The sequence below is a fragment of the Megascapheus bottae genome, chromosome 2 (genome assembly GCF_031878675.1).
Source record: "Megascapheus bottae isolate mThoBot1 chromosome 2, mThoBot2.hap1, whole genome shotgun sequence".
In the NCBI taxonomy this organism is placed as follows: Eukaryota; Metazoa; Chordata; class Mammalia; order Rodentia; family Geomyidae; genus Megascapheus; species Megascapheus bottae.
Window position 1 is genome coordinate 20,786,314 of NC_143510.1, and position 562,889 is coordinate 21,349,202.

General features: G+C 37.9%; 1 protein-coding gene across 1 annotated transcript; it reads left to right on the top strand.

The window, feature by feature from the left end:
• Positions 1–159,419: 159,419 nt before the first annotated feature.
• On the top strand, positions 159,420–472,856 carry Kcnh8 (potassium voltage-gated channel subfamily H member 8). Its single transcript, XM_090355208.1, has 16 exons — positions 159,420–159,582; positions 266,000–266,233; positions 290,188–290,319; positions 324,809–324,936; positions 329,475–329,715; positions 353,284–353,441; positions 359,073–359,280; positions 391,856–392,053; positions 401,563–401,762; positions 402,879–403,128; positions 408,334–408,548; positions 435,814–435,852; positions 441,174–441,526; positions 445,782–445,888; positions 448,879–448,955; positions 471,733–472,856. The coding sequence occupies exons 1-16, from the start codon at positions 159,507–159,509 to the stop codon at positions 472,435–472,437; spliced, it is 3,321 nt and encodes a 1,106-aa protein (XP_090211334.1). The 5' UTR covers positions 159,420–159,506; the 3' UTR covers positions 472,438–472,856.
• Positions 472,857–562,889: the final 90,033 nt, after the last annotated feature.

A 562,889-nucleotide genomic window follows, 5' to 3' on the forward strand; every position in this document is an offset into this window, starting at 1 on the left:
CTCTATTTTGAGAAGTTCATGGACTTACCATTGTAAATTTCTTTTTATATTCCTTTTTCAATAATAAGCACTCTCCAAAAGAGAAAGTTGATCAATGATTTGGAAGTTATTTCAGATGTTATTTATTGATATCAGTAAATATGATTTGTCTTTTAGCTTATTATGACTTTCTCTTACCTAAGAAATGCAAACATTTATTGATCATTTGTAGCCATTATGGAGGCTAATAGAAGAGGGTGATTTGATTCAAGTAAGTGCTTCACTGGAATTAAATACAAAAGTGTACTAACCCAAATAGTGAAAACTTTGTGCCTTAGGCTTTCCTTAACTCTGTAGAGTCCCTGTATCTATGAAATGCCTTCCTTTGGAGAGGGAAGTGATTTGAAGGATAGACCTCTCAGGGTCTGTCTTCCAACAAAAGAAAAACGTCACCGTTCTGATGACAATCTGAGTTACACATGACTGAGCACCTCTCACATTTGGACAATTAATATCTCAGAACAAAGCAATTGTTAGTTTTGATCTTTTGTGCAAGTCTGTAAAAAACTCTGAAAGTCAACATCCAATAAATGGAAGTATTTTAGTTGCTACATTTCCTGGAAGATTCTTTTATCATAGAATTCTTGCATGGAGACTTCACTTTATTCAAATGGAGGTCATTTTCAAGGTATACAGAATTCAAATAAAATTCACCACTCAGAAACGTAGAGATAGAAGTGTAGAGTAATGCAGACACTGAAAGAAGAAAGTGAGGCTAATTTACCAGGGAAAAACTAAGAGAATGAAATTCAAGTGTCAATTGCTTGGATCAAAGTCAACAATACCCAGCCAGAAGATCAGGTATTGGAAAGAAATTGTAAGTTCTTTCACAGAGTCTCTTCCCAAATATGATTTGAAGAAACTTATAACAGAGAATATGAATCTTAGTGAGAGGAAAAAAAACAGAATAACCTAATGGGAGCATGTGACAGAGTACTTCCCTAACTTGTGTAAGGTACTGGGTTTGACTCTCAGCATTACACATGGCAAATAAAAATTAAGAAAGAGATGGGCACCAGCAACCCGTGCCCGGAGTTCTAGTTACTCAGAAGGCTGGCATCTGAAGGATCATGATTTGAAGAAGCTAGCGTAAGCAGAAACATCTTGTAGACTCCATCTCCAATTAACCAGCAAAATACAGGCTAGAAGCCTGGCTCAAGTGATAGAGTACCGGCTGAGCTAGAAGCTAAATGAACCTGAAGCCTTGAATTTAAACTCTAATGCCAGATAAAGAAAAACCAAGCAGAGTGCTGGTGGCTCAGATCTGTATTCCTTGCTACTCAGGGAGCTAAGATCTGATGACCATGTTTCAAAACCAGCCCCAGTAGAAAAGTTTGTAAGACTCTTATCTGCAATTAACCACCAGAAAACAAGAAGTGGAATTGTGCCTCAAAGTGGTAGAGTAAGAAATCTTGGGTTAAGAGGCTCAGAGAGCCTAGGCCTGAGTTGAAGCCCCATGACAAATAACAACAGGAAACAGTTTAGAAAAAAAAAAATAGGTGGCCTATCTCTCTAGCATCTATGTACAAATTGAACATGATGATTAATCTCTTACATATGCGTTCAAAGGTAAAGGCATACCAATTTTTCAGAAGACAGAGGGTTTTTTTCCCTGGCATTAAGTTCTCATGAATATATGTACTCTAACACAGATTATAAAGAACTTAGTAAGTAATGCCCTGACAACTACTCTATAGTGACAACACAAGAGTTGTCCCTTCTGGCTTTTTCTTATGATGACTTTCAGAGAAGGTAAGGACTGAACCCAAAGTCAGTACATAGGAACAGGGACAAATAATTATGACATTTTCCATAGAGTTCCCTAGGATTAAATTTATTCAGATACAGAATTTTTTAAAAAAAATTTCAGAAGTACTGAATAGCTGGCATTTTTGTTGTTGTTGTTTTATTTGGTTTCAATTTTTTTCCCTACTGAGGCTTGAACTCAAGGCTTTGTGCTCTTGGCTAGCTTTATCACTCAAGGGTGGAGCTCTACTACTTTTATTACACCAATACTCTGGCTTTATGCCTGTTAATTAGAGGTAAGAGTCTGTTGGGTTTATGTGCCTGGGATAACTACAAGCCAAAGTCCTCAGATCTCAGCCTCCAAAATAACTAGGATTACAGGCATGAGCCTCTGGCACTGTACTTGAATAACATATACTTTTTATTCTGTTCCCTTCAGAGCAAAATAGTATATGCTTATTTGAGACATAAATAACTCAGATTTAAATTTTATTCCCATGGATACTGTGCTATCTCAGTATTTACATTTTGGGGGCATTAATACCTTCAGACTGTCTTCAAATGTTTGCCCCCTCTCACCATCATCCTTTCTACATAGAGCTTTCTGTTAGAAATAAGGAGAGGAAGGTAGTCCATTCAACACTGACTTTAGCAACATTACAATAGGAGACAGACTCATAAACTGATAAAAAAAAAACCTATAGAATTTTGTGGCTATTTGAATTCTAATTAGGTACTTAAACTGGTTACAAATGACCTCATGAAGAGCATAACATTGATATGATCACGTTTGCTTTACAGAGGAAAAATTGCGATCCTGGAATAATTTGAGACTTGAACAAAGATTCAGATCAGGAAGTCAAAGGTAAATCTTCAGGTCAGGAAAAGGTGTCTCTGTTATTTTGCCATAAAAATGATTGAATAATAATCTCTGGTTCAGGTGACTTTCAAAACCCAACCTTGTATTTGAAGGTGAAATTGATCAACAGTGAATGACTTGTATATTTGAAAAACTCTCAGTAAAGATATGATAGAAACATTAGTCCTAAGACATACATTTTGTCAAGTCTGAAACATCTTGATGATGTAGGCTTTTATGATAAATCTTAGCGTCTCCCCTTCCCCCCTTCCTTTTTAGTTTAGTTGTATTTGTTTGGAAGTTGTAGGGCTATAGAGCATTTAGGGGCATTGAATCCTATTGTCTAAACCCTGGGAAGTTCATGTGACACTAGAACAAAGTGGTTTACAAAGCAGTCTTAATGAGATTGTGTATTTACTGACTGTTCGTTCATAAGTACAGTCCCAGGCATTGGGCTTTTTCACCTGTTTACTCTTGCTGGTTTACTGTAGTGTTGCCTTAGGGAAAAACAACAACAACAACAAAACAAACTTTTCTTCCTATGGTTCCTTAAACTGTGGATAACAACCAGAGATTCCTTTATCATCATCTGGAAATGGAAGACAAGAGCATCAACGAGCCATTGAGCAGTTTCTTTTGCTTTCAGCATTTCTCTCTCCAGAAGTTTCCATGGAATAGTCATGTTTTACCTCTTGGTAAAATATACCTCACACTGATTATAAGTGCTGAAACTTCAGGAATCGAGAGTGGAAAGAGTACTGGGAACTCTTTTTCACCCTGGATTCTACCGTCTCATCTTTAAATTCTTCTCCTCTCTTTCCTTTCTCTCTATCTACTCCATCTAGTCCAGTCTCTCTCTTCAACTCCCCTCCTCCCACTGTTGCATGTTCTTTTTCTCTCCTCCTCCCTGTTTCCTATCTCTTCCCACCTCCATAATTCTCCTTTTTACATGTAAGTGGACACACAGCCACCCCTAAACTCGTTTTTATACATCTCAGAGCAAACACCCTGCAAGTGCTTCAGGCTAAATCGAAAAATGAATAAATGGTTCCTTGCATTGGGAACTGAAACTTTTTCTTTGAAGTTTAATTTTGCTCTTGAATGCTAAAGACGATATATTTGATATCTGTAAATCTGTCTGTACTCGTCTGTGCTTGTGAATATATATACATGAGCAAAAATGAAAAAAGGGGGGAAAAATCCTCCAAACTTCTGCTTTGACTGCAAGATTAGAGGTTCTAACTTCTTGATTATTCCTTAACAAGAACGTTTTAGAGAAATCAGTATCTTTTGTCCTCATTCCATATAGATTACTGCAGTTTGCAGACAGCATTTTTTGCATATTATGTAAATAGAAAGTTACATGAACAACACTGTAGGTAATGCAGGAACATTTTTTTAAATTTCTCTTTTTTTTTCCTCCTAGAAAGAGCTTCTGATTAAGAGCTGCAAATGCTATTCAGCTTTAATTCTTTGCTGACTCTCCAAGTACTGTCTGGGATGACTCCAATACTTTTTTGTAAAACCATTAGTAGACTATTTGCATTTGGTACCACCCATTCTGAAAAAATTATAAGTTGGTCCCACAAAGTAGTAGATTGCAGAATATATCTTGTTCTGAGAGACAGGTGAGTCTATGTGCAGGGTATGGGTTGTCCAAAGAAAAGCTAACGTGCATAGGTAAATGATTTTGGAGCATACTGGGAATTTGAGAGGTAAGTGGGGGGAAGCAGCCCGCTGGAGCTCTTCAGAGCTGGAGAAATGCTACAACACAGAACAGGAGGCAATGGGAAAAGAGCCCGGGTGAGACACTCCGTGTCTGTCAAGGTAGACATCCATCCAGTCCTAACAAATTTACAAAATGTTAGAATAATGAAATGCTGCTTGATACCTGAGGGTAACATTTAATAGATAGACCCAGAGACACATCCACCCCCACGAACAATACAATAACTCTTCTGAAGGCTTTGCTTTTGAGAATGGCCTTGATTGGTGAAGGACAGTGTAGGATGATGTGGGGGAAAGGAGAGGGTAAAATAAACAACAAAAATAATTCCCTTTGCAAATTAAATTGACATCCCAGGCCTCTGAGTCTCAGCTCTCTAGAGATGAACTCTTACCTCAATCCTACTTTCTCAAGGTTTCTCAATGTGCATCAGTGAACACTTTCCTAGTATACCTAGCAATATGGCTTCCATCTGAAAACATAGGGAAAAAAGCTGCTGCATTAATCTTAATGGATTCCCCTTACTATAGCTGGGTGCCAATGGCTCGTGTCTGTAGTTCTAGCAATTTAGGAAGCTGAGTTCTGAGGATCAAGGTTTAAAGTCAGTCGGGACAAGAAAGTCCATAAGACTATCACCTCCAATTAATCACTGAAAGGCCAAAGGGGGAGCTGTTGCTCAAGTGGTAGAGTTCTAGGCTTGAGCACAAAAGCCCAGAGACAGCACCCAGGCCCTGAGTTCAAGACCCAGTACTAATGCCACCACACACACACACACACACACACACACACACACACACACACACACACACACACACACGGTTTTGCTACATAGATTATAATCAGATAGTGTGTGTGTGTGTGTGTGTGTGTGTGTGTGTGTGTGTGTGTGTGTGTGTGTGCTTGTGCGTCATGGGGCTTGAACTCCGGGCCCAGGAACTGCCCTGAGCTCTTCAGCTCAAGGCTACCACCCCTTTGTGCCTGGGTCTTATTCTTGAGCCTTCAGCTCTACCACCCTACCCCTGAAGCCACAGCCCCACTTCTCAATTTTTAGTAATTATTGGAGATAAGATTCTCATGTTCTTCAGTGCCCAGGCTGGCTTTGAACCATGATCCTCAGATCTCAGCCTCCTGAGCAGCTAGGACTATAGGTGTGAGCCACCTCTCCTGGTATATTTTTTTTAATTAGCTTGTCACTTTAGTATGTCACTACCATTTCTATCCCTGAGTATGTAGAGCTTCTTATGTTTCTATATTCCATGAGTTGAACGTGTTTCTTCATTTTTGGCAAAGTTTGTTGTGATCCAGTGTGACATCATTTACTTGGTGATGTAAGAGTAGGAATTTAATGTGATTGAAAGTCCTCAAAAGACACAGTACTGGAATGTCAAACTTGACTAGTATCTGTTACTCCAGACAATTTGCTTGCCTTCTGCTTTGCTTCCATATCCATGATTATTTTATATCCCTTCTTCCCACTAAGTGGCACTATGATATTTGCATTTTTCTGTTGAGGTCAAGGTGTCTGAACTTTTGGAATGCTCAGATGAATCCCAGATTAAAGCTTTGCTGTAAATTTCCACTACATAGTCTAGGACGGAGGGGTAGCAATTAAATTTTTATAAAAAGAAATATTCCATGAAGCTTACACTTTTCTGTATTTAACTCTTTCCCAGTTTTTCTTTCCAAATCCATTAGCCTCCAAATAAGCACAGCATATTATATATGTCGAGGGAAGTTTTATTTAGACTTATAAGGGCTGATCTGTTCCCATACTGTTTAAATTAATGTTCAAAAAAGAATTCAAACCACATTCTAACATTTGGACTATGTAAGAAGGAAACAGATTTTTTGGGGAAAAAAAGATGTTGTTTTAGCTAGGCAGAATGGTCTGTAGGAGCATAGACACGTGCAGATTGAATTTCTAAACGTGCGTATTATCTGATAAGATCAGGGCTGCTTGTGTGTCAATTCAGAAAATAAATGAGTCCAGAGCTCAGTTTCCCTTTCTGTATTTTCTCCCCTTCTTCATTCCCTTCCTTCTTTTATTCATCTTTTGAATTTCACCTACTGCTTTGTTTCCTTTAGATGTTTTCCCTTCCCCAATTCCTCCTCTTCCTCCTTCTCCTCTCTCCTCTCCTACATCTCATCCTTCTCTTCCTCTTCTACTTTCTCCTTTTCTTCCACCCACAAACGGAGTTTACTTTTATCTCAGGCACCTGCGACCTCAGGCTTGGAAACACCCTGAGTTTTCACTAGCCAAATAGTGTTCAGAACAAATTCACTACAGAAATACAGGAGGCTACTAAAGAGGGTGAGATCTGAGGATCATGGTTCAAAGCCAGCCCAGGCACTGAAGCCTGTGAGATTCTTATCTCCAATTAACTGCCGAAAAACCTGAAATGGTGCTGTGGCTCAAGTGATAGAGCACTAACCTTGAGCTGAGGAGCTCAGGGACAGTGCTTAGGCCCAGAGTTCAAGCCCCACCATCAACCAAAAAAGAAAAGGAAAGAAAGAAATAGAAGATTGTTTGATAAAATAAAAGAGAAAGGAAGGAAAAAGAAGGAAGAAAAAAGGAAGGAAGGAAGGTCTGTCCCTTGAGATCTTAATTTGCATCAGATGTAACATTTTAAGAATTAAATTCTGATTTCCTTCTCCAAAGTATAATACTCCATTTTTATATGCAGTTCAGTTAGGCCAATCTCAATACATGCCATGATTCCACATCATGTAAAACACTGCCAGATCAAAAATAAACTTAACCTTGGAAGGCATAAGCTCAAAATTTTATGTGTAGCATGTAACTCTGTGCATGTGTATGTGCATGCATACATGTGTGTAGAAAGTTCTGTTTGAAACTAATGAATTTCATTTCAATTAGCCAGCTTTGTGCAGCAGTTACTTTGGCTTCTATTTGTAGCACGTATGGTAATATATTTTTCTCATAAATGAAGTGTATTCTCTTAATGAGAAAAAGAAATTAGTGAGCTAGAAAAATGTCAAAGTCTACCTTTAAAAACTAAATCCTATCACCTTGCAGAGAACAGTACTACTTTCCCTTCTCTACCCTAAATAATATAGCACTCAACTTTGCAACTAGCTAATACTGAGGAGATTTATCTATAGAATTCCTCAAACCAGTGAATTACAGAGGAGCCTTGAGCTACCATCTCACCATGTGTTTCTTGTCGCTCTCTTCCTACCTTAGCTTCTCACACCGCTGGGATTACAGGTATATGTCACTTTTCTCAGCCTTATTTTGAACCAGATTTTTAAAGATTGAAAGATCATTAACAAATTTGAAGCAGATTAGTAACCTATTTTAATGCAGTTCAAACTTGTTTTCTCCACATTTGATTGGCATCACATTTCTTTTTTGCAGACTACGTATATGAATTTGCAGCCCCAATGAATTAGTTCAAGGGACAGAATAAACTATACAGAAATAACAAAAAGGGTTCTCTAAACTCCATGATTTACCTTTCTTGAAGGGTTTATTCTTTGGTTTTGTGTTGTGTTGTGTTGTTTCCTTAGCCAGTCCTGGGGATTGAACTCTAGGCCTTGATGCTGTCCCTGAGCTTCTGTTGCTCAATGCTAGTGCTTTACCACTTGAATCACAGTACCACTTTCAGCTTTTATGAGTAGTTTATTGGAGAGTCTCATGAACTTTCCTGCCCAAGCTAGATTCAAACTGCGATCCATGAATGTCAGCCTCCTGAGTCACTAGGATTAAAGATTTGAGCCACTGGTACCTGGCTAGGTTTATTCTTTTATTTGGTCCATATCCAACCTGGAAAAAAAAACCTAAAAGAATAAAATAAAAACCAAAGCCAGGATAGAAATTGGGCTAGTCATCACACTAGAAGGAAAACACAATTCTACAGTCTCATCCAAACATAGACTACTATATGCCAGAATGAGAGGTGGTGATTTATGACCCTCTGAGTACCAGTAATTGTGTAGAACTAGCCTAGTGGAATTGTCTACATGCAGGGAAGAGGCATCTTCTCCTATCATGGACCGCAAGTGGAGAGATCTGACAATAATTAGAGCATTTCACTAATACCATTCCCAATACTGTTTCAGAAAATATGTAAGACATTCTGGGCAACTTGTGTTATATGCTCCAAAAATCATTCCACATTTGACTAATATCAAGTGCAATCTTTACCAGGGAGAAAGAAAGAAGAGATTGTCATACATAGACTCCATTTAAATACTGCAAATACATATGAGAATCACTTGTTTCTGAACAAGGCATCCACTCTAGTAAGCAATTTCATCTTTATCTTTTTTCTTTTGGTGCCAATTATAGGGCTTGAACTAGGGGGCCTGAGTGCTGTCCCTTAGAATGCTCAAGGCTAGCACTCTACCACTTTGAGTCACAGCTCTATGTCTTGGTTTTAGGTGGTTCATTGGAGATAAAAGTCTCATTGACTTTCTTGCTTAAGCTGGCTTTGAACTGTGATTCTCAGATTGCAGCCTTGTGAATAGTTTGTATTACAAACTTGAGCCACCAACACCCAAAGATAAGCAATTTCTTCTTCTGAGACTCTTGAGATGAGCACAATGACCCTCAGGAAATAATACTCAAATAGAGGAAATCTGCAGCAAACACGGGAGGTAGAAAATATGATCTGTTTCAAACTCTGAGACAGCTGGGCCAGCAAAAAGTAGCCCTACAGTTCAGTGTTATTCTGAATTCTACCAGATTTAGCCAGGACTTGTCCAAGTGTTGAAGAAGTTAATGAATAGGAACACAGTGAGAAATAAAACTTCACTAACAAAAAGGGGAAGAAACAAAGCTCGGATGAGGTGCCAAGAAGTGATGACTTGTTTCATACATATCTTGAGAGTTTTTTAGACATTCGAAGGAATAAGTATGCAATCATTAAAGAAAACTTCTGGTCCTGTCCCAGAGAACATACAGAATTATTACACCAGCCTCCAGAAGGGCAGGAAAGAAAAACAAAGCCAAGTGTCTGTGGTGACTCATGTCTGTGATCCTAGCTACTCAGAAGGCTGAGATCTGAGGATCACAATTCAAAGCCAGCCTAGCCTAGGCAAGCAAGTCCCCGGGGCTCTTATCTCCTATTGACTACAAAAAGCGAGATGTGGAAGTGTGGTTCAATTGATAGATTACTAGCTTGAGCACACACTCTAAGGGACAGGGCACAGACCCTGAGTTCAAGCTGAAGATCAGTACACACACACACACACACACACACACACACACACACACACACACACACACACACAGAACGTCTGCTTTTCCTCTACCCTACTGAGCTCCTGAGGAAAACATATTCCAATTTATTGCTGTCTGCCTCCAAAAGAAAAAATGATGGAGGTGCAGAATAACACTTTATAGCTTTGATCTGGTGTGTTGGTGTAGTGCGGGCTCTGCTGTGAGAGGAGGTGGTCAGCCAGGACAGTCATCAGCTGCCCACAGGTGACATTGTACCATCCAGTCCATGTTCTGCCTCACCTCCATCTCCCTGAACCCTCAAAGCTACCAGAATTAGCCTTGTGAAGCTTACATTGGCCCCAGCCACACGCCTGAAACATTATCTCCTATCTGTGGTATTATGCGCTGTAATCCCACAGCTAAATGTGGTAACCCAAATTTCACAGAGATGCTGTAGCGGGCTCGCTGAGATAACCCATCTCCCTGTGTGCAGTGCCAGGCCGCACAGAGCCTTGTACGCTTGGAGCACTGAGGATGCTTTGTGTAGTAGCTTCATCCTACGCACCCTATAGCTTACCCACCCTTCCAGAGATCACAGGAACCCTAAATAGCAAACATGGCATCCTAACTAGAACACCACCTGTTTTGTGCATGGGCTTCTGCCACCCGGCTGTGTCTCTCTCTCTCTCTCTCTCTCTCTCTCTCTCTCTCTCTCTCTCTCTCTCTCTCTCTCTCTCTCTCTCTCTCTCTCTCTCTCTCTCATCTCTTTTTTGAGGAGAGAGAAATGACAAAGTTTAGAGTCCATCTCTGTTATCAGGCTAACAATATGCAGAAAATCGGCAGACACTGAATAATGCAGAGTCTACACACAGAACAAAAACTATCTATGTTACTTACATAACTGTGACCTATATCTCTCGCTCACATATGTCGCTTTGAACATTTTACATATGCTTGCAGGTGCTGAGATCCGAGGCAATAAAGATCGTTGCCTGACAAGCCTCTTTGTTCCAAATTTCAGAAAAATTTTGTGGCTTTTGTTGTCAAAAATGGTTCTCTCCCTCCCTCCCTGCCCCCCCCCCCTCTCAGACACTGCACTGCAGGTTTTGACACATGCTTTTACCTGAAAATGTAGCTACTCCTGCTGTTTTATTGGACCCCCTAATTACTTGTAAAAAAATAATAATAAATTGGGCAGGTGTTTGCTCTTCCAGTTGATTAATTGACAACGATTTCAGCACAATTGACAGCAGAAAGCTAGGAAGCTGTGGTTTGGGGTTCATCAACTTGAGAGAATTCACGAAAAGCTTAAATTGCCAACAAAGTATATATTTTTCATTCCAGGCTTTGAGATTTCTAAGTCTTAGTTTCAACACTATCGGGTATGTAATTCTGTATTTTAGATATATTTTTCTTTCCTGCTAAGTGAGGAAGATTACTTTCAGCAGTCCCTGTTCTGTGTGGGAAAAAGTATGGTGTCACAGGAACAATGAAGTCTGGGGAAAACTTATCTGTGTTTTTCACTGCATCCATGGTTTATTTTTCAATTTGCCAGCTTCACAATCAGCAGCCAGACAACCTAGACTTGTCTCCCTCACACACACACCAGTACAGTGAAGTTGGGGCTATTTCATATTATGATTCTGAAAGCTTTCAAAAAAGTCATGATTTTTTAACAGTAAAAATTAAATGTAAATTAAATGCATGCAATAATAACATGACATGAATTTTAGAAATAAAAGTAAATCAAGAAAATCATTCATTTTTTATTGACATTAAGTAAGATACAGAAGACATAAGACCGTAGATTTTAGAGATTTTTATTTATTTATTTTTACTAATTAAGATTAATGAAGAGTCTAGGGCATAATGCTTAATTTCAGATGGGCTGATTTTCCAAACACAATTAGAATATTAGAAATATTGATGAATAGATTTTTTTCCTCTGAGAATGAATGTGGTAGTGTATGTAAAGAGAAGTTAGATTCAAGGTTTGGCTCTAGTTCAGGCCATATTTTTATGTTGATCCTTAGAACTCATTCATTCATTCTATTTTTATTTTACAGCTGGGCTTCTAAGCATGAATAATGTAGATACACAAATAGCTTCGAAAGTGACTGTGGCCCAGAGGTAGTGTGAGAGAGAGAAGAGTCCATATTTCCTGAAAACAACTCCAAATAAGAAAGACATTGTCATGATTTTAAAAGACAGTAGCAAATCAAAAAGCCTTACCAGCAATGCTTAGCAACTCACTTTATCTCTCGAAATGTATTTTTTTCTAAACGGAGACACTAGGCTACTTTAGAAAGAAACATTATGATATTTTCATGGCATTTTAACTGATCAAATTTATACGAAGAAAATAATGACATTTGAGTCATGTTGCCATAAGCATGGATTTGATGTCTAGTTCTCTCAAAAATCTCTCAACATATGATTGAGATTTGAAATATTTTGAAGAAACATTTCAACAAAATTATTAGGTCACTTAATAAAAAAATAAATGTGTGAATTCTGTTAACATTTGCACAAAGATATTATATCCTCCAGGGAAAATATGAAAGCAAATAGAGATTATACATGTAGCATATGTATATATATATAAATATGTCTATATTAACCACAGATTTTTTGTCCTATCTTTCTTCTTTGAGATTTCTATTCTTGGCTATAAAGCATCCTATGCTACTATTCTTATTTACTGAGCAGTTAAAAGGTCCAAGTCTTCCAATTTGTCATTTCATTTGAAAGAATGAAAAGCAGCCACTATCTTAAAAATAACCATACATGGCTGGAGTGTGGCTCAATGGATAAAATGCCCTAAGTTCAAAAACCCAGTAATGCTGAATGCCAGTGGCTCACACCTAGAATCCTATCTACTCAGGAGACTGAGATACGATGATCACACTTCAAAGTCAACTGGGGTAGGAAAGTCCCCATTAGACTGTTATATCCAATTAATCACTGAAAACCCAGAAGTGGTGCTGTGGCACTATCCTTGAGCACAAAGAGGCTCAGAGACCAAGCCAAGGCCCTGAGTTCAAGCCTGACAACCAAAAAAAAAACCTAAACAAAACAATAATGACCCCACTCACCAAGAAAGAAAGAAAGAAAGAAAGAAAGAAAGAAAGAAAGAAAGAAAGAAAGAAAGAAAGAGGGAGGGAGGAAGGGAGGGAGGAAAGAAGGAAGGAAGGAAGGAAGGAAGGAAGGAAGGAAGGAAGGAAGGAAGGAAGGAAGGAAGGAAGGAAGAGGAAAGGGAGGGAGGGAGAGAGGGAGGGAGGGAGGAGAGAGGGAGGGAGGAGGGAGAGAGAGAGAGAGAGAGAGAGAGAGAGAGAGAGAGAGAGAGAGAGAGAGAGAGAGAGGGAGGGAGGGAGGGAGGGAGGGAGGGAGGGAGGGAGGGAGGGAGGGAGGGAGGGAGGGAGGGAAGGAGGGGGAGGGAGGGGGAAGGAGGGAGGGAGGGAGGGAGGGAGGGAGGGAGAGCAGCAATCAGGGGAGAGGGAGAGGGAGAGGAAAAGAAGAGGGAGAGGGAGAAGGAGAGGGAGAGAGACTAGAAACATGTTCAGACATGTTTGGGAATCACATGAACTTTCACCTCATACATTCCCCTTAATGGAGGATGTGCTAACAATTTATGCTGAACCTACCTGCCTCTCTCTTGCTGCTCTGCTGCACTCTCTGCTGCTGAGACATTGGCTTAGCAAAGGAAATACTTGCTTTGAGCCTGCATGAAGTGTTAGCCCTGAGCTGCAGTGTCCCATTCCTGTGATCTGTTCTTGCTGTTCGGGCTTTCCCAAGAAAAGGGTACAACTCCCAAACTCTAAGTTACAAAAGTTAATGCATCTTAAGTATTAGAATTATCTAACTGTTCAGAGATCTCATGATCTCCCCTGCTTTCATACACACACACACACACACACACACACACACACACACACATACTTTATTTGCCCAACCCCCTGTGTTCCTTTATTTGTACTGCTTTAGAAGCTGTAGTCTGTGTGTGTGTGTGTGTGTGTGTGTGTGTGTGTGTGTGTGTGTGTGTGTGTATGTGAGAGAGAGAGAGAGAGAGAGAGAGAGAGAGAGAAATGAAACTAGGAACTGGGAAGATCTAGGGGATAGGTGGAGAGAATGAGGAAAGAGGCTATATTAATCAAGATTCACTGTACTCACAAACAGACACGTTGAATTACCATCCCTTTAAATAGCTACTTTAAAATACTTGAAATTATTTTTAAAGGGAGAGAGGAGATAACATTTGAGAACTCCTTGTGGAAAATAAAGACTTCCTTTACATAAAAAAATCTCCATTTCCCAAATTCTACCTAAATACCTTGATTGCTTTCTAGATTAAATTGTGTATACCCACGGCTTGCTCCAGATAGGCTACGAGTCGGGGAAGACGCAACACAGACGGGCATATCCCAGCTGTAAAATTGCATCTTCTACCATCAGTGAGCAATGCAGACTACCAACTTCATCTCCTTCTACCAAAATATTGCATTTTCCTGCCCAATAAACATGTTTTATAATAGCAATGAGGTGCTGTAACTCACCGAGGTTCTGCTTGCTTACTTGCTCTCTGTGTCCTCTAACTCCCACAGTATCAGGAGAGCATATGTTGTATTTCTGTCATGAATTATTAGTTGGTACTTCCACGCTGGAATTTGCACTTGGAAGGCAGTTTCCCCACCCCCACTGCAATGATTCCTGCTTGTTCTTTGGAAGTCCATATTGTCTAATGGCTTCCATGTTGTAAAACAGTTCCTGAGGTACTGCGTACAGGGACTTGGCCTCCTAAATTCTCAATTAGCAAAACCATCCTGAATGTATATGGGTACCTAAGGTGTTGTGTCTCTTCTCTTCGCTTTGAAATAACCATTTGTATACATAGCATTCAAGAAGGAGATTTGATCTTCATGAGCAAACTCAGTTGCAAAATGCTTCAGGTGGTAGTGATACATAAATATACATGCACACACACATACACACACACACACACACAAATATATATATATATCCTCATTGTCATAAACCAGGGGGGAGAGGCACACTTCTTTTTTCTCTACATACTGCCTCCTAAAGTTTCTTTCTACTGGTAAACTTAAAGGATGAGAAGCAATAAAACACATTTTGGTTTAGTCTTTGTGATTTCAATGTTCGTCAAAGGGATTTCAAAGCATTATGTCTGGGTAGGCTTTCCTTTCACATGAATATTTATTAGGTATGTCTTAGTAGTTAGAGTACTGCAGTCCCAGCCTACAGGCTTTCCTGAATTGCATATTTGGGTTGAAACAAGCCATTGTCTGAGAATTTATACCATAGAAATCAGCCAGTGCCATAAGCCAAGCATTTGGGGAGAGCACGGGGATTAATTTTAAACCATCACCACTGTCTTCTACTCATTGACAGAGAACACAATGCCTTGGCAACTATTTTCAAGTTATCTCCAACATATGCCTAAAGTACTGTACTTGGAAGTGCTTTTGCAAAACCAACTAAACTCTATTTGCAAAAGTAACAGGTAGCTCTAGGAATGAATGGGAAACATGTCAGGTTATCAGTGCAACTTAACAGTGGAGGATTCGGCCTGGTTCACATTTCCGTGATCCATTTCATGCTTGAAGATCCTTTTCTTCCATCACTCACTGGTCTGATTTCAGCTTCACCCATGGAAATAGAATTAGTAAAAATTAGACTCCTGGGAGTATTAGAATTCCTAGCCAGAGCAATAAGGCAAGAAGCAAGGATAAAGGGGATCCAAATAGGGAAAGAGGAAGTGAAATTTTCCCTCTTTGCAGATGACATGATTCTGTATTTAAAGAACCCTATAGACTCTACTCCTAAGCTGATTGAGCTGATTGAAAACTTTGGCAAGGTAGCAGGGTATAAAATTTACCCTCAAAAATCAACTGTCTTCCAATATGCCAACAACGAGAGGAACGAGGCAACAATCAGGAGAGCAACTCCATTTGCAATAGCCTCAAAGAAAACAAAGTACTTAGGAATTAACTAAGAAAGTAAAGGACATTTCTGACGAAAACTTTAAGACCCTGAAAGAGGAAATTAAAGCAGAACTGAGGAATTGGAAAAATGTTCCATGCTCCTGGATTGGACAAATTAACATCGTGAAAATGGCAATCTTGCCAAGGGCTATTTACAAATTCATCACAATACCAATCAATATCCCAATGTCATTCTTTAAAGAAATAGAAGAGGCGATCCAAAATTTCATATGTAATAATAAAAGACCCAGTATAGCAAAAAAAATTCTTAGCAGAAAGAACAGCGCAGAAGTAATTTCAATACCAAACTTTAGACTCTATTCCAAAGCTATACTAATCAAAACAGCTTGGTACTGGTACAAGAATAGGCTGAAGACCAATGGAATAGAAGTCAGGACCCAGAAATTAACCCACAGACCTATGGCCATCAAATCTTTGATAAGGTAGCAAAAAAATAGACAGCCTCTTCAACATGTGGTGCCGGGCAGAACTGGTTAAGCACCTACAGAAAAATAAGTTGGATCCTTCTTTGTCACCCTGCACCAGGATTAACTCCAAGTGGATCAAAGACCTGGAGGTAAAAGCAGATACACTGAAAACTTTACAAGTAGGAATAGGATATACACTAGGTCTCCTTAGCACAGGTCGAAACTTTCTTAATAAGGACCAAGAAACACAACAAATCAGAGAAAGGCTGGATAAGTGGGATTGCGTTAAACTGCAGAGCTTCTGTATGGCAAAGGACATAGGCAGCAAATTAACTAGAAAGCCTAGAGAGTGAGAGAAGCTCTTCACTAACCATTCAATGAACAAAGGCATCATATCTAAAATATATCAACAGCTCAAAAAATTGAATCACCCCAAAACTAATCTCTAAAGAAACAACCGTCCCATTAAAAGATGGGCCAAAGACATAAAGAGAGTCTTCTCTGAAGAAGAAATAAGAACGGCCTATAGACACATGAAGAAATGCTCAACATCTCTGGTCATAAAAGAAATGCAAATCAAAACAACTCTAAGATTCCACCTCACTCCAGTTAGAATGGCCATGATCATGAAAACTAATAAGAACAGATGCTGGAGGGGATGTGGCCAGGAGAGATCACTACTACACTGTTGGTGGGAGTGCAAACTTGTTCAACCACTATGGAAAGCAGTATGGCAGTTCCTCAAAAGACTAAACATAGAGCTCCCCTATGACCCAGCAATTCCACTACTTGGCATTTACCCAACCGTCCAGAAACAAGGACATAGTAAATCCACTAGCACAATGATGTTCATTGCAGCACTATTTACCATAGCAAAGATATGGAACCAACCCAGATGCCCCTCAGTTGATGAGTGGATCAACAAGATGTATTTATCCACAATGGAATTCTATGCTGCTGTCAGGAAGAATGACATTGCCCCATTTGTAAGGAAATGAAAGACTAAGAAAAAATCATATTAAGTAAAATAAGCCAGACTCAAAGGAACATAGGCTCAATGGCTTCCTTCATTTGTCATAATCAGTAGCCACCTTGGGCTCTCCTAGCAGAGATTTACAGTAGAACAAAACCTAGATACATAAGGCCATATAGAATGACACTAAATGAAAGGACCTCCAGGATATCGAAACAGAAGCCATGAGTGCTTGTTGTCCTTAATGTACTATGTTATCTCTCATCTCTTTTGCTATCCCTTGGTTATCTCATATTGTTACAGAATTTCACCTGGTTATCTGATATATTGTGTACATGCATATTTGGTTATTTGAAGTCGGATAGGGAAGGGAGGAAAACAAGATGAGGGGCGGTGTTGGGGGAGGGATATAGGGACCAAGACATGGGAAAGGATATCAATGTATGTGAAGTAATGAACCTTCTATCTGACGAATATAATGTAACCCTTCTATTAATCAAGATGGTGTATAAATGTACTTGGTGTTTGAAACATACCTAGGGCTAACACATTTTAACTATGGTTATTGACAATACACAATAGGAAAATTATCAACTTACCTTAGTAATAATTTATATATCTATATAACATCTATTGCCTTTGACCGTATCAAGTTCATCCTTGCTTCTGAATCTCCATGTCTTCTTTCTCCTCGCCTAGAAATCTTTCCTCTGGATCTTAGGGTTGGCTCCCTAGCTCTTCAAAGAGGATTTCTTTGATCATTTCTCCTTGGATACACATCCAACTTCTCCTGAATTTATGAATAAATCATCATATCCCTGACTCAGTTGTTCTATGTATATTCCTATACAACGTACCCTCATAAGGAGTTTCAGCTGTGTTTATTGCTTACTTATTTCTCTTCCTTCATGTAAGATCCAGAAAAGCTGCAAGCCTTTTCCTCCACGTAATCTTAAACACGTGGAAGGCATGCCTTAAATATTAGTGTATGAATGATGAAAGAGATGGAAACTTAGGAACCATAATGTTAAAGGACTCTTTAGGTGGATCAGAACCACAATCCTATTTTTAGTTCAATTAAGAGATGTTTTTGATAATAAAATAGAAATATTTTGCGGAACCACGGGAGGTAGAGAAATTCATTAATGCTCTGGATAAATATCGGAATGAGCAGGAGAACATCTATTGACACATTCAATCAGGAAATTGTGAAAACAACTAGATATAGCTGATTTCAGAAGGCATGGAAAGATTGGATTCAGAATAACTTGATTGGGTAAATTTGAAAAGATTTTTTTTCTTTCCTTACTCACTACTAAAATGTATTTATCTCTGTGATCTTAGCATAATGATTGGAAATAAGAAAGTGGAATTTAAATTCCCAATCATTAACTATCTTGATTATTATAATTGTGGGTGGCAGGGAAGATCTGATGTGAGCTAGCCTTCTTTCTATGCACAAGTCCCTGTACACTTAGGTGCAGGTGTGACAGCCACACTCCCTCACCCTCCCCTCAGTCTTATTTCTTTAAGCATATTGCAAGGGAGTGGTGGTTAGTAGAGAAAGGTCAAATCAACCTGTTTAAAATAATCCTTCAAAGATTTTTATGGTATCAAATAACTATTTCTATGTGAGGATACTTTTTAAAGAATGTAAGTGGTTTGGAGATCTTTAAAAATGGAGCAAAGGACTTTTTAATTAATGTACAACATTTACTATAGATTCTACAGTAAATTAGGAAGAGAATTCTACATGAAGAAATAGCATTTTAGCACAGCTATCTATTGCTTGCCATGTTGAGAAAAATATGTACATTATATTACATGCATATACACACATATATATGTATATATGTATATGTGTATATGTATATATGTATGCATGTGTATATATATATATATATGTACTGACTGGTACTGAGACTTGAATCAAGGCCTGGGTACTTTCCCTTAGTTCTTTCACTCAAGGTTGACACTCTATCACTGGAGAAGTAGCTCCACTTCCTGCTTTTGGGCCATTAATTGTAGATAGCTCAGACTTTCCTGCCCAGGCTGGTTTGGAACTGTGATTCTCAGATCTCAGTCTCCCGAGAAGCAAGGATTATAGCTGTAAGCCACAGGTGCATATACACCAATATACTATACATCCAAACACATAATTTGCACTCTCCTATACACATACACACTTTCCCATATCACATGCACAAACACACTTTCCCACGGGACAAATGATTTAATTCAAGAGATAGCAATTTGTATAAGCCTAGGCCAGAGGTCCCTTCAAAGCATTTGATCTCTGAGTAGCAAGAGCAGTTCTTTTAACCTCATTGAGCTTAATATCTTCAGATTTTTCGATACTCAGCCTGCCCAGCTTCTGACATCACAGAAGCGCTGTCACCCTCTTCATCTGCGGCACATTCACATGCGAGCAAAAGAATATGAAAGCAGGTGGTAAGTGTCCTCTCGCGATAGTATCAACCTAAGCAGTGATGCTACCAGTTTTGAAATTAGTTTGTTGAGATATATGTACAAATTTCTAAAACTTTAAAATTGTTTATGTGTAAACTAAAATTTAAAATATTACTAATAGAATGAATGCTTTTTGTGTGTGGGGGGAGGTTGAGTTCTAAATGAGAATTAAAGTTTTATTTACTTCTGTCTCTCCATGCTTATAAATTCACCATCAAACATTAGATAATTCTCTAAATTAGTCTGCACATAACATTCCTAAATCTCTTTCAAAATAAAAAGGCCCACCCATACATATGGTAAGAAATGGTTTGAATGTTTATTAATCCTGCTTCCTCATTTTTTCCCACACTCCTGCTTCAGCAAGGTTCAAGGGTCCGGTAGAGTATTCATAGATGCATGCGTGATGCAAATACACACATTTGAAACTGCAAAGAGTTCTGTCTGGATTTGTGAAAAATACACATTAAACATGTGTTCATACTGTGAACAAATATAGATATATAATGCATACAGTATGCAATATAGTTGAAGTCAACTTTTACTGCATTATGCTTACATTTGTTTCTGTTCTATTTTTATTCTCTTCTCTTCTGTTTGATTCTTCTGCTCTGTTTCATTTTATTCCATTCTGTTCTGTTCCATTCTGTTCTATTCCATTCCTTTCTGTTCTGTTCTGTTCCACTTAGTTCTGTTCTGTTCCATCACATTCGGTTCATTATTCTGCTTCATTTTGTCTCGGCCCATCAAATTCATTAACCTATTTGGTTCTATTATTCGATTATATTCTTACAATCTTCTATTTGATTCCATCCATCTATTCATGCTGTTTAATACTCAAAGCTGCAGGTTGTTATTTACCAAGTTTATATCATGTCACCTGGTCTTAATTGGTTCCTTCCAGTATGACAATACCGTCACAAACCTAAAAGCTTACAGCAGCACTTACTTGCTCACAGTTGCTGTGGTTCAGGATTCCATGTCAGGCTGATTTTTCTCCAGGGCTCCAATGGAGATGCCAGCTAAGTCAGGGTAGGGACAGAGGGGTGAGAATCAGCTGAGACTCCCCTGGAAGAGGATTCATTTCCTTGCTTGTTTATTGTCAGCTTTGAGTTCCTTAAAGTTTTAGCTGGCTGCAAGCTAGAGGCTGTCCTTCATTCCTGGCTCCATGACCTTTTCCATAGAAAGCTCAGAGCATGGCAGCTTGCTCCTTTAAAACTAGGAGGTGAGCAAATGTAACAGTGATACTAAGCAGACACTATGTTGGAAATGAACTGTACAACTACTGTGGGGTGATGGGAGGAAAAAACTAGAGAGCAAAGGAAAGGTAACATTGCCCAAAAAGAAAGAGACATTCTCTGATTTATGATAAGGTTAACCCCTCACTTTATAATAACAATTTTAAGGTAACATCACTTTTATACTAACAATTTTTTAAATTCATTAAAAAAATAAAAGAGGGATACTCTTCTTTTAAAACAGGTACTAGTCTTAGGTAATTCGTCATGTTCATGAAATTTTTCTTTGACCAATTTTATGGGCATTATCCCTTACGGTATGTTATCTTGACCCTATCTGATGGTTATAAGCTCATCACAGGTCCCATGTAAAGTCAACTAAAAGCAACTAAGCAGTTAGTTGCTGGTGGCTCATGCCTGTAATCCTAGCTCCTTAGGAGGCTGAGGTCTGAGAATTATGGTTCAAAGTCAGCCCGGTAAGGCAAGGCAGTGACACTCTACCCAGTTAACCCCGAAAAGCCAAAAGTGGAGCTTTGGCTCAAATGGTAAGAGTGCTATTCTTGAGAACAAAAGCTCTCAGGGGTAGGCTCTGAATTCGGGCTCTGATTTCAAGGCCTACAACTGGCATGCATCCACACACACACACACACACACACACACACACACACGCATGCATACACACGCACACACATAGCCATTAAGCAAACATGCCTACTAAGGAAAAAGGAATTAGAAGATCCAACTTAGATCTTGCTGCTACACAAATCAATGTGTCAATTTCCAAAATTTGAAAAACATTGGTCTCACAAGTAAATTTGCTTAATATAATAATGCCGCGCTTCTGGAGACTGGCAAGAAAAGAACTGTCATTCATAATTTTAATAAGCCACTAATGAGAGCGCAAGAGCTAAAGGGCTTGCTGAAGAATACACAATTCTTCAGTGGCAGAATCAGGACTAGATCACAGAGATTGGGCATTAGTTTTGTGATGCTTTATTATATCCAGTACATAGTCAAAGATCTCATATAAAGCAGTGACTCAATGTATTTGCATAAATGAATAAATCAATGAGTGAATATATATCATTGTGTTGTCTTGAAATTTTAGAGCTATTATATTAGAAATGCCACTCCATGCAGGATATTGCCCCAGTTCTTTAAATGATTATTTTCTGTCTTAGTGATTTTACTCTATTACCTTGGATAATCTATGTTATCTTGCTTCAAAACGTATATAGACTTTTTATTTTATTTTATGTTGTGTGTGTAGGAACTGTGGCCTGAACTCAGGGTCTTGGTAGTGCTTGCACTCTTACCCAACTTGGGTGCTCAAAGTTGGTACACCAGCACTTGAGACACAGATGTATTTCTGAATTTTTGCTGGCCAACTGAAGGTAAGAGCTTCATGGATCTCTCTGCCTCTGCTAGCTTCCAGCCACAACCTTCAAATCTTAACCTCCTGGCTGGGAGTTTTGCCTAGTGGTAGAATGCTTGTCTAGCACGCACAAAGACTCAGGTTCGATTCCTCGGTACCACATACATAGAAAAAAAAAGCCGGAAGTGGTACCGTAGGGCTCTAGCCTTGAGAAAGTCCAAGGACAGTACTCAGGCCCTGAGCTCAAGTGCAGGACTGGCAAAAAAATAATCTTAACCTCTTATCTAGGAGTATAGGAGTAAAGTATAGATGTGACATATATACTTAAATTATATACATATATATACTTAAATATTGGTGATAATATCAATCTTTCCCCACATTTTTAGTGCTTATTTTATTAGTGTATACTAACTTCACAATGTAGAGGGCTTCAGAGATGTATAATATAGATGTAGATATATACATAAAACATATTTCAATCATGTTCACTTCTTCTAGTACACCATTTCATCTAATAAATTTGATCTCAAATATATGCATTTCTGATTTTGGGGTTTTTTTTTAGATCTGAGTCTAAGGCTTCAACTCAGTACTTGGTGCTTTTGCATTTTTGGCTAATATTCTATCATGCCACCAATCCCAAATACATTCATTTTTCTAATTGCTGAAGTGTGATTTCACCATCTAGAAATGTGGGCTATTAATTCTATGCATTGCTACGGAAAGAAAACTTACAAGTAATCTCTCCATATCACCGAAGTATACATCTTTGCTTATAGAATAATACTGTCTGGATAATTTTGATCATATCAGAGCTGTGAACATTTTGATCATATCAGAGCTGTGAACATTTTAAGGCAGTGAAAACAATTATAACTTTAAGTATGATTATTTTGCTATCATACATGTTTAAACAATTTCACCATTTATAATAGTGTTGGTTCACCATCATCACCATTGTCCCCAAATAAGAGTTTGAAGATCTTTTAATTTTAAATTAAGACTCCTAATAAGAAACAGCTTTTCTCTGTCTTGTTGTGTGTTTAGGTAATGGTCATGTGAATTGTCTCTGAGTCTGGAGGTTGCTGTTAACAATCTGAATGGTATTGCTGCTGGTTAGTTCACATTCAAATTAGTGGAGAAAAGCAGTCCACTCTTTGATGGGATTTATGATGACCACACTACAGGGATGATGAAGCAAATGCTCAAACAACATGATTTTAGGGATTTCTGAGACAGCCCTTTGAGTTGGGGAAGGGTGATGGCATCTTGGTAGGAAGAATTTTGAATAACTGATAACCACCTATAGGGTGAAAAGATTGAGAGCATAATGTGTAGGCATTTGAGGCTAGATCAATGGTCCTAGCTGTAGTCGGACCAAGAGAAATGTTATCTGAAAGGGTATGGAAATCCTGAAATTAAATAACAGATGAGGGTAGGAGTGAGATCAGGAAAGGAGCTTAGGTAAGGTGTCAGTAGCACAAACTAGTGTGAAGTAAACAATTAGCACACAGTAGGCTTCTTTACCAATATCTTCATTCACATATTCATTACATGGACAACTTCTACTTAGAGAGACCAGAGAAATATCTATCACTTAGGCATTCACAAATGAGTGATTTCTCTCATATCAAAGATTTTTAGAATTGACATTTTCCTAAATCTCTGCTGAGCCCAGATCCTTAACTTTTATTTCCTTATAGCTTCTGTATCATTAAAATTAGGATGTTTGGTTTCAGGCCTAAGAAACTTTTATTTCTGTAGCATCAATTTGGAAAATAATTGTCTGATTTAAAATAGTACAGTTCTATAAAGTTGTGTAGTTATCATCACTTTCATCTTAATGGATTATGTTTACGTTGTGGGAAGGGTCTTCTATCCAACAGGAAAACTTTCCTGAAAGACTATTCATATAGTTATTTGATCTTCTGATGACAATATTCATAGGTCAATTTGTGTAGAATCAAAAATGCACATAAAGTCACCTCATAATCCCAGCAAAGCCATATGAAAAAAAGCTGTGTGTGTGTGTGTGTGTGTGTGTGTGTGTGTGTGTGTGTGTGTGTCTGTCTGTCTGTCTGTCTGTCTGTCTGTCCATACTGGAATCACCTCATGGTGAACAGGAGGCAGAGAGATAAAGAGGGTCCAGGGACAAGCCAGGGACAAAGTTTAATCCCAAAGGACATGACTTAAAAGATGTGCTTCCTCTGGGTATGCTCTGCCTCCTTACATTTCCAAAAATTACAGCAAACTAGTACCTCCACTGGGGACCAAGCCTTCAAAAGTAAGCTGCTGAGGGCATGGTGTTCAAGCCATGACCTTGTTTGTATCACTACTTGTGAAAAGAATTTCGCTCTCATCTAGAAGCTGAAAATGCTTGCAAGAAAGTCAGATTCTGTAGGGTATAATTATCTGGAATTGAATGTTTGGATATTAGTCACTTTAATCAAGAATAAGATTTCAGTTACCTAATATAATTTCTGAGGGCAGGATAAAGAATATTAGGATGAGATACAGAGCAACATATAGAAATGAATACCTTGAACACACACACACACACACACACACACACACACACACACACAAAATTATACTTTATAGATCCACAAAACACAAAAACAAAACACAGAATGTGGCACCAAGCTGCTCTGAACTGAAACTACTGCTGAGAGCCATCATTCCATTTGTGATTTTGCTTTCATTGTCCAAAGACCTCACCCCCCCAAAACCATCTAGCATGGCAATATGCCCTAGGACATCTCCATAACTTGGTTGAGAACAGGATACATCATGTGGCATTCAAGCCTAATCCTGTTGAAATGCATAGTAAGTCAGCTCTGAATGTGCAGAGGGGTGAGGATCTGATGAAGACGCACAAACAATACCATGAACCCTTCAAACCATGACCAGAGATACAATGACATTGACAAAGGGCCGGGCAATGAAGGTAGAAGGAACTTCACTCTGACAACTCAGTAAGGATCTCCTAAAGGCTGGGTCTTCTTGCCTAAGGAATACAAACTTCACTTGCCCAATTCATCCCCTAAAAGCAAAGTTTGGGGATAATACAACACAGAGGCCTTTAGCAGTTGCCCTCAGTGACGATTGTACAGATGGTTACCAAGGATGGTTGTGTAGTTTGTCATTATTTTAAAACATCCAAAGATCTTATGAGAAGGGGTGGTCCAGGGAGTGAAACATTGCATAATACAGTGTTGCCTGAGCATAGTCTCCATCCCAATCTATTAAAATCCCAAAGTAAGAAAGAAGGGGCAGCTTCCACAGATCTCTGGACCTCAGGAGGCAAAATTTAATTCCCTGTGTCATTCCACTCTTAAAAACTGATGGAAAGTTGCCGCCTGAAAAAAAATCAGTATTATTCTTCTCCAAAGGTAAGTATTTTTAAAGGAAATTGTACTATCAATATCTGATTGAGCATATTTCTATTCCCCGTAGATTTAATGTTTTCCATCTGCAATATAAAAGGAAGATAATGCACAATTATGCTAGTAAGACTCTCTCTTCCAATAATGTTTGCACTTCTCAATACTACATTTAAAAAGGAAATAGTAGCTCTTGAAAAGTTAAGTAAGAAGATGAACAAAACTGAACAGAGGAAAAATAAACGGTCTGAAGACATGCTGAAAATACATTTAAAAGTCTGTCTGAGACAGCAGCCAGTCTATCTCTTAAAAAGCTGAGTAGCATTTAGACATCCAATATCTTACTTGGAGACTGCAAAGGGATATGAGACTCCAACACAAATATCAAAGGATAAAGAAAAAATTCTGTCCAGAGAGCAGGCAACTTAGGGCCAAAGTTCTTTTTTTTGTTTTGTTTTTGCCAGTCCTGGGCTTGGGCTCAGGGCTTGAGCACTGTCCTTGGATTTTCTCAAGGCTAGCACTCTACCACTTGAGCCTCAGTACCACTTCCGGTGCTTTTTGCTATGTATGTGGTACCGAGGAATAGAACCCGGGTCTTCATGCATGCTAGGCAAGCACTCTACCACTAGGCCAAACTCCCGACCTAGGGCCAAAGTTCTGATCTCTACTTGGATAAAGTTTTGATCTATTGCCCTGTGAATTTTCAAATATATTCACTATACCTGGTTAACTGGCATCTAATTATCCTTGAAAAATCTATTCCTTAGGGTAAATTATAAAATAAAAATAATTTAGTTTATCATGTGTGTGTGTTTGTGTGTATATGTATGTGTTGAGTATGTAAGAGTGTGTATGTGTGTGTGTGTGTGTGTGTTCTGGTACAAGGGCATGAAATCAGGTTCTCTGCACTGACCCTTAGCTATTTTGCTCAAGCTTCGAATTCTACCCCTTAAGACACAGCTCCATTTCTAGCGTATGGGTAGATAACTGGAGATAAGAATTGAATGGGCTTTCCAGTTCAGGTTTCCTTCAAACCATTATTCCTACATCCAAACCCCCTGAGTTGCTAGAGTTACAGGTGTGAGCCATCAGAGTCCAGAAAAATACCACTTTTAAATTAAAAAAGGTGCTGTATTTGACTTTAGCTCATTATACTCAAAAGATAATAAATTATATTTACATATACAGCATTTATTAATGTATTTAGATAAACATATGCAATAGACAAACATATATATTGATATAGCTTATATATTGAGGTGTATTTATATCAAATCTAGAAACATTTTATGTTTACATGTATTAAAATATGTTATATCAAATCTAGAAACATATTTTATATTGAAATAGGTTTATATCAAATCTAGAAACATTATATATCAACATATATATGTTTACCACATATATCAATATGATATATATGTTTAGACACATCTGTAGATGCACATCAATTGAACAATGAAAGCAAGCTTATATCATTACACTCAAAAGCTATCAAGTGAATTATGCATACATATGTATTGTTTATCAATAGGTTTAGATAGACATACATATCAATACATATGTCCAGATATCTATACTGATGTACATCAATTAAACAAGGAAAGCAAGCTTATAGCGTTATCCTCAAAAGATAGCAAGTGAATTATATATACATATAAAACATTTATCAATATATCCAGACATATCAATTGAAGAATGAAAGCAAGCTTATATAAATAACAAAGACTAACTTGAAGAGTAATATGTACAGCTCATACTTTAAAAATGTAACAAATTGACAGCTTTATTTAAATACCAAGAAGAAAAAATAATCTTACAGCAAGTGGGGGAGGGTTGAAGGGGAATCCCACAAGGGTGTGTTTAGGAACTTGCCTTCCTTTCAATATTGCTTTATTCACACATAATTTTTAATTTGGTGGTGGTGATGATGGTAGTGAGGCTTGGCCCTGGGCCTAGGCACTGTCCGTGAACTCTCTTGCTCAAGGCTAGCACTCTAGCACATGGGGCCAAAGCACCGCTTCTGATTTTCTGATGACTATTGGAGACAAGCGTCTCATTGAATTGCTTGCCTGGGCTGCTTTGAACTGCAATCCTCCGATCTCAGCCTCCTGATTAGCAGCTAGCTTATAGGCATGAGCCACTAGCACCTGGCTTCAGTTTTAGTTTTTAACTCATAATTTTACTTGAACTCATATCAGTCTTAAAGATGTAGCATGGAGAAAAGCAAAGCAAAGAACATGGAAATAGTGCATCTCTGAACACAAATGCACAAATATACATACTATAATAATCCACACAAACCCCCACACCAGAATAAAACACTGCATGTATGCCACCGCCTTAAGCTACCAAGTGAATGCATATATGAACAGCATAATATTTTTGGTTTAGCAAAATATTTGGGTGCAATTCAAATACAACTACATGTTATTTCTGATTAGAAATTCTTGTGGAGTAAATTGATGAGGATATCTTTGCTTTAAAATTTAATCTCATGAGCTGGGCGTGGTGGCATACATGTAATCCTAGCTACTCAGGAGGCTGAGATCTGATGACCACAGTTCAAAGCCAGATCAGGCAGTAAAGACAATGAGACTCTTATCTCCAATTAACCACTAGAAAATGGGAAGCGGCACTGAGGCTCAAGGAGTAGGGTGGTAGCATTGAGCTGAAGAGCTCTGGGACAAGGCCCAGTCCCAGGCGAAGGGTGGTAGCCTTGAGCTGAAAAGCTCAGGTACACTGCCCAGGCCCAGAGGTCAAGCCCCATGACTGACTCTAATCCTAGCAACTCAGGAGACTGAGATCTGAGGACCATGGTTCAAAGTCACCCTGGGGACAAAAGTCTATGAGACTCGTATTGCCAATAAACCACCAGAAAAGCAGAAGTGTCTCTGTAGCTCAAATGTTCTTGAGGACTGTGCCCAGGCCCAGAGTTCAAGTCCCATGATCGACAAAAATTAAAAATATTATGTCAAGATATTAGTTCTTATACTTATTATAGTTAAAAATAGTTATTTAGCAGAGTGACCGTGTCTCACATCTATCATTTTAGTTGATTGGAACTGTGCTTCAAGTGGTAGAGCATCAGCGGTGAGCAAGAAAGAGGTCCCGGAGTTCAGCACATGTACAGGCACACACACACACACACTCACATACACACACACACACACATACACACACCACACACCATGATTTTATAGCTGTTCAAAAGAAAGACTGAAGAATTTATCTAAAGACACAGTCAAGACACATTGCGATCCCCATGAATTCTGGGCCTTTGAATTTCAAATTCAGGTTTTATGCTTACACATTTAAGCCTCTTCAGATTATCGTAAACTCTAGATTGTGAAAATAAACCTAACACCTTGAAAAAGCCTGTTTTCCTCCCAGTGACCATAGCATTCACTGTGTAGTGATAGAGGCAAAAATGGTTTACTTAGCAAGTGCATTCTGGTTCAAATAGTTCATATATAGCTTATGAAAATATAATACTGAGATATTTTTACTCATCTTGTTTCGTAGTGCTAATTATGCTCTCATTTCTGTTATTTTAAAGAAACCCAGAGTTTTCCTCAAGAATAGAAGTCATATATATTTAAATCAAGTACCCAAAATGTGAGAGCTCAGTTTCTAAAGCATTGAAAACTGGACCCATGCCAGAGCGTCAGATTAGGAAGGCATGCCTGTAAATCAACCATTCCATAGGCAATGGAAAGGGTGGCTGGGATTAGAGCTGTGAATCACAAAGAACACCTTTACAAATTCTCAAGGACTCTTCTAAGCTTAAGAGGTCAGAAATTCTAGGGTGGGATCTAGTTATGTCTGTTTAGCAAATGATCCAGGAGTTTCAGGGACAGTGAAAGTCAAAGAAGCACTGGCTTGAAGAGACTTATAATAACCGGATTAGTATTACACAATAGTTGAACATAGTTGTGGCAGCCAGGTGCTTATGGCTAGTGTCTGTAAACATAGATATTTAGGAGGGTGAGATCTGAGGTTCAAGGATCAAAGCCAGACACATATAGACAAATAGATGACACTCTTAACTCTAATTAACCAACAAAAAGTAGAAGTGTAGGTGTGGCTCAAGTGGTAGAGCTCCAGCCTTGAGCAAAATACAAAAGTAAGCAAGAGCATGAGGCCCTGAGCCTGTCTCTAGTGCCAGCATTCGAATAAAAACAGAGAACAGAAAATCTATTGTGAAACTTACTTGATTATGTTTCAAAATACAGAGCAGGTCTATGGCATGGACATTTAGAAGAAGTAGATATACACCAAAATAGGCCAGAACCTTCAACTGAATAGAGATGTCCGGAAATTGGGTTGATTTCTGTAACAATTGGGTATCTTTACACTACGGACAGGTCATTAGTTTTAAACATGTCTTAATGTCCAATGTGTTTGTGTTAATGATGGTGAAGACTAGGTGTTTACATATACTTTTTTGTTAACAAAGGGTATGTAGTGTTGAGGAGCTACCAGAATTACAGTCTCAATAGCCTGACCAAAAGAATGCTTAATTCTTGTTTCTGCATTCAAATGCATAATCCTAACTTCTGTTAATAAGAAGCTCTCTGAGCTAGAGCTCAGTGCAGTGTGATCACATTAAAACTGGGAAAATAAAAAGCTCAAATTTTTAATCCTGCTTCTTTTAATCAGTGGTTTTGTGCCTGTCTCTGTTCTGGAACCAAGGCTCCTTCAATCTCCTTCAATTTATAATTGTGTGTGTTACACAGCCAGCTTTCCTCTTATATACCTAACCCATTTGACAATCACCTCTTCAGAGTTTCCAGGACTCTAAGGATGAACATATCTCCTCATTTGTTAAGTGGAATGATTTTTCATCTAAATGAGAAACTGATTTTCACAGGCTTTTATTCTAGTCAGGTTGCAGGTGTTGGCCAAGGAATACGTTAACAGTCGTTTAACATAGCTGATGAAGATATACAAATCAAAGGACATTTTCCATTCTAGATTCAGAACACAATATGGAGCTGGCTATAGCTGTCCAGGCAATAGTTTTCTTGTCTAGAGAAAGTTTTTAAATTGGGGTTTGGTAGGCTAAATGCCTTTGCATCACTGTAGAGAGAAGAAAAGGAAGTAACTGAAGAAAGTGAAATCCACTTTACTTAATGCGGACCTCTGTCTCTAGTGTGCAGGTCCTCTGTGTCCAAAGATAATTAGCACTTTATAATGCTAATTATTATAATTATGTCTGAGAAAAAAATCATTAGGGGGTAGGTCCGTTCACTGATTTTCAATTGCCCCTTCTATTTAAAAATAAGGTCATTTTTTTTGAAATAGCTTTAGGAGCTCAAAGAGAACGAGGATTATAGACACTTCTGTGTTGGTATGGACCTGAGTTTGAATTTTTTTTTCTAATTCTGTAATGTGTCTGGGAATAGAGCAAGGTGAGAAACAGTGGAGCTATTTAGTCTGGGAGACTATGAAGAAGGACCCAGAAGCACAAACATTCCTGTGAATCAATTATCAGACAAACATTTGTGGATCATTTAAGGTGTGTTGGACATTGTGCAACACTAAATAACAATCTAACTATCTTCATAATGCACGAAGCAGGTATTACCTGCCCTCACTGTGTTTTACAGATACGGAAACAGTTCTTAGAAATTATTCCAGCTCTCCAATGTCATGTACATGGGAACAGTATCTGGATTGGAATTCTGCTTCATTCACCATAAACACTTTACTACCCAAGGCTTAAGTGGATGAGCACTGCAACTGTTAGAACCCGACATTCTCAATGAATGCACTCAGAGAAGGTATTTTGGAGACACCTGGAAATCAAGGGGTACTTTTGTTGTTGGATTTTTGTTTGTTTGTTTGAGAAATGTATGAGGTGGGTGGTAGGAGGTCAAGCTGATAGAAAAACTAAAAACATTTTCTATGAGCCCCAGAGCTACAGAATAGCTAAGGACAAAGCCTGGATCTAAGGATCAGCTTCATCTCTTCTCTTTGGGACACACACACACACACACACAAGATCATTACATTTCTAGGCCATACTTAGTCAATTCCTAACACAGCACCGCCTGCAGTTGTTACAATTCCTGTAGGTAGGTTCTATTCACACTCAACATCCCATGATCAATTGCTGAAGACTTATCAGGTGCCAAGCAAAATGCCAAGCACCACACAGACATCATCTTATTAAATACTCACAAAGTGTACCATTAATCCAATTTCATATCTGAAAAGAGTGAGGGTCAATGAGGCTAAGCAATTTGTAGATGAACCTGTTTTACAATATGCACAGCAAGTATCACCATCACTGAGCAAGTATTAGCTGAGAGGGAGGAACTGGCCTTTCCTCTCCCTGAGATGAACAGTTGTCTTTCTGTTTAATGATTTTTTTTTAAATCCCCTTGTGACAAGCTCCAGAGGACAAATAATTTATTTCTTGTGGTGTATGGCTCTCTAAATGAATTAATTGATAGACATTCCATTGTATGTCTGAAAGACATGGAAATAACACAGGCATACCATGTTCTCAGCCACACTAATTTGTACTTGAAACATATAAATTGTTTTGAAAAATGCAAATCACATGCTTCCTGTGCCTTCTTTGGAGAATCCGTCCTGTTGTGCTCTCAGTCAAGAAGTTTGACTTTGATTTTAAAGCAATAGTAAGTTAAGTAGCATTGATTGCTGGATGTGGGGGAATAAAGAGAGAAATTAGTAATTCCTTCAATTTATCCTCACCAATTCATAGAAGGGAGAAGAGGAGGAATACTTGGAATCATTATCATGATGGTAATAATACAGCAAGCACCACCATATCCTGACATTATTATTTTATAGTTTAAGGTGCAATTTGCCTTTTTCCTGTGAAAATATTCTATACTTATTGTGCACGAGCTGTGAAGCTTTGCCCAAAGTAAAGGAGTGGAAATAAGCTAAAAGAAAGTAATATATGTATATATATATAAAACTGTATATATAATTTGTTATATATGGTATATTTTTGTTCTATGCTATATACATATTTATTTATTATTTTCTTGTTCCAGTACTGGGACTTGAACTCAGGGTCTGAGCACTGCCTCTTCACTTTTACACTCAAGGCTGGCATTCTCCCACTTGAGCCACAGCTACACTTCTGGCCTTTTGCTAGTTAATTGGTGATAAGGGTCTTATGAACTGTCTTGACCAGGCTGCCTGCAAACCACCATCCTCAGAGCTCAGCCTTCTAAGAAGCTAGGATTACAGACATGAGCCCCTTGCACCTAGCAATTATATTCTTTGCTTTGTTTTATTTGCAGGGATAAGAATAAACAATTTTGTAAAAGAAAGTCTTTGGTGAAAAATAGTAATTTTGATACATTTCAAACCCTTGCATACAGGTCTTTCTGATATACCCCATCATGAAGAAGGATATCTGAAACATCTCTGTCCCACAGCACAGGGTGTGGTGACTGTTTCCAGTCAAAGCTCATCCATCATAGTGATCAGCTAGACTAGCCCTGGCTATAAGGCCACCATCTTTCCCTGAGAGACAAAAGAAAGACAGGTAAAGTTGGGTATTTGGTTTGGAAATAAATGGAGCCTGGTTTCAAGGAAAATGAATCACTGTAGTTTCCACCAATAGTAAAAGTAAAGCTTTCAAGAAACAAGGCCTAGACAACTCTCTGATATTTCTGATGTGATTGACATTAACAAACCTGAGTTTGGCATTAACAAACATTTCTTTTGGATAGTAAGTAATGAAATGTGTCAAAGATGGAAATATCTGTATAACACTGAAAAACAATATTTTTAAATGACCAACTTGTGATTTTACACAGTCATGAATGAGTAAAGGATACATTTAAGTATAGGATACAAAACTCCATTTTAATTCAATGGGCTATAAAAGCTTCATTTCAGATTCCGTATTGTAACTAACTTTAAGAAGCTACTGCTTTCTGAGTTCTGAATAGTATCAAGGTTTATCTGTAATTATATGAAAAGTCTATTAAAATATCTCTCCCTTTCCCAGACACTTATCTATGTGAATAAGAACTTCCTTCATATATATTAATCAAAAGTCGATTGGTCTGTATAAGGGATATGAAAATCATTTTTCAGTCCAGAGTGATATTAAAGAGATTTGCAAAACGAAATCATTTTTGGTTTAGAAAATAGTTACCTTTTGGGTTATTTCATTAATAAATGTTCATAGTTAAATTTATTTGTAAACATTTATAATATTCTTAAATTTATTATGATAATTATTAATTTATGTGTAGTATATAGGTCAAGTTCTTTGCGGGCCTCAGCAATTTCTAAAACTGTGTGTGGGGGTGAAGGTTTGAGACTCAAATCAACAGTACAGAGAAATGGGCGTTTGTATAAACTGGGTTTGTAAATCGGCACATCACCCTGAAAAATAGTTGGTTATATTTTTTAAATTATTTAAATTCTGAAGCCTTTTGTTTTGTTTTGTATTTTACCAGTCTTGGAGCTTGAACTCAGGGTCTGGGCACTGTCCTTGGACACTTTTTGTTCAAGGCTAGTGGTCTGCCACTTGAGTTACAGCAGAATTTTGGGCTTTTTCTGAATATGTGGTACCAAAGAATCAAACCCAGGACTTTGTGCATTCTAGGTTAGCACTCTACCACTAGGCCACGCTCCCAGCCCCTTTTTGATGACTTTTCAATAATAGCTTTAACTTCAATAGTTTACTCATGATGTAAAACACTGTAGATTTGTGCAGAAATTTATTTATAAAAATACTTCCTTTATGAGAGAAGGTGCCATCTATTAATATTAGGGGATTTTTAAATAAATTTTGATATTCACTTAAGATAAAATATTACAGAATGGTTAAATACTGTGATATATGAAATATAAACATGTCTGTACTACATTAAATTAATATAATACAAAATCGAAAAACATACTTATTTTGAGTAACTAAAATGAAAGTATTCTTGTCAATAATATGCACAAGTTTTACTCTATAACCATCTATACATCTGAAAATTTAGCTAAAATGTTAGTAATTAAGTTGAGAGGTTGATGGATGAGGGGTTATTAGTACTTTAAATTTTTTCACATTTTTCTAATTTTCTGGAGAAAATAATTGTTTTTTTAATCACAGAAAATTGCAAAAATATGCAGTTATCATGGCATACAGATGAACAGCTTTTTATTCTTGAGCTCTTAAAGAAGAAAATAGATTGTAAATTTGAGAAATAAGGAGACAAAACGTTATTGGAGGTATCCTAGACTTTTGGATGAATTAGGCCTGTTCATGTATTTTGTTGCAGATATGAAAGAATGAAATTGTTATTTTTGTTTGCTAAATGTATGTTTTGCTGTGTTCAAAGCAATAACCATAGTACTGTAAGTAACTCATTTAGTAGGATAGGTGGTATTATGTCCATTGTACTATTGAAGGTATAGAGGGCTCAGAAGATGAAGATAACTTGCTACTTACAAGTCATTTCTATTTCTGTTTTTTTCTAAAGCAGATGTTGCCTTCTTCCAGGTTTTCCCAGAAGATGTCTCAACTTGCCTGTTTATCTATAATAGTGAGAAAACCTTCCCTGAACCAATACTTTTCCAAACATTTTCATTCCACTTGTGTGAATTAGCTCTGGGATGAATTAAGAGTGAAGAAGAAAAAGCATAGACACTAGACAAGGCCCTCGTCATGACAATAGGGCCAAAAAGAAGAAATAAAGAAGAGTCACTGAAATTTTAGTGGGGATGAAGAGGACTTAGGCTGCTAGGGGATTCCAATGCAACAGATAAGTACTTCAGGATTCTTCTCAGATGTTCCCTGGTACAGAATGTAAATATTATAGTGAAAGTATTTGTCATCTTCTTATTAGAAAGATATCGCTTAAATGTAGCTCGAAACTTCAGGTAGAAATAGAATGTCTTCTCTATGATGTCCCTGGGATTTTGGTACTTGATCCACTGTCATGATGGAATAATTCTATCTCAAACAGTACAATGATTTTTATCTCATTTACTTCATTCCAACAGAAATTCAGTTGCAGTCATGATTTTATGGAGTGAGAGATTATAGTGACACTTATATGATTTGGGGAAGCAATCACATTGGATATCACACAAATTGCTTCTATCTGCTAGCTCTCCCCTCTAAGTTCTCTCCTGATGTACAAAAAGCTAGGCTTCAATAAGTCATGTCTAAAAACAACTGCCTTTGGTTCAAATCAGGACATTTGAAATGGAAAGAGCATTCTATTAATGATTTCACTGGTATCACAAGTTTAAACTAAGTCTATTGGAAGTACCAGTGACCTGAGATACTGAATCAGTGTGTGAGCTCTCTCCACTTTGAGCACCCCAGACAAAGCATGGCTCTGCTTCCTCAGCTCTGAGATCTCTCTTGATTGGACAGGCTTTCTTCATGACCCCAGGATACTCTGGATACCCTGACAAATAATTATTTCTCAATTAAGTGCTTTTGTCTTGGACTCTTAAGTTATTGACAGTGCTTTGGATTTGTGCTTGCATTGTCCATAACACTGAAGTTATTTGTGTTCTACTTTATAATAAATAATTATATGGCCTTGTCCAGGAAGTGGCTACCTTACCACTTGAGCCACTTTTTTTTTAATGTGGTTCTAGACACACAACTATAAGGAGAAGGACCACTGAACCCACACCTGGAAATTCACGATTTGGACCTAATTTATGACTGCAGCACAGCTTGTGTTGACTAGAGTAGAAGATGAGCCGCTTGGGGCCACAAAGTTAAAGCCAATACCTTAGGAGTGACAAAGTCACACTCTAGAGGATCCACTGTTCCTGACGTTGTGAAGACAACATACTACCTCTGAATCATTTCCTTCTGGGTTTCATGTGAGAAACAAACATCTACTTTGTGTAAGCCACCACTCACAGGGGATTAGGAAGCAGCCTTTGTGACAGCCTAATCCAGTCTCATGAGTAAACCTATCTCCTGAAGGCTGGTCTTACAGGGTCTTTATGTCATCTCACTCTGCAGATATGCTCATGTCAATATTTTGTGACTACGAACTGGGCAGAGAGGTAGAATGGATAAAAGGGTAAATTGTATTTAGACAAAAGTCAATTCCATAGACATTCAATGAAAGAGGAAAATAAGCTATTTAAAAGGTGTGATCCTCTGGACAAACTTTCCTGGTATTTCCTGGCAAAGCAAATGGGAAATAGAGTCCTAAACCAGTGGTGGCACTCTGTCAACCCATGGGGCTCACAAAACTCACAGATGGGTTTTGGTTGGCTTCTAGTATATTTTTTTAAATGTGAATTGGTTGCCAATATTCATAAATAGGAAGAGTTTACATGGAAACCCAGATTTCTGGCTTATTTGAAAAGTCAAAAGACCTGGCAACCTAGGGCATAAATTCTTATAGGGTAAAAAAAAAGTTTAAAAAATGGCTAAGATACTGGCTGCCACCTTTAATCAGGATGTGAGTTAATGGTTCATGGTGAGTATGAAACTATCTACCTGACATTAAAATTATCAATTGCCATCTGTATCACAGTGCCTGATTTCTTGCTTTGAAAACCTTGGCCTGCTTCCATTGGTGATGGACAAATAAACAAGATTGAGAGTCTTGCCTAATACGTTCACACTCTGCTGTGGATATTGCTTGAGTGGAAAGATCCTGAGATAGAGGAATTGAAAAGCAAGAATAAAAGGAAGCAAGGATGACATCAGAGCAACACCACTAGTCCAGGACTCTCAGGCAACTTGAATCTTAATGGCAGAAGCATTTATGTGAGCAGGTGTGTCTTGAGAGACAGTGGTCCCTGTAGGCATATGACCATCACATTTTCTGCCTGTTCTCTTAGCCCCATCAAAAGATGAAGTGGCCCCCAGACCCCGGGTCTAATGTAAGAACCATATGCTGTTGTGCTCTGTGGAGCCCTGCTTCTAGATCTTGATCGAATTCTTGACAACTGGAATAGTGATTGGTGCTTCTCCAAAGATTTGGAAGATGAAGAGGAAAATAGATAGTCTAATACATCTCCCCTTACTTGTCTTGGTTTCAATAAGAAATGTGAGGGTGGAAGGTGAAATACAAGCGGAGACAAAATGAGGCTGTAAATCACACACTGTCTTGCTTTCTTGGCTCACAAAAGCCTGTTGAGTGTTTAAAAGAGGAAAAGGTAAGAGTGAAATGTGGAGAGGGAAGGCAGAGACTCCTCTGGAGACAGAGGGAAAGGTTAGATGTTTGTATCTCCGTTAATCTCCTTGCCTGTGGTGGGTGTTGAGCCCCAGATGGTAGAGCTAATGTAATATGCATTAGTCCATCACACGGGAAAATCTGCAGTCCCTGCAACAAGGAATTAATAAGTCTAGTAATTGTGTCATGTCTGTAATATCAGCGAGGAAAAATAATTGTGTAAATCATTTGATGAATGTGCATATCCAGAGTGTGTGCTTTTGAGGTCTTCCATGGGGATTCACCAAAACACTTGCCCATTGCACTCTCTGAAGGAGGGCTTGGCATGACACAGACTGGCCATTGAGTGTGCCATTGGCATCCAATTAATAGCATCCTAAATCAATTCTCTATGCTTTGTTTCTTATCAGCAGCCCTCTCCAGAACACGAGTTCTCAGAGGCAATTAGAAATAATCACAGGCTTGCCAAGATGTTCTTTTCCATTGTAACTAGAAGGTGGTTTGCTTTCAGCTCTTAAGAGGCTGTTTTTTTTCTTTTCTTTTCTTCTAATAAAATGCACAAGTAAGCAGTTGTCTGGAGCGTCGGGACACTCTCTACATATCCAGAATGACATGTGCAACATGCTTTGAAAGATATTACTGACTTTTTCTCTTCTGCTTTTTCTGCTGCATGTTGAAGGGTATGAAATGACAAACTCATCAAGATCCCACCATCCTCTCTGGATCTTCTAGTTTGTCAGTATGCTCATTTCTGCACCAATAGAAAAGAAGATGAAACCTAGGCTAGGCACTGGTAGCCCATGTCTTTGTCTGTAATCTAGCTACACAGAAGACTGTGATCTGACGATTGAGGCTTGAAAAAAAAATCGGTTAGATTCTTATATCCAATAAAAACCTAGCAAAAAGCCTAGAAGTAGGCCTGTGACTAAAGTGGTAGAGTGCTAGTCTTGGACAAAAAGCTCAAAAGCAGAGCCTAGGGCCGTGAGTTCAAGCCCCAGGACAAGAGTACACACGCACACACGCGCGCGCGCGCACACACACACACACACACACACACACACACAGAAAGAAGATGAAACTTTGAGATGTGAATACTGCAAATCAAGTGCATGTTTACCACCATTATATCAATTTCTTTGCTGCTGGAAGATTGGTGTGCTATTTATGATGACACATTGTGTAGGCTTGAGTAAATCAATGAGTAATAGCCAGCTATGTCCCGTGTGTACTCAGGGTGATTAATCTCTCAGTGGCTTAAGACAAAATAATTTGAAGGTGCCACATGCCACAATCAACACAAGTCATTATTGACTACATCTGCTCGGGTGCATGCTTGATCAGAATAGCCCCATGCCGGGCTGCACACCAAGCATATTCACATCACCATAAATGTGCCTTGTGCTATTAATAAATTCGAGAAGCCAATTCTACCCTCATAACTTTTTGAAAATAACTTCTGACCATTAGCTTGATTTCAGGAAGGCAATTTGATTTTAAAGTTGTTTGTTTGTTTGTTTTGATGGGGTCAGGGGACTAAATTCAGGGCCTCACATGTTCTATACAAGCATTTTGCTTGCATAAAAAAATGGAGTTGCATTCCTGGCTCTTCTTTTCTTTTAGTGTTGTTGTTGTTGTTTTAGTTGTTGTTTTGTGTTTTCAGATAGTGTCTCATGCTTTTGTCCTGGTGGCCTCAGACGGCAAGATCTTCTGACTCAGCCTCCTGAGTCCTGGAACTTCAAGCATAAACGACCTTGCCTGACCTACTGGTAGTAATTCCTCGGGCTCTGTGTTGACAGTGTTTCCAGGCACAGCACTGTGATCTATCAATCATGTCTGCCACTGGGAATGAAAGAGTTTTGTGTTTTCTTGCATGCTTGATAGCCTGTCCTGAACTTTCTAAAAAAACCTTTCCCTATATTCCTCATGATATTCTTCCTGAGTTGGATTTTGATGTCAAAAAGCTTTTTGGGAATCAATGCCATACTTTCTCATGCAAGTGGGATGGAGCTTTAGAATCTTATCAGAAATACTCCTGGGTCACACTGTCAAAACATCCAGGAAATTTCTCTGCTTTATTAAAAGTAGAAAAAAAATCATTTTCTTTGGTCATGTAAATGTGACAATACAGCTTTAAAGATAGACTAATATTCAGCAAATTAAAAAGTGAAACCTACACTATGCCTTTATTTCTGTGGCTTGGGCTTGGTTGGAACTGGACAAATTGATTGCAAAGTAGAGAAGGCGGAGGTGAGAGAGGAGTTGGATGAAACTTCTTCACATGTTAGTGACAAGAATAATGGATTTTTAAAAATTTTTAATTTCTTATTAAATCTTTTTATATTTTTCATGCAAATACTTTTATTTTAGTTTTTTGTGGGTCATGGAGCATGAAATCTGGGCCTGGACATTCTCCCTGAGCTCTTCAGCTCAAGGTTACCACCCTACCCTTGAGCCAAGCCCCACTTCCCATTTTCTAGAGGTTAATTGGAGATAAGAGTCTCAGGTCCTTTTGTGCATAGGCTGAATTTAACCATGATCCTCAAATCTCAGCCTCCTGAGTAGTTAGGATTACAGGTGTGAGCCACTGTATCCCCAGCCCAAGTACTTTCCTTTTTATAGTTCATTGTTATTGGACAAGAGATACACAGAGGAGTTACAGTTACACGAATCAGGTAGTGAGTACAATTCTTTGTGAACCATTTTCCCCTTTCTCCAACTAGCTCCCATTTTTTCCCTCCTGTTTCCATGCACAAAATGTACATTCATTTTCAATATAGTGTAGAGTGAAAGAGACTTTCAATTATAGGCATGAGGAGAAGATTTCCAAACCAAGAAAAATCTTAAAGGAATAGACTAGAGACTAGGAAGGATCACAGAGTTAATAGAAAGTGTTAAGCAGAGTTGACCACCACCCTCAAAAACAGTGGAAAGTCTTTCAATGCTCCCTTGAAAAGGCAGTTTATTCACCACTGAATAACTAGTGACTTGATTCAGAAACTACTTATTGATAATGGCATTTCCACTGCTGATTTCTTTGCCTGTTTTGTCTCTGTCTCTTTGTCTCTCATTCTCTATCTCCGTCATTCTCTTTTTCTCAATCTTCCTTTTCCTCTCCATCTGCTTTCCATGTACTTTTGTATCTGAGAGTCACAAAGTAAGAAACTCAGTGATCTTGAAGCACCGTGGTAAAGAGGTGACGAGAAATGACACACAGAAGAAAGAAAAATAAAATGAAAATGAAAATAGAGGAAGCTGCTGGAGGAGTTCAGCTTTTCCAACCCCCAGGGCATGGAGCCACTAGAGGCCACCAATCATTGGACACGACACACAAATGAACAAACCTTCCCGTGCTTGCATGTTTATCTCACATTGGATTCAACCATGCTTCCTTCAGGTTCATATCAACTGCTTCGCTGTGCCCCATCAATTCCAGAACTAATGGGAATTATAATAACAACAACAATGTTTTTTAAACTATTCTATAGTAAGCATGGCTTTTTTTGTGTTAGTTAGCTTTTTGATGGTTGTGACAAAAGGCCCAAGATAAAACAATGAAAAGGAGGGCAGATTTATTTTGGCTCACAAGTGGGCTGGTTTCATTGTGTTGAGTCTAGGATGTGGTAAAAAGTGTGTGAAGGAGAGCCAGGCATGGTGGCTCTCACCTGTAATCCTAACTGCTCAGGTGGCTAAGATCTGTGGATCTTGGTTTAAAGTCTTGAGATGAAGAGCTCAGGGACCACACCCAGGCCCAGAAGTCAAATCGCACCACCAAAATCAAAAAAGTGCATGAAGGAAGAGCATTCTCACCCCTTGGTGGCCACGAAATAAACAAGTAAGAAAAGGACAAGGGACAAAACACACAAAATCATGTCTCTAAGACCAACTTCCTCCACTTACCTCCTCAAGTAGCTCATTCAGGTGTGAGCTCAGCTCACAGAAGGTTCAGCCATTGATGAGCTCATCACCCTGGTGACTAAATCACCAGCTGAGAACTTGGCCTTCCGTGTCTTTATCCAAATCACAGTGTGCCTTTGCCTCTTTCCCTTCATCAACAATACAAGTGGGCTATCTTTGAAAGTATTTGCACCTTTAAAAGGTAGTGAAGCATTTAAATTGAAGTCCAACCTGACGGGTTTGGAGAACTTCATGTCATGTGCGGCATATTTTATTCTCATAATATGCCTCTTTCCTTTCTTCCTCTTCAAAACATGCATTTCTTTTTGGGGCATTGATAGTGAGGCTAGGGAGAGGGCTGTAGGTCAGAATATGTCTACCACATGGGAAGCAAGAAGGAAAAGGTCTGAGGTGGAGCAGTCATGGGAGGCTGTGATCATCTCAGCAGCGGCTGAAGGAAGCAGTCAAAAGTCCTGCTGATGATGTCCCGTGTGCCAAACACAGCATCAGAAAGCCCCAAATATCACCTAACCAAAAGGACTTGCAAAACCACTATAATGTTGATTGAGAGAAGAGAAAAAGTAACACAATTCTTTCATCTTCTTGAATTTGTGAGTACAGCTCATACTTCCATTCAATAATTTTAGAAGTAAACTGAGATACATCAGGAAATGGTAAATTGAGCCTTAAGGATATGGAAGAGAATGTATGTGATGTCTTGTGTGTGTGTGTGTGTGTGTGTGTGTGTGTGTGTGTGTGTGTGTGCGCGCGCGCGCTGGTAATATGGGAAGGCAATATGGCGTGAACTTATGGAATGGGTGCTGTTCCTTTCCTATTATATTCAGGTCTGGCACTGTACCACTTGAGCCATATCTCCACTTCCCAGTGTGTTTGTTTTTTTTTTTGCATTTTTGTTTTGTTTTGTTTTTGTTTTTGTTTTTTGCCAGTCATGGGCTTGAGCTCAGGGCCTGAGCACTGTCCTTGGACTTTCGCAAGGCTAGAGCTCTACCACTTGAGCCTCAGCACCACTTCCGGCTTTTTTCTATGTATGTGGTACCGAGGAATCGAACCCGGGTCTTCATGCATGCTAGGCAAGCACTTTAACCACTAGGCCAAACTCCCGGCCCCTTTTATTTTTTTGCATTTTTATTTATTCATCGTGAAAGTAGCTGTCCAATGGATTTCAATTCAACATGACAGTTTATGAGTACAATGTATCTTAGCCATCTTTTTGCTGGTTAATTGGAGATGAGTCTCACAGATTTTTCTATCTTGGCTGGCTTTGAACTGTGATCCCCAGCTCATTCTCCTAAAGCGTTAGGATCATAGGTGTTGAACTACTGGTGCCTGATAGCAGGGTTATTATATATATTATATATAATATATATTATCTAATAATATATGATATATTATCTATCTATATATAATATGTATGTATATATAGCTGGAAAATAAATTGCATTATCCTTAGTGTGATAAAAATCTGGGGAAAGCTCCACTTCCAAGATCAGTTCCTTGTAATCTAGAATAAACAGCCTAAAATAATTCTATGATCTAATTGGCAATAAGCAAGCCTCAGATAGACCACTGTGCAAATCTAATTCTATGATTGTTGGTAATTGTGAAATTAAGTTTAGTCAGAAAGCTTCATTTCCTTCTATTTCTTAAACTATGATCTAAGTAAACACCGCCTTTAAGAATTAATCTCTTTTTTCCCCCTTATGTGCCTCTAGAATTGTAATTGTTTAGTAACAATTATCCACAATCGGATTTGAGTTGCTCTGTTATGATCGTGGCTGTATCCCCATGAGACTATGAGCTCCTGAAGGACAGTGAGCCCCATTCATTAAGTGCCTGTCACAGCCACAGCTCCCCCTGTGGAACTTTACTTGGAATATGCTTTCATTCACTGAACACATACGTGGAGAATAGCTGTGTTGTGCCTTGCATTGTGCCCAACAAATGGTTCAGGGAATTAAAAATGAAATCCTCTCTGTTGTAATAACACCACTACATGATAAGACCATGATGACTCCCTAGCAATATGCTTCTGAAAATGTCCTGAGAAAAATCTGATTTGTAAATATTTTTGTGTAGAATATTTTCCTTTACATTTACAAGACATATGGACCTATGGTTCTCAGCTTTTGTGTGTTGTCTAGTATTTATGTAAGGGTTATGAAATATTTGCACAGTATCTTGAAATTCTTGCACATTTTAATTTTTTACAACACTATTTTTACAACACCGTTAGAATATGTTTGTTTAGGAAAATTCTACAAATCTGTCTGGATCCAACATGAAAAGAAATTAGAGACCAACACTTTCAACAAAAAAAGTTGAATGAACCCCAAATCAACTACAGTTCTTAGATCTGCCAGAGAGCTGAGGTCACAAGAAAATCATAATCCTGAGGAGAAGAATCCAGAGCTAAAAATTGGTAGGAGCACTCTGATAATTGAAAAGCTGTTGGACCAACCTGAGAGAAAGGGGATGAAGCACCTGTTGTGAATTTTAACTTTAAAATTCAAAGAAAATAGAACATCTTCTTTCTTTACAAAGGATATCTTATAAGAGAAAGTGTTTTAACGGAGAAATACCCCAAATCAGATCTTACTCGCTAGTGGGTTTCAAACCAGATTTCAGCCTACTGAATGGCTAGGATTACAGGCATAGTCCTTGGTTGCTGGCTAAATTTCTGTCATTCTTAATCTAACAGATAGTAGTTTCCAAATGAGAATAGTAGCAATATTCTGAATGAATAAACTGATGAATGCTAACATTGTTTTAAGGAAGGGAAGACACCAACTGTTAATATTTATAAGGAACATGGAATACAGTGAAATGCTTTCTAAAAGGAGATTTATATTAGTTGTAGATGTATATTGCAAACTCCAGGAAACCACTAATACATTTTAAAGGAACTATATTTAATAAGCTAGTTGAGAAGAGAAAATACTATCAGACAGTATTCCCAATTAAAATCGAAGAAGGCAGTAAAAGAGAAAAAGAAGAAAGGCAATGAATAGAATGAAATTATCAATGTGGTAGGTATTAGTCCACCTTTAAAATGTCATCCCTAATGTGAATGGTTTACCTAAAAAGGTAAAGATAAAGAAAAGGATGAAAATGAGATCCTGGCAGTGGTTGTTTATAAGAAACTGCTTTAATAAGAAATTAGATTCAATTGAAGGGATAAAAACAGATATACCATGCTGGCACTAAGCAAAGATATATAAAGTGGCTGTAATAATTTCAAATGAAGATTTTAAAACAAATAAGATTTTCAAGTATAAAGAAAGGCACTAGTAATAAAGGAGTGAACTCTCCTAGAAGACATATCATTGATATGAATATATAAAATACCAAGATATCGAAATATATGAGGCCAAAACTAAAAGCCTTACAAGGAGAAATAGTTGGAGCCTATTATAGTTGAAGACTTCAGCCCAGTGCCATGAGGAACTGACATCAGACAGAAAGTTGCTAAAAATGTATTTGAACACAATGCCACCATAAATCAACTAAAACTGACTGACATTCAGAGAATATCATCAACAATAGCAGAATACAAAGACTTATCATTGTCATGTAGATCAATCATCAAAAGAATCAACAAACTTTAAAGAATAAAACTATTATAAAATATATGCATGGAGTACACTAAAGCTAAAATAGGAAGCAAGGCCAGCAACATAGCTATAAGATTCCAAAATATTTTGGTATTATATAATATTCTTCCAAATAATACATGGATCAAGGGGTCTAACAACAAATTAAAAAGTATTTAAAATAGAATGAAACGAAGACAGAATTTATCAGATAATGGATTGTAACAAAATCAATGTTTCAAAGAAAATTTATATATTGGAAGCACATATCAGAAAATAGGAAATATGTAAAATCAGTAACCCAACCTTCTACCATAGGACACTAGAACACTTAGAGAAAATTAAACCCAAAGTAGCAGAAAAAAATAAGATAATGCATAAAAATGAACAAAATTAAAATAAAAATTTAATGCAGAAGTATGAATAAATCCAGAATTTGGTTATTGAAATGATTGATACAATTAACAAATCTTTAACCAGGCTGGCCAAGAAGAGACAGAGAGAGAGAGAGAGAGAGAGAGAGAGAGAGAGAGAGAGAGAGAGAGAGAGAGAGAGGCAGAGACAGAGACAGAGACAGAGACAGGATATATGTGTAATTAATATAGAAATTGAAAGGCCGTTCATTAATACAAGCCCTAATGGCATTATAGTAGTTACAAATAAATACTATTGATAACTCTATGCATACAGATATGGCAAATTCTTGGAAGGATGCTATTTAACAAAAGGCATATAAAGAAAAATATAATCTGAATAAGTCTTTGTCTCCCAAAGAAATTGTATCAATACTTAATACCTTTTAAAAGTGAAAGCACCATACCATATTATTTCAACTCTGAATTACACAAAAATTTTTAGAAGTAATTTTATTTTTGTCAGTTGTGAGGGTTGAACTCCAGGCCTGAGCTCTGTCTTTGCTCTCTCCAGTTCAAGGTCAGCACTCTACCACTTGAGCCACAGTGCCACTTCCAAAAATAATATTTTTAATCGACGGGACAATGTATAGTGGGGTTAAAGTTATATTCGTCAGGTAGTAGGTACATTACTTCCCACACATTGATACCCCTTTTCATGTTTTTCTCCCCATTTCGCTCCCCCGTACCCCCTCCCAATCATCTTGTTTCCCCCCTTCCCTTTCCTATTTCAAATAAACAAATAAACTTATATACAATATACCAGATAACAAAGTCAGATACAGTAACAATATGAGATTAACTATAAGAGCAAAAAAAAGAGAAGAGAAACAACAACAATCACAGAGGATAAAGCTCTTATTTCCATATCTTAGGAGTTCATTTCATTTATTCTCATCCTATATGACCTTATGTATCTAGGTTTTGAACTATTGTAATCTTCTACTGGGAGAGCCCTAGATGTGTACTAATTATTACAAATGAGGGAAACCACTAAGCCTATGTTCCTTTGGGTCTAGAATACTTCACTTATGATTTTTTCCAAATATTTCCATTTTCTTACAAATGGGGTGATGTCATTCCTTCTGATGGCAGCATAGAATTCCATTGTATATAAATAACACATCTTCTTGATCCTATCATTTACTGAGGGGCATCTGGGTTGGTTCCATATCTTTGCTATGATAAATAGTGCTGCAATGAACATCGTTGTGCTAGTGGATTTAATATGCCCTTGTTTCTGGACAATTAGGTAAATGCCAAGTAGTGGAACTGCTGGGTCAAGGGGAGCTCTATGTTTAGTCCTTTGAGGAACTGCCATACTGCTTTTCATAGTGGTTGAACAAGTTTGCACTCCCACCAACAGTCTAGTAGTGATCCTTCCTGGCCACATCCCCTCCAGCATCTGTTCTTATTAGATTTCATGGATCATTCTAACTGGAGTGAGGTGGAATCTTAGAGTTGTTTTGATTTGCATTTCTTTTATGGCCAGAGATGTTGAGCATTTCTTCATGTGTCTATAGGCCATTTTGGTTTCTTCTTCAGAGAAGACTCTCTTTAAGTCTTTAGCCCATCTTTTAATGGGATGGTTGTTTCTTTGAAGGTTTATTTTGGAGAGATTCAATTTTTTTAACTGTAGATACATTTTAGATATGAGGCCCTTATCTGTTGTATGTCTAGTGAAGATCTTCTCTGACTCTGTGGTCTTTCTATTTAACTTGCTAGCCACATCCTTTGCCATTCAGAAACTCTGAGTTTCATGCAGTCCCATTTGTCCAAACTTTCTTTTGTTTGCTGTGTTTCTGGGTCTTTATTGAGAAAGTCCCAAGGAGACCCAGTGAATCTCTTATTCCTTCTTTCTTTTTTTTTTTTTTTGACTAGTCCTGGGCTTGGGCTCAGGGCCTAAGCACAGTCCTTGGGCTTTCTCAAGGCTAGAGCTCTATCATTTGAATCACAGTACCACTTCTTGCTTTTTCTATGTATGTGGTACCAAGGAATTGAACCCAGGTCTTCATGCATGCTAGGCAAGCATTCTACTACTAGGCCAATCTCCCAGCCCCTCGTATTCCTTCTTGTAAAGTTTTCAGGGTATCTGCTATTACCTCGAGGTCTTTGATCCAGTATACTGTATACTTATTTATTTGAAATAGAAAAGGAAAGGGGGAAAACAGGATGATTAGGAAGGGGTAGGGGAGGGAAATGGCGATAAAAACATGAGAAGGGGTATCAATGTGTGAGAAGTAATGCATCTACTACCTGATGAATGTAACTGTAACCCCTCTATACAGTATCCTGACAATTTATAAAAATAAAAAGATTAAGACCAAGGTGAGAATGTCCCTTCTCACTATTCTTTTCTGCTCTATTTTTTGCTCTGTTACTATGATTCCCCTGATCTCAGCCTACGATTGTAGGGATAATCTGCCAGTAACAAGTTCTCTCTCACAATTCTTTTTCGGCATAACAGAATACTAAACAACAAAGTCAGCAGAGTAGCGAAGCTTGACTTCAAGACTTATGAAAGAACGAGATTTGTATTAACTGAGTGGACATCCATAAACATTCCTCTTTACCCCAAAATGAAGATCATATATATCCCACTTTCAATTTTTTGACAAATCATTAATATAAGCATCTGGGAGATAACATGAGAAAAAAAATTCTAAGCCATGTATGGAGGCTCATGTTTGTAATCCTAGCTATTCAGGAGGCTGAATAACTCTGGTTCACAGCCAGCCCGGGGAACTAAAGTCCATGAGACTTTTATCTGCAATTAACCACCAGAAAACCAGAAGTGGCACTGTGGCTTAAGGGACAGAGCGGTAGCCTTGAGCTAAAGGTCTCAGAGATGGCACCCAGGCCCAGAGTTCAAGCCCCATGACAAACCAGAAAAGAAAATATCTAGGTCACTTGAAATTGAAACTGTGACTTTTGATACAATGCCAATAACCTGATCAATGACAGAAAAAAAATGTAAGCTGGAGTACATTAAAATGATCATTTTCAAAGCCAGACACAAGTGAGTCACACTTGTAATCCTACCCGGCAAAACATTCCTTTAAGCACTTTCTACATAAATCTTAGGCTTATGAGAAGGATCACAATATAAATAATACAACTTTTTTAGATATTTTCAAATGCGTTTTACTACGATTATCATCAATATTTCTAACATATGCATTATAACTATTTTCTGTATCCAATATCCAGAGGGAGTAAGGAGCCCCAAACTATCATATGGCTCTGTATGGATGATAACTTAATGTGTAGGAGTAAAATAATAACTTTCTGAAAGTTAACATACCACGCCAAAGTCCTACACAAGTTGTTTTATTTGTTCGTTTGTTTATTTGTTTTGCCAACCCTGGGCCTTGAACTCACGGTCTGAGCACACTCTTTTTTTATGTTTATTTTTTTATTGTGATTAATAAAAGGGTTACATGATATTTGCCAGATAGAAGGTGCATTAATTCACATACATTGATACCCTTTCACATGTCTTGGTACCCGTTACCGGCCCCCCACCCTCCCCACTTTGTTTTCCCCCCTTCCCTATTGAATTTCAAATACCAAATACAAATAAATTCAATATATCAGATAACAAAGTGAGATACTATAACAATATGAGATACCCAAGGGACAGCAAAGGAAATGAGAGATAACATAGTACATTAAGGATAACAACCATTCGTTATATGGCTTTTGTTTCAATATCCTGGAGGTCCTTTCAATTAGCTTCATATTATATGGCCTTATGTATCAAGGTTTTGCTCTGTTGCATATCTCTGCTAGTAGAGCCCAAGGTTTCTACTGATTACGACAAATTGAGGGAAACCATTGAGCCAAGGTCCTTTGAGTCTGGCTTATTTCACTTAATATGATCTTTTCTAAGTCTTTCCATTTCCTAACAAATGGGTCGATGTCGTTTTTTCTGACAGCAGCATAGAATTCCATTGTGTACAAATACCACAACTTGTTGATCCACTCATCAACTGAGGGACATCTAGGTTGGTTCCATATCTTTGCTATGGTGAATAATGCTGCAATGAACATTGTTGTGCTAGTGGATTTAGTATGCCCTAGATTCTGGATGGTTGGGTAAAATCACTCCAAAACTAACCTCCAAAGTAACAACCATCCCATTAAAAAATGGGCCAAAGACTTAAAGAGAGTCTTCTCTGAAGAAGAAACCAAAATGGCCTATAGACACATGAAGAAATGCTCAACATCTCTGGTCATAAAAGAAATGCAAATCAAAACATCGCTAAGATTCCACCTCACTCCAGTTAGAATAGCCAGGATCAGGAAAACTAATAACAACAGATGCTGGAGGGGATGTGGCCAGGAGGGATCACTACTACACTGTTGGTGGGAATGCAAACTCATTCAACCACTATGGAAAGCAGTATGGCAGTGCCTCAAAAGGCTAAACATAGAACTCCCCTATGACTGAGCACACTCTTCAGGCTTTCTGAAGGCTAGAGCTCTACCACTTGAGCAACAACACCACTTTTGGCTTTTTTTCTGTGTATGTGGTACCAAAGAATCAAACCCAGGTCTTTGTATATGCTAGGCAAGTACTCTATCACTAGGCCAAACTCCCAGGCCCTACACAAGTTTTATTTGTTCATAAAGTGGTCGAATCTTTTCTTCCTACAATCATAATTTACTGAGAAGGGAGTAAAAACAAAATGAATAAATACATCCCTTTTCTTGTTCCAGGAGTGAAGATGAAATAATGACTAGAACTTAGCAGTAGAATTACATGTCAAAACATGGTGATGCTCACCTTTTGATCTTGGAGCACAACACTTGCACGTAAACACTGATTCACACATTTCTGAAGAAATAAGTGGAAGGTAGCCAAATAATCCATGGGTAAAATAAAAGAAACAGATGGATTGAGAGGTCATGTATCTTACTTTGCCCTGACCCTTAATGAAAAGACTTCTAAACATCTGTGATGTATTTGAAATATATTGCCAAATGTTTATAGACCCATGCACATTTGTAGTTTGCATCTGATTCTCAAAACATTGAGTTTTGGGGCCGGGAGTTTGGCCTAGTAGTAGAGTGCTTGCCTAGCATGCACAAAGTCCCGGGTTCAATTCCTCAGTACCATATACATAGAAAAAAAAGAGAAAAAAGCAGGAAATGGTGCTGAGGCTCAAGTGGTAGAGCTCTAGCCTAGAGAAAGTCCAAGGACAGTGCTCAGGCCCTGAGCTCAAGCCCAGGACTAGCCAAAAAAAGCATTAAGTTTTTTAGAAAGATCAAGTTATTGTGTAGTTTACAAGTTAAATGCTAATTTCCAGACAAGGAACTTGACTATTCCTCTTCAACACACAGCAGCAGAGTCACATCTTGTATGTGTACTCAAATGAGAACCCACACCTCTGCCACATGCCTTCCATTGTTATCAGCCCCAAATTTTACTTCAGATGATTGCATCTATTGTAAGTTAAATTGGACAGTCTGAGCCATATTCTAGTCTCTACAATCTATTCTCTGTTTGACATCCTTGATCACTGGAATCTGTAAATAATGCTCTGTAAATTTGTAGAAATCTGATGGATTACTGACTTATGACAGTCTTCAATGCCTTACCTACATCAATAATATAATATATGTAATATGTGACATATGCCTTGTATTCTGAACTATTATTGGATTCTAGAGATGTTATTTGCAGATCTACAAACACAAATAACAAAAATTGCACTCATATTTAAATGGAGTATGTGGTGCTTAAACTTAAGATTTGGGGAGAAAATTAGAGACAAAATCTAGTATAACCTTGAAGGATTTTTTTACACTAACATTATTTTTTATAATTTGTCTAATGCTGAAGAAATGCATTTGTAATGTGTGCCATCTGTGCTTTGTCTGATTAGCTGGCCCAAGTACAATGGATGTCAAATCCTCAGTTCTTTTATTTTTATGAAAATAAAAAGGAGCTTCACTTCTAACTCAGCATTATGAGTGAATCAGTGAGAAGTCCTCTAACTGCATAATATTCCCCCCTTGAAAGTGATAAATATTTACAGTATATAATGAAATTTCTTGTCAAAAATTGATGGTATTTATTGTGTTTTAATAAAAGCAGATTTGAAAACATTAGTTTTATTAAACAAAAAAAACAGAATACTGTTTTAAAAATTGCCATTTTCATATTTACTTTTCCTGTGGAGACCTTATACACAAAGGCAGATTTTTAGCTAACTATATTACTATGGAAATCAGCTCCTACTGAATAGAAATAGTACAAAATAATGAAAACACTAATACATCTTTACACATTGTATTATTCATCTATCAATTACTTTCCCCTTTGTGGGCCTCATCCTTCTGAGTTTGGCTATTTAACACTCATATATTTTGCCTTATTTATTCTCAATTTCCTTCCTCAATCCTGATCCTAAGAATTAACCAAAAAAGAATATTTAAAAGGTCATGCTGTCCTTTCCTGTGCAAATCTAGGAGATAAGGCTGTTAGCAACACATTTTCTAATTTTTTAAGTAAATGTTAGAGGGAACATTTGGTTCTCATATGGAAAATTTTCCACAAACAGGTCAAATATGTTACAGGTGGTGGAAATTTGGATTTTTCTGTGTGGCCTAGCCAGGCCTGTCCTGGAGCAGTGATGAACATAGAGCTGCCACTGGGCCTCAGAGGATGCATCTGGAGAAGGCAGTGATTCCTACAACACAGTGATTTCTATGGTTGTTCCCCATGGATGCTGCACTTTTCAGCCTGTGAAATAAAAAAAATGGAAATCCTTGGTGACCACAGCAAAGTGAAAATTGTAGGTCTGGATAGATGACAAACTTCTCATTTGAATACACTGAGTGTTCCATAACATGTTGTTCTGAGGAGGGGAGGGAACGTGGACGGGGTGGGAGGAGTCTCCATGTTAAATTCAGCCAATAGGACACAGAATTTTGGTTTCTGAACTACACTAAACTATACTAAACTTTGGTGGACTAATTCTATCTTTTCCCCTTATGTATTCTTCACTTGCCTTCATGATAGCACTTTTGGCTACTTTGTTTTGTTTTAGGAAATGCTGAGGATTGAACCAGGGCCTTGCACTTGCTGTTCAAAAACTCAGTCACTCAACAAACCACCTTTCTCAATGTTACAAATGAGACTATCTCCAACAACAGTGTTTGTCCGGTTGTTGTTCCTTTTGTATCAAAGAGGTTTTGTGTGTTTGTGTGTGTGTCCCTAAATAGATGAATACATTCACGGGGTTCAAGAACAAAAAGAAAATATTAAATGATTAATAATGAAATGTCTTGCATCTACTCTTACTTTGATTTGTCCAATTCTCATCCTTATTCTCAGATAATGACATAATTTGTTAACGGATATTATATGCCTATCTTAGATTTGAAAGAAAGCAAAACAAACATGTACACACATATATTCTAAAAAACTTACATTTTAATTAAAATGTTGCATAATATACGTACTTTTTGTATTTAAAGCCAATCATTTGAAAACCATTTTTACATCAAAATAAGTATATAAATATATAAAATACATAAACACATACACACATACTCATACAGCATTTATGTACACTTGCAACCTTTATATACCTGTGTATAATATTTCTTCATTCTCTTATATTGCGATGGATCTTTGTAAATGTCATAATTTGACTATTTCATTAATGGTGGATACTTAAGTTTATTTCAAATGTTTTCTAGTAGAAACACCACAGGATACATTATCTGGCACAATTACAAAAATATATGTAAATATATAGTATACATGAAATGGCTGGACCATAGGCTAACTAGATATATACTCGTGACAAAAATCATGAAAATACTATTATAAAACACGTAAATTTGAATCAGTATCCATTCTCATTATATCTAGTCTCATAATCCTGACAGATAAATGATACATTCAAAAGTTTGGATATGGGAATAATAAAAGACCCCGTATAGCAAAAAAACAATTCTTAGCAGAAAGAACAGCACAGGAGGAATTTCAATACCAAACTTTAGACTCTATTACAGAGCTATAGTGACCAAAACAGCTTGGTACTGGCACAAGAACAGGCCTGAAGACCAATGGAATAAAACTGAATATCCAGATATTAAACCACAGACCTATGGCCACCTATCTTTGATAAGGGAGCCAAAAAAATAGAATGGAAGAAAGACAGCCTCTCCAACAAGTGGTGCTGGCAGAACTGGTTAAGCACCTGCAGAAAACTAAAGGTGGATCCTTCTTTGTCACCCTGCACTAGGATTAAGTCCAAATGGATCAAAGACCTCAAGGTAAAAGTAGATACACTGAAAACTTTACAAGAAGAAATAGGAGATACAATAGGTCTCCTTGGCAGAGGTCGAAACTTTTTTAAAAAGAACCCAGAAACACAACAAATCAGAGAATGTCTGTATAAGTGGGACTAAATTAAACTGTAGAGCTTCTGTATGGCAAAGGACATAGCTAGTAAATTAACTAGAAAGCCTACAGAGTGGGAGAAGATCTTCACTAACCATACAATGAACAAAGGCCTCTTATCTAAAATATATCAAAAAATTGAATTACCCAAAAACTAATCTCAAAAGAAACAACCATTCCATTGAAAGATGGGCCAAAGACTTAAAGAGAGTCTTCTCTGAAGAAGAAATAAGAATGGCCTATACACACATGAAGAAATGCTCAACATCTCTGGCCATAAAAGAAATGCAAATCAAAACAACTCTAAGATTCCTCCTCACTCCAATTAGAATGATCATGAAACCTAATAACAACAGATACTGGAGGGGATCACTACTAGACTGTTGGTGGGAGTGTAAACTCGTTCACCCACTATGGAAAGCAGTATGGCAGTTCCTCAAAGGACTAAACATAGAGCTCCCCTATGACCCAGCAATTCCACTACTTGGCATTTACCCAATTGTCCAGAAACAAGGACATATTAAATCCACTAGCACGACGATGTTCATTGCAGCACTATTTACCATAGCAAAGATATGGAACCAACCCAGATGTCCCTCAGTTGATGAGTGGATCAACAAGATGTGGTATTTGTACACAATGGAATTCTATGCTGCTGTCAGAAAGAATGACATCACCCCATTTGTAAGGAAATGGAAAGACAGAAAAAATCATATTAAGTGAAGTAAGCCAAACTCAGAGGAACATAGGCTCAATGGTTTTCCTCATTTGTTATAATCAGTAGAAACCTTGGGCTCTCCTAGCAGAGATTTACAATAGAACAAAACCTAGATACATAAGGCCATAGAGAATGACACTAAATGAAAGGACCGCTAGGATATAGAAACAAAAGCCATATAATGAGTGATTGTTGTCCTTAATGTACTATGTTATCTCTCATCTCTTTTGCTGTCCCTTGGTTATCTCATATTGTTACAGTATTTCACCTTGTTATCTGATATATTGTATATATGCTTGATTGGTTATTTGAAATTGGATAGGGAAGGGGGTAAAACAACATAAGCAGTCGGGGGGGGGGAGTGAAATCGAGACCACGACATGAGAAAGGTTATCAATGTATGTGAAGTAATGCACCTTCTATCTGGTGAATATAATGTAACCCTTCTATTAATTACAATAAAAAATATATGAAAAAAAAGTCTGGATACGGAGCTAGGAGCTTGGCCTTGTGGTAAGAGCACTTGTCTACATACATAGAAAAAGCTAGAAGTGGGGCTGGGGCTCAAGTGGTAGAGCGCTAGCCTTTAGAAAGCCCAAGGACAGTGCTCAGACCCTGAGTTCAAGCTCCAGGACTGGGAAAAAATGTTTGGGTGTTTACTACCACCATGTGAAACTGACATGTTCATGTAGTTTATTAATTCACTTTTTGGTGGTGATGAAAGCTGAACTCAAGGTCTCGCATTCACTTAACTTGCTCAGCCAGTGCTCTACCATTTGAGCCATACTTCCATTTCAGCTTTGAACTGGCTTATTGGAGTTGAAGTTTCATAGACTCTTCTGGGACTGGCTTCAACCACAAATCTTTCACATCTCACTCCCGAGTGGTTGTTTCACAGTGACACTTCACTATGCTAGTGTAGCTTTAGTGTATATTTGACAAACCACCAGTGGGAATAATTTTCTTCATATAAGTAGAAAATTATTTTTTTCATGGAGGAGTGTATATCATTTGCTCATTCTATGAGCTCTTTTTTCAAAGTCTAGTTCATTATAAATTAGCAGTAATAGCACTTTATCTATACCATCAGACAGAAATACTAATCCCAATTTGTCTCTCACCTTTAATTGTTGCTGTTACGTTTTTTGTTTTTCATGAGTATGGTTTTCTGATATAATTGAATTTATCAACTTAAATATCTATGGCTTTCAATTCTGAGTCACAGACTTTCTATCCAATGTTATGTTTTCTTCTATAATTTTCTCTTGCTTCCTTCCTTGCTTCTTTCTTTCCAGTGCTATTGGGATTTGAACCTAGAGATTCATATTTACTAGGTAAGTGTTCTCACCTCTTCTAAAATGTATTTTATTTTACACTTGGCATGTAAATTATTGTTAGTTTTCATTATTGTGGTACTGAATATATAGCTACATGCTTAAGGAAGAATTTACTAGTGGTCACAGATTTAACATGCCATCTTGATTATGCATTGACTTGTATTACATATACATACTCGGATCCAGGTCTATTCAACAGTATTATTTCTATTTACTCATAAATAACATATTGTTGTAATATATTTCCATATTTGGGAGGTTTTAATATCCTCCTATTTCTCATGTTCATTACTATTTTCCCTGAATGCATTTGCTTTACTATGTTCCCATATATTCTTTTTATTCTTTTCTTATTATATTTAAGTAGTTGTTCAAATGAGTTGTCATTTAATAAACAACATCTTAATCCATGTCACCCCTTTCAAAATTTTAACCCACCCTTCCCATCTTCCATGTAGTTGAGGTTTTTGTTGTTGTGTTTTCTTTCTTTTTCTTTTTTGCCAGGCTAGGGGTTTGAACTCAGGGCCCGGTTCTTTTCCTGAACTTCTTTGTGTTCAAGTCTAGTGCTCTACCACTTGAGCCAATGGGCCACTTCTGGCTTTTTCTGAGTACTTTATTGGAGATAAGAATGTAACTATAACCCCTCTATATGTTACCCCCACAATAAAAAATATACATTGGAAAAAAAAGACTTTCCTGCTCAGGCTTGCTTTGAACTGCAGTCCTTAGACTTGGATCTCAGCCTCCTGAATAGCTAGGATTATAGGCATGAGCCACTGGCGCCCAGCTCTTCCATATATTTCTTACCAACCTTTGGTTCATTTGACAAAAAAATCTTCTATATTAATTGGGTTAATGTCAACATTTTTTTGGTTAATGTGGTATTTTCTTATATCTTCAGTCTGTTGATTTTAGATGCATAAGAAACCATTTACAGTACTCCCATTATAAGTAAAATACTCCTTTGGGGTAAAGGTAAGTATAATAAAAGTGATGGAAATATGGATATAAGATTTTCATGTTAAGGAAACTTGCATCTATTCTTACCTTGTTTATGTTTTTTCAAAATGAATATTGAACTTTGTCAACGATCTTTTAAGGATTTAGTAATATTTTCCCTTAATCAATAACATTAATTATTCAGTAGTATTAATTAATCAGTGGTTTTTAATTATCTTCTCACTAAAGTTCAGTAGAATTCTTTTATGAGCTGAACTATGAATTGATCAATTCTTTTTCTTAGATGGAACCAAAATTTCCTCCTGCCTCTGAGGCAAATTTTGGAATGTTGTGTATTGCCATAAAACAAGAAATTCCATTCTGTTTTCAATTTTACTATAATAGCAAAACAAAATTATTTTACTGCTTTTACATTTCTGCTTTTCCTGACTATTCTTCCTTTAGCATTTCATTCTTTTGTTATGAGTGGCAGTTCTTTCTCTTCAGTTGAGAAGATTAACAGTTTATTTGATTATTTTAGACAGTAAATATTCACTCGGGCACTGGGGGCTCATGCCTATAATCCTAGCTACTCAAGAGGCTGAGATCTGAGGATTGTGATTCAAAACAATGCCAGCAGGAAAGTCTATGAGACTTTCATCTTCACTTAACCACCACAAAAGCCAGAAATGGAACTGTGGCTCAAGCATAGAACACCAGCTTTGAGTAATAAAGTTCAGGGAAAGCACCCAGGCCCCAAGTTCAAACCTCAGAACTGGCTCACACAAAACAGTAAAAGTTTATAAATGAAACCTGAATACTTTTTAAAAATAATAAACTAAGAAGTAAAAACTTTCTGCTTTTCTTCCTATTGTATTAATTGATGGCTTAGTACCACACAGCAAGCAATCAGAGATCTCTGAGACACTTAGCCATTCTTGGAGCTGAATATTACTTGCAGCAGCCTTCCAGGCTCTGGAGGACTGGACTGAAGCAGCTTTGCTTCATCCTATAGAATAATGGTGGGGCATCTCTCTGTGCCTACCACTGGCATACATGCATCCCTCAGTCTCCTTGAGGCACATTACTCTTATGGGAATGAAAGAAGCTCCAGAGTGCACGCCCAACTGGACAACAAATCTTTAACCTATCTGGGTGCCTTCATTCACCAAAGAAGTTCAGGTGGTTGAGCTCAAAGTCAAGTCCCCAGGTCATGTCCAAGGAAAGCTGAAGAATGGGAGTGTTATTCTATCAAACTTTCCCTGTTTTCCTTCACTTTGTTTTGTGTTCCATTTAACACATTTTTGAGTTGGATATCTATTTGTACCCTTATATTTTGCTTATGTATTTCAAGATTATCGACTGACTGCATAAATAACTAATGTTCAGAAGATAAAAATAGAAATGTAATGTATAGCAAAGGAACAGATAAGAAGCATACTCAAAAATCTATGAAGTAGACAATTGTCTTATCAAGTAGCTCTATCATAATATTTATTTCTGCCATGGCTTTAACGTTTGTCTGAAAAGTTCATGTTTTAGAAACTTAATACCCCTGTTCACATGTTTATGGTATTTGAAAGTAAAAATCAGGGTTATAAACTAAGACTAAAGAAGTATATAAGGGTTATTTGGGGGTGATTTACTGCCTACTCAGGTTTCCATATTAATAAGTTAAGTCTTTGACCCAGTATTGCATTATCCTATGCCTTTCTTTTAAATAGAAAATATTTTTACCTCATCTTTGCCGATTTACCTTTAAAGTGAAGATAATCACATATTTTTGTTTGTTTGTTTATTTTCCATTCCTGGGTCTTGAACTCAGGGCCTGGGCACTGTCCTTGGATACTTTTTGCTCAAGGCTAGTGCTCTACCACTTGAGCAAAGCTTTCTCTGTGTATGTGGGTACTGAGGAATCAAACTTTGTGCATGTTAGACAAGCACTCTACCACTAGGCCATGCACATGGCCCAAATCACATATTCTTTAGAGGTGTGGCATCCATGATTATATCCTAGATAGGGAATATGATAGAGATTATAATATTATAGGGAATGCTATAAACAGAGAGGATATTGAGTAGAGTTCTGGTTCTGTTTTGTTTTGAGAAATGAATAGATACCAATCAATCTCTAAATGAAAGTATCTCTAGGATATAGAAACATAAGCCATATAATGAATGATTGTTGTTCTTAAGGTACAGTGTTATCTCTCATCTCTTTTACTGTCCCTTGGTTATCTCATATTGTTACAGTATCTCACTTTGTTACCTGATATATCGGATATGTTTGTATTTGGTTATTTGAAACTGGATAGGGAAGAGGGGAAAACAAGATGACAGGTGGGAGTGGGGGGGAGGGAAATGGGGACCAAGACATGTGAAAGGGTATCAATGTATTGGAATTAATGCACCATCTATCTGGCAAATATCATGTAACCCTTCTATTAATTACAGTAAAAATATATGAAAAAAATATTTGTAAATAAGTCTAAAGAAGCCTCTAAAACACAAAGCAAAACACTGGGAATTATAATTTTCTCACAACCCCTTAGAGATGACCCTTTTGGTCCTAATTACTATACACTTTCAGCAATTTCAGAAAAGTGTTCATCAAGGCCCACTTTGCTAGTACTTCTCCAGAAGAGAGAAGGGAGGCTGTTAACCAGCACAAGATTCCCCTCCGAATCCCAGTGAGTCCTGAGTGTCCTTTGCTCTTTTTGATGTCTGTCATGGTGGTAAGTCTGTCATTCATTTGGTCATCTTTCTGCCAAACACATTTGCTCCCTTGGAACCCAAATTAGAACTGAGCGCTCTGATAGCAAGCCAAAAGAAATAGCTGAGTCAGAAGACAAAAGGAGAGCCTCAATAATTAAATGGCATTTTTTCTTTAAATAAGGTTTTTCTTTCAAACAGATGGATATACGTACCACATAGGGTCTTTGTATTTGGCACTCAGTCAGTTCTATGCATATTTCACAAGTGATGTCAATATGAACTTTTTCACTAAAAAATGGTTCCATATATTTTCATTGTCTCACAACCAATTGATGGAATACAAGTTAACAAATGAAATTAACATTGTAGCATCTTTCATGGAAAAGCATAAAAATAAATCAGAAGTGCCAACCAGTAGAATCACAAAAATAGTCATAAGATATATCAAAGTAACCTGTGTCCAAGAGAAAAGAAAACACAATAAAAGGATAAGAAGAGCTAATGCTACCTCTACTGGGAGAGGCAAAGTAGAACAGACAAAAAATGGCTGGCAAATATTTCACTATGACACTTCTAAGAATTCATAAAATAGTCCAAAGCAGATAGTCATATCTGCACATTGAATTACCTTAGTCATGTTTTCTCTCCTTTACATTTTTTCTTTTCTTTTTTTTTTTTTTTTTTTTTTTTGCCAGTCCTGGGCTTGAGCTCAGGGCCTGAGCACTGTCCTTGGACTTTCTCAAGGCTAGAGCTCTACCACTTGAGCCTCAGCACCACTTCCGGCTTTTTTCTATATATGTGGTACCGAGGAATCGAACCCGGGTCTTCATGCATGCTAGGCAAGCACTTTAACCACTAGGCCAAACTCCCGGCCCCTACATTTTTTTCTTTTCTTGACAGTCATGGGGCTTTAACTCAGGGCCTGGGCAATGTCCCTGAATTTCTTAGTACTCAAGGCTAGCATTCTACCACTTGAGCCACAGCATCACTTTTGCTTTTTTGTTTGTTTTGTTTTGTTTTCTGAGTTGTTTATTGTGGATAAGAATCTCAAAGGCTTTTCACCCTCGGCTAGCTTTGAACCATGATCTTCAGATTCCAGTTGCTTGAGTAGCTGGAGTTACAGGTGTGACCCACCAGTGCTTGGCTTCTCTGTTTTACTTTTATTTCAAACTTTAGGCTTAAGAATTTACCATTTTTTCAATGGAACATAACTCATTTCTAGTATTAATTACTGATGCTAAAATTATCCTAGGTTTTGAACATTTATAACCCTTTGAAGCTGGTTTCTGTGTCTTTGAGACGTGTATGCCTCCAAAATTCTTTGCATATGTTCTGAATCTTTGGGACAAATTGGTTTGTAACATTTTAGTTACAGTTCTAGAATTAATATTTTATCTAAAACAATCTGGTAGCATTTAATGGCCAATGATATTTAGGAGCCAGTATTTGAAGATCAACTCACTGATTCTAGCATTCCTTTTTTGGCCTTAACCTTCTTTTGTTCAGAACGAGAACAAAGTGAAGATACATGTGTACACACAGACATACATATACTTTTATGTCTTTTTGTCATTATTTTGTAATTAATAGAAGGATTACAGTTATATTCATCAGATAGAAGAAGCATTACTTCACACACATTGATCCCCCTTCTCATGGTTTTGTCCCCATTTCCTCTCCCCACTCCCTCCTCTCATCTTGTGTTCCCCCTTCCCTTTCCTATTTCAAAGAAACAAATTACTTTTATTTTTTTACTTGCCTACTTATATATTAAAAATAATTACCTGATAATTTTAGTTGCCTATATATTTACTTAGATACACCCTTCTGTTTATAACTCCTTACTCCAAAGAAAAAATATATAGCACCCAGCTTCGCCAATATCTGATTACTCATTTTTACTTATTAAATTATATTTGAAAATTTAAGTGTATTTTTATTTTTATTAAAAAGCATAAATATATTGATATACTTTACTTATTCAAACACATTACAGAGTGAGTGTAGAATCATTTGTCATTGTGAAAAATCAGTCCTACTACAGAAGATACATCATTTATTTCCTTGAGAGGAAAATTTATACACAATAAAAATTTATAAATCTTACCTATATAAAGAAATGGGCGTATATAAATATTGGCATCCATGTAACTCATAATGGTAATCAGACAAAGTTTCACCATTGTAGAAAGTTTACTCTTGTCTCTGTTAAATCTTAGCCTAGTAATTAACATTTCCTCATTTACTAATTCATATTTGTAAAATTGTATAGTGAGAATTTGTGTCGACATGATTTGCTCCATTTTGCCTGAAAGATCCTTCTGTAATATTGAATTGGCCAATGGTTATTCATCTTTTGTTGCTTAGTATTATTTTAATGCATGCCTATATCAAAATTATCTATTGTTTGTTAATAGATATTTGGGTTACAAGCTTGAATTCTTATGTTTAAACCTATTGTGTATCTTTCTTATAAGCTCCTGGGCAAAAAAAAAAAATCCCTTATTTTCCTTGACTAAATCCTTAGTACTGTAATTGATAAATCACAAGGAAGCTAGATGGTCAACTTTCTTTCTTTTTCTTTTCGCCAGTCTTAGGGCTTGAACTCAGGGCCTGAGCACTGTCCTTGGGTTTTCCCCACAGCTAGCACTCTTCCATTTGAGCCATAGCACCACTTCTGGGTTTTTTTTTATGTACATGGTACTGAGGAATAGAACCCCGGTCTTTGTACATGCAAGGCAAACACTCTACCGCTAGGGCAAATCCTTGGCCTGATGGTCAACTTTTTCTAATGTGAGTTTTCAAATGCTGAGAATTCAGCTAATCAACCCCATCAACAATAAGTATATTAGAATTATGTTTTTTCTGTATTCTTGACATTTGGGTTGATCTTTTTCTAGATTAACCATTTTGCTACTTGGGAACCTATACCTTTGTGTCTTAATATCATTTTCTAACTGGTTTCTGATATTTAATTTGCCAATTACTAAATTGTAGGCTACGAGTTGGGGTTTTGTTTTGCCTTTTGCACAAAAATCATTTAAAAATCATTTCTTTTAGCCTATCAATGTGTCATAAAGATATTTACTATGATTTTCTCTACTGAATTTATAAGTTTGGATTTTAGCATCATGTTTTAAATGCTTAAGTGTTTTAGGTTTACAATCACTCAAATTTATTTTTTCAAGTCTTCTAATGAAGAGGCCTATGTCTTGTTTTTCAAGGTGAGTATGAGTTGTTCTAGCAACTTCAGTGTTGTTAATAGAAATCAATTGACTGTGGGTATTTGTGGCTATTGTGGGTGTGTATTTCTTTTTTTTTTCTTTGTTTTATTTAGTTAACCTTGTAAAATACCAATAATGTAAGCTGTTTTTATGGTATCATTTTCCTTTTTAATTACTATAATATGGGTTATTTGTGGTTCCATACAATCTCAAAATCAATTTTCTAGTTTTAGATTCACAGCATACTGAAATTATGAATGAGCTTGTGCTGAATTTATGTGATTCCCAGGGAATCACTGATGCCTTGACATCATTGTCTTCCAATCTACAAACATAACCCATAGTCCTCCATCTCTTTCTATTTATTTAGGATTTCTTTTCTTTCTCCATCAATAGTTGGAAAGTTTTCTTTATCCTCTTTGAAAGTAGTTATGTTTGAATGGAGGCACAAAAGGTGAACAAATGCATTCATTCCTAGTACTTCTACTTTTCAAATGAGTATAACAGATGTAACACATTATCTATAGCAAAATCAAACTTCCTGTCTGTTATATCTTGAATTGTATATTGTCAAAATTCAAGAGATCCAGACACCAGGATGCTGAGACCTGAGAACTACGGGTTAAAGCCAGCCTGGGCAGGAAAGTCCATCTCCACTAAACTGCCAAAAACAGCTGCACATGGGACTGTGGATCAAGTGGTAGAGTACTTGTTAAGAGCAAAAAGATGCTCAGAGACAGAGCTCGGGCCAATGTTCAAACCCCAAGATGGGTATTAAAAAATTCACATAGTGGGGCCGGGAGTTTAGCCTAGTGGTAGTGTGTTTGCCTAGCATGCACGAAGACCTGGGTTTGATTCCTCAGTACCACATACATAGAAAAAAGCTAGAAGTGGTGCTGAGGCTCAAGTGGTAGAGTCTAGCCTTGAGGAAGTCCAAGGATAGGGCTCAGGCCCTGAGCTCAAGCCCAGGACTGGCAAAAAAAAAAAAATTCACATAGTGAAACCCTAACTCCACTACCACTCTACAATAAGAACTTACATTTCAATTTAGTCAACACTAGTTGAATTTGATAAGATGAAATCATTAGAATGAACCCTAATCCAATATAATTGTGTCTTCTAAAAAATTATGGATATTGAAGAAACTTGCCCAGTGAAAAGTCAGACATGTAAACTATTCTCAGTGGCCCCAATAAAAGAGGGATACATTTCTAATCCCCTCCATACCACATAGTTATCGAAGAAAATAATATTGGCAAAATCTCTTGCCTAAATACATGTACAATCTTTTTCTATTTTTTATGTTATTATTTTACATTAACACAAAAGAAAATCTTGTAAGTCAGTATTTCTCCAAGTAACAACTAAGGCTGGGAATACATGTACCTAAGGGTTCAACTTCCCTTTCCTATCAACTTTCCCGTGCCCCTTATGTCACGTGGGCTCACTAGACCCCTGAATATTCCATCCAGACTTCTCTATATGTTATGTCTAGTATCCCCAGTGTCACAGTCTCGTGAAAGGTATCACCTTCCTTTCTCTGTCTGGAAGCACTCTGCAAATATCATAGTTTTCTGACTCACAACATTTTTCTTTTTGTGAACTATGATTGTACCAAGCACAGATGTTGATATGTAAAATATCTTAAGGAGTCTAAAAATATTCTCTCATTAATGCTGAGATTTCGATTTTTCTTCAGACTTGATCTTTATAGTCCTCTTTTGGGAAGTGAATGCTAACTATTGACTCTCCCACTTCAACTTCCTATTACAGAGACCTAACTGTTAAGTCACATCAAACAGAGTTGTGATCATGGGTAATATATAAATGAAAACCATGTTAATTATTTTTTATGAGGGTCATGGGGCTTGAACTTGGCCTGGGTACTGTCCCTGAGCTCTTCAGCTCAAGGCTGTGGCCCTATCCTTGAGCCAAGCCCCACTTCCTGTTTTCTAGAGGTTAATTGGAGATAAGAGTCTCACTTCCTGTCTTCTAGAGGTTAATTGGAGATAAGAGCCTCAGGTTTATGCTCCAGCTGGCTTTGAACTTTGATCCTCAGATCTCAGCCTCCTGAGTAGCTAGGATTACAGGCGTGAGACACCATGCCCAGCTTATGTTAATTATTTTTATGTTACCGGAACTTTGCAAGTTTTAATGTGGAAATGAGTTTTATGACTCAAAACAATATGGATCATAGTATTTTCTAACTTACTTGAATACTTATCATCTTTTGTGATGCACATTTGGCTACAGTAATATTTCAATTAAATAAGCCATGAAGCAAAAGAATGCATTGCAGCACAAGAGAAAGTAGAAATAAGGACACAGGTAAGAAGCTTATTCAGTCATTACGGAAAAAAAAGGTGAAAAAGGCCTGAATTAGAGGAATGACAGTGACCATGACAAAGAAAGGACAGATTCAATGCACAGTTTATATAATTTTGCTGAGAAAAAATTTCTTTAATAAAATAACATGGTAAATGTCTCTATCAAACCATGTTTTATAAACTGAGCCAATAAATAAGCAAAGATCAGAGGCACACACATGTGCACTAGACATTTGTGAAATGCATAAAGAAGGAAGACATATATCACTGAGTTTGCATGATAGAAACTTTTTCTATTATGTTTTGAATTCAGGGCCTTTCACTTGCTTTGCTGGCTTGCTCACATCTGGTTCTCTATCGATTGAACCATGCCTCTAGCTTTGCTTTGTCCCTGACTGTTTTGGAGACAATTGTTTCTTATCCAAATTAGCTTCAAGCCTGGATCTTCAGATCTCAGCCTCTGGAGTAATTAAGATCACAAACAGGGCCGGGAGTTTGGCCTAGTGATAGAGTGCCTGCCCAACATGCACGAAGACCTGTGTTTGATCATATATACAGAAAAAGGGGGAAGTGGTGCTGAGGCTCAAGTGATAGAGCTCTATCCTCAAGAAAGTCCAAGGACAGTGCCCTGGCCCTGAGTTCAAGCCCCAGGAGTGGCAAAAAAAAATCACAAGCAGGAGCATCTGGCTACTGGCTAAAGAGATAATTTCTTTCTTTTCAACAGATGACATTGTTGTTTTATTGTTCCACTCTCCATTTGTGGAATATATCAGCAAGTTTTACATTTGTTTCCTATAAGGATTAAAATCAGACCTTTAAAGCAATGGGAAAGGATGGTAAAGCTGTTCCACAAATTATTGGCCAGAAAAAAAAATGGAATCCAAATCAATTTTAGCATTTTAAGCACCAATCTTTTAATTTTCAATTTTATGGTGTGTTTATAAAAGTGATATGCAGAGGTATTATTGTTATATGTAACTATAACTCAGGGACAATACACCCCTTCCATCACTTTTTCCAAGTTTTTCCCTCCTGTCACCACAAGCGCCAAGTGTTTAAATGCAAAACAAACACCATGGAATATCAGGCATGGGCATCCAGTGGTTTATCCTCTTTTCTGCCTTAGACTAATATACTGTGTTTATTGTAATGTAATTTCAGCACAGAGGAATAAGAAGGCAAATTCAGTCATAAAATTATATTAATTAATATTAAGTGTGTTGTAAGATATTATATCCATTTAGAACTAGTAGAATGGAACTGAATTATTAGGATAGAACTGGAGATATTTTTAACTAAAAATACAACAGTAGAGCTAATGTCTCTTTGTAGTAGGAAACATAACAACTGCATGGAAAATACGGATCTTTCAAGAAAAATGTTCTATTTCACTAGTTTTTACATAGTAATTAAAACGTATAAGAAAAATAACAACAAAGTAAGTAGTTATTTGAAAGCATGTCAGATACTGTGAAAGCAATCACAACACTTTTTCCTATCTTGAATTTCCAAATGGCCAAATACTGGCGCTCAGAATTTATATCATATTCCACACATGGAAAAGAACCAAAGAAACCAAAGGATAAATGGATTATTGCATTTTGAGTTGAATGACCATGGAGAAATATTGAGATTTAACAAGGGAGAAAGTGAAAATGTAAAACACTTGAAGAACTAGGGAAAAATAGAGAAATGAAGAATCTCAGCAAATTCTACTCCAATTCCCCAGTGAGGATAGAAACTCCTTTTCTTAAGAATGTAGTGGGAGAGCCCCAGGAAACTCCATCCGTACAGACACAAGGAACTCCAGCTACTGTAAAGTGAAACTGCAGCCTAGTTACAGAGAAAACTGGCCTCTGCCCAATAGCTTTGCCTTCAAGGGTTCTAAATCATCCCCTCACAAGATGAACATGCTCCAGGGCTCACACCTATAATCCTAACTACTCAGGAGGCTGAAATCTGAGAACTGCTGTTTGAAGTCAGCCCAGGGAGCAAAGTCCTTGAGCCCCTTATCTCCAATTAACCCCAGAAAACTGGAAGTGGTGCTGTGGCTCAACATGGTAGAGTGAAATAAGCTCAGGGATTCTGCTCAGGCCGGAGTTCAAACCCCACAACCTCCACCACCACCACCACTAACAACAACAACAACAACAAAAAGATGAGCAAGAGACAAAAAAAAATTAGAACACATATTCAAAAGAAATAAAATAAATTTCTGAAAAGAGAGGATTTTATCCCTATGTATCTATAATAATTATAAATATAAATAGACAAAACTCCCAAATTAAATGATAAAGCTGGCTGAATGGATACAAAAAGAAGACTCAATGATATGCTGCCTAAATGAAAGTCCCTTCACCAGAAAAGATGTTCACTAACCAAAGATAAAAGGATAGAAAAAGATACGCCACACAAACAAAAGCCAAAAGCCACTGATGTAGCTGTTCTTTTATAGGACATCATATACTTAAAGACAAAAACTAAAAGGAGACCAAGAAGGTTATTATATACTGTTCGAGGGAACAATTTAACAGAAATAGACAACTATTTTAAGTATATGTATGTACACACACATTAATATCAGAGCAGTCAGTTTTGTACAACTAATATTATTAAACATAATGGGAAGATAGAAAGCAAATATAATAATTGAAGGATACTTCTTATGAACCCTATTTCATCAACAAAGTTCAAGCCAAACAGCATAGGATAGTTCTAGAGATAAAATGAGTTTAACAGACTTTCATAAAACATTTTATCCATGAACTATAAAACATACGTTCTTTTATTCAATACATGGCCTATTCTTTAAAACATAGAATGTTTTAGGCCACATAGTATCAGCAGATTTTTAATAATTAAAATTGTATTTTGATTTGTTTCCTCTCTTTCACCTAAGTCCTTTTACAGTGTGATCTGCAGCTTCTTGGACCAAAATGGGATTTTTGCTTATCTGTCTCTGGTATCAGAACTTGTGACTTGTTTTGACCAATGAAATTCAATGAAAGTGAGATGTTACAGTTTCAAGCCCCGCCCTCAACTGGACTTAACAGTTATACTCTCCAGCTGACACACTCTCCAGCTTCCAGTGAACAGTGTGAACTAGCTTGTTACATGATGATTTACTATGGGAAGACCACATTTGCCATCCCAACTGAAGCCAACCTGCATTAGACAACCAACTGACATCTGGCTTCTAAGTGAGGTTGCCTGACACCAGAACAGCCCCAGCAAATCACAAATCTTTAGGATCATGTGTTAGGTAAAGAGTTGTCCGATAAGGCCACGAAATTTTGTGATGCTTTGTTAATCCAGAAACGAATTTGTTTGTCAGATGGTTTCTTTCCTTAACTAGTTTTTAATTTAAATATCTTTATTTTGGATTCAACTATGACTTTATTAGTATAATACATCTTGAACAGTGCTACCCCTCCAGCATTCTCCTCCCTCTCTCTCAACCTTGTGCCTTCTCCTAAAGTGACTATTTCCATTATCACATGTACATTGAGAATTATGGCCATATTCCATCACCCTTTTTTCTCATTCTTCTGTCCTTGTCTTCTTGACTCCTTCCCCTCTCTGCCTTCCGGAATTCATTTTGTGAAACTGAGTTAGTTGTTCAAAGGGGCTGTACCATTGCAATCCTCCCCTGCGTACACCATACTTATTTCCTTAATCACCTCTAAGTGGTCTTCCTATTTATCTGTCTTTCTACTCTCAGCCTATCTATACAGAGATTTCAATTTAATTTCTTTCTGTTTTTATTTTTGCCAGTCCTGGGGCTTGAAGTCAGGGCTGGGACAATGTCCTTGAGCACTTTTGCTCAAGGTTAGTGCTCTGCCACTTTAGCCACAGCACCAGCTTCCAGCCTTTTCTGTGTATGTGGTGACCGAGGAATGCAGAAGGTTTCCTGCATGCTAGGCAAGCACTCTACCATCGGGCAACACTCCCTGCCCTCAATTTAATTTTTTTCTTTTATATTTAATTTTATCATCAGAGTGATGTACCACAGGGTTGCAGTTACATAAAGGTAGTGAGTACATTTCTTGTTAAACATTGTTACCCCTCCTATGTTTTTCTCCCATTTTCCCTCCCCTCCACCCCATCCCCCAAATTGTAGAGTTCATTGCCAACATATTGTCTTAAATGTATCACTGTTACATTATTTCACCCTTTCTCCTTTGACTCACCATTTTGTTGTTCCTTTTTGATTTTGTAGGAATTTGGTGTCAAAGTCCTTGACTGTGAAACATGATCTTCAAAGCAGCCATCACTCTGTTAATAAATGTGTTACTCTACAGCCTTAAAAATAGTAAGTTTCTGTTGAAATTGGTTCTGAGTTAACTCATGCCTTTATGGACATTCAAATATACAAGTATTATGTTTCTGAGAAATAAGCAAAGTCTTCACCATTTTCCACATGTCAGATGTTTCCTGCTTAAAACAATTTTCCCAACTTTCTGTTCATCAAGCCTACATGTTTAAATGATTACACATGAAAATATACAGAAATATATTCAACTCATCTCCCTAAGAAGTTACTGAACACTTCTATGAGCTAAATGTAACCACTCCTTTAGGAATTCTCTTTAAAAAATGGTGAGAAGCACTTGTCAATTGTCATGTTCTCCTCTATACTATTCCTATTCTTTGTTAATTGATTGTATACAGATTGAGGGAGATTTAGCATGTGGAAAGCTTCACCTTCTCTTTTTTATCTACCCCAAGTTCATGACTCAATATATGTTACTTGTCAATCGAATCAATCAACAAAAACTACACCAGTATGGTGGGAAACACTTATAAACCCAGCTAATCAGGAGAACTGAACCTGAATTCACTATGGACAAAGTAAGCCAGACCCTATCTCAAGAGCAAAGTACAAACTAGAGGACTGAGTTCATACCTCATGGGTGCAGTACTTGAAGCGTTAGGTTCAATTGCCAATATCACACACTCGTGCATGCGCGTGCACGCACACACACACACACACACACACACACACACACACTCACACATCAAATAGACTGATTTCTAATATTTCATTTTCAGTTTGTCCCTAATAAATGTGATTTGGACAATTTGTATGGCCTCTAATGATTGATATCATAGCTGTTACTCTAGAGGAGAGATGGGATATGTGAATACTCTGTATACTCTGATAAATTGGATTTATTCATACTCTTTTACTGAAAGGAATCTGTTCAGCTTGACCTACTTCAAAAACTGCCCATAAATAAGAGTGGTAGAATTCCATTTTAAGTGTGTGGACTGCATTATGAGGTGATTTTAAGAACCTAATGTTAAACTCATTTTTAGAAAGCTTTTCTTGGTAGTTGATGTGCTAATCCATATTTCTACTTCAAGTAACACACTGTATTGCTCATTGTGTTGTAATACTTTACTTAATCAGGGCCAGTCCTGGGGCTTGAACTCAGGGTCTGAGCATCGTCCTTGGGCTTTCTCAAAGCTAAAGCTCTACCACGTGAGCCACAACATTTCCAGGTTTTTCTATGTTTGTGGTACTTCGGAATCAAACTTGGGTCTTCATTTATGCTAGGCAAGCCCTCTAATACTAAGCCAAACTCCCAGCCTAATGAGTACATATTTCTCAAGGGTAGACTTCTAAATTTCCAAGGCTTCCCAGAAACCCATATTTGAAACCATCTTCATATTTAATGTTGTGTTACAATGCTGTCTTTATAAACAGTGATTGTTCAATTAAAGCCAATAGTCAAGGTCATGAATTGAAGAAGTAGCCCAAAGTTGGTCTGATCATTGTGCTGGTGATGTAAGGTCTCCTATAACGTGATTGGTATTTCCCGCCATTGAAAGCAAGCTTCAGAGAGGCCAGATAGATTTCCAAATGTTTTGAAAAAATTAGCCAATGTTGTAATCCATGAATTCCACAATCTTAGTCAAAGCTGACCTTTGTTGCCTTGAATTAATAATAAGTTGAATGAGATTGAGTTGAATATAACTATTTTAAGTGGAACCAGAAAAGCTACCAGAGTCTAAAGATATAAGGCACAAGATACTATATTGCTCATCCTAATTATGGTATATCAGTACCACCAATACCTATCACCATATACCTCTGTCCTTAGGGTGCTTCTTTAAAATATTGAACTCTTAATATGTTTTTAATCTACTTTTATTAAGAAAAGTTTTAGTTAATAAAAAAACTTTTTGAACCAAACTCTTGGGTGATTTATATTGCTGTAATAATACCTACCTTTTTTCTTTATAAAAAATGGCTTCTTTGGGCTCACACTGCAGGAGACAGACTTCATTAGATTGAGTTACCTGTTACTTCTAATGTAAATTATCCTGTCCACATAGTGGCAAGCAACACATTGTAATCCATTCACAATACTGAAATAGAATCCATTCTCCTGCGTTTTGATTACTATGACAAAAATAGTTTGCAAGGACTTACGGGTATTTGAGATGGACTATCCTATAAAAATACAATCATAAAGTCTCAATAGCTAAACACATGAAATTTATTACTGGCTACTGCAAAGTCTCTTACAAGGTAAGAGACTGACACAGTGACCTGGGAGCTTGTGATTCGTTATCTGAAGAAATAGCCTCCAAGAAGCAGTGAGAAAGATGGGGAAATTGTTTGGGGGCTTTCTCTTTTTCTATTTGGGAGGAACATACATAAGTTCTGCCTAAGCTTCATTGTCTGCTGTTGCTCACATAAGCTGACTGGAAGAGGACTAGGAAAAAGAAGTTCTCCTATGCCCAGGAGTGTGATAGGATATCAAACTGTCTAGAATAGCAAGAGACACACAAAAGAAAGCTTGAAGCCTATCTCTCTGAAAATTTGATGTGTACGCTCTACAGTGACAATAAATAAGATAATTTTCTTTTCCTACAGTAAGATCAGGGGACATGCCTACACAGAAGCTGAGGATTATACCTGGTGGAATACATGTGATCTCTCTTGGGCCCCATTTAACTTGGCATAACCCATGTTTTTTTTTGTTTTGTTTTTTTTTCCTCAGCCATTCTTACTATAACCAGCTCCACATGAAAACTGTTACCTGAAACTCAAATACATGCACCACAGGAGTATGCGTGAATTAGGGGATCAATTGATAAACCACCCCCGCCCCTCTTTCCACCAACCAGGCAGATAGATCAGGCATGAATCACAGGCTTCTCAAAGCAGAAGCTCACAGAGGATGAGCAGCACTCACCTAGCAGGCAGCCTGTTTGTTCACAAGCCTTTTTGCCTTCACCTTTCATCCTTTCTGGTCTCCTTCTTCCTGTCTCTTACTACTGTTTCCTCAAATTGCTTTAGGGAAATAGTTAGCTAACAAGGCTTTAAAAACTTGCAACTCCATGACTCTTAGATAACAGATTGAGAAAGATGGCCAAGTTTCTCTAAGAGATCAATGAGACCCTTAGAAAGTAATAAGGACTGAACAGTCTTCCTCTATGAGATTCAGGACTATTAGGCTAAGGTTATTAATATGGTCCCAAAGTGGTGCTAGTAAGTAGATGAAGACACTCAGTATCCCTAAAGTCAGTGTGACCCTAAGGATAGGGTAAGTATTGACTGCTCATCTCTGTGGGACCTAAGCATGGTATGAAGATTGATGTTGTAAATGTTATCAAGTCCAGTCTTTGTGAAGATGCCTGCGGGCAGGTTAGATGTGCCTATGAGTGCAATCTACCCAGCTGTGACTACGACAGCCTAGTCATGAGGCAGGAATGGGTCATGACAGAGGCAGGCGGTAAGCGTGAGGGGAAGTGCTTCTGTTTCCTGTCTGCCCTGCAGGCCTCTGTGCCCAACAGCTGTGTCATTGCTAGGGCCTGGTGGTCATCAGCCAATTAGAAACCCACACGGTGTATAACACAAGCTCTTTTTGCAAGAGACTTTTGAAACTAGAGCTGGGTCTGAGAACAGAATAGCTGTGGCCAAAGTACTATCAGAGTAGCTGCTGATTGGACAGGAGAATTCCTATCCTGAAAGGTGACGGAAGTTCAGATGAGTGAGTGTGCATGTCATTAGAGACTAATGCCTGAAGAAGGACTGAGTCAGGAAGGAGACGTGCGTTGTAGGTGATACAGGAGCTAGTCTTGCACAACTGCACAACGAGTCATCCAGGCTTTCTGTGAAGTTATCAAACCACAAGGAGATGCTGTCACATGGACATCTCATGATTCTAGTGTCACAGTTTCTCCCAACTCTTCCCTGGAACACAAAGGAACAAAACTCTTAGAGTGTTCCTGCTGCTCTTGGTTTACATATAGGTGGGAAGTTAGAGCCAGGATGTCAAGAGCCCATGGGAGCTCTGGTTTCATCATATCTGCCTAGTGTGCCTTTATGCTATTGTAATTTATCTCACATCAGAATTGCAGTTCTAAAATCCCCTCCTCTGTAGGACTTGCTGGCCAAAAGAGAGAATTCCATGTGGGGTTGGAAGTCAGAGTGAAGGAACAATCATGGTTACCCTTGGAAAGTCCATGAAGTGGCACAATTGGCCACACTGGGTCACAGCTATGCTGGTGACCCTAGCCACTGTGGGACACTATGGGATCATTGCTATGCTGCTTCAGCCAGGTCTCCTCTTTCCGCTTGACTGTGTCCTGGGCCCTGATCTTGGGTGACTTCGTTATGGGGGAGAATTATTCATCTGAACAACTCTGGAAGCCTGAAGAAGATCCAGAAATACCCCAGGGTTTCTAGCTTATGGCTACCAGCCCCTGTTCCATTGCCAGCTTTCTGTCTCCATAGCCAGTTCTGCAGATGTCAGATCCAACACTAGATGGTGTGTGTGGGGGGGAAGCAATAGCCCCTGTGAACTTATTCAGTCTTCCCAGTTTTACATGGTCAATTCTCTGTACAAAGCTCCAGACCCCATGACACTCTGTGTCTACTGGTGGGTCAGTGGCCTGCCCAGGACCACTACCAAAGATTTCTGTTTCACAACTTTGGGCCTTAAATGTCTCATCCAGCCTCATGTCCCCTGTGCTATTTGGTGATTTAGGTTGGAGGTTCAGAGGTTCTCCTCCAGAGAATGGTTCTGGTAGGACACAGTAGAATAGGTGACACAACACTTGAATGCAGCACCAAATCCCTACTGGGACATGAGACGCGAGGGGACACAAGGACAACAGACATGGGAAAGCTGAAGGGAGAGAGCCAATCCCTCAAACCCATTGTTATTAGGTGAGAACTGTAATATGCAATTAGCAGATCCGATTTCATGGAAAGCGGGAAATTCAAGTTATTACACAAAATATCCAGATTATAAAGGTCGATAGCCAGGACAACGAGTCACTGATAAGCCAGACTTGGCGAAGTTTAAGCATACATTCTCTAGACAAATCATCATACTAAATCTCCACTCTATCACTTAGTGATTTATCTGTGAATTCAACCTCCAGCTAGTCACTGTAACTCAAGATGTACAAGAGTCACAACACCTACCTTGGGTGGTGCTTTAGGAAGAGAAAAGGAGTTATCAGTACCTTTCTTTCAGTTCCAGTGAACAGATGAATCTTTCTTATATGGGGTCCAAAAAAGGAAAGATGGCCACTAATTAAATTATCATAATTTCCTACTACTCAGAATGGTTATTTTATAATTATTGATAGAACCTAGATTTTTTGTCATATGTCACTTCTTGGGCAGAAATATTAAGTGAAATAATTTGGCTTTGTATACTTCAATGTTCTCTGCATTGTAAGTCTGACAGCTCTGAATTCATTCTGACTGCTTTCTAGCACAGTAGTCTTAGCAGAATTGGTGATGTAGCATTTCTATAATGAGTACCTCCCGCCTCCCAACACACACGCGTGCGCGCGCACACACACACACACACACACACACACACACACACACACACACACACAGTCTCCAGCATCCTTCACGACTGCTTCTTCCAAGCTGCTGACATACCATGAGAGTTTTCCTGCTGGCACTTAACGGAGAATTTCAAACAGAAAGACTGATATTCTTTCTTTAGTGGTCTTTAAGCTAAAGATTGTTGTCTATCTCTCTTAATAACTTTTTTATACTCCTATAAATATTTCACACAGGCGTCTTCCTGGGCCAAAGGAATTTGTATATTGATAACGCAGACTTCAAAAACTGCAGGTTAGAAAAAATATCATCATTCCTCTAAATCATTGTCATATTTTACATCATATTCTTCATGATAATAAATATTGTAAATGGAACTATCAAAAAAAAGACTTGTCTAAACATTGAGAGGACTTTAGTCATTCACCCACTCACAGGATTGTACAGAGGCAAACTTCAGCACCACACCTTGTTTGCCTAAGGACATCAAGGTTTTATTAACTGTACGATCAGGGTTTCCTAGTATTAAAAGATATCAAAGAGCTGTATAAAATAATATTGAATAGCCTTTTTAAAGCTTTTAGAAGATAGAGCAGCAACAAAGGGTTTGATTTGTGTGAGTGTGTGAGTGTGTGTGTGAGAGAGAAAGAGAGAGAGAGAAAGAGAGAGAGAGAGAAAGAGAGAGAGAGAGAGAGGGAGGGGGGAGAAACACTCAGGATCTGAGCACTGTCACTGAGTTTTGTTGCTCAGGACTAGCTCTCTACCCCTTGAGTGATAGCTCCACTTCCAGCTTTTTGATGCTTATTGGAGATAAGAGTTTCACAGACTTTCCTGTCCTGCCTGGGTATGAATCACTTATTGTTAGATATCAGCCTCCTAAGTCGCTAAGATTACATGCAAGAGCTACCCAACCCAGCTTCATCTTTTTTTTCCCTCAATACTATGTGTTAAACTCAGAATATTGCCCTTACTAAGTAAGCACTCTACCACTTGAGACATGGCCCCAGTCCTGTCTCTTGTTTTGGGGTTTTTTTTTTAGAGTCTTGAGATAACTTGCCTGGGGCTGGCCTTGAACCCCAATCCTCCAGTCTCTGCTTATCAAGTAACTCAGGCCACACGAACATGACACTGTACCTAGCAAAAAGTAAATTCTTATGATCCAAAGGCAATGTTTCATTTTTGCAAAACTAAGCAATTTCTGCTTTTTGGGTTTTTGTTTTTGTTTTTGTTTTTGTTTTTGCCAGTCCTGGGCCATGAACTCAGGGTCTGGGTACTGTCCTTGGGCTTTTTCAAGGCTGGAGCTCTTCCACATGAGCCACAGCACCGTTTATGGCTTTTTTCTATGGATGCAATACCAAGGAATTGAACCTGGGTCTTCATGCATGCTAGGAAAGCACTCTACCACAAGGCTAAACTCCCGGCCCCAAACTCAGCCATTTCTTTAGGATAGGCAGATTGGCCCAGGAACATTGTTTGGAGAAGTAAAAATAGCCTTGTAATCTTGGTTTTAGCCAACACAATTAAACCTGTTGAAATGAACAGAATGGAAACCCTGATCAAAACAGTAAATAATAGACACATAGTTTGTGTAAGCTGGACATTCTGGCTGGATGGCTCAATAACTTTGTGTTTAAGATCATTGTCTGACCTCAGGCATAAGGCCAAAGTCCAGGGACTTCACTCGTGATGCTAAAGTCTCAGAGACCCCAGAGCTCCTTTACTCTCCCCTGGAGCACAGCTCCAGCTTTTTGGTTTTAATAGCCCATGATGGAACTTTCTCTCTCGCCTAAGGGCCCTGGAAGTGTCATGACTTGGGAAGAGCAGTACGGAAGAGAAGTCAGGCAGGGAGAAAGGCCAGCTCTCTCCTACTCCACCTCCCACGATTATAAGTGAATGATTCGGAATGCTGAACAGAGCACTGTGTGTTTCATTTACCATGATTGTACAACAGCTGTATAATCGATGTTGGTGAAGATACGAGTGTTGCTCGGAGTGTAGCAATAAATGTCCATAGTGAGCTGCAAATGTGAATAAGAATTGCCCTGTCTGCATAGTAATTGGTATTATTATAGGAATGAACGAGAAAGCCACATATGGATGACTGGGCGGGAAGGAAAAGAGGTAAAACACAAGAGACTTAAAACTAGCTTGTATTTTCTCTTATTCATGCCCATTCCTTTGGCTAACCAGCCAGGTTAGATGGAGGAAAGAAAGAGTAGTATAGTAGGCAAAGAGTAAAACTGTGTATCCACTATTCTCTATTATGCCCTTCCCACTCTTATTAATTACAATCAAGTATATCACGCATCACTTCTTGGAAAAAATATATCTGTTACAAAGGGATAGAAAGAGAGACTCAGAGGAGGGGTAAGGGTGGGGAGGTGGGAAGACATAGGAAGAGAAACACTTCAGGTTAATTGGAGCCGAGAATATAAAATACTCGTCTTAAAGAGTGTGCTTCAGTTATGAGAAGTAAAGTGTCGAGATCATAATGTTTTCGGTACAAGATTCAACACAGCATGGGTGTTTTAAAACAAGCAGTAATCATTTCTCATGGAGGAATTAGAAGCAGCAGCTCTCAGGCTCAGGACAAGCACAAGAGAGTCCCGTTCTTTTCTTCTCTGGGGGAGACCCCAAAGGAGACACAATCGTTAGCCGAGGAGTTCCTGAAACCAAATAGCAGAGTTAGTGACAGAGAGAATTACATAGTTCAATTTGCTTAGCTCTTTATTCATTCAGAAAGAAAGGAGACTAAAATTCTCCTACAATGCTGAACCATCAGAGGGAAGCAATTTTGGTTTCAAAAAAAAAGAAAAATCCAATGGGTCTGGCTTCTGCCGAGGTTGCAAAGCAAATTAATTGGTCAACTTTGTAATCGGGAAATAACAGAACATCATCACAATGATTTCTTTGGCAGCTCTGGTCACATTATTTTCTTTGAGACATGGGATCTTTAGAGCCTGATACAAAAGCAGCCTCTGCCCTGCTAGGCAAAGCTTGGTTTGCTCCCTTTCATCCTGGGTACATCCATCTAGCATTAGAAATCATTATCAGGGCTCTGCTTAAAGATTTCTTTCTTTTTGCCAGAAATAATTTCTCCAAAAACACAAACAATGTACTGTACCACATCAAGTTAAAAATTCTTGGAAATAAAGGCAGGGATATTAGTTACAATTATAGTTCTTCAAAAGGGTAACATGGGAGAAGAAACAGGGGGTCCTTCTCTCCCTTTTTTTTTGGAGACCATCTTTGTTTACTTTATTCCCAAGTATTAAAAGATTGCATGATCCATTTGCATAGGATAACTAACATATAGCACATCATTTGCACGTCTGCAAGTACACGTGAGTAACCGTAATTACACGTGACACCAATTACTCTATTACTTTGTATTAAATTATAATGGAAAATTCCACTAGAGAATTGAAGCCTAATTGCATCTTAATTTGCATAATTTTGCATATTAATTACATCTCAGATGAATAATAAATTTCAGCAGATTTTTAATTTATGCATAGACACAAAAACAAGTGGAGAAATAATTTAGAAAAAAATACCAGCAACTATTACTTAGGGCATTCAACTAATTTTGCTTAGTTTAGCAAAACAAAACTTGGTTTGTTTAATATAGCATCTTTAAGCTGATTGCTGTTTATTGAACAATATGTCAGTCTTGAAACATAGGTGCAGATATGGCTTTTCTTAATAACAAAAAACAGTATTCAATTATAGTATTTTAAGTATAAGGATTTTACATTTTGATATAACTGTCTTAGGAATAACATCACTTAGTTGGAAATACCTTTAATTGTGATAGATTTGTTTTTACTAAGGATTAATTTCTGTCACAATTACTTTCAATGCAAGGGACCATAATAAAAAACAAAGCATAAAAATATACCTTGATGAAGGAGATTACTAATAAAAATATGTCAATTGCTTTCTTGATTTGAGTCTACAAAGATGCTACCCAAGACTGTGTGATTTTACATGAAACATTCAGTAACAATTTCCATAGAGTCTTGTTTTGTGAAATACAACAATTTAGAAGAAAGCCTTTTAAAGGTTACTATTATTTTCTGATCATTTTCTTTGTTTTTCCACTTCCTATAAACAGTAATACATGCTCTTGACTATAGGTTTGAAATTTAGTCACCTTGACTTTAAGATTATTAAATAAACAAAAAGCACTTTTCTATAAGTTAATTAATACACTGTAGGGATGTAACTGTGTTTATATTGATAGTTAGTAAGATAAAATAACAAAATCAAGTGATAATTTGCAACCGAACATTCACTTTGTTTACGTCTTGCCTAAACTCATCTCCTTATTTCTTTATTCCTGATGCCAGGGTTAAAGAAAAATGAAACCCCTCCTCAGTTCTCTCTCCACTAAGTCTCTAATACTCTGATCATTTGCCAAATTGTACAAAAGGAGAGGATGACAACGTCCTAATAAATCAGGAAACTGTCAAGATTAATAATCTCAGCCGTCATCTGTTTTCCTATAAAAGCCCTACTGGCATCAAATATTTTCCAGTTTGTTTTGCAATTCTGTTGGTGCAGAAATTGGACTTCTGCCAGGCTAGTGCCAGGCGACCTCCAGGAAGCCATTCTATATGTCTTTTATCACATTAGTCTGAATTTCACAACTGTGCTGGTTCACGGGGCTGCGAGCAAGAATTCCTTACAACATATGTTCCCCTTCTCTGGTTACTGATGGTTGTTATTATTTGCTATGTGATAGGCAACACTTTCAGTGTAAACGTCTGCATTTGTCTTTGTTTCCTTTTATTTCAGTATTATCTGTCTGTGTCAAAGAAAAAAAAGTTTGTCTCATTTTAGGCAAAATAAAAGCAATGGAGAAATAAACACCGGTCAGTGCTTTCTTTATTACATAATTTCCTACTAGAGGCTTGCATTTGGTGTGGTTTAGTTACTGAGTTTGGAGCTCTAGAAATACTTTTGATTATTGGGATATTTAAAAGCTGAAATAATTCGGCAATCTAAAATAGAATGGCACGATGATCGCATCTGCCTCTACTTTTGTGTTGTTGTTGTTCAACCCTTTTGATCAGGTTCTTAACATTAAAGAGCTCTGAATGGGCTTGTGTTTCCAGAAAGCTCTTATCCTCCCAACATTTGAACAATGCTTCCCTCTGGTGACCATGCCTTGATACTGCATCTTGAGAAAGGGAAAAGTTTAAAAAAAAAAATCTCTCGTGATGTTAAAACAGATTTCTATGCAACACGCTATTAATCTACTTTCACATCGTATTTGGATGCTTTCCCAGAGCTCCCAGGCTTTTCCTACCTATTTTGATTAGGGTATAAATTTTAGAATTAGGGGTGGGTGGATAGAAAACAACAAAACAGATCCATGCTTATTATGTGTGGCATTAAGGGGGAATCGTCCTTTCTAGAATAGTATGCAGGTTTTAGGACCATTTTGAAGTTGCTTGTGGGTATTTGGAAGGAAACAGCTTAGCATTCAGGGTGGGATACAGATATATTTGGAACTTCGCTAGTCACAATATTCAATCTCTTCAAGGAGAATTACGAGTGTTGAATTAAGTCTAGACTATTCTTTCAGGCATTTTTTTTCTCCTTGAAGTCATCTGAGGTGGACTGTCGGGGGAAGACAACCTACACTTAGTTCAATCAAAGATGACCTTTTCAGCTCAATACCCAGTGTCCCATGCCTGTAATCTTAGCTACTCAGAAGGCTGAGATATTAAGATTGTGGTTTGAAGCCAGCCTGGTCAGGGAATTCTCATCTCCAATTAGGTATCAAAAAGCTGGAAGTAGAGCTGTGGTTCAACTGGGAGGGTACTGGCCTTGAGTGGAAAAGCTACCTAGACCCTGAATTTAAACCCCAAGACTCACACACACACACACACACACACACACACACACACACACACACACACACACGGACCCTTCCAGGTAGCTTTGATATATGTTCTCACAGATGCATTTAGAGTTCAGTTTCTCTCTAACCACCATGTTATATTCTTGGAATGATTATGACAAAGACCATATCCCAACACAGCACCTGCAAACAGCTCACAGACTTATTCTGCCAGTGTTAGATATTCAGAACAGCAAGTGCCACGATATATCCCCTAAGTAGATTTTCTTTCTTAAGATCATGTTTAATATCAAAGTAAAGGGTGGCTAGTAATAGACACTAACATGTTTGCATGTAGTCCTAGGACTGCAAGTGGGTGGAAAAGATTTTAGACATCCATGCAAGATGAATGTGATGGGGGTTTTATTTCTAGTATGCTTCACAATTCTGTGTAATACAAATGTCATCTTTCAATTCTACTAGAGGTCTTTAAAAAATGAAAGTACTTGTATTTGTCTAGCCGTTTTCAAGCCACAATCATTCTGATTCACCACTGAGTTTCTTTATTTGGAAGTTTTACATGGGAGATGAGGTAGTGGACAGAGAAGGGCATGATTCTGAATGTTCAGGGAAAAGTAGAGAGTTGGTAACTAAAAACTTAGAGCATAGACTATAGGCAAATACTAACCATGCATTACTTTCTATTTTGATTGCAAAGGAGCTCCTTTCTTCCCCTCCCTCCCTCGTCTCAGGCACCAATCACAGTCTCTCCATTACGAGGCTGCAGTTTGACTGACAAGCAAGCCTCCATTTTGGTTAGAACTACACACCTTTCAGTTATTAATAAAGGCAAAGGCAGTTCATTTTTAACTATCCACCTGCAGTGTGAGTCACATCAGAAACTCGCAGGAAGAAGGTTATATGTTCAGCAAATAGAACTAGCTCCAGCTTAAAATTTTATGAGCAATGTCAAAAATAAAAAGAATAACATTTTCTTACAATAATGAACTTAAAAGGTGCTTCCCTTTGTCCCCTCTTTTTGTCAACACTGGGAGAGGATGAGGGACCCTTTGCATATATCCCTCTGTCGGCTGCAACACAAGGTTGCTCTCAAGCTCCTCAGAATTAATATCGAAACAACCTCCTAGAATTTTCTATCTTAAACTTTTGACGTTTTTGTTCACTTGGCAATTCAAGATTAAATAAGGGCTATGGAAGTTTCCTCACAGGTGCATAATTTTCTGTATCTTCTGGAGATTTTTCAAAATCACCATCAGATCATTTCTACAGGATATAGACTCATAGACTCTCCAACTCTTTCTTTCCTTTCCCTTTCCTTCTCCCTCTCCTTCCTTCCCCACCCCCCACACCGCTTTTTCTCTCTGTCTCTCTTTCTCCTTCTCTGTCTCATCACAGTCTCTGACATTAGCAATGTAATCCAATAGCATAAGAATAATAAGTAACAAAAACCCATCTAGAGCCATGCAGAATGGCTCACACCTGTAATAATAGCTACTCAGAAGTAGGCTGAAATCGGATAATCAAGAGTCAAAGCTAACGCAGGAAGGAAATGTCTATGAGACTCTTATCTCCAATTAATCACCAAAAAGGTGGAAGTAGAGCTGTGGCTCAAGTGGTAGAAGGCTAACCTCGAGCAAAAATCCTCAGGGACAGCACCCAGGCCCTGAGTTCAAGCACCAAAACTGTTACACACACACACACACACACACACACACACACACATTTGTCTCTTCATTTTCTTTCTCTTAGCAGATCGCAGAAACTCTTGGCAGTTAGCAAAAGAGACAGAAATAAAAGAACAGAGGAACCAAATTTTAGGTTTAATGATCCTGTTAGGTCATTATTTAATGCCAAATGGAATGAATATTCATGGCTTGAGACTAATAGATTATTGTCATGTTTGATCGTGTCAGATAAGATTTTAAAACAACCCAAATCTGAAAGGAATATATATATATTCATATATATATATATATGAATTTTTCCTCCTAAAGACCAGTGATTTTGTATAGCCTCATAGAAAAAGGATCAGAAATGCCAGGAAATGGAGCTGGGTCACTTTAAACCTGCTAGTCATACAGACAGTACCTGAGAGGAAAGTACTTCTCGTCACTCTGTGTGTGTTGTGTGTGTGTGTGTGTGTGTGTGTGTGTGTGTGTGACTTCAAGTATATATGAGGAGGAAAAATACATATTTTTCAGCCAGTCACTCTGATGTTGCAGGTTCTACTTGGTGAAGTTGTTTGCAGGCAGGCTAGGGATCAGAAGCCCATATCAATTATGGGCTTGGGGTTCTTTAGAGTTAGGAAAAGAAGAGAGAGAAAGCCAGAAAAGGGTTTTTCCCTCTCAAACTATTACACCGACATAGGGGGGAATCATTTAGCAATTTGTGCTACAGATAAATGTGTATTATGTATCTATGTATATATATAATCTTTCAATCATTGTACAAAGGGGTTGCCATTCAACAAATCAATTTATGAATACAATGCATCTTATCCAGTGTTACCCCTTCTATCATTCTGTTCCATCTCTCCCAACCCAACTCTTCCCCTCAATTTTCTTAATCTCCTATGATATGCATTGATATTATGACCATATGCTCTTCCTTTCTCCTCATTTGTCTACATTTATACACTGTGAATTCTCCCCCATAAATATCATACTTCAGTTAATTCATTTGTGTACATCTGCATACAACCACATATATGCTTACTTGTTCATTTATAAATTCATTCTAGCTTTCACACTTGAGAGAAAATATGGGACTTCTGTTTCTCTGGGCCTGACTAACTTCACATAATTTTTTCCAGGTTCATCCACAACTTTGTAAAGAATGTAATATACCCCCCATTTATTCTTTTAAAAGAGAAAGTTTGGAGGTTGGGTATGGTGGCACATACCTGTGATCCCAGCTACTCAGGGGATAGATGTAGGAAAGGCCACAGTCTGAGGGCAGTCCCAGGCAAAAGTGTTGGATCCTATCTGGAAAACAAACGGAAAGCAAAAGGTCTCAGGGCAAGGTCATGAGTTCAATTCCCCGCACATTAAGAAAATGGGGATGACAGGGGGAGGAAGTGAGAGAGAGAGTAGAAGATATGTGGGGAGAAATCTAATTATTTTCACATTGAATTAAGAAAAGATAAGGAAAGAAGAATAAGCCACCGAAATGAGGAAGGTAATGCTACAGAAAACATCTCCTACTGACTGGTCATCACCTTAAAAGGCAAGAGCAGGACTCAGAGGAAAATCAGGGACTAATTCATTCCTGGCAGAAACAAAAAAAAGATGGAGGTGGGGAAAAGGGGTGAGTAAGCAGCCCACTAGCCTTTTTTTTCCCTCTCATCTTCTAGATAAAAATGAGTGTTTAAAAACTGTGCTAAAATTTTCAAAAACACCTTAAAAAGATTCCATTACTTAAAGTGATTTGGATAATTGTGTTCAATGGTAGCCATTATTTAAAAATATAATTAGTTGCTGAACTCAGAGAAGGAGGGAAATTTCTGCAGGTGTTTCTCATTATTTGCTATGCATACAAAATATCTGCATAAATTACCATTATTATTCCGATGTATACTAAGAGACAATAAAGCATTAGCAAGCAAAGAAGAATGCTGTTGACCCGCAGACTGGGAGAGAGGCCTGGGTGCCCAGTAATCGTATGCTGGCCTTCAAAGCTTCCCCTGCACATGTGCAAGCATTCAGGACTGAAAGGAACAATTCTGCACCTGTAACGAGATTACATATGGAACACAACTCCACCAGAAAGAAACTGAAAACACGGGAGGGGGGGGGAAGACCCACAAGAAGACAAATGGAAAGGAGAACCATAGGCTATCATTGTTTCAAAAAGGTGGATGCAAACTAGGTGGGCTTCTGGGATATTTCTCTGCATTGAAATCTACCACAGAACATCAATTATTATTTTTTTGGAATTATGTGGTACATTTCCCGTCTTTTTGTCTTGCGATATTTGTAGGGTTTGATGGCAATGTTAGTATTAGCTTGGCCCAACAGAATTTTCCAAGAGACAGGAAATGTCTACTTCATTGCAATCCAATACAGTAGCCATAAGCCAGGACTGGCAAAGGAGAGCTTGAATTAAGGCCAGTGCAACTGGAGAGTGGGTCATTTTATCATTTAACTCTGATTAACTGAAATCTACATGATCACGTGAGGCTAATGGTACTGTATTGGACAGCACAGGGGAGTGATTTTCAAGGAAGGATCTGTATCAATTAAAATAGTTAATCCTACTTTTTGAGTATTTACTCCACACCAGGCACTAAGCTAAACAGCACCTCATTTAATTACCAGACCAACTCAGCAATAGTTTCTGTTATGACCGATGACGTCCTGGGCCACAGAAATGAAATTACTTGTCTTAATGTCTGCAGAAAAGTAAAAGAAGGGTCTGACTTACTGGCCAGTCATTTTGAACTGTTTCTCCTTGTGAATTTTGTTACCATACCATCAAGAAGTGTGCTGCCGAATTCCCGGTCCTCATCCATAATGAACGGACTTCTATTGGACTACAGCTTCCAAACATGATAAAGCAAATATGGAAATATGCCACGCTGGAAGTGAAGATTATCTAATGCAAATTAATTTGTAGGAATTATTTTTATTATCTTTAACTAGTTGTATAAAGGGACTTCAGTTCAACATGTCAGTTTATGAATGTATATGAGTACATCTTGACCAATAGTCACCTCTTCTATGCTTTTCTCCATCTGGCTAGACATTTCTTACTATGGACAAGTCAGAGGCCCAGAGATGTTCAGTTATCAGCAAGCAGAACCCAAGGCCACTGAGACATACACATGTATATCAAGTGCATCACAAAATAAGCACTCACGAAATGATGCCTTTGTGTCTTCTAGGGAAACTCATCACTGCAGCCAAGAGGAAAACCTGAAGGAAATCCCATAATGACAGGGAGCACACAAAAAACACAAATTGGGAAAGGAAGAAAAGTGCCAGCAGTTAGCAGTGGTAAACATCTTTCTGCTTTGACCTGTCTTTATGGCACAAGTAAGACTTGGCTAAAATAACAGCTCCAGACTTTCTGCTGATCAAGAATTCACAGATCTGCTTGTGCCCCAGGCCCATCCAAAAGAAGATGAGGATAAAGGTGGTCACAAAATATTGAAGAAAGACCATTGGTTCAGACCATGCTTATCATTCACACTGTAGGAGAACATCTCTGCTTGAGTGCCTATAGCCATAGCTCTTATATATTCTTAGGATTCATATATTGTCTTTTTAAAATGTAATTTAATTTAATTGGAGTAAAGTAGAAAGGTTACAGTTATATACATAAGGAAGTGAGTACATTTCTTATTGGATATTGTTACCCCACCATGTTTTCCCCACTTTCCCTCTAGTTGTTCAAGGTAAATTTATGACTCACATGCCCTTAATTCTTAGGAGCAGAACCAAGAGCTCACCCCTGCTCTCTTGGTTACCCAAAGCCATTCTCCACTGTTGAGGTCTCATTTCAGGGCTGTTTATCAGATGCCTATGGCTTCCACTCCAGGACCAGGTGATATATTCAGTCTATTCGTTCCTCTATTTTCAGTAATGACAACATGTTTAAACACAGTAGGAGCTTAAGGATTTGTTGAATTTGGCTGCACTAACCCCACACAAAAAGATCACACAGCTCTTTTACGTACTATTTAAACTAAGATACATATTCCTTTCTCGTTGATTGTACTATTAAATAAATTAAGAGCCTTAACAATGCGATCCTGATGATTGTCATCCCCAACTGCTTTGTCATTCTTTGCTCTGATTATATTGGCCCATGGGACTGTGACCCTTTAATGTGTCTTCTTTATAAGCTAATTATGTGCCAAGCACACAGACTCTGGAGGTATCGTATCATCGTATCGTGCCTGATTCAAGTCCCAAGTCCTGCCCCCCATGGAACAGTGCTCAGGTCTTCATTTGTAAAGTGTGACCAGTGACAATAGACTCTGTTGTTGTTTTTCTGCCATAGAAAGAAAACATCATTTACAGTTGCTCTAGAAGCAAAACCTGAGGCACAGTATAACCTTCAGGGCTTCATGAGGAAGTCTCAGATTTGGTCTGGATACAGAAGCAAGAGTGAGGGGAGAGGCAGTACAGAGATTTGGCTGGGGATCTTGCAGCTAAGGCAAGGTATGGCAGAGTAAACAGTCCAACAATGTCTAGTTAGAATGACAACAGAAGGGTTTTGATTACAGGAATTGTTTCTGGGTTGCCTGGTACATGATGCTGGAATGATTTGGAATAGGAGAAATAGTGTGTGACATGTGTGAGTTAGACAAAAAGCCAATGGAGTTATAAACCAGGAAGAAGTTGGATTTTTCATAGGAAAGATGGACACCTACCTAGCTCATCGGTACTAAAACAAAACAAACAAACAAACAAAAGAACTGGCTAAACCTGAAAAGGGTAGTTTTTTCTCTAGACAGCAAGTTTCCTGGGGCTTGAACTATGGGCTGGGGTGCTGTCTCTGATCTCTTCAGCTCAAGGCTAGCACTCTACCACTTTTAGCTGCAGCACCATTTCCAAATTTCTGGTAGTTAATTGGAGATAAGAGCTTCATGGAATATTGTGCTGGGGCTGGTTCTAAACTGTGATCCTCAGATCTCAGCCTCCTGAGTAGCCAAGATTACAGGCATGGGCCTCTCAAACCTGGCTAGACAGCAAGTTTTTTAAGCTGTCAAACATCATAACATTTAGAAAATATAAAAAAGCAATTAATTCAATGACATTGATCAAATACTTAAATTTCTCACTTTTAGTTACAGGTAAGATGGAGGACAGTAATAATCACACCACCATAGGACTGTTGGCAAGTATTAAATAAATTATTATATAAAACAAGTTGAACAAAGCAATGTCATGGAGGCCTTTGCTTTTCATCCTAGATACTCAGGAAGCTGAGATCTGAGAGCTACAGTTCCGAGCCAGTCCCATCAGAAAAGTCCACAAATCTCTTATCTCCAATTAGTCTACCAAAAAGCCAGAGTGGAGCTGTGACTCAAGTAGTAGAGCACTAGCCTTGACTAAAAACCTAAGCAAGATCATGACATCTAAAATTCAATCCCCAGGACCACCAAACACACAAAACAACAACAAAACCAAGTAAAACAGTATGTGGCATACAGGAAACAAGATAGAAAAATTAGCAATAATATTTGTGTTGAAATCTCTTAAAATGCCTCCCTCAAATTTTGAAAAGGAGGGAAAAGAAAGGAAAGAAAAAGAAGGGAAGGGAAGAGAAAGGAAGTGGGAAGGGATTTTCAAAGATACTTTTTCATTAAGGAAACATTTTAAATTCAGAGATGGAAAATGAATCCATGGGTAAAACTTGCACTAAAGTAAAGATGAACTAAATCTGAAGAAGGAATAAGATTTCCAGCAATGAAACCATTTGTTGCTGCTTTCTTGCAGTGTTTCTTTTAGTCCATCTATCTCTGTCTCAATATTTAAGGCAGACATTTGTCTTTCAGGTTGCTTTTGGCATAACTGCAGTCATCAAATGAAACATAATTCCTCTCATCCATAACCCAGTGAAGTTTAATTGGACTTGGTACCACTTCCAAATTGAAAATGAAAATTTGCATCTTTAGACATCAGAAGTATGAGGCAATCTAAGAAATAAGTGTGCATTGAGCCTCAAAATAGACATTTTGTTTATGATCTGTAGTTGCACCTACCTAATAGAAAACAAAGCAACAGCATTCATCTCTTTCTCCTGCCATTACAGTTCAATGGAGTCCAGTGAAGTTTCCTTGTTGCCAACATAGGCGTGTCCCATTTTCTAGTCCTAATGAACCCTGCATTTTATGTACATAGATAAGAGTTAGAAAACTGAGTTTCCAAGAAAACAGATTGCAATGCCCTATCTGTTATCTCCTGTGAACAGTCTTAGGAAGAGGACTCATTCCTATGTATTTAGGATACTGAGGCTACCATTTTATTTTCTTCAGTCAGCATGGTGCCCAAATGGATGCAAACACGTTACTCTTAATCTATTTCAGCAACCAGTGAGATCATGAACTGTATCCCTGATGCCAAGGTCATAACATCCCTTATCGCATGAATAAGTATCAGATCCTCTGTTCTACAGATGGGAATCACGATTGGAAATGACATTGAGAGCAGTCTTTGGAGATCCAGCCTTGTCAGTGTCTACCTAATGTGCTCTAGGGTAAACGAGTTTTACAACTCAGGACTTGTTCGATTTTTTTGGAAAAGGAGAAGATTAAAGCAAATAATCATGGCCTAATCTCTTGTGATTTTATAATCAAATGCTATGGTATGAAGTACTTATAGGTCACTTTAGCTATTCAACTATCAATACCATTCTCTGCGGACCAGGTACCAAATTAAGGAACTAGGTAGTAATCTTCGAAATATACTCTGTATACATTTACACTCTTTAAAAAAAAACTTTTTAAGTTATTTCCTATAACAAGAGGTCTAATTTTTAAAATGACTTGAGTTTTAGGCCTTTATATAGCATTCATTTCAACACTCTTGAAATAGGAAATGTTAGCTATTTAATCAGTCAGGTTCGTAATTTAGTTTGTAAACTCAGAGACCATATCTAGGCTTTACATAATATTGATTACATGATCAGAGCTCATTAAAGGATAATAATTTAAAAATCACTTCTAAGTGTTAGCATTTTTCTAGCTAATTTCCTTTCCACGTGAATGCTTCATGTTTTAATATATCTCCCTTTCCCCTACTTATTTATTTATTTGCTCTAGAAACCATTGAGAATTAATCTAGAATGATGGCAAAATTAATGGAAATTTCAATGAAAGTGTAATCTTATTGGAATTTCATTTTTGATGACATAATAATAGGCTTATATAGCACCTTTCATCTATGGACCTCTAAGCACTTTACAAACATTAGTTAATTCGCACAACAATCCTGTGAGGTTGGCAATTACAATCAGCCCCATTATGTAAATCAAAGAAGTGCAATGCCAGCAGGTTAAGATCCTCAGGCAACAGAAAAACCAGTGGCAGAGCCAGCATCAGACCACAAGCCTTCAGATGTGCAGAACTGCAAACTCAAAGAGCCTCTTGGAAAGCCAACCCTTTCAATTGGCTCCATAAATGACCTCTTTCCACCATTTCAAACTAGTTGTGAAAGAACTAGAAGGTAGAGCAGGAAAGATAGGACCAGCCTCAAAATGTGAAGAAAACTAATACTCTCATGCATTTTTTCCACTGAGGCAAGATACCAGCTAGGAGGCTATATTTGAAGGAAAAAAAATATTAACCTTCTATTATTGTGAACCTGGCTTACAATGACAGAAACTCGTTTTGCAGTCCTTTCCAGTGGTAGATATGAATATTAGGTGTTAGATGTGTTATCTCATATAATTTTTTTGGTCTATCATGGGGCTTGAACTCTGAGCCTGGGCATTGTCCCTAAGCTCTTCAGCTCAAGGCTAGCACTCTACCACTTCAGCCACAGTGCTAGTTCCAGTTTTCTGGTTAGTGCCTGGGCTGGCTTTGAGCCATGATCCTCAGATCTCAGCCTTCTGAGTAGCTAGGAGTATGAGCGTGAGCCATCAGCACCTGGCTATCTTATATGATTTTACCATGACCTGCGTGTAGGTGTATCAGTTAATCATCGCTATGTAAGAACGCTCCTTCAATTTAGTGGGTTAAAAATCCACTTGTTCTTGTTCACTTATCTGTGAGTCGTCGGCTGGATCTAGATGATGGTGGTAGCGGAAAGGCTAAGCTTAGGCAAGCAGATTGGATTCAGGTGTCTTCCCCCTGGCTTCTTTCCTACTTAGGAAGGGCAGCTGATGCTCTTGCCCAGTCAGTATATTCTAAATTATCACAGCCTTACATCTGTAGATATCTCATTGACTATGAAATTAAGAGGCCATAACCCATGCCAAAATGTGTTGAAGAACACTTTTCCCAAAGTGAGATCAACCCAGTTAAAGACTCATCATCTCAGGGATAGGAGTCACTTCATGTCATTAGTGAGAAAATGATTATTTCTTAATAAAAACATTAACCTGTCACACATAATCTCTTTTTTTTGCCAGTCCTGGGCCTTGAACTCAGGGCCTGGGCACTGTCCTTGGACACTTTTTGCTCAAGGCTAGCACTCTGCCACTTGAGCCACAGCGCCATTTCCAGCTTTTTCTCTGTATATGGTACCAAGGAATCAAACCCAGGGCTTCCTGCATGCTAGGCAAGCACTCTACCACTAGGCTGCGCTCCCAGCCTGTCCTAGGTAATCTTGTTCCCATTTTATAGCTAAGAAAGCAGAATGGAACAAGGATAGCTTGGTAATTTGAGTCACGGTGCTTCTTGGAACCCTTGTTCCCATTGCTGTCTCTGTTTAAGAATCAAACATATTGTAGGCTGTTTCCTTGGGTCACGTTTTCAGTGATATATACCTCCCTCATTTCTTCACTGGAAACTGATGATGCTTTCAATTACAGGGCACAGACCTTTTTAGCCTGGTTATGGCTTAAGCAGAAACTAAATAGTCTTCTTTTGAGTCTGTGCCTATTGTTTTCTCATGGGACTAAAAAGCCCTGAGCCCTCCTCAAACCTTCATCACCCATGCATTTAAGCCATTAAGCCATCCTACTGCATTTCAAAGAATGACACAGACAATTCACAGAGAGCACTCTTCGCTCATGGCATGAATTAATCATTCTGGCTAACCAGATACAGAGTTCACCTAAGGTCTTGGGCCTCTTCAAGATTAGTATTAAACGGACCAGACTTACTCAGTTGATGAGTTGAAAATCAGCAACAGTCCCTGGGTCAAGGATCTAAGGGGCAATAAGAAGTTTAAATAAATCCAACCATAAGGGCAGCAAGTATTTTAATATCACTGTGAATATTACACATAGTTTGCGTCCAGTTATCTTCTGCCAGTGTAAGTGGGGTCACAGAGATGTGTGAAGTGGGTGGGCTCAAATCTTGTGTTTTTTGCTCGCTGTTGTGCTATACAACTCTATTTACGGAGTCAGAACTGTGAGAAAAGCAAAAGATTTGCATCCATATTAGTCAATGTCTACTGATATAAGAGGAACTAATATTTTATTTCTGTGAAATTATAAAATGGAGAAAAGCTGTAGCATTCCAATGTGTGCAAATTTCATTTTGCAGATTGTGAGGGCTCCCTGGCAGGGCTAGAGGAGCAGCTGTAGGAGGAAAAAAAATGAGGCAGAGGTACAGTGCCCTGGGCCTCCCTGCATTCTACCAGAGCAGCTGCATTTTTATCTGCTTTATCAATTGAACTCCATGTACAATTACACTGAAATAAAAGCATTCTGGTGCTGAGAAATGGTGAAAACCAATTGGCTTTAGTCATGTCCTGCCTCCACTATCATATCTTAGCCATTTCTCTAGATCAAACAACTACACTTAACATTTACTTACCTAAATACAGGCTCTTTATGTACCAGTAAGGAGAAGACATCATTTTGCCATGTTTGTTTGTTTTTTTCAAAAACATGTTGCATTTTGTTTTGATTGCTTTAATCTTGGTATTCTCTTCTCCTTATGTTCAGTATCAAAATTGCTGTTTTACTCCTAGCCTAGGGACAGGCAGGTTTGATACCATTTCAAAGAAATAATCTAACTGGAGATTGGAGAGAAAAACAATGTGATCTCCCAGGTCCGGAGATGGTTGTGTTACATTTAATTTATGCAAAGCCTTCTGTATCATTCCCTCTATGGAATTCCCTTGGAAGCCTGACCATTACCTTGGGTTCAAAAGGCCGTCCCCAGGCACTTCCACTTTCCATCTCTTTTCTCTAAGTGTCATGTATGGATGAGCAAAGAAACCACCGGCGCTCATGCAGGCTGTTCCCTGGAAGCGAAAGCAGCTTTGTATCTATTTGTATGTGGACATGATGAGACGCCAATGGGCAGACAACAGCTCTTCTTGTAAATGCCTCAGCCTTCACATTTTAACACAATAGTTCAACCCTCCCTCTCCTCTTAGCATTGGAGTAGTGGCTCATTTTCCTCCATCCTTCAGCTTCTTCGTTCTCTGAACTTTTCCAGCACTGTAGTAAAGAAAGAAAACCCTAATTTAGTTTCCAGTGCTATCAAATAGCCCCAGAGTCTTTGGTTGCAGTACCAGTGGAGCTCCCTGATCCATTTAAAGTATTGACTCTCCCTACGTCATTGCCTTTCTATTGGTAGTCACAATGAAATACAATGTTGATGCTTTTTAAAAATTGTCTTAGTAATGGTGAAGAGAATGAGTTGGACCACTTGCTTTTCCATCTTCTCTAGTGTTCAAAGCAGGAGACCTACAATGATCACAATTAAGCATAGTATATTTTTCACAAAGCTAGATATCACTGAGGTCCTACTAAATTGTGTGTGTGTGTGTGTGTGTGTGTGTGTGTGTATGTGTGTGTGTTTGCTCATATGTGCGCATGTCCAAATGCTGGGACTTGAACTCAGAGCCTGAGCACTGTCCCTAAGCTTTATAACTCAAGGCTAGGACTCCACCACTTAAGCCGTACTTCTATTTCTAGCCATTTGCTAGCTAATTGGAGAGAAGAAGCTCATGGACTTTTCTGCGCAGACAGATCCGCTTCTTTACTTCTCCCAGAATGCTGTTAAATACCTCTTTTGAAAAGGCAAACACATGCTATCTCATGATGAAATGTGCCTAAATATTTTATCTAGGATCTCTCAATGCCTCACATTGAATTACAGTTTTAGAACTGCTACAATTTGTTGTGTTATCCAGTCTAGACTTTGGGGATTGACCTCTTTTATTTTAGAAAAAACTGGTTATGGAGCCAGGCGCTAGTGGCTCACACCTATAATTTTAACTGCCAAGGAGTCTGTGATGTGAGGATAGTTCTTCAAATCAGCTCTTGCAGGGAAGTCCAGCAATGGAGCTGTAACTCAAGTGGTAAAGTGCTAGCCTTTGGAAGGATGGAAAGGAGGAAGGGGGGTGGACAAAGAGAGGGAGGGAGAAAGGAAGTAGAGAAAGAAAGAGGAAAAGATGATGACGAAAGGCAAGACTAGACATGATCTTTAATAAAGAGATGAGAGAAAATGGAGTCAGAAGAATTAAATTGTTCTTCATTGCAAATAAATAAACATCTTTAGAACTTTCCTATAGCAAATCAAAAGAAAAGCTTTTGGGACAAGAAAGAACAGGTGGTAACAGTGAATTTTCTGTGGTAAAAGTGCTGGTCCTCTGAAAAAACTAAAAATAAGTGGAAAAATGACTATCTATTTCTATGATACTGCCTCTGAGTTTGTTATTTATTCTTTCTCTTTTTATTCCACTTCTGTTATCCTCAATCATACAGGAAACTTACATATACCAAAGTGGCTGTCTTGAAGAATAAGATGAATTGATTATTCAAATTTGCTTAGGATTTGTCTAATCTGTGCCCTAAAAGTGCCACATGCCAGGCAAACACATATAGCTAGATGAACTACTGAATGTATCCTTTTCTCACCAGGATAAATAGAGCCCTAGAAGAGAGTGGCAATTAAAGCATCAAAGTTAATCTGTATGGCACTGAGAACAGTGTTCTGAGCAGAAAGTGACAGAGTCTGGAAAAATTAAGTGATGTTAGAAATCTCGGGTGATTCAAGACATATCATTCATTTACTCTTAAGACAAGAAAAGTCAAAGTGAGTATTTGAATGGTAAAGTAAATCTGGCAATGTGGAAATATATCCTGGCGTTACTGGCTTAACTTAATTTCTATGACGGCAGTAGGTGCTCCTAAAAATTCAGAACTCACTGACAACTTATAGAGAGACTCTTCCCTGAGGGTATGAATCCTGACAGTGTTGAATTTGAGATCTTTCCACTGGCACACAATTATGACTTCTAATAAATACAATGAACAGTTCCTTTAAGTGGCTAGCCAAGAATGTGGAAACCAGTATGAAGATGATCATAATTCTAATTTTAGCTACTCAAGCAATGATTCTAGACTTTTCTTCTTCTTTGAAGCTACCCTCATCCTCAAAAATGTGCCTAGCAAATCTCTCTGCTTCATTGTTTTTCAACGAAGTCGAAGGGAAAAAGTTTCTCATAAGTCAGTTCTGCTTTATATGTTGCATAGATGGAAAAAGGTTTCTCGTAAATCAGCTCTGCTTTATGTGTTGTACAGATTTGTCTGTATATACAGTCACTCAACATGAAGACAAAAGGAAAGTATTCAGTTTGCTCCATCAACTGAAGAATCCCAGCGTCTTCTCTAAGCCTAATTTCAGAAGGAACAAGAAAAATGTTCTCCACAAGAACATGCCATAAGTAGTATATTTCTCATATCACCATGAATTGGTGAGCTAATTGTTTATGTGGGAAATTTGCCTTGCAGCTTTTTCAGTGGTGCAGAAGAAAACTCCATGTAGTTTGTCAATACCATTCATTGTTACTGACTTCATAATCTCACGAATGCTTGTACATCATACCTCTGCTATTGATAAATCAAGTGCCCCAAAGGCATCTTGAAAATTCATTTTTATTGGTGTATATTAATCATACAACGCAGTGGGCTTAATTTTGACATTTGAATACATGTGTCTATAGCATATTTTGATCATTATCATCCTATTGTCTACATCTATTTACACTTCAGAGTGCTGGGAAGACCAGCATTCTTCAAGGAGAAACTATAGGCAGATTTTGCAAAGCATATTTAAGTGAATAACACTTACCACATTTTCTCCACAAAGTATCCTGAAGACTCACCAGTATACTTTAGGGACAATCTCATAAAGGCCTAAACAAAATATTGGCTTTTTGTTTGTTTGCTTTTAGGGTTTCTTTTTTTGCCAGTCTAGGGCTTGAACTCAGGGCCTAGACACTGTCCTTGGACACATTTTGCTCAAGGCTAGAGCCTTGCCACTTGAGCCACAGCACCATTTCCAGCTTTTTCCATGTATGTGGTACTGAGGAATCGAATCAAGGGCTTCATGCATGCTAGATGAGCACTCTACCACTAGGCCAAATTCCCGGCCACAAAAATACTGTTTTTTACTCATATAAGTGTGTACAATTGAAAAGCACATGCATTTCACATTCTAGAGTTTTCCACAAGACTTTCTTTTAGAAGGTATTAGTTGTTCATCACAACAATCTCTGGGAAACCACAGGAAATGATTGAGTATGGGCATGTTTCAGGGTTCCAGCCTCTGAGTATTCAAACCTTCCTGAGACTATGTCCTATTATCTTGAACATCATTTCTATTCAGGAAACATTCAGACAAATAACCATGTGTTTTTTTTTCATTTTATTTTTTATTATTGAGGTAATGTATAGAGGTGTTACAGTTACATTCACCAGATAGTTGCATTACTTCTCAGACACTGATTCCCCTTCTTATGTTTTTTCCCCATTTCCCTCCCCAATCCCCTACCGATCATCTTATTTTCCCTCCTTTCCTTTCCTATTTCAAATAAACAAACAAACTTTTATACAATATGCCAGGTAACAAAGACAGATACAGTAACAACATGAGATTAACCAAAGGAATATCATGTAACCCTTTTACTAATCACAATAAAAAAAGAGATTAACCAAAGGGCAACAAAAGAGAAGAGAAATAACACAGTACATTAAGAACAGCAATCACTCAAGATAAAAATCTTGTTTCCATATCCTAGAGATCTTTTCATTTAGTCTCATCCTATATGATCTTATGAATCTAGGTTTTTCACTATTGTAATCCTCTACTAGGAGAGTCCTAGATGTGAACTAATTATTACAAATGAGGGAAACCATTGAGCCTATGTTCCTTTGGGTCTGGCTTACTTCATTTAATATGATTTTTTTCCAAGTCTTTCCATTGCCTTACAAATGGGGCAATGCCATTCTTTCTGATAGCAGCATAGAATTCCATTGTGTACAAATACCACATCTTCTTGATTCACTCATCTACTGACGGGCATCTGGGTTGGTTCCATATCTTTGCTATGGTAAATAGTGCTGCAGTGAACATCGTTGTTCTAGTGGCTTTAGTATGTCTTTATTCTGGATGATTGGGTAAATGCCAAGGAGTGGAATTGCTGGGTCCTAGGGAAGCTCTATGTTTAATCTTTTGAGGAACTGCCACACTGCTTTCCATAGAGGTTGAATGAGTTTGCACTCCCACCAACAGTGTAGTAGGGATCCCTGCTGGGCACATCCCCTCCAGCATGTGTTGTTATTAGTTTTCTTGATCCTGGCCATTCTAACTGGAGTGAGGTGGAATCTTAGAGTTGTTTTGATTTGCATTTCTTTTATGACCAGAGATGTTGAGCATTTCTTCATGTGTCTATAGGCCATTTTTGTTTCGTCTTCAGAGAAGACTCTGCAGAGCTTTTGTATGGCAAAGAACATAGCTAGTAAACTAATTAGGAAGCCTACAGAGTGGGAGAAGATCTTCACCAACCATACAACCGACAAAGGCCTCATATCTAAAATATATCAACAGCTCAAAAAATTGAATCAGTCCAAAACTAATCTCCAAAGTAACAACCATCCCATTAAAAGATGGGCCAAAGACTTAAAGAGAGTCTTCTCTGAAGAAGAAACAAATACCTTTCTTCCAAACACCTCTCATCCTCTTAGGCTCCAAACTGAAAGGAACGCATAAAATATAAACCACAGCTACTGAAGAAAGAGAATTCTATTCAGTCAAAAATCAGTTAATCTCATAATGTGTTTTTGTGTGCTAAGTGGCATTTCACTGTGGAAGTTGTCTGAGCCACACACACAGGACTGCCACCAGCCTCCAGAGCTGGAGGAAGAGAAAATGATTGCTATGTATCTTGGTGGCTTATCAAGGAACACAGAAGAATTAATGTATTTATTCTTTCTTCTGAGATTAAATGTAATTGCTTTAAAAAGATAATCATGCTATTGTTTGAATTGTATGCATTTCTTATGAAGCACTAATACATTTTCCTGTAGTCTGACAAAGTGTATGGTCTCTTATCCTCATTTCCCTGTGGATAAATACTTTGTTAATTAATAAAGTATTATATGAGCACTTAGTGTCTGCGTTTAACAGTGCAAGGATTTCGTTCAGATTATGTTAATAGATTGTTCACATTAGTTCTTGCATTAATTACAACTTCTTTTTGTGGTTTCCTCATAAGAGCATTGTCTCTGTGAATATGGGGGGCTTTTTGGATTATATTCTTGATTGACTGCTGCCGAATGCTAAGAAAATGTTATTGTACTAAGAACTATTCACCAAGATTTAGATCAAAAGGCACAAACAGAAAATCAATTATATACAAATCTTAGCAGCAACACGATGAATCTGCCCTACTTGAATGAAAATCAAGCAAGTTGGGAATTTTTCTAGAAGCCATGATCTCTTAGGAAAAAAATACATGAAATTGGTATTCCAGATCATGATATCTTAGGCATAATTACTAGAGAAGAATTAAAAGGTTTCCTCCTAGTAATTGGTAAACGTGGAATTCAAATGAAGCAAAGATGTGGTGTGGGTATAAATCTTAGGCCACAGGTGTGCAGGAAATTTTACTTTATTTTCTCAAATCAGCTTAATTCTGACTCACCCTGCTGTGCTAGTGGGATATTTAATCATAATTATTTTAGGAGCCCCTCCCCTCCCCCGAGTGTCAGGCAAAAGTTCCAGGTCTTAGGTAACTACTAGAACTAAGAAAGACTCCCAGGCCCTTGTTCTTCAATCATGATTAGGGCCCAGGCCTTTAGCCAACAATAAGTGTCCCTTCCAAATTGACTATGCCACTGTCTGTCCTGCTGCAAGCTAATCTACCTTGGAAGGTTGAGATATCTATGTGCATTCCAGAGATGAGCTTTCCCCAGCTGCATCTCGAACAAAGCATTTCCCTATCATCTACAGGTATAGCTCTGTCTCCAAGAACTATGTCAGGCCCCATGCTCCTATTCTCTTCTATCTTTTCTCTACTCTAAGACACTCTTTGCTTATTTTCCTGTTGTATGGAGAGTCACTTATTTCTTCAGTTTCCAGTTGCTCCTTTCTTTTTACCCTTTTCCCTAAAAAGCTAACAAAGTTTCAGGGAACTGACCATTTTAGACCAAAACAATTCAGGGCCAAAACAATATTTACAAAAACAAATTAGGTAGGTGTTTCACCCGATGACAAGAAATAGCTAGGGAAAAACATACGTCAATTATTATCTTAATTCCAAATCCAGGTATTTCCCAAAGACATGAGATTTTATTTTCTTGGTTAAACTTTGCAAAATGCAATCTTGTTATCAGCATTTCATGTATAAAGAGAAATGATTTGTAAAAACAAAACTAGTTTGAATTCACACTTACCAAAGCCCAGATTTGATGTTTTAGATGACATTAACATTTGATGCATCATCTCTTGCCTATAAAAAAGATTACATTATTTTCATTTTATTCCTTAACTATTCACATGAAGTACAACTCCTGAACCAAGAAGCATAATTAGCCTCCATGTTGATGCTCCTTCTCATTGACATTCCTTCATCTTGCATCTTCTCTCTGTCCTAACCTCTCATGTATATTCAGCTTCAAACGTTGTCCATCTTGATTTTCTCACTGATTGCTTCTTGCCCTTCTTTTCCAACTTTTCTTATGGCTGCCAGATTAGCAAATGAACCTATAGGAAAACTAATTACCTACTTCAGAAGAGAAAAGGAAGAACATGTTATAGAATTATATGTCAACGATTGTAGACAACATAATCACTAAGTTTAGTTATCTACCCCAAAGGGCCCATATATTAAAAGTCTAATCCCTCAAGGGAGCACCATGGGGACTCTGTGGGTGGGAGAACTCGTAAGGGCCCTGCAAAAGGTCATTAAGTCATAGTAGCTGTGCTCCAAAGTGGATCCCTCAATTCCATGGGGCCCTGACCATTCCTATTCACTCTTCTGCTTCCTAGACATTTGATAGGCAGTTCTACTAAGACATTCATCCCTTCTAGGACATGCGGCTCCTCATTTTACTTTTTTTATGCTGCCTTTTAACAGGCCCCCAACAATGGCTTCAAACAATGATAAAACTGAAACCTCCAGAACTGTGAGCAAAAAAAAAATTCTTTTTTCTCTATAAGTTGACTGTCTCTGGTATTTGTTTTCATGATGGAAGCCTGACTCTCAATACTTACCTTAAAGAAAAAAAAGTGCTTTATCTGGATTTTAAAGTTAACCAAGAATTCTATTATTATAACTGGCATATCTATTTTTATTTTCAGGTAATACCCTCCTTTTGCCTTAACTTTTCCAAGTTCCTTTCGTAGACAATCATTCCCTACTACAAGTCAATAAGGGGAAAAGTTTCAATAAAGCAGAAGGGAAAACTCCAAAGATATGTGGCACCATTGTGTGCTTAAAACTGATGATACAAAAATGTATCATACAGTTAAAAATTTGTTAAGAGGGCCATATATCACGTTAAGTGCTTTTACTACAATAAAATAAAATTAAAAAACGAAAAGCCATTGTAGTAAATGTGAGGGAATTTTGAGAGAAGAGGCACTTTAGTTGCATATCTCAGAATCTCTGGTGACTCTCCCAACCTGTGCTCTCAAGGCCTGAGCTGTCTTAGAAACAGGAAACTGTCCTCAAAAGACCTAATCTAACAGCATCAAGATTACACGCTTATGATAGGAATAAAGAGGGAAGATAAGGAATTAGAGCATAGTTAGAAGACAGCTTTGTGTCATGTAAGAAAACTTGAACAGTTTATAATAATCAGGCATTCAGAATTCATGAAATGAAATGAAAAATTTCACAGTGCAGTTGAAATGAAAGGAGAGGCTTGGGGATTTTCTTTTAACTTGATAGTATTAGAGTTAAAAAGGCAAGCTTCTTGAAAATTCTCTCCAAAAATCATCCATTTGGAGTGTGAAGAACCTTGCGATAAAGAGAGGCAGAGCTGAGGAAGCAGAGGTGAAGTTCACAGATGGCTTGGTCAGTTCTGAAACATGGTCGGAAGATCTGGGATGGAATGAGAAAGTACTTGCTTAGCAACGCGAGGTCCTGTGTTCAACATTCAAAAATAAGAAAAAGGAGCAGTGCTCTCTTCCGTAGTAAAGAGACAGCTTACACAACGGGTGAAAGCTTTTGCCTCAGCTACTCATCTGACAGAGGATTCATATGAAGAATAGATAGAGAACTCAAAAAGTTAAGTAGCAAGGTACAACTAATCCAACTCACAAATGAGCAAATAAATCAACCAGTTTTCAAAAGAAGTATCAAGACCAACAACTGTATGAAAAATTGTGCAACATTATTAGCCATGGAGGCAATATAAGTTAAAATGCTGTTGAAACTCCATCTTACCCCGTGAGCATGGCCATCATCCTAGGAAATTAACTCCAGGATGATGGAGGTGAGGGGACACTTGTGTATCACTAATGAGAGTACAAAACAGTGCTCCCACTATGGAAAGCACTATGAAGGTTACCACAAAACCTACTCGAGCACTCCTGGACATGCATCTACCTGTCATTATCAATATGCAATATAATAGAGATACATGCACCTGCACACTTATGTTTATCACAATGCTTTTCACAATAGCCAAGTTATAGAATCAACCTGGGAGCCTATCAATAGAGTGAATAATGTGATATATGCCTGTGTGTACATACGTGTATATATATACACACACACAAATATATATACACAAGTATGTATATATATGTAAATACATATATGTATATCACAAATATGTGTGTATGTGTATATACACATATATGTATAATGGTTTGAACTCAAGAGTTTCACTCTTGCTAGGTAGGTTCTCCATCTCTCTGGCCTATTTTCAACCCTTTTGCTTTGGCTATTTTTCAGATTGTTTTGTAATGGTGAAGGCTGACTTTAGACAGCCTGGTCTTCTGTGTAGGTAGAGTTATAGGCATGAATCACTCCACTGAGATGGAGTCTTTCTAACTTTTTCCAAGACTGGTCCCAAGCCACAATCCTCCTCTTGATCACTTCTTTCTGAGTAGTTGGGATTACAGGTTGTGTGCTTTTCTACCTGGTTGTATACTAACATTTTAATCAGCTATGAAGAGGGACAACATTATGTCCTGGGAAGTAAACATGAATGGAATTTGCTCTGATCAGATTCAATGAAACAAGCCAACGTGTCAGTGATATCTTTTATCTCAAATGTGGAATTTAAAGGGTGGAAAAGACATGAAAGTTAAATAACCTTTAAGGATGTGAAAGATGAAAGGGGGAGTGAGTGAGGATAAGGAAACTAAGAAAGGTATAAATATAATCAAATCAAAGTATTTTATATGAACACATGGGCATAATATAATGAAACCATTACTGCTTATGGGTAGTATTTTAATCATTGTCTTCAAACAGTTGTACCAAGCAATGTCTATTTAACACACTCAATTATGTGTACTATACATCTTGATCTGTCACCCCTTCCATAACTCATACTCTTCCCACCCATTTCCCCAAGTTTCTTAATTCCATTTTCCTAGGTATACATTGACTATGAATCCCACTTTCATGTATTTTATTGGTTGCATTTTATTTTTACATGTATTCATCGACTATTATGATTGTATTTGCTTAATAGCCATCTCTCCATTTGTCCACTGCCCATCATTTTATCTCACCCCCTCCCAGGCAAGACATCAGCTTCCTGGTATTCATTTTAATTACATTGTGTGTTCATTGTTCCAAAGTATTACACCATGGAAACCTAGCCCTGCAAATGCCATCCTTTAGTCCATTTGATCAGTTATGTATGCCTACGACCCTTGTATGTGTTACGTAATTAATATACACTAAAAACTATGGTTGAAGCAACTATGGTTGAAAACTATGGTTTCTGGATGGAACAGAAAACAGACTTAAGTGTTTTTTTTATTTAAATATTATTGAAAAGCTGATATACAGTGGTGTAACAGTTACATAAGTCAGGTAATGAGTACATTTCTTTTTGAACAGTGTTATCCCTTCCCTCATTTTCTCCCCAGACTTAATTTTATAGACCAAAATTTGCAAGTCGAAGAGCAAGAATAAGAGAAGTCAAGGCTTTTATTTTAAGGTTTATAAAGGAACATGTAGGCTCAGATCCTTCTGGTATAGAAGATCTCCAAGATTTGTTCAAGTTGAATATATATCTTGAGCACTTTAAGGATACTCCATAAGTGGGGGCATAAGCTGTTGCTTAGTAAATCAAATCTGATTCTGGCAAAGACAGAACTGTAGTAAACATTGTATGAATGCAGTCTTAAAAATAATTTTCAAGTCTTACTCAGAAACAAAATTTGGTTATACCCTGCTTCATATTGGATGATTTCATTCTTTTGTCTTATCAGTGTGCCTTCTACAAGAGCCATTTAATTCAAGCATTAAGTGTTTCAAAATAAATTGTATACAAACCAAAAACCAAAGGAAGAAAGGAATAGACTGAAGACTCACTCCTTTTATTTTATTTTTATTATCTCTTAAAGACACTAGTTCTATCAAAGGGTATCAGTTCAACCTGTCAATTTATATAAGTACAAAGAATGCATCTTGATCAATGTCACTCCATTTTATAAAACCAATCTTGGACATTTACTAGCTCTGTGGCTTTTGGAGGGAATATTCCAACTCTGAGCTTCACTGCTTAATTAGAACAGCAGTGATAATGCTTTACTTGTATAATGTAAATCCTATGTATAATGTATAATACTATATCAGCTATTGCACCTACCATTAAATGAGGTCCATTAATATATCCTTGAGCACAAAAAATAGATATGCTAAGAGTTCTTGTGTAACATTTTTCAAAATGTGTTGGGAAAATAAGTCCTTTTCAGTGGTCAGGCCTATTATCTAGTTTGGGGAATGTTTTCCATAGGCACATATTAGACATCAATAAAACACCCTCATTTGTGCCAGACTCTGAAAAGTGCAGCCAGGAATATGAATCTATTGAAGTTTAACACTAAGTTCCCCAGACATTTGAGTTCTGCATGCTCATATCAGACATTGCTTGAATCTGTTTTGTACTACTGTGACAGAATATAGAGAAGTGGTATGTTACAAACAATACTAGGTGGATTGGCAAGACCAAGAGCATGGAACCAAACTCAACCTTGTATCAATTCCCCTTCCTGTGGAATGTTGTTAAAGGTGGCTTGTAGTTTTTTAGAACATACCAATGCATTAACTGATCTAAAGTGCACTAATTATGTTTTCCCTGAAGGGATTTGTGTAGAAGTTTAAATTTTGTGTCTGACATAATTCATTTTTTTTAAAGAAACTGTTGTATGTGCAACCAAGAAAATGCATTGCCTCCATAGGTATAAATCCTAGATTACCTAAGCTTCTACCCTGGGAGTTTTTTCCTTGTCCCCTTTTCTCACATTTTCTTGATTGCTCCCTTCACAGCTCTCTCCATTTGAGACAATGTCTTACCCTTCTAACATATATAATAGCCACTGTTTCATGTACTTTGCCTACAAATTCTGTTTATTCCCCAATGAGGCTCCCCATTTCCAAGAGTAATTGACGACAAACAGCTGCACAGAACATTAGGGAACCATTTGCCACCATTCTGGGGTTGACATTCTGTGACACAGTTTCTGCCACACTGGCCCTGTTTCTGTGGCTCCCCACACTCAGGAAGATCGTTGCTTGATGGATGTCAAGCTCAAAGGATAGACACAGACATTTTGAATAACCCAGCAGTGAGTGTTCCATAGCTGATAAAGTTTATATGACCGGCAACACAACACTTCCTACACGCAGGCTGACAGCAAGCAGCACCTTACTTAGGAATACTCTGCGTGTGTGTGTGTATGTGTGTGCAGGCGTGTGTGTGTGTGTGTGTGTGTGTGTGTGTGTGTGTGTTCTGGTAATTGATTATAATCCAGAACTTGAATGTGTCATACTAGGTCATCATGCAATGAACCCTGAGATCTGTAACTCTGGTCCCACAGGCCTTGTAGAAAGTGCCAGTTGTGGGATACAGCCAGCACTCTCATCTCACAATCTCAGTTCCTAGAACACTGTACCATCAAATAGGCCTGCTGGGTTGGCAGGGGCTAGCTCAGTGATGTCCAAGTCCAAGGCTGTGGCAGGGAAAGGGCTGAGGTGTTTTGGCACCAAGGATGGAGAAAGGTTTCTCAGCACCTGCCCACAGCATGCTTGTTTCCAGGTGCTAAGATAAAAAATAAATAAATAAAAACCTTGGCATTTTTATAACTCCCTAAAATTATTCTTCTGCTCAATGTAAGACTATAAACAACTCCCTGGATGTTGAAATATAAAGACTGCTATTATAGCAGAATGTAAAATACCTACTCATGATCAGTCTTTGGTTGCAGTTTCCATATTGTTATTTTCATGTATATGAGAACTCATAGGAATCAATGTGAGGATATCTTTTTTTCCATTGCTTTATCTTTCAAAGCAGGAGGTTTTTTTTAAAAAAATTGTTTTATATGTCCAGTAATAGTTGCTAGACATAGATCTATATACATTAATACCTTAATTTCCATTGCAATCGTATGAAGCAGATCCTGGTGTTTGTTGTATATCGAGGTGAAGACCCAGGCATAAGGTTTGGTTATGAGCAGTTGAAAACCTAACAGCCCTGTTGGATGGGATAGTGGCAAATAAGCGTGAAAAAGATGGCATTGACAGTGTGGAGATCTACTGTGTAATAGCTGCCCAAGTAAGGAAGATAGAAGAGCCATTGTCACACAGTTGGCCTCTGCTTCCTGGGGAGGGGGTGTGTGACATACTCATCTCTGCCCTACTTGACTACATGTCTGCATACACCATGGAAAACTATGACAATCACTGTGAATAAGCTAAGAGCTGCTACTTTCAGTAGAACACTCAGACTATAAAAATGGCAGAACCACAGAGTGAGTCAGAAACTGTGTAATCTATGCAGTAGTATCTCTCGTTAGAACAATTAGGAAATAACAGACAGAGGAATTTTACCGACACTCTGAAGAAAGAGAGGTAGTTATGACTCAGACAGAGTATTTTCTAGTTGGTCTCAAATGTTAAGATAAGATGAATGAAATTTTCTCTATTCAACCACTATTGACTTCAAAAAATAACAATCCCTTGTCCATCAATTTAACACAAAGCTTAAATTTACAGCGGCTCTTTGGGAAAAGGCATATTTAACTAGAAAGTAAATTTTCTCAGAGCCCCAAACAGCCTCTATCAGATCTACAGTACCCCTGAGTAAGTCATGTAGAAACAGACATAGGCATTGTAATTACTTCTATGGAAACTTGACTCAATCTATGAGATCATAACTAGAGCAGGTGACACACCTGGACACCCAGGATTTTTGTCCTTATGTTTAGTATTCCAGAAAACCTGATGCAACCATGCCGAACCTTTCCTGGCAGGAAATTTTAAATGCAAATTTTTTAGATGCCCTCTTGCAAAACAGCAAAGAAAAAAAATCAACGATAAATCAGCTTCCCGGGATTTTTTTTTAATGGAAAGACAGTGAGGTAATGTAATGGAACTCTGTAATATACTTCTACAACTGCTGTTGGAGACTCTGAGATGTCCCTACACAGATTCGGAGTCACTCCAGTTCATGCTGTCAGTTTGGACTAACATAAGCAGTACAAATAGGCAGGACATTTTTTTTTATATAATGAAATCTACAAATTCATTTGGAAAACCCTAAGCCATGTCATTGATGCTGTTTGAGTCTGCAGTGCCATCATGATGAGATGAAACAATTTTGCTTGAAAGTACCTGGCAGAATAAAGGTGCATGTTTCTACATCTCAGGAGCACAAGCCATAAACATCATGTTACTGTAAATTCCATTTTTATAGCAGAGATTAATAATGCATGAGCATACACTTCTTATTGCCATCCCGATGAATTTCCTGAAGACTTCTAATTCTGAACAAAAAAAGTAGGTGTATATTTTCTCTGTTGTCATGTGTGCACTGCACATCTAGGGAGAGATACAGATGCATTAAAGAGAAAAGAAAAATATGAATCTTGGAAGAATTATCTTCCTATCCCTAGGATTTTCGGGGTGTCTCAAGAGAGATCAAAAATTGTCAGGGCACATATTTCAAAAAGTTTAAAAAATAGAACAGAAGCATAATGATTTTTTATCTTCCTGGGGATTTTTTCATTACCTATAAGTTAATTTTGCAAGTATGTGACACTAGTTTCTTTGTATTCTCTAAATCCCTTATACTGTGGGAACTGATTCCAGAATGCCCAGCTTGGAAAATGCAGTTTATATAATGTTTCCTCTTTGCCTCCTCATGCATACACCTGTGATTATGCAAACCTAATATGTGCACAAACAGAAGGCGATGTCTAAGAAGGTCTTTCTGTAGTTTAGGTATGAGGTCTTGGCAACACCATCTTTCAATCCATGAAGCTATTCAACCTCATACTTAGATTACTGATGGCAATTTCATTCAAGAGGCTCACCAGAAAGCTCTTCCATTTGCTGTGATTAGGTTTCATCATCAAAGCATTCGTGTGAGAAGTACTAACTATTCCATCACTTGACTTGTGGAGTGAGCTCTAAAACTTCTAATTGTCTCTCGGTTTCTGGCTCCTCTCTTTATGCCATGGCAATAGATTTTTAATTCATCTTTTCTTTATATTTGCCACATACTAACATCTGTTACACAGTACTCTACCTACGTACGTGTGCACACAATATAGGTGGGCCTCTAATTGTGTGAAGATGTTAGAATAGTCACAGAGCTATCTCTAGGGTCCATTTTTCAGAAATTGATTTTGCAAAAATGACCTTAGCGGGATGTACAACTCTGCAGTGAGATCATTTGAGTTTTATCAGTGCTTACCTTATGTGGAAGATGATCATTATCGTCAACCTAATATTAATTCTACAGCTCCTTCTTTGTTCAGGTTAGCAATGTGCCTAGCTGAAAATAGTCTGTTGACGCTATAGACAGCCATGGGACTATAATCCCAGCCAATAAAAATGGCTGACGGTTTCTAAGAAAGGTTAGTTCTCCCAGCATTGGTAAAGTTTTGTTCCTATGTGAGTTTCTTTCAGCCTTCAGTGAAATGAGATAAAGGTGGTGTGGTAGCCAGGTTGCACCCAGGTGGTAGAAAATAAAAGGACGAAGGGATGTTTGACTATACAAAGGAGACAATTTCTGAGACGTCCATATTATTTCTGGGAAATTGGAAGAGCTTTGAACTCACTATATCTGTTCTTTTCTATTGTTTGCATACAAATAAGCCCTAGACACTCAAGTGAAAATAGTATGACGTATTTGAAGCTGACTCTTTCTCCAATGTACTAGATTGCACTAATAACCTCAGGCAACCAAATGTGTTCCTGTGGGCCATTCTGGAGGCTGAGAAAGTTCTGGGTGAATGAAAATGATGGAAGCCCAATTCTCTCAGACTTGCTGAGCAGGTCTAGCCACAAGACACTGGAGAGAATTCTACTTGTAGAGAAAACAAGAAAATCAAAGAAGCCCTGTAGTATCCTAGTTCAGATTATCCCAAGTCAGATTTTGGAATAAGGATGCAATAAAAATAGTGTTTTGGGGAGGTGACTCCAGGAAGCACCATAGAGAAGTGGAGAAGTGAGATGAGAAAGAGAATATAAAGACCATATTGCAGTGAAGGCAGTCAACAGGGGCAGCTGAAGGTCGGAATATAACACCGTAAGGATCATCCCTAAAATGTCTATTTACTGACTCTAGCTGCACACCAATGGCAATACTGAAGAGATATGAACAGGACACCATCAATATCTGCCACACTCAATTTCTTGTGCAATGCAGATCTAGTTGTGCCCTACTTTATGCCTGTTTTTTAAAGTAAGGATTCCAGATGGTGTCCAGTTTCCATTTTTACAAAGTGAGTGCTAGGTACTGATGTCTTGTGTCTGTAATCCTGTCTTCTGAAGAGGCTGAGGTCTGCACATGAAGGTTTGAAGCTAATCCAGGAATTCTTATCTCCAATTAACCAGCAAAAAGCCAGGAGGGTGGGTAAATTGGTAGAGGCTAGCTTTATGTGAAAAAAAAAAAACTAAACAAGAGCATAATGTTCAAGTCTCAAGTACTGACCCAAGAGAAGGATGAGGGGCATATACTGCAGGTTTAAAAAGAATAGATAACCATTAGTTATAGTTTGCTTGAAATGTACATGATTTTTCCTGATAGAAAGCTTCCTATTCAAACTATTTAATCTCCAGAAACAGGGGGAGGGTAGAAAACATACATTCTAGCTAGATATTTTTATCTAGTAATAAAAGAAAAAAAGTTACTCTAATTTCTACTCATTTCTTAGATTTCTGTGTTCTAGTTATTGGGGGACAAACCATCCTACAAAAACTATTGTGTGCTTCAAATAATAGAGCTTCTGCCCAAGCAAGGCAGAAGATAGATCTTAAGCTATTCCTATGAGAAGGATTATGTGGTTCTACTTGACCATTAGTTTCTGCAGGATGAAAACCTCAAGACCATGGGAAGGCCACTTGTTCCAAGGAAATCCTGTCATGGTAAATGGGAACACCTTGAACAATTGTGCTGAATCTCTGTGGGCTGAATAGCAAAGCCGCACTCCATAATTAGCAAATCATGGCTCTTTTCAGGCCCAAAGGAGTACAATAGACTCACTTTCAAGATTTGACTGATTTCTTCTCTTTGAGGACTAGTACTGCGTAAAGAAAAGAGCTAAGCATCTTCCTAATGCAAACATGAAAGAAATTCAACAGAAGCAGTATTTCCATCAACCCTGATCAAAGGAAACGCACATAGGAAGACCCTGCTATTCTGCTTACAGAACCTAATCAATCCACGACTAAATGATTCATCTCACTCAATCTCATGGCTCAATGCCTGTTCATCACTATGGGCATTAAAATGGAAACACCAAAATTTGGGAGGCTCAGCAAAATATGGAGTACATATTGTCTATTTCCATAGATCTACCCACATTTCCCGCCAGTCTGCTTGTTCCTGATTTGCTAATCTCATTTCTTCTACACCTAAAAAAGCAACTGACCTATTTGCCTTTGCTCAACATTCTATGAGCCAAAATACTCATCACTTCGAACATTTCCCCCATACCAGGTTTAGATGTGGGTAGGTCTTAGTGTCTATTCGACTTAATATCTATATACTAGGCTGTATTTGTTTTCAATTTAATTTTATTGTGAGGTTACCATACAGAGACGTTATAGTTACATATATAAGATAGTGAGTACATTTCTTTTTTTTTATATTTTTATTGTAATTAATAAAAGGGTTACATGATATTTGCCAGATGGAAGGTGCATTAATTCAGATACATTGATACCCTTTCACATGTCTTGGTACCCATTACCCTCCCCCCCACCCACCCCCCACGCCCCATCTTGGTTTTCCCCCCTTCCCTATCAAATTTCAAATAACCAAATACAAATAAATTCAATATATCAGATATCAAAGTGAGATACTATATAAGATAGTGAGTACATTTCTTATTAAACATTGTTATCCCTCCATATTTTTCTCGCACTTTCTCTCCTCCCCAGCTCTCCCCCCCGCAAATTGTAAAGTTCATTTCCTACATATTGTCTTATGCTGGTGTTGCATGTGGTCACCCTTTGTCCTTTGTCTCACCCTTTTGTGGTTTTCCTTCCTTCCCTAATTCAAATAAACATATACAACACACTAGACTTTTCTATCAGCAATACTGTTTAGGAAGCTGTTCCTTGAGCAGAGCTGTGGTATAGCAATTTTATCATTACTAGTTAGAATAAACCTTTTTCTGTATGAATACACACACTACCATGTTATTTCTCTGTGTGCATGCATGTGTGTGTGTGTGTGTGTGTGTGTGTGTGTGTGTGTGTGTGTGTGTGTGTATACTGAAGCTCAAATTCAGGGCCAGGGTACTATCCCTTACCTTAGCTGTTTTTGTTCAAGGCTGGTACTCTACCACTTGAGCCACAATGTCCCACTTCCAGAATTTTTGTTGGTAATTGGTCATGAGAGTCTCATGGGCTTCTCTGCTCAGGCTGGCTTTGAACCTGATCATTAGATCCAGCCACTTGAGTATGTAGAATTACAGTTATGGACCACAAGCATCCAGTCTTCCACTGGTTTTGTTTCTTCCTAATGCATAAACCTAACTAGTTTTTGAGTGAGAGCCCAGATATTTTCCAAGTGATATATATTTGTCTCAGTTCTGCATCCATGGATTCCTTTTTAAACCTGGAATTGCTAAGATACATTTGTACCAGGACTCTATTTATCCCCTTTGCAAGTTTCTCTTCTACCAAAGGAGCTGTATTTTCACTTTTGATTTACCTAACTACAATGTCATGTGAGTTTCTATAGCCAGTAGTTATTGAAAGCTTCAATGGCCCTTTTAAGAATTTCCCATCAATTAGCCATAGGCTGACCAGGGGAAGACTAGGAAAATTGCTAATCTGTACATTAGTTTTGGGATTTCATGGGACTGCCTCAAGGAGACTAGGAATGCCATTCTACACAAAGCAAAAGCTAACTCCGATCTTGGCCTAAGAATTGGCTCATGTTTGAGAGCAATACAAAGAATCAAAATTTGTTTCATTTTACTGCTTCTTATTTAATTCTGGTCCTTCACTTTTGACCTTTCATGGTTGTACTAGACAAGCAATGCATTTCTTGACTTTATTCTCATCCCCTTCTTCTCTTTTATCTCCTCCTCTCCTCTTGATTCCACCCCACCTCTTAGGGAATTTTTTTCATTTAGGCATAGAACATTCACTAAATAAATATAAATTTCATAAATTCAATTAAATATCATTTTCATATAGTGTTTATCAGATACACCGCTACCTTGTTGTATTAGTTGTATTTTGGGGGGATTCAGGGTCTTAGTATCTTGAGCTATAATTATCCAACCATGTATTTTCCCTTCCATTATGTGAACTTTTGCTTTGGCTATTTCAATATTGCTTGTCTTAAACCAAGACAATAACTAAATAACCTAGACAATTAAGAAAAGCAAGGGAAAGGGTGGGTTGGAAAGCATGAATGAGAATATTGAGAGGGGTGACATTGGCCAAAATGCATTGTGTTCATAAACTGATAGGACCATCAGGGAAAGATGAGGAAAACTGTGTAAGGGAAGGATGAGAGAGAATGATGAAAGAGGTGAATGACCAATGCTCACTGGATTCAGAAACTGCTTTGTTGACTGGCAACTATTCTACAACTGCTTAAAGTTAATACAAATACATATGCTAGATAGATAGAATGATAGAACCATAGAATGATAAAATAATAAATAGATAGATCGATAGGTAGATGCCATCCAGACAGTAAAAAGACAATTCCAAAAATGGAAGTAAAAGTTTTACAAGTAATGTATTTGATAATCACTATGAATTACCATTTCTACCACTTCAATATCTTTAACAAAAAGAGAGCAGTAGTTATTGCAAAGATAAAGGAAACAGTGAAATCCCTTTAAGACATATATAATGTACATAAAACAGTGCAGCCACTTGAGAAATGCATCTGGCTATGTATCATAAGGTTGGAAGCAGAGATATGATCCAGCAGTTCCACTTTCCAGTGCATTCTCAAAAGAAATGAAAACCACAGGTTCACATAAAACCTTGTGCATACATATTGCTGCTGTAGTACTTCTCATAACAGTTAAATAGTAGTAATATGCCCAAAGTCTATTTTTTGAGACATGAGCCACTCTACTGTGGTATAGCCATAACGGGCAATACTATGTGACAATGAAAGCAAGAAACATGGATGAATCGTATTACTATGCCATGTGAAGAAACCAGTCAATGTAGATCAAACACTCAAATGTTAAAGGGGAAACCATTAACTCATCAAAGAAAACATAAGCATAAGCATTTACTATTCTGCAGCCAGGTATATAGATTTCTATGGCTCCATTAATATAAAAATATCCAGAATGGGCAAATCTCTAAGGAAAGAATTGGATTTGTGGTTACTTGGTGCTGGAGAGTTGGGGCAAGGTAGTGTTGAAGACGATGGATGTTGGTTAAGGGATTCCAGGGTTCTTGGGGAGAGGGGGCTAATGAAAATATTTGAAAGTTGATTGAGAGGATGAATGTGTGAAGGTACAATGCTTGATATAGAAGAAGTCATTTCACTGTACATTTTAAATGAATGTATCATATATTACAGTAACAATTCAGCAGTTTAAAATAGAGTAAGGTTGAAATGTCAGGTAAGTCAGGAACATCCTACACATGTGTATAAATGTAGACTTTACTCCCTCCTACACAGTAGCTACTGGGCCACCAGTTTTGATATAAAAATCAATTTTAATTAATTAAAATTATGTATAATAAAAAATTGATTCTAACTGTTGCCATATTTCAAAATCTCAATGTCCACATTTCTAGTAGCTCTCTATCTTGCACTCAACCATCATCTCAAGTTTTACTGATCAGCACTGATATCTCTAGCTTATTTTTCCTATATTTATTTTTAATTCTGTAAACAGTACATAGTTAACAACAATTTCTTAGTTTGAGATTGTTGTCTTGTATGGCTTAAAATTGTCTTGGCTAGGGTGCTATTTTTTAAAAAAAAAATCTTATCTTTATGTTGTTGTTGTGTGCTAGGTCTGGAGCTTGAACTCAGCTATTGTCCCTTAGCTTTTTTTCTCTAGTCTGGCTCTGTACTTTTTACTCCACCTCTTGTCATTTTTGTTAATGTATTGTATGTAAGAGTCTCAGGTTCCTGCTCAGGCTGGCTTCAAACCATGATCCTGAGATTCTAGCCACCAGAGAGTAGCTAGGATTAAGGAATGAACAATTTATACTTGACAAAAGTTGATCTTATCTTGAAAAGAAGACTACTACACTATGTCAGTTTCTGCAGCTTTTCAAATATCCTAACAAAAAAGTCTGGAACTCACTGAAATGTAATATTTTAATAGCATCTCAGTTTGCAAATTGGTTCAGATAAAAGTAGTTTATACAAGTGAAGGGAGAGAAAGATGAGAGTCTTGGCATATTAATGCACCTTATTAGTATGTAAATATTGGGTGTTAATTTAGAAACAAAGGTAGTTTTGACAGTGATGTGCTAATATTTCAACCTCATCTGAAGGTAAAACATGCACTTGATTGAATCAAAGGCATTCAAAAAGGAGGGTTATTTCAATTCCTGTCTCTATGGAAAACAAGAAAAAAGTAAAAGAAAATACTCTATTGATAGGTGTTGTCACCTGAGTTTTCTTTTCTGTAGTCAGCCCTGTGTGAGTTTGATTGTATTTTATGTCACCTTGGGGAACGATATGACAAATACTAATACCGCTTAGAGTTTAACTATAAAGGTGCTAAGAAAAGAGCTCTGGTTTCCCTCTCCATCACAATCTTCAGCTTAGATTCGAAAGTTTTAAAATTAACTCACACAATATAAAAATGTATACCAGCCACAATGCATAGCAGGCAGACTAACAAAAGACTTCCTTTATGGCTCATCAGCCTAGATTTCCTGTCAAAATATTCCTTGTGCTAAGTAAAGGTTATCTATTCATAAGAACACCTGACTGATAAAATCAATCAGGGCACAATAAGAAAGATGCCTGCTTTCTCATTCATTCAAGTTGTTGCTCCCATTAACTTCCTAAAAATATATTTTATTTTTCAGTCTGCTCTGCATAACTCATTAACATCATAATGGCCAGAAGTGAGTAAAGGAAATCGCAAAAGATGACGAGTTGAATTACCACTTAATGAAAGAAGAAAAAGAAAAAGACAATTTAAATCAACAGTCTGCAATGCTGTCACCACTCCCTTCCTTGAGAAAATGGGTAATAATTGTGTTGCTTGGAGCCCGTTGTGTTTATAAATGATGATTCTCATTCTGAATCCTCAGAATGATTCTATGGGTTTAATTGATGGTGTGAATCAGATGAACTTAAGAATATTTATTCAGCAATCTAAGAACACAGCTTTAGCAAATTGCAAAATAAAACTAAAGTGTTTTGCAATCATTTCTGTGATAGTTAGGAAACCTCATGGAGATGAAAGTTTTTTCTTGGTCTTTAAGAGGTGTGTGAAATCTCCCTCAAAGAATTTATTTGAGGAGTTGATCATATGCTGGACCTGGGACTTGAACTCAGGGCCTGAGAGCTGTCCCTAAGATCTTTTGCTCAATCCTAAGTGCCCTACCACTTGAGCCACAGATCCACTTTGGGTGGTTATCTATTTGAATCAATGCTTCTCAATTAGCTTTTCACTCTCAGTGAATATTGAACAGTGTCCAAAGAAAGCAATGCACAGGAGAAATTGGAACAGATCTGAAAAATGTATGCTTCATTTCAGAAAATAATGCTACAATGGACAGTTTTAAGAGGAAGCTAAAGTTAGGAAAATGAAGACTGGGGAGGGGTAGAGAGAGAGGATAATAGTTAATTGGCCTCAATTCTTCTTACTGGTCTAATGGTGATTTACACATACTTAATGTCAAATAATCACCAAACTGTAATTGTAGTAAAATATCATTGTGGTTAATCATTTTCATAAACTTCTTTGTGAATCCGTAAACATGAACTACTATAAGGAACAGATTAAGTTGGCTAATAACATCATCAAAACATGTATGTGTGCATATATATATACATATATATGTATGTATGTATATATTTGTGTGTATGTATATATACAACATATATATAGATATGTACACAATAAGAAAGTGGAATTTCCGAAAATACCTTAAAACAATGATTCACAAAAAATTTTATACAAGGATAAATATCTTGTTTATCCTGGAGTTCATTTCGCTTGCCCTCTTCCTATAGGGCCAAATGCACATAGCTGTTGAGCTATGGTGTTCCTTTGCTAGGAAAATCCTAGATGCGTACTATTTAATGTACCATGTGACGTTATTTCTTTACTCATTTTTTCCTCTTTTCTCTTGTTCTTTTATCTTTCCCTTAGGGTTAATCCTCTGTTGCTGCTGTATTGATGTTGCTACCTGGTGAGTTGTATATACATTTTTTTGTTTATTTGAATCAGAGAAGGGAAGGGAAAAAACAAGGTGATGAGACAACGGACAAAGGCTGAACCAGGGTAACAGTGAAATTCACAAGACAGTTGCTGGAAATGAACTCTACAACTTGGGGGAGAAAAGGTGGGGGGAGGAAAAGTGGGAGAAAAACATGGGAATGGGTAACAATGCAAGAAGTAATGTACTCACGACCTTACAAATGAAACTGTATCTGCTCTATTACTCTGATAATAAAATTTAAAAAATGTAAAGAGGAAAAATATATGTCATATATCAGCATCCTGTATAGGGTGACAACTTACAGCTTCTACCACTAAAACTTCTGATCTAGTAAATCTGAGATTCACATTTGCCCCTTTAGTGAGTTCCTGAATGGCATGCAATGCTGGTCTATGGTGGCACTTTGAGAGCCATTACCTTAAGTCAATGCATGTGGCATCCTAAAGTGGCCTGCATGACAACTGTGATGCAAACGTTCAGAGGAAGTGGCTGAAATCTCTTCACCAACCACAACGACACAGCAAATACAGATTTAGAGATGAAGGACATCGTTACGTTAGAGGTAACTCTACAGCAGGTGTCACAGGTGATGGGTGTAGGGTTTAATGGTTCAAGTAACTTCCATCAAGATTTGGGGGAAAGGCTTTAGTTTAACACATAGAGAAATATATGCCTTATTGCTGGAAACACATTGTTGGTTTTTGTGTCTCTCCTCCCTGAGAAATCTAAAAAAACAAGAGAGATTTGTAAACCAGCTGAACAATGGAAAAGTGAATGGCAAGTGGCTAGTGTAGCAGAATGTATCTGCAGTGGTGTTGTTTTTCAGGAAAGGAGACAGATGAGGGCTTTCCACCTTTAGGCAATACATGGTGCAGGTTCAAGTGTGTTAATGTAAGGCAATTAAAAGATCTGATTGGCAGAAGAGGCTGGAGGCATTGCTCGATTTCTAGGGGCTACAGGAAGAAGGTACCAAAAAATACCACAGATGCATTTCTTTCCTCAAAGCAATTGCAAGTGAACAGTTTCTACAAGGATGGGGAGAATGTGTCTCCAACAGCCCATTTAAGTAAGTCTCAGAATTTCATTTGGAAGTACATGCCAAACTTTAAGAGCATTACAGCTTAATATCCAGAGAATACCTAGTAAGCCAGAATATTTTCACTTTGTGCATCTTTCTCTCCCACTTCCATACTGGAAAGGTCACAAGAAAAGCTTCAAAGGAAAATAAACTCAGTAGTATTTATTTTAGTACAGAGTGATTCCTGAAGCAGGCAGCACTCAGAAGCCAAAGAGACTCAGAGGGTTCCACCCAGGAATATGAACAATTAACTTTAAGACCAAATGAAATAGAGTAAATAAAATGTAATAAACATTCAATTGGCTACAGATGGGCATTTGCCTTATTTGAACATGGTGTGATCAGTTGACTATTATTCGTTGAAGCTCGGTTATTTGTGATTGGCTGAAACATGGTTACATGCTAAAGAAGAAAGAACAACAACAAAAAAAAGCAATCCACATATAAGGTTTGGGTTTGCGTTACATTGGTTGTATTTTGTGATAGATGAACCCAAAACACAGAGACATCCTCAGGCTGATGATCTCCAGATTATTTAATTTGATGTCCTCTTGTTTATCTTTTCTGTCTTGAGAGATGAATGCAATCCAGGATACACTGCCATACTCTGTCCCCCTCATACTGAACATGCTTAGTCCCCTATGGAATTCATAGATCACACTGTGAGATCAGCCCAATGGTTCTTTATGTTCTTTGTGCCTTGCTTATTTTAACCAGAGCCAAGAATATTGAGGCATAATGGATTTCTGCATAGAAGCATCTGAGACTCTTGAGAGAATGCAGCACGTCAGGGAGACAGCTGTGATGACTACCAGGAGTATTATACAAAGAGACTGAAATATTCCCATTAAGGAAAGCATCTGTGAATCAAACCAATTAACATCAAATAAATCAAAGAATAATCCAGAAGAGGAACCCATTTGTTAAAAAAAACACAACAGGATACTTGCTTAGTGATTTCATATGACTGAGTTTCTACAATATCACATGTGCTGACCCAAGATCAGCAGGGGGTGTTCCGTATGGTTCAAAATCCTTCCACTCGGCAAGAAACAAGGGATCCTCTTATCTAAACAACAAGAAGTAAGGTATTTGGAGAATATGTTTAGGTAATTACAGACTTTGAAACAGAGACAGATTTACTAGCTAATGTTAGAGACAGATACTTAACTACATATATCTAACTCATTTACATTTATGGCATCCTCTGAGAAGGCGCATTTTACCAAGAGATACCCATTTAGAGGGATTCCTATCAGCTGGAACGTTCTCATTATTGAACACTGTAAATAAATTGATGTAGACCAATGCTCAGTTTTCAATTTGTTGGGAAGCAATGGCAGTATTGTTAGAACTCTTAATCTACACTGAATTTCTGTTTTGCATTACCAAAACATGAGTTGCTTACTTGTAGGGTGACTATTGAATCATATATGGATAAACATGTATGTTGGATTAGTCACAACAGATAATTCCCCATAGAACACCTTTTATACAAATAATTGTAATATTTGCCTAAGTCTTCACTACTCAATTTTTTCACTACTCAATGTTTGCTTGCGTGGAAGCTACCAGCAGGTAGAGAACAAGAGCTATGAATTTTCTGCATGTCATCAAATGAAACTTCTCTCTGGTTTCTCACATAATTCAGTTACAAATTATTCATTTTAGGTTTTGTCTACTGTTGGACTTAAATGTACAATCTGACCACGATGCATGAAGATATTTAACTTTATAGAAAGTTCCACTTGTGTGAAAAGTCAACACAGATCAAAAACCATGGAGGGTTCTGGATTAAAGTATACATCATTCAGCTCAGTTTCCTCTAGATACTTTCAATTATGACTTCCAAATGATAGCATTACCTTGCCATTTACAAAAAGAAAGATGGCAGAAGGAAGAAGAAGTGGGAGAGGGAAGGTTCCATGATAACAGAGAAATCTTGATCTATGATTTTTGGAAAGATAATTGTGCATAGGCTATCACCTACTTTGGGGAAGATTCACCTTAATGGATTTGTGATGTCATAGCGTCTAGAGAGACTCAAGGCCTTGAAGGTTTGCTCCAGTGTATAGGTGGGGGATGTGGCTTGGTTTCTTGCCTTGGGATTCAAGGCACATCTTTCTCTGATGTTGATTACAAAAAAAACCCAAATCTTGAATTCACCTTTAGTCAGGGAATCATAAAAGGTTTCTTTTGCCATGTGAAAATTGCTTTACTATGATACATGAAAGCTTTGAAATAGTGATATTAGATTTTAGATATGAGGTTCAATTATTAAAGGCCTAGAATTTTTTAGTATCTGTGTCAAAGAGAGCTAATTTGTGTTTGTTTCTCAGTAGGGAAGCATCTGACAGCCACTGAAGCCAGTAATAACAATTTAAGCCAAGGTAACTGAACTGATTCCAGTAACCTTTCCTATTTCAACTTTAAAGTACTATTTGTCCTTTTGATTATCTCAGAAATTGAAGATTAATTGGGACAATGATTGTTGTATCATGTTTAGTATTGTATTTGTGACATGTATGTATACACGTGACCTGGATATTTGAATATATTGCATGCTTATATTTATGTAAATGGTGTGTATGTATATACATGTATATGTATTTACATATTGCATGCATATATGAATTGATTTAAAAGATTGTCATGACTAATGGGACAAATATGAAATCTTTAGGACAGGCTATCAAGAAGATGGGGTGGAGATTTTAGAGCAGGAGCTGTAGCCCTGAGGGAGTTTCTTCTTTTTCAGGGAAGCCTTGGTCTTCTTTTAAAGCTTTTCAAATGAATGGATCACGGTCACCAACATTAGTAAGATGAGCTGCACTTGCTTAACATCCACTACTTACAAATATTAATCACACCTACAAAATAAAGTCCCAGCAACACCTACATTAGATTGGAATAATCAGCAGACGAAAGCTTAGCTAATTTAACACATAGCACTGACCCTCTCAGAAACACTAGCAAAGGGCTCAAACAGCTTCATGCTATTTACACAGACTTCTAAATCCTGAAATCTGATCTGGAGAAAGTAGGAAGAAATCAGCACCAATTTTTATGTGTACCAGTGGCTTATTCTAACTACTGTTGAAGTATCACAGAACTTATGCTTTTTTGGCAAGTTCAAGTTCAAGCTGACATCATTTTTAAGTTATTGTCTAATCCAAGTTTTTATTGAAAAGAGAAAAATCACTAAAAGTGTTCAGTCTGTGTATTGTGGTCATTTACCTCTTTGTGTATAGTAGTTCCTAAAGCTTCTAGGGCAAAAACATACATTTAATGCTCAGAAAAATAAATGTTTTAATATATATTTTAAACAACTGTAAGAGACATTTTCGAGCAGCAATAAGAGCAAAAGCAACTTTATAATTAAACTAACTACAGCACTCAGGGTATGACAACATAATTCATATTTATCACAATGCTATGATCTTCAGTGCCTAACATACCACACCACGTGTAATATTAGAAAATCAAACCTGAGTATTAGACAATTGAGCTTAAACCCCTGTGTTCCACTGGGAGATGAGCCAGTAATGACCAAGCTGTTTGGATAGTGGAAGCAATCTCCTGGTACAGCTCAGAGGAAAGACTGTTGCTCCTTCATTCTGTGCCCAACAAACCACAGAAAAAGTCTAACTGACCAGAATGACCTCGTACTACCCAAACTGTGACTAGTCCTCTCATGCCATCTTCCAGTAAAATATAGGGCCTATGTTGCAGTCCTCTGTGTTAATCCATAGGTAGTTCTCCACAAGGAGAATCCCAACTTCTTTCCTATTACCTCTAGACCCTCTCCTAATAGGTTTATGATAGGAAGAGTCTAAGATATCCACCAAGCTAACACACACACACACACACACACACACACACACACACACACACACTCCTTCAATTCAAATTCTGATAACTATAGACTACTTACCATGCCTTTTTTCTCTTAATCCTGAAATAAAAAAATATTACCACTGGGCTTCACTTAAGAAATTGTTTCCATTACAATAAAAATAATTACAATAAAAAAGCCTATTGAATTTAATAGAAAGACCTTAAAAATTCCTTTGAAAATTTGCCACCCAGTGTGCTTTGAGAGAAAAATCATTATAGGAACAAAACTGTGATTTCCTACAAGCAGAAAGCCCTTGTACAAGGAAGCCTGAGAAACATCAGTTGAGCAAGACATTTCTCTTGAAGTTTAGTAATTCCTGTAAACATAGGGGAAAGTGGACAACTCACATATAAATGAAGATATAAATCTTTGAAAGCAAGGGCCATTTCTCTTTCTATCCATTTTTGAGTCTGTATTTTTTGTTTGATTTTCTTACAAAATAGCAAATAATGTAAGTATCTTGATTTTTGTGAATAGCTATGTAATTTATTGCTTTAAAATCTAAATTTCTATGCTATGTAATTCCTCACAGCTTCTGTAATAAAACAATGAAATCAACCCAATGTGTCTCAGCCATTCCACACTTAGTGACATTCCTGTTCGAAGCTATTTTTTGGCTCCTTGACACTGCTGTTTCTTGATATATGTGATGTCATATTTATAGCTGTGAATTATATTTGCTGGATAGACTCTGATGATTTGTACAGTGATTTGTAATGTGTATCCCTGAAAGCAGCCACACTGAAATAAATTGCATTATAAAAACTGCATTTGATGCTTCAATCAAACCCATTCATTATAATTTTGAAAATTCCAACTCACACAAGTCAGAACTACTGCTTTGCTTATGTTGGTAATTTTCACCCTTAAGGATTGGAAGTTTTTGAGGTTTTATTTTTATTGTTTTCTAGACCCAACTGAATACCAATAATCAGAGAAAAACTATTTGCTTTTAGCTCTTCTAGTGAAATAGCTCTCTGATCACTAATATTTAAAAAAAAGAGAAAGAAAAAAGCAGGTCTTTGATCAGATCTTAATCCATTACCACTGACCCAGGTAACCTGATAAAGAAGGTGTGAATGTCCATGTGGGGGTCAAAAGAAAAAGGCATAGCAGAGCACAATGGCTCACAGCTGTAATCCTAGCTATTTAGGAGACTAAGAGCTGAGGATCCTGGTTCAAAATCAGCCTGGACAGGAAAGTTCGTGAAACTTTTAGAATCACACTTGGCAATTTGATCTTTATGTGTAGATAATGGTTCATGCTTCAGAGGCTTGTACCTTCATTTAGTATTGTAGAGTGGGATGGTGGTGACAGGCCTTAGGTCTTGAAGAATGCTACCTTCAGAGCGGGTAAGGCCCAGGGATCCGAGAGTTAATTCTCATCCAATCAGGTTGTAAAAAAAAAAAAAGAAAGAAAAAAAAAAGCTTGGACTTAATCCTTGAAAATCTCTCTAGCTTTTTGTCTTTTACTCATGCTCATCCCATGTAGTGTCATTTGTCGCAAGGTTCTCATCAAAGCTGAGCGGATGTCAGATGTCAACTATTGAACCTCCAGAGCTTTCCTTTTCCCTTTCTCTCCCCTCCCCTCCCTTTGCCTCCTGTCTCCTCCTCTTTCCTCCACTCTCCTCTCCTCTTTTTCCCTTTCTCTTTTTTGCCCTTCCTTTCTCTTTTTCTTCCTTGCTTCTCTTTCCTCTGGTATAGGCACAGGAACTCAGAATTTTATGTTCTTGCTTGGCTTTCTTGCTCATAGATAGAGCTTTACCATTTGAGCCACACATCTAGTCTAACATTTTGCTGGTTAAATGAAGATGGAGACATGGAGACTCACAGACTTTTCTGCCTGAGATGAATTCAAACCTTGACACTCCAGATCTGTCTCTTGAATAGGTAGGATGGTAGGTATGAGCCATGAATGCCTGAAACTTTCTTTTTAGACAGATGACTATGGAGCCCAGGCTTCCCTGGAACATCAGATCCTCTTACCTCAGCCTCCAGAGTACTGAGATTACAGTCATGTACTTCAATATAATATAATATAACCGATCCTTAACTGGACGCAGTGGCTCTCGCCTGTGATCCTAGCTACTCAGGAGGCTGAGATCTGAGGATCACAGTTCAAAGCCAGCACAGGCACAAAAGTCCATGCGACTCTTGTCTCCAATTAACCACAAGAAAACTGGACATGGCGCTATGGTTCAAGGTGTAGATCGGTAGCCTTGAAGAGCTCAGTGACAGCGCCCAGGTCCAGAGTTCAAGTCCCACAACAAACAAAAAATGTCTGGACTTACATATATCATTATGGCAATGCAAGGGGATTAATACGCCTAAATAAAAGTACCTTTGAGGCCAGGAGCCCTTGGCTCAAGTCTGCAATCCTGGCTTCTTAGCACGCTAAGATCTGAGGATCAAAGGTCACAGCCAGCTCAGGCAGGAAAGTCTGTGAGACATTTATTTTCAATTAACCACCAAAAAACTGGAAGTCAAGCTGTTGCACAAGTGTTAGAATGCTAGCCCTGAGCAAACAGGTTAAGGAACAGTGCTCAGGTCATGAGTTCAAGACTCAAGACTGACATACACACACAAAAAAAATAACTCGGAAACAATCAATAGAATCAACTTTTTAAAGTAAAAGGGTTATATTTTCACTTCAGATCAGCCAGGAATTTGAATTGTAGTATTTCCCATCCAATGCAAACCTAGGAAATTGAAGCTTCCATGGAATTAAAATCGATTACCCTTTTTGTTTATGTTCTATTCATATTTATCGAAGTACTTGCTACAGTAGGTAATGTGATTCAAACATGGATTGTGTCTTGCAAAGGTCCATGAATTATAGGGGTGGCACTATTGAGAGGTGATGAAATCTTTCAGAGATATAGGGCTTTGTGGGACTTTCTTCTTAGACTGGGCTCAGGTTCTCCAAAAGAATAGTGGTTGCATCCATTATTCCCCCTCTCTTTTTCACATGAAATGTCACTGGTTGCTCCTACTGATACTCCCACAATATTATGCTACTATCTACTTTTTCACTGAAAGCCAAACCAATGTGTCACCCAATCTTGGCCTTGAAGCTCATTTGCCTTCGATATTTATTGTGGTAGAGCACTTGCAAATATTTGCAGAGTACATGAACATCTCACAGCATTCCAAAATTTGAGATTCTAATATGAAAAGTGTAAGAAATCATCTGCATAAACCATGTATATTCATCAGCTTTGCATCACTGTAACAGAAATCTGCACATGGGATACTAATGAAGAAGGGTGAAGTGTCTTTATCCTGCAGATCTAGAAATTGAGTAACCACAGAACTTGGCCCTAACTCTGGTGAAAGAGCCCATGATTGCAGCACCTCCTGTCTGACAGGAATGGCATGAGTACACACATGAGCTCATGCGCAAGCAAGATTACATATTGAACTAGAAACTGCAGAAAGGCACAGTCTAACATTTCCTTCTTGAGTCACCTCTCCAAGAATCTATGGACATCACACAGGCCCCACCTTTCTAAGGTCTTTCCAGAGCTTTCCAAAGTTCTATCACCTCCCAATAGTATTCTCCTGGGGAGCAAACCATTAAGCAGAAGAAACTTCATACTATACAAACCGCATCACAGGAATTTCCTACTACATTTTTACCTAGCCTTTACTACTATGCTATATTGATTCATCACAAACCAAGAGGCTGAGCTTACCAGGAGGCTGAGATCTGAGCACTGCAGTTTAGAGTCAACCTGGGAAGGAAAGTCTGGATGACTTTCCAATGAACCACCAAAATGCTGGAAAGGAAGTTGTGGGTCAAGTAGTAAACCACTAGACTAGAGCTAAAAACATTCAGGCCCTGATTTAAGCCTTAAAACTAGTGTGTGTGGGCGTGCGCACGCACGCGCGTGCACACACACACACACACACACACACACACTCCATACCCTGGTAAAGACATCAGTAATCACAGACTGCTAGTGAATTAGACGTAGAATTAGGTTAGGAAAATCACTAGACAAATAAACAAAAACCTCAACAATCACCATAACTCAAAAGACAAGTGGAAATCAGAATATATTGTCTAAAATACCCAGTTTTCAACACAAGTAGTAAAACAAACAAGAATTTTTGGCTCATACAGAGGAGACAAAAACTGCTTCTGTTTCAATAAAAGTCTCTGAAGAATACAAAGACTGAACTTTGAAGACAAAAAGAACCAAGGAGAATAATCACTATGTTCAAGGATGTAGAGGGAAAAATGATTTGATACCTTATCAAGTGGAAAATATAAATAAAGGGGTGAAAATAATTTGATTTAGCAAAATACAGCTCTGGGAAATAAAAAACACAAGTAAAGGAAAATTCGCCTCTGATAATGTGAAATAATATATATTGAAATGAACTCTAGGAAATGGAGTTCATTTCGTTTCTTTTTTTTTTCTTGTTTGTTCATTTGTCCTTAGGAGGATAAGGTGGGACACAGAAATAGAGGGACAAAAGATAAACAAATGCAGCCATGGAACTCATTAGACACTGTGTTGAAAATGAACTATACAACTTATATAAATTTGTAATTGCAAGAAATTTCTCCATAAAATACATAGTTCAACAAAACTGTGTTTTCTAATTCTATGGCCTCTCATATCATCACACTTCCTATTATTTTGCTACCCTTTGTTTATAGAGAAAGATTGCCTTCTAGGCAGTTGCTTTGGTTATCAGCAGTCGCAGAAATCAGTATCAAATCTTGGTCAACTACAACTTTGGTATAAATGGACCCTGATTAAACACAGCAACGTTAATCTTGTCTGAGAAAGAGAAGATATAAGCATGCACTATAGCTACTGAAATGATGGAAAAATCCCTCTTGACAACTCACTTCTGTGAGGGTATTGTACTTTCCCAAAGAATTGATGATCTTATCTTCTTTGTCACACAGGAAGAGTCATGCTTATCCATAACCATAAGGCATTTAACTTGAAGGCTTGTAACAAGATGCTTTGATGAATAATTTTAGGTTACAATGATTTGAAACAAATTAACCTCAGAAAAAAGCATGCATGGATCAGTTAAGCTATTTGAGCAACTAAACCATCTTTCACTTAATGATATTCCAACTTAAAATTCTTTAACTTCACAGTGATTCAAAAATGGCATACATTTGATAGACATTATATTTATAATTGTATTTTGGTCTTTCTGAAGCCTAGTGACATAGTACTATTGTGATGATGGTAGAAATGGTAAACTCCCAGCCAGCCTTATGGGATACTAAGAAGGAACAGCTGATACTACCTGCACCATACTATGCTGTTTAGGGAGATAAATGTATTAACTGCATCTTTGGTTTTTGATATTAACTTACAGTGAGTTTTTCAGGATGTAACTTCATGATAATTTAAAGAAACTGTTGGTATTTGAATAATACACTATATGTTTACACACACATATATATATATGTATATGTATACATGGTTTTTTTTCAAGCCTCTGTGGCTGAAGAAGAATGACACTAAGAATATAACACTCAACATCAGTATTAATTTCTTGCGGAATAAATGCTGTTCAACCATTGAAAAAATTTGAGTAAGTCTGTACCATTAGTTTTTATAAAGACCTCACCTGTCTTAATCAGGCCTGATCTTGTAGTATCATTGATTGAGTTTTCTTAGGAGGCAGATCATGAAATGGAGTTACAGGGCAGGCAATTCATTAGAACATATTCATAGGATCAACATCCGTAGAGAAAGAAGGATGCAGAATCATGCCACAAGAGAAATAAGTTTGTGATAGAGATTCAATAAAGTTGGTTGACAGCTCCAAGGGGAACCCTGAATCTGAGCCCTTTTGAGCTACTTTGACTTAAGCTGAGACTGGCTGGGTGTTTATGTATGCATATTCATCAGTCATTTAGTGAGCCGGGTCTGCTGCTCCTCAGAGCAGTGTGACTTTGATCAGAGGATCGCCCAGAGTAATCTCTAAAAAGAGATGACAGCTCTGGGGAGTCAGCTAGCAGATTCGCAATCCCTGGGAGACAAAGCCCTTCCTTCCTGAAAGGATTTTGAAGTGGATCACACTTGCACCAAACATCATGTAAGTTCATAGTTACATGAGTTTTCAAGCGCAGGCTTGTTTCAGTCCAATTTTGAACTAGATGTGTTAAGGAGTGTGATATCCCATGACATTTAAGTGCATGAATGCACTATACGCACACATACATACATACATACACACATTCTTCAGATGCATGAAGATAGTCAGAGACAGTGCTTTGGGAAGAGGTACGCTGCAGATGGATGGTACTGCAGTCTTTCCCAATCTCTTAGGAACTCTAGGTTCCCAGTTAACTCCCTCTGTTCATTGCTTCCCATCTTAAATGACATTTTGAATAGAATATCCAGCAATGCTGTTTTTACATAATCTATCAATGTCCGGCATTCACTGCAAAGAAAGCATAGGGCAGGTTAACAGTGATCCTTCAATCCATCTCCTGGCCAATGGGAGTGAAGAGAAAAGGAAAAACTCAGATGTATTTCACACCAGAAAATTGGAATCATAAATTTGTCTTCCTTTTACAAGCACAGCCTGTGACAAGGATTGGAAGGATTGGGCACATGTAGATATTTAGAGGATGCAGTCTCATCAAACAGGAGTCAAGGGGAATGGAGAGTAAGACAGAAACAGAGTTTTGAAGAGTATTTGTTATTTGGCTATTGCCAAGCTGAGGCTTTTTCTATTAAGGACTTTCTAAAAACCTTGCAGAAAGCACTTCAAAATTGTCCTGGAGAAAGAGAGATGCCCTGGAGGAAGAAATTCTAATCTCCTATTGCATAAACTGCCCATGGAGATAGTAATTCTCTCAAAATGCCAGGAGCAAGCTCCCTCAGTTTGAGAAAACAGGAAGTAAGAACAGTGGGACAAAAATATGAGAAGGGGTATCAATGTGTGAGAAAAAATTAACCAACTACCTGGAGAATGTAACTGTAACCCCTCTACACATTACCACGACATTAAAAAAAAAAAAGAAAGAAAGAAAAAAAAGAATGGGGCATAGCCTTGTAGGAACTGTCCATCACTTCAGGTGCTGAAATCACTCATGGCCCAAAAAGTTTTGCTGCCTGACAACAAAGGGGTCAGCTTCATCCTGGACTCCTGGATTCTGTAGACAGACATTAGCTAGTTTTTAAAGAATCCCTTCTCATGAGAGCAAGAGTTGAGAAGTAATGGCTTTGACTGTCAGCTCTGCTTAAAGCTCTGTTTAAAGTTTTCTCCTGGCCACTTTATAAAAACAAACACATGCAAACAAACAAGCATATAACAAACAATTAGATATTGCTTCAAAGGCCATTTGTGGGTGTGTTACCTTTTGATTCTGGCTCCAGGATAGAAAAATGACTTGTCCAAACTGGGAACCTTTTCTGTTCCTTAGTAAATCATCCTGCAGACACCTGCTCAGAGAAATAGAGGTCAGAAGACGATGTGACTATAGCCAGAGTAATCTCTTGAAATTACATGTTTTAATTAATTAACTTGGACAGTGCTAACTGTGAAGCCACTTATCATTAAAACATAAACCTTACAGTTTATCAGCTGAAGTCTACCTCTGCAGTTAGACAGTTCACTAACTTTGTTACAGTTCTATTACATGATAAAATAGGCTTCCAGTTTATATTTTTTCAAACTCTCAGGAAGTTGTGATACTATATTCTACTCCATTGTTATTGACTATAACTTAGAAAGGGAGAGAAAGAGAGAAAGAGAGAGAGAGAGAGTGAGAGAGAGAGAGTTAAACTCTGTATGATAGTTTCCATTACAAATCAGTTGATTGCTCACCTTTTTGAAAAATTTGATAACATTCTTGCTTCCAGCTTTTTCCTCCTACTTCCCCAACACAGATTTTTGACCATTTCCCTATATTGAACCTTGAATGACATTTTTCAGCACAGAGGGAAAGAGACCTCTCTGAAGTTTGGAAAAGAAAACTAAACATAAGAATAGGCTGTAGGCTTCCTTCCTTCCTTTTAACTACCAAAGATATGAGCTCACATAAAATAGTGCAGACTCTCAAGTACCAATACCGACTCTGTGACAAAGGATACAAAATTTAATTCATACACAGGGAACTCGATTTCTTTGTATATAATAGCTCTCTAATCTCACAGTACTGTTACACAGTCACTGCTACTTTGAGGCCTTTTAGAGATCATGAAGCTAAAATAGGATTTGGTTTCTCTCATGGTCCTTGCAGTAATTACACAAGGGGTTACAAGAGGGGGCCAGAATCACAACTCAGCATGATTTTAACAACTTAGTTACCTCAGTCTCATGCTGCCTTTTAGTTTAAAAGTCTTTGGTGTTACTGTCACCAGTGGCTCAGACCTCTATGCAAGAAACTGAGATCTGAAGATTGGGACTGGAAGCAAGCCTGAGCGGGAAAGACCTTAAGGCCATTATCTCCAACTAACGACTAAGAAAGCCAGAACTGAACCTGGGACTCATGCGGTTTAGCGCAAACCTTGAGAAAAAAAATATGCAGTGACACCACCCAACCTGTGAGTTCAAGCCCCAGTACCAGCACATGCACAGAAATCTTCAGTGTGAGCTCAAATATTCCTTGTCAAGGCATAGTGAAGTTGAAAAATAAAAATATTATTTACATATACTGCTTAAATTTGTTTGAAAATTACCAGTGAACTATGAAAAGTTCTGCTGTTTCTTATCTTTCTATGCAAATCTAACCTAAGTTTAATCTAATTTCAGCATCCTCAATATTGTCTATGTATAAGAACCTAAAGTGCTTGAAATAATGCAGCCTACAGTTTTTCAATGTTAGTACACAAAATACAATAAAAGCATCCATTCTTTTCATGAACTTTGAGCTTATTGTCACTTAAAATCACAGAACCCCTTCCTAATGTAACCAAACTTAATACTGTATTGGGTTGTCTAAATTCCTCATCTAAACAAATTCTGTTCTGCTTTTTCAAGCTGTAATGAAGACTATGAAACACTAGATGGCAGCCTTGTCACATAAGCTTCCAGCCCAGAACCAACGTGAGAACAAGTTGCAGTTACCAGATATTCACTTGCCATACAACAGACAAGGGTCTTATATCTAAATATACCTACAGCTCAAGAAATTAACTCCCTCAAAAACAAATCTGCAAAGAAATAATCATCCCATTAAAAGGTAGGCTAAAGACATAAAGAGAGCCTGCTCTGCAGAGAAAAATAAGAATGGCCTATAGACACATACAAAAAACCTCCACATCTCTTACCATAACAGATGCACAAATCAAAACAGCTTTGAGATTCAACCTCACTCCATTTAGAATGGCCATGATCAAAAAACCATGGAAACGCATAACCTGTGGACTAGAGTAACATTTAAAGATTTGAGAAACATTTGAGCTCCTCCCGCCCCTTTTTTTGTATATCAGCATGTACCAGATAACGTTTAATTCTCCGGAAAATCCTTGAATGAAAGTGAAATGAAAATGAGATACAAAGAATCTAAGAATTTTGCTCAAGACTAGGAAGTAAACTTTAGAACACAGATTGAATGTGATTACCATTTATTGGTATCCTTCCACAAAACAACCACTTGAACACTGGGTCTGTTTCATAACTATCTTTGCTGTGGCACTGTGTCTCAAAGGGTGGGGTAGTAGCCTTGAGTTGAAGAGCTCAGGAACAGTGCCCAGCCCCAGACTTCAAGTCCCACAACCAACAACAAGCAGAAAACAAACAAACAAACAAACAAACAAACAAAAAAACTAGGTTAGCTTTGGCAACCTGCTCGCTAAGTACCTATATGAAAACACTAGGCAATGGAGGATAAAACATATTTCTTTTCAGGGCAACTAGCTGCCTAGAGCAGGGGTCCTATCTGCTTTATTTAGTTTCTACAAAGTTTCCCTAAATTTTGAAACCCAAACAGCTAAGTTTTTTACTGTATTGTTGCAAATAAAGGATTAAAGTTCTCCATAGGATACCTGGCATTTGCTCTTGATTGTACAAAATAAAAACATAGCAGAATTTTTTTTAAATTGACAAAAAGTACACTTACTATATCCGATTTGTCTTTGAACTCCTGATCCTCAATACTGGATGTATAAATGGACTTACATAATTTTACATTTTAATTTTGAACTAATATAGTATTAATATAAATTATATTATTACACTTGGTGGGTATTATATGTTTAGTTGTGCTCTCTGTATACATTAGGAAAAGAAACAAAACCCCTTTCGATGGTTGTAGCTGATAGTTTTACTGTGATTATATTTCCTGTCTCATTTCCAATAAACTTTACATACTGAAAGCTACTAGAAGATATGTCTAAAATGCTTATTCTGATTTATAAATGTTACATTATATCCAATTATTACTTTTGTTATATATGTATGAGAAATTATGTAGATGTCCTTGGATTTAGTGACAATTTTTAGATCTAACTTCAACAATATGATTCATAAAAGAAAGAAATGAAGAAATGATCACCTGAACTCCATTAAATTTTAAAAATAACTTCTTATGCACCAAAAAACTAAGTCCAAAAGCTCCTATTTGGGACAGAATGTTTGCAAAGAATTTATTTGATGAAGGATGCTTACCCAAAAGATACGAAGAATTTCTGGCATTAACAGTAAGAAAATGAACAATCAGTAAGAAAATGAACAATCATATTGAAAAATGGGGAAATGAAGCTGCATTTTTAAAAAATATTTATTGAAAAGTCAATGAGCAGGGGGTTACAGTTACAGAAGAAAGGTAATGTGTACATTTGTTTTTAAATACTGTTAGCCCTTCCCTCTGGCTTTTTTTAATGTATGTGATACCGAGGAATTGAATCCTGGTCTTAATGTATGCTAGGCAAGCATTCTACCCATTAGGCCATACTCCAGGCCAACTATCCCCCTTCCTTTTTTGCCATTAATGGAGCTTAAACTCAGGGCCTGGGCACTGTCCTTGAGCCTTCTCAAGTCTAGCATTCTACCACTTGAGCCACAGCATCAATTCCAGCTTTTGTGTGTGTATGTGGTACTGAGGAATAGAACCAGCACTTTGTGCATGCTAGGCAAGAATGCTACCACTAGGCAACACAGCAGGCCCCATCCCTCATTCTTGTAGCCGTAAGTTCCTTGTATGCCAAAGCCAACCATTGACTTGGGTCTTCATGTGTTAGTGTTGGTTTGCTTAATGCCACAGGTCCAGACACACCTTCCATTTTAATGGTGTTCTTCCATAAAGTGAAAAATCACAATTTTCAACAGCATTCCTCCCAGTCATACTTTGTTACCCTTTTAATTACAAGGAACATGGATAAATTGATTAGTAAACAAGGAGGCATAGTCTAATATTGGACATTTGAAACCCAAATCTTCTATTGCTGTGAAAAAAGTATTCTATGTCTTGATGATACCTCTTAGAAAGACAGGCCTTTTAAAGGATGTGAAAATCCCTTGCAATTCTCACAATACCTCCCATTGTAAAAAACAACTTTAGTTAGATTCGTGTGTTTCCTGACAATTCTGACTTTCAGACATTTTAAAGGAAACATACTTCATAAAGCATTATATTTTGAATGTCTATAAATTTGATAACAGATATAAATATGTATGAAATTTGTATGGAAATAGATAGCATCCCTAATTTGAAGAATACTGAAAATTCTGATTTGGACTCTGACTGCCTGAGCAGTACATTTTTTTTTCTCATTTTCAACTGGCACATTAAATCACCCTTATTGTCACGGGAAAAATTGCTTCCTTTTTGATGACTGCAAAATGAGAATGAGTCTTTTCAATCTGGACTCAGAAGGTGCCAATGTATTCTCTTAAGAACAGAAAGAATATATTTTCCTAAGGTCTAAACAATCAGGCTTTCCCTTCTCTCAGCTGTAATTTTGAGCTAACATTTTTAACATGGTTTCTTGCATTTAAGAGAGCTTCCACATCTTTCTGACTCCAAGAAAAGGGTTAATGTGGATCAAAGGGAAAAATTAAATTTAAAGAGAAGTGAGGAAAGAATATTATCCACCTCCCTTCACTGAAATCCTTACCATTGTACAAGCTAGGATTATCTCTCACTTCCTTGGATTTTGCCCCTGTCGATGATATGTTCTTTTTTGCTCACAAAATTAGCCAGAAACTTTGACAACAATTGCATTACTATCTTATCTCAGAATTTTAACTTTTAAAATAAGCTATACAACATCGGTGGATCCTCTGATTACTCTCCTCTGTGTACCTCCCTGGCCTTTCTATGCATTAACTGAGATATAATGAATCGTCTCTGCACATTAAAGTTTGTGTAATACCCCCACAAAGACAATCTCCTGGTCAAGCGCTGATTATCTGCATTTATCCTTTTCTATTTTTATTTATTCTTTTTTACTAGCATCAATTAATTATTTCATGGTGACACATCCATTTGTGCAGAACATGTACCTTACTTACCTTTTCTGTCACTTTCCCATGTTTCTCCTTCTCGTGTTCCAAATCGATCTCAATAATCTCATTGATTTCTCTTCACACATGTATGTCAAATGTTGAATCCTATTTCTCCTCTTTCAACATTTTCATCCACTCTCTCTCTCATTATCACCCAAACCCAGGTGAGGATCTGTTTTACAGTCCTGCCATTTGTTTTGGTTTTTGTGTACAATAATTGTTCAAAGTATATATACATTTATATATACATTTATAGCATGTATATATATGTGTGTATGTGCATATTCTTTATATGTGCATATATATATGATTTTCTATTTGCTTACATATGTGTTTATCTTGCATTCACACAGGGAATAAATATCATATAAAAGACTTAGAAGGAAATGGAGTGGAGCATTTGTGCTTCTGACAATTCCTGTGTGCTGGTCAGGGAACCACGTCTAGAATCAGTGGCCTGAGCATGTTCTAAGCAGGTCCCTGTGCTATGCATATGCCCCAACACCACTCACACGTTGCAATTTAGGAAACAATGCATAACATAAGGCAGGGAGGACTATTATTATGTCTTCAGCCTCCCTGTCTTCCTTCTCTGACCTCTTACCAGAAAACCCACAGCTTATCATCATTGCTATCCAGCCACAACATCCTTAGGCTGAAGTGAGAAGTAGAGGCTGTGGGGAGTGGTCGGAGTGGACTTTGTGTTAACAAATTGCATTTCTGGAGTAGATGCGTTTCATCTTTTCTGTGGATTTCATCACATGCAGTTCTCTCAGCAAGCTTTCAGCATCTGGCCTCCACAGGAAACTAACCTGACTCTAAGAAGGAGGTACATGTTATTTTTAGCAAGTAAATATCCATGATTGCTAAATGGCTTCCGTTTTGCATTAAATATAGAGTTATTTTGTAGAAATATGGAGTCTAAAGTAAAAATAAATAGCCCCACTTGTCTTACTAATAGTAACACATGGCCAGCTGAAATATCAAATATTTTTCAAAACAAGGTAGAATATATATCCTTAGGAATCCACTTGAATTTAAATTATACTGTAGTCGAAGGAGAAATTACTGTGTGCCAGACAATGTTTTAATGTATATTTGCATTCACTCATTAACTAGAGATTGGCTTGAGATTTAAAAAGAATAGAAGTTGTCTTGGAAGACAGCATTGAAGTGTCAAGTGAAGAAAAACTATTTGGGGAAGAGGTTATGTCACTGCAAAGCTGCTGGGAGCTCCAAGTACAGACAAAGACCAAGAGCTGGTTACACAGGACGAAGGAAAACCCTGAACCCAGGCTCTCGGACATAGGTTCTCAAGTATGGTTCCCAGGCCAGCAGAATCCATAGTAGTGGAAGCGTCATTACGAATGACTGCACATTCACTCAGTCTAGAGTTTGAGAAGGTGAATTATATCAAAGTCTGCTGACAAGCACTGCTTTAGCATATACTCCTTGTTTTTCAGCTTTGGCTATTTTACCCAGAACAACATCAACTTCCTATAACTCAGGATGGCAGTTGTTCCCTGAAGGTATCACAGAGGTCTTTTGCTGACAACATTGGCCCAATAAGTCATGCATGCTGAAATGAATCACTGGAGAAAGAGGACATGAGCAACACAGGCTTGAAATTCTCATACAAGCCTCTTCCTCTATTCCCCAAGTCTCAGGAGAAACAAGAGCCAATAAAGGAGTTATTAAGAAAAGAAAGAAGTTGATGAGCCATAGAAGATTAAAAAATCAGATCGGTGAGGAGTGTGCATGTTGAACCATTGACCTCTTGCTGAGTTTAGACAACTTCATCATGTCTTAATTAACCAGTCTTCTCATTGTGACTACTCAAGAAGAGTCAAGCATCAACTCAGATATATTTCATGGGATGCATGAAATCATGTAGTTAGCTGTTTAGGAGCTAAGATATGAGCGTGTGCAATATTCTTACAAATTCACATTGGCCTCATAGAAAAGCATTCTCGATTCAAGTTAGGGAAGTCTAGGATACTACACAATTGCATTTCACTTGGCTGAGGATAATGAGAAAATTGCTGCTTTCGTGCACTAAGCATAATTTTTTAAAAGTAAGTCTAAGGATCAAAATTCAGGGAGAATTTTCCTCTTTTTCATTATCTGTGTTGTTCAGCCATAGCTGGATGTTTACAGCTGTATGTCTATTGACTAATTCCTATTTTTATTTTGTATTAGGATCAGCTCTGCGAGGCTGATAGAATCCAATGAAAAGAACTGATCCTAATATTTTGTCTTTTGTGTGATGGTTATCTAGCCAAATTTCTCTTGCAGTTTTTTGTTTGTTTTTGTGAAGTTAAGTAAATACTTTTCTTGGTTCTCCTCTGCTACTTAAAAAGAAACACCTATTATCTTCTTGGTACTGCAACTCATTACTTTGAAATGTATTAATAATTGCCCCACTTAATAATATAATGGTTGATGAAAGAAAAAACCTAAAGGTACAATATTCATGTTACATTATATACCTATACTTAACACCATTTTACACACGTGTAATTATAGAAATGAAACATCTCTTATTACTTCTGTTCATTTTTCTACATAGAATTTCCATTGTTTGCAAGTAGGTAATAGTATGATGCATTTTTATTATGCTTTAAAGACCTGTTAATAAAGCAATTAATAATATAAAGAGTATTTGAGATAATTGGAAAACATAAAGATATAATAAAATGACGCGATACCATGATCATTTTTGTGAAATAATGCTTTTGCTTTTCTTCATGCAGGGGATTAAATTAAGGGCCTTGCACATGCTGGGCAGGCAATCTGTCACTGAACAATAGTCATTAATCCTTTGAGACAGTATAATCTAGGCTGGCCTCAAACTCTGGTTACTCCTAACTTCAAGAGTGTGGAATTACAGACATGCACCACCAGACCAAGCAAGAATATTCCAATTATTTATCTATGTGTGGTTTAATTTTCTTTAGAACTGAGATTTTAACACATTTATATTCTAATACGTATTATTTCTTAAATACTTATTTATATTCTGACTTTTTAAATTAAAATAACTTATTTTATCATTTTCTTCATGTTAAAGTGTCTTTAAGATCACCAAAGATTGAGATGGGGTCTTTCCTTTTATGTTAGGCCATCTTTGAACTCAAAATCCACCTTTCTCAGTCTCTTGGGTCACAAGATTACAGGTGTAAACCACTCTGCTCTGCTTCATAAAGTGAATTTGCTTCAACAAAATTCCTCAGTTAAAGACACCCAAGCCCAATGTTATCTAAGAGAAAATATGAACCATGCATGTAATTTGAAATTTTCTAAGAGCCAATTTTTTTCATATATTTCTATTATAATTAATAGAAGGGTTACATTATATTCACCAGATAGAAGGTGCATTAATTCACATACATTGATACCATTTCTCATATCTTGGTCCCCATTTCCCTCTCCCCCACCCCTACCCTTCATCTTGTTTTCCCTTCTTCCCTATGCAATTTCAAATAACCAAATACAAATATATCCAATATATCAGATAACAAAGTGGGATACTGTAACAATATGAGATAACCAAGGGACAGCAAAAGAGATGAGAGATAACATAGTACATTAAGGACAACAATCACTCATTATATGGCTTTTGTTTCTATATCCTGGAGGTCCTTTCATTTAGCATCATACTGTATGGCCTTATGTATCTAGGGTTTGCTCCATTGCAAATCTCTGCTAGGAGAGCCCAAAGTTTCTACTGATTATGACAAATGAGGGAAACCATTGAGTCTAAGTTCCTTTGAGTCTGGCTTACTTCACTTAATATGATTTTTTCTAAGTCTTTCCATTTCCTTATAAATGGGGCAATGTCATTGTTTCTGACAGCAGCATAGAATTCCATTGTGCATAAATGCTACATTGTGTTGATCCACTCATCAACTGAGGGACATCTGGGTTGGTTCCTTATCTTTGCTATGGTAAATAGTGCTGCAAAGAACATCATTGTGCTAGTGGACTTAGTATGTCCTTGTTTCTGGATGATTGGGTAAATGCCTAGTAGTGGAATTGCTGGGTCGTAGTCTTTTGAGGAACTGCCATACTGCTTTCCAGAGTGGTTGAACAAGTTTGCACTCCCACCAATAGTGTAGTAGTGATCCCTTCTGGCCACATCTCCTCCAGCATCTGCTGTTATTAGTTTTCCTGATCCTGGCCTTTCTAACTGGAGTGAGGTGGAATCTTAGAGTTGTTTTGATTTGCATTTCTTTTATGACCAGAGATGATGAGCATTCCTTCATGTGTCTATAGGCCGTTCTTATTTCTTCTTCAGAGAAGACTCTCTTTAAGTCTTTGGCCCATCTTTTCATGAGATGGTTGTTACTTTGGAGTTTAGTTTTGGAGTTATTCAATTTTTTGAGCTGTTGATATATTTTAGATATGAGGCCTTTGTCCATTTTATGGTTAGTGAAGATCTTCTCCCATTCTGAAGGCTTCCTATTTAATTTACTAGCTATGTCCTTTGCCCTACAGAAGCTCTGCAGTTTAATGCAGTCCCACTTATCCAGCCTTTGATTTGTTGTGTTTCTTGGTCCTTATTAAGAAAGTTTTGCCCTGTGCCAAGGAGGCCTAGTGTGTCTCCTATTCCTTCTTGTAAAGTTTTCAGTGTGTCGGCTTTTACCTTGAGGTCTTTGATCCATTTGGAGTTAATTCTAGTGTAGGGTGATAGAAAAGGATCCAACTTGTTGAAGAGGCTGTCTTTCTTCCATTCTATTTTTTTTGGCTCCCTTGTCAAAGATTAGGTGGTCATAGGTCTGTGGTTTAATATCTGGGTCCTCAGTTCTGTTCCATTGCTCTTCAGGCCTGTTCTTGTTCCAGTCCCAAGCTGTTTTGATTATTATAGTAAGAACCAATTTTTAAAAACACAAAAGAAAGTTGAAGTTAATTCTAATACTATTTATCATATTTCAAACTTGTTATTTTACTATGCAATCAATAAAATATTGTTAATCGTGTGTTTCAATTCCTTTTCACGTATAAGTATTTGAAGTCTAGTATGTACACTCTTCAATAAAAATCAAATGAATGCAAAATTAATTTAGCAAATTAAATGTGATTTCCTTTGTGTTGCTTATTTTTTCTCACATCACATTTTTTCCATAAGATTCAGAGAGAAACTGTACATAAACATTTCCACAAATCTGGAGATCCGGTTTCCTCAAAACCCCGTCATCTCAGCCAGACTACTTCCATCTTCATTTCCCTTTCCAGCAGCCCAGAGACCCAGGACTTTGGTCCTGAACTGGCGGCTTGAGCCTCTCTGTGACTGTTTTAAAGCAACTCCTTGTCTCTGTGTTTCCTGATGCCAGACAGTCTTTGGATATCTCATCTAGCTTCTTCCTGCACTGTGCAAGTCTACAGGCTGTCCTCTTAGGAATCTGTCTTCAAATTCATTCTAGGACTTGCTGGGCTTCCAAGGGGAACAGAGTAAGTGGACATTTTTATAGAATAAAATTCCAAATTTTTAACTTTCACATGCATTTTCATCTAAAATTAACTTGTTTGGGAATATTCTGTAAAAGTTAAATTCTTTCTAAATACATTTGCTGTGTGATCTCTCTCTCTCTCTCTCTCTCTCTCTCTCTCTCTCTCTCTCTTTCTCTCTCTCTCATTAACTTGCTCGCTCTGTGTGTGTGTGTGTGTGTGTGTGTGTGTGTGTGTGTGTGTGTGTGTATACTGGCATTGGTATTGAAACTTAGGGCTTTTTTTTCCTGGTTAATTGAAGATAGATTCTTTTTTGTTGTTGTTGACTTGAAACCTAAATCCTCCAATCTTAGCCTCCTGAATAGCTAGGATATAAAGGTCACAAAATGGTGACTACTATCTTTGTGGAAGAAAGTAACTCCTCCTTTAATATGAAAGTTAAACAGACATTTATTACTTATTATACTATAGACAGCCTAAACACAGCCCATCATCAAATTTTGGCATTCTGATTCCATAACACCATTTGTATCTTTCTTTTAAAAACTCTCCACTCTCTTCTAGCATTCTGTAACAAGTAGAATACTATGATAATAAGGAGTACAAATTCTGGAGCTCTGTTGTTGGTTCGAATTCTGCTTTTACTAAGCAACACTTCTTTTAAATGCTGTAGTTTCACAGTAAGCTTGAAAAATGGAAAGTGTGAATTTCCCCATTTTTATCTTTATGTTCAAGATTGCTCTACTTAGGACCCTTTGCAATTCCACATTAATAAGAGCATCAGTTTTTCTATTTTTGCAAAGAAATCATTTTTAAAGTACTTTAACAGAGATTTAATGGCACTTGTAGATACCTTAGATAATAGTGAAATCTTAACAATATTCAGTCTTTTGATCCATGTGTAATTTTAGTTGCATAACTTGGATATTGTTAAAGTATTGTAGGGCCATTAATAGTACACTAATTGTTTCCTTGCTGTTCTGTGTAATTATACAGATAAAAATTTTTTTTTTATTGTGGGGCTTGGACTCTGGGCTGGGCACTTTCCTTGAACTCTTCAGCTCAAGGCTACCACCCAACCCCTTGAGCCACAATGCCACTTCTGGTTTTCTTGTGTTTAATTGGATATAAGAGTCTAATGGTCTTTAGTGCCCGAGCTGGCATTGAACCACAATCCTCAGATCTCAGCCTCCTGAGTAGCTAGGATTACAGGTGTGAGCCATCGCACCCAGCTAGATATGATTTCTTTTTTTCAGAAAAGAATCAGTAGGAATAAAAATCATGCTAATCTATTTATCTCCTTAAAATGCATTGTAACTTTATTTTTGTTTGTCATGTATTAACATTTATGATATGTCTGTTATCTTTATTAGCTAACCTGGAACCCTATGTCATAGAAATTAATTTCAATTTATGTGTGCAGCTTCATGCAAAGAATTCTGATAGAGTGATCAATTCAAGATTTTCAGAGGAAATTCTTTGAAATGTGGGATGTGGGATTGAAATTTGAGTTAAAGAAGGAAAATGAAAATAGGTAATGCTTTCCAAATATTAAATAAAAGTCTGTTCTAAGAACAATGATGGTATCAAATACATCTTAGACTGAATTTGTTTCATATGAATACATAGCCAAACTTCAGCGCATTAGAAATAGGATTCCTTTAAATACATGATGAAATTTCTTTAGATTTCAAGTTTATTATGTCAATGAATGTTGGCATTATTTTTTAATCAGAAAAAAAGATAAAGAAAAATCTTAAACATTCTCTAACATTAATCTAAGCAGGATCTGTTGTCATAATCTTTAAACTTTCTGTACTGCTACAGCTACTTTTATAACATGAAGCGGAAATCGTCTTAAGTCATAGTATGTAAGGTTAAAATGAGATGGCTTGTGACACATAAAGAATTACAGTGGTTTTAAAATTGATCATCATGTCCATTGAGAAGTCTCTTGAATCCAAATACTTCTTGAACATCTACTCTGGGCCAGGTATGCTTTCAGGCTTTGCAGATAACCTGGCTCTTGTAGGTCTTACATTCTTGGAGTATTAACGAGACTATATAGTAAATAAAGTAAGAATTTCAGGAAGTGCCAAACATTACTATGAAATAATGATCAGTTATGTTAACATATGCTGTTAATATAATTTCCTCTGTATCATTCTTGAAAGAAAAGAGCCCAACCTTCTTCTTTCACCATGTTCTAGCACAGCCAGGATCTTCAAAACAGTCCCCAGAACCCAGTATCCACCATAATCACCAAGCATGTCCCACTTTGTATTGTGTTTCTGTGACCTCTTTACGAAGCCTCAAGCACTCTATGCAGGTACCCTTCTGCGTCTGGGCTGGCTTTGTCCTTTCCCTGAAGTGTTGCTTAATAGGCACTGATAGCTCCCCTACTTCTTACATTCTTTCCCCCACACCTAATCTTTTCAACAAAACATAGCTTGCCAACTGCTTTACAATTGTATACTGTCCCCCTTCTTCCCAAAGCCTACCGTACTGACCTACTTTGCTTTCTTGTTCCCTCCTACACCTTATCACAGGTTAGCAAATTATATCACTTATGTATTTCTTACTTTTGTCTATTGCTTCTAGAAGGCAAGTTGCATGGAGTGCCAGGTCCCTGAACATCTTACTGCTAGAGGACAGCCACTGCAGACTGGGTTACCATGTACTAAGAATATAGTCTTCTTGCCATTTCATTTAATTCCAACAACTCTCACATGTGGAAGCTCTATTCCGTGGCCATTATTTCTTGCTGCATAACACACTATCCTAGTCAGAGTGGCTTGTTGATGGGTAAGCTTGACTGTCCATTTGATTGAATTGAAAAAAATGCCTAATTGACTAGTTTATTGCACTATTAGGTGTGTCCATAAGGGCATTTCCAGAGATAATGAGATAATAAGGATTCTAACCGAATGAATGTCTTAAGCAGTGGTGGACTCACAGTTGGAATAATCTAGTCAGAGGAGGGGAAATTATGAAAAGTGGGGACTGGTTAGAGAAAGTGAGCACTGGACTATTTAGGAGACTGAGATCTGAGAATGACTGCTGGGTAGCTAGCACTGGCAGCAAAGTCCATGAAACTCACTACTGCCACCTAGCATCACGAGAGAGAATTGAATGCTGATTGCTAGCCAGGGAGGAGATCAAGTTTTTATTTACCCTCAAGATGCCTTACTCTCACATCTTAAGAAAGGTGAAAAATGTAAGCCAAGCCAAAGCATAGTAAGGTAAATATTGACTGCATTAAAATAATGACTTTCTTCTCTATTAGTAAAGCTTGCAGTATGTTCTATTCCTAAGATGTAAGTTTTGTTTAGGTGATTTTTGTTATTCTTATTTTGTCTAGGAAGATATATCTTAAGGAGATAAGACCACCCCATTTCCAATTTGTATTTTGTGCATAAGTTAAAGGCAATTTTTGTGCAGAATTTAAAGATACTGTGAGTTTTCTAAGGCTTCCTTTGAGCAATTTAGAATATATGCAATGCATGATATATTCAATTTCAAGTGGATAGGAAAATTGTCCATCTCTACTGTGTTCTCTTCAGCCAAATAATCGAAGAAGGAATTTAAGAATATAATTGGTGGGCATTTTATGTTAAAATTTCTTAGAAACATGGCATACTATTACTGTAAATTCTAATAGCTGTTTCTTCATAAGACTGCAAATACTGAGGAAAGGGAAATTGTAATTTTGTTTCACTCAAAGGAGTGCTTCTTTTCTTCTTTTATACATTGTATTTCTACACAAGATTTTGTTTGGAGAAAGGTATTCACTGGAAAAGAAAAGATACAGTTTCAAAGCTAGTTTACTAACTATAAGGTTCATGGTTTTTTACCCAAAAGCTGTTTTATATGCCAAAATTTGTAAACAATTTGTTTTTACAATAATTAAATGATATGATTTAACTAAAACTTATAATACTGACATTAATTGGAAATAGAAAAAATACAAAGGAATCAAAACTTTCCTCTACGTGTTCCTGATAAGCTGATATAAATGACTTTTCTTGGTGTAATTCTTTTATTCAAGAAAGCTTGCCAGTAGTTGCAATACACATAATTTATCTGGGAAAACTGACTTTCCAGAAAACTGCCCTAAGATAGAAGTGCACAAAACTTTCCATCTAAGAAATTAGTAAAAAAAGCTGTGGAAGGTGCTGGACGACTGCACGGGAAGTATGGTGCGGCGGGCATGCTGAGGGACGAGCATGAGGGCGACAGGTCCCAGGCCCTGAACACCCCGAGGATCCGCTCACTGCCTTGCGGAGCCACTGGTGGAGCTGGCGGAATTGCCTGGGACACTAGGGATTTATTTTATATTGAATCTGTGACACCACAGAATGATTGTACAAAGAGTGGTATTGAATTCCAGACCTGGGAAAAAGACTGGGAAAGACTGTGATTGTGATTAAATCAAACATTATACCTACCGTATGACTCAGTAATACCAGCGTATATGTTTGAACCTTTAAAAGTTCAAATATCCATAAAGAGACTTCGGTGAGAAGTGTAGATTGAGTAATCATAGTTCACAGTGGGATGTAAGCTAGATGTATATAAAGAGCATAATGGGTAATAACTAGTGGTAAACTATCTAATGTAATACTTCACAGCAATGAAAGGAGTAATTATGACAACTTAGGTGTTCCTCATGAGTAAAAATTTTGTGAAATACACCAAATAGCAAATTTACTATATAACTTCATTTACAGGTAAATTTAATCTCCAGAGGTAAAATACAGCCAAAGTAAACTTTAATGCAGACAGTTAAGTTTATGTGGCAACTGGGAGGGATAGTAGGAGTGCTGAGAAATTCCTCAAAAAAGCAAACTTCTGAGCTAGGGACTTTCTTGCAAATATGTTAAGCATTCAATGACATTTTAAAGATCAAAGTACAGTGCATCAGCTAAGTCACTGTGTGCGGCGGGTGGGGGGCATTGCACACACATGCTCGCACATGCATGCATGTACACCAGTTCTGGTGCTTGAACTCAGGACCTGGGCCCTGTCTCCAAACTTCTTTTGCTCAAAACTAGCATGGTACCATTTGAATTACTTCCAGACTTTTTAGTAGTTTCGTGGAGATAAGAATCTCTCAGATTTTCCTGGCCTAGCTGGGCCTGATAAAACTTTTCTCAAATCACAACCTCCTTAGTAGGTAGAATTAGAGCCTTCAGCCAGCACTGCTGGGGGTAACTAAGGCATCTTGAGTCCTCAACTTGAACACAATGAAATATCATCCAACTGGCAATTATTGACTATTGGTTTGAACTTTGCCCAGAACCAGCCTTGTGCATTAGGTGAGTGGCTGTGGCAGAGTTTAGGCTTGTGGTCAGCAGCCTTGAGGAGGCTGAAGTGTGAGTGGCTTCAGGTTCCATAGCCTTTGTGTAAGTCCTGCTCAGCAAGCAGCTTCCCTTTGCCCTTTCCTGGAATCTTCCATCTGTTCATTTTATGCTCCCTCCCTGCTGGGAGGCCTCTGGTATTAACAACAAAGAAATGGGCAGCTCTAGTCTATAAAAGGATGCTTTTGGTAGGTAAGTGTCTGATTTTTTATTAATTCTTGTCCTTTTGATTTCAAGGGAAGGCAAGAAAGAGGCTCTACCTAAATCTTTGGTCTTTACCAGCCAATAACTGAGAGGTTTGACTTTTCTAAAATATATGGTAATTATAAGGATGCTTATGTTCATTTCTATAGCATCTTACAAAATATTCTCTGTGCATTTTTTCACTATAATTCTGTCAAGAAAAGGGAAGCAGACAATATTATCTCCATTTTATTCAGCATGAAACTGAGTTCCGAGCCAACTTGCAAAATAAGCACTTTATTTGTGCTGAGTTGGGGTGGGTGTAGCTTTAATATCACTGTCTGAATTTTTGTTTCCCTGGAGGCAGATACTGATCCAAGAATGCAAGCTTAAAGAATTTCTCTCAGAGAAAACAAAAAATATATATCAGAAGAGTGGAAAAGTAAGTCAGAGAAGAGAAATTAATTAATAAAAGGATATGTTATCCAAATCTATCGCTATACAGTACAGGAATTTAATCCTGTTATAGTAGCTATGATCACATATACATCTGAGAATTGTCTTGCCCACAGAGTAAAGGCCATTTACATCAACTTCCTATATCTTGTGGATGGTTCAGAGCTTGGGCAAAGAAAGTGAAGGATATTGAACACTGGTCTTAAGCAAGCATTGGTCTGCTTTCTGTCCCTATAGGTTGGTTTTGCTAGTTCTAGAATCACATGTAAACTGTATATAATATGTCATAATATTTGGCTTCTGGCTTCTGTATGCATGAGACTTCTGAGGCTTATCTATATGTCACATTTAGCTGATATTTATTGTTTTCATTTAGTGTTGTCAGTATGAGGATATAGTTTTCTGCTGTTCCAACTGATGATGATCTCTGAAAAGTTTAAAATGATTATGATCACAACTACTCTGAGTATTTGTGTACAAGATTGTGTATGGCCATATATTTCATTTCCATGGAATAAATATGTAGAGTTAAAAATTATATGTGTGTGAATCACATTAATATATATGCTTAGCTTTTAACATAACTGCAATTTCTGATTTTGTTTACTGATTTCAAAGTGTCTTCATGTGCCTACTAGATGTATGAGACTTGTAGTCATTTTATTTTCTTACCAATATGTTATATTATCAACCTTCTGAAACATGTCACCATCCTGGTGTCTATTTGTACCATTATTGCTTTAATTCTATGTGCCTGATGACTAATGATATTGTTCCATATACATACCAATAATTTCTATATCTTGAGTGAAGTGTTTGTTCAAATATTATCCCCTCTTTCATTTAATTAGTTGAGTTGTTTGTCTTCTTTATCTGTTCTCTGGAGGATTTAGTTTGTTCAGTTCATGTTTTCTATTTACTTAATTTTTACAATCCTGGGGCTTGAAAGCACCTGAGTGCTGTCCTTGATCTTTCTCAAAGCTAGTGCTTTACCACTTAAGTCACAGCATCACTTCCCGCTTTTTTTGTGTATGTGGTACTGAGGAACCAATCCCAAGGCTTGTTGCATGCTAGGCAAGCACTCTACCACTAGGCCACACTTACAGCTACTTTTATCATGTTTACTGGACACTTTCAACAGATACATGTATTGTGATTTTTTTCCATTCATTAGCTTCACTTTTTCCGTTTTATATTAATTTTTTACAAAGCTGTTTCTTATGTATTTTTATTACATTCAGTTGATAATTTTCCATATATGGTTGATGCCTTTGTAGCCTATCTGAAAAAAATCTCTTTTACCCTACATTACAGAAAGATTGTTCTCCTTGCTACTATGTTTTATGTTTAATTGTATTGATTTTAGTATGTGATCTGAGACAAGGATCAAGACTCACCTATTTACAGAATGAATTTCCAATTGTTTCTGCTTGATTAGCTCAAAGTGTTAAAAATTTCCCCACTGAAATATTACCCTTTAAAAATTCAATTAATCCCACTTAAATAGATACATTTCAATAGTCTTTGTGTCTGTCATTCCTGTCTGTAAATGTTGTGTAGAATTCATTATTGGAACCATGTGCACTCAGGAGAGTCCTGAGTTATGAGCTCTATTCACATCATAGCTTTGTCTTGCAAGTATTTGAATAACAATAAATACCCCTGAATAACAGATGGACATGAACTCCTCAAGATATCAGAAACATTTAAAGTCCCCCAATTTAAATCTAAGATACACAAAAGACTGAGTTGTCATTTTTGATGGTTTGGTTTGTAATAGTGGTTTACTTTTTTCTGTTTTTTTATTTTTCAGTCATGGGGCTTGAACTCTGGACCTGTGCTCTATCCCTGAGCTGTTCAGTTCGAAGTTAGTATTCTACCACTTTGAGCCACAGGACTACTTCTTGTGGCTTGGTTTCATGAGAAGTAAATGTTTAAAAAATGTAAGAAATCAGCCAGTAGAAGTGGCTTATACCTGTGATCTTAGCTACTGAGATTTGAGGATCACAGAGCAAATCTAGCTTGGACAGGAGCATCTGTAAGACTCCAGTTGACCACCCAAAGGCCAGAATGAAGCTGTGAAGGGCTAGAATGCTAATCTTGAGCAAAAATGCTCAGGGACAGAGGCCAGGCCTTGAGTTCAAGCCCTAAAGCTAGCGGGTGCACACACACACACCCCTAGAAAAATCTCAAGTACCAGAGAGTCTTGCAATCCCTACACTGAGATGTATATAATCTATGTATTATTTCCTAATATGAAGCATTCTGTCATTTAAATGATTTCTGCTTTTCTTGCCACCTGAAATATGGATATGTCATATTTTTTCTCTTAAAAATATGAGTAATTTAAAAATGTCAATGTTAAAGAACATGTTATGATTGCAATATGTCTAGGATATTCTTAGCAGAGGATCACAATAGCTCAATAGCTATGTGCATATGGCAAAATAAAATGATGCTTATTGCAATGAACTCCAAGAAATTGTAAGAAGTTGTTTTTCTTTAGTGTTTTGTTTGTGTTCTGTGTTCTTTCTTTCTTTTTCTCCCTTTGGTTTATTCCTATTGTCACATTTTCATTTCTGTATCCTTTGTCTTATATGTAAGACTGTCTGATTTGGCGAAGGGAGGGGAATAACAGAAATGGAGAGACGAAAGATGAACTAATAAAACAGTGATACTCACTAGACACTATGTTGGAAATGAATTTTAAAACTTGGTGGGGGGATAAGGAGGTAGAAACAGGAGAAAATGAGGGAGTGGTAACAGTTCAAATTCAAATGTTACCTAACTTATTTAAGGGTAACTGCTCTGTAAAATAAAATATTTTAATAAGAAAAAATACTGTTTATCTGACTATATTACTGTAATCACTCTGCACATCCCCTTTATAATAACAATAAAATGCATGAAAGGGGAACAAAAGAGCATTTTACTTACTGCTGAAATTAAGAAATACATTTTCTGATATTATTTCATATACATGGTCATTTTAATGGAATCACATTATCTTGACAGAAATTTAACATAACTCCACTAAAAATGCATAGTATCATACTCTGAGAGAGCAGAGAGGTGAGCATTAATTCATTAAGCCACCGAATTTCAGTTTTGGTGACAGAAAGTTTGAATATTTACAACACAATCTGCAAGTTATATTTACAACTAAGACTGAAGTCATCTGATTCCTACTCTAGTGGGTTTTCTATTATACCAGTTAAGATACCACTTTTCTCTGTTCTCTAAAATACATGTGTTCAAATTGGTATTCATGGTTTTGATGTGGATGGAGCCATTGGCCACATTAACAAACTAATGTAGAAACAAATCTGGCTTTGGAGTTTGGTAAACTTCTACAGAAAAAGTAGTAAATTTTCAGCTTATATTAGGAAATCTCAGTAAATGAAATAAAATGGAAATGTTGCTGAGAAAATAAAATTCCAATTCATCACTTTTTAATGATCTTGGTTTATAACAGAATTTTTAATTTTTCTCTGAATACAATCAATAAAATTAATTTATTCTCTGAATCTAATCACATTTATTCTCTAAATATAATAACACACTGCACAGTATTTGTAAAAATAAAAAAGCCATTGAAGGTCTTATTTAAAAGAACCAAATCCTCTATAATACATAAAGTGAATAGAGGTAATTTTATTCATCTCAACATTATTCCATGTGTGCTTAAATAAGCATTTAACACAATTAATATACATTCATTTCAATGTTTCCTTTGAGGAGAAGAGTGAGGAGACTTAAAACAGATGCTATCCAGGGATGTGTTTAACTGATGAAATTTGAAGTCCTTGTAATGGAGCAGGCTGCACTGAGCTCACATTGATCCAAAGAAACACTCTTCATTTTCCAGATTCATATAACTCAGTAAACCACTATACCTACTGCTCGGCCAACACCTACCTGATTTCATTCCCTCGTTCACTCGCTTGTTCACTTGCTCACTCACTCATTCACTCACTCACTCTTAATGGGGACACCATCATCTCTGTCATACCTGAATCATTTTGATAAATCATTTTCATTTTGTGTATCTTTTAGTCCCACAAGCATAGCTGTGGTGGTAGTCCTCAGCATTGTCAGTCAGTGGCAATAAGCCCTGGCACCCTCACCCACTCACAGGTACTTTAGGACTTCTCCAGATGGAATCTCTCCCCTCCCAGAACACATTGCAATACTGATGAAAATGCCAGCTGAAAGCTATATAAGTTCACTACCAATTAGATTTCTTGTGGGGGGGGTGGTAGGGAGCACGTGTGATTGTCTAGTAACCTTCACTATTCAGAAAGGCTGAGATCTGAAAGTTTCTTCTCAAAGCTACAGCAGGAAAAAAAGTCTGTGGGACTCTTATCTTCAATAAAGCTGAAAGTGGCTATTTTACTCAAGGCAAAAAGGACAGTGCCTTGTTCCTCAGTTCAAGGCCCTACTACTGGCACTGCTGCTCCCTCCCCCACCCACACATACACAGAGTCATAATCTTTGTCCTTGGAAAATAACCTCTCCAGAAGCTCTTCAGAATAATGTCCAAGTACTGGCTTCTTGGTTAAAGAAAATCTACAAATGTAAAGATATAAATTCTAATAATTGGTTTATTTCAGAAACTTTGTTAGTTTTCCATTTCCTTTTTTAAAACAAATTAAAACTCTAATGTAATTTGCTTCTCTTTAATCTTACAAGGGATTTTCATATGGGTATATCAACAGCATATAGAATCACGTAATCGTGTAATAAAATGGTCAATTAATGTGCATATAGAAGTTACGACACTTTCTATTCTTGTTCTTATAATAAGGTTCACTGAATTTGCCATCTGTTTTCTCTCACATCAGCAATTTAAAATGGAAGTGTTTCTTAAACTAAAACCAGAGTTGTTCCTTTCTAATTTTTCTTAGAGTCTAAAATAGTGTCCAAGTTTGGTACATTCTAAAGTTCTGTGGCATGAACTATGGTATATCTGAGACATCACATTTTTCTGAGGCACAATCTGCCACGCCCTCTACTTCCACAAAATGTCTCAAAAATTACTGATCATCCTCAATATCTATTCACATATACTAAGCATTTTAGTTTTATTGTGGTCAGAAATTTGAATTGATGGGGAATACAAAAGGCAAAACAGATCAACAGAAAGCCAACCCTAACTCACAAGTGGCACAGAAATTCTGAGCCACTCTCTAACATAGACATTGGATTTTACCTTCTCTGTTTCAGCTTCTTTTCTGGAACTCTACTGACCTCAAGACAGCCTGAGTGCCTTCCCGAGACAATAGTCCAAAGGAGGAACCATAGACTTAAAATATTTTATTGTCTTTATTACAAAAGATCATTACACTTTAATACGAAAATAAGTCTCTGAAAGACACTCTGTTTAATCCTGTGACTTTAGAAATAACATCCTCCCATACAATGAATCAACAGAAGAGCCTATACACCAGCTCAAGAAGCTTTGAAGGTGGTCTACAAAAGAGGAGGTGCAATAAATATTTTAGCAGGAGAGTTCCATCTAAAAAGAAAAAAGGGACTTATTCTTCCTCCGTGGCTACATTAGGAACTGAGAACCAGAATTGTACCCTGTTGAAACAGTTTGAAAAATATTGATCCAGGAAACAGCAGAGGTACAAAGGCAAAGTCATGAAGGACATTTGGCTAAGACAACTTAAACTTGAATACTTTGTGACTTAGGTACCCACTTTTTCCTAAGGCTCTTTTGCCCTTGGAAAGTCCTGTTTGTTTTCAGTGTACTCCATCTCCTCTGATAGTGGTCACTTAGTCTCTGTGACCTTCTTTTGCTTTGCTATTCTCTATTTCTTGTTTTTCAGCTTATTATTATTATTATCATCTTTTATTGCTAGTAAATTGAATATAAGGATCTCTTTTCTACATGTAGTCATACCCAGTCGCTATTCTCTATTTCTAACAGGCACTGCATTTCTTGCCACTTGGTAGCATTCTGCTTTGAATTAATGAATGCAGTAGAGTGACAATGATCTCTTAGTGCTACACTCACCACCAGAAATCATCTCAGGAGTGCACTTTGAAATGTATTTTGACACCCATTATTATGATATGGCTACGAATAGAAGAAAATTGTATTTATGAACTATTTCAGAGTGTCAGGCATCATATATATTCAGCAATACATGTAGAAATAACATAACCCTGCATGGCTCTTTCGGATCCATTTGGCACAAAGATTTTAGGGTGCAAGGGGGAAATTGTTCAATATTTAAATCACGTTAAGCTAAAGTAATGGCTAGAGTGGAAAGAAAATAGAAGCAAAGAAATCTTTGAGGAAGAACATTTTGTGCTGGACCGAAAAAAAACTAAGTAATAGAACAGAAAAAATGAAAGAAAATGGAGCTGGATTTTTGAAAGGAGTACCAACAGGAAGAAGTTCTACTCATTTCCTTCTCAACACTTTCTTCATAACCTTCCATAGAGAGAAAACAAAAGCTGTTGGTGAAAACCTACAAAGAACAAAGAATAGGGTTAGATACCAGGAGACACAAAAAGTATCTATATTACAATGCCCACCTCAGAAACACATTGTATCTTTCATGAAACCCAAGACCTACAGAATTTTAATGTTAGCAAAAGTGACTTTGGTAAAGGCAGATCTTGATAGTACATGAGATCTTGCAAAACAGAGAATTTGGAGAATGCTATTATAAGCCAGGAAAGAAAGAGAGCACTGAGCTTAGCACAGGAGATAACTGGAAAGGGTATCATCATATCTGACCTCAGGAACTTCTATTTTATAAACGTCTAGTTAACACAGCTCAAGCATTCTCCTCTTTATTTCTGGGTTCTATTAACTGAGTGATGACATCATTACCATTTGCATCAGCACTGAGAATCTATTCTCATCTTCTGCTAAAACATTGAGTTTAACCACGTACAAAGGAGCAGCAGGAGATTTGGAAAAGACTGACTATATATATATATATATATATATATATATATATATATATATGTATTTTTTTCTTGTGTGAAGTCCAAAAATGGAAAGTGGGTAGAATCTAGAGAAGAGAAGGAGAGTGTGAGACTCTCTCTCCTCATCTAGAGTTTTTACTCAAGACTCTGAATTGTCTCTGTCCCTAAAAAGGGAAAGATACAGGTTCTTTTAAGTTCTCAAGGGCACCAACAGTTCTGGCTGGGTTTCAATTTCCATAATTTCGGTGTGTAAAAAAAAGACCTCCAAATCTTAGCTTGAATTTTCTTCCTGAGCATAAACCTTGTTGTTCTAGACCAAAGGGACCTTGAAGATCAGGGCTCCTCTTCTTTCTCTCTCCATGTGAACCCCAGAGAACCCCAGAGATAGCAAGTAATGTATTCAATGTGTCAGAAAATAAGCTTAGAGTGTAACTTAGATTTTTGGTGTCCACTTTCATGCTATTTCTTTTCTTTCTTTTTTTTTTACCAGTCCTGGGCTTGAGCACAGGGCCTGAGCACTGTCCTTGGACTTTCTCAAGGCTAGAGCTCTACCACTTGAGCCTCAGCACCACTTTCGGCTTTTTTCTATGTATGTGGTGCCAAGGAATCGAACCCGGGTCTTCATGCATGCTAGGCAAGCACTTTAACCACTAGGCCAAACTCCCGGCCCTGCTATTTCTTTTTTTGATATTCATTTTTGTGCTACTTTCTTTTTTCCCCTTGTTTCTTTCTTCCCTTTTACTTTTTCTTTTTGGTATCGGTCCTGAAGCTTGAACTCAGGACATGGGTGCTACCCCTTAGCTTTTTTTAGTCAGGTCTACCATTGTGCACTTGAACCATATCTCTGCTTCCAGCTTTTTCTTTGCAGGACACATTGAGTAGTTTATTGGAGATACCAGTCTTGGGGACTTCTTGCCTGAGCTGGCTTCCAAGCCGGATCCTCAGATATTAGTCTCCTGAGTAGATAGGATTACAGGCATGAGCCACCATTGCTTGGCTTTTTGTGCCATTTCTAAGAAAAACAACATTCACAGTTTCTTCTTAGAATGAAGTGCCACTCAGATCAACTCTACTTAGAGCTTAATTCCATAGGTAAACCTTAATCTTCGCATGACAGATTTCTCCTTGCTTCATCGTTTCCGGTATGTCACATTTTCCATATATGTTGATTTAATTATTAAAGATACACATATGCATGCAGACAAATTTAGAAAACATTTCAGGCTACATTCTTACAAACCTACCACTTACATTACTTTTGCAACTCCATTTATGTTTTAACTTTAAACTATAGGAATGTAGCTGAGGAAGTAGACAAATTTTACAAATAAATTTAGTTTGTGAAGCGGAAATTGCATTACTTCACTTTTCACAAATCTCTACCCATTTATGAATATTTATAATCTGTGTAGTATTACAGGAACCAAACAAATGGCATTGATGCTAGAAAGGAGATGGTACTTAAAGGACAGGAGTGGGAATCTTGAACTCTGAATAAATAGTTGCTGGTTAAAGAAAGGTGACAAACTGAGTGTGCTGGCTGATGTGTGTAATTCTAGATACTCAGGAAGTGGTCATCTAAAGCATTATAGTTTGAGGACAACCCAGGCAAAACGTTCATGAAACCTGTCTCAGTCAGTAAAAATCTAGATGTGGTAGTAACTCTCAATCATCCTAGCGTAAATAGAAAACTAAATTCAAACCCAGGACTACTGGGGGAAAACAAGAGAACAAGTTTCTATAACCTAAAAACAATATTCTAATTTAAAGAAGTACAATACAAAAATATCTGTGTATCCAAGCATTTGAATAGGGAAGTTTGGCTCACAAACCAATACTTTTTAAAATTTATTTTTATTGTAATTAATAGAAGGGTTACATTTTATTTGCCAGATAGAAGGTGCATTACTTCACAAACACTGCTACCCTTCCTCATATTTCTGTCCCCATTTCCCTCCCCTATCCCTCTCCTCATCATGTTTTCCCCTCTTCCCTATCCTCCAAATAAACAAATAAACATATATACAATATATCAGATAACAAAGTAAGATACTGTAACAATATGAGATAATCAAGGGACAACAAAAGAGATGACAGATAACATGGTACATTAAGAACAACAATCACACATTATATGGCTCTTGTTTCTATATCCTGGAGGTCCTTTCAGTTAGCCTCATCCTATATGGCCTTATGCATCTAGGTTTTGCCCTATTCACAAACCAATTCTTTTACCTATGCATGCAAATGATCCATCCATTGGTATGGACAGGGCCTCCAAATATTATTTTCCAGTTCAGTGCCTAGATGACCTTGCTGAGCTTTTGAGCTTCTAGCTATAACTATCCACACTGTATAGCCAGTTATTTTGGAGAACAATAAAAAACAATTGCTTAAGCCACTATTGTCAGATAATCAGAATCCTAATATAAAAAAGGCACCTTTCTTTGTGTTTTAGTCAGCAACCCAGGCTTGAACCTAGCGAGAAAGAGTATAACAGAGGCATACGTGGGTTACTGGTGGAGCACAAGGAAAGGTGCCCTTATGTTGTTGGGGAACTCAATTAAAGGTTTCTGTGGAAGGAACACTGAAATCGATCCTTGGACCCATAAATCCAACTGGTGAAAAAGATAGCTAGTGAGAGGCAGACAGTCATTTGGGATAAAGAAAACGATGTGTGTTAAGAGGATAGAGGCTTGAACTGAGACAGCATCTTCTGTACATGAGTGGGAATGTAAGAAGGGCAAGATGGTGTTGAAGTTGGGCTGCTAGGTGAGTGAAGGGAACAAGCTAAGTAGAGGACAGATCTTGAATGGCTTTTACAGACAAGAAAGTGGTTTTGCTTTCTTTTCAAAGATATAGAAGTTTATTAAGGAGTTACATGAGTCATACATACTATTGAAAATTATCACAAGGCATCAAACAGGTTGATCTGAAGAGGACTGGTTTTGTGGAAAGAAGACCAGGAAATAAAAGAAAGGAAAAGAAAATAGAGTGAGAAGTGGAGGCAGAAGTTCAAGGTTAGCTTAGGCTGAGACACTGTAAGAAGAGAAAGAGGATAAAGCCACTAAAAAGATCAGAACAAACCTGAAGAAACTGGAGGAGACTGATAGCTGGGTAAAGATGATTTACTAACGTCTACGTGAAAATATCTAGATTAGTACCTAGATTACCATTCAAGAAAGTGATGAATCAGGGGTGATAAATTGGGAAAAGGGGAACAGATGCTTCAGGGAAGGCAACAGGGAGCTCTGGGGGGTGTTCTTTGTTGATTTTTTTTTAAATGATGAGTCAAGATTGTTGCCAGCAGTAGAATCCAGCACTTGGGCAGGCCATGGCTCTCTCTTCTTACTTACATTGCCTCTCTGATTTGCAAGATTGGAAATTCCCAGAAGTGTTCAACCAGACCAAATTAGCTGTTGAGAAAAAGCCTGCGATGAGTGTGGTGAGTAGGCAGGAAGAAACTTCCAACTCGAAGACAGGACTGACACTCAAAGGAGAAATAAGGTGAAGTGCATAGGGAGAACGATTTTCTCCTAGAAGAGTGTTTGAGCCATGATCACCTGTCTGCCACATCGCAGAACTAGGTTCTAATATCAGCCTCATGTTAGCCCTGGCTGGAGCTTCAGAGGGGCAGGACTCCACAAATAAAGAGCAGTAGGCTAAAGGGCATGGCACCTGAAAGCTGTCACCAACAACCCTGCAGCCAACAGGATTGCTTGAAATGCCAGCTGAAGCTAGAAAAAGTGTAAGTTCATTTCTGAATATTTCAGAGATCCACTGCCTTGATGATTATGGTTGAACTGTATTTGAACATCTCTTTAAAATTAACATGGAAGCTGAGTAGCGATGGCTCATGCCTGATAATCCTAGCTACTAAAGATGCTGAGATGTGAGTGTTGAAGTTCAAAGCTAAGCAGCCTGGGCAAAAATTTTCATGAGACTCACATCTCCAATAAGCTAGCAAAAAACTAGAAGTGGAGTCATGACTCACATAGTACAGTGCCAGTCTTGAGCAAAAGAAGCCAAGCAAGTTTGGAAGCCATGAAGAAACAAAACAGAACCAAAATATACTAACAAAAAGAATAAGTATGACCTTTTCAAATAGTTTATATTTAGAAGGAAAGGCTTTACAGGTCAGTTTATGACAAGTTACTAATGAAAACAACAAGGTAGAGCTCACCCAATATAATAATCAGTCAGGTACAAGGAACTTTGAAATAGACCTGATAAAGTACAAATGCAGAAATAGATAGCTACATTGTGTACTTTTGGTATATACAGCACTCACTGTACATTTTTGGTTTCAAGGCTTTACACAAATACTTTCTTCCTTTCAGTGTTACCTGAGTTGTATAGCAAATGGACAGATTGAAAGGCTTGCTGAAAAGTTACATGCAAATCACAAAGCAAGTAAGTGCTAGGAACAAAACCCGTATTTAAACCTTTGTGTTTGTTTATATTTTAATAATTTATTCTATTTTTATTATTTTATTCATTCATTTAGTTAAATTACAACAATATTTAAACACTTCTTGATAAGTTGTTTATATTGTTTTTATTCTTGCCGTTTGAAATACAGTTTCAGTGTAAGCAGGCGGGCCTTGAACATGTGAACCCTAGGTTTCAGCTTCTGAGTGCTGTGATTGCAGGAGTGTGGTACCTACTGTGCCTAACCGTGTGCTTATTTATACCAACACATAAGTAAAAAAGATTTCCTTCTCTTGAGGGTTCAAATTTTGGGTCTTGTTAAAGGTTTCAGAATATTTCTAGGGCTTCCAGTCACAGGTATGTATGTCAACAAGGCATACATAGCTATTTTCTACTGCATATGGACTCTCACAGGAAAACAGTAGTGAAGAAGGCCTAAAACTATCAAACTAACTGATGGACTTTGATTTCCTGGTGACTAATTCTAGTAAGATTTTTGGGGGGGCAGTAAAATTTCCCCAACTAACTGAGGAGTTATGACTCGCTGGCACCTCGAATATAGGGAAATCACTGAGTCTTTGTGCCACAACTTACAGGGGACCTGGAACTCCACTGGAGGTGGTAAAGGCAGTGCTCTTTATGAATATCTTAGTGATGGTAGTTCAAGGGCCCCAGCAATAGGGAGGTCCTGAGTTCAAATGCCAGTGAAAGAGTAGAAAAGGATCTTGAAAGAGGTGAGGAGATCCATCTACTTGAAGATCCATAGGCCTTGAATGTGGACTTAAGGCGGGGATCCTGTTGTGCCCAGGACAGACTCAAAACAGCACTGACCAGACAGGCTTTCACAGCAGTCTGGTTCATTTTGTCATCAACCTAACTATCTTTTGGATTTCTCTTCTTGAGCCTTCTGTGGTGTATTGCTCACAAGTGATCTCCACCATTAGACAAAAGGGTCCAGGGAATAGTTTTTACACACACACACACACACACACACACACACACAAATTCACAGAGCTCTGCATGGCAAATATTGTGAAGTGGAGTCCTGGCTCACAACTCATCAATTTCACTCTCTACTTTTCAAGCCATGTCTCAGTCATGTTTCCATCCACTGCAGCCTCCTGGGTTTTCTTGGAAGCCATGCAGCCTGGGAAAGCAGCAGCAGCGGGAATTCCCTCATTTTTCTTGCCTGGGCAGCCAGCAGAACGCCAGGCAGTGGCGCTCAGCTTGTTGCCAGCGGGGGACACCGCGTCACTCAGCTCCCTTCCTGCAAGACACAGCCCACTCAGGACCGAACGGGGAGTGTGTGTGTGTGTGTGTGTGTGTGTGTGTGTGTGTGTGTGTGTGTGTGTGTGTGTGTTGGGGTGTTGAGGGGAAGTGAGGGGGGAATCAGTGACCTGGATCCACGGCCCCCCTGGGAAAGAGACCCCCCCCCAGTGGAGAGCCTGATTGTGGGGCGGGGCCCACGCAGGAATCCCAGGCTCGCCCCCGCCCCACTTGGGCGCGTGCGCACAGCCGGATCTTGAATTTCAACACAAAGGGAATCCTCAGCCGCAGGAAGTGCATCACCGAGAACTGGGGAGCAGGGGAGGGGAATGTGGAGGGGGGGGATGCCGCCTTTCCTTCTCCACCTCCGCCCTCCCAGAGCCCGGGTGCAGCTGGGATGAAACCCATCCACTCCCAGCCTCTGCCCAGGAAGCCCCAAGAATTGAATCCGGACCCTCTCTTGGCCACCTCCCCGACAGTCGCAGCTATGGGGAGGGGGGGTTGTGTGTGTGTTGGAGGAGGTGAGGACAGTGGGTCCTCTCTCTCGCCACGCCCGAGTCCCCGGAGGCGGGGAGAAGCTCGGTCCTGTCACAGCTCAGACACCTGTTCGCTTTTGCCCTCCTTCCCTTCCGGGTGCCGCGAGCACCTGGGCTTCCATTCGTGGTTGGCTCCGCGGGCTCTCAACTTTCCTGACACACTCCCCTCCCTTCCGGGGGTTCTGCACCCTCCCGACTTGGGGTGATTCCCCCTCCCCTACACCCACGCCCCACAATCAGGGCTCCTCACCCAGCAGATCTGGGGGGGGGGAGATGGGGATGGGGGGGTCGGGTGTCGGGGGAGGGCACGCAGACTGCTTTCTCTCTCGGGCGCACCTGCAGCTGGGGAGCCAGGCAGGGCTTTCCGTCTTTATTTCTTGCGTGGTCAGGGATGGGGGGCGGGGAATCCGCCCGCGGCTGGGGAAGGGGGGACCCGCGACGGGGGGGAGGGTGGGGGGTTATAAGAAAGCTTTTTGTGTTTTTTGTTTTGTTTTTCTTTGCAAAACATCTTCAATATGTTCACCTACAGTGCTATTTGACAAATCGATAACAAGAGCAAACTTTCCACATCTCACCAAGGAATTAGACAGCATCCATTGTCCACTTTAACGGCGTGCTTTCTTTCTTTCTTCCTTTCTTTCTTTCTTTCTTTCTTTCTTTCTTTCTTTCTTTCTTTCTTTCTTTCTTTCTTTCTTTCTTTCTTTCGGAAAGCTGATGGTAATTTGGGGGAGCTTAAGTGAAACCCCACTTTTTTTGGAGATTAGGAAGGAAAGGTCAGGAAAGCCCCGGCTTAGGCCAATCTCCTGGTGACTGAAGAGGCGGGGGTGGGGTGGGGGGGCGCAACTAACTTGGCACAGCCGGCTCTGGGCGCGGGAACCTGCCATAGCAGGTGCACCAGAAGGGGCCCGCCGTCCTCCCTCCCTCCCGCCCTTGCTTCCATGGAGAGCCTCCCTCCCCTTTCCAAGTTGTAGGCGGAGGCGGGTTACCTGCCCAGACCTGTCTCCTCCCCTGGAACAACACCACACCCTCGGGACTCCAGTCTCCCCCGGAGAGGGACAGGGCGGGAACAAAGGGGTCTTTGTTCACCCGTTCCTGGGGAGGAAGGGTGGGCTGGAGTCACTCACGACCGCGTTTCCCTGGCGCCCCTTGGAGACCAGGAGGCCAAGGCACCACAGCCTCCCCCAGATGGGGCGCAATCTCCTGTGACCCCCGGAGCCTTAGGTCAGGGCGCGGCGTCCCCGGCCGTCGTAGGGCGAGGAGGGGGGCGGAGAGGGGCGGCGCCTGGCGGGCCGGGTGGCCGGCGGAGGAGGAGGTGGGGGTGTCCCCGGCGCGGGGCGGGCGAGCGCGGGGCTGAGCCTCGAGGTGCGGGGCGGGCTCAGAGCGCGCGGCGCGCGCGGAGCTGCTCCTGCCTGGGCCTCGGGGCCGGCTGGGTCTCGCCGCTTCTCTTTTTCCATCCTCGCCCTCCCCTTCCCAGCTCCCGGATCGGCCCCACACCACGCCAGGCCCCCCTCCCCTGCCGTCATCATCACGCTCTCCTTCTCCCTTCTTGGGCACTTTCCTTCCGAACCATCTTCCTGGATAAACTTTGATGGAGAATCTCACACTGCGCTGGAAAGATGCCGGTTATGAAGGGATTACTGGCGCCCCAGAACACCTTTCTGGACACCATCGCCACTCGCTTTGATGGAACACGTAAGTCTGGCACTTGGATTGAGTTGCCTGTGATATGGGCAGAAATGATCTTTAGACTTTGCTTATTGTCTTTTTTTTTTTTTTTTTTGGCCCCAGTGGAATGAATTGCCTTCTGTTCTTTGCCAAGCTGTCTTTTGTGCGATTTTTTAAAAAACTCTTCAGTGATTCGGTGTTGTAGTCACAGCTGGAATCGAGGTAGTTTATTCTCTCTTGACTTTCTAGGTTTGAAAGGGCTGGTGGGGGGGGTAATAAAAACCAAAGAAGGAGAAGGTACAGCTGGGTTCACCGCGGCACCTCCGTACCTTTGGAAAATTGTGATGTTGGGTGGTGAAGATGGAGATAGGTGGCACTTTAGTTGTTTTCTAGAGTTTCGACTGTCTAGATTCGACTTTGGAGTTTTCTTTCACAGCGCTTTATTCTGAGGGTTTGGGTTTTCTTTTCCCCCTACACCTCATTTCCCTCGCGAGTTTAGGAAATACAGACTAGAACAGAACGGCCAAGCTTGAGCTTTCTTCAGACTGAGTTGTAAGTTGGACAGAATCTTCTCTTTTGCTTTTTAACTAGACTAAGGAATCTCTTAAACCTGAAATGATCCTAACAAGGAGAAACCTTGCAGGCAGGTCATTATAATGGCTGATCTGATCATTATAGAATATCACAACAATTTTTTTTGTTTGGTTGCTTGAGAGTAGACGTTTTGGATCTTTTAAGCTGGCGGGAACAGAAAATAGTCTTGTTTTCTGGCTGCTTGGGGACTGTTTCAAACCCCCTGCAAGTGACTGTTTCAGGACCATGGCCAGAGACTTTGGCCCTGGAAAGTTTATTATTCTCTGCCTGAGTCAGTGGGTTTTCAGGGTAGCCCTGTGAACAGGCATCTGTACCCCGCCACCTGCCCTAACAACTGTCCTCGGCGAGTTCCACTGGGAAAATCTCTCATCTTCCTGGCGTATGCTGCTTCTTCCAGATCTCTTCTTCCCTTCAGCCTACGACATGACATCCAGATAAACTCACTTATTTTAAAAGCTTCCTCAGCAGTTCAAGAATCATTGTTGTTATTATGACTGTGTGTTTCTTAGAGACAATATGAGAACTTACATCTAATTCCATTTCCACCCTAGTAGTCTAAATACACATTGTTATTAGTATAGGGAGCCTGACTTGCATTTTTTTTTAATGCTCCTGGAATAGTTGAATAAGTTTGACATGGAGAGCAGAATGAAGTACTTCCATTGATTTCCTTCATCTTCTGTGTCTGATGTTCCTCTTCATTACCGGTTGGTGCGGAAGAGATGTTATCACTTCTTGCAGTGTTTTCATCTTCATAGTTACTCATTCTTTACCTCTTAATACTCTACCTGTGACAATTAATATGGGTGAATGGAGCCAATAGATGTTCACTTGTGTAGACAACATTTAAAAAATATTGGAGGAAAAGCTCAATTCCACTATTCCCGCCACATCAGTGCCACTAGATATGATCACAGCTGTCTTTAACCAGGCCTGGTGGTGAGAACTAGAGTTATCATTCAAAGAGATGAGTACTTTTGTGTGGATGCTTGCTCTTCAAGATGTTTAAATGCTCTAAACATGGATCCTCTGTGCATCTCTTGAAAATGGGTTTATTAGAAAATGGTCATTTGCTGGTCTCACTGTCATTTAAAGTTGAACAGAGTGCAATATACCCCAGCAGAACTCTAGGAATTACTGCAGAAGACACTGTTAGTTACCAATTGCTAATGAAAGAGGCACTCTACTCTCAGGAAGAGGAGATCCTGGTGTCTTTTGTTTACTCTTACCCAAACATAATAATGACATGGCGTGTTTGAGAGAGATGGGTGTGTGGGGGAATCACTCATGTTGTGTTGTAGCTACAGATTAATGTGAATAAACAGATTAGAAAATTGGAATGACTTGAAAATCTGTTGAAGACTCAGCAGAGACTGCGAGCCACAGGGTTTGGAAGATCCCTGGAGGGATCCAGTTTGCTTGAAACCCAACAGTCCCTGAAGTAGATTCAGAGTGATAAAGGAAGGCGAAGGTTATCCCTGGCAAGATTTTCTTTACAGCATTGAATGAAGTCCTCTCCTCTTATGGATCCATACATGCCATAACAAAGTGATTGTAATTTCTCATTTGCTTTTCTTTTTCTTTTTTTTTTTAATTGCTGAATGACCTGATTAGTCTGAAATTGAAAGAAAAGGCCTCATGGAAATTGTTAACACCAAATGGTGACATTGTTAATATAGGAATGCCATTTCTCTGTCTAAACTTTTACATTACTGTTCTTACTGATATACTTATTTTTTTTTTCCAGACCTGGAGCTTGAACTCAGGGTCTGAGCACTGTCCTTGGGCTTTCTCAAGGCTAGGGTTCTACCACTTGAGCCACAGCACCACTTCTGGCTTTTTCTATGTATTTGGCACTGGGGAATTGAATCCTGGTTTTGGGGCATGCAAGGCAAGCACTCTACTACTATACCAAACTCCCGGCCTCTGATATACTTTTATTATATATTACTACTCCTGCTGAAACATTTTGCAATAATCATTCATCTTTTCTTCTGATATTTTTATGTTTCTTTTCTTTCATGAGATAAAATTATTTTCAAGTTTCAGGTTCTCAAAATTGTCACCCATTCAAGTAAAAACTATGCTGAAAATGAATGTTATTATACCCAACATGTGATAAACTGACTTGGTATGCTCCCTGCCATATTTCTGAGATATATTTTATGATGATACTTGTTTTTTAAAAAAATCTTACTTGAAACAACACTAATGAAAAAATAACACCAACTAAAACCCTGAAAGACCACTTCCTAACCCAATGTACAGAATGGTTAATAATTTTATTGACTTAAAATTATAATGGGAAGTTATAAAATAAATTAACAATCGCCCAAGATCCTTCTAGGAAGAGCTAAATATATATCCATATAACATAATAACTTAACATAATCTTATAATCTTACAAATTCATTATTTGTATTTGTAACATGAAGATCAGATTTTTAATCTGATGACACTTTATTGGTTTATATAATGTATTATTCTCTCCTTTTAATATTTATGAAGTGAGATCTTTGTTAGCATTGCAAGAAAAATGTGGAGTATTAGTTGAAATCATTTTTCCTGATTTGCAAAGCAATTTGTACACATAATTGAAGAATGCAAATCTTTTCTATAGAATAACATCTCTGAAATATACATATTCTTGAAACATGTTCTATTATTAGTGTGTAATTAAAATATAATGATTCAGGCAACCATTCAAATATTGAACATAAATGTCCTGTTTATGAAAAATTCTAATTAATTTCCTTAACTCACTTTATGAAACAACACTTCTCTGGAAATACTCTAACACACATGCTTCATACAGCTTAACATGATGGCCTGAAGAATATGTGAATATCCTATTAATCTAGATGAGAGAACATGTAAGGACATATTTGAAAAAAAAACTAGTACAAATATTTGTCACATGCTACCATTTCAGAAAAAAACACATTTTTCTTTTTCTGGAAGATATAAAACTTTCAGAAGGAGGCATCCATTTTCAAACATAATGGCACATTAGCCTACATTTTCTAGCCATATCAGAACTTGGCTAAAATTCTTCCTTCCCTTTGGAATTATTAAAACAAGATTTAAGTTTTAAAGGAAGTTTGGAACCTAGTTTGCCCCATCAACATGGTATCATTTAAAATATTTAAAGTGAAAGCTTTAGTACCCATTAATATCTGCATATATTTAATGCATGCTTATATAGCATGTTCAAAATGGTTCAAGCAAATTTGTTAAAATTGAAGTGCTTTCTTTTTATAAGGAATTTATGGTTTTATTTTATTTTATTTTATTTATTATCAAGGTAATGTATAGAGGGGTTACAGTTACATTCGCCAGATAATAGGTGCATTACTTCTCACACATTGATACCCCTTCTTATGTTTTTGTCCCCGTTTCCCTCCCCAATCCCCTCCCAATCATCTTGTTTCCCCCTTCCCTTTCCTATTTCAAATAAACAAATAAATGTATATACAATATACCAGATAACAAAATCAGATACAGTAACAACATGAGATTAACCAAAGGGCAACGAAGGAGAAATAACACAGTACATTAAGAACAACAATCACCCAAGATAAAGCCCTTGTTTCCATATCCTAGAGACTAAAGCCATTGACACAGTGATGTTCATTGCAGCACAATTTACCATAGCAAAGATATGGAATCAACCCAGATGCCCCTCAGTAGATGATTGGATCAAGAAGATGTGGCACTTATACACAATGGAATTCTATGCTGCCATCAGAAAGAATGACATCACCCCATTTGTAAGGAAATGGAAAGATTTGGAAAAAAATCATATTAAATGAAGTAAGCCAAACCCAAAGGAACATAGGCTCAGTGGTTTCCCTCATTTGTAATAATTAGTACACAACTAGGACTCTCCTAGCAGAGGATTACAATAGCGCAAAACCTAGATACATAAGGTCATCTAGGATGAGACTAAATGAAAGGGTCTGTAGGATATAAAGTACTTTCTTTACAGGGGCAGATTCTAGTGTTTTTTTTTATATATATATCACTTTTGTGCTTTCCTCTAGGTACGCAAGGACTTTTTCTGATCCTTTGCTTAATTGTGGTCTGGAGAACGAGAATTGTATGTGCTTAAACAATATATATACAATGTGTGTGTGTGTTTGTGTGTGTGTGTGTGTGTGTGTGTGTGTATGTGGCCTGTCTGTAAAAACCTACTCCATGAAAATGTTTAGAGAAAAAAAATCTCACGTTCCATAGATATTACCCACCAATGAAAATTTGTGAAGACTTCAGTTGTCTGTTTTGTTTGCGTGACTAGTTGTCTCGTTTTATTCTGTTTGTGAAACTAAGTCCCTATATTTGTGTTCTATTTTGGGGCAATACATTACTATAAACCTATAGACTTGTTATTTCTCCTTTCTACAGACCAGGTACCCAAGCATGATGAACTTGGTGTTTCAGAAATCCACAAACAAGCCATCGGCTGGAGTTGAGGCCTCATCTGAATCTTTGAGGTCCTTTTTTTCTGACTTCATGTAGCTATTAGCAGAGTTTCAGTTTAGATAGATGTCTCCATTTTCTTAGCAGCTTTCTACAGGGGACATGTCTTAGCTTCTGGAACTTGCCCTTGGATAATATTTTGCTCCAGGGCCCCTTTCTTACACTGCCGCCTTACAGGAATTAGCTCCTTGATTTGAGACCCGTGGAAAAGTTTTGTTTTTTTGTTTTTTTGTTTTTTTCAAAGTTCAATTGACTAAGGCCACCTAGGATAATTTCTTGTTTTGAAAAACTCAAAAATCAAATTCCTATGCATCTTTGTTCCATCCTTGACCCCTACCATTTCAATCACATTCATATGTTCTTCAGCATGCTCTGGAGAAGGGGCTATGCAGGAGTTAAACTCTTGGGAGTCACTTTCGAATCTTTCCAGTCACCATTTCTGACTCTTCACCATTGCACTACTAACAACAACAACAAACCCAGAGTTTCATACCCACTGTCCTTTATGAAGCAGATTTTGGGAGCACATTGTGGCATTCAGTATGCAGGACATTCTGACATCTTTGGGAACAGAAGGCTCTTCTCATTGGAGGGTTTTCCCTCACACCTGATGATAGCATATGTTTACCCATAGCCTGGAACATTGCAGTCAGCTGTGCTGTCATTCCTCCTTGCTTGATTTAGATGTGATGTGTGACATACAGGAACATTCCCAGCATATTAACCTTAGTCTCCTTCCCTGATTAACAAGTATACATGGGGTCTGATGGTCTACTATAAATGCTTTACCCTTCACTGGATGGGGATCCAATTTAAGAATGTTGCCTCTAAAAGAATTGTACCTAAAGCAGGTTTTTAACGTGTTAAGGTGACAGAACAACAGGGTTATTCTTTACTAGGTAACCTGATCTGTTTCTAATCAACTGTGTGGACTGTTTTTGTTTTCTTTCTCATGCCTCTAAACTTGTTTTAGTTTCAGGAGATTCTCTTCTGTATACTCTTGTTTTTTAAAATGTTATAATAAATTATGTTTTTTATTTAAACTTTGATCTGTGTTTACCCCACCAATATGATATGGATATATGAACATACATATTATACATGTACACATGCACGTATATATTACATGTATTTATGTATGTGGAGTTATACTTTCTCTTGACTTTGTAGAAGACTTCTTTTGTTCATCAAAGGATTTAGAGGAGTATAGGTTCCATAATTTCCCTGTAATAATTTATAAGAAGAGTATCTATGTCTTTACCAGAAATGCATTTCTCTTGATAAGCCAGTAATACAAATAATAGAAAAGTGTAGTCTAAAAAATAGAATCAGATAAATTCCATTTTACCATCATTATACAAAGTAAAATACATATATAAAATGTTGAGAATAGAGATTAGGCCCTAATTCTTCTAGGCTCTGGAATTTCACATTACTTCAGTTTGAAGGCCCTGGAATGAGATTTCTTCTAGCCAATGAGTGTGGCAAAGAACAAAAGTCTATTGCATGAATGTGTTAAGACTGCCAAGTTACCAGTTCCTGAGATAAGTCAACATATTTCTAAAAGAGGCATTTTCTCTTTAGAGAAATGTATATTTCATTTCTTCAGTCATGTGCTAATAATGTCTTAACAAGTGCTAGATACCAAACCATTATGCCAGGATCTTTGAGGTACATCAGGCTGATCCCTTTCTCAAATTTAGCAATAAAATACAAGCAGATTACCAAAATTTAGGTAGGGAAGTGTAAAAGCTCAGGAGGTACAGGCAGGAATGTGTGCATTTGGAAGAGAGGATTGGACAGGGTTGGAGAGAGTGAACTGGGAGGTATTCAAACAAGAGATGGCTTCCACATGGGAAGTTTTGTCTTATATATAAGATCCAAACCAAGATTGTGTTTACTTTGCTAATTTTGGCAGTGCTTGACTTTTTAATCGTAATGGGGCATTCAGGGAGAGGACTTACAGTATGTGAAGAAGGCAACATAGTAATAAGAGTTCACAGAAACATTTTAGGTCAGAATTGGGAGGTCTATAAAGACCTTTGACTTTGTCATCATAAGCCATTGAGGTAAGGGATATGTCTTTTGTCAAGTAAGAAGGAAGTATGGTGCCACTTATGTCTGAACTAACAATATTTGAAAATACTCTATCTTTCTATGTTTTGCAATCTTAATGACAATACAGAAGGAACATTAAGCTTGAGACAAAACATCTCTTCTCTTTTTCTTCATTTTTTTTTTGGCAATGCTGGGGGTTGAACTCACAGCTTTGTATTTCATAGGCAGCCACTCTATCCCCTGAGGTAAGCTTCCACCTATTCATACCTTTTATCCTTGGATCCAGATCCCATAGATTGCAGTGATTTTTTTCAAATGTGTTTATTTTTTAAGACTGTTTTTCCCAAGGGGTTAACTTTCTTTTAAGAAGGGCACATATTGACCTGATCACTGATGACTCTTCTTCTCTAGGGCTGTCTTCTACAATACCCCTGTAGTCTACATAGAATTATGCCTGTGGTGAAGAAAAAGAATCCCAAGTGTGCTGGAATGCAGCCCTAGTGACTCAGATTGGAGAAATGCCATAGGGAAAAGTCCAGAATTACAACTGCTGTGCAGAGAGTACACACCTGCCTGGCTTTGCAGATAACATCAGAAATTATTAAGGGTTTTTTTTTGTTTTGTTTTGTTTTTTTGCCAGTCCTGGGCTTGAGCTCAGGGCCTGAGCACTGTCCTTGGACTTTCTCAAGGCTAGAGCTCTAGCCCTTGAGCCTCAGCACCACTTCTGGCTTTCTTCTATGTATGTGGTACCAAGGAATCAAACCCGGGTCTTCATGCATGCTAGGCAAGCACTCTACCAATCCCGGCCTCTAGTTTTTAATCCCTTTGGCTCAGCAGAGCCTACAAAAGAAAGAGGATGAGATTTCAGCTTTACCTATGGCATTGTTAAAACTTAGCAACTGGAGCAATCAAAGAGCTTTCTCAGTAATTTAAACCAGCGTATCTATTTCTAATCATTTCTCTGAACAATACATTTTTTTTCTTTAGAGTTGTTAATGTAGATACATTTTTTCCTTTAGAGTTGTTAATGCAGCTATCTATCCCCCTTGACTCTTTGAAATGAACTCCCTAAATGAACTAACCATCTTTTTATGCCATCAGTCTATTTGTCTTATTCGGCTTTCCCGCCCTGTATGGCCTCACTACCCACCCACTTCTTCAGGCTGGAAATGTGAGTTGGCTTGGCTGCTCACAGTTAATTGGCTATTAGATCTTTGATATTTTTACTATCACAGTATCCTGATTTGGCCCTTCCTATCGCCTCTTCATTGCTTCTGATTTAATTTGGGGCTACTTTTCCTAATCTCCACAATTTCAAATGGACTCTAACTCGTGGCCATCCTTCTTTTTCTCTCAGCTCCAACTCTTTAGCTTCCATCATCCTCAAAAGTGCTGTTAGAAGCAGTAGTAACGTTTAGTCATGTAACACTCTGGCTTAAAGCCATCCATTGGCTCCCTGCTACCTCTTGGATAATGTCCAAAGTCCTTAGTGCTATGTAACTTGAAAATGATTCTGCAGAATCTATTCCAACTACTGCCGCCAGAGCTAGAGATGCTCATTCTAAATCCTGTGTTCATTCAGGCTTCTGGGACATCATTTCAGTTGAAGCTGGATCTTGATAGTTTGAGACTCCTCCTGAATTTTGTCTCCTATATGGCTCCAAGTAAAGTTTTTGAATGATTTTTTTCTTTGCTCTCACAAAGAGAGCTCTGGCACTGCAATTAGATCCTTTCATGTTTCAAATATTGTGGTGAACTCTTCAAAGCCCTGTATGGTTTTCTCCATTTTGAGTGTACATTTCTTGGACTTGGTACAGTTTTGTTTTATTTATTTATTTATTTATTTATTTAGTTAGTTAGTTAGTTAGTTAGTTCGTTCATTTTTGTTTGTCATAGGGCCTGAACTCAGGCTCTGGCCTATCCTTGAGCATTTTTGCTCAAGGCTGGAGCTCTACCACTTTGAACCACAGCACCACTTTCGGTTTTCTAGTGGTTAATTGGAGATAAGAGTCTTGAGGACGTTCCTACCTGAGCAGGCTTTGAACTGGGATCCTCAGATCTTAATCTTCTAATTAAGAAGGCACGAGCCACCAGCAGCCACTGGACCAAAGTTTTGATCAATATTTGTTTATGTAAAAGAATTTCAAGTTACTTGAAGGCTAAGGCTGCGTATGAAACATTTCTATTTATTTTCAGTGGTAACTAGTCTCACTTTATTTAGGATTATGTGATTGGATTCTTTAGGATTTTGTGTTTTTGCCACACATTAAAGACTAGTTTCCAGGCCCTCATTTTCACATGGTTCAAGCATGTGAAAGGTCAAGTCTAGTGATAACAGTGACATTGGTTCTGGATATGACTACATGGGTGCTAGGCTGGCAGCTCACCTATCTTGTTCTTACTACAAGACAAAGCCCAGCCAGGTGGAAGACACAACCCTCTAAGTGAAAGTTGACAAACTTGAGCTGTGGACTACTCCACCTCACACCAGCCTCTCATTTTCTCCTATAGACTATGATTTTTGTACTCTTCCCTGCTGCCTCTAAAATGTATTTGTAAAGAAAATATCAACAGACCAGAGTGGCTGTCTGAGGTGTTGTTTCTGGCTTTTAACTTTCAAAGGAATTTTACATTCATGTTTTGAGTCATTTCTAGTTCATAGGCTGATTTCTTTTCCTTCTGAGGTATTATGTCTTAAGTACTGGTCACTGAAAGAATGTTTTCAAGTTGGTGTTAAAGACTCATATCTGTCTTGAATATAGTTATATTCATTGGACAAAGCAGTTTTTCTCATCAAAGAAAATCTGTTTTAAAAAGTAAAGAAGTTTATTTTCTCTGTGATTTTTGGAGTTGGGAATTTGCTGACTTCAGCACTTCCTTATGTGCGTGTTTCTTCCTTTTTTATTATGAGGCTAATCCCCCTACAAAGATATTAAGTCTCACCATTGTTACAGTGACATCACTTTGGATTTTTACCTTAAGTTTTTATGAAGGAAATTCTAACTTCTTTCAGTTTGCTTTTATAGAGAAAAATATATTCTTTAATGGCAGGAACTGATGACACCTTTTAGTAGAAATCACTTATCTTTTCTCTATAATGAATTTACAGCAAGAAATGAGTGAACTTAGCTCTCCAATTCTCTAATTTAATCTAAAACTTTTGTTTATATTTTTCTTCCTTTGATTTTCTTTTTGTTTTATTAGGACTTTTGGTTAAATGTCCAAATGAACTTCTTGTTTCGGTTACTGAACTAAAGAAAAGTCAGACTAGCATACTTCTCAGTCACTTTTCAGAATCAAAACGTGGATTTTCTAGATCCGTATCCAATTTTCTTGAAAATGCAGCAACTTATCTTTTTTTTCTACAAGGATCTGAAATGTCTGGCTCACCATATCAATATAATAGGATTGTATCCTATTATATTCCTCATTTTCTTTGCATGTCCATGCTCCATTTGGTATATTAAGAACTTTATGTTCTGTCTGAAATCTTATTAAAATCATACTCCACTATTTCTTTTCTAGAATTTTTTCCACTTATTGTACTTATTGGGAAGGAAATCAGCTGGCACTCAAGTATTAGATTATCTACTTCAAAAGAATCCTGATTAGATGTTTAGCTTAATATCCTATATAAACATTACATTTTCATGATGTTGAAGAATCCATAGAGAAGATTTTGCTAAGTATTTATATTGTTTACACCTTTTTGGCAGGTTGTCAATAAAATAATCTAATGTGTTCTGCTTATTTTATTCATAGCAATGCTATTTTTGTACTTACTGTGTAAAACAGAATCTTTCATCCATTGCCTTATCTAACTGAATCATATTTGCTTATTGGAAAGGTATTGATTCCTCTTTATTACCGTATTTTTTAAACCAGCTAACTTATAGAATTCTCTAATTCTTTATAAAAATTATACCAGTTTTTCAACTTATTTCTTGGAATTTTTAGGTAAGAAATAGTATTAGTCTCAACTGGCAATGAAATTATATTCAAGTTTTCTGTTTTTACAACTTTCCCCATATTGTCTAACTGCTTTCATGTTGTAAGAGAAATACTTTAAAAAATGTCTCCAACCATAGATCACTTGATGTTTTTCTAGTGTTTTCTTTTAATTGTTATTTCATTACATATTTCTAAGACACTTTGTCATGCACTCCTATTTTGCCAAGCAACTTTACCAACTGCCCTTCAATTATCTATCAATTATTTGCTTCCTACTGAATCAATTAATATAATGAATAGATTACAGATTGCATAGCACTAAACTATCTTTGCATTCTTTTACTCAGTCACATTTTCAATTTTCTAGATTCTCCCCCACATTGTATTGCTCACACACACACATGCAGATATACACACACATACATATATCACACATACATACATGCATGTACATGTTTGCACAAATGAATATATACCCACATAAGGCCCATTTATATATGTATATATAAGTGCTAACATTCATTTTCTCTCTCTTTGTATATATAATTATTGAATTTTCATGGGGAAACCACATCATCATATTTTTGGTAATATATTATTGTATTACTGAGGATTGAAACCCAGAGCCTTATGAATGCTAGGCAAGCACTCTATCACTAGAGCACATTCCCAGACCATATCTTCATATTTTTTCAAAGTTATTATGGTTTTTAGCACTTGTGCCAAAATTTCATACCTTAATAAAGTGTTATTAACTGCTACACTAACACAGAACTAAAGGGGATTGGTAAATTATCAAACCTCGATGAGTGTTTCAGATGATTCTGCAGAGAACACCGTTTTGGAATGGGTGCTGAAATTTGAAAGGTGCCAGCCATGGCCCACATTCTCTCCTCCTAGCATCTTCCAAATAGGAACAATTTTCTCCTGTATTTTTACCAATGTCCATAGAACAACACACATGTTCTACCCCATTAGTGATAGGGACTGCCAGTGCATGAAATGAACTGCCACAAACATAACAGAACCTATGGGAGGTGATATTTTATGTATGTATGAACTGTATGTTGCATATATTTGCATTTTTTGTATTGAATTTTGTCCCAATGATGAACTCTTTTTTTTTTTGCCAGTCCTGGGCTTGAGCACAGGGCCTGAGCACTGTCCTTGAACTTTCTCAAGGCTAGAGCTCTAGCACTTGAGCCCCAGCACCACTTCTGGCTGTTTTTCTATGTATGTGGTACAGAAGAATCAAATCTGGGTCTTCGTGAATGCTAGGCAAGCACTCTACCACTAGGCCAAACCCCTGGCCCCCAATTAAACTCTTTTGAGTACCAATGACTTCATCAATTGAAGTATTGGTCCCATTTCTTATGAATGATAACAAGGAGTATATTCCTGGGAGAAGATGTTGACGTTTGTATCTATCACAGGTGTGGTAGTGCTGGCTGCTTTAGAATCAGAACACACAATTGTGTCAGATATTTGCTAACATCCCTTTTTAAAAATGTGAGTTTTTGACTTAAGGAGTCCATGCCTGAATACCATGTTTGTCCTTCTGATGGCTTCTTCAGCATGTTGTGTGAAACATGACTCCGCATGTAGATCTAAGGACTTCCTTCTAAGTGAATTTCAGCCTTTCATGTTTGGTCACGGTTATGATTATATAACTGACATCCAATGAATATCACCTCTTTCAAGTTCACAGCTCAGTAATTTTGAAGTGTATCCAGTCATGCATTGACTATGCCAGTTTAAAAGAGCATCTGGTCGCTAGTGGCTCACACCTGTAAGCCTAGCTATGCAAGATCTGAGTGTTGTGGTTGAAAACCAGCTTAGGCAGGACAGTTTGAGACTCTGATCTCCAATTAACCAGTAAAAAGACAGAAAGGGAGCTGTGGTTCTAGTGGTAAAACACTTACCTTGAAGAGAAAAGGTCAGGAACAGTGTCCAGGCCTTAAATAAACTTCAATAATTTTGTGGTGACAGAAATATGTATACTTTCAAGAGAGCACTGTGTAGTGATAAAGATCATATTAAATTATATCAAATACATGGAGTAGAAAAGTTCTTGGACTTAGTGTGTTAAACACACAATTTAGTTTTTTTCTTTTTTAATTGTTGGGATAGTGTATAGAGGAGTTACCGTTACATTTGTCAGGTAGTAGGTACATCATTTCTCCCACATTGATACCCTTCTCATGTTTTTGTCCCCATTTCCCTTCCCAATCCCCTTCCAATCATCTTGTTTTCCCCTTTCCCTTTCCTATTTCAAATAAACAAATAAACGTATATACAATATACGAGGTAACAAAGTCAGATACCATAACAACATGAGATTAACCACGAGGGCAACAAAAGAGAAGAGAAATAGCATAGTACATTAAGAACAACAGTCACACAAGATAAAGCTCTTCTTTCCATATCCTTTTATTCCCCTCCCCCCAAATGTGGTGCTATTCTTTCCATCACCACACAAACTGCAATGGTGAATATTGCCAAAGACCTTTAATGTATGAAGAATCACAGCAATCACAACATACATTCATGCTGTTAAATAGAGAAAATACTCCTCACAGCAGTGTGCACTTTCTCATTTCACTGTCTCTTGTCAGAATTCTGTGGTGTCTGATCCAGTGAATTTATACTTTGTAAATAAATTAAGGGTCAAGCAATGTTATTAGTCTTTTCTAAGTGTGTTTTCCATTGTTTTCTTTTGATTTTGTTTGAAATCACTTAAAGCATTGAAACTATTTAATGCACTATTTAATCGTTCGGCTTTCAAACATTTCAGTGAATAGCAATTATTTCGAAGAAAACCTGAAGACATTGAAATGTACCACTAGATAAGCAAGGGGAAAAAGCTAAACAGTGAGAGCTTACATTAGGTGCTAGATTTCATCGTTGACGTCTGTAGTTTTCGTTTGGAATATTTCAGAAAAAAGAATAATTTGGATGAAATTTTTATGGTATTTGGGGTTGAGCTCGGGCCCTCACCCTTGTCAGGCAAGTGCTCTACCTTTCATTATTCTTGAGATAATGTCTCACTCATTTGCCTGCATTGGCCTCAAATTCATGATCCTCCTGCCCCGTCTCTCAAATAGCTGCGATTACAAGTATGCATGTCACTATGCCCAGCAACATTTCTATTTTTCTATTTTTAATTTTATAAGGTTATGTTTGTGGCTTATTTTGCAGCATTTGAATTTAGCACATAATATTTAAATCATTTTCTTAAGTGATGCGAGGGCTTGAATGTGGGGCTGCACAATTGCTAGGCAGACACTGTCCTTTAGTATGCCTGTAGCCTTTTCTGCTCTGGTATCATTTTGTTGAGTTAGTTTGGAGTGTGATCTTCTGTTTACCCTGCTGCAGCTGAGATAACAGGTGAGGGGCCCCAGGCCCAGTATTTTTCTATGGATATGATTTTCCATACTTTTTTTTTTTAATTCTGAACTAACCTAGAACCACGGTCCTTCTCATCTTAGCCTCTGAAACAGTTTGGCTTGTAGGAGTGACCCACTAGCACCCACTAAGTTTAACGGTTTTTATCTTTAGTTAGTATACAGGATAATTGAGACCCAAAAAGGTTGAATTTTAATCCTTAGAGTCACATAGTTAATATATGGCAAAACTGTCATTTATGACATGGTTTTTGACAATAGCAACCCTCATTTAATAAAAGACAAAAAAATTAGATCTAAATGGCGAGGCTAAAATTAAATTTACGATTAGTATTTTTTTTTTTATTTTTTTGGCCAGTTGTGGGGCTTTAACTCAGGGCCTGAGCACTGTCCTTGGACATTTCTCAAAGCTAGAGCTCTACCACTTGAGCCACAGCACCGCTTCCAGTTTTTTTTCTATGTATGAGGTACCAAGGAATTGAACCCGGGTCTTCGTGCATGCTAAGCAAGCACTCTACCACTAGGCTAAACTCCTGGCCCAACGATTAGTATTTTGATAGTCATGCCTGACTTTGCAGGAAGACCTTTACAAACTGTTTGAACATTTTTTTCAAATTGGGGAAACTTAATCAGAAAAGTGGCAACATTAAAGAAACAGATGAAATTGGCCTGGTTAGCGGTAAATAACTCCATTTACGTGAGGTGTCATGACATACCAGCATTGGAGATTTGAGTGTAGAATAGATCCAGAGGCACAGTAATATTGAGATAGGTTCCAAGTTATGTTAGAATAATGTAGAATAAAAAGCTCAGGTTTGCGCTTGGTGGATTAGCAGTGAGACAGAGCCAGGGAGCTAGAACTGCAGAGGAGCCTGACAAAACCTGTGATCAGATATGGTGATAAACTTGTATTTTGTTTTGCTTGTCCTGGGGCTTGAACTCAAGGCCTTGGTGCTGTCCCTGAGCCTCTTTCCACCTTGTACTCAAGGCTAATGCTCTAGCACTTAAGCCATAGTGCCACTTTGGGCAACTTCAAACCTCTGTCTTCATATCTCAGTCTCCTGAGTAGCTAGGATTACAGATGTCAGTCACCAACGTCCAGCTTAATCTGTATTCTCAATGTAGAATTTATGTATGTGAATTATATTTCAACATACTGACAGAGCTACTTTCTGGACTAGTCAAGAGAAAGGTAGGAATGACGTACATTCTGAAGCCAAGCTGTTTCATAATTTTTTTTTTGCTGTTTTTGCTTTGTTTCTGTCAAATCGCTTTTCCAGCAAGTTCTCTAACACTAGAGCTATACTCTCAACCTTTTTGTTATTTTTTTTCTTTCAGATAGAGTCTCATTTGTTGCTAGGGAGGCCTTGAACAAAAATTCTACTTATACCTCCTGTCTAGCTGGGATTAGAGTCATGAGCCACCAGACAGAGTCCTCAGGTTCTTGATAAGAAATGATTTTATTTATTTATTTTTTAGTTTATTATCATATGAGTTCAGACTATTGGCTGCATAAGACTTGATAAACAAATGAAATTCACAGTAAATATACTGAAATAAATAACACTATCATTGGAGCAGTAATATCACATTGAAGTTAATGTTGATTTTGGTTTTTGTCCATAAGGTAGACATGCTTCCTATCTGAATATTGTATTATAATTGACACAATAGAGCTCTGTTTGTCGATTGGCTGGGTTTCATGGGATCCAGATTGGGCTTAGTTAGGTTGCTGTGGTGTCTTGGCTAGGCTTACTTATGCATATGTAAATTCGCTTCAGATTCCTCTTTTTCAGGCTTGGCTGAAGAAGCTCAGTTGGAGCTTTTCTGTTCCAGATGTCTCTCTGTGTTATGCTGGAGAGGGCAGAGGTAGAGCAAGGCCAACCCAGTACCACATTTTCCTGACAGGTCGTGTTTGCTAAGATCCTAATAGTTAAGCCAAGTCCATGGACCATTATCTGCCTACCACAGTTTGTGGATACTGGAAGTTATGTCCAAGAATAACCACAGCCAGTAACAAAACTACCACCTTTGTAATATCATTGTTATCTTTGGGAGGAAAATACCATGTTTCAAAATTTTAAAGTTCCTTTAAAATATAAACCGTTGTTTATTTCTTTGGTAAAACAGGCAATTTTGTAAGCCCGGATGGCTGTTTTATTTTCTCATGTACACATATTATTCAACATGAATGACATCAATGCCACTTACACCATACATACAAATGTTACCAAAAGAGATCTTCATATTTGACAATGATGGAAAACTGTAAAAATTAGTGCACACTTTTGCATGTTGTTCCGCATAAGTATATCTACTCTGGCAAGAATGCAAGTTAGTGAGGGCGGGCTTAACCCAGGATCCTGTGTCCTAATGAAGGATTTCTTCAGTCCAGGTCCCTGCAAATGGTCAAAGGTGTGTTGACTGGGCTTGCACATTGCACAAAGAGCTTTCATGAAATGAAAGATTCTTCTAGTTCTATGGATCCAAACTTGATTAAATAACCTTGCTGATATGCTGGTCCATAACAGAAATAGCCACTACGGTCAGGAGAACAATAGGAAAAACCAATAGTTTCCTTAAATGTCAAATCAAGGATGCTGTTAGCAAGTAAATAATTATAAGCACCGTATTTAACAAAACACTGAGCAGGAATATGTAAACATCCTTAAGTCTTACATGCTAAGGTCTTTGGTCATGTTTCTGCTGTGGGTCTGTGACAGTTATCCATGTGAGCTGCTTGACAATTGGTCTTTAACAAGACCGCTGATCTCAAGACATGGTGGAGGAGATATTGGCTGAAGCTCTCTCCTGAGCAGCTAGCTCATCTGGGAAGGTGCAATGTCTGGTGTAAATGATGAGATTCTATCCAATCCTACCTCTACTAGTTGCTGTGATGTGTTCGTGTGGTAACAACTGAAGTTCTCTGCTTGAAGTGACTTTTATTTATCTTTCACATGAGCAGGAATTTTACCTCCATTCTACAGATAGGCAAATTGAATGTTAATGAATTTGTAGTTACTGAACAAATGAGCCACAGACTCAGTGAGGGACCATTGTCTTAATTGGCAGGATTGTGCCATCAAATCATATCACAATGTTACCGGAAAGGGTTGGATGAGGGAATGGAAATGATTTACATAAGACAGACCACATGGATTTGAAGCCATGTAGCTTTTGCCAATGTAGCTATATCAAAGCATTAATCAAAACGCTCTTTTTTTATAAATGCAAAAGTCCTTAAGGTTCCCCATTGTTTGAATGTGAATCATTTTGATAAGTTGAAGGCTACCCTTTCATGAGGGAAGACCATCCATTGTGTTTCTTACTTTAGTATTTTGAGAGTGTGATTCCACACTGCCCTGTTAATACAACATATGCCTGCACTGTTGTGCTCAAGGCTTTTTGTAAATCTAATGAATGTAGCCCGGTTGTAGACATTTACTGCTCTAATTTTTGGAGCTAATTACAGGATCACATGCAATCATGAGCAATGAGGCAGCAGTCCTATCTGTTCTTTAGCTGGTTTCCTCCAACCCCAAACAGTTGTTTTGAAATGCGGCATAATATCACAACTAGGAAATTAACATTGAAGCCATTCATCTACCATACTTCAATGTCACATGCATTTATTTGTGTGTGTTTTAATTGGATGCAATTTTGTCACATACATAGATTCAGAGAACAACTATAGTCAAGACACAAAGCAGTTTCCTGGGGCTGGGAGTCTGGACTTTGGAGTGCTTGCCTAGCATGCACGAAAACCTGGGATCCATTCCTCTGTACTACATACATAGAAAAAGCCAGAAGTGGTGCTGTGGCTCAAGTGGCAGGGCTGTAGCCTTGAGAAAGCCCAAGGACAGTGCTAGGCCCTGAGTTCAAGCCCCAGGACTGCCCCCCCCAAAATACCAGTTTCCTTCAAAGTGTCCCTCGATTATCTTTTCATGGCCTTAAATCTTGGTTACTACTAACTCATGCTTCATCTCTACAAGTGTATGGTTTCCACAATATTATACAAGTGAAATAATATCCCAAATGCTTTGTGAAGTTGACTATTTCACTTGGTATCATTTCCTTGAGAACCACCCAAGTCAGTACATGTTCCTTTGAGTAGTCCCATTATTTTTGATTGTTGAGTAGTATTCTATTCATCCATTCCAGGTCCCAATTTCTTCATCTGTTTGTTTTATACCATGGGATCTGAGTTCTTAAACCTGGCCTCATACAGTTTACTTGAATAAATTATGAAACAACCCCCCCCATACAAAAAAAGAACCAAAAATGCTGGGAGATTCGTGAGGAAAATGGTGTTTAACACCTCAAAATGCATGTTTCTAATCACATGACGAGCACATTCAACTATGAAAGTTGAAGAGTAACAAATTTTAGCAAACATTTTAAGAGGTGGCTCATTAGCAAGTTTGCTAAGAAAAACTTTTGAAGCTCTTGAATTCTCATCCTCCAAAAGATTAATAAACACAGTTAAAATATAATTATAAACTCAAAGGCTTATGTATTGCAGTTGTCAAGGGCTGGCTTTTAAAAGATCTTGAAGCATCTTCAGGGCCTGGTAGACTCTTCCTCTTCCTTATCCACTTCTTCCCACCCTACCCATAGCAACTTCCAGACAATCTGTTTTACACATTGACTTTCCCATCAGCTCTCCTTTGAAGAATAAGTTCTAGGACTGGAAGGATGTTTGAAAACCTCAGCTCTGTCACTTATACTTTATGCAACGGCAACTATTTGACTGATCGAACAACCCTTAATCCAAAGCCTATTCCAGCTCATTTTTATGGAGTTGTACCTTGGACATTTTTTTGATTTGGATGAAATCTAGGTCGTTTCATGACATTTCTTGACTATGTTAGCTTAATGAAAAAAAAAAAGATGCTTTACTTTTTAGATTTCTGAAAGAAGTTAAAATCAGTTAATAAAAAACCAACCCAATGTAATAGTACCAATAACTATTGTCTGTTGAAATGGCAGCTTGTTCCTTTTCTCAGAGTGGCTCCAGTCCAGCCAGGCAACAGGCAGTGGGAAGTTTTCTCTTTACAATTTGGACAGCATTTTCCTTGGGCTGCCTCCAGCTCACCCGGATTGAACATGAAGAAGGGAGGCCAAAGGACACAAAAAATAATCCTTCTTGGACTACATTTATTATAAGCTGTCAATAGCATTTTAGACCAAAGCTGAAATTCATCTGTTAGATACTACCTTTGTGAAACTGGTATGAGCCATTCTGATTGGTCACTGTCCTGTCTGATTGGTCACTGTCCTGTTCTGCTTAATCGGTTGTGAAATCTGGATGTCATGCTGAAGATGATTTTGTTTTGGGATTTTCTCTAAAACAGACAGACAGACAGACAGACAGACAGACAGACAGACAGACACACACACACACACACACACACACACACACACACACACACACACACACCACAAGTGGGATTTATCACTTGTGTTCAGTCTCTCTGCACTCTTCTAGCTATGTAGATAATTCTCATTGGCAGAGGCCCAGCCATCATGTCTTCACAAATGAACATGTCATACTGAAACACCCTTTAAAAGGGTCTATTTTTTGATATTTCAGTATCTGTTATGTCACCATCATTTGAATACTCAGGCAAGCAGAAAGGTATTGATACTACTATAAATGATATCTCTTCTTAATGTCTGGATTATCATCACAAAAGTATATTTAGAAATATATATAGAGAGAAAAAGCCAGACTTTGTTAGTACTTATACTTTTTTTAACTTATGTAGTGGACTCTCTCACTATAATGCTATCTCCTTCAAGACCATCTTATTTTCAATGATTATCTCTCTATTGTTTTGCTAAACACTAATCTTATAGTAGGTATACAACAATAACAATAATAATAATTACTGAATGTTCTTAACCAGAGTAAGGACAGGCAAGAAGCAGAAATTATTACAGAAAGTCTCTTGTTCAACTTACTAGTTTATCACAATACTTTGACTGCTTATATTTAGAAGTCCCAATTATCACCATTGTCCTCATCATTCGTATCATCTCACCTTTCCATGACTGATCTCCTTGAAGATACCAGTTGCCCTTCTCAGTGAGTTTTATATGAAACACAACAATCTTTGAAGTTAGTGATTTAGATATCCCCTGTCTATAGTACTTTGTCCTCTATGAAGTCATTGATTTGAGACATGCATAATGTTTGTTTTTTAATTGTATTGGAAATGCCTTTCTGCATTCATTCTTTTACTTCAAAATGGTCCATAAATTGACAGTGAATATTTTAAATTTTTGTGACTATATATAGCTGGCATGCTTATTTTGTGGATTCTTTTCTATAAACTTTCTGGCAAACATAAGGACAAATGATGCTATAACTTTTTGGTATGTTTCTTTTGGAAATCCTGTAAAAATCACCTTCTCCACAGCTTCCCAAATTTAGTTTTCATCTTGATTTCTCTATTGATCATATGTTTATCCAATTAAGTGCAAAGGCTGAATATAAATTGTTTCTATGAGATTGAAGAGAAGGAAATAATCTACAGTCTATATTTACATTTAAATGCAAGTCCAAGTTCTCATAGGGTAGTCAGACTTCATATTAGACATTTTTCTTCAACTACTGAATTTTCAGCAGCTGTGTGGGAGTTCAGGATCAATTTAGGTACATTATCTTGTTTAGAAATAATGCTACCCAAAATGATAAAAATTCAAGTGATGATGTCAGTACTTCTACTGAACTTGTTCCTGTGATTAGAATTTTCTCAGAAAATGTGTGCAGCTCAGTTTGGGGTGAAATATTCTCTCACCTCTTGTCCTTTCCTATTTTATTGTGATTTTACCCTCCAACACATTCAGGATGCCTTCTTAAGACTTATTTTATTTGGTAAATCCCTGAAAGATGCCTGAAGGATTATGTTATTTCAACTCCTTATTTAAAGATTAAGGAAACTAAGGCTTGGATAGGTGTAGGTAGATAGAGCAAACTCTGTATCATCCATGGCTAGATTAGTAGTGTAATATGTGAAATTAGAAAGAAGATTTGGCTTTGACATTTATGAGGTTCTTTTCTATAGGCGTTTATTTTGTGGGACTCAACCTCTAAGAAATCAAATCTCAGAAGTAGTGAGAGTTGCTTGAATGACTTTTCCTCTCATGTTAACTTGGTGATTATTTTGGAAATGATCATTTGGTAGACACAGAAGTTGAAGTGATACAAAGATAAGAAATATGAAAACACAATGGGGACTCAAAAACAGAAGACTTTTGAAGGTAAATATGCTGTTGACTCTTCCAGATTTCCCACAATAGACAAGGTCCTTTTCAGCAGAAATGTCCAAAAAGTATCATTTTTTCTGAAGATTCTAATATCCTAGGCCAATATTGAAAGCTAAGTTCTATTTAGCCATCACTGTGGTCTGAAGTTAGAGTCTTTTCTTCTTTATGTTTCTGAAGCACTAGTGGCTTTTATTTTCTACTCAGAAACCAGGGAAGTAGAATCCCCTTTTTATTGTAATCTTGGCAAGTGATAGATGCACCCTCCAAGGACTATATTCTGGGACTTGAGTTGACTTTGTTATCCAGTTTGTAGCACCCACAATTAATGATACATTCATATTAGATATCTGTGCTTTCTAGAGCATGGATTTGTTTTCTGTGTGGATAATTAGCTACATCCTGGGCATAGAGTGATTATTTTCCTTTATGTTCACACTAGTTTATCCAGCAACATTCCAGTACCTTCCTCTTGGTCCAGGAATGTAGATAAAGGACTTCCCTTGACATTGTACCTCACAAAATTCTCTGTCTCCTCTCAAGCCATGGCAGTTGCTTCTACATCTTGATGTGTTACTTGATAACACCTCTTGTCATGTTGAGTAGTGGGTAGTGAGGGAAGTTCTTGAGAATGCATGTATTCATTTCCCTGTTGTCAAGTTCTAGCAATGAGTCACTCAATAAGCATTCACTGAGCATTTACTATAAGCCAGGCATTGTTCTAGGTAGCAGGAACATAATTGAATAATTAAAAAGCCCCTACCTCCCTGAACTTAGATTCCAGTGGTAGTCAGAGATGGGAAGAAATCCCACGCAAATAAAATTGGTTCAGAAAATGCTGCATGCCTTTGAGAAAAAAAAAGGAGAAAAAGAGACATGGAACAAAACTGAAGGGAAGGAATTCTTTCTTTGGAAAAGAGAGTCAGAAACGGGCTTTCTAAAGAAGTGAACTGTTAGCTAATTCTTAAATGCAAATATGCCAACAACAAAAATGTTGAGGGAACAAATAAAGCAGATATGATTAATATTTGTAGATGAGGGGTTGTGATTTTGTTTGTTTGCTTATTTTGTGGGTGCTGGGGCTTGAACTCAGGGCCTATGCTGTCCCTAGCCTCTCTGTGCTCAAGGCTACCACTCTACTACTTGAGTCACAGCACCACTTCCAGCTTTTTCTGTTTATGTGGTACTGAGGAATCAAACCCGGGTTTTCATGCATGCTAGGCAAGGACTGAGCTATATTTCCAACCCTGGGCTGGGCATTTTGGAAGAGCTTTGGCCTATCAAATTGAAAGGCCCTGAACTGGGTCCTTTGAGTTACAGTGCAAAGATAAAAAATATATAATGAAAAAAGGTTTGTAGATGAGTGAGGAGACTGAACTTACATAAAACAAGTTCTGATGACAAGAAGAGGCCACTTAATTAATGACTTAATTAGGTTACTTAATAATGATTAATGACTTAAATCATGATACATTCCAAGGTCCCCATTTATTCAGCAATCTCATTGATTAACAGGGAAAGATTTTCTTACTTGATAGATGAAAGTAATCTTGTTTATTTTAACAAACCTTGAGAACATAAATTCAAGGAACCGCTTAGGCTGGAGGCACTGTCCGTGCATGTACTTACCTTACAGAAATAGCGAGGCACACAACATGTGGATCTGAGAACCTGGAGAAAGAAAGCTGTACCAGAGACTTTCTAGTTTAATCAGAACATTGAAGAGATGGAAGCCTGGAAATAGCTGAAAATAATAGCTTGCTTTTACTAGGACAAATTAAATTTTTCCTTATTTTTTTGAGACTTCTTCAAAAGTACTTTTTATCTTCAAAGTGAACAGAGAAGTTAGTAAAAAGAGTTTTTTATTTTACTGATAGTTAATATACTGTATTCAGTTTGATTAGACTATACTGATTTAGAGCAAGAATTCCTCTGTTTGTATAGTTTTTGTTTTTGTTTTATTTTGTTTATTTGAGGGCTGGCTGCTATTTTACCACTTGAGCCACATCTCCACTTCTGTGTGTCCTTCCTTCCTTCCCCCCCTTCTCTCTCTCTTTCTCTCTTGCCAGTTATCAGAGATAACATCACAATTTTATCTTCTCAGGCTAGCTTGGAATTCAATCTTCATATCTCAGTTTCCAAAATAGCTGGGATTAAAGGCATTGTTTTTTATAATTTTAAAAAGTTGTTTTTCTTTAACATTATCTATATTTTTTTGTTCAGAGATTTTTTTTTCTCAACTAGTACTCACAACTCTATTCCTGACTGGCTAACTGTAGATAAGCATTCATTGGAGATAAGAGTCGTACAGATTTTCCTGCCTGGACTCGTACTGAATCAAGATCCCCAGATCTCAGCCTCCTTTGTAGCTAGTATTATAGGCATGAGCCACCATGAGTTATTTAATTTGATACTCATACCAGACCATTTGATTTTGTATGTGCATATGATAGGCTATTGGTTATTTTTACTTGCAGGACCTATAATCAACAGAGTTTTGCAAACATTGAATTAGCAAGTGCTGGGCCATTTCTCTAGTGGTAGATAACATAACTAGCTTCCTATGAGCATCTCATCCCAATTGTCAACTTATTAATACCTAGCTTTGATTTATGTGTATTTCTAGTCAAGATCTTTGCATTTTATTGCACATTCATTTGCATTTACTTAAAACCCAAAGCCCTATAACTCAAACTTTCTGTGACACATGCAATTTCTTCTCAAAGAAGAACAGTAGTGGTAGTCTTGCACTTTAGAACACTAGATAACACCTCAGGAGGCAGTTTAAATGACAAAAGCAGCAACTGAAACACACATGTGCACATGTGCGAGTATACACACACACACACACACACACACACACACACACACACACACACACACACCACAGTGCTAAGGAATCTATAAAAGAAAACAAGTTGTCTTCAGTGAATTCTGAAACAGGATGGCAGAGAGTGTGTTTGTTCAACCACAAATGGGGACACATTCAGTGACCAGGGCGTCTTGTGCTCTATGTGCAGCGCACACTGCCACAGGATCTCCAGACATATTGATTTTTGTAGTTACTGATATGTTGGAATGAGTAGGCAAGTAATGAATCCAGGAGTAAAAATAAATGATATTGTTATGTATCTATGGCCTGTTTGAATAAATATAAAATGAGAATTATCTATCCAGCCATCTTAGCCTCCTGAGTGGCTAGAATTGCAGGTGTGAGGCCACCAGCTCCTGGCTTATGTTTATTTCAATTTACAATTTGTATTCATTTGCAGCCTCTTCCATTCTGTACTTCCATTTATTGTCAGTTATAGGAAAATTTCTTTATGTGTGATAGTTATTGCCTTTAAAATAAATAATTATTAACCACTTGAGTATGTAAATGCATATATATTTAAACATGTGTGTAGCATTTATATTTACATGCCAACAAGAGAGAGCAAGAGAAGCAGAGTGTAAGAACATATTTCTGAAGAGAAAGCCATTTTAAAAAGTAACGGATGTCCTAATTATTCACGTGTTTGTGCAGCAGCCTGCTTAAAATTTCTTTAAAGTACATAAAATTGACTTAACCTCTACTGATATAGACAATTAAAAAGAAAAGCCTTCCTAATTAGTATAATCTAAACATTACTTTATAATGTGGCTAATGGGAAGTCATCTGTCTTCTGACACAGGTAATTCAGTTTTTTGCTACACTTCTGATTATTGAATTTGAATGTCACTATATATCAGAAGGTGATACATTGCTTCACTTACCTTCTACTAAATAAGAAGTCAGTGGAATGTTTGTCTAGTATGTTACCAACTCAATTCTTGGCCCATTTATAAAAATTAATACATGCCATCCATTAGCACTCAATAGTACAGGAATATAAACACAGTAACTGAGTGGCTTATTCCAGGAAATTCTGAAAATAATAAGACTTGGAATTGATTCTTCTTTGAAATAAATTAGTTCAGGGGTTTGCATTGTATTTTACACTTGAAGATTTGCTTTTGCTACTATAATTTTTGGAGAACAAAAATTTGTGGTCATTTTAAGTTTTAACTAAACATATGAATAAGGTCCTTTAAAGAATCAGTGTTTGCCCAGGCCCCAGCTCCTAGGGCCTGCAAAGGCCCCACAATGAAGACCTCTGTCTGCCGATGAGGAAAGGACTGTTGTGGCTCCCTGACCGCCATCTTCAGGGGGCCAGTGGCCGGTGTCATTTCTACCAATAAACTTGAGGCAAGATCTGGAAAAATAAAAGAATCAATGTTTGCTTTTGTTGGCTTTATTTTTATGCTCTAACTTGCTGCTTCAAACAACAGTTGAACAAATACTGTTGCAAATACTGTCTTGATAATGTTGAGTGGGTAGCTACAATGGAAGAATGATTCTTTCCTGTCTTCCAGTCATTCACAATACAGAAAGAGTTAAGATGGGCATGGCTAAAACACAGTGCAGAACAAAGGTAATAGGAAAGAGGAAAGGTAATAGGTAATAGCAAAAGTAGTACCCAGAACTAGGAGTGCACAAATGTGGAGATCACTGCTTTCTAAGCGGAATCCTTCAGGTAGGAAGGGAGTGTGTTTTATTAGTGCAAGGCACTCAAGATGAATAGTAGAGGGCAAATTTTAGGAAGGATGGGATAATAATTTGGATTTGTCATTCAGGTCTTGCCTGTCAGGTAATGTGCTTATACATGAATGAATAGATAATGGAAACCTATTGCAGAATATTAAGTTGGCAAAATCAGGGCACGGAGTTAAGCAAATTCAGACAGGAAAGTCACTAGAGACAAAAAGACTATTATATATATATATATGTTATGTTATGGTGTCAAGGGTGTTGATATGTGAGGCAAATTTGAAGTAGGAAGATAAGGATGAAAATGAGAAGCATTGTGAAGAAAGAATATTTTTACAAAAATTACTTTTCCCAAATGTACTATTTACCTGACTTATTCAACTGTAATCCCTTTGTACATCACCTTTATACTAACAATAAATAAATAAATTTTCTGGGAAATTTCTCTTTCTACCTGCTGTGTTTTATATAGAAGTCACTTCTGACGAACTTTTGGTTCTGTTGTTCTGGTTTTCACATAGGATGGAAGACGATCTATGGTCTTGATCAAATACCATACATGGCTTAGCTGTTTTTGAGTAATAAGGACATTCAGAAGATACGTTAATATCATGGGCCTTCATGTTAACATTCAAAAAATCAGGTATCTTGGAGATTTTTTCTTCAAGAAGGCAATTTAATGGAATTCATAGGAAGAACTTATGATTATATACTTCATTTAATAAGTAATTTATAGTAATCAGTTTCGATTGCCTAGTATAAAAAGGACTTTTGAGTCCAGCATTGTTGCCTGCATTTTGGTGTTTTTCTTCAAGAAGAAAAGTAAGAAGGACAATCAAATATTATTGATATATATCTTACTAAAATCAGGAATACTCTACTTTCTCTTGGGATTCAGAAGATCTGATGGCTCTTTTAGGAACAAGTTTTATAAGAAAGACTTAAAAAGTTTTAAAATCACTGAATATCATCTTTAGCAGATTGAACAGAGAGAAAAACAGTAATACCACCAATATAATCATTCGATTAGTGCCAGGAAAATATAATAATAGAAATTATTTAAACAAAGCATGGAGAACAAAGGTAGCAATACTTGTTGAAGGATACTAAAGTTTCAGGTAATGGAAGAGTTTCCATTGAGTCACATTAGAGTATTCTCAAATCTAATTAGAGTAGATAAAACACCTTTGATGGGTATACTACAAATGGTGTCCATAGAGATTTTGTAGCTGAATTAATGATCAGGAAGAGAAAAGACTTACAGTACTAGACACACTACCAAAAGAGCAATTACTTCATGAAATCCAGATGGAATCTAGTTTTTTTGGTAAGAGATGGATGCTTTTAAACATGGCAGAACGAAAGAACACCCCTCTCCCCCCAACACACACACAACACTGGATCTTGGGTCTGGAAGTTTGGGCCTGGGCACTAGCCCTGAGATCTTTAGCTCAAGGCTAGACTTGCCACTTTGAGCGACAGCACCACTTTCTGTTCTCGAGAGGTTAATTGGAGATAAAAGTCTCATGGACTTTTGTGTCTGGGCTGGCTTTGAACCACAATCCTCAGATTTCAGAGAATCTTTACATGAATAAATGTACTTTGGTTTGTACTACCACTTTATATTTAGCCCACAAAACACTTGAAAGTTAAAATTGTGGCTATAGGTAAGTGCCCATCTTTTCTATTAAAGCATTTGAATAAAATATGCTAGGATATAGTAGGAAAACATACTTGAGAAGAGCCAGTCTACCTATGTTTAGAACACTATGGAAATGACCTGGTATGTTGTACAGTAGCTCACAGAACCAACACAGGCTTTCCAACCAGAGCCAAAGGAATCTTGAAGGATATTTCACATTATCTCCAGAGCCAAGATTTTTGCTGAAGCAATTATAAAAGCCACAGTTGCACTTACTACTATTCATCACAGAATAAATAATAAGCTGTCAAAAATAGAAGTTTAGGTTTAGCCTTAAGTATGTTGCACTTTTTGAAATTAGGAACTGTGAGTGTTATAAGAATAAGCAATTACCAGTTCCATTAAGATTGATTCTTTTAAAGGTGATATTTTGAACAGGTTCATATGTCTTTCAAGTTAACTTCAAACATTCAGAATTGCTACTTCAGCTTTAAAGTTTGGTTCTCTATTTTTTATTAAAAAATGATACCAAATGGTTAGGCTTTTGGTTTTGTTTTGTCTTGTAGATGCCATCCTCCTCTGAAAGAGTAATGCTCTATGAGCACGTACTTCGCAATCTGTTCTCTGAGGATTCATTTGCAAAGGGTTATGTCATTTCTTAAATACATGCTCTACCTCGGACTTCTAATGGGAAATGGCTACCATATGCAATTGGAGTAGTTAGGGAAGAATGTAATTAAATAGAAATTATTTTTTTAGTTGAACAAGGACCCGAATGTGACATGCTCATAGAAAGAGTATGTAGTTTTTAGGATGACTTGAAAATCATATTATCAGATATAGGCTAGTTTAGGGAGAATGGACATATCTTGTTTGTTGAAGCCTATTTCTATAGAAAGACTTCATCAGTCTAAGACTACAAGAATTTTCACCCAATAAACACTCATAAAATTCTTCTTTTTCAACATATCCTTTATTAAAAGAGGAAAGTTGAGCCTAGAAGAGCTGTATGCTGATCTTTGCTCTCTTCCCTGTCACATCTATTTCTTGTCCTTTATCCTATTTCCTTTGTGTTTATTTGACTCAGGAAATCAGAAAAAGAAAAAAGAAGCCACACCATAAAATTAAAGTAGGAGTAAGAAGAAAGAACAAAGATAGAGCCAGATAATTGTTCAAGATAAGATCAAGGAAGATGCAATCAAACAAATCAATGTGTTTTTAGAGAAAATTAATGACAAGCATGTCCAAGTTGGCCTAGGAGCAGGAAAAGTAAAAAGATATAAAAATGAATCTGGAATAAAGAGAGACATGAAGATAATTTTGAATTTCACTATTACCATGAACAAATTTAAACCACTGCAAAACTATGCATGCAATGGATCCATGTCCATATACTTGTACATTTCCAAAGTTAATTAAAAATAGGAACATTAAATGAGCAAATGGAATAAAATTCAACTAAATAATGCCCATGCTGCTGGGTGCTGGCCCATACTCCTATTTCTAGTCCCATAGAGGCTGAAAGCTGAGGTCAGAAGTTTGAAACCAACCTAGGTGGACAAAATAGTGAAATCCCCATCTATATTTACAAACCAAAATCCAGAACATCTTCTTAAATGGAAGAGCATCACCCCTGAGTACCAAAGATAAAGAAGAGAAAGATGTCCTAAATTCAAGCCCTGGTACAAGTATACCTACACGACACACGTGCTTTTGCTACCTCTCCTCAGCCTTGTCTTCCATAGATAGCAGGATTGTGAGTTCTGCATTAAAGGAACTGGGGACCTCTCCACGGGACAGGAGAAGTAAGGAATCTCCCTACTCTAGACATCTTAAGAAGCTGGACTATGAAATGTGCTATAAAGCAAAGTGAATTCAGTGTCTTACATATGTGACATGTGTGGAGAAAGTAATCAAATCTCTAGGACTGTGTAGCTCAGGAAAGGGTATTATCTTAAGGAACTCTTTTCGTAAATATGCTGCCACCATAAATGGACTCTGAATGGAAGAATGGCCAGGCATTCTTTTCATTTCAGTTTAAATAGTTTAATTATTTACTTTAATTTAATTTCATATTATTGTACTTGTGATGTACAGAGGGGTTATAGTTACATAAATGATATAATCAGTACATTTCTTACACAACAAAGTTATCCCCTCCCGCATTTTCTCCCCCTCTCCTTCCTCCCCTAACTCCTCTCCTTCCCAACTTTTGAAGTTCAATTCTAAGTAGTATCTTCTGAGTTTCACTCTTCTGAGTTTCACTGTTGCATTGTTCACCCCTTGTCCTTTGTCTCACTGTTTTGTGACTCATCTTCCCTTCCCCAAATCAGATAAACACACACACACACACACACACACACACACACACACACACACACACACACGACACAAGGTGCCAAAATAAAAAGCAATGACAACAAGGGCTAAACCAAAGGGGAAAAAATGAAAGAAAGAAAGAAAAAAAACCTCACATAGTACATTAAAAACAACAGCAGCAGCAGCAAAATCCCTCTTGTTTCCATATCTTGGAGTTTATTTCAATTAGCATCATTTTACATGGTCTTATTCAGCAATTATGAGCCTCTGTTAGGACTATCCTAGACAAATTATTACAAATAGGAAAACCATGGAGCCTTTGTTCCTTTAGGTCTGGCTTATTTCACTTAATATGATTTTTTTTCCAAGTCTTGCCATTTCCTTACGAATGGGGTGATGCCATTCTTTCTGATGGCATAATAGAATTCCATTGTGTATAAGTACCACATCTTTTTGCTCCAATCCTCTACTGAGGGACATCTAGGTTGGTTCCATATCTAAGCTACGGTAACTAATGATGCAGTGAACATAGCTGTGCTAGGAGAAGTAATGTGACCTTGTTTGTGGTCATTTGGATAAATATCCAAGAGTGAGATTGCTGGATCATACAAGAGCTCTATGTCTAGTCCTTTGAGAAACCTCCATACTGTTTTCCAGAGTGATTAAACCAGCTTACATTCCTACCAAGAGTGTAATATTTTTCCCTTTGGCCACATCCCTGCCAGCATGTGTTATTATTAGTTTTTTGATACTGGCCATTCTAACTGGGATAAAGTAGAATCTCAATGTAGTTCTGATTTGCATTTCTTTTATGAATAAAGATGTTGAATATTTCTTCATGTGTCCATTGGCCATTCTTATTTCCACTCTAGAGAAGTTTCTTTAATTCTTTAGCCCATATATTAGTGGGGTGGTTGTTTCTTTGAGAATTTGTTATTGGGCGGCTTATTTGGGCTCTAGGTATATTTTTATATGAGGCCCTTATCTATTATATAGCTAGTGAAGATCTTCTCCCTATCAGTGAGTTTTCTGTTTAGCTTGCTAACTATATCCTTTGCCATGTAGAAGCTCTGTGGTTTAAGGTGATCCTATTTATCCAGCCTTTCTTTGATTTATTGTGTTTCTGGATCTTTACTTAGGAAGTTTCTATCTGGTCAAGGAGCTCTAGTGTATCCTCTGTCCCTTCCTATAATATCTTTAGGGTATCTACTTTTACCTTGAGGTCTTTGATCCATTTGGAGTTGATTTTGGTGCAGGGTGATCTAACTTCAGTTTTCTGCATGTGTATAGCCAGTTCTGCCAGCACCATTTGTTGAAGAGGCTATCTTTCTTCCATTTGATGATTTTGGCACCATAATTAAAGATTAGATGCCTGTAGGTCTGTGGAATTATTTTTGGATATTCAATTATTTTCCATTGGTCATCAGGCCTGTTCATATGCCAATACCAAGCTGTCTTTTTTCTTTTTTTAATAATTGAGATCTTATAATAGAGTTTGCAGTTTGGTATTGAGATTCCCCCAACACTGTTTTCCTGTTAAGGATTGTTTTAACTGTGCAGGGTCTTCTATTATTCCACATAATAATATTCCTTTACCAAATGATATTGTGATATTAATGGGTGTTGTATTGAATGTGTAGATCACTTTTGGCAGTATTGCCAATGTTAATCCTCTCAATCCAGGAGCATGGGAGGTTTTTCTACTTCCTTAAATCGGCTGTAATCTCCTTTCTCGGGTTTTTAAAGTTTTCCCCATAGAGATTCTTCACTTCTTTGGTAATGTGACCGGGTGTACTTTGCTCTTCTTTCCATCAAGATATGGGATCTCTTTATCCATCCCTTGAGCCTTGGCTGAGCATGGGCCTTGTATTGGCTCATGGGACATTTGCAAATCTAGTAGAATTAGAGGTTGGATATGTGCTTTCCCCTTTTAGGCCTGGCCATCCTGACACTATCAGACCTTCCTCATTTGCACAATGAGAAGGCAAATGGTTAAGTGGCTCTCAGTGGCAGTCCTTACTAAGCCTGTCAACTCCATATATCCTGCTTCACAAGGGAACTCAGACAATGGAGTGATGAGACAAAAACCCAAGTCACTGCATTTTTATTACTATTAACTTTTATAATTATTTAGTGATACTGGGGCTTGAAATCAGGGCTTTGTGCTTGCTAAGCAGGTGCTTTACCACTGAGCCACACCTATAAGCTTGTTTTGATTTAGTTATTTTCTAGATAGTCTCAAGTTTTTTTTCCCCAGGGTTGGCCTCAGAGATATGATCTTCTTATGCTCCTCTTATGTATGGTCTGGTAATTAATGTAGCTGGTTCTACAGTGTGAGCTTCCATGCCCAGGTTGTTGGTTGAGAGAAAATCTTGCTCTCTTTTTGCCTGGCTGACCTTGAATTCTCCAGTTTCTCCCACCCATCTCTCGAGGATCTAGGATTGTAGGTTCAAGCTACAACACCAGCCTAAATTGTTGTTTCCAGTCACTGAATCATGGGGACATCTTATTAACTCAGCAAAGGCAAAACAGTACAATAACGTAAGATGTTAGATGTAGAAGAAGTTTTAAACTTGTTTTCAATGCTTCCTTCAATGAGGCACCCCAGGAAAGTAGCAATAGAATCTTCTCAGTCTGATTGAAGATATTTATCTAAAGCTAAGAGCTAATATACTTAGTTGACAGCAGCAGTGAAGTTTTAGAAGCATCTTCGTTCATAACAGGCCAGTCAAAATCCTGCTATCATTTGTCCTTATACTGGAAGTTCTAACCAGTTCATTGTAACAATTGACAAGGAAATGAGATCTGCATATTAAGGAGGAAGAGGAAAGTCAGTGTTTGTAGGTTACAGGATTCTGGAGAGGGAAAGCACTGGAGACTATGCATGCTGTCAAAGCACAGAACACTGCAGATAGTGCTGGAGGATAACAAGATGTGAAGAACTTTACTCAGTGGCAATATTTGTTACTTACTAAGTAACAAATAGCAAGTAAGGTACTGTGTGAGAATTGGAAAATAACCAATAGAACAGAATTCAGAGCCAAGGAACAGAATCACGTGTTTATAAAATCTTGGCATACAGTGTTAACATTATAGAAAAGTTGAGAAAGAATAATCTGGCTGTTTTGAGGGAGATGAAGACTTGGCTGAATGAACTTTTTATTAACCCCCCCCACAATTTCAAAAATGAAATTATAAGAATATATTGTTTTTAAAATATGCAACAGAAGCTCAAACTATAAAGTAAATGTTATTAAATTATTAACTTTAAAATTACTTAGCAGCCACAGTAATATCTGTCAGATAAGTATGTTCAAATTCTATGCAATTGGTTGAAGATGCTTGTTAAATTTAAAAAAAAATTGGTGCTAGTACTGGGGTTTGAACTCAGGGATTTTATTTGCAGTGTAAGCACTTTACCACTTGAGCTACATCTCCAACCTAAATTAGAAATATATGCCACACAGAGCAGGCAAATGATTGCACGCAAATTAGTCTGTCAGCCAACATGGAAAGGGGAAGAGGCAGACTACAATAGAGGAAAAGTGTCCTGGTACATCAACTTAAAAAGAAAGAGAACGTCAAAGACATTTCACTTCAAGTCAAACTGTATGTCATTCTATATGGTCTACATAATCATGAAAATCAAACCTCGGAATACAGCATGCATTGGGAAGATTTCGAGCAGGTTTGAATTCTTCTGATGGGATGAAGTAAAAGATCCTCTCAGACTAAACAATGTAGCTAAGTTACTGTAAATGTGAATAAAAGCATATGCTTAAACAAAATTTCTAGAAATTCCACTTTGGAAATACCTTTTAGGAAAAAAAAACACATAGAAGTGACACTGTGTCTCAAAGGGATGGATGGTAAAGTGTTAGCCTTGAGAGAAAGAGCTCAGGGACAGTGTCTAGTCTTTGAGTTCAAGCCAATAACCAACATCACCATCACCAACAAAAATAATTTGAGGATAAAAAGCACAAATTAGGGGCCAGGAGTTTGGCCTAGTGGTAGAGTGTTTGCCTAGCATGCACGAAGACCTGGATTCGATTCCTCTGCAACACATAAATAGAAAAAGCCAGAAGTGGTACAGTGGCTCAAGTGGTAGAGCTCTAGCCTTGCCTAAGAACAGCACTCAAGCCCCAAGTTCAAGGCCTAGGACTGGCAAGAAAAAAGCACAAATTACAAGACAATATGTTCAGAATGTTTAAACTGACTTTTTTTGTTTTTGTTTTTCCCACACAAGGACTCCATAAAGACATAACTTTGGCTGGCCTCAAACTCTTGCTCCTCCAAATCTTAGACTTCCCAGTGCTAGAATTTTAGGCATGAACTACCACATCTACATACTCATTTTTTATAGCAGCAAACTTTACTATAAACTGACTTGTATTTAGTTTGAGCCATTGTAAGTAAGTCTGGTATGAGTAAACATGTCCAAGTCTTGTGTAGACATAGCTTTTTTTTTTCTTAAGTAGATTCATAGAAATCCAATTGTTGGGTCATTATAGATTAAATGTTTATGTTTTTAACTTAAGCTTCTCTAAAACGATTGATGACAGTCATTCTGTCAGTGTTGTAAAATAGGATGATTTGAGTTTGTCTGCCATATTTTAGTCTACCAAAATTGTTTATAGACTGATTTAATTATTACAGTAGTTCAAGTGGGTACGCAATGGTATTTGAGTGGTTTTACTATGAATTTTCCTGACAATGAGTGATGTTGAACACTTTTTAATACTACTTAGCTTTAAAAGCCAAAAAAGGTGAGATATATATATGGATTTTGTAGCACTTCAGCTGGACTATGACCATGATGAAGATGATATGGTAATGAAAATGATACTGTTATTGATGATGACAATTAGGCTTTTGAGTTTCAAGCCTGCTGATCTTAAAATAATTCCTTATCAGATAAAAATAGTTACATTTGATGCAGTCAGAATAATTATATTTTTTCCACTTTGTTTCAAAAAGTATAAACACTGTGGGGTTCTTTCTTTTTTTTCTTTTTTTTGGAGGGGATCAGTCATGGGCCTAGACACTGTCCCTGAGTTCTTCAGTTCAAAGCCAGCACTCTACCACTTGAGCCACAGTGTCACTTTCTGTTTTCTGGTGGTTAATTGGAGATAAGCATCTCACAGACTTTTGTGCCTGGGCTGGCTTTGAAATCCTCAAATCTCTGCTTCCTGAGTAGCTAGGGTTACAGGTGTGAGCCAACAGCACCTGGCTCAAAAGTATTTTTTTTTGAAATTTTCTCTTGACTTATATTTGAGCAAGTTTTAAACCCCTGCATACTATATTATCTCTCTACCTATGTATCTATCATCCACATATGTATATTGCATATATGTATAAATATATGTGTGCATACATATATTACATTTATAATATATGTATATATTTGTATAAACCATGCATACATATATTACATATATGTATATAATATACTCACTTGCATTTTCATTGCTTCAAAATTCTCTAGTTAATATTTTCAATTGTACATGATGTTCTTCTAGGGTTTTTTGGCAAATTCCAGTTGGCAAGATTCGCTTCATATGGAAAATAAGGATTTAGAGAAAAAGAATTTTAATAAAAATCATCACTTCTTACACTTTAAGATCCAATCTTTAGTAACAGTTCTAGAAGTCAAATGGCTCTCTGACAGAGATAGTCAGCATAAATCCTGCTATGTAGGTGACTCCTGAACTACGTTCTCAGGTTGTCTGGGAGACACTGCTGAGTGCACAGTGTCCTGGGTTTTTTCTCTTGCCATGTCTTTGGATTCAGAGTGTACCTCTTTAAAACAAAAACAAAAAAAAGAAGTAGAAGAAGCAGCAGCAGCAGCAAAAAGTTTGGGGACTTGCCCTTACTGGCTTGAAAAGAAAAAAAAATGTTTTTCAGACTTGAATATACCTTTTGTTTCATTTTCAAAAGTCTTTCCCAGAGAAGTCTTTGCATGAACAGCTGGCATTTCACAAACTTGTTGCTTAAGGGTGCTTTCTCTAGGCATTGTCTTTTATTCATGCATTAAAAGGGCAGAGTACAAACAGAGCCACATCATTTGTCTGTGCTCTGCCTAAACTTGATGGAAGAGTTGGGGGTAGGGTGAGTAAGACATATTCTTTGATGTGTTCTTTGAAGGATACATTTTTTGTGGTAATTTTTTGACTGTGCTGAGGATCAAAGTTAGGGCCTTTAAGCAAGCGTCCCACCAGGAAACTACATCCTTAGTGCACAAAGGATACATGTGTGTATGTGCATGCATGTGGGGGGGGGGATGTGGGCACACGCATGTGTACCAATTCTGGGGCTTGTATTCAGAGCCTTAGTGTTATCACTTACTTCTATTGCTTAAGACTGGTGCTCTACCATTTGAATCATAGCTCCACTCCTGGCTTTTTTCCAGTTAATGCAATTTGAAAGTGTCATAGACTTTTCAGCCTTGGCTGGCTTTTAACCAGGATTCTGAACTCTCAACCTCTTGAGTAACTAGCATTATAGGCATGGGATACTGGTGCTTGGCTTCTTTTTAAAGGAAACTACATAAACCATACTAGATAAAAATGTGTTAAGATTCTATTCAACTCATTATAAAAAGGGAATTGGGTACACATGAACAATATTCCAAAATGAAATCAATGTAGCCCAAATTTAAGTGCAAGAGAAGAATGTTGGAATAACTGTACAGGAGATAAAATTGAAGGTGAGATAGGCAAGGATTTTTTCTTTGGAGACCCACAGTAATTTTGCTTACTTATTTCTTATTTCCATAAATGGACTTTGTCCAACTGTTTTCTGCAACATGCCAGAGAATAAAGATTTTAGGATTTGTAGGCCGTAGGGCCTTCCTTTCTATTTAGTTGTTGCACCATGAAAATAACCATAGACATGAGTATATGAATAAATCTACACTACAATGCCCGAATAAAAGCTTATTTGTAGACATTGAAACTAGAATTTCATATTCTTTTCCCATATCATGAAATATTATTTATTTTATGCTTTCTGTTTTCGATCATTTAAAAATCTAAATGATTCATAGATAATGGATCATGCAAACGCCACCTGAAGATTGGCTGACACCTATTCCACAGAAAATACCCCCAAATTTCAAGTATAGGAAATCATAATAGTTTATCAATCTCATAAATGACATTTTGCTGAAAACCTGACTATAGGTAGCTTTTATTTTTGACTCATAACAATAACCCATGTAGATCTGAATAACTAAGCAAACTGGATCCTTAGATACCAGATAAAGTAACCAAAAAGGCCAGGGTTTTAGAGGTCAAACCAGCCAAGGATGACTGAAGAAACTTCAGTTGTGAAGTTAGAATGGTAGATTGCAGAAAAGTGTGCACAGACTGAACAGTTTCCCTCAAATTGATTTACTGAGCTACCAGTTTTCATGGTAAAACAAATTACCATTTCTTCTTCAACACATTCAAGGTATATTGCATACTGACTCAACTATTTTTTTCTGAATAAAATTTATAAATATAATACCTTAATTATTATTTTAATGGGCCTAACAGGTGTTCATATAGGAGTTCATTTATAATAATTTCTTTTAATTCTTTATTTCCTTTTCTAAAGGATCTTTCTAAATCCTATGTGATATTGATTTTGCTTCTTGTAATGATTTTTAATTCTATTTTTGTTATCTTTAAGTAGTTGCATGAATGGGTTACCATTCAACAAATGTGTAAGTATAATGCATCTTTAATGATATGACCTTTTATCATTCTTCCTCATCTGTACCAACCCAACCCAATCCCTCCCTCCCTCAATTTTCCTTGTTTTTAGGATATTCATTAATGTCATGACTGATTCTCCCCTCCTCTGCACCTATATATCTCTTCATTTTTCTCCTATTTTTTAATTATTTCTAAATTGCCTTGTACTTTTTATTGTGGGGCCACATTCGTAATTTTAAAATATTTATGTAATTTTCAGCTTTTTTTGGTTTCTTTTTGTTCGTGTATAGTACTTTGAACAACTGAACAATTGTTTTGTGGAAAGCTAATTTTTAGAATGTCACAGTATGGTTTAATTTTCTTTTCTTTTTTTTTTTTTTTTTTTTTTGGTGGGTTATGGGGCTTGAACTGGGCCTGAGTGCTGTCTCTGAGCTCTTCAGCTCAAGGCTACTGCCCTACCTCTGGGCCTGGGTACTGTCCCTGAGCTCTTCAGCTCAGAGCTACCACCCTACCCCTGAGCCAAGTCACACTTCCCGCTTTCTAGAGGTTAATTCCCAGACTGGATTTGAACCTTGATCCTCAGATCTCGGCCTCCTAAATTGCTAGGATTACAGCCATGAGCCACTGTGCCTAGATTCCCTTTTTTAAAAAAATATATTTGTTTTAATTTTTTGCCAGTCTGGGGCTTGGGTATTGTTCTTGAACATTCTCAAGGCTAGCACTCTACCACTTAAGCCAGCACCAGTTCCAGGTTTTCTGTGTATGGGGTACTGAGGAGTCAATCCTAGGGTTTGTGCATCTTAGGCAAGCATTTTACCAGTGGGCACCACTCCTGGTCCAATGGTTTAATTTTCTTATGGAGGAATTTTTTTGTAATGTTCAGAAGTTTGAAATTCATATGGAAAATCCAAAGTAAGAGTAAAACTAGTACCAATAAACAGATTTATAAGTACCTTCAGAAATATTGCTTACATAGAGATGTTCCAAATGAAATATATCAATAGTTAAAGACTTATTAATCATAAACTTAAGGCTGATGTGGCATTTAGTGAAATGATAGTGAAACTACATAAAGTCTAAAAGAGCAAGAAAAGGACTTGAGCAGAAAGAAGTAAAAATTTTAAATGCCAAAAAACAATCGTCATATTGGAAATGCCAAAAGCTTATATTTCAATTGGTACCAATACAAAGCTAAGACTGGATATTGAGAGAGTTGTAACAGGTTTACAAACAGAATTTAGAGCTGATAACTACCATTTGAAAAGTTGGAGCGTTTGGCAAAAGTTTTAGCAAAATTGATTTACAGCCAGCTGAGAGGATCTACTTTAAAAGACCAAGTAAGTAGCTTTGCTGACATGGAGTGGAAAACTGAAGTTGAGACATCCGAGTCAATGTGTCTGCGAAGTCTGGTGACAACATTGTAGAACTGGTGTTCATAAGATTTCTATTAATTCAAGTAAGAAGGAAATAATCATTGCTTTCTTTGCCCTTTAAAAATACAGAAATGCAAAGTGAAATTTATCCAGTTCTGTATTCTATGAGTGGCTGACCTAGTTGGTAAAAATCTACCTTCCTGCAGTTCTGTGACTTGTCTAGAGCAGGAGTGAGCAGATGCTTTCCAAATTCAGTGAGCTCCACCATTATCTGTCCCCAACATATCAAGCTGATTTTGGTTGTTCCTTTTTCTCCAACATACATTAAAATTATAATAAATATTACTATATTTATTAACTGTTATTAAGGTATAAAACAATTCAGGTGCAATGAAGTTGACGTTTGATGAGGCATCAGAAATAAAAGATACAAGTGTGAATATTATCAAAATAATTTTTCCCATACTAAGTCTGTGGAGAATTTGTTTCCAATTTATTTATAGCCAAAGGAATATTAACTACATAGACAGCAAGTCCAAGGTTTCTTGTGAGGGAAAACAGGATGCTGTTGATTTTCATAATATGTAACAGAGGGCAGAATTAAGGGCTAAATCCACAAAGAAGTAGCTTGCACTCTCATCTTTCAAAACTTCACTCCAAGTCTCTTACTTAGGCGTTTCATAGAAGCATAACTTCTCTATGTGATTAGGGTCTTATTTTATGAGACCTGTACTATTTTACTTGTAAAGAAATAGATGTATACAATAATGCTTTGGAAACATTTAAGAAGTGGTTTTAATTCTTCTTAATTATATAGAATTACTGAGCTGTGAGCGAGGTTATTTTGAGAAGTTAACATGATCATCCCTTAACATTTTCTTTGAAAATTGAAAATGGATTGTTAAAAATATTTTAAAAATTATAATGGGGATACATGAATATTCAATTAAAATAGTATGTATAAAACTAAAAAGTTTCTTCCAATTTCAAGTATTATAAATGTACTGATCTGCATGTGCACACACAGACATACACACATTCCTGATAATCCTTTGACCCTCTACAAAAAGCATTTTCTCAGATCTTTATTATGTATATCCTGTATAATATGTATATATAGTATATATTATTATATGATATGGATAATACAGAGGGCATTGTGCTTTGGTACTTTTGCAACTTTTTCCCTACTGGAAATACACCTCGTGGATCTCTATGCTAGTAGCGATTTATTTTTCGATATTTGTGTGGCATTGTATAACATAGATAACTTATGTGGTCATATGGAAATTACCAGTCGTTTATTCCTTTGTATTGCTGTATTGTGAAGAATTCCAAAGCTTTCTGTTTCATATACCTCAAAACTGTTTCCTTTTTTACTAAACAAACCTTCAATAGAGAGCTTCCATTATTAAGGGCTGGTACTCCAGGAAGAGAGATGAGCTAACAAGGTGGGTGAATGATGATAAATATGGGCCTAGCAGATTGCATGAAAATGAAACAATGAAACCTTGGCGTTGTGCTAGGTACTGATGAAATTGGAAAAGGAGAGTGATAGAGGGAGTGAGCTTGATTATAACATATACCTGATAGTAAACCTCCCCTTATTTTTGCCAGTCCTGGGGCTTGAACTCAGGGCCCGAGCTCTGTTCTTGGGCATTCTGAAAGCTAGAGCCCTACCACTTGAGCCACAGCACTACTTCTAGCTTTTTCTATATATGTGGTACCAAGGAATAGAACCCAGGTCTTCGTGAATGCTAGGCAAGCACTCTACTTGCTAGGCTAAACTCTTGGCCCAGTAATTCTCCCCCCTTTTTTCTTTTTATAACTGATGTATGTGAATGGAATTATAGGTAATGTAATACAAAACTAAAAATTTATATATTTTAGCATACTTGTGCATGTCTTCAGACAATGTCCAAGAAATAAAATTGCAGAGTCAAAATATACTCACAGCGAATATATGAATAGTCCAGTTTTCCTGGTAAGTTAATTGTGGTCCCAGTGAAGTAGTGTGAAGAAATCTATTTGCTTGTTAAGCTTGCGGGCATGACATCAGCCTTATTATGTCTGCTAATATTTTGAAAAAAGGTGAGATAACAAGTTACGCTTTTGATGTGTTTGATTAGCAATGCAATGGAATTTCTTTAATATGTCACTTGTCTATCAGCATGGTTCTTTCTGATCCATGTATAACTAATTGACATATTTGTATTACTTTGTGTACAATTATTTTTTACAGTCTTTCCAAGGCAAAAAGAAATTTTCTTTGATTAGTCATTCATCTTTGTCACCTCTTTCTAAATACCTCTTAGAGGAATTGAAAACTTTATGCCTTTAAGTTCTCTCTCATACTGTTCAACATTTTGTTCTTCACTGTCCAAGTCTTTCCCATTGCATTGGGCAGTTGTGTCTGTGTCCTTAGCCCCAGTGTTAGAATTTATTTGATACAGCATGTTCTTGTTTGGTTTTGTTTCTCAAGCTAGAAAACATAATCACTACCAACCTTAAACAGTTAACTACACTTGCCATATGCTGGTGACTCATTCCTATAATCCAAAAGCATTCAGGGAGGCTGAGATCTTAGACTCAAGGTTTCAAACCAGCCTAGCCAGGAAAGTATGTGAGATTCTCACTGCCAATTAATCACCAAAAAACCAAAAAAGGAGCTATGGCTCAAGAGATAGAGTCCTCCCCTTGAGCAGAAAAGCTCAGAAATAGTGCTTAGGCCTTCAATGTAAGCCCTAGGACTGAAACAAACAATAACAACAAAGCAGAATTTACTACTCTGATGGGTGATTTTTCTCTTGACTCAGTGATCCAATTCTTGTCTTTACTCTAGGTTTAAGGTCTTCTCTGGTTATGTTAACTCAATAGACTATGCTAATAGTCTATTCTCATTTGCTTTATATATCTAGGGAACCTACTTGTAGCCAAAATCACCAATTTTCTTTTGCATTCACATCCTTTTCAGAGGTACATAGGAACTGAGATTTGTTCAGTCAACTATCTTCCATGTTAATCTAAGATCTCATTTCTTTTAGCATTGACATTAAACATCTCTAGTTAACCAAATCAATTGTTTGAAGTAATTGACTGTGTGTATGTGAGGGGGGGAGATAGAGAGAGAGTGAGAGAGATGGGGGAGAGACAGACAGAGACAGAAAGAGAGAGACAGAGAGAGAGAGACAGAGAGAGTCAGAGAGAGAGAAAGAGAGAGAGAGAGAGAGAGAGAAAAGAGAGACAGACAGAGACAGAAAGAGAGAGAGAGACAGATAGACAGACAGACAGAGACAGAGAGAAAGAGAGGAGAGACAGACAGAGACAGAAAGAGAGAGACAGAGAGAGAGACAGATAGAGAGAGACAGACAGAGAGAGAGAGAAAGAGAGACAGACAGACAGACAGACAGAGAGATAGAAAGAGAGAGAGAGAAAGAGAGAGAGAGAGAGAGAGAGAGAGAGAGAGAGAGAGAGAGAGAGAGAGAGAGAGAGAGAAAGAGAGAGAGAGAGAGAGTGAGTCCTGGTCATGGGGTTTATGGCTTATGCTTACTGTCTTACGATTGTTGTTGGCTTTTTCTTCTCAAGGCTGGCATTCCTATCACTTGAGCATCTTCACTTCTGACTCATTGCTGGTTAACTGGAAACAAGAGTCTTTTGGATCTGTCTCCCTGGGCTGGCTTTGCACCTCTGTCCTCAGATCTCAGTCTCCTGAGCAGTTAGAATGAACCATTAGAACCTGGCTAATTATAATTTCCTTCAAGTTATTCCATATTAGCATTCCCTGGAGTTACCGTGAAGATGTGGTTGATTTTAATTCTATTGTATTTATTTTTACTCAATGTTATTCCAGTAAAAGAGATGACTAACCTTGTTGAAATACCTGGGAAAATATATTAAGACATGGTTTACAAACTACCTGACAAATTAAACCCATCATGTATTATGGAAGCATTATCTTCCATTTATATACTGTTCTACATTTAGGATTACTAATGATTGTCATGATAGATTTAACATTTACACATGTCCTTTCAGAAAGATGAGTTTACAGAGATATTGAAAGTTTCTTACATGAAAGCCTTGGTAATGACGAAGGTTTTTCTTCAAAAACCAAAGCTGATCTAAGGCAAGGATTGTGTTTCTTCCCATTTGACTAAAACGTTTTAAATTCAAAATAATAGCAAACTAAAGCTAGGTGCTGGGGGCTCATGCCTATAACCCCAGCTAATCAACAGGTTGAGATCTGAGAATTACAGTTCAAAGCCAGCCTGGGCACGAAAGACTGTGATACACTTATCTCCAATTAACCACTAGAAAACCAGAAGTGGCATTGTGGCTTGGGGGTAGGGCAATAGCCTTGAGCTGAAGAGTTCAGGGACAGAACCCAGGCCCAGAGTTCAAGCTCCACCACAGACAGAAAAAAAAATAGCAAAATAAGAGCATCTTCTAATTCTAATAGTTACTGCAAATATCTTTGCAGAACCTACATTTAAGTAATCAACACAGAGAATATGTGTAAGAATTGAGTATTAATGTGAAAATAGTGAACTTCTGTATGAAACTAAGAAAGATTTTCTGTATGATCATAGACACTAATCTTTCCTTGCTTTGGAATTATGTCATTCTTTCTCTTTTCTCCATGCTTTTTTTCATCCTGTTTCTTTGCAGTTCATTTGACAGCCTTACATACCAGATTTTATAAGTGCCACATACCTCATTAGAAGCAGGAGATGCAAAACAGAGTGTGGAAGACATGTTTTTACCTCATATTTGATGTGTGTAGGTATGTGTGTGTGTGTGTGTGTGTGTGTGTGTGTGTGTATGCACATGTGCAAAGAGGGATGGCAACGCTTTCTGGCATCATAATGCGAAATGTGATTACATGTATCATAAAAAGCACAGGTAGCTATGGAACCTTTTCCATCTCAAATTTGGAAGGATAAAGTTGTAAAATTAGCCACAAAAGCTTTCAGCCATCAGTCTTAAGTATGAAATTAAATTGGAGATGATTGTGCTATTATAAAATACCATACTTCCAAAATAATTAGTTCACTGAAAAAATTTTGCTGAAAATTTTAAAGCTTAAATATTATTGTAATAATTATTTCTTTTTTATAATTTTGAGTGTTTATGTTTTTATTTTTTAATTTTTTGGTGCCATATGGCTCTTGAACTGAGGGTTTCTTATTCTTTTTTATTGTAATTAATAGACGATGCATCACTTCACATACATTGAAAGCCCTGCTCATGCTTTTGTCCCCATTTCCCTTCCTTCATTTGTTTCCCCCCATTCCCTTTTCTATTTCTAACAAACAAATAAATGTATATACAATATACCAGATAATAAGGTAAGATACTGTAACAATATGGGAATAACCAAGGGACAATAAAAGAGATGAGAAATAACATAGTACATTAAGAACAACAATCGCATATTACATAGCTCTTGTTCCCTATCCTGGAGATCCTTTGATTTAGCCTCATCCTATATGACATTTTGTATCTAGGTTTTGAGCTATTGTAATCCTCTGCGAGTCCTGGTTGTGTAATAATTATTACATATAAGGGAAACAATTGAGCCTATGTTCCTTTTGGTCTGGCTTACTTCACTTAATATTTTTTTCCAAGTCTTTCCATTTCCTTACAAATGGGGCAATGTCGTTCTTTCTGATGGCAGCATAGAATTTCATTGTGTATAAATACCACACCTTGTCCATCCAATCACCAACTGAGGGGTATCTGGGTTTGTCCCACATCTTTGTTATGGTAAATAGTGCTGCAATGAGCATTGTTGTGCTAGTGGATTTAGTATGTCCTTGTTTCTGGATAATTGGGTAAATGCCAAGGAGGGGAATTGCTGGGTCATAGAGGAACTCTATGTTTAGTCTTTTGAGGAAGCAACATACTGTAAAGCTTAAATATTTTTGAGGAGCTCATTAGGCATTCATATTTATTTGCTGTAATTGTTACTTGTGAGTGTGCAAAAAGAATGAAATGGAAGAGCAGGTGTGAAAGTTTTCTGTAAACTGTAAAGTGCTGCGTCAATACAAAGTGTTATTATGAAGAAGGGGAAGTGTGTTAAAGAGAATGAGGAGGGAGTTAGATAAATCCTGAGGAAGGCTGACAGAAGGTATATTTAGGCAGTGAAAATAACAGAGCAAGTTTTAAGCAAAATTAGAATGACTTGTATGATACACTTCAAAATCTGCTAGTGAAGCCTTCATTTCCACAATTACCTGTGGTGTATAATCTGCTGAGAAATTCCTTTCATTTTATGCCAATAATTCACAATTATATGTGTTAAAAATAAAACTTTTACCATCTAGTGTTTCAATGTTTCCAGACTATACTGTGTTTTACTGGTTTAATACTTTGAGAAATATGTTGACAACGTTTTAATTTTCATCATCTTTATTGCTCATGTTTCTATGGATGAAGATGTGCAATCAAAGCATGAGTCATTATTTATATATCATGACCAGTGTGGAATTGCCTAGTTTAGTGGGAGGTGAGTGGAAGCTGCACGTTACACACACCAGTTCACCTAGGTAAGGCCTGCCTTCTACACTGTCAGCCCTGTCTAAATACACAAGGTTGCTGCTTCAAAGAGGAAGACTGCTTTAGGGTAGGTTCAAAACATTTTGAGGAAAACCATTTAAGCAAGTTAAAACAATAAGACATTATATTTTAAGAGAAAAATACAAATAATCTAAAATCCAATATTTTCCTGAACCTAACCAGCAGTGGTCATAGAACCAATTAATTCCCCTTTGTCAGCTACCTTGGGTGGGACTCCTGACAATATCCCATTCCTTTCTCTACTGGTGACCTCTTTGGTATCAGCTGTGCCCTAATCTCTGCTGCACTCAAGAGTGAATGGCAGCTCGGGCTTTCTGAAGTTCCCAGTAGCTCTGTGCTCATCCTCCCTCCTGCTGGCTGTGAAATGCTGCTTCCTGGTTACTCAGCCTTTTAAGAAGGGATCCTATAGAACTGCAAGCATTGTAGGCATTTTATTTTCTTGACTCCCATAGTCTTCCCTTGCACAGTATGCAGGAAGTTTAGAAAATCGAAACAGCATATGGGAACTAGTACCACCATTCTAGACAGCAGTCTGGAGGTTCCCAAACCAACTAAACATAGATCTTCCCTAGGACCCAGCCACACCACCCCTGAGTATCCACTAGAACATCACAAGCCAAGATACTGTAAAGACACTGGCACAATCACCTTCATTGCTGCACAAAAGGTGAACAAGTAGGCTGGGAGTTTGGCCTAGTGGTAGAGTGCTTGCCTAGCATGCATGAAGACCCAGGCTCGATTCCTTGGTACCACATATACATAGAAAAAGCCAGAAATGGAGCTGTGGCTCAAGTGGTAGAGCTCTAGCCTTGAGAAAGCCAAGGACAGTGCTCAGGCCCTGAGTTCAAGGCCCAGGACTGGCAAAAAAAAAAGGTGAACAAATGGAATAGTGGTATTTATGGGACACTGTTTAAAATGAACTTTATAATTGTGAGTGGGAGTGGAAGGGAGAAATTGGGAGAGAGGGAAGGAAGGGGTATCATTGTTCAACAAAGTATATTCTTTATTTTGAAAATAATTTTAATGGCTTTTTCTTTGTATTTTATTAGTTTTACGTGGTATCAATTAATTGAACGTAGGGACTCATGCATGCTAGGCATGCTAGGCATGCCAAATTACTGCCCAGGAAATGGACTCTATCTAACTTATGTGACTATAGCCCCTGTGTGCATCACAATAAAGTTTAATTTTTTTTTAAAAAAGCAAAGAAGTATACATGCTTCACTTACTAACTGAACTCAAAAGATAATGTCTCTGGTCTCAGCACTTAGCCAGTCCTGAATATCTGCCTTAACACTTGCCAGTGAAACATGTTACTTCCTTTATTTTAGGGCAGATTTAACACCATGTATAAGAAGGGCATGGGAGCTAAAGGGAGAACCCCCATTCACTTGACAATTTCCTACAGCCCAAGGTAAGGCAGGGGGCCAGTCAAATGGAATTGTGTGAGGACTTTGACTTAAAAGAAAATGGCACAAGAAGAGTCTGTAATGAGGAATTCATAGTTACAACTTTTAACACTGATGACAAAGTTTTCTAAGTTGAGTCATTTCTTTCATACTCATCATTTTTATTGTACTCACTCACTGAACTGAATAGTTCAGGCCTTCCCTTTGTCTTGCTTTTTTTTCAGTTTACATCTTTCTCTAGACTTCTTGCATATTCTATAAGTCTGATAACCTTTTATCAAATTCTTGGGTATGCCTTGTTGTTATGATTACTATGATTTCATTATAAATTAAGACAACTCCGTTTAATTTTTCCTACATAGTCTGAAACAAAATTTTGCTAGCCAACTCTAGCTTACTGGGCCAGGTTGATATTGTTTCCTAGTGTTAGATATTTTTATTTACTTTTTTATTTTCATTTTTTTTGCCACTCTTGGGCTTGAGCTCAGGGCCTGAGCACTCTCCTTGGACTTTTCTCAAGGCTAGCGCTCTACCACTTGAGCCTCAGCACCACTTCCAGCTTTTTCTATGTATGTGGTATCAAGGAATCAAACCAGGGCCTTAGTGCATGGTAGGCAAGCACTCTACCAATAGGCCAAACTCCCAGCCCCTAGTGTTAAGGGATAATTCATGTCTCCTTATTCAGCTACTGTCTTTCTTTACAACATTTCAAGTAGCCAGATATATTCACATATGCCTTGATATTATGAATGATATACCCCTCTTCTATTTTTTGAATCTTAGTCACCTGCAGATTGAGAAAATGATAAGGTAGTGTTTAAGAGATGGGGCGACAGAAAATACAACTTAATTCCATGTGTTAAGAAGCCTCAAATATCTTCTCTGGTCTAGTACCACAGACTTTATCACAGTGCTCCTGTTGATATTTTACAATAGGCACTCTTATCCACCAAATGAATTGAGGAAAAACCTGTTCCATGTCTTTAGTGTAAAACTCATTTTTTTTTCAACACAAGCTTCCTGGTTATCTGATCCTATGGAGGTCTCTATACTGTTCATTTTCTTTAGGTATTTATAACTCTTAATTTTAGATAAGTCATAGAAGTGCAAATGGGTTGTATCTATAGATGTGTGTTTGGTCTGATGGAGGTTAAGTTGACTTCCTTTCCTTACTGTGGAAGAAACTAATTTTTAGTCTATTTATGTTTATTTATTTAGTATTTCTTATTTGTGTGATTTCTTGTATTCTCCTTTGAACTAGCTGTAATATTAATTAATGAGATCACCAGTCAGATAAGTAAAATCTTTGGCATCATACTTTCTATGTGTATAGGACACTTTGTTTTGAAAAATTGTCCTGTAACTATCTTAGTTAATCACATTCAAAATAGTAAAGTTTTATTGTTCGATGACTGGGCAGAGAGAGAATTTAACTTTGATTTTCTAACTTCAAATGGAAAATATTTTCTTTCAAATTCACATTCCAGGGGTAGGAGTGGAAACAGAACCAAGAGTCCTATGACTTCCATTGAAACCTGTAAATTAATGTTCCAGATTCTTTCCCCTCAGGTTTTTGCTTTGCCAGATACTGGGAGATTATTATTCCAAACAAAAACAAAACCATGCAGCACTTTGTTGATTCTCTTTGGCAATTTGTCCCAGTGACTTCCACAGTCACCTGTATTGAGTTACTGTCTCTTTCAACCCATGTTGCTCCTTCAGAAGTTACTGTTAGGGCACTTGTGCATTCAGCCATTTGGCAATTAATCTTACTGAGTAACATTAGAATGGTTAATCTTAACAAGGGTTTGCTGCCACAAGCTCTCATGTTCTTACAGCAATGTAACACAGTTGTTAATAAAAGCGTAGGTTTCAGAGCCAGACTGTCTGCATTCAAGCTCCAGTTTGGCCATTTCCATCCTCTATGGTCTGGATAAAGATATATAACTTCTTAATGGTTTGGTTTCTTTATTTTAATAGGATCCTGAGCGCTTCTATCTAAGTGGATTTTTGTGAGAAATTCAGAAGATTACATGTTAGATACTTATGAATTTATTTCATTCACTGTAAATGTATAAAGTTTTACACAATTGTTGATAGTATTTCTCTTTTATTCATTCTTGGCTGATTTATTCCAGCTACATTTTGAATTATCTGACCAAAGCAATAGCTTAATTTTTTTCTTCAGTAAAATATGTGTCACAAATGCCCTTAATCACTGGGCAACAGGGAGCTATTGATGCAAGGCTTTGAGCAGAAGTGTTATTTGTCGAAGGCACTATTTCACCACTGTGCACAGGTATTGGAAAGGTTTTTAGAGAGGCTCCATCAAAGACTACCACAAAAATCCCAGTGTGCAATAGATCTCACTCATTTCCTAGCAACAAATATCTGTGGGGTATTCATCCCATGCCTCACATAAAAAGAATTGCAGGAATTGTGAATGAATACATAATCATCCCATCTTCAGATCACTTAACTGACATCCAGTAGGACGTACCTCTGAAATAAATGATGTGGGACTATCCAGTGCTAAGCTTTACAGCAAAACAATGCAGGGATGAAGGATTCAGAGGAAAATAGGGAAAGGACAGAAATGGTTTCTTGAAGGCAGTGGTTCTTAAGCCCTAGAGAGAAGATGCAGGCAGGTCAAAGTGGAACAATACTCCATGTTAAGTCCCACTAGTCTATGGTGGCCAGAACCAGGCTGGCTACATAAAGCAACTGTAGTGGGTTTTGAGTTGGGCATGGCATAAAATAAAGCTGGAGAAACAATAGGAGTCCAGTCTGCTCTAAATACAGATTTGGATCCTTTTTGTTTGGGCCCATAGAAAATGTGTGAAGATTTTTCAAAAATATATAAGAACAAATAAGGACTATAAGAATTCTAAATTATGGCTCACTTCAATAGTACTGAAGAAACAAGTATGCATCAGTCATGAGTAGAATGAATGATAGCGGCCTAATAACAATAAACTTTCCCAAACAGCTTTGTACAAACCCCCACTCTTCATTGATAATTTTAAATTGTTCTTGACACACTTTAAATATACAATTTGGTTTTTAAGAATATCTTAAAGTGAGAAATCCCATTCACTTTTGAGATAGATCAGCAGCATCTCCAGAATAGTGATCCACAGAAATTCAACTCATGTGAGTAGACACAGAGAAAAAAAAAATGGGACAAAAATGCCTGCTGTGTGGTCACTTCTGAGAAAAGCCACAAAATAACCAGAAACTCAAGGAGGGGACTGGTGGCAGCTGAACAGATAAGGAAAACAGGCTGGCTGTTCGAATCTGTATATTAGTAGTCTTGTGCTTATGCATAAAAGTATAAAATCAGAAATTTGTTGGAGGAAGAGATAGGTTGCTGCTTCCAGAGTTGTCAAATCTTCCCATCAAGTATTTAACTTTACACACCATTGTTCTTCCATTCTCTGTATTGTATCATCTTAGGAGATATAAAATCTGATTCATTTCTAGTCAGGTAGAAGTAAATTTGGGGTGTCAAGCTGAGCTTAATTCTACCGTTTTACATCTGGCATGGTGTTTTTAGAACAATAAACTCCACAAGTTTCAGAGAACAGCCTTTCATTATAGGAGCAACTCACAAATATTACATAAACCATGATGAGAAACAAAGGACATTGTGTACTCAGAAGCAAACTTTTCAATCATGTAATAAAAGCATACTATCCCTAATATGTAAATATGCATTTTTAGTTTGTAATATTAGAAGGTTTTGTAGCTGCTGCATAAAACTGCTATTGACACACGTAATTCATACAGCAAAAATGTGTTCATCAGTAACTATTAGAAACATATTTTTTTATTTATCTTTACATGTGTACATATATCACATAAGTATATGTTTAAAAATCCCTTAGCAACAAATATTGAAAGATTCTAATTATAAGGACAAGTATTAGTCTCACAAACAATATGCCTTTTCTCAATATATTCAGTACTAGCAAATGACAGATGTACAAGTAAAATTTGTGTGATGAAATGTTAGAAGTGAATGTTTTTTTACTGTCCAAATGAAGTGAGTGTTAATTCAGTTTATTTCCTGGTATAATACCACACTTAATAATGAAGATGTTCATCACAATATTTCTTTTTAAACCATTGTGTTAGACACTGTCATGAAATGTGAATTTATATATATATATATTTTTTTTTATTGTAATTAATAGAAGGGTTACATTATATTCGCCAGATAGAAGGTGCATAAATTCACATACATTGATACCGCTTCTCATGTCTTTGTCCCCATTTCCCTCCCCCCATCCCCACCCCTCATCTTGTTTTCCCCTCTTCCCTATGCAATTTCAAATAACCAAATACAAATATATCCAATATATCAGATAACAAAGTGGGATACTGTAACAATATGAGATAACCAAGGGACGGCAAAAGAGATGAGAGATAACATAGTATATTAAGGACAACAATCACTCATTATATGGCTTTAGTTTCTATATCCTGGAGGTCCTTTCATTTAGCATCATACTGTATGGTCTTATGTAGTACAGTAAGGGCTATCTTTCTATACCACTTTGAATTATTAATTCTTTTTTTCCATATATTTTATTGTAATTAATAGAAGGTTACATTACATTCGCCAGATGGAAGGTGCATTAATTCACATACATTGATACCCTTTCACATGTCTTGGTACCCATTTCCCTCCCCCCCCACACCCCCCACCCGTCTTGGTTTTCCCCCCTTCCCTATCAAATTTCAAATATCCAAATACAAATAAATTCAATATATCAGATAACAAAGTGAGATACTATACCAATATGAGATAACCAAGGGACAGCGAAGGAGATGAGAGACAACATAGTACATTAAGGACAACAGTCATTCATTATATGGCTTTTGTTTCAATATCCTGGAGGTCCTTTCAATTAGCTTCACATTATATGGCCTTATGTATCAAGATTTTGCTCTATTGCAGATCTCTGCTAGTAGAGCCCAAGGTTTCTACTGATTATGACGAATGAGGGAAACCATTGAGCCTAAGTTCTTTTGAGTCTGGCTTACTTCACTTAATATGATTTTTTCTAAGTCTTTCCATTTCCTAACAAATGGGGCGATGTCATTCTTTCTGACAGCAGCATAGAATTCCATTGTGTACAAATACCACAAATTGTTGATCCACTCATCAACTGAGGGACATCTAGGTTGGTTTCATATCTTTGCTACGGTGAATAGTGCTGCAATGAACATTGTTGTGCTAGTGGGTTTAGTATGTCCTTGTTTCTGGATGGTTGGGTAAATGCCAAGTAGTGGAATTGCTGGGTCATAGGGGAGTTCTATGTTTAGCCTTTTGAGGCACTGCCACACTGCTTTCCATAGTTTGCACTCCTACCAACAGTGTAGTAGTGATCCCTCCTGGCCACATCCCCTCCAGCATCTGTTGTTATTCGTTTTTCTGATCCTGGCCATTCTAACTGGAGTGAGGTGGAATCTTAGAGTTGTTTTGATTTGCATTTCTTTTATGACCAGAGATGTTGAGCATTTCTTCATGTGTCTATAGGCCATTTTTGTTTCTTCTTCAGAGAAAACTCTCTTTAAGTCTTTGGCCCATTTTTTGATGGGATGGTTGTTACTTTGGAGGTTAGTTTTGGAGTGATTCAATTTTTTGAGTTGTTGATATATTTTAGATATGAGGCCTTTGTCCGTTGTTTGGTTGGTGAAGATCTTCTCCCACTCTGTAGGCTTCCTGATTAGTTTACTAGCTATGTCCTTTGCCATACAAAAGCTCTGCAGTTTAATGCAGTCCCACTTATCCAGCCTTTCTCTGATTTGTTGTGATTCTTGGTCCTTATTAAGAAAGTTTTGACCTGTGCCAAGGAGGCCTAGTGTATCTCCTATTCCTTCCTGTAGAGTTTTCAGTGTGTCAGCTTTTACCTCCAGGTCTTTGATCCATTTGGAGTTAATTCTAGTGCAAGGTGACAAAGAAGGATCCAGCTTTAGTTTTCTGCAGGTGCTTAACCAGTTCTGCCAGCACCACTTGTTGAAGAGGCTGTCTTTCTTCCATTCTATTTTTTTGGATCCCTTGTCAAAGATTAGGTGGCCATAGGTCTGTGGTTTAATATCTGGGTCCTCAGTTCTATTCCATTGGTCTTCAGGCCTGTTCCTGTGCCAGTACCAAGCTGTTTTGAGAATTATAGCTCTGTAATAGAGTCTAAAGTTTGGAATTGAAATTCCTCCAGCACTGTTCTTTCTGCTAAGAAGTGTTTTTGCTATACGGGGTCTTTTATTATTCCATATGAAATTTTGGATTGCCTCTTCTATTTCTTTAAAGAATGACATTGGGATGTTGATGGGTATTGCGTTGAATTTGTAGATAGCTCTTGGCAAGATTGTCATTTTCACAATGTTGATTCTTCCAATCCAAGAGCATGGGAGGTTTTTCCATTTCCTTAGTTCTGCTTTATTTTCCTTTTTTAGGGTTTTAAAGTTTTCGTCAAAAAGGTCCTTTACATTCTTAGTTAAGCTAATTCCTAGGTACTTTATTTTCTTTGAGGCCATTGTGAAAGGAGTTGCTTTCCTGATTATTGCCTCGTTCCTCTCACTGTTGGTATAAAGGAAGGCAGTTGATTTTTGAGGGTTGATTTTATAGCCTGCTACTCTTCCAAAGCTTTGAATCAGCTCAAGGAGCTTGGGAGTAGAGTCTATAGGATTCTTTAAATACAGAATCATGTCATCTGCAAAGAGGGATAGTTTTATTTCCTCTTTCCCTACTTGGATCCCCTTTATGCTTGCTTCTTGCTTTATTGTACTGGCTAGGAATTCTAGTACTATGTTAAAGAGGAGTGGAGAGAGTGGGCATCCTTGTCTCGTTCCTGATTTTAGAGGGAATGGCTTTAGATTTTCACCATTAAGTGTAATACTAGCAGTAGGTTTCTCATACACAGCCTTTATTACATTGAGGAATGTTCAACATACGCAAATCAATTAATATAATTCAACACATCAACAGGAGCAAGGATAAAAATCACATGATTGTCTCAATAGACGCGGAAAAGGCATTTGACAGATCCAACACCCCTTTATGTTAAAAGCTCTGGAGAAACTAGAATCCATGGAACATTCCTCAATGTAATAAAGGCTGTGTATGAGAATCCTATCTAATTTCAAATAACCAAATGCACATATATCCAATATATCAGATAACAATATGAGATAACCAAGGGACAGCAAAAAACATGAGAGATAACATAGTACATTTAGGACAACAATCACTCATTATATGGCTTTTGTTTCTATATCCTAGAGATCCTTTCATTTAGCGTCATATTGTATGGCCTTATGTAGTGAATTTTTTCTTTTTTTTGCCAGTCCTGGGCTTGAGCTCAGGGCCTGCGCACTGTCTTTGGACTTTCTCAAGGCTAGAGCTCTACCACTTGAACCTCAGCACCAATTACAGCTTTTTTCTATGCATGTGGTACCAAAGAATCGAACCAGGGTCTTCGTGCATGCTAGGCAAGCACTCTACCACTAGGCCAAACTCCCGGCCTTGTTTGTTAAATTCTTAAACCCAGTAACAAAGGGAAGAACAAGGCAATTAATTTATTTTCCACATCGTTCTAGTAACTAATACGATACTTTTGTCAGGAACGTAAGCTGGGTTCAATTAAATGGTTTTCCACGTTATAAAATGATAATAAAAGGTTGAGGAACAGGGTGATGAAAATAATAAATTTAAAAATAATGTGAAGTTCTAAGAATATCATTCGTATAAAAGATGATTTTTCCAAATTTGCTAAAAATCACTTAAATGCATCTACACCCCAAAAGTAAGTACAAAGGCCAGGGTGGGTGGCTCATGCCTGTAATACTAGCAACTCAGGAGTCTGAGCTCTGAGGATCAAGGCTCATAGCCAGCCTAGGCAGGAAAGTCTGTGACAGTCTTGTCTTTAACTAACCATAAACTCAGAAGTGGAGCTGTGACTTAAGTGATAGAATAATAGCTTTAAGCAAAACAGCTAAAAGACAGTGCTCACACCATGAGTTCAAGCCCCCAAATGGTTCTAAATAAAACAAAAGAAAACACTGTCGCTGAATGTGGTGCCTTATGCCATCAATCCTTGTTCATTCAGGAAATGGACGTAGAAAGGCCTACCTACCCTGACTGTCTTTGAACCAAAAACCTCCTGAATAGCCAGGATTATAAGCATGAGCGATCAGTGCCTGGCACTAATTACATATAACTGTTCCCTATAAAGCTTATAAATATAAAGATATATATGTTTTATAGGGAAATTTACACAGTCATTAGAAAGAATAACATGTCATTTGCAAGGAAGTGGATGGACTTAGAAATCATGATAAATGAAGTAAGCCGAGCTCAGGGAGACAAACGACACATGTGTTCTCTCCTATGCAGAAGCTAGACCTAAAATACACTGGGATATAATAAATCAGGGCTCTAGGCATTCACACACAGTAAGACCAGAGGAGGACACTCTAAGTAGAGGAAGGGAAAGGCATGTGCATATGTGCATCTGATCATACAAAATCATATTTACCAAAATGAACTCCAGGAAATTCAAAGAAGCGTTTTTTTTCCTTTTGCACTGTTTTTGTTTCCTTTTCTTTTCGTTTTGCTTGTCTATAAGTTGGGGAGTGTAAGAGAGGCACAGAAATGAAGACACAGACGGTGACACATGCAGCAGTGGTACTCCCTGGACACTGTTGAAGATGAACTCTACAACATGTGGGTGGAATGAGAGGGAAAGTGTGGAAGCGTGGCAGAGAAAGGTGACAAAAAGGAAATGTACTCTTTGCCTGGCTTATGTAACTATCCCTCTGGGTTTTATGGCATTTTCACATAAAAATTTAAAGACTTAGAAATAAATGTAATATCTATAATGTTAAATGAAAATTATATATATAGAGAGATAGATAGATATTTATACATACACTAACAATTATTCCCTCAAATTCTCTTATATATTTATGTATGTTGAGGATAGAATTTTCTTATTGTAATGTGTTTATTTTGTTAATGATTTGTTTTTAGCCAATGACCTTTGTTTAGTCAGCCCTGGAGCTTGAATTCAGGGCCTGGTCACTGTCCTCGAACCTCTCTGTTCTCAAAGCTAGCGTTCTACCTCTTAGACTACAGCACCACTTCTGGCTTTTTCTGAGTAGTTTATTGGAGATAAGAGTCTCATGGACTCTTTGACTGGCTTCAACTCATGATCCTCAGCCTCTTGAGAGCTAGGATTATAGGCCTGAGTCACCAGTGCTTGGCTAGCTAATTCTTTTTCACCAGCCAAAGAATTCAAAAGACTTTTTTTTCATGATCAGTCATATACCATTTTAACCAATCTTAGCTTTCTCTCTTTGGAGAATGTTGGCATGTCCATCTTCTAGATTTGAAACCAATAAGATAGCACAAGTCATAGCATCAATTTCAATACTTTTGCATAAATATAAACTTGAATTCAATCTTTAAACATAGTCACATAATATACCCTTAGCTGCCACATAATATAATTCCCCGAATTATATCCTTATTGGTGCCCTGTTGTGAAGGTTTTTTTTGATAGTTTTTTATTGTAATTAATAAAAGGGTTACATGATATTTGCCAGATACAAGGTGCATTAATTCACATACATTGATACCCTTTCACATTATATCACTAACCCCATATCTTAATGCTTCCATCTCTTGGGTGCTATGAAGAGCTACCCACACTGATATCAGGCATCAGATCCTCAATCTAAAACAGATTAAGTGCCTGATACCTCAATTTTACCACTCCAAGAGTTTTTCCTTCACAAAATCCCATTAAGTTCCCTTTCAGTCTATAAACAAAATAAGTAATAAAATAAAACAAAAAGCAAATTCCTGGTTTGACAGATTGATGATTTAATTTTAAAGAATAAAACTGACAGTGTAACTTAATAAACATATTTTCATCACCATTTTAGTGCATCAGGAGAACTGGTTAAAAATTCTTAAGCCCTCTTGAACTTAGGCTGGAACTACAAAGAGCCCTCATAGTATATGCCTTGGTTTGTGTTGGACAGTTCTGATTTGTACATTTTTCTGGTAGCCCGTCTGGTTTAGCATCAAACCAAGTGTTTGCAGCTTGTGAGGACAAGTTATTATGATTCATTTTACAAAAATGAAATGAGTTCGCTTTCTAGAGTCCATGCATACTGGTGAAATTTCTCATTTTAGCAAGCAGTTAAATGGAAAGCAGGGAAGATCCACTATCTCTTGGTTCCCAATCCCTCCCTCCCTCCCTCCCTCCCTCCCTCCCTCCCTCCCTCCCTCCCTCCCTCCCTTCCTTCCTTCCTTCCTTCCTTCCTTCCTTCCTTCCTTCCTTCCTTCTTCCCTTCCTTCCTTCCTGAGTCCTGGGGCTTGACCTCAGAACCTGAGCACTGTCTCTGAGCTTCTTTTGCTCAAGGCTAGCACTTTACCACTTGAGCCACAGTCCCACTTCTGACTTTTTCTGGGCTTTCTGTATGTAAGGAAACATTTTACCATTTAAGCTACATTCCCAGCCCTACTTCCCAACCTTTTTTTAGCTCCAGTGTCCCTTCAAAGACTTCATGAACTGCGCTTGCTGATATAACAAAGAGCGGTCAGACTATAGAGGCATGAAGAGCTAACTCCTTCTATGCCAGATGCACAAAGCTGCCAGGCCACCAGAGATTAAGGTGTGCGAACTGTTGAAGACAATGCCTGGAGTAGAGGAAATATGTGCAGAAAGTGGTTGAGTAGTTCTGTTGTATAGTGTTTTCTCTAATGTTATTTGGTCACTCCTGGCATATGTATGTGTATATATATATACATATATATATAATAAATAGGCCTAAAATACATTACATTATGTGAAAAAACATTTATTTTGTAACAAACTCTTTTGGTGGTAATAAAAAGGAAGTAAATATTGAATTAAATGTTAGATCAAAATTCTTTAAAATGTTGATGATAAACCTATAATTCATAGGAATTTGTTGATACTACCTATTTTGAGGGCTGTAAGCATGTCACTAATCACATGATCACTGAAAAGAGGTAAGTTTACTGAAGAATGTTATTATCAGCTTAAAAAATGGTTGCAATTTAAAATAAAAAAATACTCGTGTTTTGAACTTGTAGCAAACCTGTAATTATTATAAACAATGCTTGCAAATAAGAACATATTGACATGGACTCTTATGGAAAGAAAATCTAAGTAAATGAAAGTAAATTAAACCGTAGAAGTTTAATTGGTATAAAAATTAATTTAGAATTTTAAAATTGCTTTTTGGAATGTCTTGAGATATGGGAAGTTTTTTCCTTTAGTTAGAGTTCAGTTTACTAAGTATATATTTTGATATTTTGAAATGTTTAAAGGAACTCATCTTAACATTTGGGGATTCTTGGTTTCTTTCTTTCTTTGGTGGGGGAGTGCAGTCCTGAGGCTTGAACTCAAAGTCTGGAAGCTAGGTGATGTTTTTGCTCAAGACTAGTGCTCTACCACTTGATTTACAGCTCTACTCCAGGCTTTCTGGTAGTTAATTGGAAGTAAGAATGTCACTTCCCTGCCCTCACTGGCTTTGAACCGTGATCTTCACATTTCAGCCTACTGTGTAGCTAGCATTACAGATTTGAGCCACCAGCACTGGATAACAATTTTCTTTTGTAAGCAAGTCTGGAGTAGAATTTTGTGTTAGTCCACTGATACATTAAACTCAAATTGTAAACTTTCAGTTACTTCAAAAATCATATAATATAGTACTTTGATTACCAGAATACAATGCTAAAGATGACCTGATGTAGAAAAGCTCATGGTCTCTGTGCATACATTTAGAAGCAAAAACTCCCTGAGCTTAACTAAGAACTTCTTGCATACAATGGATACAATAAAGAAATAACTGAACTTGAATGGTTAGAATCAGGAAGTTGTCTTCACTGTGAACTAAGGCTGCTACTTATAACTTCTGTCCTTGTGTGCCATAATCCTGTGTCCTGGAGGAACCCATTCCTTTCTAGTAGACCAGTTTTTGGCAATGGCTGGATGAAGATTCCTAAGGCTGAAATTGTGGATGATAGCCTTAAACTCTGCTTGTACCCATGTTTGCAACGAGAGAGGCTAAAACTGTCCTAAAAGAGCCTATTAATGCATCTACAATGGGTGATTTTTCTTCTCTTTTATAAATTCTTATTTAAGGGGCCAGGGATTTGGCCCCATAAATAGAGTGCTTGTCTAGCAATCATGAAGATCCGGGTTCAATTCCTTGGTTCCACCTACATAGAAAAAAGCCGAAAGTGGTGCTGAGCTCAAGTGGTAGAGCTCTAGCCTTGAGAAAACCCAAGGACAATGCTCTGGCCCTGAGTTCAAGCCCAAGACTGGCAAAAGAAAAAAAAATTCTTAGTTAAAAGAGTTCAATATAACTCATAAAATGCATTAAAGATTTAATTTATGTTTCAGGTGATAAGGGGTTTAAGCCAAGGCCTCCCACATAGAAGCATGCATGTTATCACAGAGCTACAAACCACTGTGGTACAACCAACTTAACAGAAACTTTAGAATATACTGGGAGAGATACTGAGGCTGGAGAAGCATCCACAATCTATAGAAAGGAAAGATCGCAAAGTCTCTTAGTTCATCCATTATAAATAAAGTCAACCTACTTGTTCATGTAATCCATACGTATCCATCTATTGTAGAAAAGTTCTTGGTGGTCTTTGTATTTACTTGTTTGTCCTCAGTCTTATCAACATGAAAGACAAGGGCATGTGCTAGGAAGTTCAACAGTGAGGCACAAAGAGCATGCAGGTGGCATAAAAGTGACCAAATATAAATCAAAAGTGCATAGTGTTTACATTACCAATGAGCAGATCACTCATGAGTGCACTCCCCCATCCAGCAAACCGTCCATCATCTCACCTGCTATCAATTCATAATCCATCAATCCACTTACTCATCCATCTATCTACCCAATCATTCACCCATCCAATTAACAGTAATGAGGGGTCTGGGAATTTGGCTGAGTGGCAGGGAGTTTGTCTAGCATGCACAAAGACCTGGATTTGATTCCCCATAACCACATACATAGAAAAAGCCAGAAGTGGTGTTATGGCTCAAGTGATAGAGCTCTAGCCTTGAGAAAGCCTAAGGACAATGCTCAGGCCCTGAGTTCAATCCTAGTACTGCCAAAAACAAAACTCCCAATAATGAGGGTAGACTTTCAATATATTCAAGTGGCAAAAACATTATAAATACTTGACCTCTTTTAAGTTGTTTTTATCCTGTGCAGGTATTTGATACTAATAAGTATATTGCAATATACCAAGGAAATTTCTGCTATATTCTACTACCTTAGGGCAAGATGATTTGCTTTTTGAGAGTTTGGAAAAATAATATTTTTAAGCTAAGGAAAGTCTAGTCCTCCGGTGAGTCAATCTCCACTTAATTGGTCAAGTTCATTTCAAGAAATGTTTATCGATTGCTTGCAGTCCAAGCTCTGAGAGGCTGAGAAACCAGATCAAATACCATTGCTACAATAAAACAAAAACTACCCCAGGGATTTTTTTTTGACAAAGGAATGCTTAATGTGAGAATGCAAAGAAGAAACCTCTCTACAGGCCTGAGGTGCTGGGGAATGGGGTTTGTAACAAGGAACAGCTCGACCACTGCAAATGTCTTCAAGTATTATGAAATGCATCTGATGAATTTTGAGAAGCATTTCTGGCCCACATTCTTTAGAAATCCGTAGATTGTAATCATACTTTGCTGATGTTGCAATTATGAGCAAAATTGTCCTGAATCTTCATTCTGGATGCATCATCTAGAGGATGAGTTTAAGAATGAAGACAAGTGGAAAAGCCATGTTGTGGCGACTTGAGAAACCAGGCAAATATCACCGGTAACATGGGAGTCATGGAGATGGAAAAATAGCAGAAAAGAAATGATGGGATGGGGAGGTGTGGTAGAGTGAGGCTGGGAGAAATTATGAATTTTGTTTTAGAGAGGAGTTTGCTCTTAAAGGAGGGATCAGGGGATTCTAACACAAAGTAAGGCTGGGAAGAGTATGTAAGAAGGGGGTCCCATAATTAGACCTGGGCAAATAGAAGTAGGAGAGAGGACAGCAGGAGAGAAATTTTCAGACAGCAAGGAATACCAGGGATAGAAGGATAAGGACATCAAGGTATCAAGGCTTTCAAGAAGAGAGTATCTTAGGAATGGCATACAGAAGCAGCATTCAAACAAGGAATGAAAAATGTTGGTTGAACACAGAAGAGAGTTTAAGTGGAAACACTATACTACATGAAAGCTGTTTCGCTGCTCTGTAGATCTGGGGACTAGTTTATAGTAATACTCAAAAACATTATGAGATAAATAGAAGAATAAACAGATAAATCACACTGAATTGTACTGAACTGAGGGAAGTTTGTTTGAGACTATAGAAATTCTATAGGCCTGGATTATTTAAATAGCCTTTGACTATTATGTCAATGTCATGCCTAAAGGGGGACAAAACTGGGGACAAAAACATGAGAAGGGGTATCAATGTGTGAGAAATAATGCACCTACTACCTGGTGAATGTAACTGTAACCCCTCTATACATTACCCCAACAATACAAAATAAAAAATAACAGCATGCCTGAGAATATTGAGATATTCCCAGTGCTTCTCTTCAATCACATTATTACAAGACAAAATGCTTCTGAAATATTTTGAGATTCTCAGAAGAACACATTACAGAGATATATTTTTATAATCATTTCCAGACCAAAGAGCTGAATTATGCCAATGATAATGTAGGTGCAATGTATAATTGGACTAATTTAATTCATAAATGATTGTTTATATGTACAGGAAATGACAAATTTTGTCTAGAAGGTGTGAACACCTAATGGTTTTTTTCTCACCAAAAATGTAAAAGTAGATATGCAATAAAAATGTAAAAGTAAAAACTGGGAGAGAGCGAGGGAAGGTGTGAGATTGTCCAAAAAGTAATACAGTTTTTTAATTTTTGTTTTATTGTCAGGGTAATGTATAGAGGGGTTACAGTTACATTTGTCAGGTAGTGGGTGCATTACTTCTCAAACATTGATACCCCTTCTCATGTTTTTGTCTCCCTTTCCCTCCCTCCACTCCTCCCGGTCATCTTGTTTTTTCCCCTTCCCTTCCCTGTTTCAAATAAACAAGTATACAATATACTAGGCAACAAAATCAGACACAGTAACCACATGAAATTAACCATAAGGGGAAAAGAAGTAACTGCATGTAGTACATTGAGAACAACAATCACAAAGATAAACCTCTTGTTTCCATATCCTGACTTATGCAACTGTAATCCCTCTGTACTTACCTGTATATCAAAGATAAATTTTTTTAAATGAAAAAGTAGACATAATAAAATTCATCTTCTAAATGATGTGCTCTGTATACCAAATATGGGAAAAGCTTTTCTTCTTTGTGTGAAATTTTAATATAATTATTATAAAATTCATTGGGTTCTTTTATATGTAATTTAGAATACTCAGTGTGCTTAAAATCATGTTGTAATTTTACTAAGATTTTTTTTAAATGAGAAATTAGTGACACTCGAGTTAATAAGACTCTAGCTTACATAGTCTTGGTGTGTTTATCTGCTCAGTCTGTACTTGAAGATGTCAAATGCTGAATACTACAGAAATTAATTTCCCATGATTGAACCTCAATTTAAGGAAATTAGTCATTTATTCCACTTGTCAATGCTACAAGAAAAGAGTTAACCAAAATGCAAGAAGTTCCCAATTAGAAAAATACCACATTATATTTTATTCGCAAGGAGGTACCTGAGTCTTTATATTTGTTATCAGAAAGTATATATTTAATGTTTAAATGTTATTATTTTTCCTATTGAAAATCTTAAGTATATTCTAAAATACTGAAAAAGATTTGTTCAGAAGTTATCTGGATATTTCCAAAGAATAAACTCATTTTCTTCCTCCAAAATCTACTGTGGGGTTATATTTTCAAGGACTTAAAAGATTATGAGTCATATTTGATGGTATAGACATATAATCCTAATACTATGGCTGAGGTAGGAAGGGCAGTAGCCTTGACCTGAAGATCTCAGGGACAGTGCCCAGGCCCAGAGTTCAAGCCCCATGAATGATAAAAAAAAAGATGAGATGGGAATGTGGCTTAGTGGTAGGATGTTTGCCTAGCATGCATGAAGACCTGGGTTTGATTTCCTCAGTACCATATAAACAGAAATAGCCCAAAGTGGTGCTGTGGCTTAAGTGGTAGAGTGCTAGTGTTGAGCAAAAGAAACTCAGGGACAGTGTCCAGGCCCTGAGTTCAAGCCTCAGGACAGGCAAGAAAGCAAATGAAAAAATAGAATAGATAGCAAAGGAAAAGAAGGAAGGCAAGCAGGCAGGAGGAAAGTAAGATTAATATTTGTTTTTCAACTGATACAATCCTGCATACTTGAGGATCTAATAAATAGACAAATAAAAACATATAAATTATGTAAATACATACAAATTATCAGATGTTTGCTGCAAGTCCAATGGAGAAAAGCTGTATCATCAGTAAGAGATCAATTCAGGGCCAGGAATTTGTCCTAGTGGTTGAGTGTTTGCTTAGCATGCACAAAGACCTTGGTTCGATTCCTTATTACCACATACATTGAAAAAAGCCAGAGTGGTGCTGAGGCTCAAGTGGTAGAGCTCTAGCTTTGAGGAAAGTCCAAGGACAGAACTCAGGCCCTGAGTTAAAGCCCAGGACTGGCAAAAAACAGAGAGAGAGAGAGAGAGAGAGAGAGAGAGAGAGAGAGAGAGAGAGAGAGAGAGAGAGAGAGAGAGAGAGAGAGAGAGAGAGAGAGAGAGAGAGAGAGAGAGAGATAGATCAATTCAGTGTTGAACTCTGGATGAAGTCATCCAGTCATTTAAAGAAGAGCAGATCCACGGGCACTGAGGAAGTAAAAGCAGGCTTCATGACAGAGGTGGTTTCTACCTGTTTACATTGAGGATAGTGACCCCCAAAAGAAATTTACTTTTTTCCAATTTGTACTAGAATACTCATGGGTAGGAAAGATGAGGAAAGGAAAATTGAACTATAGCAAGGGATCAAGGGGTGTCAGGTCTTTGGTATTGGGGGACTCCAGAGGTGTTTCTTGTTCAGGGAACTGAAGCCCAGTAACTGCTTTGGGCAGAGCTGATTTTCCCTCTGCCTTTTGAGAGTTGTAATAGCTTGGTCCAAAAACACATTGCAGTGGTTTCTTCAAAATAAAAAGAGATTAATGTGAGTGCATTACATGTGTGCATGTGCCTAAATGAACTTATTCCTCCTCAAATCCTTTCCTTGGCTATTTCTGTGACATTTTTCTTTGGTGTTTAAAGCACTGTGTATTTTTTATTTACAAAGATCCATTGTGATTACCTTATAAGCAAACCAGTAGCTACTTTTGTGCCTAGTTTATTTATTAGTGGAAAAATCAGTAAAATATGCTGTTTTTCATGTAGGAGGATAATTTGTATTTCTTAGGCACAATATTATTGCACTTTTTGAGGCCAAGGAAGTGTATTTAATCAAGAGATTTATTCTGATAAATTTAAGAATGGACACAGACTATTTTAGAATAAGAGTACATTCTTGCTAGCAAAGTGAAATTTACTCTTGGGGAGTTGGGAGGATTATTTAACACTTACCCAGAGATTGGCTATTACATTTGAAAGCATTCAAACCAGTCACATGGACTGCTTCAAATTATCCAAGGGATTTGAATTCCTTTGCAGGAGTAAGCAAATGATTGTGCCTTCACATCTGCTGAGTACACAGTGCAGCTCTGTCTGCTAGATCCTGAACTAAACACAGCTTTGCATAGAGGGAGGGAGATGTGTCCTCAATAGAAGCATGAAACCTGAGAGCTGTACTGCCTGTTCACTGCAGCTGCCAAGGAGTGAAGTCATAGACAGGAGCCATATGCCTGCGAAAGGCTTAGCAGGACCATTAGTGGAGGAGTCAGGTATCTGACATTTGTTTAAGGTGTGCTCCTGCTTCTCACCCTAACCTTAGCTGGCCTGACAGGGAGGGAAAAAAGACCTCACAAGAGTTCCAGCTCAAAGAAAACTTTGGGGGAGGTGATGAAAAGGTTTGCAGAGCTAGCTCTTTGTCGAATATAACTGAGCTATCAGACAATTTACACTCTTTACTGGTCTTTTTCTTTGCACAATGTAGTTTGAAGTAGGCAGCTTTTGTTAACATGCCTCTGTTGAGTTTCCCAGTTTGCTTCTTGCAATTTTTTTTGACCACTGAGTGAACAGAGAAACTTGACATCACATTTTAAAATGAGGGAAGGCAAAGGGCAGATAGAAACACAAGGTTCTTTCCTGTGATTAACTTATTATTTATACTTGCTTACTTTTTCCCAGTATCTGATTTCCTCCAAAGTGATCCTGCCTAAGTGCATAAAATGAAGTGATGTACTCAGAAATTATATATCTAGCTATAAAATGACTGACATCTTGGCTTCATAAGAAACTATTACAAACCCCTACTGCCGGGTTACCAAAGCTTTTTCCTGATGTTCCAGTTTGACGTAAAGCCTAGGATGCTAGAGGATTCAGTTTCATATTTTACCTTCCTTTGTAAGATACTTTTATGAGCTTTCTTCAAGATTGTCTTCTGAAATTCCAAAATGGTGAGTTTTGACACATCATAACACATTCATTTCAATATCATAGTAGGTTGCTTCATAAACCTACCAATAAGAAACATAGATTGTGATTAGAAAAAGAGCAATCAGATCTGTTCAAATAGGAGTCAAATGAGAGGTCACGATCAAAGAAGTTGACAAGAACATTAGTGGTTGTCCCAATATTCCAGTTGGGCACCTCCCTCTAATTCTGGGCCCTAGAAACATGACAACCTGTTGACAGCAATGCTGTAAGTTTCCTTCTTCATATCTACAAAACCACACTACTGCAGGAAAACATTTCACCACTACTCAGCTTTCAGATATTTGTAAATCAATAATGCCTAGCTTGGTGGCAAGGGTTGGACAGTATCTTTGCTCCTCCATTTGATGCTTATCCTGAATTCTTAGCAGAGACTCCAGAAGGTTCTGACCAGTGGGGTGTCATATGCTGGCACTGGTGACTGAGGAAGGTGCTGTAGAGATGTTTTCTGTCCTCAAGAAGCTGGGACGGGTCTGGAGCTAGGCCTGAGGGGCTCAGGATAAGTGTGGAAGGCAGATTTCTGCCCCCCTCTAGGCCATGAGACAGGGTCTCAACCACCAGGACCAGAAGGAGCTCTGTCTAAAGAGAGCAAGGGGGCTGAGAGGGCCTTCAGGGCTGTAATGGGATGGGGGAAGTTGTCCCTGGGAGAAGAGGCTATGGAGGAGCAGGTGATAAGGCAGAGTGGTGGAGTTCAGAGGGTCCCATCTCTGTTCAACCTGTGCTTCCATCCTTGTCTTCCTGGGGTTTCTAGGTCTCCATCCCTGAAACTGATGGGGTAGTGGTAGTTGGAGTTTGATGCCTGGGGTGGGGGTCTGTGGGGATCAGAACCTTAGGATCCTGAGGGGAGTGGAGCTGGAAAGGGTGGAGGTGAACTGGGGGCTGAATGCCTTGGTAAAAAGCCTAAGCTTAAAGTTGTGTCAGGGACAGGGGCTGAGTGACTGGTTTCATCTCCATTAAAATTAAAGGCTGATTATACAGTTTGGGCATTGGTGCACTTATGTCTGTAATGCTAACTGTTTAGGAGGCTTAGATGTGAGGATTGAGGAAAGTCCGTGAGACTCTTGTCTCTAAGCAGCATAAAGCCTGAAGTGGCTTTTGCTGTTGCTAATCCTTCTCAGCAGACTTGGGATCTCAGGATCTCATTTTAAATCCTTCCCCAGGCAGGAAAGCCCGAGACTGTCTCAATCTCTAGCAAACCACCCCAAACTGGAAATGGGAGCTATAGCTTAAGTGATAGAGCCTTGAGCATAGAACCCTGGTCATGAGTTCAGGCTCCAGTACTGGGACAGCCACCAGTGGCTCACACTTGTAATCCTAGCTATTTTGGAGGCTGAGATCTGAAAATTGCAGCTCATTTAGTCTGGGCAGGGAAGTCTATGAGACTTACCCCCAATTAACCACCAAAATGAAAGCAGATGTGTGGCTCAAGTAGTTGAGCACCAACCTTGAGCTGAAAAGTCAGGGACAGTGACCAGACCCTGAGTTCAAAACCACCCAGGACACACACACACACACACACACACACACACACACACACACACACACACACACTCAGTACCGCAGACCTAGGACATAGTGAAGCTAGTAGCACAAGGTTCAGAAGACTCCCACATCTTGTTGTTGTTATCTCTTACTTTCTCATGGTTGAGGTAACCTATCTCCCTGTCATACTCTCATATCCAGTTCTTTCAAGCTGAGCCATCTGACTTTGAGATGTAGCAATGTATGATAGTTGGTTCCAATGTCCACCTGAGTTCAGTTAAGAGGTCTGCAATTTTGTTTTCCAATTGAGAGTTCTACTGGAGATCACAACGGATCTACAAAAACAAAGACCTATGGTCTTTGTCTGCCTTCTTCTGACTTGATCCTACCTCCATTAGGGCCTTTTCCTAAGATTACTTCCTCTGAAAACTTGGTACTCAATCATCTAAAAGTCTCAGGGTCTAGGAAACCTAAAGCCAGAGATCTATCAGGTCCAGGGGTTGCTGGTTGGTTTTACCTCCATCAGGGATACAGGCTGATTATATAACAATTTAGGAGGTTGAGATAGGAGGACTGAGGCTCCAAGCAAGCCCTGGCATTAAAATCTTAGTGGAACTGTAATCTCCAGTTAACTAGCATAAAGCCAGAAATGGAGCTGTGGCTCAAGTGCTAGAGTGCTAGCTTTGAGCAAACAAGCTCAGGGACAGCACCCATGCCCTAAATTCAAGCCCCACCAGTACTGGCTCACACAATAAACAAATCTACCAGTAACACAGACATAGCAGATACTGAATTTAGTAATCATACCAGTTTCAGCAGACTCGAAATCTTGATGATCTTACTTTCTCATGGTCGTAGTAATCTACTCGTATGTTCTTTCATATCCAGTTTATCTTGATGCTGAGTCATCTGATTCAGGATCAGTAGTGTATGATCACTGGTTCAAGTGTCCAACACCTGAGCTGAGTTACAATCTTGATATTCACTGTTTCCTGGATTTTACAAACTACCTAGCATTATATCCTTTGCCCATCTCTATCTTTATTTCTTACTCTTTTTCCCTCTCTCCTTTGTCTCTTTAATTTGGTTGGAGATATGGTAAACTTACCCTGTCCTGTACATTCTTTATAGGCCTTGACCAAAGTACAGAAATTAAGATGAGAGCCGTCTTGAATTCCTTTTAGGTGAATAATAGAACTTGTTTTAGGTAAATAATAATATCTGAGGGGTCATGATAGCATCTAAGAGGCCATAATGACAAACTTATAATTCTTTCACATACTGGCCTTTCTGGGAGCATGAGGAGGGAATAGAAGAGATTCTTAAGAGATCCAGGAGAACTGGAAGAATTAGATTTACCAGAGATTATCAGTCATGCAGGATAATTGGGCCAAAGATAATTGGGCCAACACAGTGAGAAGAGCTTTTATCACCTTCTCCTAGAGCTCTCAAAGGCTCTATCACACAGGAAATGCTTTGGGAGATGAGTCCACAGGTCTCCTATAGAATAGTTCACTTTTCCATATCCTAGCTTATATTTTGGTGCTTCAGTATAGTTAGTTCTACCTACTGGACTCTGAGTGACTCCTATTTCCCTGTTTGGTGGTAGTTGTATAATGGCTTCCTTTCTCTTCCTCAGAAAGCAAAAGTAGCAATATGCAAAGCCCTGGTGTGTTTTGTGGTCAGTTCTCCCTCCTTCAGAGGCAAATGATTACCCTTGCAACCAAGGTGCTTCTACTTTCTTCCCCATTATCACTTCCTTCGTGTCTGGGTAAGGGACAGCTGTAGCTAATTCAGTTACATTTTCAGTTGTCCTAGAGTTAGATGAAATTATTAGCCATTCCGACAGTGTCAGCAACTATAAATAGAAACGTGCTTTGGAAGACAGGGGAGTCAACTGGGAATTGGGAACTTAATAGGAATTTAGAATAATGGACATGCTTGCAATGAACTATTTATAGGTTCAAAAGCTCAATTCCTCTGATAATTTGAATGAGCAGTTTTGCTAATACACTAAATCCACCAAACCCAAACTAACCATATCTACCTGTCATTCAAAAGCAGCTAGAAATATTATGGTTGTCCATAATTTGATGGCTTTCTCCATTACAGGTAAGGAATTACCTTACAGTACAGGTGGTCAAAACTCTCCTTAATTGGTACCATCTGAGTCTGGCTGGTCTTCATCAGGGATGAAGGTTAATATTTTGGGGGGGGGGGGCTAAGTGTGTCTCGGGTGCAAAAGTGTCAGCCAGTGATCAAAATCTTGAGATTTTGAGTTTCAGTCTAGTCTCTAAGACCCCGGTTTGATTCTTTGGTACCACATACATAGAAAAAAAGCCAAAAATGGTGCTGTGGCTTAAGTGATAGAGCTCTAGCTTTGAGAAAGCCCAAGGACAGTGCCCAGGCCCTGAGTTCAAAGCCCAGGGCTGGCAAATAAATAAATAAATAAATAAATAAATAAATAAATAAATAAATAAGGGACTGAGCACTTGTCTCTCACTCTTTAGTCCTCACTATAGGTCCTAGAAAGCTGAGATCTGAAACTAGAAATATGAAGCCAGTGCTCAATAGAAACATCCAGAGATACTTAATCTCCAGTTGACCACCACACTGCTACTTGTCTCCAACTGACCTCCAAAATGCCAGAAGTCAAGCTCAAGAGGGGGAGAACCAACCATGGCCAAAAAGCATTAGGATAGTGTCTAGGGCATGAGTTCAAAGCCCAACTGCTGACACATATGCATGCACGTGAAGAACGGGGTTGCCTGTGGCTCATGCCTGTAATCGTAGTTACTCAGGAGGCTGAGGTAACAGTGTGATACCAGCCGGGGCAGGAAAGTTTGTGAGACTCTTGCCTCCAGTTAACTAGCAAAGCTGGAAGTTGAGTTGTGACTCAAGGAGTAGAACAGTAGCCTTGGCCAAAACTCAGGGACCACCCCCAGGCCCTCAATTCAAACTTTAGGATAGTTACATGGGAATTCATTCATGAAATTCAGAGAAGCTACCCTTTGAGAGGTCAAATTAGGGATCTTTATAAGAGAGCTAGCAAATTAGAGAGGACATGTATTTCCCCCAAAATCTTGAAGCCTCTTTTACACTTATATTGGTAGGAAACTCAGCCATGAGAGTAACAGTAAAGGAAGAGCTGAGGAAAAATCAACAACCTGAAAGTTGAAAAGGGAAAACAGTGGTGACCTAAGGAGAGCCAACTGCTGTTGCGCTATGCCTCATGTTCGCTGTATTGGTTGGAGCCTTCGAAATATAGTCATGATAGAAGCTAAGGTCACAGGGAGCTCGAGACTTCAGTCTTTCCAGTTCAGAGTGTAGGTCTGGCAGGTCCAGTAACCTATTGTCCTAGTCCCTGCGTCTATGAGTTCAGGCACACCAACACTGGTGTTTGAGTTTTTGGAAAGTCCCTCCACCACTAAGATGCCAAGATGATGCCAATTAGACTCACTATCCACATTTCAGGAACTTGAATCAACAACAAAAAAAATGGATGAAATCCAAGCAGCACCACATATAGACAAAATATTCAAATTTTTTGCACTACGCTCAGAGCACTGATTGGCGGTTCTTCAGCTTTCTAGTTAATATATCTCCAGGTGTATTTGTCCCTCTGGCTACACTGGACAATGGACTTAACCTGCTGAAGAATGAGCAGATGCCAGCAGCAGCTTCAGAATTTTAACAATAATAACCTTTTCTTTGACTTTTTACTTTATTATTTCATTATTTTCTTGTCAAGGTAATAAACAGAAGGGCTACAGTTACATTCGTCAGGTAGTGGGTACATTACTTCTTGAACATTGTTACCCCTTCCCATGTTTTTCTCCCACTTTCCTTCCGTCTACCTCCTCCTACTCATTTTGTTTTCCCTTACCTTCCCCTTTTCAAATAAACAAATAATGTATATACAGTATATCAGATATTACATTCAGATACAGTAACAACATGAGTTAAACCACAAGGGGAAAAGAAGAGAAAAGAAATAGATTCACATAGGACATTAAGAATAACAATCACAAGGATAAACCTCTTTTTTCCATATCCAAAGAGGAATAATTTGAGTTTCCCTGGCACTTTGGGGTGATTTTAAAAGTATCTTGATCTTAGCCTGTATACCTTATACAGGGGAAAGCCTACCCACTCTCAATGCGTCAGGAACTCCTGTATTCCCTGTAGTTTCACAGCAGTTGAAGTGCTGTTCTCAAGGAAACAGTCATCAGAACAATTGACCAGGAAGCTGACAGGGCAGAGTGAAGATCTGACAACCAGGCTTTGGAGAAAGTAACATTTGGGAAAGGATTGGAGCTAGGCTCTGCCATCTCTTTCTAGCTAGTGAAGAGATAGAGAAGATACTTGAACTTCTTGGAGGTTATTTGCCTTCTGATTTTAATTCCAGGATGCCTCTTATTCACATTAAACACTGTTAGCCTAATGTCTCCTAACTGAGGCAGAGGTGAAAGCAGCTTGCTTTTTCTGGAAAGCCTTCCATTTCAATGTATTTGATATGTGACTTAAATTTACCTGACATTTTGATGAATTAGAAAATGTCAGTGAAGCCCTGGGTTAGATTCCACAATACCACATAAACTGAAAAATTAAAGCTGGAAGTGGTGCCATGACTCAAGTGGTATAGAGTGGTAGCCTTGAACAAAAGAAGCTCAGGGACAGCGCCAAGACCCTGAGATCAAGCCTCAGGGTTAGAAAAATGGAGGAGAATGGAAAAGGAATATGCTGGACTTGACTGTTAGCATTCAGGACTGGCACAAAAAAAAGGAAAAATGTCAGATGAATTTCTTGACAGTTGTATCAATGTTTGTCACATTGGATCTCTTAAAACAGGAGTGTTCTGTGAGCAGGCATTCAATTTTGAGATGTTTGAGGCTGGTGAATGGATTCCAGGGCCTGAGTGTATGCTCTGCCACTCAGCTACACTCCTCAGCTACACTAATCCTATAGTCATTTCTTTGCATTTTTCTAGGAAAAATATACATTTGTTCAAATATTTGGTAAAGTGAGTGCTGGGCATGTTCCCCTGACAAATATCCACTCATTTAATCTTTTAATTTCTTCTATTCCTCCTGATTTCCAGTTTTAGAAGTTGAAACACAAAGTAGTCAGTTGCTGAAACTTGTAGAGCTGTCTAACTGCAGTCTTTGAATATGGATAGCAAGCCATTTTTATTATATGGGCTTTTTTTTTTTTTGAGTAATCGGATTTAGGATTAAATTGTTCTTTGAGTAGTCTCTGGTCTATCTGATTTAACAAGGTCATTTTTGTTTTGCTTTGTCCCTAGGAGACCAAGACTTGGAATTATTCTCTTTCCCCTTTGCCTGAGACTGTGGACTTTCTCCTGGCTTGAAACAATTCTGACTGAAAATAGGGGAAAGCCTTATAAAGGGAGGAAAGCCAAAATGTGAACTAAACATTCCCATTTTAACAACCTAGATCATCTCAGTGAGACACCCTGAGTGGACTGAATGTAGCTAATTTGTGTTTGTCAACAAAATAGCTTCAGAAAACTAGACTTTTGTCACTCTGCGTTACCTTAAGAATCACCTTATTAACTGCTGCTTAATGGGTCAAGTAAAGATAGTGCTAAGCTGCACATATCGGAGAAAACACAACTATAGAAACCTTAGATTTTTTTTCCTTCATTAAGACAAAGAAATTATTAGTTTAAAAACCAATTGAGGAGCCGGGAGTTTGGCCTAGTGGTAGAGTGCTTGCCTAGCATGCACAAAGACCCGGGTTCGATTCCTTGGTACCACATACATAGAAAAAAAGGCAGAAGTGGTGCTGAGGCTCAAGTGGTAAAGCTCTAACCTTGAGAAAGTCCAAGGACAGTGCTCAGGCCCTGAGCTCAAGCCCACGATTGGCAAAAAAAAGAAATTGGTTACAAGGAAGTTTAAAACTACAATGCATCACATGGATTTAAGATGGTTTTTAATGATACTGAACTGTCTGTGTATGCTTTCAAAGAATTAGCTAAGCTTGTTCTTGGTCAGAGACTGTTCTTAAAACATCAGCTATCTAGAGTGAGAGACAGAGTACTGATGATGATTGTGGTATGAAAAATACCAGGAGGAGCATTCACAGCTGGACTAGATTCTGATTGCCCTCTCCTGTAGCTGCCAGGCTGCTTTGCCTCAAGTCCTCTTTTTCTGGAGGTCCCAAAGTCAAAGTGCCCTAAAACTCAGCCTTTAGTCAGTCCTATTCTATATTCAATATGCTATAAGGACTCCTCGCTCACAATCATTACAGTAAGAACTACCACTTCTCCCCCTGCCCTCTCTTTTTTTTTCCTGACCTGATTTGCCAACTGAATGGAGTTTTCCAGGGCTGCTGTAACTACCATAAAGGGTGAAAAGCAGTGTTTGCAGCTCTGAGCCAGTGGCTCATTCCTGTAATCCTAGCTACTAAGAAGACTACGCTTTGAGGATTGAAGTTCAAAGTCCTCTGGGGCAGGAAAGTCCATCAAATTTTTATCTCTAATTCATCACTGAAAAGACAGAAGTGGAGATATAGTTCAAGTAGTAGAGTGCTAGTCTTCAGAAAAAAAAAAAGCTAAGGGATATTTCCCAGGCCTTCTGTTCAAGAACAGCATTGATTTCAAGTTTCAGAGGCCAGTAGTTCAAGATCGAGGTGTGGCTAAGGCATAGCTCCCTCTGAGGGAACTAAGAAAGGTTTGAGGCTTCTCTTGGCTTGCTGGAGTCTCTAGGTGGTAGCTACAACATAGCTCAGGATCCTTCTTTCCATCTCCAGAAGTCTCTCGTGTGTGAGGGCAGGAAATTAGCTAAGATGAGTCATAGGAAAGACCAAATCCTGTACAATTTCATCTTCTGTGGCTGTTTTTTTTTTCCAAAGAAGCATATGAATGGGTAGACCCTGCCAATCCAGAACATAACCTTTGCTTTTCTTGCTCACTATAGGCAGCTACATTATCCTCTTTGCCGAAGGCCATTTGCGTTGTTCCTTCTGGCTGGTCTGCTCTTGCCATCTATCCATATGCTTCATAACCTGCTAAATCCACCAGATCTCCCCTTCTTTTAATGCCCATTTAAAACAAACTACTATTCTTCACTATCATTTTTTTCCTCATTTTTTCCATCATTTTTTTCCTCTTTTCCCACCATACTTAGCACTTTCTGACATAATCTGCAACTTGCTTATTTACTGGTCTATTTATTGATGTCTTGCTCTCATCCTGACACGGAGTTTAAACATATGTAGGGTTCTGTTTTATTTTCGTAGTCCTAGAACTTATTAGCAGCTCTAAAAAAAAAAACCCAAACTTTCAGCTCAAAAAAAAAAAAACTAGGAGTATACTGAATTTTTTCTTTGTTGGTTTAGTTTTGTAGCTGCAGATGCTTGATGCATTTTAGAAAACAAGGAAGAGGATGGCCAAATATATTTTAAACTGGGTCTTGGCTTCCCGGGCTCTGCACTAGGGCCTTTGGCCAAACATCTTGTTGAGCTGACTATGGTTAGTTCCTATGGGGCTTTTTCTGTACCTTCCTTCTTAGACCTGGGCTGCTTTCTATCCTGTGGGATGGAGCCAGCCACTGCTGGTAAGATGGACAAAAGTTTTATTCTACTTGTTCCTGCCTTCACTTAGCACATGGGGAAAGCAATCACTAAGGCTCCAGAAGCAACTGAGAACCAGGATCCAGGGTGAGAACTCAGATGCCACAATCCACTGTGATTTTTCCCATTTGATGCATGTAGAAAAGACTCCTGGAGCACTTTGTGGTTGCTTTAAGAGACATCTCTTTCTAGCTGTCCTGGAGCAAATGAGGTTAAAACAACCTACAGATGTCATATCCAATTGGGTTAATGGTTATATCAAAGCCTATCCAGGGCTTCTGGTAGCCCAGGAGAGATTCCCAGCAGAACTACTGAGATTGCCAAGCCATGGTGCTGTTCTTGATCCTCAAGTCCATCATTTTATATGCAAATGATTTATTTGTTAGCAGCAGCCTCTGTCCTCTCAAATAAAGGGTAAGCAAGCCTTCTATAAGTGTCCACTGCTGATCTGCACACTCTGGCTCCCAGCAGAAATGTTAGCATGGAGTAGAAGCTTGAGAAAAACTTGCTGGGCTCACACTTCAGCTCCCCCATCCCCCTAAGCATAGATCCCTCACAATTTTATGCAGGCTGCATTGCCACCCAGATTTCTGGTCCAGATAGCACTGATGAAGTATTTGAGGTTTTCTCTCTTCACTTTGGTTTCTGAATAATGGCTTATGGGCTATCACCATTCTGCCTATATCTGTAATCTTTGCTACTTAGGAAAGCTGAGATCTGAGGATCATGGTTCAAAGCCAGCCTTAGCAAATACACCTATAAGATCGCTAATTTTGTAAATGACACCTATGAGACAGTTATCTCAAATTGAAAATGAAGTTGTGGTTCAAGCCAGAGTGTCAGCCTCAGGCCAAAAAGCCAAGCCAGAACACAGTGCCCTGAGTTTAAGATACAGTGCTGGCACCCTACCTCATCCACCTTCCAAAAAAGAAAAGGTTTAAAAAATGCCAAAACGCTGTTTCAAATGGTTCTTCTGCTATGGGGAAATTCTGTGACATTTAGAAGGGTGGGATGTTTCTAAAACCATAGAGCCTGGGTGGCAAAATATTTCCTCAATGTCTCATTCATTGTGAAGCATCTGAGGTTAAGGTCTGACTTCCCAGATGTGGGAAATGCCAGATTGATTTTTGTCAGCCATGCTCTTTCATGATAGTCACATTATCTATGACTGACTGTAGAACAGGAAGGGTATCGGGAGTTATCCACTAATCAAGGCAGCACAACTGATCCCCCAATCCACAGGTAATAAAAGGTCTTAGAAGCTTCCTGAACAATGGCTCCTCTTTCTCTGTTTTGCCAGAGCAGTCCTCATGGGTCATTTCAAAAGAAAAGACTAGATAGATCCAGATGGGTTGAAAGCCAGTTCTTTTGGATGGGGTTAGATTCTTCTACTGATAAGAGTGGGACTGTTCTACAATGAAGAATCATCGGGGACCTTGTGAAACGCAAACTTCAGGGACTTTGCGAGGCATGCTAAGGTCCCTGTCAAGCCAAGTCAATCATTTATAAACTTTTCAAAAGCCATATATTTGTAACACAGCTGATTTATTGTAATTCCACTTGTATTCTGATTTTCATTCTGCCACAGTTTCCTGTACATGCTTGCAGGCATTTTAGGAGTCCATCTACCTGGGCTAGCTAGGCTAAGAAAGCATTCATTTGGATAAGACTATTATGTATTTTGCAGTAATTTCCAAGTGTAGCAGTTGCCAGCCTTTTGCTTCTACCCCAAGACAACCAGTAAGAATACTGCATACTTTGAAATGTCCTGACAACAGGTGAGTCAAACTGGAATCTGAGACAAGATCTCTTTCAGTGCATTGCTACATTGCAAAATCATGGAACAATGGAGGATAAAAAGTCCTAAGACAGATCAAGCCCCACACCAATGTGGGCAGAAATGACCAGAAGAATCATTCAGTTGATCAAGCCATTATATCACTTTATCTTTGTTGGTCCCATAAGCAATCTGTCACTGCTTTCTGTTTTTATGATTTCTCTCCTGCTAACTAGATGTATATTACTAACCTTAATTCTTTTTTTTTTTGACAGTCCTGGGCTTGAACTCAGGGCCTGTGCACTGTTTTTGGACTTTCTCAAGGCTAGAGCTCTACCACCACTTCTGACTTTTTTTTCTATGTATGTGGTAATGAGGAATCGAACCCAGGTCTTCATGCATTCTAGGCAAGCACTCTACCACGAGGCCAAACTCCTGGCCCCGTCCTTAATTCTTTTTTAAGCATTATTTTCCTTTTTAAGAAGCATTAGGACATTCTGACTTATCAGTTTTCTTTTGATGCATTACATTTTTGACAAGTTCTAATAGATAAAGGGTCTAATAGGTTAAAAAAATGCCAAATCAAGTTTAGAGTTGTTTTTCAACTGATATAAATAATTTTACTGATGCTTCAGTAAAATTAGATGTAATATAATACATTGTTTAATTTAAACCATTAAATTAGACAACTATTAAGATTGTAAGGAAAAATTAACGCCAGTTTCTTTTTTATTGTAAATGTGAAGAACAGAGAGGTTACCATTCTCTAAGTCAGGTCATGAGTCCATTTCTTTTTTAAGTGTCAGCCCTCCTCTCACTTTCTTCCAGTGTTTCCCTCCCATCCACCCTGTAGTTCATTTTCAACAGGGTCTAGTAAGTATCACAGCTGCATTTGTTCACCCTGTCCTTACGTTTCTGTGCTTTTCCTCAAAACAAATTCACCCACCTCCCAAACAGAAATTTAAAAGCTTACAAACAAAAGGTATAGAAAGAAAAAAGCAACAAAGGAAGTCAAGAAAGGAAAACTGAAACAAACTCTCTTGGGCATAATAAATCTTCAGGACTCTTGACATTCACACAGTCAGACCAAAGGATATTTTTTTTTTAGCAGAGGATCACAAAGGCTTGATAGCTATGTGCTCATCATCATATAAAATGATATTAATTGAAATGAACACCAGTTTATTTTTTACAGGAACTTGAGACTTTTACAGTTCAAAGCCTTTTTATAATACTTTTACACATAAATGATAAATTCCTCAGTGAAAAAAACATTTTGGTTTTGTTGCTTGCTCTGTACCACCGAGCAAAATTTCCAGTTCCAAAATGAGTGGTTATATACTGTTATAGGGAACTCCATCTGTGACATAACAGAGAAGCCACATTCTGAGAGGTCAAATCGGGAGTGTTTATTAGAAAGCCAGCAACTTCAAGTGGACTAGCATTCCAAAGAACCTGCAGCCCCGAATGCAGTTATTGCTCTACAGCCCATATCACAGCTGCAGGTCAAAGAAAAGTTCTTGGAACTAGGTGAAAATTCCTCATTGTCTAGGCCAAAATGGAGATGACATTACATAAATCCAGTATCCATATTTCAATACAAGTCTGAGAATTTAAGACAAAGATGATGAGTTGACTAGTTAGAACAGGTCAAAACTCTTGCAATTAGGTTGATGGTTACAAGGGCTAAAGGTTATTGTAAACCAACAGTGAAAATTTCAGAAGATGGCAATAAAACTTGTGTGTGTTGTGATAAGGATAATGTTACTTTTTAAATACATGGCACCTCCATGAAAAAATGGAAATTAAGCTTTGATAAAGTTTAGACTGGTTCAAAGCTCATTAGTTTCTAGTTCAAATGTTAATTAGCCAGAGAAACTTCTGAAGCCTTTTGAAATTTCTGGTTTGGCCACAGGACAAATCTGCAGCAAAATAACTAGGCCCAATTTATTCCTGAAACCACAGTAAATTCTCTTTCTTGGTAATAATCATGGCTACCAATGTTCTTCTTTCCTCCTGCACAATAAAAATGATGTTCTTTGCATTCTAGCATTAGCCAAACCTTCATTGCCTTCTCTGGCAAGACATAGATCAAAATATTGCCTTGGAAATGACTCAAGATTCCTATCTATTGTAATAGGAAACAACAAAAGATCTGTTTAACTTTAATCAGTGACCCAGTTTGTTTAAAATTTAAATGAAGGGAATCATTCTTAACAAAGGGCAATTCTCACTCTAGTGGGTATGGATAATTTTGAAAAGAGACAGAAATATGTGCCACTTTATACTGTAAATAATTTTCTCTTTACACAAAAACTAGGATTTTTAGTGCTCAACTAAATTATTATACAGGTAAATAACATAACAAATGCTTAACAAAATTCTCACAGCCCCTACAGGATGTTTCTACAAAATAATGCTGTTAAGTGTTCCATAAATGTAATGATTGGATTAAGGAAAAAAAATGTTTTATTTTGAATTAGACTACTCCATTTCCCATGTAGAAAAATTACTTTATTTTGAAATTGCCAAAAGAATATATATTATAATTAAAAGAAATTGTTAGTCTTTTAAGGCATATCAACATTCTCACAAAGGAAGCAAAAAAAAAAAGACATTATCAGTCTCAGGCATTTGTTGCTCACAGCTATAATGCAAGCTACTCAGAAGGATGAGATATGAGGATCATAGTTCAAAGACAGACCAGGCAGGAAAGTCCAGGAGACTCTTACCAATTAACTACCAGAAAACTGGAAGTGGCAATGTGGCTCAAAGTAGTAGAAAGCTAGCATTGGGCAAAAAAGCTCAGGGACAGTGCCCAGGCCCCAAGTTTCATCCCCATGACCACCAACAACAAAAGAAGAAAAAAAGATTCTTTTTTTTTTTTTACTTATAGCTCTTAAACTGTTTTGTGTTTCACCTCAAATCATTTCAAATACTTACACCTTCCTCATGTGTGATCTTTGTATAACTTGTGAATATCTCAGTAAAAATATCAAATATTAAAACATTTGACATGAAATTAGAAAGTGAAATAGTGATAAGGGGGTTTCTTATTTGTTTTGTTTAGTTTTTGTGTGTGTGTGTGAGGTAGTACTGAGGGTTGACCACTTGGCATCTGGCATTGCATTGTAGCTTAGCTTTTGCTCATGGCTGGCCCTCTTACCACCCTAGACACACCTCACTTCCAAATGTTTGCTTTATGCTGGTTAATTGGAGATAAGAGGCCCTCCAATTTACCCAAGCTAATTCTGAACCTCAATCCTCAGGTCTCTGAATCTCAGCAAATAGAAAAAAAAAGGTAGATGTTTGTAAGTGATAAATCGTCAGAGACCTGATCTAGAGTTTGGAGGTTTCAGTCTCTAATGGTAAAGTAGGAACAGCAGGCCAAGATGATTGAGTCATGCTGTTAGAAGAGCCATTTTTTTTTTTAGAATTTGAAAGAATTAACTAGACCAAACCCACACTGTCAGAAGCAAATTTTTGAGCCTTCAAGTAGATACTACTGTGGGATCCAGGCCCAAATAAACACATTGCTTACAAAACCTCAGCAAGTACAAAATCTCCATAAACAACTTCATACCAAACAATGTAAAATCAAGGAAAAGGTATATCATTTAAATCAGACAAACCATTCCATGAGAATGGTTAGAAGGTGAAGTAAAAACAATACATACATAGGACATGGCCCCCTAAACACAAGGCAATTAGTACAGAGCCTCAACCCAAGAGCAAGTTTTCTGTTCGATTCTGGGAAAAATCTGAGTATTCTTTTTAAAAAATGGTCTTGAGATGAATATGTCAAGACAGAATTTCCTCTCCAGTGTTCTCTGGTCCAAGTTCTAAGTGATAACTCAGGATTAAATGGTAACTTCATTTCTACAAGTAGTCTAATATTTCTGAAGTACTAAATTACTCTTTTCCTTTGCTCATACACTAAATGGGTCAGACTTTTTATTAAAAATTTATTAATATTGATTTTTATAACATATTTCAAATGACGTGTTTAACAAACAAGTATTCAAGAAAGGTCAGATTTAAAAATGAGTTATCAGGATCAGATTTATAGGCACCACAGAAAATTTGTGAGAGCTAGAAATAATTGGAGATGTGGACTCCACGACAAAGGTATTCGGGAAGAAACTAAGATTTTATGAAGATCCACACTTAGAGACTAAACTGAACAAATAAATCCAGTATTCACAACCCTTTGCTGAGGACAAGAACAGAGATGATCTTTCAAAAGGAAAGTATAGATCCAGAAATTTTTTGAGGCTTCATCCTAACAGTACCCTGGAACAAATTAGAAGATATGTTAAATTGTAAACCCCTTATAAAACATTTTTTTTTGCCAGTCCCTGGGCTTGAGCTCAGGGCCTGAGCACTATCCTTGGACTTTCTCAAGGCTAGAGCTCTACCACTTGAGTCTTAGCACCACTTCCGGCTTTTTTTCTATGTATGTGGTACTGAGGAATCAAAGCCAGGTCTTCCTCCATTCTAGGCAAGTACTCTAACACCAGGCCAAACTCCTGCCCCCTCTTTGTATAACTTTTTGAAGTTCAGGAAATACTAAAGAATTTGGAAAAATTGGGTAGACAAAGGCATTGAACAATTATTGGGTAGTCAAAAGCAATTACTGAGCGATTACCCTGCAATTACTGAGTCATAAGTCATAAAAATCAAATTATTGCTTTTAATTAAGTGACTTTTTCTAAAGTATAAAATATAAAGTTTGCTTTTAAAGTGTAAAATATATGAAGTTTACCACTAGCTTACATGTGGGAATATTGATATGTGGATATATTAAGTTGTATGTGGATGTACTGTGATTTTATCACTTTTCAAAGGCATTTATTTATATTTTTTATAGGAGAAAGTGGTTAAATGTGAAAAAGAAAAAAAGCAACCAACAATAAGAACCAAATCCATGGACATCTTTGGATGTTAGCCTGAAGGATTTAGATTTTTTTGCTAGTGCCTGTAATTAGAGGATAATATGAAGATTTGTGAAGACAACATAGAATTACACATTGCTAAGGCAGACAAGATCCAGAAACATGCAATCCAGTGTTTAACAGATAAGGAAAATGCTATATAACTTAACCTCTTTGTGGTTCAAGGTCCTATAGAAACTAACAGTGAAACCAATAGGACAAATCTGGTGATTCCCAGCTTGGAGTGTTTCTACATCAACAATACAGTGTTATTCAAAGTCATGTCTTTCAGCAGTTATTGCTTTTTGAATATGAAGCAATTGGCCTGTTTGTCAGTGAGCTTTAATATTTGTTTTTCTTCTAAGGTCTTCTAAAGAATGAGACCTTTCCCTCTGATTTCTGATTGTGGTGTTTATGCTAATAATGCTTGACCTACATGTGTGAAAGCCTTAAATTTCTTTCTTAGAAATCTCTTGTATGAGGTCGTCTTGACAATTCGTTATAACTTAGAACAGTTGGACAAAAAGCTTCCTCTAGAGGCTGAGAGTTTTGTCTCGAACTCTCACATTCATATAGCTTGACTCGGACAATATTTATGCCCCCGACACACACTAAAGTTAAGTTTTTCATCAATTCTTTTTGATGATACCAATGATTTTTAGTAGTGAACTTTACTGTCCATATATTTATGGGCATTTATTAACTTAAGGCTTGCAAAAAAATCTATGAGCAAAGTATATGATAGGAAATTCTTTGATATATGTGCATATACGTGTTTATATATATATATATGTGAATATGTGTATAAAATTTCTCTCCTGAATTCTACACAAGTAGTTTTGATTAGTAACTGGATCACCCAGAGACTCTTTAGCTTCAAGTGTTACAAGAACATAATTGGTGCTTTGTCAAAACATGGTCCAAAAACATGGTCCTAGAAACTAGTTCTTATAATCCTTCTCTTCACATAATCCTCGTCACAAGATCTTGGCAACAAGAGTTGAGTTCCAAACCTGCTTTTGCCATCAAGTTATCTATCCTGTCATCTTTGTCTCCCTGTCTCCCCTTGCTTTGCCTCCATCCATTCCTAATCCTGTGCACACATGTGCACAGGAAAGTTTTCCTAATGGAAGGCAACTGTTAGCTTACTAGTGCTGGGATCATGCAAGCTGTCCTTCCTGAGTGGCCTTTGTGTGAGGCCATTGCCCAGTCATTCAAATGGGGTCTTCTCATCCTATAAGAGCAGGATGGATTTTAAAGGGCTTCCAAAAGAAGGCTATAGAATTAACCAATATAGATCAGTTTTGGAGACCCACATGATTTCTTCTCTCATTTTTTACCTCTTTGACCACTAATTTAGCTTCTCTTTTTGGAACTGTGCTTGCAGGTCTTCATCTAGATTCTTCACTGGATCCCACCACCTGAATTGATCCATATAGTCTCTCCTCACTATACCATGAATTTGGATGTTCTGTTGATGCGGGTGATGGACTGGGAAGTACCCTAGTACTTCTTGAGCCAGCATCGTTCTTCAGGCACCTTAATCTGGTCTTCTCTCTAAATTTGAAAACTTGACAAGACATTTTCTTTCATTTGTATTTTCATCTTTACCTTCTCTTGTCCTAATCCTTCCTTTTTCTCATTTATTTCTAACTCCAGCAGTTATTATTTCTCATGGCATTACTAATCTTGTCAAGAAATACATGTAGGGACATACAAACATACAAAAACATATTAACTAGGCAGCATACCAACTCTATAGACAACAGATCATTGTGTCTTATGAGGATTTGGCTAAGGAAGGAGTGAAAACAAGATGAATGGGAGGAGGTAGAGGAAGGGAAACAGGGAAAAAAGAAGGGGTATCAATGTGTGAGAAGTAATGCACCTACTACCTGACGAATGTAACTGTAACCTCTCTTTACATTATCCTGACAATTAAAAAAAAAACCAACCTTCAATTAAAGAAAAAGATTTGGCAAGCGCTTCACATAAAATGACAATCTGAAACAAATGTTAAAACAGCTTAACAGTGTCTGAACTTTTAACCTGGTTGCATTTCTGGAGTTCAGGTCACACTGGATACACAGAGTTCCCCTACAGTAAGCTGTACCAAGGTTAAAAATTAGCTGCTGTGAATGGGTATGAGTCCATCTGATTTCATGATGGTCCATCTTTGCTATATGTAATGCTTATAAAAATGAGATATTGGATGGGAAGGGGTCCTGCCTTCTAAGAAAGGGTCTCTAGGAGCCATAAATTCTTCATCAAAACCGCATGAACTATGAGTTTTCATCATTCCCATGAATGGAGTCCCAGCTATACATGGAATGACCAGAATCTGTGGTTCTGGAGCAGTACTTTGTGGGTATATGGGTACTGTAGGACTCACACCTATTTTTTTTTGCCAGTCCTGGCAGGGCCTGAGCAATGTCCTTGGACTTTCTCAAGGCTAGAGCTCTACCACTTGAGCCTCAGCACCATTTCCGGCTTTTTTTTCTATGTTTGTGGTACCAAGGAATCGAACCCGAGTCTTCATGCATGCTAGGCAAGCACTTTAACCACTAGGCAAAACTCCTGGCCCTCACACCTATTTTTTTTAAACAACTGTAGTAGTAGTAATTATGTTGTAAGTGTTTAAAATAGGAAGAGTTGATATTTGTTTACATTGTTGCATTTTATGCTACAATGATAGAGGCACATTTATGACAGAAACCAAATGGCCCTACACACCTCAAGTGTTATAATTCTGGCCTTTCACAGAAAACTTTTCTGCCCTTTCTTGGAAAATCTATTCTTTCCCCTAGGGCAATACTTTATTGACCAGCCCATGTTGAGTACATATTAATTACTATTATGATTCTCAGCTATTATTGTGATTCACCTCTCATTGTGCATCAAATAAGGGGTTTAAATTTTTTTTAAGTTTTACAATGAAAATAGCAATCATCTGGAAGTCTGTGGAAAAAGGAACAGATGCAAACTTTTAGGAACAAATAAAACCATGAATAGTGCCTGTGTTGTCATGGGAAAACATGACAAAGGTTTTATCACTGTAGTTTCTGGCTCTACAACTTGGTAGAAGCAATTGTCTCCACTGGCAAATGGAATGGATGTTCATAGCTAACTTATGTTCATTTGTTTTACCATCCAATTTCAAAAGAGCTCAGGTATCCGAAGCTTCCTGCTTCCACTTTCATGGGCAATCTCCCTCCCTCCTTCGCTCCCTCCACCCCACAAAGACTTAAAGGTAAAGTATAAGTCATGAAGTTAGTAAGTGACAAAACCAATGTTCTTGGAACTCATATTTTTTTTAGTTAAAAAAAATGCAAATTTGGCTGGGAGTTTGGTCTAGTGGTTGAGTGCTCACTTAGCATACTCAGAGATATGAATTTGATTCCTCAGTACCACATACACAGAAAAAGCCAGAAGTGGTGCTTCTGCTCAAGTGGTAGAGCTCTAGCCTTGAGAAAGTCCAAGGATGGTTCTCAGGCCCTGAATTCAAGACCCAGGACTGGGGAAAAATATGATACAAAATTGAGGGGCCAGGAGTTTGGCCTAGTGGTAGAGTGCTTGCCTAGCATGCATGAAGACCTGGGTTTGAATCCACAGAAACATATTAATAGAAAAAGCCAAAAGTTGTGATGTGACTCAAGTGGTAGAGCTCTAGCCTTGAGAAAGCCCAAGGACAGTGCTCAGGCCCTAAGTTCAAGCCCCAGGACTGGCAAAAAATTAGATACAAATTTGAAGACATTTACCATTACAAGTTGCAAAATACTAGAGAATGTATTCATCCAGTTGGTTAATGCCTTTTAATCAATATTGTATTCATATATTCATTTTTGGCTCTACCACTTTATCAATACTTCAAAGACAGAGGAATAGTTGAAGTAATATCATCTTTGATTAATACTTTATAAAACAATAATAGATGTTGACCAGAAGGAATGTTTCAATAATTGTGGTGCTTCTATGAATTTTATTACCTGGGTTTATAAAAGCTGGAGAGGCTGGGAATATGTCTTTGTGGTAGAGTGCTTGCCTAGCACACATGAAACCCTGGGTTCCATTCCTCAGTATCACATAAACAGTGAAAGCCAGAAGTGGCGCTGTGGCTCAAGTGGTGGATCACCAGCCTTGAGCAAAAGGAGCTCAAGAACAGTCCTCGGGCCCCAAGTTCAAACCTTGGGACTGGAAAAACAAAAACAAACAAAAAACTGGAAAGATGACTTCCTAATTTTCAAGTATGTGACTCATAATACCAAAAGTTAAACCTTATGTTGCCATAATTTTTTTTTTAGTGAATTGAAATGTTTTTTTTTCCCACATTAAGATAATTGTTATCTCTTATCTTCATACCATGTGAACATGTACTTTTGCTCATGAATGAATACATTATTGGCACCTAGAAAGCTTATAGACTTGGAGGAACTCACGACCATACAATGTGTGTAATAGTATATTTTCCATAAGACTGATTCATTAGCTAAGTAGTTTTCTAAAGCTTTGGACACATACTGCAAAACTGGTTTCCAAAGTACATGCCCACCAGAAACAATTTTTCACTTCTAGTGAGTTTGGCTTTAAGAAAACTATGCAAGATGTTCATCATTATGATGGATGTAAGATGCACAAACAATTTTAACAAAAATGTCTTTAGTTGATTCATGTATATTCATTTAAAAATGTTATCAGTCATAAAGTATCCCATATTTGGACATACCATGATTTTCTAGCCAAAGAATTAATTTAACATTACTCAAAATTCATAGGTAAAATGTTATCATAAAGGTGCATATATTTTACATTTATTACAATTTTGACTGTTATATATGTTGCTTTCTCATTGAGCCAAATTTGGGGGCAAGAATGATGCCTTTATCAATGACCAATCTCCTTGGTTATATATAAAGATTATATGTATGCATATGTACACATATATATGTATTATAAATATATAAAATATATATTATCTATGACATCTCTGAATAAATAGGAAAAGTGAAATAAAATAATCTGATTGTTTGGATATAACAGAATTATGGTAGAATGATTCATTTACATATTGGAAAAAAAGATAGCAGCTTTGTTTCTCTAGACATGCTGATGGCTTTGATGTATGTTGTTGAAATTATTCTTTTTCAGTTGGGTTCTAGTTTTGTAAATAAGTTTCTCTTAATGGATCAGCCTGCAAGAGTCTATCTGTTCCTTTCTGTCCCATGGTATTTTCCTTCAGAATGAACGACCCCAGCAATGCAACATTGAATTATTATTAGCTCTACTTTGGGGAATTGAGCTTGAAGTAATGAATGTTATGGGTCTGGATCTGAATGCTACCCATTCTCAACTTTTAATCAAAAGAACTCATGTATTTTACACACTCCTTTTCTCTTGGAAATATCTCCCATAGAGCCCTTAACAGGTAAACACATCTCTGCCTGTAATATTAAATCAATACATCAAATTAATTGAGATAACATTGAGACCTGGCACAAAAAATAGAAATTTAATGCCCAGCTGAAGTCAGAGGTGATAAAAAAAATTAGTCTTTGAACTTTAACCTGCTTTGAAGTCTTTGAACATTGAGATGATTGCTGTTGTACCTCAGATGGAATTAATTTTTAGCAAGAGAAATCCTTGAAAGGAATTAGTGCTACAGTTTTCCCTTTCTCTTTTCTAAGAAAAAAATCTAGAGTCCAAAGGAAAACACCTGCACTATCAGCAAACAAAACACACCTCACAGCTTCATTTACTTCAATCAATAGATTGCAAATACTCTAACTCGAACACATAATCTCTGTTTGGTTGCCAAGAAGGTAATCTGAGTTCTCTGACTCATTTTATTTCCTCAACTATATCTGTCCTTCACTGGGAATTTGTAGCTGACAATTTTTTCAGCAAGTTCATCAAAGAGATATTTGATGTAGAAAGAACAGAGTTAGGAGAATGCCAAGGATTCAGTATAACCGGGCAGTTTTCATTCATATGTATTACAATACCTGTCCCATGTTAACCCAATCCACTGCATTTTATGCTTCAATTGTTGAGGCTCACACAGAATTTAGAAATGACTCAAAGCCACCTGTAGTGCTTGGTTTTTGAAACACAGCCAAAGCACAAATGTGGGATAGAATCTTTCCTAAGTAGAATGTGGATGCTGAGTTTGGCCTGAGCCCCTGGGAACCAATTTGAAGGGAACGCTCTAATGAGACATACATGGGTAAAGTCAAGTGTGTGAGAATTGAATGGGGCCTACAGCAACTACTTTTTCTGCTCAAGGCTAGCTCTCTACCACTTGAGCAGGTTTTCACAGTAGATCAATAGAAAAAAGAGTGTGAGTCTCATGGATTTTCTTGCTTGGACTGGGTTCCAGTTATGATCCTCACATCTTAGCCTCCTGAGTAGCTAGAATTGTAGGCAAGAGCCACCAGTGCTCAATTTGATTTGCCATTATTGCTGTTAGCACATTGCATAGATGCCAATTTCAGGATACAATAGTAAGGGAAAGATTTCTCACTCATAGGGAGTTTATAGCAGGGGAGTGTCGTGGGCTGCCTGGAAACTGGGAATTGCCTGATTAATTACAGCATACATACTTCACCACATATGTGCATTGCCTTTGTCATCAGTAACATTTGTAGCAGCCTTCAAGAAACTCTGGTACTCATACACCTGCTTTACTGCTGTGTTTGGTACTGAAAAAAGAAAGAAGGTAATAAAGGAGCAAAGAGGGAAGGAAGGAGGAAAATGACCATGCAACAAATAAAAAGGATAAATTATATATGTATCACTATTAACTATGTATCTAATTGGTTTGAGTGATCCTCCATGAGGTTCAAAAAGAATTTACCAGCAGAGGAAGAAAACCTCAGAGCTATCTGTAAAGAATGAAGCAATTTATGTAAAATTAACAAAGATGGACAGCATTTCTGTATGCTGTTTTTATTCACTATATATATATATAATTTGATTAACTATATATATGAGATAACTTGAAGACTGATAAAGATACACACTCACTCTAGTGGTGCATATGTATGTAAATAATATGTGTGCCCCAGGTGGGGAGAATGAAAGAGACTGCTTCTATTTTATTTTTGTCTATAGTATAGAATTGTATGAAATTATTGGCTATAAAGGTAGCTCCCGCGATGAAGTAAACGGCGCATTTCAATGCATCAAATGCAGGCTACCTGCATTTGCTTTTAACATTGTTATTTACAGATCTCATGGGAGTAGCATTTGCTGAGAAATCACATAAAGCAGCTGCTGAAGTTTTCACTGCTGAAGTTTTTATTGCTCAGTAATGGAAGAGTCTTATTAGTCGAGACATTCTCAGAGCTAGTTGGGTCCTTTGTGGGAATTAGACAAAGATATTCTTCATCTAGTAGACTCAATTCTTGGATTCATGGCCAACTGAATTAGGGGAGGTCTGAGTGGAAATTCAGCTGGTATTCAGACACTCTTGTTCCAAGTGTAATCTGTTCAGTTGTACGTGGCAACCTTAGCTCTTCTTCTGTCCAAGAGCCATGTAGACTACAAATTCTTCTCCTCCACATAAGTACAAGGAAAACACACCTGGATGCTATAGAACAGGCACAATAGCAGACACATTTGTTGGATGATAGTGCATTCCTTGACTGCAATGATTGACAGTAATCTGTACAGAAGAGCACGTGGGAAATGTAGGGTCATATATATGCAGGTGATAGAGAATCTATATTTTTTATGAAATTTGGAGCAAATACCAACAAGTCTGTGAAATATATGCAATCAGTATATCAACTCTGATAGAATAAAGTGCATAGATGGTTGGGAGACCCAGATCAAGAGATAATGTAGATTTATTCACACCTTTTTTTAAAGAATTTATTAACATTGATTTTTACATCATATTTCAAATGACCTGTTTAACAAACAAGTGTTCAAGAAGGGAATCTCTATATACAATCACTGGCACTTAGTTTTTAGAACATAATCAAAATTAGGCTAAGGTTTTATATATCATAGATACATATTAATTTATGAAATAAAACATTATGTCTATAGAGTCATAGGTTTTTATGTCTATAGTTATGTTTATATTTCCAATAACATGTCCATAGCATTGGGTACGCAAATATTGAGTCCTTGCTCTTGTACTGTGTGGATCTAATAGGCACATATTAAGGATACCATGCGCCTTTTGTTCCTTAGGTCTTGACTTGTCTCACTCAACATGATTCGCTCTAGATTCATCCACTTCCCTGCAAATGCCATTATTTTATCTTGTCTGTTGGTAATGTAGAATTGCATTGTATATATACCACATTTTCTATATCCATTCATCTGCAGTAGGGCATCTGGATTATTTCCATCGCCTGGTTATTGTGAATAGTACAGAGATAAACATAGCTGAGCAGGTGTCCTTATCATACCTTGGGTTATGATGTTCAGGATAGATGCCCAGAAGTGGTATGGCAGGATCGTAGGGAAGGTCAATTTTCAGTTCTTTAAGAAACCTCCACACTGCTTTCCAGAGTGGCTGAAATAGTTTACATTCCCACGAGCAGTGTAATAGGGTTCCTTTTTCTCCACAACCCCACCAGCAACTGTCATTGAGTTCAAAATTTGGCCATTCTTGTTAGGGTAAGGCGGTATCTTAGGGTTGTTTTATTTGCATTTCCTTTATGACCATGGATGATGACCATTTTCTCATATGCTTTTCTTCCATTTTAATCTCTTCTGATAATTCTCTCTTTAGTTCCCTTGCCCATTTAGTGATTGGTTTGTTGGGTGTTGGGGGATTAGTTTCTTGAGTTCCCTATAGATACTGGATATTAAGCATTTCTCAGATGTATTATTGGTAAATATATTTTCCCAGTTGGTTGGCTGTCTCTCTATTTTTGCAACTATGTTTTTATCTGTACAGAAACTTTTTATTTTTAGGTAGTCCCATTTTTTGAATCTCTCTCCTATCTGTTGTGACCCTGGGATTCTCTTCAGGAATCTTTTGCCTGTGCTTATGAGTTCCAGTGTCTCTCCTACTTTACCATGTAGCAGTTTCATGGTTTCTGATCTGACATTGAGGTCTTTGATCCACTTTGAGTTAATGCTTGTGCATGGCGAAAGGCTAGGGTCAATTTTTAGTTTTCTGCATGTGGCTGCCCCGTTTTGCCAGAACCAATAATTGAATAGATGTGTTTGTTCCACTGTATATCTTTGGCTTCTTTGTCAAATACAAGTTGTCTATAGGTATGTGGTTCTATTTCTGGGTCTTCTATTCTGTTCCACTGATCTTCTGGTCTATTTTTGTCCCAATACCATGCTGTTTTTGTTATTATGGCTCTATAGTAGAGTTTGAAGTCTGGTATTGTAATACCACCAGCATTGCTCTTTTTGCCTAGAATTGTTTTGGCTATTCTAGGTCTTATCTTGTTCCATATGAACCTTTGGATTGTATCTTCCGTTTCAGTAAAGAATGTCTTTGGGATTTTGATGGGGATTGCATTGAATTTGTATATCAATTTTGGCAGTATAGCCATTTTCACTATGTTGGTTTTCCCTAGCCATGAGCATGGGATGTCTTTCCATTTCCTAGTGTCCTCTTTAATTTCTTTCATTAGGCTTTTACAGTTTTCATTGAATAATTCCTTTACATCGTTGGTTAAGTTAATTCCTAAGTATTTTATTCTTTTGGGGACTATTACAAATGGGATCATTTTCTTGATTTGGCCTTCTGTTTGTGTATTGTTGGTGTACAAGAAGGCTACTGACTTCTGAAGGTTAATTTTGTATCCTGCCACTTTGCTAAAGTAGTTTGTTAATTCTAGGAGTTTGGGAGTGGAACTTGTTGAGTCACTCAGGTAGAAGATCATGTCATCTGCGAATAGGGATAGTTTAATTTCTTCTTTCCCTATGTGGATCCATTTGACGTCCTTCTCTTGTTGTATTGCTCTGGCTAAGGGTTTCAGCATTATACTGAAGAGAAGTGAAGAGAGTGGGAATCCCTGTGATTTTAAGGAAATGGTTCTAGTCTTTCACCATTTAGTATAATACTGGCTGTAGGTTTTTCATATTTGGCTTTAATTATTTTAAGGAATGTACCTCTTATTCCTATTTTTTTCTAGTGCTTTCAACATGAATGGATGTTGTATTTTGACAAATGCCTTCTCCACATCCAGAGAAATTATCATATGATTCTTATCCTTAGCTCTATTGATGTGATGTATTACATTGATTGATTTGCAAATGTTAAACGAGCCTTGCATCTGTGGGATGAAGCCTACTTGATCGTAGTGTATAATTTTTTAAATTTGTTTCTGGATTCTGCTGGCTAATATTTTATTGAGGAGTTTGTGTCTGCGTTCATTAGAGACATAGGTCTGTAGTTTTCTTTTTTTTTGTTGGGTGTTTCCCTTGTTTGGGGATGAGAGTAATATTAGCTTCATAAAAAGAGTTTGGTATTGCTCCTACTGCTTCTATTTCTTGGAAGAGTTTCAAGAGTATAGGTGGTACTTCATCTTTAAACATCTTGTAGAATTCCACAGTGAAACCATCTGGACCTGGGCTCTTTTTGGTTGGCATTTCCCTGATTGCTTCCACAATTTCATTGTAAGAGATTGGTTTGTTCAATTTGTTTACCTCTTCATTGTTCAGTGTGGGTAGCCTATATTTATTTTAGATAGCAACCATTTCTACTAGGTTTTCTTGTTCCTTTGAATATAGGCCCTGGTAATACTTATTCATTATGGACTGAATTTCTTGGATATCAGTTGTGATTGTTCCCGTGGGGTCTCTAATCTTGTTTATTTGAGTCTCCCCTCTCCTTTTTTTTTGTTAATTAATCTTTCCAGGGGTCTGTCTATTTGGTTGACTGTTTCAAAGAACCGACCTTAGAACTATCTTTGCTGTGTCCCATAGGTTCCTTTGTGATGTTTCTTGATTGTCATTACATTCAAGGAAGTTTTGAATTTCTTTTCTGACCTGATCTGTAACCCAGGAGTTCTTCAGAATGATTCACACCTTTTTCTATAATACTGTTAATCAGGTCTTTATTGTCTAAGATAATCTTGAGCTCTTTAGTTACATTCTTCTGATTTGCCTTTGTCCTATAAATTTTTATAATAAGAAACTTCACAATTAAGTTTGGAGTATATTTAGAAATCTCTAACAGTCAGGACTAATCGCATATAATTCAGAAACCTTGTGATATATATTCTTGGATGTTCCTGATGTTAAAAGTCCTCCATGCTAGGTTTCTTCTCACAGTGGTTCTCTTTCAGCTGGATCATGACAGATAGCTAGCCATTTTACTAGTTCTCTGAATAACAAAAACCATAGAATGTAATGCAGCTCATGGTCTTTTAAACAGATGTAATGTTAGCCAATATATAGCAATCTGATGATTAAGTCAAATTTTTTATTGTAAATGCTGTCTCTTGTGCTTCTCTTTGACTTCCTGAACAAACATAGAATGAGATTGCTCTTTCTTGTATTAATGCAGGAAATACATGAAATGGCAATAATTTTGCTCTCTAAACTGAAGAAGTAATTTACTGGATATTAACCAAACAAAGATAGGGAGATGGTGAGAAAACATGAAGTAGAGATATTGTTCTCTTTGTTTTTGCAATCCCTTGGACCCCTTTCTGAGAATTTCTTATTTGTACAGAATAATCACTCAATTCTTATGATTTAATAACTGAATGCTAAGCAAGTACATGTTGCTTTCCAATTGCAATTGAATAACAGTGCCAGAGGATCCTTTCCAAGGACAAGAGAACCAATTACCTAACCTCCCTGTCTTTAATATCAAAGTATAAAATTAAACATCCACTGTCACATAATGCTACTTCTTAGAATGTGTTTATTCCATCTTGGGATTTTTCTTTCAGTAGGCTTTCGTTGGACACGTTAGATATTGTGTAAGTTTGAAGGATGTTCTAAAATATTAACTTTAATTTCATTGATGCTATTATTTTTTTTTGCCAGTCTTGGGCTTGAGCTCAGGGCCTGAGCGCTGTTCTTGGACTTTCTCAAGGCTAGAGCTCTACCACTTGAGCCTCAGCACCACTTCTGGCTTTTTTGTATATATGTGGTTCCAAGGAATCGAACCCGGGTCTTTGTGCATGCTAGGCAAGCACTTTAACCACTAGGCCAAACTCCCGGCCCTGATGCTATTATTTTTAATGAGCAGACATTGAAAGTTCCCAGTAACCATACATAATTCCAAGAAAAGATGACTAGTTAACTCTTAATGTATTATTGATCTTGATTACAAGGACAGGAGCAAATAGAAAATTATTACCAATATGATATTTTAATTGTTTCAAATTCAAATGCCAGAAAACTTCAAAGCAGTAGATAAGTATTTTTATCCTTTAATAAGGCATCTGGGTACAGGCATTTGTTGGCATTGCTTTTGCTGTGCCATCAGATACTGAGGCTCCTTTTCATATGTTAAGAGCTGTGGAATTCATCTTGTGACCTTGAGACAGTTATATCTAAATATGCAAGAACTGAAATCTGTTCCAAGGAACAGAAAAGCCAGAGAAGAACACAAGAGCTTCATGGTAAGAATATTAATTTTCCCATGTTCATCCTTTAATAGAAATGAAAATACCTTACTAGATAAGTTCAAATATACTCACCAAATGTCTCATTGGACAGATCTTATCTACTCAAAGTCAAAGTCAGTTTTACAACTGTAACCATCTTTCAAAAATCTGGGCCCGGAGTTTGACTTAGTGGTAGAGTGATTGTCTAACATGCACGAAGACCCGGGTTTGATTCCTCGGTACCACATGCATAGAAAAAAGCCAGAAATTGTGCTGAGACTCAAGTGGTAGAGCGCTAGCCTTGAGAAAGTCCAAGAACAGTGCTCAGGCCCTGAGCTCAAGCCCAGGACTGACAAAAAAAACCCAAAAAACAAAAAACAAAAAAAGAATGTAAAATTAGTACCATTAGCCAAGGAAAGTAAGTCTACATATGTAATGTATACCTAGTATATGTAATGTATATATAGTATGTATATATACATGTGTATATATGTCTACATCTAGATTTATGTTTCTGTCTGATTTCCTTTTCTACTTCAGAATGTGATAGCATTCATTTGAGAATTAAAACATATAATTATAATAGGAATACATTCTTGTGAACTCCAGCAGTAAGAGTTTTGCATGAAAGACTCATTGAGTTTACCAAATATCTCTTCTGACTCTCACAACCATGCATATTTGCACTTAATTGAGGCAGAGAAAAGGCAGGAAACAGTACTATGCCTTTTGTTCCTTTCTTTGCATATACAATGTCATAAAGCCTCCCTAGTATCTTTTGGGAGAAAAACATGGGAATGGGTATCAATGTTCAAGAAATATTGCACCCACTACCTGATGAGTATAACTGTAAAAACCCTCTATACATCACCCCAACAATTAACAAAATGGGCATACTGATTTATTAAAAAATACATTTGGTAAAACATACTTAAACATAATATATGCTTAGTATTTACCTGGAAATATTGGTTTCAAGGTCACATTCTTGATTCTGTTTCATGTTTTGGCTATTCTCCCTTCATTTCAACCAGTATTCAGGCTTTGTCTTTCTTCTGTATTCGCTCCCTAAATTATTTTTTTATGTTTTAAATTATCTTTAGTTGTCTTTAAACAAAGCATTTTATAAATGAAGTATACTTTACTCAATGTCATTTGTAATTTTACCATTCTCACTCATCCTTACCCTTCTTTTTCCTCACTCTTCTTAATTTTGAAGGTTATACACTGATTGCATTCTTCTTCTTGACCCCATCTTTCCCCTTCAAGTATTCATTTCAGGGTATTTTATTTTACTGGTTTCATTTTGGCTTGTTAAGGTATTGCACTATTAGAGATCTCCCTTGAATCTACCGTCTTTCAGTGAATACATTTGTGTACACTTGGATACCACCAATGTATTTACTTAGGAATTTGTAAGATAAAGTTACCTTCCACATAGAAGAGAAAAATATGCATCCATTCTATGACTTACTTCATTTAGCCATAATTTTTCCAGGTCTTTCCATTTTCTTAAAAATGGTACAATGTCTTTCTTTCTAATAAATGAGTAAAATTTGATTGTGTGTGTAGACCATATATTCTAGATCGATTCATTCATTGAGGTACATCTGGATAGATTACAGACCTTGGGATGTGAATATGGTGAGTAGTAATAAACATGGATGTGCTAGTGGCCCTACTGTGTGGGAAAATGCCCGAGTGGGATTGTTGGACCATAGGATATTTCTGTTTAATTTTTTGAGGAACCCCCATATTGCTTTCCAGAGTGGCTGAATAAAGTTACATTCCCCCCAGTGGTGTACTTCAAATGTTCGTTATCAAGAAAGCAATAGTAGATCCTGGCAGAAATGTAGCCAAAAGGGAATCCTCATACCTTTAGAATAGTCATCCCTCTGATGCTCATCTTTATTTATCCATGTTTCTGGGTTTTGCTTCCTTTTAGATTCTTCATAACCTTCTTAAATTAGCACATTTAAGCTCTTAAGATCTTTCAAACCTGCATGTTTTAATTTTCTAATCTCATAAATATATCTCTTTCCCTTTAGTTTTTAAGGCACAAGCATTGTCATATCTAATACTCTCACTGTATTGCAGATTCTTTCAGCTGCTTCTTCCAAAGATATTTAGGATCTGACTATTTTTCACATTCAATCCATAAAAAGTTTAATTTTGGACCAATTATGATCACTTTAATTGGTCTGCACTTAAAGTACCTGAAGTGACCTTTCATTCCAGGACCCCAAATAGCCACCTGTCAAGTTCAGCCTCACCTCTACACCACCAGGCTGTTACACAAACAGTAAAACTCAGAGCCCTTGTCAATACTGCCTACCTTTGAATGACCTCAAGATGTCTTGATTTCATTCCGTGATCTCAACCACCAAGAGGCTCCCCTGACCACATGCTGCAGATGCAGTGACCTTGTATCTTGCTACTCTCAGAACACCAGCTCCAGACCACACATACCCCATGCCTACAACCTGAAATTCTTTCTGTGTACAAATACTTGTATCACCCTATCATTTTTATTAGGTTTCCCTTCCAATCTTACATAATCAATAATACTAATTTAAATTACACAAATTATAAAATTTCCCACAAACCATGTCTAAGTCTCCTGTTTATTTTGCTTTCTCAAATTTGTTGTCATATGATTTCCTTCTTCCTTCTCACCTGCCTCCTCTCCTCCCTCCCTCTCTCTTCCTACATCCTTTCTTCTATCAGTTTTAAGATTAAAATTGCATGTAGTACTTTTATTTCAATTATTGCATCCATTAGGTTTTACCCACTGTTTATATATACCAGTGTATCTATAATTTATTGGCTCACCAGGTGTCTGAAATGAAAAGGATCTTGGAGATCTGATGATTTAATTCCCTTTCTTTATGCTGAAACAAGAAAGGTCCACAGAGAGGAGGGAAGGTGAGAATGATTACACAGGTCATTATTGAGCTGGAATCTTGTTCTAAGATTTCTCATGTGAAGAACACTGTGTATTCAAAATAAGAAATGTATACCAGATATGATATATTTCATTTCTAATCCTCTTAAGTCTAAATAGTATTCCATCTAAAATCTAAACATAAACCAAAATTAACTTTCTCATGAAAAGGTAGTTTTGTGGGTTATAGTAGACTAAATAGCTACTATGGTGTCAGTGTAAGTCAGGTGTATAGAAACCATTCTCTTAGGAAAAAGTGTGTGTATGTGTGTGTGTGTGTGTGTTTGTGTGTGTGTGTGTGTGTGTTTGTGTGTGTGGTTTTTCTAACTGAATAATCTCTCCCTCACATTCACAGACACACACACACACACACACACACACACACACACACACAATGCAACAGGACGTTTTCCATATAGATTATACAGTTTGGTATGTATTTGTTCTGTGTGAGTAACTTAAGTATGAGTAGCTAACACATCATAAGTAAAATATTGAAATAATATTGAAAATTATAATATTCAGCTATATTGTTAGAATAATGGCAGGAGTATCTACTAATAAGAGGCAGGAGTCCACTAATAAGGAAGAAAATTGGAGGGCTAAAGTAGCAAAAACAGGGAGAAAAGCCTGGAAATGGGTAAAAGCCTTGGAAATGGACAGAGCTCGAAAGAATAAGTGTAAGATTCCTCGTGAGTAGTGAGTAAAATATTGTGCAATGCTGTGATGATGGAAAGAGTTAGTGTCTCATCTCCATTGCAATGGTAAACCTTAAAAAATTTGAGGACAGGAGAGTGGGAGACTCTCTTTGTGATTTTCTTCACAATGATTATTATAGGTAAGAAGTGCAAAGACAGGTGTTAAAGCTACATGTGGATTAAATTAGAATCCTTCGTAGTTATACCAGTGATATTACTGATTTAAAATAAGCAAAATTCCCATCTCTAAGGTACCAGGGAATCAGTTGAGTAAGCAGAAGATGCCAGTATCACAAAGGGGAAGGATTCTAGATTGCACAGGAGGTTGTGGATTGACCTTTATGATCCTTCCAAACTTTGAGCTTCTATAGTTCTGTGATCTGAGCTAGTTTTTGAAAGTCTCTTTAAGAATTCAAAACATACATTAAATCAAAGGGATAGCTCTTCATAAAAGAGATTCTCTAAGCTTTAGAAATCTAGTTATCATAGGCCTTTCTGTGAAAGTAGAATTCTTCCCAATTGGATCTGAGGGAAAATAATCTGAGCCTTTTTCTGTTAGTACCCATTGGGTACTCTGTGTGTGTGTGTGTGTGTGTGTGTGTGTGTGTGTGTGTGTGTGTGTGATGCATATCGCCTACATTTGCTTGTTTAAAATAAAAATCCCAAGAGTGTGAGATCCTGAGTTCAAGTACTGTGTCATTTGCATATTTAAAAATAAAAGATCTCCAGGTTCCATACCTTAGAGAGTTCAAGTTTAGTAGATATGGATTGCAGTCTGGGAAATTGAAAATAAAATAAGGAAACCCAGGACTTATTCATAAACAGGTAGAGAAGAAAGACAAAAGCCGTATTTTGAGAAACAGTGGGCTTAGCTGTGAGGCAGTGCCTCCTCAAACCCTGGCTGTCGGTGGCATATAGTCATATTCTTTACTCAAGGATGTCATAGCTCTGAAGCGATTTTAACTTGCTGTTGCTCATTGTTGTCTAGTCAAGCTTTCTGAGCTGAACTTCTTTCATCGATGGTGACAGGTACTTTTAAGATTCTACTATGAAGGCTGACACTTAAAATTTTTAAGATGCTATTATGAGGACCAGAAATTCAGCATCCAAAATGCTGACAGGAGCATCTGGTATATCACAGCTGTGTAGCCAACAACAGCTATTAATCTGTCTTTGTTCATCCTGTCTTGTTTTATTTGGATGCTTCCTGCCTACTCATCTTTATTTCTTACTGCTGGGTCAGCATTCACCTGTGTGGGATTCATCCAGCAATTCTAACTTTGTCCATATCCCTAACAATTCCAAGAGACCTACCTACCTTTAGGATCCATCACCTTTCTTAACATCTTGCATTCTTTCTGTGAACAGTAACATAAAAAACACTGATACCAAAGCCAGCGAATATCCATATTGAATTAGTTTAGACTTGCATTTCCTGCTACAATTAACTTATAATTATCTCCTGTAAGGACACTCATCTGTCCTGGTTAATCTAACATAAGTACTGTGAAGCAGAGAAGGCTATGTAGTGGACAGATGAGGCCCTGGAAAATGCTACTGAATTATGAAAAATACTTGAATGTCATTAGCTCCATGGAATACAAACAAAGCTTGTGTGGAGAGAAAAAGGTCACTTGTCCCTTAGTATATGGGACATACTGATATGTATTTGTTGTCTCTAAATTTTTTAATTGAAACGACTTAACTGTAAAAACAAAATGGAGCAAATGTGGCTACATCGATGACCTCTCTGCCCTTAAATCTTCAGGGATGTTTGAAGGTCCTTATTCCAGCCTGTTTAAAACTAAAAGGAAATATTCGTTGAATTAACCATAATAGGAAGCAAAGCTTAGCTTATTAAAGGAGAATCAGGGGACAAGTTAAATTAAACATTTGGGAAATCTGAGTATTCATAGTGTATAGCTGGTTTCATTTGCTGTATTTCACCTAATCTATTTTCCAGTGGGGTAGTAAGATCCAATAGCAGAGCCTGTTTTCCAATACAAAACTACTGTCACATGGCCTTGACTGTGTTTAAATAACCTCCTTTGAAATGTTTTACTAAGGCATAATAATTAAATTAAAACTATATACGTAGTTATTTATATTTATGGGAGTATAAAATGACCTTGAATGATCATTGTTCCAGAAAATTCCAACCCTCTTACTCTCTTTGTAAATCTCTATCTCCCCTTACTCTGGGTTAAGTGAGTTGGCATATTTACCACAGCCTATTGTGTATTTAAAGGGAACAACTGAGCTGTCTTTACTTCTGCTTTTTGTAAAAGCAGAAGATAAGCTAGACTTGCCAGAATGCTCATGTGTGATTCAGGTCTTATTTGGGAAAGGGTAAGGAAGGACAGGATTGCCAGATGTCACAATGTAGGAAGGGCTGATATGCAAATATGAAAACATCTCCATTATACTTTCTATCCACAGTTTGGCATAGGTTGGCCTATTCTTACTAGGTCAGAGGCCAAGATGTAGCATCCTAGATTAGAAAATTCCCAACCCCCCCAGGATTCCTTTAGGAGCCCTCAAATTGCATTTTGATCTATATATGTTTAATTCATATGTACAGTTTTTCTTCACTGTCAATGTGTCTTATAATTTTATCAAGTTGCATACTGGAGTATGGGATTTCTATAGCATTATTTAGCTTTCTAACTCTGCTGTTTCCCTCCCTCCCCTCCTTCCTCCTTCCCCTCTCCCTCCTGCAATCCCTCCTCCCCGCCCCTCTTCCTTTGCTCCATTCTTTGTCTTCTTTTCTCCTTCTGATGATATCATGCCTTCAGCTTAGGGTTTTCAGTGTCTTAGGCTGTCCACTATGATATATTTAAATTATTTAATTTCAATAGTTATGATTCTAAGTTTTATTGTAGTGGCTGCAAAGCTATCTCCTGGTAGCCACATGTTAAGTGGCCTGCTGTTTGCTAATAGGAAATAAACTCCTGTTTCTGTCCACCTAAGATTTTTCTGTAATCAAGATGGATACAAGATGAGTTGCAAATTGCTTTTCCAAGTTCAAGCTACCAGTTTGCTACAAATGATATCTGTTGAACAACAGAAATTGGTTAAAAATATTGCATTCTTAAAAATTGATATGCTGGGACCGGGAGTTTGGCCTAGTGGTTAAAGTGCTTGCCTAGCATGCATGAAGACCCAAGTTCGATCCCTTGGTACCACATACATAGAAAAAAAGCCGGAAGTGGTGCTGAGGCTCAAGTGGTAGAGCTCTAGCCTTGAAAAAGTCCAAGGACAGTGCTCAGGCCCTGAGCTCAAGCCCAGGACTGGCAAAAAAAAAAAAAAATGATATGCTATAAATTTGTTCCAAAGGATACCCATTTATCTTTCATTGGTTCCACAAATATTTGTTTAGCAACTACAATATGCCAAACAATGTTATTATGCTTATGACTTCATTAACAAAGAAAATGAACCAAACCTTCAAATCCCTTAAACTTAACGCGAGCATTCAAATGACAAAGTGCTGTCAGTAATGCTAATGTGTAGAAGACTGATCACATGATAGAAACGGGTGGCAAAAGTGTTAGGACTTAAGTTTTCTTGCTCACAACTGGTTCTCTAAGTTCAGGCCTCAGTACTAGCACACATATATACATACATATACACACACACACATACATAAAAGAAAAATATCACATCTCCTATTTATTTGGAAATTAATTTTTTGTTTTTTCCACACTTTCTTGATTCAGTAATATAAATATATATATATATGTATATATGTATATATGGTGCAAACTTCCTTAAAAGTTAGTAAAATTAAGACAATAAAAACAAATCTTTTGTTGTCACCAGCAGCTTAGATAACCCCTCAAGTACTTATTGTCCCTACATTATTATAGTTTCTTTAATGAGATGCTCAAGGAGCATCACAAAGTATAATATGCCCTCCAATCTTGATAAAAATGGAGTCTGGCCAATGGAGTTTGTCTTGTGTTTATTATTCTAAATTTCCAGTAAGCTGCAGCTGGTACTGGCGCTGCTAACCTAAGACCACAATCTCAATGGCAAGGTTGTACAGGTCATGTGTTTATGTGGGCTTGTGTGTTTGTTTATCTTGTTGAAGGGAGCAAGATATCCTCACAAATACAATGTGTTACTTTTTATACAATATTAGAGTGCCAGCTTTGAGTCTCACTCTTTTACTATTTGTCCATCAGAGTAATTTATTATTATGTTTAAAAAGTTGAGTGAAAGTCAGTAATGCAACAATTTGATGCATAATACATAGCTTGACCTTAGAGCACCTACTCTATCATTTGGATGTTCAGGCCATGGGATTTGAAGGTTTTATTAATTTTCTTCATTAATGAAGCCATAACCAGAATAACACTGCCTGACATATCGTAGCTACTGAACAAATGTTTATGAAGCCAAAGAATGAGTTAAAAATACACTATAAATTTATTTCAAAGTATACCCATTTAGAGTGCAATGCTTTTAACTGATTCTTGTTCTTTTTCTTCTCCCCCCCCCCTCATTTTTTTCCTGTCATAGGGACTGAATTCCAGACTTAGACTCTATCTCTGAGCTTCCTTTGCTCAATGCTAATACTGTGCCACATCAGCCACAGTGCCACTTCTGGCTTTTATTTTCTGAGTGGATGATTGAAGATAAGAGTCTCACAGACTTTCCTGCCTAGACTGGCTTTGAACTGTGATCTTCAGATCTCTGCCTCCTTAGTACCTAGGATTACAGGTGTGAGTCACCAATTCCCAGCTGCTTTTCTTTCCTTTCCTTATTTCTCTATCTCTTTCTTTCTGTTGATCATGGTGCTTGAACGGCCTTGGAGCTTGAACTCTGGACCTGGGTGCTGTCCTTGAGCTCTTCAACTCAAAGCTACCTCTGGAGCCACAGCACCACTTCCAGTTTTCTAGTGGTTAGAGATAAGAGTCTCATGACTTTAGTGCCCAGGCTTGGCTTTGAACCGAGATCCTCAGATCTCAGCCTCTTGAGTAGCTAGGATTACATGCATGAGCCACCAAGCTTGTTCTTTTCTTTCTTTCATCTAGATAAACCTTCAAATCCAGTTCTTCAATTCCTAAATTTTGGCAGCAGACATGGTAAGAACTTTAACTTGCAGCCAGCATCACTCATCTAATAACGATGCCATCATACTTAGAAATAATACAATTAAGCTCCCTGAAATCAATATAAAGTGCAAAGATCATTTAAATATTTTAAAGTCACAAGCATTAATATTCTATCTGCAGGAATAAAGTAGTCTTGAGAGATGACAATGTGCAATATCATAAAGAATAATAGTGTTGTTTTGTTGAACAAAGTTAATTCTTAAAACATGAGGGACAAAAGATGAAGGAAGGATTTATGTTTGCTTCTTGCTTTCTTCAGGGAAGGAAGGCTAGAAGACTTGAATTTACTCATCTTCCCTATCTACAGACTATGTCAATATAAGGAATTGCTAACATAGCACCATGTTTGGTTTTTATCAGAGATAATATCAATGGCTCTTCAAAAATGAATATTTGAACCACCGAAGTCATTAGCAAAAAGATGCATGGTGTCCAGGTTTCTCTTGATATGAAATCAGTGTCTATTAATGACCTCATTGCTTCGAATATTCTGCAGCTCTCCACACAGAGCCACTGTACTCTGAAGCTCCATCTCCTTGAGCAAGTGCTGTCTTAGCTGGGGTTATGATTCTCACATCTATATTATTTTGTGCTAACCAGCTGAGATGAGTGAATTCACTAAAATCATATAATTAGCACATAGTCATCAAGTTTCCATTGAATTAAAAAACTGGGAGTCCCAATAAGAAACAAAATTTTTTAAAAAGTTAGAGTGAAATGCAAACTTTGACAAAACATGAGAGCTCAAAACAATTTCCAGCTGCAAGTCATGCCTCCAGGTCTCAGGGAAAGGAATGTTTCTGTTTCAGAAGCACTGTGATACACTAAAAAGTACCCACGATTGAAAACCTTTATTTGAGTAGCAACTACATTTTATGCTTCCTACACAACTGTGCAGTGGAAATAATGTAGAAGTTGCTAAAGAATCCAGCCTGATTTAAACCACACTATCACTGGACCTTCAATAAAATGTCTTTGGATTCTGGAGACTAAAATAGATCTTCCTTCTTCCTTCTTTTTTCTTCTCCTTTTTCTCCTCTATCCTCCTCTCTTCCCTCCTCCCTCCTTTCTTCTTTGACAAAGTGTTCCCTTCTCTTTATAGGAGAACCACTTCTTAATAGAAACAATGCATGGTGTAATACAGGACATGCACTGGGTCTTAATCCTTAGCTTTGAATCTTGGATGGGAAACCAAGGTCCAAGTACATTACTGAAAGGAGTTAATGTGTCATGGATCAATATTTGGCCTCTCCTCCTTTTTTTTCATTGTCTGTATTTCTCCACTCCTTTTGTGCTTGGTAAGTCAACAGCGAAACTATATATCTGTGTAAATGGGAAAGTGGTGTTCCTGATGAAGAGATCAGAACAAATGGCCTAGTTTCAACCACTCATGAGATCATTTCTGATCTAAGAAAGCTTTTTGCTAAGGAAGCATTTAGAGGAATAACCAACAGGCTAATATGTAAATACTGTGTTGAGGTCATATTGTTTACAGACACTTTTAAACTGGAAACACCCAAAAGAATGACCTACAAACAAGAGAAAAGCTTCATGGCATTTAGATGCATATCACATATACATAATTGATTCCTTGAAAGGTTAAATACCCTTAGCATATGTATGGGTAGTGATATGCCTGTGAAGAGCTGGAAATCATTATGTGTGTGGCTTTGTTTTACATAATTCTAAAGTAAATGTCATGTTTCTTCTTTGGGAATTCCAAGACTGGCGTTCAGAAAAGCATATGTTTCCTAGTAGATAGCTGGGCAAAGGAGCTATACTTCCCCTGAACAGAAGGACCATTCATGGAAGCGAGTACACTGAGCTTAACAAAGCAGACTGCCAGTAAATTCTCTTTGGAATTGAAATGCAATTACATATTGAGGACAAGTGCTAAATATAAACAGAAAAAGGCCAAATATGTCCCTTTATTTATTTTCTTGCTTTGTTTTAACAGTATATTTGCGGAAGAATTAGCTACCTCAAACACCCCATAATCCTTAATTGAAACACACACATCAGACAACTTGGTGGTCTTTTCTTGCATCTTTCTCCACAAGCTAATTGTAATTCTAAAAGACCAGTCTTTTCTTAGGTCCGCAAGCAATTACAAAAATGCAAAAGAAGTTTTAAAAAACATGTCTCTAAGAGATACATGGAATCTTATTGTACATGTCTTAAATATGAGAGGGAAAAATGATTATTTTGCCTAAAGTTAAATAAGAAAGTGATCAAAAATCTTATAAATATTCAATTTATGAGTTTCTTTGTTGGGAAAGAATGGAAACACAGTATGTATGATACACAGAAATACTTTCTGTTGATGAATAATCCAAAGTGTTTCATGTATTTAAATATTAGCATATAATAGATTCACATATTGTACTTTTCTGTATAAAGCGTAATTGTTGTAGCATACCTACCAGTGCCCTATAAGTATCATCTTCACTCACCATGTACAGACTGATTCCTTTAGTATCATGTAGCCTGAGTAGTCTTTCAAGGCTGTGGTTGATCAGAACTGCTGAACAATGGCACTCCAGGAATGACCCTTAACAATGAAGAGTGGATGTTGATGGATAAACAGTTCCTTTAGTGAGTTGTGTTTTCCACAGTTACTCTTAGGATCTGGGAGTGGAATAGTCTCAGCTGCTATAGCACTGAACTCCCTTTTAACGTAATCCTTGGTTACCTTCCTTCCCTTTCCTCTCCCAATTCTTCACTTACTTCCTGAACTTCACTCCCAAATAACATAGATCCAAGCCTTGATCTTTTCAGAAAAATCAAACTGAGGGCCAGGAGTTTGACCCAGTGGTAGAGTGCCTGCCTACCATGCACGAAGACCTGGGTTTAATTCCTTGGTTACCACATACATAGAAAAAGCCAGAAGTAGGGCTGTGGCTCAAGGTAGCCTTGAGAAAGTCCAAGAACAGTGCTCAGACCCTAAGCTCAAGCCCAGAACTGGCAAAAAAAAAGAAAAGAAAAGAAAAATCAAACTGAGCAAATGTGTTCATCTACAGATGTGGTAGAACCAGGATACCAACCAGAAGCCAAAGCATTATCTCTAACTGCCAACTACATAATGCCTCAAACAGGCTGCTCAATACGCAAGTCAAAAGCACCATTTAATACGCTGAAGCAATGTGTCTCTGTCATTCTCCATGTGAATACATCCCCCTTTCACACAAAAATACCAGGACAAGCATGTCAATCGCCATTAGCTAAACGCATATGCTCATAACTTGTTGCTGAACGTGTGATTTTAAAGAGATTTGCAGTGCTGAGTGTGCCCTTTGTTGTGTGTTTCTGCAGATAGCAACTTCATCCTGGCGAATGCACAAGTGGGAAAGGGATTCCCCATAGTCTACTGTTCGGATGGCTTCTGCGAGCTGGCTGGATTTGCCCGAACTGAAGTCATGCAGAAGAGTTGTAGCTGCAAGTTTTTATTTGGGGTTGAAACCAATGAGCAACTGATGCTTCAGATAGAAAAGTCACTGGAGGAAAAGACAGAATTCAAAGGAGAAATAATGTTCTACAAGAAGAATGGTGAGTTGACTTCCTTTGGTACACTGGAGAATAGAGAGAGATTGCCTCCCTACAACGAAGTAATTGCTCCAAAAGTTCCATTAGGAATTAACAGTATTGCTCATATATAGTGTCTCTTATAGAAGTTCCACAAAGGACTTGGATAATGGCCTTGGTTTAGCCATTGACATCATAGACTACCTGGAAAGGTTTTAACACTAGACTTAAAATGTTAGATTTACAACTATTCAGTGTCAACATAGGAACTTAAGTTAATATATTATATAATATAATGTCATATATAAATGTAAAATATCATTATATTATAGTAGTTCTTTATGTATACTGGTAGTTAATATATTGAGATTGTCAGATTTTATGTTTTTAGCTCTACTTAAATTGTAGGCATTAAGAACAATTTGGTAATGCAGCAGTGAAACTCAATAGACACTCTGTTGAAAATGAACTATACAACTTGTGGGGGAAGGGGGTTAGGAGGGAAAAACCTGAGAGAAAACAAGAGAAGGGGTAACACTGCTCAAAAAGAAAGCTACTCATTACGTGACTTACATAACTGCAACCCCTATGAATATCACCTTTACAATGAAAACAAAAACAAAAATACAAGTGTTTCAAGGGTATACTAACAGAAAGTTAATTTAAAGGATAGCATTGTATGTATTTCATTTCTGGTTGCCTTGTCAGAGTTTTTCTTATTATTCTCTTAAATTCTTGAAGACAACATATAGTGATCTCTCAGCGAAGAGTGGATTGCGTAGAACTAAGGCTACTAATAGAGAAGTACCAAGAATTTTCTTTTTTGTCAGTCCTGGAACTTGAACTCTGGGCCTGGGCGATGTCTCAGACTCTCTTTTTGCACAGGGGTAGCATTCTACTACTTGAGTAGAATGCTTTTTCTGAATAGTTTACTGGAGAAATGAGTCTCCAGGACTCTCCTTCTCCAGACTGGCTTTGAACTGTGATCTTTGGATCTCAGCCTCCTGAGTAGCTAGGATTAAAAGCATGAGCCACTGGTATGCATCTACAATTAAATTTTCTTGTTGCTACAGTTTTGTGACTCTTTCCAAGATAAAAGACGGTCTATAGAGTTGCATGCTGTCTGCCGTGTTTGCATCTTGTGCGATAACAGACATTGTTGGGGTATGGTTTTTACAGGGATTCAAATAGACCATATGTAAGTTAAATGTTAAAATAATAATTAGAAGAATCAATCACTTCTTAATATCCCAAATTCCTCTTCCTATAGGAACTTTTCTTTTTCCACTTATTTACAGAACCCCATAAGTTTTAAATGAATACGTGCCTGTCAAACTATAGACGCTACTTGCAGCATTCTTTGTACTTAGGAGGGGTGGGCATGTGAGGAACTTTGCAGACTTTCATTTGTAAAAAGGAATAATTTATGTCCATGTATTTACATGCAGGGGACTGGCTTTGTGGGGACACATCACGAAGATAGCTCCCTGCAAGCCCAAGAGAGGCCTGGGCAGAAATTAATTGTACCAGAGACTTAAATCTTGAGCTTGTAGCCCTCAGACCTGTGAGGAAATACATTTTCTGTTGTTTAAGCCACCCAATATGTGACATTTTGTTATGGCAGCCCTAGCAAAAAAAATAACATGGATCAGAAAACTAAGGCAAAGCTGGAAAGCCAGCTTCAAACACTAGACAAAGGTGATGCCATAGTGGAATTTAGAACCTGGGCATCATTAAAGATCTGCCTTTCTACCTTCCATTAAAAGCAAACGCATTTCTGTTCTGAGTCTCTGTGTTCGGGATCACCGGGGATGTTGTGCACTGGTTCTTGGTGGTGGGATTCTGTCCTTTGACTGTGCGTGGTGAACATCCTACACTTTATATCTGAACACTTCATTCCTTGTGGACATGGAGGGTGAAGTGAGGAAGACAAAAGGAGCCTGCACATAGGGGCGTCATCAGCATTTACAGTGCACTTGTCCTTAGAGGACATTCCCTATTCCTGTGTATTTTGGACGACATGGTTATTGTGACGTCCTGGAAAGCACCTTCTGGAACAACATGCCCTAATTCCACGGCACCAGAAACAACGGTTCAGACCACCGTGTTCCTCTCAGTGTCAATAGATAAGGCCTACCTAGCAAATAGGATAAAATAAAAGGATTCTAGTTCTGTGTAATTATGCCATAATCATTGAAAAGAGGGCCTGAGATAAAAGAAGATGCAAACTGGCAGAGAGTGATTAAAAAAAAAAAAAACCTACACCATCCTGGGAACAAAGCAGAAAGGATATTCTTTGTCTGTGATATCCGCTGACTCCATACTGATTCTTGTGCAGGGTAGATAGAACCCGTATGTAGGGCACTCCAAATCCATTTGAGAATCTATTTATGCTACTTCAGAATAGCCAAATGTGCTACTAGTGAGACAGGATTCAGGACAAGGTGGAGAAAGGAGGAACCGAGAGCCAAGGAGGGAAGGATCATGAAGGCTTAAGTGGGAAAAAGGTGGCAGCCTAAACTCAAATGAATTTCCTACACCCAGTTTCTTCTTAGCTGCCTGCAGCCTTGAAGATATGTAGGTGGAATTCATTCATGGCACCAATCCTGTCTGAGCAGCCTCTGTGGGGAATTGTCTGACATTCTGAGCAAACTAATTGATCCAGTTACAAATGATTGAAAAAAAATGCCATCTACAAAAATACTGATCATGCAGGTAGGATAGCTGTCTCTTCATGGAATTGCGAGCCTTTGAAAACACAGGCTGTATTTCTGACTGACTTCCACAGACCCGGGCCGGGAGCCTTGAATCTGGATTTGCATTTGTCAAATGGTAGCTTCCCCAGTGTTGGCTGAAGGGAATTGAAATTGGGTCTTAGAGGAACTTTGGCATATTCACCAGGATGTCTAGGTGTTTTTTTTAAATTAAAATAAATATACTCATGAGAAAGGGTATCAATGTATGTGAATTAATGCACCTCCTATCTGGCAAATATAATGTAACCCTTCTATTAATTACAATAAAAAATATATGAAAAAATATATTCATGATTGCCAAGGTCTTCTAGGTCTCTTTCAAGGATCATTTGCATTTATTGTGTTTCAGGAAGCTTCCATAGCAAATCCTGTCTGCCAAATGTTTGGTGAGCAGCTCACCTGATGCTTCCTACGGCTGTGTGCAGCTGTGATTTGTGACGTAATGATGTTTCCCCAAATGGCTTCACTACTCTATGTTTCTTGGGATTATTACCCATCTGTCTCAATTGTTGCTTCCTCCTTGATGATGTCACTGATCAGGGCATTCACTGTTGATTTTTCTATCATTTTCTTCTCTCTCATAGGCTTAGTAATAGGTGAAGATGCCTATCTCCTCTTCCATCAAAAGTAGAAAGCCACCTTGATACCAGTAGAGTCATCCTGACACACCGCTTCTCTTCATGAGCCCCAAAATGAGAAATTTGTTGCTTCTTCTTCTTCAAAAAAAAAAAAGGAAAATAACAACAACAAAAACCCCTAGTTCCTGTTCCCTCAAGCTGAAAATAGACATTCTGGGATATTTGTTTCCTCCTTTACTCTAGCATCTTGGATCAACTATAATGGCAGACAATTATGTCCTCTCTATTTCATGGAAGATAGATTGGATTGAACATTCCCAACCCTCAAGTGTTCATTTTAATATTGTTCTTCCACAGAGAACTTCTTCTCCAGTCCTCCTTTCTTATCAAATAGTTTCAAAACCATTGCTTGCCTTTCTTGGGGTTCCTTGGTGTCCAGGAATAGGAAGTCTACTGAATGGTAGTTCATTGAAGAAACTAAAATAAATCTTATTAGAAACTAAAATAAGAAGTTAAGGAACTAAGAAGCTAAAATAATATCTTATAATTTGGTGAAAATGTATTCCTGGCACATTAGGTTGTTAGGGCTACATATGGATGGATAGATAGAATGGATAGATATATCTGTATCATAAGTGCTACAAATTGAGTAACTTAAGCAACAGAAATGCATCATCTCCAGTTGGACACTACTGGTTCTTGCCTAATAATCCTAGAACTCTGGAGGCTGAGATCTGAGGATCACTATTCAAAGCTAGCCTGGAACATCTGTGAGATTCCTCTGTCTAATTATCCAGCAAAAAGCCAGAGGTTGGAGTATAGCTCAAGTGCTAAAATGCTAGCTAGCTTTGAGTGAAAAAAGGTACGGGACAGTGTTCCAGCTAGCATGGACCACATAGTGAGAACAACAACATAAAAAATGACAAAAATAAACTAACACCAGGCGAGGTGGCTCATGCCTATAATCCTAGCTAATCAGGAGGCTGAGCCCCAAGGATCATGGTTCAAAGCCAGCCTGGGCACTAAAGTCCATGAGATTCTTTCCCCCCACCTCTCTCTCTCTCTCTCTCTCTCTCTCTCTCTCTCTCTCTCTCTCTCTCTCTCTCTCTCTCTCTCTCTCTCTCTCTCTCTTTCTCTCTCTCTCTCTCTCTCTCTCTATATATATATATATATATATTTCCTGTTTTAGACATGATTTATTGGTATTCTTTTTTCTATTTTAATGTATAAAGGGGTCACAGTTAAATTTTCCAGAGAGAAGGTGCATTACTTCTCATACATTGATACCCCTTCTCATGTTTTTGTCCCCATTTCCCTCCCTCAGCTCCTCTCCTCATCTTTTTCCCCTCCTATTTCAAATAAACAAATACATATATATATATATATAATTTGCCAGATAACAAAGTCAGATACTGTAACAATATGAGATTAACCAAAGGGCAACACAAAAGAAGAGAAAAAAACATAGTACATTAAGAACAACAGTCACTCTTAATTAAGCTCTTGTTTCCATTTCTCCAATTAACCACCAGAAAACTGGAAGTGGCACTGTGGCTCAAGGGGTAGGCAGTGGCCTTGAGTTGACGGCATCTAGGCCCAGAGTTTAAGCCCCATAACTGACAAAATAAATAAATAAATAAACTAACAAAAACATAAAGCTCTCAGAATAAATTCTACTAAGATCTATCGTGTAAGGCAGTGTCCTGAAAGTCTCTATCATGACTGAAAGAGGAAGAATCTTCTGTATAAAGAAAATATATTGACATATGTTTAAATGAATTAACATAAATTAAAATAAAAACGAGATATATTACTTGCATAGGAAGGGATTTCTTTTGTGATTGTTTCTTCCACCCACCCATTCATCAATCTGTTCATTCATCCGTATGTACTGTGGTTTCCAATCAACCCCAGCCTCCTTCACACCTCTGTGGATGGTCCTTCTAAGAGAAACTAAAAGAGTAAATTGTTCTCCAGAATCTGTAGATCTATCAGCCTTCATAAATGCTTTCCATTAGATGGTCTGCAGATGCTTCCGTCTCAGCATGATCAACAATGAATTCATCTTCTTCATTCCCAAACCTGTTTTCTCATTCACAAGAATGACACTACCATTTGACAAAACACCACAAGTAGAAATGAAAGGTCTTCTTATTGGTCTCTCTCCCTACCATACTTGATTTAATTAAAGTTCTCGGAACATTATTCCTCTTTTGCTTTTCCCCTTTCTGTTCCCTGTATGGTCCACTTAAATCTTTTGGATTTTTCACCAGGGTTGTCTCCTGCCTCATCTTACCTCTTGTCATCTTATCTCCAATAGAAAGAGCCTCTTTCATTTCTAATGCATTAAATGCTGAACATGTCAGTAAAATAATTCTTTAGGGAAAAATAAAAGAGATCATAATGCAATGAAATACTCCCATAAAGTGCCTTTAATATAATGGTATTAAGAGTAGCGGGGGGAAAAGAACATGAAAATGTAGACTTTAAATAAGAGTTTCCAACATCATTCTGATTTGTTCCTTTAGAATTGTACCACATTTAGAGATTAATAAGGCAGGCCAGTTAGGAATCTATTTCAACTTGAAATGTAAACAAACAAACAAACTTGAGATAATAGAAAATGTACTTTACCCTAAACTTAAGTAAGACCAGGAGAGGAAAAAATGAATTCTTTTCAGCAAATCAAGGTAAACTCAAGCCAAGAGGAAAGCAATGCAATGATAAGTGAGATGTATTCTTTCTGTAAATGTTTGACGCTATTCTGTAAAGGCTGCTGAGAATATTGAAATCATCAAGCAACATAGACATTGCCTTGCATGGGAAGGGATTGGTAGCAATTGAGAACATCTCCCATGACTTTGGAAAACAAAGCAGGACTACCATTCTCGCATCCTTAGAAGTCAGCACTGTTAGTTTGTAGGGAGATTTTTTTATGAGATTTAGAAGTATTTGTGATAATCTCAAAGGGAATCTTCCTGAATAGCTGTAAAAGAGAGACACTGAGACATCTTTTTGCTGTTTTTGTTTGTTTGTTTTCTGTGACATGGTTGTAACCATATTCTGATAAATTGGTAGCTTTAAGAAAGCACAGGGTAATTTATCCAATATTGCAATTCTCTATTGCCATGTAAAATATCCTTATATATTAGTTGCTTGAAAAAGTTACCAGTATGTCTTATAAAGTTGTGAGCTGGAATCTGTCTGGGCTCAGGGAGATCATTTTTCACCTCTGTGGTGTTAGTCAAGATTGGTCCTATGATAGTGATCAGTTGAAAAAAAAAATCATCATCATGTAAGATGCCTCACTTATAGAGATCTAAGAAAAGCACTCTTATGAGTAGCATCTTGAAGGGATGAGGACAGTAAAGATAATGTATCCAGAGGCCTTTTTGCTGTGGAAAGTTTTCTGGTTTCTAGTATTCAATGAACTAAACAGAAGCCTGAGAGACCTTTGGTGACCATATCAAGGGAGTCCCATTGCATGATTTCTGCTATACCACACTGACAAGAGGAACTAAAGTCCCCTCAGATTAATTAGAAAGCAAGATCTAGTTCCAAAAATTCTTGATGTACAGCCATGTGATATAACCTCCACATGACATGTAGTGTAACATGTTTGCTGAGTCTATGTATCTGTGGTCACAAGTATGCAGGGTATTTCATTCGGATGCTTGTAAACTCTGCCATTTCCATAAAGCCTGTTGGGAGTCTCAAATAAGTATCTTGTTTTGTTTTGTTTTTCCAAACTAAGTGCAGGTCAGACATGTGTCACTAACAGTTTCTCAGTTGCTTTCTGTGGATTTATTCCCTGAAGCCTAACCTGAGACTTTGAATGACTTCACACAGAAAACAATTATTGTGCGGAATGGTTGGGTGAAGTCAGGAGAGGGGGTGGGGAGGGGTGGTAGTAATGGTTTTCTAATGTATCTTGATAAGAATGTAGTGTTTTGCTATCTTCTTCCTGCATCTTTTACATTCCCCAGGTGAATCTTGGAGGCACAATCACTGTACACTTCAATAGGATGGCAGCAGGGAGATAAAGGGCTCAGAAAGAATAAGTTCTGTGGGTAGCATGTGTGAGCTGTATGAGGAGAGGGCCTTGTAGCTTCTCTTTCCTGCTTGCATGTATTCAGGCTTTGCACTTGTAAATGTAGGCAGGTCTTCCCATCTGCTGCTCAGAGATCAGAGCAAGCCACTCAAAGAGAGCCTATTCTCTTTATATGGTCATGGTGTAGGTAGCATTATTTAATCAATTAGTAGGGGATGTGTGCCAGTCCAGTCATTGAAGTTCTCTGTGATGTCCCATGCTTCTCAGCCTGAATGCCATGCTGATCTGGCCGCCCAGCAGAGCTTAGCCCTTCCTGTCAAATATTAGTGTTCTCTCTTAACTGCCTAATAGATTGTTCTATTTGTGTTTGCTTCCAACGCACACACAGCACCTTCTTCACTGAGAAAAGATGACTTCATAAAAGAGGAAGAACTATCATTTACTAAGCATTCTTTGTGAGTGACTTCAGATAATCCTTTCAGGAATTCTTGGAGGTAAATGCTACTGACCTCCTATTTCACCATTAAAGGCACTGACTCACACTGAAGTCAAGTGAAAGGCTGGGATCCAAGTCCCTGACAGTCTGACTCCAGACCTCTTGTACTAAGAAACGCTAAGTCATACTCACCATGGCAAACACAGACCTCCTATTCCAGAAATCAGTGGCTCCATCCACCACCCTCCCTGCCTCCATCTCATCTGTGAGAGTGGATGGACATATTTTGCAGGTACTTGTGTTCTTGAAGAGAGGTTTCTTGTTTTTGAAGAGAGGTTTCTTGTTCTTGAACCTGGGGTTATCCATTATCAACCAGAAAGGAAATATAACCTGAAACAATGTTAGAGACACTTCGGAGCTAAAGAAGTCCCTGTGCTAACAAGAGATACTTAGCATTGTAAAGATTATGGGTCATCTCTGTAGGAGAAAGAAATGACACTGAAACTGGAAGACCAGGTCCGGGAAAGGTGCTCTGGCTACATTTACTCATGCCTTGCTTTGAAGGTTTTATTGAAAGTTTCATTAAACAACAGTTAGAATCAAAAATGTTTGGAGTACGATGTCAGTTCTCTACCACTCAGTAAGTATATTCCCATGTCAAATGACTCTTCATACGTCTTTCCTTTGCTTATCATTTTTGAAAAAAAACATTTTATTGTAATTATAAAGGTGATGTACAGAAAGGATACATTACATAAGTCAGGTGAAAATATATTTCTTTTTGGACAATATCACCTCTTCCCTCACTCCAAGTTTTCCTTCCCATCTCACCACAAGTTGGATAGTTCATTATCCACATAGTAGAGTGACTATCCCTGCTGCAATTGTCTTTCCATCTGTGTCCCTGCTTATACTCCTAAAGACAGATAAACAAGACAGAGAAACCAAAAAGCTAAATAAATAAATAAATAAAAAGGAAGAAGAAAAACCCTTATTTCCATTTCCTGACATTCATTTCAATAAATATTATTTTGTAAAATTATACACTATGATCAAACTGGATTCATCACGGAGAGGCAAAGCTGGTTCAATATACGCAAATCAATTAATATAATTCAACATATCAACAGGAGCAAGGACAAAAATCACATGATTGTCTCAATAGACGCGGAAAAGGCATTTGACAAGATCCAACACCCCTTTATGTTAAAAGCACTGGAGAAACTAGGTATCCATGGAACATTACTCAGTGTAATAAAGGCTGTGTATGAGAAACCTACTGCTAGTATTACACTTAATGGTGAAAATCTAAAGCCATTCCCTCTAAAATCAGGAACGAGACAAGGATGTCCACTCTCTCCACTCCTTTTTAACATAGTACTAGGATTCCTAGCCAGTGCAATAAGGCAAGAAGCAAGCATAAAGGGGATCCAAGTAGGGAAAGAGGAAATACAACTATCCCTCTTTGCAGATGACATGATTCTGTATTTAAAGAATCCTATAGACTCTACTCCCAAGCTCCTTGAGCTGATTCAAAACTTTGGAAGAGTAGCAAAAATCAACTGCCTTCCTTTACGCCAACAGTGAGAGGAACGAGGCAATAATCAGGAAAGAAACTCCTTTCACAATAGCCTCAAAGAAAATAAAATACCTAGGAATTAGCTTAACTAAGAATGTAAAGGACCTTTTTGACGAAAACTTTAAAACCCTAAAAAAGGAAATTAAAGCAGAACTAAGGAAATGGAAAAACCTCCCATGCTCCTGGATTGGAAGAATCAACATTGTGAAAATGACAATCTTGCCAAGAGCTATCTACAAATTCAACGCAATACCCATCAATATCCCAATGTCATTCTTTAAAGAAATAGAAGAGGCAATCCAAAATTTCATATGGAATAATAAAAGACCCCATATAGCAAAAACACTTCTTAGCAGAAAGAACAGCACTGGAGGAATTTCAATTCCAAACTTTAGACTCTATTACAGAGCTATAATTATCAAAACAGCTTGGTACTGGCACAACAACAGGCCTGAAGACCAATGGAATAGAACTGAAGACCCAGATATTAAACCACAGACCTATGGCCACCTAATCTTTGACAAGGGAGCCAAAAAAATAGAATGGAAGAAAGACAGCCTCTTCAACAAGTTGTGCTGGCAGAACTGGTTAAGCACCTGCAGAAAACTAAAGCTGGATCCTTCTTTGTCACCTTGCACTAGAATTAACTCCAAATGGATCAAAGACCTGGAGGTAAAGGCTGACACACTGAAAACTTTACAGGAAGGAATAAGAGATACACTAGGCCTCCTTGGCACAGGTCGAAACTTTCTTAACAAGGACCAAGAATCACAACAAATCAGAGAAAGGCTGGATAAGTGGGACTGCATTAAACTGCAGAGCTTTTGTATGGCAAAGGACATAGCTAGTAAACTAATCAGGAAGCCTACAGAGTGGGAGAAGATCTTCACCAACCAAACAATGGACAAAGGCCTCATATCTAAAATATATCAACAACTCAAAAAATTGAATCACTCCAAAACTAACCTCCAAAGTAACAACCATCCCATTAAAAAATGGGCCAAAGACTTAAAGAGAGTTTTCTCTGAAGAAGAAACAAAAATGGCCTATAGACACATGAAGACATGCTCAACATCTCTGGTCATAAAAGAAATGCAAATCAAAACAACTCTAAGATTCCACCTCACTCCAGTTAGAATGGCCAGGATCAGGAAAACGAGTAACAACAGATGCTAGAGGGGATGTGGCCAGGAGGGATCACTACTACACTGTTGGTGGGAGTGCAAACTCGTTCAAACACTATGGAAAGCAGTGTGGCAGTGCCTCAAAAGGCTAAACACAGAACTCCCCTATGACCCAGCAATTCCACTACTTGGCACTTACCCAACCATCCAGAAACAAGGACATACTAAATCCACTAGCACAACAATGTTCATTGCAGCACTATTCACCATAGCAAAGATATGGAACCAACCTAGATGTCCCTCAGTTGATGAGTGGATCAACAAGTTGTGGTATTTGTACACAAGGGAATTCTATGCTGTTGTCAGAAAGAATGACATCGCCCCATTTGTTAGGAAATGGAAAGACTTAGAAAAAATCATATTAAGTGAAGTAAGCCAGACTCAAAGGAACTTAGGCTCAATGGTTTCCCTCATTTGTCATAATCAGTAGAAACCTTGGGCTCTACTAGCGGAGATCTGCAATAGAGCAAAATCTTGATACATAAGGCCATATAGTATGAAGCTAATTGAAAGGACCTCCAGGATATTGAAACAAAAGCCATATAATGAATGATTGTTGTTCTTAATGTACTATGTTGTCTCTCATCTCCTTTGCTATCCCTTGGTTATCTCATATTGGTATAGTATCTCACTTCGTTATCTGATATATTGAATTTATCTGTATTTGGATATTTGAAATTTGATAGGGAAGGGGAGAAAACCAAGATGGGTGGGGGGTGTGGGGAGGGGAGGGAAATGGGTACCAAGACATGTGAAAGGGTATCAATGTATGTGAATTAATGCACCTTCTATCTGGCAAATATCATGTAACCCTTTTACTAATTACAATTAAAAATGAATGAGAAAAAAATATTATTTTGTATGATCAGATACATATGGGCATTGTACCTTTGTGCTCTTCCTTTGTCCTCTGTGTGTGAATGCTTAGAGGCTTGTATAATTCCTTGCGTTCCAGTGTATTTTAGATCTAGCTTCCACATATGAGAAAAATAAACATGAGCTGTTTGTCTCTGAGCTTGGCTCACCTCACTTAACATGACTTGTTCTAGATCCATTTGCTTCCCTGCAAAGGACATATTATTCTTCCTAATGGCTATGTATAGGTGCCATGTTTTTTTTTTCAATCTACTTATCTTTTTAGAGCATCTGGGCTTTCCCCATAACAGCTATTGTGAAGAGTGCAGCAATGAGCATGGATGTGAAAATGACTTTATGGCATCCTGGCTGGTGATGTTCTGAATGGATGCCCTGGAGTGGTCTGGCTGGATGGTAGGCCAGATCTGTTTAGTTTTTTTGTCCACCTATTTTCTTAAAATGAGACTCAATATTATCCTTCTAGATACCTTATATGGCTGGTCCTGATAACTGGCTGTTGACCAATGTTTCGATTTCTCATAAGTTATAGGGCCCATCACAGGCCATTTTGCTGAAAGATTACTAAGGAAAGTGAGCACAACAAGGGCAGAACATAAAATGAAAACCCAGGGTCCTTCTGATCATAGGTTCTTGGTGGTTTCACTAGTCATATACCCATGAGGAAGGCCACAAATGTACATACCCCAGAGTCTCACTGTTAGTTTCTGGGAAAGCAGGTGTGTGGCCCGTGGGTTAATTCTAATTGACTATGTCAATTTCTACTCTAAGTTTCCTCCAAAAGAAACTGCCACGTGGTTCAGATGAAAAGAATTTATTAGGGAGAGGGCAAACTAGTCCTCGGAAAAAGGGGTGACCCTTGGCAAGTTTGGAGTTAAGTAGGAGAAGAGGGGGAGGGCATGTGGTCACAATGGATGCGGAAGTGACCTTAGCAACTGAGAACCACTCCAAAGGAGATGTGACAGGACCATCCAGGATGGTACCTCAGAGAGTGGGGCTGTAACTGCTCCCAGGTATGCCAGTCACCTAGGTAACACAGGTACCGGGCGGAGACTTCCTGCATGGAAAACAAAGGGAAGGGAAAGCCAACGCCCAGTCTAGCACTGGGCAGACCTACCATCTACTATCCCTAACTTCCCAAGGAAGCCATAGCTATGGATCTGTCTTCAGAAAGATCCTAGATCGACTCTGTGATGTCTGCATCAAGAGGCAATCCCATCTGGGTTGGATGAGAATGACAAAATTAACACAGCAAAAAAAATTGCATTGTGTTGGACATGTATGAAGTGTACTCACCACATGAATCATTATTTAATACTGACTTACTGTACTATAAAGGTCACTTTTTGATATCTCTCAGTGATGAGGCACATGACACTCATCAAATTTACACAATTAGTGGCACCAGGAACTACCCTCTCCTTGCCTCTGCATAGTTCAGACCCCTGTAATTTTTCATACATTTTTATTGTAATTAATAGAAGGGTTACATTATATTCACCAGATAGAAGGTGCATTACTTCACAAACATTGATACCCTTTCTCATGTCTTGGTCCTCATTTCCCTCCCCCCACCCCCGCCCCTCATCTTGTTTTCCCCCTTCCCTATCCTATTTCAAATAACCAAATAAGCATATGTACAATATATCAGATGACAAGGTAAAAATACTGTAACAAAATGAGATAATCAAGAAACCCAGTCATTTTTACGCTTGTTTGCAATGATTCATTGTAGCTTGTCAGCCTCATTTTTTTCTAGTGATTCCCAAAGTCATCTTCCTATAGTGCCAATCAGATCACACTGCCATGGTGGCAAAGGCATCAGTGGATCCTCACTGTCTTTTTTTAATTGGGATAATGTATAAAAGGGTTACAGCCAGGTAGTAGGTGCATTACTTCTCATACATTGATACCCCTTCTCACGTTTTTGTCCCCATTTCTCCTACAATCCCTCCCAATCATCTTCTTTTCCCCCTTCCCTTCCCTATTTCAAATTATATACAATATACCAGGTAACAAATTCAGATACAACATCCTTACTGGTTTTTGATATAAATGAACATCTTTTATTGTGACACAAAGTCACACATGAGCTTGTCCCAGTCTATGGTCTTAACCTTTTCCTTCTTTACCCACTTTCCTTTCCTATCAGCATACAATTACTTTATAGTTTTATTTTTTAATGTTTTTTAAATTTTTTATTATCCAGGTAATGTATAAAGGAGTTACAGTTACATTCACCAAGTAGTAGGTGCATTACTTCTCATACATTGATACCCCTTCTCATGGTTTTGTCCCCATTTCCTTCCCTCATCCCTCCCAATCATCTTGTTTTCCCCTCTTCCCTTTACTATTTAAATAAACAAATACATGTATATACAATATACCAGATAACAAAGTCAGATACAGTAACAATATGTGATTAACCAAAGAGCAACAGAGGAGAAGAGAACATAGTACATTAAGAACAACAATCACACAAGATAAAGCTCTTGCTTCCATATCCTAGAGATCTTTTCATTTAGCCTCATCCTATATGATCTTATGTAACTAGGTTTTGAGCTATTGTAATCCACTGATAGGAGAGTCCTTAGACATGTACTAATTATTACAAATGAGGGAAACCATTGAGTCTATAGTCCTTTAATAGTCCAGCTTTACTTTGCCTTAAACCTTTAAACTCAATGCTTTCCCTGCCAGGAATGCAAATATCCACCTTGAACCCTCACTCAGACAGTAACTAATAGAACCATCAAGACTCAGTTCAAGTTCAACTTCATGATTACCTTTCCTTTGGAGTTTCCTTCGACCAGTCTCCAGTTCTTCCTTTTCTTTCCATTTTGTGACATAAGATTGCATTGTTGGGACATTTTCTCCTTTTCTATTTAAAGAATCTCTTTCAATTCTCAACCTTCACAGATGGCCATTTCTCAGAGGGTTGTAAATATCTAAGTTGGCTCAAGGCAACTTAATTTAGAGTATGGGTTTGACATCTGGGGGTTATTCATAGACATCCTTGACCCGCAACCTGACCATCACAGCTGCATCTGGGAGACTGGGCCAATACCTGGGACAAAGAAGGCAAACAGGTAAAGCAGCCAAGAGCCAGGAATGGCTCCCTTGGACATACTGGCAAGCAAAAGCATACTGGCTGGAGAGACAGTTGCTAGAGAGCACGGAATAGTACCAGCCATTTGCACAGGAATTTCTGAACTTGCTGATGCAGACAGTGGACCATGGATGACCACTCAGAATGTGAAAGGAAGTATTTTTTTATTTCTCTAGTAGCTTATCTTCCAAAAAGAGGAGCTTTTTGGTGAGTTCAGTGTGCTGGTGTGGAGAAACTATGACCTTGGTGTGCAATAGTCTTGTGAGTTCAAGTTCTATGCAGTGAGTAACATACTACATGTGCTCTTAGTTAACCACACAATACCTAATTTCCTATAAAAGCCAAGAAGAGCTCTATCCCTTAATGCTGGTAAGAGAACCATACAGTGAAAGTAAGCTACCGAAAATATGAATAATCACATAGATGTTCATTGTCAAGATTTTTGGTCTAGATTTCTATCTGCCAGGCCAAAAAGAATAAAACAATAAACAAAAAATTTCCAACACTTAATGAAGTATGTGCTTTGGGAGCAGTTTAGAATGGTGAGTCTTGGCTTTTTCTTCTAGCAGTAAGATCTGCTTTAAAGGCCTAAATGAAATATTGATTATAAAATGCTTTGCATAGTATCTAACAAAATGTGTATTTGGTAAACATCTGTATGTTCTAAGCAGCAATATCATTTATTCCAAAGTTTGAACCCATCTTACAGGAATTAACATCTTTCTTTGAACACAGATCTTAGTACCTACTATGTTTTGACCAAATTCCCTTCTTTGCTTGGAGCGAGTACGAGAATGGGGATTTCATAATTTTTGTTTTCTTGTCATTTATATTCCATTGAGAGGGAAAGACCGATATATAACCACATGAATCTATTAGGTAGTTTGGAAAAAATTGCAATAAATATTAAGGGAGATCTGATCAAATATAAGGTGTAAGGAAGGTTTCATTAAAGGAAGCTTTTTGAGTTGAATTTAAGAAGGATGAATATACATCGACATGGAAAAGAATCTTGGGCAGAAAGACTCGCATGTACAAGGATCTTAGGGGAGTCTATCTACATATCTAGCTATCTCTAGTAAAGCCAGAGGACAGGAAGTCTGGTATCACACAGGTGTAATCAGGTAGGTAAAGCAAATTACATAAAGTTTGGTGGCAATGTGCTGGCTGGGCAATCAATCAAGAGTTATCTAAATGATTAAAAGTGTTGGAAACAGTAAAGTCACAAGACAAATACTCCTCTTTTTCCTCCTCCTCCTCCTCCTCTTTCACCTCCTCCTCCTCCTTCTTCATCAGTCATGGGGCTTGAATTCATGGCCTGGGCTCTATTGCTAAGCCTCTGCGCTCAAATGCAAAGCACCACTCAGGCTTTTGTTTGTTTGTTTGTTTCTCTTGTACTGAGGAATCGAATCCAGGACATCATGCATACTAGGCAAGCACTCTACAATTAGGCCATATTCCCCCACCCCTAATACTTCATTTTTACAAAGATATTCTGGCTCCCATGTGTGGGAGGGGACCCCTGTGAAGAATGGTGGTCAGTGAGGCAATTGCTATTTAGAGGGTAAACTGAGGAACAGCGATGCCTGCATCTCCTGAGTCATGTGAGCAATGTAATTGATAGGATCCTACCAGAACTTCTGAATCAAATTTGGGAGCATGGCTCAGCAATATGTGTATTTCTCTGCTCTCCAGGAGAGTCTGCTGTCTAAGAAGGATTGAGAAACCCTGCTTAGTCTAGAATTTACCCAGTGAAAATTGAAAAGGCACTGGATGTAAAATTGATTTCAGAGTTGAAGCAGCTAGAGTTCCCAGACAAGGTGATCTTTCTTGATTTTTAACACAAAAGTGTGTATAAAAACCATTACCCCAGAGTTTTACCCTCTGTTAGGCATATGGGTTTGTATATTTTGTTAGGACAGAGGAAGAAGTGCTGCAGCATGACATTTGGTTTTCATGTACATGAGTATTTGTTTAATACATAAAGATACACTGTCGATAAGATCTAAGATGGATGTTAATTAAAAATAACTGGATGCAAGAAAATGTCTCAAGACAAGACATTCCTACCAATTGATAATACAACCAAGTTATTTCTGGGGAGCTGATTTCCTCTATGTAAGGAGAGACCATCTTTCTGAAATCTCTGCTTTCCCAGAATTCCTCAATTTAGGACTCAGTCAATTATCTCTTGAAACACCATGTTCCACTACCTAAAAAAGATACTGTTTCAGAAATGTACTAGAACTGAAGCCACAAAAGAATTCTTGTTAACAACGCTACTAAGAACAGATAGTATTAAAAGAAAATGTTAAATTCAAAAAGTGTTTCTTCAAGGTTAAAAAAAAATCCCTGACTACTTAAGGTTTTCCATTGTGCATAATGTCTATAATGACTTAGAAATTATCTGTTCTTCTCTTTGCATAAAATTATTGCCAGAATGGAAAGAAAAAAGTGTCTCATATTTTTGTCTCACAGAGTTATGGTGACCTGACTCTGTATAGACCCTTGGCCAAAACCTTTCATTTCACTCCTTAAAATTCTAAGTTATATGAATTTTTGCCTTTAGATACACAGCTGACAATGCTGTTAACTAAAACAATTACCAACATAGCACTTATTCATAGATTTGGAAATAAAAGCATGACCAGAGACCCCACTCCACATTCCTGTCCCTGGTGGCCAAGTCATTTTCCAAGTGAAGGATAGTTAAGTATATTCTCATGAGAAAATAGGAAAGGGAAAAATAGCCTTGATTTAAGAAAATAATTTCTTGCTGTGTAATCTTTTGCAAGGCACCATTTTAGGTCCATAGGAGGATGATAGGCTTCTTGTACCAACAAAGAGTGCTTGGTAAATAACAACAAAGTTGTAATTAAGTATTCTTGGTGATCAAAAACACCAAACATCAATAACTAATACACAGTGTACAATAATTCGGCCATTTCTACATCAGGAGTGACATACTGTGGCCTGTATCTGTCAGGATGCCTGTTTTCAGCAAATGAAGGGTTTTTGGGTGGCAACCGCCATACTCAGTTGTTTCTGTATTGTCTTATCACTTTTTTAGCAATTTAATGGCAAGGGCTGAGTAGCTGAAACAAAGACAACATTAACTTTATATTCCAAAATACTGTCTAGTTTATTATAGAATGTTCACTAACCTCTGAAAATAAATTGCCAAATCTGTTAGGTTAACTATCCAAATGGAGCCTTTACTATTTAGAATTTTCAGGGTTTTTTTCTGATTAACTGCACATACATGTAGGTTTCACATGTTCTTTTTCCATTCCAGACTTGGCGCTTTACCTCAGGGGCTGGGCACTCTCTTGGCTTTTGGGTGCTCTACCACTTGAGCCACTTCTGGCTTCTTTGTGGTTAATTGGAAATAGGAGTCTCATAGACTTTTCTTCCTTGGCCAGCTTCAACCCTTGATGCTGAGATCTCAACCTCCTGAATATCTAGGATTACAGATAATGAACCACCAAGACCAGGCTCTCTTCTTTTTTCTGTTCACGCAAAATACCTTTAATTGTATAGCAGCTAGTGAGAAAATATTATGCATAAATGTCACAAAATGATGTCTGTCTGGGGACAGTTGTCTGAGAAGTAATCTGAAGATGAGCTGTTTTAGAACTAACTACTCACCTCAGTAATCTTGGTCTACCAGCGCTTAATGAGGAAATGGGGCTGGGCCACCAGTGCTGGCAAGGTGCTGGCATCCATCGCATTTTAGGAAAGAAGCAGTAAGTTGTGGAATGTTGCCTCCCGGGCCAGCCAAGTTATGACTCAGGGAAATCTGGCACAGCATTTTCAAGTCTGCTTTGAGAGTTGAGTTTGCATCACGTTCAGTATATTTGTTGACTGTATGTTCTTGGCAAGTGCTACATTGCCACATAAAACTACAATCACATATTTATATGCTGAGAATTTGTACGACACTCCTTATCCTACTTTTCAATTCAAAGTTCTTTACTTTTAATTCACAAATCAATATTATCTATATAGTAGAGGACATACTTTCCATGATTGTAAAGCTGTATTGGCCCAGTCTTTTAAGCACAGAATCCAATTCTAAACCTAATTACCAAAAAAGGACTTTATAAATGCTGCATTTGTTACACATCTTAGCTTATTTTTTTACCACTAATATCGACACTATATGAAAGTATTACCTCCTTTTAAGATATCAAAAGCTTGTTCATGCCTTGATAATCATTCCTTTGATTGATTGTTTTTAATGTCTGAAAAATTATAGTAGGTTTTGGCAGACTACTCATGAAACTGAGTTTTATGATAACCTACCTCATCCTAAATCATCCACTAATTAACTTTTGACCCACACAATTTACTCAAGTACTCTAAATTTGAGCTTTTCCTCTTTACTGCAAAGAATTCCATCTAAACATCTCCAAGACTTTTTCTAGCTCCAGCAAACTGCAGTGACTTTGCCTGTTTCAATTTAATATTGAATGATCTGTTCAAGGAAATGCTAAATTCTCTATTTTTCAGAGGGTTTGTGTGATATGTTTTTCTCATACATAAAGATATAATGTATTATAATAAATTCTCTCCTACCCCTGCTATCACAACTGATACTATTCAGGAGGCTGAGATCTGAGGATCATAGTTCAAAGCCAGTCCAGGTAGGAAAGTCTGTAAGACTATTTTTTTAATTTTTGAGGTAGTGTATGGACAGGTTACAGTTACATTTGCCAGATAGTAAGTGCATTATTTCTCACACATTGATAACCCTTCTCATATTTTTGTCCCCATATTCTTCTCCCTACCCCCTCCCAATCATCTTGCTTCTCCCCCTTCCCTTTCTTTCAAATAAACACATAAATGTAAAGTCTGTAAGACTCTTATCTCTACTTAATCACTAGAAAACTGAGAGACACCATGGTCACTTAAAGTGGTAGAGCTCTAGCCTTGAGCCAAAGAGCTCTGGGACAGTGTCCAGGCCCTAAGTTCAAGCCCCATGACCAAACAAACAAAACAAAAATATATCAAAACACTATATATGCAGCCAAATTCCTTACTTTATATGCCTATTTTTAAATGTATGAACAACTTCATAGATCTTAATCCTAATCTTTTAAAATCTCCTAATCATGAAAAGTAACAGGCTACTTAAATTAAAGTCCAGGACTTGGCCATATGGAATGGTATCTTGGCTCTGTCTTTCTCCAGTGCATCTTGAGTGTCTATTTCTAAATATATCAGTTAGGATTCTTTGTAAGCAATATAAATTTAACGTAATTAAATAGAAATATATAATATATAAATATATAATATGTAGTAATATAATTACATAAATAGTAGTTCATTGAGAACATATGATGTAATTTATAGAAGCAAAGTAATGAAAAAGGAAAGAAGTCATATTTGTCTGTGATGTCTAGATAGCAGCAATAACTGTAAAGTTTTTTCCCTCTGCTGAGCTAGTAAGGAGAAAAACTGTTCCATCTTGCATGGCTTATTTTCTCTGAAGGTTATTCAGTAAGCCAGACTGGATGGATGGTTCTATAAAGGCGACATATAGAAGAGAGGTTTGGTTCCTAATGGAATAATTTGGAGGTCATGGCTGCTACTCTGAGAAAGATATGTGGTATTGGCTATACCAGTGGGGCAAGCCATGAGAAGGTGCCACTCAGTACATCCTGTCATAAGAGGATAATTGGCTGATAGCCCCAATTGTGTTATAAAACACCAATGCTATTGGCATAGAAGCCAAACTTTCCATGGACTGCTTCCAGTCAATGCATGAGTGATGTAGATAAGGTCAGACTACTCTGTTCCTCAGACAAAAGAGTCGTGATGGCCTTGTTCAACTGAGAACTGCCCTCTGACTCAAAGCACAGCACTCTGTCCAACATTTCTTCCTTTTCTTTGGGAACTCAAACCTTTATCGTGGTTTCCCATGGTGTATATCTAAAGGGATCTAAGCAATATACCAATCATCAAAAGCAAGACTAATTCTTCCACAAATAATTCCTTTTTTAAAAATATATTTTATTGTGATTAATAGAAGGGTTACATTATATTTGCCGGATAGACACAAATAATTTCTTTAAGAGTTGTCACACAGTCCTACACTTCCTGCTTGTGTATTCACTTATTCATTCTCACACTGCTCTACTACTCTTTCTTTTTAATAGTATTAACTATAGTATTTTCTTAAGATATTTCCATAATACCCTGTACCTCAATTGAATTTATGCCCTCTATCACTTTCTCATCCTTACCTTTTTTCTTAAAATAATGGGTGTCTTATTCTATCTTCAAGTATGTATTCTATCTTCATGTATACATATGGAGTCTTCAGATTATAATTACTCTCTCCCTTATTTTTCATTTGTTTATATTGTTTAAGATCTTTGGTCTTACCTTTCTTGGGTATAGTTTATTGTTTTCCTTTTTCTTTTGTTTTTTTTTTCTTTTTCTTTTTGTCAGTTGTAGGGCAGGTAACTGGGGTTTGAACTCAGGACCTTGTGTTTGCGAAGCAGGCACTCTACTACTTGAATCACTGCTATAGTCCAGAATGTAAGTTATTTCAGGGCATAAGACAGAGATCTGCTTTATTTTATTTACTGATGTATCCAAACAAGTTGTGCACTAGCTTTCCTAGGAGAAACACTATAAATATCTGATGAATGTATTAACACTATGTTCAATTTCTTGTAATGACAATATTTTCATTTGGGTCCTAAACTAGGTGTCCCCTGAATGCCATCCGGTCACTATGCTGAGTTAATGTAGGTAATACATTTGTTTATTGGTATCAACATTTGTATATTGGTACACACAATGATTACCATTGCCCTAAAAAAAAACACTATAGATTCCTCTAACTAAAAGCCTTGTGCAATCAAAGAGAATTAAAGTAATCCTCAGATTCTCATTTAAATCAAGTTCTTTCTCATGGAACAACTGCTAGTTTGATGAAATCTTAAATTGTTTTCTTAAAATCTGGTATCAAGGGAAATGAGTTCATTTCACTTCCTATCCTCAGACAAAAATAGCAATCATGAAACCCCAAACCTGCCAAATTATACTTCTACTTTTTCTGGTTATTCACAGTTATCAATCACAACTGGCCATAGTTCAGACCTTGATGAAGATCCAGAGCCCTTTATTGTTTCCAGTCTTAGGGGGGATGAGGGAAATGACCTCTCAGTCATGAGGTCAAGAGATGTTTCACAGGACTGCCAGGATATGTGAAACACGGTTTCAGAAGCTTCCTAAAAGAAGGAAGCAGAAGCTGGGCTAAATGAGTTTAAAGGAATTGTGTGCGGCATAGCCACCATAAGAACATAGAGATAAGAGACTGTAATCATGAAACTTGCATTTGTATACTCCCTCTTTCTCCACCCAGGGATGGGGAAAGCCACTGGTGGTTCATTGGATACACAAATTCTAGAATTTGAAAACACAAGTACCTCCACAAAATGGGTGTTCCAATCTAAACTGAAATAGCTAAACTTTATAACCTTTTTGGGAAATACTCTGTTTCTGGGGTTTGAGGAATTGTTTCCACTCAAAGTCAGTGGGGACTAAAAAAAGCTTAGAACTTGTATAAACTCCAACTACAGAAGACCACGGAGGGATGTTGTTCATAACAGAACAATGAATCCTTTATCTGATACTTCACTGAAGAACCATTGCTATTATCCTTTTGAATTAAAGAAATGACTGTTATATAATTTTCCAACATTTCTACCCAGCAGGCCTTTTAGTAAATAATATAGTCAGGAAATGTTGCATGTTTTAGATAAAAATATTGAATCTAATAAGCCTCACATAAAACACTTTGATGACTGTATTTTTTAAAATGTGGGTCTTAAATCTTCCTCATGTTTCTTCTGTCCAAAAATTAGAATTGAATCTGATTATTTCTTTTTAAAATGCAATATCTATATAGAAGATAGAGTTTCAAAACCTAAATGTAAATAGCATAAAGACCATATGAGAAAACTTTCCTAGTATCTCAAAGTTTCCTTTCCTATATTGCTTTTCATCATCCTTCCACATAGGTAAACAGTAATCTGACTTCTAACACTAGAGATTGGTTGTCCCTGCTTTTACAATTTATGTAAGTGAATTCATATTTCACTCTACTCCTGGTGTTTGGTTATACTTTTCCTCAACAGTATGTTAGCAATGCTCATCCATTTGGTTGTGAATAATTATAAATCATCCATTTACAGTGATGTATGATGTTGTATGGTAAGAATAAATCTTCATAATGACAAATCTGAAGAAGGTGTTAATTTCAGACCAGCCAAGCATATATGAAAATAAGTGGCTATGTACATTCTTTCAAATGTGGTATTTTCTATCTTTTTAGTTTTAGCTATTTTAAAGGGTGACAGCTGATTTTTTTAGTTGGCTTATACAAGTTATACAGGGGAGTGTTTGATTGTTACATCTCCACATTATTTACATTTCAATTGATTTTAGCCCCTTGATCACACTCTTTACTCTTTTCCAGTACAAAATGGCATCTGCAACATTTCCTTGTTTTGTTTTCACTTGATCTTAGTCAAAGGGCCAAGAAGCAATCCTTGTTCTGTTTTCATACTTGGAAATAATTCTTTTCCTCCCTGCCAAAACATACCACTCCTGCTAGCCTTCACCAAACTACAGCGTTTATTTCTCTCTCCCCTTCATTCTCCTACTGTGCTCACTGACTTTTAAAAAATTGATCCCACCTCTAGCAAATGCAAGCAAAATAGAAGTTTCCATTGAAGAGCTCCTGTGTGTCTAAAAAGGGCAAGGATCTGAATTCAAATCCCAGTATTGTCCCCACCCCAAAAACCCTCTGTGCTACGACTTGGCTTGGGCAACTTCTTATAATTAATGGGTATTGCTTCATTGGAAGAAATATAACTTGAATGGTGTAAGCAGATATACCTCAGCACAAATTATTTCATTCATAAAATAGTCTGTTTTCAAGAAAATATTTCAATTAAGCATAAAGAGATAGGCATATTGGCTAGATATTTATCAGATAGAAAAACTGAGCTGGGTTCTGGTTGCTCATACCTTTAATCCTAGCCATTCAAGAGGCTGAGACAGATATGAGGACTGTGGTTTGAAGCCAGCCAGAGCAGGAAAATCCCCGAGATTCTATTCTCCAATTAACCACCAGGAAACTGGATGTGGTGCTGTGGCTCGAAATGGTAGAGTGCTAGCCTTGAGTGAAAGCTCTGAGACAATGCCCAGGCCAAGTTCAAGCCCATGACTGAAGCGGGGTTGGGGGCGGGGGAGGAAGGGAGTGCTATTTTTTTAATGTGGAAAAAATGTGGGATAGGCGAAAGATCAATAAGGACCTTTTTTATTATTCACGGTTGAGTATTTCATAGGAAAAGAGGCAATGTGTTTGACATATACTTTATTACTGTTGCAGGGTCTCCATTCTGGTGCCTACTGGATATAGTTCCTATAAAGAATGAGAAAGGAGATGTGGTACTTTTTCTGGCTTCATTCAAAGACATAACAGATACAAAAGTGAAGATTACTCCAGAAGATAAAAAAGAAGGTTTGTACTGTTTTCAGAAAACATTGACAGATGGAGTAACATTTTGAAATTGTTTACTCAAAACCTTGGGAGAAAAAAAAAACCTTCCTTTTAATAGCAGCAACTGATAAATATTCATAACTGAAAGTCAGTATTCGGTATATACTCCAAAATCACAGAGAAATACATATGTTTACTTTTTTGCCTTTGTAAGGAAAGACATGTTTAACAGGAAGCAGATGTTCATATCCCTACATTACAAAAGTGAGGGCAAGAAAACAATTCATCACTCTATAAAGATTTGTACCAACTTGTTTTATTAAGCAAACTAATTGCTTGGTAGAAAAAAAAAGATGGGATTAAAAATACATATCTGAAGCCAGGTGCTGCTGGCTCACACCTGTAATCCTAGCTACTCAGAAGGCTGAGATCTGAGAATTATGATTTAAAGCCAGCCTGGGCAATAAAGGCCACCAAAAATCAGAAAATGGAGCTGTAGCTACATAGTAGGTTATTAGCCTTGAGCAAAAGAAGCTCAGTGACAGAATCCAAGCCCTGAGTTCAAGCCATAGGACCAGCACAAACACACACACATACACACACACACCAATAACAACAAGAACAGCTGTTTTATCTAAAGAGAGTCTATTTTAAAACATTCAAGTGCACAATGTTATTTTAAGTAGGATTGTAGGAATGTTACTGCTAAATGTTGAACCTATCCCTCTTACTATCTAAAAGTATATTTCATATATATGTTTATTTCAAGACTGTTCATCAAAATATCATCAAATGATTATTTTGTGTGAAATTAAGTATTATTTCTATTAAATACTAAACCCACAAAATCACTTTTTTCCCTTATTGGCACCTTGTATATGTCCCCTAAAAATATGGTATTATAAAACAATCATTTCTTTCACTTTTTCTATCCTTCATTAATAGTATAGAAGACCACCTTAAAATTCACCAATTGATGGCATATCTCACAAGTAAGAAATATGTTGACATGGCATTTTAAAAAATACCTCAAGTGTTTGAAAATAATTAAAAAGAACACCATTTAAGCATAGCAGAAGTGTGTTATAGAACCTGAAAACTTGCAGGACTTGTCTCATTTTACCCCAAATGACAATCATTGAAGTTCATCTAAGTGATTCAAATATGGTTTGTGTGAGATAAATTCCCTACAAGCTTAAGCCACAGGCTTTGTTTAAAAGACTGACTTGTATAGACTTCCATTTAAAAATATTTAGTCATTTATTTATATATTAGTTTGGATAATTGAAAATTATAAGAGAATCAGTTTAAAGAAAAGGCTAAGACAATATAGAATACAACAAAGACTACATCAGTGAAGTTTATTCAAGGAAGATGAGCACAGAATTCAAGCCCTTTTTTGTATTTGCTCTCATGTGTGTTCTCATTTGTATATGTGTAAGACACACACATATAGAGACACAGAATTCATTGTCATTACAAAAGAAAAATATGTGTACCGTCAGATTCACACCTATCATTACTCAGTGAGTTAATTTATTATAAGACCCTGTTTTTATAATTCTCTTATCAGTTGATTGCATAGTCTCAAATTTTACATAGACTCAATTTGTTATTAAAATGGATGTCAGTTTACCAACATGAGGCAGTATTTCTGGTCATAAAATCTTTCTTTTTTTTTTTTTTGCCAGTCCTAAGGTGTGAACTCAGGGCCTGGGCACTGTCCTTGGACATATTTTACTCAAGGCTAGTGCTCTGCCATTTGAGCCACAGCACCTCTTATGACTTTTTCTGTGTATGTGTTACCAAGGAATCGAACCCTGGGCTTCATGCAGGCTAGGCAAGCACTCTACCTGTACGCTATGCTGCTGGCCCCACACAATCTTTCTTTTTTATTGTGATTAATAGAAGGGTTACATTATATTCACCAGATAGAAGGTGCATAACTTCACAAACATTGATACCCTTCTCATGACATGGTCCCCATTTCCCTCCCACCCTTCCCCCAATTATCTTGATTTCCCCTTTTCCTATCCAATTTCAAATAACCAATTAAGCACATATAAAATATATCAGATAACAAGGAGAAATATTGTAACAATATGAGATAACCAAGGGATTGCAAAAGAGATCAGAGATAACATAGTACATTAAGGACAACAATCACTCATTATATGGCTTTTGTTTCCTTATCCTGGAGGTCCTTACATTTAGTGTCATACTATTTGTCCTTATGTCTCTAGATTTTGTTCTATTGTAAATCTCTGCTCGTAGAGCCCAAAGCTTCTACTGATTATGACAAATGAGGGAGACTATTGGGCCTATGTTCCTTTGAGTTTGGCTTACTTCACTTAATATGATTTTTTCTCAGACTCTCCATTTCCTTACAAATGGGGCGATGTCGTTCTTTCTGACAGCAGCATAGAATTCCATTGTGTATAAATACCACATCTTGTTGATCCACTTATCAACTGAGGGACATCTGGGTTAGTTCCATATCTTTGCTATGGTAAATAGTGCTGCAAGGAACATCGTTGTGCTAGTAGATTTAGTATGTCCTTGTTTCTGGAAGGTTGGGTAAATGCCAAGTAGTGGAATTGCTAGGTAATAGGGGAGCTCTATGTTTAGTCTTTTGAGGTACTGCCATACTGCTTTCCATAGTGGTTGAATGAGTTTGCATTCCCACCAACAGTGTAGTAGTGATCCCTCCTGGCCACATCCCCTCCAGCATCTGTTGTTAGTTTTCTTGATCCTGGACATTCTAACTGGAGTGAGGTGGAATCTTAGAGTTGTTTTGATTTGCATTTCTTTTATGACCAGAGATGTTGAGCATTTCTTCATGTGTCTATAGGCCATTTTTGTTTCTTCTTCAGAGAAGACTCTCTTTAAATCTTTGGTCCATCTTTTAATGGGATGGTTGTTTCTTTGGAGATTAGTTTTAGAGTGATTCAATTTTTGGAGCTGTTGATATATTTTAGGTATGAGGCTTTTGTCCGTTGTATGGTTAGTAAATATCTTCTCCCATTCTGTAGGCTTCTTAATTACTTTACTAGCTATGTACTTTGCCATACAAAAGCTCCACAGTTTAATGCAGTCCCACTTATCCAGCCTTTCTCTGATTTGTGTTTCTTGGTCCTTATTAAGAAAGTTTCGACCTGTGCCAAGGAGACCTACTGTATCTCCTATTCCTTCTTGTAAAGTTTTCAGTGTGTCGGCTTTTACCTCGAGGTCTTTGATCCTTTTGGAGTTAATTCTAGTGCAGAGTGACAAAGAAGGATCCAACTTTAGTTTTCTGAAGGTGCTTAACCATCTCTGCCAGCACCACTTGTCTTTCTTCCATTCTATTTTTTTGGCTCCCTTGTCAAAGATTAGGTGGCCATAGGACTGTGGTTTAATATCTGGGTCCTCAGTTTTATTCCATTGGTCTTCAGGCCTGTTCTTGTGCCAGTACCAAGCTGTTTTGATTATTATAGCTCTGTAATAGAATCTAAAGTCCCACAAAATCTTTTTAAAGGAGGGGGAAACTTGAGATAAATTTTCCCAGGGCTTCAAAGTGGTCAGTTCTAAACTAAACAATTGCAGATGAAATTAAATATTTGAAACTTATTGAAACAAAATTGAATACAACTAATCTTATAGGCTTAAAATTTTTAGTTTTATTAAAATTTCAATGCAGCACTAAAAAAAATGAATGAATTGTGGTTAGCCTAAACCAGCAAATACCAACTGAGCACCCCCCCCACACACTTGTCAGCCTCTGCCTGCTAATGAATTATCATTTAGAGATGTCAGGATGAAGGTAGCATGTTTTGTATGATCTAACACTTAGCTCACATTTTGGTTCCATTACATGTTGGCTCTTCAAAGTTCAGCAAGCTTCAAGAACAGAGAAATGAGCTTAGCAACATTGGTGGCACCAGAAGGAGGGATCACTAAGGGATACAGGTAGATAGGGACCATGGTGAGACAGCAGAGACAGCCAGAATTTGTGTAGAAGTCAAGTCAGAGAGAAGTGCAGATGTTCCTATTGGATTTTTACCATTTTAAGACTGCTAGAGAACAGGTTTTCAAGACATTGCTGAGAATTAAAACCAGATAGCTTCCATAATAAAATTTTATTAACTTTCTGACATTTGAGGCTATTGCGTTATTAAAATTAAAGAGACACAATTGAATCCTTTTGCGGCATGCTCTTCTCTTACTTGAAGGATTTTGAAGTTCAAATTATTTAAGAATCAGCTGCTAAAGCTCCTTATAACCCACTGTATAACTATCATGTTACCTCCTAACCTTCTAGAAGCCTCTGGGCAAGCCAGTTAGCCCAATCATTCTAGCTAATAAACCTCTTATCCTTCTTTCTCATTACCTACATTATCAAATTTCCCCTCACTTGGAACTTGCCTGCCACCCCCTCTTTTCCCATGAAAATCTTCTCTTCATAGTCTAGTGAGTGGTGTTTTCTTAGACCACCAGAGCTTGAGCACTTGCTTCTGCCATCTCACTCTCCTTGTACCAATCTATCAAACTTCTGTGACATCTTCCTTTGTAAGTCACTATGGGCCCTGAAGCTGACACATGCTGCTTCCTGTGTCTTTGCATCTCCTACCATAACCTGCAGACAAAAGACACTGAGTAGACACTTCAGTAATTGATTTTGTTCATGAATAGCATTTGAACTTCCTTTAAAAGTATCTTTCCTGGCTGGGAGTTTGGCCTAATGGTAGTGTGCTTGCCTAGCATACACAAAGACCTGGGTTCATTTCCTCAGTACCACTTACATAGGAAAAAGCCAGAAGTGGTGCTGAGGCTCAAGTGTTAGAACTCTAGCCTTGAGAAAGTCCAAGGATAGTGCTCAGGCCCTGAGCTCAAGTCCGGGACTGACAAAAATTAAAAATAAAAAAATAGAAGTACCTTTCCTTTCTATTTCTGGGTATGTGTGTTTAACCTTCCAGATTTTTTTTCATAGCACTTTACTTGTTATGCTAATTCTGTTTTCCATTCAAGCCAGTTGAGTACAATAATATTTGCCATGTGGTTTTTTCCCCCCAGGAAAGGGGACCCAATTCTATTATTTTTGTTGATATCATAGAGGAAGCCCGGCATTTGCTTTGCAATGTTGGTTGATCCTGGGTTATTAGTTGAGGTAGCAAGGATAATCGCAGTTATCACAGAGCCGGAGAATCTCAATTATAGTTTCTATACAGCAAGCACTTCCAATTTGCCTGGAAGCTCCAAGGTTATATGTGTAGCTTGTCCTATTATTTTCAATGCAAAACAAATCAAGAACCTTCTTTGTAGTCTTACTTTTGGCAAGTAGCAGCAAGTTGTCATTATCAAATACACTGACAAGTGTTATATTATACCTGCCTTAACCTATGACTGAGGTGTTGAGGAAAGGTAATAAACTACCTTTACTAAATTTTAGATGTACCTTTCATTCATCTCAAAGGCTTTAGGAACATAGGAGAAGCTCACTTCTCTCGTATTTCCTTCTTTGTGTTTTTGTTTTTGGTTTTTCTGCCTCTCATGCATCTACAAATGACCGTGAACACAAGACAGTTCATTTCTCGGACCTCAAGAATCTCCCTCTAGCACATAATTATCACAGAGACAGGTTATCACCAAGATAGTCACTGGCCCAATTCTTTTACCATACTTGATTTTATTTAAATTTCTTTTGCCAATCATATCAGCATCACCTGAGATTTTGTTAGAAATGCAGAATATTTACTCAGATACATCAGAATTTACTTTTTCAACAAGTCCACAGGAGACTCCTAGGCATGCTCAAATTGAAAAGTCCTGTGCCACATACATTGCCTAGAAAGATCTTCCATGATGACTCACGCTAATATAGCCTACCTCCAGCCACTAACACATCACTTTGTTTGTGGAGTTCACAGAATTTATGCCTTTCTGGAACAATTGTTTCAAAAGTTGGTTCCTATTCATTATTCTCTGCTTCATCCAAGTTTTATGTTTGATCAGGGCACAAACTTTGCTTCTCGTGGTTTGAGGATGATATCCTCAGGGTGTGCCAGATTGATAGTAGAGCTAGATGGATATACAAAAGTCTAACAATGTCTAATGTAGAGTTTAGCTATGGCTACAGAATAATCACATCATTGTCATCAGAGCTGGATGTCTCCTGTGCAGTCTGATGACTATATTGCATGGCTGTGTTCCACTTAATTTGATCTGAATAAATCTGTGTGCTCACTCAATGTGTTCTTACTGCTTGTCTCAACTGACCCTTTTCCTTCAAATTTAATCCCTGTGGTTGGTTCACATTTTGTTCTCATTGCTGCCCCTGTTCCATTCAATTTCTGAGAAAGTCAATTTGGTTACATTTTTATAGATAATGGAAATTATTTGTTGAAAAATACATATAAATATTCAGAAGCCATGTGAGACACATGAGCTGGTGGCTCATGCCTGTAGTTCTAGCTGAGATTTGAGGATTAAAGTTTGAAGCCGGCCTGGGAAATAAAAATCCTTGAGACTCATTAACGACCCACTAAGAAGCTGGAAGTGGAGCTGTAGCTCAAACCTTACAGCACTAGCTTTGAGCAAAACAGTTTAGAACAGCACCCTGAGTTCAAGCCCCAGGCCTGAATACACACATACATATGCGAGCACACATGCGCGCGCGCACACACACACACACACACACACACACACACACACACACCTATTCAGAAGGAAAAACATTAAGTCACTGATTAACCTACGATGATTTTTATGCATTTTTAAACATGTTAATTATCCATATGGAACAATGTAATAATGTTCCTTTACTTGCTGAAACATTCTGCATGGGTTTTTTGGGTCTGTGTAATGGAAATAATGCATATATAATCATAATAAAGAGCAGTTGCCATATCAGAGAGCTACTGTAAAAATGAATCCACATTAGGAAAAGAAAAAAGATAGATACATTATGCAGGGAGAGAGATTTATGCCTCCAGGACATCTATGCCATTTTCTTTTCAAATATGCATTAAACTTGGAATGGATTAGCTTAGATGCCAAAAGCATTTTATTTTACTGGGTTTGATATACTACACATATATTATACATATATACACATGTATATATACACACACTCATATGTATACTATTATATATACTATATACTTGTATACATATACTGTATTTATTTATTTATTTATTTATTTATTTATTTATTTATTTATTTATTTAGTCAGTTGTGGGACTTGGATTCTGAGCCTAGGCCCTGTCCCTGAGTTCTTCAGCTCAAGGCTAGCGCTATACACTTGAGTTACAGTGCCACTTCTGGTTTCCTGGTGGTTAACTGGAGATAACAGATTTTCCTGCCTAGGCTTTGAACCACAATCCTCAGCCTTTTGAGTAGCTAGGATTATAAGCATCAGCCATCAGCACCTGGATACTATCTATACACATTATAGTGTATGTATAGTGCATATAGAGCTATACATCAATAATATATTATATATAAATATATATAATAAGTATATATGTATATAGACATAGATGGAGAGAGAGAAAAGATAGATGGAGAGAGGGAGAAAGAAAGAGAGAGAGAGAAAGAAAGAGAGATAGAGAAAAAGAGAGAAAGAAAGAGAGGAGTATTTTGCCTTTAAAGTCAGCAGGCAATGTTGCTAGAGATTGTCACAGGGACAGAGGATAAAAGACAAGATATGTTTCCCTGGGTCAGTCCATTTGTAATTTTTCTAACCTCAAGAATGGAACAAAAACAAAATTTTAAAAAAAGAATGGAACATAGTTTTAAACCCCATTTTTACAGTGAAATTAATACTTTAAAACTTTTTTTGAAAATGAACAGTATGAGAAATCTGGCACTATAATAAGTTCAACATAAAATAAATAAAAAGCCACATAATTTGATTCTATGTGGACATATATTTTAGTGATATTCACTCTACCCAGAAGTCACCTGGATATTTATTAATGTATCTATTTATTTATTGCTTTGTTAGTGTTTAGATTCAGCCTGTGCTTGCTTAGCTTTCTTCCTCTGCTATCTACCACTTGAGCCATTCCTCTCACCCTGATTTTCATTTATTATTTTTGGAGATGGAGTCACAGGGATTTTTTTTTTTGGTGCTAGCCTGGAGCTGTGATCCTGTGAGTCTCAACTTTCTGAGTAGCTAGGATTGCATGTCTACACCACAGGTACCCAACATCTGCACACTGATTTTACACACTGTTCAAAATGAGGAATTATAGGGGTCATATTACTATCAGAAGTGGCAATGGTGTTTCTTGGGAAGGCTGGGAGGGTGTAAGGAAGGGTTCTAGAAACGTGCATCTCTGACCTCCCATCTTGTTGTGGCAAAGCATGTTTGGGACTGGCAGGACACAATTTTGTGTTTCAGTTGGCGAATAGTGGATATTTTCCTTTTTGGATTATCTGATTGTGTGGAATTAGTATGGTGATGACTTTTTTGGGGGAATTAAAACATCAGACTCACCTGGTGCTGGTGGTTCACGCTCTAATACTAGCTACTCGGGAGGCTTAGATTGTCTGTGAGACTTCAATTAACCACCAGAAAACCAGAAGTGGCACTGTGGCTCAAAGTGATAGAGAGCTAGCTTGGAGTGAAAAAGCTCAGGGCCTTGGGCACCTCACTCAGGCCCCATGACTGACTAAAAATTAATAATAATAAGTCAGACTCTCTTGTGCCAGAAGCATTGGGGAATGTTGTTTGGAAAAGTGCTTGGAAATTCATAAGAGATTTCTCCCTGTCCCCCTCTCACCTTGTCACACTGGATTTCCAGTTTTGTTTTTACCTTTTGCTTCAGTAAAAATGAGCTCTGAACTCCAGCTAGCTTATTTGGGGACAGTAAGAAAAGTGTCCACAAGTCACCATCAAACCAATCCTTCTGTCTCCAAAGTGGACCCTTCTAAAGCATATGAAGTTTTGTTTCAGACATTCATTTGACACATTTGTGAGGAACAATTTGACATACACAATAGAGAAGTTACAAGGGCAAATGCTTTTGGAAATATTTATGTAATTGGTTCACTCTCTAGAAGAGTGACTCCATTTTACTTGATATACTTTAGAAATATAGCTTTCAGTGCTGAAAAAAAACAAACGCTTTTGTATTTTTTGGTAGATGCTTTTTTGGCCCAAGTATTATTTCATGTTGGACATTTATATGAAGAATTATGCAAATGAGAGGGGTGAGACAAACACAGGTGCACTAGAAAGCTACAAGAATGACTAATTACATTGATGGGAAACCACAGAACTTATAAATACTGCTTATGAGCCCTTGGCCTGTGCTCTTGGATTATCCTTCTGGTCCCTACATTTGGGCTAGAGCACATGTGATGGACGTGTGCAAGTGCATCAAGGCGTGCAACATTCAGAGAGCTGTGGATATGTGGAGTCAATCTCAGGTGCTTTTTAAAAAATGTATTTTTATTATGCTTAAGTGGTTGTACAAAAAGAATTACCAAGAACAAATCAGTTTAGGGGTACAATCTCTGATTAGTGTTACCCTTTCACATTATTCTTCCTCTCCCTCCAAACCAGACCCCCTAATTTTCCTAGTGTCATGTGCTATAAATATCACAGCTGCATTCTCCTATCCCTTCCACTCTTTATTCTTTACCCCTCTTCTCCTTGTCCATCCCAGTACTTCTCAAGGGCCAGTTTCCTGTTATTCATTTTTTTGGACTATGAGCTCATTTTTCTAAGGAATTATACCATTTGAATTCCTTCCTGCAAATATCATACCTCAGTTAATACATTTCTGAACACTTACAAACAATCCCATGTGTTTATTTGTACATTTACAAGTTAGTTCTAGCTTCCACATGGTCTTTCTTTCTCAGGGTCTAACTTACATAAGATAACTTTTATAGGCCCTTCCACTTCTTTGCAAATGATGTAATATCACTCTTCCTAATGGATGAATAAAGTTCCATTGTACATATGTACCACATTTTCTTGATCTATTCATCTACTGGGCAACAACTGGGCTATTCCTAGAACTTGGCTATGGTGAATACTGCAACAATGAGAATGGTTGTACAAATGCTTTTACTGTATGCTGATTTGTATATTTTTTGATAAATACCTGAAGGTAGAATTTCTATATCATTAAGTTCATGCTGAGATCTTTGAAGAATCTCCCCAAACTGCTTTCCAGAGTGATTTTAAACACTTGAAGAACAGCAACATTCCTAACAATCACCTGAGACTTTTACAGAGTGAGGATGTCTAAGAATGAAAGAAATCAGCTGGACATCAGTGGCTTATGCCTGTAACTCCAACTACTTAGACAGCTGAGATCTGAGTATCACTATTTGAAGCCAGCCATGGCAGGAGAGCCCAGAACACTTAACCTCCAAAAGCTAGAAGTGAGTGGCTCAAGTGGTAGAGTGCTCGGCTTGAACTCAAAAGCTCAGATACAGAGTCCACACCCTTAGTTCAAGCCCTGGAACTGGCAGGAAGGAAGGAACAAAGAAAAAGAAAAAGAAATGTAAGAAATCATGATCGCTAGGATGAAGTAAGGAGAGCTAAAAAAGTAGAAATAGTAAAGAGGAGGAATTTCTATAGCCAATAGAAGCAAATGAAGATTTAGGAAAGGTGTTGAGGGCCGGGAGTTTGGCCTAGTGGTAGAGTGCTTGCCTAGCATGCACAAAGACCTGGGTTCAATTCCTTGATACCACATACATAGAAAAAAAGAGCTGAAAGTGGTGCTGAGGCTCAAGTGGTAGAGCTGTAGCCTTGAGAAAGGCCAAGGACAGTGCTCAGGCCCTGACTTCAAGCCCAGGACTGGCGAACAAAAAAGGTATTGAGACAGGGTTTCACTATGTAGTACAGGCTGGTCTTCCTGATTCAGTGTCCCAAGTACTGGGATTGTAGATCTAACTGCAAACCTTTTATAAATTCATAACTAGAATATGCAAAGTAATATATACAACAGATGCCATTTATTAATATAATCTTAGTGTTAAGGTGGGAAAGTCACATCATCAGGTTGAGGAGGAAAGTCAATATATTATAGTATCCTATGAGAGGCACCTGTGTGTCTCCCTCTCAAGAAAATGGTTTAGAATAATGTGATCACCAGGAAATGTACCAGAGAGCATTGGAAGAACATTGAGTTACTTGTAACAGGAGGAAGACTATAGAATGGTCCTCATGGCATTAGAGTACATTATTGAAAAGAAGCCATTACAATGAAAATCCTGATTTAATGCTTATGGTACGCATTCTCACTCTTGTTTTGTCCCTTAATAGGAGCGCTAGAAGAAAGAAAAATTGAATTATCCTGTAATGACTGAAAATACTAAATGGTTTTTCAAAATGTCTCCCCCAGAATATTAATCTTAAGTGATTTTTATATGAGTGTTCTCAAACATCAAGCAAAAAGATAATAAACCCAGGACCAGCTGAAGAAACAAGGAAAAAGAAAATGACAAGCTAATCTCACTGTAAATACAGTGTTTAGGTATAAGAATGTAAAACAGGGGCCAGGAGTTTGGCCTAGTGGTAGAGTGTTTGCCTACCATGCACCAAGACCCGGGTTCAATTCCTTGGTACCATATACATAGAAAAAAGCCGGAAATGGTGCTGAAGCTCAAGTGGTAGAACTCTAGCCTTGAGAAAGTCCAAGAACAGTGCTCAGGCCCTGAGCTCAAGCCCAGGACTGGCAAAAAAAAAAGAATGTAAAAGAAAGACATAAACACACTAAACTTCAAACATATTAACTATGTGAATATATGGTGAGACTACCTCACTTAAAGAAGCATAAGTCTCAATCTTCAAATAAAACAATATACTGTGTGGTTCTGAAGTCTGTTCAGGGTAGGACACAGTTCTCTCCCACTCCAAATCATACCATTTAGAGTCTTTCTCTGAGCTTCTATTTGTGAACAAGTACAAGGAACAGTCATTTAGAGAGCCCTGGAAGTCAGAGATGCACAGCTGGAATACAAACCAGGCTGTGTCATAGGTCTACGGACTAAGGGAGCTTTGCCCTGCAGAGTCTAAAAGCATAATTAACTGAAATAGATACAAAGAAAGCAATTCCATTATGACAACTACAAAGACATACTTGAGAATTGTTTCAACCAAATAGTCATGAAAAGAAAAAAACTGAAAAGGAGAGAAAAGAAGTAGAAAGTTATGTTCATGGATTAGAAGGATGAGTGTTGACCAAAAGTGATCTATAGATTCACTATGATCTCTCTCAAAATACCAATGACATTCATTCTTTACTGAACCAGAAATGCTAATTTGTATCTTTATAATAAACTGCAAAATAATCTTTGCCTATTCGGGCAAGGGACATTTTCAGCCAAAGTGGGAGGAATGACAGTACCTGACTTGAAAATGTACTGTAAAACTATAAAACTACACATTTTGTACTATATGGTGCTGGCATAAAAATAGACAAATAAGAAAATGGAGCACATTAGACAACCCAGACATAATCTACACATCTATTACCTACCGATCTTTGAAAAAGGTTCTAAGAATGGGCAGTGGTAAATGATAGTCTTTTCAGTAAATGATATTGGAAAGGTTGGATATGCATATGCAGAAAAATGAAGCTCAACTCGTTCCTCTCAGAAATTAAAAAGATGAACTTTAAAAAAGCATTTAAGTTTATAATTTGACACTTAGAACAACTGAACTGCTCAATAAAAATATAAGGCAAACATTCAAGACATTGAAATGGGCAATGAGTATTTCTTTTGTTTTTATTAAGATCCCTAAAATACAGGGGGAAAAAGTCAAAATTAGACAAATGGGATTGCATGCTTTGCACAATAAGTAAATACTTAACAGAATAGAAAGATTGCATGATATAGGAAAAATTAAATTGGAATGTATATATCTGATAGGGAGTGATATCCACATTATATAGAGAAATCCAAAAACTAAAGAACAAAAAGAAAATAATTGGATTAAAAATAGGTTACAATTCTGAATAGAAATTTCTCAAAAAACAACATGTATGTGAAAAAATCAACATCACTAATTATTAGAAAAATGCAAATCAAAGTAACAATAGATGCTATCTCACTCCACTGAAATGAGTTAAAATAAAAAAGACTAGGCACAAAAATGGAGACACAATGCTGTTTAATCCTAGCCACACTGGAGTCACTGGTTTGGAGTGTCAAGGTTTAAGGTAAAGGATCATAGTTAAGTGGCTTAAGCTTGGGCAAAACCTTAACAAGATCTCAACCAATAAGCCAGGTTTGGTGGTTCACAGCTTTAATCCTAGCTATTATTGGAGGTATAAGTAAAATCAATCTGAGATACACAAGACAAAAATTTGAGACCCTGTCTGCAAATTAAAGTTATAAAATGGCAGATGTCATAACTCAAGTGGTCTAGCACCCCTAGACTAAATACAAGTGCTAGAAAGGATGTGGAGGGAAAAGAACCACTTTTGGTGGGAGTGTCAATTATAACAGCCATTATAGAAAACAGTATGGAAGATTCCCAAAAAATGAAAAATAGAGCTATCATATGATTCAAAGGCAAGAAGATCAGCGTGCAGAAGAGGCAACTCCATTTCCCTTCCATCTTCACTGAAGCTTTGTCTGCAGTAGTCAAGACATCGAATCATCCTAGGTGTCAATGGACAGATGCCGAGATAGAGAAAATATGCTACATTACACAGTGGAGTAGTGGTCAGCCTTTAATATGATCCCATTATTTGCAACAATGTGAATATGACTGGAGATCACTATGCTAGGCAAAACCACACCACATAATTTCACTTATACTTGGCATCAAAAAGACACTCATGTCACAGAAGATGTACAGACAGAACACAGATATCTGTGGTTCTACTGCAAAGTATGGTCAACACAGGCATCGTTAATGCACTCTACAGTTCAAAAAGCTGAAAGAGTCAGATGTGGTAGCTCTGAGATGAAAGAATCTCAACTATTTGGCAAGTTGATATCAGAAAGAATCACAGTTAAGGGCCAGCCAGGCATTTGCTGGGATCCTCATCTCAAGAAAGAGGACGTAATTGGCACACATCTCCCAGTTACCTGGGAGGCCATGGTTAAAAACCAAAATCACAATCTGAGCCCCCTGGAAAATAACTAAGAAGAAAAGAAAAAGGGGAAGGAAGATTTCCTACTTGGGGCTCAAGTAGTAACTTGCTTGCTTAGCAAGCATGAGGTTCTGATTCCAATTCTAGTATCACACACACACGCAACACACACACACATACACACACCCACACACACACACACACACACCTGATTTGAATATTTTACCATGTGTGTGTCTGTGTGTATAGATGTAATATTAAATGATCCCTCTGAATGTATAGTGTTTGTTTTTTGTGTATCAGTCAACATAGGAAAAACCAAAATTTCAATTTGAAGGAGTAGCCAAACAGAAATGACACAGGCTTAATTATCAGTTCCTGATGATTCCTTAGAATTTCCCTTGTTTTTCACTTATTAAGGCAGTAGAATTTTTGGTTCTGAATTAGAAATTATTAGCCTCCACATTTAAAAATAGCCCTTAATGAGTATATGTGCTTCAAAGTATAATTTTCCAATGTAGTAAGTTCTGAAGAACAGTACGAATCATGATTATTCCTAGCAATATACAGTGGTTTATTTTAAAAATGATCCACAGAAAGCTTCTTATGGAGGAACTTGATATTTGAATATATGTTGCAAAGCATATAATGAACAGATGAGCATTCTTAAAATGATATGTAAATAAAAAGGAATGAGCCAGATGTCGAGACTTAATCTTGTAATCCTAGCTACTTGGTAGCAGAGATTGAGGGATCTCGCTTCTAGACCAGCCTGGGCACAGTGACATATGCCCCGACTCTAGGAGAGGCCTCTGGCTCAGTGCAGTGAAGCACCTGTTATACCAGCTACCAGGAAGGAAGCATGATGACTGAACACAGTGCCCTCTGCCTGTCAGCCCTAGCAACCCAGAGAAGCCAAAAAAGAACAACTGGAACCCAGTCCAGCATGGGCACACTTCTTGAAAATAAGAAAGAACAAAAGGGACTAGATTCATGACTCATGGTGGTACTGGTGATTGAACTCAGGGTTACATGCTTGCTAAGCAGCATTTTACCACTCCCAGCTTTTTTCTATGTATGTGCTACCAAGGACTTGAACCTGAGTCTTCATGCATGCTAGGCAAGCACTCTATCACCAGGGCAAACTCCCAGCCCCCACCTAAGAGTTTTTTAAATAATGAGTTAAGATGTAAATTTAATATAAAACGTAGATAAACAGGTGTTATGTAAGGATGGCATGAAGGAAGCATGGTTTTAAGTGACTGTAATGTGAGGTGCTGTTGTCGATTGACTGAAGGCTCTCCATGGGGTAAAGTGGTGAGTGCTGAAACAAATCAGGGAATCGCAACTGGCTCCAGAGGCATTACAGCTTTTTTTGGCTATTGATCTGTTTCTCCCTAACTCGGTAGGGAAAACACAAGCTTGTACTCAAGAGCACTTTGCCTCATAGTTGTGATTGATTTAGGCAGTTTAGAAAAGTGGTAAACTTGCCGTAAAGGATGCTGGATACCTGAGTGTACAGTAATATTTAGAAACTGAATTTGCGAAGTGTTTAAGAGTGGTGATTAGATAACAGATTTGCATTTTTGACAAATGAGTTAAGTTTATCTCAATGACACCTTTATAATAATCTTAGGGTAAAGATTTCCCTTAGGTCAGTGCGAGGGCTTACTATATTTTTATTATTTATTTGTAAAGTTATAGACACTGTGGTTATGAAAATGAACCATATTTCTTCTTTTCAATTGAGAGAATTTTTACAGTACTAACTTATATTAATAAATTATATTAAGGCCAGGTACTAGTGGCTCATATCTATAATCCTAGCTACTTAGGAACCTAAGATCTGAGGATAGCAATTGTAAACCAGCCGGGCCACAAAAGTCCCTATAAGACTCCTATCTCCAATTAACCACTCAAAAACCAGAAGTGTAGCTGTGGTTCAAGGTGGGAGAGTGCTAGCTTTTGAGAAAAAGCACTCAGCAACAGTACCCAGGCTCTGAGTTCAAGTCCCATGACTGACATAAATTAATAAAAATAAAAAAGTAAATAAAATTAAAATTTTAGCCCTTTTGAGTTCATCTCATTATTTTTATCTTTTCCCTAAACTTCCCTGTCTTCTTAAAGACTTGCTAATATATTTATCTTCACATGCTATCTTGAATGTTCTCAAGGTAAAAATAAGTAAATAAATAAATAAATGCTTGAATGATTATCATGAACCTGTAATTCTTCTAAATGGCTTCAAAATACTTATTAGTTTAATATTCTCAACAACCCAGCAGTACAACTAATATTACTATCAATGTTTTCTTTCTTCTGCTTTTTGATATATAGGCCGGGGTAGCCCTAAACTGCTGATTGTCCTACCTCAGCCTCTTGAGTGCTGGATTATAGTTATATACCACCACTCCCAGGCATTATCAACATTTACAAAAGTGTGATACCATGTCCCAGTTTACAAAATTAGAAAAAATAGCAACAATAGAACTTGGATCCATGTCTAATTTAGCTCCACTAATCACACTCCTATAGATTTTTTTATATAACAGTGCAAGAAAATATATTGCTTGCAATATATTATGTTGCAGTTGGCTCTAATTAATTATAAAATAACACAGTAACCAAAACTGATGCTAATCAAATAAGTGACAGATTTTTAGAAATTTATGCATGGGGTCACTTGTTGAAAGAAAATCAAAGAAAGAACAGGAAAAGATATATAGACTAAAACATATTCTTATGATCCCTATTTAGGACAACCTTATGATTTAACTCTATTCAGTTCTGGCATCTGGAGTTAGCATCGGCTGCACAGGTAAAAGGCTCTGTGCTACACAACTACACCTATTTCACACAGGTACTGACTCCTCCATCTCCTCCTTCTTCTGTCCACCCCAGTTATGTGTGTCCTTGCTAGAACCCACCTCTCAGTGAGTGCTTATAGCACTTGGGAAAATGGTGCATATTTATTAGCTTCTTACAAATGGTATCACTAATGATACAAAACATACAGGCAAATAAAGTGGTCCAGAAGGTCCTGAGACAAGAGTTTCTACCCCAGGAAAGTTGGTGTATACCACCTCTTATATATAAAAGTGTTCCCCAAACTCTGATGTTTACAAAATGTTTAGTGGAAGTTTTATTATGTAGACACAATTGGTTACAACATTGGCCTTGGGGATTAACTTGGTCCCAGCCCCTTGTCTCTGGATGAGAAATACCAAAAATTTCAACTCTCTAATCCTGAGGTTGGTTCTTTCAGCACTGATTCTCCACCTTCCAGGAGGGAGTCTGCTCTTTAGCATAGCTTCAGTCTTGGCTGAAAAAATGTCTATTATGGATAACAGAAGGCATTTCTCTTCCCCCTCATTGTGAAAATTGTAAGGGTAAATTTAGGATCTCTGGGCCATAATCCATGCAGGAAGGCAAATAGATACCTCGCTCTGTATTATAATGTTATACTTGCTTTTGTTTCTCTGTTTAACAATGCTTTAAAGGAATTTTATAATAATCCTAGCTTCTAGAAAAGTACTTGGGTGAACTTTATTCCTCTTGTTGAAACTAAAGATGACTTTTTTAAATCATGCTCGAATCCTTCATGCACTAGGAAATCTAACATCAAATGTCCTGCTAGCAACAGATACTTTCACTTACCAGTTAAATTTTCTCAGAAAAAGTAGTTAAAATGTGTAAAAAGATTGAGCATTGTCTCATGTGCTTTAGGATCATTAGAAAACCATCTAATTTCTCCTGTGAAGTTCCTGTAATGACTACTTAAGTTCTCACCCCACCTCCAGTTTCCTCCCAGTTGCTATTTTCCCTTGAGACCTCTTGAAGTACATTCTACCATTTCAGAATCTGGAATAGTACATACAAATGCACCCTGTGTGTCATAGACATAGAGCGTGACAAAGGGTGGCTTTCAGGAGCTCCCATTTTATGTCTCTTGCTCCACTGAGATGACTGCCAAAATAAGTATGCCAGCCATTCAAGTCAGGTACCCCCAGGATCCTTGAGATAAGGAAAGGTCTATTTCTTTTCATCTGTACTCAGTCCTCTTTGTCATCCTGAAGTTGCAAAACTTGTAGGAGAACTGACTATAATGAACTCGCATCTGATAGGTTCCAACTACTTACTTCCTCAAGAGTATATTGAATTTTAGTCCTCTTCTTATTCGCTCTCCTTTGCCTCATTACTGCAATCAGAACAATTTAATAGTGAAGACTCTCATTTGCTATGTAATATGGCCTGCTAAGTTTACATTAAGAAACTCATAAATAAATTTATTAAAGTAAAACAATTGTAGAAAGCTATGGCTTCTACCCCAGAATCCTCCATTAGTTCAATAACAATTGCCTGGGGAAGTAACAGTGAATTAAAATAATTTAAAAGTTGTTTTGTGGTTGTTTGGTTTGATTTTTGTTGTGACTGCCGTAGTGTGGCTTGAAGTCAGGGCCTCAGGTACTTAGCTTTTTCTGCTCAAGGCTGGCACTCTACTACTTGAGACATCCCTTTACTTCTGGCTGTGTTGGTGGTTCATTGGTGATAGAGTCTTGAGGATTTATCTTCTAAGGTTGGCTTCAAACTGCCATTCTCAGATCTCAGCCTCAGATTATAAGAGTGAGCCACTGCCACCAAGCTTGCAAGTATTTTTCAGAACTATCTACATCCACAGATTTGACCCTTAATTTATGCATGGAGATAATTGTCCTTGGAAAACTATTAGGTTCTTTTGGAAATAAGATTTGTAGAATCAGTGTCTGTGTGGAGAAGAAAGGCAGCAAAATTAAACAGACACTGGCCTCTGATAGGGTCCCAAAGTAGCTTTCCAAGCTGGGATGACCCTTCCGAATCTTTGGTCCAGGGTCCTGGGCCTTTGTAAGCGCTCATGCTGACCAATCATGACAGGTGAATTGTCCTCACAGATATTGCAGGAAAATAGGTAAAGTGATCCTCCCAACAGGAGGAAAGAGCGCATGTGTCCTAAATGATCAACATGGTCCCATTCATGATCAATGGATCTATTTGATATACCAGAAAACTTACTGCTTCTTTCTTTCTTTCTTTCTTTTGGTATTAAAGTCTGATGTTTAATTCAGGGCCTCAAAAAACTTGCTTTTCTTGCATCTTGAGCAAAGCCAAAGCCTCTAACACTGCTTGTGGCTGATTATTATTAAAATTGTCAGATTCATCCTTCCAGGTTAGCCTTGATTAGCCATCCTGTAGTCTCAACTTCCCAACTAGCAAAGATGGCAAGTGTGCACCACTAGCTCTCTTTTTTTAGAGTTAATTAGAAGCTTTCCAGGCTAAAGAAAAACATGCAGCGCCGGAAGGACTTTCAGTTCTCTTCCTCACCTTGGCACTTAGAACACTAGACAGAATTCTGTTTCCTCTCAGTAAGGAGAATCTTCATAATAATCTGGCTAGTCCTAGAAGAAAGTCACATGTGTATTAATACCAGTCCTTATCAAGGATATGCTTCACCCTATGTCAAAGAGAAAGGTCCTCACCTCCCATATCTGTACTCACATAATTTCTTAGTTAAATTGATTGAAAGGTTAAGTCAAAGAACCTGGAAAAGAATGAGCAAAGTGATAAAGATGAGGAACTGATGCTTGGGTGACTTGCTTGGATGGGCTGTCCTATAACTTCCTGTGATGATGCAAATGGTCCATGTGCTTTTCCATCAACATCCAAATTGGTGTGTGTGGCTACCGAATACTTGAAATGTGGCGAATGGGCATAATTGCCTAATTTCAATTAATTTAGATGAAAACGAAGGAAAAGAAACCTATGTGATTAACAGCTATTATGTTCAACAATACAGATATAGTAGGCCTAGCAACTGGATTAAAAAGAGAAAAGGATTGAATAAAAGAGGAGAGAAAAAGAAGGACAGAGGGAAGAAAAGAGGAAGGGAGAGAATAAAACAATTTGGAAAGGGGATTTATCATTGTCAACTTCTCCAGATTATCAGAACTGTAGGATATGGGTTTCTATACTATGATATTTATTAACACTACGATACTGCATAGAAAAAGCCAAATCTTTGGCCTCTGGAAAGGAAAACATTCTGAAACATATAGCATGAAGGTTTAGGAAGCAGAATGACTTTAGATTTTTTTCCCCAGTCCTGAGGCTTGAACTCAGGGCCTTGACTTTGTCCCTGAGCTTCTTTGTGTGCTCTACCACTTGAGCCACAGAACCATTTCAGGCTTTTTCTGAGTAGTTTATTGGAGATAAGATCTCACAGACTTTCCTGATCAGGTTGGCTTTGGACCATGATCCTCAAATCTTAGCCTTCTGAGTGGCTAAGATGATAGGCATGAGCCCAGCAACTTTAGATTTTTAAGTGGAATACTAAACGCTCAAAGACAATGACCAATGGCCTAAAATTTCTAAGAGCTTAGCACCAGTGGCTCATGCCTATCATCTGGCTACTTGGGAGGCTGATATTTGAAGATCACAGTTTGAAAACAGCCTGCACAGTAAAGTCTGTGAAGCTCTTATCTCCAATTAAGCTCTCTAAAAGCTGAAAGTGGAACTGGAATTTAAGTAGTAGAGCACTATCCTTGAGCACAAAAGCTGAGGGCAGCACCCAGGACCCAAGTTCAAGCCTCAGGAAACACACACACTCACACACACACACACACACACACACACACACACACACACACACACACACACACCTATAATCCTGAATACAGCATTATAAAACCCAACCAATGCTAGAAAAAGGAGATAAGGATGGAGACAACAAATGGAAATATGGTGAAGGGAAATGAGTTTGTTCCAAGTACACTGAGTGCATATATGGAAACATCACGGTGAAATCCCTTCATATTACAAATGCAGGTGAACTCAAAAATAAAGTTAATGCATAAACCAAAAAATAAAAAAGAAATGTATAAAAAAGTGATTGCTTAAAAAGTGGCAAGAGACTTGCAAAGTTTTGCTTCTGATTCTGAATAATGGGACCTGGAACTTCTGGTTTTGTAGGAACTATTGGACTGCTTCATGCTACATGAATTTATAAGCTTGATTTAATTTTTAAAGATTTTTGTATGTCAAATTAGTGGCACCAAATGTATTCAGAAATTACCAACCTTTGATTCTACTGGCACTCATTCAAACCTGTGCGAACTTATTAGTAATAATATACTTCCTAAAAGCTTATGAAAACATACAGCAAATTAAATTAAATTGAATAAGCAACTTCTCCCCTTTTCTATGTCAGATAGTTACAATGGATGATTTGGCCTTTTAGGCAAAGGGAAATGCATAATGCTCCAAAGAAAGAACAACATTAAAGACATTATATGATGATGGTGGAGGAGGGAGTTGGCAGAAAGGCTTCCCTGCTCTTAAGAGAGATCCACTCCTCTGTGTGGTAGAGTGATCACATCTTCTGTAAATGCCAGGTGTTCTGGTGGGTGACTTTACCAGGGACCTCAATAAGCCTGTGCTAAATTCCTGACATCTAGTGGGATCCTGTCATTCTATCCTAGGTCATTTTCATAGCCAAAAGAAATAATTCTGTGTAAAGAATAAGCAAAATGTTAGCCAGCAGGGAGACAAATTAGGCAAAAGAGCACTGGAACTGGATCCCAGAATCAGAATGGCTCCTCCATCTTCCTTGGCAAGGAAATAAAGTAATGAGATTTGTAAGTGTGGCTCCTTGATTCTTTTCTCTATTAGACGTGATATTATATTAAGAATCAAATATTATAGATGATCTAAATCCTTCAATTACTAGTTTAAGAGTCCTAGATATAGAAGAAGGAAATAAAGGAGGAAAAAAAGGAAAAGAAAGGTTTTAAAGGACTGCCTTGTTAAATTTAACAGATTTCCTAAGACATAACACCAAATATCCCCACAGTTTCCTCAAATGACAATTTGAATGTATATGGTTTTATCCCAGTAGACCTTACCCTAACTCATCTGTGCAAAACACCCTTAACTCATCTGACTCACCTCACCTAAGCCATGAGCCATCTGTCATATGTTGTGATAGGAAGTTTAACAAGTTACCTTTAGAAAGGTAACTGGTTGAAGGTTTGTTGTTCAGTTAACAAGGGCTGTTCAACCATAGCCTCAACAACAAGGCTGATTACATCGCCATCTTCACATTTGGGGGAAATCTAGAATATCACATTTAATTCTACTGCAGCAATACTCAAAACATTCCAGAACTGTTTTTGCATCCACCCATGAGGGGCCTTGATGGGAGAAGTGAGGATAAATGCAACCTCCATCATTCGGTATTTCAGCCTCACTTGCTAGTGCAACTTCTGAAGAAGCCTCAGGCATTGAGGCTTTTCCATTTCCCTGTCATCAGTGGTCATGGTCCTTCAGTGGCCTTTGAGTTGTCAGCAACACTGCTTATCAAGGGGAATTATGTGGAAGCCAGTAGTTAGCAAGCCTCAAAGTGCTGTGCCGACTCCTGAAACCACAGGTCCGCCCTTCTCAGTTCTCTTCCCATGTGGAGCAGAAATCAGTTGATCTGTTTGCAAAGATGGAAAATATTCTCCTAAATCTCCTGTTGTGAAAAGTATAAATGATCACTTTCAATTTTCATCTTATCATAACTAAGAGAAAAATGTAATTCCAGAACAAATGACACTAGTTTTCAAGTGAAGTTGCATTCTCTTGGTATAAAAGCTTTGAGTGTCTTTAATTTCACAAGTGGGCACTGACTGAACCCTTTTTCCTCAAATGATCATGAAAAACAAAACCAGCCTAAATAGGAGAAAAAGAAAATAACTTTAATACCTCTAGACAGAGGGAGAGTCCTACCTCATCCATGTTAGAGGAGAGAGAAACAAAGGTTCAAATTACTGCTGTGTTGGTTTCTAGGAATCTTATCTACAGCTATCTTCCAAACACAGGATTTTGAGAGGATAATTTAAGGTATACCAGATGTTTATCAGGATCATCTTGCCATGTTCTGAGTCCTTCTTAAGACTTCAGAACTTATTCCCTGGAGTCGTTAGGTGACATCTCACAGGGTTTTTTGGGGGGTGAAGAAAGGAACCCTTAGTCAGGTTCCCTTTCAGGCAATCTTCAATCAATGACTGGCCAGCTATGGGAAAGCAAAGCATCGTAAAGTATGCAGCAAGGCCCCATTACTCTCTTCTAATTAGGAACAGTTGTGAAGGATCCTCCCAGCACTAGAATTCTTCACAAATTGACCTAGGTCCTTTGTTCAGGTTTAGCATGGCCCTACTTTCCCCTGTGCTTATCCTGGTTTGTTCCTAACGAACATTAATCCTGAGGATATTTCGTATGACCTGCCCAGCTTCGACTCTGCTTTAGTTGGCTTCTTAGGACATACTATGTGTTTGCTGCTCTCTTGTCCTTTTCTTCTATCTCCATCATCTATGTGTAAGTCTGTCACTGTCTCTGTTCTGTCTCCTCTCCCCCCCCCCCCGCACCACCTCGCCCTTTCTTTCTCCCTATTCCCCTCCCTGCCAAATTTCTGGATTTCTGTCATGATGAAAACCAAGAATTGAATTAAATCAGTTTTCAAAGGAACAAAGCAGACCATGATAAGGGAGATTCTGGAGTTGCTAACAAGCACAAATTGGCAATGTGAGCAACTCTAGCTAGAGGGAATAGCACTGAATCACAACTCTGTAGTACTCTAGTAGAAAATAAGTCTTTTGCTAGTGTCAAGTATTAATCTTGTAATATTTCTTCTCTTTTTTTTTCTTTTTTTTTTTGTGAGTCATGGACCTTGAACTCAGCCTGGGCATTGTCCCTAAGCTCTTCAGCTCAAGGCTACCGCTTTATCCTTGAGCCAAGTCCACTTCCCATTTTCTAGAGATTAGTTGGAGATAAGAGTCTCAGGTCCTTTTGTGCCCAGGCTGGCTTTGAACCTTGATTCTCAGATCTCAGTCTCCTAAGTAGCTAGGATTACAGGTGTGTGCCACCACTCCAGCTACCCTTGTAATATTTTTTTTTTGCCAGTCCTGGGCTGAAGCTCAGGGTCTGAGCATTGTCCTTGGATTTTTGCAAGCGTAGAGCTCTACCACTTGAGCCAGAGCACCACTTCTGGCTTTTTTTTTCTATGTATATGGTACCTAGGAATCGAACCCAGGTCTTTGTGCATGCTAGGCAAGCACTCTACCACTAGGCCAAACTCCCAGCCCAAACCTTTTAATATTTCTATTGGATTTGGCATGCATCGGTGAGGGAAGATTCTTAATGACATAAGCTGAGGTCATTAAATGTTCTTTCTCACTCATCAGCTAGGTCTCTGCTCTTCCATTATGTTACATACACGAAATCTATGGCAGGAATAAAACAACGACTTTGTACCCCCAAATATGCATAAGGCATCCCTGTAAGTTGGTTAGTCTGCCATTAATTATTGTTTTTCCACCACATTTGGCATGGACCATTTCTGTTCCCATTTGGAAGGCTGTCTTTTCACCCCTGGGCTCATCACACCTGTCAACTCTTTTCTGTTCAGAGCTGGGATACAATTACCCTGTCCATGCTCAGTGTAGAAATGCTTTCTATCCACTGGAATTTTATCTGGTGCTTTTCACAGCTAATATTAACAACAGTGACAACAATAATGTGGTCACCTACCGAAACAATACCGTGTGTCAGGCATTTTATCGCTTTTGACCACATTTAATCAGCACACAATACTCCGTGTAGATATTATTGCTTTCACCATGTTTTAGAAATAAATGAATGGAAAGCCAGGAGACTGTCACCTTCTTGGGCTCACAAACCTAGAAAACGGTGAAGTGAGGATTTAACTTAGACTTTCTAGTTCCAGAGCCTTGATTATTAACTTCTCTGCAGTTATTGCCTTTTAGTTTTCATTTTTTATGTCATGTATTTACTTATTTATTGTGTTTTATTGTCAGAGTGATATATAGAGGGATTACAGTTACATTTATCAGGTGTCATAGGTGCATTACTTCTTGAATATTGACACACCCTTCCCATGTTTTTCTACAAGTCCCCCCCCCCAACCCCTACCAATAATCTTGGTTTTCCCCTTACCTTCTCCATTTCAAGTAAAAAGATTAGATCAGATACAGTAACAGCGTGAGATAAACCATAAGGGGGAAGAAAAGAGAAAAGAAATAACTTCACATAGTACTTTAAGAACAACAATCACAAAGATAAACCTTTTGTTTCCATATCCTGGAGTTCATTTTGCTTAGCCTCATCCTATATGTAGGCCATATGTACATAGCTTTTGAGCTATTGTAATCCTCTGCTAGGAGAATCTTAGATGTATACTAATTATTACACATAAGGGAAACCATGGAGCCTATGTTCCTTTGAGTCTGGTTTACTTCATTTAATATGATTTTTTTCTAAGTCTTTCCTTACAAAAGGGTGATGTCATTCTTTCTGATGGCAGCATAGAATTCCATTGTGTATAAATACCACATTCATTTGTGTCTTTAAAGAAGCTGCTTGTCAGGATAACCTGATAATTGCAAGACTCTATCTCCAAGCATGGTCATAGTATAACATGGTTAGATGGGAACACATGTGGGGAAGACCAATACTTATCCCCAGCCTCTGGTGATGTTTATTATTTTAAATAATCTTGGAGGGGCATGCATGGCATGGATAGGTTTTGCATCTTGGTCATCTTGTATTTATTGGCCCTGTTCCTTCTAACCTACTTGGGAGATAAGGGGTCACTCAAGCCATTGTTCTAGCCAACTTTTTCATCTTTCCTCAAGTATTAGAGGGGTGAAGTAACACAGGCTGTGTTGGACAAAGCTTCTATCTACTCTTGACTTGGCTAACTGTTAGACATGATCTCGGCAACATAGAGGAGAGGGATGAAGACCTATATTTTTTCTAGCTAGATTAAAACTATGATGATGAAGATTCTTGGAAATAGCGTGTTGATCAAAAGTTCCCTTTCCCTTTGTGTAGTCAATTCAAATGGAACTTGTTTTGTCAATTGCTGAAAAGAGTCTCTAGCATCTTAATTGATATAGACTGGATTCTCCCAGACTAATGGTGAATCTAGACCTCAGGACTACATTTCTCAAAATCTACACAGTGCTTCCACACTCTAAAACACTGTAATATTGATTGAACTAGTTTTGAAAATTAGCTGACAATTTATTCTAAGTATACTTTAAATTACATACTGACTTAGGTGACTCTAGTGCATTCAACTTAAATGTCTTTGCTTAAAATCACACACTTTAAAAATGTAAATGTTAGCCAGGTACCAGTGGCTCAAGCCTATAATTCTAGCTACTCAAGAGGCTGATATCTGAGGATTGCAGTTCAAAACCAGCCCATGCACAAAAGTCTGAGACTCTTAGCTCCAATTAACCATTAGAAAACCAGAAGTGGTGCTGTGGCTCAAAGGGTTTGGCAGTGTCCTTGAGCTGAAAAGCTCAGGGATAGCGCCCAGGCTCAGAGTTCAAATCTTACAACCAAAAAAAGAAAAAAGAAAAATGCAAATGTCTGTAAATTCATCAGTGCCATAAAAAAGAACTATATTATTTCTATCTCTACCTACATGAGTTTTCTTCCTTATTACTTTACTCATGCTAGAATATGAGGAAGATGGAGCTCTGAGACAGGTTTGCTGTAGAAAATTGGATGTATACAGTAGCATACAAAGAATAAATAAATATTATAGTGGAAGAACACGGACCTAGAAAAAGGAAGTTTGGCAAATTCTGCAGTTAGGGGAGTTCTTTCAGACATGGGCCTGAACTTCCCCATACATAACCTGCATCCATTTGATAATCTCACTTCTTTGCTTCTGCATTACATTTTTTTTGTTTTTGTTTTTTTGCATTTTTTATTGTAATTAGTAAAAGGGTTACATGATATTTGCCAGATAGAAGGTGCATTAATTCACATACATTGATACCCTTTCACTTGGCCAGGATCAGGAAAACGAATAATAACAGATGCTGGAGGGGATGTGGCCAGGAGGGATCACTACTACACTGTTGGTGGGAGTGCAAACTCGTTCAACCACTATGGAAAGCAGTGTGGCAGTGCCTCAAAAGGCTAAACATAGAACTCCCCTATGACCCAGCAATTCCACTACTTGGCATTTACCCAACCATCCAGAAACAAGGACCTACTAAATCCACTAGCACAACAATGTTCATTGCAGCACTATTCACCATAGCAAAGATATGGAACCAACCTAGATGTCTCTCAGTTGATGAGTGGATCAACAAGTTGTGGTATTTGTACACAATGGAATTCTATGCTGCTGTCAGAAAGAATGACATCGCCCCATTTGTTAGGAAATGGAAAGACTTAGAAAAAATCTGCATTACATTTTTCATTTTGTTCTATTTTCTTACTTTCATGTTTTGATTGGCTTATATCATTTACACAAAGGAAGATTATATTGTTACATCTCCACAAGTTAACACTGCATTCTAATCCATGTTACCCTTTTTATCACATTCCCTACTCCAACACTGCCTCCCCCAGAGGGTTCCGGGTATCATTTTCAGAGTTACAAGTCATGTATGCCTCTACTTTATTAAAGGAAAGGAAATGATGGCTGTAGGCACTTCTCATTCACCAGCCACTCTACAGAATCCGTCTGAAGTTAACACTAGTCAGTCAGAGCTTCAGGTTTGTGTTATTAGTAAATGCTAAGGTCGTCTAAATTAGAAGAGTATTAGATGGACCCTATATTTCTTATACAATATTAAAATTATATCAAGCGTTTGTTCTTTCATAGTTTCTGTATACCATCCAATTTAAACCCTGACATCATTGTGTTTTTCCTTGCATAAAGCTTTTTTTAGCTGCAGCTTACTCTGAAAAGATGCAGCCATTGAAACCTGAGAGCATTTCTTGGATTCAAAATGCTGTCAGCTTAAATGAATGATTTTGCCTTGTTTTACCTATCTACTCTTTTGTAGCTAAATAGCTGTAGTGTGCAGGCTTCCTAAATCTCTTTCTAATTTGTCTTCTTGCTCTGTTGCTAGCATTTAAGTTTCTTAGAGACAACCTGGCTGTGAGTTGGCTTGAGAGCTCCAGGAAAGTGAGTGGTAGGGCTCAGTGGGAGAGTGCCCAGGCAGAGCGGGCTCCCCATCATAGGCCATCATGAGGGAAATATAATTTGTACTTCACTCACTGGTGACTGAGTTTTCTGGCTGAAGCAAAAAAAATTCAAAGGGAGGTTTGTTACATAATGTTGTCTGAGGACAGCTTTTCTCTGTTTCCTAATCGAATCTGGGGGTAGGTCTTGTTGCTAGCCCTGTGATGCAGTAAAAGGATTTATGGCTTAAAGATTCCATGTCTTATTTCTGTTTCTTGTGAGTGATGTGTATCTCAGTCAGTTTGCCTCTCCTACTTGCAATGTTCCTACTAGACCATTTACAAGACTTGTTTGATCACAGGACCTCGAGTCAGAAGAGCTTGTAGAATGCTGAATCAGAGAAACTTACATGTTATGAACTAAAGACCACTCAGTGTGTTTGCCATATATACTATTCTAACCAAACTGCTGTTCTTGAGCAAGACATGTACAAATGTACATTTCCTCTGATGTTCCACAGATTCAGTTGAAAAACTTAGTAAGCAGCTCTGGATTGTGTGAAGACTTCCTAAGCAATTCCATTCATACTATTGGAGACAGCTACATAACCATCCTACTTAACCAATGGGCCTATCCAGTAGGAGAAGGATAAAAATAAACTTTAGCATTCCTGCTGAATATAGTATGTATCTGTATTGTAATCATATCCTTTAATGATTTGATTCTCTTAAGCCCCACATCAAGGTGTTTTATGTGCCATAAAAGTAAATGAATGGAATTGGGAAATGGTTAAACTTCACATGTATTGCTGACATGTCCACCTGCCAAAATCTACCTAAATCATGGAATCAAATACATGAAGTTTAATTTCTAGGAGTTTTGATAAAACTTGGTCATTGTACCCTCTCCTTCTGTAGAGAATTAGTTGTTAAATGGGATATAGTTTGAAAAATAGTTTGCTCAGGTTTTTTTTTTTCTGACATTCATTCTTAAATCTTGATTAGACCTCAGCAAAATCTTCTGTAAAGAAATCTGATAGTGATTGAGGTCTTGTGGGTACATAATACCTGTCATAACAACTCGTCAACACTATATCAGGAAAGCAGCTTGAGACAATATGTGAACAAATTTCACAGCAGGGTTCCAATAAAGCTTTATTTGCAAAAACAAGCACTGGGATGAAATATACAAATTCCTGATCTAGATAATGAACAAATGATTTCTCCTCTAAATACCTCCAAACCAAGATATTTTTTTGTTGCTTTCCAGTCCTGGGGCTTGAACTCGGGGCCTGGGTCTTTTGCTCAAGGCTATCTCACTACCATAGCACCATTTCCAGATTTAAAGGTTAATAATATTTAGAGGTTAAAACAAGAAATAGGGAAGCCAAAAATTCCTTTTAACCTCCCTAGATACCTCATTGTTTTACATATTTGCTAGATCTAAACAATTTATATGAGTTTAATAACAGAATATTGAAGTAAATTCCTTCCCCAGGTATCTAAAGAAGACATTAAATATCAGCATTTATGGCCATATCATCCATGAAACATTCCACAGACTGTATTACTCAGTGGCTTGATAAATTCTGTGAGAAAAAAATAGAAATAAATAGTAATGCACATGATTAGGAACAATTGAGTGATTGCAATTTTTGAAAAGACAAATTTGATAGAAACACATCATCTTTCTTGATTTGGGCATTATTCTGTGTGATTATAATTCCCATCAAAGAACCTCCTTCTAACCAAAGTGTGACTAAGTATTAACATACAATAGTGAAAAAGTAAATTTTGCTTCTATCACATTATAATACTTGCTATACTTAGACTATGCAGGGATTCTTTAGTATGTGTTTTGAGATAATTCCCTTATTTATATTCTTGATTCTTACTGTCACAATTATGTTCTAAGACATTAAATAACTAAGGCATGTTTTCTAATCATTCCAACAAAGTTTAAGAGACAAATATCCACCATTCTCTTTCTACCTCTAAAATCTTTCCTTAATATGTATTTCAGAACAAATCCAAAAGTGAAGATCAATTCTCATCTTCCCTTTTTATGTTACCCCTATATTTCTTTTTTATATATTTTTATTGTAATAAATAGAAGGGTTATACACCTATATTTCTTTTAAAAGTAAATATTATTCAAGGTCACACCTATAATTCTAACTATTCAAGTGGCTGCGATCTGAGGATTGCAGTTCAAAACAAGCCAGGATTGGGAAGTCCATAAGGCTTTGTTCAATTAACCATGAAAAAAGACACAAGAAGAGCTATGACTCAAATGTTAAAGTTTTACCCTTGAGCATAAAAACTCAGCAACAATACCAAGGACCTGAGTTCAAGCCTCAGTATTGGCACAAAAAGGCATAAATATCAAATTCTTTAACATAAAAATACAAGATCCTTAATAAATGTAGGTGAATTCTTATTCCCAACCTCATATCTCATAATATCCATCACACATCTTGGTGTAGCATACAATAAGGAATGCTAACATGTTTTTTATTTATTTAAGCCCTCTTAGTCTTTGATATTCTTATTCCCTGAGTTTGGACAAATATTATCTTTGCTAAAACAAATCAAAGGCCTATTTGTAGTTGTTGCTTTTTCTATCCTGTAACTTCTTCCTTATTTTCAACAAATATGTCCCTATCAAGGTCATACCATCCATCTTCAATCAGGACTATCTTTAAAATCAGAGAAGACCTTGACAGCATCAAACCTTGCGTAGGTCAGCCTGGTATCTCATCTTTCTTGTTGATCTGATTGCATTGTACATAATTAGACAATGACTTTTCAGAGTGCTTTGTGAAACTGTTGTGAGAGTCATTTATTCTGACATCTAAGTTAAATTAAAATTAGTTTGGGAACTATCACCAGTATCCTGAAATTGGTGTCCTTCTGGTATATCATTAATGTAAAGATTTGTAATAATATTTAGATGAAATAGTCATAAATTCATTGATAGCAGACTGTTTTTCATATACAGTATGAGTTTAGAGTAAAAATTAATTTTTCATTATTTTCTAATATTGTAGGGTCTACTGTATTATCACATTTACTTCGCTACTAGTTTGATAAAGTTAGAAACCATCCTACTCTTCTAATTTGACTTAACATTAATTATTTATAGTTGACCTTTTTGTTACTAACACAACTCAAAAACCCATTTTGTGATATCAATGCAGAGTAGATTTCTCTAGAAGTAAGGTTTCCTGACTTGTGGCATTAGCCGGTGAATTTTCCTGAATCTCTCACACACGTTTTGATTGTCACAGGGTGAAAATTCGGGGAATTCCAGGCTCTTACTTTAAATGACAACTTCTCAATGGCTGGAATATTTGATAATATTAGAGCAGTGCTATTATATTTTCATGTGGTCATTATTACAATTTTAAAACATTTAGTCCTACATGTATGTATACACATGTAGATAGAAATAGACACCAAGATGGAAAGCAAATTGAAGACATTGTATTTTTTTCTTCAATCTGTCCTGGGCTTGAACTCAGGGCCTGGGCACTTGAGTTTCCTCAAGTCTAGTGCTCTACCACTTGAGCCACAGTATCATTTCTGTGTTTTTTTCTGTGTATATATTATTGAGGAATCAAACCTAGGGCTTCATACATGCTAAGCAAGCACTCTACCGCTAGGACACACTCCTAGCCCCAAGACATTGTATTGTATTTATCTGTCTAAGAACTTAAAGAGAAGTGAGTGGAACCAAGAAAGACTATGATTGTATTCATAATTTTTCCTCAGTTCTGGGGCTTGAATTCTGGGCCTAAGCACTATCCCTGAGCTTCTTTGTGCTCAAGGCTAGTGCTCTACCACTTGAGCCATAGCCCTACTTCCAGCTTCTTCTGAGTAGTTTATTGGAGATAAGAGTCTCATGGACTTTTTTTTGCCAGTCCTGGGCTTGAGCTCAGGGCCTGAGCACTGTCCTTGGACTTTCTCAAGGCTAGAGTTCTACCACTTGAGCGTCAGCACCACTTCTGCCTTTTTTCTATGTATGTGGTATCAAGGAATCGATCCCGGGTCTTCATGCGTGGTAGGCAAGCACTCCACCGCTAAGCCAAACTCCCGGCCCTCTCATGGACTTTTCTGCTCAGGCTGGCTTTGATCTACAGTCCTCACATCTCAGCCTCCTCAGTTGCTAGGATTATAGGTATAAGTCACTAGTACCTGCCGATAATGCTTGAAGTTGATTGCTGAGTATATCATAGTATATCATGGTGTCTTGAGGTAGAATTAGAGTCTTAGGAAACTCCTGTTTTTCTATTTAGGCTATTACCTGATTGGAAGTGTGATGGTGTGACTGTTAGAATGATGGGAGTTAATCTCCTTTATATAAATTTAGCTGATTGTACATAAGCATACCCACAAATACATCCCTAGGAAATTGTATTACTGCCTGATTGGATTACTTGAAATCCTAATACAGCCAATTTGATGAATAAAACTCACCCTTAGTAGGCCATTCTCTGTTGTTCTGTGAGTTTCTATACTAAAAGTTATACAAACAAAATCCAGTTTCCAAGGTAATTTCTTTGATAAGACTGACAATGTGAATCTAAGTCTACTGTTTGATTTGGGTCTACCACAGAGAAGATGCTCATATCCCAATATTTTAGACTCAATTCTGCATTTTCACATTTGAGATTTTCTGAACAGCTTTTCTGTGTTTTTGCTTAATCTAGAATTTTTTTTAAAGAGAACAGATTTTGATATGCATTTGAACTTCGATAAGTACAATAGATACACATGCATTTATAAATTCAATAAGGCCAATTGATACAAAGTCCATACACTGGCTGATCAATACACAGAGGATTGAGCTCAAGTGTTAGTCAGAAGTCTCAAAATGTAGAATTTGAAGTTTGAAGCAAAGTTAGGGATGGGGTTAAAGGGGTTTTGAGATACTTGAAAGCAGGGATGAATTTTCTCTGTATAGAAACTTGGAAATTAGAAATTTTGCTTTAGATATTGTATTTTTGATGAAAAAGGGACAAAATACATGCTTTTTGCCAGTTCTGGGCTTAAGCTCAGGGCCTGAGCACTGTCCTTGGACTTTCTCAAGGCTAGAGCTCTACCACTTGAGCCATAGCACCACTTCTGGCTTTCTCTATGTATGTGGTACTAAGGACTTGAACCTGTGTCTTCATGCTTGCTAGGCAAGCACTCTACCACTAGGCCAAACTCCCAGCCAAAATACATCCTTTTAAAATGTATGTATTCTTGAATTTCATTAACATACAAATTCTAACTTCTGGAAATTCTATTTCTGCCTTAAAATGATTATAACCTACATTTTAATTTTTTTCTTGTGCAGTATTTCAATTATGTTCTTTGAAATTTTAAAAATGGCCACAAACACCTCACACCTTAACTCTAGCTACTCATTTGCCTGGGCAGAAAAGCTCATGAGGTCCGTATCTCCAACCTACCACCAAAAGCTGGAAGTACAGCTGTTGCTCAAGTGGTAGAGCATCCAGCTTTAGTACAAAAAACTGAGACGCATTTTAATTTCTTTGATCAAAGATAAAAGTAAAGCAAAACAAACACAACGATATTAATAATTTAGTCTTTTTGAAAAATTGTTTTATTATTATTCTAAATATGATGTAGAGAGGGTTTAACATTACATAAATCACGCAAGGAGTGCATTTCTTTTTGGACAATATCACCCCTTCCCTCATTCTCTCTAAAAATTCAGTCTTACCTGAGAGTAGGAATGAGATGAGGAAACATGGAAGAGTGATAAAAGGTTAACATTGACCAAGACGTATTTTGCACTTAACATGACTGCTAGAATTGAAACCCCTTTACATAACTACCTATAAAAATATTTTTTGAAGCTATGTCTTGTTATCAACATAGAAGGTGGGATGGATGAGTAATTCAGTTCACCTTAAAGCTGATGAAGACTGCATTCCAGAGAATGAGCCACAATCTCTACCGGTCTAACGGTTATATATTTAAGATCAACACCAATCAGAAGTCAAGCTGCACAGTTTTGATTTGTTTGTTTCATTCTGTTTACTTTATTCAAAATAGTTACTAAACTGTGAATAAGGTTAATAAATTAAAATTAATTATATGAAGCTGGAATGAAGCCAGGAGTTTGGCAAAGACCTGGGTTCAATTCCTTGGTACCACATACATAGAAAAGCCAGAAGTGGTGCTGTGGATCAAGTGATAGAGCACTAAGCCTTGAGGAAAGCCAAAGGACAGTGCTCAGGCCCTGAGTTCAAGCCCCAGGACTGGCAAAAAAAGAGGGGGGGCAGGATTACAAGGACCAAACAGATATAATAAATGCTCTGAAATATATAGCCACTTTGTGATTTTGAGAGTCAACTATCAGTGCGACATTCCTGAGATGAAATGGTGCATTTGTTGGTGTCTAATGCATTTTCTTTCACTTCCCCAGACAAAGCCAAAGGAAGGTCAAGAGCAGGGACCCACTTTGACTCAGCCCGGAGACGGAGCCGAGCAGTCCTTTATCACATCTCTGGACACCTGCAAAGAAGAGAAAAGAACAAATTGAAAATAAATAATGTAGGTGATACATTTGTACATGGTGAATGTTAGAAGTTTGCTTGGTGGTAGTGCTGAATTCACTAAAGAACAGCTCCAATTACTCATTTATTGGCATCCTTAAACTTTTTTTTCCCCACTATGGCTTGTGCTTGCCTATAAAGAATGAACTGGAAAAGGCTAGTGGTCATGAAGCACTGTGTAATAAAAGTTCTTCATCCTGTTAGTATCCCAGCCTGGAGATTAGAATATTATTGCAATCTGGTAACACATGGAACCAAGGACCCTATAAATGAGGGCATACTGGCTGCACTCTGAAAGAACGAAGGTGGCAGGTCATGTCACACATAGTATATTGGATGAAATGCCTCTAGTTTCATTGAGTTGCATCTGTTTTGCCCTTCACCATTTTCTTTTAATGCTTTAACCCAAGGGGAGCGTGAACAAACAACTCGTTACTAAATTTAAAAGTTCATATCATATACAAACCACAATTAGTAATCTTCCATAGGGAAACAATTGATTTGAAATTACGTGCCATCCTTTCACAGTTCCTTAAAAAGTTTGTTTCGATTACATTACCATCAGGCGGCTTTATGAAATCTACTGCTTACCTATCAATAGCCATAGCAAATCTATTCTGATGGGAAAATTTTTTGCAAATGTTTTCCGATTAATTGCATTTAGCACAACAACTTTACTTTCAGGAAGGATGCATGGTCAAGATGTTCTGAGAGTTGAGGATACAAGGAATTCTTTGTCGACTTTCTTTTATCCAATAACCTGTAGTACTATGTAATCTTATGTACAAATACTTTGATAAAAACAGACCTTTCATCGGGCATAGAAGGCATCTATTTCTCTAATTGTAATGGAAAGAGAGAGAGAGACAGAGAGAGAGAGAGAGCGAAGAGAGATGTTACAAATATATTGCAATCCAGTTTCTAGGAGGCAGAATAAAATACTTTAATCAAATTATATTCATTGGCCATCTCTCTGCCCTAGCTGGTCATGAACCACTATGGAGGTTCATATGATGTGTTATCTTTGGCTGGCCTAATACGAAGATTTTCTAGGTAGACATATGCCTAAATGACACTTTGATTCCTGAGAGTCCAGGAGGAGAATTAACTTCACATGTCACTCCCTCTAGGAATCCTACCCCAGGTTCCTGTTTACATGCCCCTTAAGTAACCAAGTCAGCCTAGGGGAAAGCAAGAAGAAACAAAGGTAACCATATTGAACTGGATTCCATGCAATTGCACCAACAAAGCACCTATATAAACACCATCCAGCAATCCTGTTATATGGAAACCTGTCAGGGTCTTCTAGGTCTGAGTTGAGAATCATTTAAATATCCCAATTATTAATGAGCTTTCAAATGCATTTGTTAAGCCTTCTGCCTTTCCCTTTAGACTTAACAAAGTACAAGCCACCACTTAAAATTCTGATTAAAAAATTCGTGACTCCCACTGCTGAGCTAATTGCTTAATTGCCTTTCATAGATGAAGTATAAACATCAAGATGAAATATTAAAATAATACACAGTAGTTAAGGATTTATCACCAACATAAGGACTCTGATAGAACTGGTAAGTCTTTCTTAGAAAGCCAAATATGGAATCAGGAAAGGTCTTATTCTCCAACTTTTTCAGGAAAGCAGAGGAGAATGGTTAAAGCACACATAGCAAAAAGAAAAGTCAGAGAGAAAATGCTCTGAATAACTTGACCAACTAATCTTTGGGAGAAATTCTGATTATAGCAACACACACACACACACACACACACACACACACACACACTAATTCTTTTATAGTTCCTAGTTGTTTAAAAATAAAACTTGAAAGTTCCTTTTTCTTATTTGGTTGTTATAGAAAGCTAGCACTAAGTATATTTTAATTAGTCTCATTTTTAGCAAACTGCAGAAACCAACTTAACTTAAAATTTCTACAGCAGGAGGAGAAGCTGTAGGACTTGGTCCTTAATCTGACACAAAGACACCTTTTCCTCACCATGCTTCTGCTCTGAGACAGTTTAATGGGCTTCAAATTCTGAAGGAAAAAAAAAAACCACATTTTTCCACCCAGATGATTTCATAAAGACGTGTGAAAGACTTTAGTGAGCATTTCCAAAGTTAACATGTACCTGAGCTGAACTGAATTCTCAGTATAACATTCAAGTCATATGATTGAATTATAATACAATGTGAATATTAAATAATGTCTTAAGTGGCTTATAAAACTGAAAAACACACGTTTTATTTTTTGAGTGGTGGTGATATCTAAGTTTCATCAAATCAATAGCTTCCAACCCTTACTTTCGACCTGTCTTCTCCCCTTAAACAAGGTAAAATTTAACTTTCCCCTTATTAAAATTACTTAGACTGAAAAATGTGTCATTCCTGATGTCTCTGAAAATTTCTTATTGTGGTAAATATTTAGGAAAATATAAATATAAGCATCAGTATGCACTAATCTTGAGAGGGATGTTATAACCTTGTGTTCTCTGCTGTGCTTCTGCCTGGCTTTTGTGAGAAGCTCAATTCAGAACTTCCTCTCCTCCTCTTCGGTTTACATTAAAATCCTCTTTGGAACTTAACCCTCAGAATCAGGCTGGGATAAAAACATTCCTTTTATTGATATCTGTCTGGAATAAATATATAGTGATTCATTGGGCACCAACAAACAAATTAGAAGAATCCTATCATAGTGATAATAGTGGCCTATTATGAAGAATTGGCATGATGAAGTGCCTTTATGGAATGAGTAAGAATATTAACAGAAAGTGGAAATATGTTGGGAATGTCTACTAGACATTTAGCATGACTAGACATGGAGACTCATGGCTAAGAGCCAATTCTTCTTGTTCTCTCTTCCTGTTTCATGAAGCCTTGGGTACTTTCGGGTTCCCTGAACACATCACATTATCTATTCTTCCCTCAATAACCGAAACAAGAAAACTGTAACTTGAAACTAATATGTATTCCAGAACTTTAAGCTAGTCTCTTCATTCAACTTAGCTTTCAAATATAAGAGCTCATTACTTATCTTGCATTTCTCATTAATTGAGGTCAAAGCAATGTCTGAAAGTATCTGGTTACAGGCTTGTCAAATTTCCACACACCCTATTGTTGGGCTTGCCATTGTGTCCTGGCAAAAAGGGAATTGTTCATCAATTTGGACTGCTTTTAAAGTGAAAAGCTTTTGCAGTTATCAGAAACTCCAGCTATTCTTCTGCATTTCATCAACTGTACAATGAATGTGGCCTTCTTCCTCCAATGACCCAAATAATCATCCTTAATTAACTGTTCATTACCTTACCATAGAACCAAAGTCTGGCCAGTGTTTGAATGCATCACTGTTCATAAATAATAAACGTTAGGGTGCCTAGTGGAAGCTTTACCAATCAACAGAATAAAAACTGTATGTACATTCTGATTATATTCTGAAAGGAATGTTAACAGCTATTTAGAATAGAATGTTCCTCATCTCTGTCCTTTTTAAGAAAGCAAATAAACTACCTTTGCTGACCTCAGCAAATCTCAGGTCTAATATACTCTTTAGCTAATGACTTTCATCCAAATGTCCTCATGGCACCAATCATAAAGACATAGCTTTGTGTTTATGTTGTGTGCAGGATCAGACTCTAGCTATTTTTAGATGACATTTTAACAATGATCTGTTTAGTAGTGAGAGAAATACAGATTACTTGCTCCACATTCGTGACAAAACTACACATTCCTGTTACAACAAAGATATCTGCTCAATTTTAATACAATCACATGCCACACGGCAGCAGCAAGATATTCCGACCATCGTGGTTTAGATTGTTTCATCCTTATGTGAAAACTACAGGCTGTGCTTCAACAAGCCTACATTGTGCATGTCAATTAATCAAACTGACTGCTTGACACATAAATAGATAAACAGTAGATGTCTAAGGCCATTGCTGGTTAGGCACTGGGTACTGCTTCAAATAGCTCTAAAATAACAGTGTATATAGTCACTGCATAAGCCAAAAACACAGTTGGTTATTGTAATGTTCAAATGTCATCTACTATTTAAAAAAAAAACAAGTGGCAACCCATTGCACAGCAGGAACCTGTTGGAATGATGAAGAAATAAAAGAGAATTTGGTCTCCAATGCCATAGACTGCCACAGAGTTCAGGGCTACCTGCCAATATTTACGTAAGAGAAATACACTCTTGTCTGGAAAAAAAATGTTATCTACTATACATTATCAATGTGTGGGCCCAACTTTTACATGACTGTTAATCTAATTAATCATCTCACATTAACCTCAGCACAAACCAATGCATGGAATCATTGATCAATACCTCTCAGTGGGGTCAGCCATTGTTTAGGAAGTTTATCTTCTACTGAAATGTAGTTAGGTAGCACGTGGCTGGATATCCATGTCAAGTTTTTAAAAGTCTTGCAAAATTTATTGCCACTGTACACACCAATGATCCCTCTCCCCAAAGTGTAATGTGTAAGTCTGAGCCTTGCTTCTAATGTATTTCTTTTCCCCCTTCTCTTCTTTTTTGTCTTGCCTCACAGAATGTTTTTGTAGATAAACCAGCATTTCCGGAATATAAAGTTTCTGATGCAAAAAAGTCCAAATTCATCCTTCTGCATTTCAGCACATTTAAAGCTGGCTGGGACTGGCTTATTTTGCTGGCGACGTTTTATGTTGCTGTCACTGTCCCTTACAACGTTTGTTTTATTGGCAATGATGACCTGTCCACTACTCGGAGCACGACAGTCAGTGATATTGCAGTGGAGATCCTTTTTATCATAGGTAAGAACCCACAGCTGCTTGCCTAAGTTTGCATATGGGAAGTAAGTGTATTCCAGATTTTTCCAACAGGAGTTTGAACTAAGATCAATTTGCATAGGCATGCCTCCACCTGTGATGCAAATTTTGGAGAGGTACATATTTGGGTTTCTGGAAACTGCCTCTCAGTTTTTCCACTCTTCCTTTACTCAAACAAATCTAATGTGATACGTGTTTCTAACTTACATTGTTTTTTGGAAGGCTTGAATAAAACTGTAATGACCACTTGTGTATCCTGCATGATGTAAGCCATGTAGAGTAAGGATGAGAATTAGCAGGAACTCATCTGTTGTATTCTGGAAGTAGACACGGATATCCACTGGGCATGTAGATCTTAGATCAAGTCTTTCCATGTTCTTTGAAGCATGTGAATGGCACTTTCCATGAGTTGTTTGGTTGCAGATGCCAAGCCCACAGGCCAATCAGAAGCTGAGAGTGTCTGCTTTCAACCAATGAACAGGACCGAAGGGATGTTTGCTAGGCTATTTCTCTTCAGAATACTGGATTGGTTGTTACCTGCTCCAACATTATAAGCTTTCTACTTTATATCTTTCTCTTAAGACCAGGTTCTGGGTTCCTTTTAAAACTTCACATTGACAGGGGCACAGAGTTTTGCCTAGTGGTTAGAATGCTTGCCTAGTATGCACAAAGACCCAGATTTGATTTGCAGGTACCACATTTGTAGAAAAAGCAGGAAGTGGTGCTGTGGCTCAAGTGGTAGGGTTTTAGCCTTGAGAAAACTCAAGAAAAGTGCTCAGGGACTGAGCCTAAGCCCAGGACTCCATAAATAAATAAATAATAAAACTTCACATTGACATCCTGTTGTGCATTGACGTTGGTTGGCTAATGATACCTCTTCATCTAGTAGCAGTGAGGACACATTCTGATTGTAAAGAGGCGAGCATGGGTAGGAAATATTTCAACCAAGTGGGTGAACACAGGGGTGAAAATGGAAGAATGGAAAAATGGAAAATGGAAAGGAAATAAGCAAGGCAAGTCAAATTTTTGCTTCCATGGTGGTAGTGTTTGTTTATGTTTTGTTAGGTTTTTTTGTTTGTTTCTGCTTTCTTGGTGAAGCTATTAACGGGCAGAGCCTAGCATTGTTTCTATAACTGAAGGTCAGTACAAACTTTTGTTGAATGAGTTTGCAGTGGCTTCCAGGACCATCGTAAACATCACACATACTGGGCACTTGTCTTAAGAGTCCTTTTGGGACCCCATCTCCCCTGCCCCCCCCCCAAAACGTGGCAGATGTAGTACACTTAGACAACTAGATGGCAAGGTTCACCAATCAGGTAGTTTTGGTAAAACCACGAACTATTATTTTTATTTTCTTTGTTTTTGATATTTTATGTTGGTCCTGGGAATTGAACTCAGCCATCAGGTCCTTTTCCTGAGTTTGTTGTTGTTGTTGTTGTTTTGCTGCAATAAACTTCCTACCACTTGAACCATATCTCCACTTATGGTTTTTGTGGGTACTTGATTGGAGATGAGTTTCATGGAGCTTCCTGCAGGGGCTGGCTTTGAGCCATGATCCTCAGTTCGCAGCCTCCTGAGTAGCTAGGATGACAGGTGTGAGCCACTGGCCCCAACATAAAGATTTTGTTTTTGTTGTTGATGATGCTGTTTCTGTTACTGGGACTTAAACTCAGTGTCCGGGCACTGTCCTTAGCTTTTTCACTCAAGGCTAGTGCTCTACCACTTGAGCCATGGCTCCATTTCTGGCTTTTTGGTAGTTAACTGATGAGTCTCATGGACTTTCCTTCCTAAGCTGACTTTGAAGCATGATATACAGATCTCACCTTCCTGAGCATCCAGAATTACAGGCATGAGTCACTGGCACCCAGTGAAAGATATTCTTTCCCATAATCATAAAGGAACCTATGTAAATCAGTATTAAATGGAAAATAACATTCCCATTTGCAGAAGATTTAAAATGAAGATCAAGGAGAAATCGGGTGTGCCTACCCACCAAATCATTGTGGTTTCTTTCCTAATCTTTGATGCCTCGTCTTCTCTATCTAGGACATACACATACATTTATCATCTTAAAACCACCAGTACCACCTAATTAAAGCACTCCAGGACTTTGCCAATCATCCAACATGAATAAGCCTATTTTCTTCCCTGTAATCACTAGTTGGTAGGGCTTCATGAAAGAGTAAACAAAAATATTTGTTTACCAAATAACTACAATATTTTTTTAAATAGCTCAAACTTCAAGTGTACTTTTCTGAACTTTTATTCTAGTTTTCTTTTACAAAGGAAGATATGATTATTGATAAATATGTCAAACAGGAATCAAATTAAATAAGAATTAGAAAGTATATAGTCTGTATTGAGTCTTTACAGCACTAAGAAATTGCCACACCATTTAATAATCTTAAATTTGTGTAGTATACTTCATCTATATATTCAACATACTATTTGTTTGCTATTTCTAGAATATTATTACTAAATTGGCTTCTTGTATCAACTGAGTTGGTTGAAAAATGGCTTGGAAAGGAGGGGTTTTCTTTTTCCTTTTAAAATTGTTATTATAAAGATGATAATCAGAAGGCTTACAGTTACATAAGTCGGGTAAAGAGTACATTTCCTTTTAGACAGCATCACCCCTTCCCCTATGTTCTCCCAGTTTTTCTCTCCCATCTCTGAGCACACATATAGTTCATTTTCAACCTAGTGTCTAGTGAGTACCACTGCTGTATTTGTTCACTCTGTAAGGAGGGATTTTCTTATAAGTAAAAGATTATTTTTTGTTATTTTCACCAACCCCAAAGAAATTATAGGCAATATAATTATTTTTTAAAGGAAGGAACCAGTAAGTAGCCCAAACCAAAAAAATCCATAATCAAAATTAAAGTTGGGAAAGAATAATAGATATCTTTTGGAGCTATACAATACACCTTGGCATTGTAAATCCTCTAAGAAATCCTGTGATACAGGAATCTATTTAAATGTGATTAGCTGAGCATCTTGCTGGATTTACTTTTACCTTAGAACCGATTCCTCCATAGACCACTTACTAATATTTTACTGACTGACTGAAAAACATTCTTCCCTGTGGATTCACCAAAATGTAAAATATCAGAGTGCACTTTTGTTAGGCAAAACTAGATGTACATCTGCAACTGGACTGGATACTCTCTCGCTCCAAAAGTAAATACTTTTGTAAGCCATCGTTATCTTTTGGGATTGATAGCATGCAAGGCTTGGCTGAGTTTCAAAGTCTGGGAATACAGTTAATTTTCCTTTGAAATGATTGCTATGAATTCAAAGCCTATGGAAACTTAAAATAACTTCAGAGCAAGTTTCCTAATCCAATTACTTTTTTTTTTTACTTTCCAGCTGGGGAAAGTTTTAGTGATGTGTCCAAGACCACAGACTGACATGTCAGACTCCAGTCTCCAAGGCTGTTGGATCAGATTTTTCCTATGAGAGTTTATAGTTCATATAATTCTATTTTATAAAAATTTCTACCTAACTTCCTGTTCTATTTATAACAATGAGGCAGAAAGGGAGAGAATGAAAGACTAGCTTCTTCCCCCCACCCCCCTTTTCATGAATATGAAAGTAGTGGCTTGAGTCTCTGTAGTCTTGGCAGTGAAGTTGTGTACCAATACTGTGTTCTGCACTTATCTCCCTCATTTCTGCAATAGACATTCGAGGATTGTGTCAGAAACAATACCAGGTCCAAGCAATGAACTAAGGGTTGTCTAATCCAGTGCCAATTCCATTCAGAATAATCAGCTTTGGGTGCCTCAGGCCTGTAACCCTAGTTTCAGGTTAAGATCTAGGTAGGAAAATCTATGTGTCTCTTATCACCAGTTAACCACTTCAAAGCTGGAAGTGGAGCCTTGATCAAAAAAAAGGTCAAGAACAGTGCCCAGGCTCTGAGTTGAAGGTACAGACTGGCAAACAAAATTAGTAATAATAAACAATACAAAAATTAAAATACAAAATTATCACTGGATCAATTACTTCCAAACAACAAGGAAGATCCAACGAAGTCTTAACTGTTTATCTTGTGTAAACTTTTGGGTTTTGACATTAGTTTGCCAATAAGAATTGCACAGAATTTGGAAAATTATAAGCAAAAACCTGAAGAAATGATGTGGCAAAGGCAGATCACAAGCACATATTCCAGAAAGCAAATAAAAATCAAGAAGGACTTAACAAATATGATTGTAAAATCTGATTTACAAATCTGGAATTGTGCTGGCCACAGATCCACGGGTGGAGAATTGCTTTCAGTTGCATGATCAAACAGGTAAATGGTTTTCTGGGACTTTCCCTAAAGATACTTAGCAATGGAAAATAACTAAATCTTCATTCCTGAGCTGATGGTGGGTGTATACAATGGAAAAAAATCTCAAAAGAAAATCTGATGCCTAAACAGGCAAGCCAGTTATCGGAGACTGAAGCCTGCTGCCTGTGTTTGTAAATAAAAGCTGAATGCTAAACTAAATTACATGAATTTCCAAATTAATAAAAATCAAATGAATAGCAGAGACAATTCTCTAAAGAAGTACAATCAGGGCTAGGAGTGTGGCCTGTTGGTAGAGTGCTTGTCTAGCATGTATGAAGCTCTGAGTTCTATTCCTTGGAACCACATACATAGAAAAAGCTAGAAGTGGTGCTGTGGCTCAAGAGTAGCCTTGAGAAAGCGTAAGGACAGCACCCAGACCCTGAGCCCAGTCTAAAGGACTGACAAAAAAACCCATGTAATTAACTAACATTCCACAAATAAGTCATCAGGGAAATAAAAGTCAAGACTAACTGGGATTCCATCTCACCCAAATCAGATGGCCATCACCAAGAAGGCAACAAGTGCTGGTGAGGTATGGAGGAAGAAGAAAGAAAGGAACACCCTCCTACACTACTGGGGGGGATGTAAATTAGTAAAACCATCATGGAAATCTGTACAGAAGTTCTTATTAAAACAACTGTTCAATAGCTTCGTGAGTGGATGCGTCTGACTTGAATTCTCATATTTATAAGTACAAAAGTCTCTTCTTCGTTGTACACCATATTTACCTGCATGCCTTTTCCCATTTGGTGTAGAACTGTATCACTCAATTGCTTCCATATCAATACTCATTAGGTCTAATGGAGAATATTCCCTGTATAACGAGGTCATGATTCTTGCATGACTTTTTCTGAAAGAGTATAAATAGTTTACTATCATTTTATTATACAAATCCATTCTAATTTATAACACTTTCACTTTCCTGAAAAGTGCAAAAATGTGTTATTTTTCTCCTTAGTTGGATGACGAAAAGTATAGGTGCATACTTAAGTGCTGATGGTGTTCATTTCTATGAGTAAATTCACTGAAAGCTTTAATTAATAACATTTACCTTCAATGACATGGGCATCTCAACCTAAGAATTCCTGAACTGCATAGTTAGAAACTTTGATGACTTAACATTTATTTGTGGTTTAGTTTATGGATGCTTCCTTACATCCTGCTGTCACTCTCCAGAGTGAAAAGACTGTGGTAAATGTCTGAAATCCTACACTCTCATTCACTCTCAAATCTACAGACTAGCATTGCTCACATGTCATTTCTTAAGAAGGTTAAGGAATATCTTTCTGGTTGTTTCACCTGGCTCTTCATGCAAGAGTCTCTTAATGACAACTCAACCTGGTGAACAAAATAATGGCTCAGATTTGTCCTGTGTGACTCCTGTGGGGCTATTTATCACCTCATCATGAAAATATTCTTAGATAATGTATTTGAAATAGTAAATTAGTGAAATGTATTATACTGACCATCAACCAGTAACTAGAAAATGGGGCAGAGCCCACTTGTAGCTTGTTTAAAGCTATTTTATTTGGTGTATAATCTAAAGCAGAGGTTTGAGATTAAAAACCAGAAAGCTACCTTGCATTTCAGACTCCTACTGACGTGTAAAGCAGTCTTATCTCAAAAATGAGGAGATTCTATGTGTCAAAAAGTCTCAGAGGAAACAGAGATTGTATTGAAAAGTAGAATAAGGTGACATACTGAATTGAAACCACTTTGTACAACCACTTGAAGATAATTTTTGTAAAAAAACTAAAAAAAGAAAAGTGGAAAGCTATATTCATTGTTGGTTGGTCTTAAGAGTTTCCAATTAAGTTGACTTAAAAGTACCTACTTAAGCAAAGACTAAAGCTGCATTTCTTTTGCAAATGCATTATTAGTGTGAGTGTATTGCTTTTTTAGCTTTTCTAGAATTACCTATGGGAAGATGAAGTGCTATGGCAGGTTAACTATTGAACAGTTATCCAAGCTGCGTCCTTAACTGTATGAAATTGCAAAGCAGTATTCTTTCCATAATTGGTTCAAACATAGCAATTGATATTTTCCTTAGGCTAGACATAATAGGCTCATGTTTGGTTTTCAGATTGCTTTATCGCCATCAATTTCCACTGTACAGACTTACAAATTTGGGGAAATATTTTTTGACAGTCCTGGGCTTGAGCTCAGGGCCTGAGCGCTGTCCTTGGACTTTCTCAAGGCTAGAGCTCTACCACTTGAGCCTCAGCACCACTTCCGGCAGTTTTCTATGTATGTGGTACCAAGGAATCAAACCCGGGTCTTCATGCATGCTAGGCAAGCACTTTAACCACTAGGCCAAACTCCCGGCCCTGGGGAAATATTTTTTAGCTACTTTTTATGTGTAGAAAATCATGCTCAATGAAACAATTCTTAACAAACCTGCAAATCTCATTCTGAAGGCTTTTGATTAACCTAATTTAATTAGATTCTTTTGATTAGTTTGTCTTCTGTCAATATACTATGCCAGTTATGTGAACTTTAAAATAGAAAAGGTGCTTTTAAAAAAGCAATTGTCTTATGGCTAGGAATGTAGCTTAGTGATAGAGTCCTTGCCTAGCATTCATGAAGCTCTGGGTTCGATTCATAAACAGAAAAACCAGAAGTGGAGCTGTGGCTCACGTGATAGAGTGCTAGTCTTCAGCAAAAGAAGCTCAGGGGCAGTGCCCAGGCTCTGAGGTCAAGTCCTAGGACTGGCAAAAAAGAAAAGAAAACCAAAAAGCAGCAAAATGAAAAAAAAAATCTCATTCAGTTACAGTCATTCTAAAACACCTCCCACTCTCCTGTTAAGTAGTTCTGATTGTTGTTCTTGTTCTTGCTTCTAACATCCAAGTAGCACATGGTAATTAACAGGCATGAAATCAATGTATGTTAGTTAGGCTAGTGAATGGATATTTTTCATATAAATATGTATTCTATAGCCTGCTTTCATTATATACTGCTTCCCTTTATAGCCTAATAAGAGGAAAACAGTGAACAAAGAAAATAGCAAAAATATATCAAATGCTAGCTAATAATAATTTGATAGGGAAAAATAAACTGGAGGAAGTGGCGCTGTGGCTCGAGGAGTAAGGCAGTAGCCTTGAGCTGCAGAGCTCAGGGACAGTACCCAGGCCCACAGTTCAAGTCCCATGACTGACAAAAAAAAAGAAAAGAAAAAATAGAAACATAAGCTAGAGACAGGCACTGATGCTTCACAATTGTAGCTGTTGAGAAAGCAGAGATCTAACAGATCACCTTTCATATCCATCCTGGGCAGAGAAGTTTGTGAGACCCATCTCCAAAATAACAAGCAAATAAACAAGTAAATAAATAAAATAAAAAACAGGGCTAGGTCATGGCCCAAGTGTTTGATCACTAGTAGAACAAACAAGCTGAATGAATGCCTGTGTGAAGTCCTATTGTTTAAACTCTAGTACTTCCTCACCTAAGGAATAAAAGAACAGAAAATGAACTATAGAGAATGAAGGCATGGACTGCAGTTTTAAATGACTTTAGAGTAAATGTAATTGAGAATGGGACAATACACAAAGACAGCAGGCAAAAAAGGAAACATTCACTGTAAATCAAATCTTGAAGTACATTCTAAATGATGAGAAAAACACAGGTAAAGGGATTCTTTTGCCCATCTTTGGAGTTATTTTCGGTAGAAGTGGAATTATACACAGCTTATAATACACTTTCAAATGGATCTTTTTAAAAAAGAAATCACATTACCTTTAGAAGAGTTTATTGGTCAATAAATCTTTAGTTGAAATGTAATTTGTCTATGCTAATATTTACTATAGTGATAACCATTTTGAGAAATTCTAGGTTGCATGTGGCTCTGTGAATTTTTTTTTTTGCCAGTCATGGGCCTTGAACTCAGGGCCTGAGCACTGTCCTTGGGCTTTCCTCAAGGTTAGAGCTCTACCACTTGAGCCTCAGCACCACTTCCAGCTTTTTTCTATGTATGTGGTACCGCAGAATCGAACCCAGGTCTTCGTGCATGCTAGGCAAGCCCTCTACCACTAGGCCAAACTCCCGGCCCCTCTGTGAATTTTTTTATAGCACTACAGAATCATGGTTTAACTAGTGATTCAAATAAAATGATACCATCATTACACTCCTGTTATCTATTCCAACTTTTGTCAGGGGTAGGGAAATGGGGTTATTTTTTTTTCTGACAAATACAAAGTTTCTTTCACAGCACCTGAATGTCCAAATCTAAAGGTTTCTGAGATGGATAAGGTGGAGAGAGTGTGGCTGGCCTGTGACTCACCTGCTGCTGTAAATAGACTGCAAGGAGCACGTGCTCATGAAATATGAAACAATGCAGCTTCCCTTGAATGAGGCAGGGGCATTAAGAATAGAATGTTGCTAAATTTCAAAACCTAGAAGAAAACTGTGAGCTCTTGATTTAGAAACTTATTGCAGGAACAATGAGGCTTTTATTTTTCCATTTGTCTCTTACCTCTGCTATGTCATTCTCTCCTCTCCACACTTTTTCAAATATGTCTAAAATATGCTACTTTCTAACTAGAAATGACATGGCTCACATGAATTGTATTTCTATTTCAGTATGTGAAATTAGCATTAGAATAATCTCCTCACTCTCTCTGTGTAACCACCTGTAAGTTTTTTATTTGTTTGTTCAGTTTTTTGTTTTTGTTTGTTTGTTTGCTTTTGCCAGTCCTGGGGCTTGAACTCAGGGCCTGAGTACTGTCCTTGGACACTTTTTTCTCAAGGCTACCACTCTGCCACTTTGGCTTTTTCTATGTATGCTGCAGTTCTTCAGAGTTGGGGGGTGCTATGTGGTTTACCTTCCTGCCTACCCTGTTTTCTTCTCTTATATAAAAATTATGAGATATATCCTCAGTCCCTCTTCCACCAAATTCTTCTTGTTCTTGAATTATTATCTCTCAGTTCCTCTATAAGCTATTCTTTAAACCTTTCTTCTGTCCCCAGGAATCTAGGCTAGGTTTCCATCATAATCTGTCAGGGTGGTTTCTTTCTACTACTTTTAGCACTACATCCTAATTGTCTATTTCTCTCACCCCACATATATAGCATAAGTGAATGATGAACTTCTAAATAACTTAGATTGCAAAGTTTATTTTCTAATTCTATCATTTATAGATTCCCCTCCCCCCTATTAGGCAGTTTTAATTCCTATGGTAAGTTTGAATATTCTTAAACAAACAAACAAACAAAAAAACCTTGGCTCAGCAGGTAGTCTTTTTTCTAAACAATACATCCAAGATTACAGTTGCCAAACTTTAAAAAAAAAAAACAAATACCAGTAAGTAAATAGAAAATATCTTGAGAAATCCCATAGATTCTGGTGTCTAGATTAGACCCTGACAAACACACCACAAGCTTATCCCAGTAGCCTTCCCAAAGACCCAATAGAGAGAGCATGGAATGATGCCTTCAAGTCTAAAAAGAAGTTTAATTAAATTCTGTGAGGACTGATATAAGCCTGGTACCATGCTTTGGATGGTAGAAGGAACTACTGGAGCAATTGCAAGAGGCTTCTGTATCTTCAGAAACTTTTCTCCTTTTCCTTGTGCCTTAAATGACATGTCTATCCCCTGAAACTTACCCTTACCCCTCTCTTCTTTCCATGATGTCACTATTTCATCCCTGGTGAAGTGATTTAATTTCTGCTGCCTCCATGTTGATGACTCTCATAGTGGTACTTGAGTCCTGAGTCTTTCCTTCACATGTTTATTCCACCAGTTGCAAGGTATCAATGAGACATCCTACTTCAATGCCACAGTTCAAAAGTTGAGCTCATCACCTTACCCAAGAAACCACAGACATTACCTTCCTAGATTTTACCTTGAATGTGAATGACCCAACAAGCCAGAAATATACAACTCTACAAAGATTCCTCACTGGAGTTCAGTTTCAAATCCCCATGATCTACAATTGACACTGTATTCTTTCTCTCCTTACCCTCTTTTTCTTTTTCCTTTTCTTTTTTTTAACTTTTCCTGGGGCTTGAACTCAGGGCCTAAGCTTTGTGTTCAAGGCTAGTGCTCTACCACTTGAGCAATAGCTCCATTTCCTCTCTCTTTCTATTCTTGCTGCCACTCACCATCACCTCTGGCTGGTATATGACAGCTAGCAACCTCCTTCATTAGCTGACCCTGTTGACATCTGTTTACTGTGTCTGTAGCCCTTGTGGGATGTTTCTTCTTGTTCTTATTTTTGTTTTTAAAAACAAAAATTATTTCTTTGCTTACACTTCAATCACCTCCTCTAATGGAAATTGAAATGCATAATTGTTCCTTGTACAGGGTTCCTCTGTCCCATATCACCTCTTAAGTCTCACCTGTGCTTCTCTAAATTGTTGTTGGCTGCTTCTTCTTGGTATTTGGAAAGAATTTTGGGTGTGCCTTTCTAATTCTCAATTTAGTTACCCATGTTCTCTGCTGGATCATTATTTCTTCAGATAGAAAAACAGAGGTACTCATCATTTTTGTATTATTCAAGTTCCTCCAATGCATTGTATATGTCAGATGTCAAACAATCTTGGATGTGTAATTAGATGATGGACAATCATTGTCATTTAAGTGGAAATATAAACTTAGGGAAGGTAATTAACTTTTTGTTCCTTTATTTGGTGTGACAGACCTTGAACTCAGACAGCTTGAACTCATGCTGTAGGTGCTATCCCTGAGCTTTTTGTGCCCAAAGATAGCATTCTACCATTTAAGCTGCTTCCATATAACTGGTTTTTTGGTGATTAATTGGAGAGAAGATTCTCACAGACTTCAGTGCCCAGACTGGATTCCAACTATAATCCTCAGATCTCAACCTCCTGAGTAGTTAGGATTATTGGCATGAGCTACAGGTACCCAGCTGATAATTAAGTTTTTAAAGAGCAGACTATTATTGAGTGGGACATCAGGAAATAAAATCTATCTTAGCAATAAATACAAAGTCAATGTCATCCAAAGGCTCATGGCGTTCTATTATATTATCACATCTATCTTAAGTACAATTATGATTTGAAAGAACAAAATACAAAAGGGCACCTGTATTTTTCAAACTTACTGGTGATGTGCTTACAGCATGGTTATTATTGTGGTTTCCATGGAAGCCAGTTATTTTCATCCACAGAAATTTCTAATATTTTTATTTACATTGGTATAAACTAAAATTTAAAGAAGGAATTTCTATTTAGTTGATCAATAGTGACCATCCGAGGTTGACAATTTTTTCTTTTTTTAAACTCAGAGCTTGAGCACTGTCCTCGAGCTTTTTCAAGGCTAGAGCTCTACCACTTGAGCCACAGCACCACTTCTGGCTTTTTCTATGAATGTGGTATAGAGGAATCAAACCCAAATCTTCGTACATGCTAGACAGGCACTCTACCACTAGGCCAAACTCCTGGCCCCTAAAATTGGCATCTTTTTTTAAGTGTGAAGATTTTTAAAGATTATTCTGTGGGCACACAGCAATGTTGTATACCAATAATATAGGTTTTGAATTGTTCATTCATAAAAGTTGAAGGAAGGAGACAAGTAGAATTTGTGTTGTATGAGCCGATAGTAGGAAGTCTTGAACACACCAAAAATCTAGAATGGAAGTTCTAGATTTCTCTGAACATGTTTTTTTTTTCCTAGCCTGCATATATTGATGTGATGAACCAGGACAGAGAGTAGAACCATCACAACAGCCAACAAACAGATCTCTTTCAAAGAAGAAAAGCTAAAATTATTAGTGTCTAGATGGTAAATTATAAGGTGCTAGGTCATGTGTGTGGGGTGCTGGAATATGTTTCTTCTATATAATGTACTTCCACATTAGGAAGTAATGCACACATGCATGCATACTTCAGATTTTTTTATCTGGACATTGGGTAGATGTGTGCCTGTTGGTTGTAAAGATCAATTTCAGGTAATCTAAATGGATACTGTAAAGCTGAAGAATCCAAAGATGTTTGTAGCAATAGAGGGACTTGTGTTTTTGTATGAGATACCCTTACAATAAATAATCATTCATTCTTTATCTCAAGTTGAAGGTTAACTGGCGGTCTTGTGTTTTATTTGCTAAAGCTGACAACTAAATTCACAAGTGAGCTCATGGGATTGTATTGATGCCAGGGCTTAGCAAACAGCAACAGGAGGTTCTTGCCTAGGAGGAGATGCAAAAATGATGCCGACTGAGATGATGCAATATTAGAGTAGGTACAGCAAAAGAAAAAGGACTGTTTAGGAATCTGGGATCTTGGCAGAGAATATGGAGCTAGGAATTTGTGAGTCTCTTATCCATAACGAGGACATTCTTTTTCTTTGTTGTTGTTTGCATTTTCCTACAATGGGGATTGAACTTGAGGCCTCACATTTTCTGAGCAAGTGTTCTACAACTTGAACCATGGTCCTTTTTCTTTTCATAGTTTGTTTTACAGATAGGAGTATCATGCTATAACATTGGCCTGGCTGACTTTGAACTTTGATCTTTCTGTCTCTACCTCCTTAGTAGATGACATGACAAGCCTGAACCACCAAAAGATGATGGCATAAAGGCTCTGTTTTGATTGGACTTTCAAACCTATTCACCATACCACTATTCTCCCCAGGCTTGACAATGGTCAAATACTAAATTTAATAGAAGAAAGAGGGCAGTGGGCCTTACTGTATGTCTTAGTATTAATGAGCTGTTTAAACAAGAGCTACAATAATAAGTCAGTGGTTTGTGATGGCTAGAGATTTATTTCTCTTTCATTTTAATGATCTGGAAAGACTTGTAAGGGTAGTAACAGAAATGTGGGCAGTGGGCAGTGCATCACCATGTTTCAACCATCCTTCATAGGTAGCTAATAAGCTCAGTCTGTCTACATAACTTTAAAGAAAAAGATCATGAAGAAGCAAATATACACTTGTATGTACAAAATTCTCACATTATTCCATTGCAACAGCCCACTCATGTAACCAAGATAGCTTCAAAAGTTCCATCTTGCTACGAATCCTACTGCTTAGTAAAAGAAAAAAAAAGCAATAGGCAGCTATTTTTCAACATGCTTCACATTACATAGTAGATTCGTATTTCAGGATTTTCACATCAAAGGGCAGGTAGTGAGGAAACGTAAGGAACTATGGTAAATATCAGAGGCAATTTCCCCATTGTTGAGCTCACAGAGAAGAGCTGAGATAGCTGATGCCCTCCATTGGTCTTAGTTTCTTTGTGTCCCCAAAGAGTAATAGTGTAATAGATTTGAATGTAATTTTAATATTTAAAAGACTACAACACTATGGCAAGCAGAGCCAAGCCAACCACTAATATATGCCAACCACTATGTCACTATAACTGAATGACCCACAATATCCTTCACCATGGAATAAAAATGTGACACACTGGACAAATAATTTGCATGCTTATTAAAGATGACAGAGGAAAGGGAGTTAGAAAAATTTGGAACATATTTAGGGGCAGAAATTAGTCACATCAGCTTCTGTCTTGCTCAAATGTATTAAATAACAGAAATTAATCCTTACGTGTCATCAGTATTTATCTTCATAACAGACTGAAAATATGGACTGTTACGCAAGAAAGTATGGCTGTAAATTGAAAGTAGGGTGCAGGGCAGTGGCTCACTCCTGTAAGCCTCGCTACTCAGGAGACTGAGAACTGAGGATCAAGGTTCAAAGCCAGCCCCAGGCACAAAAGGACCTGAGACTTATCTCCAGTTAACGACTAGAAAACAGGAAGTGGGGCTTGGTTCAAGTGTAGGGTGGTATCCTTGAGCTAAAGAGCTCAAGAGACAATGTCCAGGCCAAGTTCAAGCCCCATGACCCACAAAAAAAAAATAAAGAAAAATAAAGTAGGACTGGGAGATTTGTGGCTTAAGTGGTAAGACTGTTGTCTAGCCTGTGTAAAAGCTTGAACTCAAAAGCCCAGTACTGTCAAGAAACGAAATGATAATTTGAAATACACAGAGTATGTGGCCAATAGAAATACCAATGTCTTGAACAGCAAAGTAGATGATTCTGTGCCTACCTAAAAGTTCCAGTTGTTGAGCTTTTCAATAGTCTGTACGTATAAACCATATGTAAAACACATGTTAGTAAATGTTGTAGAGTTATGTTTCGTCCTGTCTGAAATAACCTTGAGAAAATCTAGATGTTGTATGTACATAAACACATACAGAAAGTTTGTTTCCCCTTCCATCTACAAATATTTCATAAGATTTTTAAATTTTACCAGAACTTAAAGAGTAAAATATTCAAATATGAAATATAGATGAAGTGAAATAACTGGCAAGGTACATTTTTTCTAAGTGTCTAGCTCAATTTCATCACCTCTTGGGTTCTGTACATTTCCAACCCAGAGACTGACTTCCAATCACCTGTGTTCCACCTAAACGCATTAAAAGTCAAGTATACCTCGAGAAAGAGGGTTCTGGATCTCCTCTTACCTCACACACTTCCATGTTGAGCTTTCCAAGCAGCTTTTTGGATTTTGAATTTAACTTGCATGTGATTCTCGCTTCTGGCTTTACTCAACTAGCTCTGATGATCTTGGTTCTAAAATATTTAGTGATCTTGACTTGGCATGTCAGGTTACTCTCTCCTCTCAAATAACTGAGTTCAAGTTAACAATGGAGACACTATTTTTGATTACAGGCTGCCGTTTGGTGTAAGTGATGTGGATAAAGACACAACTAGAGTGAAAAGCTACTTGGTACCCAATTCTGTCATGAGTGCTAGATTCTACTTACATATTACCAAAAACATAATAGGTGTGGGTTGGATTTTTTTCCCTCATTTTACTATTCATAATGACTGAAAATAGACTAAATTATTGGAACCACAAATAGAAATGCTATTTTGACATAACAAAAACAGAAGCAAATTTTACTGATAATATTCACAATAACTGAAATCATAATGTGCTTACAAAGGAATCTATTTTCCCTTTAAGCTTGGCCTTGTTCTTCCAAATAATGAGCATTTACTGTATCTCATTTATAATATAACATTTCATATTCTTTTCTAAGTTGTATTTAAACTTAGCTTTACAACTCAATTGCATTAGTTATGTTTAAAATGTTCTTGAGAGTTCTTAGAAGAGTTTGAACATATTTGCTGCTGGATATCCTAGGAAAGTTAATAAACAGGGAACTGGTAAGGAATTGTTGTGTGTGATAGAACACTTATATCACTATACATACATATATATATATTCCTAGCTATGTTCTTTTTTCATATATTTTTATTGTAATTAATAGAAGGGTGGTTACATTATATTCACCAGATAGAAGGTGCATTACTTCACAAACATAGATACCCTTTCTCATGTTTTGGTCCCCATTTCCCTCCCCCCACTCCCACCCCTCATCTTGTTTTCCCCCCTTCCCTATCTTATTTCAAATAACCAAAAAAACATATATACAATATATCAGATAACAAGGTAAAATACTGTAACAATATGAGATACCCAAGGGACAGCAAGAGATGAGAGATAACATAATACATTAAGGACAACAATCACTCATTATATGGCTTTTGTTTCTATATCCTGGAGGTCCTTTCATTTCCTAGCTATGTTCTTAATAGTAAAAGCCTAGTTATGAAACAGCACAAATTCCATCAAATAAAATTAACAAGTGAATTTCTTTCTGTAACATGTTTAGTTCTTTGTGATCACATAAAGATCAATGTAGCTAACACCTCTAAGACAGTTAAAACAATCCCTGTCACAAAGAAACATTTTCTAAAGTTACCTATTATTAGTCTTTTCATGGCACCGTTATGCGGTGTGCATCAGATCTGTCAAGTAAAACTAAGAATAATATTCTAAACAGACTATACAATCATCTGTTACTTGTTGATTTTGGTTTTCCAATTTTGAAAGCTTTGAAGTTGTAGTAACAGGTCAGCAGTTGAAACCATGACAAGCAGTATTCAGATGTCCACAGCCCAAGCAGTCTGAGTCCAGATACTACATACTTAGCCATGCCCTTGTCTGGACTCTCAGCCCAGATATGCCTGTTAATGCTATGCTAACAAGCAAGCTCGCCACCTGAGTGGACTATAACACAAAGTTATGTGTCTCTCTCACCCTGAGTTCATGATCGGTCAGCTGAGAACTGGGACTGTGAAGCCACTCAGGCTCTTGGGCTGACAATAGTCTCATTTCTTCATAGATTCCATCTACTGAGAAAAATATTTGGGACATTAAGTTAGTAAAAGTAAATAGTACTAAAATCAGCAAATAGTACTCAAACTTGGTTTGTTGTGTTTTTTTCTTAAAGCTACTCAAGATTTTACTAAGTCTCAATCAGTAGAAGCATTAGAAATCAATTCTAGCCAGGCATCAATGACTCATACCTTAAGGTAGCTTCTCAGCAGGCTGAGATCTGAGGATCATGGTTTGAATCAGTCCAGACAGGAAAGACTGTGAAACACTTATGAGCAATTAATACCAAAAAGCCAGAAGTGGAGCTGTGGCTTAAGTGGTAAAGCACTAGCTTGAGTGAAACAGTTCAGAGAGTGCTCAGGCCCTGTTTTCAAGGCCCAAGACAGGCACGCGCGCGCGCACACACACACACACACACACACACACACACACACACACACACACACAAACACACACCCATTTTAATTGGACTTGACTATGTATAATATAATCACTCAGGAAGCTGAGGCCAGAGCATTGAGTTCAAGGTCATCCTGGGATGCATAGAGAAACTGGCTTCAAAGAATTAAAAAAAATGAAAGAAGAAAAAAAAAAGCCAAGAGCTGACCATTTCTGGAAGCATTTAATGACTGGTTCTTACATTAAAAGAGGGATTAGGATAGAGGACTTTTAGGTCCCTTATCTACCACACAGATCCATATATGGTGGAGTTACAAGAACACCAAATTGAATATGTCTGCCATGGCAATGACCCTGAAAGTGCAAACAGAAACAAATACAAAGACAATCAACCCACTTGTCAAACTAACTGGCTGCCTTGTTTTGCTGTTATTCTTGTTTTGCTTTTGTCCTGCTCCTGGGGCTTAGATTTAGGGTCTATACATTGTCCCCAAGCATTTTGCTTTTGATTCCAAAAGCTAGTGCTCTACCACTTGAATCACAGCTCCACTTCCAGCTTTTGGGTTAATTGGAGATGAGTCTCCATCTTTCCTGCCCAGGCTTATCTTCAAACCGTGATCCTCACATCTTAGCCTCCTGAGTAGCTAGGGCTACAGGTCTGAGCCACTAGCACCTGGCTGCATTTTTGATTCTGACTTTTCTTCCCCACGCAGTCAGTAGCTCTTATATGCTCTTTCTCATGTGGCCCACTGCTGTGTGAGTTCCACAAATCTTTTAGAGAAGGGAAGAGGGACGAATGTTGGCACGAGGCTCAGGGGTGGAATGATGTGGGAACTTATCCATTAATATTCATGATTAATTGTACGCATTCTTAGGATGTTTAGCCCTCCAGTCTCTTCATTCATCAGCTTTCCAGTCATTACTCTCACACCTTCTAGCCCTCCCATGCTGTGACAGACAGCACAGCAAGCTCCAAAGAGTACCTCACAAGCAATGAGGAAAACACAGCGTATGCTCTGACTATTAATAGCAGCTGGTTTAAATATCCCTCCATTCGTGCTGTGCTACACCAATTATTTTTTAAAGAAATGGCTAAATGAAGGTATTAATTATTTTTATGTAGTGCATATGCTCTCGTACACTCCATTGTAGTTTAATTTACTTCTTAACGAGCAAGCCCAATATGATTCTAAAATTTTTTCCCATCTGGCATGCAGGCTAATAAAGAAATCTACTTATTCATACCACATTAAATTTAGACATTTTTTGTTCTAAGTATGTAGTTTTTAAAGAACTCAAAGCAGAAAATAATGTATATAACTTTCACGGGATTTCCCTCCCCTCCCCTGCCATACATAGCTATTTAGTGTTGGAAAAAAAATGAAACATCCATTGCTGAAAGGTCTTAGCAATATGTAAGCAACAAACCCATTATGTCTGGTGGTTGTTTTTTATTTTAATCACACTATGGAAATCAATGAGGTAAATTAATTGCTTTTCAATCACCTGTGATCTGGACTATCAGAGAATTCTATTATATTCCGATTTGGTTCAGTGTGAAGTATATTATGACCATTCTCTCTTCCCCTACTATTCTCCTAAGACCTACTCACTACCAATGATACCAGTACCTGGAGCCACAGGGATTATTTCTGCTTATGGGAACACATGGTATCAGTGTTTTGTGGTGGGAAGCTCTTCAGACTGAATTGGCTGTGGATGAAGGAATGCATTTCCTGGCTCAAATTGTGTGGGTGTTTTGTACTCACTGATAATTGTATACATTAATAATAAATAGAATCAACAGAAATGCATATGAAAATCTGGGTGTTAACTATTCGGTGTGATTTTCTACATTAATAAAAAAGCTTTAAAAGTGTTATACTTAGATTTTCTAGACTCTGAAAAACAAACTATTCTGCTGTTTTTTGGGGGTTGTTGTGGAATGCCCAGAGGAGATCATTTTCTCGTGCAGTATTTGAGTAAGCCATTGATTAGTCAAACATACCATTGTCTTATGGGAAAGGAAATAGTCTTAGGAAGAAGCGGGTGTAGAGCTCACTTTTGTAGTGTTCTTTTTGTCCCTGTGATACTCTCAGGAAGGACAGCAGGTCTCAAAATTTCTTCTTCCCTCTCATATTCTTACTTTATTCTATGCTTTCTTCACTCTGAAGAAGAATTTGTACCCACCTCTTTGAAGAAGATATGTGCAAGCACTGAGTTCACTAAGTCCTGTTCTTACCACCTCATCCTCAGTACCAGAGAGCAGGCAGAGTGTGTTCTTTGTTTGTCCCTGAAAGAAAAAAGAAAAACACTAAGCTGAGCCTGTGATTTCCAGAGACAAAGAAAGTTCTATTTTCTCACATTTAATTCTGTGACTGATTTGATTGCACAGACCTATTGACATTTACTTTAACATATACTCAGGGGTTCAATAGTCTTTTTAGATACTGGAAATTAAAGATCGAGTGTCAAAAGACAGTATCTCTGTAGGACTACTTTTTTGCATGATTTAAATGATTTTGCATGAATCTTCATCATTTGTGAATTGAGGACAGACAGCACCTGGGGGAGAAACAAGAAGTACAGGAATCACACAAACTAACAAGTAGGAAAAAGTTTTATAAGTAGACCAGAGCCACATCTTTTCTTAAGAGTATGACAAAAGTAGGTATTTACTATTATTTTGAAATCAGCTGTCCAAAAAGGATACTAATTATTGGATAAACCCCTGCATAACTATTTTACTTTAGTCCTGAAATAAATCTTAGAATATGAACTATCTCCAGAAATTTTCTTCTGAAAATGAAGTATGCAACACATTTTAGAAATAGATTTCCACATATAGACTTTAACTATCTTTTGTTCGTTTTGTCTGTCAAATTTTCCAATTCTTTGTAAACCTAAAATTAGTACATCACTTTTTATCCAGCCAACTCAACTGAATAACAGATTGTTTCCTTACAAAGCTTTCTGTGTTAATACTCTCTCATGAGTCATCCAATACCTTCTACATTCAGCCTAAACCTTTATTTTGTTCCTAAGTCAACCACACAGTTCACTACGAAGCTATAAAAATGTTCGCTGACTTAATCAACCAAATATTATTGATATTATTGATTCTCTGGTCTATGGGAGCATCTTAGTCTACGGACTACAGCATTGCCTTTTCTGTGGAATTTATGGTAAACCTGACAATCAGTTAGTAAATAAATACACAAAGAATCTGTCCCTTCAAAGTAAGAAAATATAGTTCATGACATAAGTACATGTTTATGAGGTTCAGTGTGACATTTTAACACCTGAAATCAGGCTAATCCATAACCTCAAACATTCATCACTCACTGTGCCAGGAGCACCCATCCTTCCTACTATTTTGAAGTATTTGATTGTCACCAATTATAATCACCCTGCCATGCTGGAGGGCAGTGAAAGTAGTTCTCCTATTCAATGATACATCTTGGTCTTACCTTAACCTTTGCTATGGACAATAAATGTCACTAACTTTGGTTTTCTCATTTAGGTACTGAGAATCTGCAAACCTCCCTGAGAAATTTCAGTAGTCTAGCTATGTTTCTGTTTTTGTACCATGCCATAGTACTATAGCTCTGTTGTATTATTTGAAATCATTTATTGCAGGATTCCTAGTGTCTCTTTGTTTCCTCAGGATTGGGTTGTTTCCAGTCTTTTGTTTTATTCTCCTAAGTGCTGGGATTTTTAGGCATGCATGGTTATTATTTTTTTAATGTAAGAACTCATAGCTATAAATTTTCCTCTTACATTTGTCTTTCTATATCTCACAGACTTTGATACATTGTGTATTCATTTCCGATTCTGGGATTTTTTCCCATCTCCACCAACTTCCTCAGTTATTTACCAGTAATTCAGAAGTATGTTGTAGCTGTAATCTTAGCTACTCAGGAAGTTGGGATCTGAGAATCATGATTCAAAATCAATAGAAAAATCCCTGAGAATCTTATCTCTAACCAACACAAAACAGAAGTGGAGTGTGGCTCAAGCGGTAGAGTGCTGCCTTGAGCAAAAAATCTAAGGGACAACATCTAGACCCTGAGCTTAAACCCTAACACTAGTGCGTGTACACACACACATACACACACACACACACACACACACACACACACACACGTATATCTACTGTTCAATCTCATTTGGCATGGGGTTTTTTGGTATAATTTCTATCTAGTTTTATTCTATTTGGATCTAACAAAATAATAAAAAAAATTCCATTTCTGGTACTAATCAAGAACTTGCGTGATGGCCTAAAATAGTATCTATTTTGGAGAAAGTTTTATTCAGAAAAGAATATTTATTCTGAAGTTATTGAATGGCAAATTCAATAGATGTTTCTTAAATTTGTTTAAGCAATAATAGGGTTTCCCTCTAAAGTTTCTTTGCTTATTTGTGTCTGGGTGATTTATCTATTGATATAAATGGAGTGCTGAAATCACCCTTTATTATGTGGCAGTGGGGGGCAGTTATCTGTTCTTTGTACTAGTAAAAATCTTGCTGTGAAACTAGTTGAGCCAATGTTCAAGTCATATATACTTAAAATATTTTTGTCATCTTGAAATAACCTCATGTATCTAATATGCAGGGAGCTTTTTTGTGTCTCCTAATTTTGGCTTTGAGTTTGTTTCATTAGATATTAACATGGTATCTTTTACTTGCTTCTAAAATCTATTTGCCTACAACATTATTTTTCTTCCTTTCTTCCTATTCATATTTTTCTGGTATTAATTCACTTAGATTTTGAGTACTTTTAGTATACCATTGCACCGTCTTCTGCACACAGACACACACACACACACACACACACACACACACACACACACACACACACACTGCAATTTAGGGTTTTTTAATAGTGTTTCATAAATACTGCATATTTAAATTTCTTATTTTTTCATATTACTGTGTGAGTGAGCTAATTATTAATTTTGTCTTTGAGTAAAGTGTTCACTAGTGCTGTCTGTTCACTAGGCTTCCCACTGAATTTTTTATTTGGCTAATTGAGCTTTTCATCACCAAGATTTCTGTTTGTCTTTTCCAAAATCTATGCCTCTTCTTTGAATTTCTCACTAAATATTCTCAATTGCTTCCTTAATTTATTCTATTGTTATTCTGTTTTATTTTCTTGGAATTAGTTGTTCATTTTAGAAACCATTTACCCACAAATTTCTCCACTTCATTGACTGGAAGGAGAATTAAAAAAGTATGAAGACTATGTAACCTGGCTTTCTCATGTTTCTTGTATACATGTATCTGACTCCCATAAATGTACACAGAAGTGAAATTTAAGGTACATACATACATACATAAATATATACATACATACATACCTTCAGACAGAATGAAGATTACTCTGAATCATTTTTATCATTGTCCTCATGGTAATGATACCAACAAATTCCATACATCATACAACATTGTTCCTAGTGTCGCAGGTTTAAGTTAGGTATAACAAATATCCATAATATTTGTCTGCTAATTATGTAAGTTGAGGCTTAATATTGACTTCATGAACTTACGCTCTCCTTAATTAGAGAAACTATTTCTGGTATCTTTGATTTTGGAGTGCCTAAACTCTCCTGCTTTAGTCTTTGAGTAACTGACCTAAAATAAGACCCAAAACAAGGTTCCATGAAGAAATTCCTTTCTGTTGAAGTCACTGATTAATAGGTATGTGTACATTTTTTATGACCTGCTATAGTCAAATCAAACAAATCAGGGGAAATGTATTAATGTTATTTAACCCAGGAAAAAATATGGAAATCTCAAATATGTTTATCCTTCAGATTAAGTGAACTTAAAATGAGTCACTTGGGTGAAGGTTTGTCGTTTGATCAGCAAAGTCTGATACCTCATATATTGTAAAGGGCTCAATAAATATGTAAGCATGTAATAATTTATAGGGAAAACTGAAAACATTACATGAAATATAAAAATAGAATGGGAAAATTTAACCTTGTTGTTCCAAATAAGAAACATCAAGATATTTTGTTAATAGGAGTCTCTTCAAGTCAGGAATGAATTCCACAAATAACAGGAGAACTTACGTGCAGAGAATTTGGTATAGAACGAACAACTCTTTCATTGTTCAAAATATGATCATAGGTAAGGTTTCCTCACTAGGACTTAGTTTATAACTTCTTTGAGGATAGATGGGAAATAATTTGAGAGTAAAATGAAATAACCCATGCTATACCCTTAGACACTATCTGTACATAGTGACTGTACGTTTTGACTATTGTTATTGTTACAATTATTTATTTATCCCCAGCATAAGTCCCAAAGTTTAGGACTTACTAAATGCTCAGAAAGTACTTTTCATCATTCTTTAATTCCTATTTTGTTGAGGCTATCTGTTAAACAGTGTTTGGGATATTAAAAGGGCTAATTTCTAATTTTGTATAAAATTTATATCATTTCCTTTCTCTCCCTTCCTCCCTTCCTTGCTTCCTTCCTCCCTTTCTCACTTCCTTCCTTCCTCCCTCCCTCTCTCCCTCCTTCCCTTCCTTTTTTCCTTCTCCTTTCCTTCCTTTCTTCTTTCCTTCCTACTTTATCTGCCTTCCTTTTGTACCTCCCTTCCTTCTTTTATTACCATTTCTTCTTCTTCTCCCTCACTTCTTTTTCTCTCATCTTTTTTCCCCAAGCAGATATTATTTTAAATTTCCGAACAACCTATGTCAGCAAGTCTGGCCAAGTTATCTTTGAAGCGAGGTCAATTTGCATCCACTATGTCACAACCTGGTTCATCATTGATTTAATCGCTGCCCTGCCATTTGATCTCCTGTATGCCTTCAATGTCACAGTGGTGAGTAGACATCTTCCCTCCACATGGCTCTAAAGCTGAGTTTTTACTCCTGTGTTGGATTTTGTCATGTTCCCCACGTTTCTGGTAATTTGTGCTTTCTGCATTTTGCACCTTCCTTAATAAAGATATTTCAGTGCCTGATAACATTCAGGCCAAATTCTTCACCTGAGGAATTTACTTCCCTTCAAAGTCTTATTTAAATACCAAGAAGCCTATGTCCATCATAAATACTGACCTACCAAGAGCTTTGGTAAGGAAACTATCTGTAATGATGTACATATATTAGAAATAGTTTATATTACCATAGAGAAAGTTGCTTCTATAGTTTAGTGACGTCTATTCTTTTATGACTTTTTCTTCCCTACATCTTCATTATTTCACCATTCACTGGTAAAACCAAGAATGATTGGGGAAAAGAGGGATGCTGGAATTAAAGTAAGGAATTCAAGCACTTCTTATAATTTCTCATGAAAATCTTTGATGGAATAGCAACCTAAACGATGAAATAGCCAACATAAAAATGGAGCTTTCTTGCATTTGCATTAATACTTGCACCATCTCTTTCTTTCTCTAAATCTCTTGTCCTCTTGTTCCCTTGCAACTTTTTTTTCCCTATTTAATGGCTGGTAGTTCTAACAGTATTGAGTGCTTTATTACAAATAGACTTTTATGGAAGCTACTGGAGATTACAACCTTAGCATATACCAATTTTCTATTAAGTTGACAACACCTTAAACTTTATTAAGAATTTAAAGACAGGAAAAACTGGGAGAGAGCAAGGGAAGGGATGATATTTTCCAAAAAGCAATATTTTTACAATGACTCATATAACTAAAATCCCTCTGCACATCACCTTTATAATAACAATTACAATTTTTAAAAAAAGAAAATTTCAAGATATATCTTTGAAGATTAAACTAATCAATATTTCAAATATAGTCACTGAGTTCCTAATGAATATAGAATTATGATACAAGCTCTACCTCTTTACCTGTGCATTTGTTAATTGCATGTATAATAGTGTTTTTTTTTTAAGTTGGGAGGTTGAGAGTATCAACATCATTAAAAGGCTTATAACTGATATTGAGAAAAGTGTAGTATATAATATTAAGAATTACTACACTGAATTGTAATCCAGGCTTTCTAAAGTGCTTTTAAAGATTGACTAGATAAGTACTCTAATAAAACTGTAATAACTTTAAACAAGCCTTTTTCAAGGCTGAAAAAGAATCTGAATCAAATATAATTTTTTAAACATTTTTTTAACTTTCTTCACTTTCTTGGAAATTGTTCAATAAATACAGATTCATAGAATTCTATTGTAAATAAATTTTCTACTTTACTAATAGATACTAATATTAATAGATACTAATAATATACTTCGTTTTTCTTAAATATTAACAAAAGGGGACAATTTAAAATGGATATAACATACAAGCATGTTTTAAACATATATAAAATAAATACAAATCTAGCACATTTATACATCATTAATATCCTTCATGCCTAAAATTAACATGGATAGAGAGTTTTCATAACTTTGATGTTCGTGTGTGTGTGTGTGTGTGTGTGTGTGTGTGTGTGTGTTGGTCCTGGGATTTGAACTCAGGGCCTTAACATTCTCCTTTCGCTCAAGGATAGCACTCTATCACTTGAGGCACAGCTACACTTTCAGATTTGTGTTGGTTAATTGGAAATAAGAATCTTAGAGGGAAGTGGAGATGTGGCTCAATTGGGAGAGCATTAGCCTTGATCTGAAGCACTCAGGGACAGAGCCAAAGTCCAGAGTTCAAGCCCTATGACCGACAAAAAAAAAATAGATTCTCATAGACTTTCTATCCTATGTTGTCTTCAAAGTATGATCCTCAGATCTCAGCCTCCATAATGGCCAGGATTGCAGCTGTGAACCACAAGCACCTGGCCTTATGCTCACGTTTTGACAAATTGCATTGCTATTTTTTTTAATGCTCTCCTGTACCACTTCCATTTCACTGTCTTATAAACCCAACATAGTTGTTTTATGAAGAATGCAAGGTGTAGATCAACATTTGCATAAGACCATTATGTTATATGAACATATACTATAAATTCATTACCCTCCTCAAATTAGTTAGGCACAATGAAATATTCTCTTGAAACAGAAAAGCTTGTTGAAGATATTGTATCTATTTCACAAGAAAACATAAGTTATGAGAAATAACATGATTAATGTGAGCAATATCACACTGCCACTGCAAAGAGTTAAAAATAGATACCAACAGGGCCGGGAGTTTGGCCTAGTGGTAAGAGTGCTTCCCTAACATGCACAAAGACCTGTGTTCGATTCCTCAGTACCACCTACATAGGAAAAAGCTGGAAGTGGTTCTGAGGCTCCAGTGGTAGAGCTCTAGCCTTGAGAAAGTCCAAGGAGAGTGCTCAGGCCCTGAGCTCAAGCCCAGGACTGGCAAAAAAAGAAGAAAGAAATAGATACCAACAAATACGTATCTATATATATAGCTTCTTTTCCAGATTTAACAAGTGTCCAGTTAATACATCTTCTTCCATTACAGTTGAAATGCATTATAGCCACCAAAAAATGTTGTATATGTTGGCTCTGCCTGTAATTAATTGTTAATGGCCATTATTTTAAATACAGCTCATCAATTTGCTTATTGGACTCTCTATATGTCACAATGAGAGGCATTGTGAAAGATAAAATTATGAATAAGGCATAAAAAGGTAGAAATGGCAAAAACTAAAACTCCTGGTTTCATCACATAACGTCTGAGTGACTTCCTTAGGGAGGTTAAGACAAAAATAGAACTAAAATGGACACAAAAATGTCCATCAATTTCTGTGCAGCCTGAAGAGGAAATACTATCAAGAATATTGCTCAAGCTCTGATATCTAGAAAGATCTCAGTGTATGTTTTTAGCCTTTTCTCTCTTCTCCCCTCAGCCTCCTCTTCTCCAGCTGACAGCCAGGAGATAGTTAGGCCCATTGAGTAAGAGAAATCTGTGTGACAAAGGGTTTTGATGAATGCTGTGGTCTGTGAGAAGCTTGTAATTCTCACCAATGAGATATTCCAAATAGCATTCCAAGAGTGATAAGGATCCTATCTTTTTCTATGGGTTGCATACTTCCATTTAAGTCAAGTATTTCTTCTTCTGTCATTCATTCAAGAATGAAACTTCACATTTATATCAAGAGGCTGATGAGCTTAATTAGGGCAAGCACATTTTTTTAATGTCAGCAAAATAACTAAGGATACACTGTCCCGAGCGTATGTCCTTTGCCTATGTAAATTACTGCTGTTCTCCTATGAGGCCAACTCCATATTTTTCCTTTAAATATTCCCTTTGTGTCTCATCAGAGAAAATCAGGAGGCCGTCTTCATGACTGCCTTGGTTGCATCTCTTTTTTTCCACTCTGAATATATGTGCTATGCTTCATTTCACTTAAAAAAAGTAATTGTCACCAAGCTGAGTGGTGATAGCACCTACCTACTCATAGCTACACCTAGCTCCTAGCTACTCAGGGAGCTGAGAACTGAGGATCAAACCCAGCCTGTACAGACAAATCTGTGAAAAGCTTACCTCCCATTAACCAGCAAAAAGCTAGAGATGGAGATATGGCTCAAATGATAGAATGCCAGCCTTGAGCAAAAAAGCTAAGAAATAGCACCCAGGCCCTTAATTCAAACCTCAATGTGAACACACACACACACACACACACACACACACACACACACACACAGAGTCGCCTATCAAACCTACCTACTGGTCGAATAAAATCTATCCCCAGTAACTACCCTGAATGACAAAGTAGAGATTATAAACTCACGGCATATAACTACTTAGTTTAATACCAGCTTGAAAAATGGTAGATAAGAGCGAGAATATGAAGAAGGTCAAAATTGACAAAGAAGACCAGTCCCATCTGGCAAGTTCCTTAAGTGCCATTAACATTTTGTTATATTTCAGCAGAAAATAATTTGCAAGATTACAATTAACCAGAATTTTTTGAATAACTATTTTTATGCCAAGGTTGAACTGTTTTGTAGCTTAATAATGATTAATTTATTTCTTCATCTGTACAAGTTATATTGAACTATTACAGTGTGCCAGGCATTGCTCTGGACATGTATTCTTTTGTTTGTTTTTTATCTTTAAAAATTGTTTTGTTATAAAGGTAATGTACAAAGGGGCTACAATTATATAAGTAAGGCAATAAGTACATTTCTTGTTGGACATGGTTATCCCTTCCTCATATTTCTGCTGCTTTCCCTTCACCTCCCTGCCTCACCCCCAAGTTGTAAAGCTCATTTCCAGCCTAGTGTGTTATGAGTATAGTTGTTGTATTGGTTCAGTCTTTGCCCTTGTATCAGCATTTTGTTATCCCCCTCCTTCCCCAACTCAGACAAATGTATAGACAAGGCACATGGTACCAGAGTCAAAAACAGTCACTATTGGCAATAAACAAAATATGGGAGGAGGGAAGAAGTTGATATATTATGTAAAAAACCACATTAACAACAACTACTACAACTACTACTACCTAGTTCTCGTAGTTATTAGAGATAAGGAAAGAAAGCCATTAGAGGAAAAGAGCAAAAGTCTGTTGATTCCATATCAACCCCCAAAAGGCAATCCTCCACAAAATGTTGACTCCTTTAAGAGTTGGCTTACTCATAGCAGAGAATTTTTATTAATGACAGCCTACAAATAACTCTTTTGCTTTCTGCTTATGGTTTCCCCCACTCCCAAAAGAAAATTAGTAGTCTTTCCTGAAACTTTTATTTCTACATGAGTCAGTATTTTCTGTTTTCTATTTTAGAATATTCCAAGGCTCTTTCAGAATGTTCATAGTGAACCATGCTTGTGTATAGTGAGTTTTGATATATATATGTGTGTGTGTGTGTGTGTGTGTGTGTGTGTGTGTGTATTTCAATTGGTCACTAAACAACATATAAGCAACCCCCAAGCTGTAAACCTACCATTTTTTGTGCATGAAAAGATAAAATATCATTTGAAAACATTTGTCAACTCTGTTTTGTAAGCATGCTTGAGAGAAAGTTCAAAGTGTGTTTTGCCCTGGCCCACAATTTCTCTGTGCATTGATAATGTTTGAAGCAAGGCAGCTTAGCAAAAGAGGTAGGAAATGCCACTGGAACTTGCAAGAGACAAATTGATCCCATTATGCGTCTCCTTATTTATACTCACACCCTAAGTGACTTTACCATTTTCCAGTGTTTCAGTCATCCCATATGAATTATTATGTAAATTATTGTTATAAATTCCTGGATATGTGAGAGACTAGACTAGAAAGAAAATGCATGTATGGCAATAAAGATGTCTTATGTTAGTCATGATATTGTAATGCTTCAGTTGTGCATCCAAATACATAAAATTATATTCAGTCAAGCAGATAGAAAGGCAAACAGGTAAATCTTAAAATTGGTCTATTCTTTAGCCTCTCTTCCTCTACCCTCCCTTCCTTTTGCCTCCCTTCTTGTTATAATATGCCTTAAGCGAAGAGACTGAAACAATGACTAATCTAACTTCAGGAACTTTGGCAGGACGGTTGTCAATGAAAGCATATGGAAATTGTGCCAGCAGGGTACCAAGCTTTGCTGCTCCATTCCTACCACAGGTGTCTCTGGTGCATCTCCTTAAGACTGTACGGCTGCTGCGCCTTTTGCGTCTCCTGCAGAAGCTGGACCGTTATTCCCAACACAGCACAATCGTCCTGACTCTGCTCATGTCTATGTTTGCCCTCCTTGCACACTGGATGGCATGTATCTGGTATGTCATTGGAAAAATGGAGAGGGAAGACAACAGCCTTCTCAAGTGGGAAGTTGGTAAGGGCTTATGTTTGTCACAGTTTCCATTTTGAATATGAAAAGGGAGGGGGATCTAGAATTTGGAGGAGGTGAAGGATGAGTCTGTAAATATATTCTGTCTTAACAGCCGATCTGTCTTTTGCTCTTTTCTTCCTGGATGAATATCCATGATGCAAGTGATTTCATTTTAGTTTTGCTGTTCTCTTTAAGTGTCCTGAAAGAACTTACTTTTTGAGTCCACGGGTTAAATTTTCAAACTACAAATACTTGAGAAAAAAAAGACCTAATTTCTTCAAAATGGCCGGCAATGCAGTAGAAATGTTTAGATAAATAATGTGTGATAGTATCTTGACGTGTTCCAGTGCGGGTCTTATAACAATAAATCACTGGGAGAATGATCTATGCCCTACCATGGTAAGATTTTAAATCCTGAGAAAATAATTGCTTATGTTTGAGGAGCTGTGTGAAAGGAAAAGTTCCCTTCCTTTCTTTCCTTTCCTTTTTTTAAAGAAACTATCAAAATGATATACTTTCCGGGTGGGGGGGGAGGGAAATGGGGAAAAGGCATGAGAAGGGGAATCAATGTGTGAGAAGCATTGCACCTACTATGTGGCTAATGTAACTGTAACCCCTATATATGTTACAATAAAAAATAAATAAATGATATATTTTCCACACTTAACTTTCCATGAGCACTAAATATTTACCAATAGCATTTGGGAAGTTTGGTTTCTCCATAATCCATAGAAAATTTTTGCCAGTCTAGGGGCTTGAACTCGGGGCCCAATCACTGTCGTTGGGCTTTCTCAAGGCTAGAACATGACCACTTCAGCCACAGCACCACTTGTTGCTTTTTTGCTGTGTATGTGATACCGAGAAATCAAACCCAGGGTTTCATTCATGCAAGGCAAGCATTCTACCACTAGGCCACACTCCCAGCCCAATCCAATTTTGAGAGATTTTTCCAAGTGTTTCAGATTCATTTATGCAGAATTATGTAATACTATGCACATTTTTAAACTTGTGTTAACCACAGGAAATTATAGAAAATAAGAATTCTCAAGATCATAACCCTCTAACCAAAAATATTCTACCCCTTTTCACATTTTTATGCTTTAGAAAATTGTCCTGTACCCTCTATGGAAGATTTTTTTTTCCTTCCTTCATGTGGCAGTTAAGCTAATGACTTTCTTAGTTGGCTAGAAATCCTTCACTTAACTTTTCCATCAAAAGTCAATCCTAGGAAGTGGAGGTATGCATCAAGTGGAAGAGTACTATTCTTGAGCAGATAAAGCTCGAGGACAGAGTCCAGGTCCTGAGTTCAAGCCCCAGAACCAGCACCAAAACCAAAACAAAACAAACACAAAAAAAACCACTCACTCAAACTTTAGAATGAAACTCAGATCTTGCACAGGGATCCAACCACAGGATATTGTGTCTCAGAACAGGGGAAAACATTTTCAGCCAACATTTACCGGTAGTATGCACATGAAATATAAATGTTAGCTTTCCTGAATGCTTCTCTCTCGCCAAAGGCGTATACAAAACCTTCAAGAGGAATCTCTGGAGAACCAGTCAGAGATATCTGAAATCATTTAGAAGAAAGTGAATTTCTTGTTAAGGTCTGAAAATAATGCCCCTACCTATCTGCAATTAATATATTGTGAGAATTCTCTTCTCAGAATGAATGGTTTTCTTATCTTTCTTATCAAAGCACTTCTTGTATGCTTTGCTACAGTTCTCAATTCTCAGAAACCAAGGAAGGAGTCAAGAAAACCTCAAGTGAAAGCAAAAGTATCCCAGGTGGGGCTGGGACTGTGGCTTAGGGGTAGAGTGCTTGCCTAGATGCGTGAAACCTTGGGTTCAATTCCTCAGTCCCACATCAACAGAAAAAGTCAGAAGTTGAACTGTGGCTCAAGTGGTAGAGTGCTATCCTTGAGGAAAAGAGGCTCAAGGACATTGTCTAGGCCCCAAGCTAAGACCCCAGGGCTGGCAAAAGAAAAAGTATCCTAGGTAAAAATGAAGTTTGGTGGGACCATAGTGAGGAACAGACAGTATCAAAGCCTGAAGTATTCTATAACAATAGTTGGCCTTCATCAAAAACTCTAGTATGGGCTTAGTTCTCTCGAGTGCATTATAACCCTTGAGTGCTTTTTGTTCTAAATCCATAGTAAAATTGTGACATGACCTAATTTCTTTCAAACTCCAGACCCATATATTTGTATCAATTTGTAAGACCTGTCTAGTCTGACAGACTCCAGATGGGGGAAATTCATGTGACACACACTCTCAAATTACTTAGTTTATGTGAGTGAAGTTTAGTGTTTCATTTCCACTATGTCAATCTTGCCACAGACGTCCAGTCTGCCCATTGTTTTTTCCTCCCACAAATATCTCACAGTATTAATTATCTGTGAAAGTTGTCCACAAACAGCCAATAACCTGAAGCTCCTCTATGTTAGCCACTTGGTTGGTCCTGGTCCTGTGGCTCCGTATAATACAGAGGAGAGTGCCAAGTAGAACTGACCCTACCAAGATAGCTTTGGTGTGGGGCAATGGTTGGATGAGCACAGGGCAGGAGACAGGGGATTTTTCCCATCATCACGCTGACATCACTAACCAACTTATACTGTTGATCATTCGATCATCTGTTTTGGCCTCCATTTCTTTATTCTACAGCATGAAAGTTAATTTGTAAGTTCCATGTTATGCAGTTCTCATAGCAACACAAAGTTGATACTCTCTGTTCTGTACACATGTAAGTTCTTATTATAGCTCCGTTTCCAGGTAGGGTTAGGATTGGCTGGCTCATGTATTTATCAGGACTTCAAAACTCGTTTGGTGTAAAATAGGATATATACATGTATGATTCAATGGTTAGGTTTAGTTTCTGACTATATCGAATTTTATGCCCTATGGATGATGTTATAAATATCCAAATGGCCTTTGGGAGAAAAAAAAAAGGTCTCAAGTTTCACACTATCCAATGGCAACTGGTTTGAGGGCTTGTCAGAAACCATATCTGGTGACGGATGTATCAAGGATTTGGTAGTTTCATACAATAATAGAGGAGTAACTGAGCATATTTTTAGAGTATTAGATTTCCTGTCCAAACACCTCTGAAGATTATTAGGAAGGGACTATCTTTATTTTGTTGATAAATATTTTGTTTTTCAACATGGACAAGAACTTGCCCTTCCTACAAAATTACTTCTGTCATTTGTTCACTAAAAACATCCTCTAGGTGAGATTGGTATGCAAATTAAATAATTGCAACCTTTCCTAATTTTATAATAAATCAGATTAAATGCTAGGTTAATTTGATTTTAATGATGCAAATGTTTTCAATAGAAATCATACCTTTCCTGATATGATTAACATAAATCAAAAAGTTCATTACACCAAATACAATTACCATATGTATTGTTCTTTTCTGTTTGTGAGTTTAATATATAGAGCAGATCCATCTTCCTGAAGGAAAAATTCCTTGCCAAACACTGTCAATTGCTCTGAAATTATTTTTGTCCTCATTTTGTTATTGTTTAACCTAATACATACAGATAAACAGTATTTTGATATTTGTGTTAGAATAGATCAGAGTGTTTTAAAGATATTCATTATCACTGTCACCCCTTTATAAGATACCTATTTCTTCAAAGGAAAAATTTATGTGTATGGACTTGCTCTTACCAGAAGTTATGCAATAATTCCTCTGGCAGGGTCCTTTACTTCATAATTTTATGCATTTTAAATCTGTAGTTTAAGAAATGTCAAGATTTGGCTTATAGTTTCATGGCAGCATTTTAAACCAAAACAGACTTTAGTCCAATTCTTGGTTCATATACCTGATTCGATTTGATTATGCAAAGAATAAATGGTAGATCACACAAGTTCTACTGTGTGAATGGGGTAATCTGCTATGACTACAACTCTACCTCTGCTCTGGAGTACAGTTCTCAGCCTTAGCAAATACACATAAAAAGTATACAAGTTCAAATTCAGTGTTCAAGGTCATGCAGTTAATAAGTAATGATCAGGGTAGAAGAATCTAGCTTCCTCATCTAGAAATTATTCTTATAATTTTGAATATTGTAAAATTAATGAAGAAACCCCATTCAGCAAATTATTTCTTGCCAAGAAGACAAGAGATGAAGACACTGTTCATTTGAAAAAAAATTTAAGTACTTTTAGTATTCTCAGTCCTATATCACCAATGATCTTATGTCACCAAAGAAGAGAATGTATTTAATATCATGGAACTTAAAGTCTAGTGAGAAAAAAACAGACAGATAATTCAGTGGGTATATTATAATGCGGCTCACTCTCTGAGAGGCATATGCATAGAAGGGTGACAACAAAAATCTAGTGGTGATATTAGTGAAAACATCTCAGAAATGACCTGAGGTTTAAAGGGTGAGTTGGTCTTGTCTGAATAGGCATTGAGAAAGGAGCAACTGGGAGTGTAGGTTCAGTAAAATTATATAATATGGCCTAGAACTATGGCACAAAGATGACTGGGGCAGGAATAGTAATAAAGTAAAGGGCCAAAGGGTTAGACAGGCAGCAGAATCAGATCTTTCAAGACTGTGTATGCCAAGTACTGGAGATTATACTTTATCCTAAGGCCACAGCAAATCACAAAGTCCTTTCACAACAGATATCCTTTGAGTGCAGCGCATCAGGATATGGCAAGAAATTTTGCTCTGCTTTGTATTCAATATTTGTAAAATAGCAATGATAATAGTGGTCACCTCTGTGTGCCAGTATTAAATTATGTAATATATGTGAATCATTTATCTCTGAGGCCAGTGCTCACTATATATTATTATCTTTATAATTAGCATGATATCTTCTTCATCACAACCATTATTCTAATAGTTAACAGAAGCTGTAACTAACGAATACTTAAAATTGGACATGGGAAAGTTGCTTCAAAATTGCTCTAAAAGTATTCCTTGGGAATCACCAAAATAGATGGACTTAGAGATATGGCTGAAGTGATAAAGCACTAACCTTGAGTGAAAGAGCCAAGGGAGAGGGTCCAGATCTGAGTAGCTTATAACTTTGTTTTTGTGAGCTACTTCTTTGAACTTTAAGAGTGGATCTCTTTAATATAGTGATGCAAATTGATTCCATTTGAGATTGAGTTCAGATCCTTTTGTTTTCTGGTAGATTCCTAGATAGACCTGATGTGTGTAGTTCCCTTCACGGTACTTTGAGTATCATTAGGGTTTTTGTTTATTTGTTTGTTTTAATTTTCTTACTGTTATGGCCAATACTCAGATTAAAATTCAGAGGTCCAGGCTTGGTAGGGAGGTGCTGTGACACAAAAGTCAGGCCACCAACTCATATTTTGTTTAAATGCTTTTGGCCCAAGGTGGACCTTGAACAAAAGCAATCTGCCAGTCTCCTTCTGGACAGCTGGGTTACAAGTATGTGTGCCACAATATTGATCCAAGCAGTAAGATTTTAAAAATCTTAGAAATCATACTCTCAGTAATAAGCAGCCCTACCCAATGATAAGTCAGTGCCTCCTGCTTTTTCCCTTTGCGTGTCCTTTCCTATTTTCAATTCCCGGCATGTCTGAAAATGTGTGTGGATAAGGTTGATTCCTAATGGACCAAGGCAGACACCGAAAAGTAATTAACCTCACAGTTAAAGCCAAACAACACAGCCTTTAAAAGATTATCAGCAGAAACCATTTACAGTACTGTTAGTTCTGAGAAAGTAATCAACTGTTATTGGGTTTTAAAGAGCTTCCAATGTTTCTCTATTTCTTATGTGTTTGTAAGGTAAATCTACCTTCTAAATATAAGGAAAACATACGTCCTTTATTTCTGTGGGACTCTGATACATATTTTAAATAAAATGTGCTTCATTGTAAAATTAGAGAATGGATGTCTAGTATAAAGGTGAATTGTCTCTGCATTCTGCTCTTACATTTCCAAATTATTCAAGTATTTTAACAATGAAGGACAAGACAGTAATCAGATTTCACATCTGTAATCCTAGCCACTCAGGAGGCTGAGATCTAAAGGTCAAAATTTGAAGCTAGCTTGTGCAGAAAACTCCATGAGACTCTTACCTCCAAGCAAAAGGCCCAAAGTGGACGTGCAACTCAAGTGGAAGACTGACAGCCTTCAGTGAAAAAGCTGAGCAAGAACATGTAGGTCCTGAGTTCAAGCCCCCTAGTATCAGCACTGAAAAAAAAAGCTAAGAATATAAAAAAATATCCTTCATTGTGTGTTCTCAGTCCTTTGAAAGGAAACACTTGGGTTTCAGGAAGCAGAGAGAGAGAGCGAGAGAGAGAGATTATGGAAATGTATTGGGGGTTGTTTGGAAAGGAGGAAATAGTGCCCTGAAAACAGTCTCTACAATATACTTAGAGTCTCTGCACTAAATTTTCCAAAATATGTTCATACCTCTGCACACTGCAAATTACAGAAACTCCATGGCTGGGTAAGTTTGAGAAAAGCAACATAGTCTATGCTGTGCTTAAGGACTGGCCAGGTTTGTTAGCTGGTTTGTTTCCTCCAGAAACAGAGGAGTTTGAACTTCAACCCACATGTTCATCAATGTGTTTTTCCCTCATAATTCTTCCCTTTGGTATGCATTATTGTTTCTCTATCAATATTTATGCATTGGGAGTTGTAAAAAACATATTTTAGAGGCACAATGGTGGCTCACGCCTGTAATCCTAGCTACACAGAAGACTGAGCGCTGAGAGTCACCATTCAAAAAGTTCATGAGACTTTTATCTCCAGTTAACCACCCAAAAGCCGCAAATGGAGCTGTGGCTCAAGTGAAAGAATGAAAAGAAAATCCACCAGATAGCACCTAGGCTAGTGAAGAAAAGAGGAAAGGAAAGGCAAAATGAACAACTGAGGAAAAACAATGACTAAATTCGTATCCTAATAGGAAAAATAAAGATGACTCATGTTTTTTAACACATAAGATATCACACTTATCATCTCACAGAAAATCTTTTTGTAGATTTTCTTCTGTACAGTAGAGAATATAACCCCAACAGCTAACTGACAGCCTAAATATGATTGTGTATATTTTTGTTTAATAATAACATATAAGCACACACATGTCTATATGAATGCACATACATATATGTATGTGTAAACATATTTATCTCTAGCTCCAGAGGCATATATCATGTACCAAATATTATATGTTTATATTGATATACTATATATATATATATATCACATTCCATACCAGAAACTCCTGCCATTGGGTTCTTCTCCTGTTATTGACCAAATATTGAATCTATGCATGATATACGTATTGGAATGAATTCAGGAATTAATGTAGGAATAAACAATACCACATAAGGAAGAAGTTCTGACATCAGTCATTCTTCAGTGTTTAGAAATGAATTACACTTTCTTATAATTAAACAATGATATACTCATTTGGTTAAAACTGGGATTTGATAAACTATACACAAGAAACTACAACATAATCTAATTTTAAAGAGATTCTGCTTTTATTGATAGTCTCTTTTCTTTTTCTTTAGTGTGTGTGTGTGTGTGTGTGTGTGTGTGTGTGTGTGTGTGTGAATGTTGATACTGGGGCTTGAACTCTGGCCTGAGTGCTGCCCCTGAGCTTCTTTTTGCTCAAGGCTTAGCACTCTACTACTTACTTCAGCCACAACTATACTTTCAGATTTGTGTGTGTGTGTGTGTGTGTGTGTGTGTGTGTGTGTGTGTGTGTGTGTTATAATCGTGGACTTTTCCTGTCAAGGCTGGCTTTGAACTATGACCCTCAGACCTCACCTTTTTGAGAAGTTAGGATTTCAGACACGCGGCACTGGCTTGATAGTCTATTTTGATTCTGATCTTTTCTCCCCTATCTGAATTCTTAACTTCCTCAGTCAAATCATGACTGATGAGTTACTATTTTGTTTCTCTCTCCAAAGACCTTATGATATCAGAGAGTCATTACTATCAGGTGAAATACTAAAAAGTGTTATGATATAAAGTAACAGTAATATAAAGTCAAAAAACTACTGAAGTGTTCATAAGCATCATTTATTAAGGTGCTTTGCTTTTCAGGTTCATAAAATATTAACTAAGCCACTGTAACCTTGTCTAACTTGTTCATCTGTTTTGTTTTTTTTCAATCTACTTCTGTCTTTTTTACAAGTAATAAACATATACTCCATTCTCTAATTATTCCTCTAACTTTCTTACAATCTCAGGAAAACAGTTGTTAGCTTCTTTCTAGGTTTCACCCTTTAAAATGAATTATTACTTGCTTTTTACTTGTTAATTTAAATTGCTAGTAAATTTATATGCATTTATAGGCCTTCAATTTATGGACTTGCTAAAGTAAAAGCTTTCATTATCATTCTAAGCAATGAAAAATATATTGCAATCATTAGTCTATATGTTTATTATGGAAAATAATAAGTCTCCAGGCACTGACTACAGCATAAGTATTATGTATTGACTGATCTTATGTCTCTGATTTGAAATGTAAAATTTCCAAGTTCTTACAGAAAAGCATAGCTCTGGGTCACTTACCCTATGTTCTAACTGAAATGAGCAAGGCAAATACATTTTGATGAAGAAATAAAAACCAGAAGCACAATGTCATCTTGAGAATGAAGAGATTTTGAGCAGTTAATAACTTATGGTCAGGGCTACTTCTTTAGAAATATAATGGTCATCTCAAATGGGTTTTATATTATGTCCCCTGATATTTACCATACAGATTTTAGAAGCCCTATATAGCAATTATCAGATCTCAGCCTCCTGAGCAGCTAAGATTATAGGCATAGACCACTCGCACCTAGTCAAGGGCTGAAAACATGCCATATAGGACATATTAATTTTAGAGTGGCCCAAAGGCAATTTGCACATTCAAAGGAGAAAAAGAATGAAAGCTAATTGTTGGTAGCCAAGAGGAGTTGATTTGAGGTTTGGATATATTTAATCAGTCAATTAATTAGCTAATTAATATTATAAATGCGCGTATGGTTTCCCATTATAATTAATGGAATAATTTATGTATTCCCACTAATTTAAGATGGCATTTTAATCATATTTAATGATGACTTATGACTGTGTACTTATGACAGTTATTAGGCTTCATTTTTCTTCCATTGACAGTCTAATTTTGCACCAATATGTCAATTTTGATTACTGGGTGGCTTAAAATTTTAGGACTATTCTAGTCTCTGTACCCACCCATTTGAATCAATATCAGTATCAGAAGAAAATCCCCTGCACTGCTAATTTTAGTTATTAAATTCAGAAAACTAGTTCTTTACAACATTGAGAAATTCTGGGTATACATTTGTCATGACATTTAATCTCTATTTATTCAATTTATTTTTGAATATAAGTAAATGGCATTTTGTCATTCCCTTTGTACAAGTTATATATATATATATATATATTTCTTAGTTAATTTATTTTTCACTTGTAAGTGGAATCTGTTCCCCATTAATTCAATTCTAGCATTACTGAATAAGAAAAATAAAGCAGCTTTTAATAATATTTTGTAGAAATCTTAAATAACACATATCTAATTGTGGTTAATAATTTTCTTTAATTCCTTATAGTATAGAAAAAAATGTTATATCTAGTCAATTTCTCCCTGATCTCTAACATTGGCAATGTTCTTGACTATAGACTTGAGAAAGGTAATTTAGTTTAAGTAACTGATCTTATTAAGACATTTTACCAAAAAGATGTTTTATATATTTGTAGTGTCATTGATGCTTTGATAATGAACAAAACTTTATGCATGAGTCTCAAAAAAACTTAAATAAAAGAAAAGAAGTTTGATAGGACAATTTTCTTTGCCTTGAGATGAGGTCCATTCTAACCAAGTTGTTCCACTAATTGATCTTATGGACTCAGAAATGCATAAAACTATAATTGTCCCAATAATCTTTCTCCAGAAAAAAAATGCTTACCTGATTTCCACTAACTTTGAATCCTTGAATTGTAAACCTCATTAAAACTGAGTGGATATTCTTAGTCTTTGGCAATGACAAATTGTTGTGTAAATATAAATCGAATTTTTTCTATTGTTATTTGTTTATGAGATCCTTTTAAATAAAACAAGAAACGGTTCTAGAGCTAAATGACCTCTAAGTTTATTTCCAACATGAAGATTTGACTATATCACCTGTCTTCTGCCAGAATCTTATTTGAGTTGTGGACATGTTTCTAGTCAAAACTAAAAACTTGGTCTTCTTGAATTGCTTTGTTTTGAAGTTCTTAACCTTTGAAGGATTTTACCCATCATCGGGTACATTCGATTTTATGACACAAACATCATATTTCAGATGACATGTTTAACAAATAAGTATTCAAGAAGGGAACCTCTATATACAATCACAGGCACTTAGTTTTCAGAACATAATCAAAATTAGGCTAAGCGTCTGTATCTCATAGATAGGTATTAATCAATGTAATAAAACGTTATGTCTATAGAGTCATAAGTTTTTGTCTATGTATCAACTTATGTCTTTTAATATGCTAGACATCTCCCTGATAGTAGGCATGTTCTTAATATTATGCAATAATTACTTAATCTTTACTTTCAAATTAAGGAAAACAAAGCCAGATTCCCTACTGTATTTCCATTCTCACTCTTCCCTCTCTTCTCCAGCTTTCCATTCAAAAGCTGGTGCATAAGCAATTTCTTAAACATTTCTAATATTGCGCAAGTGTACTAGAAAATCTGCGTTTGCTAATATTTTGTTGCACTATTTTTTTTTTTGCTTGAACTCTGGGCATGGGTGTTGTCCTGGGCTCTTCAGCTCAACACTACCGCCTTATCCTTGAGCCACAGCCCCACTTCCCATTTTCTAGTGATTAATTGGAGATAAGAGTCTCAGGGCTTTGTAGTGCCCCGGCTGGCTTTGACCGCAATCCTCAGATCTCAGCCTCCTGAGTAGCTAGGATGACAGGCGTGAGCCAGACTATTTTGTCTCACTATTTCTGTTAAATCACATCAAGTAGCAAAATTAGCGAGGTACCAGTGGCTCATGCCTATAATCCTAGTAACTCAGGAGCTGGAATCTAAGGATCACGGTTTGAAGTCAGCCCAGGCAGGAAACTCTGTGGGATTCTAATCTCCAATTAATCATCAAAAAGTCAAAATCGGGGCAGTCCATCAAGTGGTAGAGCACTACTAGCCTTGAGCACATACGTTCAGAGAGAGAGCCCAGCCCTTGAGTTCCATAACAGGCACACACACCAAAAAAATGTTCAGAAAATCAGTGGAATTAATGATATGATGATGATGATGATGATGATGATGATGATGATGATGATGATGGTAAAACCAATAACAATAACTGTTATAACATACATGGGCTTTTTCAGAGCAGTCTTCTTGGCTATCATGATGTATGCTGACTAACACACTCTGCCAAATGATGTTATTATCTTTTTGCACATGAGGAAACAGAGGCACATTGATTCAATAACTTGAACAAGATCCTACAGGCACTATACACTGGAGTTGGGACTTCTATTTTCCTTTTTATGTTTTTACTTTCACACTGAGATTTTAAAAATATTTTTTATGATAGCAAGTGGAACTCTTATTTACCTATAACTTTATTAGAATTCTATTATGTTATAAACAACTTATTCTCTTGGTTGATTTATACACTCCTATAGTAAAGGAAAATTTGTTGCTTATTATAACTTTTAGGTTGTAAGCACTGAACAATTAAATTCAATTTTTCATATGCATGTGTGGATTGATATATGCAAGAATTTATGTGTGTCGGCTATGGACAAGTATACTTCATTTTTTTTCTTTTTTTTATTGTAATTAGTAAAAGGGTTACATGATATTTGCCAGATAGAAGGTGCATTAATTCACATACATTGATAACCTTTCACATGTCTTGGTACCCATTTCCCTCCCCCCCACACCCCCCACCCGTCTTGGTTTTCCCCCCTTCCTATCAAATTTCAAATATCCAAATACAAATAAATTCAATATATCAGATAACAAAGTGAGATACTATACCAATATGAGATAACCAAGGGACAGCAAAGGAGATGAGAGACAACATAGTACATTAAGGACAACAATCATTCATTATATGGCTTTTGTTTCAATATCCTGGAGGTCCTTTCAATTAGCTTCACATTATATGGCCTTATGTATCAAGATTTTGCTCTATTGCAAATCTCTGCTAGTAGAGCCCAAGGTTTCTACTGATTATGACAAATGAGGGAAACCATTGAGCCTAAGTTCCTTTGAGTCTGGCTTATTTCACTTAATATGATTTTTTCTAAGTCTTTCCATTTCCTAACAAATGGGGCGATGTCATTCATTCTGACAGCAGCATAGAATTCCATTGTGTACAAATACCACAACTTGTTGATCCACTCATCAACTGAAGGACATCTAGGTTGGTTCCATATCTTTGCTATGGTGAATAGTGCTGCAATGAACATTGTTGTGCTAATGGATTTAGTATGTCCTTGTTTCTGGATGGTTGGGTAAATGCCAAGTAGTGGAATTGCTGGGTCATAGGGGAGTTCTATGTTTAGTCTTTTGAAGAACTGCCATACTGCTTTCCATAGTGGTTGAACGAGTTTGCACTCCCACCAACAGTGTAGTAGTGATCCCTCCTGGCCACATCCCCTCCAGCATCTGTTGTTATTTGTTTTTCTGATCCTGGCCATTCTAACTGGAGTGAGGTGGAATCTTAGAGTTGTTTTGATTTGCATTTCTTTTATGACCAGAGATGTTGAGCATTTCTTCATGTGTCTATAGGCCATTTTTGTTTCTTCTTCAGAGAAGACTCTAAGTCTTTGGCCCATTTTTTGATGGGATGGTTGTTACTTTGGAGGTTAGTTTTGGAGTGATTCAATTTTTTGAGTTGTTGATATATTTTAGATATGAGGCCTTTGTCCGTTGTTTGGTTGGTGAAGATCTTCTCCCACTCTGTAGGCTTCCTGATTAGTTTACTAGCTATGTCCTTTGCCATACAAAAGCTCTGCAGCTTAATGCAGTCCCACGTGTCCAGCCTTTCTCTGATTTGTTGTGATTCTTGGTCCTTATTAAGAAAGTTTCGACCTGTGCCAAGGAGGCTTAGTGTATCTCCTATTCCTTCCTGTAAAGTTTTCAGTGTGTCAGCTTTTACCTCCAGGTCTTTGATCCATTTGGAGTTAATTCTAGTGCAAGGTGACATTTTTAAAGGCCTTGTGCATCTGAGTTCATATCTATTGCCAAATTCTTCTCTGATAATTATACTCACTTATTAGTCTGTAATGATATATGTATATTCCTTCTCTAGATTCTTTCTAACATTGTGTGTGTGGTGTGTGTGTACACATATGTATACTGATAGCAGCTTTTTTTTGCTCATGGCTAGCTGGTGTTTTACCAGTGGAGTCAGGCCCTCAGTCTAGTATTTTGATGGAATCTCAGACTTTTCTTCCCAGGATGAGAAGGTCTCAGTTTTCTGAGTAGCTAAAATTATCAACATGAATGACCAGCTACTGGTTTACCAGCAATTTTAAATCAGCGTCTTTTATGATCTGAAAATCCCAGAGAAGATTATATTAAAAAGTGCATAACTCTTGTTCTGATTTCCTTTTTCCTGAGTTTGTGAGGTAGAACATCCTTTTAAAGTTATTTTAGCCAGCCTGCTTCTCTTTAATAAGTTAAATCAGGTCATTAATTTAAAACTTCTGTTCCTTCCTAAATAATCTATTTAAACACTGTGTATTTTTGTGTGTAAAAGTCTTTAAGTTATTACTCAGATTAAGAACTTTGAAGGTAAATCCTTTGCTTCTAACTTCTAATTATGTCCACTCATTGTTATAGAACTTATTGTAAGAATCTTTCAATATTTGTGAAGATTGAGTCTGTACATATATTTGTGCACTCAAAATGTGCACCTACATTTTAGTTCAAAGGCTTGGTATACCTACATTTCATCCATGTTCTAAGTTTAGGTATACACATACCATAGATAATTAATGCTACAACTTTTTCTTCAATTATAAAGTTATTCCATTTAGAATTTTTTCAGCTCTTTTTATCTCCCAATATTTCCAGTGCAGTTTTTGTAGTTCCTGTATTTGTTAGTTCCAACTTCTGAATTTAATACTAGCTATTTTTTACATTTTTGTTTTATTAAATTAAATTCAATATGTACTGAAGTTTCATTCTGCTAACTCTGGTGACAGATGAATTGTTTTATTATGTGATTTATTTTTTTTAATTTATATTGTAAGTACTTCCTCAGTAGGTCTTCTCTCTGCCAAAATTCTGTCCAACTTAAATGCAAAAGAAAATATTTAGGATCTTGGTTGTTGGCTTTTTTCTTGTTTGTTTATTTTGTTTTTTGTTTTTGTCAGTCATGGACCTTCAACTCTGTCCCTGAGGTCTTCAGCTCAAGGTTGCCCTACCCCTCGAGCCACAACGCCACTTACAGTTTTCTAGTGGTTAATTGGAGATAGGAGTCACATAGTCTTTAGTACTAGGACTGACTTTGAACCACGATCCTCAGATCTCAGCCTCTGAGTACCTAAGATTACAACCGTGCCCGGTTGTTTCTTTGTTTTTGTTAATGACAAAAGGACTTTTTGTGTTTTTTTGGTTTTGTTTTTGTTTTGCCAGACCTAGGACTTGAACTCAAGGCCTGGGTACTGCCCTAGGACCCTTTTTCTTCAAAGCTAGTTCTCTGCCACTTGAACCACAGCACCACTTCCAGCTTTTTCTGTTTATGTGGTACAGAGGAGTCAAACCCAGGGCTTTGTGTGTGCTAGGCAAGTACTCTACCACTAGGCTACATTCCTGGTGCAACGAGTACATTTTTAAAGTTTTCTTAGCTTCCATGTTCTTGTGCTTAATATGCATGCAAAACTTGATTGTTTTTAATTTCCCCAAAAGACTTATTTTATTAAACTGAAATTGTTGTTACTCTACCAAACTTGTGCATACATCAAGTAGAATCACATTGCTATCTCCTGAGCCTTGCATAGGCATGAAACCCAAGTCCGTAACATGATTGCCAGTCATTAGGAGAGCTCCATGTCTCTCCAGCATCAGCACCACTGCAGAATCAGCCAATAAATTCCCTTCTCATTTTTTCATGTTGAAGATTTCACATCTGGGGCCAGGAGTGTGGCCTAGTGGCAGAGTGCATGCCTAACATGCATGAAGCCTTGAGTTTGAGTCCACAGTATCACATAAATAGAAAAAGCCAGAAGTGGCGCTGTGGCTCAAGTGCAGAGTGCTAGCCTTGAACCAAAAGAGGCTCAGGGGAACTTGGAGTTTTGCCTAGTGATAGAGTACTTACCTAGCATGCACCGGAGTTCGATTCCTCAGTACCACATACATAGAAAAAAAAAAGCCAGAAGTGGTGCTGAGGCTCAAGTGGCAGAGCTCTAGCCTTGAGGAAGACCAAGGACAGTGCTCAGGCCCTGACCACAAGCCCAGGACTGGCAAAAAAGATGCTCAGGGACAGTGCCCAGGCCCTGAGTTCAAACCCCAAGACCAGCACAAAAATAAGTAAATAAGATAAAATGTCTCATGAAGGAGGACCAGGGCATACATGGATGAAGCAAGCCACCTGCTAAACTACTGATGGATGGTTCATGAAGAAGTTTTAATCTCATGTGAGCAATTAACTACTGCCGACCTCCAACACCAATACAGACAACATGTGGCCACATCTGAGAACGTGGGAGGCAAAACTATCTGAGGAATCTTTTCATTTCTAAGCAACGCAAACCATTTAGAAATTGGAAAGCCAAGTCTAAACATTCAAAAGAAAAATAGTGGTGATTCTGATCTGGTCCATCAATCACTAATTTAGCATCCCAGATTCAAGCTATAAAATGTGGTATGTGGGCTGGGAGTATGGCCTAGTAGCAGAGTGCGCACCTAGCATATATGAAGCTCTAGATTTGATTCCTCAGTACCACATACACGGAAGAAGCCAGAAGTGGTGTTCTGGCTCAAATGATAGAATTTTATCCTTGAGAAAGCCCAAAGACAGTGCCCAGGTGCTAAGTTAAAAAACCCAGACCTGGCAAAATAAAAAAACGTGAGATAGCCTCTAAAATAGCAGAGACTGAATTTTAAGAAGTTTAAATCTAGAGAGTGAAATACAAAAGAAAATCCTTCTTTGTATATTTTTCTGTTTCTTCCAGCTGTCCCTTTTGGAAAGGGACATAACAATTGGTTTTTAGATAATTGTTCTCAAACTCCACATATTTGTACTAATAAGTTTTTCCTCTGTTATCCTAATTGTGTGAATTTTTTATAAAGAAGTTTTGCATAAAGAAGAATTGCCACTATATTTTTGTTTGCTCCCTATGAGATTCTAACAAACATGGACATAACTCATAGATAGCTACATGAGAGTGGAAAAAAGATAATTAAACATGTATCTAAACTAATTGGACATCTGGCATAAAAATATCAAGGCCTTTTTTCCCTTTCTTGTCATATGTGTGTGGATGTGGGTGTTGCTTTTGTATAGGGGATTTTCCAAGTAGCTTCCAACAAAAGGAATAATTAAATATGTTTCCTAATGATCAAGTTTCTAAGGAAGCTACTGCCAAAACCTCGTTGCTAACCTATCTTTATTTGGACATTAGAATCTCTTCGTATTTTGGTTTTCTCTGTTTATCTGGAAAGGCAGAGGAAACTCCATTTTAATTTCTCAGAAACCCAGAGCCCAAAATCACACTCAGATTTAAGAGGCTACCACCTTTGCCTGTCAAAATCTGGTGATTCTCCCCTATTTTATGTGTCTGTATTTTTGTGATACAGATACCACATTCACATGTGGTACACAGCAAAACGTGGATAGCATGAAATCCAATATGAAGGACAGCTAGGCTCTAGTGGCTCACGCCTATAATCCCAGCTATTTAGGAGGCTGAGATTTGAGGGTCGTGGTTCAAAGCCAGCCCAAGCACTAAAAAGTCCATGAGACTCTTATCTCCAATAAAACAACAGAAAACTGGAAGTGGCACTGTGGCTCAAGGAATATGGCAGTAGCCTTGAGCTGAAGAGCTCAGGGACAAGGCCCAGGCCCAGAATTCAAGTCCAAAGACCAACACACATGCGCACACACACACACACACACACACACACACACACACACACACACACCACATCACATCACATCACATCACATCACATTTCTAAAGCCTCCAGATAGAAAACTCAGAGATTCCAGCCCAGTTAACCAGCAAAATGCTAGATTGGTGGCTGGCATTATGGTTGAAGTAGATAGAGTACCAACCATGAGCAACAGAGTGAAGGAGAGTGTGAGGCCTTAGGTATAAGCCCCAAACCCAGCAAAAATAAAAGTTAAGATAAAAAACCATGCATGGACACCTACCTTTATGTAGCTTCCACATCTTACATTCACTTATGTTTAAAGAAGACTCAGTTAATCTTTGACCTTGACTACCTTCTGTGAACTTACACTTAGTCTCATATGATAAAATATATATGTTCCAAGTGCAGACTTCAAAGCCTGGCCACTGTACCTACTGCAGGTGAGAATTTATGGGAGGGATGGTCTACACTCCACCTTATAAAACAGAGACAGGATTAGGGACTTTATAAGGTGGCTAGAAGGTTTAAATAATGTAAAGTAGTGATGAAACCCTTGCTATATATTCATTCCTTCCACAGCTATTTACTTTTCCTATTGTTTTAGCTCTTGTTATTATGGATGTGTTGACATTTTATTAAAATGCCTACAAGGACCGATGCATTCTTAAGAGATCCTGTGCAACTTTGGTGCTGTTACTTGTGATTGGAACAAATCTAGCCCACAATTCCTGCAGTCCATTCCAAAACCTGTTACTGGTGGCCAGAGACTTACTACAGTCTTATTTTTAGCAATCTTTTTAGCCTGAAATGGAATTCTGTCAAGGTTGGGGTGTTTTTTTTTTTGAGTATGATATCCAGAAGCAGAGCAGTATTTCTAATTTTATCATCTGGCCAGAAAAAAAAATCACGCTCCAGTGCTAGGTAATTTCATTAATTTTTAAATGGACTGGTTTAGGTTTACAGGTTGCAACTGTTCTGGTGGCTGCCAAGGTTTATTTTGAGATAGGTGATAACTGTTGGTGACTCACTAGGGAGTCAGGCAAGAAACACATGAAGAGTCAATTAGTATATGAATCCAGTCCAGATCAAGTCAACAGTAAGGGTCTACAATTCCAAGTACCATAGCATATTTTTTGTGCTTCATGCAAAATAATAGTAACAATTAATAATAATAAGGAAATATATAGTAAAAGCTAATATATAGCAATATCAGTTATGTCTGCCTACAGAACAGGTAGAGATGCTTAACTGAATAATTAAGCATTCTTTATTTGGCAACTGAGATTATATGACTATCGGTAGCTTATCTTTTGACAACATGTTTAATGAGTTATGTAAATGACTCATAATACGGTAGTCATTCTTAACAAATGACATCATCACATTGTGTTGTGTGCATATGTGTATGTGAGAAAGAGAAAGAGATAGACAGAGAGACAGACAGTCAGATAGATAGGTAATGTATTATCAAGTTATAGAATCAAATTAATAGATTTCTCTTTCTATTCCTTATACTCCTGGTTTTTCTTCTTGTGGTTCCTTTTCCTTTACCTTTCTTTGTGTGTGGACACTGTCTTGAGCTTTTATGCTCAAGGCTAATGCGCTATAGACCACTTTTAACCAAAGTTCCACTGCTGGTTTTCTGGTGTTTAATTGGAGATAAGAGTCTCATGGACTTCCCTGCCCAGGCTGGCTTTGAACCATGATCCTCAGATCTCAGTCTGCTGATCAATGTCACCTCTTTTAATATTCTCACCCACCCTTCTCACCTCATTCCTTCCCTCAAGTTTCTTAAGTTTTAGGTTATGTATTGAATATTTTATCATTAAAAAAGAAACTTATATATACAATGCACTTTTATTGTTGTATCCCTTCATAAAGGGAAATCACTTGCATAAAGACCAGTAAGTGTTCAGTTCTAGGACAAAACACCAGATTAGACTTTGGAAATCTGCAGGTGCTTAGAACAGGAAAACTAAGCATGGGAATTGGTATCATCTGAAAAAGATGACCTTCTAGCAGGATGGAGGTGAAGCTGTGATATTAATGACCTTACTGTTAATAATTGGAAATGCTAATGGAATATATGGTCCTCAGAAATAGGATTGAAGTGTTTTAGAGGATTACACACAAAGATCTATAATCAATATGTTTTTCCTCAGATTGACAGAGTGAGACTCTGGCAAAACAGCCAATGAGATAGCTGTTAGATTGTATATTTTTGAGATTTCTCAAACCTCCAAGGCAGTAATACTGATTGTCTCTTTGGAGTTCGACTCTACCACAAAGAATATTTGATTAACCCAAAATTGTTTAAAAATTGATACAGCAAACTTGAGACATAAAGCCAATTTAGACTTACTCTATTTGGTCAGAGGCTAGATGTCATTTGATTCTGTAAGTTAAATAACAGTGAGAATGAGCTCCAACTTTCTCAATATTTCCATTTTCCATGACAAAATGAAATGGTCTTTGAACAAAGAGGAAACTGAACACACACACACATGCACGCACACACACACACACACACACACACACACACACACACATTCACACACAAGAACCAGACATCCTAAAACATCACTTCTACATTTGCCTTCTTTTAAGTTAACTGTATTTTTCCTTTTGGTACTTTAACTTTGGCCAATTTTATTCTGTACTTTTGCTTTTTGTCCAATACATTTTTCTTTCCTTTCCAGTCCATTTTCATGGACCTTCTTTCTCCTTTATGTTCCTGTATAACCTATCTCTCCTTTCTAGAGAGTTCTTTCATTTTTTCTGCTGTCTTGAATTGGTGGTGGTGGGTAGGAATATTGCCAGGTTTTGGTGCTATCACAAGTGGAAAGTGCCAAAGGTCAGAGTGGACGTGAACAAGAGCAGGAATCTGGAATCCAGTACAAAGGAATGGAGGCATATCAAAGGAAGCTGGGCCCAGGAGGTCTTTATGGAGAGTTGGCTCTAGATATGGTCTAGACATGCCGAAGTCCATTAAAACTTCATTGCAATTGCCAAATATGTATGTGTACACAGAGAGCTAGTGTCTGTGAGTGAAAATAGAAGCCTTTGAATAGGATGGGTAAAAGGTGATGCAAAGTACTTAGTTTTAATTGGCCTAAGAAATTACACAGGACAGTGAGTTCTCCTAAGAAAAAGTCATGAGGCCTTTAATTTCTCTCTGAAGTGTGACTCTGACCCATATAAAATCTCTTGCAAAGTCCGTAAGAGAGAAAGCAAAGAGTGCTATTCCTGGAAATTGAAGCATTGAGAAGTTGCGAGTTCAACCTGTGGTTCCAAAAAGCCAAGCCTTTGCATACACACCATAGAAACCTGCCATTTCCCGCCAGTTGTCTTTGTAATAATAGCCAAGGCTCCTGAGGGAAGGAAGGAGGCCTCACTGAAGTTTCCATACTCAGAATAAAAATGGGACCAGGTTCACCAACCAGATGGCCTAGATGATGACAAGCAAGCAGAAAGAGGTCAACAGAAGAAATTCCTCTCTAAGCAAAGCAGTGATCTCTTATACTGTGCTCTCACTACTAACAAGTTAAGACCTGAGGATCACGGTTCCAAGACATTCTAGGAGACAAATCTGAGGGATTCTACTAAAAAGCTAGAATTGGAACTGTGTGTGGCTCAAGTGGTAGAGCACTAGTCTTGTACACAAAGGCAAAGGGAGGGTGCTCTCGGGCCCTGAGTTCAAACTCTACTTCTATCACATATACACAAAGAATTTCCATTTTCACTAGAAGGGTACATCAAATAGGTCGAAAAACCTACTAAGGAAGTCATTTCTCTAAGAGAGATGAAGTCTTCCAAAATGCATTTATGTCAAAACCTTGATTAGGCTGACAAGTTCAGCAGTGTAATGAGCTAACATTCAAATAAATCCAGAATCTAAAGCCTGTTCTTCTCCTCAGCAGATATCTAACCTTTGGTCAGTTCTTGTTTTAACCTAAGTAATAACATTCTGGTATTGACCTCTTAGCCTTTAATCCCTAGTCCTTCCAGTTGTGAGCACGTAAAATGGTCTTTAAAGATGAATGCATAAATGAGTATTACGATTCGGCACTTTATCAAAAGGACTTGAGCAACATCAGTGAAAATTGATTCTAGAAAAGATTCCGCATGTTGTCCACTGAGGATTTTCAATATTTCTTAATGAAAGTGCCTTTTGTAAGCACGAATCATATAAAGACCCTTTATTTCCAAAAATGGTGAAACCATGAATATTATTTTCTACATATATAAATTCGAAACTCTGGGGTTTATATTTAATACAGATTTTCACTGAGGGTTATTTTAAGTCTGCATAATTTTCAGTTAAATAGAATATCCTCATTCCATTAAAATAGCAATAACTATAATAACTTCATGTTTTATTATGTATAATACTGAATTTTGCTGTACACATTATGTGAACCATGCCATTAAAGCTCAGAGCAGTTGATGGTGTGAATTAATGTCATGTGCTCCATCTTAGCGAGGAGGAAACAAAGACACACACACACACACACACACACACACGCACGCACATGCACACACAAGAAATTTTGCATCTACTAAGTAGCAGGCAACATACTTCCAATGCACTTTTACAGGATGTATTACTGGCTTTCTGAATTGTTAAAGTTTACAGCATTATTTTAGTCTGACACCAGCCTCTCTTCTCATGTTTCTTTCTATGGCTCCTATATCATTTTGCTTCTCTGCACACCATCTACTTATTCCCAAGCCATCACCCTTTAAGTCTCCTTTGTATGTCAGTTTTTTTCTCTGTGTCTCTGTCTCTCTGTCTATCTCTGTGTACTTCTCCCCTCCCTCCCCCTCCCTCTCCCCTTCCTCCTCCCCCTCCCCCTCCCTGTGGTACTAAGGATCAAGTCATAGAGCAACATTCTACCACTTGAGTTATACCCACAGTCCTTTTGCTTTAAGTATTTTTCTGATAGGATGTTGTATTTATGCCCAGGCTGGCAGAGACCACTGTCTTACTATTTTGGAGCCGAAATGATAGGTTTGAACTACCATGCCTATCTTAGATCTTTCTTTTTAAAGTGAAACTAATCAGGAAGTTTATTAGGATACACTTTCACTAAATGGAAAGTGACTCCTCTCTGGTGTGAGAAAACAATGCCCAGCTTTTATTCCTTGAGATGTGGTCATGTGAACATTTTACCTTGGCTCCCCCCAAACTGTGGTTTTCCTGATCTCTTGTCTCCAGATTTGCACGGTCTCCAGGTGTGAGGCACAATTGAACCCCTTTCAGTCTTTCTACCAGGTTCCTATCATCTTGTGTTCACCTCTAGGCCAATCATGCACACATGTCTGCCCAGTAAATATTTATTTTGGAGTGTTTAATCAAATTCCCACTGCATACTCCCACTTCATACTCCATTGAGCCATGACAAAAAGTTAGTTGTGTGATTTTAAATGCACTACTAGGCATATGCATCACAACTAACTCTACCAAAGAAAAAGGATGCCATCTCAAAGTTGGCGTTTGTATTTCGAGACTTAAGCATTTCCTAAAAATTTGAACTGAAGGTGTTTGAAGAGAGTATCAATACCAAGTAGAAGATAAATAAAATCTAGTGTACTCTTTTTCTAAAATACTGTATGTGACAGTCAAGTATATTTATTATACAGTTTTTGTTATATATAGTTTGTTATAGGCAGTTCTTATATAATTTATTATATAGCTATTTTTGTAATGGAGAGGATAGGAAATTTATCTCCCTCTAACGTACATGGAAGAAATCTAATTAGAACTTCTAAGTTTTAGAAAGCAAGATAATAGCAAGATAGTATAGACCTTCCCGTGAATGGATATAACCCTATTTGTGTAAGATAAATGGCTTCTAGTCAACCAGTAGGAAAAATGGAGAGGTGCTTGGCAGATTTTAAACCTATTAGTGCTATTTTTCCTCTAGCGTTGTACTATTTTGAGTCTTTGAGAGCAAAAGGGAACAAAAAAAAGCAAAAAAGGAAATTTAGAACTGATAAGAAACCTTTTATCTTACCAATAATAAAATGAAATGATATGGCCAGATTCAATTATCTTGATACAAATTGTCTTCCCGAAAGAGGGTTTTTGTCCTAATGCAGGCACAAGTGATGAGTGCTTTGGATTAAGATTTTCTAACCAAGTAAAAAGTTATCTGTCAAAGGAGCTCAGGCATAAGTGGGTGTCCTAGAAGCTGATAGAAGACAAAATAAACACTAGAACAATAAACCTACAGAAGAAATGTCCTGATGGGGTATAGCTCTTATTGCCAATTGTAAACCTTTTCCATAAGAAAGATAAATGCAAAGAGTTCATAGTGTGTGCTCTGCCAACTCAACCAGGAGCCTAATCTTGGTCACAGTTTCCTCTATTTTCAGTTGAGTTTCAGAAGCATTTGGAAGTGTCCTGGTTAGCGGGAAACAGATGGTCTGTTCCACTCCTTCCGGGGATCAACTGGGCAAGTCTACAGTAGCTTTTCCACTGTAGTTTCACATCGTTTCACACTACTTATTCTTTCTAGGGATTTCTTTTTTCTGGTTTCGGTTTGAGTGCAGGTGGTGATAGTCTATTTTGGCAGTTTAATCTTTAAATGAATCATTGCTTGACGAAATGTGATGTCTCAGGAATCAACCTGTATAATAAAGGCACTGGAGAAGCAAGGAATCCATGGAACATTCCTCAATCTAATAAAGGCTGTAACTAACAAAACCTGCAGCCAACATTATACTTAATGTGAAAAAAAAATCTCAAACTACTTCCTCTGAAGTGAGTAACAAGAAAATGATGTTCACTCTCTCCACTCTTCAATATAGTATTGGAATTCACAGCAAGAGCAACAAGGCAAATGAGAAATGAGGGAGACTGTTGGTCCTATGTTCCTTTCAGTCTGGCTTACTTCACTTAATAGGAATTTTTTCTCAGACTCTCCATTTCTTTGCAAATGGGGTGATGTCGTTCTTTCTGACAGCAGCATAGAATTCCACTGTGTACAAATACCACATCTTGTTGATCCACTCATCAACTGAGGGGCATCTGGGTTGGTTCCATATCTTTGCTATGGTGAATAGTGCTGCAATGAACATTGTTGTGCTAGTGGATTTAGTATGTCCTTGTTTCTGGACGGTTGGGTAAATGCCAAGTAGTGGAATTGCTGGGTCACAGGGGAGTTCTATGTTTAGTCTTTTGAGGAACTGCCATACTGCTTTCCATAGTGGTTGAATGAGTTTGCACTCCCACCAACAGTGTAGTAGTGATCCCTCCTGGCCACATCCCCTCCAGCATCTGTTGTTATTAGTTTTCTTGATCCTGGCCATTCTAACTGGAGTGAGGTGGAATCTTAGAGTTGTTTTGATTTGCATTTCTTTTATGACCAGAGATGTTGAGCATTTCTTCATGTGTCTATAGGCCATTTTTGTTTCTTCTTCAGAGAAGACTCTCTTTAAGTCTTTGGTCCCTCTTTTAATAGGATGGTTGTTTCTTTGGAGATTAGTTTTGGAGTGATTCAATTATTTGAGCTGTTGATATATTTTAGATATGAGGCCTTTGTCCGTTATATGGTTGGTGAAGATCTTCTCCCATTCTGTAGCTTCCAAATGTCCTTTGCCAAACAGAAGCTCTGCACTTTAATGTAGTCCCACTTATCCAGCCTTTCTCTGATTTGTTGTGATTCTTGGTCCTTATTAAGAAAGTTTCGACCTGTGCCAAGGAGGCCTAGTGTATCTCCTATTCCTTCTTGTAAAGTTTTCAGTGTGTCGGCTTTTACCTCAAGGTATTTGATCCATTTGGAGTTAATTCTAGTGCAGGGTGACAAAGAAGGATCCAACTTTAGTTTTCTGAAGGTGCTTAACCATTCTTCCAGCACCAATTGTCTTTCTTCCATTCTATTTTTTTGGATCCCTTGTCAAAGATTAGGTGGCCATAGGTCTGTGGTTTATTATCTGGGTCCTTAGTTCTTTCTATTCCATTGGTCTTTAGGCCTGTTCTTGTGCCAGTACCAAGCTGTTTTGATTATTATAGCTCTGTAATAGAATCTGAAGTTTGGTATTAAAATTCCTCCTGTGCTGTTCTTTCTGCTAAGAAATGTTTTTTGCTATACTGGGTCTTTTATTATTCCATATGAAATTTTGGCTTGCCTTTTCTATTTCTTTAAAGAATGACATTGGAATATTGATGGGTATTGCGTTGAATTTGTAGATAGCCCTTGGCAAGATTGTCATTTGCACTATGTTGATTCTTCCAATCCAGGAGCATGGGAGGTTTTCCCATTCCCTCAGTTCTGCTTTAATTTCCTTTTTCAGAGTTTTAAAGTTTTCATCAGAAACTTGGTTAAGATAATTCCTATTGCAAAAGGAGTTGCTTTACTGATTGTTGCCTCATTCCTCTCACTGTTGGCATAGCGGAAGGCAGTTGATTTTTGAGGGTTCTTTTTATACCCTGCTACCTTTCCAAAGTTTTAAATCAGCTCAAGGAGCTTGGGAGTGGACTCTATAGGGTTCTTTAAATACAGAATCATAATCAGTAGAAACCTTGGGCTCTCCTAGCAGAGATTTACAACAATACAAAACCTAGAGACATAAGGCCAAATAGTACGGCACTAAATGTAAGGACCTCCAGGATAAGGAAACAAAAGCCATATAATGAGTGACTGTTGCCCTTAATGTACTATGTTATCTCTCATCTCTTTTGCCATCCCTTGGTTATCTCATATTGTTACAATTTTTCACCTTGTTATCTGATATATTTTGTATGTGCTTAATTGGTTATTTGAAATTGGATAGGGAAGGGGGAAAATCAAGATAAGTGGGGGAAGGGAGGAGGGAAATGGGGACCATGTCATGAGAAAGGGTATCAATGTTTGTGAAGTTATACACCTTTTATCTGGTGAATATAATGTAATCCTTCTATTAACCACAATGAAAATATTTTTTAAAAAAAGAGCAACAAGGCAATAGAAAAACATAAAGGGGATTTGAATATGGAAGAAGAAGTAAAACTCTCCCTCTGTGCTGATCGCAGGATCCTGTATGTATAGACTCCTCCCCCGAATTAATGGAGCTGATCTTAAACTTTGGCCAAGTACCACGATATGAAATCAGTCTCCAGGATACTTCTATTGTACAATCTTTTTACTTTTCTACTTTAGAAAGTAGACTCTGGAGGGCTAGCAGCATCTGGATTGGTTTTAGCACATGTGGTACTTCTTGATAACCAGCAGCAGATAGCCTTTTCTTCTCTGAAAGAAAGATCATCTGACATTGGAAACAGCATAAGTGGCATGTGTTTAAAAGTGGGAGAAGTTTCTCTCTTCAGTTCATCAGTGTTTGCTGATGAATCTCCAGTGAATGAAAAGCAAATGAAAATTAATCTATACAAGTGCAGAGGTTTACACAAGCATTTTGCTTTCAAATTGCTCAACTTTCTGTGGGAAAAATATGTGACAAGTTCTGACATAAAATCTCAGGTCTGAAATGGAACCTAGATTTCTCAATTTTAACTTTTCACATTCAAGTGTGAAAAATGCAAGACCAGAGTAGTTAAATAATGGATAAAGAATCAGACAATTATTTCATGAGTGTCAAAATCAAGATAGGATCTCAATTTTCTCTATTATGTTATGAACAATTGTTTTGGTTTCCATTGTTTACCTCAATAATAAGTTTAAATATAAGACATTTGGTTCATAAAATCCAAAGTGCGAAGCCAGACACTGGTGTGAACCTGGAATACTAGCAACTGAATAGTCTGAGATCCTACCATCATAATTCAAAGCTAGCCCACTAGGCAGGAAGATCTGTGAAACCCTTTTTTCTGATAAATCAACAATACTTTTTATTGTCTTTAAGTGGTTCCATTCAATGAATCAGTTTTAAAATATGATGCACCTTGATAGATGTCAGCCATTTCATCATTGTCCTCCATCCCTCCCAAAACAATCCCTCCCTTTAATTTTGGTTTCCTAAGATATGACTGAATATTGTGATTGCATTCTGACTCTCAGGCAGGTCTGTGAAGCTCTTACCTCTAGTTAACCACCAAAGGGGCCAGAGCAACAAACTCAGGAAAAGTGTACAGGCCCTGAGTTCTAGCTCCAAGATTGGTACTCATGCATACATAAAAGAATTAAAGTAAAATAAGTGGGACACTCCCCCTCCCCAGTAATGACTGCTTTACTATCAGCATGAGGGGAAAAAAGATGTTGAAGTTAGAAAATTAAGGATTTACATCTCAGTTCAAACAGTGGTTTAAAGAGAGAGAAAATCACTCTCTTCCCCCTCTCCCTGAACCTCCCCCAAAAGACAAAGTTATTAGGAGAGCTGGAAAAAAATAATGCTGCGTGAAAGTCTAGCAAAGTGTTTTAGAGTCAGCAATCTTAGAGGCCACTATCCAAAAGGTAGTGGTCCACTTCTGAGAGACCTGCCACGGGTCATCTTCCAAGATGAGGGCAGAGAGCGAATGCCCTTCAACATCAGGAGAGCTAAAGGTCTTCAATCAAGGAAGGATGAATGACAAGCATATGGGCTCCCTTGAACTCCAGGATGTGGTGAGCATTCTACCATCTGTACCTATCCTTAATGAGATTAAGAGATTAATCAACAAGATTTCAAACTCCAGCTATCTCTAGCAGTACCTTTCTTTTTTTCATATATTTTTTATTGTAATTAATAGAAGGGTTACGTTATATTCACCAGATAAAAGGTGCATTACTTCACAAACATTGATACCCTTTCTCATGTCTTGGTCCCCATTTCCCTCCCCTTACCCCTGCCCTTTATCTTGTTTTCCCCCTTCCCTATCCTATTTCAAATAACCAAACATACACACACACACACACACACACACACACACACACACACACATATATATATAATATATATCAGATAGCAAGGTAAAATACTGTAACGATATGAGATAACCAAGGGACAGCAAAAGAGATGAGAGGTAACATTGTACATTAAGGACAACAGTCATTCGTTATATGGCTTTTGTTTCCTTATTCTGGAGGTCCTTATATTTAGCATCATACTATATGGCCTTATGTGTCTAGGTTTTGCTCTATTGTAAATCTCTGCTAGGAGAGCCCAAGGATTCTACTGATTATGACAAATGAGGGAAACCATTGAGCCTATGTTCCTTTGAGTCTGGCTTACTTCATTTAATATGATTTTCTAAGTCTTTCCATTTCCTTACAAATGGGGCGATGTCATTCTTTCTGACAGCAGCATAGAATTCCATTGTGTATAAATACCACATCTTGTTGATCTACTCATCAACTGAGGGGTATCTGGGTTGGTTCCATAACTTAGCTATGGTAAACAGTACTAGCAGTACCTTTCTTGATTATGGATACTTCTGTCTCTGCCTTCCCTTCTCTAAATTCTTCTCCCCATGTTTCCTAAAGATGTTTGCTAGACCAAACAGCAGGCGGATTTAAGTTCAAATCCTGACATGGCTGTCTGAAACAGGTAGTGGTTTTCTTATCTTTCAAATAAAGGCAGTAATTCCTAAGTTGTTGTCATCATGCTAAAATACTGAATGGAAGTGTGATTGTCACTGTATTTGTTCCATGAGAGTTAGGCATGTGAATGGAAACTGTTCTACCCAAGCTAGGTTTGAACCACACATACCACTTTATGAACTTGCAGCCAATGTACTAACCTATTAACAAGTCATTTCCTGCTTGTTGATAACTTTTTACTGTTGTTGATTTTGTCCCATCTTTAGGGATAGATGAAACTAATAGTTAATTCCTCCTCCCTTTTGCTCTCTCTCCACAAACATATTTAAATTATATGTAAATCTAGTTGAATAAACTTATGCTTTCCTCAGTTGTTTGTCATATTCTTGAAGAATTGTATATAACTCAAGAGATTTGGCGTTGATTTTCCACAAATACCATAGTTTTATTTCTAGCCTAAAATATATGTTAATTTGCTTTATGCAAATATAAACGAAACTTTTCAGGAACACATCTGTTGTATGAGAGAGCTTATATTTTGCACAAATTTTGAATGCATACATATAAACAGTAAAACTAAATATTTCACTATAGGAAACCTAAGGGATAAAATGAAACAAAAAAACCTCCTTTTTAGAGTTAAATATACATTCTTTAGAAAAATACTGGGCCCATGATTCTTATGCAAGGGTAAGTATGCCAAATTATCATTCAAACTATCAGCTAGGCATCATTGTTAAGAGTCACTGTCTTTCAGACTGATAACTATTCAGCAGATCTGTTTTACTCATGTGCTGTATTTAGGTAATGATTGGATTATTTCATGTTACCTTTTATTTGTATCAAAGGGCATCATATTTAGGGTATTTAGATTCTTCTTCATGAAGTGTATGCTTTTTCCTTCAAAATGCAAAGAAATGAGCCAAAATAGAGTGTTCCAGAACATCCCTTCCTTTAGAGACATGAGTTCTTCTGGCATTAAAAGGAAAAAAAAAGAAGATTGTATTCCAAATTGGTTCAATTGCTTCTTCTTGCAGCACAGTGACACATTGTCTTGTTACGGTGGGGTATGTGCTCTCATTTCAGAGAAGCTGTTCTGTGAAAAAGTTTTATTTAGCCCACATAGCCAATCCTGGATTTGTAGGTGTTACCTCCTTTTCCAGCATTTTTTTTCATTATCATTATTGCTTCTGCTCTGTCAGCTGTAATACAGTTTAGTAACAGCCTTTTAAAGATGAGATGTTTCTGAAAATAGAACAGTTGGCCAGACAGAAAAGAGATACAGTAGCAACCAAAAAAAGTAGGTCTGTTGTTCATCTGTGTGTTGCTTGGGGAATGAACCACTTCTAAGACCCGCAATGACACATATGTAAACGAATTAGCATGGAGTAAAAATAGGATCTGGGTATCCACACACGGGGATTTTGTCTGATGTTTCTAAAGACATGAAACGATTAAAGAACTGATATAGAGAATAATTCCATGTTTCAGTTTTGATTCAAATTAAAACAGCTAAGCAAACATATTGACTGGCTTTATTTGCTTGTCAATGAGAAAACTTTGAACTCCAGAAATCTATGAAAATTTAAAAAGTCAAGATCAACACATGCTTCAATTTGTATTTTGATAGTTTTGATATAGCAGAAAGCCAGCAGAGAGGAAGCAGCACTTTAAAAAAAAACTATGGTTATTTTCTATTTTCCTCTTTAAATAAAGTAAAATAAAAATGAGGTTCTGCAATATTTACTCTCTGGGCACAGTAACATTTTTCAGCTGCCCAAACACCCTTGTCATTAGCAAGAATGAGAGTAACCAATGAGGAACAAAGGTTCTAGCCTCTCCCATCACTTCTTTGTCAAGATAAGATGACTTGATGCCTTCTTCAGAGTTTGGAAGAGTCCTGGCAAACAGCCCTGCCACTTTGGAACATTCCACCGGGCATACAACAATGCCCAAGCAGTGTCTCCAAGAAACGTGTTTGCAGAAATTTTCATCCTGAATGTAACAACAAACACAGAGGGTCTCTGCTGCTTCCTTCTGTTACCACTCTGCCTTGACTCTCTTGCTACAGTGTATATAAATCATATCAGATTACAAAGAAACACATTTGATTGGCTTTTGTACTATCTCTTTACTCTTGGGTAGTTGTTTTATTTTTAAACTTTTTCCTCTAAGTGATAAAGTTTTACCAAATCATATTTAACCTCAGTTAAATTCTAGAACACAAGTTTTAAGCTAGGTCCTTGGACCAGGCATATTTGATGAGGGAAACAATGACCACCTAAAAATGTCTATAAAATTATATATGAGCATGGATATCTCCATATGTCTGGGGTTTGGAGGTTGGGTTTTTTTTTTAAGCAAATGATCCATGTCTTTTGTCAGACTCACAATTGGGTACATAATTCTCCAAATGTGTGTGTGTGTGTGTGTGTGTGTGTGTGTGTGTGTGTGTGTGTAGTACTGGGGCTTGAACTCAGGTCTCATGCTCTTATTTGACTTTCTCACTCAAGACTAGTACTCTATCACTTGAGACACAGCTCCACTTCTGGCTTTATTTTACTGGTTAAGTGGAGAGAGTTTCGTGGACTTTTTTGCCCAGACTGACTTCAAACCAAGATCCTCAGTTCTTAGCCTCCTGAGTCACTAGGACTATCTTCGTGAACCACTAATATCTTACACACCTCCATATCTTAAGAACTACTATCCCTTGGGTATTTTTCCCTTCTTATGTCTACTAAATATTAAATTATATTATATGCCACTCCTGGGGTCTACCAAATATATCTTGTCATTTGCTTCTTTTTTCTACTGTAATTAACAGCTGGCTTCATATTTCTCTTAACATTTTGTACAGTGTTCCATTTAAGTACTAGAAGAAATGGGGGGGGCACTGTATTTCAAACCTCTGCCGATAACCTTGGCTGCTCTTTTCTGTATGTGGCATCTCATTTACTACCTTTGCAGACTTACTAGTTAGACAAGAACCATATTTTTAAAAATAAGGAAATGGTACCTCAACAAGGTTAATTATCACCATAAACTATAAATAGCAAGGCCAGATTTAAATGTGTTTAAATCTAGATTTTATTTCCCACACGAAGTCTCTTTAGGCAGGGTGGGTATTTATAGTTTAAGTGATAAGGTAACACTTACAAGGTAACTAGATATCAGGGAAACTGACACAAAGGAGAAAGACTTAACAGAATGGAAATATAGCCTCTCTTACCCATTTGAAGTCTATACTGCTTGATGTTCTTGATATTTATCATATAAGATTTTTAAATACCTATTGGAATTTAAAAGTGGTCACTAGCCAGACTTCAGCAGGCCTTGAATTCTATCCCTAACACTTCAAGAGATAGCATGAAAATACCACTCAATTCCTGTATTTCTTAAAGTTTCAGTGCAGACTAGCTTAATGGGGGTAGTGTGTATTGCACTCCCAGTGTTTAAGAGCAGCAAGCAGCCCCTGTTTCAATGTCTGCCCTTGGTTTCTCATGTTGGGATGATTATGAATTTCTTCAACTACCAGCCCATTCTCAAATGCTTACTTTGCTCGCCTGTGTCATGATGAGAATGTTGCACGATGGAAATTAGAAACACAAATACATCCAGTATATCCAATCAGTGAAATAAAGAGAGGCCACATTTTGAGAGGTGGAATTGGGAGTCTTAACTAAAAGGCCTGTGACTTCATGGTGGACTACGGTCTCAAAGGCCAGCAGCCTGCAAATACTGTCAACACTGTTAGGAAACTGAGCCATGAAGGTCTCAGAGGAAAGAAGAAGAAGAAGAAAAAAAAAACAATACCAACAGAAGACTGGTCCTACCTGATCTCTCCATTTCAAGAACAGCCTGCCTTAAAAAAAAAAATGGTGTTATTGTGCTCAGAGCAATACAGCACCTAGCTTTTAATTTCCTTTGAACTCTCTTCCCTCTTCCCCTTGAAGAGATAATGACACTGTCTGCATTCATTTAACCATTACCCATACATGCTAATAATTCTGGGCGTTTGCTGGTTTAATTTAGTGATGTTTCCTCTGTTTCAGGATGGCTCCATGAGTTGGGAAAGAGACTGGAGTCTCCATACTATGGGAACAACACCATGGGCGGGCCTTCTATTCGCAGCGCCTACATTGCGGCCTTGTATTTCACTCTCAGCAGCCTCACCAGTGTTGGCTTTGGGAACGTCTCAGCCAACACAGATGCAGAGAAGATCTTCTCCATCTGCACAATGCTTATTGGTGGTAAGAGAACTTCCTCCATAGCCAGAGAAGGCACTGGTGGCTGCCAAACTTGCTGCTCTGTTTGTTCTGTCCTCAAACACAATGGCTGACATGGGAAAACTCTAAAAGCACTAATTAGGAAATCAATGACAAGCATTTGAGAGTGCGTGTAAATGAGCAGTGAAAGCCCGTGATGGTAATGAGTTGTTTTTTTTTTTCTGGACAGATGAATAAACACCTAATGGTTGATTTTTCAAAGGGCAAGCCCTAGGTTTCTAAACATAGTATTTACCTCCTGTGATTGTGAGTTACCTGAGTCTCAATTGCAAAGATATGTTTGACACTTTCTTTTAGAGTCTCACATAGGTAAGCGTCATCAAGTGTTACTACTACTGTTTGAAATCTCATTGGGAGAGAGGGAATGGCTTAGTGGTAGACTGCTTGCCTAGCATGCATGAAACCAGGGGTTAGATTTCTCAGTACCACATAAAGAGAAAAGGCCAGATGTGATGCTGTGGCTCAAGTGGTAGAGTGCTAGCCTTGAGAGAAGAAGAAGAAGAAGAAGGAGGAGGAGGAGGAGGAGGAGGAGGAGGAGGAGGAGGAGGAGGAGGAGGAGGAGGAGGAGGAAGAAGAAGAAGAAGAAGAAGAAGAAGAAGAAGAGGAGGAGGAGGAGGAGAGGAGGAGGAAGAAGAAGAAAGAAGGAGAAAGAAGAAAGAAGCAGCAGCAGCAGCAAAACTCCAACTAAGTTGCAGTAATTAATTATCAATTTGTTTTATACTCTTTTTTCTATATACTAATTGATTTAACCCAATACCATAATAATTCTGTATGTGGTGTGTGTGTGTGTGTGTGTGTGTGTGTGTGTGTGTGTGTGTGTGCGCGCGCGCCGCGCGCGCGAGACAGAGAGAGAGAGAGAGAGAGAGAGAGAGAGAGAGAGAGAGAGAGAGAGAGAGAGAGAAACAGACAAACAGACAGACAGAGACACAGAGAGAGACAGAGAGAGATGGAGACAGAGATAGAGGAGAAAAAGAAAGAAAGAGAGTCAGCACTGGGGTTTGAACTCAGGGTCCCATGCTTTTTGCTTAGCCTTTTCATTCAAGACTGGTACTCTGCCACTTGAGACACAGCTCTACTCACAGCTTTTTGCTGGTTGATTGGAAGTACAAATTTTATGGACGTTGCTGGTGCTAGCTTTGTTTTGAACAGTGATCCTCATATTCCAGTCTCCTGAGTAAACTGATTACGAGGCGGTTCTATATGTAATTCTGAAGGCAAGTTTGTGAGCCTGGCATTATTATTGTCCCATTTAACAAATAGGTTATGGCCCTATTTTCTCTGAACTCTAAACCTGTTCTACATATTTGCTTTGACATGTTGGCATTTAACTCTACCAATGGTTCTTCTTTGCTAGCTGACTTCACTTACTTCTGCCAGTAGGTGGCACTAGAGGGAGACTGGCACGAAAGAAGGGGAAAAAACAGCAGGCTTCTTGAGTCCATCCTTTCACCCTAAGAGATCCTTGCATTTCTCTGTGGCTGTCAGAGCCCTGACTTCTCCAGGCTTCTCACAACTCTTCCTCTGGCACCTATGTCTGATGCCTACTCTACAAGGGTGGGAGCATTTTCTTCATTTATTATGTCCCTTTTATCTCCGTGCTCCCTTTCTGCACATTCAGCCCTCCAATACACTAGAGAGATGCATTCTCCATAAAAATCCCCTCTACTGAAATATTTAGGATATTGTCACTTTTCTGAACCTTCTAACTGATACAGAATTGCAATTATTGTTAACTATAACTTTTTCAAAAGACTCATCTGAAGCTTAGGGAAATTCAAGATACCATTCCAAAAACTATTTGTCTCATAACTAAACAGGTCAAAAAATGTGAACCCAAATGACAGTTTCTCTTTTGCAATATACAGAGAGGATCTACTGAATTTCAAGACTACCATCTTAAAGTAGAAGTAGATAAGGACATATACCTGGATTGAATAAGCATTTTTTAATAGAACAGAGTTCTATTCATATTTTATGGCCTTGTCATCCCCATTCCCTAAGACTATCTCCCCAAATTCTCTTAGTGGCCTAAACCCAAGATGCTGCTTGAAATTTTGAGTCTTATAATAAGGATGGCTCTTTTTAAGGCTCTTCACATGGGACCCACACGTAGGACCTAAGCAGTGTGACCTCTGGCACCCACTGATAGATCAAAGTCTAAAAACAAACATTCCCTCAAGAAGCTTATAAACAGTAGATGAAAGTTAAGAAGCAGTGGGGAAAAAAAGGAATGCCAGGATCCAGACAATTTCTTGGAAAGGCAAAGTGTCAACACAGTTGCTGAAGTAGCAAGCTGGGATTGCAGCAATTTCAACAGACTCTTGGCTGATGCTGAACTAGCAGTAGAGCCCAGAGAGCAGAGAACTGGAACTCTTGTTTTCTGAAGAGCTACAATGCGCCAGACACTGTGATGGCTGCTTCACATCCAATATTATGACTTATATAGTTTCCACTCTCCTAAATGGCCTGTATTTTGCAAACAGATGATATCTATACTCATTTAATATTTGTCCATGCTTTTTTTTCTACCCCTGGTGGAAATTTGGCAAAATATTCAAATTGCTTCAAGTAGGCTTAAGCCCAACAATTTGACATTTGAGCAATCTGTTAGATAACTGAGATTATTCTCTGTTGATCCAGCTACCCTAGTGAGTGGTGAGTGAAACAAGAAGTGTTAAGGCAGAGTCTGTTCTCGGATGATCACTGGCTATTCTGGTTGAAAGGCCAAAAGCGATGAGGCATCCATCATCTGAGCATGTCTCTTTGCCAGTTCTTTGTTCAATGTTCAGGGAGCAAAGCATTTGTCCAGCTTATCTAGTGTATTTAAAGCAGTTCCTAGAGACAATGCTTAGGTGGTGGAGCACCTACCTAGTGAGCAAAAAGCCTTGAAAGACAAAGGAGGAAGGAGAGGAGGAGGAGGAGGAGGAGGAGGAGGAGGAGGAGGAGGAGGAGGAGGAGGAGGAGGAGGAGGAAAGAAGAATTACTCGTAATGAATTCCACACCTCTCCCTCAACAGTTGCACTTCCGAGTTTATACTCAATGAAAATGAAATTCATATATACTAAAAAGTGTATATACAGATACATCTGGAAGCATTATTTTAAGGATACCAAACAGTAAATAAAGGATGTCCATGAATCCAGACACCAGTGGCTTACACCTGTAATCCTAGCTACTCAGGAGGCTGAGATCTGAGGATCATGGTTCTAAGCCAGCCCATGCAGGAAGTGTGTGAATGAAGCCCTTATTTACACTAAACTACCAAAAAAAATAGGCAGGAGTTAGGCTGTGGCTCAAGTGATAGAACACTAGCCTTTAACAAGGAAAAGAAGCTCAGGGACAAGCCCCATGACTAACACAGAGAGAGACAGAGAGACAGAGAGACAGAGACAGAGAGAGAGACAGAGAGAGATAGAGACAGAGAGAGAGACAGAGAGAGAGAAGAAAGTTCATTAATAGGATAATAAATATAGACAACAGGGAACTATACAGAATGATAATAAATGAACTCTTACATCACCCAACTACATGAATGCTGAGTGGAGGAAGCCAGACACACTGAAAAACACATCATATTTGAATTTGTGTGATGAAAGCTTACAAATAGGTAACTCTCACTAATTATAATGTGATTCGGAACTATGGTTACCTGGCAGGAGGTAGTTGGATAGTGGTGATGACTGGAAGACTGGGGGAGGGGACTTCCATGATGCCGTATCTGTGCTTTCTTTGAGAAATCTCACTTAGCATATGGATAGCTTTCTCTATGTGGCTTTTTGACACTGCAAATTCATAACAAATAATGTAACTATTAAGTGAATGATGACAAACAAGGTAAGAGTGAACCAAATTCTTACCTGTCATATCAGGTGGTTTAGGTGTGCGAGTCAAGCAACTGGAGAAAATCAGGTTATCTAGAATGTTGGTGATGACCATAAGAGAGTCTGAAATACATTATATTGAGGACTGGGAAGTGGAATGGAGGTGGGTGAATGTATTTGAAGCTGAACTGTTTATTCTAAATGTTCTACGCCACTGGCTTACTATTATAAAACTTTTAAAAGACAGTGTCAAGGCAGTAAGGGTTCATTTTAGTTCCATAGATATTTAGGACACACCACTATACAACTGTGGTAGATGCTTGAAAAACAAAAATGGCTAATGAAATTCTGCCCTTCGGGGAGTTTACAGATAAGTAAAAGAGAAGGTATTTGACCAGATTATAGATTCTCTTTTCACATTCCTTCTGTAATACATATTGAAAAAATACTTGTAGGTATGCAAATATTACACATAATTCCATCAATAGGAGATGACATTCTCAGTGTTCTTACATATGGGCACTTTTATTTTCTAAGCTTTTTAAATAACAGATAAACAGATAGACATCCTTCATGCTACCAAATAAAACATATTGAGATATTTTTTTTCCTGTCTGAAAAGATCTTCTATCGTATTTAGTAGTGACAGCATATAGTCCTCTAAGGAGTTTTCTCCCATTGACACAATTGACAGAACCATCAACCCAGCCTTGGAGATTAAATCAAACTTCCTGCTACAGAAGGTGGATCATTTGGCACATACCAGCTGACATAATATTATTGGACTCATTTGAACTATACTGTTTATAAATTCATACCCTCTTTAAGATACCTTTCCTCTGACAATTAAATTCATCCTTGAGAAATTGTTTTCACTTTGTTTCCTCTGCCACTTGTGATCTACTATGTGATATAACAAAACTGGAAAACTTTGCAGTGGAGGAGGGAGAAAGGCTTCTAAGATGACTCCAAATCCAAAGCTCTGGTGTCCATTTATATCAGGAGAAGCTAGTCTATGTAGAGACTCTGAAGTCATAGGGAAGCAGTTGGTTAAAGAAATCAGCAATGATGTTATACCTCAGTAAACAATGGGACTCCAAATCCAGAAAAGAAAACTGAGAGGTAAAGGGACGACAAAACCCAGGCAATCTTATAGAGATGGTTCTTTTCAAGTGATGTTTGCCTACTTTCTTAGAGATCTCAATGGTCACATTTTCTTCAATGCCCTGATACTGAGATTTCACTAAAAAAGCATTTTATGCAAAACTCCCACACAAAGGAAAAGAGCCTCCCACACACTCAGGAGGTCTAGCACTTGGGAATTAGATACATCAGATTTGCCAGGAATGAAGGGAAAGTCAATGATCATTTCTAAAGTGACCTGAATATAGAAGTTCTCAAGTCAAACTTTCATAGCAGATAGAATGATTGGGCCCGACAGGTACATACACTCTTTGGCAAGGAAAAATGAAAATCAGTGACAGAAATACCATAGTAACTTTGGAAATGAAAAAAAAAACAATCCTATGAGAGCTGAAGTTTATTTTATAACTCCTTAAATTAGAAGTAGTATCCTATGCTGAACTGAGACTTTGAAATTAAGATGACTCAGACCTAGACTAGTACTTTGCATCACCACTTATGAATGCTACAATTAATCCAGTAATTCATTTTATTGATAATGTACAATTAAGGTGCTAAATGATCTGAACATATTACTTCTCTTACTTTAAGTGCTTTACACATTATAATTAAGCAAAGCAAAGTTAAAATCATACACATAATTAAGGAAACCAGTGCTAAAATAAATGAAATAAAATAGTTCTCAGTACTCATTTTAATCTCCATGAAAAGACTATTACATACGGTTAAAGTTGGTAGGGATTCCAAAAGCATATTAACACAGCCTGAGATTGGTATTTAACTTCTTTGACCTGGAGTCAAATCAATTCTTTTCTTTGGTGAGTGTTTTTCATAAAGAGATCTTCTCTCTCAAATAAAAATATTTAAGCAGCATCAGAATTGTTGTGCTTGTAAAACCATACAGAAGAATGATAGTCTAGTTAGAATCTACAAAGAACTTGGCAACATAAAGTTACTATAAAATATATATTCCCTTTTTGGGAATATATAGTCTCTCCTCCTGGAAACTATTTTTGAATAGTTAGTAGCAATGTATGTTTTACATGTACTTATAGGTAGCATGTACTAATTGACTCTATAATTCTTTCATCAAGAATTGATTACTGACAGCTGACCTTGACTACTGGAAATATGCCAAATAAAAAATTAAATTGGGGACCGGGAGTTTGACCTAGTGATAGAGTGCTTGCCTTGCATGCAGGAAGACCTGGGTTCCATTGGTCAGTATCGCATACATAGAAAAAAGCTGGAAGTGGTGCTGAGTCTCAAGTGGTAGAGCTCTAGCCTTGAGAAAGTCCAAGGACAGTGCTCAAGCCCTGAGCTGAAGCCTGGGACTGGCAAAAAAAAAAAATTTAATCGGAATCTTTTCCCCAAGTGTCACTCCATGGACCATGTTGAACATTTCACAAACGCACAGAGAGAGAGAGAGAGAGAGAGAGAGAGAGAGAGAGAGAGAGAGAGAGAGAGAGAGAGAGAGAGAGAGAGAGAGAGAGAGAGAGTTTGAATATCAAAACAGTCATCTGAGTAAGGTACTAGCATGCTCATTTAAGATGAAAAGAGTTTGTGTGAAGAGATTGCAATAGAACCTTATTCCCTTGGCATCTGTGGGTGCATGGTTCCCAGGATGATGTCATTGAGCAAAACTATGCTGCTTGTGATGCAATTTCATGTTGTACTGAGAATGCTTGATTCATTTTACCCATAACAACACTCAACATCTGCTGAAAACATGCTCCAATTTTCACTCCACTGCTTAAATTAAAGCACATTCACTTTTATCTTGCAAGGCAAGGGTCACCATCTGGGATTTGGGTAGCAAAGCCTCACAAAATCAAAGATAGGGAAAGTCAGAAGATCATGTGAAAAATTAAATACTACTGAAGATAATATAGAACTTCCAAGAGCATCTTCCTACCAAGCTGTGTACTGGATGTAGGAATTAAAACTTTTGTTTTGACATGGCTCTTGAGGTTGACAGCACTTGGTCAAAATTGTGTGTAGTAAATCTATAAGTAAAGCCAGCCTATATTATATACTGACAACTTCACACAGCAAAATTCAAACCTAAGCTGGGTACCAGTGGCTCACACCTGTAATCCTAGCTATTCAGTAGGCTGAGATCTGAAGATAACAGTTCAAAGCCAGCCCGGGCACTAAAGTCCATGAGAAAAGCAGACGTGGTGCTGTGGCTCAAGTAGTAGAGCACTAGCCTTGAGCTGAAGGAAAAAAAGAAAGACAAAAACCTAATGGTGTCCAGTCGGAGTCTATGTGAGCTCTTGTATATAAACCATACCATTCTAGTAAAATTTTCAAAATACTAAGGTCTCTCATAAGGCTTAACTTTATATGCACAATAACCATTATTTCATAGATAAGTCATGATATAGAATCTTTCAGATGATTTTAATTCTGTATTAGATTAAAACTGAATTTGTGTACTAATGTTTGATCATTTCTGGTAAGCATGGAAAAAACAAAGCAAACATAAAATTCAATTGACCATCCCTAAAGTATCAGGAAAGGTAAATAAAACAACATATTGACACATTTGCACTAATGTAACTATTTTAACATGGTTCTTCAGGCATTTTGATAGCTCATAACAGGCAAACCATTAAACATTCAATTTCTTCCTAAAGTAAAAACTATTGCTGGAGTTATGGCTCAAGTGTTTGCGAACTTTCCCATCACAAGGCCCTGAATTCAAACCTCAGCACCACCACCAACAACAAAAGTTATTTATCCAAAAATTACTGGAAAAAGTGATTTGTTTAAACTCCATGCTTCTTATCTCTTAGCCAATCCTGCCCCAGAATGGACAGAGGAGCTAAAATCTAAGTATTGCTTAGAATTTGTACCCCTGGCTCTCTTCTTCTTTCCATTTCAGCCCTAGCTGATTCCAAGACTGTTTGGGTCATTTGCTGGCATCTGCATAAACCATTCCAGCTTCGTGCTGGTAATGATTATGGAGGGCACAATCCTGTCTTATCTTCTGGGCTTTAGGTTACAACTATTCTCCAAAGTAGTTTATTCCTGAAAGTGAGATCTAGCATCTTCTACTTTTCTCTAGAAAAAGTGCCTATTTCGAATTCCCATCTATTGCCAAATTCTAATAGATGCTTTCCTCATAACATTCTGATGCTGTGTTTAAGAATGACAAGCCTCAGTGAAAAAGTAGTGTACTTATCAATACTATCTGATGGACACATCTCACTGAAACTGGAATTGCAAATATATGCACTATGCTGGCTCTTCCATGGATTTCAACAATGACTGCACAGAATATCTGGTTTCTCTGTGCACTTATGTGTGTTCTTAATTGCCTGGAATTTTCTGTTATCTCTCTTAAAGTGACTGAACAGGTGGGGTAGGGTTGAAGATTGAAGCTGTATTCATCTTAGCTCTAGACTGCAAAAAAGAATCGACCTTCAGATACATTTCTAATGATTCCATCCATATTTGGAGTATGTAAACTACAAATATTACGAGTAATACTCTAAAACGAATTAGTTTATTGTTTCAACCCTGGGGATGGAACCCATGGCCCTGTACATAGTAGGCAAATGTTTTAGCACTGAGCTACAGCCCATCCCTAAAATCAAATTTTAAAAGATGGCCTGTGGAAGCTGAAGTATCATAGGCTCACACCTATAATACTTACTACTCAAGAGACTAAGATTTGAGTATCTCAGTTCCAAACTAGCATAGACACAAAAGTCCATGAGACACTTATCTCCAATTAACTACCAAGAAAAGAAAAAAGTGGAGTATGTGGCTCCACATATTTGAGCCTTAAGCTAAAAGACATGTGAGAGCCTATGGTCCTGAGTTCAAGTATTAGTATCAACACAATAAACAAATAAATAAATAAATAAGACAAATTGGTAGTAAATAAGTTTGTCCTGCCAGAATGACAGCCAACAACTTCCAGGAGATGTGAGACAATATGGCCTATTTTGTATACCATTATTACTCTGTGCGTGTGTGTGTGTGTGTGTGTGTGTGTGTGTGTGTGTGTGTGTGTGTGTGTGTGTGTGTGTGTCCTGGGGCTTGAACTCAGGGTCTGGATGTTTTCCTTGAGCTCTTTTGTTCAAGGTTAACATTCTATCACTTGAGCCACTGCTCCACTTCTAGCTTTGTGTTGGTTCCCTGGAAGTAAGAATCTCACAGACAGACATACCTGCCCAGATAGACTTCAAACAGCAATCCTCAGACTTCAAACAGCAATCCTCAAATCTCAGCCTCTTGAGATTAGGATTACAGGTGTGAGCCACCAGTGCCCAACTTAGATTATTGCTTTTAAATCATATTAGACTCTTTTAAATCCTGAGAGCAAGAGAACTGCTTTATGATGTACTCTGTAGCCAAAATGCTGGTACTCAAATAGCCAGTGTAGTTATGAAAGCCAGCTCTGGTCTGCTCCAGTACGTGTAGGAGATGTACTTGAGGGTAAAGGGCAGGGCCTGTGTTGTTTCTCACTAGCTGTTCGTGGTGGTATCCTCTCTCTAGCCTTGATGCATGCCTTGGTGTTTGGCAATGTGACGGCAATCATCCAGAGGATGTACTCCCGATGGTCGCTCTACCACACCAGGACTAAGGATCTGAAAGACTTCATCCGTGTCCATCACCTGCCCCAGCAGCTCAAGCAGCGGATGCTCGAGTATTTTCAAACCACCTGGTCAGTCAACAATGGAATAGATTCCAATGAGGTAATGCTCATTTCTCACACTGCCATTTTCAGACAGAAAGCACATATTCGAAGGGAAAAGCCAGGTACTCTGATGTAGGAAGCAAGGTAAAGAACATACCTGCCAATTTGTTTACTCTTTCTTTTATTTACTTTTTTTGTGTGCCAATCCTGGGGCTTGGACTTTGGACCTGGGAACGGTCCCTGAGATTTTGTGCTCAAGGCTATTTCTCTGTCACTTCCGCCACAGCTCCAGTTCCAGCTTTTTGATGGTTTATTAATTGGAGGTTAGGGTCTCCTTGAAGGTGAGAATGTCATAGCTGGGCTGCTTTGAACTCTGATCCTCAGCCTCTTAAGTGGCTAGGATTACAAGCGTGAGCCTCCCATGCCTAGCTAAACTTCTTTATTTTCCTAATTTTTACTCCAGCATGTAACCTAACCCATTTTCTTGGGTTTCCATTTTCACAATACTGCTTTAGATAAACTGACCAGAATTTGATATTAATTTATGACTGGGGTCAGTCATAAATTTCTCATTATCCATTTTTTGAAGCAAGTACTTCTTATAATGGTTTAATGGTGGATTTGGGATTATATTAATCAACATAAAGTTCCTATTAGAACCAATGAAGTTTAAAAAAGAAAGTTCTAGAAAAGTGTTTTCTAAAGCCTAACAGTAACCCCCTGGGACCATCACTGTGATACAGGTAAGATGTAAATCATTCAACCTTTCCACAACTTGCCAACAAACCAGTATCCCATATCATAAGAATGATCATTTGAAACTCCTCTCTTCATGTGATCATGGTGCCAGAGGAAATACTAGCAGATCTAAACTCTATAGCTTCTATCCTGAATAGGAGTCCTTGACAGATATGTCAGAGTGATCCTTCTAGAACACTTGTTTTTTCACTTCTGCAGATTTATTATCAGATGATTATTTAGTAGCACATAATTAGAGTCATGGGGCTGGGGAAAAAAATCTCTTCAGGACTGTAAGTAAATAAATTTCTATCTATCACCTGTAACCTGTATAATCTATGTCTGTCACCTGCTTGACCACACACAGAACCTCCCTGACATCTTGTAAAATAATCACACGTAACTCCAACTTGATCTCCCTCATCCTCTCTGACAGCTGCTGAAAGACTTTCCTGATGAGCTCCGTTCAGACATCACTATGCATTTGAACAAGGAGATATTACAGCTGTCCTTGTTTGAATGCGCCAGCCGGGGCTGCCTCCGGTCTCTGTCCCTGCACATCAAGACCTCGTTCTGCGCTCCTGGCGAGTACTTGCTGCGTCAAGGGGATGCTTTGCAGGCCATCTACTTTGTATGTTCAGGCTCCATGGAGGTTCTTAAGGACAGCATGGTGCTCGCTATTCTTGGTAGGTCTCTACACTACGAGCTTAAGAAGATGGATTGGGTAGGGCAGGGACCAGTTAGCTAGAGTAAGAAAATTACACTTGACTCTACACACCAGATGGGTTTAATTTCCCTAGATGGTATATCCAGCATATTAGTATGAGCTTTTATAAAATAACCAATAGTATTTTATACTACTCTCATCTTACGAATAAATAAATCATACATTAACTTGCCCAAATCATATAGTAAGCAAATTAACTCAGTTCTCTCTGATCCTTAAAGCCAAATAATTTATCATTCATGTTGCATCCCAGTAAAATCTTAAGAGGGCATTTCTTTTTTGCAAAGAACCAGTTCAGAGAACACAAATTAAATTTTTATCTGGCCTAAAAATAGAACAGGAATGAGTGCACTTTAAGAGCAGGATCTCATTATAGTCATTAAGTAACATTGTCAAACTAACTATGGGCTCTTTGCAGTTTCTCCAAAAAAATTCATAATTGTGAAAATTTTGTCCCTCAAATATTAAGACATAATTATTCCTCATTAGAATTTAAAGGGCAGCTGACAAAAGATGGTCAGTAAGGCTAATGTAAGAAAACTCATAACCCTTTCTTGAAGAAAAACTCCACTCAGTGGCTGATGCATTCAATAATACTTATTGAAAGCCTGTGGGTGAGTCATGTACTGGATATGGTAGAAAGGTAAATGGCTAAAATCACTGCCCTGTGACATATGTTTCTTGCAAATGTGGATCTTGAACCCAAAATATAACAACCTCTCATATAAATGCACATAGAGGCATATTTGAAAATAGGTGAATGTAGACCTTATCTTAGTTATGGTGCTCATGTCAGTATCTCGATGAACTCAGGGCCTGGGCACTGCTGCCTTAGCTTTCTCACTCAAGGCTGCTGCACTAGCATCTGAACCACTCCTCCACTTAATAGGAGATGAGTCTCTCAAATGTGTTTGTCCAGGCTAACTTCAAAATGTGATCCTATCCTCATATATCAGTCCTGTGAGCAGCTAGGATTACATGTGTAAGCCACAACCACCCAGCTTCATAGCTCATTTAAAATGTGGTAACAGCATGGTACCACTGGAAACTGGTGGCTCACGCCTGCAATAGTAGTAATTAGGACTCTGAGATCAGAGTAGCTCAGTTCAAAGCCTGCTCAGGCAGAAAACTCTGTGAGACTCTTTTCTCCAATAAACCATTAAGAAAAAGCCAGAAGTGAGTACTGTGGCTTAGGTAGAGGATACAGGGTACAGGGTAGAGCACTATCCCTGAGCACACAGAGGCTCAGGGACAGCACCCAGGCTCTGAGTTCAAGCTCCAAGACTTCCCAACAAACAAACACACAAGCAAAACCTAAACAAAATGTGGTAACTAGCAATGATTTGGAGAATGGACTATGAAAGCACCTCCTTGACACTGGAGCAAAAAGATGCATTCAGAGACTTCATTGTGGCTATCATCACTTATAAGACATGTCTCAATTTGGATTTCTTTTCACTGAAAAAAGATTCACGGGGCCGGGAGTTTGGCCTAGTGGTAGAGTACTTGCCTAGCATGCACAAAGACCCGGGTTCAAATCCTCGGTACCACATACATAGAAAAAAGCCAGAAATGGTGCTGAGACTCAAGTGGTTGAGCTCTGTCCTTGAGAAAGCCCAAGGACAGTGCTCAGGTCCTGAGCTCAAGCCCAGGACTGGCAAAAAAAAAAAAGATTCACTTTAGCTAAAAGATATACTCCATTGCTATTTATGTTGTGGTTTACTGCTATTCCATTAGTTTTTATTTTCATGATTGTTTTCACTTCCATCCTTTTCACATGTATATATCCAAGTGTTTGAAACAGTGGCCATTTAAACAGTGACATGTGGTATTGAGGCTAAACTCTAATAAAGATAAATCATTGATATTTTCTTTCTTAGCATTCTTTCTTAACATTTTCTTAATATTGTTTCAATAAAGATGGTGCATTTTACCTACTCTAAGATGATGCAAGAAGGCAATTTTAATCCAAGCTGGCTTTGATCAATGAAAACAGTTTAACATTTGATTCACAGGTATTTGGTACACGTTCATTCTGCCAAGGAAATGACTTAATATAATAATAATGTTATAAGGCAGAAGCATCACTAAAAAGCTGTCAAACCCTGATCTTACTCAGGCTACTCTATTTCCAGTCAACACATGAATATCGACATCTGGAGAAGTAGTTGTCACAGAAGCAGAACTTAATTATAAGCATATAATTTGCTTTATGTACCTTGATTTCATGTCTGAGTGACTGTGGGTTTCTACTAATTTCTTAGCTATTATTTTAAAGGAAGATGACAAAGCATTGCTTAATGAAGCCCTCGCAGATGATGCACATTGGCTAACTGTGATTGAACATAAGTTCTCACCCTAACTTGAGGGTCTACAGATGTACCCTGTCATCTTTGTATTTCTCAATGGCACAATAGTTATAAAAACTGTGGCCTTATGACATTGTAGAAATCGATCACTTCTTGTAGAAATAAGTATGCTGAGAGCCAAAGAAGTAACTTGGGGCCAGAAGTGTGGTCTAGATGTAGAGTGCTTGCCTCGCATGCATGAAGCCCTGGGTTCAATTCCTTGGTACCACATACACAGGAAAAGCCAGAAGTGGTGTTGTGGCTCAAGTAGTAGAGAGCTAGCCTAAGAAATCCCAAGGACATTGCCCAGGCCCTGAGTTCGAGCCCCAGGACTGGCAAAAAGAAAATGGTCAAGATTCTCAGTCTTGAGACTCCACAGTGAGAAATCCTAAGACTAAACTGTCCAGAAGTGAAGAGCATGCTGGTATGCATCAATTCTTGCTTTCCAAGACTGAACCTAATGTCCCAGACACAAAACTCATGCTGCATAGCCACTGAATGGATACATAAACTGAAATTCTTTCTAGGGTACCACAATTCGTTGGTGTTGATCATTATGCCAGAAAGAACCTCTCCCTGGCAATCCAAAATATGAAAGTACAGTGAATTTAAAGTTCTAAACACATTAGTCTAATAAACAACGTGCATGATCATTGTATAAGTCACTGAATTCTGATCATTTCTTTTAAAATGTACAGAAGTGAAAATTTATAGTATTCAATTTCCATTTGTACCAGTGCTCAACTTTTGTTTTTGAAGAGCAATTCAGATTTCTAACAAAACACGCAGAAAACAAAATTTCCAAGTTTAACAATATTAATCACAATACTAAGTCAAACTTAAATTCCTATAAAGCCAGTAACTATTGACTCTGATGTCTATAGATTTTAGTGATTTTTATTCCTCTGTCAAAATAGGGCCAATTCAGATTTTGAATTCAGTATTATTTTTAGCTTAATGCCTAGTCATTATAATTTTAAAATTTGATTTTTGATCTTCCATAAATATTTATAAATATCTCAATACAGTTAATTCTATGTGTTTTCTACTATCAAGTTAAATACAACAGACTTTCTCAGAAGTTGGATTTTTGCCAAGGACTTTGCTTCCACAAATGCTGAACTAAATAAAACAGAAAAATTTAGAAATTATCCAATTGAATGGGGATAATTTATTCTGCTAATACTCAAAAGTTGCTTGGCTTGATGTTTATATTAGTTGCCAATTTTTCCTTAGAAAGAGTATATAACAGGCCTGTAAAGTGATAAAAGGCAGTTCTAGGGATTCAAGCATCTTGCCCTAAGCATTGGAAGGTAGAATTGAGTGGTCACTGTTTGAGACCAGCCTAGGCCAAAAAGCTCAAGCAATAATTGGGCAGAGTGATGTGTGTCTGTCACCCCTAGCATGATAGAGAAGCTCAACTATGTACATTTATAGATCATCCCTGCCAGGCTATGAACACCCAGTCTCACATCATCTGATCAAGTTCAACACCCAGTACTACCAAAATAATTATTACTATCAATAATAACAACAATCATAAAAGGTAAGGCTTAGATGTGATGCTATGGATGGACAGGGAAAGAAACTCAATTTGTCAACATAAAATCCAGTGGCAGTGCCATATGTGAGCCTCGTCATATGATTTCAGCTTGTAAACCTAAGTTTCTGAAAAAATTAAATGGACTGCTTTTTTCCATATTTTTCACATGGCCATGAAATGAATCAATGAGTTTGTCTAAATTAAGCCTAGAGTTGAAATCAGCCTTTTCTTAGCACTTCTGGTGAGGCTCAGTTTCCTATTCAACTGAGTAAATCGATTTAATGATCTTAAAGATTGAAACAGATTGTCTAATATTATCCAGGCAACAGTCTCAAGCAAGATTGTTCCTTGGCAGGTAAATTCTAGCCCTAGGCTGGTAGACAGATGGATTGCAAACAAAGCAATCAAGTGTGCTGGGGATTGGGTGAGGCACAGATCACGTTCAAAACAACAGTGTCAAAAATCTCAGTTTCTGTGATGGCCCAAGTATAGAGCCCATCATTTTTATTTATCCTCTATTTTGATGGAGAGAGGGGGTTTTTATTGTCACAGAGCATAAGAACTATGAGCTGTATCTTGCATGTGAATGTAGTAGATTCACAGCCCATAATGTATACGAGTTTGCCCTTCTTTCAACTCTGAGACAGATGGAGAATTTCTCCTTCCATATCACTCTGTAGACATGATCAGGAGTAAATAAAACAACCTGAGGATGTTCCAAAGGTGAAAGTCAGACATAGTTTTGTCTAAAACACTATCATCAACATAATAATCACACTTCTTGATAGTCATACTTCAGAATCAGAGTCACATTTCTAATAAGAAAAACCTTATTACCCTGACAATAAAAAAAAATGTAAAGAAGAAAAACTTAAGTCCTCATTACTCCCCTTGACCAATTAATGTCAACTGATAGGTGACTTAAGGACCAAAGCCATTTGCCAAATCCTGCCAGGCGCATACCTGCAATCCACCTCCAATCCTTTTGTTCCTTTTTGAGCCAGTGTTCGTGGTCAGGGATAGATCGACCCACGCGAGGACCTTTGACAACGTTCTAAAGACACTTTGACAGTTGGAAGGAGGGTGCATTTCCAGATTCTGTTCTGTGTCACAACAAAGGATTATTGAATCCCAAATCTCAATATTCTGCCTGCGATAGAGTCTTCTTTTTTCAGTGTAATTCGAGAGAAACGAAGTCCTTAAGTCAACAGAAATTCCCAATCCTCAATTAGCTTTTCTTTAAAATGATGTATTGGTTTTTCATTGTTTCTAGGGAAAGGAGATTTGATTGGAGCCAATCTGTCAATTAAGGATCAGGTGATCAAGACCAATGCAGATGTAAAGGCTTTAACCTACTGCGATCTCCAGTGTATCATCCTCAAAGGACTCTTTGAAGTGCTAGACCTTTATCCAGAATATGCTCACAAATTCGTGGAAGACATCCAGCATGACCTCACATACAACCTTCGAGAAGGTCACGAGAGTGATGTAAGTCTCATTTCTAATTAGTGCTAAGCCCTGTTAACAGGAGATCTGGATCGCTAGCAAGAGTAGAGAAAGGTGCCCTCACCTCACTCTTTTTAAAATGCCCCTGAATATAAGATAGGATTCTTCAGCCTCTGGCCCTGATAAATTAGCCAAGAAGCCAAAATGAGAGTTTATTACTAACATTCTAGGAAAATATTTGGAGGTGACTTCACTTTAACTGTTTCTTTCTTTGATGTGCTTAGAATTAATTCTAATTCCAATCATGTATAGTCATTTCCTAGAGATGTATGATTTCTCCAAGAATTAAAAAATTTCCAGGTAAAAGTACATAGTTCCGTATGCTGTGTTTGTAATTGTTCAGTATTCAAATTGCTTGACATGGATTTCCTTAAAACTAATGATTTTTGGATAAACAGTACCCAAAATAATCTACCTTAAAATGACTAAATAGGCACAAAAAGGTTTGAAGCCAAAATTGTCATACTGAAATCATAATGCCTGTTTTGTGCAATTATATATTTGCTGCATGCTTTGCTTTATGTAAACAAATTTCTTGTCAAAATATGTGCTGTTGTGCAGCTCTGTGATTAAACTGATTATGAATATGACTTCATTGGATATGTCAGAAACAAATGACTTAATAGGAATGATTGTTGAAACGCGAGCAGAATCATGCACAGCACTGGGTTACTAATGCTTGTCCCTGATATTCTCAATACTCAGTATTGAAGGTGTTCAAGAAACTGAATTGGAACTAGAAGAGCCTAGTGATAGAGTGCTCATCTAGCATGCACGAATCCCTGAGTTCAATTCCTCAGTACCACATACTCAGAAAAAAGCCAGAAGTGGATCTGTGACTTGAGTGGTAGAGCGCTAGTCTTGAGCAGAAAGTGTCCAAGGACAGTGCTCAGGCCATGAGCTCAAGCCCCAGGACTGGCAGAAAAAAGAAAAAAAGGAAGGAAGGAAGAAAGGGAGGGAGGGAGAGAGGGAGGGAGGGAGGGAGGGAAACTCTGGTTTTGAGTGGCCCATATTGAATAGAAAATTTGTGTAGCAGTTAACACTCTTGGTTAACACTCATCTTGGTTGGAGATACAAAATGATGATATCCTATTCATAATGATCAGTTATGTGTGGACTTCTTTCTTTTGGGTAGCAAACACAAGAGAAGGTATGAACAGATTGGCTGACTACTACATATAAAGCCCTCTACCCATATAAAATATCTTATTTTTTGCTTAAAACAATCTTTAAGGTTAAGAATCCATCTATTTACATGGAAGAACCAAAACCAGAGTAATGCATGCTCATACCAATTTGTAGATGATTGAGACAGAGTTTGAGCATAGGTATCAGCCTTAAAACCGATAAAACTTCTATGAAAGACGTTGCCTTTTCTTTTCTTTTTCTTTTTTTTTGCCAGTCCTGGGCTTGAGCTCAGGGCCTGAGCACTGTCCTTGGACTTTCTCAAGGCTAGAGCTCTACCACTTGAGCCTCAGCACCACTTCCAGCTTTTTTCTATGTATGTGGTACCGAGGAATCGAACCCGGGTCTTCATGCATGCTAGGCAAGCACTTTAACCACTAGGCCAAACTCCTGGTCCCAGACGTTGCCTTTTCTTGAAACCACATCTCTGTAATTACTTCAACAGATTAAAACTTAAAATGCATGCTCTCCATGAAAAGCATAAAATGACAACTAGGTTTGAAGAGTAGAGATGACCTTGGGTGTGAAGAAGTAATCAAAAATGAAGAAATGAGGGGAGAAACAGTATCAATATTTCCAGCATTGGAAACAATGCAAAATACTAGATCCAACTTGTATTTTATTTTTGCATTTGATGTTGGTATGTGTTCGAGTTTGACAATAGCCTGTAATATCTTCCACATCCCCCATAGCCACCATTGCCACTCTTTGTCTTCAACTATTAGCGTTCTGCGAGGACGGCTGGAACCCCTGGAACCTCTGTGAGGTAGAGCCTAGCTAGAGAAAGGCAACCCTGGGACCATACCTGCAAAAGTGATAGGACCACACTCTTGAGTTTGTCCACCACACAAACTCACTGCCATGCTTGTCCTGTCCACACACACATGGGACCTGTGCAGTTTCAGAATGGAAGGGTAACTTGGCTGGAAATTGGACTAGAGGCCATTACATTTTTATTATTATTATTATTATTATTATTATTATTATTATTGTGATATACAGAGGGGTCAACGTTATATAAGGTAATGAGTACTTCCTCCTCTCCTTGCCTCTCCCCAAGTGGTAAAGTTCATATCCAACACAGTGTCTACTGAGTATTGCTTTTGTGTTGTTCCTGCCATTTTTGTGATCCCCTTTCTGTTCCCTTCCGCAAATCGGGGAAACGTAAATACAGGACCAAGTACAGAAATCAAAAGCAGTGGACACAAAGGAAAAAGAAAGAAAAAAGAAATAACTGCAAACAGTACAATTATTAAAAAAAATTCTTCTTTCCATTTCTTGGAGTTCATTTTAATGAGCTTCATTTTATATGGCTATATGCATATAGCTATTGAGCTATTGTGATCTCTGCTAAGAATCTCTACACATATTCTAGTATTAAAATGAGGGAATCTATGAGCCTGTGTTTCTTTGGATCTGGTTTTCTTCGTGAAAATCATTTTTTACATTTGGACAAAGAATTTTTCTGCATTTTGTCTATGCTCTGGACATAGAATGAATTTGAATTCACAATAATAGACTGATTGATTCTTTTGTTTACGATATTAAAATAAGCAAGCAGTCATGGTTATTGTTGGCTACTTTGAGACAGGCTTAGAGTGAAAATCCAGAGCAAAAAAGCAGAACAGAAAGATTCACAGAAACATGCCAGTGGCCAAGAATGATGTATGTTTAACCGTCTGACACAGAAAGTGTGGTTGCTATTTTAAAACGATGCAAAGCACTAGGACAACGGGAGCAATGCCTTGAAGGCATCACAAGACGTGGTCCAGACTCCACCCACTGGGGACTCTTGGATATAAAATTTGAGATCTGATAAATTCCATTCCCCTGATAAGGGAGAGCTTCTGGGTACCTGCCTTTGTCAGGCAACACAGGGAAGTAAGTGTTTTCCTACATTCAGCTGCCTAGGCACTAAGAAGCATGGTTCAGAGGGAGCCAGTGAGTGCTTGAGCTGATGATAGACCTCGTCTTTGATGTCATGGTTTAGACAGGAGCTACCCCATCCAGCCTCATGATTTTAACACTTGATCCTCAAATAGGGATGCTATTTTGGGGTCACATACCAATAGAGAAAGTCTGTTTCTTGGGGGCATGCTTATGAAGCTTTCTCTACTTCCTATCTATTGAGAAGAGAAAAACAGCTTCTGTTACACACACACACACACACACACACACACACACTCCTGTCACTATGATGTGCCCAAGTGCACAGAGCCAAACAACAGTGAGCTGTACCCACTGATACACAGTAGAATCCTTCCTCCTTTAACTTGACTATGTCGGGCGTCTTGTCACAGCAATGCAAAAGTAACATTCTATATGCACATAATGTGAAATGGATACATCAAGCTAATTAATGTCTGCATTTTCTCACCTAGTTATTATTTATTGGAGATGAGAATACTTAACATCTACTTTTCTAGTGACTGTCAAGTACACAATATTATAGTCAGCATAGCTACCTATTAATGATAGATCTCTGAGACATATTTCTCCTAACTGAAATTTTCTACCCTTTGGCCAAAAGCTCCTACAGGGTTTATTTTTGTGTGCTAGCTTATTTTCCTGGGTCTAATACCCTCCTGGTTTACACAGATTGTCACAAATGGCAGGACTGTCCCCCTTTAAGAAGATGAGTAGTATTCCAATGTATACACTGCTTTCTTTACCCATGGATGCCATGATAGACATGTAGATTGATTGCATTTCTTGGCCACCGGGAATAATGCTACCATGGATGGAAGTGTAAATATCCAAGACTGATGCTGGTTTTCAACTCTTTTGGATTTATAGGCAGAGGGGGAATTACTGGATCATGTGGTGATTCTATTTTTAGTTTTGTGAGGAGCTAACATGCAGTATTGACAGCAATACTGATCTATGTTCCCACCATCAATGCACAGTTGTTTTTCTTCTACTCATATCCTCAGTTGTCCACTTTTTCCTTCTTTTTTATAACAGCCATTCCCAAAGAAATGTGCTGACAAGCCACTGTAGTTAATGCCACTGCATTATCCTGACTATTTGCAATGTTAAATGACTTCTCATCTCTGTTTTAAGAATACCAATATGAGTCTTATGCATTTTAAGATCAGGTTTTTTTTTAAAAAATTGTCAGTTGTGGGGCTTGAACTCTGGGCCTAGGCTTTGTCCCTGAGCTCTTCAGCTCAAGATTAGCACCCTACCCCTTGAGCCACAGCCCCACTTCACCCCGTTTTTAATTAATCTAATTTACCATTTTCTTACTTTTGTTGCCTCTGCTTTTGGAGTCATGTGTCCAAACCATATCCCTGCTATATATAGATATATTTCTATCCAGATCTAGCATACCTCGATCTAACTATAGCTATATCAGAATCATGGAGCTTTTCTCCTATGTTTTATTTAAAGTTTTCAAATTTTGAGGATACCATTGCAGTCTTTGATCCATTTTGAATGGATAGCTCTGTACAGTGTGAGATAAGGACCTAACTTCTTTTATCTAACTTCTTTCTTTTATGTGGAAATTGAACCAGCAATACATTTTTACCATTCTTTGCTAGAATATTGATAATAGTAGTAATAAAAATCTTTATATATTTAACCTCAATATTTGAGCCAACATACACAAATATTTCTACCCCTCCTCCCCCTTCTCTTGCCTTCTCTTCTCTCCCTTATTTTTCTCTCTATCATTTGGTCTTCTTTTTATAACAATAGCTATAATTTTGTTTAAATATAGCGTTGCCTATGAAAGATTATTCATCTCATTTCCTCTGTCAAGTCATTTTCTTTTGGCAGACAGAACATCAGCAGATCACTTGAGTTTTATCCATAGATCATCTCAGGTTTGTGAGACTGACCTCTTTGAGGTGTTTTCTTAGCCTTGAATTATAGCCCTGACTTTTTTGCCAGTCCTGGGCTTGAACTCAAGGCCTGAGCACTGTCCTTGGACTTTCTCAAGGGTAGAGCATTACCACTTGGGCCACAGCACCACTTTCAGCTTTTTCTATGTGTGTGGTAATGAGGGATTGAACCTAGGTCCTTGTGCATGCTAGGTGAGCATTCTACTACTAGGCCATGCTCCCTTCCCAGCCATGACTCTTAAAACAATGCTTTTCTAGAGTCTCTGCTGAAACTCTGCTGTGTTTACCAAATCTTTCCCTGTTTGACCAGACATGGGTTCCAAGCTTCATTTCTTGAGACTGTTGATATCACTGTTCTACGATTCAGCCTCCCAGCTGCTTTATTTCTTTAATTTATTTTATTTTCATTAAATAGTTATACAAAAGAGTTTCCATTCAACATGCCAATTTATGTGTAAAATGCATCTTGATTAATGTCACTTATTCTAGCCAACAAAAATGGTGTGTGTGTGTGTGTGTGTGTGTGTGTGTGTGTGTTACTTGGAACATGATTCTCAGGGCCTTATGCTCTTGCTTGTTATATTTTTCTCATGGCTGGCATTCTACCACTTGAGGCACACCTCTAGTTCTTGCTGCTTTAATCTAACCTATGTCTATGTCGGTTCACTTAGGTCCCTTGCATGGCAAATGAGGTGTTGGCTAATGTTTCGGTGAGTACTGATGAAGTTACTACTTCTCTAAGATGCTACTCCTTGAATTCCGGGTGATTTGGCTGACACGAACGTCATACTGCGTCTTTAGTCAGTAGACTGCCTCATTTCTAGTTTCTCCTGTTCTCACAGTATAATAGCAGATGTCCCCAGAATAATGGCTAGCTCTGTGAGATGTCCACTCTGCTGTGATTCCTTTTTCTCAGACATGGGAGCCATTCAAGTTTCCTTAAGTAGATCGTTCTCAGTGCCTTCAAACAGCAAGCAATTTAAGTATTTCATCCAGCTTTGTAATTACTTTTGACTGGAGGCTAAATTCAGTATAAGCTACTAATCTACAGAATTGCTTCATATTTTTTCCAGGGTGGTGGGTTGGAGATTGGACCCAGGGCCTCACCCATGTTAGGAAGCACTCTATTTCTTGAGCTATGCCCTTAGATCTTTTGCTTTTCTGGTAGGTTCTTGAAAAAAATAAGATTTATAATGTACTATCTTATTTTGTTGCCCTTTCGTTGTTCTCATATTGTTACAGTATCTGACCTTGTTATCTGGTATATTGTATATATGCTTATTTGAAATAGGAAAGGAAAGGGGGAAAACAAGATAAGGGGAGGAGATGAGGGAGGGAAATGGTAACAAAAACATGAGAAGGGGTATCAATGTGTGTGAAGTAATGCACCTTCTATCTAGCGAATATAACTGTAACCCCCTATTAATTACAATTAAAAAGAATTTTAATTATAAAAAATCAAATTTATTCCCCCTGCCTACTCACCTTTTTCCCTTCTTTTTTTCTATTTTATTGTTGGGGGTAATGTATAGAGGGGTTACAGTTACATTCATCATTCTTGAACATTGATACCCCTTCTCATGTTGTTGTCCCCCTTTCCCTTCCCCCACCCCCTCCCAATCATCTTGTTTTTCCCTCCTTCCCTTTCCTATTTCAAATAAATAAATAAATGTATATACAGTACACCAGGTAACAAAGTCAGATACTCTGGTAGTTTCTTGATAACTTTGCCCAGACTTGCTTGAATTCACAATCCTCCTGCTTCTACCTCTTGAGTAGGAATTACATGCATAAGTCATCATGTTCAGCTAGTATTTCAATAAAAAAAAAATACAGAACTGGGCTGGGAGTGTGGTCTAGTGGTAGCGTGCTTGCCTAGCATGCACAAAGACCCGAATTCAATTCCTCAGTACCACATACATAGAAAAACCTGATAGTGGTGCTGTGGCTCAAGTGGTAGAGCTCTATCCTTGAGAAAGCCCAAGGACAGTGCTCAGGCTCTGAGTTTAAGCCTTAGTACTGGCAACCAAAAAAACCCCAGAACTTCTAAAAAGGGTCAGAAAGGGAACCCTAGAAGACACTGGAAAAACAGGGACAGGTGCAAAAGGAGTGACACACTAGAAATCTTTCCTGAACCTCAGTGAGCAGCCATCCCTCCTTCAGCTAATGTTAGTTTCCTGGGGAGCGCCTGGAGCCACTCCTCTCTTGTAGGGCATCTGGGCTGTTTCCATAACTTGGCTACTACAAATAGTGCAGCAGTGAACATGGATATGCAAAATGTATCCTGACTTGTGATGTTCTGAGTAGATGCCCAGGAATATTATGGCTGTATCGTAAGGAAAACCTATGTTCAGTTTTTTGAGGAACCCCCCGTCTGCTGTCCAGAGTGGTTATTCTAGTTTACATTCCCACCAACAGTACAATAAGGTTCTTTTTATCCCCTCATCCCTGTCAATACTTGTTTGAATGCCCAATATTGGCCAATCTAGTTGGGGTTGAGTTGAAATCTCAGAGTTGTTTTGATTCGTATTTCTTATAGCCAGTGATGAACATTTCCTCATGTGTTTCATATCTCTTCTGAAAAGTTTCTCCTTAGCACCTTGGGATATTTAGTAATTGATTTATTATCTTTGGGAGGTATTAGTTTCTTGAGCTCCTTGTATAATTTAGATATTAGATCTTTGTCTGATGTATTGCTGGTGAAGATCTCCCAGTCTGTTGGTTGTCTTTCTAGTGTTGTAACTGTTTGTTGCTCTGCAGAAACTTCTCAGTCTTTCTCCTATCTGATGCTTCCCTGCATCTCTTTCCAAAGGTTTCTGCCTAAGCCTATGAGTTCCAGTGTTTCTCCTACTCCCTCTTGCAGTAATTTTGAAATTTCAGGTCTGGTGTTGAGGAAAAGACAGTTTTAATGAGAAAACACTTATGCAAGTCCTCTGTAAACCTATTTGAATATATCTATTAAAGTTTGATCTTTAACATCCTGGGTTCCTTTCCTTTACTCCTCTTTTCTCAAAGTCAGTAGAAAATAAAAGTGGAAGGTTATCATTATAGCAAGAATGATGTAATTCCTGCACCTCAGATTGTGATTGGCAGAAAGAGCAGATAGAATGCAAAGTCATTAAAAGAAAATATTTTAAGAAGTAGTTCATTTGGAAAATCTTTGAAGGGATTATCTACAGTATTTCATTGTCTTTTGGGGTTTTTTATATAAATAATGCTGGAGAAACTGTCAAGATCAATCATATACTTCAATTTATTGAATTCAGAGTTTATAGGTCATGTATTGATATGTACATGTAAAGTAAAAATATGAATGAAATGCGGGCTCTGCTCAAGGTCAAAGGCAAGTGAGAGGTTGGCCCAATCGAATGGTGAGTTCCTTGATGCCAGGAACATGTCAGTGCCTCCACCTCAAGTGCTGAAGGCTAAGGCTAGATCGCAGCAGGGATCAGGGAGAAGTGTCAGAAATAATACCCTGAAAAACAAATAGGAGCCAGGCAGTGGTGGCTCATGCCTGTAATCCTAGCTACTAAGGAGGCTGAGATCTAAGGACTGTGGTTGGAAGCCAGCCCAGGCAGAAAAGTTCATGAAACTTTTATTTTCAACTAATTATCAAAAAACTGGAAATAAAGCTGTGCTCAAGTGGTAGAGTGCTCGCCTTGAGCGCAAAAGGCCAGGGACATTGTTCAGGCCGTGAGGTCAAGCCCCAGGATGGGAGAAGGGGACAAGAGAGAGAGAAAGAGAGGGGGGGGGCTTGTTAACCAAGGGAAATTGTGGGCATAGCAATCTAGAACACAATTATGTGAAGCAAGTCTGGTGACAAGAAAGGAAGGTATGAAAGAAAGGATTTATGAGGCTGTAAGAAGTAATGCACCTGCTATCTGGAAAATATAATGTAACCCTTCTATTAATTACAATAAAAATATATGAAAAAAAGGTCTTGAAAGACTTTCATGTTATATAAAATTCGTTCCTTAATATAATCTGAAAGATACATCATAGGGGATCACCAAGGATCTGTGAGCAAATGAGCAAGAATGCACATGGACATACAATGCATGGATATGAAACTGTTTAGAAAAGGCAAGACCAGGAAAAGAGACAATAGTAGAGTTAAAAAATATGTCTTTCTTCTTTTGTACATATGTTTCATACATGTTTCTACTAAATTTATTTTTACTATCTTTAAATAACTCAACAAAGGAGTTTCAATTCAACATGTCAATTTATGAATAGAATGCATCTTGATCTGTGTGAACTTTTTCATCATTCTATCCACCTCCATCCATCCCAACCTCACTCATTCCCCTTCAGTCACCGGCATCCACTTTCACATATATATATATATATATATATATATATATATATAGAGAGAGAGAGAGAGAGAGAGAGAGAGAGAGAGAGAGAGAGAGAGAACATTATGAATGTATTTACCCGCTATTCCTCTCTCCATTCATTTACCCTCTCTTCTTCTCCTTAACCACTGCCCCCCCACAACAAGACATGTTTCAGTTTCCTGGTATTCATTTGATTAAACTGTAAATTTTTTATACGAGTTGACACCATGGGAATCAACCAGTGAGAATACCATACTTTACTTAGTTTGATTGTGAATGTATGCATATAGCCAGAAACCTGTTTTTTATGTATGTTTACAATTTGTATTTAACTTCCATGCAAGAGAAATCACACATCCTTTGTCTCTCTGAGCCTGATTTATTTCACTGAACATAATTTCTTCTAGGTCCATCTGTTTGCCTATAAATGACATAATATTATTCTTCCTGGTGGATGAATGAAATTCCATCATAAGTTTCTTTATTGAGATAAGAAAAATAGTGATGAGCATGACAGGGGAAATTTTCAGCTCTATTAAGAAAGCAAAATTGATGGAATTGACACTTGGCTTAATATGAGGGTCAGAGAGCCAGACACACAATAAGTGTGTGGTAGCAATATTGATTCAGAAGAAGAAAAGAGGGGAACAAAGAAGGTTTGTGAGAAAAAAATAGAGAATTGCCTTTGAATACATTAAGTTTAGATGTTAGGGGAAAAAGTACACACTTTCTACTTGGATACATAGAGAAGAACCCACAAAAGAGACCTGTCAGTAAAAAGTACACATTCAAGAATATATGTTTCCAGTGCCAGGGGCCCATGCTGGTAATCTAGCTACTCAAGGAGCTGAGACCTGAAGATTCATGTTCAAAATCAGCCTGGACAGGAGAGTCCATAAACTTCCAAAAAGCTAAAAGCAGAGCTCTGGCTCAAGTGTTAGAGTGCTAACCTTGAGCAAAAATTATTGAGGCACTGTTAAAACCCCACAACAGGCACAAGAAAAAAACGAAAAGGAGTAATGTATTTTTCTTCTTTTACAGGAGAACCAGTTATGTTTTGTGCGTGAATGTCTTCAAGTAATACATTGTTTAGGTTTATATGTTCTGTGATTTTTATTAATGGTGCCATCTTAGTTGTATGTAAACCACCCACTACTAGAATTAATATTGCTTCTAAAATTGATTTATATTATTGACCACTAACACTAACTTATTTTTATTGCTACCTAACATTCTATTGTGTTAGAATGAAGCACTTTAGTTATTCCTTTTGCACAATTAAATTGAATCTATTTTTGCCCACATTTAATAGGCTTGGTTTTCATGTGGTAACTTACAAATGATAAATATCTGGTCTTGATCCTGTCTCTCTCACACATAAAAAGCAAACTCTCAGCTGTACTTTGCCTGATCTCTTTCTTTAAGATGTCCACAGAATACGCAGATAATTTAATTTTGGTAACTTGATATATATTTTAGAGCTAATATTCTTTATGTTTTATTTAAGAAATGATTTGATTCCCTAGCCTAGGGCCATAAAAATACTTGAACTTACTTTTTTCAAAAGGTTTTAAGCTCTTTCCTTACCCATTAAAATTTTGAGTCTATTTGTCATTGTTTTTGCTAATGATGTGAAGTAAGAATCTTATATTTTATTATTATTATTATTATTCAAAGAAGTTGTCATTTCAAACAAATGGTTTGTGAATACAGTGCATCTTGATCAATGTCATCCTTTTCAACCCATGGAAGAGGGTCTGGGAGCATATATGTGTGTGCTGAACCCTGTCACATGCCCATGATCTATTTGATTATGGTAAATGAAAGTTAAGCGGAATGAGTCTCCATGACTCTACTCTTCTCCTTGTACAACCCTCTCCTCTCCAGGATGTGAGTGCTCTTTATAAAATAGAAATCAAATCATTGATAGGCTAATAATAATTCCAGACTTCTTACAATAACTTCCAAAGCCCCTTCTTTTCCCATCCTAACCTATGGCCTCTTGAGTCCAGATAAACAGCCTGTTTTCTTTTCTTTCCCTGTGTCACACTCCTGCCATCCATGTCTCAGGGCTTTTGCCTTTGCTCAGCCTTCTGTAATAGGGTTACTCCACCCTTACCTGACCACCTGGTTTGAAGTTTGATCCCTCACAGTTATGTTCTGCTGTACATTTTATTTACCGTCTTATAGTATTTTCACAGCAGCTGAAAATAATTTAGTTATTTCTTACTCAGGGTCAGTTTTTCTTAATAGAATATTTACCTAAAGAAGGCTTTTGTAATATTTTTTGTAATATTTTATTACTAACTTCAGGACCTGTGGTCAGCGCCTACTACAATGTGGACATATAATATACACTTAAGAAGTGACAAAAAGGTTCTCGAATGGCAAAAGTTTCTTCAGAACCTAAGAGCCATGTAAAATTTTAATAAAGACCTGAAAACTGCAGTCAATTTGACTCATTGAGTATAAAATGAAAAGTTGTGAGAATTTAAAATTATAACCCTCAGAAATAACAAAGCCAGAGAGTGTCGATCAATAAGCAGTGTTGGGAGGGAGAAAAAATAGATCAATTGAATAACAGTTATTTTTCACATTTAAATTCAAGACGAGAGGTTTTCAAATACCATGTAAGAAATTTAAAGTGAATAATAGCGACATGGCTTGTAATATGGATAATGTAACTTCTCTGGGTGGTCCGATATAGTAAAATATGGTAAAAAGAAAGATCTGCCATCAATTCTAAGCAAATACCCCATTTTTCCATAGAAATAACCCTAATATCCCCAAGGAAGTACCATTCACCATTCAATGGTTCTGGTCTTTTGTGAGTACTTTTATTGTCTGCGCACAAAACTACAAATTTAGAGGGGATACAATAAATTTAAATTGGAGAAATCCAGAGTCAAATAAAGCATCCCACTGGCATTTATAAAATACTTCATAGAAATCTAACACATTGATCTCCTCCTCTTATGGTAAGCTGTGTGGACCAAGTAAATTCCTCTTATGGTAAACTGTGAGGCCGTGGTGGAGTACTGACCAAGTACTTCTCATTTTCCCTAATCCACCTTAGTAGTTCCTCAGTGGAAATGGCTATTTCAGTCTGGATCTAGATTCTGAGTCTTTAATATATTTAGGTGAATCCTCTTTAATTTTATGTTTTAAGATTAGGTGGCCCCTCACTCAAATGCAATTATCATTGGAAAAAGCATCAAATTTCCATGTACTATTGAGTTGGGTTGCACTGCCCTGCACTGGACAATTTCTTGTATAATTAAATTGTACCAAGTCCATAAATTCCAACCCCATGCTTTCTTCCTTAGCCAAAAAAACAAGACCAACCAGATTGTCTAAGGACAAATCTTTGGTTTCCCAACCACTCATGCTAGTTGTGTGGCTATACTACAATTTACCTCAACTCAAAATGTATTGAGAAGGGGTCTTTTCCAAAGAGATGATTTCCTTTAAACTTAGTCCCCATTTCAATTCAAAATAAAATTGGGCAGCAGTTTCCTTAGAAATGATTTATCAGGCTGGGAGTTTGGCTTAGTGATAGAGTGCTTGCCTAGCATGCACGAAGACCAGGATTCGATTCCTCTGTACCACATAAAAAGCTGGAAGTGGTGCTGTGGTAGAGCTTTAGCCTTAAGAAAACTCAAAGACAGTGCTCAGGCCCTGAGTTCAAGTCCCGGGACTGGAAAAAAAGCAGATTTACCAATGCATGGTACTGGTGGTGCCTCAGGTCTATAATCCTAACTACTCAAGAGGCTGAGATATGAGGATCATGGTTCAGAGCCAGCACAGGCAGGAAAGTTTATGAGCCTTATACTTCCAGTTAATCACCAGAAAACCAGAAGCAGAGTTGTGGCTCAATGTGGTAGAGTACTAGCCTTAAGCAAAATGCACAAGGACAGCACCCAGACCGCAAATCCAAACTCCATAAGCAACAAAACGAAAAAAAAAATCACCAAATTATAAAAATAAATCCTGACTATCTAGATTCTTAGTTTCTCCACAATTGCCTTTATGTAGGTGTACACTTGCTAGCACAGTCTGTGTAAGAAGAGAGCATAGTTAATATTGTACCTTACTGAGATCATTGTCTTCAGAAATTTGCCTTTTGAAGGGCTCGCAAGTCATTTTGTCATGTCAGCTGTCCTTGTCATCTGGGGCCCAATATATATTGTGATTTTTAAGTTTTCCATCTCAAAATTCTCTCCTTTAGGAAATGAAATGCCCATCCTAAAATAACTGGAGTAAACTGCTTTGTCTGATATAGACATTTATGATACTAAGACAATATCTGAAAATCTCAGTAGGTACTAGGCTAGAAATAATGCAGTCTATTTTATGTTCTGAAACTTCACACCTGCTGGTGCCTTTTAGTGACTCCAGAAGTGACTGTGGAAAATAGTGCCTTGCAAGAAGAGATTACATCTCAGTATTTCAAGAGCCACATAGTGTGTCCATACTCATTGTTTTCAGTAAATGAAGATTACAGATGGACTGACTGTGCTTGTTTACCATGAGTACTTCTTCTGACTGCAGCAAAAGTCTCCAGTGTCTTTCCTTCTTTGCGATTGCCTCTTCATTCTCCGCCTTACTATCAGTCTTATCCCTTATGACTTCCACCTAAAAAAAAAAATCTCAGCAAAATATGACTCTGCGGGTCTCTACTGCCCTCTAAATTTATGTTGTTCTAATCTTGTTTCTCCTTCACATAGACCTCTGTTTCAAAGAGAAGGCATTACAGTCCTGAGAGTTTTCTAATACGAGAGATATAAATAGTCTTGAGGATTTTTGTGCCCAGGCTAAGCTTCAAACTGTGAACCTCAGATCTCAGCCTCTTGGGTAGCTAGGATTATAAGTTTCCTGAAAGTAATGGTATTTTATTTATTTTTGCATGACTGCTTCTAGTGACATTTTGGTTCAAAGTACTATATGCTTGACAAACACTTATTTGAATTGAATTCATATATAACTCAGTATATATATATATATATATATGTATGTGTGTATATGTATATTATACACAAAGACATACACTCATGCATATAAGATAGATTTCCATAGCCAAGTAACTATAAAGTTTTCTACTGGAAGAATTCATATGTACTATCCAGTAAAAGTGCTTTTTTCTTTTGAAAAAAGTGGCTTAAAGGGAGAAAACAATTTCACAGAAGTGAAATAAAATCTCCTAGAGATCTTATTCAAATTTGTGCTTCAAATCAGATCCTGTCAAAGAGCAAAGTGAATTTTATCCCATTTTATGTGTGTTTTGTCAGCTGAATTGTAGTCCCTATACAGACAACACAAAGAAAAGAATGCCAGTATTCAAGTTTGTATTATAAGCAAAGGAGCTTATTTAAATTACCTGCTTTGACTTAACTCTTAGTCTATACATCATCCACAGAAGTTCGGAACACATTTATACTTCATAGAAAGAGAATTGGATGCCAGAGATGATAGAAGAAGCATGAGTCAACCAGTATAAAATCAGGCTGAATACTAATATAATAGATTTGTCCACTAAAATACTATCACAATCAGAGAAAGGGGGATTGGTCTCCTTCAGATATGCTTCCAGCAGAGTATACTGGATCTCCAGAGCGTCTTTCACTGCAATTGTTTTAACGTTAACTCTGTTACTGGTCAGAGCTCATCAAAAATGTGCTGTCATGGGGCCAGGAGTTTGGTCTAGTGGTGGAGAGCTTGCCTAGCATGCACAAAGACCCAGGTTCAATTCCTCCTACCACATACATAGAAAAATAACCAACGTGGTGCTGTGGCTCAAGTGGTAGAGCTAGCTCTAGCCTTGAGAGAGAGAAAAAAAATGAAAGTCAGTGTTCAGGCTGAGCTCAAGCCCAGGACTGTCACTCAATATTTCAGGAAACAATATCTCATTCACAGGAGGGACAAGTAAGATGGCAAAGATTATTATATTTTGTCCCTTTGATTTATTCTCTACACTAAAATTGACTTTCTATGCTCTCATCAATCCACCAGTAAATTAAATGATCCTGAGATCTTGGCCTCACTCTGGGAGAATTCTGGGAGAATTCCTTCTCATCAAGTATGTGCCTTTCAATGCTTTATACATATTAAAGTTCCTCATCCCTCTCTTGCTCCATGCTCCATTTTCCAGAGTATAATTATGAATTCTCCACTTCATTGTCATCTCAAATGTATAATTTCAAATACCTAATGTTATTAGTCAAAAAGTAATACCAAAAGAAAGTGAAGTAAGCCAGACTCAAAGGAACATAGGCTCAATGGTTTCCCTCATTTGCCATAATCAGTAAAAGCCTTGGACTCTTCTAGCAGAGATTTGCAATAGAGCAAAACCTAGATACATAAGGCCATACAATATGACGCTAAACGAAAGGACCTCTAGGATATAGAAACAAAAGCCATATAATGAGTGATTGCTGTCCTTACTGTACTATGTTATTTCTCATCTCTTTTGCTGTCCCTTGGTTATATCATATTGTTACAGTATTTCACTTTGTTATCTGATATATTGGATATATGCGCATTTGGTTATTTGAAATTGGATAGGAAAGGGGGCAAAACAAGATGAAGGTGGGGGTGGGGGGAGGGAAATGGGGACCAAGACATGAGAAAGGGTATCAAGGTATGTGAAGTAATGCACCTTCCATCTGGCGAATGTAATGTAACCCTTCTATTAATTACAATAAAAAATATATGGAAAAAAACAAACAAAATAATACTACAAAAGAGTACTTCGATTTCTTTCCACCCTCAACCCCATTCTTGAGATTAGTTTTAGAATTCATTTGAATTACATAAAAATCTCTTTGGACTGTGAATATATCACATTTGCCAAGATATGACACATTCTCAGAACCTCATGAACACATATACACATATTTGTATGGAGGAATGAGAATACAAGTGAAAAAAAGCCATATTTTTCATTTCGATTTCTGTTCACATTTCTCTTTCAAATACTTTACCTGTGGATATTTTAGAGATTTTAGAAAATATAACTTTATTAGGATTTTTACTTAAGAATATTAGGATAAAGGAATATGGGACTTTTTATTGTAATGTATAGAGGGGTTACATTTATATTCGCCAGATAGAAGATGCATTGCTTCTTACACATTGATATCCCTTCTCATGTTTTTGTCCCCATTTCTCTCCCCTACCCCCTCCCAATCATGTAGCTTTCCTCCTTCCCTTTCCTATTTCAAATAATCAAATAAATGTATATACAATATACCAGGTAACAAAGTAAGATACTGTAACAATATGAGATTAACCAAAGGGCAACAAAAGAGAAGAGAAATAACATAGTACATTAAGAACAGCAATTACACAATATAAAGCTGTTGTTTCCATATCCTGGAGATCCTTTCATTTAGCCTCATTCTATATGGCCTTATGTATCTAGGTTTTGAGCTACTATAATCCTCTAGGACTATTTTTTTAACAAATAAATCAAACACCAATAACAAACAAAAACCAAAAATAGCAACACACACAAAATGCACCTCTTGTTTCCATTTCCTGGCCATAATTTTATTAAATATTATTTATATGATTAGATGTACATAGGTAATGAGCTTTGTATTCCTCTCCTCAGAATATTTCTTTTGTTCTCACTATGTGTGAATGTCTAGCGTCATGTAGAATATGGGAGTTTTTAACAGTAATTCCAAAGGTTTTATTGCAATAAATATTCTACTCCTTGGCACTGTGATAGTTCTATTAATGTTTCACATGTCATCCCTGGTTTTGTAGGGGCATTTCCACAGTTAACTGTCTATTCCCAAACTCAGATCTAATGCTTGCAAGCATAAAATCCATGGGTGGTATGATTAAAGCTGTTATAAACTTGCTAAGTTGGTGGAAATTTGATTAAAATTAAAATCAAATTACAGAATCCCAGGATGAACATCATTAATAGTGCTTTTCCCAAGAAGCTCTCCAAAAGGATGTAGACAGCAGAAGGATGACATATGGCCCAGACGGCCTGCTTACAGCGCCACACAGACTGAGCTTGGCAGGCAGATCTTGAGGCCTTCAGCTTTATCGGCTTTGCAGCCTCTATTTGCTTACCATTGAAATCCAGCATTCTGGAACACCAAAATGGGCGGCAGCTTTGAGAAGAGGATACAGCAGCCAAACTGTCAGAAAGCACACAAGATGCTGAGTTAGGAGGGAATGCTGGAGTACCTCAAAATTATGAATCGCAAGGCTAGCAGGTGGTGATGACACAATCAACCAAGGCGGAAGGCCCCAGAAACATGAGTTTCTGCCAAATGAATTGGGATGTAAACGATTTGGTTTCCGTGTCATTGAGGAAAATGATTAAAGAAAACTCTGACATGAACATCTGCAAGTTGCTAAGCTTTCAGCGATGTGGTAATCCGACTCATATTTTCTACTGTTAAGATTGGGTTATCTCAAAACAGAGCATATGGTGACTGATCTGTGCCACCATATTTTGCCAGGATTCATACATAGTCCTAAGTCTGGCTAGTGCTAATGAATCATATTTATATTCTAGATCATATAGTTTACATGTTTCTCCAAGGCTATCAGCCACTCTTCCATCTTAATGGTATGAACATTCGCACCATAGCTGGAAAAAATAAACATTAGGATTTTGTCAACAGAGCTATGAATGAGAATCCATCACCTCAAGTCCTGCACCCAGAATGAAAGCCAGAATCATTCAAATCTTCCAAATACTCCTGTGTTACAGGTTTCCTACAACTCTCAAAAAACAACCGGACAAGCACACTTTGCTCTGGCAGATTGTAATTGTTTTTTTTTTAGAAGCCTGTATAGTCGTCTTCCTTTCAGTAGTCACTTTTCCATGTTTTCCCACCATGAAAATAGCTTTGAAACTTGAGAGAAAGCTGGGCACTGGTACTCAAGCCTGTAATCCTAGCAACTCAGGAAGCTGAGATCTGAGGATCAAGTTGAAAACCAGTCTGTTGAGGGAAGTTTGTGAGAATTTTATCTCTAATTAGTCACCAAAAGAAGGGGAAAAAAAGGTGGAAGTGGAGTTGTGGCTTCAGTGGTAGAGTACTAGCCTTGAACAAAAGAAGCTCAAGCACAACAAGTAGGCCTCAGGATAGATACTAAATAAATAAATAAAATTGGAGAGAGGAAGTAGAGATGTTGTTCAAGTGGTAGAGAACCATCTTTAAGGGAAAAAGCTAAGCAAGAATGAATTCAAGCCCCAGCACTGACCCAAACACATTAAAAAATTTTTACAGAGAAAAAATTGTTCTGAAGATAATTATGTGATTATATTATATTATCTGAACAAATGATTCCTACAAAGGATCTATAGCTGAGTTAAATGTGAGCACAACTCTACTGTAAAGCATTTATAATTCTTCAGTATGAGTATGCCCTGTTCCGTGTCCACATTTGAAGGTAATCTCAGTAGATAATCACTCTAATTTTCCCCAAATTTGGAAATGGGGACTATGTGACTAGATTGTCAGGTTCTGCCTCTAAAAGCTTATCCACATTGTGAAATTTCAGAAAAAGTTTTGTTGTTTTCTCCTTCAGTCCCATAAACCTTATCCCTGAATTCTCCACTGCTTGTTTTAATAAGTTAATGAAATGTCTGTCCTATGATAAAAGTTCAGGCACACACACATTTGCATGGGAAAAGAAATAGAAAATGTATATCACTGTGTAAATAAATGGAGAATGATTTTTCTTCCTATGGGAAAAAATACTCTAGGTGGAAATATTATTCAGAGGGAAAAAAACTGGAGAAGTACCAAGTATATTTTATTTATGATGTAATTTTTGCTCCTGGGATTTCCTTTTCAGGAAATAGCATAGCACAGTGAGAGGTTTCTGAGCCAGTCCCTACCTTAAAGGCTTAGCCTGTGACCCTGCAGTTGTAGCCATCAGTAACTTCTACAGTCAAGACTTTATTACTTAACTCATGATTCCACAGGCATTTAGCACGAGAAAGAGATTCTCTCTAATCTCAGTCCATTTTACCTTTGTGGATGAGCGTACATCAGTTGTACATGATGGTATCATGGTGAGATTTCCATTCATCCACACAACGTGCCCTGATCAAACTCCCTCCACTTCTCTCACTTGCCACCTTTCCTCCCTTCTTAAAGCAATTTCCACAAATTTTATTGTTTTATTTTCACACATTCATATAATGTATTCTAACTATATATAAAAATACACTCCTCCCCACATAGTTAATTTTACTTTCGTGTGATTCTTTTTTTTTTCAGCTTTCAAACCTAGTAATCATACAAAAGATTTCTACCTTGGTCATTCATCAGTGCATGTTATAAATTAATATTAGCCTAAAATAGTGTTCTCTCTGTCTCTCTCCCTCTTTTTTTCCTCCAATATTCAGTAAGGAAACAATAGGGATAAGGATAGTAAAGGACAATGATGGAGGCCAGATGGTATCCAAATACCTGGTGCCTGTATTTGCAGATGGTATAAGGAAGCACACTACACATATCAGTAGTTTGTCTTGATGTTGAGGCTCAGAATAAAATTTGAAAACTTCAAAAACATCAGTTTTTTCGTTCCTGAGTTATGCAACAAGCTAAGGAATTGGAATAAAAACCAAGTTATTCACATGAGGTTTCAAATCAGACTCTAAAAGGTCTTCAGATTGGATGGTGGTGAAATACTCTTTTCCTTGAGAATTAATGCTCCTTTATTGAAAGCCTATCTTTTTCTCCTGAAGGTTCCTTTTCCTGTTCCCATTAGTCACCTACTATCGGTATCATTTTTTTACGTACTGGCACCTCCATTCCAGTCTAAGAAACAAGACCTCTCTATTTTCTATTTGACGCCATTGTATAACAGTTATTTACAGTATTTTTAGTGGAAAGTTTAACTACATGAGTTACAAGACAATTTGTGAATATGCTTCATATTCTTTTTATTCTAAATAGCCTTCAACACTAATTACACTTCTATCAAGTGAACAAGATAAAATATGGAACAATTCCTTTTCCGAAATAAGAACCCATGCTCATCCAATCTGCTGGGTGACTTAATCAATGTGTCATTATGAATGAAAGGGAAATTTTCATGAATCAGTCAGATGTGCCTTGTAATGCATATGACATTCATTTCTCAATTGATCATTCATCTGTAGATAATATTCCTGCCAGAATATTTTATGGAATTTCAGAATTGAAAAGCCTGAAAACAATTTATAAACCCTGACTTATGAATGAAAAAAAAGGATTCTGCCTTCATTGGCCATTAGCCAACTTACAATTTAGAGATTATTGGGCCATGTGATTGATTCCAATAAGATTTCCTTCTTTTCTTGCTTTGTTATATTCAAATTTTTTCATATATTTTTATTGTAATTAATAGAAGGGTTACATGATATTTGCCAGATAGATGGTGCATTAATTCCCATACATTGATACCCTTTCACATGTCTTGGTCCCCATTTCCCTCCCCCCACCCCCACCCCTCATCTTGTTTTCCCCCGTTCCCTATCCAATTTCAAATAACCAAATACAAATATATCCGATATATTAGGTAACAAAGTGAGATACTGTAACAATATGAGATAACCAAGGGACAGTAAAAGACATGAGAGATAACATAGTACCTCAAGAACAACAATCATTCATTATATGGCTTATGTTTCTATATCCTAGAGATCCTTTCATTTAGCGTCCTACTATATGGCCTTTTGTATCAAGGTTTTGTTCTATTGCAAATCTGTGCTAGGAGAGCCCAAGGTTTCTACTGATTATGACAAATGAGGGAAACCATTGAGCCTAAGTTCCTTTGAGTCTGGCTTACTTCACTTAAGATGTGGTATTTGCCAAGATGGGTGGGGGGGGGAGGGTAATGGGTACCAAGACATGTGAAAGGGTATCAATGCATGTAAATTAATGTACCTTCTATCTGGCAAATATCATGTAACCCTTTTATTAATTACAATAAAAATTTTAAAAAAAGATGTGGTATTTGTACACAATGGAATTCTATGCTGCTATCAGAAAGAATGACATTGTCCCATTTGTTAGGAAATGGAAAGACTTAGAAAAGATTATATTCAAATTTTTGTTGCTCCAAACTCATAAAAGAAATGTGAAAGTTAAGAAACCTTACCAATAACTCTAAAGATGGAGGAAAGTCCAGGCTCCCATGAGAAGTGATGCACCTATTACCTAACAAATGTAACTGTAACCCCTCTATATGTTATCCAGGCAATAAAAAAAGAAATAAATAAAAATAAAAACAACAATAGAAAGAAAGACCAGGCTCCAAACTTTGCTGCCATACAAACTCACTGCCAAAATCCAGAGGTATTTCATAAAGCAAGAAATTAAATGATTGAACGCAAAGAGTTTCTTTCCCAACTAAAAAAAATGGTGAAAAGGCCAGTAGCAAGAAACCAGGCTATTTGGGGGAAGTTAAGAATCTTAGGAAAGTATGAGCTAAATATCAAATCAGATATGAACCTATGAATGTCCAGCAGAAAAAAAATTCAATAAAGGAAGAACAACATTCGAAACTATCATCGCACTTTTCACACATAAATTACTATTAGTGTGCCTGGCATGTTCAATGTCCATTCGGTTCCTGTGGTTTGAAAGAAACATCTTGAAAGTTTGTTTTAGATTTGTTGTTGCACATAGCTTTAGTCATTAAAAAATAGTTGCTTCTCTGTCTAATGCTCCACGTAGATTTAAGAGCCTTCCCTGGCAATTCCCCCTGGATTCACAGGGTGAATCTTAGGTGACTAAGATTTTTTTTTTAAAAATTCCTTCCCCACCTCCAATCTATGTGCATTTAGTATGTCTTTGTTTCTGGATGATTGGGTAAATGCCAGGTAGTGGAACTGCTGGGTCATAGGGGAGCTCTATGTTTAGTCTTTTGAGGAACTGCCATACTGCTTTCCATAGTGGTTGAACGAGTTTGCACTCCCACCAATAGTGTAGTAGTGATCCCTCCTGGCCACATCCCCTCCAGCATCTGTTGTTATTAGTTTTCTTGATCCTGGCATTCTAACTGGAGTGAAGTGGAATCTTAGAGTTGTTTTGATTTGCATTTCTTTTATGACCAGAGTTGTTGAGCATTTCTTCATGTGTCTATAGGCCATTTTTGTTTCAGAGAAGACTCTCTTTAAGTCTTTGGCCTATCTTTTAATAGGATGGTTGTTACTTTGGAGATTAGTTTTGGATTGATTCAAACAAAGACATACTAAATCCACCAGCACAACAATGTTCATTGCAGCACTATTTACCATAGCAAAGATATGGAACCAACCTAGATGTCCCTCAGTTGATGAGTGGATCAACAAGATGTGGTATTTGTACACAATGGAATTCTATGCTGCCGTCAGAAAGAATGACATTGCCCCATTTGTTAGGAAATGGAAAGACTTAGAAAAAATCATATTAAGTGAAGTAAGCCAGACTCAAAGGAACTTAGGCTCAATGGTTTCCCTCATTTGTCATAATCAGTAGAAACCTTGGGCTCTCCTAGCACAGATTTGCAATAGAGCAAAACTTTGATACATAAGGCCATATAGTAGGACGCTAAATGAAAGGATCTTTAGGATATAGAAACATAAGCCATATAATGAATGATTGTTGTTCTTGAGGTACTATGTTATCTCTCATGTCTTTTACTGTCCCTTGGTTATCTCATATTGTTACAGTATTTCACCTGATATATCGGATATATTTGTATTTGGTTATTTGAAATTGGATAGGGAACGGGGGAAAACAAGATGAGGGGTGGGGATGGGGGGGAGGGAAATGGGGACCAAGACATGTGAAAGGGTATCAATGTATGGGAATTAATGCACCATCTATCTGGCAAATATCATGTAACCCTTCTATTAATTACAATAAAAAATATATGAAAGAAAAAAAAACGGCTATCATCAGTACAGGAAAAAAAAAAATCTATGTGCAAATTTTACAACTTTCCAAAGCTGAGCAAGCGTTTCTTTTCCAGCCTGTAGGGTAAACAAGGGTCTCAATTCTGTTTGTTCAAAACCCGAACAAAGGTGTGTTTTTTATGTATACCTGGCTTCTTCCACCCTGACAGATTGAAGGGCTCGATTCACAGGTTCAAATGGGTTGTACTATTTACCCAGCTTTATCCCTCTTGAGAATGTCACAACTTCCATTCCTAATGCCTAACCTTCCTTCTTCCTGTTTCCCACCTATGTAACTCGTTTGTAAAAAAAAAAAAGATAATAATAATAATAACCTCCATTAGTGATATCCAGACATTCTTCCAGTGGGAGAAAACAAAGGAGGGGGTAATAGCATTGGACAAGAAATATACTCATTACCTAACTTATGTATCTGTGATCCCTCTGTACATCACCTTTACAATCAAATTAAATCTTTAAAAATCTCCTGTAGGAGGGACCCAAAATTGGATAAGAATGTTTTCCCAAAACAAGGGCTCAAGAAGCATTTTCCATCCAGAAGAAGAAGGAGGAAGAGGAGAAGGAGAAGGAGAAACAGGAGGAGAAGGAGAAGGAGAGGAAGAGGATGAGGAGGACGAGGAGGACAAGGAGGACAAAGAGGACAAGGAGGAGGACAAGGAGGAGGACAACGAGGAGGACAAGAAGGAATGGAAGGAAGAAGGAATGGAAGGAAGGAAGAAGGAAGGAAGGAAGGAAGGAAGGAAGGAAGGAAGGAAGGAAGGAAGGAGAAGGGAAGGGAAGGGAAGGGAAGGGAAGGGAAGGGAAGGGAAGGAAAGGAAAGGAAAGGAAAGGAAAGGAAAGGAAAGGAAAGGAAAGGAAAGGAAAGGAAAGGAAAGGAAAGGAAAGAGGTTCTGTGTTTCCAGGCATTGGTGTCTCACACCTGTAATCCTACTCTACTCGGGAGGTAAGAACTGAAGATCACAATTTGAACCTAGCCCAGGCAAGAAAGCCATGAGATGTTTATCTTCAACTTTTTACCAAAACAAAACAAATGCACAGCTGTGTCTCCAGTGGTCAAGCCCTAGCCTCAAGCAAAAGAAGTTAAAGGAAAGGCCAGCACTTAGGCCCTGAGTTCATGGAACTGGCCAAAAAAAAAAAAAAATAATCAAAAACCCTCTTAATCACTAGCCCCATACTTTATCAGGTGACTAAGACTCACTCACTAAAGAAACCCCTTAAAACATTTCATCATCAATAAGGCAAAGAAAACACTGTGTTCTCAGGTCACATATAACTTTAAATTCCCAGAATTCTATTAAATGAATATTCCTTGCATTTTATGGCATTTCAATCAGCATTAAAGATCCAGATTTGACAGAAGTGATTCATATTATGTGTAAATAAAATTTATTCACAGTATCCCAGGGTTAGGAAATTACCAATCATATAAATACATGTGGATACTGTATTATTTTTATTATGCCTATGTATGCCCTTGTGTGTGCATTTATATAAATACATGTATGACATGCATTTAATTTGCCTTGACTCTTGACTATCACTAAATCTAGAAAAGTTGATAAATAATAACCTAGGGTAATCAAAGGCAACTAGAAATTAATAAAAATAAAAATATATTCCCTGTCAGTCTTTTTATTCGTTTTGTTGGAATGGGGCTTAAATTTGGGGCCTGGATGCTGTTTCTGAGCTCTTTTTGCTCAAGGCTACTGCTGTACCACTTTAAGCCACAGAACCATGTCTAGTTTTCTGTAGTTAATTGCAGACAGACTTTCCTGCCTAGCCTGGCTTTAAACCAGGATCCTCAGACTTCAGTTTCCCGAGTAGCTAAGATTAAGGCATCCCACCTTACCAGTCATTTTAAAATATGCAATTGTCTTTAGCCCTCATAACAGCCAACCATTTTCCTGCTTCTAGTCAGTTACTACCTTGCAATCTTCAATAAGTAACTTAACTCTGTCCAGGCCGTTATTTACTCTGAAAAAAATAAAATAAAAGGAATTTAAAAGTACATTTAGGGGACTGGGAGTTTGGCCTTGTGGTTAGAGTGCTTGCCTAGCATGCACAGAGACCTGAGTTCGATTCCTCAGAACTACATACATAGAAAAGCCGGAAGTGGTGGTGTGGCTCATGTGGTAGAACACTATCCCTGAGGGAAAAAAGTAAGCCCAAGGACAGTGCTCAGGCCCTGAGTTCAATCCCCAGGACTGGCAAAAAAATACATTTAGGATCAGGATAAGAATTAATGGGCATAATGGCTGAAAATCATTTACCAGGCATTATACTTGATATTATTGACTTATCATATAGTAAATACCTAACAAATGAGTAGTTGGCTAATAATAACAATGTATTCCTTGTGAGACCTTGTCACCAATGCCAATATTACCTGTGAGCTCACTGGAAATAGGCAACCTCAAGCCCCATCCCAGACCACCTACGTCATAACCTGTGGTTTAATGAGATCCCTTGGTGATTCACATGCACATGGTTGAGAAGCACTGGTAGACCAAAACAATGAAGTCTAGACAGCTTGACAGACCAGTAGTAAGGCAAGGTGCTGGGAACACATCTAAATTGGAGAGCTGTCAGTCCACATCTCTTATCCTCCCCCCAACCCTGTCACAGGCATCACTGACTAGGTGGTGGTCAGATTTTCTGAATCCTATTTTTCCTTCTCTGCAACTAACCCCAAGCAACAATCAATTTAAAAAAAAAAAACACACACACACATCTTTGTGTCTACCATGGTAACAAAAGCACCATCATCTTGTTTGGGTTTTTTTTTCCACATTTTTAATTTTTCAGCTGTCCCATTTGTCACTGTTTAGGGAATTATTACAAAACTTATGTCTACAATGCTTCTGCTTATGCATATTCAAGCAGTTAAGCAGATGTAGACTGGGTTGACTGCTTTGATAAGTTTGAACACTGATGAAACATACTTTTTGCACAGCAGTAATGATGCTGGTATTTGTATAAATAATAGTAGATAGATTCCCTAATCATCTCGAGAGTGAAAAAATGATGAGAGGGTGACAGAATTACCAAGTATGTCTGGATTGCTAGGCAGATCGTTTGCAAGTACATATTTTACATGTGAATACAATTATGTTAATTTATAGCATCTATTACCATATTAAATTGAAAAAATATATAATGAGGCCAAAAAGAAACAATGCAATGTTGATAATCCCAGAGGTATGTTTATGGATATGTTACAATTTTTAGAGCTTCTTTGCATATCATGGAAAGTGCATGTATTAAATATCTGCTTCTATAGTACTATGATTTGGTGTTATGTAATATGTGCTCTATAATCAAAGTTTAAGGGATTTTAAGACTCATTTTCCCACCATACACATTTTCGTAGCTCTCAAGTTGAAATGTGTCTTACAGTTGAACATATGTCTCCATTTGACTGGCAACATTTTTTTTTTTGCAACTGGGGTCTTGGATCCAATTAAAGAGGGAATTTGGATTTGTAGTCTAGAGAAAATAGCACAGTGAATAAAACAAAAGAATAACAAGATACCCAGAAAGTACTCAAGCAAGAGGTAGAATGTGGTAAATAAAAATGTAATGACATTAATGGAATACCATGAAGGTCAAATTCACAGAGCCAAGGGGAAAAATTAGGAAAGTGGGAGAATTTAGTGATAAGTGTGCAGAAGAGTAAAACTAAAAGAGGGAGAGAAAAAAAGAAGCATCAAAATGGAAGCATGAAAAGGGCTCATCATTGTTTTGATTATTCTATAGCATGATTTTCTATGGTAGATATTCATCAAGGTCTTCAAATTCTTTCAGAAGATTTTTTTCTCTTTTTTGGTCTATGTCACCTTCACAAAAAAATACTTCCTGATGATTCCTCTCTTTGCATTTCTCCCTGCATTTTACTCAGACCAAAATGACTAGAGAGGCTTCAATGATTGCTAAACTTTTGTTTGTTGTTTCAGGTGATATCAAGATTATCGAACAAATCATCAGTCTCACAGGTATGGCTTTGTGTAGATAGCAAAATATCAAAAATCTGGATGATTTCCAACATATCTCTCCTCTCCTTGAAATTTTTATATGTTCTCTTTTTGTTTTCTCCAATTTTCTTCTGCATGCAAGATGCATTCACTTTCTTGAGCTAGTTACAGAAGGATACAGAAGAAATGCAGCTCATATCTTTATGGAAGAGCTTTAATATTTATTGTTATAAGATAGTGGGATACTTTGTTTGGGGGGGTTATTGCCAGTGGGGCTTGAACTCAGGTCCTATTCTGTCCTTGGACACTTTTTGCCAAAGGCTAGTGCTCTCCCACTTGAGCCACAGCACCACTTCCTGCTTTTTCTGTCCATGTGGTTCTAATGAATCAAACCCAGGGCTTTGTGCATGCTACATGAACACTCTGCCACTAGACCACACCCTTATGTTTTTTTTAAACCAAAACTTGAAGAGTATTGAAGTTCTGAGGTGTTGTTTATATGAATCCTTTTATTCTTTATTCCTTGTCATGTATCAATAATGTTTAGAGAGATAGATTATATACACATGGATCTGAGATATATTAGAAATAATTTTTATTCAAATTCTTAAGATGATGCCCAGTTTTAAGGACATTCCACTTCTATAGGAAACTTAAGATTATACATATTGTTATTGTAAAGGTGGTATACAAAGAAGTTATAATGGCCTAAGTTATATAAAGAGTACATTTCCTTTTAAATAATATCATCCGTTCCCTCACTCTCTCCCAGTTTTCTAGAGGAAGCTTTTGATTCATCAGATTTTGTTAGCTAGATTTTCATTGATAAGAATCCTATAAGCCTAGAAAGAGATTTTTCTATTCCTTTGTGTCCTAGATCTCAATACCACCTTACATACACACACACACACACACACACACACACACACACACACACACACACACACACACCAAAAACAGATCCTATCGCCCATCAATAATTTATTGAAGATGGTGGAGGTGGAACAAACATTTAGTGTTTACACCAAGAAACTTCTTGGAAGTTCATAATATATCTATTTTTTTCAACCAGGTTTCTCTCCAGAACTTAGATGGCTTTTCTCTTTCATCTCTACAAAATCCTCCTCGACAAAAGACAAAATGTTCTTTACATTTCATCTCTTCTGGGCAGATAGCTCTTCTCAAAGCAGCAATGACTCTGCCTGAGACCTTTCACTATTCTCTCATTCACAAAGAGAAAATAGGATTTTTATGGTAGTTGTCTGAATTAGAATTTCTCACCCTTTCATAGAAAGGTGAAGATCTTGCCTAATAATATTACATCCTTGACCTTAAAAAAAAGTCTGTATCATTGAGGCTGAAGTTCCTTTGCAATGTTAAAACCACCAGAATTACATCTGTTTAAAAAAAAAAGATGCTTTTTTTCTCTCTGGTTGAAAAGTCTAGGGAAGGAAATAACTTCCAGTACACACTGAAATACCTGAATTTGTTCTTTCCTTGACCTTTCTTTAAGATCTCCTCATTCCCCAAGGTAGAGGCTGACCATCCATTCATTGCATCCACATTTCAGTCTGAGTAATACCAAAGAAATGCGAAAGAGTTAGATAGTTGCTCCCTTGTTTCTAGTAGCTTCTCTAAGGGTCTTCAAAACACAGCCACTTGCGTGCTGTCACCCTAGATCTTAGCCTCATGGACAAACCCAGTGGCAAGGGAAAAGTGATCTTTGAGTGGGTGTACTGCTAATGTTTCTCTTAATTGCAGAAGATGGAGAGGTTGTGGGGTTTTTTTTAAGAAAAGAAGAAATCAGCACCCTGATATCATTTTCTTAAATCTTCTGCCCTTATTCAACGTTTTCTTTGCACATTTCTAAGTGCTTCATTTCCATTAGATACCACCTGATACTACACTCCTAATTTACAGATGAGAAGGGTAAGATCTTTGTATACTCATATTTTATTTTTCATTATTATAAAGATGATATGCAAAGGGGTTATAATTAAATAAATCAGATAGAGTATATTTTAGGGGGGCAAAGTTACCCCTTCCCTCATTCTCTCCCAGTTCTCCCTCTCATCCCTACTTACAAGTTGTATAGTTCCTTTTCCACATGGTGTCTAGTGAGTTGCGACGGCTCCCTTTGTCCCTGCTCTTTGCCCCTCCATTTCTGTGCCCCCTGCTTTGTCCTCGCAAAAACATGTGAGTGATCAAACAAAAGAAAAAGAAAAGAAGGGGCCAGGAGTTTGGCCTAGTGGTTGAGTGCTTGCTAGCACACACGAAGACCCGGGTTTGATTCCTCAGAACCACATATATAGAAAAAAGCCAGAAGTGGTGCTGAGGCTCAAGTGGTAGAGCTCAAGCCTTGAGAAAGTCCAAGGACAGTGATCAGGCCCTGAGCTCAAGCCCAGGACTGGCCAAAAAAAAAAAAAAAGAAAGAAAAGAAAAACATCAACAAAGAAAAAACATTGTTTCCATTCCCTCATTTCTGTTTCTATATTGTATTATGTGATCAGATAGGTATTGAACCTTTTCTGTTTCTCTCCTTAAAAGCTTCTTCAAGATCTGGGCATTGGTAGCTTATGCCTGTAATCCTAACAACTCAAGGGGCTGAGATCAAACAAATTTGACCAAACAAATAAAAAAAAAACAACCAAGTTTTACATGGCAAAGGACATAGCTAACAAGCTAAGGTCCTTTAATACTGTATACCTACAAAAGTTTCAGCTAGTCAAGGATAGAAGCTCTAGGGCTTGACAATGAGACTTTCTCCTATATGTTCTCTTGTGAACACGGGTTTGACTAGTCATTTGTGAGTTTAGAGTGGTTTTTCCAGCAAAACATCATAAACCAAATTTAAGATTCCTTAAACTCCAAGTGCATTACTCCCATTATAGGAATTAAGACATCAGCTAGGCAGACAATGAAGGGATGGGTCAGATGAAAAGGGAGAGATCTATAACTCAACTTTATGAAAGCAGAGCATGGATGATATGCAAGAATTCGATAAATCTGTATAGGTGACCTGAAGAAGGAAACTGGGCCTCCTGCAAAAGGACAATGTGGGGCTGTGAGTGTGGTAGAGTGCTTCCAGCATACACGAACCCCTGAGTTTGATTCCTTGCTATCACATATACAGAAAAACTGGACGTGATACTGTGGCTCAAGTGGTTGAGCGCTAGCCTTGAGAAAGCTCAAGGACAGTGCCCAAGCCCTGAGTTCAAGCCCCAGGATTGGCAAAAAAAAATGCAGCTAGATGTTGTTGGTTTATGTCTTCATTTTTAGCTAGTCAGGAGGCTGAGATCTTCATGATCATGCTTCAAAGCTTGCCTAAGCAGAAAAGTCCAAGATACTTCACATCCAAAATAACCAGGCCAGGTTAAATGGGTCATTCTAGTGATAGGGTAACAGCAAGCAAGCAAACAAGCTGAGGATTCACGAGGTCCTGAGTTCAAACTTCCATTCTACAGTTAATAAACATTACATGATTGTATATAATATTCATAATATATTATAGTATACAATATAATTGTTACTTAAAATTTGTCAGCAGTGATGGCAAGTAAAGGAAGAATAACTAATTCTTATTATGAATAATGTCTTCTACCTTAATTGCAAGAGTCAGTTTCCAAGAAACTTGTCCAAGACACTAAGACTCCTTCCAAAAAAAACAACCTGTGAAATTTGAGCAAAATTATTCAAGCATAAACACTGAACAGTTATTAATCAGGAAATTCTATTAAAGTCAGTAGAGAGTTCTTGAAACAAAAGAATGAATAAATCGTCAGTGGAAATGTAAACAGAAATCTAATTAGAGGATGTACTCAGTGTTTTTCATTTCTTTGATAAGTTTACCCTGTTGTGTGTTTAGCTGGGTGAGCTAATTTTTCTATTATACAATGCTAGTTTGCAAATGTTCCACTGCAATCCATGTGGGTCCAATTTTTGTTAAAGCAGAGAGTTGTAAATGCTGTTAGAAATAAAAATAAACAAATAAAAGCAACACCATGACTACTCCAATAAAGAACTTCTGGCTTCATCATTAATTAAAATAATCACAGCTAGCTGGGTTAAAGAGTCTAAGAATGTCATTTTGTTCAAAATTGTTGAGCCATCAAGGCTGCTGTACCAAACAGCCTTCATAAGTAAATCAACCATCTCACTTAGCAGCTATCATTTAAAATGAACAGGCTATTTCTTGAAGTCACCCCAATTTTTTTATTGTGTCAATCACTGCAACTCCTACAGACATGACAAAGCCCAAATAAACCAATGAATTAACCATGCATTGAAGACAACCAATGAGACTTTATATAGTCATCTTAGTGGCTTGCAGTTCTTAATCATGTTCTATTAGAAATTTTGATGAGCAGGTATAAGTGATTTTATCTTTCAATGAAACCGAAGCACAGAAAAGCAAATTGACCTTTTAGAGTGAACTCTGAATATGCCTCCAAAGAAGCCACATGTGAAACAGAAAAAAAAGCACACTATTGCAGTGACTACACAGGTCCACTGGTTTACCTTTTGCTGGCTTCTCTGATCTGGTTCTACACTCTCATGTCAACTGTCTTCTATCTCCTTTTCATCTTCTAAGCTTGCAGGGTTCAATGACCCCTGTCAGGAGTCCAGAGATCCTAGGGGAGAGGGGAATTGGCAAAACTATTTCTCTTTGTTCTCCTAAGACTCTTCAAAGAGAGCAGACATGATGGCTCAGACCATTGTTGCTAGTAAGTTGTGAGAATCAAAATATGAAGCAGAATAGCTTAAGGATCTTCTAATGTTTCTTTCTAAAGATTCTAAAATAGGAAAGTTTAGAGGCCCGGGCACAGTCTCTGAGCTTCTTTTGCTCAAGGCTAGCACTATACCACTTAAGCCACAGAGCCACCTCTGGTGTTTTTTGAGTGGTTTATTGTACATAAAAAGTCTCAGGGACTTTCCTGCCTGGGCTAGCTTCGAACCACAGTCCTCAGAGCTCAGCCTTCTGAATAGCTAGGATTACATGTCACATGATAGCATGAGCTACCAGCACCTAGTGGAAAGATTTTTACTGTTAAAGATAATACAATTTTGCCAGCTGAAGGTCTTATCATTTTAAATGACAAAGTATAAGAGTTTCACTAAGATTGAAAATACATTTATTCTTAAGATATCGTTCATACACTATTACAAACAAGAAGCTGAGTGAACTCTAATGGGCAACCTGGGAGACTTTAGCACCTTTCATAGGTCACCGACCAATGCAGTGTAAAAATGACCACTGAATGATGGTGTACAATTTAAATGAATGGTGTACCATTTAAGAAGTCTGTGCAATTTGTGCTAATCTGTGTTATCCCTTGATTTAGTCAGAGCCCAAGGGAAATGGCAGTATCAACAAGAGACTACCATCTATCGTAGAAGATGAAGAAGAGGAGGAGGGAGAGGAAGAGGAAACCGCTTCCCTCTCTCCTATCTATACAAGGAGATCCTCTTCACGCAGCAAGAAGACAGGAAGCAATAAAAGCTACCTGGGATTAAGCTTAAAGCAGCTGGCCTCAGGGACAGTGCCATTTCACTCACCTATCCGTGTCTCCAGTTCGAATTCCCCACAAACCAAGCAGGAAGTTGAGCTCTCTAACCATGGTAAAAAGAAAGAGAAGAACTTGACATTGCATCTCTCCACTTTAAATAGTGCTGGACCTCCAGACCTCAGTCCAAGGTAGGAACTCATGCCATGTAACACTTTCCCAGGGGAATGTGATTCCCTTTAGTAGAGATTAAGAGGTACTTGGCAGATTTCTCAGCCTGTTCACCACATAGGATCATAGCCTGGCTTTTTCCTCCTTCCTGAATTGTGTACGGAACTTTTAATACATGCACAGATATGCATATGGGTGGTATGATAACGAACAGTTTTATCAATATTCTCAAAAGGATCTATTAAACGTTCAGCATCTCTCTTTACTCTCTTTACATTCATTCAGTTCTATCTTTTATGTTACATATGTAATTACTGTTCATGTAAAATATAAAAGCAAACGAAACCATAGACTCCCCTCTACGTTTCACATACCACTGCACTGTGATTTTATAAACTTATGATGAAAAGTAAAAGAAATGGTGTGAAGTCTATTATTGTTGTTGTCTTAACAATTTGCATTCTTCCTCCACGAAGAGATCAAGTGTAAAGGAAACAAAGCATTGATTTTCATTTTTCACTATTATGATTGTGGATGGCTGGAGCTGTTTTGTTACTGATCTCTTCAGTAGGTAACATAGCTTTGCTTTTTAGTTAAAATTCAATTTCCAATCAAAAAGAAGTCACAGAGAATGTAAAAATTATTCACTTGGAAAATGTGCAAGGGCAGACTATTACACATAAAATCAACAGCAATTATCAAAGTCTCATGAATCCGAATAACTAGGCAGAAAATAGTATTTACTTCATTATATACTACCTGCACTTTGCTAGGTAACTTCATCCTTATTTTATTTACTCTTGATGAAATCCAGGAAAGTAGTTTGTCATTTCTAAGATAAATTTGTAAGAGAAACTCAGATTTCAAATATTCTGCCCAAAATCTGAAGTGTTAAGTACTGAACATTAGATTCAAATCATTCTTCTACTTGTTTTTTTCCATATATTTTATTGTAATTAATAGAAGGGTTACATTATATTCACCAGATAGAAGGTGCGTTACTTCACAAACTTTGATATCCTTTCTCAGGTCTTGGTCCTCATTTCCCACCCCCCACCCTCGCCCCTCATCTTGTTTCCCCCCCCCTTCCCTATCCTATTTCAAATAACCAAATATGCATATATACAATACATCAGATAATAAGGTAAAATACTGTAACAATATGGAAATAAGGAACAGCAAAGAGATGAGAGATAACATAGTACATTAAGGAAAACAATCACTCATTATATGGCTTTTGTTTCTATATCCTGGAGGTCCTTTCATTTAGTATCATACTATGTGGCCTTATGTATCTAGGTTTTGCTCTATTGTAAATCTCTGCTAGGAGAGCCCAAGGTTTCTACTGATTATGACAAATGAGGGAAACCATTGAGCCTAAGTTCCTTTGAGTCTAGCTTACTTCACTTAATATGATTTTTTCTAAGTCTTTCCATTTCCTTACAAATGGGGCAATGTCATTCTTTCTGACAGCAGCATAGAATTCCATTGTGTACAAATACCACATCTTGTTGATCCACTCATCAATTGAGGGGTATCTGGGTTGGTTCCAATCTTTGCTATGTTACATAGTCCTGCAATGAACATTGTTGTGCTAGTAGATTTAGTATGTCCTTGTTTCTGGACAATTGGGTAAATACCAAGTAGTGGAATTGGGTCATAGGAGAGCTCTATGTTTAGTCTTTTGAGGAACTGCCATACTGCTTTCCATATTGTAGTAGTGATCCCTCTTGGCCACATCCCCTCCAGCATCTGTTGTTATTAGATTTCTTGATCATGGCCATTCTAGCTGGAGTAAGGAGGAATCTTAGAGTTGTTTTGATTTGCATTTCTTTTATGGACAAAGATGTCAAGCATGTCTATAAATCATTCTTATTTCTTCTTCAGAGAAGACTCTCTAAGTCTTTGGCCCATCTTTGAATGGGATAGTTGTTTCTTTGGAAATTAGTTTTGGAGAGATTCAATTTTTTGAGGTGTTGATATATTTTAGATATGATGCCTTTATTTGTTGTATGTTTAGTGAAAATCTTCTCCCACTCTGTAGGCTTTCCAGTTAATTTGCTAGCTATGTCCTTTGCCATACAGAAGCTCTGCAGTTTAATGCAGTCCCACTTATCCAGACTTTCTCTGATTTGTTATTCATTCTTCTACTTGTAAACAGGTGACATTTCTGATGTCCTACATATTTAATCTCTCAAAGGGCACAATTTACCCATTAATACAATTAAGAAAAAAGTAAGTTTGGAGATGGTAATTTTAAAACTGCTTCTATTTGTCTTATTTTTTCAAAATATTTTTTCTCTTTATTTAAACACAAAACACATTTACAGCATGCAGGTTAACTTAAAATCATGGTGTCTTCCCAAACCAGTACCTTTGAATGTATCTGCAAGAACTGAAACGAAACCCAACATATTCCACAGGTAGACTCAGACTCTCTCCTTTCACCTCAGACTGAGTTACACACAAATCCCATTATGCACAGTAGCTAGTTTCCTTAATTAAGTAAATAATTTATTTGATCATCATGAATAACTACTACTCTTATTTCACTGAGTTTCTCTTCAGAACCATTTACCAATGCCATTCAGAGGATTGTTAATATATCCAGTCCAAAACTTAAGAACTTAAAAATAAAAGACACTGTCAATTGAAAATATCAATATTCTAGATGACCACAAGTTTCTATTGATAAGACTAAATGTTTAATGACTTATCAAAGCAAAGAAAACCCACTGAAACAAATTTATGAAATTCTTGGTATACTTCATGAAAGTTTGAAATTATAAATAGAAAAGAACCATTAACATATTTTTTTAAAAAACTAACATTGTGTATTCTGAACCACATGCTAATTACAATTCATTGTCTGTAACACAGCACTAATACCCAGGATTCATCTGAAAGGAATGAAACTACCATATACAGACAGAAGAAAAAAACACCTATTGCCTTTATGAATATTGTCATAATAAGGCTGTGGCACTCTGTGGTAACAGTATTAGCTACACCTGGCTACTTCTAGGCTTCACCTTAACTTTTGGAGTGCTTACTTCGAAAGATAAATTTATTATTTTTTAACAGTGAAAGTTACTTGCTGTTGTCATCTGCAACCTTTCAAAGGATTATGTTGCTCTTACGATTATTCATCTTACTTATCAAAATGAAAATAAAATAAATTTTAAATAAGAGAAGACTCAATCAGGGCCAGAAAAGAAGGATTTATGGCTGAGCACTGGTGGATTTATGCCTGTATTCCTAACTATGTAGGATGCTAAGGTCTAAAGATCCCAATTCAAAGCCATTCCTGGCAGGAAAGTTCATGAAACACTTACTTCCAACTATCCAACAAAAAGCTAGACATGGAGCTGTGGTTCAGGTGGTATAGTACCAGCCTTACGCACAAAATCTAAGGGATAGTGTCCAAGTCCTGAAAGTCCAATCAGTTCTAGGGGGGAAAAAGATTTATGGATAATATCATCTTATACTTACAAAAAGATATATGTTTGGAAAAAGACTCTGAGGATATATATCAGTATAAGTAAATGACAAGTTATTTTCATTTTCTGGCTTTGTTACATATATATATATATATATATACTTTCTAACAGAGATTTATATTTTTAATTGGTGAGTATTTAATATGACTAACCAAGGAAAATGAAAAAACCCTGATAATAAATTAATTATAATTTTTAAGCACCTGAGTATCTTTGTCCAAATCTAGAGTGAATTGGCCACAGATTTGTTTTTCTGTGATGTTGTAATCATTGTTACCAAGTTTTACTCTGAGAACTTACTTAATATTTACTCAAGTAAAACAACTTCTGCATATACACAGATATACGTACTTTCACCTTAGGTTTAAATCTGAATCTGAGTTTTAAATCTGATAGTGCATAGGAGTCCAAACTCTCCAGTGTTAGTCTAAATATGTAAATTGTCTAGTAGGAAAAAATAAATTTTGTTTTATATTTGGTATTTCATATCTTATTTGACACTTTATGTCTCAAATATTTAAATAGAAAGAATATAAAAATAACTACATAATATATACTTCTTTTGTCATTTATTCTCCAAAATCCATCATGTGTTGTATGAAGCCCATCACATATCAATTAGCAGAGTCTGTACTCCAGGACCTTAGTCATCTGGCAAGACAAGTGGTTAGCACATTAGATAGCCTATCACAGCAATAACCAGAATGTCAAAAGTGCTTCTCAAAATACTAGAGTTCATGAATATATAATCAGTGGTCTCCTTTCTTTGATACAGGATTGTTGATGGAATCGAAGATGGAAATAGCAGTGAAGAAAGTCAGACTTTTGACTTTACCTCTGAACGAATTAGACCAGAGCCCAGAATTTCTCCTCCTCTTGGAGGTAGGCACATTGTTTAATCTTTCCTTGAGGAATGATATGTCTTTTAAGCTTGTATCACTTGACATAACAACTACATTCCCATTCTCCATATATTAACAGTCTACTAGTGCCACTGACTTATTTGACTTGAGTCTGAACCATTTCCCACGCTATTAAAGTAGGATTTATAGTAGCTTTCTTATCATCCTAGCTAGATGCCTTGCCACTTACCAACCAAGCTAAATTGATCAGGAGACTCAAAGGGTAGCTGTTTATCAGATAATACCCATGTTTTCATATTATAAATTCAAACCAATTTATAAAACCATCACCTAAAGTAAATGTCATGTTGCTTGTATATTGTGGGAACCCTAATTACATCTAACCAATCATTCAGTGAGAAGTTACATATTTACAGTTTATCCATCAGTAAATAAATTGAGAACAATGTAAGCAGCTTGGAAATTGTAGACAACTCTATGACACTAATTTTACATCAAGGTGAATTAATAAGTGTTTCTTCAACCAAAGCTCAGGCCTCTGTCTCCCTTTCAATCTTCATACATTGCCCATAAAAAGAAATCTGCCAACATAATGTAGCATTTAAAGAAGACACATTTGTTTTAGATAAAGATAGAATAATGAACATAGGGTCCACAGGTATAATCCCTAATACTAGCCAGCAAATTATTTTTGTTTTTCTTCCTTTTGTCTTGTTTGTTTCTCGGTTTGGGGAGGGTATGTGGAGGCACAGAAATGGAAGGACAAAGGGTAAACAAGTGCAGCAGTGGTACTCACTGCACACTGTTGAAAATGCAATGAAAAATGAAAAGGGGATGTTATTAAAAGAAGTATACTCTTTATCTGACTTATAACTCCCTCTGTACAACATCTTTACAGTAACAAAAAAATTAAATACTAATTAACAGCAAACCAATAGATGCAAAATTATCCACACCTACCCATCTTCTTCTCTTTCCATCAAAGTGTTAGGATCTCCTGCTAATTACCAAATCTCTCTATAAGAAAAACCAAGCCCAAGAAAGAGTTCTGAAATGTATCTGTTTTGTAAAATACCAATATTTCATCTTAATCAACAATCATCACTTTCTGGGGACTGAGGGTCTTTGAAAGATTTCTTGTAGGATGAGTAGATAGGAAGAGGGGTACAGTTATGATTTATGGGTCCCATTGATGTATGAACATTATTGCCTTGCTCAGAAATATTTGCCTGTACTCAAGATTGCCATTGTAGCCAATTTGGGTTATCACTGATACGTGTTTTCCTTTTAGCTCACCTAGAGATCATGTCCACATCTTGTCTGCCCACCAACTTATTTTCTAGCTTCCTCCATTCCTTTTACCAATCACCTTCCCACACACTCATCAACTGAAATAACAAGTTTTCTTTATTCTACCTCCAAAGTGTGTCTCAGTTCTACCAAGGCTTTCTGTCCTTCCCCCCATTAATCATACCTTGATAACATTCATCTCTAGTCTGCATCACATTCAAAGTCTGTTCTCAGATCTCAGATCATCTACTGTCCAAACTGCACTTTAAAAAAAATACAATATTTTAGCTAAAAAGTGTAAACTGGGCTTTTTAAAACTATAATTGTTTAGCTAAAAATTAAAATAAAATTGCAGATGCATTTGTGTTGCTCTTCTCCCATTTCTAAAACCCTTAGATGGTTTCCTATTGCTCTGAATGTGAAATCTCACCCTATCGTTTACATCCTTCTTCTTGTACTAGAAAGTAAATGCAGGCCTCGGGTTTAGTAAGCAAGTACTCTACCACTTAAACTATTTTTCCAGTTCTTTTAGTTATATAGAATTTTCATGTAGAGTCTCATACTATTTGCTAGGACCGGCCTTAGACTATGTTCCATCCATCTAGCCTTTTACTGTGGCTGAGATCACAGACAGAAGCATGCCTGAGTACTTAGTTTTTAGCCAGTCCTGGGCTTGAGCTCAGGGCCTGAGCACTATCCTTGGATTTTTCAAGGCCAGAGCTCTGCCACTTGAGCCTCAGCACCACTTTCAGCTGTTTTCTATGTGGTACTGAGGACTCAAACCTGGGTCTTTGTGCATGCTAGGCAAGCACTCTACCACTAGGCCAAACTCCCAGCCTGCCTGAGTACTTTTTAAGTATCCCTTTCCCCTTCTGGAGTCTAAGCTTCAGGAAGGTCAATTACACTTTCTTTATACCTGTATCCACCTATTGCTGTATATAACAGTCATTTATTGAATAATTGGATTATCTTTGCAAAATTATCTCTGTGCAATAATCTATTCTTACTTTGCTTTGGGTCATTTTGAATGACTTTTCTTCTCCCATGCATGTTTGCTACTCATAACTGATGACAATTTGAGAAGTAAGAAGGAGAAGAGAGAGAGAAACTGAATTTATCCAATATTTTTCTCTTCAACAAGCACTGATTCATTTGTACATTTTGTCCTGTACGGAAGAAAATGTACTTGGAAAATAAAGTAGAGAAAAAGTGAAGAGGGAACTAGGAAATGGAGCAAATTAGCTTTTGAAATGACACAGGGAGAAATAGGCCATACACAGTACAGATTAGTACCAAAATATAAGTGGCAACAGAAAAAGATGTTCTCCTGGGCAAAGAAAGAAATATCTGAAAGGGAATGAGAGAAAGAAAAGAACATTCTTTTGCATGGCATGGGCCCTGACTGATGCCATTTTGGAAAAAGAATGAAAGAGGAGGAAATGTGCCATCTTAGAACACAGTAGTAATTGAGTCTTGAGTAATGAAAGGACATACCAGTTACTACGGTCACAGTGACATGTGCCTCGTTGCAGAGTACATGGGCCCCATCCAGAGAACTACAAGAAACTTGTCTGATCCTGGGAAGACAGAACCTACACGGCATAGACAACAGGCTAAAGGTGATAGTGGGGGTTTCCCTCCATATTCTCATGGCCTCTGAGGGCTCAAACATGGAATGTATTTCCAAAAAGAACTCATTCTGTATGTGTCATTTTTCAGACCCAGAAATTGGAGCAGCTGTTCTCTTCATCAAAGCAGAGGAGACAAAACAGCAGATAAACAAGCTCAACAGTGAGGTATGGTACTCTTCCTTTGGTCATCCTGGGGTGATAAGTGAAAATAGTCCTGGTTACCAGATTAGCAGCATAAAATCATAACCAACCATGCTAATGTTTTAGTCTACCATGCAAGAGGGTCCACTCAACTCCGCAGGAGTGCTGTGGCCTCTGACCAGACTCTTACACCTTCTCAGGCTACATGTATCAGATGAGGTTAATTATTATGTCTGCCTTTTCGTCAGTGGTGAAATTAAATGGGATAAACTAAGTCAGTCATTTGGTGTATGATAAGCATTTAAATAAATGATAATTATTGCAATAAATGCCACAGCTATACTGATATTTTATTTAAGATGTCTGCTTGTATCATAAAACTTAACCCCTTCTTAAGTATATAATTCAGTGAATTTTAAAAGCAGTCTTGTTGGATGATTTATTTATCACCATAAATCAAAGCTTTAGGGTACTTTTGTCTCCCCAATAATCTTGTGCAAATTTATATTTAATCCCTATACTTGAATCCAGCCCTATGAAACTAGGCATTACTTTCTGTTTAGATAAGATTTGATTTCTCTAGTCATTTCAAAGAAAGGCATTGCTTCTTGATTAATACCTAAATTTTAACTTCTCCCCATCAAAAAATAAAACACTAAGAGATTAAGCATGATGAGGCCAAGCATGGTGGAATCATACCAGTAATCCCAGCTACTTGGGAGAAGAAGCAAGAAGATGCAAGTTCAAAGCCAACTAACCAATGCTATCAAGATACTACCTCAAAAGAAGCAAATACAAACAAAAGACTAAGGTCTAAGTGGTCCTAGGTTCAATACCCAATACCTCAATATAAACAAACAGATTCTGAGAAATTTGTATTTAAACAATTATTTGGGAAATGGTCTAATGAGCATGCTAAAAAGAAAAAAAGTAGAGGGCAGAAAAGCTTGAAGGCTAGCCAGGCACTAGTGGTTCATACCTATAATCCTAACCATTCAAAAGTCTGATATCTGAGGATCACAGTTCAAAGCCAACCCAAGGCAGGAAAGTCTGTGAAACTCTTATCTCCAATTAACCTGCAAAAAAAGGTAAAAGTAGAGTCATGGTTCAACAGCAGCAACCTTAAGTGAAAAATCCTAGTGCAAGTTCCAGAGCCTGATTTTAAACCCTCGCACCAGCACAACAACTTTGAAAGCATGAAATAAAGTACATTAATAAGACAGTGGAATCCAGGTGCTGGTGGCTCACACCTGTAATCCTAGCTACTCAGGAAGCTGAAATCTGAAAATCACGCTTCCAAGCCAGCCTGAGTAACAAAGTCCATGAGACTCTTATCGCCAATTAAATACCAGAAAACCAGAAGTATTGTGGCTCAAAATGGTAGAGCACTAACTTCTAGCCTAACCAAAACAAACAAACAAACAAAAAAACCCAGACCCCAAGTCCAAGCTCCAGGCGTGGTACACCCCCATGCACACATGCCAAAATATATATCTACAAATTGGCTTTAAAAATTTCCCCTCTTGTAACCACCTATCATCGTCTTCATGTCTTGCAAAGTAATATTGTTTATATAGCAAACAAGAATGGATAATAAATGTAGAATATAATGACAATGACAACTCAACTTGCACCAATAGTCAAGGAACGCGAAATAGGCTATAAGAATATGTGTGTTCAAAGAGTTAGCTGTAAGGAAATTGTTCGTGTGTAAATTTCATAATCAGCTGGCCAAATAGCTAACACAGTTAGAAGAAGAATAGCAATGGAAGTCTCATAGACCCACAGAAGGGTGAAGAGAGTTTCTACAACATAGGACAGCTATTGGTAATAGCACAACTGTGGACAGCCCTGCCACAGCTTTACAGTGTGGGACCCCAAAGAAATTCTTTGAAAACAACAACAAAAATTCACAGTAGGAGCCATGGGCTGTGCAAGCCAAATGTTCCACTTCTGAACAGGTTTGTAGGCAAGGGTAAGTAGTGTTCTCATTTCTGAAATCAGACTGACTCAGAAAGACATTCTTATAAAACCTACCGAAGAAATCTGCTCCAGCGCAGGGGAAAGCCTAAAACACACACTGGGAAAAGTGCAGGAGGGAAAGAAATAGTTAGATCCTTGTTCTGTGGCTTTAACAAGGTGTTTATCTTTCTTAGGCTAACATTGTTTTTCTATTAACTGGAAAAAAGAAACCACCTAGAATAGAGAGTTGTGATAATAGCATGTGTAAAGGAAATCAGTAAATTTCAATGAAGTATGATAGCTTCCTTCATAAGTGAGCAATAAATGCTACTCCCAGGCAGTGCATAAATTCAAGAATCTGTTTGTTTTTAAAAACAGCAAAAGCAAAATTGACTGGAAGCATGGATCGAGTGGTAGATCTACTTGCCGAGCAAGCATGAGTTCTTGAGTTTAAACTGCAGTACAGGCAAACATAAAGGAAAATACAAGTACTCTGCAAGACTTGAGACCTCAGGGAAAATAAGCACATGATGTCACTTTAACAATGGTCAATCATAAAATCAGGCAAAGAAAAACTGCATAGCTTAACAGAAAGATAAGCAGAAACATACCTATATTTTCAAAATGAGAGAAAGAGACACGTGTGCTTGGGTTTGAATGATTAGACTAATTTTTTATAATTATGTAAAAGAGCTATAGTTAACATAAGATCATTTGTATCCATCTTGAGATATAGAAATATAACAACTTACAATGCATTTTTAAAGAGTAGTCTAGCTTCTACACTATTAACACTTTTTAAAACAGGCATGCTGAGATAGGATTCACATACCACACAATTCTCACACTTAAAATATAATATGTAATGGCTTTTACATTGCTAAAGAATTGTGCATCTATCATCACCATCAATTCTGGAATACCTAGAAATTCCACAAAACATAACCACTCTCCTAACCAAATCGAAACTCCTGTCCCCAGCCCTAGGTGAGCATTAATCTACATTCTGTGTAAACATTTCATATAAATGGATCAATATATGATCTTTCATGACTGAGTTGTTTTTCTGCTTAACACATTTTCAAGGGCCCTCATTTGTGGCTAATAACAGTAATTCACTCTTCTATATTGCCAAATAAACTTTTAATACCTAAATAGAGTACATTTTATGAATCCATACTTACGAACACTTGGGTTGTTGCTTCCTTTGACTTAGATTAATAATGCTACTATAAACATTTGTGCACAAATGTTGATCCAACCAGAAGTTGGACCAACAGCAGTGGAATTGCTGAATCATAAGGTTACTATGTTTAAACATTCGCCAAAACAAGCAGCATTTTGTATTCCCAACAAGTATACATGAAACTCTCCAATCTTTCAGATTTTTTATTTCAGAGTTTTATTCTGATAAGAATCACTTACTAGCCTGGCATGGTGGCCCAGGAGGCTGAGATCTGAAGATCAAGGTTCAAAGCCAGCCTGTGCTCTAAAGTCCGTGAAACTCATCTCCAATTAATCACTGGAAAACAGGAAGTGGTGCTGTGGCTCAGGGGTAGGGTGGTAGCCTTGAGCTGAAGAGCTCAGGGACAGTGCCCAGGCCCAGAGTTCAATCCCCACGACCAACCAAAAAAAAAAAAAGAAGAAAAAGAATAACTTATTATCTGACTTCTTAAAAAATTATACAGTACCGATATACATGATGGGGGCATATCAACAGGTTTTCATTTTTACTTCCCTGATAGCTAATACTAAATATTTTTCTTCTGTCCATTGACCATTTGTGTGTGTTCTTTGGATAACTGTCTATTAAGTTACTTTACTACTATTATACTATTTTAGATATTTAAAACATGGATTGTCTTTTTATTCCTGACCTGTCAGAGTTCTTTACAGAGCTAGGAATATGTCTCTGATCAAATCTATGATTTGCAATTTTTTTCTTAATCTATGGATTGCTATTTGACATACTTGATAGTATTCTTTGAAGCACAAAAGTATTGATTTTGGTGACATTACTTATATGGTTTTCCCTCTTTTGCTCATATAAGAAATAATTATCTATCCCAAGTTTCAGTTGTTGCCTAATTTATAATGTGAATATTAACGGGTCAGTAATGTCTCCTCAAGTAAAAGAAATAGTCAAAGAAATATTTCTACTAGGAGGTACATTATTACTTTTCTAGAAGTCCGAGAAAGCTCAGAATTCTTATCAATAATTCACATAAGAAATCTATATGATACTACCTGCAGGCTTATGATAAAGCTATTCCTTAGACTTTTCTGAATTATTGTTACCATTCATCTTTTCATCTTCAATTAAAAGTATAGTATTAGAGTTGCTAGGCCATCCCAAAGCCTATCCTGGGATAGACCTTCTTTGTTTTAGTCATATATAGTTCTTCTTAATCAATCCTCAAATGAAAAATATAAACTATCCATATAACTGCTTGTGAAACTTTTCTTCATTTTCCACTCAACACATGCAATATACAGATTAATGATGAGGTTATTGACATTTTGTGGGCACAGTTATCTGAACAGGAATATTTCCAATCAAGTCCAGCTTTGTAATATTCTTTCTGTTGATTTTACAGTTAGATTTGCACGAATCGGCACAATCTGTAGGTTGATAAGGGTCTTTATCTGCCTGATTCTTTCCTAATGGCTGGCCCAGAATAGATATACATTTAAAGATGATAAATGAAGAACAGATGGTTGTAGGCTACATATTGTTTATTTTAGTGATTAGCTGTTGGAACACTGATTAGAAGAAAAATGAAAGCTCAGTTTGGAGTCTGAAGAGGTATTAGAAATCCTGACATATTAGATGTTCATATAACAGGCAAGTAAGCTGATATCCAAAAGTTATCACATTTTTTAAGTTATCACTTTTATAACAAGTAAAATGGAAAAAAAACTAAAACAGTTTGAGTCTTAGTCTGAAGGGATTTTTATTATTATGATTTTGTTCAATTTGGTTAGTATTTAAAACAAACTATCTTTGGTCTGTATTGAAAAGATTTCCTTCTGAAACAGAAACCCACATAAAAACATGAAACTCTGATTGTTTAGCTAAATGCATGTTAAAATTTAGAACCATAGTTTAACTGTGGACAGATACCTTAAAATAGAGTAATTCTGAAATAACTTTTTCTGAAAATACTGATTGTCCTTTTGTGGTTGTTCAAGAGGAATACGTGTTTTTCATCTGTTTTTTTTTTTCTATACATTATGAACAGTTCATTTCACAAGTTAGAGAGCTGAAAGTTACACTTGTAAGGCAAATAGATGATCATTTGTTGTTTGGAAGGTTTTTGTTTGGTTGTTTGTTCGTGTGTTTGCTTCGCAGGGCTGGGGATTCAACCCAAGGCCTCACAAATGTTAGGTGATTGCTCCTCCACTGATATATCCCCAGCCCTGATGAGGAATTTCAAAGGAGCGATAAGGGTGGAGAGAATCTTCTGGTAATTTACTGACACTTTGATTCTTTTTTTTTCTTTGTTTGTTAATCAAATCAAAGCAAATACTACTGTGGCCAAGGGCTGATTTCTGATCTGAAAGCCCAGTTTCTAAACTGAATCTCTATAGTGTTGGAACCAGAGGCATTTCTATTCAAATAACATGTGCTAAAGAACTTACTAGGGGAATCTATTTGTACTTAGAATTCTTTTATCAAACAATGACCGTAACCCAGGAAGTGTTCCACCAATGGCTAAAAATGAACTTTTTCTAGCACCTTGAGGCTAGTTTTAGATAAGATGATTCTTTGATGGCTTTCTCCAGCACCTTGCTGGATCCATCTGTTTTCACAGGGGTGTTGGTTAAATCAGTCGCCCTGAGAAGAATAAAGGAATCTTTGCTTTAACTCAAATAAGAGCTGAACATCTGCCCTGTGTGTGTTTTTGTAAAAATTCATTTACACATGAGACATTGAAGTACAACATAGATCTTGAAATAAAAAGGAAAAAAGTTATGAATATTAGGTAGAAAGATCACTATACACACAGAGTCAAATGAACTGCCTAGTTCTAAAAAGAGTTGGGAATGTGATTACATTGTCTTTGTTGGACACATAGAAGTGGAGACTAGAATACTGGCCACTGGTGCCTGGAGATTGGGAGGAGGCTAGCTTACGGACACAAAACTTCAGTGAGATAGGTGGAATAAGCCTAGAGAATGTATTGTGTATTGAAAATCGATGAGAAGAGCTTAACTTTGAGCCACAGCACCACCTCCAGTTTTCTGGTGGTTAATTGGACCCAAGAGTCTCATGGACTTTAGTGCCTGGGCTGAATTTGAACCTTGATCCTCAGATCTCAGCCTCCCGAGTAGCTAGGATAACAGGCATGAGCCTGTCAAGGTGATGTACAGAGGGGTTAAATTTGTATATGTAAGGTAATGAGTGCATTTCTTGTGGAAAAGTTTTACCTTCTCCCTGTATTTTCTCCTACTTTTCTCCCAATGTGACCCCCCCGAAAGTTGTAAAGTTCATTTCCAACATATTGTTGAGTCTTTTTGAGTATCGCTGTTACATTGGTTCACTTTTTGTCCTTTGTCTCACCATTTTGTTCTTTCCCTTCCTTTTCCCAAATCAGATAAATTGTGTGTGTGTGTGTGTGTGTGTGTGTGTGTGTGTGTGTGTGTGATACAGCATATCAAAATCAAATACAGTGACAACAAGGGATATACCAAAAGGAGAGGAACAAAAGAAAAAAGAAATAATTTCTCACAGTGCATTAAAAATAATAATGAAGAAAAAGCTCCTGTTTCCTTATCTTGGAGTTCATTTTGATTTGCATCATCTTTTATGGTTGTATCTATATAGTTATAGAGCTATTGTGATCCTCTGCTAGGACTATCCTAGACATACACTAATTATTACAAATGAGGGAAACCAGTGAGTCTATGTTCCTTTGCGTCTGGCTTACTTCACTTAATGTGATGTTTTCTGTCTTTCCATTTCCTTGCAAATGGGGCGATGTCTGTCATTCTTTCTGATGGCAAAATACAATTTGGTTGGGTGTAAGTGCCACATCTTCTTGACCCATTCACCTACTGAGGGGCATCTGGGTTGGTTCCATATCTTTGCTATGATAAATAATGCTGCAATGAACACTGTGTACTGGTAGCTTTAGTACAGCCTTGTTAATATGCATTTGGGTAAATGGCCAGAAGTGGAATTACTGGATCACAAGGAAGGTATATTTTTAGTCTTTTGACAAACTGCCATTCTGCTTTCCAGGGTGGTTGAAAAAGTTTACACTCCCGCCAACCGTTTAGTATGTTCTCTGTTGACCACATCCCCGCCAGCATCTGTTGTTATTAGATTTCTTGATCATGGCCATTCTAACTGGGGAAAGATGAAATCTCAGTGTTGTTTTGATTTACATTTCTTTTATGGTTGTTTTTTCATGTTTCTATAGGCCATTCATATTCCCTCTGCAGAGAAGTCTCTCTGTAAGTCTTTTACCAAACACTTGTTAATGGAGTAAATGTTTCTTTGAGAATTTATTTTAGGGAGATTTAATATTTTGAGCTCTAAGTATATTTTAGATATGAGGCCCTTGTCTGTTGTATGGCTAGTGAAGATCTTTAATCTGTGGGCTTTCTGTTTACCTTGCTGGCAATGTCGTTTGCCATGCAGAAGCTCTGCAGTTAATGCAATCCCATTTATCCAGCCTTTCATTTATTTGTTTTGTTTCTGGGTCTTTATTAAGAAAGTTTTGACCTGTGCCAAGGAACCCTAGTGTTTCTCTTATTCTTTCCTATAATGTTTTCAGAGTATCTGCTTTTACTTCAAGGTCTTTGATCCATTAGAGATTGATTCTGGTGCTGGGTGATATATAAGAATCTAACTTTATGTGGTATTTGTATACAATGGAATTCTATGTTGCTGTCAGAAAGAATGACATCGCCCCATTTGTTAGGAAATGGAAAGACCTAGAAAAAATCATATTAAGTGAAGTAAGCCAGACTCAAAGGAACTTAGGCTCAATGGTTTCCCTCATTCGTCATAATCAGTAGAAACCTTGGGCTCTACTAGCAGACATTTGCAATAGAGCAAAATCTTGATACATAAGGCCATATAATGTGAAGCTAATTGAAAGGACCTCCAGGATATTGAAACAAAAGCCATATAATGAATGATTGTTGTCCTTAATGTATTATGTTGTCTCTCATCTCCTTTGCTGTCCCTTGGTTATCTCATATTGGTATAGTATCTCACTTTGTTATCTGATATATTGAATTTATTTGTATTTGGATATTTGAAATTTGATAGGGAAGGGGGGAAAACCAAGACGGGTGGGGGGTGTGGGGGGGAGGGAAATGGGTACCAAGACATGTGAAAGGGTATCAATGTATGTGAATTAATGCACCTTCTATCTGGCAAATATCATGTAACCCTTTTACTAATTACAATTAAAAAAATATGGAAAAAAAAGAATCTAACTTTAGTCTTTTGTACATGTTTAGCCAAGAATGCCACCTCCATTTGCTGAACAGACTGTCCTTCCATACTATTTCTTACTCCCTTATCAAAGATTAGGTTTGCCTTTCTTTTATCTTCCTTTCTTTTCTTCTCTTCCTTCCCTTTCTTTTTATTTAAAGGAAGGGTTTTGCTAAGTTGCAAAGGTTGACCTCAACTCATCATCCTCTTTCTCAGTCTCCCAAGTAACTGGGATTATCTGTATGCACCCTCACAACTGGCTAATACATATGATCCTTGACAACTAAAAATATTTTTTTATTTTTTATTGTCGGGGTAATGTATGTCGGGGTAATGTATAGGGGAGTTACAGTTACATTCATCAGGTAGTAGGTGTATTACTTCTGACACATTGATACTCTTTCTCATGTTTTTGCCCCATTTCCCTTCCTCCCAATCATCTTGTTTTCCCCCTTCCCTTTTCTATTTCAAATCAACAAATAAACATGTATAAAATATACCAGGTAACAAAATCAGATACAGTAACAATATGAGATTAACCATAAGGGCAAAAAAAGAGAAGAGAAATTACATAGCACATTAAGGACAACAATCACATAAGATAAAGCTCTTGTTTCCATATCCCAGAGATCCTTTCATTTGGTTTCATCCTATGTGACCTTAGGTACCTAGGTTTTGAGCTATTGTAGTCCTCTTCTAGGAGATTACTAGATGTGTACAAATGAAGGAAACCATTGAGCCTATGTTCCTTTGGTTCTGGCTTACTAATATGATTTTTCCCAAATCTTTCCATTTCCATACAAATGGGACAATGTCATGCTTTCTGATGGCAGCATACAATCCCATTGTGTATAAGTGCCACATCTTCTTGATCTACTGAAGGGCATCTGGGTTGGTTCCATATCTTTGCTATGGTAAATAGTGGCTTTAGTGTGTCCTTGTTTCTGGACAATTGGGTAAATGACAAGGAGCGGAATTGCTGGATTATAGGGGAGCTCTAGTTAGTCTTTTGAAGACTCACCATACTGCTTTCCATAGTGGTTGAAGGAGTTTACACTCCTAACAGTGTAGTAGTGATCCCTCCTGGCCACATCCCCTCCAGCATCTGTTGTTATTAGATTTCTTGATCATGGCCATTCTAACTGGAGTGAGGTGGAATCTTAACAATTGTTTAGATTTGCATTTCTTTTATGGCCAGAGATGTCGAGAATTTCTTCATGTGTCTATAGGCCATTCTAATTTCCTCTTCAGAGAAGTCTCTCATTAAGTCTTTAGCCCATTTTTTTCTGTCTTTTTTTTTTTTTTTGCCAGTCCTGGGCTTGAGCTCAGGACCTGAGCACTGTCCTTGGACTTTCTCAAGGCTAGAGCTCTTACCACTTGAGCCTCAGCACCACTTCCAGCTTTTTTCTATGTATGTGGTACCGAGGAATCGATCCGAGGTCTTCGTACATGCTAGGCAAGCACTCTACCACTAGGCCAAACTCCCGGCCTTTAGCCCATCTTTTAATGGGATGGTTGTTTGAAGATTTGTTTTGGAAAAAAAAAAAAAAAGATTTGTCTTAGAGAAATTCAATTTTTTTACCTGTAGATATATTTTAGATATGAGGCCTTTGTCTGTTGTATGGTTAGTGAAGACCTTCTCCCACTCTGTGGGCTATTTAACTTGCTAGCTATGTCCTTTGCCATACAGAAGCTCTGCAATTTAATGCAGTCCCATTTGTCCAAACTTTCTTTAATTTGTTTTGTTTCTGAATCTGTGTTAAGAAAATTTCACCTGTGCCAAGGAGATCTAGTGTATCTACTATTCCTTCTTGCAAGGTTTTCACGGTATCTGCTTTTACCTCCAGGTCATTGATCCATTTGGAATTAATCCTGGTGCAGTGTGACATAGAAGGATTCAGCTTTAGTTTTCTAAAGGTGCTTAACCAATTCTGCCAGCACCAATTGTTGAAGAAGCTGTCTTTCTTCCATTCTAGTTTTTGGTTCCCTTATCAAAGCTTAGGTGGCCATAGGTCTATGGGTTGATTTCTAGGTCTTCAGTTCTATTCCATTGGTCCTTAGGCCTGTTCTTGTGCCAGTACCAAGCTGTTTTCACAACTATAGCTTTGTAGTAGAGTCTAAAGCTTGGTATTGATATTCCTTCAGTGTTGTTCTTTCTGCTAAGGATTGTTTTTGCTATATGGGGTCTTTTATTATTCCATATGAAATTTTGGATTACTTCTTCTGTTTCCTGAAAGAATGACATTGGGATATTGATGGGTGTTGCATTGAATTTGTATGTAGCTCTTGGCAGGTTTGCCATTTTCACAATCCAGGAGCATGGGATGTTTTTCCACTTCCTCAGTTCTACTTTAATTTCCTTTTTCAAGGTTTTAAAGATTCATCATAAAAGTCCTTTACATTCTTAATTCCTAATTATTTTCTTTGAGGCTATTGCAAAAAGAATTGATTTCCTTATTTCTACCTTACTCCTCTGTTGTTGGCATACAGGAAAGCAGTTGATTTGAGGGTTAACTTTGTACCCTGCTACTTTGCCAAAGTTTTGAATCATCTCAAGCAACTTGGGAGTGGAATCTATAAGGTTCTTTAAATACAGAATCATGTCATCTGCAAAGAGGAAAAGTTTCATTTCCTCTTTCCCTATTTCAATCACGTTTATGCTTGCTTCTTGCCTTATTGCTCTTAAAAATATTTTTTCATATATTCTCTTTTTTATTAAAGAATTTATTAACATTGATTTTTATGTCACATTTCAAATGGCAAGTTTAACAAACAAGTGTTCCAGAAGGGAATCTCTATATACAATCACTGGGACTTAGCCTAATGTGGATTAAGTTCTAAAAACTAAGGGTTTGTATTTCATAGAAACACATTAATTTATGAAATAAAACATTATGTCTATAGAGTTATAGGTTTTTATGTCTATATAGTTATGTTTTTTCATATATTCTTATTGTAATTAATAGAAGGGTTACATTATATTTGCCAGATAGAAGGTGCATTAATTCACATGCATTGATACCCTTTCACATGTCTTGGTCCCCATTTCAATTCCCCCCACCCCCACCCCTCATCTTGTTTCCCCCCTTCCCCATCCAATTTCAAATAACCAAATACAAATATATCCAATATATCAGATAACAAAGTGAGATACTGTAACAATATGAGATAACCAAGGGTCAGCAAAAGGGATGAGAGATAACATAGTACATTAAGGACAACAATCACTCATTATATGGCTTTTGTTTCTATATCTTGGAGGTCCTTTCATTTAGCATCATACTATATGGCCTTATGTATCTAGGTTTTGCTCTATTGCAAATCTCTGCTAGGAGAGCCCAAGGTTTCTACTGATTATGACAAATGATGGAAACCATTGAGCCTATGTTCCTTTGAGTCTGGCTTAGTTCACTTAATATGATTTTTTTCTAAGTCTTTCCATTTCCTAACAAATGGGGCAATGTACACAAAAATAATTTTTAAATAACAAAATAATTCAAAATGAAAGACACAAAAAAGGAGAGTAAAAAATAATCATGATTGTGCAAAACACAGAGCAGTGGCATTGTCATTAATTCAAACCTTGTTAGATGCAGAATCCCAGATCCTACTCAGTAGACTCTGAATATGTACTTTGCCAAGAATCTCCAATGTTTCTTACATGCACTAAAGTTGACAAGCACTATTATGTACAATGAACATCTGAGAAAAGGCAGATTTGTGTAGTGTATACTAATGCCAATAAAAATCCCTTAGCAAGGCAACAGTTCACATACTGATCAAGCTTGATCACAGGAACCAGAAAAACAGGTGTGGGAAGCTAAGAATTGCAAGCTAATGGATAACCATGGTCCAGCTGAAGTAATAAAGTTATGTCCAAAGGCCTAAGCTTGCAGAAATTTAATGAAGCCCTTGAAGTAATCACTTGGAAAACAACAATTGGTCATTTTCTCTTAGTAATGCTAGATTTTAATTCTTCTTTTATTACCATTTAAGAGACAGTGGCCGCACCTGCAATAGTAAAACCTTGCATACAATTCATGTATGGCCTAGGACAAGCCATGTCATCTCCCAGCATTCTCATCTCTCCAGCTGTAGACAAAGACTTACAAGTTTTGACCATAATGGGATTGAGCTCATTTACATGAAATGTGTGAAGTGCCAAGTATGATTATTATTTTAGCTGATAGATAACGACTGCCACTTGTTTGGGGATGCTTTGTGAAGCAAAAGACACGGATTGAAATTGTGCTGTTGTCTTTTTCGTTTGGCCAGCTTATGGGGTTTGATTGAGCTTGTCTGAATTCATGATAAATATGCAACATAACAAAGGATTAAATGAAAGACCATTTAATTACCTGAATCATAGCTTGTAAAAAAAAATGTATGTGTGTTTGTGGCAAGGAGAAAAGATTGGTGTAATTAGTACCCCTGAATTTAGGGAAATTGTGTCAAGCAGGAAAATGTGTACCCTTTTGGCAAAAATTGAGTGACAGGTCAAGAACTCTTCAAGCTAAGAAGATTATGTCAACAGATGCATCCCCATCTGCTCACTGAGTGCATAAAAATGGAAATCACATTTTTTTTCTTTGCCTACTAACTAAAGTTCCAGATATATTCAGAGCCCATGGACTGTACTGTACAAATAGGCAAGACTGAAAAAGAGAAAACATATCTAACTTGAAGGAAAGCTGTTCCTATGCAAAACACATGACATTATAAAAGACATTTAAAACTCATATTCCTGTTCCCCGAAGGTACAATCTAAAGACATGCCAGAATAACAAATGTTTATTTGTATTAAAAAATAATGCAACTCAGTTGCATGGTGTTATTGGACAAACAGGGCACCAGAACCACAGATGGATTCTTCAAATCCTGTAATTACATAACATTTTAAAAAATCTGTTTTGGTGGTCTGGGAGTTTGGCCTAGTGGTAGAGTGCTTGCCTAGCATGCACGAAGACCTGGGCTCAACTCCTCAGTACCACATACATAGCAAAAAGCTGTAAGTGGTGCTGAGGCTCAAGTGGTAGAGCTCTAACCTTAAGAAAGTCCAAGGACAGCGCTCAGGCCCTGAGCTCAGGCCCAGGACTGGCAAAAAAAAAAATCTGTTTTGGGCTGGGAGTTTGGCCTAGGGTAGAGTGCTTGCCTAGTATGCTTGAAGACCCCAGTTCGATTCCTTGGTACCACATACATAGAAAAAAGCCAGAAGGGGGCTGGGAGTTTGGCCTAGTGGTTAAAGTGCTTGCCTAGCATGCATGAAGACCCGGGTTCGATTCCTCGGTACCACATACATAGAAAAAAGCCGGAAGTGGTGCTGAGGCTCAAGTGGTAGAGCTCTTGAGAAAACCCAAGGACAGTGCTCAGGCCCTGAGCTCAAGCCCAGGACTGGCAAAAAAAAAAAAAAAAAAAAGCCAGAAGTGGTGTTATGGTTCCAGTGGTAGAGCTCTAGCCTTGTGAAAACCCAAGGACAGTGCTCAGGCCCTAAGCCCAAGTCCAGGACTGGCAAAAAAAAAAAAAAAAACCAACCATAATCTCCCGTTGTTTTGTTTTGTTTTTGTGATGGGGGTTTCAATGAAACATTGAGATCATTTGATGAACTCTTCCCTGATAGAGATATAAACAGTTATTTGTGTCTTTCCAGGCTAGTTAGGAGAAATTGGCAAATAAAAAAAAACTCTAATACTTAAATGTTGTTGAAAATAACATAAACTCATTCAAACACATTTATCATTCTTTAAAATATTCATGTGCCAACAAAAGTTCAGTAAGTTCCTACTCTGCAGCATTTATACAGGAACTTAACCTGCCTGTCCTGTCAACCTCTCAGGTCCACATGGTTAGTATTCAGTTGTAACCAGCACCACATTGCACATTCATATATTTTATGTAATATATTTCATAGAAGCCAAAGTGGAGCTAAGATTCAAGTGATAGAGTACCATCCTTGAGCAAGAAAGCTAAGGGACAGGGCCAAAACCCTGAGTTCAAACCCAAGTACTGGCAATTGCAAGAGTGTATGCACATACACACACACACACACACACACACACACACACACACACACACACACGCACACACACACATTCTTGGAAATACAAAATCTTAAGACCAGTGTGTGGCTCCACTTTGTTGACTGTTGTGACTACAAAAATCCATGCAATGTAACTGTAACCCCTCTATATATAACCCTGACAATAAAAAATGAAATAAAAAAGATAAAATAAAAAGAATAAAAAATAAAAAAATCCGTGCAAGGCAATATGAAAAATTAAAGATTCTTCCAAATATTAAAATTCAAGATTCTTCCAATATTACTTAAAGAAAATTGTTAACAGAAACTAATTTCATCTCCATGGTGAGGCAGAGACAGAGTTACATAGATAACCTGTGGTTTTCATTTTTAGGGGGGCCAGAATTTGAATTCCCTTCCATGCTCGGGTTCTCAACTATGCCTAGTGCCTGTATTGAATTATCAAACCCAGCCATGAGGGATTCTAACATAATACCAGTTATGGGGGGACTACTGCTTTTACATTCATTATATTATTTAATCCTTACAATAATCCCCTTGTGAAAGTGTGATGCAGAGGAGGTGAGAATAACTTTGCATCAATAGAGCTAATTAAACAAGCACAGTAAACCAGATACTCTGGAAATGTAGGGCAACAGTAGCTATTTTGAAGCCAACAGAAGTTCTGAGGAATCCAGGATGGAACAGAATAGATTCCTTCCTTGAGCTTGTGGAAATCAATGTCTATCATGGCCGATGGAGGAATCTGTTGTCACCAAGGCATTTCTTTTCACCCCAGAAGGAGATTCTCAGCTAGCGCATGTGCTCTTGTGTGGTTAATGCAGGGTCTTAGAAAAACAAGGATATGAGACTTTTTTCTGCTCCCAAATTTGAGCTAGAAAACTGAGGGTTTTTTTTAATCATTCCTCCCTAAAATTGGGATCTTGGACAAAGAAGTCTTAGACGTGAACAATTAGCTATGCAGATGGTCATGGTAAACTGGTTCGGCCAAAATTTTTTAATTCCACACTGATATGGTGATTGTGTGTGTGTGTGTGTGTGTGTGTGTGTGTGTGTGTACTGGTTCCTCTGCTTGCACTCAGATCCTGTGTAAAATCCTTGCACTTTTGTGTTGTGTTCAATGCTAGCAGTCTACCACTTAAGCTACAGCCTTTTTCAGTTTTTTTTTGGGGGGGGGAGTGATTAATTAGAGGTAATTATTTCATGGACTTTCCTGCCCAGGCTGGCTTCGAACAGTGCTCCTCACATCTCAGCCTCCTGGGTAACTAGGATGACAGGTATGAGTTACCACTACCCAATCAGATTGGCAGGTTCTTATACACAAAAGAATAAAGAGAAAGAGGGGCACGAAGAAAATGGAATATAAGTAAATAGACAAAAAACATCATAAGGCAAAAGTAAAAGGATGTGTATTAAGCTGTGTGTTCTTTGTTAAATTACATATTCTTTTTATTATTTTTTAGGTGGTTGCATGATGGGATGTCAGTTTAGGAGTACAATGTACAGTGTCTGTCCTTTCCATTGTTCCATACCCCCACAGTTAATGCTCTCAATTTTTTCGCTCCATTTTCACATTTGTGCCTTGTATATTATGTCTCCTTTTCTTTATCCACTCTCTGTCTAAGTAGAATGAATCAAAATACCCACACAGAGCAGGAACCATAGATGCAAAAACTTTGGAAAATTTCATTTGATAAATAAGTCTGAATCGCATCCGTGAATTTGTCACTTGACATTTGTAAGACCATTTATGACATCTAGAATCAATGCATGTAATTCCCAGAGAATTAAATCAAGTTTATGGTAGGACATTTGACAAAGCAGTATCATAAGTGAAGTTTAGCAGAAGTCTGGCCACCAGAGACTCGTTACAGCTAGAAAGAACAAATGTGATGTGATGTGATGTGATGTGATATGTGTGATGTGGTGTGTGTGTGTGTGTGTGTGTGTGTGTGTGTGTGCGCGCGCGTGCGCGCGCACATCCTGGGACTTGAAGTTAGGGCATGGATACTCTCCCTTTAACTTTTTATACATATATATATAAATAAGAATTTTTTATTGTAATCCCTCTGTATATCACCCAACAACAGTTACTATATTTTTTTATTTTGCTTTATTGTCAGAGTATTGCATAGAGAGGTTACAGTTACATTTGTAAGGTAGTGGGTACATTACTTTCTGAACATTGTTACACCTTCCGGTGTTGTTTCTCCCACCTTCCCTCCTCCCAGCCCCTCTTGAGTTGTAAAGTTCGTTTTCATCATATTGTTTTGTGAATATTGCTGTTACACTGGTTCACCCTTTGCCCTTTGTCTCATCATCTTGTTTTTTCCCTTTCCCTTCCCCAATTCAAATAAACAAATGTATATTCACTACACCAGATTGGGGCTGGGAGTTTGGCCTAGTGGTAGAGTGCCTGCCTAGCATGCACAAAGACCTGGGTTCAATTTCTCGGTACCACATACATAGAAAAAAGCCAGAAGTGGTGCTATGGCTCAAATGGTAGAGCTCTAGCCTTGAGAAAACCTAAGGACAGTGCTCAGGCCCTGAGCTCAAGCGCAGGACTGGCAAAAAAAAAAAAATGTAAAACAACAAAAATTAATACACCAAGTAACAAAGTCAGACATAGCAACATCAGGGGATAAATCATAAGGGGAAAAAAATAAAAATAAAAATGAAATCAAAAGAGTAAAGAAATAACTTGACATAAAACATTTTTCACTGTTCCTTAATTTTTTCATTTAGGGCTAGTGGTAGCTTTTTGCTAGTTAATTGGAGATCAGTCTCTTGGACTTTCCTGCCCTGGCTGCATTGGAGCTGCAATCCTCAGATCTGAGCCTCCTGAGTAATTAGTGTTCCAGGCGTGAGCCACCAGCACACAATGAAGAATTCTTCTTTTATTTTTTTTGGCTATGTCAATTTTTTTATTGTCTTTAGTTGATTATACAAAAGAGTTGCCATTTAACAAAGCAATTTATAAATGCAGCATATTTAGATCAATGTCATTCCTTTCTTAAAAAGAAGTTACCTGCTGTTAGAAACCTACAGATAATCGTCAAGGCATTAAATTAAGCAACTGAGATATAAAAATTTCAACAGCTAATTAACATATACATGTATATATATACTTGAAATGCATAGTTATAGATTTTTCAGTACTACTTTGTAGAAGTCAGAATTACTTCAACCTGCTTTTAGTAAAAATACAATCAAAATAGAAGGTGATTATGAAACAATATTTTTTTTCAAAATGGCAGGCATGACATTTATTTTACTGTCAGGAGGACCAAGTACATGTTATGGTTTAGTCATTAGTCTGAGTCCAGGAATTATTGAAAGAAATATTATTTTCTACCCTGAAGGAACTCATGACCTAGTTGGAAATACATAGCCTTGTTGATTATGAAAAGACAGGTTTAAAACTACTACCAATGAGAGAGAGAGAGGGAGAGAGGGAGGGAGGGAGAGAGCAAGACAGGGAGGGGGAAGAGAGAGAGAGACCAAGAAAGAAAGAAAGGAAGGAAGGGAGGAAGGGAGGGAGAGAGGGAGGGAGGGAGGGAGGGAGGGAGGGAGGGAGGGAGGGAGGGAGGGAGGGAGGGAGGGAGGGTAAAATAAGAACTCACTTTGAAGAAAATCAGGAGACTGAAGAGAGAAAAACAAAAACTCAGAAGGGGCTGGAGAAGGACTCCTAGTCAGAGAATAGCAGGTCAGCAGGTAGTAGAGTCCTGAGCAGTGTCTCTCACTGTACACAGTCTGATTTGGCATAGGCCAAAAGATAATGGTAGCATGGTACCATTAAAATGAGACAAGCAGGGGATTCTCTGCTACTCAAGAAGTTAAGGTCTCAAGAGTAAGGTTCAAGCACAGGTAGGAAAGTTCATGAGATTTTTATCTCCAAGTAAGCCTCAAAAAAAAAAAAGTGAAAGGTGGGGCTGTGGTTTTTAGAGCACTAATCTTGAACAGAAAAGCTCAGGGACTGTTCCCAGGTACTGAGTTCAACTCCCAGAACCAGCAGAGAAAAAGAGAGAGAGAGAGAGAGAGAGAGAGAGAGAGAGAGAGAGAGAGAGAGAGAGAGAGAGAGAGAGAGAGAGAGAGAGAGAGAGAGAGAAACTGACAGAGACAGAGACACAGAGAGAGAAGAGTATGAAAAACCTACTCAGAAACATTTAAAGATTTTAAGTTGCTAAGTAGAAAAACTTTGTCTTATTTAAATAGAAGCGGTTTCGTTTGTTTATATTGCCCTATCTCTTTGTAATACTCTTGTTTTTTTAGTTATATTTTAATGCCAAACCCTTGTCATCCTCAAGAATTTTTAAAGCAGTCCCCAAGTCTACTTATGCTGTGATTTGAAACTTCAAAAATCAGACTCTGTTTTCTACATTTAATTAAGAATAATGCCTTTCCTGTTTTAGAATAAGCTCTGTTATCAAGCGCAGCAGGAATCAGGACTGTACATGCTCTTCTTGCCTTTCCTGTGACAATCTGGTGTCACCTTCAGTGTCACCCCCGTCTCCACCTTCAGGAGATGCTGTCTCTCTTTAGAACATCTGGCTTTGTTCTTGTAAAGAGAAAGCTCTCTTTCCTACTGGCAATAATTCCCTCATGGAACTTTAATAAGAAGAGGGGAGTGTCTCCAGAGAGACAATGACAGAAATCTTCCTTAATATCAATTGATTGCTACACTCTAGAGCTAAAGAAAGCTCTCTGCTTCCTTGAGTTCTAGACTGCTTTTAGTTTAAGATAGGATAGTAATTTGTTTTCTGGAAATGTTAATGCTAGTTTACACCCCTGGAGTTAATCAAGACCTTGGATTTCCAAAGTTCATAGCTTCACCCGTTGAGGTAAAGGCAGAAGACAAGTTAGATGTCAAGAACATAGTCCTGAAAAAGTAAGTATTTCAGCCAGGATTAGGAGCATGTTTTTTGGTTGGTGGGTTTTTTGTTTGTTTGGTTGGTTGGTTTTTTTTTTTTTTCTTGGCGCTTGAATTCTGGGCCTGGGCATTGTCCCTGAGCTTTTCAGCTGAAGGTTTGTGCTCTACCACTTGAGCCACTTGAGTCACAGCACCACTTCCAGAAACATGCTTTTCATCTAGGGTCTTGATTTTGTTTGTGCTTTATTTACATCATTTACTATGAAGAAAATGTACTGTGTTTAATCTGTCTACTATTATTTTTTGAGAAGACACAATTTATGTATTTGATGTGACACTGACATTTCAGAAAACTTTACCTAGGAATTTACCTTTTGGTGTCATTGCATATTTCACATGCTCAAGCCACATTAGCAAAACTTCTTTTTTTAATTCTATTGTCAGGGTGATGTACAGAGATGTTATAGTTACATATGTAAGATAGTAAGTACATTTCTTCTCAAACATTGCTACCCCTCCCACATTTTTCTCCCACTTTCCCTCCCCTTAGCCCCCCATGTTGTAATGTTCATTTCCAACATATTGCCTTGTGATTATCACTGTAACTTTAAGTGTTTCCTACCATAGACCACTATCTCCTTTTCTAACTAAAAAATGACAAAAGCAAACTAAATCAGTAAAACCTGAATTCCAAGCCGGGCACGGTAGCTCACACCTCTAACCCTAGCTACTCAGGAAGCTGAGATCTGAGGATTGTGGTTCAAAGCCAGCCTGGGCACAAAAAAACCTGGGCCTCTTATCTCCAATTAACCTCTAGAAAATGGGAAGTGGGGCTTGAGTCAAGGGTAAGGTGGTAGCCTTGAGCTGAAGAGCTCAGGGACAACACCCAGGCCCAGAGTTCAAGCTCCATGATCAACCAAAAAAAAAAAGAAAAAGCATGGAATTTTGAAATGGAACTTTGGATGATGCTGTTACCAGACATTTACAAAGGCTAAGTTAGCCTCAGTCCTTACATCTGGCAAGAGAAGAATTCTCTTGTTTCTGGCAAGACATGAGCAGGAGTAAAGGAAAGGAGTAAAGGAGTATAGGAAAACTTAATTAGAAAAGTAATATGACAGAGAAAGAAGGCATGTGACATACACGTGCCACAGGAAGATAGAACTTGCACCTGTCTCAGCATCTTGTACATCTTCAAGGCTACAGGGTGGCTCTAGGATAAATAAGGAGAACTAGAGTCATCGAAGACAGCCATATGGCACCAAAAATTCACTGCCTCATCCTTATTTCCTCCTGCTTTTGTCATTTTCACTTTCACATGTGTTTGCAGTTTCCCTGCACCCATTTCACTGTCAGACAGGCAGGTTTTGGTTTTTTCTTCCCTCTGCAAGTTCTTCTACTAACCTAAAGTAATACTGACATATCAGGCTGTAGAATGGATGGAACTGACCAACTGTAGTGAACATTTTAAAGCATTTTCCTTAGATACACTGGCTCGTGTAGGTGTGAGTCAGAGAGGCATCTTCTCTTTTGATGTTTTCAATCTGTGGAATAGTCTGGACAAGCAAGCATTGGGTCGGGTTCCTTCTCTGTTATTTCTGTAGCAAGGCAGAAATGATTTTGGCCTGGCAATTTCCAAGCAGGTGTTACCAGCTGGTTGCCTGAACTATAGAAAACCCTCCGTCTGGCCTTTTTTAAATGCCTGACTTTAAGCTGTGCAACCTCCTGGTGGGCCTGCCAGAGAGAATTAGCTTCAGAATGCACTCACAGGAAGCAGACTGAATTAACTTACTGCATGAATTAGGAATGTGTATGTAAATGTTGAAGAATGCCTGCCCAAAACAGCAATCTTGATTTTGGCATCATTGAAGTTGAAATTTCCCCTTCTTTGGTTCCAATGATCATTAGCCAAAGCATTCAACAGCTTCTTTTTTGTTTGTTTGGTTCCGGATTTTTTTGTTTTTTGTTTTCTTTTTGCCAGGCCTGGACCTTGGGGTCAGGGCCTGGGCACTGTCCCTGAGCCTCTCTGTGCTCAAAGCTAGCACTCTACCATTTGAACCACAGCACCACTTCAGGTTTTTCTGTGTATATGGTACCAAGAAATAGAGTGCCTAGCATACATGAAGCCCTGGGTTCTAACACTATGCCACACTCCCAGCCCATCCAGCTGCTTCTATTGAAGTTCTGTGGTTCATGCTAGTGAAGTCAAGTCAAAGAAAGCAAGATATTAGAGCACTGCATGCTGGTTCTGTAAAGCTAACCTTAAGAATACATGTGCTTCCTGTTTGCTGAAATCTAAGTCTTCTACCCTTCAAGAAACAACCACTTCGGAAAAGATGGTTCTGAATGAAATTCAACCTGCTTGTGATTTTCATGGGGATGGAAACTGATGAGGTTATTAGGGAAAAGAACTCCTCCAAGGACTTTCATTATTGGTTTTAAGTATAAGTTGAACAAATAAAGATTTAAGTATTTGGGAGCTATGTCTTCTTTGAGGACATGGTAAAGAAGGCTAAATAGCTCACCTAGAAAATGAATGAGAGCACAAATACACAATTGGAGTAGTAATTCCGTGAGTCTCTGAACCGTGAGTCGCTGAATTCCCCTGTAGATCCCAGATAACCACAGTGGTAACCTCTACACCAGCACTGCTGTCTGTTTCTTTCTCTAGAATGCATTTTGGAGATTTCTCTTTTCCCACAAAGTCTTCAGTAAATCTTATATGAGTTCTTACCAGCTCCATCACCACAAAAAGAAAACTCCTCCTCTCTCTGGACCTCAGAATAGCATGATCCTCAACTGTAAGGGCTACCATCCACTTAGGACTTGTGCAGCATACCATGCCTTGTGATGAAACACGTGCAAATTCCTATGAACCATAATTGCATCCCATTCCCTCTGAGGAAGCGAAAGACACCAGTGGTATTTAAGAGACGATATAGCCACATGGCTAATTCTCTTCAGTAAGTCCAAAATCATGCTAGTTGAGATACATAGCTTGCATACGACCCTCCAGACTCCTTTGGAATGGTGATGTTTTTAGAGCTGGATGTGTGTTCAGCTAGATGCTTCATCCACTCACTTACTGCTTGGCCTTGGTTGCATTTGGAATGGAAGCAGACCTTTTAGGCTGTTGTGTATAGATATGCTACAGAATTGGAGCTTGAATTCAGAGCAGGGACATACTCCCATAGCTTTATCACTCAAAGCTTATCAATCACTCTACCACTCCAGCCACAGCTCCACTCCCTGTATTTTGCCAGTTAATTGAAGGTAAGAGTCTCACGTGCTTTTCTGCATGGAGTGGCCAACCATGATCCTCAGATCTCAGCTTTCTGGGTAATGAAGATTATGGGCATGAGCCAACCGAACCCAGCCATGCCTTCTTATTAAGATAGCTCAGTTCTCTGCTCCACTGCTCCAAAATCTGAACAGTGTGAAGCTCTAATAATCACCTTTTGTTTTTGTTCTGTTTTCTACCCAGGTCACAACTCTGACACAGGAAGTCTCCCAGTTGGGTAGAGATATGAGGAACGTGATGCAACTTCTGGAAAATGTCCTATCACCTCAGCAATCCACACCATTTTGCTCTCTGCATTCCACATCTGTGTGCCCCTCCCTCGAGAGCTTACAGACCAGAATGAGCTGGAGCACACACCAACCTTGCCTCCACTTGCGGACAGGTGGGGCTGCTTACACTCAAGCACAGCTTTGCCAAGGTAATATGGCTTCCGACATCTGGAATGTGAATCCTGCCTTTGTGGGGAGTAGCCCTCCACGAACTGAGGCTCATGAACCCAACCCTGTGGGGAGTGAACTTCTCCATTCTCCAAGCCTTGATTATTCACCTGCCCACAACCAGGTGGTCCAAGAAGGTCATCTGCAATTTTTAAGGTGCATCTCTCCCCATTCAGATACGACCCTGACACCTTTACAGTCCATTTCGGCCACTCTCTCGTCCTCTCTCTGCTCCTCCTCTGAAACATCCTTGCACCTGGTTCTCCCAAGCAGATCAGAGGAGGGAAGCTTTAGTCATGGACCGGTAACTTCTTTCAGTCTGGAAAACTTGCCTGGTTCTTGGGATCAAGAAGGAATGGCATCCGTCTCCACCAAACCCTTGGAGAACTTTCCATTGGAAGTTATCACAAGCACAACAGACGTAACAGACAACAAAGCCATCGATGTATGATATCACCCCTGCCACGCAGCTGCTGATGCCATACTACCAATGCATGACAGCTTTAGTTTGCCTTTTTTTTGCCTCAGGAGGGTTGGGGCATGATGATTAGGCAAAGTTGGAAATCCTGCAGAAGAGAGCCATGAGGAGGGAAACCAAGAGAAGGCAAGAGCCACCTCCATTCTGTAGCAAACAATTTCTAGATCCTAGAAGTATCATGCAAACATTTTTTTTTCTGTACAGGTATTGACTTACTAGTCTGTTTGACAGATTTTGTTAAAAATCCAAAAAAACAAAAAACCAACCCTGAGGGTCTGAGCAGCTAGAAATCCCAGACAAAGAAACTGTGAATCAGTTTTGTCCTAGGTGGCTTTTGTGAACTGCAGCAAAGGTCTTTCTTGAGTGCCTATTTGTCATTCCTGAACAATATCTATTAGCACTATTGGCCTCAGGACTGCACAGCACCTGCTGATCTATTTTTCTTTTGGGGAAGGCCAGGGGACAATTACCACTGCATGTCATCTACACGATCAGTCAACATAGAGCTGGTGGTCAGTGGTTAGCTATTCGCACGTTATTTGCCATGTAAATGAAAATGTCTTTATTTATCAAAAGAAGAAGCTATTTTTATATCGTTGGTATGAAATATGTATTTAAACTATTTAAAAATATTTATAAAGAAATGGATGTTTTCTTTTCCTTTTGGTAAAAAAAAATAAGCTTGCTGTTTTAACAAGAAATGCACTACTGTTATGTATAGTAGATTCAAAAAATATTTATTATTAAGAAGATGTAGTTTCAAAAGAAATCACCCCTTTTATCTGCATGCAGTTTGCAAAAGAAAAAAATTAATGTATCCTCACATTCCTGGGTTACAGAAGCAAAATGAAGTTATATTTTATTAATGAAATAAAAACATATACTAAGTGACAACTGCACGGATTTGGGCATGGCAGTGGAGAAGGTGCCCCTAACCTGAATTAACAACCTCAATGACAGCAGCTCCTACCATGTTAAGTATGACCCTCTCCCTCTCTACCTTACTCTGTGATTCCTTTGTGGTGTGACTGGTAGTGTCAACTGTGAGCTTGCTTTTCTTTGAGGAGAGGGAGGATCTTAGAGCTGTGACTGCTGGAAGTAGCTCGGGTCAGCCCCTGACCTTTGGCTTCAAAGCTTCTGACAAAGCTGCTAAGTTATGTAGAACAGTTATCATTCCTATGTGGCAGAAAGTCACAGTTTCCCCAGCCAAAATGCTGAACTAGTCTAAATCCCAGAATCCTCCCTACATTCCCAGCATCGACATGCAACAACACAGGTGCAAGATTGGGCAATCATTTAAACACCTTCACTTAAGGTGTACTTTACATTTGAGAAAATTTAGGGCCTGAATGTTCTTGACATTCCTAGAAGACATATTGAGCTCGCCTTCTGGAGTCCTTCTGTTCTGTCTTGCCACAAAGAAGGAAAAAAATAAAAGAATCTACAGATTGCACCATTAAAAACACGTAATGTTATATGAGTCATATGCTTTGAACCTAGCTAGAGCAGCAGGAAGAAACAAAAGCTTCTTAGAAGAAGCAGATGAGGCAGGTCATAAAACTCAAGGTCATTTACCCATATACCTCCAAAATTCAGGAAGAGGCTTGCAAAAGCTACATTCTAGATTTCAAGTACTGTTTGTGAAGAAATTATTGGTGTTTCCTCATGAATACACACAGCTCACTAGTGCTACTATTATAGGGGTCAATAATAACCACAGATATTATGTCCCTTGAGTTCTGTGTCTCAACAGTTATTTAGGAGTTGAAGCATGATATGCTGTCTCACCTAAACAATGCCGGTAGTTTCTTGTCATTATTATCTTTGCCTTACAAATACATGATTGGAACACAGATTTTTCTTTTCTTTTTTTTCAAATGTCCAGTTACATTATTTTAAATAACAAACCCAGGGTACTTTTTCTTGAAAAATCACATCTAATTCTATTCCTCATGCCCGTGTGTGTGTGTGTGTGTGTGTGTGTGTGTGTGTGTGTGTGTGTGTGTGTATGTGTGTGTGTGTGTTCCAGTACTAGGACTGAAACCCAGGACCTGTGCACTATCACTTTGCTTTTTCACTCAAGGCTGATGCTCTAACACTTGAGCCACAGCACTATTTCTGTTTCTATTGCTGGCTAATTGGAGGTAAGTGTCTCACAGACTTTTCTCTCTGTGCTGACTTGGAGCTGAAGTCCTCAGATCACAACCTCTTGAGAAGCGAGGGTTATAGGTACTGTAAGCATCCAGCACCTGGCTTCCTGTTGCCTTTTAAAATATTGTTAGTAGTTCATTTCTTTTCAAATCAATGATTAAAATCATTTTTTGAGTTTTTTTTGTTAACGCTGTTTTCCAAAAATAAACAAATAGGATGAAATTGGTAGTTTAAAGGTTTGGGGAAACCCTAGTGAGATGGCTGGAAACGTGGCCATTTTTCACCTTTCTCTTTTCTCCTAATACCTGACATTACCACAACTAAGAACCAGGCCCCAGAATGGCCTAGAAACACAGCTGGACAGGGATGAGCAAGAAGCTGTGAGAAGGGGAAGTTCTCAAGGACTCTTGGCTTATCATCAGCCTGCTCTCCTCCCCTCCAAGCCTTTTCTCCCTTTGCCTCTCCCAAATCCAAGACAGTTCAGTATGCTATAGTTTTGTTTTATTTTGTTTGTGTTGTAACATGATTCTAAGAAATGGGAATCTGATGCCGAACGAGGTGGCTCATGCCTGTAATCTTAGCTACTCAGGAGGCTGAGATCTGAGGATGAAGGTTCAAAGCCAACCAGAGCATAAAAGGACCTGAGACTCATTTTCAATTAACGTCTAGAAAATGGGAAATGGAGTTTGGCACAAGGATAGGGCGGTAGCCTTGAGTTGAAAAGTTCAGGGACAGCACACAGTCCGAGTTCTAAGCACTGTTAGCACTGTTGTTCTGTAGCCAGCTAGGCCACTGTCTCCTCACCTCCTCACCCAGCCACCCTCTGCTGAAAGAACAAAGTGGATCCAGATGAAACAGAGGCAGTTATGTTCTTGGTGGAGTAAATGTCCATAAAATAATATTGAGTTGGACCCTAGTAGATTATGCCTATAATTCTAGCTACTCAGGAGACTGAGATCTGTGGATCATGGTTCAAAACCCAACTGGAAAGCCCATGAGACTGCTGTCTCCAAGTAACCACTCAAAAGCTGGAAATGGTGCTGCTGTAGCCCAAATGATATTGTGCCAGCCTTGAGTGAAAAATCTAAGGGACAGCAAAAGAGTCTATGCCTAGGCCCCGAGTTCAAGCCCTAGTACCAGCACTAAGTAATAGACAGACAGACAGACAGACAGACAGATATTATGGAATTGAAGTCTTCTGTATAGTTCTAATTCAAAGAACTAGGCAGACAGATTAGAAGAAACTTTATATTAATCCAATATAAGTAGATAGTTCAAGCCTGTAACCCAGACTATGTAGGAGGAGACCTTGAAGACTGATGATGTTTGAGGCCAGCCCAGACAGAGAAGTCCATAAGACTCCGTTTCCAATTAACAACAAACATTCCAAATTGGAAGCATGGCTGGAGTGGTAGAGTGCCATCTCTGAGCAAAACAGCCAAGTGAGAGAGAGGCCCTGATTTCATGTCCCAGTACACACACACACACACACACACACACACACACACACGCACAAACTGAGCTTCTAGCTTAATCGCTAATAGACAATGTGCCCTCTCAAAGACTATGTGGCCATTTGACAGAAGCAGTGTTTTCCAAAATATCCCTAAGCTGCATGTGAGGTGAATTGTAAACAGCTACATGAGAATTGCCCAGTGTATGTTTAAAATGCAGAATTTCTGGCGTCAACCTAGTTCCTATTTAATAAACCCACTGAGTTACGTACAGTAAGAATTTAAAAATAGTGATCTGTACTCATTGATCCCATACATTAATAATTTTTAAATAATGCACTATACTCTGCACAAATACAAGTCTTAAGTTCTAGGTAATCTATGTGTGTGTGTGTGTGTGTGTGTGTGTGTGTGTGTGTGTGTGTATTCATATCTATGCTCTAGTTAAAATCCCCGAGTATGTGATTATACCACTACAGGGCTTGCTTCACCCTCTAAAACCACTAGCTCAAATAAAATATATTTCTAGGCAATCTTATTAAAACAGAGGTTTAGGTCTCTGATACTTCCGGTATGGCTGGATCTCCTATGATTCAAATTGGGCAGTTCCAGAGAACAAACTAGAAACTCTGTGCTGAGCAATGTGCTCATCCATTAGCCCAGCGTCTTGTTGGTTCATTAGGGCCTGCTTCTATTGTAGAGCAGACCTACTAGAATAAAGGTCAATTAAAAGACAAAATGTTAGAATTTCTGCCCAGTTCCTAACACACTATTATTTCATGGTCACTATTATTTCTAAGACACCTTGGTGCCTCTTGAATTTAGCTAAAATCGGTTGAGTACCTTATATGGCATGGATGCATTCTTATTTTGGTGCAGGTCTTTGTCATCTTGTTTAGTCTAGATTTCCTGCAAGCAAAAGCAACAACTATGCCTTTTGGCCTTCTAAACAGATTGTTTCTCCCACTCGGGAAGGGAATGGCATTTGAAAGTGAAGTTGGAGGACAGCCTCCTCAGCTCTGTGACTGGTTGTTGATATGGCTTTACTCCTAATACTGAAAATAGTGTTGTGTGTGTGTGTGTGTGTGTGTGTGTGTGTGTGTGTGTGTGTTGGTACTGGGCCTTGAACTCAGAGCCATCCACTCACTCAGCTTGCTTGCTTACAGTTAGCACTTCTGAGCCATGCCTCCAGTCCAGTTCCTTGCTGGTTAATTGGAAACCAAGTGTTACAGACATGGATGCTCAGGCTGGCTTTGAAGCTCCCAACTTCCCAGGTCTCATCTTCTGAACTAGTTAGGATTATAGGCGTGAGCCAGGAATGTCGTGCTACTAGTAGTCCTGGCAAAGTTCTTTCTTCTCGGGAAATATGTAGTTTATTTTCTCACTCATTGTTCTCAAATGTTGCTTTTACTACAAAAGTCTTCCTTCAGGTCATTCTCCTCACCTAGCACCTGCAGGCCTGTACCGAAAGCTGTTACAAAAGGACAGCCTTTGACTTCTTTCATTTGATGTAATATTTTGGAACAATGCTTTTGCATTTAGTGTCTAGAAACAAACAGGAGTTCTGAAGGGACACCAGCTCCAGCTATGTTTCCTTGCTCTGTGACCTCAGGCAGGTTATGTAACTTCTGAGCTTCACATTCTTCCCCTAAAACTGAAGATTAAAATGTATCTAATGTGCAGAGTCTCTGTAAGGTTTAATGCAGTAATTTATGTGAAATCACATTGTCTGACCTACAATAAAGGCTAAGCAAATGTCAATTCAGCTCCCCTGGCCTGCAACCTCCTGCTCTTCCTCTTCTTCCCCCTGCTTCCTCACACCCCTTGCTCTCTTCCTCTTGGCTTTTTCATTCCTGGTACCCAGGCTCCTCTCCACTAGCTCCTTTCTAGCACTCCCATTCCTCTGTTCTCATCCCTTCCGTGTTCTCTGCCCTCCTTCCCCCTCCAACTCCCTCTGCCTTCCTTCTAGTCTCTCCTTCCTCTGCTCTTCAGTCTTACAAGCTAAGGTCAGTAAACTTGACCCAGCATTCATACCACCATGCCAGAGTCTACTGATAATATCAACAGGGTCAAAATTCACCTTTAAAAATAAGGTGTAGGGTGGCCGGGAGTTTGGCCTAGTGGTAGAGTGCTTGCCTAACATGAACGAAGACCCGGGTTCGATTCCTCGGTACCACATACATAGAAAAAAGCCGGAAATGGTGCTGAGGCTCCAGTGGTAGAGCTCTAGCCTTGAGAAAGTCTTAAGGACAGTGTTCAGGCCCTGAGCTCAAGCCCAGGACTGGCAAAAATAAATAAATAAATAAAATAAGGTGTAGGCCAGATACTGATAGCTCTCATCTATAATCCTAACTAAAGATCTGAGGATCAAGGTTCAAAGCCAGCCAGAGCAAGCATGTCTGTGATACTCTCCGTTTAACCATCAACAAAACAAAAAATGGAGCTGTGGCTCAAGTGGTACAGTGCAAACCAGGAGTGAAAACTAAGGAAGACTTCCCAGACCCCAAGTCCCAGTACCAGCATTCACACACACACACACACATACAGAGAGAGAGAGAGGGAGAGAGAGAGAGAGAGAGAGAGAGAGAGAGAGAGAGAGAGAGAGAGAGAGAGAGAGAGAGAGAGAGAGAGAGGAAAAATAATTCAAAAGTGTACAATAAGCAACAAGGTGTAAAATATATATTATTTTTCCTCCTTGCCTCCTTAGCCTCAATTCATGTGCCTTCTAATTTTTTTTGATGTTTCATTCTTTCTAAAACTTGTTACAATTACAGAAAGACCTGTCATCTAGAAACTAACATGCATACAGTCCATAAACGAGTACCATTATTTTCCTTTTGCTCATACATTTTTACCGTGGAAGTTTGCTGATGCTTTAGAAATCATGTATGGATGGATACCTCCTCCCCCCCACACACATACACTACCCTCGAACTAAAGCCTCTGAATAGCCTTGGTGCCCAGTATCTTGCCCCTTGCTCATAGCTGTTCACACTACAAGCAGAGCTGATTCCCATCCCACAGATGCCTTCAAAGCCTCCTCCAGTGTCCCATGTGGAGAGTCGAGGGAATAAGCTAAATGTCACTCCCTGCTGTTCCTGGCCTGAAAGATCAGATTCCTTGGGCTGTGTCTTTCAACAGAGCCTGGAATAAAGAGCTCATAAAAGATGTGAAGACAGCCCAGCAAGGTAGAAACCTGCATCTGCACACACCTGTTATTCCAGGGAATTAAATAAGCTTGTATAGTCTAGGGAGGAAAAACAACTAGTTGGGCAAAATTCTGACCTAAGAGCAAATTTTTCCTTCTCAAACATTGTCCTTTGAGCGTAGATTTTCCCCCTGTGGGGATAAGAAGGTTTGGGCTAGAAATTGATACTGGAGCTGAAGCTAAGATTCTGGGGATTTTGTTAGTTTGCTTGGCTTTTTCCTTGTCATAAATAAAAATAGAACATGCATATGTGATATGTGTGAGTCCAACAAAAAATAAAGTAGCAGGAAGTGAGACTTAAAAGTGTGCCTGTTATTTCCATTTTGATAGTTTTTAAAAAGCATGTATTAAAGGGATGGTTTTTATTAAATAATTCTCTGTAGGGTGAAAATTACCCTATCTTTTTGGTAATCCTGTTTCCAGTAGAAACAGATGGACAGACATAGATATATATCAATGCTAAGACCCTGACCTCCAGCTGCTATCCTTATTCTTCACTGTAGTTTATTTATCCCAGGGAGAATTATTCCACAACTCAGTAAGTGGATTAGAGATAAATGTTGCTTAGGAAGGGTTCAAATCCAGGAAATCTCAAAGGGCTGCAGCCATGTAGCCAATTTTCTGTTTGTCCTTGAGGCCCCTTGTTAAGGTTGGCAATGACGTCTCAGAGCCTCCAGGTTGAGAAACAGTTTCCTAAAAGTTGCCATGGTAACCTGTTGCCCAAAATGATTCATGAGAGCTACTCTCATGCTAACCAGACTGACTGTAGACTCAAATCAAAGAGCTGTCTCTGCCTCTTTAATAGTCAAAATACTGAACTCTAGTCTTGGATTGTATAGTATCCCTGGTTAACTTACAGAGAGAAATGGGGTGAATAGCATTTTTAACTTAATTTTTAGGAGCTTCTCAGAAATTTTGAAAAATGCAAAATATTGCCAGATGCCAGTGGCTTACACCTATATAACCCTAGCTACTTAGGAGGGTAAGATCTGAGGATTGAGGTTCAAGGCCATCCAAGAAGAAAAAGGCTATCAGTCTCACCAGAAATCTAAAATGGGAGCCATATGTGACTCAATGGTCAGAATACTATCCTGGAGCAGAAAAGCACAGAGACAGTATGCAGGCCCTGAGTTGAAGCCCCTGGATCGACACAAAAAATAATGTGCAAAATGCTAAACCCCTTCCCAGAACAAATGAACAGGATTCATAAGATTCCCAGGGTGTATGTTTACATGATACAGTCTTAGAAACACCAGCACAGATATTCAATTTGAGTGCAACTACCCATTGAAATCATCTGTGAGATTTCTAAAACACCAATTCCTTGATCTCCAAGTTCCTGATTTAGTTGGTCTGAGTGAGACTAGTAATATTTTCAAACTTTTAACCACTCAGAGGTCGAAAAACATTGCTCTTGAGCAATGATGCTCAAACAAGGGTGTCCCCCAGCCAGCAGCCACAATTGTGAGCCAAGAATTGGTTACATGCGGAATCACAGCCTCCACCCCAGACAGAACAGAGAGAAAATCTGAAGACGTCATCTGTGCCCATTCCATGGCCAGATGCAGTCTGACATTTACTGTTTCAGAGTACGGAAGACAAAAAAATAATGTGGGTTGAAGTAGATCTAAAACTGGGAGTACTGTATACATAATAAGTAGGTATGTCCTGGGTTTCAGTATCAACTTTTCCTATAGATTGGTCTCTCTGTTTCAAATACTTCTCTCAATACCTCTCTCCTAAGTTTATCTAAGGAACTCCCATCTTTCCTGTTTCTACAGTTCATTTCAGGACTATCCCTGCAGACAACATAGTTTCAACACAGAACAATCTACAAGCCAAAAGACTAGCACAGACCATGTTCATCGAGTGAATACACTATAACCTGACTGTAGAAAAATAGAACCTACAAACAATAAAATATCAGAGCTATTACAACTGTGTCTTGCCAGATGTTGGTGGCTCTCACCTGTAATCCCAGCTACTCAGGAGGCTGAGATCTAAGGATCAAGGTTTGAAGTCAACTTAGGCTGTAGAGATATCTTGTCTCTAATTCATTAAAAAGCCAGAAGTAGAAGTGTGGCTCAAGTGGAAGAACACCAGCCTGAGTCAAAAAGCTAAGGGAAAATGTCCAGGCCCTGAGTTCAAGCTCCAGTATCTATCAATCTCTTTCTATCTATCTATCAGTCTATCTACACACACAGGCACACACATCACATCACAAATAGTAATGATAAAATTTCAAAAGAACAAAAAACTTATTTTAAAGCTTATTTTAACCCATGCTATAACACTCCTTAATAAAGATCCACTTTTAATTTTAATTTTGCTTTTATTGTCTTTTGGGGATTTGTTGCTGGCTTTTGGAGTTTTGTTTTGTTTTTAGAGTTTTGTTTTGTTTTTATTTTGTGCACCGTCTGAGAGTTGAACAAGAGCTACCACTCTTGTTTAGCTTTTTCAGTCTAAGCTGGCATTCTACTACTTAAACTACAATTTCACTTCAGGTTTTTCTTCTGACTAATTGGAGATAAGAGTTTCAAGGATTTGTTTGCCCAAGCTCACTTCAAACTTTAATCCTCAGACCTCAACTTCCTGAATAAGTAGGATTACAGGCATGAGCCACTGTCATCTGACTTAAATTTTATTTTTGTATGTGAAGTAAATATAGTGATTTTAGATTTAGATTCAGCTAATAGGTCTACATTTATGCAACCTGTAAAGAAAATTATCTTTATATAGAAACACTTTCACTCAAGCAAATAGGAAGAATGAGACTTAAGCTAAGATAAAGTGAGTTCCTAACTCCCCTGACTTATTCAGACTCTTCTTTCTTCTGTTGCTGGGATCAAATTGTCTTCATCTGAGTTCCCCTAGAAGCGTAACCTGAAAGAAGGATTTTAGTGAAATTCATTGATTTGGTGGATTACTTCAGGAAGTGCTAGCTGGGAAATGGGAAGGAAACAGGAAGGAAAAAGAAACAGGTGAGTGTGAGGTACTAAGGAACTTGGAGAAGTATGACTACACAGTCTCAGAGAGACAAAATTATAAACACATGTGGAAACACACACAGGATCATATTCATATATGTGTACATAGACATACATACACATATACATACACACGCTGACTAAAATATACTATACGGGGGAGAAGATTTCCATGGTGTACAACCCATTTCCACAGGGGAATGGCATCCTCCTATGAAGATACAGAGGCGAAGCCTGCACAAAGTCCACAGGGCTTGGTGTGAAATAGTATGTGCACAGTGTACATGGCAGGGGATCAAGTCTATTCAAAAGACAGAAACCACCAGCAACCGGAAGTCTGAATACTTAAAGAATGATTCATTATAAACAGAAAAGTTGTTCCAAGAGAAAGATAAGAGAGAATGTGGGATATCCAGTGGTAGAGGAAGGGAACCCAACAAAGGAACAAACTGAGCAGACAAACCCTCCAGACATGGATCCAGACTGTTGGAGAGGGCACAGATACTTTCCCTGTGAGACTGGCTGGATTGCTTGGGTCAGAGATGTTCCTCCTCATTGCACTGAGGCTGGAGACCCGGGAAACCCCACATCGGACACACAGCACACTCCTGCTGAGTTGCAGATACCCCAAAGTTGGTATGAAAGATGGCAAGGTGAACCTGTCCTGCAACACAGAAGCTAGTAAAGAAGCTTCTGCTTCTGAGGTGTCTCTGCACCACCTTCTACTGGATAATGGGAACTATTACAAGCAACAGTGAAATCTGAAACCAGGTAACACAGGGTGGAGTCTGAACAGACTGGGATAACTTTGATAGAGGACCCAAGGTAGCACCATTTACCTAAGATGGTTCTATGTGAAGAAAATGGAACAGAACCAACTAAAATTAATTCTTAAACTGTCACATTTTTCTTGAGAATATTTTTTCTTACTTATTTTATTGGCATGTATTAATAGTGCAAGGAGATTTTGTTGTGAAAAATTCTACTCCTATATACTTTGAACAAGTTCATCCCTCTATTATATTCCTTCAACCATCTTCCTCTCCCTTTTTGCAAGTGTTTGCTGGTTTTCATTACACTATATTGGGGGGGGGGCGGGTCCTGGAAGTCAGAGACTGGGCACTGTCCCTGAGCTTTTTGTGTTTAATGCTAGCACTCTTGATCCACAGTTCCACTTCCAACATTTTTGGCAGTTAATTGAAAATTAACTCATGGACTTTCCTTCCCAGACTGGCTTCCAACTGTAATCCTCAGCTCTCATCCTCCTTAGCAAGAATTATAGGTGTGAGCCACCTGCACCTTGTTCATATACATCTTCTTTAGTTGCCTAAAAGACCTCTTAATGAGGAGTATGTCTTTCTTCTACAGTTAATAATACGTGCAATATGTTCATTTTAACCATAGAGAAGAGATCTAACCTGGATTTTATTCAGGTTTTATGCATACCACTTCCTATTTTCTTCTTTTATAGCATGACAGGCATGTGGCCTAATGTAGACGGATAAACTTCCTGAGTAGTTGAATTGTTGATTTGCTTCTCAATGCCCTTTAAGCAACCATAACCCTTTCTCCCAGTCTACCACCACACAGCCCACAGGAGTTCAGTGTCATGAAGCATCAAGTTGAAATCACCTGATTTACCATCATCTGATTTATCACATTTTCTTCCCTTCTCTTTCTCACTAGTAATATGTCTGTCAATTGAAATGTCTCCTTGAGCTGTCTTTGTCATATAGTCATCCAATGAATTAACCTCTTTCTAAAATGTATTAATCTCTTGAACTACTGATGTGTTTCTGGACAGTAATTTATTGTTTCCTCCCGCTGATGTTCAAAGTCATGAGAAACCCTCAAAACATAGGGTCTACTGTTGTAGTAGAATGTCTTTCTTCCTCTTTCTCATCCTTGCTTGAAGAAGCTTTTAAAACCACCCAGAATGCATCCAGTAAAGCATCACCCATGGACACAAAATCCAAAAGGCAAGAGGCCTCTGTTGGTGTGTTGTATGTCCTATCTGGAGAACTGGCATTTGGGAGGATGGATTCATAGCACAGCAATAAAGAAATGACTGGAAGACCACTGGTCAGACTTGCAAAGAGGAAGACACATGGAGAAGTGAACTTCTGAAACATTTTGTGATTTGAGATGTTCCAATCATTACAGAAAGGAGATAAAAGAAAAGCTAAGAAAAAAAATGTCATGGATCACTTTTACTCCACTCAGATGTGATGAAAATTAGAGTTCTCTTCTTAAAAGAAGAGAAGATGATTGCCTACTTAGGAAAGGGAGAAACGGTTTGATAATAGTTAAATACTTGTCCATTTCCCCAACTTGCAAAGCTAAAAGCAACTCACTTTCCAGAAGCAGGAGAGAAAAGAACTGCATCTTGGACCAACTCTGGTCAGATATGTCATCTAAGTCATTGTACTCTGTAGCTGAGAGCAGAGGAAGCACTTAGACATTAGATGAAGAGAGACAAAAACGTAGCAGACCAGAGGAAAGTGCCCTCAGCCTGCTGTACCCAAAATGCTTACCAGTCTAGCGAGATGAAAGCAGCACCACTGAGTCTCAGGATAGAATTTAAATTCAGTTATATTGCTTCCTGGTTTTTTTGTTGTTGTTGTTTTTGTTACTGTTTATATTGCTAATACTGGAGCTTGAACTCGGGGCCTGTGTGCTGTCCCTTAGATTTTGTGCTCAAGGCTGGTGCTCTACCATTTGGAAATAAGAGTCTCTCCTACTTTTCTGCTTGTGCTGGCTTTGAATTGTGATCCTCAGATCTTGGCCTCCTGAGTAGCTAGGTACAGGAATAAGCCACCAGCACCCGGCTTATATTATTTCTCAAATTCTTATTCTCCATAACATATCATATCATGGCTTTGTGCTTGTTGGCACTCATACTGTAAGGGTTCCAGCACAAAGTTGGGGGCACAATGGCCCTGTAAATGTCATCAGTAGGCCTTATGATCCAATGACCATTATTCACATAAATTTAAGGGAAAGAAGCATTATGACATTTTTTATAACACCACTAGCATCTGAAGAAGGTAACTAAAATGGCATTCAGTTTACCCATCCAAAAAAAAGATGTAGTTTAGAGCTTCTAGAATTTCCACAACCTGGGAGCCAAAAGCTGAACAAAAACAAAATTTCTTATAGTATAGCAACTTCTTGTAATTGGTACCCAGAAATGGCAGCGTCTCTACTCAGCATCCACCTTAACCACTGCCAGGCCTCAGTATAGTTCTCTCTATGGATCTTTGGAGTGTTTGTATGCCTGGTAGTATTGATTATCCAGAAAATAAATATTTTTAAGTACACATCATTATTCTCTTTATTTTTTATTTCTCAAAAACTGGAAATCAAAGGAAACAGCATCTCTTCTTAAGGCTTCAGGGCTCTGAGTTACTTGAAGTCAATAGCATTCTCCCTGCTGGTGGTAAATAGGACAGAAATACTCACAAAGGATTCTATTCCTCTTTCCAAAATAAAATGGCACGCCATTCACACACAACCATTCACGCCTGAAATTGCCTTCCTCCTCAATCTCTCATTAAAACAATCATCGGATAAATGCAACTCCTGTTGTCCTGCTTCAACTATTTCTGGGTTAAACATGATTTTTTTTTATTGAGGTCCCACATTTTTAGGTTCGCTGCTGAAATATATTTGTTTCATTTTGTTTGGTTTTGTTGCTTTTTTTTTAAAGATCCAAACTCCAACAAAGCTTGAGATACAATAAAATGTTTCTCTGCCTTTCTTCCTTGACTCTCCTTCCTCACCACCCCTCTCCTTGGGTCATCCTTGTCCTCTGAGTTGAAATATCAACACAAGAGAGTTTCAATGTGAGATGAAATATTTCCATCATCTGCTCAGAGACCTCTGCCAAATATCAAGGTTGTTGACCCACATGGAGTATAAATATACTTTGAAAACCATATGTCAAGGGACCTGAGCTTACATTATTCGCTTGGGCCAACCTAGAAGCTGGCTGCTCAAGGGGAGGGCCACATCAGAGCAAGCTTTTGTGTGGCTGCTTTCTGAATGCCCTCAATAAAATCCAAAGGACTAATTCACTTGAAAAAAATCATCTATTGAAAAATCAAATAACCAATTCTTTTTTCATTTACAGAGAAGGTATCTGTAGAGTGTAGGAAACTTAGTTTGTCTAAGCAAACTAAGTATTCATTTCCAATCATCATGATACACTCTTGGCTCTGGCACAAGGATCTTTAGGTAATAAGTATGTCAGGAAACTCCTCCCTAACATCACATTGTGGGTTCTGATGTGCTGAGATCCACACTTCACAGACAGTCCTCTCTTCTTAAGTGTGGGATGGACCAAGTGAATTTCACACAGTGAAAGTGACCTGTTATCACTTGCATTGCTAAACAACAAAGGACTGAGATGTCTCTGTTGCTAGCATCTTCTCTGGGATTCTTACGGCAATAGAAAACACCAGAGACAAGGAATTGTAGGTAGCCACTGGACAAATTCTGGAAAGACATGGAAGACTCCATCAATAAGTAAATAAATAAAGACAGCAGCTAACTAGCCCTCATTCCTAATTATTAGTTGAGCTGTGAAGCTGATCCTGCCACCCTACTGGACTGTTGTACTGAATCCACAATAACCATAGCCACAACATAGCACCTACAGACACCCCTGTCCTACCAAAGAGGCTCATGGAAGTTGTGTGGTCAGACCCTGGCAGAGCACCCTGCCAAGCCATTATGCAAGATTTTGGTGAAAGTTTCTACCTGACAGTAGATAATTTACTGGATAGGAGAAATATACCCTTCAATGGAGTAGAAAAACCAAAACATGCCTTTCTCAGCAATAGAGTCGGCATAAAGCAAAAGAAAATGAACAAAAATGCTTCAGATGCATAAGGTTTCTTGTGAGCAAGACATAAGGCAGAAAGAAATGATCACATTGCAAGAGCTATTTTGTCTACAGAGCTCTTGGTCTGAAGATCAAAAAGCAATGTTCTCTGTTAGACAGGACTCGAAAACACTTGTGACTTATTTATTTATGTATTGCTCTTTCAGTTCGACTGTTCAGTTACAATGCAGCTGATTAGGGTCCCACTTCCTGCAGCTATCTATCTCCCAGTACTCATCACCCTCTGACCACGCTGATTGGCTCTATGTTTCCAAGCTTTAGGCAGATGGTCCTTCTGCTGTCTGTCCTACACTGCTTTCTTCTAGCTCCTGTCTCATCTCAGCCTGATCCCAATAACAGGATTATCAGCTCCATTTCCTACAAAGGAAATCTGAGAAGGGGTCACATGTCATGTAAGCAGAAGAGCCGAGAATAGAATCTGGTCTCCAGGGCTTGTCTGTCAACTTCTTGAAAATATTAGTCCTTCTTGATCTTTTGTGGAAATATAGAATGAATTTCCAAATTCAGGCACTGACCAGTGCTCATAACTTACATCCTGTGCTTGCTATAAACATCTTATCATCTTAGGTTAGATGGTTCCAGACTCAGCTTTGTGCCTCCAAAAATCCACTCTCCTTTGAACTAGAGTCTTAACAATCATAGAACCTTAGAATCTCCTCTTCTTTTACCTTCTTGATGGGCTGAGGAAAGTCATGGAAAGTCATGAATTTTTAAAATTTGATGATCTCAAGTTATAATTCTGATTCTACACTTGGTAACCATGTGACTTTTGATCAAGTATTGGATTTTAACCTCCTGGATAGCTAGGATTACAGGTGTGAGCCAAGCATCTAGCTCTAATGTTGTATTGGGGGAGGGGGCTACCTTTAAATTTACTCTGTAAATATTTCATTGGGGATTTTGTGTCTATGTTCATCCAAACAGTTGCATTGCCTTGCTTACTTTCTTTCCTTGTTTTATTTTTTGGGTGTCCTGCAGTTTTAGTGTCCTAGTAATACTGGCTTTGTGAAATTATTTTGGGAATATTCTTTTGATATTTTGAGGAATCATTTGTGGTGCCCTGGGGTTTGTTCTTTGAAAACCTGGTACAATTAAGTTGTGAATGCAGCACACTTTCATTTTTTTTGTTCTATTTTCTACTATCTCATTATTTAAAGCTTCTATTCTTTTTTTATATTTTTTATTGTAATTAATAAAAGGGTTACATGATATTTGCCAAATAAAAGGTGCATTAATTCACATACATTGATACCCTTTCACATGTCTTGGTCCACCTACCCTTCAAATTTAAAATTTGCAATTTTTTATCAGGTTTGTAGGATGATATATAAGAAATAGAAATGTTATTAAAATTGAATTTCCTTTTGGGCTGTAGAAAATAGTATAAAAGCTATTTTGTATTCAATCTCTCTCTCTCTCTCTCTCTCTCTCTCTCTCTCTCTCTCTCTCTCTCTCTCTCTCTCTCTCTCTCTGTCTCTTGCTCTTATTTTAAAATATAAAGTGGGAGATGAGGCCACTTGCTGTTTGGTTGGGCATGCCTCAGATGCTGGCAGGGTCTCACTGTACTCCAGCAAGGACTCTGCGTCCCTGAAAGAAATCCTATTCACCCCCCAAACTCCATCGTCTGAGATCGATCAAATGCCTATTATCATCCCAGAATATTCCATGTCACCTCCAAAACAATGTCTTTTAATTCTCCCTGAAAATGTATTTGTTAAAATGAGCTAATTTTAGTAGGACAATATTTAAGTAGTTAGAGCTTCCATTCTTATAATGTCACCTTTTAAATGATTTAAAGTAAACATGTGTGCTATTCATTTAATTAATTACTATCTCTTTCCTCATTAGTTCTTAGGAGAACAGACATCTATTTTTCTCACCATTATATTAACAAATAACATAAAAGTTACTAAAGAACCATATATTTAGATTAGTGAAAGGATGAAGAAACATAAATAAAATCTAAGCATAGACTTTATATCATAGAAGCTGTGTCCATAAGAAATCTGGTTGGTATCAAGCTAGTATCCAAATTGTACCCTCCTTATATGCCACATTTACTAATTCCCATATAATAATGGATATTCCAGGACAGTTTAAGGATGACTGAGTTAAAATCCATGTCCCACAGCTGCTCCATCTGGCAAAGCACATGGTGTGTTTAGCTTCCGCTGCCTCTCTGACACAGCAGAGCAGACCAAAGAACATAAGCTTACACTAGAACTTCTAAGCTTCTCTTAAATGAGTATGAAATGATATGCACAGAATCAGAGTTCCACCTAATGTGAAAGCAGCTCTGAACCCAGCATTTAGTCATAATCAAATACAGAAAGGGCAAAGGAAGGAAGGGTAGATGGGAAATTAACAAGAAAGGCAATAGGAAGAGAGTATTCCTTTTTAGTTTTGTTTTTGTTTTTGTGAGTCCTGGGGCTTGAACTTAGGATCTGGGCACTGTCCTTGAGCTTTCTCAGGCTGGTGCTCTACCACTTGAGCCACAGCATCACTTCTGACTTTTTCTGTGCATGTGGTACTCAAGAATCTAACCCAGGACTTCGTGCACTCTAAGCAAGCACTCTATTGCTAGGCCACACTCCCGGCCAGAGTGTTCATTTTTTTTGCCAATCCTGGGCTTGAGCTCAAGGCCTGAGCACTGTCCTTGGACTTTCTCAAGGCTAGAGCTCTACCACTTGAGCCTCAGCACCACTTCTGGCTTTTTTCTATGTATGTAGTACCGAGGAATCGAACCCAGGTCTTTGTGCATGCTAGGCAAGCACTCAACCACTACGCCAAACTCCCGGCCAGAGTGTTCATTTTTAAACAGTTATCAGAAATAAGTAAAAGAACAATAAAACTCATTTAGTCATAGAGTCCCACAAGTACCAAAGAGTTATGGAACCCTTTTTAAAGCTCGGGTTTTTAAAATTGCTCAATAGAAGGTTGAGCTTGTGGTGCTCTCTCTTACAGCTAAAGATGTTGCCACTGGGACCACAGTGAGATATCTAGTGTTTACATTTAATATAAGTTTATATCCTTCATCAGGAGAAAATTGAATAGGAGCAATGTGGTTTAGAATAACTTGCAATTTCTTAGTTTAGCTCAGTATACAGAAGGAATTAGTGGTGGGAATGGAAATTCCCCACACTGGGAATGCTAGCTTTATTGGAATTAAATCCTCTGTACAGAGGTTGAGCCAAAAGGTCTTGGGACCAAATTCACTTTCCTATCCTATCTTGTATCCATGTCTGAAATTGAGAAGATTTTCTCTGGGAATAAAACCATCAGATGTAAATGGCAGCTGTTTCCATGGCAGCTAAAATGCTCAGTTCTTTCTTCTTTTCTCAAAGGTATTTTAATGCATTCAGTACCTTTCTTGGGATTAGAATGTAAGATAGGAGCTATGCTAGGATTAGCTTCTGCCATTCTGTCAACATATTGTGATTTTTGTTGACTGTTTATATTCTGAATTATTGTCAAAGTATTTATACCATGAAAAAAGAAGAGTCAGTCATATTAATTACTGGTCATTCCACTAATAACATCAGTCTAGGTGCTCTTCAAGAATTCTGAGTAATAAATAGTCTGAAGCATGAGCCAAAGAGCCCAAAGTTTCAGTGACATGAAGTTGGATATGTCTTCAGTTAGATTTGCATGTTTCATTCCCTGCGGTTTAATTTAGCAAGTAATAACTTATTAAGGTTGCTTCTCCCTCTGATCAAGTCATATAATTGTTGATGCTTCCAAGTTCTCACCGCCTTCCAGGTTACTTATCATCTCAGAAGAACTGTTTGCTTGATTGATTGAAAGGATTAAATCCTAACAAGTGAAGTAGGATGGTTTCTCTGAAACAGGAAAAGCAAGAATGTTCCACAAACACTTCCCCACTCATGTTGCTAAGTCTGTCCATGTCTTTACCTGTTAAGGTAAAACTATACACAACCAAATGGACAGACAGATTCTAAGACAGAAAAAACAAAATTAACCAACAAATCTATGTGTGCCAAAACTTTATACATATGTTTGTACCACAATTGGCACAAACTGAAGAATATTGAATGTCCATCAACAAGGATTAGGTAAATAAAAGCCTACTCAGCTCAATGAGTCTCCAAAGGATTGTGCTAAATTTAAAAAAGGGTGTTACACACACACACACACACACACACACACACACACACACACACACACACACTAGAAAAGGCAAATGTATAAAAACTCACACTGGTTACCATTTTTGATAAAAGAGAGAAATTACAAGGGGTGCGAAAATACAAGGAAGCTTTGGAGCTTTGGAATGATTATCAATACTCATAATTGGCACAGAGGTTCATTCCTATAATCCCATCCACAAGGGAGGCATAGACCAGGAAGAGCATAATTTGAGGTCAGCCTGGAGAAAAAGATAATGAGACTCTCATCTCAACAAATACACTGGGAATGATGGTGTCTACCTTGCATTCCAGTTACCTGGAAGATGTAGACTTGGAAGATTGTCACCTAGGCTGGCCAGGACAAAAGAAAACCTCACTAGACACCGATGGCTCATGCCTGCAATCTTAGCTACACAGGAGGCTGAGCTTTGAAGAGCATTGTTTGAAATCAGCCCAAAGAGGAAAGCCCATGGGACTCTTATCTCCAAGAAACTCCTCAGTAGAAGCTGGAAGTGGCACTGTGGCTCAAGTGGTAGATGCTATTCTTGAGCACAGAGAGGCTCAGGGACAGTGCCTAGAACCAGAGTTCAAGCCCTTGGAAAGATCGCAAACTAGCTTGCTTTGAGCCTATTAATACTGATTTTAGGTTTTCTGGTTTCCAGACTACGAGAAGAAATGATTCTCTTGAGTGATCACTTATTGCAGCAGTCACAAAAAATCAACCAAAAAAAGAAAAAGTTACATGAAGTCTAAAACTTTAGAGAAGGTTTTGAGGAGAATTACAAACAAGCCTTGGGGAGACTCAGATTATAAAGATATTTATTATCAAAGGGCCGAAACAGCTGTTAGAAGATGAAGCAGTGAAGAAAAATGTATTCCAGAGGCCAGGCATAGATGCATCACCAAAAGGATCAGCAAACACTTCAGGAAATAGCTGCTTGCCGATACGGCCTGGGAGAATTGGTAGGACTTCCGTGATGAGATAGCTGAAAGTTTAGCCAGGCATGGTGGCTCATCCCTGCAATCCTGGCTACTCAGGAGGCTGAGATCTGAGGATTGTGGTTCAAAGCTAGCCCAGGCACTAAAGAATGTGAGACCCTTATCTCTAATTAACCACTAGAAAACAGAAAGTGGGGCTGTGGTTCAGGGGTAGCATGGTAGCCTTGAGCTGAAGAGCTCAGGGACAACACCTAGGCCCAGACTTCAAGCCCAATGACCTACAAAAAAAAGAGACATCTGAAGTTTTAGAGAGTGATTTATAGAAATTGATTCATCTTTAAGTTTTTTGAGGAGTGTCAGTCTTATACAGTTATCCTGTTTCTTGTCCTGTCCCAGGAAATCCTAAGGCATGGAAAATCTATATTGTACATGTTCTTCTTAGGTCCCAGCACAGTCAGAATGCAGGCATTCCTCAATGCTCCTTTCTCTGTAGGAAAACTCTTGAAGGATTGAATGAATGCTACAATGGCTTCTCTGGATATTTCACTTTTACACCTAAATCCCAAGAACACAGATCTAAGGTATTGTGGTCAATTTTCATCCTTTACATTGTAGAGACTCTTTTTATTTTTCAAAAAAATATACAGGGGGCCGGGAGTTTGGCCTAGTGATAGAGTGCTTGCCTAGCATGCACGAAGACCCGGGTTCGATTCCTCGGTACCACATATGTAGCAAAAAGCCAAAAGTGGTGCTGTGGCTCAAGTGGTAGAGCCCTAGCCTTTAGAAAACCCAGGGACAGTGCTCAAACCCTGAGCCCAAGCCCAGGACTGGAAAAAAAATATATACAGAAAACTGTAAGAAGAAAACTGAAGAAATCAACATCTGAAGTGTGCCATCTTTCCATCAACCTGAAATTAAACTTGAAATCAATAGCAACGCTTCTTAAAATTAAAACTCAAATCCAGGATTTACAGATTAGTAAGCAATACAAGTCCTTCCCATTCATCTCACCAAGTCTCTACTATTTACCCATAGACACATATAGCATCAATAATTGATGGGAACCCTAGCAGATGTGAAAATATTAAAGGCAGTTTGGGGCTGGAGATAAAATACAGGACTTCATGCCACATTCCCATATTTCTGTTTTCCACTTCTTCTTGTGAATTACTAGTCGGTGTCACGTACCAGCTCATCTTTTGCAGTCTTGGTATGACTTTGAGGGCATACTTAATATTTTATAGATATTAATTGCACTATATCTGATATAAAAATATGTTGTTTCCCATCTTTTGGGCTACTTTCTTCTCTTCATTTCTTTTCTTTTGCCAGTCCTGGGGCTTAAATTCCAGGGCCTTTGCACTGTCTGAGCTTCTTTTGCTCAAGGCTAGTACTCTACCACTTGAGCCACAGTGCCACTTCTGGCTTTTTCTATTTAATATGGTACTGAGGAACTGAACCCAGGACTTCATGCATTCTAGGCAAGCACTCTACCACTAAGCCACATTCTCAGCCCTGGCTACTTTCTCATCAGAAGGATTTGTATGAGTGCATGCATATGTGCACACCTGTCCTAGGGCTTGAACTTGGGACCTAGGCAAAATCCTTGAGCTTTTTCTCTTAAGGCTAGCAATCTATCACTCGAGCCACAGCTCCACTTCCAGCTTTTTTGGTAGCTAATGGGAGGTAAAAGTCTCTTGGATTTTCCTGCCTGGACTGGCTTTGAACTGAGTCGCTAGGATCACAGGCACACAGGTACCATAAAGATATTTTAAGCTGATAGGTTTACATATTGTCAATCTTCCAAAAATTACTTAAAACTTGAGAAAGTTCTTGTTCCTCCACTGAAGAGATTAACTATTTCATTTTGTACCAGTTCTACCATAATTCAATATGATGTATTTTAACCGGAAGTTTGGATGTTTCAAGACTTTTCTTTCCCTTCTAGCACTCAGCAAAAACAGATAAATTATAACCCCCATCCTTGATGGAAGCAGCAAGAGCCTGCAACAGTGCTCAGGGTCACAAGGTAGACTAATCTAAAGGGAGTAATTCCATCTTGTTCTAGTCAGTAAATGCAAAACAAAACACCGGAACTCCACTGCACTCCAGTGGGAATGGCCACCTGGAGAATGTAAACAAGAACCTATGCTGGTGAGGGTGAGGTGCAAAGGAGCCCTCATACACCCTTGATGGAAGTATAAACCAGTTCAGCCACCCTGGAAAGCACTGTGGAGCTTCCTCAAACAAACCTCTACATTAAACATGGAACTATGCTACATCTTGGCATTTATCCTAAACAGTAGAAACATTATCAGATACAGTAAAGTCTCCTGCACAAGAATGGTTACACAGTTCATATAGCCAAGATATGGAATCAGCCAAGATGCTCCTCAGTGAACAAGACTCACAAGAAAATATGATAGGGAGGCTGGGAGTTTGGCCTAGTGGTAGAGGGCTTACCTAGCATGCACAAATACCTGGATTCAATTCCTTGTTACCACAAACATAGGAAAAGCTGGAAGTGGTGCTGTGGCTCTAGTGGTAGAGCTCTAGCCTTGAGAAAGCTCAACTACAGTGCTCAGGCCCTGAATCCAAGCCCAAGGACTGGCAAAAAAATTTAAAAAAACAAAAGAAAGAAAATATGGTAGATACAAGACACTAGACTTGAAATGAACTTTACAACCTTGGGGTAAGAACTCTAGGGGGGTAGTGGGAGAAAAACAAGGGAGAAAAACATATGGTAGATATACGCAATGGAATTCCACTCATCCATTAGAAAGAATGACATTGTATCATTTGCAGAGAAATTGAAGGATCTGGAGGAGAAAAAACATGTCAAGGCAAACCAAGCCCATGGGATATATTTTCTGTCATATGTGGAAGTTAGAATTAAACTATACGTACATAAATGTACACTTCGAGGTGGAATCCAAGTGTATATAAAATGGATTAACCAAAATATGTTATATTCAGGGAAGAACTCTAATGATGTAATTTCCTACAAAGGGAATTACAGTCCAATTCACAGTTCAACAAAATAAACACCAGGAGTGGCATACTCATAAAAGGAGGAGAGATGATTAAGAGAGATGAAGCAAGGAAGTGGTGGGGGGCAGTTATAAAATTCAATGCAAATCATACAAAATTTTTAAAAATTAAGAGAAAGGATGATGTCAGGAGACCTGGGAGAGAATGATGAGAGGAGTGATATTGATAAAGATGCATTGTGCTCATATACTACTTTGCTAAATGGCAAATCATTTGTATAACCACTTTAAACAACAACATCAACAACAAAACCACATTGCTAGGGAAGAAGAGGAGAAAAGAGACTCTTATTCACCACTGGTGATAATGTAAACAAGATCCAGTCACTATGGAAATCAGCATGGAGATTCCTAAAAAATTAACAACAGAACTCCCATGTGAATCAGTTATACCAGCATTGAAAGATAAACTCCAAACAGTCACCTTTATTGTATTTAAATGTAAATGTTTGGTATATTTAAAACAAATTCCATTTATTACCCTACTTCCTTTGACTTAGAAAATAGGGTAGAAATTAATGATGCACTCTCCAGATTTGAATTCTTTTGAGAATTATCTTTAATTTTGAGATGGAAAGGCCATTTGAAGAATTTTATACTACGAAAACATGACCCATTACCTGGTATATTTATGTATGTTTATTTGTTTATTTGAAATAGGAAAGGGAAATGGGGAAAGCAAGATGATGGGGAGGAGTCGGGAAGGGAAATGGAAACAAAAACATGAGAGGGGATATCAATGTCTGAGAAGTAATATATCTACTACTTGGCAAATGTAACTGTAATCCCTCTATACATTACCCCGACATTAAAAATTAAAAGAAAAAACAGGAACCATTGAGATAATGATTTGTCACATGTTTTTGATTCTTTGGTTGGTCTAAAATACAATGAGACCTGGATGTTTCATCCTTCGGTTAATTTTTAATATCTGCATTGCTTTTCCACGTGTGCTGTCTATTATTTCTGTCTTTTCCTTCAGGGATTTCTGTTTCCCCTGCCTAGTTTGACATCTTTCACATTCCTTCCATTGTTTGAGCCCAGCAACACTGGATTCCTTTGCTGACTTTTGGTAGCATTGCCAAATGTCATTAGTGACAAAATTCTCCCTTTCTCTACCATAACTCTCATACTTTTCACTTTTCCAAAACCATTGTGTATCTTTTTACATGAAAGCTAAATTCAAACTCTTATTATCTGAGTTTAAGGAAACCAGTTTCAGGAAACATGAGGAAATAAATCAGTTATCTACCCAATCATAAGTAATTAAAACAAGAAAAGATAAAAATGGGAAAAATAAAAAATGTCCTTTTCTTTCCTATTTCTATTTTTCTCATACTTCATTATGGAGTTTATACTCTTACCAAAATTCAATTAAATTTAATTCAATGGACAGGTCGCTGAAAGATGGCCCAGTCCTGTGTTAAACAAAGCTGAGTAATCTTATTAGATTAAGGGTGAGTTAGTTTGCCAGGGCTTCCATATAACAAAATCCCACAAACTAGATGGCTTAAACAACTGAAATTTGCTCTCACTGTTGCACTGGAGATCTTAGCTAAGGTGTGAATGGAGTGATTATTTCCGAGGGCTGTAAGGGAAAATCTGCTTATTGTCTCCCTCAGCTCCTGATGGTTTCCAGGAAATCATTGCCTTTCTTTTCCACTATCTCTGGTGTTCTCCCTGTGTGCACACCAGGTCTTTATTTCCCAATTATCCCTATTTAGGATACCAGTCTGACTGGACCAGAGTCCACTATTATGATTTTTGTCTTACCTTAATGAGCTGCAAAGATCCTATTTCTAAGTTCAGTCACTTTCACAGATGTAAAAGGCTGAGATGTTAATGTCTTCATTTAGGGAAGTTTAATTGAAGCCACCACATCATGGGACATCAAACTAACAAAGGGCTGAGGCTTAGGACAGCTTATCCTACTTATAGTCTAGTAAAGCAGTGCCAAGTCATGGGCTTGAATTAGTCAACCTTCCATCACTAGAACAAAATTTCTAAACTAAATCAAATTTTGGAGGTTTCAATCCATGATTTGTTGGTCATTTTTCCTTTTGGACCTGTTATAAGGCATTTGGAGACAGGTGGATCAAGCCGCATGTCAATGTCAAAGCATCTAAGAATCAAAGACAGGGAAGGGGGGATGGGTCATGACCCCATTCAAGAATACACCTTCACTTAACTAACTTAGGCTCTCAGGGTTCCATCTGTAAAGATTCCACCACCTGCCAACAGGGACAAGCTGAAGACAAAACCTTTACTTCACGAGTCCCTTGGGGCCATTTTAGGCCCAAACTATAACAGAGCTGATGACAAAACTAGCTATTGTGGAAGCTTGGTATTCTGATTCTTCTGTAGATAGGATATAGAAATCCTTTACTACATTTTTAAATATTCCTTGATGGTTTTTATTAAGCCAGGGTCAGCTTTTTTTTCTAGCTTCAATTACCCTCCCATGCTTTTCTTGAAGAAATTAAAAGAGAAGGCAAATTGGATTTTTTCGTAACTCAACAGAGTCTTAGACATCACTCACTGAAGACTAAGAGTGAGCAAGTATCTACTATTTTCAAAGTAATTTAAAAGAAAGTAATAGCAAATACCTATCATTTCTACTTTTATTCAGTAGGATAACCATAGATGATAAGACCATTTAATTAATATATTTTTGACCATACTTGGTCAAAACCATAATAAATAAAAGAAACTGAAAGAAATTTTAATAAACATTTCAGTTCCCAAACACACATTACACATCTTGATTGATGCATACAACAGTTCATCTGAATTGTCTTTAAAAGGATTTAAATCATTGTGAAAAAGTAGATGGACCTCTGGTTATTTTTCCTGAATTATGCAGTGGTCACTCAACTCATTAGAACTCATTAATCCCTATGATCACTTCCAGGACTTTTATTATTTTTTTAAAAAGATGCTTGATTAAGTTATTTAACTATTATAAAAATGACTAGTCATAAAAAATGACTAGTCATAATTTAAGCCAAATTCATAAAATATTTTGTTAGGCTTCACATAATCTTATATATAGACACACTGCTGTCAAATTTGTGTCCTGTCACAGAATTTAATTCCGTATTAAAATACCCAGTGGTTTAAAACCATAAATAATCTAACCTCCACTCTAGTTAAGTAAAATGTATTATACTATTTACCTGGTTTCCATGGACACAGGACTGAACAGATATAATGGGAGGCTGGAAAAGTCAGAATCTTCATTCTCACCTCTCCTAACAGTGAAGAAAGATTGGCAGTCCTAAATCAATCAGCCAGAGACCACCACACCAAATCTGGAATGCCAAAGGCAGTCAGTATCTGCATCTCAAGCAGCCATTGGCATTCAGACCCATAGACAGCTTTTTAGCATTTCTTCTTTCTTTTATTCTCTACCTTCAATGGGACTGTCATTTCTCAAGAAGTTACAAAAAAAAAAAAACCAGAAACAATAGGGAAATTGAATGGCCGGTATAGTAACGAGAATGAGCAGAGCAATCAGAGCATGACTGCACATGATGTCTGAAAGGTTATAATGAAGCAGTCTTCCAGAATTGTTTTCTGTATGTTCCAAACTGCTCCTCGAGTACAGATTTCATTTATTCTTATTTTTCAAGATACACGAATTTAGTATTTCATCAAATAACACTGCAATTCCTTAATATATCATAAAGAAGGATATATATTGAGAAACAGATGAAAAAAACAAAGGATTTGGGGATTTATGGAATTATTCCTGCAAAACACAACAATGGAAACGGGGGGAGATAGATGGGAGGTAAGTTCTGGGAAACTTCCTCATGAGCCTTCGGGGTATCCTACTCTTTGTCAGAATGACATTATAAAATGAAGCTAATGCCAGAGGTGGAGGTAATGAGAGTGGCTCATATCCATGAGAGATGCAAGGCCAAGCATCATGTACAGAAAGTATAACAAAGGAGAGAATTTATTTGGAGGTTGTCGTGATAGAAGAATCTAGAATGAGCTGTAATACAAGCTAGAGTTTTTGCAACTTGTAATGCTGGACATATTGCTTCTATATATTACATGTATTATATTTCTGTTCAATGGACAGACTCCTACTGAGATGACAACACCAAACCTACATCTCCTCTGGCCATCTATCTACATGCTATTGTGAATCTCAGTCCTGCACAGATGCTCAAGAATACCAAGGTGAGTAACCATGAGAAAGCCTTCCAGGGCTTAGCTTGCCTAATTTTAGGGTCTTATGGATGAGAATAAGATAACATATCACAAGCAAACAGCTCTTTGACAAGTGTCATGGTCATTAGATGCTGGACAGCAAAGAGCTTGTCTGTATAGTGTGGTGCTAAGGATCAAGAACCCCGGAAGGAGGTGTGCATTGTAAGCTTTCACAGAGGTAGGCTTTGAGCATTGTAAACATCCTGCTAGATGTTGCTTCTACTCCTATTAAAAGCTTCTACTCCTCTTAAAAGCCGAACTTAGAAGGAGGCACAACAGCCCCTCAACTCTGAGGCCTGGCTCCAGGTTGTGGGTGGATTACCCACTTAGAAGAATTGAGTCTTTTTTGAACTGTATACAACCAGTATTATTACAAATTGTATATAATATTTTCCATATATTTGCCTTACTTGTGGAAAATTTTATTAAGTAGGACCATTACATCTTCACATCTATGAACCAGACCTCTGAATGTCCTGTAAGGCATTCAAGGTCCCAACTAATTCAGGCTCTTACCCAGATTCCTAGATCTATATCAGTTCAGAAAGGTTGGATGATAATAACAGTGAAAACAATATGTATAATAAAAATTGTACCTGATAGTGCTTGGAATATATTTTCTGACATTATTATCAAAACAAATAAATATCTATATATGAAACAAAGATAGAAAAGAACTTCCTGGAAGTCTGACATCTGAAAAGTAGTAGAAAGGAATTCAAGTTCTGTTTCACCAAGACATCACTGTCTACATCCTTCAGTGTGCTCAGGAAATGCATATAGGCATATGCTGTGTGAAATTTCTGCATACGTGACATACCTAGATAGATTATTTTCTGAAAAGAGGGTTTGAAAGGCTCATCCCTCTTCTTTCACTAACCAAATGCTAATTTTCATAGGCATCCACTTATGGATCTACAGAAGTCTGTTTCTCTTCCATTCTTGCAGAGTATCCAGTCCAATGGTTCCCACTTGTCTGAGGAGATACAATTGGAAGTGTTATAATTTGACTATTTTATTTATTGACAGATAATAATTACATATTTTGTGGAGTGCAGTGTGCTATTTGGGGATATTTACATATTTTATATTGATCAACTCAAAATATTTGGTTATCCAGGATTAACTCCAAATGGATCAAAGACCTGGAGGTAAAAGCAGTTACACTGAATAGGAGACACACTAGGTCTCCTTGGCACAGGTTGAAACTTTCTTAATAAGGACCAAGAAATACAAAAAATTAGAGAAAGTCTAAATAAGTGGGACTGCATTAAACTGCAGAGCTTCTGTATGGCAAAGGTCATAGCTAGCAAATTAACTAGAAAGCCTAAAGAGTGGGAGAAGATATTCACTAACCATACAACAGATAACTAACCATGCAGCAGTTAAGTGCCTCATATATAAAATATATCAACAGCTCAAAAAATTGAATCACTCCAAAACTAATCTCCAAAGAAACAACCATCCCATCCAAAGATGGGCCAAAGACTTAAGAGTCTTCTCTGAAGAAGAAATAAGAATGGCCTATAGACACATGAAGAAATGCTCGACATCTCTGGCCATAAAAGAAATGCAAATCAAAACAATTCTAAGATTCCACCTCACTCCAGTTAGAATGGCCAGGATCAAGAAATCTAATAACAACAGATGCTAGAGGGGATGTGGCCAGGAGGGATCACTACTACACTGTTGGTGGGAGTGCAAACTGTTTCGACCACTATGGAAAGCAGTATAGTGGTTCCTCAAAAGACTAAACATAGAGCTCTCCTATGACCCAGCAATTCCACTACTTGGTATTTACCCAACTGTCCAGAAACAAAGACATACTAAGTCCACTAGCACAATGATGTTCATTGCAGCACTATGTAACAGAGCAAAAATATGGAACCAACCCAGATGCCCCTCAGTTGATGAGTGGATCAACAAGATGTGGTATTTGTACACAATGGAATTCTATGCTGTTGTCAGAAAGAATAACATTCCCCCATTTGTTAGGAAATGGAAAGACTTAGAAAAAAATCATATTAAGTGAAGTAAGCCAGACTCAAAGGAACATAGGCTCAATGGTTTCTCTCATTCGTCATAATCAGTAGAAACCTTTGGCTCTCCTAGCACAAATTTACAATAGAAAAAAACCTAAATACATAAGGCCGTATAGAATGACACTAAATGAAAAGACCTCCAGGATATAGAAACAAAAGCCATATAATGAGTGATTGTTGTCCTTAATGTACTATATTTTATCTCATCTCTTTTGCTGTCCCTTGGTTGTCTCATATTGTTACAGTATTTCACCTGGTTATCTGATATATTGTTTATATGCATATTTGGTTAATTGAAGTCAGATTGGAGAGGACAACAAGATGGGGGGGCTGAGGGGAGGAAAATGGGGACCAAGACATGAGAAAGGGTATCAATGTATGTGAAGTAATGCAACTTCTAACTGGTGAATAATGTAACCCTTCTATTAATTATAATAAAAAATATATGAAAAAAATGGCTATCTATCATCTCAAATATTTATTATTTTTGTTTCTCCCAAAATAAGTACTGTCCCTCCTCTTCCCTGCTCCTATATTTAGGTCAGGAGATGGAAGAAACCAGAAACCATCCTATTCTTGATTCACATTGTCAGTGGATGACTGCTTGACTTTATGCATGGGAAGGAGGAGACAAACCTTAGGTGTCTGAGCCATTGATTTATGGATTGTTCTTCTGCTTGCAGCAGAGTGCATTCCACACTAATAATAAATATTAGAGAACACAATGAACATACAGTTCAAATTTAGTGAGTCAAAGGCTCTTCTTTTTAAATTCTCATACTCTAGTCAACCTTGGTAATAAACATCTCTAGACAATAGCAAGGAAGATCTCTCTTCAACTTCAGTGCTTTTCTATCTATGTAGGTCTCATTGGGATTAAATGATGACACACAATTACCCAACACAAAGTACCACTTCTCAAGCACAGCATCGGGACTGGAGCCTGAGTCCTGTAACTACATTTCAGGAAAGAAATATTGTGATAGCTCCTGCTGCTCTCCAACCAATTTGAGCACTTTACTAGAATTGCTTCAGATGTTGTTATTATCCAAACACCTGCTGCTATGTAGACATAAAAACAAGCCAAAAAATGGGAGGAAGCAAAACCTGTCAAATTAAGGCAAATATACACAATGCCTAAGCATAGAACAGTGGTTATAACCTCCGAATTGGAAGCCAGTAGCCTGGTTACTAACCACTTCCAAGTTACCCCAAGTGCCTAAATCCATCCAAAGAGGAAAACATGACCTCCAGATTTTCCATGTTATTTTTTCTTCTTTTCACTATATGCTTTCTGTGAAATGGAAGCAAATTTAAAAATGCATTCTTTCCTCATTTTTTCCTGTTTGTAGCAGATCGAGCTTCAGCTCTACAATGAATATTTTGCCCACCTGTTTATTAAGCTTCTTTCTCAAAACCACAAGCATACAAACTAGTAGGCAGTAAGATGGGAGGAGGAGAAGGGAATATTGACATTAATATAACTTTACAAGATTTGAATTGTGAAAATTGGTAATTGTCTTCATCTAGGAATACTCAAGGGATAGGAGAGTTAAGAGCTTATGACAAAGATTTTCAAGCTGTTTTTTTAAAATAAATATCACATTTCCAGAGCCCTCTTCTTCTTTCTCAGACTATCCATGAAAGGATAGTTTCCTTCTTTAATTTTTGTTATTTTATTTTGTGTTGTTGTTTTGTTTTTATTTTATTGTCGGGATAATGTATACAGGGGTTAGTTACATTTGTCAGGTAGTAGGTGCATTACTTCTTATAAGATTGTGGGAAGGCCTGGGGTCTGATGTTTTTGTCCCTGTTTCCCTCTTCCCACCCCCCCTTCTTTCTTTTTATTTTAGTCTTGGGAAAGTAATCACAAGAGAAGAGAACAAAAAACCCAAGCTTTGGTTTCTTGGTGACAATGTGTTCTACATTATAGAGCATTTTATTGACCATGATGTTCATGTCTGATTATCATGAGAAAGGCTGTCAGAGTAGAGACAGGCTATCTTCTCAAAGATCACACATTAGCTACTGGGAAAGGTTATGTTCAATAAAATATGCAGTTGGGTAAGAGCAAGTCAACAAGACAATAAAAGAGAGAGACGGGAAGAGAGTTCTAGGGGTTATTAAAACTAAAAAAACATTTCAAGGACAAAGAAATCTAAAGATATTTACAGAAACATTTCAATATTGGATGAAATTTCTCATGCTAGCCCCTGAAAATCGATAATGCATAGAAGCAGATTATTTAAGGAGGCTGAGTTGCACAAATTTTATTGAGGGCTATCATATAGGTTTATGAATTTAGGCAGAGCATTGGGCTGGATCTAAAGGCCAACATCTTAGCAGATTCCCTCTGGTGTCATAAAGCACCAGACACTACTGGGATGGTTTTCAGAATGTCATGAGGGTAGCATGGCCTAATGTGTTGGGGTCTTTCATTCCCAGTCCCTCTCGACCAGCAGGAGGGATAGGGAAAACACGCCCTGACAAGAATGAGTGGAGAGAAGAGAGGGCCCACTGATCACTGCACCCAGCCCTCCTTCCCCAGAGGACAAACAGACACTCCAGGGAGATCTGTCAAGGCAGGAACTCTAACCACCCCCTCCTGAGGAAGTCCCTCCAGCTAATATACCCTCACTCTAGGTCCCAGCAGAGAGTGATAAAGCCATAACACACTTGTAACCAATGGTAATCAAGTCTTACGCCCTGCCTCGTCTTGCCTTGTCTCAGCAGAAAGTTATTAGACATGGCCTTACTCGGCTCCCAGCATTCCCCCCGTCTTTATTTTAGAAAAAAGAAAAAACCTAGGATATGTAGGGCTACCATAATATCAGATCAACTGTGGCTGTCTTAGGTGTCTCCAAGCTCATTAGTCTTCTTTGACTATCAGCCATCCATTTAAGCAAGCAAGACCTGAGGGGATGCACCTATTTCCATGGCCAAAAACGCCTGTCGTATTAGCATTCACTGTCTACATTGGCTTTGTATTATTTTCCTTTTGTTTTAAACTACTGTCTCCAATTTATAAGGGGGTTGATGGGCGAAGATTCATCTATTATTTCTTCAAGCTGACTCAGGGGTGTTGTCTCTATATTTTGCCAGGGACCCTAAAAAGCTTAGCCTGTTTTCAACTATGGGAGGTGGCTCCCTATCTTGCAATTCTGCACCCAGGCACAAGCTTCTAAATCACTACCACTTAATTCTTCCTCTTTCTCAAGTATTTTTCCAAGTGTCTCTGCGCTTCTTTTCACCTGTTCTTTCACATAGCATGCTGACAACTTAACCTTGAACATGTTCACTCACACACATTCATACTCAAAGATCTTAAAGCGTGCAAAATTAATATCAGCTGTTCATTTTTTTCTGCTATCATATCCACATAAGCCTCAACTGTGGCTTCTTTTACTGCAGTACCATTAGCTTTAAGTAAACTCGTTTGTAATTCTAACCATCCGGTTCTTAGAAGCTTCTGAACCCCTGATTCCAGTTCTTTTTCTGAACCCCTTATTGCCTTGCCCTTACTGCTCTGGCCAGAGACTCCCCACCATGCTGAAGTGACCTGTGCTTCAGAGGCGGACTGGGAATGATCTGTGCAAGTCTTTTAGTCTGATTTTGGCCTTTTTCATCTGTTTTTCTTTGAGTCTATTCTGTGTCTTGCCCAACATACTGTTAGAACACCTGGCTGCTTCTTTCTGATCATGCTTTGACACAGCTGCAGCTTCTTTGTCTTCTTAGCTTTTTTGGTTTTTCTTTTTTCTCAATTTTCTACTTACGGGTTGCTTTCCTTATGGGTCTTTGTCTTTTGCTTTCTTTATGGGTTTTTCTTTTCTTTGTCTTTTGCTTTCTTTTTCTTTTCCATATAATTTTATTGTAATTAAAGAAGGGTCAAATTACATTCGCCAGATGGTACATTACTTCACATACATTGATACCCTTCCTCATGTCTTGGTCCCCATTTCCCTCCCCCCCATCCCCACCCTCATCTTGTTTTCCCCCCTTTCCTATCCAATTTCAAATAACCAAATACGCATCTATCCAATATATCATATACGCATATATCCAATATATCAAATAACAAAGTGAAATACTGTAACAATATGAGATAATCAAGGGAAAGCAAAAGAGATGAGATATAACATAGTACATTAAGGACAACAATCACTCATTGTATGGTTTTTGTTTCTATATCCTAGAGGTCCTTTCATTTAGTGTCATACTGTATGGCCTTATGTATCTAGGTTTTGCTCTATTGCAAATCTCTGCTAGAAGAGTCCAAGGTTTCCACTGATTATGGCAAATGAGGGAAACCATTGAGCCTATGTTCCTTTGAGTCTGTTTTTTCTTTTTCTTTGTGCCTTTCAGGTTTCTCTGGTTTTTCGGTCTTTGAGTTTTTCTTACTTTGACTTTTGCAGGCAGTTGCTTCCCTTTCTCCTGTTTACCATCTTTTCTTTTTTCTTTTTCTTTCTCTTTGTCTTTCTCTTTGTCCCTCTCTTTCTCCTTGTCTTCCTCCCTGTGAGCAACTCCAGCCTGCATTTTCCCTTCAGGTTTCCATGGCTCTTCAGTCCCTCCTTTTACTTTTTCTTTGCATTATTTTCCTTTCAGGTTTCCCTGGCCCTTTAGTCCCTCCTCCATGTATCTCTCACTTGGCTCAACTCACCCTTGTCCCCCTTTCGTGCCTCATTTCCTGCCCCACGTTGGGCACCAGAATGTCAGGGTCCTTCTTCCCCGGTCCCTCTCAATCAGCAGGAGGGATAGGGAGAACACACCCGACCAGAACCAAGAGGAGAGAGGAGAGGGCCCACTGACCACCTGCACCCAGCCCTCCTTCCCCAGAGGACAAACAGACACCCCGGGGAAGATCTGTCAAGGCAGGAACTCTAGCCCCTCCCCCCCTCCTGAGGAAGTCCCTCCATCTAATATACCCTCACTCTAGGTCTCAGCAGAGAGTGATAAAGCCATAACACATTTGTAACCAATGGTAATCAAGTCTTGCGCCCTGCCTCTTGCCTTGTCTCAGCAGAAAGTTATTAGACATGGCGTTGCTCGGCTCCCAGCATAATGGTAGAGTGCTTACCTAGCATACATGAAGCCTTGGGTTTGATTCCTTGGTACCACATACACAGACAAAGCAGGAAGTAGTGCTGTGATTTAGTGTTCAAGCCCCAGGACTGGAAAAAAAAAGAATATCATGCAAAACCAAAGGAACAATTTGATGAATACTATTTTAAACCATATACTCTAGGCAAAAAAAAGAAAAAGAAAAAGAAATCAACAGATGAGATCATTCATTTCTCCAAATTCTCCAAATTATGGAAATCTAAGTAGTAACTCTTGAACAGCCTCCTGGAAAATAGTCCTTAATATAAACTTAATCCTTTGGTCTTACAGGGTAATTTTTAAGTGGGATTTTCTTCATAAAAGAACTGAGGGAGTATGAACAGAAAACCTAGAACTGGACCCAATACTTTGCACTCTAGGGCCTGACATTATGCATAACTTTTACTTGCAATTAAGGAGACTATTGAATCATGATTCAGTCTATTGTCTATGAGAAATTAGAGGAAACTAGTTTGATGTATAGTTCTAAAGTGCCAATAAAACCATTTTCTCTACTTTCTCCACTCTCTTGTCTAACTTTCTTCCCTTGAGAGTGAGCTCAACTTGTGAATAGAATATGGATAAAGCAATGAGACATCATGTTTGAAGGTAGGTAACAAAAAGATGAGGGCTTCCACCTTAGAAACCTCTTATATTCTTTTGTTCATTTGTTCTGTAGAAAGCCATCTGCCATGTTGTAAATAGATCTATGGTGAAATATTGATATCGCTAGTCAATGCCCAGGGGAGACCCCAGGCCTTCCCACAATCTTATGAGAGAGTGTAGAAGTCAGTTCCTCACAAGCTGATCTTTGTCACAGCTGTAAATTGGCTAATACATGGATACAACTCAAAGGTAGACACTGGGCCTGAGAAACGCACAAAGGCTTAGTGTGTTTCAGCTAATCCCTGAATCATGGGAACTGTAAGATAATGAATACTGTTTTAAGCTGCTATATTTCAAGGTGAATTGGAATGCAGCAATAGAAAACTAATTTGGCTGTCATGGATTCAAAGCTTCAAAGACAGAGCAATGATTAAAAACAAAACTACAAGGCCAGGAGTTTGGCCTAGTGGTAGACTGTTTGCCTAGCATGCATGAAGACCCCGGTTCAATTCCTTGGTAATACATACTTAGAAAAAGCTGGAAGTGGTGCTGTGGCTCAAGTGGTAGAGCTCTAGTCTTGAGAAAGCCCAAAGACAGTGCTCAAGCCCCGAGTTCAAGCCCCAGGACTGGAAAAAAAAAAAACCACATTGAGCCCAAATTTAAGTCAGCTTCCCTCTCACGTCCACCCATTAGTATTTCCAGTTCATCAGTAAATCTGTCCACCTGGGAGAGAATACCCCCACAGGGTAGTAAATAGCAGAAATCGCAGTGCAAGCAGCCAAAAGGAGAGTAAATACACTAGCTAGAAATTATGCTGGGGATATTTATACAAAGAATGGTAGCAAAGGCTACAAACTACAATTACTTTTTCTTCCCCAGAGACAACTATTCACCTTATGCAACACCATTGAACACCATTGTTAATAACCAAGAGCTATAAATTATCTATGGTATATATGAAGTCTAGATGTGTATGTGTATATGTTTCTAGACATGAATGTGCATATACCTGCATCGTCTTCCAACCCTGTAATCTCAGCTGCCACCATCCTTGGCCTAATGTGCCACATGATTTTTTAAAAGGACATCTAAAAACAGAGTATTTATAGCTGGGCACCAGTGGCGGATACCTATAATAGTAGCAACTCATAAGATTGAGATCTGAGGATCATGGTTCAAAGCCAACCTGGAAAGAAAGTCTATGACACTTATCACCTATTAACCACCAAAAGCCAGTGATGTAAGTGCTAGCTGTGAGTTAAAAACAACAATCATCCAGATCCTATGTTCAAGCTTCAGATCTCTCAATCTCTCTCTCTCTCTCCCTCCCTCCCTCCCTCCCTCCCTCCCTCCCTCCCTCCCTCCCTCCCTCTCTCTCTCTCTCTCTCTCTCTCTCTCTCTCTCTCTCTCTCTCTCTCTCTCTCTCTCTCTCTCTCTCTCCTCTCCTCTCCTCTCCTCTCCTCTCCTCTCCTCTCCTCTCTTCATATACATATGTGTAGCCTATTTGTCAGTATTTTCCTTACCTTGTCCTATCAGTATAAGAATTTACAATGTCCACTCACAAATTCTGCAAACTAGTATCCATCTACATTGCATCTGACTTTACAAAGCAGCCATACATCCCATACAACACACACACACACACACACACACACACACACACACACACACACACACACACAGAGTCATCCAATAAGGCAAAGGGTATGTATCTCAGAGGCATCTCATAGGTCTTTTTCTCTTTCTTCTACCTGCTCCCATTTCTAACCCATGATAGCCTAATTTATGATGTTATTCTTCATGCTGTTGCTCATTCTGCCTCAGGCCTATTAGACTAGGATTTCCTGTCTACTTTTCCATAGCCATTTACTTATAATATCACAGAATGATGATTCACTTGGCCCATCCTCAAATTTTCCTTCCCTGAGGCTGGTTTAGTTAAATATATACTTAATTTAGCCCTTGAATTTCAAGCCCTGGCACCAGATTTGTAGTCAGCATTTTTTGTAGTCTACTAACTGGATGGTTCGTCATTCATTTCCAAAAGAAAGGTCTGAGCAACACATCATCTCCAAAGCAACAAAAAAAATAAAATTTATTCTGCACTTATTTATTACTGTATTTAAGGTTCAGCATAACACTGTAATGTGGAAGAATCATTTCCATAGATATTGGACGAAGAAGCTGAGTCACTGGACATTCATATGACTTATTTTGTCACATAATAATTCTCAAGAACTTATTAAAAGTTGGTTATGAAGTTCAAAGATAAACTCAGGCAGTATGACACTAGAGGCTACATACTAAGCACAATGAAACAGAATGCAATATCCAGATAGCTCTGTCCTTAGCTTGGTACAATCTCTCTTTCTCAATCCTCCACCAAATCTTTGTTTGAATATGGATTAATTACCTAGGTTAGTCTTCACATGAATTCAGTTGCCAGGGACAGATGTCAGTGAGTTTGTAGGAAAAATTTTACTACCATTTCTCACACTTACTCCAACCATTATAGATATTTCCATTCTCAGAAACACAAAAACAGGACTCAGAGATTAAAGCATTTAGAAGAGATGTCTTCTCACAAAAATGTTGGTAAGAGAGCAAAGCATTTAGAAGAGATGTCTTCTCACAAAAATGTTGGTAAGAGAGTCAGATATCAGGGAAACAGAAGTAGCTCACAAATAAAAACATGAGTGTAAAAAACTGAAAATACCAGACTTATATAGTTCATATATCTAATTGTGGCATAGAAATATTAACTTCCACACATAAATATCACACCCACAAAAAATGTCACATGGATTTACAAATAAATTTTTCAATCTGGGTGTGGTGGCTCATGCTTGTCCTAGTTACTCAGGAGGCTGAGATCTGAGGATCTCGGTTCAAAGCCAGCCCGGGAACTAAAGACTGTGAGACTCTTGTCTCCAATTAACCACTAGAAAATGGGAAGTGGGGCTGTGGCTCAGGGGGTAGGACTTTGTAAACATCAGAAATATAGTTATTATATATTATTATATTATATATTATATAAAATATTATAGTTATAGTTCTTCCTAAGCAAGATGTAGTTGACAGGTAATGCTAAAAGTCTTGTTTGTTTTAAGGACCTGAAAGAGACAGGGTGATCCTCTTATGCTGGGTTGATCTCATTCTGTGCCATCAGGTGAATATTAATTCATGATGGTGGCTGGACAAAACACTCATTCGGCTTCCATGTTATTTATGCCCTACATGGCAATGGTGACATGAGACACACTTAGGTCATTGGAATAACAAATGGTAGAATGAAAATACCTATGGCTCACTCAGAAATCCTGTCATTAACAAACACTTCTTGGAAGGAATTACTATAGGGAAGAAGACACCCCCCAACCCCAAAGAACGTGGATTCCGAGATAGTGGACCTGAATTCTCACTCAGGAGTTGATCCTGACAAAGTCACTGCTTTGTGGAAGAGAAAATATATAATTACTGAATAATTTTATTGATGGGGCTTTTGTGTAGATGTATGGAGAATAATTGTATCAGACAGCAAACAAAGAAGCAGACATCCTAGGTTTTGCAGATAATAACATTTGTTACAGGGATTTCATTTCCCTCACTGGGGCCTGGATAAGCAGTCCATTGAAAGCTGTGGTTCCTGTGTACTAAACACCAAAGTCTACAGGAAATACAATCAGAAACAAAAGATGACTGTAAAGTATGACAAGCAGTCTAGAATACCCAAGAACTCCCACAACCCACAACAACAAAAACGGAGTTGGAGAAAGTTCTTGAAAAGTCCAAAGGAAATGTACAAATATGCAATGAGTATTTGAAAATATTCCTGACACCATTAAACTTCCAGCCTTTCTACCATCATGTGCTGTGTCTCCTTAGGCCCCAAGGCAACAGGACTAACCACCCATCCATTGAAATTCACAAAGCTGTGAGCCAGGAGAAACTTTGCCTCTCTTGAAGTTGATTCTCTCAAATATTCTGTTACATTAACAGAAAGATGACAAACAAAAGTAATTATTTTAAAAATGTAAGAAAGAGACATGAAACACTTGGAATAACAAGCTGGGGTCGTAGTTCACTGATAGCTTTTCTAGCATGCACAAGATCCAGTACCAAAAGGAGAAAAGAAGGAAGGAAGGAAGGAAGGAGGGAGGGAAGGAAGGAAGGAAGGAAGGAAGGAAGGAAGGAAGGAAGGAAGGAAGGAAGGAAGGACAAAAGGGAGGGAGGGAGGGAGGGAGGGGCATTTGAAATACAGTTTCTTGACATTTTAACTCATAGTGAATGTGGAGAGAGAGGGACAGGAACGGGAGAAAGAGAGAAAGAGAGAGGAGGGATTTCTAGGACACAGTACTCTAAATTTGTCATGCAAATTATTATATTTCTCCTCATATTCCTCCATACAGGCAAATTACTCAACAACAGATAAAGTACTGACTTTTTACTAAGACTGCTTATGAGCTAATCCTGACTTTGTAATTTATTGGCTTTGTGCTTTTGAGCCATTAATAATCTGCTTCTTCTTCAACTCTAAAGAGGATATAACAATAGTGCACACCTCACAGTGTTCATTAAGAAGATTAAATGAGACAGTATCTACAAAGTACTTAATGCAGAACCTTACAAATATAGCAAGCACTCAGTCAACACCAGCTACCATTATTAATTTTGTAGCTGAAAAAAATAACACTTCCTTAATTGAAAATTGGAGCTTATAATTTATAAGGAAGTTCCAGAGTGCAGTACCTGAACTAATTCAAAATAAGTCTGATAGAACTTTCAATCCTAAACATATACCTTGTCATAGCTTGGTTAATTACTTTGCTTTCTAGCCACTCACTAGTACTGACAGTATTTGTGAGTTCAGATAATTTCTCAAGAAAAAAGGCATTAAGTTTTCTCCATACTTTGTATGTTAGTGAAATTTCCAAAATGTGAGAAATCACTTCCACTGCTACATAAAGACATTTTGAAGAATGTCATTTAAAAGTAAGTATCCGCTGATCATCCATAGCTCATGTTTGTAGCTAGCTATTCAGGAGGCTGATACCTGAGGATCTTGGTTTATAGCCAGTGTGCAGAAAGGAAAGTCTGTGAGACTCTTATCTTTAAAAAGCTGTGAATGATCTGTGGCTCAAGTGGCAGAGCACCAACCCCTAAAGAAAACACCAGAGCTGAGACAGTGCCCAGGCATGGAGTTCAAGCCTCAGTGCCAGCACACAAAAAAAAAATCAGCATCAACATCCAAAGAAACTGGGTTCTGTTTGTACTTCACTCTTCTGGGAAGATTGTGATATTTCCAAAGAAAGTTACCTGCCAATCTATGTACTATGCATCAAAGAAGATGATCATATAGGAATTTTAGAAATAAAAGACTATTTTTTGGCCGTTCCTTAAGCTTGAACTCTGGGCCTGGACACTGTCCCTGAACTCTGCCACCTACGCCATGCTGACACTTCTGGTTGTTTTTGGAGATAGGAATCTCTCATAGGCTTTCTACTAGGGCTGACCTGAACCACGCTCCTCAGATCTCAGCCTCCTGCATAGCTAGGATTTCTAATGACTCACTATCTCACTACAACTTCTGTTCAGACTATTTACGATTCTCTATTTCCTATACAGATCAACCAGGGTGGAGGGGAAAAAAATTGAGCTGACCCAAGAAAACTGTGGATTAAAGGAAATTTGTGTACATTCATTTTAAATTTGGGTCTATAAGAAGCCGCCTTTTAATCATTTGATTTGAACGTTCATGAAATTATTTGGGGGGGAAGTACACTTTCTTAGTGATACCTTATTTTTGGTTTAGTTTCGGGTTTCTAAGTTGGAATGGCTCCCACCGCAGGGCTGAAAGCAGCTACCAAAGTGAGCCATTTTAAATGGAGGAAGGCTGGGAGGACTTTCAATAGCTCGAGATACAATTTCCCAAGAAGGATTAGTCAAGGAAGGGAAATTCCAGCATTTGAAGAAATGTTAGTGAAGACTTAACAGTGACCAAGACTCACAACTTCAGCATCTCTTTTGAGGGTAGAAACAAGGCCAACCTAAGGCTGTGTCAGGACAAATAGAGGCAATCCCAAGGAAAAAGAAAAAAAAAACCTGCTAGAAATGTCATGGTGCCGCCATAGCATATACTTGACTGGCAGTTCCCATAGATTTTGGAATTGAGGTTATCTAACAAATCCTCCAAAAGTCAATTTTATATGTTTCACAATAGCCCATAATCTACCCTTTCATGGTCAATTTCAATTTTGATTATTCCAGTATTGACTTTACCTCTATCCAGTTTAGAGCATCAGCGATGCTAGTTTCAAGATCAATAAAACATAGCAAGGCACCAATGCCTCATACCTATAATCCTAGCTATTTGGGAAACAGAGAAAGGATCAGGATTCAAGGTTAGTCCAGGTAACCAAAGTTCACAAGAACCCCTTCTTTTTTTTTTTTTTTTTTTTTTTTTTTTGCTGGTCATGGGGTTTTGACTCTGGGCCTGGGCACTCTCTTTGGGCTTTCTCAAGGAGAGAGCCCTACCACTTGAGCCACATCACCACTTCCAGCCTTTTCTATATATGTGGTACCTAGGAATCGAACCCGGGTCTTCATGCATGCTAAGCAAGCCCTCTACCAGTAGGCCAATTTCCCAGCCTCAAGAACCCCTTCTTGAGCAAGAGCAGGATGTGATGGTGTGTATTAGCATGTATGCTTTATCTTTCATGTTAATAACACATTGTATTTTTATTTTCTTCCTGTAATTTATAGTGATCACACATCCAAGATTGCTCTGGGCAGATTTTTACTAGGAACATGTGATCCTATAGGCCTGGATGAGAAGCAGCATTTACCAGATCATGGGCTATGGCTTACATTCCAATAATATATCCCCTAGGGAGCCAAGTGGATTAACTTTGAAACTGCGTATCTCACACACAGAGACAGAGATAGGAAGAGCAGATGACAAGGAGGCTTCCTCCAAGTTCTGTGGTCTTGATTTCAGATTTCACTGAAGACTGGAGACTAACTATGCAGCTCTTCGTAGACTGTAGAGATAGCAGAGCTCACTCTAGCTCAGAAACTAGGGCCAAGAAGAGGTAGCAAAAGCATTCATTGTGTAATGGTAACCAAGTGTGGTTGTCCATATCTATAATCCCAGGGAAAGAACTCTCCCTTTCTCTAAAGTTTGTTTCCTTAACTGATGTCATTTTTTAAATGTACTTGTTCTTTCTTCCATATGTGTGTCTCTTTTCTTTTTTAAGTTATTGTAAAAGTGATGAATGGGGGAGGGGGAGTTACAGTTAGACACTGTTACCCCCTCCCTTGTTTTCTCCAACTTATTACTCCCAACATGTTTCTCTTTATTATGACATGCTTTTTATATAAAATCTTATCTTTGCAATCAAAGGATCCCATTACTACAAGTAAACTTTAATGTCATTGTCTCATAGGTCTGTGACATTAATTTTACACAGAGTTAACATGCCTTTCTATGATTGTTGGAAATGGCAAATGCCAGGAAATACAGATGTGGTTCTGTTCTCTGCACTTAACTGATAAAAATTGGTTATTCGCCCCTTCAGGTGGGTGAATATGACAAAAATCAGAGGTGACAGTGATATCTCCTCCCAGGTGGATTAAAACTCCCTTTAATTACCCTTGTTTTAAATTCAATTTCCTAAATGAATTAACACAACGAAAACAAAATGAGCCATTAGAACCTGCCTATCTGTAAAACATCTACTGACATCAGTGAAAGAAGTAAACATAAAATTCCTGTATCGAAAAGACCACTGCTTGATCTGAAACCATCTATCCTGTGATCTTCATTGTACTGCTCAGTGCCAGGACCCATCTTCTCTCTCAAGGGACCATCTCCTTGTGTATATTTTACTGTACTCCAACATGCAAGCCTCCATTGGAACTCATCTGGATATGACTAAACTGTTATCATAATGAATAATGATTCTGCTACCAGGTGCAGCATGAATATACTGATTCAAGAGAAGTACCTTGACTGCCAAAATGCTGATTTCATTCAGTACCATTCAGCCCTGAGGTAGAGTTCAAGGCCATGTCACTATTTGGTTTGTATGGTAGTTCGCTGAACTTTTAAAATGTCTTGGACTCTGTACAATGCATCTATCTGTAGTGAAGATTATGACAATAGGTTAGGCTACCTACTCATCAAACAAAACATTCCAGTAACTATTGTACTGAGTGAAGTTTTATAATGAATATTGTTGCTTTTTCCTTTTAAAAAATCAGTTGAAAATACCAGACAAATGTCTTTGAGATATCCTGACTTCTCCTGGAAAACAAAAATTTTTATCTCATAGCTTTTTATTTCATTAGTTTTCCAATCTTAAGTTTGTTTTCAAGCACATCACTCATTCTCTAAAATGGGTTAGAAAAGTTTTCCAGTTTAAAAAGTTCAAGGCAAAGCCAAGCACCAGTAGTTCAGCCTTGTAATCCTAGCTACTCAGGAGGCTGAGACTGAAGGATCACAGTTTGAAGCTAACATGGATAGGAAAGTCTATGAGACTTTTATCTCCAATTAACCACCAAAAAGCCAAAAGTGGAGCTGTGGCTCAAATGATAGAGTGCTAGCCTTGAGAGATAGTACCCAGACCCTGAGTTCAAGCTCCATGTCTAGGAAAATTGACCAAAACATTAATATATTTATTTATAAAATAATTTGTTGTTATTACTAAGGTGTTATACTGAGGGGTTACCATTTTATAACCCAATTAATGTGTACATTTCTCTTTTGGCCAGTATCACCCCTTCTTTTACTTTGCTCCAGTTTCCTCCTCCCATCCTTGCCCACAAGTTGCATGATTCATTTTCCACATGGTGTTTATTCAATACCATAACTGCATCTATTCATCCTTCCTCCCTCCGTTTCTTTTTTTATCTCCAATTTTGTATTTTATTTTATTAAGTATATATACTTAAACGATTATATTATTAATCTTACACTCAGATATAGAGCCATATATTTGTTATATAACTTGGTCAAAACTGACAATAGAAGGCAGAGAGGGTCAATGAGAGCTCGACTATTGTTTCTCTGTTTCTGTTGTGCCTAGAAGAAATACCATGTAACTTGGTGACGTCCTCCCTTCGTTTCTGCATGTACAGTAGTTCTTCTTAAATTGTATTAATAAATAAAAACTAATCTACAAGCCAGGTACTAATGGTTCATGCCTGAATTCTAGCTTCTCAGGAGACTGAGATCTGAGGAATACAGTTCAAAGCCAGATTGAGGAGAGTCCATGCAATTCTTATCTCCAATCAACCAGTAAAAAGCTGGAAATAGAGCTGTGACTGACTCAAGTGCTAGAGTGCTAACCTTCAGAAAAAAAAAAAAAAGAAAAGCAGCTCAGGAATAGTGCCCTGGCCCTGAGTTCAAGGCCCAAGACAGGCATCAAAAAACATTAAATTTAAAAAGTAAGTAATTGGGACCAGGAGTGTGGCATAGTGGCAGAGTGTGGCCTAGCCCTAGGTTCAATTCCTCAGTACCATATACACAGAAAAAGCCAGAAATGATGCTGTGGCTCAAGGGGTAGAGTTCTAACTTTGAGAAAACTTAAGGATAATGCTCAGGCCCTGGGTTCAAGCCCCAGGACTGGCAAGAAAAAAAAGTAAGTAATTGGCTGAGAGGTTATTGGAAAGGTAAGAAAAGCACACCATCAATGGGAAGCCTGAAAATCAGATTCACGAAACAGTCAAGGACGGACTCACATGCAAGCTGATCCCATGTAAGAAACATAGTCTGGTTCAAAGGTAACAATTAGAGTGATAATTTCTACATGATGCTTGTTTCCCTGGATGCTTCACACAAGGCAGTCATTGTGAATACTTGCTGTTACCATTGTACTTTGCTTTGGCCCCCATGGCAGCCTCTAATTGATTTCCCTCTTACATACAGGATTCAGGAAACCTGGATGTGATTAGGTAATCTTGAAAACAGCCACTGTACAAAAGGTGTTGCTGAATGTCTGACCCGAGTGACTGGATATCTGCCTAGCAAGCACTGGAAGCTCAACACTACCAAAAGGAAAAGGAAAATTTTCCAAATCTATCTGAGAAAATGGTCAATGGAAACATTCTGGTTGAACTCAACCGTGGTTGAGTTGGGTCTGTTGTTGTTTGTTGTTGTTGGGGATGAAGGAGGATTTTTTTTCTTTATTTGCTTACTTGTATGCTGACAGTTGAACTCATGGCCTCATTCCTGCTAAGAAAGCAGTCTGCCACTCAACACTGCCCTCAGTCTTTGTGCTTTTAATTTTGTTTCTCAGGGAGTCTTGAGCTTTTGCCTGACCTCCGGGACCTCCTGCCTCCATCTCCTCTGGAGTAGCTGAGATTATACATCTGATTTAGGTCTGAACCCCTATATATGCTAAAGTTTTTGACATAGGATCTGGCTTACTTCACTTAACATGATTTTTTCCAAATCTTTCCATTTCCTTACAAACATGGCAATGTCATTCTTTCTGATGGCGTCATAGAATTCTATGGTATATAAATTCCACCTCTTCATGAACCAGTCATCTACTGAGGGGCATCTGGGTTGGTTCCACATCTTAGCTATGGTGAATAATGCTGGGATGAACGTCGTTGGTTGTGCTAGTGACTTTAGTATGGCTTTGTTTCTGGGTATTTGGGTAGATGCATAGAAGTGGGATTGCTGTGCTTTAGGGGAGCTCTATGTTTAGTCTTTTGAGGAGCCTCCATACTGCTTTCCAGAGTGGTTGGGCAAGTTTACACTCCCACGGACAACGCAGTTAGCTGCAGTTTAAATGGAAGGTTCCATAGCTGCTTTATGAACTGGTTCCTATTGCTCAGGGACCTCCTCAGTTACTCATCCCCGCCGCCATAGACTTAAATCTACCAAGAGAAGTGTGCTTCATCAAACTGAAGAAAAGCTGGGGATTTCTGGAACAGTCTTACAGAAACCGAGTGAGCTTGTCGCAGGGGACCCAGACTGGTCCCTAGGCCCATGTATCCAAGAACAGAACAGTCAGGAGCAAAGCTTTGCTGGCTTCTTCCCAGCTGGGCATCTGAGAACAAGGCTGGCAGGAAGCAATGCCCACGCAGTCTCTGTCTCCCTTTCCCCTCGGTGTCGTGGGGGGGCGATGGTGGATCCACACTCGTCTACCTCCCCTGATGGCTCACCTCACCCCGATTCTGTCCAAGAAGAGTGGCTTCCATGGAAACCGCGATGCCAAGTGGCTGTTCAGCTTTCAGAGGCAGTGGGAAATTCCACGGCGACCCCACCAGCTGATTGTCAAAGACTGACGCAAGCTTGCCAAAGAGGGCAGAGGCTGTGGGTTCTCGAGGGGCCAGGGGGCAGCACTGAGGGTGGGGGAGCCTCCTGACGCCTTCCAGAAAGATGTGCCCACCTGGAGACACCTGCCACTCTCCTGGCCACGCAGCTCCACCTCTGTGAAGGAGGGAAAGCCTGAAGAGGTCCCACAAAGAAACCATTCAAACACGAAAGTTAATTTTTCCCCACCTTTTTGCTAGCTCGCGTTTGTGGAGTAAGGAAGGAGGGGAAGAATGGGAAGATGAGTGAGGGATGGAGGTGGATGCAGCTCGGAGGATGCGAGACAGAGGGAAGAATGGAGGAGACACCGCCCCACAAGGACAGGGGCAAAATTAGGAAGGGTGATCAGAAAACTCGAGGGATAAGTATAAGTGGGATAGGATAGTCCTTCATCCGAAACCTACTAAGCCAGATGTGGCCATGCCAGTAACCCAAGAGGCTGAGGCAGGTGGAGGCAAGCTTGAGGTCACTTTAGGCTACAGACTGACTCTCTCTCTCTCTCTCTCTCTCTCTCTCTCTCTCATCTCTCCTCTCTCTCTCTCTCTCTCTCTCTCTGTCTCTCTCTCTGTCTCTCTCTCTCTCTCTCTCTCTCTCTCTCTCTCTCTTTCTCTCACTCTCTCTCTCATATTCATATACATATGTCAGAAAGGTAAAAATATATAATATATACATATTATAGAATACAAATATATACACATAATATAATGTATATATGTTCTATATTATATGTTTACAATAGATGAAGTATTATATATAGGAAAGCAAAAAAGAGATGGGGAGAAAGAAGGGAGGGAGGGAGGGAGGAAGAAAAAGGAAGAAAGGGAAGGAAGGAAGGAAGGAGGGGGGATAGAAGGTGTATGCTCCACTTGATATGAACTGTAAATCTGACACATTTTGGGAAAACATGTAGATCTTGATTTTTAATAAATGTAGAAAAAAGAAAGTGAGAAAGCAGCTCAGCAATGAGAGAGAGACTGGCTTATCCTATTAAATCTCTTCTTTTAGCTGAAGATCATCTAACTTTCAGCCTCCCTAGACCCCTTCCTTTGAACTCCTGTCTCTCTTCATCAGAGCTGCCACCAGCCCTTACAGCAGCCATGCCAATTAAAAAGCAAAAGGAACAACAGCCTTTCTTCAAGGCTATTTATTTCCATCTACTGGAAAGTTTTCATAATGAGCTAGCCGTGTTGGAATATTTTTACTACTGTGTTTCAAAATTTTTCTGAGAACATAGGCAATCTGTATGTGCTTGTGTATACAATGTCAAGGTCACTTGCTCTTGTGTGGTGCCGAGCTCCATATGGGTGCAGTGTGTTATTATTCTCATAATTATTTTTTGCCAGTCCGGGGCTTGAGCTCAGAGCCTGAGCACTGTCCTTGGACTTTCTCCAGGCTAGAGCTCTACCACTTGAGCCTGAGCACCACTTCCGGCTTTTTTTTTTCTATGTATGTGGTACCAAGGAATCGAACCCGGATCTTCATGCATGCTAGGCAAGCACTTTAACCACTAGGCCAAACTCCCGGCCCCTAGTCTCATAATTTTCTTAAAAATTACTTTTAAATAGTTGTACAAAGGGGGTTCAATTCAACCTGTCAGTATAGAGCTCAATGTCTACCAGTGTTGTCCCTTCCATCTTTCTCCTCTATCCTTCTAAACTAAACCATGAAAACACAACCATGTGCTTCTGAAATGTGTTCTTATCACTCCATTTGCTTTCGCTGCCATGGTTGGTTGAGGCTCAGCTGCTCTGTCCCCTCTCCCAGGCCACAGACCATGCCCTGAAGAGCACCCCTCCCCCATTCTCCACTGTTTCTTCTGAGGCTTGAAGGCCATTCACCGTAACTCTCCCATGGTGATCTGGTTCATTATCCATCCACTGCTTATCTTTGCTTGTCACATTTACAGTTATTGTGCCTCTGCAATCCAGTGGCTATCTAAATTGACTTCAATTAAATGTAAATTTCCATTCACCCTCCCCTTTAAAATGTAGTACCAGTCACGTGGTAATGGTTCATTGTCACCTGTAGCCAGTGGCTTCCACTCTGGATGGTCCAGATTCAGAGTGCCCACCATCTCGAGGAGTTCCTGCAGACAGCACCACTCTAGAGAAGGATGAACCAGCAAGGTCAGCACTGCCCCTAAATTCTTTAGAGTAGAGAGATGCTAGAAGGCGGTGACATGGTCATATAACCCTGGAAAAAAACTTGTATGTGTTAAGTCTTATGTCTGCTATCACAAATTTCTAACATTACAGCTTAAAACAACACAACTTTTCTTACAGTTCTAGTCCAAGCCTAAAGGAGTTTCATCAGGGTTAAATCAGGGGTTAGAACATCTATCTGCATTCCTTCCTGAAGGATCTAGAGAAGATATGCCTTGTCTTTTCTAGCTTCCAGAGGTTTCATGTGTCCATCTTCAAAGCTACCAGCAAGCAGTCCAGTCTTTCTTTGTCCAACTCAGAAGTTACTTCTCTGCTTCTCCCTTCCGTTTTTGAGACTTGTGATTTCATTGGACTCACTCGGTAATGAGGGGTAATCTTTCCATCTTCAGGTCAGTCGATTGATAGCCTAGTTCCATGCACAAAGCCTTCCCCCTTGCCCAATGTATTGACTGGTTTTAATGATTAGAAGTCAGGTATCTGTGGAGACCATATTTTTTTCCTATCTCCATATTGTATTAAATAAAATTTGTACTCTAGCAATAGTTCAATAAACTATTAGTATTCAAAGAAGGAAGAAGAAGAAGAAATTTCTGGGGAACAACAGGACACAAACTTTTACAAACATACTACAATGCTATACTTTTGAGGAAGACTTTTTTAGAACAGTCATTTAAGGAACAGAACCTAAAAGAAAAATAGGATTCTTTTCTCTTCTATTTGTAAGTTAAAAGCTCAAGGGAAGACTCTTAATGCTACATGTGTTGGGAGTGAGCCTTAGAGACAACATCAGGGAAGAAGGGTTCTAGGAGTAGCCAGGCTCACAGCAGCTTCAATACTTTGTGGCAAACAAGTATAGAGTAAGCTGAGCACCGTGAGTAGCACTGGTGCTACTCAAGAGGCTGAGATCGGAAGATCATTGTTTAAAGCCAGTCTGGACAAGAAAGTCCCTTAAAGTCTTATCTCCAATTATCCACCAAAAATGCCAGAAGTGGAGCTGCATGTAGAGCAATAGCCTTGAGCAAAAAGCTCAGGGACAGTGTCCAGGCGGTGTGTTCAAGCCTAGAAAACAAAAAAAGCATTGAGTACTAAGATTGCAGCTCATCCAGAATCAGAGGGAAATAATTCTGGCAAAGATGGAAGAGGGGTTCTATGCAAGTCAGAATAATGTAACGTTCTCAATTATGCACAAGGCAGAAGTGCTCACGGATGGGGCAAAAAAAAAAAAAAAACAGTTCCAGTGCCCTGAGGACCACAACCCTGCTCTTATGGAGCCTTCTTTGGAAAGCCTTTTCTCTTAAAGTACTCATGTTAGTAGCACAGAGAGAGCAGGATAGAAACTGGTTTGCTGAGCTTGCCCTTGGCCCTCTCTCTGCACATTATCCAGAAACCATCCAAACTTTTTGAGGTTCCTTCACAATTTGAGGTTAATCTAAGTGATTTGGTCAAGATCTCTTCCTGTGAGTCTCTGATGTAGCCTGGTAGGCAATGTATAACAATATGTACATGTTATATATCACCAAGTCAAAGTCACCCAGGCATAGCTTTGCTGTGTCTACAGTTCTGCCATGTCCAGGAGAGTGTCATTTCTCATCGACTCCGACACAAAAGTGATGAGTGAGGTGGGGACATTTCTCCACAGCTGCTAACTACCAGACATTACACCAGGCACTTCAATAGATTTTTTTTGTCTATTTGTTACATCTCTGAAGTCAGTAGTATGATTTTAGTTCTGTAGTTGAGATGATTGGTTGCTGTTGAAGATAACGTTGTTTATATTCTTCTGTTATTTGGTTCAGTGTCCTGCAACAATGCCAGGAGTCTATGGAAAGGACGGAAGGAAGTTCACTATGGTTCACTAATTTACTTTTAAAATTAGAATATTTTAAAACCTTTAAGCTTCTTTTTTTTGCCAGTCCTCAGGGTCTGGGCACTGTCCTTGAGTTTTCTTAAGGCTAGCGCTCTACCATTTGAGCCACAACACCACTTCAGCTTTTTCTGTGTTTGTGATTCAGAGGAATCAAACCCAGGGCTTTGTGCCTCCTAGGCAAGCACTCTACCACTAGGCCACACTCCAGGCCTCAAGCTTTAAGCTTTTAAGATATAATTTTAAAACTGATGAGCCCAGTGGTACATACCTATAATCTCAGCTACTTGAAAGGCTGAGGCAGAAGGAACACAAGTTACCAGTCAGCCCAAGTAACTTAGTGACACTCTGTATCACAGTAGACTCACATAAATATATACAACTATACACACACACATATATATGTATTTCATACATATTTGCAACTTGATTGTTATGAGTATATTAATCAACACATTGGTACAGTAGATAAGTATATAGTATACAAATTGATATATAATCATCATTATATCAAAGTTAATCAGTCATTGGTGTATAAATTCGATTTCTTATAAGAATTTAATACCTTAGAAATTCAACACTTTTTTGTGTGTTTGTATTGTTTCTTAAGGTTGAACTCAGATCCTGGGGTCCTGAGCTTTTGTGCTCAATGTTAGTGCTCTAACACTTGAACCACAGCTCTACACACAGCCTTTTAGTAGTTAATTGAATATAAGAGTCTCACAGACTTTCCTGCCATGGCTGGCTTCAAGACACAATAGTCAGATCTCAGCTGCCTGGGTAGCTAGGGTTATAGGTTGAGCCACCAGTGTCTGGCTCCTCTTGATTATTTTTTTGTTTGAATTCTAGTAGGTAAAATCACTAAAAGAGTATCTGATATATTGTATATATATATACATATATACATGTCTTTGGTTATTTGAAATTGGATAGGGAAGGGGGGAAACCAAGATGAGGGGTGGGGTCGGAGGGAAGGAAATGAGGACCAAGACATGAGAAAGGGTATCAATGTTTGTGAAGTAATGCACCTTCTATCTGGTGAATATAATGTAACCCTTCTATTAATTACAATAAAAATATATGGAAAAAATATATGGACCCATTGCTAAATTGACCTCTAAAAAACTTTTAAAAGGAAAATAGGAAAGTACAAATTTTCCCACATTCATACTAGCACTGAATATTTGTATTATTTATCAGCTTTTGGTTGTTATATAATACCTTATTTTTAAGTGCATTACTCTGGTTATTCATGAAGCTGCTACTTTCATATTCTTACATAATACTTCTATGACTCCCTGTAACTTCCTTGTTCACATATCCTTAACCTCATGTCATACGCTACAAACTTTGCCTTCAATACACTTACACTGCAAAATGAAGCACTCAAAGGCAGTTTCATGATTATATTTTAATTTATAGTAGTTCAACAAACCAATGTATATGTACTATGCATCTCGGTCAAAGGTAATTTTTTAAAGACAATTTGAGATATTGTGTTAGCACTGAAACTTGTAGAAACTTTATTAGCATAAGAATACACTGCTCTAAGCCAAGTGTTGTTGGCTCATACCTGTAATCCTAGATACTATAAGAGGCTGAGATCTGAGATTGAGGTTCACGGTTCAAAGCCAGCACCAGCACTAAAGTCCATAAGACTCTTGTCTCCCTCCAATTAATCACCAGAAAACCAGAGGTGACACTGTGGCTCAAGTGGTAGAGCATTAGCCTTGAGTTGAAGAGCTCAGGGACAGTGCCCAGGCCCAGAGTTCAAGCACCATGACTGACAAAAAAAAAATACACACTGGTCTAAGTGCCTTTGAATCCTTACAATTTTCCAAAGATATGGAGAGTATGGCATAGTTGAGATCTGAGATTCACAAACAGAAATCACCTAACCACATAAGAGGTAAAGAAGTTCCAATTTAGGAGACTTTTGAGATTCTGTTTCTGGGGCCTCTTATTCTGTCCTGTATTAATCATAATGACATCACACAAATGTCCCTTTATCAAGGAAAATATCCTCTGTTGATGAGAGCCTCATGGCTGGGAAGGTTATGCAGCATGTTGCAAATCATTCCATCTTCAGAACTGCATACCTGAGAAGACAAAGCTTGGCTTATGAAGGGAAAGATGCACCATGGTGTTTGTGCTCTGCAGCTTTCTATCTCAGCATCAGTAGATGAAGTAGTGACTTCTTTTTTACAACAACTTTGCTAAGTCTGTTTCTCTTGAACCATCCTGTTCCCTCAACTTGCTTATAAATTCTTCATAGGAATGTTCTCCCTAATGATCACCTAATCCCTGCCCTGGGCTTCGCTTCTAAAAGCCTAAGGATGCCTGGAGGTGATGACCATTCAGCTGAGCACAGAACATTTACAGGGAAGGGAATGACATGAGAACTTCATGTAGCAACAAGGGTAAAGGAAGGCACTGAAGCTGAGGACTCAATAGCTGCCTTCTTTAACTAGAACATAAGAACATTGCAGGGTTACAGAAAGTTGATCTTTAGACATAAAATTTCAAGGGCTGATGTACTAGCCTTGTCTAGAGTTGATAAGTGCCTTAACTTCAGCGTTCACAGCCAGAATCCAAACCCCCTAGCCAACATTTCAGAAACTGACATTGACTTGAGGCAATTGTATACTTTCCTAGGTAAAGATAGATTAAATGTGGTTTAATGTGCTTTGACTGGGCAGAGAACGAAACTACAGCTCTGATTTCCATCATAAACATGGTAATCTACAACAAAATCATGTACTTATTCCTCGTTAGAACTTTACCCAATGACTAGTCAAATAGACAAAGCCTAAAATGAAAGTAGAGAAGAAGAGCCAGCCAACTTAGAAAAACTTGACGGGTGTTCAAGAATTTGGGATAATTAATAGACCACATGGTTGATGAATTAAAATGACATCCTTGTTTGGAAGGAAGTGTATGCACTATCCAAGTTTTACAGGGTAGTGATAAAAGGAAGAGGAAAATGTAATTGGAGCTGAGAATGAAAGAAATGAAACGCTCTAAAAAATGATTAAAGGTAGTAATAAGCAGTGAGAAGAACAGGAATTTAGATGTTCATCCTACAGTAGAATTTAAGGCCTAATTGTTTTATAGAACTGTTGGAAAGTTATATGACCATTAAGTTTTGAAAAGAAATCCACTGACAATTATGATAAATGTTGGCAGTGAATAGTGTATTTGCCATCCACTATGCCCTAAGCAAACACTCTTGAAAGCTCTGCTTTCAGAAGCTAAAACCACTCATATTTCCAAGGAAAGGCTATCACTCTAACAACACAAGTACTTTATAATCTGCTTAGTAAAATACTTCAAAAATGGGAGTTGAATGTATTCCTCAGAATTTGAGGACACAGTAAGTCTAACTTGCTATGAGAATGCTATGTTCTTCATCATTATAACCTAGACCAACCACTTCATATTTTGCCTCGGTAAAATAGAAATCTATACTATCTTAAACCCCTGGCCCGGGCTCTGCTTCTGTCAATAGCCAACTACGTGACAATGAAGAACCCCTAACCTTTCTGAACTTTTGTTCTCTTACCTCTAAAATGAAAAAGACTGCACAAAAAAATGAGATCCAACTGGAATGCTATTTCTCTATTTTAAGCCTACCACATTCTCAGACACTAACCTGTCAAACAAGCATGACTCAGAATGTAGTAAAGAGCAGTCAGCTACCTTTCTTACAGGCTTTGTTAGTTTGTGGGACTTGAAAATATTTATGTGAGCATATTTTCTGTCTCTTCTGAGGACCACTTCTCTCTCCTTTTTTCCATCTAACTTTGCATGAATCCACTGATGGTTACCTGCTGGATATTTTTTTTTCCTGCTGGATATTTTATGCAATTACTAAATAACCATTTAGCCCTTAAGGCAGTAATGTCTAATGGAAGGCATATGTCATTGTGGAACAGAGGCTCTGATACCCAAACCAGGCCTTATTGCTATTGAATTACTTGGAGTTTGGGGAAAACATTCAATTGTGACTAGAGAGAAGCCATAATAGACCTCTTTTTCATATTATCAGGTTCAATAATAAATAAGAAAGAGCTATTCAACTGAGATTATCTAGGATGTAATTGTTTTATGATTGAACTTAATTGCTGTCGAGTTCTCATTCCACTAAATATGAAAAATACATCTCAATGAATGTAAGACCTTCTTTATTTCACTTACATTTGTGCCTAGGAACCAGAAAGGTGAAATGGCATCAGCACATTGGTGACGTGGCCTTTGCTCTCCTGACATTGCCTATGACCACATCTCCTGGCTGGTCTCTAGGTCTCTGATGCATCTTCTTCTTTCTAATTTCATGGGAAAGGCTTGCAAAGGAGTTTGAAAAAGGCAGGCAGAAAGGTAAGAAGAATTGACATTTTTAAATATCATGGGAGCCAAGGACTGGTAGCTCAAGTCTATAAGCCTAGCTACTCAGAAGTCTGAGATCTGAAGACAGTGTTTTGAAGCCAGTAAACTCTGTAAGACTTTCATCTCCAAATTAACCACAAAAAAAAGCCAGGAGTAGAGGTGTGGCTCAAGTAGTAGAGTGCCAACCTTGAGCAAAAAAACGAACAGAATCTAAACTCTGAGTTCAAGCTTCGCTACACCAGTTCTCTCTCTCTCTCTCTCTCTCTCTCTCTCTCTCTCTCTCTCTCTCTCTCTCTCTCTCTCTCTCTCTCTCTCTCTCTCTCTCTCTCTCTCTCCCTCTCTCTCTCTCCCTCTCTCTCTCTCTCTCTCCCCTCTCTCTCTCTCTCTCTTTCTCTCTCTCTCTTTTTCTCTCTTCCTTTCACACACACACACACACACACACACACACACACACACACACACACACACACACACACACAGAGTCATGGGACCAGGAATATAGCTTAGTGGTAGAACATTTGTCTAACATGAGTCAGGCCCTTGGTTCAATACATAGCTCCCTCAGAAAACTTAAAAAGACAAGTTTTGGAATTTGAAAGAGGAGGATAGATGCTAAGAAAATGGTAACAAGTGGCTTTATGTTACTTGAGGACATCTCGGAGAAATGTAAACCAAAATGGAACTCCAGGGCCCTTTTAGAGAAGTTTCCTTTGACTATTTCATTCATACTCTATTTGCAGAGGTAAAAGCAAACGATTACAGTAATGGGTGCAACAATCTAGAAAAAGGACTTTAAAAAAAAACCATGTGTTTGTGATTAATCCTGACTTTGAAAAAGGTTAACACTGAGAGTTAAGGTTTTAACTTTAACTGTAGTGATTGGAGTAAATGATAGGCAACAACTCTTGGTACTTCTCAGAAAGTGCTGAGCACAGGAGTGATGAACTCTTACCATTTTCACACCTAATCTCTCTCCCTCCATAATACTCAAATATTTAAGCCACAATTTCTCTGAGCTAATCTTAAGAATAAATAGCTGTGGCCGAGACTTTGGCCTAGTGGTAGAGTGCTTGTCTAGGATGCACGAAGACCCAGGTTTGATTCCTCAATACCACATACATAGAAAACAGCTGGAAGTGGTGATGTGGCTCAAGTGGTAGAGCTCTAGCCTTGAGAAAACCCAAGGACAGTGCTCAGGACCTGAGTTCAAGCCCTTGGACTGGCAAAAAAAGAAAACAAAAAACAAAAAAACGATTATTAGCTAGAAGTGATCATTATCAGAACTTGAATGCCCTAAGCAAGAAAGTTGTTTAAATTATTCTCAGAAGTTGTGAGTTGGAAAAGGAAATGAACAGATGTTGCAATGATTCGACTCCTTCTATCTCAGTCTACAAATCCTAATAAATGTTTTTAAGTTTCAAATATTGATTACTAAAATATTTAATTGAGCTGAATTGTGAAGTGAATTCTTAAAAGAAAAATCCACAAAATTTTCCCTTACCCCCTGCCTATCTCCTGTTTCTTAAGAAAGTCATGCAAGAATTACATAAGTAGAACTCTACATACTGTTGTGAAAATACTAAGTATCCCCTACTGGCTTATAGATTCAATGCAACCTCAATCAAAATCTTTGCAGGATTTTTTTGTATAATAACAAGCGGATCTAAAATGTGGATGGGCAGCTAAAACAGTCACAAGAAGAAGAAGGAGGAGGAGGAGGAGGAGGAGGAAGAGGAGGAGGAGGAGGAGGAGGAAGAAGAAGAGGAGGAGGAGCAAGGTGAGATGGCTCATACTATTTTACTTTAAATTTATTATGAATTCATAAAACTAGCTAGAAATATGCACTGATCAGTGGAACAGAATAGATAGTCAAGAAATAGACCCTCAAAAGACATGATAAATTGGCCAGGCGTGGTAGTGCTTGCTTATAGAAGCTGAGCCCTCAAGAGGTTGAAGGCAAACCATGAATTCAAGAACAGCCGGGGTTGGGGGCCAGGAGTTTTGCCTAGTGGTTAAAGTGCTTGCCTAGCATGCACGAAGACCCGGGTTTGATTCCTTGGTACCACATACATAGAAAAAAAAAAGCCGGGAGTGGTGCTGAGGCTCAAGTGGTAGAGCTCTAGCCTTGAGAAAGTCCAAGGACAGTGCTCAGGCCCTGAGCTCAAGCCCAGGACTGGCAAAAAAAAAAAAAAAAAGAACAGCCGGGGTTTCATCACAAGTCTCTGTCTCAAAAAATAATAAACAAACAATAGCATGTCACCTACACCACAAAAAGTATTCGGCAAACTGTAAGTCATCAATAAAAAATGAATTATTTAAACATGTAACCACTTTGATAAACTTCCAAAGACTTATGCTGAGTTGAAGAAAACCTGATCTCAAAAAGTTATTAAGGCTGGGATGTAGCTCAGTGGCAAAAGTGCAACATCTTGGGTTCAATCCCCACTACCGAAAAAGAAAAGACAAAAAAAATCAAAAGGTTATTCCACTGTGTAAGAATACTTATGTATACAACGACTACATGTCTTATGCTTTGGCCTTCCCCAAAAGCCTCTCAGAACTCAGACACATGCGTGTTTACTACTCAGGCAGGACATGGGAGCATCTTCTCTTTAGAATCTATGCAGCCCAAGGAAAGGAAACAAAGATCTTGGTGTCACAGGCTTCCCAGAAAGCTTCCAACATGGTCAACCTCTATGGCCATTCTCAGTCAACATATCCATATCTTCAGAGCTTCTAACCAACAATTTCGGTCCCTGATTCCTAAACAATCGCTAGTAACTATTTTCAAATCTAAAGAAAGTCTTTAACACAAAAGATGAAGATTCAAATCACAGAAAACTAGAGGAAAATGGAAGAAAGTACAACTGCTGAGAAAAGAACATTTTTTTCACATCTAATATATGCTGAGAGGTAAAGGTAATCAATGTGCTCTGAGAGATAATGTAATAAAACAAGCATATAAAATAAGAACAGGATGATACTTAAAAGGAACACTTAGAGAATAAAAAAGAAACATTCTTAATCTATGAAATAATGATAGCCAAAATAAAATCATGAAAAGAAAGGTGGGAAAACAATGCCATATACCTTATGCTGAAAGACAAACAGCTAGAGTAGGAAACAGAGTGAAATAGAGATGAAATTAAGCTATTAATTCATCAACAGGCCCAGGAAAGGGAAAGAGATTAGAGAAAAAGAAATCATCAATGAAATAAGAAATGTAGAAGATAAGCTTGTTTACTGACTTATTGTGATAGTCTCAAAATGCAGTCTCAGAAAAATATCTGATATGACAAGAATTTGTGACAAATAAGCATCTTATAGCCAACAAGACATGAAAAACATGCCTTTTGAGCATCTTCGGGAGACAAAATGCATTTCTTGGACATGGACTGTCATTATTCAGGATTGCTGGATAGAAAAGACAGGGAACATTCTCTTCATCATCAAATTTATGTTTCAGGTGTCAATTCCACTTTAATTTTCAGGAACTAGACAAAACTTAAAGTGAAATGCAACTCTTGGTTGATTTTGTTTTTGTTTTGACTGGCAGCACCAGAGAATGGAATGTAGGGACTGTATAAACCAGGCAAGAACTTTACCACTTAATCCAGGCCCTTTTTTGTTCCTATTATGTTTGTGAAATTAAATCTGGGCTGGCCTTGAACTTACTGTCTGTCCTCCTGCCTTCACCTCCTCAGTAGCCTATGTTAAAGGCTTGAGCTGCCACACTCAACAAAGTCTATGTTTTCTGAATATTGAGGCTTGAACTCAGGGCCAAGGCATAATCTCTTATCTTTTTTGTTAAAGCCTGGCATTCTCTCACTTGAGCCACAGCTCCACTTCCAGTTTTTAGGGGAGTTAATTGGAGATAAGAATCTTACAGGCTTTCCTGACCAGTATCTTCAAACCATGATCCTCTTATCTCTGCCTCCAGACTAGCCAGAATTATAGGCATGAGCAACCAGCACAGGGCTGGTATTTACATTTCTTTTTTTTTTTAATTATCCTTCTGTAGAGGTACAAAGGAGTTCCTGCTCAAGATAGCAGTTTGTGAACACAATGAATCTTGATCAACGTCTCGCCATTCATCCAAACAGTTCTTACAGGACACTCTTACAGCAGTTCTGCTGTTCTGAGATAACATGTGGCAATGACAATGAACAGATGCCATGTCAAAATTTCTTCTCCCTTCCACACTATGATCAGGTGACTTCATCAGAAATAAGTCTGTGAGCACACAAGAGGCTCATGTCCTAACAAGAGAGATCTTGTAAATGTCTCCACTTCATTACCTTAGAGTAATGTTTAGATCTGATGTTTTTGAAACATATTTCCCAAACACAGACTACGTTCTAACTTATGAATTACTTTTTTTGAAGTTAGTGTCTCCAGAAAACACCTGCATAGTTCTTTCCTATTTTAAAAGAAAATGACATCTAGAGTTCAAAGTTCAAGAAAAATGGATTGATTAACAATAGATTTGGCATATGAAGTGACAGATTTATGTTACTCTTGTTCTTCATACCACTTCATCTTCAAATTCTCTCTGCCATTTCCTCATCCTACTTCCTGTCTCAGTCGTCTTCTACCACAACTTCTCATGGAAGGGTCCTCTTAGATACTGCTTATATAATACCAGGTATGGTAAATATTTATTCAGTGCTGCTTACATAACAACTAATGCAGTAAACATTTATTCACGAGAAATACTGAGATTCTGGGTACATAAATGAAGAGAAGAGGAGGGAAATACAGACAAGACTCCTACAAAATTAAGGATGATAATAGGGTAGGTAAGGAGGGATAGCTGAGAATGTTGAAAGGAGTGACATAGGTCAAGATATATTGTATTCTTGAAATCTAGGATATGAAAACAAGAGCTTTATCTTGTGTGATTGTTGTTCTTAATGCACTGCTATTTCTCTTCTCTTTTTTTGCCCTTATAGTTAATCTCATGTTGTTACTGCATGTCACTTTGTTACCTGGCATATTGTATATACGTTTATTTCTTTATTTGAAATAGGGAAGGGAAGGGGGGAAACAAGATGATTGGGATGGATGGGGGGAGGGAAATGGGGACAAAACATGTGAAGGGGTATCAATGTGTGAGAAGTAATGTACCAACTACCTGACGAATGTAACTGTAACCCCTCTATACATTATCCCAATAATAAAATAAAATTTTTAAAAGCTACATTATTCATAAACTACTTACTAAATGGCAACTCATTTTATACAAATGCTTGAAGATAATTTAAAAATTAAAACACTGAGAAATAGGCCAGATCCAAAGGAACATAGGCTCAATGGTTTCCCTCATTTGTAATAATTAGTACAAACCTAGGATTCTCCTACAGAGAATTACGATAACTCAAAACCTAGTTACATAAGGTCATATAGGATGAGACTAAATGAAGGGATCTCTATGATATAGAAACAAGAGCTTTATCTTGTGTGATTGTTGTTCTTAATGTACTATGTTATTTCTCTTCTCTTTTGTTGCCCTTTGCTTATCCTCATATTGTTACAGTATCTGTCATACTGTATATACGTTTATTTGTGTATTTGAAATAGGAAAGAGCAGGGGGAAATGAGATGATTGGGAAGGGGTGGGGGGGATATGGGACAATGACATGAGAAAGGGTATCATTGTGTGAGAGTAATGCACCTACTATCTGGCGAATGTAACTGTAACCCCTCTATACATTACCCCAACAATTAAAAATAAAAAGAATTTGTGGATCTGGAGCCCATTTTAAAGCAATAAAAGCACTGGCAGAAGGGAAAAAAGTATTCCAGCAAAGGAAGAACAGTCTGAACAAATATTTATGTAATTATAATAGCAACTGTGCTTTAGCCATGAAATAAAATCCAAGCAATGTAAACAAAAAAAAATCAAGATCAGAACTCTGGTTCTTTCTCCCAGCTCAGTTTCTTTCCTACCCCACCATAATGCTCTAACTTCAAGTTCCTGTTGGAGTTTATTAGGAAATGGTTGTCTCTATCTTGTTACTGCTTTGAACCATGATACTGTTATTAATTAAGCAGGGGTTTTTTGCTGAAGAGAAGGCAATTCTTTCATACATATGTATATGAAGCAATAGAGAAAAAATAAACTTTTCCAGGACATGGAAACAAGAGCTTAATTATGAGTGACTGTTATTCTTAATGTACTATGTTTTTCTCTCTTCTCTTGTGTTGCCCTTTGGTTAATCTCATATTGTTACAGTATTCCACTTTGTTACCTGGTATACTATATAGATGTTTACTTGTTTATTTGAAATAGGAGGGGAAAAATGAGGGAAGTGGGGGGGATGGGGACAAAAACATGAGAAGGGTTATCAATGTGTGAGAAGTAATGCACCTTCTATCTGGCGAATATAACTGTAACCTCTCTATACATTCAAATTAAAAAAAGAAAATAGCTATGAAATGGGCAAAGTAAAGGAAACACTAAGCATCTGTTCTATGCACTGTATTCTGGAGGTTGGAAACACAGGGTTTTTTTTTAATGGTCTTTATGGGGATTAAAAATCTAATGTAACAAAGCTTGAAATTCCTGGTATTGTCAAATCTTCCCTCTAGCTGTCCCTCTATCACTTTGTTCTGTACCCATATTTATCACCCATCATCCTCTCCTCTCTCACATACATAGGACAGAGAACTGGCCACCAGGGTAATTTTAATCAATAGGTTCAGAAACAGATAATGCCAGAGTTGTCAAAATACTAAAAATAGATATCAGGCTTCCTGTTCAGTCGGTAACTACAAAAATGAATAAAGATTTAAGATGAATGAACAAATAAAAAGAGTTTATTTTAAGCTCATAAATTGGCTAATTAGATTAGGTATGATTAGATTAGAGAAAAAGACGTGCAAAACACCTGTCTAGAGTCCCCTAGCATCCACATTGCCTCCAGCCCTACCAGTTCAGGGTAACAGGGCATCAAATTTAGAGATATGCAGTCTTTTTTCTTCTAAATCTGTATTCTAATTCTATTCTAACATTCTAATTCTTCCCTCTCCCTGAATATCTTCCAGAAAGCCCTAAGAACTTTGTTCCTATATTCCCCTCAAAAGTTCCTTCTGGTCTAGATAAGGAAGCCCTCTCAGCTACCATCCCTCCTCTTCCCCTCTGGTCCAGCCCTGGCTCTGTATAGCAATGTCCCCAAATCCCCCTCCCCCTGCCTCCTGCTCCCATATCTGCAAAGCCAGGTGGATGTAAAATTTTCACTGTCGCTGCTTCTAATGACATCTTTTGTCAATGTCTGCTAAAGGCATGCTGTGCTCTTGTGGCACTCTGCTGAGATTGCCGAAATTTCGATATGGCTGGTGCCCAACCCTGCTGACTGCCCCATGCCCTCCTCAGAGCAGTGGTATTCTACTTTCTCTGCTGCGGTGGAAACAACAGCCAGCCTCACCTGTGCTCCTTTCTGCTAAATATATCCCATTGCTAACTCTGGATGCTGCCACACGCAGGATGAAGGAGAAATGCAGAACCTGTTTACTCCTGCAGAACGTCTCCAAATTGCAAGGCCTTGGGAGGGCTCCCACCTCACATTCTAAATCTACATCTTATGTGCGTACAGAGACACACCGGGTTCTGTGAATCTGCCTCTGGCACAGTTTCCACAAGGCTGTTCTCGCACACCTAGTTCCACGCAGACCAGAGAGAGCTTGGGGAATCGTGGTGTGGAAGCCAGTCAGAATGAAGATTTCAGGCAGCATGGAAGCATTTCCCAAAATTATATTGATTCAAGATGATAGCAAGAAATAAACAGTGTGTGCATCTGTAACACAGGGAGACAGTCTCTTAAGAAATTTCACTCACACCTATAACCTTAGCTATTCAATAGGCTGAGATCTGAGGATCACGGTTCAAAGCTAGCCTGGGCACTAAAGAATATGAGACTCTCATCTCCAATTAACTTCTAGAAAACGGGAAATGGGGCTTGGCTCAGGGGTAGGGTGGTAGCCTTGAGCTGAAGAGCTCAGGGACAGCGCACAGGCCCAGAGTTCAAGCCCCCATGACCCACAAAAACATTTTTTTTTGATGTCCACCTACTTCCTATTTGGTGCTGCTCCCATCTGAGCTGTGACAAAACTTCCAGTTTGCCCCCATGAGGACTTGGAAGCATTAGAGAACTTTTCCTATGAACCCTCCTGGGTATTCCTGCATCTCACATCTAATTCCATTGCACATGGAAACAGCAAAATTAGGAAACCATAGCCATGAACCAATAAAAAGGAATTATCCGCACTAGTTCTGAATCCAGGGCTACTTTTTGGGTCTGGTTAGCTCCCAGGCTTTCTTCAGACAACAGAATGCAGGCTAAAAACATGGCAACACTAGTGGCCAAGTAGAAGAGTGGAGAAGAAAGTTCTGAGCCATATAAACAGAAGTTCAGCCCAAGAAATGTGCTATTCCTGTTACTCCCTCCCCCTCCATGGGAATAGAAGAAACAAGAAGTGTTCCTCCATGTTCTCTAAGTATGTGGGAGGAACAAAATTCACTCCACCTTCAAACCCATACAATGCAAAGACAAGAACTGGAAAAGAGGCACAAATAGTTCTCCCTCTGAAGAATGAATATCTGTGCCTTTGAAATTAATGCGATTCTTCAGGGAGCTTAATCTCATATCTTTGTTGGCCTCCTTCTCTAAAATGCAAGGCAACCCAAGCAGGCAACACTTGAAGATGAGCTGCACATGGGTTTGAAGAATCACCATCTCCCTTATAGTGCTCTGGGCTTGTGCTGTACTGACACACTATCTTTCTGGGGCGAATCTTTCCCAAGATGGCTCTGACTATTCAAGATGATGCTTGTCAAGTTCCCTTAGATACATTGAGAGAGAGGGGGGGGGGGGAGAGAGAGAGAGAGAGAGAGAGAGAGAGAGAGAGAGAGAGAGAGAGAGAGAGAGAGAGAGAGAGAGAGAGAGAGAGAGAGGTTCTTTATGCCACAAATGGACAAAGCATTTTGTACCAATAACTTCACAAAGCCTCGTCAGCCAGCCCCTTTCCTTTCACTAATAAATTTACTCTATACTGAGTCACATTCAGGCATATACAAATATATTAACTAGAATATGGCATATTCAGTGGAGAATTCAAATTGTGTCACTCCTTGAAAAAAAAAAAAAAACAAACTCACAGTGCAACAAAGCTAACACCAGGAAGCTAGTACTTGAGATGTGGGGAGGGAGGACAAAGAGAGAGCTGTAAAGTAGAAAAGCGAGGAAGAGGGGAGCATACAGTCATAATACTCAAGCCATATCCTATGAAACTAGGAATATAGGAGAGGGGTTGGATTGGGAGGGGTGGAGAAAATGATGAAAGGGGTGATGTCGATGAGGATGCAGGATTCTCATAAATTGATTTGTTGAATGATAACCCCTTTATACAACTACTTAAAGATAACAAATATGTTTTAAATATAATACATATTTATATAAAAATATAATACATATTTATGTATTATAATAAATAATATAATAGATATTTTTGAAAAGAAGCTTAAGGTCATTTTCCAAATTTTTTGAGTCATTCTGGACTGTTATTTCAAAACAGTAGTTGGTTTTTGTCTCTGATATAATTAGTGAACTGAGTGAAGGCTTAGGTGTGTTGTCCCTGGACTACAATTTTTGCATAATAGATTTGATGTGTAATTATTTTTACTTTTTGTACTTAAGAAATTGTAACGTCTTAATTGAATATGCCCGAAGAGATCAAAAACAGCAAGCATTTGGATTAATAATGTTTGCCAATGAATGAAATGCCCTACAATTAAAATACTTTGCCTTAAGTTTCTCAGGATCAAATATGTAGCACTAATGACATGAATCTCTTTTAAAAAATATATTAAAAGCCCATGTAGAACTTTTATTTTTTTGTTGTTATTTTTTGTTGGAACATGAAGTTCTAAACAAATATCTAGTAGAATCCACTATCCCTAATAAGTACTTTGCAAAGAAAAATCACCATAGAAAACTGTGGAATTAGTTCAATTCAGTGAAGCTGACTCAGCCGGTGGTAAATTGCATCCTTTGTCTTACTTCTTTACACTTGCTCCCTGCTTCCATAACTTTTTGCTATGGAATTCGCAGTTACTTATGCAGTTACCCATGAGGGAAAGTAAATTGTGCCAGTTCCATGCCCAAGTTCAACAGGGTTCTGCATTGTGGAGTTTCTGCCGTCTCTATGAGATCTTCATGGGGGGAGCAGAACCCCCCTCTAACCATGCTAGATCATCTGACTCCAAGATAACCTACAGATGAACAGGTGAACAAGTCTACCCTAGATCAACAAATTTATGAGGCTACCTCAATCGAGCTCACTCAGCTGATATGAAATGGAGTAAATGCATGGCTTATCATTATGGGCAACTGAGAATCTGGGATTGTTTATAAACAGGCAATCTAAATTCAAATTCTTAACTGAAGAAACTCATGATCTTTACTTAAATTTCTAGATTTAAGTGAACATAGTGAGTCAATTTGACATACATTTTTTATAGTAGCCTCGAAACACATGATATACTGAATTTAGCGTGTTTTAAAAGAATTATTACAAAATAATGTGTGGAAGAAAGGAAAGGATAGAGTTGTGTAGCACGGTAGGACTCAAATCAACAGATGTGTAAGAACCTAAGTCCACAAGTACAAAAGTGTATTTGTCATCTTGATCTGGCAAATTTCTATTCCTGTCCTTCTATCTTGTCCCACTTTTTTCTGTCCCCTTTTAATCAAACTAGCAGTGATTTCATTGCCATAACTCTAACTTTTATTCCTGGCCTCAGCTGAGATAGACAATTTATTCTGTGACTCACACCCTGAAGCTTATGAAACAGGTATGCAGCCATGGCTCTGTGTGCTCTTCAGAACATTCTTTCTTGTGTGTTCGAGAGAAAGAGAGGGAGAAAGAGAGGGAGAGGCAGAGAGAGGCAGAGGGAGACTGGGGGAGTACTGGGGCTTGAACTCAAGGCCTGGGCGCTGTCCTTGATGTTTTGGTTCAGTTAGCACTCTATCACTTGACACTTGAGGCACAGCTTCACTTCTGACTTCTATGTGTAAGTGGAGGGGTGAAGGGTATGTATGATTAATCTGAATTAAGAGTTTCACAAACATGCCTTCCTAGAATGACTTCAAATCATGATCCTCAGATCTCAACCTGAGTGGCTACAATTATAGGCATGAGCCACTGACACCCAACAGGATGAGAATCTTCTCAGTCTTTACTTGCTTGCTTTCTGCTTAACAGTTTCTTCTTCAGTTTAGCTAATTCTTTTTATGTTTTAGTATAAGCCAACGAAAAGGAACCAAACATTTCCTTCAGTGGTGTACTTTATAATCTCCTCAGCTAAATATCTCCTTGTATCACTCACAGTAACAAAAGCTCTAAAAAAATAATTCACCAAGGAAAACAATCACTCATTATATGGGCTTTTGTTTCTATCTCTCATCTCTTTTGCTGTCTCTTGGTTATTTCATATTGTTAGAGTATTTTACCTTGTTATATGATATATTGTATATATGTTTATTTGGTTATTTGAAATAGAATAGGGAAGGGGGAAAAAACAAGATGAGGGGCAGGGTTGGGGGGGAGGGAAACAGAGACCAAGACATGAGAAAGAGTATCAATGTTTGTGAAGTAATGCACCTTCTGTCTGGTGACTATAATGTAACACCTCTATTCCAATTACAACAAAAATATATGGAAAAAAATTAAAAGGGGGCCGGAAGTTTAGCGTAGTGGTAGAGTGCTTGCATAGCATGCACGAAGATCCAGGTTGGATTCCTTGGTACCACATACATAGGAAAAAAAAAAAGCTAGAAGTAGTGCTGAGGCTCAGTTGAGGTGCTGAGGTGGTAGAACTTTACCCTTGAGAAAGTCCAAGAACAATGTTCATGCCTTGAGCTCAATCCCGGACTGGCAAAAAATAAAAATAAAAAAAATATATAAAAAGGAAAAAAAATTCACTCACGTATTTACCACTTTTTGAACCTCACTGGAATCACCCCTAAATAATGTGAATAGAAGGAGTGCTGGTGGCTCGGGCTTATAATCCTGGCAACTCAGGAGACTGAGATGTGAGCATCACAATCTGAAGCCACCGTGGGCTGACACTCTTATCTCCAATTTACCAAAGCAAAAAGCAGGACGTGGGGGTGTGGCTTATGTTATAGAGTGTCAGCTGGGAGAAAAAAGCTGAAGTGACAGTTCCCAGGCTGTGAGTTCAAGTCCCAGTATGGAACAAATAATAATAATGAAGATGATAAATAATGTCCATGTTTCAAGCACACAGCTCAAAGCTCCTCCAGCGTCTACTCATTCCCCAGGTGTGAGCCCATTTGCAAGTGTTCGGTTATTGGCTACAGCAACATCTCATGTCTTGGGGCCCAAAGTGGTATCATTTGTGTCCTGCTACCATAATAAAATGTTGCCATATCAAACTTCTAAAGGTGGAAAGCCTCAACTCATGGTACCATCCTGATTTGGTTCCACTGAATCTTCTATCTCTGGCTTTCACGTACCTGCCTCCTTGCTGTTTTTGCTAGGGAGAAAGGAAAGGGGGTTCTGATACTTCTTTTCATGAGGATACTAATCTTTTCTTGAGGCCACACCCTCAGAAATTGATGCTCAAGTTCTACATCCATTTCTAATTACCACCTGTTGGGAGCCAGAGTGGAATCAATCTGCGAACCCTGGTTTGCTGCCGGTTGGCCCCGGCATCTGGTGCCCGAACAGGGACCCTGAAAATCTGGGACGAAGGTGAAGGACCCCTCCCTGTGGTGAGTAACACATCGTAGGACTATTAAGAGAGGATCTTAAGAGAGAGTATAGTCAGGAGTAAAAATTATGGGTCAAGCTAATAGCCATAGGTTATTTCTACCGATCTTAACAGGCCTATTTGAAGCCCACGGAACGTGGGTGGAAAAAGGGGTGCTTCAGAGCTTCCTACAGTTTCTCAAGGAGGCATGCCCGAGGTCTATAGAGGAGGAATTCCAAAAAGCCTGGCAGCGGGTAGGAAAAAGAATTCAAGATTATTATAATGTATATGGCCCCGAAAAGACCCCAGTAGAGGCTACTACTGTATGAAATTTAGTAAGTGAATACATAGATCCTCTACATGAAAATGCTGAACTTAATCTTGAATTAAGGGAACTTTATGAGTTAAAGGACCCTTCTGAAGAACCTGAGGCTGAGCCATATGCCGCAGCCCAAGAGAGTCTAAGTGAGATCTTGAAAAGGGAACAACAACCAGCAGATATTGAGTATCAGAATTCAGGTTTGAATATCAAGGAGGAAAGTTATGATGAGTCAATGGAGGGCCGGGTGGCTACGATAGAGAAGAAGTTAGAAGAAATGCTACATCTTCTATCGAAAATGGGGATAGAGCAGAGAGCCCCCCCAGAAGTAGGAAAGAAATATGACCCTCAGGCCACTATGGTGTCTGATTCTAAACCTTACCCCTCACACCCACCGCCTCCGGCTGCAGCCTTACGGCCTCAATCCCTTTCTCAACCTTTAGGCAAGCCTAAAGGCCCTAGCAACAAGTCCCTTTTAACAGGCACTACAACCAGGCACAGTGCATCGCAATTAAACCTGACTCAGGCTGCTAGAGAGAGGGAAGGTATTTCAGGGCCTCGATGCTTCCCTAGTTTAGTTGATCATGATGAACAAGTATACCATCAACCTGTTCCTGTTAAACTATTACAGGATTTAAAAAATGCCTGCTCCCAATATGGGCCAACTGCCCCTTTTACTCAAGTAATATTGGAGGCCTCATGTGCTGGTATTGCATGCCCAAATGACTGGAAGCGGCTTGCCAGAGCATGCCTTAGTGCAGGAGAGTACTTATTATGGGAGACAGAGTTCACTGCACAGTGTCGGGCTAAAATTGAAACAAATAGGTCTAAGAACCTGCCTTACACTTTTGATCAGTTGTTAGGAGAGGGAACCTATAAAAACACCGAAGATCAATTGGGTTATGCAAAGGAGGCCTATTTACAAATAAATGCTGCGGCGAGAGAGGCTTGGAAAAAGTTATGCAATTCCAATCGTACAAAAAATCTAGTAGAAGTTAAACAGGGACCGAATGAACCTTATCTAGAATTTTTGTCTCGATTAATGGAGACTGCAGACTGCCTAGTACAAGAAGAGAATGCAAGGAAGAGTATAGTTAGACACATAGTCTATGAAAATGCCAACGCCGCCTGTCAGGCGGCTATCAGACCCCATAGGAATAAGGGAGGAATCACGGACTTTATTTCACTGTGCCGAGTGGATTCCCGTAAATATTTAGGTCAGGAACCTCATTTTATCTGTGTCCCATATAATCTACAACAACAAGATTGGCTATTCGCCCATTGCGATTCTTGGGCCATTGCTTGGGCCAATTATACGGGGAAAATTTTGCATCACTACCCGTCTAACAAACTTCTCCAATTTGCTGCGTGTCATACGTTTCTATTTCCTTCCATAGTACAGGCCTCGCCTTTATCTTCTGCTGCTTTGGTATTTACAGATGGATCCTCTAATGGAACGGCTGCTTTGACCATTAATGGGAAAACTCAATCTTGGGTTACGGGTTTTTCCTCCGCCCAAGAGGTGGAATTAGAGGCTGTTTTACAAGCACTCATCCTGTTACAAGACGAGCCCTTTAACTTATACTCAGACAGTCAATATGTAATTCGTGCTCTTCAAGTCATAGAAACTGTTCGCTTTATTGGAACTACTAACTCCAATATTCAGACCCAATTTCGCCAAGTACAAACTTTGCTTTGTTCTCGCAACCACCCCTGTTTTTTTGGCTTTGTTCGAGCTCACACTAATCGTCCTGGCCCTTTAAGTGAGGGCAATGCGGTTACTGACTCCGCCACCAGAGTTTACTTAACTCAGGTTGAACTTGCTAAGCAGTCACATGCCATCCATCATCAAAACAGTCGAGCCTTGCGCCGACAGTTTAAATTATCTACAGAAGCAGCACGACAAATAGTTAAGACTTGCTCCAACTGTGTCCCTTTTTCACCAGCCCCCCATTTAGGCATAAATCCACGAGGACTGCTTTCTAATCACATTTGGCAGATGGATGTCACACATGTTCCATCATTTGGCCGATTAAAATATGTTCATGTTACTGTAGATACTTATTCTAATTTTATCTTGGCCACCCCCCTTGCTGGGGAAGCCACTAAACATTGTATCTCTCACTGCATTCGATGCTTTGCTGAGATGGGGATTCCCTCGCAAATAAAAACAGATAATGGCCCTGGCTATGCAAGCCGAGCATTTCAATCCTTCTGCCATTCCTATAATATCACTCATATTACAGGCATTCCTTACAATCCTCAAGGTCAAGGCATCGTGGAGAGAGCTAATGGATTATTAAAACATCAAATTGCTAAAATACAGAAAGGAGAGTCATATCCCGCTACCCCTGTGAATATACTTAATCATGCTTTATTTGTTTTAAATTTTTTGAATTTGGATTCAAATAATTTATCTGCTGCTCAGCGATTCTGGGAAAAAAGAGCGCAGCATCCTTTTGCCTTAGTAAAATGGAAGGATCCCCTAACTGGTGCTTGGCATGGACCCGATCCTGTTCTAACCTGGGGTCGAGGGCATGTATGTGTTTTTTCACAAGGAGAAAATGATGCCCGCTGGCTGCCTGAACGCTGCGTTCGGATCGTGGAGAGTGACAGTGGCCATCCAAGCAGCGACTCACTGGGCCTACACCCCCAACCCTCCAGTGGTGCATCCTGCGACGTGGGAAGGACCTGAGTTATTTGTGCATGTCAATCGGGACTGCTACTGATCCACTTGTTCCACACATTCATATGAGCTGTGTTTCTCCTCCTTTTACTATTATGTAGGGACCTTTTAACATACTTATTGACTCTACACAATTTAATATGTGACATTATTTTGTCTTTACCAGCCCTCTTCTTAATAACCTTTTTTGTAAAAGATGCCCAGGTGAAAAGCAAAGGCCTCCAGAGGTAAGTAGAAGTCGGCCGACCCCCTTGTATGTCTGCGTTTTATTTTATTTTATTTTATTTTTGTTTGTTTGTTTGAAAAGGTGCACTGTGGGCCTAAAACAGAGGCCTGGGTGGTCAAGGGACGCCTTGACCCCCCCCCCTCCCCTTCTGAGTTTCTTGTCGATAACAAGGCATACCTGAGAGTCCCACCAGCAAGACATGTCTAAATCTAAAAATAACTGTTTGGTGAAAACATTCATTTGAGCTCATGTTTTTTGTGTTAAGTGTATCTGATTGAGTCCAATTTTCTTGTTATATGTCAATGTCTGATTATTTAAAAGTCTCCGTTTCTCTGTCTTGTTCGTGTTACATATTTTTTCTTGTCCAGTTTTGTCTTTAAAATTGGTACCATTTCTAAGTATGGATCCTTATGGTTTTTCTGTGCGTACTCAAGCACACATCCTTGTTATTTATTTGAACATTTCTGGGCCTAGCATGGCCGCTCCCCCATGTCTGCAGTTGTGACAAACCCTGGAAAAATAAATTCCAGCTAAGTTGCCTTGCAAAAAGTTTTGTTTTGAACCTGGTTCTCACCTGTAAGAGTAAAATTGGCAAAACTCTCTTGACACAAACTTCCGGAAAACGAACGGCCGATATTAATTTTGCGCGCTTTATGATCTTTGAGTATGAATGTGTGTGAATGAGTGAGTGAACATGTTCAAGGTTAAATTGTCAGCATGCTGTATAAAACAATGGTTGAGCTCATTTGAAACAAAGGCAATTGGGTAAATCTAAGTCTAAACTTCAAGAAAATTATTATGCTTGAATGTTTCCTATGTCTTAAAAGTATTATTGCATTGTTTTAAAGAAAAACTGGTAAAAAGTATTTTTCTAAAGATCCTGAAATCTGCATTTTAAAAAATCTGGTATTGCAATACATACAGCTGTTTACATTGTAAACATTGTATCCTGTTCAGCACAGAGGTGTTAGGGAATTTGGGATTTATTACTTTAAGTTAAAGTTTGGAAACATGTATTAGAGATTTAAATGTAAAATTGTTCATTAACGTCAGAAATTTTGCCTGTCCTTTCTTGCAAACTGACACTAGAAATCTGATGGTAAAATGTGGATAATGTGATTAGTATTTTAAAGGAATGTTTAAAGGTTTATCTCCATGCTATTGGGTGTATTTTTAAAAAAAAAAAAAAAAAAGGAGAAGAAACTAAGTCCAGACTTAGACTTTTGGTGCACTGATGTCTATAGTTCTTGAATTAGGGAAAAACTGTTATTTGAGTTTAAACTGTTGTTGGAGTTCTAGACAGTAATCTAAACTGCAAAAGAGCTCTTTTTTCTAAAAGGCAAGAGGAGTGCCTTGAGCCTTAGGGGGCCTGAAGGCAGAAGGAGTTCTTTGTGACCTTAAAGGTTTTTCAATTGCAAATAAAGGCTAAGGTGTTAATTGTTTAAGCCAGTATCAGTAAAAGTTATTAAGAACATTGGAAATGGGTTTCTAAACAATATTTGAAAGTGAAGTTGTCTTAAATGTTTAAAGAAAGAGAAAAAAGGAAAATTAGGACTACCAAAGTAATTGCTTAATTGCTATTTCAGCTTGCTCTTGTAAGTTACCTTATAGCAACTTCCAGCTAGCCCATGGAGAAGGACAGCAATCCTTATTCAGATATAACTTTGGCTTTTACCAGGTTCTAGGTAAGCTCATGCTTAGAGACTATTTCTGTGTTGACCACCTTGTTGCTTTAATTGGGAGTAACGTGGCCTTTTGTAGGACTCATTGATCTGAAAGCCACAGCTTTGAGCCTGCCCGGGCAAAGCAAAGTCCCTGTGAGACTATGGTGTCTAATCTGCCAGCAGGATGCTAGGACAGAGTTGTTTTGGAGCTTGTAGTGGCAGAGTGCGAGCTCTGAGCTGAAAAGCTGGGGGGAAGCACTCAAGCACCAAGCTCGGGACTCATAGTGGTAGGGTGCTAGCCTTGAGCTGGAGAGCTGAAAGACAGTACCCAGGCCCCGAGTTCAAGTACAGCAACCAACAAAGTGAAATGCCAATGGCATGTTTATCCCTGTGTGGAGAGACACTACTGGGACACGAAAGCCTCTGCTTGGATGGCAGAGATGGTGTCAGATCTTAGTCACTTGTGCTTGGCCAATCAAATTAATCAGAGCCGGGAGGTCATAGAATAGTTTGTAAGCATGCCTTACTAATGCCCGTGCCTTTCATAACTGGGCAGGAACTTGTCAATCTTCTGTGATAGCGGGTAGTTTAAAGTCCTAATTGAGTAAAATTTTTATTTTTTATTTTTGACACCAGCCACAAATTCAGGAAAAGTTTGTGGATCTGAGGCTTGTGTCTCTATTAATCTGTTTAGATCTGACAACTGAAGCATTGTTAAGGTTGCAGAAATTTAGTTCCCCAGACAATCAAGAAAAAGCCTTTGCAAATGGGTGCTAGGTAGGCTGCGCTGTTGTGGCCAAGGATGGTTTGTGCAGTTGTTGAATGTCAAGTATGATCTCTAGTTTGGAGTAGATTGTTGTTCCTGGTGTCTAATCCTTGCAACCCCTTGATAAAACAGGCTGGGCTTCTTAAGGTCCCTGGTCAAGCGCGGAGACGGCGCCCCTGAATCAGCTTGAAGAAGTCACGGAAGTTGAATCTCCGCCCATCAAATCCCCGTTGGACCAAGGGACCAAAGTCATTTTTGGAAAATGTGACAGGATAAATTAGGGGTATAGAAAAGAGTAAAAATTGCACTTGTGTTTCTTTTAAAATAAAAAACGGGGGACATGTTGGGAGCCAGAGTGGAATCAAACTGTACCTTGACTGGCATCAGACGATGGCTATATTGTCTTATTGCTTTCTGGCCCTATTCTATGTAAATGACCTGAGAATTACCATATGAATGTAACACCTGGAGGTTCCCTGGGTCAGGAGGAGGGAAGAAGGGGGAGTGGAAAATAAACGCGGCAGTCTCGGCAGTCTTTGCCTGGACTGCGGACATCCCGGACCCGGTGTGTCTGTCTCTCTTCTTTTTCTTCCTAGTCCTTGTCCCCTATTTCAGGAACCCCAATCTGCGAACCCTGGTTTGCTGCCGGTTGGCCCCGGCAACCACCCAAAAGCCCATCTTCAGCTCCTATCAAAATAGGACCTTAAGGCTTCAATGGCAGAATTTGGGAGAAGCAAGATCCAATCCATTATAAAAGAAGTGACAGTCCTGAGGAAAGAGTCTGCACAATAGTCACCTACTATAGTCAAGTAATGACTGGAGAACGCAGTGACCCAGAAGCCACTTGCCTAGGATGACAGCCAGCAGCCAAGGCTATTATTACCTTCCCTCCATCCCTCCCCACCTTTTCTTGCCACGACATTGAGAGTACAGTGCCAAACAAAAGAGGCAAAACTGCAGCTAAAGAACATGTGACAATCCTTGCCATGGGACATACAGCAAACCAAACCCAGCAATCTTTCCAGGCTCATCGTACTGATAGCAGAAGAGACCAAGTGCAATTTAAATAAAATGCTAAGGTAGACCTCGTTGAACAAAGCGGTATGGAGCATTAATAAGAGTAAGGAAGCGTTCTGACTTGAGAAGGAAGAAAGCTCAAAGATCTTGAATGAGGAATGTATCTAGTCCATGTGAGGGACAGACAGGAAGTGGGGTAGTCAGGGTAGAGTGAAGAAAGAGAATTGAAAGTTGGGTCTGAGTAGAAAGGAGAGGTGACTGAGCAGGCCTTATAGGTCACTGTGAAGTCTTTGGTTTTTATTTAGAGACACAGGAAGCAATTAGATGGTTGTCATATTCAATGACAAATGACAGATTTCAACTTTATTGGCAACTATTCTGGCTGCTGATTGGAAAATAGATGGAAGAAGTAAAGTTGGAGGCAGAAAGCCTTATTAGAAAGCTACTGCCTGTGATATTGTGGTGGCAGAAGGTAATAAGTAAAATTCACTCTCTCATGAAGAGTAGATAGGTTATTATCAGGACAAGATGGAACATCAAATTCTTTGTATGACAGCAGAGAGACCTAAACCAGCCCTGAACCATCTGTCACGGGATTCATACTATTGTCAGCGGGGGAAAAATCCATTCTAATCATGCCTCAATTATTAAAGGCTCATAGATTTTTATAAAAATGTCATTAAAAACAATCTTGTCTTTTAAGCCTGTGATTTAGTCCTAATTCTAATATCATCTGTATGAATTTAGGCAAGTGCTTACGTGGTCTCTACTTTCCTTTGTGTAAATTGTGGGTGCTAGATTAGAAACTCTCTAAGTCTTCTTCATGGGCTAATACCATGCACAGATTATTCTAATCAAAGCATACCTTCTCACAAATCTCTTTAAATTTAGATCAAATAATCTACCTTCAAGCCAGATTCATTCTTTCACTTTGTCTTTCTTCATTTGAATAGCATTTATGAGTCTTAGCTTAGTGACTTCTACTCAGAAAATGTCTTATAGATGGCTGTTGGGGTTAATGTAGTTAGAAAGACTACAATAGAACAGAATTCCTTATTTCACTTTCCCCTGAATTACTTTTGTCTAATCTTCAGCAATTTTCTAAATAAAACAGCACTTACAGACAATTGCAGTACGTATTAGCTCTCTAAGCTTTCAAGTTTGTAACTTTATAATGCCATCAAAATTCTTCTGCCTAGCACATTTCCTTTCCTAGTCACAAGTAAATGTATTTTAACTATAAAAAGTGGAGCTGTTAGAGTAATATATTAATTTGGATGTGTTTACAGCAAGTATTTTTGCTCAGTACTAAATTATAAATATGAATGTGGAAGACCATTACATTCCTTTTGTTTTTGCCAGTCTTGGGCTTGAACTCAGGGCCTGAGCACTGTCTTTGGACTTTCTCAAGGCTAGCACTCTACCACTTGAGCCTCAGCACTACTTCCAACTTTTTTTTCTATGTATGTGGTACCGAGGAATCGAACAGGGGTCTTCGTGCATGCTAGGCAAGCACTCTACCACTAGGCCAAACTCCCGGCCCCAACCATTACATTCTTTTTTTCCACTTTGTATGTTACAATAATATCTCAGCTTGTCCAATAGTCTTTGGAACATGATACAGCCATCAGTAATTCTTTCTTTAACAATATATTTCAGTGAAACTTTTTATCCAAAATGTGTTTAACATTGGGTAGCGGTGGCTCATGCTTGAAATCCTATTTACTCAGGAGGCTGAAATCTGAGAACAAAGGTTCAAAGCCAACCTGGGCAGAAAAGTCTGTGAGACTTTTATTTCCAAAAAGCCAGAAGTGTAGGTGTGACTTAAGTAATAGAATGCCACTGTGAGAGAAAAATTCCAGGCCCAGATTTCAAGGACTCACACACATACACACATATACATATATACATTTATATTTATATATCCCCATACATATATTTATATTTATGTATGTATATATAAATATATATTTGTATGTATATAGGTATGCATATGTATATATATATGCATAGCCTTAAAGAGAGAAAATTTTGGTTTTCTTAGGTTATTTCAGTTAATATCTAAAAGTACTTTGACCCCTACTGATCATTTTCCCTTGGATTTCCCCAATAAGATGGTTCTGATATTCAACAGTTGTGAAAATATCACATAATATTAATTTGGCATAACAAATGACAAAAGAATATTTGAGCATTCATTTATAGATGGACGAATGAATGGATGGATGCAATGAACACACAGATGGGTAAATTTGATGAATATGAATGAGACATCCACAAACCCCAGATAGAGCAAACAGGCAAAGCCTGTATTAGAAGATGTTATAAAGTCTGAGCTGCCCTCCAAAAGGCCCATTTGTTAGTAGACTGAGTCCTCAGCTTGGCACTATTGAGAGGTGGTGGAAGCTTTCAGAAGTGGGGCCAAATGAGAATCATGCAGTCACTTTAAGCCAATCCTTTTTTATTTATTATTTTTGCCAGTATTGGAGCTAGAACTCAGAACCTAACCAATCTCTTAGCGTTTGCTTTTTTTGCTCAAGACTGACTCTCCACCACTTAGGCAATAGCATCCCCTCTTTGGGTTTATGGTGGTTAATTGCTGAGAAGAGTCTGTCCTGACTGGACTAGCTTCCAAATGCAATCCTCAGATCTCAGCCTCCCTACTAGCTAGGGTACAGGCATGAGACATGAGTACCCCACTAATGTAGTCATATTCTTGAAAGACACAAGAGGACCCTCTTTTTGTCTTTCCTGCATCCATTGTGTACTTACTTGACCATGAGGTCAATTACATATGTCTGCCATGTACACCTCCTGATATGTATTCTATAACATCACTGGCCAAAAGCAATAGGACCAATGAGTCAGGGAATTAAACCTTCAAAACCAAGAGCCAAAATAAACCTTTCTCCTTTGCAATCTGATTATCTTAAATGTTTCGTAGTGTATGGCTGACAACATTTGGAAGGAGGATGAAAGCTTAACATTTCTTCTGCATTTCAGATCTATGATGAGGAACCTTATTCAGTTCTTACCAAGTCAGTCTGATGAGAACATGAGAACCCATAGACCACACTTGAGAGGAATGAGCTTTTACCACATCCAAACTTATCCCAGCTGGAGTCCCCCAGCCACCCATATGTTAGCACAGACCCATTTTAACCCACACTAAGAATCAATACGAAGCACAATGCAGTACAAATAAGTATCCGTGGCATGTCATTGGCTTTCAACATAATCTGCCCCCTGCATAATGGAAGGCAGTAGTTGTTCCTCTTAACTTAATTCCCTCTACCTAGTTTCTGAAGAAAATAGTCAGGCACAAGTGAAATCAATTACAGTATCAGGAACAGAAACAATTCAGTAAAACCTATGACATTGTTAAAGAGACAACATAAGAAGGAATCAGTGATGGGCTTCCTTTGTCTGCTTGGAGGAAGGAATTAGATTATCTCTTGTACTTTCTCTGTGCCACAATGCCTATACTACCACTTTGTCGTGCCAGTGAATCACTAGAACTCTACTTTGTCATTCCTGTCATTCATACTGGAGCAAGTAACTTGTGAAGCTGAGCACAGTGACACACCTGGAATCCTAGTTGTGTAAGAAGATGAAATAGCAGGGATTGCAATTTGACAGAGGTCTCGGCAAAAAGTTCAAGACTCATTGTAAGCTAATAGTTGGTTGTGGTGACATATGCCAGCCATCCCAGCTATATAGAAAATGGAAACTGGGAAGATGATAAATTCACATCAGCCCTGGCAAAAGAAATTAAGCAACCTTGGTGGCTCAGACTTGTAATCCTAGCTACTAAAGAGTTTGAGATTTGAGGATTGCAGTTCGAAGTCAGCCTGGGCAGAATAGTCCATGAGCCTCTTACTTCCAATAAACTACTCAGAAAAAGCCAGAAGTGATGCTGTGGCTCAAGTGGTAGAATGCTAGTTTCAAACACAAAGAGGCTCAGGGACAGTGCCCAGGCCCTGAGTTCAATCTCCAGGACTGGCAAAAAAAAAAAAAAAAAAGAAACTCCATCTCAACTAAAAGAAATTGGTTGTGGTGTCACATACCTGTTATCCCATAAAATACTAGACTTGTGGTGCAGGCACAGCCTGACAATCAGCAAAAGCTTCTTTTAAAATAACCAGTGCAAATTAGGGCTGCAGGTATGACTCAATAATAGAGCACCCCATAGTAAGCATGAGTTTAAATTCCAGTACTCACAGAACAGGAAGCAAGTTTTACATAGTTATAGGTGGAATGATAAAGACATCTCTCAAAATCAAAATTCTATTGAGACGATAACCTTAATTTCTTAATCACTACTTAGTTCTCTCTCTCTTTGCTTCTGCTTTCTCCTTTTCATGTTTAAGTTTGTGTCCTTATCTCAAGACCTGAAAGTTTCATATATAGTACATTAGGTTAGCAATAGGTTACCAGTTTTTCCAGTTCCCTTTAATTTTTCACATTCCTTATTCTTGCTTCACTGTTGTCCAAACCAGATGGTCAATCTTCTAAGTTCTTCATATGTGTTTGGTGCCAATAACACTCCTATTCCCCTATCTATCCTTTAAACTCAAATTAATTTCTCTATTTCTTATAAACCAAGAGAGTTTATTTGACTTGCACTGGATTTGACAGAGGGGGAGACAATTTACCTCTTTTGAATAAAAAAAAAAGTATTTGGTTTCATATTGGTATCTGCAGGCTGGGCGCTCCTGACTAAAATCGTCTCTGTTGAGGGCTCAAAAACTACAGTAGATGACTAAAGGAAGAGATAACAGAAATAAAATGAACTATTTCCAAAAAAAGTATTTGGTTTCATAGACATAGTATCATTGAATAATTTTGCTTCTTTTTAATGAATGCTTCACTCCTAAATTTTTTCAAGAGACAACAGAAAGAACAAACCCATTCTGAGTGTCATCATCCATCCCCTGCTTTGAAGGATGAAGGATCATCTGTCCAAAGTTCCCAGCCAAATTCTAACTTTGACATACCAGCTGACATGCATATGCCAATCTCAAGCTCTCAAACTCAGCAATAAAATTGGGCCATGGTTACAGATGTCCTTGCTTTGCTGGGCAGGTTTCTACATTAAAGGTCTTTAGTTAAGATCCTCTCAGTCTGCCAGCTAAATTTTCTTGAAGGAATGCTTTTACCTTGAACCTTTGCTCCATAAAGTCATGGCTGTGGCCTGCTCTAGCCCTTGCTTTGTTACAAAGGAAAGTTTATTGTCCTTAGAATTACAATTCTTTTCTTGTTTTTTTTTTCTTTTGGCCAGTATTAGAGATAGAACCCACTCAAGGCTAGCACTCCACCACTTGAACTGCAGCTCCATTTACATTTTAATGACAAATTGAGAGAGGAGAGTCTCACAGACTCTCCTGCCCAGGCTGGCTTCAAACTGCAATTCTCAAATTTTAGCCAGGATTGTGATGCATGGCTTATAGTTTTTATGAAGAAATACTACATGTTATCCAAACAAAGGAAGCTTTCTGGAGGCCTGTCAGTACAGATGGTGGAAGAAAAAGACCTGGCACCATCTTCCTCCTACAAACAGTAAGTCAGAAGAAATTCACAGAAAAAATTCCTTTGAGAGAAAGAAGAAAAAGAAGAAGAAGAAGAAGAAAAAGAAGAAGAAGAAGAAGAAGAAGAAGAAGAAGAAGAAGAAGAAGAAGAAGAAGAAGAAGAGGAGGAGGAGGAGGAGGAGGAGGAGGAGGAGGAGGAGGAGGAGGAGGAGGAGGAGGAGGAGAGCAGGAGGAGGAAGAGGAAGAGGAGGAGGAGGAGGAGGAGGAGGAGGAGGAGGAGGAGGAGGAGGAGGAGGAGGAGGAGGAGACAATGATGACAAGAACAAGAATAAAAAGAACAAGAAAAACAAAAACAAAAACAAGGAGAACCTAAATCCTAGTTAAAAGTCCCCAGAAAGCACAGAGAACATGAAGTCAGAGTCAATGAAACCAGAAGGAGATTGTAGACACCCTTTCACAAGATAGCCTGTCTGGTTCCACTGAAATGAAGTTTGGCAAAAGCATCCAGCTCTTCATCTTGTCTAACAAGGCTCCCCAAAGGACTGGCTTTTACCATACCAGTCCCTAATTCCTAATAGACCTAGAGTTGCCATTGATGGTTTCTTCTGCTCAACAAGATCAGAAACAAAATCCCAGCTCTTAGCTTCCTCCAGGAAAGGAAAGAGTTCCCAGCCTCTCTGGTATTGTGCAAACAATCTCTAGTCTCTATCTTACCAGCCCTGAAGCTCTGTCAGGCAGAGCACAGTCTATCTATATCAGGAAGAATAGTGGCAGCAGCTTGAGCTGTTGGGCACCACAGCTGTCTACCAGCTATAGTTCAACACATAGCCATCAGCGGAGAACCACAGCTTCCTCTCGACCCCTGGAGAGAAAAAGACTAGAGACACCTGATCTCTTACAAGGCTTTAAAGCAAAGGCTTTAAAACTAAAAACAAGCAGATGGTGCTATATAAAACTAAAATAAAGAGGCCAGGAGTTTGGCCTAGTGGTAGAGTGCTTGCCTAGCATGCACGAAGACCGGGGTTCAATTCCTCAGTACCACATACATAGAAAAAAGCCAGAAGTGGTTCTGTGGCTCAAGTGGTAGAGCTCTAGCCTTGAGAAAGTCCAAGGACAGTGTTCAAGCCCCAGGACTGGCAAAAAAAAAAAAACTAATTTAACATAAGATAGGGAAGGGGGGAAAACAAGATGAGGGGCAGGGGTGGGGGGAGATGGGGACCAAGACATGAGAAAGGGTATCAATGTTTGTGAAGTAATGCACCTTCTATTTGGTGCATATAATGAACCCTTCTATTAATTACAATAAAAATTACATGAAAAAAAGAAACTAAAATAAAAAAGGCACAACAACAAAAATAACCAACTAGATAACTAGCTAACCTAAGGAATAGGAAAAGGTATCTAAATCATATACCTGGGAATACATAAACTCCTATAGGTGAGAAGTAAAACACTTACCCGATTTTAACAGTAGGCTTAAAGGCATGAAAAAGTGATCCATTAAATGAGAGAGAGAGAGAGAGAGAGAGAGAGAGAGAGAGAGAGAGAGAGAATAGGATTCTCACTCCTGTTATCCTAACTACTCAGGAGGCTGAGACCTGAGGATCACAGTTTGAAGCCAGCCTGGGCAGAAATGTCTGTGAGACTATTATCTCCAATGAACTAGCCATGAGAAGAAAGAAAATATGTACATATACACATATCTCTGTCTATATACATATACATATTATATTATATACTTGATTTCAGACTGTTGAAGAAGCGGGATAAGACCAAGAAGTAATGCTTTAAGGAAGAGATACATTAATATATTATATTTTATTCATGATTTTAGTTTTTTTATAAATCGGGTTGTTAGGACTGGAGTTGTGGCTCAGTGGTTTCATTCCAGTGTACTAAGCAGGAGGCCATGAGTTTAAATCTCTTTACTGGAAAAAAATAAATAAATAAAACAGCTTTTCAGTGAGAATAAAAATCTCATGTCAAGTGTTTTTTTTTTTCTTTTCTTCTTTTTTTTTTTTTTTTTTTTTTTTTGCCAGTCCTGGGGCTCAGCTTCAGGGCCTGAGCACAGTCCTTGGGCTTTTTCCTCAAGGCTAGCACTCTGCCACTGGAGCCACAGCACCACTTCAGCTTTTCTGCTTATGTGGTATCAAGGAATCAAACCCAGGTCTTCGTGCATACTAGACAAACACCCTACCACTAGGCCAAACTCCTGGCCTTCAAGTGTTCTTATAACAGCAAAATTTCAAAGATCATTTGATGAGTAAAGAGAACATTTTTCCCTTACATGATTTGCTGACTACGTCTATGTAGTGAAATAGTGGGCAGTCTATTTGATAAACCTCATCTCAAGACACAGAATTTAACATGAGCAGAATCTTACAGAACTAGGCACTTTCATGTAATGGAGTATAGAATAAATGGAAAATCAGTGTTTTCACAACATTATGCAAAACGCTATTTCCTATAATCAGTACAATAACATCATGAGTTAGGGATTAGATGTTCTCATCTTCATACAACTGAGGAGGAAAAAAATCTGACCTCAGTAGCTTGATCAATATAATCAATACCTCTTTTCACTTAAACCACATGGCATTTAGTCAGTGTTCAAATTATCAGTGACTGTCCAAAGTAAGACAATGGCATAATATATATATATATATATATATATATATATATATATATTCCAAAACTCTGCCTACGTCTTGCTCTCAGCTGTGTGCATTCTAAAGTGGTGCAGGACTGCTTTTATTGCAGCAAAAGAATAATAAAGAAAAGCAAGTACTTTTGTGGGCCCCGGAGCCAGGCAAAGCACCTCTGAGGGCCGTTCCTCCCTTGCTGGGAAAATGCCAAGTGCTGACATTGCAGAAGCAGGACACAGCTTTGTTCTGGCTTTCAGCCTGGAAACCACCCACTAACTCTTTCCTTGCTAAGCTGTTTATCTCCTTTCTCTCCCATTCTCTCACTTGGTGTCAGGGTGCTTTTGTGAAAGCATCTTTCTTCTATTAGGCACTATTTTTTTTACTCAGAGACGATATGAGGTGATATGATTTCGATTAAAAAGAACTTGCACTTCCTATAACAATTTAAAAGCTAACCTCTTTTGCTTCTGCCTCTAACTTTCCCCTTGAAGCAGGAACTGGAGAGTCTGTTTGGTCCACCATCTAGTCCCAGAGCTGCTTCTGACTTGTCTAAATCTAGAAAAGAGGGAGAACTATGTGTCCTCTTAAAACTGTGTCCTCTTGAGCCGGGAGTTTGGCCTAGTGGTAGAGTGCTTGCCTAGCATGCATGAAGAGCCAGGTTCAATTCCTTGGTACCACATACTTAGAAAAAAGCCGGAAGTGGAGCTGAGGCTCAAGTGGTAGAGCTCTAGCCTTGAGAAAAATCCAAGGACAGTGCTCAGGCCCTGAGCTCAAGCCCAGGACTGGCAAAAAACAAAAACAAAAACAAAAAAACACCTATGTCTTCTTAAAAGTCACTAGAATTGGGCAGGAAATGTGACCTAGTGGTAGAGTGCTTGTCTAGCATGCATGAATCCCTGAGTTCGATCCCTCAGTATCACACATACAGAAAAAGTCTGAAGTGGTGATGTGGATCAAGTGGTAGAGCGCTAGCCTTGAGCACAGAGAGGCTCAGGGACAGAGCCCAACCCCTGAGTTCAAGCCCTAGGACTGGCAAAAATAAATGTCACTGAAATTATAGGTAAATGTCTGCAGTTTCTCCAAACTAAGGATTCAGTCTGTATTTGCAATTTATTATTTTACTGTAATCACCTTTTGCAAACGCATCTTTTTCAAATCAGTTTCTTCCATCCACCCATCCTCCATTACATTCATACATCCATACATACACGCATATACACATACATGCATACATACAACTATTCACGTACTCATTTTTTTCATCTTCTCATCTAACACATTTCAGTCATTTCCTATCTGTATATGAGATGGCACTGTTGAAAATTTGCCTGCATTTCCCATGAAATCTTTGGGTTTTTTTTTTTTCATGTTTCACTCAAACTTCTGGATCTACTTCACAAATTGTATAGCACTTTATTATCACCTCCAGCACCTTGCAAAGAGTGGTTTCCAATATTTATAGGTTGGTTGATTTTTTTTAAAGAGTTTAGAAAACTCTTAGAACCATAATGTGGTGGGTGAAAAAAAATTGAGCTGGCACTGGTGGCTCATGCCTGTAATCCTGGCTACTCAGAGGTTGAGATCTGAGCATCAGAGTTCAAAACCAGTTGGGTAGGAACATTTTTGAGACTCGTATCTCCAATAAACTACTCAAGAAAATGCCAGAAGTGGCACTCCCGCTCAAGTGGTAAAACCCTACCCTTAGGCAAAGAAGCTTAGGGATTCAGCCCAGACTGAGTTCAAACCCTACAACTGGCATAAATAAATAAATAAATAAATACAAGGAAATAGAAGGAAAATGAGCCATTGATTAGCTAATCTGATCAAGTTTCTAGGAATATACACTAGGAGGCATGGTTTGTGACAGGAGAGACAGGGTGAAAGAACTGATTTTTTGTTTCCAGAGGCGAAGCTGATTGTGGCAATTTTATTCGTTCCTATAATCCTCAGGAGGCTGAGGTATGAGGATCACGCTTCAAAGTCAGCCTGGGCAGGAAAGTATTTAAGATACTATTCTCTCCAATTTTAAGATTGGAGATAAAATAAAGATCCAGAGTTCAAGCCTCATAACCAACAAATAATAATAATAATAATAATAATAATAATAATAATAATAGAAAAAACTAAATGTAAAGGAAAATGAATGTCAAAATAGAGAGCTCCTCGGGAAATTTAGCTTATATTGACTAAAGGAAATGATAGATATGCATGACACAAATTAATTATATATTGTATCAAGATATGTTGTTTTCATTGGCTTGAAACATCTATTCCCCTCTGATACATAGAGCCCCATAAAAAGGCAAGTAGAAGACAAACAATTGAGTGAGTCTAGGTCAAAAGGAGAGCTATAAAGTGTATGATTGATTCATGATTTATGTGATTATTATCAGATAAATAGTAGCCCTAAGTAACCAATTTTCACAATAGGAGCATGCATAGCTTTATTATCAGATACTTATCTTTATTGCCAATATAGAGTAATTTTTTTAACTACAGAGATTACTTTCAGAGAAAAAGCACTACTTTCCTGACCTTCCTTTCCTACATTAAACCAAATTGACCTGCCACTTCCCTGCGTTATCTTCCTTTCCAAAATATGCATATAACTTCAATCAAGGCTCCTAGCCCAGGAATCATTCAATCCTACTAAATTGACTTCACATAACTATGAAGGGATCAACTGTGCAACAAACTCAAGTTACTATTTCACACTCCAGGGCTGTATATTATTCTCTAACTTCTAAATCACTTGAGAGGCACCTCACAGTTAACGACTCCCTTTTCCCCTTCCAGATGAATAAATACCTTCAAAGAAGAAATTATCAGCTTGCCCATTACACCACCTTCTACTTCCTCTTCTGGGTGGAGATTCATCTACCCCTGTCTTTGTAAAGAAAAGGACCCTCCCTCAGGCACTGAACAGAGGTCTAAGAATAGTCCTCCCCAAAGTTCATAAAGTCCCAGAATAATATCAATGCATAAATCATAACGACCTCTAGAGGCTGGTCTCTAGAGGTTAGTTGCTTATTTGGGGGTCGGTTTTTTTTTTTTTTTTTGCCAGTCCTAGGGCTTAAACGAAGGGGCCAAGCACAGTTCTTGGGTTTTCTCAAGACAGAGCTCTGCCACTTGAGCCACAGCACCACATCCAGCTTTTTCTGTGTATGGTACCAAGGAATCAAACCCGGGTTTTTATGCAAGCACCCTTCCACTAGGCCAAAATCCCAGCCTCAGGGGTTAGTTTTTTAAGGACAAAAGGACTAGCCTTAGGTATATGAAATTCTTCTGGTGCTCTCCTTACTGTGCTCAAAAGACTTCAACATGGCAAAACTTTTAATAACCACTATAAAAAGTAGGCATGTAGCCACCAATGTACATTTCTAAATGTCTGCTGTATGTCTTCTCGCCTAACTGGTGAGAGACAAGTTAAGGTCATGTCTTAACTCAAGAAAGGTACTGTACATCCAGGCAGGAGTCAGAAAAAATAAACCAGTTAAGGCAGGAGAGGGTAAAAACACTTTTGAAAAAGAATAGAGTACCTTCCTCTTTTCACTGTCTTATCCCCTTGGGAAGAGCTCAACCCTCCTTAGCAGAAACAAAGGGCTAAAGGATGTTATCAGACAATGGACTTCATTATTTCCCTGTTCTTGGGCTTTCTCCCATCTAGTGTGTTACCTTCTGGAGTAGTAGAAGCAATACAGATTTGCAAAGATTTAATTTATTTACCCAGGGTTATAGCAACATCAACAGAGATCAAAGATCTATATACTATTTCTAAAATATCTTGTCGTGCGTTTAATTTGTCATTTATTACTATTTATTTATTATTAAGAAAATCCATCCTGAGCCAGACACCTATGGCTCATGCCTGAAATCCTAGGTACTCAGGAGGCTGAGATCTGAGGATGGTTCAAAGCCAGCCCAGGCTCCAAAGACCATGAGACTCTTATCTCCAATTAACCACCAGAAAACCAGAAGTGGTGCAGTGGCTCAAAGTGGTAGAGAGCTAGCCTGGAACTGAAGAGCTCAGGGACAGCACCCTGGCCCAGAGTTTAAGCCCCATGATGACAAATAATAATAATAATAGTAATAATAATAATAAATAAAAACTCTCAAAGCTTCGGTCCCATTCAAATCAGAATCTCTAGGATTTAAAGACAGCAACAGCTTTGTCAAAAAGTATCTTGGGGATTCCAAAGTGTAGCCACAACCGAAAAAACAAAAAATAAAAAACAAATAAACTCATATGTGAACATCATCTGAGGATACAATAGAGGATTTCCATCATTGGAAGTCAGAGGAAATCCCCTGGAGACTTGTCTCATCACCGATCACATGTCTAGTGCCAGTTACTGATAAGTCAGAGTACAAGGGATCTAATGCCATGTGTCTTTTTTGAATAATGCTCATTGGGAGATTCTTCTAGGTACTAAAGAATGAGCACAACACGCACTTTGTAGGAAAAGATAGTGAGATTGGGCAAACATTCATGAGAAAAGAATCTTCCCTCTCTTTACAACAAGCTGGGAAACTATCCCTGCTCAAGGTTGTATAAGAATGAAGCTAGACCTTTCTACAAGATGGAAAATGAGAAGTCCCTCTTCATGCAAAGAATTGCATTCCTTCTCCACCTTACCATAATGACCACATACCGGAGAGGGGCCGCCTTTCTGTGTTAAGTCCATCAACTTGACTTATCCACATCTGCACACAGCAGGTGTTTTTTGAGAAGAGCTTCCCCCCATCCCCAATGCTCCAATGAGAGCTCTTGGACCCCATTTTCTACCCCTGAGACAGGGTTCCATATCACTGTTCCCACATGGCTACTGTTGAGCATTGTTCTTCTTTAATTAAATCCCTGGGGTGAAGATCTTTCCAATCAGAATGACTTGTGGATCGCTCTGCAGAGGTGCGCAGATTAAAGTGAAGAAAAGTAGGGCCTGCCAATTATTTGCTAAGGGAGAAAGAAGAGGAGCTATCCTGTACTTCTTTTTAAAAAAGGACATGAATCATGAGTATTTTTTTTAAAGTCCTAATAGTCATCTGCATTGTCTGCTTTACAAAGCAAAAGATTTTTATATATTTTCCCCCAAAGCCTTTGAAAAAAAGAATCAATGAGCTTTGTGGCAACTCAGAGACAAGAGTTTCTCAGACTGTCAAAAATAAGAAAAGGAAGAATGGTTGGCATTCATTAGTATTAAACTGAGCATTTTCTCCTATCAAAGTATGTGCTTGCTTATCTTTAGAATGCTTCCTTTATTGGTTTGACTACTATTATTGTAAATGCATGTAGACCTTACACTTAGTTTATTTTATGTATTTTTTTCTCAGTTTCCCAGCTTCCTTTTCATAGAAAATAGATCTGGTGGTGGATTAATATTATTTGTAATTGTTATTCATGAAAGTTACCTTTCACCTATATGTATACAGTGCCATGTAAGTCAGCTCAAAAGCCAACTCTACATAAGTGCCCCAAAGGGATGTGTGAGCCTCTCCTTTATTCATATAGATAATGATCCAGTGACACTTGTCATTTGCTCAAAAGGAAGAAATGTGTCTCTCTGGCTCCCTTCCTGTGCACATTGTCTGTCTACTCCACAGCTTTCTGTTCCAATATCAGTCATTTTTACCACCGTTAAGGAGGATTAACTCAAAGAGTGGCAGCAGCTTCTCCATGCCTGAGAAGCCCAGTGGAAGTAAAGCCTATTGTTATATACAGAAACAGGACAACCAGGGAAACACAAGAAATGCACACAGGCTTTGATCACAAAAGAAAAAGAAAAGAATAGAAAAGAAAAGAAATGTCTCAGGTAGGATCCACTTCCCAAATGAACTAACCAACTTGGAAAAGGTTTCCTGAGGAAGCAGAGAAAAAGTAAGTATCTTACATTGTTAGAGTGGAAGTTAAGACAGTCGTCGGTGGCTCACAAGTGTAATCCTATCTATCCAGAAGGCTGAGATCTAAGAATCATGGTTCAAAGCCAGCACAAAAGTCCATGAGACCCTATTTCCAGTCAACCACCAGAAAACTGAAAGTGATGCTGTGGCTCCAGTGGTAGAGCACTAGCCTTGAGCTGGAGAGCTCAGAGACAGTGCCCAGGCGCAGAGTTCAAATTCCAAGACCAATGAAAGAAGAAACTGTGGAAGCAAGTGTCCAACAACCAATAAATGGGTAAAGAAACTATGATATGTATCTATATCATTCAGAATCTGTATTTGTCTGTCTAACCCCATACATATGCCAGGACATTACCTAATTACTTCACTATTCAGTCCTAAAGTGCCGGGCTCCATGGCTCACACCTGCAATCCTAGCTGATTAGGATTAGCTGATGAGGAGACTGAAATCTGAGAATCTTGGTTCAAAGCCAGCCCAGGCACTAAGGTCTGTGAGACTCTTATCTCCAATTAGCCACTAGAAAACTGGAAGTAGCTCAAGGGTAAGGCAGTAGCCTTGAGTTGAAGAGCTCAGAGACAATGTCCAGTCTCAGAGTTCAAGCCCCACAACTGACAAAAAAAATGAAATTTGCAGGAAAATGGGTGGAACTATAGGTCATTGTGCTGAGCAAGGTAAGCCACGCTCAAAAAAACAAAATACTTCATGTTTTCTCTCATCTGTGGGATCTACATCAAAAAGATGGCACATAAACATATTCATATACGGGGTCTGTGTATATTTACAAATATAAACAAGTGAGTACAGAAAGCACACTTAATAATCATGATGACAAAATTTTTACTGGGTATTTATAAATGTTGATCATTTCTCTAGTATCTTTTGCATGAGTCCTTTGATTGACTCTTCATTAGTGTGCTATTAGGTACATAACATTATCATCGTCATTGTACTGATGCAGAAATGGAAGCAAATAGGTAAATACCAGGCAAATTCCCACAGAGATTGTAAGCTCTTGGTCTACACCTCTATACCAGATTACAGTGTGCCAAATGCAATGTTTTTGGTCTTCCTTCTTTTTTTCCATGTATTTTTTATTGTAATTAATAGAAGGGTTACATTATATTCACCAGATAGAAGGTGCATTACTTCACAAACATTGATACTCTTTCTCGTGTCTTGGTCCCCATTTCCCTTCCCACACCCCCGCCCCTCATCTTGTTTTCCCCCCTTCCTTATCCTATTTCATATAACCAAATATGCATATATACAATATATCAGATAAGAAGGTAAAATACTGTAACAATATGATAACCAAGGGACAGCAAAAAAGATGAGAGATAACCTAGTACCTTAAGGACAACAATCATTCATTATATGGCTTATGTTTCTATATCTGGGAGGTCCTTCCATTTAGTGTCATATTATATGGCCTTATGTATCAAGGTTTTGCTCTGTAAATCTCTGCAAGGAGAGCTCAAGGTTTCTACTGATTGTGACAAATGAGGGAAACCATTGAGCCTATGTTCCTTTGAGTCTGGCTTACTTCACTTAATATAATTTTTCTAAGTCTTTCCATTTCCTTACAAATGGGGCAATGTCGTTTTTTCTGACAGCAGCATAGAATTCCATTGTGTATAAATACCACATCTTGTTGATCCACTCATCAACTGAGGGACATCTGGGTTGGTTCCATATCTTTGCTATGGTAAATAGTGCTGCACCGAACATGGTTGTGCTAGTGGATTTAGTATGTCCTTGTTTCTGGACGATTGGGTAAATGCCAAGTAGTGGAATTGCTGGGTCATAGGGGAGCTCTATGTTTAGTCTTTTGCGGAACCACCATACTGCTTTCCATAGTGGTTGAATGAGTTTGCACTCCCACCAACAGTGTAGTAGTGATCCCTCCTGGCCACATCCCCTCTAGCATCTGTTGTTATTAGATTTGATCCTGGCCATTCTAACTGGAGTGAGGTGGAATCTTAGAGTTGTTTTGATTTGCATTTCTTTTATGGCCAGAGATGTCGAGCATTTCTTCATGTGTCTATAGGCCATTCTTATTTTTTTTGTCTTCCTTCTATAGAATTCTACTAAAAACAACTCATTTCATATTCACAAATGAAAACAACAGAGTCTTTATGGATTTAAAGGAGTCTTTCCAAAGTTCACCCAACTTCCCAGTGGAAGGGGCAGGATTTGAACCTGGATCATTCGAAGTCCAAGACTGCATACAAGCCACACCGTAGCCAAAGGATTACATTCCATAAGGATTCACCAAAGCCCTTCCTTCTCCCAGACTGGGAGATTTGCCACAATACTTGTGTTTTCCACATATCACTCAGTGAATGGCAGCTTCAGC

Coding starts and splice junctions, on each gene's coding strand:
- Kcnh8 (XM_090355208.1), top strand. CDS start 159,507: ATGCCGGTTATGAAGGGATTACTGGCGCCCCAGAACACCTTTCTGGAC. Junction 290,320..324,808: donor TCCAGAAGATAAAAAAGAAG/GTTTGTACTGTT, acceptor TCACTTCCCCAG/ACAAAGCCAAAGGAAGGTCA. Junction 329,716..353,283: donor GGAGATCCTTTTTATCATAG/GTAAGAACCCAC, acceptor TTCCCCAAGCAG/ATATTATTTTAAATTTCCGA.